Source organism: Salvelinus fontinalis, chromosome 12 (assembly GCF_029448725.1).
Source record: "Salvelinus fontinalis isolate EN_2023a chromosome 12, ASM2944872v1, whole genome shotgun sequence".
NCBI classification, from domain to species: domain Eukaryota; kingdom Metazoa; phylum Chordata; class Actinopteri; order Salmoniformes; family Salmonidae; genus Salvelinus; species Salvelinus fontinalis.
In genome coordinates, this window is record NC_074676.1 from 15,249,138 (window position 1) to 15,825,853 (window position 576,716).

General features: G+C 43.3%; 12 protein-coding genes across 26 annotated transcripts in view; 7 read left to right on the plus strand and 5 right to left on the minus strand.

Annotated features, from left to right (window-relative positions):
• Positions 1 to 485: 485 nt before the first annotated feature.
• On the plus strand, positions 486 to 30,363 carry LOC129866865 (bile acid receptor-like). Of its 4 annotated transcripts, none has more exons than XM_055939867.1 (10): positions 486 to 676; positions 4,155 to 4,338; positions 9,556 to 9,933; positions 12,306 to 12,446; positions 15,131 to 15,273; positions 26,378 to 26,476; positions 26,794 to 26,893; positions 27,705 to 27,851; positions 28,949 to 29,062; positions 29,339 to 30,363. In XM_055939867.1, the coding sequence occupies exons 2-10, from the start codon at positions 4,242 to 4,244 to the stop codon at positions 29,575 to 29,577; spliced, it is 1,458 nt and encodes a 485-aa protein (XP_055795842.1). In that variant the 5' UTR covers positions 486 to 676; positions 4,155 to 4,241; the 3' UTR covers positions 29,578 to 30,363. The 4 variants fall into 4 exon arrangements, with proteins under 4 accessions (XP_055795842.1, XP_055795845.1, XP_055795844.1 ...); XM_055939870.1 differs by having other exon boundaries at positions 26,381 to 26,476; XM_055939869.1 differs by having other exon boundaries at positions 4,176 to 4,338.
• An 8,541-nt stretch (positions 30,364 to 38,904) lies between these two features.
• Positions 38,905 to 45,012, minus strand: LOC129866867 (complement C1q tumor necrosis factor-related protein 4-like). The gene is made up of 2 exons (XM_055939871.1): positions 44,923 to 45,012; positions 38,905 to 40,620 (listed from the first exon to the last, which is right to left on the minus strand). Exons 1-2 carry the CDS (start codon positions 44,951 to 44,953, stop codon positions 39,515 to 39,517), a joined length of 1,137 nt encoding a protein of 378 aa, XP_055795846.1. The 5' UTR covers positions 44,954 to 45,012; the 3' UTR covers positions 38,905 to 39,514.
• A 747-nt stretch (positions 45,013 to 45,759) lies between these two features.
• LOC129866869 (ubiquitin-conjugating enzyme E2 N) lies at positions 45,760 to 68,252 on the plus strand. Its single transcript, XM_055939875.1, has 4 exons — positions 45,760 to 45,871; positions 59,102 to 59,348; positions 66,216 to 66,356; positions 66,883 to 68,252. The coding sequence occupies exons 1-4, from the start codon at positions 45,842 to 45,844 to the stop codon at positions 66,927 to 66,929; spliced, it is 465 nt and encodes a 154-aa protein (XP_055795850.1). The 5' UTR covers positions 45,760 to 45,841; the 3' UTR covers positions 66,930 to 68,252.
• Positions 68,253 to 68,908: 656 nt separating this feature from the next.
• Positions 68,909 to 106,145, plus strand: LOC129866868 (diphosphoinositol polyphosphate phosphohydrolase 3-beta-like). Of its 3 annotated transcripts, XM_055939872.1 has the most exons (6): positions 68,917 to 69,403; positions 91,458 to 91,568; positions 96,167 to 96,211; positions 96,730 to 96,817; positions 99,498 to 99,551; positions 104,308 to 106,145. In XM_055939872.1, exons 1-6 carry the CDS (start codon positions 69,257 to 69,259, stop codon positions 104,544 to 104,546), a joined length of 684 nt encoding a protein of 227 aa, XP_055795847.1. In that variant the 5' UTR covers positions 68,917 to 69,256; the 3' UTR covers positions 104,547 to 106,145. The 3 variants fall into 3 exon arrangements, with proteins under 3 accessions (XP_055795848.1, XP_055795847.1, XP_055795849.1); XM_055939873.1 differs by lacking the exon at positions 96,167 to 96,211 and having other exon boundaries at positions 68,909 to 69,403; XM_055939874.1 differs by lacking the exon at positions 99,498 to 99,551 and having other exon boundaries at positions 68,936 to 69,403.
• Positions 106,146 to 133,708: 27,563 nt separating this feature from the next.
• On the plus strand, positions 133,709 to 178,106 carry LOC129866870 (early endosome antigen 1-like). Of its 3 annotated transcripts, XM_055939876.1 has the most exons (30): positions 133,709 to 133,865; positions 144,737 to 144,814; positions 144,965 to 145,077; positions 145,344 to 145,398; positions 145,486 to 145,551; positions 145,826 to 145,865; positions 146,106 to 146,210; positions 146,594 to 146,715; positions 151,001 to 151,156; positions 153,802 to 153,816; positions 154,246 to 154,362; positions 158,136 to 158,474; positions 158,728 to 158,877; positions 159,515 to 159,634; positions 159,976 to 160,179; positions 161,993 to 162,193; positions 162,406 to 162,519; positions 163,156 to 163,311; positions 163,471 to 163,610; positions 165,406 to 165,736; positions 166,070 to 166,171; positions 166,392 to 166,586; positions 166,721 to 166,903; positions 167,344 to 167,529; positions 168,432 to 168,563; positions 169,032 to 169,217; positions 171,043 to 171,281; positions 171,837 to 171,957; positions 172,298 to 172,396; positions 172,883 to 178,106. In XM_055939876.1, the coding sequence occupies exons 1-30, from the start codon at positions 133,842 to 133,844 to the stop codon at positions 173,003 to 173,005; spliced, it is 4,212 nt and encodes a 1,403-aa protein (XP_055795851.1). In that variant the 5' UTR covers positions 133,709 to 133,841; the 3' UTR covers positions 173,006 to 178,106. The 3 variants fall into 3 exon arrangements, with proteins under 3 accessions (XP_055795851.1, XP_055795852.1, XP_055795853.1); XM_055939877.1 differs by lacking the exon at positions 153,802 to 153,816; XM_055939878.1 differs by lacking the exons at positions 133,709 to 133,865; positions 144,737 to 144,814 and having other exon boundaries at positions 145,044 to 145,077; positions 145,486 to 145,547.
• Positions 178,107 to 178,287: 181 nt separating this feature from the next.
• Positions 178,288 to 215,507, minus strand: LOC129866871 (pleckstrin homology domain-containing family G member 7-like). 2 transcript variants are annotated; one of them, XM_055939879.1, is made up of 17 exons: positions 215,027 to 215,507; positions 212,286 to 213,085; positions 209,361 to 209,380; positions 201,122 to 201,231; positions 200,618 to 200,658; positions 199,994 to 200,092; positions 199,499 to 199,651; positions 199,036 to 199,131; positions 193,521 to 193,622; positions 192,427 to 192,540; positions 189,565 to 189,739; positions 187,539 to 187,654; positions 186,939 to 187,026; positions 186,758 to 186,837; positions 186,428 to 186,581; positions 182,052 to 182,149; positions 178,288 to 178,872 (listed from the first exon to the last, which is right to left on the minus strand). In XM_055939879.1, the coding sequence occupies exons 2-17, from the start codon at positions 212,925 to 212,927 to the stop codon at positions 178,768 to 178,770; spliced, it is 2,193 nt and encodes a 730-aa protein (XP_055795854.1). In that variant the 5' UTR covers positions 212,928 to 213,085; positions 215,027 to 215,507; the 3' UTR covers positions 178,288 to 178,767. The 2 variants fall into 2 exon arrangements, with proteins under 2 accessions (XP_055795854.1, XP_055795855.1); XM_055939880.1 differs by lacking the exon at positions 215,027 to 215,507 and adding an exon at positions 214,567 to 214,795.
• Positions 215,508 to 224,240: 8,733 nt separating this feature from the next.
• LOC129866873 (inositol 1,4,5-trisphosphate receptor type 2-like) lies at positions 224,241 to 380,990 on the plus strand. 3 transcript variants are annotated; one of them, XM_055939881.1, is made up of 56 exons: positions 224,241 to 225,034; positions 239,324 to 239,394; positions 241,404 to 241,522; positions 241,914 to 242,000; positions 242,762 to 242,920; positions 243,946 to 244,044; positions 245,908 to 245,991; positions 251,277 to 251,423; positions 251,857 to 251,952; positions 253,932 to 253,985; positions 256,648 to 256,799; positions 256,924 to 257,023; positions 257,222 to 257,382; positions 258,579 to 258,720; positions 259,374 to 259,532; positions 259,893 to 260,065; positions 260,331 to 260,450; positions 260,783 to 260,968; positions 261,651 to 261,902; positions 262,249 to 262,396; positions 262,667 to 262,814; positions 263,544 to 263,740; positions 264,520 to 264,643; positions 264,900 to 264,957; positions 268,408 to 268,573; positions 268,666 to 268,833; positions 268,990 to 269,079; positions 270,973 to 271,098; positions 271,373 to 271,495; positions 273,227 to 273,427; positions 273,826 to 274,077; positions 274,480 to 274,605; positions 282,430 to 282,558; positions 282,762 to 282,882; positions 283,261 to 283,442; positions 286,557 to 286,699; positions 287,008 to 287,116; positions 308,896 to 308,992; positions 309,917 to 310,104; positions 310,394 to 310,586; positions 312,675 to 312,928; positions 313,955 to 314,155; positions 322,319 to 322,429; positions 322,872 to 322,967; positions 323,366 to 323,485; positions 325,222 to 325,347; positions 326,058 to 326,250; positions 326,381 to 326,506; positions 337,384 to 337,559; positions 340,900 to 341,064; positions 341,489 to 341,666; positions 347,156 to 347,286; positions 348,068 to 348,233; positions 353,816 to 353,976; positions 375,791 to 375,952; positions 378,311 to 380,990. In XM_055939881.1, exons 1-56 carry the CDS (start codon positions 224,943 to 224,945, stop codon positions 378,392 to 378,394), a joined length of 7,992 nt encoding a protein of 2,663 aa, XP_055795856.1. In that variant the 5' UTR covers positions 224,241 to 224,942; the 3' UTR covers positions 378,395 to 380,990. The 3 variants fall into 3 exon arrangements, with proteins under 3 accessions (XP_055795856.1, XP_055795857.1, XP_055795858.1); XM_055939882.1 differs by having other exon boundaries at positions 253,932 to 253,976; XM_055939883.1 differs by lacking the exons at positions 224,241 to 225,034; positions 239,324 to 239,394; positions 241,404 to 241,522; ... (5 more) ...; positions 251,857 to 251,952; positions 253,932 to 253,985 and adding an exon at positions 254,002 to 256,505.
• A 2,503-nt stretch (positions 380,991 to 383,493) lies between these two features.
• On the minus strand, positions 383,494 to 406,396 carry LOC129866875 (sarcospan-like). Its single transcript, XM_055939885.1, has 4 exons — positions 406,317 to 406,396; positions 398,276 to 398,857; positions 391,410 to 391,496; positions 383,494 to 386,105 (listed from the first exon to the last, which is right to left on the minus strand). The coding sequence occupies exons 2-4, from the start codon at positions 398,534 to 398,536 to the stop codon at positions 385,746 to 385,748; spliced, it is 708 nt and encodes a 235-aa protein (XP_055795860.1). The 5' UTR covers positions 398,537 to 398,857; positions 406,317 to 406,396; the 3' UTR covers positions 383,494 to 385,745.
• A 79-nt stretch (positions 406,397 to 406,475) lies between these two features.
• Positions 406,476 to 410,992, plus strand: bhlhe41 (basic helix-loop-helix family, member e41). Its single transcript, XM_055939884.1, has 5 exons — positions 406,476 to 406,677; positions 406,788 to 406,851; positions 407,020 to 407,127; positions 407,240 to 407,351; positions 407,562 to 410,992. The coding sequence occupies exons 1-5, from the start codon at positions 406,616 to 406,618 to the stop codon at positions 408,503 to 408,505; spliced, it is 1,290 nt and encodes a 429-aa protein (XP_055795859.1). The 5' UTR covers positions 406,476 to 406,615; the 3' UTR covers positions 408,506 to 410,992.
• Positions 410,993 to 414,935: 3,943 nt separating this feature from the next.
• Positions 414,936 to 448,971, minus strand: LOC129866876 (ras association domain-containing protein 8-like). 3 transcript variants are annotated; one of them, XM_055939887.1, is made up of 6 exons: positions 448,604 to 448,963; positions 434,850 to 435,077; positions 429,167 to 429,972; positions 425,785 to 425,982; positions 422,749 to 422,899; positions 414,936 to 419,147 (listed from the first exon to the last, which is right to left on the minus strand). In XM_055939887.1, the coding sequence occupies exons 2-6, from the start codon at positions 434,950 to 434,952 to the stop codon at positions 419,026 to 419,028; spliced, it is 1,380 nt and encodes a 459-aa protein (XP_055795862.1). In that variant the 5' UTR covers positions 434,953 to 435,077; positions 448,604 to 448,963; the 3' UTR covers positions 414,936 to 419,025. The 3 variants fall into 3 exon arrangements, with proteins under 3 accessions (XP_055795862.1, XP_055795861.1, XP_055795863.1); XM_055939886.1 differs by having other exon boundaries at positions 434,850 to 435,113; XM_055939888.1 differs by lacking the exon at positions 425,785 to 425,982 and having other exon boundaries at positions 434,850 to 435,113; positions 448,604 to 448,971.
• Positions 448,972 to 453,340: 4,369 nt separating this feature from the next.
• LOC129866877 (GTPase KRas) lies at positions 453,341 to 469,937 on the plus strand. 2 transcript variants are annotated; one of them, XM_055939889.1, is made up of 6 exons: positions 453,341 to 453,606; positions 462,607 to 462,724; positions 463,298 to 463,476; positions 463,826 to 463,985; positions 466,046 to 466,170; positions 467,114 to 467,202. In XM_055939889.1, the coding sequence occupies exons 2-5, from the start codon at positions 462,614 to 462,616 to the stop codon at positions 466,163 to 466,165; spliced, it is 570 nt and encodes a 189-aa protein (XP_055795864.1). In that variant the 5' UTR covers positions 453,341 to 453,606; positions 462,607 to 462,613; the 3' UTR covers positions 466,166 to 466,170; positions 467,114 to 467,202. The 2 variants fall into 2 exon arrangements, with proteins under 2 accessions (XP_055795864.1, XP_055795865.1); XM_055939890.1 differs by lacking the exon at positions 466,046 to 466,170 and having other exon boundaries at positions 453,346 to 453,606; positions 467,114 to 469,937.
• A 43,340-nt stretch (positions 469,938 to 513,277) lies between these two features.
• Positions 513,278 to 576,716, minus strand: part of LOC129866878 (uncharacterized) — a 97,934-nt gene continuing 34,495 nt past the window's right edge. Inside the window, exon 2 of one of the 2 annotated variants that reach the window (XM_055939891.1) lies at positions 513,278 to 527,099. In XM_055939891.1, the coding sequence (XP_055795866.1) occupies positions 514,448 to 526,900 (12,453 nt within the window). In that variant the 5' untranslated portion in view covers positions 526,901 to 527,099 and the 3' untranslated portion in view covers positions 513,278 to 514,447. Of the gene's footprint in view, positions 527,100 to 573,897; positions 575,675 to 576,716 lie in introns of those variants that run through there. The other variant, XR_008761537.1, reaches the window with a different exon arrangement.

A 576,716-nucleotide genomic window follows, 5' to 3' on the forward strand; every position in this document is an offset into this window, starting at 1 on the left:
TTTTCGACTAATGTGGATTTAACATGAAATCAACAGAAAATATCACCATGTCATTGGATTTAGGTTAAAAGTTGGGTGAAAAAAACAACAAAATGCCCTTAATTAAGTTGATACATTTTTGCAAATCCAATCAGTTTTCCACGTTGATTCAAGGTCATCTCATAGATTTCTTTGGTTGAAATGATTTGACCAGTTTTTGCCCAATGGGTTGGCTCTCTGCTTGATCACTTGTGCCTTATCCAAGACCAGGTTGCCTGTGATTGTGTGTTAGTGTGTGCGCTTTTGTGTGCATGTGTCTGTGCTTGTGGGGTGGGGGGGGGGGGGGGGGGGGGGTGCTGGTCTGGTTTTCTCTGTGTTAGGGAGTACACATGGCTGCCAGATTGCTTTGCTGAATGAGGAGGATTTTGGGGGGATGGGAGGAGGAGGGAGGGGAGGGAAGAGGGGTAGTGCGTTCATGGAGAGGAATGGACAGCTTAATTAATAACCACTGTCCCCTTTTCAATGACCCCAGCCAGTCACACATACTCTCGCTGCAACCCCAGACAGCCAGGAGCAGCTAGATGCTCATGAGCAAATATTGATGGTGCTGTACATTACAATGTGGAGATCAGCGAGAGAGGGGGAAGGCTGGGACTAGACTGGACTTACACTGGGGAAATCAACAGGAAAGAATACGGTAAGAACGAATGATAGAGAGGGACAGGTTGATTCTTTGTGTGGGCTGACAAGCTGGCCTGGAGGCCCTTGTTGGGGTCTTCATGTGGGCTGTTGTTTAATCTCTGGGGAAATTAGCCCTGGCTAATTAATTAAAGCTATGTCAGGTGCGATTTATAAAACCAGTGGTTCACATGGTGATTTACCTCCTCTCTGCTCACTGCATGATGGTGTCAGTTAACGTCGCCATGGGTGCTGTTAGTCAGTAACAGATTCAGGAGGTCCATGGAAAAGTTTGGGGAAATTACTGTGTTCATTTTACTGTGATAACAGAGGAATAGACTAGCAACTCTCAAGGATCTCTTTAGTTATGAATGTACTGCACAGGAACAGACCTAATTTAATACAGAATATAACCTAAAGGGAATACTCGTCAGAATAATTGTTTTGGAATTGTTGTGTTGGGTACATTGTGGTTATGGTTACAGCAGTAAGGGAAACATCACATAACACAAGACAAGAAGTCTGAGTCCATGTCAATGCTTAAATCACATCTGAATATTTTTTTTTAGGTCTGGAAGATAAATAACAAATTAGGATTTTTTATGTAATTCCCCTTTAATTGTGCATATGGCCCTTTAATTGTGAATCTAGCAACTGAGAAATGTGCTGTCTAATGTGCCAGTCTAGTGATGGTTCTGTAATGCTGTTGCTCATTCAAAGTGAGCAAATACCAAGTCATAGATAAAAATTATATACTTCCTGATTATATACTTCTGCCAGGTAAGCCTACTTTACAGTTAACATTAAATTGAGAAGGTTTTGGGGAAATTACTGTCTGTCAACCCACAAGATGGTTATCACATCAACTGGCTACACACAGAAATAAGTGAAAGAAATACATGCGCACCACACAGACATACAGGGGCAATATTTCTGGAAATTAATTGGCAGCTATTGTGTTAGGTTTGGCTTTTTAAGCCAATATTGGCTAACCGGGGGTGGGGTAATGTCAGCGTTGCATTGATTAGATAGTAGCTGGGAGCTTGCAGTGTCTAATACTTGTGAGATTTGTTAATGACAATTTGCAGTGGAACATGTGAAAATTGTACTTTCAGAATTGTTTGGGGAGCTAGTCATAGGTGGGCTGTGAGCTACTGGTAGCTTGCAATCGACCTGTTGGAGACCCTGGTTTAACATGATTTTGCACTCCACACACAATTATCTGTAAGGTCCCTCAGTCGAGCAGTGAATTTCGAACACAGATTCAACCACAAAGACCAGGGAGGTTTTCAAATGCCTTGCAAAGAAGGGCACCTAATTGGTACATGGTTAATAATAAAAAAGGCAGACATTGAATATCCCTTTGAGCATGGTGAAGTTATTAATTACACTTTGGATGGTGCATCAATACACCCAGTCACTACAAAGAGACAGGCGTCCTTCCTAACTCAGTTGCCGGAGTAGAAGGAAACCGCTCAGGGATTTCACCATGAGGCCAAAGGTGACTTTAAAACAGTTACAGAGCTTAATAGCTGTAATAGGAGAAAACTGAGGCTGGATCAACAACATTGTAGTTACTCCACAATGCTAACCTACATGACAAAGTGAAAAGAAGTACAGAATAAAAATATTCCAAAACAAAAGCATCCTGTTCGTAATAAGTCAATAAAGTAAAACAGTAGAAATGTGGCAAAGAGATTAACTTCATGTCCTGAACAGAATTGTTTTATTATTTATTTAACTAGGCAAGTCAGTTAAGAACAAATTCTTATTTACAATGACGGACGATGTTGGGCCAAATCCGGTCGCTTCTGGGCACCGCCCTATGTGACTCCCAATCACGACCAGTTGTGATACAGCCTGGATTCGAAACAGGGTGTCTGTAGTGACGCCTCAAGCACTGAGATGCAGTGTCTTAGACCGCTGCGCCACTCGGGAGCCCAAAAAACATTATGTTTCGAGCAAATCCAACACAACATATCACTGGGTACCATATTTTCAAGCATGGTGGTGGCTGTATCATATTATGGGTATGCTTGTCATTGGCAAGGACTAGGGAGTTTTTTTAGGATATAAATAAATGGAATAGAGCTAAGCACAGGCAAAATCCTAAAGGAAAACCTGGTTCAGTCTGCTTTCCAACAGACACTGGGAGACATTCACCTTTCAGCAGGACAATAACCTAAAACACAAGGCCAGATATACACTGGAGTTGCTTACCAAGACGACAGTTGAATGTTCCTGAGTGGCCTACAGTAGTTGCAGCTTAAAAATATATGACAAGACTTGAAAATGGCTGGGTGAGAAAAACATTTATGTAATCAATTTTGAATTCAGGCTGTAACACAGCAAATTGTTGAATTAGTCAAGGGGTATAAATACTGTAACAGGTTGAAATTCGCTGCTCAACTGAGGGACCTTTGAGATAATTGTATGTGTGGGGTACATAGATGAGGTAGTCATTAAAAAATCAGGTTAAACACTATTATTGCACATAGAGTGAGTCAATTCAACTCACTATGTGATTTGTTCAGCAAATGTTTACTCCTTAACTTATTTAGGCTTGCCATAACAAAGAGGTTTGAATACTTACATTATTTATTCATTTGTAAAAATTCTCTAAAAACATATTTCCTGTTTGACATTATGGGGTATTTTGTGTAGGCGAGTGACATAAAATCTCAATTTCATCCAAATTAAATGCAGGCAGTAACACAACAAAATGTGGAAAAACTAAAGGGGACAGTGAAGATCAAGTTTATAAATTGCTTGGCTGGGCTGATGAGACAGTGGATTGCGCAGTCAGATGGAACAGAGTAAATAGGCATTTTAGCATCATGGATTTAGCCGGTGGTAACTTGTGCAATAGACATCGGATGGAATGCGGTTTTAACCAATCAGAATTGAGGATTAGACCCACCCATTGCATAAAATGTATTTCACCTGTAATTTAGCAGATTTAAACAGATTTCATCTGTAACTTGGCCACTCAGGAACATTCACTGTCTTCTTGATAAGCAACTCCAGTGTAGATTTGTGTTGTAGGTTATTGTCCTGCTGAAAGGTGAACTCCTCTCCCAAACTATGTCTGTATTTGCTGATGTCAAGCATACACATACAAGGATACAGTCACCACCATGCTTGAAAATAAGGAGGCAGTTACTCAGTGAAGTGTTGTGTTAGATTTGTCCCAAACACAAGGCTTTGCATTTAAGCCAAAAAGTATATTCCTTTGTGTTTTTTTGCAGTATTACTTTAGTACCTTGTTGCATACAAGATGCATGTTTTGGAATATTTTTATACATATCCGGCCTAGACAGGGCTTGGACTGTAATTGGTTAATCCCACTTTGTAACACAATAAAATGGGAAGAAATCCAAGGGGTGTGAAAACTTTTGCAAGGGCTAAAGAGTTGTCTGTGAAGTATTTAACAGGTAAGCTACTGTATCACAAAGCTGCTTAACAAAATGTAAAACTCACACTAACATTATGTCTAGGTGTATCTTGGTTTCCTACAGGATTGGACTGGAAATAATTTACTTCCATCATCTTTATTCTGAGCTGAGGTCCATCCAGATTTGTGAATGAATGAGTGGGTGGGCCCCGAAGTCAATGTGGTGGGACCACTACAGATCCCACACAACGATGGATTCCCATTGTCCGAGAACTCACACTTCTTTGGTAAGCAATTTCCAGTGACTAGCCTGGACCCAGATCAGTACTATATGTGCTTCATCTAACTCCTCCTACTATTTTTGTCAAGCAATACATAATATGCAATGTACTATATGCAGTTGAAGTCGGAAGTTTACATACACCTTAGACAAATACATTTAAACTCAGTTTTTCACAATTCCTGACATTTAATCCTCGTAAAAATTCCCTGTCTTAGGTCAGTTAGGAGCACCACTTTATTTTAAGAATGTGAAATGTCAGAATTAAAGAAGAGCAAAATATTTATTTCAGCTTTTATTTCTTTCATCACATTCCCAGTGGGTCAGAAGTTTACATACACTCAATTAGTATTTGGTAGCATTGCCTTTAAATTGTTTAACTTGGGTAAAATGTTTCGGGTAGCCTTCCATAAGCTTCCCACAATAAGTTGGGTGAATTTTGTCTCACTCCTCCTGACAGAGTTGGTGTAACTGAGTCAGGTTTGTAGGCCTCCTTGCTCACACATGCTTTTTCAGTTCTGCCCACAAATTTTCTATAGGATTGAGGTCAGAGCTTTGTGATGGCCACTCCAATCCCTTGACTTTGTTGTCCTTAAGCCATTTTGCTACAACTTTGGAAGTATGCTTGGGGTCATTATCCATTTGGAAGACCTATTTGCAACCAAGCTTTAACGTCCTGCCTGATGTCTTGAGATGTTGCTTCAATATATCCACATACATTTCCTTTCTCATGATGCCATCTATTTTGTGAAGTGCACCAGTCCCTCCTGCAGCAAAGCACCCCTACAACATGATGCTGCCACCCCTGTGCTTCACAGTTGGGATGGTGTTCTTTGGCTTGCAAGCCTCCCCCTTTTTCCTCCAAACATAACGATGGTCATTATGGCTGAACAGTTCTATTCTTGTTTCATCAGACCAGAGGATTTTTCTCCAAAAAGTACCATCTTTGTCCCCATGTGAAGTTGCAAACCGTAGTCTGGCTTTTTTATGGCGGTTTTGGAGCAGTGGCTTCTAACTTGCTGAGTGGCCTTTCAGGTTATGTCGATATAGATCTCATTTTACTGTGGTTATAGATACTTTGTACCTGTTTCCTACAGCATCTTCACAAGATCCTTTGCTGTTGTTCTGGGACTGACTTGCACTTTTCGCACCAAAGTACGTTAATCTCTAGGAGACAGAACGTGTCTCATTCCTGAGCGGTATGCCGGCTGCGTGGTCCCATGGTGTTTGTCCTTGCGTACTATTGTTTGTACAGATAAGCGTGGTACCTTCAGGCATTTGGAAATTGTTACCAAGGATGAATCAGACTTGTGGAGGTCTACAATTTTTTTTCTGAGGTCTTGGCTGATTTCTTTTGATTTTCCCATGATACCAAGCAAAAGGCACTGAGTTTGAAGGTAGGTCTTGAAATACATCCACGGGTACACCTCCAATTGACTCAAATGATGTCAATTTGCCTATCAGAAGCTTCGAAAGCCATGACATCATTTTCTGGGATTTTCCAAGCTGTTTAAAGGCACAGTCAACTTAGTGTATGTAAACTTCTGTCCGACTGGAATTGTGATACAGTGAATTATAAGTGAAATAATCTGTCTGTAAACAATTGTTGGAAAAATGACTTGTGTCATGCACGAAGTAGATGTCCTAACCGACTTGCCAAAACTATAATTTGTTAACAAGAAATTTGTGTAGTGCTTGAAAATGAGTTTTAATGACTCCAACCTAAGTGTATGTAAACTTCCGACTTTAACTGTAGCAATATATGCATATGCAATGGCACATTTTGCAGGTATATCTTGGTGGGGCATTTGCTTATTTTTGTAATGCATGCCAGCAAAGCCACTACACAACACAACACTAAACAATACATTAATTGCACTATAACGGTGACAAACGGTGCTGTTAGGGCCTACATAAAGCTGTCCCAACAGCAGAGTGTAACGCTCAAAGAGTGAATGGGTGTGGAGTCAGGCGCAGAGAGCAGAGGATACGGGGAAAAACACGCTTTAATGTCCAACCAAAAAAGGTACAAAAGGTAACGCTGAACATTGGCGTAATACACTCCACCTAAGTACACTCTGGTATCAAACTGGACAGCGGAAAACCCATATAAATAAAGAACACCTCTCACAATACAGGAACAAGCCTGCACAAACACAAGCGGGCTAATCGAACTTAAATAACAACCACCCCAAAACCCCAACAAGGAACAGGTGAAAACAATTAGACAAAACCAAACGAAAAGGGAAAAAGGGATCGGTGGCAGCTAGTAGACCGGTGACGACGACCACCGAGCGCCACCCGAACGGGAAGGGGAGCCACCTTCGATGATATTCGTGACACAGAGCTTTCTTTTCAGCACAATGGAGTGATTCCTTAACACCGCTACACCTGGTTATCATTGTCTGGCAGCAAAACAGTTAATTCAGCCTCGTTTACTGCCTTTTTAAAAACCATAGCTGATATGGCTGACTTTCTTAAACTAATGTAGTTTCTACTGACAATTGAGATGTACAAACTATGGCATTAGGGAACGATGAGCAGATAAGAGGTAATTCGTAATAAGACATTACTGAGCGAGCTAAGATGGACGTAGTCAATAGAACTTTTTGTGAAGCACTTTTGAAATGTACAGCGACAGAATTCATAACATGGTTCATACAGTATTCTCCCTGTACACCAAGTCAGAACTGTAGGATAAATAAAGGGGGCCTATAAGCAGACAATGAAAGCTCATACAATATTCGATGACGACATTTCTCTAAAACAGGCTATAGGCTACATGTGCACCACCAAGTCAGAACAGTAGGCTAAGTTATGAGGAGGAAAGGGACCAAATGATTAGGGTGAGACACATGTGCTACCAACAGATTACTACACGACATACACTTAGTACTACTTTCTTAGCTACAGTATACATATCTCCCTGGCGTATAACATCATTTATGCAGCAGCATACAATACATTTTTGGACTCACCTTGTTGTGCTATGCTCACTTGAACAGGAAGGTGGCGCAGATGTCCTTCGTGGGCAAATTTAGTCATCAAACTTTGTCATCAAAGTCTGTCTTTCTCTGCATTTTTGGTGCTTTCTAGACATGTGGGAACTCAGAAAGAAACAAGGTCGAATCATGACGCCAGTGATCTTCAGGTCGGAGCTCTAGAAAGAGGCCAGAGTTCCCGACTTGGAATTCTGAGTTGGATGACCGTTCAAAATGTATTTTCCCAGTAGGAGTTGTCTTGAACACACTGACGTCTGAGATTTCCCAGTTCCGAGTTTCCAGTTGTTTTAAACGTGGCAGAAGTCATGCTGGATTGACAGCATGGCCAATGTATTCAACCTTTTCTGGCCGATGGTGTTGCATGTGAATGTTTATCCTTTTAAGCTTGGAAAAGAGACCCTTAATCTTAGACTTGGGACCATACAGCCACTCCACTGAATAGCAGGCTAGTGATTGCTTTGCAACGCTTGCAGTTAGCCACTGATTCCTTCCAAACCACTCATTGTTGAATTTGTGATTTCCAACTTGTTGTGTAATGTTTATGTCCAATGACCGATGAGCACTGATATGTTTTATCTATAATTTCTCTTCATATGACAAGGATTGAAAAGGGTTTGCCAGTCGATTGTCAACTTGATTCATGATGATGACTGCTTGTCTATCTTGCTAGCTAAGCTTTTGAAAGTATGATGTTGACATGATCAGTCCAATCAAAGCTACGGTAGATATTATGTGTTTTAATGTCATTTTATCTGTGGCCAATGAACTTGAGCCATCTTGGATGGGCACTTCTAATGTATATCTATGGCAGCAACCAAGAGGCTTGAATTTTCGAGCTCTCCTTGTAGACTTTGAGGTGACGCAGTGTCCCCATGAGTGATAGAACTCTGAGCCAATCACGATGCAACTAGAGTACATTACTAACCCCTACGCTCTGTATTTTCCACTGGCTGCCCCATCAACACCACAGAAAGCACTAAGATAGGCTAAAACACCTTGAAGCTGCCTTTCTCAAGAATGCAAAAAAGAGACCATATTTGTATGCAACTTTATTAACTCAAAGATTTGCATAACCTGCCGTGAATGACGGGTCACCACTGTACATATGGCATGACAATGATTGTTAGGAGAGTTGGCACATGCAGATCTGGGATCAGGCGATCCAGTGGCCAGCTCTGACACACATTACACCTCAGGCAGTAGCAGCCAGTCACGCAAGCCAGATGTCAAAGTGACTTTGCACATTACCGAACCAACTACCTGTAATGATGGGCATAAATGTCTGTCAGGTTAATAAGTAGCCATGGCAACCTTTGCTCCCATTTGGCACTCCTAAGTCATACCTCAGACAAGCACCAAGGTGTTCTGTTCTAAGACTACTGTACCGAATTCTTCTGGAGAAGTTCCATTGCCAAAGATAATAGAGGGAGGTATGCTGAGGTAGAAGAAGTACAGGTAAGAGTAGAGCCGCGGAGGGGGATTACTTTTCAGGTGGTCAGAGAAAGAGAGAGAGACCTGGGTGTGCTGGGTCTGCTAGATTAGAACAGATCTTCAGGTCAGTATCTCATGCCTGTCGATCTTATTGTGTCAGCTTGGATTATGTGTATTATAAAATGAGTATGAATGAACTCAACCCTATAGAACTGTACGGCTACATTCCAGCAGCTTGTTGTGTTCCAGTATTTCCTTTAACCTTAACGTATTTGAATGAATAAAAGTGATATGAAATGGTTCCAACGCTAGCTGACGTCTAACCTTCAAGGTTTCATGTCCACATAATACAAATATCATTATTATGATTTATGATACTAATGATAAAGCATTGTAAAATGTTATTATATGTAAAATATAAATAAGATAAGTACTATTACCTCTTTGGAGAATTGTTGGAAAGCTCAAGCCATCCCGTCAATCTGCTGTGACAGTGTGTTCTGTAAGAGTGTGAGGTTATTTATGACTGGGTTTATGTAGGTTACTATCCCCTGTTATGTTAATGTTTAAATACTCAGATTAAGTCACTATCTAATACTACTGTAACAGCTGGAAAGTGATTTTGACAGTCGTACTACACTATCCTTGGGAAAGTACAGGAGTTATTGGCTTGTGAAATGTGTAGCTATTGTGGATTTTCTGAACCATGCTGAAACCAAGCTGACTTTAACCAACACTTCTATTCAGTGATACGATAAATTCATCTATGCGTCTTTCTTTTCTCCTCTCAGATATTCTGGCAGAGCAAGGAAGCCCTTTGCTTCAGGACCAAGAGGTCTTATCCTTCACCAACTATCCCAACATGCAATACCCCTTGGTGGAGCCCACCATGTCCTCCCCTCCATACTACTCCAATCAGCACTACTACCCCCAATACAGCGTTGAGGAGTGGTACTCACCCACAGAGATTTATGAACTGAGGAAAGAACCCCTGGAGGGTAGCTATAATGTTGAAATGGAAGAGGCATCCGCCATAGTGCCTGCGGTGTGCAAGAGGACCAGGCACACTTCCCACGCAGGCAGGGTCAAAGGGGAGGAGCTGTGTGTGGTGTGTGGGGACAAGGCATCTGGGTACCACTATAACGCTCTCACCTGTGAGGGGTGTAAAGGTAATTGCAGTGGTTAAGTGTGCTACATCTTTATCATACCTGTAGACATTGAAGTGTTACGGACTACAGATCTTCAACGTCTTCTACAACATAGATCCAAATAAGAGCATCTTCTACATTCAACACTTGAGAAACCACTCTTTGGATGGGCTCACTTCTTCTAAAAGCCTGTGTTGATCACTTCTGGTTTTGATCCGTAGCTATTGCTAGAACAGTATCGTAGTCTGAATATAGTTGGGAGATTCTATAATGTTATATGATGCCTACAGTGTAGCCCACTGGTATGACAAACATCCAGAAGGTGATCAGTATGATATTTCGTCATGACGAGGATGAATGAATGAATTGTCTCTGGTGTCAGGAGTAAGCAGCATGACTTTACTGAGCGTCTCCATGTAAAAATGACGAGCTCAGTGACACCCAACATGAAGAATCACAACAACACCTCTCCAACTTTCTTAATGACAGCATTTCTACTCTATTTCTTGTAAATCCTCAGGTGAATGGGTATTATGGGTTGCGGTCACTGGGCTCCCCTGCCTCTTATCTGAGTGTAGGTTTGAGGTTCGGTTGTCTCTCGTCGGTTCACCCTCCGGATATAGCTCCCTCTAAGTCTTCCACTCCATAATGGCGTAGGGAACCCGGAGCTAAGCAATGTTAATGTGTGTCGTTGTACTCATCTCCTTGCACTTGAATGTCTAATTAGCTGTTCCAAGCTATCGAGTGTGTGCCCACTGTATGGAACCAGTCCAATAAGGCTCTTTGGGGGCATCTTTCTCGCACTGGTAGTTAGTGTAGAAATAAAATGTAATTGGTGCTGTATACATATGTTGCAGATGTTATGTTTCTAGCTACAACAGTGCAGTAATACCTAACAATACAAAACAATACACGCAAATCCCCAAAATGTATACAATTATTAAGAAGTATAGAAATATTCGAATGAGCAATGTCAGACTGCGCAATATAAATATATACAGTGCATTCGGAAAGTATTCAGACCCCTTTACTTTTTGCACATTTTATTACGTTATAGCCTTATGCTAAAATGGATACAATAACACATTTATCTCATCCATCTACACAAAATAACCCATAATGACGAAGCTAAAACAGGTTTTGAGTTTTATTTGCAAATGTATTAAAAATAAAAAACAGAAATACTTTATTTACATAACTATTCAGACCCTTTGTTATGAGACTCGAAATTGAGCTCAGGTGCATCCTGTTTTCATTGATCATCCTTGAGATGTTTCTACAACTTGATTGGAGTCCACCTGTGGTAAATTCAATTGATTGGACACGATTTGGAAAAGCACACACCTGTCTATATAAGGTCCCACAATTGACAGTGCATGTCAGACCAAAAACCAAGCCATGAGGTCGAAGGAATTGTCCGTAGAGCTCAGAGACAGGATTGTGTCGAGGCACATATCTGGGGAAGGGTACCGAAACCTTTCTGCAGCATTGAAGGTCCCCAAGAACACAGTGGCCTCCATGATTCTTAAATGGAAGAAGTTTGGAACCACCAAGACTCTGAAATTCAGGGCAGGATACTGGGCGGAGTCCGGCTAGTGGTGACTATTTGACAGTGTGATGGCCTGGAGCACTGTGTTTCCTTGAAGCGGGAGAATGTGTCGGTGTCCATGACGTGGCTGGTTTTCCCTTTATAATCCATGATTGTCTGGAGTCCCTGCCACATACGTCTCGTGTCTGAACAGTTGAATTTCGACTCCACTTTGTTTCTGTACTGACGTTTTGCCTGTTTGATTGCCTTACGGAGTGCATAGCTGGACTGTACACTGTGTGGCACTTTTGAAAGGGGTTCATGTTAATGGTTTAAAGCACCCCTTGGGAATAGGTCAAGACCAAGGGCATAGATCAGCCACAAACCAATGCCATCACTCCATTAGAGGTTTTATTTATGGGAGACCGTGTACCTGTATCGTGTCATAGGGTTTGTAGGGTAAGGTTATCAGGCTTGTCAGCTTATCAGATCCAAGGCACGGTCCTCCTCTACCACATACAGATCCTAATTCGACCTATATTGTTACAGGAAAATAATCCAGCTACAGGATTTGAACATTAATCCATAATGTTGCTTGATCGGTGGTTAGGTTATGATAGTTGGGCAAAAGTAGGCTACATGAAAAGTGCAATACTGGCAATATAACTGTGTTAGTGTGGGTTTTCAGTGAATTTATTTAAATCACAAAGCTCATCTCCAAATTCTCAGCAACAAAAGAGTGATCAAATGAAGATCCTGCATCTGTAGTGGTGTTATTTGCTCTACAGTACATAATACCACTAGTATTTCATCATATGACCAAAGACTAAGGTCACTGGGTAATTGTTCTGATCATTGCCTTTAGGCTTCTTCAGACGGAGCATCACAAAGAACGCTGTGTACAAGTGCAAGAGTAAAGGGACCTGTGAGATGGACATGTACATGCGCAGGAAGTGCCAGGAGTGTCGTCTCCGGAAGTGCAAGGAGATGGGCATGCTGGCAGAATGTGAGTATATCAGCACTCACGCCAACAGCTGTTGGCATCTCTCCATTTATCATCATGGGATACTGTACCTATTATGTCACACTTGATGGTACAGTCTGTGAGGTGCTGGTTTTATTGATAAGGAAAGGGACCAAGAGTCAAGGGAAACCATAAACCATCATTACTGAAAGATTCAACAAGAAAGGTGGTCATGACATTTGAAGGAAACCCCATGTTTCTTCCCTCTTGATGGCCTTTACTCCACAATCCATGTAGTTGCAGATGCATAGATCTCCTACTGCATCGCTAAGCATATTGCTATTTCTTATGTGCAAAAGATCATCTTGCCAATGACAGGAAATGAATTTGGTAATAACACCAGCTCTTTGATATTCTACTATGTGCATTTATTACTTGAGAGACTACACTGCAGGTTTTAATAACTCGTGGTACATGGTACCATAGTGCCTGCCCGTACAAAAATGTATATTCAACCCCTTTCTTTTAATTCAACTGAAGCACTGGCACATCTCAGAGGACCTTTAAGAAGTACACCTGCTATTTCCCAATATAATAAATTGCAGGGCATATCTTCAATAGTATTGCATTTTACTGTTCATGTATCCATTTACCATTCATGTATCCATATAAATGACATGGTTAAACAGTCACTCACTCTCAGTATTTGATTCAGATTGACATGTGTCTAGCTGTGAGCCTGACTCTCTGACTATCTATTCAGACTGTATGATATCATAATTCTTTTCTTTCAATGCACTGGGGACATTCTCAGATCATAGCAGAGAACTTTCATTTTGGATTCTGACAACTTTTTTGAATTTCACTGAGGGACCGTGTGTCATACCGCTCACAACAGAAAGGTCTCACCATTGTTGCTATTCAAGGGAGGGAGAGGCAGAGAGAGAGTCAACTAGAAGATAAGGTATTTTTGCAGAAACAAAAGAAGAATGGGGAAATGAAGGTGTAAATCTTGATCAAAAAGACAGCCTAATCCTACCACCAAAGAGACCCAATTAGTGGGTGTATTTAGAGAATCAGGCAAGGAGAGCAGGAGGACGGAGTTCACCATTAACATACTCACTGCGTAAAATACAGGAGTTGTATAATTAAGGAATAAGGCATGAGGGGTTGTGGTATATGGCCAATATACCATGGCTAAGGGCTGTTCTTATGTACCGTACAATACAGAGTGCCTGGATACAGTCCTTAGCCATGGTATATTGGACATACTGTACACAGTACCACAAACTCTTTACCAACGTAACATTTTTTGGTTTGTTTGTGGTGCGGGGAGTCAGCTGTTTGTTCACCCACACCTGCGCACAATTGCTAATAAGCCATCCACAAACGGCCGACTATATGTGAAAAAGTGAAAATCTGAGGCTTGCACCCGACCCTAAACCGCAAATATAGAAAATGGGCTACAGTCAAAGACGTCAGAACAATTTTTTGACAGGGGGTGCACGATTTTTGGGCCTGATTTAGATATATTTCTGCTTTGGTAGGCAACTTGTCTATAATTAGATACGTGCAGCTTCTCTTATGTCATTATATGTTGCCCTAGAAGATTAAATGACCCCTTGTTCACCAGAGTAATGTAAAATCGATAGAATGAATGCTTCAGTTTATTTGACACCGGTAAAGTTCTCTCATCTTCTTTCGCTGAGAAAATAAGTTTAGGGACCCGGGAGAAAATGCAATAACTGAAAAAATACTGGAAAGATTTTCTGTGCAAAATTTGCATATGACATCAGATTGACCGGTTGTAAGGAAATAGAGAGCTGTGAAAACGACCCAACATGTTTCTGATAAGATTTCAGTTCGGCTTGGATGCATATTTAATGTGGTTGAAATACTATCAGCTTTTATGATGCTGATAAAGATAGATACCGTCTGTAGAGGTGCTAAATGAGCATTCACATTCTCTCAAGATGCTGAAAGAAAGAAATCATATTTCTCCACTCCTGTTCTCGAGTCAAAATTTGGCATACATTTGGTGTATCATTTTACAGCAAGAAATGCTTAATTCTGCAGTAGTTCATATTAAGGCTATGTGAGGGGTTATAGACCTACAGGCAGTGTCCACATTTCAGTTTCCATTTAACCCATCTGAACAGTAGGCTACAGTTCCCTTGACGTGCCATAGGCCGATCGGAAGTCCCCGTCTTGTGACTGTTAAATTTGTATAGCGCCTCACAATCATCACACATAATATAGCAGCACTGCTATCATCCTCTTTTTCCACTTCACCAAACCATTCCTTTTCTGGTCCTCCTTCTCTTTATTTTAAACTCTCCTTTCGCAGCTCTTCTCTTATTGGATTCAACTCCGACATTGTCCTTTTTGCCTCTGTGGATTGATGTTAAGTTTTTCTGCCTGTTCCCAAAAGAATTTGGTGATTGGTGGGTAGGTTTATTTGGCATGTGTACAGTTAGGCCCTAAAGCTTACATCTGAGCTAACCTCTTACCTTAGGTGAGAATTAATGTTCAAAACATGCTTAATAACTTTCTCAAACCCATAGTTACACTATAAAGCCAATTTAAAAAAATATCAAACGCCTTGCTGTATCATTGGCCTTTTCTGGCTGGCTACAGTGCATTCACAAAGAGAATCACTATTGAACAAGTAGGGGTGAAATTCTCCTTCAACACATTGTGTTTGAACCCATCATCACTGCCCACAGGTCTGCTGACAGAGATCCAGTGTAAGTCTAAAAGGCTGAGGAAAAACACCAAGGCCTCCCCAGGAGAGTCCACTTGGGACGAGACAGAGGGGGGAGACAACGGAGACAGCAAACAGGTCACCTCCACCACCAAACTGTCAAAGGTAAAAGCTCCCCTTTTTGCTCTTTAGAATCTTGTTTTGTGCTTCAAAATTTGTGGCAGTGATTCCCAATGAAGGAATCTAAATACAGAACGTTATTTATTAGAAAATGATTTACTAGAAAATGGTGTTAGATGTTTATAGACTAAGACAAATGAACCATTTCCTGAATGACCTTCTTTTGTTTATAAAAAAAATATTTATATATATATATATATATATATATATAAATATTTTTTTTATATTTTTTATATTTATATTAATATATATATATTAGAAAAGTAGCTTTTCTTTGATGGTCTATATTCCCGAGAACTCCAAGGTAACCTGTGTTGTGACTTTACTTTAATTAATCTGATGACTGTTATTTATCTTATCAACTAACTATGTTAAATTGTTACCCGATTAAATGAATCATGTAACAATTAACTCATTAGGAATTTGGGGCACCACGAGAGCAGCTGTTTAAAGAATGACCTATTACATCCATAAAACAGTCAACACATTAATCACAACCTCTTATCATATCATCATTCTGAACAGTCGTAACCTCTTGCATCTGAAAAAACCCCAGCCTTACTTATGATTCAGTACAACACAAATTGGTTTAATTATTTATTTACTAGCTAACTAAATGATAACACAGGATAAACATACACACTTAATACATTAGGAAAGATCCCTACAAGACCGACACAACATATGGCTGCTTCTTACACAATGACATGGAGAGAGATTGAGAGAGAGAGAAAGAGACGTGCCTCCTAGGAGGGAGGTGCAGGAATCAGGAGCAGGAGAGCAAGGAAGTCCCAGTGGCACAATCGTTTTATTAAGTAGTTCCAACTCAACAACAACATGGGGGGGAACACGCCCAAACGACGTAACCACAGCAAACAATCCCACACAAAGACTAGCAGGCAGGAGGTTAATAAACCCACCGAAATCAACTAATAGGACACAGGTGTAAACAAAACAGACAGACACAAACGAAAAGGAAAAATGGATCGGTGGCAGCTAGTAGGCCCGAACAGGGAGAAGAGCCACCTTCGGTGGAAGTCGTGACAGAGACACTTATCGTTGATACACTTTAGGAAACTACTCTCACAGTAATCATATTCTTTGCACGCGAACGGCTGCCCGTTTGGAGTAAGAAATCATTCATGTATTTACGTTTAAAGGCCTTCGTTCGCAGTGGATCACTGTCGGAACCAGCCCTCCTTAGGAAGGGTGTTGGGCCTTTCAGCGGCACGCTTGTAAGGCTCTGATTGTCCAAAAGGGGTCCTCCCCATCGGCTTCTACTATTGTTCACTCTGTAAGATACTCCTTGGAAGATAGGCCAGCCAGCCGTGTCGATGGTACCAGTGGGGTGATGAGAGTAGCAGATTACGCTGGTTTGATGAGTAGTAGAATAGTCCCACTTAAATTTGCTTTTCTAGATACTTTCCTAGGACAGCTACACAGCTGTAACAGTGATTGTCTGAGGGGAGTTTTCTTCTCAATCTCGTGTTGGTATTCAGGGTTCCAACCACTTTACACACACAGCTGCAGTCTGGCGATGTTCTGGTCTAAATGTAAATTTCTTTACCAATCCTTTTTTTTACCAATCCTTTACCCTTCCTAGTCGAAAGGGATGGTTCCGTCAGGCTGATACACTCTCACCTCACTCGGGGTGTGTCTACTTACTGTGCAAAGTTTAAAAGAGACAAATTCTCTTATGGATCCTAAAAGCACATTCCTAACTTAACAAAAATAGGTTCATAATTTTGAATATACAACATTAAGGTGGGTGTCACGATCGTCATAATAAGCGGACCAAGGCGCAGCGGGATATGAAGACATCTTCTTTTATTAAAGATGACGAAACACGAAACAAACACTTTTACAAAACAAAACAACAAACGACCGTGAAGCTACAAACGTAAGTGCATACACAAGCTACAAACGTTCAACATAGACAATTACCCACAAACACCTAAAGCCTATGGCTGCCTTAAATACGGCTCCCAATCAGAGACAACAATAAACAGCTGTCTCTGATTGAGAACCAAATCAGGCAACCATAGACTTTCCTAAACACCTACACTGAACACAACCCCATACACACTAAAAACAATACACACACCCTAGACAAAACACACAAACATCCCCCATGTCACACCCTGACCTAACTAAACTAATAAAGAAAATCAATATAACAGAGGCCAGGGTGTGACAGTACCCCCCCCCCCCCCCCAAAGGTGCGGACTCCGGCCGCAAAACCTGACACAGAAGGGGAGGGTCCGGGTGGGCCTTCCTATGGTGGCGGCTCGGGTGCGGGACGTGGACCCCCCTCCACCATAGACACTAACCGCTTTGGTGGCGCCTTTGGAACGGCGAGTCCCGGACTGAATACCATCCCAGAGGGCGCCACTGGACGGAGGGGCAGCTCCGGACTGAGGGGCAGCTCCGGACTGAGGGGCAGCTCCGGACTGAGGGGCGGATCCTGGCTGGCTGACGGCTCTGGCGGATCCTGGCTGGCTGGCAGCTCTGGCGGATCCTTGCTGGCTGACGGCTCTGGCGGATCTTGGCTGGCTGACGGCTCTGGCTGGTCATGGCGGGCTGACGGATCTGGCTGGTCATGGCGGGCTGACGGCTCTGGCTGGTCATGGCGGGCTGACGGCTCTGGCTGGTCATGGCGGGCTGACGGCTCTGGCTGGTCATGGCTGGCTGACGGCTCTGGCTGGTCATGGCTGGCTGGCGGCTCTGGCTGGTCATGGCTGGCTGGCGGCTCTGGCTGGTCATGGCTGACTGGCGGCTCTGGCTTGTCATGGCTGACTGGCGGCTCTGGCTTGTCATGGCTGACTGGCGGCTCTGGCGGATCCTGGCTGACTGGCGGCTCTGGCTGATCTTGGTTGGTTGGCGGCTCTGGAGGATCCTGGCTGGTTGGCGGCTCTGGAGGATCCTGGCTGGTTGGCGGCTCTGGAGGATCCTGGCTGGTTGGCGGCTCTGGAGGATCCTGGCTGACGAACGGCTCTGACGGCTCGGGACAGACGGGCGGCTCAGATGGCGCTGGGCAGACGGATGGCTCAGATGGCGCTGGGCAGACGGATGGCTCAGATGGCGCTGGGCAGACGGATGGCTCAGATGGCGTTGGGCAGACGGATGGCTCAGATGGCGCTGGGCAGACGGATGGCTCAGATGGCGTTGGGCAGGCAGGCAGCTCAGACGGCGCTGGGCAGACGAGCAGTGCAGGCGGCGTTGGGCAGACGGCCGACTCTGACCTGCTGAGGCGCACAGTAGGCCTGGTGCGTGGTGCCGGAACTGGTGGTACCGGACTGGAGACACGCACCTCAAGGCTAGTGCGGGGAGCAGGAACAGGGAACACTGAGTTCTCGAGGCGCACTATAGGACTGGTGCGTGGTACCGGGACTGGTGGTCCCAGGCTGAGGGCATGCACCTCAGGGCGAGTGCGGGGAGAAGGATCAGTGCGTACAGGGCTCTGGAGACGCACATGAGGCTTGGTGCGTGGTGCCGGCACTGGTGGTACCGGGCTGGGGACACGCATCTCAGGGCTAGTGCGGGGAGCAGCAACAGGACACACAGGACTCTGGAGGCGCACAGGAGGCTTGGTGCGTGGTGTAGGCACTGGTGGTAATGGGCTGGAGACACGCACCTCAAGGCTAGTGCGGGGAGCAGGAACAGTGCGTACAGGGCTCTGGAGACGCACATTAGACCTAGTGCGTGGTGCCGGAACTGGTGGTACCGGGCTGGGGACACGCATCTCAGGATGAGTGCAAGAAGCAGGAACAGGACACACCGGGTTGTGAAGGTGTACTGGAGACCTGGTGTGTATAGCCGGCATCAAATCTTCCAGAACTTTAACACAAGTTTCAGGCTGAGTACGAGGAACTGACACAGGTGGCATCGGACAGCTAACACGCTCCTCAGGGAAAATGCCATGCATACTCTGCCAAATCAACAGCTCTCTCTCTTCACTCTCCTCCAATTTCGTCAACAACTCCTCGAATGTCTCATAATCTCCCCTTTGTTCACTCTCCTCCAATCTGTCCAATAACTCCTCGACAATCTCAGACTCACCCCTCAACTTCGCCGACTGCTCCAAGTTCCCCCCCCCCCAAGAATTTTTTTGGGCTGTCTCTCGGGCTTCCTACCGTGTCGCCGTGCTGCCTCCATCTCTGCCTTGGGGCGGTGATATTCCCCTGGCTGTGCCCAGGGTCCTCTCCCGTCTAGGATTTCCTCCCATGTCCAGAAATCCTGCGATCGCTGCTGTTGCTTTTTATTCCGCCGCTTGGTCCTTTGTTGGTGGGTAATTCTGTCACGATCGTCATAATAAGCGGACCAAGGTGCAGCGGGATATGAAGACATCTTCTTTTATTAAAGATGACGAAACACGAAACAAACACTTTTCCAAAACAAAACAACAAACGACCGTGAAGCTACAAACGTAAGTGCATACACAAGCTACAAATGTTCAACATAGACAATTACCCACAAACACCTAAAGCCTATGGCTGCCTTAAATATGGCTCCCAATCAGAGACAACAATAAACAGCTGTCTCTGATTGAGAACCAAATCAGGCAACCATAGACTTTCATAAACACCTACACTGAACACAACCCCATACATACTAAAAACAATACACACACCCTAAACTAGACAAAACACACAAACATCCCCCATGTCACACCCTGACCTAACTAAACTAATAAAGAAAATCAATATAACAGAGGCCAGGGTGTGACAGTGGGATAGTGTATATACTTTTCAAGTTACAGTATATCCTTTATAAAAACAATTATGACATCACAAAATAACAACCCATATGACATTATTATTACTTAGATCACCACTGACCATTCCCCACGTTTTCTGTTAGGAATATTTTTCTAGTATTCGGATCCTCACAGGACAGTCATGACACCTGCCTAAATAACTATCGCCCTGTAGCACTCACATCTGTCAATTGTAAGTGCTTTGAAAGGCTGGTCATGAGACAAATCAACACCATCATCCCAGACACCCTGGACCCACTCCAATTCGCGTACCGCCCCAATAGATTCACAGATGATGCAATCTCAATTGCACTTCACACTACCCTCTCACACCTGGATAAGAGGGGAGATAACTATGTGAGAATGCTGTTCATAGACTACAGCTCAGCGTTCAAAATCATAGTCCCCTCCAAGCTCACCGCCAAGCTTGTGACCCTGTGTCACGGCTGTTGAAAGATGAGGACCAAGGTGCAGTGTGGTAAGCGTACATTTTCTCTTTATTTTAGAAATGACGCCGACAAAACAATAAACAATACAAAACAAACCGTGAAGCTCAAAGGCTATGTGCCCTAAACAAAGTCAATTTCCCACAAACACAGGTGGAAAAAATGGCTACCTAAGTATGGTTCCCAATCAGAGACAACAATAGACAGCTGTCCCTGATTGAGAACCATACCTGGCCAAAAGATAGAAATAGAAAACCATAGAAACACAAAACATAGACTGCCCACCCCAACTCACGCCCTGACCAAACCAAAACAGAGACATAAACAGGATCTCTAAGGTCAGGGCGTGACACCCTGGGACTGAACACATCCCTCTGTAACTGGATCCTGGACTTCCTGACTGGCCGGCCCCAGGTGGTAAGGGTAGGCAACAATACCTCTGCCACGCTGACCTTCAACACGGGGGCCCCTAAGGGGTGCGTGCTTAGTCCCCTCCTGTACTCCTTGTTCACCCATGACTGCGTGGCCACGCACGACTCGATGGTAGGCCTGATCACCGTCATCGATTAGAAAACCTACAGGGAGAAGGTCAGAGACTTGGCAGTGTGGTGCCTGGACAAGACCCTCTCCCTCAACATCAGTAATACCAATGAGCTGATCGTGGACTAGAGGAAAAAGAGGGGAGAGCACGCCCCAATCCACATTGACGGGGCTTTAGTGGAGCGAGTCGAGAGCTTCAAGTTCCTTGACATCCACATCACTAAGGACTTAACATTGTCCACATTGACCTCTTGAAGAGGGCACGACAGCACCTCTTCCCCATCAGGGGGCTGAAAATATTTGGCATGGGCTCTCTGATCCTCAAATGTTCTCCCTCAAAGCGCTACAGAGGGTGTTGCAGACGATCCAGTACATCACTGGGGCCAAGCTCCCTGCCGTCCAGGACCTCCACATCAGGAGGTGTCAGAGGAATGCCCTAAAATTGCAAGACCTCAGCCACCCCAGCCATAGACTGTTCACTCTGCTATCGTTCGACAAATGGTACCGGAGCATCGGATCTCCGACCAACAGGCTTTGAGACAGTTTCTACCCCCAAGCCATAAGACTACTTAATAGCCATAAGACAGCTAAATAGTTAATTAATTGTTACAGACTATCTACATTGACACGGTGACTGAGTTCATCAGGAAGTGTACAGAGGATGTTGTTCCCACTGTAACTATTAAAACCTACCCAAACCAAAAAACGTGGATAGGTGGCAGCATTCGCGCAAAACTGAAAGCGCGAACCATCGCATTTAACCACGGCAAGGTGACTTGTAATATGGTTGAATACAAAGTTGAGTTACTCCCTCCGTAAGGCTGATTGCCAGGCAAAACATCAGTACAGAGACAAATTGGAGTCGCAATTCAATGGCTCAGTCAAGACGTATGTGGCAGGATCTACAGACAATCACGGATAATAAAGGGAAAACCAGCCACGCGGCAGACACAGTCTTTTGTCCCCACTTGCTTCAAGATGTCCACCATTGTTCCTGTACCCAAGAAAGCAAATGTAACTTGTTTAGTCCCCTCCTGTACTCCCTGTTCACCCACGACTGCGTGGCCACGCACGTCTCCAACTCAATCAAGTTTTCGGACGACACGATGGTGGTCGGCCTGATTACCAACAATGACGCGACAGCCTACAGGGAGGAGGTGGAGTGGTGCAATGAAAATAATCTCTCCCTCCACGTCAACAAAATTAAGGAGCTGATCGTGGACTTCAGGAGACAGTAGAGGGAGCATGCCCCTGTCCACATCGCCAGGACCGCAGTTGAGAAGGTGAAAATCTTCAAGTTGCTTGGCGTACACATCACTGACAATCAGAAATGGTCCACGCACAGACAATGTGGTGAAGAAGGCGCAACAGCGCCTCTTCAATCAGGAGGCTGAAGAAATTCGGCTCCTAAAACCCTCACAAACTTTTACAGATGCACAATTGAGAGCATCCTGTCGGGCTATATCACCGCCTGGTATGGCAACTGCACCGCCCTCAACCACAGGGTTCTCCAGAGGGTGGTGCGGTCTGCCCAACGCATCACCGGGGGCACACTGCCTGCGCTCCAGGACACCTACAGCACCCGATGTCACAGAAAGGCCAAAAAGATCATCAAGGACATCCATCACCCAAGCCATGGCCTGTTCAACCAGCTATCATCCAGAAGGCGAGGTCAGTACAGGTGCATCAATGCTGGGACCGAGAGGCTGAAAAACAGCTTCTATCTCAAGACCATCCAACTGTTAAATAGCCATCACTAGCGGACTACCACCCAGTTACTCAACCTTGCAAATTAGAGACTGCTGCCTTATGTACATAGACAAAGAATCACTGGTCACTTTAATAAGGGAACACTTGTCACTTTAATATTGTTTACATACTGTTTTACTCATTTGTTATGTATGTACTGTATTCTACTGTATTTTAGTCAAAGCCACTCCGACAATGCTCGTCCTAATATTTATAGATTTCTTAATTCCATTCTTTTACTTTTAGATTTGTGTGCGTTGCTGTGAATTGTTAGATACTACTGCACTGTTGGACCTAGGAACACAAGCATTTTGCTACACCCGCAATAACATCTGCTAAATATGTGTATGTGACAAATATAACTTGGTTTGATTTGACCCTATCTTGCATACTCACAAGACTATATAAACACACTATATACACACACTCACACACCACACTGACACTCTCACACAAAACCCGCACGCACACATGCATGCACACACACGCACACACATGCACATAACATACACACATACCGACACATGCACACACATTCACACACAATTTCACACTCATCATATGCTGCTGCTACTCTGTATCTACCTCAACTACCTCTTACCCCTGCACATTGATCTGGTACTCCCTGTATATACTGTAGCTTAATTATTGTGTATTTTATTCCTCTTGTGTTACTATGAATTTTTTTATTTTGTAACTCTGCATAATTGGGATGGGCTCGTAAGCAAGCATTTCACGGTAAAGTCTACACATGCGCCGAATACAACGGGTGACAAATACAATTTGATTTGATTTGATTTTAAATGCCCTATACTGATTACTGGATATGGGAATAGCATGATAATGACAGCCCAGTGTCAAAATGAACTATGAATATTTCAACATTTCTAAAGCCCTGTTGCCACCAACAGATTGTATCACTCACAGCTAAGACTGACACTTTAAAAGTATGACTCATAAATAGCCTTATGTAACGTCCTGACCAGAGTTCTTATGCGTTTTGCTTATTTAGTGTTGGTCAGGATGTGAGCTGGGTGGGAATTCTATGTTATGTGTCTAGTTAGTCTGTTTCTGTGTCCAGCCTAATATGGTTCTCAATCAGAGACAGCTGTCAATCGTTGTCCCTGATTGAGAATCATATATAGGTGGCTTGTTTTGTTGGGGATTGTGGGTGGTTGTTTCCTGTCTCTGTGTTTGTATTCTGCACCAGATAGGACTGTTTCGGTTTGCCACAATTTGTTATTTTGTTCGTTGTAAGTGTTCACTGTTTTTGTTTAATTAAACATGTTGAGCACTGGCTACGCTGCGTGTTGGTCCGATCCCTGTTTCACCCTCTCTTATAGTGAAGAGAGGGAAGGCTGCCGTTACAGAACCACCCACCAAACTCGGACCAAGCAGCGTAGCAACGGGCAGCAGCGGCAGCAGCAGCAGCAGCGGGACCAGGAGAAATGGACATGGGAGGACGAGCTGGACGGAAAAGGTCCCTGGGCAGAGCCAGAGGAGTATCGCCCCAAAGCAGAGCTGGAGGCAGCAAAAGCAGAGAGGCGGCGTTTCGAGGAGCTAGCTTGGCAGCAAGAGCCGGATCTGGGTTACACCACTTGGGAGGAAATATACAGGTGGTCGGTTGACCCAGGGAGAGTGCCGGAGCCCGCCTGGGATTCGATGGAGCAATGTGCAGAGGGATACCGGCGAATGAGGTTAGCACGACAACGCGGTAAGAAGCCCGTGAAGAAACCCAAAACATTTATTGGGGTGGGGGGGGGGGGATAAAGGATAGTGTGGCGAAGTCAGGTAGGAGACCTGTGCCCACTTCAAATGCTTACCGTGGAGAGCGGGAGTACGGGCAGACACCATGTTATGCGGAAGAGCGCACGGTGTCTCCTGTACGTGTGCATAGCCCGGTGCGGGTTATTCCACCTCCCCGCACTGGCCGGGCTAGATTGAGCATTGAGCCAAGTGCCATGAAGCCGGCTCTACATATCTGGCCTCCAGTACGTCTCCTCGGGTCGGTGTACATGGCACCAACCTTACGCATGGTGTCCCCGGTTCGCCAACACAGCCCAGTGCGGGTTATTCCACCTCCCAGCACTGGACGGGCAACGGGGAGCATTCAACCAGGTATGGTTGGGCAGGCTCGGTGCTCAAGGGAGCCAGTACGCCTGCACGGTCCGGTATATCCGGCACCACCTTCCCGCCCCAGCCCAGTACCTCCAGTTCCAGCACCCCGCACTCGCCTTATGGTGCGTGTCTCCAGCCCAGTACCTCCAGTTCCGGTACCACGCACCAGGCCTATAGTGCGCCTCGAGAGTCCAGTGTGCCCTGTTCCTGTTCCCCGCACTAGCCTTAATGGTGCGTGACTCCAGCCCGGTACCACCAGTTCCGGCACCACGCACCAAGCCTCCTGTGCGTCTCCAGAGCCCTGTATGCACTGTTCCTTCTCCCCGGACTCGCCCTGAGGTGCGTGCCCACAGCCCGGTACCACCAGTGCCGGTACCACGCACCAGGCCTATAGTGCGCTTTGAGAATTCAGTGTGCCCTGTTTCTTCTCCCCGCACTCGCCCTGAGGTGTGTGTCTCCAGTCCGGTACCACCAGTTCCGGCACCACGCACCAGGCCTACTGTGCGCCTCAGCAGGTCAGAGTCGGCCGTCTGCCCAACGCCGCCTGCACTGCTCGTCTGCTCAACGCCGCCTGCACTGCTTGCCTGCCCAGCGCCGTCTGAGCGGCCTGCCTGCCCTCCAGTCATGAGCCGCCCTCCAGTCATGAGCCGCCCTCCAGTCATGAGCCGCCCTCCAGTCATGAGCCGCCCTCCAGTCATGAGCCGCCCTCCAGTCATGAGCCGCCCTCCAGTCATGAGCCGCCCTCCAGTCATGAGCCGCCACTCAGTCCGGAGCTACCTCTCTGTCCTGAGCTACCTCTCTGTCCTGAGCTACCTCCTAAATCATGTGGGGGCCTTGGGGAGGATTCTTAGGCCAAGGTCATGGGCGAGGGTCGCCACTCAAAGGACGCTAAGGAGGGGGACAAAGACAGTGGTGGAGTGGTGTCCTGCGCCGGAGCCGCCACTGTGGACAGATGCCCACCCAGATCCTCCTCTTGAGTTTTAGGGGTGCGTTCGGAGTCCGCACCTCAGGAGGGGGGTACTGTAACGTCCTGACCAGAGTTCTTATGTGTTTTGCTTGTTTAGTGTTGGTCAGGATGTGAGCTGGGTGGGAATTCTATGTTGTGTGTCTAGTTAGTCTGTTTCTGTGTCCAGCCTAATATGGTTCTCAATCAGAGACAGCTGTCAATCGTTGTCCCTGATTGAGAATCATATATAGGTGGCTTGTTTTGTTGGGGATTGTGGATGGTTGTTTCCTGTCTCTGTGTTTGTATTCTGCACCAGATAGGACTGTTTCGGTTTGCCACATTTTGTTATTTTGTTCGTTGTAAGTGTTCACTGTTTTTGTTTAATTAAACATGTTGAGCACTGGCTACGCTGCGTGTTGGTCCGATCCCTGTTTCACCCCCTCTTATAGTGAAGAGAGGGAAGGAAGGCTGCCGTTACACCTTAGTGTTATACAGAATAGAATTCAAAACTGATTGCTAATGGTTTTCTTTCAGGAGAAGGTTGAGCTCAGTCAAGAGCAGCAGGCTATTTTGAGCTTCATCGTAGAAGCTTACCAGAAACATCGAATCCCTCAAGACATGGCCAAAAAACTGGTATTTGATATCTCCTACAATTCTAGCAAATGATGCGTCTTTCAGCAAGCCATCGTGTATGCTTTACAAATCAGACTTATTCGTAGTTAATGGAAGACACCATAAGAGACCCTTGTAACATATCCCAGAGTAGATGATTTCCAAGTAAGACTCCAGCAATGACTTATACCACATGATCTTTATCCCAGTAGAAGTCAGACTGTTCTCTCCCTCATAGCTTAGATGCAGTTGCATAACTCTCCTTATCAGCCAGCAGTGTCATAAAACTTCACACACATTCTGTAATTGTCTTTTGTGTCTCCTTGTTGTTTCTTCAGCTACAGGAGCATTTCAATGCAGACGAGAACTTCCTCCTTTTGACAGAGATGGCCACCAGTCATGTTCAAGTGCTGGTGGAGTTTACCAAAAACATTCCAGGTCTGGACTTCTATCTTTTCTCTTGAAAGAAGTAGAATATAGGATACTCCTATTAATTATCAGTCAACCTCTGGCCTTTTGTACTCCATACTAATAGTCTAATTCATGTGACCGACTAATACTGGTTCATAACATGTAACAGACCAATACCTCACGAGTCTTCTTCTCTCTAAGCTGAGACCTTGAAACTGAGATATTTCGTTCTCAAAACAAAGGGCGTAGTGTCTGGGCGTCCTGCCAAACTGCAGCTACTGATAGTGCGGATTCGTTCAGTCAGTCACTTGCATGAACACAGAAAACGGTTATTAGAAAAGCACGTGAATTGAGCACAGAAATTAGTTATTAGAAAAGCATAAACATAAAACATTTCCAGCACAATAGCAACATGATAACAACAATTAATTTGTTTGACTTAACATAAGTCAGAGCGGGTATTGACCCGGGTCATTACAGTGACACAAGACTGTGTTCGTCCACTGAGCAAAGGTCTAGACATTAACTCAGGAAGCTAACACAAGTCTTCAGGTCTCAGGCAAGGTTACTCATCACAGAAGCATAGTTCACCAAACCACCTCTGTTACACTGCATTGAAATGGAAAGATAAGTCTTCCTTAACTAATCTCTTTCTGTTGAGGCGTCTACTGAGTGACTTTATTTAGCCTAGTTTTATTTACTAGCAGGATTTTTTTCTGTTTCATAATTTTTTACTTCTCACAAACCATAGGGGAGATCCATCCTTCCCTTTCTCCCTGCAATAGCCTCTCCTGACTGTTTGCATGCTTGTGTGCGTGCGTGGATACGGCCCTGACAGGTTTCTCTGCCCTGGACCATGAGGATCAGATAGCTCTGTTAAAGGGCTCGGCAGTGGAGGCCATGTTCCTGCGCTCAGCACAGGTGTTTACCAGGAAGCTACCCCATGGACACACAGAGGTCCTGGAGGACAGGATCCGCAAGAGTGGTACGTTCATACTGGGAATCTGGAGCATTAAAGGGAAAATACTATGACAATACTCCAATACACATCAACAAGTATACTACTGTTACTAGAACTAAATGGTGGTTATCATCACTATTATCATGGAGTTGTTGTTTTTTACCACAATCTGTGGTTGTATGAACATGTACACTTCCTCTCTGACTCATCACCTTGTGAGGGCCTCAGGCCCTCTCATCCAACACACACACACACACACACACACACACACACACACACACACACACACACACCACTCCCATGGCCATACTGTACTGTAGATTAGATCCGTCTGCAGGCAGCCACGCAGGTCTGGTATGAATAATGGATGGGCCTGCTCTATCTGACGAGGATGCTGGCAGACTAGCAGTGTACGGACCTGTTGATCCCTGGCCAGGTGTGGATTACCCATGTAAACGGACCACTGCCCGCCGGGTTGGGGTTCATTCCGTTGTGAGCGCGTATGGGCATTGTGCCAGGCAGTGTGGTAGGGAAGTAAAAGAGGGATTCCTTCTGATGCTAGACTGGATCAGTTAGTGCTATGCCAATGATTTATCCTCCATAAACATGCCAAGAGGCGTCTCTCCGTCTCTTGGCACCACTCCAGAGTGAATGGATTGGTGGAGAGATATTCAAGCTAAAGGCCAGTCTGAGGGGAAAATAGAGATATGGTGTCTAAAGAGGCTATTGTTCTTTATCTAAACATCAAGAGCCCTATTGTCCCCCTCTCTCCTTCTTTGTGCGCTCCTGGCACTTCTGAAAGCTTATGGCTTGGATGTATCTGATTGGAGGGGGTGAATTGTTTTGGTGGGGGTAGTTCTGCTCCCCGGATTTTTAAAATTGAAATCTGTAAAAGGTGTACGCCAACAGTATGTTACCTCAAATCTTATATCACTTCTTTTGGTTCATTATAGTGGGAATGTATGGGAATTATAAGAAGTATCAGTACATCATCTATGCTTACACCTTTGTACCTGTTTTAACCCATTCCCCTCAGTGATGTATGGACTATACTGCCATCTATGGAATATACTGCCATCCAATGGTTGTGCATTGAACACGCATCTCCACATCTTTTCCAGGAATATCAGAGGCGTTCATTACACCCATGTTCAACTTCTACAAAAGCATCGGGGAACTCCAGATGATGCAGGAAGAACACGCCCTTCTCACCGCCATTACCATCCTGTCACCAGGTGAGCTGCCTGCTGGGCATGTGGCACAAGTAAAAATGTAATGGTCAAATCAACTGAAAGAAACTCAATTATTTGGGTTGATGTTACTTAAAGTTGATGTCCCGCATGCCCATATTAATCATTTTTAGCTAGTGTTGGTTAAAGTTATCTGAAGTTTGTAGACTGAACCATGGAATATAGTTTCTCCTCGCCTATAGACTACTTTCAGGGTAAAAAAAAATCTGTCATTAGGTTGTAAAATACTGAACTTCGCCTTTAATTTATTTTCCTCTACAGACCGGCCATACCTGAAGGACCAGCAGGCAGTGGAGAGGCTACAGGAGCCTATGCTGGAGGTGCTCAGGAGGTTCTGTGCAATGCAGCACCCGCTGGAGCCCCAGCACTTTGCCCGTCTCCTGGGACGGCTGACCGAACTGCGAACCCTCAATCACCACCACGCTGAGATGCTTACCTCTTGGCGCATGAGCGACCACAAGTTCACCCCCCTCCTCTGTGAGATCTGGGACGTACAGTGAACGATACATAGAGGCTGCATCCATGGATGGATGAATGGGGAAGAGGAGAGGACAACAAACATTTCAACCTGTCTCCTCAGACCATTTCAGAAACGGCAACCATTTCAGAAACTGACCTTATGACCATTTCAGAAACTGACCTTATGACCATTTCAGAAACTGACCTTATGACCATTTCAGAAACTGACCTTATGACCATTTCAGAAACTGACCTTATGACCATTTCAGAAACTGACCTTATGACCATTTCAGAAACTGACCTTATGACCATTTCAAAAGCTGCAACCATTTCAGAAACTGACCTTATGACCATTTCAGAAGCTGCAACCATTTCGAAAGCTGAACATCGGACCATTTCAGAAGTTCTGACTGCGAAGCAATAAGACATGACACCGCTTTCAGATGTTGGAAATTGATATTGTGTAGGCTTTGCTCAGGTGAGCCTTTGTGATGGGCTACTTGAATGTGACCCCCCGTTGCAGACCAAAGAAACTTGGAGACATTATTTAAAGAAAAGATCTCCCAACGGGATAATGGACTTATGTTTGCCAAATTTTGGAGAAAGTAATCTGATAACACCCCTAGTATTGACAATTCATCTCTGACTAATACACTTGTAGTCATGATATTGTTCGGACACAGGCACAGGAGTTTGGACTGGATCAGTTTGACATACGATCTCTCTTGTGGTTTATAAATATACTGAACAAAAATATAAATGCAACATGTAAAGTGTTGGTCCCATGTTTCATAAGCTGAAATAAAAGATCCCAGAAATGTTCCATATCCAATTTGCTTACATCCTTGTTAGTGAGTATTTCTCCTTTGCCAAGAACCTTGTGCATGGACAATAAAAGGCCACTCTAAAATGTGCAGTTTTGTCACACAACACAATACCACAGATGTCTCAAGATTTAAGGGAGCATGCAATTGGCATGCTGACTGCAGTAATGTCCACCAGAGCTGTTGCCAGATAGTTGAATGTTCATTTCTTTACCATAAGCCGCCTCCAACATTGTTTTAGGGAATTTGGCAGTACGTCCAACTGGCCTCACAACCACAGACCACGTGTAACCACGCCAACCCAGGACCTCCACATCTGGCTTCTTCAGCTGTGGGATCACCTGAGAGCAGCCACTCGGACATATGATGAAACTGTGGGTTTGCACAACTGAAGAATTTCTACACAAATGGTCAGAAACCGTCTCAGGGAAGCTCATCTGCGTGCTCGTCGTCCTCACCAGATGGCAGAAAGCATGTATGGCGTCGTGTGGACGAGGGGTTTGCTGATATCAACGTTGTAAACAGAGTGCTCCATCGTGGTGGTGGGGTTATGGTATGGGCAGGTATAAGCTACAGACAACGAACACAATTGCATTTTATCGATGACCATTTGAATGCACAGAAACTGTGGTGAGATCCTGAGGCCCATTGTCATGCCATCACCTCATGTTTCAGCATCATAATGCACAGCCCCATGTCGCAAGGATGTGTACACAATTCCTGGAAGCTGAAAATGTCCATGTTCCTCCTTGGCCTGCATACTCACCAGACAATGTCACCCATTGAGCATGTTTGGGACGCTCTGGACGACAGCGCGTTCCAGTTCCCGCCAATATCCAAACTTCGCACAGCCATTGAAGAGGAGTGGAACAACATTCCACAGGCCACAATCAACAGCCTGATCAACTCTACAAGTCACACAGCATGAGACATGGTGGTCACACCTGATACTGACTGGTTTTCTGATCCACACCCCTACCTTTTTTAAAAAGGTATCTGTGACCAACAGATGCATATCTGTATTCCCAGTCATGTGAAATCCATGGATTAGGGTGAATGTATTTCAAATGACTGATTTCCTTAAATTAACTGTAACTCAGTAAAAACTTTGAAATTGTTGAATGTTGCATTTATATTTTTGTTCGGTGTACATTATGAAGGAAAAGGAAACCGCACACTGCTCTTGATAGTATCACCGATATTTAATAAGCTTACGTATCGGCCACACGGCCTTCGTCAGAGCTTTGAAAAAGCTCTGACGAAGGCCGTGTGGCCGATACGTAAGCTTATTAAATATCGGTGATACTATCAAGAGCAGTGTGCGGTTTCCTTTTCCTTCATCTTGTTCAATTGATGCCATGCACCTGCAAATAAGATTGCTCAGATGTGCGAGTGCCTTTTTGTATTTGTTCGGTGTACATTAAAACAGTTCAACATCAAATATAAACAATTCAACTACTGTAAACCATGATAACAGGCTTTGATATGCGGTCATTTGACTAGTGTTGAATGAATGATGACCCCATTCCCAAAAAAAGTAGGTCTAGCTGGGTAATGTTATATTTACCTGTTGGTAAGGATAAATGGATGGTACTGCTTTTTCTGTCAGCCTGTATGTTTCATGCATGTTGCGATCCACCATACCTGCATTTGCGAAGCTCTCTTTGGTAAAATGAGCATGGCACAGGCGACTACTTTTGAAAATGTCCTACTCCTTCACCAGCGTTCTGGACCTGTTGGAATGATTTTAAAAAAAGTTGGCTTGGGTGTCTTGCATCTACAATAGGTGTCATTTTTCAGTTTGGCGGTACTGTGACATTCTTCAAAGCAATGCTACTGGATTACGGATAACGGTAGTCAACTCTGTGTCCAGGTAACCTAACCTACAGGAGGGGTGGGGTTAGGGCCAATGACGTAATGCCTTCCAGTTGTGGAAGCTGGATCTGTGGGAGGTCATTTGAGAACCCACGGAAAGTAAAAACAAATTAAAAAATTTCTCCCAAAAATTCTCACTTGTGTGTGTACTTTAAGCTTACGTGTCTTTTGTAGGGCAACATTTTTAAATAATAATAATAAATAATAATATGAATGAGAATGTAGTTTGTCCATCTTTCCCATTTTTCCCATTTCCAATCAAAAAATATGCCTGAGAGATTCACAAGACTATAACATTGGAATGTTGTATGGTGCTGCCCTACCCTGGCTGGGGAGGACAGTCTGGTGAATAATAATAGGCAGAAAAACTAAAGAAGACTATTTTAGTATTTTATTAACTTAAGATTCTCACCAAGACAGGCAGACAATCCAGACAAACAGTCACTGGCGTGTATTCATGGAATCCAAGGGAAGCCAGCCTGCCCTAAAAAACGAATCCCCCCAAAAAGAAAACAACTTTTGTCTCTCTGTGTTTCATAATTTTCCTTCAATTTGCAAGAGGCTGAATGTATCTCACCGGAGAAAGCATTCGAATGAGCGAAACAGCGCCCCTCTGTCTCTGTATATGTAGTCCATCTATCTGATGCTGTCTGGTCCAAAAGAGTATGACATTATTCCCATCTGTAATGTAGCATTGAATGCAAGGGAAGCCAGCGAGTATTTAGCCTCCCTTGATAAAAAAAGTATAAAATCATAGCCAATCAGCTTTGCGCTAAACTGAGCGAGCACAAAAAAAAGTGTCAAGGGAAGCCAATTTGGATTTGGCATCCTATCAAATCACACCGAAAACATACTTAATTGACAGAAACAGCTTGAATTGTTGCATCTCGTTGTGTTGTTGTCCTCCAGTGGCTAGCTAGCTAGCTAAAATTGTCCATTTCCTAAATTAGCCATGGATGGAGATAGGGATTTGGACTTGTGGTTTCACTTAATTATCCTAACTGGCCAATTATTATAACGGCGAATCGATCCTACCATTAATTCATACATTGTCCCTGGCCTGAGAGAATGAAAGTTCAATATGTAGCTAGATGTAGAAGGCTAATGTTAACTAGCTAATATTGCCCATGGAAGGAAGTTAGGCTAACGAGCAAGCATTTTAGCCAGGTAGCCTAAGACTACAAAAAATACAGCGACAGCGATTTCCTCAACGTGAACGAGAGGAGAAGGGCAGTGACATTTCTCTACAAGTAGGGAGAGTCAAGATGCTTTTTCTACTTGCGCGAATGCTCACGCACGCACAGACGTACATACACAGACATCAGAAACATGGACAACCACATCATACTTAGACTAAATAGTTTTTGTTATCTTTTAGTTGTCACTGTATTAAATTAAGCATAGGGTATTTGATTATGTTGAAATGTTGAAGTTTAAATGGTGCTGGAATAGTGGAGGCAGCTCCTGTTTACTTTGCAACTTGCGGTAACTCTCTGTGGTTCTAGATCAAAAGTTGTTTAGTGGTCCAAAAAATGTCAGAAACATTAACTTGCTTGACCATGATGTAGGTCACGTAACTGTTTGTTACATGCAATATGCTTTGTGTACTTCACCGGACAAAGGTTGGTCTCCATTTTTGTGATGAAACAAAGGTGTGGTTGAATTTATTCTGCCACGGTGGCTTCTTATTGTCCCGGCCTTTAGGCATATACAGGATATTACGGTCGCAAGGCACATGAACAAACAGGTTATGAATCAAATCCAATGTATTTGTCACATGCGCTGAATACTACAGGTGTAGCGTGTAGACCTTACTGTGAAATTCTTACTTACAAGCCCTGAACCAACAACGCAGTTTTAAGAAAATAGGGTTAAGAAAATATTTTTAAAAATACAAAATAAATAAATAAAAAGTAACACAATAAAATAACAATAATGAGGCTATAGACAGGGGGTACCGTGCCGAGTCAATGTGCGGGGATACAGGTTAGTCGAGGGAATTTGTACATGTTAGGGGTAAAGTGACATAGATAATAAACAGCGAGTGGCAGCAGTGTAAAAACAAAGGGGGGTGTGGGGTGTCAATGCAAATAGTCTGGGTGGCCATTTGATTAATTGTTCAGCAGTCGTATGGCTTGTGGGTAGAAGCTGTTAAGGAGCCTTTTGGACCTAGACTTGGCGCTCGGGTACCACATGCCATGCAGTAGCAGAGAGAACAGTCTATGACTTGGGTGACTGGAGTCTTTGACAATTGTTTGGGGCCTTCTTCTGACACCGCCTCGAATATAGGTCCTGGATGGCAGGAAGCTTGGCACAAGTGATTTACTGGGCTGTTCGCACTACCCTCTGTAGTGCCTGCCCCCCCCGCACTTCTCTGATTGAGAGGTGTTGGGTTAAATGCGGAAGACACATTTCGACTGAATGCATTCAGGTGTACAACTGACTAGACAACCCCCTTTCACTTTCCCTTTCCTTACAGTCGGAAGCAGAGCAGTTACCATACCAGGTGGTGATGCAACCGGTCAGGATGCTCTCGATGGTGCAGCTGTAGAACTTTATGAGGATCTGGGGACCCATACCGAATCTTTTCAGTCTCCTGAGTGGGAAACGAGGTTGTCGTGCCCTCTTCACGACTTTCTTGGTGTGTTGGGACCATGAAAGTTTGTTTGTCATGTGGACACCAAGGAACTTGAAACTCTCGACTCGCTCTTTTCTTCATGCAGATGGGATTTGGGCCTTGTCTGGGAGCAACATATCCTTCGCATCAGACTCATTATTAAAGAAAAAATCTTCGTCCAGTTCGAGGTGAGTAATCGCTGTTCTGATATCTAGAAGCTCTTTTCGGTCATAAGAGACGGTAGCATCAACATTATGTGGAAAATAAGTTATAAACAATGCATTAAAACACACAAAACAGCACAATTGGTTAGGAGCCCGTAAAACGGCAGCCATCCCCATTCTTTCAATAATAGAACAAACAACGTAATTATCACAGTAGTTTGGACACACTTAGTCCTTCAAGGGTTTTTCTTTATTTTTTACTATTTTATACATTGTAGAATAATAGTGAAGACAGAAAACTATGAAATAACACATATGGAATCATGTAGTAACCAAAAAAGTGTTAAACAAATCAAAATATATTTTAGATTTTAGATTCTTCAAAGTAGCCACCCTTTGCATTGATGACAGCTTTGCACACTCTTGGCATTCTCTCAACCAGCTTCATGAGGTAGTCACCTGGAATGCATTTCAATTAACAGGTGTGCCTTGTTAAAAAAGTTGATTTGTGGAATTTCTTTCCTTCTTATTGCGTTTGAGCCGATAATTTGTGACCCGTTTCAGGTGTATGTTGCGGGTCACTTCACAGGAGAGCTGTTTGAACATAAACTTTGTTTTAAATCAAAATTCATTTTTTTGGCAGAATGCCTTCTCGATAATGTGAACTTTCATGTGCCTTAATACAAACGTGTATGCCAACTGTAAATACGAATACAATTGTTAAATTACGAGCCTAGTTGGTTTAGCCACAGAAAAAGACAGAAACCTTCCCGCTAGCCAAGATTGGCTGTAATAAGGAGTGGGCAGGATATGCAGAGAGATGAGTTTGGATTGGTCTGCCATATAGCACACTTCTGTCTATTTGAGCTGGTCAGTATGTCTAGATAATCCTGTCTAACACAGCTTTAAAAATATATATATAGTGTAGTAAAACTGCATAAGTGTTGCTCTCCACTTTCTGGAGGACCGAGTTTTGAAATCAGTGGAATTTGATTATAATAGCGAAGGAGATGGAGAAAGCACCTGTCTCCAGATAACATCTTCAAACTAAGGGCAACCATGGCATCCGACAGGAGGCGGATCCATATATGAATGATGTATATGGGTAAGATAGTCTAGCTAGCTACATTTTCAGATATTACACGTTCCTAATTTTGACAGAAAGTGGTTTCATTTCATGTTAAAGTGTACCGTTAGCTAGCTAGCTAATGTTAGCTGTCTGGCTTGCTAGCTAACGTTACATGCATGATCTTATTATTCATATCTCAGAGCCATTTTCTTGGCTAGCTATAGCCTAATGTTAGCTAGCTAACAGTGAACCTGGTTGGTTAGTTACCTGCAGATTCATGCAGGGTAATAACGTCATGAGTTGGGATTACGGTTAATTGTTTACCAAGCTAGGTAGCTACATGTCTTAACAAAAGACCACTATGCAAGTAACCATTTCGGTTGCGTTCGTAAATTCAGTCTGGCCATCTACTTCGATTTCAGAGTTCTCTCGTCTGTATGTGCCAGAGCGCAGAATAACTGATGAATTTATGAATGCTCAACACCCGTTGAACATGGCTGGCGTCAGTAAAATTCTGCAAAAAAGCTCAATTAAATTGTTGCCAGCAGCACAGTTACAGTCACCAACGCTCTGGATAACATGAAAACAGCCTAACCAGCTCTGCTAGGGCAAGTAAAATGGTCAGAGTAGGGTGTTTTCTCATTTGTGTCTGCAAGTAGCTAGCAAGCTAGCCAATGTTAACCAGTTAGCTTGGGTGCTTGACTGCCGTTGTGAGGTCAGAATGTTCGGATCAACCCTACTCATCGGCCAGAGTGTCTAGTGTGCACTCTGAACGCTCCTAGAACAAATGGACAATCTGACAGCACAGTTGCAGTCACCAACGCTCTGGATAACATAACAGCCTAACCAGCTCTGCTAGGGTGAGTAATGTTCAGTGAGCTGTTCTCTCACTTGTGTCTGAAAGTAGCTAGCAAGTTAGCTTGGCTGCTTGACTGCTGTTGTTAGAACAGAATGTTCGGATCAACCCTTAAATAGATGGGTGGGGCTAAAGCTTAAGAGCGTGTAAAAGATGCTGAATGTGTGCAGACAAAGATGGGCTCTCCAGAAGTAGTACCAAAACATTCAAAGGTCATTTTCTCAAAAGTGAGTTTACAAGTTTATCCACGTTCCAAGCAGAATTACTCTCCCATTGCTCCTCAACTGTTGTGTATGAGATACCATTTTGTAGCTCTGAGTCTTTACTTTTATCCAATGTAAAAAACACCATTTCAAAGACCGATTTGAGCGGGTCGGTCACATTTGTGTTGTGACAAGGTAGGGGTGTTATACAGAAGATAGCCCTATTTGGTAAAAGACCAAGTCTATATTAAGACAAGCACAGCTCAAATAAGCAAAGAGAAATGCCAGTCCATCATTACTTTAAGACATGAAGGTCAGTCAATCTGGAAACTTTCAAGAACTTTGAAAGTTTCTTCAAGTGCAGTCGCAAAAACCATCAAGCGCTATGATGAAACTGGCTCTCATGAGGACCGCCACAGGAATGGAATATCCAGAGTTACCTCTGCTGCAGAGGATAAATTCATTAGAGTAACCAGCCTCAGATTGCAGCCCAAATAAATGCTTCACAGACACATCTAAACATCAGCTGTTTAGAGGAGACTGTGTGAATCAGGTCTTCATGGTCGAATAAAATAAAATATCAAATATCAAAACAAACTCTGAACCAATTACATTCATTTGGGGACAGGTCGAAAAGCATTAAACATTTATGGAAATTTAGCTAGCTAGCTTGCACTTGCTAGCTAATTTGTCCTATTTAGCTTGCTTGCTGTTGCTAGCTAATTTTTTCCTGGGATATAAACATTGAGTTGTTATTTTACTTGAAATCACAAGGTCCACTACTCCGACAATTAATCCACACATAAAACGGTCAACCGAATCGTTTCTAGTCATCTCTCCTCCTTCCAGGCTTTTTCATCTTTGAACTTATATGGTGATTGGCATCTAAACTTTCATAGTATTACCACAATGACCGGCAAAACAGTTTGTCTTTCAATCACCCACGTGGGTATAACCAATGAGGAGATGGCATGTGGGTACATGCTTCTATAAACCAATGAGGAGATGGGAGAGGCAGGACTTGCAGCGTGATCTGCATCAGAAATAGGAATGACTTCTATTTTAGCCCTTGGCAACGCAGACACTCGTAGGCGCGTGCGAGCAGTGTGGGTGCAATAATTGAATAACATGGATTTCTAAATTTATTTTGCAATGCTCGAGCACGCGACGTGTCCGGTCTGGTCAGCATGTAAAGCAGCAGTGGCCATCTGAAGCTCAATTTGCCTCAATTCTTCGTCCAAATACTCAGGCTCGGTTCGACGACACCATGGGCACCTCTCCAGTAGTGTTCTTCATCACTCGCAAGTTTTTGTCGTCAGACATATTTGTAGATTGTTGTTTACTTTGTATAACTAATGTGTAACGTTGTCTTCATTTCTGCGCCCAAAAAACGTGCATCTGTCAATAAGGGCATACAGTGCAATTTATACTTAGCAGCGATTCCCCCCGAGAGCGCACATGCACTGTGGCAGTCGGCTACATAAAATAATTATGTAAAATAATCGCAAACGTTTTACGTGGAAAAGTACACATTTCCTGACTCAAAACAAATAGCTCATTCGGCCGTACACCTTCAATAAAAGAACGAATTTGTCCACACTTCGCAGATTTCTGAATCATGAATTCACTGGCAACAGAGCATAGCGAGGCCTGCATCCATCAATGTCACAAGTCACTTGACCTACAGGGAGAGAGAGGGGGAGAGGGCAAACTCCACTGAACTAGTTTCAATGTATAGAATACACTTGGGAGTTTCTGGATTTTGGGTAAACTTCTCCTTTAATGAATATTCTTTCACTATGCATTCAGAATAGAACAAACATTTATAACTACATCACATTCAGGTTATCTAACTCCATACAGTCATTCAGGCAAACTATGCAGTATTTACATAGTAGTCTACTCAATGCATTTAACACAAGTTAAATGATGAAATGGTTTTCTGAGTTTTGCTGAGTCTTTGCAAAAACATCTGCTCAGTAGGGATAAATAATTATGTCACTAAGCAAGTCTGTATATATAAAGATTACATAGGAAAGCTCTACTTATTCTAACCCATAGTTTTTGGTGAATGATAGAAAAAAACATGAGGTATCCAAAGAATCCTAATGATCCAGCATCATATACTAACATATAACCTATAACGTTGGTTTAAACACAGCCAAAAACAAAACATAAAATGACCCACTTATACACAGAAAATGTGGTAATAAAGAGAAACAGAAGCTGACTACAGCGGTTCTAAACAAAGCCTATGAAGCATAGTGTAACTTAGCACTTACATTCACACTTTCACAAATTAGATTTTGTAACCATAGCACAATGTACATTTCAAGGAGGGTCCAGTGTGTTTTGAAGAACTCCGAGCCCTCAGAAGTGAGTTCTGTCCAGGTCCTGGCTGGTGGTGGTGGTGGGCTCAACGTCTGGGTAGACCAGGAAGCCTGAGAAGGTGGTGTAGCGTCCCTGGTTGCTGTAGACGGCGTAGCGCTCGTCCTGCTGGCTGTAGAGCCACACGTTGTCCCCCCTATGCAGCGACAGCAGCAAACTCTGGCTCTGCATCTCCCTCCTCCTGGACGTATCCTCGTCAAACACCATGGCCTGCACTTCGCCGTGGCCTGTCATCAGCTTGACTGACACTGCCCTGCGCGGGTGCTTCCCCACAGTGAAGGCAAAGTAGTAAGCACCAGGGTAGCGGCAGGTGAAGCGGCCCGACGTCTTATTAAAGTGCCCTCCAATGTTGACGTACTCCACATCAAAGGTCAGAGGCTCCTTCTCCTGGTGCCCGCCACCATTCTCCCCCAGGACCGGGGATGTTCTGGCCACGGAGAAGGCAGAGCGAGGCTCCACAGGGGCCTCAGCATTACCGCTCCAGCCGTATCTGTGGTCTCCAGGAGGGGGACAGTTGGAGTTGGGGTAGGGCTGCCCTGACAAGGATAGGTGGTTGTTGAGATAGCCAGTGGCGGAGATGTCGGGGTACACCAGGTAACCGGTGAAGGTGATGTAAGGTCCAGCGTTGCTGTATAGAGCATACTGAGGACTGTCCTGCAGCATCAGCCACACTGTGTCCATGGCCCTCAGGCTGATCATGACACTTTGACTCTGGACCTTCCTCCCTTTCTTTTTGTAATCGTCATAGGCTATAGCCTGCACCTCCTGCCCATTCTTCACCAGTATGACAGACAACATCTTCTTGGGATATTTCCCCAACGTGAAGGACAAGTAATAGGCTCCAGGGATTCTGCAGCGGAAGTGGCCTGTGTCTGGGTTGAAATCACTCCCTGTGTTGACTAGGAGCTTGTTGAAGGTCACAGCCTTCTGAGTGCCTCCCAGGATGCTATTGGTCCGTGTGGCTGAAAAGGCGGAGCGGAGGCCAGTCATCACGGGAGCCACATGGAGGGGTGTGACCGACCCCAGGAAGTTGAAAATGCCCAGTAGACAGGCCATGCGCCAGGGATTGCTACATGGTGCCACCTCAACTAGGAGAGATAAACAACAGTGTAAAAATATCTCACTTTCTTCGAACACAACCTACAACAGTTCTATTTATACCCTGGCTGTTCTATTCTGTGTTTGCTTCAGACAACTTTTGTCATTGTAACAATGTAGCTTTGTTTATTTGTGTTTTTATGTAAAAAAAAAAAAAAAAACTATAAACAAAGCTACATTGTTATAATGACAAAAGCTGTCTGAAGCAAACACAGAATAGAACAGCCAGGGTATAAATAGAACTGTTGTAGGTTGTTTTTGAAGAAAGTTTTGTTCATTTGAAAAGATAGATTTTCTAAGGGTTGTAGGATTTTGGGCAAAAAAGTTTCCTTACTGCACAGCATTTCACACCTGTACAATGTAAACATTTTTCATTTCATTTTTTCAATGTTAAAAAAGTAAAGGTTAACAGGACGAATCGAATATGGGCCAATGCAAGCAACCTGTGTGTTATGGGCTAAGATTGTGCAATGTGTCATTGTGTGATGGGCTGGCTAAAATACTATATGAGTGGGTTAGGAATTCTGGTTGAGCCCTGTCAGGACAGATCCCGCTCCTCAAATCAGATGCCCTGTGGAAGCAACAGCCCCTCTAATTCAGCTGGTATTGTCTGTTCTCTCTGTGCACTGAGAAAAAGTACTAGATTAGACCCTGGTTCATCTGTTCCTGTGTGCCCAGACAATGGAACATTTGGAAGGGGGGCAAGGTGGGGCAGGGAAGGGATTTTTTTTTGCTCTATAAAGCCCTTCGACATGGTGGACAATTGGTCGACGAAAGATCACAGTGTGACCATGGAAGGGATAGGTTGGGGGTCAATTTGGGGAATGAGATTGTTTTAGGACAACAAACATCAATACTTTATCATTATGTAAAACATAATTTATATATGATATATCATGTATATTTTTTTTTTATCCTGATTAGACTGTTATAAAACGCACTGCTGAAATCTTGAAGTGAGTTGTCATTTCAGGTCCTCAGCAGGTATTTTACCAGCTTGCTATAATTAATTGATGTTCTCTTTTTGTGTTCTTTCTAACCTGTTGATAGAGCTCTGGTAAATTCATAGTGCAAGGTTGAAAGGGTGGGGAGTTCCCATCCCAGCTTGAATAAGTTATGGCTTCACTCATGAATTAAGCCTGTTTTATGGATCATTTGACATCCTCTAAAACTGTGGTTCCCAAACTTTTTATAGTCCTGTACCCCTACAAACATTCAACCTCCAGCTGCATACCCCCTCTAGCACCAGGGTCAGCGCACTCTCAAATGTTGTTTTTTGCCATCATTATAAGCCTGCCACACACACACACTATACGATACACTTAAATAAATTTATTAAATATAAGAATGAGTGTGAGTTTTTGTCACAACCCGGCTCGTGGGAAGTGACAAAAAGCTCTTATAGGACCAGGGCACAAATAATAATATAATAATGATCAATCATTTTGCTCTTTATTTAACCATCTTACATATAAAAACGTATTTGTTCATCGAAAATTGTGAATGACTCACCACAGGTTAATGAGAAGGATGTGCTTGAAAGGATGCACATAACTCTGCAATGTTGGGTTGCATTGGAGAGAGTCTCAGTCTTAAATTATTTTCCACACACAGTGCCTGTATTTACTTTCATGCTAGTGAGGGCCGAGAATCCACTCTCACATAGGTACGTGGTTGCAAAGGGCATCAGTGTCTTAACAGTGCGATTTGCCAAGGCAGGATACTCTGAGCGCAGCCCAATCCAGAAATCTGGCAGTGGCTTCTGATTAAATTACATTTTCACAGAACTGCTTCTTGCAATTTCGACGAGGCTCTCTTGTTCAGATATCAGTAAGATGACTGGAGGCAGGGCATGAAAGGGATAACGAATCCAGTTGTTTGTGTCATCCGTTTCGGGGAAAGTACCTGTGTAATTGCACACCCAACTCACTCAGGTGCTTCGCTATATCACATTTAACATTGTCGGTAAGCTTGAGTTAATTTACACACAAAAAATCATACAATGATGGAATGCCCTGTGTGTTGTCCTTGTTAATGTAGACAGAGAAGAGCTCCAACTGCTTAATTATAGCCTCAATTTTGCCCCGCACATTGAATATAATCCCTGTAATCCTAAATTCAGATCATTCAGGCGAGAAAAAACATCACCCAGATAGACCAGTCGTGTGAGAAATCATCATGCAAGCGGTCAGCCAAGTGAAAATGATGGTCAGTAAAGAAGACTTTGAGGTCGTCTCTCAATTTAAAAAAACGTGTCATCACTTTGCCCCTTGATAACCAGCGCACTTCTGTATGTTGTAAAAGCGTTACATGGTCGCTGCCCATATCTTTGCATAGTGCAGAAAATACATGAGAGTTCAGGGGCCTTGCTTTAACAAAGTTAACCATTTTCACTGTAGTGTCCAAAACGTCTTTCAAGCTGTCAGGCATTGCCTTGGCAGCAAGAACCTCTCAGTGGATGCTGCAGTGTACCCAAGTGGGGTCGAGAGCAACTGATTGCACACGTGTTACCACTCCACTATGTCTCCCTGTCGTGGCTTTTGCGCCATCAGTACAGATGAGCAGCAGCTACGTTTGGCTATCTACGGACTGTTAGTGGAATTCCCGCGAGAGAGTAACGGTTAATGTGATTAAATGTTAACTACTTGACTAGGCTACCTGTATTTGACATTGTGTTGTTATTTCGCTGAACACTAGATAGTTTAATTTGATTTTTGACAGTGAAACGAGGCTACTTAGGCCAGAAAAAAACCTCACCCGAATATAAATGGATTGTTTGAAAATGTGAATAATTTTTGTACTTTTTAATTTGGCATACCCCCAATGGAATTGTGCATAACCCTGGGGGTACACGTATTCCAGTTTACGAAGTTTAATTATATATATTTTTTACCTTTATTTAACTAGGCAAGTCATTTAAGAACTAATTCTTATTTACAATGACAACCTACCGGGGAACAGTGTGTTAACTGCCTTGTTCAAGGGCAGAACAACAGATTTGTACCTTATCAGCTCAGGGATTCAATCCAGCAACCTTTCGGTTACTGGCCCAATGCTCTAATCACTAGGCTACCTGCCGCCTCAGGAATACCTGCTCTAAAACATGCCATTAGCATTCAACAAATGTGTTGGAACTAACTGAGTATAAGAATATAAACAGTAGGCCTATCTCACTCAAGATAGGAACACAGAATAAATATATTTTTTAATGAGTTTCCTTAATTTTTTTGTAAAACATTTTTATCAAATGTTTTACTTTAAATGACAAAATCTCCCAAAATACCAGAGATCCCAATCATATGCTGTACAGCTGCTCTTGCACTAAATTAGCAGAAAACCGGCACCTAGTAAATAAAATATACTGTACATTAACATCAGTAATTACAGGCTTATAACCCAGAGATTTTTAACATGGTTATTTTCATATGTCTACCATTGTTGCTTTTAATGTTAATTCCTAAGCACTGTTATGAAAGCTGTGAGTTTAAATGTGTTCAACTATTTTAAAGCTATGCTGAGAGAACAGAACAGTGAGTTGGCAAAAGAGGCCATTTTTATCAACTGCCATAATGTAAAACTCAAAATCCAGAAGTCAAACTTTGTTCTTCTATTTAACGATATGGAAACACTTAGCTCACACAACCAGGACAGAAAAATACCAATACCAATTCTCACGAAATGTAATCCATAAAATGGTCCTTTGGAGGATTGTTGACAAATATTTGACATTTCTATCTAAAGGTACAATTATTGAAATCAAAAAACAGGTCATATTACAAAGCAAGCAGTAAAGCTTCATATGACACACATATTTTTGCTTTGTAGCACCTACAGATGAAACATTATGGAGTCTTACAGGAGGCCTGGGTAAGGCCAAAATGTCATAAATATGGCAACTTTGATAAATATTTTCTCAATTATGCTTTTAGATACAAATGTCAAATATATGTCAACAATAATTCATCCAAAGGACTATTCTATGGTTTAATTTTCATAACAATCCCCAAAATAATGGTATTTTTTTGTCCTGGTTTCATGAGGAATCACTAATTTTAAAATATGGCAATCAAAATAATATCATAACAATTCAAATTTGAATGAGATCAGATTTAGTTAGGATTCTTACAGATTTCAACAGCAACAATCCCATAGCTCTTACCTCTCACAATCAATCTCACAAAATCTAATAATTTCTGTATTGGAACACATGTTCTCTGCTCTACATCTTCAGCCTGTAATTGACCTGACAGCTTATGGCAGAGAAATACATCTCTATAGAGTGTGTGTCCTACCTGTTCTCATGTGCTGGTACAGAGTGTACATGCCTGTAGTCAGCTGGTCACCTTCTCTCTAGTCAGCCTTCTCTCTAGTCAGCCTTTTCAATGGGACCCGTGGAGCTCCAAGAGGTGGAGCTCCACGGGTCCCATTGTACAATGCTGATCCCTGCATCCTGATCTGGTCCGGTAGTTTACCATTGAGGGGAGGAAATACACAGGTTTGTTTAGTCTCATGAGGGAACAGAAGAGCTAGTTCACTGTGTTCTGTTTATAATCTTTAAAAGCAACAAAAGCAAGTCCTTCTACATCTGCATTGCTTGCTGTTTGGGGTTTTAGGCTGGGTTTCTGTATAGCACTTTGTGACATCGGCTGATGTAAAAAGGGCTTTATAAATACATTTGATTGATTGATTGATTGGTTGTAAATTATAGAGCACCACATGCACAATGCATTGGTCATATCATAGGCCTCTCAGAAATAGATGTACAAAATAATTGTGAAACCCATGTAGGCCAGACATTTTGAAAATTAAAATTAAATCATATAGCCCTTTCGATTGCCACCTTACCAAGAAATTATTAACATTTTGAAATTGATCAAGGGACAGTGTGCCTGTGTGATGGATCCAAAGCCTACCTATGTCTATTTCACAGCAACAGTAAGACTAACATGAAACGAAATTAATCACAGATGTTTACACAAACATCACTGACTTTGAGATGGGGATATGTCCAATCAATCACTGTCACGTATCATACCCATTGACCATAATAAAAGTACATTTTCCAAACTAGCTACATTTATTTACGTTACACTTTCAGGATGGTCCCATGACGCAAAATGAGCAGAACACCGGAAGAGGTGTGTGCGCGCCTTTCGCTGTCAATGCAAACGAAAGAGAAGAGTCACAGCTAAACCTCTCATTAAAAACAAGATGGCAGGACTGCCCCGTAGAATCATTAAGGTAACTATTCAGTGCTTTACGAATTACACATACTATTGTTGTTGTCTATGACAGATTCATGATGTCCTAGCTAGCTAATCCTAAAATGCTCCACACTGTTCGTAATTGATTTAGCTTGCATTTGCCGCAGCTGCGAAGTTACTTCCGTTTCGACCCTGTTCCTAATAAACGGAATAAAGGTGGGTTAAAAATACACCCACGCCTGTAAAAGATGGCAAAGAAATGTGGCTTTTGTGTGGTTGTTTATTCGTTAATACACTATACACAGTGAATGTAGCATACTGACCAGAGTCTGAGAGAGTTTGCAATCAATATAACGTTAGCTTGCTAGTTAGTTATCTTAAACGTTAGCCAGCCAGTCACCCATTCCGCCCTTTCCAAATAGCTAGCTAACACTATAGTTAGCAAACACTATAACTAGCTAACTCTATAGCTAGCCGTACATGTGTGTTGCAATGAATGCACAGTCAGACAGCCTACTCCCGTAACTGTGCCACAATATAAACGGTTGCAATCTTTACTTTGGGCTAAATTGCTCATTAGTATAAAGATACTTGGTCCTTAAGTATTAAAGGGTCAATTTAGCAGGCTATTGAGTTAGCATTTAGAACGTTACCATTGTGTGACAAATATTTCCCGTTAGGCCTCTGTTGCGAAGTTAGTTAGCTACCGTAAGTGATGATATAGGCAGAGGCCAGGGCATTAGCGGGATCTCAGTGTTATGATCTTAATTTAAATGGACGGTACGATTCCCCTTACCAGTCATCACTTCAAATAAAAGTTTATTGGTCTCGTACACAGACAGATTTGCAGGTGTTATTGCAGGTGCAATTCTTAGCTATGTAGGGTAAGTTAATTTGAATTCAGTCACTTTTTGACAGCAAACTCTTATTTTCGTACAAAAGGTCCCGTTCCGAGCTTCTACAATGGGCAAATATGTGTGGGAGGTTTCGTTCAAATCAAAAGGGGTGTTGTCAAAAAGTGTAAATTGTGTAGATACTCTTTGAAGAAAACCAACTAATCCAAGCCCCATGTCTCTCTCATAAGCTGTTCAAATGTTATTGGAGTTTTTACCCTTGTACAATGGCCAAAATTAGGGTGACTAAATCAGTGGAGGCCAGAGAGAAAAGTGGTCAAAAATAAGTAAAATTACACAGCAGTGTGTCAACTAGGATTGATTCTGTGACAGAATGAAGGCTACCTGACCGGTTCACTTTCTAGTTGAACTCATCTTCTCGAATCTGCAGGACATTAAACAATATAGAGGTAAGATAGATATCGATTTTGAGACATGACATGTAGTATTTTCATATTTTAGTATACACTTTTCATATTAATGCATACGTTTAATTCAAATTGTGTCATGCTAATTTTGCTTTTTGCGACATGTGGTAACAGCTTTGAAAACGAGCACCACAACATGTAAAATCCTCAAGTTACTGCGAGAAAGCTGCACCACTCTGTCAACAGAGATCTGTGCTTATTTTGGATGTATTAGATTACGAAATTCTACTTTTTGGATATACTGGTAATGAAATGTTAAAGACCGCTCGGATCAATACAGAATAAGCATATTTGTCTACATATAATGTATTTTATAAATTTCATCACCAAAGCATGTTTTCACTTACTCTGGGCAGAGTGGGTGGAAACCCTAAAAAGTAATTGAATTCACATGGATTTACCCACTAGCTAGCTCCAACACTGCAGTAGAATGTCTTGCAAGTACAATACCATTACACAAATAATCAGAACAACAAATCAAGAAATGACTGAACTGATCAAATGAACAATCCAGAGTAGATATATTATAGTGAGCATGAGTCAGAATCCAGAATATTAATATGTGGTGTATATAGACATTAGACAGTATATCATTACAAAAGATCTGATTAGAAAGATAGCTAGATCAGTCATGTCACACCACAGCTGTCAGGGCTATAGGCCAAGACACAGCAAATATTTTAGTTTAGCTAGCTATGCTGACACGAGAAGTGGGACACAATAGTTAATTTAATTTGACATACACATGAGTAAGGGATTAGGCCTAGATGCACCAGTATACTAGAGGTTCCTTACTTCCAGCATGTTCCCAGTGCATTTGGAGAAATTGTCACACAGCAATTGTCACTCCTGAAGCTAGTGTAGCATAAAGATCAGGTCAGGAGAGAGTTGTAAAATTGGTGCAGAGGTGAACATCATACTATTAGTTATATACAATGAGCTTAAGCTATTGTACTATCACTTTGTGTGTTTAGAATTATTGTTTTGTTCTCACTCACTAGCCTAGTTGTTCTCCGGTCTCTCCTTCCAGGCTAGGCAGTTTGTTTGCATGGGTTGACTGTCTTCACTCATTCACAGATCAATGAAGTCATGACTGTCTCTACCCAGCATCTGCTCGGTCTGTGGACCACAGCGCCTTGTTTTCATTATCCCCTGTCAAGTTGATGGCTCTCTGTGCTGAAACAGTCTAGGCTACATTGTGGATTCAAGAATGCCTTGTAGCTAGTATATTTAAACTATAAAACAGTTGTTACTAGTTGGCCTCTATCCTACAATTCGTTTCAACTTTCTAATCTCGAGCACCTCCAAAAACATTGTGCCCCACATAGGGAATGCTGGGCTGTGCTTCGTATTCCCAAGTTCATGTCCTCTGTCATTGGTAGTTGTCATTGAATCAATGCTATTATGCTAACAGAGAAAGGGACATTCACACAGGTGGTGAAAGGGGTTGAGTAAGAGAGGGAACACGTATGATGGTAACATTGGTTGGAGGTGGTTGGAAAAGATGGGAGGGCTGGGAAGTTCTGGGAACTGTTCTCAGTGAGCTTGGCCCCCTGAGCCCCTGTGAGTGTGCTACTGGTCTGGGAGCCTCTCTTGTCTGTGTTTGGACTGTGTGTTTTTGTCTGTGGGTTATCTGAAACATTTCAGGAATCTCGCTCGGAGGTGCATTCAGGAAAAAGAAAAAACAGCATGTACAGTGGTTGATGATATTCCACTCTTTTTGTTCCTCTTAGTTGTCTTTCTCTCAAAGCTATCTGTAGCTTTAGGGCAATACCACTAATGGAATTACGCTTTGACTAAGTTTTTTTTTTAACCTTAAAATCTATGCCAAACAAAAAACATTGATTTCAAAGTTTAACAAACCATACAACTCCATGCACAAGAACTACTTAAAAAAATATCCACAGAAAAATTACAAAAACGAATTTAGTGGAAGAACTTTGCCGTTACATACTTAGGTAACGGAATTACATTAAAAGAACCCTCAAGGATTTATGTGATAAGGTTTTGCAAAACCTCTTAAATATCTGCTCCAAATTAAGATTCAAAGATGTCTGCAGAAAGAATGGGGTGTCAGCTACAGTGCCTTGCAAAAGTATTCATTCCATTGGCGTTTTTCCTATTTTGTTGCATTACAACCTGTAATTTATTTGGATTTCATGTGATGGGCATTCACAAAATAGTCAAAATTGGTCAAGTGAAATGAAAACTGAAGAGGTGCATACATATGTATTCACCCTTTTGCTATGAAGCCCCTAAATAAGATCTGTTGCAACCAATTACCTTCAGAAGTCACCTAATTAAAGTCCTCCTGTGTGCAATCGAAGTGTCACATGATCTCAATGTATATATACACCTGTTCCAAAAGGCCCCAGAGTCTGCAACACCAGTAAGCAAGGGGCACAACCAAGCAAGCGGCACCATGAAGACCAAGGTCGTCTCCAAACAGGTCAGGGACAAAGTCCTGGAGAAGTACAGATCAGGGTTGGGTTATTAAAAAATATCAGAAACTTTGAACATCCCACGGAGCACCATTTAAATTCATTATTAAAAAATGGAAAGAATATGGCACCACAACAAACCTGCCAAGAGAGGGCGGCCCACAAAAACTCACATACCAGGCAAGGAGGGCATTAATCAGAGAGGCAACAAAGAGACCAAAGATAATCTTGAAGGAGCTGCAAAGCTCCACAGCGGAGACTGGAGTATCTGTCCATAAGACCACTTTAAGAATGGACAAAAATCCCAGTGGCTAGATGTGCCAAGCTTATAGAGACATACCCCAAGAGACTTGCAGCTGTAATTGCTGCAAAAGGTGTTTCTACAAAGTATTGACTTTGGAGGGTGAATAGTTATGCACGCTCAAGTTCTGTTTTTTTGTCTTATTTCTTGTTTGTTTCACAATAAAAAATATTTTGCATCTTCAAAGTGGTTGTGTAAATCAAATGATACAAATCCACAAAAAATCTATTTTAATTCCAGGTTGTAAGGCAACAAAATAGGAAAAATGCCAAGGGGGGTGAATACTTTCGCAAGCCACTGTATGAGGTCAAAGGAAATGGAAGGACTAACAGTACAGATGGATAGCAATAAAAACTGTACCATAGAGGCTCAGAATAAGTTAGAGGAAAAATAAATGTAGGAACATATTCAAAAAAAGATCAAGAGTAATATGAATATGAAGATAAAATGCAATTATTTTTTAATCATGGAAATGCAATGAAAAATAATTAACTGAAGCTTGTTACAAATGACGGAGTCACCCATGATTCACCAAACAGTATTTTGAAAGAGTAAGTAAAGTACTTAAGGCATATGTTTTTGTTAGTCTCCATCTCCACTATTCAAAGCTAATTGTATGTATTTTTTTTCTATGAATAATGTAAAATTAACATCTGTACAGAAAGACTCATGGAAGGCCAAATTAGAGGAACTTATTGATGCAATTAAAGCCTTTAAGTCTGGGAAAACTCCAGGGCTGGATGGCATACCAGTGGAGGTATACCAAATATTTTTTGATGTACTCAGAGGACCATTATTAGCATGTTTTAACCATTCCTATATAAATGGTAGTTTATCATACACACAACAAGAAGGTCTGATTTCATTATTACTGAAACAGGATCCAAGTGGTAAAGATCCAGTCCATTTACAAAATTGGAGGCCTCTTACACTGTTGTGATACAAAAATTCTAGCAAAATGCTTAACGCATAGAATTAAAAAGGTATTGTCGGACATTATTAATCCTAATCAGACAGGTTTTTTACATGGACGATACATTGGAGATATAAGGCAAGCACTGGAAACAATAGAACAATATGAAAAACTGGGAAACCAGGCCTGGTATTCATAGCTGACTTTGAAAAGGCCTTTGATAAAGTATGACTGGAGTTTATATATAAATGCCTGGAATATTTACATTTTGGAGAATCTCTTATGAAATGGGTTAAAGTTATATGTATAGTAACTAGGGACGCACCAATATGACATTTTTGTTCGATATCTGATATTTTCCTTGCCAAAAAAACAACGCCAACATTTTTAATATTTGTGGCCTTTTTACAGCATTCTAGTATAGTTAACACACACACACGGACGCAGCGGTCTAAGGCAATGCATCTCAGTGCAAGAGGCGTCACTACAGTCCTTGGATCGAATCAAGGTTCTGTCACATCCGGCCTTGATTGGGAGTCCCATAGGGCGATGCACAATTTGCCGGGTTTGGCCGTCATTGTAAATAAGAATTTGTTCTTAACTTCTTATGGCTGCAATCCCGTTAACGGGATGATATGACAACAGCCAGTGAAAGTGCAGGGCGCCAAATTCAAACAGAAATCTCATAATTAAATTCCTCAAACATACATGTATCTTAGACCATTTTAAAGGTAATCTTGTTGTTAATCCCACCAAAGTGTCCGATTTCAAATAGGCTTTTCAGCGAAAGCACCACAAACGATGATGTTAGGTCACCACCAACTCACAGAAAAATTCAGCCATTTTTCCAGCCAAAGAGAGGAGTCACAAAAAGCACAAATAGAGATAAAATGAATCACTAACCTTTGATGATCTTCATCAGATGACACTCATAGAACTTCATGTTACACAATACATATATGTTTTGTTCGGAAAAGCTCATATTTATATCCAAAAACCTCAGTTTACATTGGCGCCATGTTCAGAAATGCCTCCAAAATATCCGGAGAAATTGCAGAGAGCCACGTCAAATAACATAAATACTCATCATGAACTTTGATGAAAGATACATGTTTTACATATAATTAAAGATACACTTGTTTTTAATGCAACCGCTGTGTCAGATTTCAAAAAGCTTTAAGGCAAAAGCACAATATTCAATAATCTGAGAACAGCGTTCAGCCACAAAAGGAAGCCATACAGTTACCCGCCAAATTGTGCAGTCAACAAAACTCATAAAAAGCATTACAAATCTTCACTTACCTTTGCTACTCTTCGTCGGAATGCACTCCCAGGACTCCCACAAGAAATTTTCATTTTGTTCGGTAATGTCCATCATTTATGTACAAATAGCTATTTTTGTTAGTGTGTTTGGTAAACAAATCCAAAGTCAGAAAGCGGCGTTCACTAAAAGCTGACAATGTCAAAAAGTTACGTAACAGTCAGTAGAAACATGTCAAAAGATGTATTGAATCAATCTTTAGAATGTTTTTAACATAAATCTTCAGTAACGTTCCAACTGGAGAATTACATTGACTTCAGATGTGTGATGGAACAGAGCTCCCTCTCATGTGAACGCACATGGTCAGAGCATGGCCAGGTCATGGTAGACCTGACTATTTCCTGTCTCCTTCGGCCCCACTACACAGTAGAGGCATCAGACAAGGTTCTACAGACTGTTGACATCTAGTGGAAGCCGTAGGAAGTGCAAACTCATCCAACTGTGTGTTCTGTAGGGGCTGTGTTGAAAATCGACCAACCTCAGTATTCCCACTTCCTGTTTGGACTTTTTCTCAGGTTTTTGCCTGCCATATGAGTTCTGTTATACTCACAGACATCATTCAAACAGTTTTAGAAACTTCAGAGTGTTTTCTATCCAATACTAATAATAATATGCATATATTAGCAACTGGGACTGAGGAGCAGGCAGTTTACTATGGGCACCTCTGTGCGCCTTTCATCCAAGCTACTCAATACTGCCCCTGCAGCCATAAGAAGTGTTAACTGACTTGCCTAGTGAAGTGAAGGTTACACACACACACACACCACACTGACTAAAAAGTTATTTTGTTGGCATTTACCTATGTCCCCATTACCAGTAAAACATAATCAAAACCTATATCTTTCACTTACTTGCTGTGCTGTTTCGTTGTTCATTTGTTCAGTCTCAACCAGGATTTCATCATACATGTCAAGTAGTGAAATTTCAGCTCTGTCTGTCCGTGGCACCTCTTCCTTGGTGCGCACTGTCACGTTGTCCGTGTCCATATTTTCCAGCTGTGTATGTAACTTTTCACATAAATCCGGTTTCTGTGGGAGGGGGAAAAATTAAGGAACTTGTCTGTCGGCCCTGCATTGAAGACCAAAATTGGTTAAAGAAAAGTGTGATGAATATAAAAATAAACCACTTTAATTTAAGGACCAAAAAATGTACAGCTGTGCCGTATAGATTGCAAAATAGTTGGCAAGAGTTTTTCGATGTACTGATCCCATGGCACATGGTTTATGAACTGATAAGCAAAACGACGCCAGATTCAAAACTTTGAATTTTTCTAAATTATTATACAAAATTCTTGCAACCAATAGAATGTTATATGGGGGTTACAACCTTCCCAGTTTTGCTGTGAAGAGACTGAATCATTAGATAATTTGTTTTGGTATTGTCCATATGTAGCTTGTTTTTGGTCACAGGTCCAGGAATGGATAAAGAATTGCAACATTTACCTGGAGCTAACGCTGCAGATAGCAATACTGGGTGATTTGAAAAGTCATAGTCAATCGATCAATAATATAATACTTTTAGCAAAAATATTTATTTAATTTACAATCTGTAGAAAATGAGAATAGAAAGGTTCAGAACTTTTGTGAAGCATCACAGCACAGCACCAATCTATGGCAAATAGAAATCCAATATGGATGGTGTTAAGCGATGGATGGGAGGGGTTGAATGAAACTGAAGGGTGGGACTAATAACAACAAGATAACAAATGTAAAATATACTGTGTCTGTAAAATGTATGTAAGTTAAGAACTTTTGTGAAACAGCACAGTTAAAAATATGGCAAATAAAAATCAACCTGGATGGGCATCAGAAATAGATGGGAGAGGTTGAGGGTATTCTATTTTCTACATTGTACAACAATAGTGAAAACATCAAAACTACGAAATAACACATGGAATCATGTAGTAACCAAAAGAGTGTTAAACAAATCCATCTTTGCCTTGATTCTCTCAACCAGCTTGAAGGAGTTCCCACATATGCTGAGCACTTGTTGGCTGCTTTTCCTTCACTCTGCTGTCCAACTCATCCCAAACCATCTCACTTGGGTTGAGGTCGGGTGATTGTGGAGGCCAGGTCATCTGATGCAGCACTCCATCACTCTCCTTCTTGGTCAAATAGCCCTTACACAGCCTGGAGGTGTGTTTTGGATCATTGTCCTGTTGAAAACAAATGATAGTCCCACTAAGCGCAAACCAGATGGGAAGGCGAATCACTGTGGTAGCCATGCTGGTTAAGTGTGCCTTGAATTCTAAATAAATCACATAGTGTCACCAGCAAAGCACCATCACACCACCTCCTCCATGCTTCATGGTAGGAACCCCACATGCGGAGATCATTTTTTCGCCTACTCTGCTTCTCACAAAGACACAATGGATTGAACCAAAAATCTCAAATTTGGACTCGTCAGACAGATTTCCACAGGTCTATTTGTCCATTGCTCTTGTTTCTTGGCCTAAGCAAGTATCTCTTATTGTTGTCCTTTTAGTACCGTTTTTTTTTGCACTCTTTTCTGAACAGTTTGTTGAGATGCGTCTTACTTTTATTTGGGCTGCAATCTGAGGTGCAGTTATTTTAATGAATTTGTCCTCTGCAGCAGTGGTAACTCTGGGTCTTCCATTCCTGTGGCGGTCCTCAATGGGGGCCAGTTTTATCATAGCACTTGATGGTTTTTGCAACTGTACTTGAAGAGACATTCCAAGTTCTTGTAATTTTACGGATTGACTGACCTTCATGTCTTAAAGTAATGATGGACTGTCGTTTCTCTTTGCTTATTTAAGCTGTTCTTGCAATAATATGGACTTGGTCTTTTACCAAATAGGGCTATCTTCTGTATACCACCCCTACCTTGTCACAACACAACTGATGGGCTCAAACGCATTAAGAAGGAAATAAATTCTACAAATGAACTTTTAACAAGGTACACCTGTTAATTGAAATGCATTCCAGGCGACTACCTCATGAAGCTGGTTGAGAGAATGCCAAGAGTGTGCAAAGCTGTCATCAAGGCAAAGGGTGGCTACTGAAGAATCTCAAATATAAAATGTATTTTTGTTTAACACTTTTGGTTGCTACATGATTCCATATGTGTTGTTTCATAGTTTTCATGTCTAAACTATTATCCTACTATGTAAAAAATAAAAAAAATAAAAAAAAAGACCTGGAATGAGTAGGTGTCAACTTTTGACTGGTACTGTAGCTGATATAATGAGAGCATGAAAATTAAATTAATCAAATTGGAGCTCTTACAACTAGACATCAAGGACATTTTCATTTTTGAGAATACAACACCTGCACATTAGAGACAGAACCCCTTACCCTCTTTATTGCAGGATTGTGATCGTCATTGACACTAGTTCAATTTGAATAGTAGTTTAACAATTAAAACATTTTAAACACATCAAAGAATCAACACTTCATCACTTCAAAATGTACAAATAAGTGAACTCGTATGTAGTCTAAACAACAATAGAACATTGAGTAGTAACAAGTACACTATTATTACTGAAGCATTCAGGTGAACAAAAACTCCATACCAGTGGTAGCCAACCTTGCTCCACTGATCCCTATCTACTGGGTGAGCAGACTTCTATTCCAGCCCAGCAATAGCACACTTGATTATCAACTCATTAGACCTGATAAGTTGAATCAGGTGTGTTATTGCTGGGCTGAAACAGAACCCTGCACATTGAGGACCTCCAGCAGGTTTGGCATGCTCCAATTGTAATAGGTTTATACATTGTGTGTGATTAACTGTATTTTTTGTATACAATGTTTGCTAACATAGGTAGGCCTACACATATAACCCATGGCATATAGGATATACCCAAGCTTTCTTGGGATATTCATTAGGACCAATCCATCTGCAAACAGGCTGTCGCAGCTTTTCATATCGGAGGAAAGAAAACATCACAAAGAAACATGCTTCATTATACAGCACTGTTATATTATGTTGCTAATATCTGTCCTCAAAGTTTTCCCATCTAGGGACTGGAACTAGAGAATATTTTCATAATGTCCTCCCACAAAGTTACCTGCCCTATTCAGTAGCTAGCCTAGGCAGCTGCATGGTTTCCCAAACTCGGTCCTGGGGCCCCCCTGGGTTTTGTTTTTTGCCCTAGCACTACACAGCTGATTCAAATAATTAAAGCTTTAGGATGAGTTGGTTATTTGAATCAGTTGTGTAGTGCTAAGGCAAAAACCAAAACGTGCCCCAGGACCGGGTTTGAGAAACTCTTGCCTAGGCTATCCAGTAGCCTATACGCTCCCTTTACTGACAGCTGGAGCTGCATTTTCACCCTCTTCCATGGCTGTTATCTAATGCATTTGGAGACTGTTTTAAATTTACAATGATTACATCAAGATAGCTAACTTCCTTTTTTAGCTAGCTGATTACATTTAATTCACTTAGCTAAACAGTGTAAAGTTAGCTAGCTAGCTACCAACTTGAGTTAGCCTACAAAGTGGCCTACTATAGCAGGCTAGTTAGCTAATAATAGGTCGAGGGAATTGTCCGTAGAGCTCTGAGACAGGATTGTGTCGAGGCGCAGATCTGGGGAAGGGTACAAAAAAAATTCTGCAGCATTGAAGGTCCCCAAGAACACAGTGGCCTCAATCTACAATACCCCATAATGACAAAGCAAAAACTGTTTTGTAGAAATTCCTGCAAACGGAAATATCATATTTACATAAGTATTCAGACCCTTTACTCAGTACTTTGTTGACGCACCGTTGGCATTGATCGCAGCCTTGAGTCTCCTTGGGTATGACGCTACAAGCTTGGCACACCTGTATTTGGGGAGGTTCTCATTCTTCTCTGCAGATCCTCTCAAGCTCTGTCAGTTTGAATGGGGAGTGTCGCTGCACAGTTATTTTGAGGTCTCTCCGGAGATGTTTGATTGGGTTCAAGTCCGGGCTCTGGCTGGGCCACTCAAGGATATTCAGAGACTTGTCCCGAAGCCACTCCTTTGTTGTCTTGTCTGTGTGCTTAGGGTCGTTGTCCTGTTGGAAGGTGAACCTTCGCACCAGTCCTTGGAACCTGCTCCAGAGCGCTCAAGGATCTTTCTGTACTTTGCTCCGTTCATCTTTCCCTTGATCATGACTAGTCCCCCAGTCCCTGCCGCTGAAAAACATCCCCACAGCATGATGCTGCCACCACCATGCTTCCCCGTAGCGATGGTGCCAGGTTTCCTCCAGACATGAGACTTGGCATTCAGGCCAAAGAGTTCAATCTTGGTTTCATCAGACCAAAGACTCTTGTTGTTCATGGTCAGAGTCCTTTGGGTGCCTTTTGGCAATCTACAAGTGGGCTGTCATGTGCCTTTTACTGAGGAGTGGCTTCCATATGGCCACTCTACCATAAAGGCATGATTGGTGGAGTGCTGCAGAGTTGGTTGTCCTTCAGGAAGTTTGTCCCATCTCCACAGAAGAATTCTGTAGACATAGAGTGACCATCGGGTTCTTGGTCACCTCCCTGACCAAGGCCCTTCTCCCCCGAATGCTCAGTTTGGCCGGGTGGACAGCTCTAGGAAGAGTCTTTGTAGTTTCAAACTTCTATTTTTAAGAATGATGGAGGCCACTGTGTTCTTGGGGACCTTCAATGCTGCAGACATTTTTGTGTACCCTTCCCATGGTTTTTGCTCTGACATGCACTGTCAACTGTTGGAGCTTATATAGACAGGTGTGTGCCTTTCCAAATCATGTAACATCAATTGAATTTACAACAGGTGGTAAATCAAGTTGTAGAAACATCTCAAGGATGATCAATGGAAACAGGATGCACCTGAGCTCAATTTCGAGTCTCATAGCAAATGGTCTGAATACATATGTAAACAAGGTGTTTTATTTTTATACATTTGCAAGAATTTCTAAACGGTTTTTGCTTTGTCATTTTGGGGTATTGTTTGTAGATGGATGAGGGGAAGAAAAAAAATATTTGGTGCATTTTTTAATAAGGCTGTAAGGTAACAAAATGTGGAAAATGTCAAGGGTCTGAATATTTCCCTAATGCACTGTATTGGTATTTTAGGCTACAATGGGAAAATTAGTAGGCGAGTGAAGAGGAATAGGCCTAGGTCTGTAAAAGTCCATCTTTGTTGCTGCACCTGTCACAGGTGTCACCCTGCCTCTGGCATTACCATAAGGCCGTATCAGATTGCTTATGCTCAGTCATGTTGAGAAGGGTGTGTTTTTCTCCAGGTCACAGCCAGGGCCTGAAATTAACACCCACCACCTGTCGATTTTGTTATTGGCGTGTAAAATGTTTACTTCACCAGCCACGTTGGCGGGGGTCAGGGCTCCACAGTGTGAGCATTTCACTCGTATTTTTAAATAAAAATAGTCAAGTATGATCACGTTTACAGTAAAATAAATGCTGCACTAGCAGTTTTCAAAGTAGTTCCGCCGTTTTTGTTTCATAGCTGGTAAATTAATCGCACAGTCAAACTACGAATCCTATATAGCCTATCCCACCTCGCGCTGGAAACACTGCCTGGCTGGTGGCTGTGCGCACTTAAAGAGCTGTGTACTGGTATAAAAGTTGGTCTAATTTACTTGAAACGAAAGTCTACTGAAGTGAGACTTTGTTTCTTGCTTATTTACATTTTGTTCATAAACTAGGTTGTTTTTCTGTTTCTGAGTTTCAAATGCTAGGGAAGAGAAGACCGCTGCTGCTTGTCAGACTCAATCTCACAGGTAGAAACATGACTCCAGTCGCGCTACCACGGTAACCTCCCGGCCTTAAAGGGGCAGGTGAAGATTTGTCTTGTGACATTTTGGTAAAAGACTCGGGTCACAGAAACATTTATTATTCAATATACCACGTTAGTTCTTACTAGTAATACATATATTGTTTTCAAAACATTACAGAGCATGCGCATCTGGAACAATCGTACAAATGTGCCTGCTGAACAATGGTTACCACCACAAGATTTGCATCTAGGCCTAACTCTGTTTGTATGTCTGTCGTTTGTCAGGAGACTCAGCGCTTGATGGCGGAGCCTGTCCCAGGCATCAAGGCGGAGCCTGACGAAGGTAACGCCCGCTACTTCCATGTGGTCATCGCCGGGCCCCAGGACTCGCCCTTTGAAGGCGGCACGTTTAAACTTGAACTCTTTCTTCCCGAGGAATACCCAATGGCAGCTCCAAAAGTACGCTTTATGACCAAAATATACCACCCCAACGTAGACAAGCTGGGAAGAATATGTCTAGACATATTGAAAGGTAAGGGGTGCTTGACTTGCGTCATTTTACACCGACATGGTAGCCTGACATCCAAACAGATTTTGCTGTTTCACTGTTGTTTCAGTTCATGTTAAGTTAATCAACAGTGGGCCATTTTACTTGCATATGCAACTAAATATTTTGCTGTGCGACATGGAATTTTTATTTAGGAGCGCCTATGCGAAAATCACCCAGATAGTTGTTCCAATGATTACTTCACTGGCCACTGAGAATACACTGAGCACAGATTTATGACAGTCATGCTTGCACCATTACTACAATTAAAAATGTTTATCTTTGTGCGCTCCTACATTGTTCAACGTAGGCACACACACGCTCCTTGTTAAAAATAAATAAAAGTTCAACATGGAGCGCAATGTTCAGACTGGTGGCGAATGGTTTATAGTGTTCTTTGCCGCCGCCTGTCGGACACTGTTTTCCCGTAGTTCTGTTAACGACGGTGAGGGCAGGTGTTTGGCAGGCGGAAGCAAAGGACGCTGTCTACCGGTGTCAACTCTGCTAGCTAGTAAGGAGGACTCTGGGAGGCGGGGGCAAAAAATCTCAGGAATGCACACATGCAGGAATGACCCGGGCTGCAGTTGCACGTTGTCGTCTCGCTCTCTCCATGCCGCTTTCCACACACACAGATCAAGCCCCGCCCCCTGCCACTGAAGCAGCGCAGAAGGGCGGCAGTTGTCAATGCAGACCATGCAACATGTTGATGACAACGATGCAGATTTTTTGCTTTGCTTCTTAGTATAAATCCACAAGGGTTCTATAGTTACACTTAGTTTGTGTATCTTACTGTCTGCAAACAGCTAGTTTGTCTTTTCTTAGCAGGTTGTGGCTAACAAATCGTTTTAGCCGCTAATGTTTATAGCTAGTTAGCTGGCTAGCTAACAAATAAATGTACTGAGTCAGAGCTAACGTAGCTAGCTAATACAGCCTGATACATAAATCCACTTTTTTTGGTGGGGGGGGGGGGGGTGCAAAAGTATCTTCTAAATAAAAGAGGAATATGTTAGCTACATGAAGTAACTAATAGAAAACATTTAATGTAGCCGAAGATTATAGGGTCCCCTAGGAAACACTGACCAATGAGTACCTACCCTGACCAATGAGTTCCTACCCTATCACAATAACGCCTCCCTGGGTTTTTCATTCTTTATCATGTCTAACAACACTGTATTCAAAGTGCCTGCTATTATATACTATCTACCTCATTTTCGAACGTTGCTATGGGCACAGTAAAACAACAGGAAGTTAGGGATTTGACTTCCACTTTACTTCCCTACAGAAGCCTGCCGGTGGAAAACTTGCCAGGGTCAATTATTTGAAAGAGTCCATTTTATAGAGTATAAAAGTCAAGTAAATAAGTATGTGATATTTTTATATTTATTTCATTCAAGTTCGCTAACGTTAGCTAGACTTACTAGTAGGCTATTTCTGTTGTGATGATAACGTTAGTTGTGTTGTGTCAAGAGTTAAGGCCTGGGCCATCCACCAAGCCAATAACTATAAAGGTAACTATAATGAAATACTATATGCTACATAACTATAAAAGCATCCACACTAGAGGAAGGTTTATTGTTCTTCAGTCCTACGCCTGTCAATCCACTGATCAACGCACCCTTCTGCACGCTGCCTATTAATCAAGTGTTAACACAAGACCATTCATGAGGTCTCTAGCTGGTTCAGACCATTCCTGAGGTCTCTAGCTGGTTCAGACCATTCCTGAGGTCTCTAGCTGGTTCAGACCATTCCTGAGGTCTCTAGCTGGTTCAGACCATTCCTGAGGTCTCTAGCTGGTTCAGACCATTCCTGAGGTCTCTAGCTGGTTCAGACCATTCCTGAGGTCTCTAGCTGGTTCAGACCATTCAGTGCTTTCAGGGTGTGTTCATTGTTCATAGTGACAACTGCAAATAATACTTCAATGTGCATGTAGGCCTAATGAAAAATTATCTAGTAACTTGTATTTAAATGTAGCAATTCAACAACAAATTCTATTTAGCCTGCACATCTTTTACAGCATGTCGTTGCAAGTGATTTCAATTTTTCTAATGGTTGTCAGTTCCTTTGGGTCTTTGTTTTCACTGTGCTCATCTCTGTATGTCCTGTGCAACTATTTGTAATGCATCAGTGCAATAATTATCGTAACTGGCCAAAAGTGATCACACCAATGCACTTTTTCTCCTCGACTAGCATATTCTATGCTGTAGGCCTGTTATACATTCAGCAATTAGCAAGCCTGCCTCATTCCCCGAATAGGCAATTAGGCCTAGTATAAAAATGATCTAAATAAATGTCCTATAGGTTTTGTAGCCTATAGCATTTCCTGAGATTTCACGAGAAGAGGAATGCCTATTGCGGAGAGACTTGCGTAGCCTATAGCCTGTTGGCCTGGGAGCAGCTAGAAGAGGGAGCCTAGTGATGTGTAGCCGAAGTAAGGAGCTAAATATTTGCTAGACATTAGACCATTCATTAGCTAAATATTAAGGCTAAAGGCTTAATATTTACCTGTCAAAATCCAAGAAATGGCAGATCTGTAGTGTGTTCCTCCAGGCTGCGCTCTGTGGTCACCGGGCACGCAAATCTCCACTATTGACTAGGCCTATGTTTTTAGACAAGAAAATGATTATACCTGGGCTACAACAACACAGTGCAATGAGGAATTTATTATTGTTATCAAGTGAGTATACAATTATTTAAAATTGCGGTGATGTAGGCACCTTTGAATAACTGCTCACACATCCTGTTTTGTTTCATGCCTAAATAACTACAGTGCCTTGCAAAAGTATTCACCTCCCGTGGGGTTTTTCCTATTAAGTTGCATTTCAACCTGTAATTTAAATGGATTTTTATCTGGATTTCATGTAATGGACATACACAAAATAGTCAATTGGTGATTTTGTTGTCTCAAAAAATAAAAATGAAAAGTGGTGGGTGCATATGTATTCACCCTTTTTGCTATGAAGCCCCTAAATAAGATCTGGTGCAACCAATTACCTTCAAAGTCACATAATTAGTTAGATTGCACACAGGTGGACTTTATTTAAGTGTCACATGATCTCAGTATATATATACCTGTTCTGAAAGCCCCCACAGTCTGCAACACCACTAAGCAAAGGGCACCACCAAGTAAGCGGCACTATGAAGACCGAGGAGCTCTCCAAACAGATCAGGGACAAAGTTGTGGAGAAGTACAGCTCAAGGTTGGGTTATAAAATAATATCAGAAACTTTGAACATCCCACGGAGCACCATTTAAATCCATTATTCAAAAATTGAAAGAATATGGCACCACAACAAACCTAGCAAGAGAGGGCTGCCCACCAAAACTCATGCACCAGGCAAGGAGGGCATTAATTAGCGAGGCAAGAAAGAGACCAAAGATAATCTTGAAGGAGCTGCAAAGCTCCACTGCAGAGATTGGAGTGTCTGTCCATAGGACCACTTTAAGCCGTACACTCCACAGAGCTGGGCTTTACGGCAGGGAGGCCGGAAAAAAAGCCATTGCTTAAAGAAAAAAAGAAGCGAACACGTTTGGTGTTTTCCAAAAGGCATGTGGGAGACTCCCCAAACATATGGAAGAAGGTACTCTGGTCAGATGAGACTAAAATGTAGCTTTTTGGCCATCAAGGAAAACACTATGTCTGGCGCAAACCCAACACCTCTCATCGCTCCCGAGAACACAGCATCATGCTGTGGGGATGTTTTTCATTGGCAGGGGTGGGAAACTGGTCAGACTTGAAGGAATGATGGATGGTGCTAAATACAGGGAAATTCTTGAGGGAAACCCTGTTTCAGTCTTCTGGAGATTTGAGACTGATGGAGGTTCACCTTCTAGCAGGACAATGACCCTAAGCATACTGCTAAAGCAACACTCGAGTGGTTTAAGGGGAAACATAAATGTCTTGGAATGGCCTAGTCAAAGCCCAGACCTCAATTGAATTGAGAATCTGTGTTATGACTTAAAGATTGCTGTACACCAGCGGAACCCATCCGACTTGAAGGAGCTGGAGCAGTTTTGCCTTGAAGAATGGGATAAAATCCCAGTGGCTAGATGTGCCAAGCTTATGGAGACATGCCCCAAGAGACTTGCAGATGTAATTGCTGCAAAAGGTGGCTCTGCAAAGTATTGACTTTGGGCAGGGGGTGAATAGTTATGCATGCTCAAGTTTTTTATTTTTTTATTTCTTGTTTGCTTCACAATAAAAAATATTTTACATCTTCAAAGTGGTAGTCATGTTGTGTAAATCAAATGATACAAACCCCCCAAAAATCAATTTTAATTCCAGGTTGTAAAGCAACATAATAGGACAAATGCCAAGGGGTGTCAATAATTTCGCAAGCCACACTACATAGGCCAACAGCCTAGGCCTGGTTATGCAACCATTTGGATCAGTTTGGGTCTATTCTCGACAGTTTGGAAGGACCAGATAGGTACATTGGCAGACCACTCATATGGTATAGGCCTATTTTGTCAGGATGTGGCCTATTAAGATAGACCTACTATAGGAAAATATGGGCTTCTCCTTCCAACTGCCCGCCCATTAATTCTATAGCCTATGTTACATTCAGCAAGCAAGAGCAAGCGTGCATCTGTCCTCCAATAGGCTATTAATAGGCTAAGGAAAATATGTCTTAAGTGTCCAACAAGCTTTTTGTAGTCTGTCTTTTCCTGGGAATCCACAAGATTTAAAAGGAATAGCTGTGGCAGCGGAGAGGCCACTTGCGTAACATAACAATGAAGACAGACTGGCTCGAGATTAAGCCGATGTTGACCACACCGCTCGCGTTACGTGCACGAGCGTTGGAAAATAAATGTACATGTTATTCAATCATTGCATCCAAACTGCTTGCGCGGGTCAATGAGCGTCTTGCCTAGCCAGGCGCTAAAACGAGCGTCTGTGTAGCCAGGCGATTAAAAACTTGGTTCCAATTTGTGACGCGCTGCAAGTCCCGCCTCTCGCATCTCCTCATTGGTTTTTAGGAGCATATACCCACGTGGGTGATTGAAAAATGAACTGAGATCCACACTCCAGTCCAGTTGGTGGTGGTAATGCACCTTAAAGTTAGTTTCCAACCAGCATATAAAGTCCAAAGAAGACTAAAGGAGGAGAGATTACTAGAAACAAACTCTGTTTACTCTATCTGTGGATTAATTGTCAAAGTAGAGGAACTTGTGCATTTCAGGTAAAATAACAACCCAATGTTCATATCCCAGGACAAATTAGCTAGCAACAGCAACCTAGCTAGCTAAATTGCCATGAATGTTTAATGCTTTTCGACCTGTCCCCAAATTAATATAGTTGGTTCAGAGTTTGTTTTGATATTTCAACCTGAGTGTCCTGATCGTGTCTGGTGTGGATGAACAAAATCAACATGCACACGATGGCAGACGCATGCACGCACCCGGTCTAGTCAGCATGTAAGAGCCAATTTTTGCATGATCCGAAAATGTGGTCAGAGGCGCCAGATGGAGGTTGTGACTCAATTGCGGAGACAGTCAGAGGCCAAATTGAGGTCTGTACCGCATTGCCGTGCGCCTCTCAAATTGTGTAACAATGCAGAGGGCTCCGTATAGCTCTGCATTGACATGATTGGTTGATGGTAGGTGAGGGCGGGAGGTCCTGTATCAACACAATCTGACTTCCTTGACAACTTCCTTTCCTGATAGCACTGCGCTGCTCGGAGAAGCGCAGGAAGTATGAATGCCCAGAATTTTGCAGAGGCCGTATCACCATAAATGCTGCACGACCAATGCAGATGTCGGATTGACCATGCAGCACCTTTAAGTTAGAAGCGTATGCATATTAGCCTATAATTCATAAACTCAATCTTAGGCTTAATACTGCAGTGACTATTTCGTTAATTTACACAGCAAAATAAAAAAGTTGATCAGAGGTAGCCTATATTATGTTTTTATTTGTATTTTTTCATTTTTTTCTCAATCTGCAATCTGTTTAGCCTAAAAGTCCAGGCACATTGGCAGGACAGTAATATGGTGTATTTTGTCATGATGTATCAGCTAATTTCTTGTGGCGTGCATATGAATTATGATAATGCGGGATCAGGGAGGAAGTTGTGTCCATAGTTTCCGCTTTTGGCTTACGTGTTTTAAGTGTTTAAAAAAGTGAGGTGGATAAAATTATAACTATTCTATTTCCATCATTTCAACAGTTCACCCAAGTGTTCTGATCAAAGTTAAATTACAACTGCAGTATTTTGCTAAAAGTAACACCTAGATTTTTTTTTTTTTTCAAACTCGTGCAGCCCTACGTGGCAGTGTGGAAAGGATCTCAAATGAGTGCAGAATGCTTAGAATGTATGTGTTGCCACTCTGGGGTCATGCACAACTCACAAAGCACATTTTGAACTTGTATTATTCAAAAACATCAAATAGCATCAACATTTAGAAAAATATTGTGATATGAAATTTTGGCCTTATCGCTCAGCCCTAACAGATACAGGGGAGATGAGATGTCTTTAACTGTCTGTCACACCACTGCAGCTTCTCTGTATGTCTGTCATACACATCAGTGAGTTCAGGTTCGTTAGTGGGACAGGCCTGGGACTTGTTTCCTGCCATATACCCACTGCATTAGAATCATGTTTGGCCTGCGATCGCTATGAGGGATTTTCCTTTTTAATCTCGCCCAAAAGATCAAGGGCCTCTCAGATTCAACTGTTGACCTCCCACTCAAGCCGCATATCCCCATTGCTGTGACATGCCCCATCGCTCAAAATGGATACATAGCTCAAACTTCTTCCTCCCTCTATCCCCTTTTTCTCCTCCCTTCATCCCTCACTTTCTCCCCCTCCTCATTTGTACTTTTTTGTTTTCTTATAAAATCTCCTTTCGCAGATAAATGGTCTCCAGCCTTACAGATCCGCACAGTCCTGCTATCAATCCAGGCATTACTAAGCGCTCCTAACCCTGATGATCCTCTAGCGAATGACGTTGCGGAGCAATGGAAATCCAATGAAGCTCAAGCCATAGAGACAGGTGAGTCTTGATGAAGCCCGGCTCTGAGCAGTGAACTCCTCCAAAGTGCCCTCCTACTCACTCACCACACCCACTTGCCTGGGTCATGTTTGTTGTGGCACACAACAGAAAGGGGAAATTAACTTTTATTTTTAGACAAGTCCAGGTCGTTTCTCCCTGTTTCAGTCCATGTTCTTGTGTGTTTGGTGCCCAGTGAACAAAGACTTGTTCAAATTTTACACAGTAGCTCAGTTTCTCAATGCAGCCTACCGTTCAGCCAATCAAACACTGATTAATATTGGTGCTGATCCTCAATCTTAATGGTAACTTTAGATTCTACACCTTATGAACTCATGACTTCTTTTGATATAATCATTTAATTTGTATATTGTGTTTTTTTTTACCCTGTGGCCTATCCTGCAAAGCAAGTACACATGTGATGAAGTTACAACTTGAAGCCTCAAGGATTCTACCAAAAGACTAATAAATAACTGACTAACGACACTTGCTTTCTGAGCTCATCTCTCTCCCTTATTTTGTGTTGCAGCCCGGACATGGACCAGGCTTTACGCTCAGAACAACATAGAAGTGTAGAAAAGGTGAAAAAAGCGGAGAAACCAAGCGGGAAGTCAGTGTGAACACACATTCCTCATCTTCTGCCAAGACCACCTCTTCTTTCTAATTCATGTGCATTTAAAGGACACCATATTGGAGGAGGGAAAAAATATAATTAAAAAAACACATTTAAGGAATATTTTTAAAAAAGCTAAAAAAAAGACCAGTGAATTTGATAAATGATCATAAGAGAAATTGAAAAGCCTTACTTGTCGTCTTTGTCATAATTCAGTACTGTTCAGATGCATCGGCAGATCTGATTCACCACCTGGTTCTTTATCGATTCATTTTGGAGGAAACCAGCAACATCTGCTTTAATGAGCTTCGTACAAAAAAAAAGATATTTAAAAATAAGTGTATCCCATGTTTGTTTCGTGGGGGAGGGTAAGATTTATTGTCCAAGATTGCCTAACTTTTTACTTTTCTTTTAACTTTGTTGTCACTCGTGATGCTGGTTGTTTATTGAAAGCAGCTGATTAGCCCCAGGTAGACACACCCTTTGAGACAGACTATGGATGGACTCATTCCTCGGTAGAAGGCCTACTAGCAAAACGACAACCTAGCTCCTGCTAAACCACATCTCTGACTTGAACATTAAATACAAGTAACAATATAATGACTAAATAATTCATCTGAGCCTGCCATCACGTTTAACTGTTGCAACCGCTGTCGATGTAGAGACCCTAACGTAGGCTTGGAACCTTTGTGTGGGAGAGCGGTAGGGATGGCGGGGACAGGAATTCCATAATTTTAGGAATATATTTTATTCTCATGTTTTATTTGAATGTTTTCCTGACATCAGCCTACTACAGTGTATGCTGGTGGGAGGAGCTATAGGAGGACAGTATCATTGGAATGTATCAAACATATGTAAACCATGTCTCTACTACTACTGACTCTCTGGCTACATGGCTCTTTTAGCTTCTTGTTCTTCCTGTTTGTCACAATCTAATGTTACAAGACACAACAGTTGACTTCCTCCCCATGGCATTTATTTCAGAAATAATAAGGGAGGGGTGCATTGGAGTTGTCAGTTCGGCAGTGTGTGCTGAGGGGAATTGTGTGGGGAGGTAGAAGGGAGATTGGGGGTAAGGGAATGAATGGGTAGGTAGGGGAATGGGGGAGATCACTGAACAATATTTGTCAATATTTGTTTTTGGTTTGAAAAGTCTTTATTCAGTTCTCTGTATATTCATTATTTCTATTGAGGGGAAAAATGTTTACCTGCTCTCTGAATGGTATGAAAACAGTCCACCGGTATTCTTTTTTTCTGTAAATAAAATCTGTTGATTAATAAGAAAATATTGTAAGCCTTTGTTTTTGAAGTAAGGACAGTAGGTTAGGACTTCTGGCATATCCTCAAATCTGTCATTGAATTGCATACAATGAACTCAACAGGTCAGATTGAACAATGACTGCCCTCAGATGAGTTGAGAAAAAAAGTAACACTTGCTTATTTCCAGACAGTCTTAATCTTCACTCTGGTCCTAGACTTTTAGTTAGTCTATACTTCAATTGGTGGTGTGAAGGTCAGGCACCACCTGGTGATACAAATAGATGAATTTGCTCACGTATTCCAATATCCAAAACAGCAAAACACGTATGACGGCCAGGTGCTTCAGTTTCTCGATTCACCATTATAGGACAGCATATAGTAATGTGAAGATCGATACAATGGTGCAGGTTTGACTGAGCTGGCTACCAGGTAAATGTATTGGTGGCGAACACTGCATTGAGTGCAGTAGCCTACTTGCTTGCATCTTTAGCTCAAATAAACGGTGCTGTTTTCCTTATGGACCTCGAAATGGGGACTTGACTTTCCTCAAGAAGAATCACTTATGCCAGAATGTAAAGTTTTAAATGGTATACTTGCAGTTAACAGTAGTACCGTAAACAACTTGAAATTAGACTGAGTAGGCTAGGATTATGACAACCGAGGGCGTTTCGTGTATGTTTCAGTTTGGGAAACGCCAAGATATTGAACGTCTAATCGTGGCATGTAGCGTCGCAGGGGCTGGCGCTGATATGTGGTCACTGCGTTGAAGTGAGGTCAGCAAGATTGCGGTGCTCACGGACCACAGATGGTGCTAGTTGGCGTAGGGAACATGCAGTTTGACAGCGGCAACTAGACAGGATGTTATGCGGAATCATCAACACACCGGGGAAATGCGATGCTTAATTGTTGGAATGAATAGATGAACAACGTTGAAGTTTGATTGCCTGAAGGTTTATTTTGAGATTTTGTGCGTAGTTTCTTGCTGCTCTCTAGACCAAGTAGGCACTTGACTTGATCTGGTTGGATCCTTATGCACTCCCCCTTTCGGATATCCTTGAAGCACGAAGGTTGTGAATATATGATGACGTTTAAACCCAACCAGACGAGGATTTATGATGGCGAAGGCTTCAAGAGAAGAGCGGCATGTTTATGTTTCAAGAATGAAAAAGAGGACGAGGTATGGATGGTCGAGATGTTTAGTTTTCCGACCATAAACATTGTATAGATATTCACATGACTGACGCATCACAACATATTGGCCTATTTTACCACGTTTTTTATCTTTCAGATATCGAAAACCGTCAGTAAACTTTCCATACAAATAGATTTTGTCTACCTCTGACAAATTCGTACGTGGCATTAATCATGGGATGTCATGGGAGGGAGCTTTACAGGGTGGGTGGGTTAGGTCTGTTGATAAACAGTGTGTGTGTGCGCAAGAGAGAGAACGTAAGAAATACAGGGAGAAAGAAAGGCAGTTATTGTTTCATGGAAGTCCAGCTTAATGGGAATCAGCTATACATGCACAAACATCTGACCTATGAAAGGACATGCTTATGAGAGCTCATGTACATCCTGGCAGTCACTCTGACTCAGCCAGAAAGTGGCCATAACAACACTGGTCCGTATGTCATCGCAGTCATGTAATTACCAGTGATACAGAGAGAGGAATAATGCATGTTTTGATGCCGCTTACGCTTTTATAGTTTTTTTCAACATCAACGTTTCATTGACATGGATAAGACGCGTTTTCTCGGGCCATGGTTTTAATAAACAAATATACAAAAACAACTATCCCCAATTGGATGCAGAGTGAGAATTAGGCTACTGTATTTGGACATATAGTTTACCACCTTTTTGGACCTATAATCACGTTTCCATCCATTTCATACAGATGAATTACCTGGCTCGTGAAAAAACATCAGTAGATTTGAAAATACAATTGAAATCCATTTAACTTGTATTTTTTCATCGGTAATTGGAAATGTAACTGCAAAAGTAATTTTCATGTGCACTATGTCGTCATGCACAGCCTTTTATCAGCAAAAAGTCCGTTTGATGGAAACATCTCTGGTGGGAAAATGTGTATATTGCTTTATGCAGATTTTAGAATATTCGCATGAAAATCTGTCACAAATTGGATGGAAACCTAGCTATCAAAATCAAATAAAATGTTATTGGTCACATACACATATTTAGCAGATGTTATTGCATGTGTAGCGAAATTCTTGTGTTCCTAGCTCCAACAGTGCAGTAGTATTTACCTTCACAACAATACACACATCGAAAAGTTAAATAAAGGAATTAAGAAATATATAAATATTAGTACGAGCAATGTCGGAGTGGCATTGACTAAAAGACAGTAGAATACAGTATATATGAAATGAGTAAAACGTGTGTAAACATTATCAACGTGACTAGTGTTCCATGTCAATGTACATAGGGCAGCAGCCTCTAAGGGTTGAGTAACCAGGTGGTAGCTGGCTAGTGATGGCTATATAACAGTCTGATGGCCTTGAGATAGAAGCTGTTGTTCAGTCTCTCGGTCCCAGCTTTGATGCACCTGTACTGACTTCGCCTCCGCACTACCCTCTTTAAAGCCCTGCGGTTGCGGGCAATGGAGTTGCCGTACCAGGTGATGATACAGCCCGACAGATGCTCTCAATGGTGCATCTGTAAAAGTTTGAGGGTCTTCGAGGCCAAGACAAATTTCTTCAGCCTCCTGAGGTTGAAGAGGTGCTGTTGCGCTGCCTTCACCACACTGTCTGTGTGGGTGGACAATTTCAGATTGTCAGTGATGTGTACGCCGAGGAACTTGACGTTTTTCACCTTCTCTACTGTCCCATCGATGTGGATAGTGGCGAGATCCCTCTGCTGTCTGCTGAAATCCACAATCTGCTCCTTTGTTTTGTTGATGTTGAGGGAGAGTTTATTATCCTGGCACCACTCCGCCAGGGCCCTTACCTCCTTCCTGTAGGCTGTCTTGTCATTGTTGGTAATCAGGCCTACTACTGTTGTGTCGTCTGCAAACTTGATGATTGAGTTGGAGGCGTGCGTGGCCACACAGTTATGGGTGAACAGGGAGTACATGTGGGGGCTGAGCAGGCACCCTTGTGGGGCCCCTGTGTTGAGGATCAGCATAGTGGAGGTGTTGTTTCCTACCTTCACCACCTGGCTGCAGCCATTCAGGAAGTCCAGGACCCAGTTACACAGGGTGGGGTTCAGACCTAGGGCCCCGAGCTTAATGATGACCTTGGAGGGTACTATGGTGTTGAAGGCTGAGCTATAGTCAATGAACAGCATTCTTACATAGGTATTCCTCTTGTCCAGGAGGGATAGGGCAGTGTGCAGTGCGATGGCGATTGCATCATCTGTGGATCTATTGGGGCGGTATACAAATTGAATTGGGTCTAGGCTGTCATGTAAGTTGGAGGTGATATGATCCTTAACTAGCCTCTTAAAGCACTTCATGATGACAGAAGTGAGTGCTACGGGGTGATAGTCATTTAGGTCAGTTACCTTTGCTTTCTTGGGTACAGGAACAATGGTGAACATCTTGAAGCAAGTGGGGACAGCAGACTGGGCTGGAGTGTCTGTAAACACTCCAGCCAACTGGTCTGCGCACCTCTGAGGACGTGGCTAGGGCTGCTGTCTGGGCCGGCAGCCTTGCAAGGGTTAACACGCTTAAATGTCTATCTAACGTCGGCAACAGAGAACGAGAGACCACAGTACTTGAGAGGGGGCCGTTGTTATCCTCAAATTGGGCGAAGTAGGTGTTTAACTTGTCCGGGAGAAAGACATCGAGGTTCCCTTTGTAATCCTTGATTGTCTGTAGACCTTGCCACATACGTCTTGTGTGTGAGTTGTTGAATTGCGACTTCACTTTGTCTCTATACTGACGTTTTGCCTGTTTGATTGCATAACGGAGGGAATAACTACACTGTTTGTATTCAACCATATTCCCAGTTACCTTGCCATGGTGTTGCACGAATGCTGCCATCTATCCACGGTTTTTGGTCTGGATAGGTTTTAATAGTCACAGTGCGAACAACATCCCCCTATACACTTCCTGATGAACTGAGTCTCCGTCTATATGTCATTGTTATTATCCAAGGCAACCTGGAACATATCCCAGTCCGTGTGATAAAAATTATCTTGAAGCATGGATTCCGATTGGTCAGACCAGCATTGAATAGACCTTAGCATGGGTACTTCCTATTTGAGTTTCTGCCTATAGGAAGGGCAGAGCAGAATGGAGTCGTGTTCTGATTGGCCAAAGGGAGGGCAGGGGAGGGGCTTGTAGCCATCCCAGAGGGAGAGTAACAATGGTTGAGAGTTTTTGAAGTGCGAGTACAACAGGCAATGTGTTGATAGAACTTCGGTAGAGTTTTCCTCAAATTTGCTTTGTTAAAATTCCCAGCTACAAGAAATGCAACCTCAGGATATGTGGTTTCCAGTTTGCACAAAGTCCATTGTAGTTCATTGTGGGCTGTCGTGGTATTGGCTTGAGGGGGGATATACACAGCTGTGAGTGTAACCGAAGATAATTATCTTGGGAGGTAATAGGGTCGGCATTTGAGTGTGAGGTGTTCTAGGTCGGGTGAACAAAATGACTTGAGTTCCTGTAAGTTATCACAATCACACCATGAGTAGTTAATCATGAAACATACACCTCCGCCTTTCTTCTTCCTGGAGAGTTCTTTATTCCTGTATGCACAATGTACAGAGTACCCAGCTGGCTGTGTGGACGGGGACAGTATATCCGGAGAGAGCCATGATTGTGTGAAACATGGCGTTACAGTCCCTGATGTCTCTCTGGAAGGAGATCCTCGCCCTGAGCTACTTTATTGTCCAGGGACTGAACATTAGCAGGTAATATACTCGGAAGCAGTGGATGGGGTGCACGCCTCCTGAGTTGGATTAGAAGTCCACTCCGAATAGCACTTCTCCACCGGCGGCATCTTGGAGCAGCCTCTGGGATACTTTTTTAATTGCCCTGGGGGGTAGGAACAAAGGACCCAATTCCGGAAAGTTGTATTTCTGGTTGTAATGCTGGTGAGTTACCACTGCTCTGATATCTAAAAGTTATTTCCAGCTGTATGTAATAACACAAAAAACGTTCTGGGCTAATAATGTAAGAAATAGCACACAACAAAACTAAATACTGCAAAGGTGCTTAGAAGCTAGAAGCAGCTATATTCAGATTGACTTCCTTGTCTGTCACTCACCTCTGTGTTCTCTTGCTCAGCAGCGTTCAATGTGTCCGGGTGGCTGGTAGCTAGCACTCACTCGTGGCTGCTAGCACTGTCATGAAAAGAGGCATGAGGGAAGCCCTACAATATTATGTTTTCTTAAGTAGTGAGAACACTCGGAAGCAAACTATGTTAAAAAGTAATCTTTAGACATGTTGTACTTTGCTTCAATGTAGTTTTGCAGACAAGAATAAAACTGCATTTAAAAAAAGCCAAGTATTTACTGTGAGACGGTGGGGTAACCTACACTGTAGGTAACCACATGTTGTTTTCCCCACAGGTGGGTGGGGCCGCGACATTCTATCTAATACCGACTGGGTCTATGCAGTAAAGGAGTCAATGAAACGCAGACATTCCATTGTCTAGATTGGCGCACATTCAACAAATCTGGTCTAACAAAGGCGATATTTGTCAAATGAGTCATTTATGTATTGTAACAGGCCCACAATGTGCTTACTTAAGTCCGGTTTTGAAATAGTTGGCTGTTTTCGCTGCATAACATGTGGAAATTGTCCCTTTTCAAGTTTAGAAGAAGTGACTGCTAAATGCTAACTCAAGTTCGTATAAGCTGGTTAACATAGCGAGCATACAGAAGTCGTTGATGGTAGTCAGTCATTTTTAACTGTAGTGCAATTGATTGTTAACGATGACATGAACGTGTGTTGGGGTTGACATCTATACAATCGTTATACTCTGATTTTTACCTCAACATAGTATGAAATACACATACAAACAATAGCCTGAATGTAGACAAATCTTGCTGGGGGGCAATGAGGAGACCCGGGATCTTTCCCTCACGGCCCTTTCCAAGGCAATTCCATTGTTTTGGTCGAGTTCGAAGACCTCTTAACCACATTACTAGTTATACTTAGCTTACAGTTATACGCAGTGGCGTAGCACGCAACCCTGCAGCCCCAGCTGGGTATTGAAAATCATACCGTCAGTATTTTGAAATACCCCGTTATAAATGGTAAATCGCCCAAGCCTACTTTGGTCCATAACACCATTTTTTTTTAATCCTCATCAATGTAATTTGCAAGAACTAAATATTCAAACCATTCTGTATATGATCTCCACTGCTCAATACTTTCAACAAACTGTTTGTTTTTAACAATTTCAGACATTTTCTGTTTGTCAATAGAGTCCTGATTGTCACTCACTTCAATGTTGTCTTCAACCATGGCAATATTTTCCATAGCCACGTGATTCTCAAGTTGTTTTCCCGCTCCGATGTCCGTCTTGAATCCTTTTCTGCCATCCATTACGATGCTAACTCACGTTCTCTTAGCTAGCTTAACTATGCACACTTGCCTCTTTTAGCAATACATTGTGCTAACATTAGCCTACCCAGCAAACGGAACATCTTGAGGACATTCGGCAACGTTCCCATTTTCTCCCTTGAGGGTTTTGGTGTGACATTATCCCACTGACATTCTGAAAATGTTCTAAGAATATTGAATGATGGTCCCAAGGGAACATTCTCTGGGGTACCTTTGTTTAGGTCCCTTTACGTTCCCACTGAACGTTCTTGGGACGTTGTATCATAGTCACCTGGAGGTTTTGACTAGTTCCCTGTTTGTCCCGGGGACGTTCTTGAGATGTTGTTTATGGTCCCCTGAAGGTCCCCTGAATGTTCTTGGGACATTATGTCATGGTCTCCTGGAGGTTTCTGTGACGTGATGGTCCCAGGTGTCCCAAACCATTATAAGTAAAGTAATGAAATGGGGGTTGTAAGCGGTTTGCTGTTCAACTAAATTAGTGTAACAATCTTTCATCTGTGACAATATGATTACATTTGACATGATCACTTAGTACTGACATTTCAATATGTCCCCACCTGAGATTTGAACTCACAACCTCTGGACTTGGTATTCTAATCCTTCTGTAGAACTTCAGAAGTCACCGACACATTCATAACCTACAATGCACCTCTGCTCTTAGCAAAAGAGTGCCATCTGCACTGCTATTTTAGCGATCAGTTAACATGACTATTCTCTCACTGATTTCATTTACTTATTTCAGCAATTTGAGTTTGTTTTCAGTATAGTTGTCTAATGTTTTTGGGGTATTTTCTGAATCACTGATATAATTCATTTTTAACAGAGCTGAGATTTACTTTGAACTGTAAAGTGTAGGAATAGGTCATTGATACAGACATGGTGGCGTAGCAGACAGATCATAATGCCGTAAACCAAGAAGGGGAATGTTTCTTTGCGACCATCAGGGGACGTCCCAGTGACAAACCAGGAAATAGACAAAAACCTCCAGAGGTCAGAAACAACATCCCAAGAACGTTCAGGGGACCAAGAAAGTCCTAAAAACGTCCTCGGGGACATCCCCCGGACAAACCGGAAACTAGACAAAGCCTCAAGGGCACCATGACACAATGGCCCAAGAACATCCCAAAAACATCCTCGGGGATGTCCCAGGGACCAACAGGGAACTAGACAAAACCTCCAGGGAACCATGACACAACGCCCTGACGACTTTAGGGGACCATTTCGTAACGACGCATTATTAAAAACAAAATAGTCACTGTAGATTCAGACTTATTCGTCGCCCATCTTTTGTTAGGTCTCGTGGGCTTCATGACCACGTCTATATAACAATTCACTAATGATGATACATACGTCGGATGGGAATTAGTGCAACCGTTTATCTAGAACAGTAGTCACCCACTGGTCGTTTGCATTCCTTATCGATAGCCAAAATTTCTGTAAAAAAAACAACGATAAAGCCTTGCGCTCCTATTTTTATTTATTAGTCTCGCGCTGTTGGAGGTAGTTGCCCCTGATTTCAGCTGCCCTGCGTGCCAGGTAGGTGAAGTGTTCCCATTTTGAACCATTTCATGTGTCTGAAGGTACAAACTCTTCCTTTCCGGGGCCCAGAGAGCAAGTAAAGTCACTATAGTCCCAGCGCTGGCCAATCGGATGGCTCAGAATACCGTGTCCGCAGTAACGTAGCAGGATTGAAATAAAGGTAAAGCAAAGTTGAGATTTCAAAACTTTTAAAACCATAACTAGAGAGACTGTCAACAAATACAGCAAAGAGCTGCTGTTTTCATGAGTGAGTTCATGTTTTTACTCAGCACTGTCAATACTTTTATAAGCCATAAAATGCTCATTCTTCCTACCACTCCCACTCGCGCTACAACCAGCAATGCAGCAGAATAATAAAAAAAAATGCATTGGCAGGGCAATTCAAGCAAATCCAATATGCGGTATTAATGTATTGGGCCTATAGCCTACTGCACAAACCTCCATTGCTACAGTACTGTTTTTAATAAGTTAATGTTGAATAGGCTTATGTTTTTTAAGTCGTGTTCAAAGAAAAATCAGAGCAGTAGATCTCGTCTTGCATTTTGACTCAGAAAGTGATCTTGACTCAGAAAAGGTTGGTGACCACTGATCTAGAACGTGCTCGGTCTACAATATAGAACGCCTATGATGCTATACGGCACAACCCCAACACACAACAGTCACCGCCAGTGGCGTGTATTCATGGATGCCAAGGGACTCCAGGTTTCTCAAAATATTTCACCAATAAAACATTAAAAAAAAAACATTTCGCGGGCCTCCCGGTTGGCGCAGTGCACGGTGTTTCCTCCGACACATTGGTGCGTCTGGCTTCCGGGTTGGAGGCGCGCTGTGTTAAAGAAGCAGTGCGGCTTGGTTGGGTTGTGCTTCGGAGGACGCATGGCTTTCGACCTTCGTCTCTCCCGAGCCCGTACGGGAGTTGTAGCGATGAGACAAGATAGTAATTACTAGCGATTGGATACCACGAAAATTGGGGAGAAAAGGGGATAAAAAAAAATATAAAAAAAATTCGGTCAATTCGCAAGTGTCTGAATCTCACCGGATAAATCATCTAAGCGAGGGAAACGGCACCCCTCTGTCTCAGTATGTCTAGCCCATGTATCTGATGCCGTCTGGACCAATATAGTATAACATGTTGCCGCCGTAGCATTTGATTGATTGATGCCAGCAAGCATTAGGCCTCCCTTGATAAAACAATTATAAAATAATTAGCCAATCAGCGTTGAGCTGAGCTCAACTGTGGGATGTCCTGGTGCAGCAAAATGCCCCCCAAGGGAGGCCAGTTTGGATTTGGCTTCATACCAATCAAATCATTTCCTAAGCATAATGTAATTTTAGTTTCTGATCTGCTTGTGTTGATGTCCTGCAGTAGCTAGCTTGATAAATCGTCCCTTTCCTAAGCCATGGAGGGAGATGGGGATTTGGACTTAATTCTCAGGCCAATGATTATGACGACGATTCTGATCTAACTATAAATTAATATGTTCTGCCACTGGCCTGAAACGATTGAAGTTCAATATGTAGCTAACTTAGCTGGTTCATTTTTGTCCATGCGAGGAAGTTAGGCTAGCAAGCATTTTAGCTAGGTAGCCTATGACAACAAAAACTAAAAGTGTACTGCATGACAGAGCCATAGACCGTTTTGCCAACATGAATGACAGGAGGATGGCATTGGCATTCAACCAGTCTACAAGTAGGGTGCGTCAAAATGTTTGGTTTTACTTGCGCACACACAGAAATCAGTACCATGGACAGCCACATGGTATTTAGCAACATTGATTGGACTAAATAGTTTTTGGTATCTTTAAGTTGGTTTTCAGTATATTAAACTAAGAATTGATTTGACGATGTTTAAATGTTTAAGTTGATATGGTGCTGAAATAGCAGCGGCAGTGCTCCTGTTGTCTTTGTGCTGACTTGGTAATGCCTTTGTTCTAAATCAGTAGTTGTTTAGTAAACTGTCAAAACATGAACTTGCTTGACCATGCTGCAGGTGATATAACTGTAATCACATTAATACACTTCGCCGGACAGATGTTCCGACTTTGTGATGAAACGAACGAATGTGTAGTTGAATTTATTCAGCCACTGTGTGACTTTTTATTGTCACTGCCTTATTGTATATCACGGTGGTTTATGAACGAATGCGTTACAGCGCAAACGACGTAACAGGTTGTAATATGGCTATTTTACTGGCTTGGCTTAACTTCCTCAGTGATTTTGCCCATGTAACAGTTTAGCTTCCTCTCCTCTCCCCTACCTAGGCTTGAACCAGGGACCCTCTGCACACATCGACAACAGTCACCTTCAATGCATCATTACTCATCGCGCCACAAAAGCCACGGCCCTTGCAGAGCAAGGGGAACAACTACTTTGAGGTCTCAGAGCGAGTGACGTCACCGAATGAAACGCTATTAGCGCGCACCACCGCTAACTAGCTAGCCATTTCACATCGGTTACACTCACGCAATGCTACTGGTCACCACATGTATTCATGTGATTACTAACTCTATGCTGAGGCACCACAAAATCAAAGGTTTCCTGTATGCAGTACACACACACACACACTGTTTAGGACTCAACATGGGACTGAAGTGGTAAGAGAGGGGGCATCTTGGATAATAACTGCTCTGCTTGGTGACAAGACTCCATCTCTCAGGCCTGCATGTGATTGGGAGAGCCGGGGGGGGGGGGGGGGGGGGCGAGGGATGAGTGTTACACTATGTGCTAAACACCCTATCAAGTGCAATTTATAGAAACGCTGAGCAGAGGCAATAGCTGTCCCCTGGGTCATTCTATCTCAAAAAGCACAAGAATGAGGATTTGACACCCACCATCTCAGATTGTTCTGAAGTAGTTTCTGTTGTTAAAACATAAGATTAGCATTCCTGCAACATTTTGTTGAAATAGAATTTGATATCTGAGAAATTAAGCTAATTGATCATCCAAATTGCCAGTTTTCTATTTAGAGGATTCATATAATATTTAATAAATATTGTACTTAACAGCCGATTTGGACCCAACCTTTGCCTAACAATGTTGTACATGAAGAATCCAAAAACTGGTCAAACACGGACCCCCCCCCCCCCCCACACACACACAAACACACCACACCCCCATCAACAAGTGCATTCAGAAAGAAAGTATTCAGACCGCTTGACCTTTTTAATATTTTGTTACGTTATAGCCTTCTAAAATTGATTAAATTGTTTTTTCCCCCCGTCATCAATCTTCACACAATACCCCATAATGACAAAGCAGAAACAGGTTGTAATTTTTTGCTAATTTATAAAAAAAATAAAAAAGCACAAAAATCACATTTACATATTGATTCATACCCTTTACTCAGTACTTTGTTGAAGCACCTTTGGCAGCGATTACAGCCTCGATTCTTCTTGGGTATGATGCTACAAGCTTGGCACACCTGTATTTGGGGAGTGTCTCCCATTCTTCTCTGCAGATCCTCTCAAGCTCTGTCAGGTTGGATGAGGAGCGATGCTGCACAGCTATTTTCAGGTCTCTCCAGAGCTGTTCGATCGGGTTCAAGTCCGGGCTCTGGCTGGGCTACTCAAGGACACTCAGAGACTTGTCCCGAAGCCACTCCTGCCATATCTTGGCTGTGTGCTTAGGGTCGTTGTCCTTTTGGAAGGTTGAACCTTCGCCCCAGTCGGAGGTCCTGAGTGCTCTGGAGCAGGTTTTCATCAAGGATCTCTGTACTTTGCTACGTTCATCTTTCCCTCTATCCTGACTAGTCTCCCAGTCCCTGCCGCTGAAAAACATCCCGGCAGCATGATGCTGCCACCACCATGCTTCACTGTAGGAATGGTGCCAGGTTTCCTCCAGACGTGACACTTGGCATTCAGGCCAAAGAGTTCAATGTTGGTTTTATCAGACCAAAGAATCTTGTTGTTCATGGTCAGAGTTCTTTAGGTGCCTTTTGGCAATCTACAAGCTTTTACTGAGGAGTGACTTCCATATGGCCACTCTACCATAAAGGCATGATTGGTAGAGTGCTGCAGAGATGGTTGTCCATCTGGAAGGTTCTCCTATCTCCACAGAGGAACTCTAGAGCTCTGTCAGAGTGACCATTGGGTTCTTGGTTACCTCCCTGACCAAGGCCCATCTCCTCCGATTGCTCCGTCTGGCCGGGCGGCCAGCTCTAGGAAGAGTCTTGGTGGTTCCAAACTCTTCCATTTAAGAATGATGGAGGCCATTGTGTTCTTGGGGACCTTCAATCCTGTAGAATTTTTTGGTACCCTTCCCCAGATCTGTGCCTCGACACAATCCTGTCTCAGAGCTCTACGGACAATTCCTTCGACCTCATGGCTTGGTTTTTGCTCTGACATGTACTGTGTACTGTGGGACCTTGATATAGACAGGTGTGTGTCTTTCCAAATCATGTCCAATCAAGTTGAAGAAACATCTCAAGGATGATCAATGGAAACAGGATGCACCTGAGTTAAATTTTGAGTCTCATAGCAAAGGGTCCGAATACTTATGTAAATAGGTATTTCTGTTTTAGTTTTTTATATACATTTGCAAAAATTTCTAAATCTGTTTTCGCTTTGTCATTATGGGTTATTATGTGTAGATTGCTGAGGATTTTTTTTATTTCAGCAACTTTAAAATAAGTCTGTAACGTAACAAAATGTGCAAAAAGTCAAGGGGTCTGAATACTTTCCGAAGGCACAGTAGTATCAGTTCTGTATGTTTGACAAGTAGTATGGCGCTGCGGCTCGGAGTATTGCTTCTTCATCCTGTTTAATGTAGGGTTGTCATGAGTATCGCAACACTCTGAAGTATCGTGGCAAGGAAGCCAATTTGAATTTCTTGAGGAAAACAGTCCTAATGTTATAAACAAAAAGCATTATGTTTTCACCTAGAGTCACAATTGTTTAGTTTGCAAGCTGTAGCACCTACAATTTTGCATAAAGTTTAGTCGTGTTTTCTTTTTTTGAAAATCTGGTATCGTAGTATTGCGATACTAATGTGGAAAATGTCAAGGGTTGTAAATACTTTCTGAAGGCCCTGTATATCAAGAACCCTTTATTTAAATAAATAGGCGGTGTGTGTAAACCGTGTAACTAAAATAGAATGTACAGTAATAGAAATATTAGAATGAGCTATGTCGGGAATACGGTATTTAAATGCACAGTGTGAAACGGGCAGTGTCCAGTGGTTCAATGTCTCTATAACGTGTGTGTGTGTGTGTGTGTTTGTGATTATAGGGATGTGTGTGTATTGTGTGAATAAGTGTGTGTAACAGTATAACTTTAAACCGTCCCCTCGCCCCGACCCGGGCGCGAACCAGGGACCCTCTGCACACATCGACAACAGTCACCCACGAAGCAGCGTTACCCATCGCTCCACAAAAGCCACGGCCCTTGCAAAGCAAGTGGCAACACTACTTAAGTCTCAGAGCAAGTGACGTAACTGATTGAAATGCTACTAGCGCGTTCCCGCTAACTAGCTAGCCATTTCACATCCGTTACACTCACCCCCCTTTCAACCTCCTCCTTTTCCGCAGCAACCAGTGATCCGGGTCAACAGCATCAATGTAACAGTATAACTTTAAACCGTCCCCTCGCCCCGACCCGGGCGCGAACCAGGGACCCTCTGCACACATCGACAACAGTCACCCACGAAGCAGCATTACCCATCGCTCCACAAAAGCCACGGCCCTTGCAAAGCAAGGGGCAACACTACTTAAGTCTCAGAGCAAGTGACGTAACTGATTGAAATGCTACTAGCGCGTACCCGCTAACTAGCTAGCCATTTCACATCCGTTACATGTGCATCAAATCAAACTTTATTTGTCACATGCGCCAAATACAACAAATGTAGACCTTACCGTGAAATACTTACTTACAAGCCCTTAACCAACAGTGCAGTTCAAGAAAGAGTTAAGAAAATACGGTGAGATGCCGATCAGTTTCCATACCAGGCAGTGATGCAACCGGTCAGGATGCTCTCGATGGCGCAGCTGTAGAACCTTTTGAGGATCTGAGGACCCATGCCAAATCTTTTCAGTCTCCTGAGGGGGAAAAGGTGTTGTTGTGCCCTCTTAACGACGGTCTTCACCTGCAAATTAAAGCATGGATTGCTGTCATGATTCTTCAAAAACAATCACCTAATAGCAAGAACAGCACCATCTATTGTTCCGAACCTGGTAATACCAGGATGAAGGATGGACATGAATGGACAAGATGTCAGTAAACTCTCCAGAGATGAGGCCAGAGGTCATATTCATTAGTTACCAAATGTAAGAAAACTGACTGAAACGGGGAGGAACTAAAGTTGTCGAATGAGAAATGCTCATTTTTGGTCTTCGCTACAAAAGGTTTTGCTACGTTGTGGCCTCATGAATACGGCCCAGCAGACCAGGTGGACAGGAACAGTTCTGGGAACAGGCTCTAGACAAGAGGAGGAAGTTAGTGTTGTTGTTGGATCCAGACAACAGGATCCTCAGATTCCTTCCCCGAGCTTCACTGAACTTAACCTTAGCTGAGATGTGTTTGTAAGTTGGCAGGGTGACAGAGTGCGTATATTACTCACAGTAATACAATGAGGAGGTGTGAACACAGGAAATCCCCCCTCAGTGGCATAGATCTCCATTCTGTAAGAAATATCTGTCATACATGCATCTGAGGAGCCATTTTCATTCAGAGATGGGTACATTAGATTTGTAACTTCCCCCATAGAATGGATGTTTAACTTCTTTAAAAGAGACACAGAGACAGTTTGGTGTTAGTCAAATGCTATGCATCGTTATTTATCAGGAGGAAAAACAGTCACAGCCACAATGTTTTGCATTAACGAAGGCTATGATGAAAATCTATGCAATGAATTCAATTGAATCATTCTGCCAAGTTGAGCTGGTCTACCATTAGTAGGTAGCCTGGTTAAGCCAGACTGAATGCTGCACTCAACATTGTTTCAGTTCAAGTGGAACAGCATGAAACATAGCGAAATCAGTGGATGCCAGCGTCATAAGTAGATGCAGTAACGTGAGCTTGTTTATGGTTTTCTCACCACTGAAACTTCTTGACAAGGCCCTCACACTGGTATGTTGGATCAGGACTGGTCACTGGTCAGAGTTATTCAGCTGCTCTGCTAAACTGTTGTGGTTTTCATGTAGAAAGGCAACTGCTGATCCAGTGCTTGTGCAGAACCTGTTTGGTTGTGAGTGTGCACCAGAGAGAGAGAGAGAGTGTGTGTGTTTGTGTGTTCTGCCTTGCGTTCATGTGAATTCTTGACAGAGTGTATGCTTTGGAGTTGGGTGTAGGAGTGCTGCTGCCAATGTTTCTCCAAACATCTTGGGCTGTGTATTTAAACATAGTTACTGTGGGTGAGACTCCTCTTTCTGTGCCAATTCTCAAAGGTAGTGTTACACACCCTGTTGCATGATAAGTATTTACTTCAATAATCCCAGCCTATAAACAGTCACTCCTTGTGATCCTTTGGGTTGTAATCTTAAAGTTTGCCAATTCACAGTTTAATCTTTCCAATGTTTACTGGGTCTATTTTGGTCGCCCGATAACACCTAGATTGCGGGTTATTCTATATAAGGGCAATTCTACAGTAACGGAATTGCGCTGAGACAAAACCCATTGATTTTAAAGTTTAACAAATCATCCAACTATGTACAAGGGCTACTTTTAACAATTTAACAAAAACACTTTTATTGGAAGAACTGTGCAGATGCTAAGTTTGGTAACAGAATTTTGTTAAAATCTTTTTTTGTGTCCACGTTTTCCAAAAACGAGATCTACAGGAAGAATGGGGTGTGAGCTATGACATTTTACATTTACATTTAAGTCATTTAGCAGACGCTCTTATCCAGAGCGACTTACAAATTGGTGCATTCACCTAATGACATCCAGTGGAACAGCCACTTTACAATAGTGCATCTAAATCTTTTAAGGGGGGGGGGGGCAGAAGGATTGCTTTATCCTATCCTAGGTATTCCTTGAAGAGGTGGGGTTTCAGGTGTCTCCGGAAGGTGGTGATTGACTCCGCTGTCCTGGCGTCGTGAGGGAGTTTGTTCCACCATTGGGGTGCCAGAGCAGCGAACAGTTTTGACTGGGCTGAGCGGGAACTGTACTTCCTCAGTGGTAGGGAGGCGAGCAGGCCAGAGGTGGATGAACGCAGTGCCCTTGTTTGGGTGTAGGGCCTGATCAGAGCCTGAAGGTACTGAGGTGCCGTTCCCCTCACAGCTCCGTAGGCAAGCACCATGGTCTTGTAGCGGATGCGAGCTTCAACTGGAAGCCAGTGGAGAGAGCGGAGGAGCGGGGTGACGTGAGAGAACTTGGGAAGGTTGAACACCAGACGGGCTGCGGCGTTCTGGATGAGTTGTAGGGGTTTGATGGCACAGGCAGGGAGCCCAGCCAACAGCGAGTTGCAGTAATCCAGACGGGAGATGACAAGTGCCTGGATTAGGACCTGCGCCGCTTCCTGTGTGAGGCAGGGTCGTACTCTGCGGATGTTGTAGAGCATGAACCTACAGGAACGGGCCACCGCCTTGATGTTAGTTGAGAACGACAGGGTGTTGTCCAGGATCACGCCAAGGTTCTTAGCGCTCTGGGAGGAGGACACAATGGAGTTGTCAACCGTGATGGCGAGATCATGGAACGGGCAGTCCTTCCCCGGGAGGAAGAGCAGCTCCGTCTTGCCGAGGTTCAGCTTGAGGTGGTGATCCGTCATCCACACTGATATGTCTGCCAGACATGCAGAGATGCGATTCGCCACCTGGTCATCAGAAGGGGGAAAGGAGAAGATTAGTTGTGTGTCGTCTGCATAGCAATGATAGGAGAGACCATGTGAGGTTATGACAGAGCCAAGTGACTTGGTGTATAGCGAGAATAGGAGAGGGCCTAGAACAGAGCCCTGGGGGACACCAGTGGTGAGAGCGCGTGGTGAGGAGACAGATTCTCGCCACGCCACCTGGTAGGAGCGACCTGTCAGGTAGGACGCAATCCAAGCGTGGGCCGCGCCGGAGATGCCCAACTCGGAGAGGGTGGAGAGGAGGATCTGATGGTTCACAGTATCGAAGGCAGCCGATAGGTCTAGAAGGATGAGAGCAGAGGAAAGAGAGTTAGCTTTAGCAGTGCGGAGCGCCTCCGTGATACAGAGAAGAGCAGTCTCAGTTGAGTGACTAGTCTTGAAACCTGACTGATTTGGATCAAGAAGGTCATTCTGAGAGAGATAGCAGGAGAGCTGGCCAAGGACGGCACGTTCAAGAGTTTTGGAGAGAAAAGAAAGAAGGGATACTGGTCTGTAGTTGTTGACATCGGAGGGATCGAGTGTAGGTTTTTTCAGAAGGGGTGCAACTCTCGCTCTCTTGAAGACGGAAGGGACGTAGCCAGCGGTCAGGGATGAGTTGATGAGCGAGGTGAGGTAAGGGAGAAGGTCTCCGGAAATGGTCTGGAGAAGAGAGGAGGGGATAGGGTCAAGCGGGCAGGTTGTTGGGCGGCCGGCCGTCACAAGACGCGAGATTTCATCTGGAGAGAGAGGAGAGAAAGAGGTCAAAGCACAGGGTAGGGCAGTGTGAGCAGAACCAGCGGTGTCGTTTGACTTAGCAAACGAGGATCGGATGTCGTCGACCTTCTTTTCAAAATGGTTGACGAAGTCGTCTGCAGAGAGGGAGGAGGGGGGGGGGGAGGGGGAGGAGGATTCAGGAGGGAGGAGAAGGTGGCAAAGAGCTTCCTAGGGTTAGAGGCAGATGCTTGGAATTTAGAGTGGTAGAAAGTGGCTTTAGCAGCAGAGACAGAAGAGGAAAATGTAGAGAGGAGGGAGTGAAAGGATGCCAGGTCCGCAGGGAGGCGAGTTTTCCTCCATTTCCGCTCGGCTGCCCGGAGCCCTGTTCTGTGAGCTCGCAATGAGTCGTCGAGCCACGGAGCGGGAGGGGAGGACCGAGCCGGCCTGGAGGATAGGGGACATAGAGAGTCAAAGGATGCAGAAAGGGAGGAGAGGAGGGTTGAGGAGGCAGAATCAGGAGATAGGTTGGAGAAGGTTTGGGCAGAGGGAAGAGATGATAGGATGGAAGAGGAGAGAGTAGCGGGGGAGAGAGAGCGAAGGTTGGGACGGCGCGATACCATCCGAGTAGGGGCAGTGTGGGAAGTGTTGGATGAGAGCGAGAGGGAAAAGGATACAAGGTAGTGGTCGGAGACTTGGAGGGGAGTTGCAATGAGGTTAGTGGAAGAACAGCATCTAGTAAAGATGAGGTCAAGCGTATTGCCTGCCTTGTGAGTAGGGGGGGAAGGTGAGAGGGTGAGGTCAAAAGAGGAGAGGAGTGGAAAGAAGGAGGCGGAGAGGAATGAGTCAAAGGTAGACATGGGGAGGTTAAAGTCACCCAGAACTGTGAGAGGTGAGCCGTCCTCAGGAAAGGAGCTTATCAAGGCATCAAGCTCATTGATGAACTCTCCAAGGGAACCTGGAGGGCGATAAATGATAAGGATGTTAAGCTTGAAAGGGCTGGTAACTGTGACAGCATGGAATTCAAAGGAGGCGATAGACAGATGGGTAAGGGGAGAAAGAGAGAATGACCACTTGGGAGAGATGAGGATCCCGGTGCCACCACCCCGCTGACCAGAAGCTCTCGGGGTGTGCGAGAACACGTGGGCAGACGAAGAGAGAGCAGTAGGAGTAGCAGTGTTATCTGTGGTGAGCCATGTTTCCGTCAGTGCCAAGAAGTCGAGGGACTGGAGGGACGCATAGGCTGAGATGAGCTCTGCCTTGTTGGCCGCGGATCGGCAGTTCCAGAGGCTACCGGAGACCTGGAACTCCACGTGGGTCGTGCGGGCTGGGACCACCAGGTTAGGGTGGGCGCGGCCACGCGGTGTGAGGCGTTTGTATGGTCTGTGCAGAGAGGAGAGAACAGGGATAGACAGACACATATTTGACAGGCTACGCTAAAGCAAAGGAGATTAGAATGACAAGTGGGCTACACGTCTCGAATGTTCAGAAAGTTAAGCTTACGTAGCAAAAAATCAATAAAATTAAAAATCTTATTGACTAAAATGATATAGTACTGCTGGCTGGTGAAGTAGCCTGGCTAGCAGTAGCTGCGTTGTTGAAAGTGAAGCTGGCTAGGTGACCTCGACAGTTTCTCTAAGTTTCTCTAAACTACACAATTATCATGGATACAAGGACAGCAAAGACAACTAGCTAACACTACGCTAATCAAGTCGTTCCGTTGTAATGTAAGTTTCTACAGTGCTGCTATTCGGTAGAAGTTGGCTAGCTAGCAGTGTTAGCTAGCAGTGTTGGCTAGGTAGGAGGACGGCAGCGCGGCAGGCGAAACTAGCTGGCTAGCTAACCGATAATTACTCAAAGTTACACAATTATCTTAGATACAAAGCTAGCAAAGAAAACTATGTAGCTAGCTAACACTAAACAAAACAAGTCGTTCCGTTGTATTGTAATCGTTTCTACAATGCTCTTCGGTGGCAAGCTGGCTAGCTAGCAGTGTTGGCTACGTTGCGTTAATTTCGAACGAAAATAGCTCGCTAGCGAACCTCAATAACGACGCAATTATGTTTGATAAAGGACGGCTATGTAGCTAGCTAAGATCAAACAAATCAAACCGTTGTACTGTAATGAAAATGAAAATCGGACCGTTGTACTATAATGAAATGTAATGAAAAGTTATACTACTATTCGGTAGACGGTGGACGTTTGCTAGCTGCTGGGCAGATAGCAGTGGACAACGAGACGACGAAATACGATAATTACGCAGTTATCTTTGATACACAGACGGCTATGTAGCTAGTTAAGAAGAAATTGCTAAGGTTGGACAAATTAAATCGTTGTACTATAATGAAATGTAATGAAAAGTTATAAAAGTTATACTACCTGCAGAGCGAATGCAAATGCGACCGCTCGCCCCAAACCGGATGTCTGTACAAAAGTGAAATGACACACAAACTTAGAACAAATCTATTTGGGTTATGGAGCTACAGGAAGTGAAGTGGATTTACATCAGGTAATGGAATCTCACCATGTGTCCCTGATCTGTACTACACAAATGCATAATTAGGGATATGATTGTCATTATTATCATGGCGATGTATCCTAAATAGGTATTCAAAATTATAAATATGCAATAACCTCCTTTACATATTTGGGTATTATTCTACACACGGGCTATTATTTGTGCCTTTAGGCAAGGCACTTAAACCTAATCTGCTCCAGGGGCACCGTACTTCTATGGCTGACCCTGTAAATCAACACATTTCACTGCACCTATCCTGTGTGTGACAATCAAACATATTCATATATTTAATGCGCTCTGCCCCCAAAACAATACCAAATTTGGTTTGTCCAGACCGGATCAAATCTGAACCAATCATACACGTCTATGTTTCACAGGTTTGGACATCAACGTACAGCACAGTAGAGCTCAGTAGAGTATAGTACAACACAGTAAAGTAGAGTACAGTACAATACAGTACAATGCAGAGGGCGCTCAACTCTAGGGGGCTTTACTGTGTACTGAACTCTATTGTACTGTACTTAACTATACTCTACTTTTCTTTTCTTTACTGAACTGACACTAACTAGTTGATAGGCCTACCTTTTACTTGTTACTTCTGTGAACTTTCATTGTCCTCTATCATGAGGCAGAGTGATTAGAAAATATCAAAAAAATATGGGGGGTTTTGTGAATGGAATTTCAAGGCAATGTTTCTTAAACTTACAGAAGGCAGAACAATTTCTCTAGAACTAAATATAAGGGCTGATGTTAGTTGGCAGGGGTCTTCAAAATTATTCTGTTTTGATGTAGAATGAGTATTCCAAGCATTAGGAACACCTTCCTAATATTGAGTTGCACCACTGCCTTTTTCCCTCAGAACAGCCTCAATTCGTCTTAGAATGGACTCGAAAGCATTCCACAGGGATGCTGGCCCATGTTGACTCCAATGCTTCCCAAAGTTGTGTCAAGTTGGCTGGATGTCCTTTGGGTGGTGGACCATTCTTGATACACACGGGAAACTGTTGAGCCTGAAAAACCCAGCAGCGTTGCAGTTCTTGACACAAACCGGTGCGCCTGGCACCTACGACCATACCCTGTTCAAATATTTTGTCTCGCCCATCCACCCTCTGAATGGCACACATACACAATCCAATTTCAATTGTCTCAAGGCTTAAAAATCCTTTAACCTTTCTCCTCCCCTACACTGATTGAAGTGGATTTAACAAGTGACATCAGTAAAGGATCATAGCTTTCACCTGCAGTCACCTGGTCAGTCTGTCATGGAAAGAGCAGATGTCCTTAATGTTTTGTATAGTCAGTGTATTTCTAATTCCTTTTAAGACTTTCTGGTAGATGTTTTCTAAGACCCATTTTCCATCTGTTTGACCAGAAATATATTAATGTGGGATCCAGACACTGTGGGTAGATCCCCTTACCTGTACCCTGCTACCATCTGCCACCTGTGGTTAAATGCCATGGTTATAGACCTGGGCATGGGTGGGCATGTGATTGGCACAGAGCTGAGCTGGGGGTTCTTCTGCTGGCAGCTTTGCCCATCACGGACCCCCTCACCCTGGAAGGTACTGCTGCTGGTGTCAGATATACTATACGACATACTGTATATATCAATGGTCAGATACCCAGTTGAAGGCTGTACTGCTGATCAGTGTGTTGGTTAATATACAGTGCCTTGCAAAAGTATTCATCACCCTTGGTGTTTTTCCTATTTTGTTGCATTACAGCCTGTAATTTAAATGGATTTTTATTTAGATTTCATGTAATGGACATATTCAAAATAGTCCAAATTGGTGAAGTGAAAAAAAAATACTTGTTTAAAAAAGGGGCTATGAACCCCCTAAATAATATCTGGTGCAATCAATCATCATGTTGTGGGGGTGCTTTGCTGCAGGAGGGACTGGTGCACTTCACACAGTAGATGGCATCATGAGGAAGGAAAATTATGTGGATATATTGAAGCAGCATCTCAAGACATCAGTCAGGAAGTTAAAGCTTGGTCGCAAATGGGTCTTCCAAATGGACAATGACCACAAGCATACTTCCAAAGTTGTGGCAAAATGACTTAAGGACAACAAAGTCAAGGTATTGGAATGGCCATCACAAAGCCCTGACCTCAATCCCATAGAAAAATTGTGGGCAGAACTGAAAAAGAGTGTGCGAGCAAGGAGGCCTACAAACCTGAGTCAGTTACACCAGCTCTGTCAGGATGAATGGGCCAAAATTCACCCGACTTATTGTGGGAAGCTTGTGGAAGGCTACCCGAAACGTTTGACCCAAGTTAAACAATTTAAAGGCAATGCTACCAAATACTAATTGAGTGTATGTTAACTTCTGACCCACTGGGAATGTGATGAAAGAAATAAAAGCTGAAATAAATAATTCTCAACTATTATTCAGACATTTCCCATTCTTAAAATAAAGTGGTGATCCTAACTGACCTAAGACAGGGAATTTTTATGAGGATTAAATGTCAGGAATTGTGAAAAACTGAGTTTAAATGTATTTTCCTAAGGTGTATGTAAACTTCCGACTTCAACTATAGATATTCAATTAAAAATCTGCCTTTTCCAGCTACAATAGTCATTTACAACATTAACAATGCCTACACTGAATTTACGATCAATTTGATGTTATTTTAATGGACAAAAATTGTTTCTTTCAAAAACAAGAACATTTCTAAGTGACCCCAAACTTTTGAACGGTAGTGTATATATTCTTAATCCATTCCTTACATAGATTTACGTGTATTTTGGGTATATGTTGTGAAACTGTTAGATATTACTTGTTATATATTACTGCACTGTCGGAGCTAGAAGCACAAGCATTTCGCTACACCCGCAATAACATCTGCTAAACATGTGTATGTGACCAATACATTTGATTTGATTTACAGTTAGTGCATTTATTTTAAGATAGCTAGGTGGGACAACCACACATCAGTCATAGAAAGTAAATGTTTTCTCAAAGTAGCTATCAGCAAAGTCATTGCTAGTAAGGGGGAATATGTTTAAACTCCCACACATCCAGTTTATCCCTCAATTCATGCACCTTTTTTGGACTGTGAGATAGTGTAGTTAGGTAACTCCACTGGCCAGAAACTAGAGGCTTGTGGGACAGATGTGGCCTACTATTTGAGTATCATTGGCTTACTTTACCCTTTGGCCTTTGCAGGTGTTGCTGGTGAGCAGCAGTCGGCACCCAGACCAGTGGATTGTCCCAGGAGGAGGGATGGAGCCTGAGGAGGAGCCATGTGGAGCTGCAGTCAGAGAGGTGTATGAAGAGGTGAGAAACCCCCCCATAGAAATGTTATTATCCTAATCATCTATCTGTAATGCACCAAGTTAGAGGAACAGTTTCCTAGATAAATGAATAGCCCTTGTAGACTTAGGTTGAAGGGGAGGCCTTGGTTCTAAACGTTCTAGATTGAGCATGTTATACACTGCACAGACAGCCAGTTGAGCTAATGGTTTAGTGGTTAAGTGAAAAGAATGACAGGACTTGTTCACGGACTCCATGTGTGTTCTGCCATGCTCTGCCCCAGGGTGACGTGTTGACAGCTGTGAGGAATGGAGCGGTGACATTTAGAGACAGTGTCCAGTTACCCATGTCCTTCTCGTCCTGAGAGAGACATGACCCTGAATAGAGTTAAATGAGTTGCACACCAACACAGGCTGTTGGGAGCTAATAACTCAATTTGTCCATTCACTCTTCTGTCAAGTTCAACACATCCACTCCAAAGAAAGACATCATGGAAGTTTAATGGAGGTTTAATTTGCACTTGAGTGTCAGATTTTTTTTCAATCTTATGATTATTGCAACATAATTCAGTTTTATCATGTGTTCCCTCTTGGTGGCTAAACACCTCAAGCCACTACAGAGGGTAGTGCGTACAGTATAGCCCAGTACATCACTGGGGCCAAGCTTTCTGCCATCCAGGACCTCTATACCAGGCGGTGTCAGAGGAAGGCCCTAAAATTGTCAAAGACTCCAGCCACCCTAGTTATAGACTGTTCTTTCTGTTCTCTCTGCTCTCTGTACCGGAGCGCCAAGTTTAGGTCCTAAAGGCTTTTTAACATCTTCTACCCCCAAGCCATAAGACTCCTGAACAGCTAATCAAATGGCTACCCAGACTATTTGCATTGTCCTCCCCCACCCTCTTTTACACTGCTGCTACTCTCTGGTTATTATCTATGCATAGTCACTTTAACTCTACCTACATGTACATATAACCTCAATTACCTCGACTAACCTGTGCCTCCGCACATTGACTCTAAACCGGTACCCCCTGGGTATAGCCTCGCTACTGTTATACTGCTGCTCTTTTAATTTGTTATTTGTATTTTTTTTTACTTATCTATTTTTTACTTAACACTTTTTTTTCTTAACTGCATTGTTTGCTTGTAAGTAAGCATTTCACTGTAAGGTCTATCTATACCTGTTGTATTCGGCGCATGTGACAAATACATTTTGATTTGATTTTGATTTGAGCCCTGTTGAGCCCATGTTTGTCAAAAAGGTGGATTTGTTTTTTACCCTCAAGTATTATCTTTGTATTTCAACCATGGGCAGTTTACTTACTTTTATTACATTACAAAATATTTTACAATTCCCCCAAAACATATTGGAATTATCCCCATCATAGAGCTGAAGTGTGCTGGTAGAGGCCTGTGTCATATGAGCCGGTGGTCCTGGTAACCTAGCCCCAGCCAGTGGGACCCGGGAGGGGTACAGGAACCTAAACCTGAATTATGGCTCTTCCACAGGATCATGTGACCAGAGCCATGGGCTCCAGTCCTGGAATGCTGCCAGTTGTTGTCAGGCTCCCAAAACATTCAGCGGCCAGGTCACAAGAATCTTTTAATATTTTTTCTCATGCATACATCACAATCCGTGATATCTTATTGGACCGTAGGATATTCTCATGAACGGTATGATGAGTTTTGAACTTGCTCCAACGGCTAAATGTCACCCACCTCCATAATGTTTCTTATCCGCCATTTAATTTAATCTGCTTTCTTCCACAAACATTCTGTTTGACATTATGCCTATATATCAGCCTGGTCACCAATCTGTTTGTGTTGTCTTGCCAACTCCATCCCTAACGTGTCATTGTTTGGCATCGGTGATGTAGTGTTAAAAAAAAAAATGGGTAAACGCAGATCGCCGTTTGCGATGAGTAAAGTAAAGCTCTCTATACTTTCAATGAATCTTTCCACAAAAGGTGGGTAAATGCTTGTGCAAAATAAAACAATTGCGTAAAGGCCGTTTACATGCGTCTACCCTCTCCACTACATCTCTGTTTGGCGTGATGAATAACAGCAATAGAGTTGGCAAGATAGCACAAACAGATCTGGAACCAGGGTAACATTATAGCTATGATCATTAGCCTGTGTTCTTGGACGTGTTTTTATTTTCCGGACCAAACTGCTGTGCTCTTCAGTCCTGGGGATCCTCTCTTGAGACAGGCCAAACTGCTGTGCTCTTCAGTCCTGGGGATCCTCTCTTGAGACGGGCCAAACTGCTGTGCTCTTCAGTCCTGGGGATCCTCTCTTGAGACGGGCCAAACTGCTGTGCTCTTCAGTCCTGGGGATCCTCTCTTGAGACGGGCCAAACCCAGAACCGAGAGTTAACATGCAGTCCTCTTCATGGACAATGCTGAGACTGAGTTCTATGGGAGCAGAGACACGATGTTCCCTTTGGCTAGTCACGTTGATCTGCTGGAATTCCGTCTCGGCATGAAAATATCCCACAGTCAGTCGATGTTCCAATCCGGCTTTTGCAGGGGGTGAGGGTAGAGTACTGTCAAACCTGTTGTCATTGGTTGGGGAAAATATCAAATCAAATTTTATTGGTCAAATACACATGGTTAGCAGATGTTATTGTGAGTGTGGCAAAATGCTTGTGCTTCTAGTTCCGACAGTGCAGTAATATCTAACAAGTAATCTAACAATTCCACAACAACTACCTAATACATACAAATGCAAGTAAAGGGATGGGATAAGAATATATACATATAAATATATTGATGAACAATGACGGAGCGGCATAGGCTAGATGGTATAGAATACAGTATAGACATTTGTGATGAGTAATGTAAGATATGTAAACATTATTAAAGTGGCATTATTAAAGTGACTAGTGATCCATTTATTAAAGTGGCCAATGATTTCAAGTCTGAACAGTCAGTGACTCGGGTGGCTGTTGTCCTTTTGATCTTTTTGGCCTTCCTGTGACATCAGGTGCTGTAGGTGTCCTGGAGTGTAGGTAGTTTGCCCCGGTGATGCGTTGTGCAGACCGCACCACCCTCTGGAGAGCCTTGCGGTTGTGGCCGGTGCAGTTGCCGTACCAGGTGGTGATACAGCCCGACAGGATGCTCTAAATTGTAAAAATCTGTAAAAGTTTGTGAGAGTTTTTGGTGACAAGCCAAATTTCTTCATCTTCCTGAGGTTGAAGAGGCGCTGTTGCGCCTTCTTCATCACACTGTCTGTGTGGGTGGACCATTTCAGTTTGTCTATGATGTGTATGCCGAGGAACTTAACTTTCCACCTTCTCCACTGGTGTCCCGTCGACGTGGATAGGGAAAGGGTTCCCTCTGCTGTTTCCTGAAGTACACGATCATCTCCTCTTGTTTTGTTGACGTTGAGTGAGAGGTTGTTTTCCTGACACCACACTCCGAGTGCCCTCACCTCCTCCCTGTAGGCTGTCTCGTTGTTGTTGGTAATCAAGCCCACTACTGTTGTGTCATCTGCAAACTTGATGATTGAGTTGGAGGCGTGCATGGCCACGCAGTCATGGGTGAGCAGGGAGTACAGGAGGGGTCTGAGCACGCACCCTTGTGGGGCCCCAGTGTTGAGGGTCAGCGAAGTGGAGATGTTGTTTCCTACCTTCACCACCTGGGGGCGGCCCGTCAGGAACTACAGGACCCAATTGCACAGGGCGGGGTTGAGACCCAGGGTCTCAAGCTTAAGGATGAGCTTGGAGGGTACTATCGTGTTGAATGCTGAGCTGTAGTCAATGAACAGCATTCTTACATGGGTATTCCTCTTGTCCAGATGGGATATGTGCTTTACCAAAACGAGCACATTTCTTGCTTGTGAATATCATGATATATGGATTATTTTTTTGTTGTTTTAATTTGTGATAAACGACTATCATAAAGAAATGTATTTGTTTTTGCTTAGTGAGTACCACTTTCCCCTGATTCAGCTCTTACCAAGGCTTAAACCCAGGATATCTGCCTCGCAAACACACCCTCTTGAAGCGTCTTACCCAGTCGCGCCACAGAAAAGCTAGCTATTCTGCAGTGCAAGTGGGGACACCTCAGGCTGTGGAGTGAGTTTCACAGATCCCCCCCATCTTCTACATTCACCCCCGAAACTCACTCCACAGCGACCCCAGCGTTGAGCTGAGCGCAACTGAAAATATGGGTCACGGCCCCATTTTAATGGACGTTACACTGCTTGCTTAGCGAATACCACTTCCCCCTGATTCAGCTCATACCGAGCCTTGAACTCAGGACCTCAGCCTCGTAAGCACGTGACCATCTCCTAAAAGGTCTTACCCAGTCGTGCCACCGAAAAATTAGCTATTCGGCAGCGTAAGTGGGGAAACTTCAGGCTGAGGAGGGAGTTTCACACATCCCCATATGCTACACTTACATTTAGGAGAATTTGATTCGGTTTTCTGAAATGAATTGTCTTGCTGAAGGTAATTTAACAGTATAGTACAGCTTTTTGTGCACTACATGCTAGTCCTGTAACGTAACTTTTAAAAGTGTTTCTGTCTTGTGAATGATGTGGGAATGTATTGGTGTTATACTGGTGTTTATATACTAGCTGACTGTCCTTTGTTGTTATCTGTATGTCTGTGTCACTGTCCAGGCTGGTGTAAAGGGAAAGCTTGGCAGGCTACTGGGGGTTTTCGAAGTAAGCCTCACAAACCATCACGTCATAGCACTGTACATCATAATGCATGTATCACATCATATCAAAACATTGCTCTCATTACAACATTATTATTAAGCCCAATTCCTTAAACCTTACAAAAGTGGTTTTCAAAGTTGGGGTTGTGAACCCGTGAGGCCTGTAGCCACATAATATTTTTTTTTACATTTGTGTGTGGGGGAGGGGGGGGGGTGACCAACAAAAGACAAAAAGAGTACAGAAGTACAGATTATTGAGTAAATGTATTTGGGTTATATTTGATAAGAGAGAGAAAAATAAATGAATCAGGTTATTTGTTGATGTAAAAATGTATTTTAAGGTTGTGTCATTAGATTTGGGCTGGGGTAGGGTTGCCAGAAATTCTGGCAAAACAATGGGGTTCCCGGTGAAAAAGTTTGAACACAGCACTTAAAAGCCCTGCATGTAATACAGAAACACTTCCAAGACTGAAAGGGTATTATTATGATTTGAAGCAGTCTGTCTTTTTGTCTGTCTTTTAGCACAACCAGGACAGGAAACACAGAACGTACGTCTATGTCCTGACTGTGACAGAGACCTTGGAGGACTGGGAGGATTCTGTCAACATCGGTAGGCTTCTACTGTATGATGACATCTGGTTAGGGAGCACTATTTTCCCACATCTCTTTAGACCTTCATGCATGTCTTTCGTCTAAGCATTTCCTCTCCGACACAATTGGTGGGAAACTGGGAACTTTTCTTGAGAAATTTAGACAAACAATCTTTTCTTCCTACAACACTACATCTTTCTTTCCCCCCTCCTGTTTCTCTCACACCCTGGACCCTGGCCTTGCTCTCTCCCAGTCTGTGATGTTGACATCAAAACATTGCAACACACAAACACACTTGTGCCTCACGAAACAAAAGGGTTTTTGATCTCCTAAGCAGCCAGGGCTGTGAAATTAGGTTTGAGGACTTTTAGTTTACCTTCAGGGTACTTAATGAAAATCATCATCATATAATATTTGCTAATTCTATTAATAGAGTGTATTAAAGTAGATTCCAGTACGTTATTTATATCATGAAAAGACAAATGCACGAATACTGCTTGGAGTGTGTACGTTGGAGTTGCTCTTTGGAGGGGTTCATGCATACAGTAGTACTCATGTTGTATCAAAAAACGAATTCTTTAGATTGGTAAAATTACTATGGATTTATTAAATAGGTACAAGGTTAATAGGTTAAAGAAATTGAACACTTTCATGTTAGGATGATAAGGCTTCATATAGAGGCTGAACTCTGTTCAGTTAGTAGGAGACCTCTAGTAAACCCTGAGAGGGTAATTCAGACTGACAAGGTCTCTGTTGTCACTTAAGATACTGGCCCAGAGGGACACGTCCATGTCTGTACATGTCTACAGTAATAGTTGTCAAACACCTGTTGAACTTCACTAATGTCTGCGTCTAGCTGGAATTCAAAATAACATTTGAAGAATGGTTTGAAAATACAGTCGTGGCCAAATTTTTTAAGAATGACACAAATATTAATTTTCACAAAGTTTGCTGCTTCAGTGTCTTTAGATATTATTGTCAGATGTTACTATGGAATACTGAAGCATAATTACAAGCATTTCATAAGTGTCAAAGACTTTTATTGACAATTCAATAAAGTTGATGCAAAGAGTCAATATTTGCAGTGTTGACCCTTCTTTTTCAAGACCTCTGCAATCTGCCCTGGCATGCTGTCAATTAACTTCTGGGCCACACCCTGACTGATGGCAGCCCATTCTTGCATAATCAATGCTTGGAGTTTGTCAGAATTTGGGTTTTTGTTTGTCCACCCGCCTCTTGAGGATTGACCACACGTTCTCAATGGGATTAAGGTCTGGGGAGTTTCCTGGCAATGGACCCAAAATATTGATGTTTTGTTCCCCGAGCCACTTATTATCACTTTTGCCTTATGGCAAGGTGCTCCATCATGCTGGAAAAGGCATTGTTCGTCACCAAACTGTTCCTGGATGGTTGGGAGAAGTTGCTCTCGGAGGATGTGTTGGTGCCATTCTTTATTCATGGCTGTGTTCTTAGACAAAATTGTGAGTGAGCCCACTCCCTTGGCTGAGAAGCAACCCCACACATGAATGGTCTCAGGATGCTTTACTGTTGTCATGACACAGGACTGATGGTAGCGCTCACCTTGTCTTCTCCGGACAAACTTTTTTCCGGATGCCCCAAACAATCGGAAAGGGGATTCATCAGAGAAAATTACTTTATCCCTGTACCTTTTGCAGAATATCAGTCTGTTCCTGATGTTTTTCATGGAGAGAAGTGGCTTCTTTGCTGCCCTTGACACCAGGCCATCCTCCAAAAGTCTTCACCTCACTGTGCGTGCAGATGCACTCACACCTGTCTGCTGCCATTCCTAAGCAAGCTCTGTACTGGTGGTGCCCCAATCCCGCAGCTGAATCAACTTTAGGAGACAGTCCTGGCACTTGCTGGACTTTCTTCGGCGCCCTGAAGCGTTCACAACAATTGAACCGCTCCCCTTGAAGTTCTTGATGATCCGATATATGGTTGATTTAGGTGCAATCTTACTGGCAGCAATATCTTTGCCTGTGAAGCCCTTTTTGTGCAAAGCAATGATGACGGCACGTGTTTCTTTGCAGGTAACCATAGTTGACAGAGGAAGAACAATGATTCCAAGTACCACCCTCCTTTTTAAGCATCCAGTCTGTTATTCGAACTCAATCAGCATGATAGAGTGATCTCTAGCCTTGTCCTCGTCAACACTCACACCTGTGTTGATAATCACTGACATGATGTCAGCTGGTCCTTTTGTGGCAGGGCTGAAGTGCAGTGGAAATGTTTTGGGGGGATTCAGTTCATTTGCATGGCAAAGAGGGACTTTGCAATTAATTTCAATTCATCTGATCACTCTTCATAACATTCTGGAGTATATGCAAATTGCCAACATACAAACTGAGGCAGCAGACTTTGTGAAAATTAATGTGTCATTTTCAAAACTTTTGGCCACGACTGTACAGTATTTAATGTTCACTTATGTTTTGAAACTTAGTTTGTATATCTATATAAGGTAAATAAAATTGTATCAAATTATAATGAGATGATGTGGTTTTTTTAAAGTTACTTGTATATGTGTAATATTTCCATGAAGACAATTTCCATGTTCTGTAACTATGTGGTAACTGTGCAAATGACTGTCAAGTAGATATTGTACAGGAGAAAACACCACACTAACTAGACACATTCTACACAGCACTGTAATTGAAAAATGATCACCATAATTTGTTTAGGAGGCGGTAGCCAGTGGGGCGATTCCACACCAACGGGAGCAGGAAATATTTTTGGTATGTCAGATTGTTCTGCCAATTCTCACATACTTAATTGAGAGGAGTTACATTTGACATGCTTTTTACATTTGTATCACAAACATTTTAGAGAAATTTGTGATGAAAGTGGCAAGTTTGTAAGATCTTATGACCCGTGAACCGTACATGACACAGAACATCTTGGTGTCATTATACTCCTTATAGTGTGCTCTAACATATGGAGTACGTCTAGATTCTGAAATACACATTTTCACATTCTTTTATTTAACATAAAGAATATTAATATTAAAATGTGTATTTCAGAATGTAGACATACTCCATATGTTAGAGTACACTATAAGGAGTATAATGACACCAAGATGTTCTGTGTCATGTACGGTTCACGGGCCATAAGATCTTACAGGAGACGCGTATATAGTAGCTCTAAAAAGGGCCTAAAATTGCCACTTTCAGCATATTTGCTGTGCACAGTTGTTTTCCAGTCACTGCGCTGTGGCCCCTCCCTCTGTCCTCTCTTGCCCTATACAAGGCCTGTGACTGTGCCCGATCAGGCTCTACATTTGTGGGCTTGTCTTGAAGTTACACTCACCTTCTCCTCCAGGGCTAGCGCTACCTCAGAGGTCAGTGTATCCCCCCCCCCCCCCCCCCCCCCCCCACACACACACACTACTCCCCCTCAGTATCCCATTTTAATGTCAGAGGGCACTTTGGAGGGCCTTTCGCAAAATACTTAAATGATAATATATGTGTAGCAATTGGACGGCAGGAGAAAGTGTTTTTTAAGAGATGTATAAATAACGTAAACTGATAGTTAACCGGACAGATGGTTTTTATGGGAACGCATTATACAGAGGCTTTGGTTGGAAGCCGAGGTGATAGCTTCATAAACACCACAGGAGGAATGACAGAAATGTCCAATCCTACTAAAGTTCACAACATTCAGCAGCATTAATGTACATTTTTTTCAGAGCTGATTGGTGTTTAGGTCATGTTTAGATCATGTGTAAAGGACTACAGAGGTTTAGCCACTGTTTTCAAATAAATGTTTGTATGGGGAAGTCCAACAAGAAGCACATACAGTGCATTCGGAACATTTTCAGACCCCTTGCCTTTTTCCACATTTTGCCTTATTTTGCCTTATTCTAAAATTGATTAAATTGTTTTTATCCCCATCATTAATCTACAAACAACACCCCATAATGAAAAAGCAAAAACTGTTTTTTAGAAATGTTTGAATAATCTTGAAGACATCAAAACTATGAAATAACACATATGGAATCATGTAGTAACCAAAAAAGTGTTAAACAAATCAAAATCTATTTTATATTTGAGATTCTTCAAAGTAGCCACCCTTTGCCTTGATGGGAGGCATTACTCTACTCAAAATTACAACCAACTAATTGCAGCAGTAGCGCAAAAATGGAAGAGGCAAGTTGAAGGGGGAGAAAGTGAGGAACTTGTCTGTCGGCCCTGCACTAAAGACCAAAATTGGTTGAAGAAAATTCTGATTATTTAAAAAAAGTATAACAGTTCCATTTAAGGACAAAAAAATTGCTAGCTGTGCCATATAGATTGCAAAATAGTTGGGAAAAGATTTACGATGTACCGGTTCCATGACATATGGTTCATGAACTGATACACAAAACAACGCTGGATTCAAAACTTAGTTCTTCAATTTAAGTTATTATACAGAATTCTTGCAACCAATTAAAGGTTATATACAGGGCATTCATAAAATAGTCAAACCCCTTGACTTTTTCCTTATTTTGTTACATTACAGCCTTATTCTAAAATGAATTAAATTGTTTTTCCCCCCTCATCAATCTACACACAGTACCCCTTAATGTAAAAAAAAAAGTTTAAAAAAATGGGTTTTAGACATTTTTGCAAATGTATATTTGATCACATTTACATAATGATTCTTACCCTTTACTCAGTACTTTGTTGAAGCACCTTTGACAGTGATTACAGCCATGAGTCTTCTTGGGTATGACGCTACAAGCTTGGCACACCTGTATTTGGGGAGTTTCTCCACTTCTTCTCTGCAGATCCTCTCAAGCTCTGTCAGGTTGGATGAGGAGTGTCCCTGCACAGCTATTTTCAGGTCTCTCCAGAGATGTTCGATCCGGTTCAAGTCTGGGCTTTGGCTGGGCCCCTCAAGGCCATTCAGAGTCTTTTCCCGAAGCTACTCCAGCATTGTCTTGGCTGTGTGCTTAGGGTCATTGTACTGTTGGAAGGTGAACCTTCACCCCAGTCTGAGGTCCTGAGCGTTCTGGAGCTGAAAAAACATCCCCACAGCTGAAAAACATCCCCACAGCATGATGCTGCCACCACCATGCTTCACCGTAGGGTTGGTGCCAGGTTTCCTCCAGATGTGGTGCTTGGCATTCAGGCCAAAGAGTTCAATCTTGGTTTCATCAGACCAGAGAATCTTATTTCTCATGGTCTGAGAGTCCTTTAGGTGCCTTTTGGCAAACTCCAAGCGGACTGTCATGTGCCTTTTACTGAAGAGCGGCTTCCATCTGGCCACTCTACCATAAAGGCCTGATTGGTGGAGATTTTCGATGTACCGATTCCATGACATATGGTTTATGAACTGATACACAAAACAACGCTGGATTCAAAACTTAGTTTTTCAATTTAAGTTATTATACAAAATTATTGCAACCAATAGAATGTTATATACAGTGCATTCGGGAAAATTATTCAAACCCCTTGACTTTTTGTCATGGGCCTTTTACTGGGGAATGGCTTCCATCTGGCCACTCTACCATAAAGGCCTGATTGGTGGAGTGGTGCAGAGATCATTGTACTTCTGGAAGGTTTTCCCATCTCCACAGAGGATCTTTGGAGCTATGACAGAGTGACCATCGGGTTCTTGTTCACCTCCCTGACCAAGGCCCTTCTCACCCAATTGCTCAGTTTGGCTGGGTGGCCAGCTCTAGGAAGAGTCTTGGTGATTCCAAACTTCTTCCATTTAAGAATAACGGAGGCCACTGTGTTCTTGGGGACCTTCAATGCTGCAAAACAATGTTGGTACCCTTCCCTAGATCTGTGCCCCGACACAATCCTGTCTCTGAGCTCTACGGACAATTCCTTCGACCTCATGGCTTGGTTTTTCGCTCTGACATGCACTGTCAACTGTGGGACCTTACATAGACAGGTGTGTGCCTTTCCAAATCATGTCCTATCAATTGAATTTACCACAGGTGGACTCCAATCAAGTTGTAGAAACATCTCAAGGATGATCAATGGAAACAGGATGTAACTGAGCTCAATTTCGAGTCTCAAAGCAAAGGTCTGAATACTTATGTAAAAAAAGGTATTTCTGTTTTTTTATACATTTGCAAACATTTTATAAAAACCTGTTTCCGCTTTGTCATTATGGAGTGTGTGTAGGTTGATGAGGATTTTTTATTTATTTAATCCATTTTAGAATAAGGCTATAACGTAACAAAATGTGCTGAAGGGGTCTGATTACTTTCGGAATGCACTGTATATATGGGCGATGCAACCATCCCAGCTCTGCATATTTTACTGTGAAGAGACAGAATCATTAGAGAATTTATTTTGGTACTATTCAAATGTAGCTTGTTTTTGGTAACAGATTTAGGAATGGCTGAAGAATTGCAGCATCTTACCTGATGCTAACTCTGCAAATAGCACTGATGGGTTATTTAAAAGTCATAGTCAATCCATCAATAATATAATAACACTCATAGCAAAAAATAATAATAATTTACAATCCGTAGAAACTATGAGAATAGAAAGGTTCCAAACTTTTGTAAAACATCACAGCACATTTAAAAAATATATGGCAAATAGAAATCAAAACTGTATGGTGTTCAGAGAGATGGGAGGGGTTGAGTGGAGCTGAAGGGTGGGATTAAAAATAAGATAACTGTTGTAAAATATACTGTGTCTGTAAAATGTATATAGTTTCAGAACTTTTGTGAAAATGCACAGTTGGGCCTCCCGGGTGGCGCAGTGGTCTAGGGCCCTGCATCGCAGTGCTAACTGTGCCACCAGAGTCTCTGGGTTCGCGCCCAGGCTCTGTCGCAGCCGGCCGCGACCGGGAGGTCCGTGGGGCGACGCACAATTGGCATAGCGTCGTCCGGGGTAGGGAGGGTTTGGCCGGTAGGGATATCCTTGTCTCATCGCGCTCCAGCGACTCCTGTGGCGGGCCGACACATTGGTGCGTCTGGCTTCCGGGTTGGAGGCGCGCTGTGTTAAAGAAGCAGTGCGGCTTGGTCGGAGGACGCATGGCTTTCGACCTTCGTCTCTCCCGAGCCCGTACGGGAGTTGTAGCGATGAGACAAGATAGTAATTACTAGCGATTGGATACCACGAAAATTGGGGAGAAAATGGGATAAAAAAATAAAAATTAAAAAAAAGAAAGAAAATGCACAGTTGAAAAACATATGGCTAATAGAAATCAAAACTGGATGGTCTTCAGAGATAGATAGGATGGGACTAAAAACAAGGAAAATGTAACTATTGTAAAATATACTGTGTCTGTAAAATGTGTATGGTATGTATAAGCTGGAAGTAGATGCCTAAGTGTTGTCTATTAGTTTACTCCATATAGGGGAGGGGTGGTAGGGTTATATATCTGCAATATTAAAGCTGATCTACCCCCAAATAAAAAATAAAGCTGTTTTGTTTGTTTTCAATCACAGTAAGGTACTTTTGATATCATGATAAAAAAGGCTGCATTGGGTCTTTAATACAGCCCTCGTCTGACTTCTCTCTCTCTCTGTGCTACCTATTTCAGGTAGGAAACGGAAGTGGTTCAAGATCGACGAGGCTATCCAGGTGTTGCAGTGCCACAAGCCTGTCCATGCGGAGTACCTGCGCCGACTCACGGTCACCTGTAACCCCACCTGCAGCTCTACCTGTTGTGACCCCACCAATGGCAACACCTGGGTCTCCCCCCTGACGGACGACAAAGCCCCTCACTACGTCACCTCCACACAGGGGACAGATAGAGGACCACCCTTGGTCAACAGATAGGAAAGACATCGCAATCAAAGGAACCATCATCATAAGAGGACCTAGCCTAGGTGCCAGTCTGTTTCTGCCATCTTGCCAACTCCTTGTGGTCTTGTTTGGCTTTCTATCATCAGAATGACATCAACCTCAGAGTCAGAGGTCTTTTGTTTCAAGTTATTCTTATTCTACATTTTGATTCCATAAAGTCAGTCTACTACGTTCTTTGGTCAATGCAGCCCTTTGGTGAACTGCTTTCTGCGGGAAGTAGCTCTGGTAGGCCAATAGAAGGTAGTGTTCGCTCTAGAAAGGCTCATGTCCTTTATGCCAAAACCCCAATTGCTGCATAGTTTAAGTGAGTCTCATAACTTTAACTCTTCACTACCAAAGTACATTTCATAGAAATATCTCCTGTTGAACAAGTAAATAACTTATTTGGGAAAATGTCTAAACCACTAGACAGACAGTGATATCTAATTTTTAGTTGCCCATTTTGATTGTTGTCCTACTGCTTATAGTTGTATAGTAATAACTAGCACCATTTCCATGTCCTTGCGAGCTGTTTTCTAGTTTACATAGTGAGTTTGAAAGAGCAGCTTTGGCCTAGAAACTGGATAATTTAAAAGACTGTTTGCTTATCTACAACCACACAGTATTGCACAAGAACAAAATATTTGTACATATTTATTTTTAGAATATATGGAATATAACCCAATAATTGTTTTAACAAATATGTTTTGAGTGGGAAAATGTTTTAAGTGGGAACATATTCCAAGTTACATTGATATTTTTCTGGGAGGGCTATAATATAACTTACAGGGATATTTTTCTGTGTGGGCCTGCATGATTGACTAGTGAAAGCATAAAGGCCTGTGACTGACATGTCTTTCAAACGGAACACAGAATAGAGTCCTATCAAGTGCCTTAACAGCCATAGTAACCTGTGTAATGTGTGTCAAATTCATAAGATGTGAATGTGGGCACTGGGAGGGAAAACAGATCATTTTAGCACAGATACTTTTACTAGCCTGGTGAAACCAGCCTGATTGTGTGATAGCTCACATTTTGTTTCACTTGACAATTGAAAAAAAACTAAATGTGAGTACATCGGTCAGTCTGCTTGACCAGGCTATTTTTGTTTGCTGGAGGAGAAACAGATTGTCATATGAGGGTTTGAGGGATTGTGCCTTGAGCTGATTGTCAAGGAGACTATGATGCGTTTGCATTGTATTTAGAATGTATGTGAGGATTTAGCAAGTGTTGCCAAAACAACTCCATTTTGTTAATGGTAAATGTTTGATATGTACATTATTATTGAGAAATATGATTTGTTTTTCAAGGGGACTCTTCCCCCCTATATCATTACAATTTGGAGGAATTAAACAGGACAGAGCATACACAAGAACATATAGTGATCAACTCACCAAATTCAAAGAAGGACACAGTCAGCTCTGGCTTTGACATGTAACTGAAAGGAACAAAAACGGATGCTATTACATAAAGTCTAGTAAAGACATTAAAATAGCACGTGTTATTTTATCTTTCCAATAATGTGTACCCATAATGTGTTCTCTGCTCTTCACTCTCGTTCTTAAATAAAGATACTATATTTAAATATTAAAACTGGACTATGTTTTTGATGATTGAGTTTCTCAAAGTAGATGATTATAGCTTGTGTGTTATTAAATGTTTTAGTCAAATGTAACACCCAAGTTTTCAAACGTCAACAATCCTTCAGAGGCATTGCTCTCATTGTAAGATATTCCATTCTATAGACCTGCATTCTATAGAATACCAAGAGTCTACTATAAGAATGGTGGCAGAAGAAAGGCGAAGTGCTATCAAGGAATGCAGTGGTCTGGCATGTCTACAAGCATTATAGTTTCTGTCTGGGCAGGGGCTGGTCTGACTTGAATTTGCCTTCCTTATTAGCACATAATGTGTCTTGTGATCACTTTTTGATTTTGTCTGAGCTTTTCAGTCAGCAAATTCCAAGGATCTTTGCGGTACTAATATTACTGGTAGGGAAAATTTTGATTTTAGCCTTGCTTTTTAATTCATTTTGCACTTCATTTAGACATGACTAATTCTCAAGGTATTTTCCAAAATCCCAGGAAGTCCACTCATTTCCCTTTCTTTTTCCACCATCTGTCAATCGTACTCATGTACCACCTCCCGCAAATTTTAGAGCCTATCACAACTATTACCTCAGCAGGGTCATGAAAGGCTTGTGTTCAAGAAAGCAAAAGGTTAATAAACAGGGGAGCTGTTGTGTAATAATGAGTGACGGCCACATTGTGATGCTTGCTCACTTCCACCATTTGCTAAATTGGTGTCAGAGTTGGATGGTGTCCAGTGAGTCAATGGTCCGCGTGGTGCATTCTGGGTCAAGGAGTGCACTCTTTCAAGAAGTGAATGGGAGTCAATTGAGCACTAGCTCAAAAACCCAACTTTATCCTTTCTTATAGTATCTTTGACACTCGCCATTATAGTACATTACAAACTTCCCCAAAGGAGTTAAAGGTAGACTCAGCGATATGACATAGATGGACAAAGTAAACAAAACAGTGGGTACATTTCCGCAACAGCTCAGAGTGGTGAAGCGCGAGGGTAAACTTCTCCCCTGTTTTGGTCCCGTGGCTCCCACGATTTAACAGCAATGAATCAAATCTGTGCGCTTGCGCATAGACTGTGTGTGACTGTGTGAGAGCGAAGTCTTGCATCTCGCTCATCTCAATATCTGCGGTGCTGCTTTTGGCAACATCATTTTGCTGAGTCTCCCTTTAAAGGTGTCCGCATACCATAGGCGAAATTGCCACGGGGGATGGTGGGGCATGTCGCCCTCCAATATTTAGAACCAGTCCGGGGCCCCCCAGATAGCATATGAACACGTCATAAGCAATAGCAAAATGTGTAGAATTGCAGGAAATTTGCTTTAACGGTCCACTTTGCACACGAAAAACAATCCAAGTCCTCTTTCTCAATTTTCTAACATAAATGGGGTGCGCCTTCAAATGCTCATCGATGTGTCATTCTGGTCATGCGCACCGCGACCGACGTAGCTAGTTTGTTAGCTAAGCAAGCCACTGTAGCTTGCCAGTAACTATAGAGATCAGTAAGACATGGCACTTTGTAGCCAAATATCTTATTCATCCATTTTCTATTTAAGCATTAAGGGCCTGGTATGATGGTGCATTGATCAGTTACACAGTTTAAAGCTGTTATTTCTGTGCTTTTGCCCAAAGTCAACCTTTAAAGTAACTGTCCAGTGTTTCAAAATTTCTATGAAATATGAGTGAAATAGTTTTCCTTCTAAAAATGTTTAATTAAGTATGTTAGGTGAGATAAGGGCAGTGGGAAGGTAAGCCCCTAAATGACAGGTAATCCAAGAAAGAAGAAGAGTAGGCGGCCAGTATGCTTCAATAAACTTTAGTGAACTATTAACATAACCTATTTACAAAAGAAGGAAGACTAGAAGTCAAAACACGTTGCAGTTGTGTGCCCCGATGTGCAACGCTGACTGCTCCGATATGTATTCTTTCATAAATATATTCTATGAATAGTTAACTAAAGTTTGTTGCAACGTACTGGCCTCCTACTCATCTTCTTATTTGAATTAAGTATGTTAAAAAGCAGGTATTCTGTGTTGAAATTGTGTGGAAAAACCCCAACAACAGAATGGTGTGGGCGTATACCGATCATTAAAAATATTCATATGAGTAGACTGCTGATTGGACAGCTCATCATCTTCAGGAGGATGACATCATCCTCTATGAGGAAATAACAAGCATTTTTAAACGGTCTGATTAAGATAAGTTTGAGGTGGGGTTTTTGAGTATAGATGAGTCAACAACATTATTTGGGTATGAGTTCATAGAATAACAACTTTTAAAAGTGATATTTTCACTGGACAGTTACTTTAAAACTACAAAATGTTCTCTCATCCTAATGGCAAAATGTGAACAGTAGCATGGGCTATAAAACAGCACATTTCTCTCTCTGCCCCATGGCAAAATGTGAAGAATTGCAGGAAATTAGCTATAAAACTGCAACATTTTCTCACATTTTCTCTCAGACTCATGACAAAATGTGTAGAATAGAATTATAGAACTACACGTTTCTCTCTTCCCCATGACAAAATGTGTTGAAATGCAATAAGTTAGGAAGTTAGTTGCGGGGCCTTGTTAGTTGCGGGGCCTTCTACGTATCCTTCCACCAGGGCTGGCGCCAGAACAAATCAGTTGGAAGGGCATTTGATTTTTATAGGTGGCCCAGTTATTTTCCTTTTTTTCCTGTCCTGTGTGCGCGTGCTTAAAATATCATGTAAATGTGATATGTACGTTTTTTTTTATATACATTTGCAAAAATGCCTAAAAACCTGTTTTTGCTTTTTCATTCTAGGGTATGAGGGTAGGTGGATGAGGGGAAAAAACGATGTAATCAGTTTTAGAATAAGTCTGTAAAGTAATAACATTTTGAAAAAGTCAAGGGGTCTGAATACTTCCCGAATGCACTGTATCTGCATGCCAGTGATTGCCATGATTATTTTTATTTGCGCATTTTCGTGGAACAGTTTCATAAAAAAAAACGTAATTAAAATTATACAAATCTAAAAGTTACAATTTTAACTAATGCAAGAGTACCAACCTTTGCCATATGGACACATTGATACACCTTGATCCACTGGTGGCTAAAGAAATGAGGGAATGGAACTCAGAGATAGCCTAAAGGCCAATGCAGCAGTAGGCCTATAACTTCCATCATCAACTAAGTAAAATACATGGGCCTAAAGCTGACAAATAAAAACTGTAGAAAATATCCTGATTAAAATGTAGGTTCTTTCAATCGCATTAATCTCAATATTCCGCCTGTCTGCCTTCCTTTCTATCTGTCTTGACATGAGCTATCCCTAGTGAAGTGCAACATTGTATCAACTCAGCAGGTTGGCGTGCTCAGGTGCCTGCGCTCCTTCAACATTATCAGGAAAGAGAAACCACACACATGCTCATTGCTCACATGGAGCACTCCAAACAAAGGACAATGAAACAATTGACAAAACTCCTAAACGATGGTTATGAAATAAACCAAAACTTGTTTCTCACAGGTTGTGAACTCTGCAAACATCGTTTCCACTCAGAGAATGAGAACAGTAAATGACGAATACACGCATTAACAGAAATTAATGGAACCGAACCCAATGACGGGGATTAACAGTACATTTACTAGGTTTACTGGTTACATATGTAATGGGGAATCTATAAAAATAAACTATCAAAGCGAAAACAATTCACACAATTAAACAATGAATGTGCAAGAAGTGGCAGGAGACAGCTGAGCACATTCTGGAGAGCTGAGTGAGACCCCCATATCTTCACCATACACCCCTCCCCTTCTTCTTGTCTCAACATTAAATTATACTCAAGACACATTATCTTCACACATTTTAGATGCTTTTCACTGTCAGCGCAACTCAATAATCAGCTAGGCCTTTTTCCAATACGCTGCCCAAGTTGCAGGCTTCCCAAATAGGCATTCGCCTATGCACTTGTGATTTGAAACAATCCACAGCTATTTTTTGAAAATAAACTAATGATCCTCTGTGGCTAAGTCAAGCTCTCTGGTAAAGTATTTTGAATGAATTAATTTAAACAGGAGTAATAATATAATTTTGGCAAAACATACATTTACTTTAGGGGAAGCCAGCATCCGAACACTGTGCAACCGCCAATTTTCCTTTCTAATTCACAAGTTGCTGAAACCAGAAATCTGTATATAATGACGAGATGCTCATGTCTCTGCCCTAGCAATGCGAGTAGTTGTCCCAAAGGCGGGGATACAGGCGACAATCATATTATGCCCATAGAAAAGCATTGGGCTTATTCATGACAGATTCTGTGAGAGTGAGCCCTCTCGCTTCGCCTCTTCCTCTCTGCTAAAGCACTGCACCTCTGTCTTACTATATGTAGCCCATATTTCTGATGCGGTCTGGCCAGAAAAAGTTTGTGCAGACAGTATCGGATACCTGATCTACACTTACGGAGACAGAGGGGCGCTGTTTGTTTGCTCCGATACTTTATCTGAGATTGATGCTTCTTTCTGTCGGCACGCGTGTCGGTAAAATAATTTATCAACATTTCAATATTTTATATGGACAGGCAAGGAGGTACAGTAGGACAGGCCAGGGCCCCTAGGGCCCACCCATAACACCGACCCTGCCTCCACTTATAATGTGTTTTCAAAATACCCCTCCATAAACCCCTCAAGAGAGGGATAATAAGTAATGTCACAATGCAGAATTGCAAGAAATGCGTAAAATGGAAACAATTAAGAATTGGGGGGACGACCTGTGGCGGATGAATCAGAATTAGTTGGGTAACATATATAAATAGTTTTATTCATGTAATATGCTTATGTGAGATACTTGTCATTAGAATGTATCCCTTTGGACTATAGTGTTGGCAGTTGCACTTTTCCCTTCTCAGCTAGGGCTCAGTCACTTGGGGCCCAGAGAGGGGAGAGGTCAGGCTTTTCTTTCACATGTCCCTGGTGCTATGCAGAATATCAGAAAGGGAAGAGGACAGAATGGAACATTGTCTTCATATGTGAATGTGTCTTTACCTATTCTTAAACCATGTGAAGGGATGGCGTGATTAATGGGGAACCAATTACTTGTCTTCACAATGTCTGTGCGCCAGTCACTCCCTCCTTTTCCCATTGGGGGGAGGTGTATGGCAGTGTCTGCAACCATTGTATGTCCTCTCGGATGTTGCACTTATCTTGAGATAGTGTATGACCTAGAGGCTCACTCCCCTCAGTGAGCTTGTCCAGGAGTGGGGTCAAGAGGGGGTTTACTTGAGATGGGAGTATCTAGAGTTGACAATTGATATATTCCATTGGATGAGTTGGTGTTTTTGTACTATGAAGTACCAGGAACGAGATTAGAACCTCGTCTTAGAGACCAAACTGAACGAAAATGTATAGCGAATGCTATCTGGCTAGGGGATGCTCCTCTCTCAAGTAAAAGTCTTTCTTTGTGAACAGTTCCTATTATCTGTGGTTTGTCATGTCGACTAGGGGGGTGGATCTTTGCTATAAAAGATCTCAGTTGCCATTATGTTGGGACTCTCAAAATTCATTATAGATAGTGAATTGTTGAAAGTCAAAGGCTAAAGCTTAAAGCTCATTAAAGATGAAGTTTAAGTATAACTGACTGGTGTGTGGTTTGTAACTCTCCTCATTTGGTAATACAGGAAAATGCCATGACAGACCCCCGGGATCTCTTGTCTGCTGTTGCCACTTCATCAAAGAATCCCTACTGTTGACCAATCACCGCAACCTGGTCTCAGAACATTTTGTATTATTCTGTATGAAAATCTGAAACACTTAATTTAGTATGATATGTTACGTTTCATATGTATTCATTTGTGAATGTCCATCACCCATTTCATATGTGTTACGAATAACAATTCAAGTAGTTGAAACGTTGCTAATTAGCTAAAATGCTAAAGTTGTCCATGTCGTTGTCGAAATCACAACTTTTGCTAGACGTTCACTTTAAGTAACCATCGGTCTTATGTACCTATACCAAACGTAACATATTATACTAAATGGATTGTCTCAGATATACGTACAGAATAATAGAAAATGCTCTGAGATCAGGTTGATTACCAACGAAGGGGCGTAGACTTCAGCTACCCAACTTTGTCAAGCCTCAAGAAAAAAATGTGTGCGTTTGAACAGCCATAAAAAACCCTGCTGAATGCTGACTAATAGCAAAATACAGAAGAGTATTAGGGCCAAGTGAAGAGAAAAAATAAATAAACGGCGATAAGTGGTGCATAATGGTACTTTAAAAAAGGGCAATATTTAGAGAATAAAGAGGCAATGTTTCGGGTTGTATCGACTTCAAAACAGTCTGAATGGCATCAATGAAGCCTACGGATTGAGTAGAATATAATATAACTTTATTGTGCCAAGGACACAAGTCATATATACATACAGTGGCGATTTTAGCATGTAAATCTTGGTGGAGCAAAACAAAAACAAAAAATGTTGGGGTGCATGCCTTTACAGATACACAATTGAGAGCATCCTGTTGGGCTGTATCACCGCCTGGTATGGTAACTGCACCACCCGCAAACACAGGGCTCTCCAGAGGGTGGTGCGGTCTGCCCAACACACTGCCTGCCCTCCAGTACACCTACAGCACCCGATGTCACAGGAAGGCCAAAAAGATAATCAAGGGCATCAACCACCCAAGCCACGGCCTGTTTACCCTGCTATCATCTAGAAGGCAAGGTCAGTACAGGTGCATCAAAGCTGGGACCAAGAGACTGAAAAACTGCTTCTATCTCAAGGCAATCAGACTGTTAAATAACTTCCACCCGGTTACTTAATAACTTCTTAGGGCTAGGGGTCAGAATTTTTATTTATTTTAAATAACGTGCCCAACGCAAACTGACATTTTCTCTGGCCCAGATTGTAGAATATGCATATAATTTACAGATTAGGATAGAAAACACTCCAAAGTTTCCAAAACTGTCAAAATATTGTCTGTGAGTATAACAATACTTATTCTGCAAGCGAAAACCTGAGAAAATGTAACCAGGAAGTGATATTTTAAAAAACAAATCTGTGTTCCCTGGCCCGTCTAACCTCAATTTAAAGGGGTATCAACCAGATTCCTTTTCCAATGGCTTCCTCAGGCTGTGACCAGGCTTTAGACATAGTTTCAGGCTTTTATTTTGAAAAATTAGCGAGTTTTTTCAAAAGTAGTCCAGGTGTCCTCTGAATATTTCCTGCGCGCGAGAGAGGGGCACCCCATTTTCCTTTTGTCTCTTAATGAATAGGTTATGGTCCGGGTGAAATATTATCGATTATGTTTGTTAAAAACAACCTGAGGAATGATTATAAAAAACATTTGACATGTTTCTACGACCATTACGGATACTTTTTGGAATTTGTCGAACGGAACACGGCTTTGATTTTCTGAACATAATGTGCAACCCAAATGGCGTTTTGTTGTGATATTTATCGAACAAAAATAACATTTGTTGTGTAACTGGGAGTCTCATGAGTGGAAACATCCGAAGATTATCAAAGGTAAGCGATTCATTTCATTGCTTTTCTGACTTTCGTGACCAAGCTAACCAAGCTAATATAAGGCTAGCTGTTGTAGCATTGAAAGCTACACTCACAAAAGCTTAGATTTCTTTCGCTGTAAAGTATATTTTCGAAATCTGACACGATAGGTGGATTAACAACAAGCTAAGATGTGTTGTGGTATATTTCACTTGTGATTGCATGATTATAAATATTTTTAGTAATATTTTTTAATCTGATACGTTTGGAAATTTTCATCTTCCTTTCAGGACCGGAACGAGGCTGTAATTTTCTCAGCATAACGCACAACCCAAATGGCGTTTTTTGTTATGAAAGTAATATTTATCGAACAAAAATAACATCTATTGTGTAACTGGGGGTCTCGTGAGTGCAAACATCCGAAGATTATCTAAGGTAAGCGATTAATTTGATTGCTTTTCTGAATTTCGTGACCATGCTAATTTGGGGCTAGCTGTTGTAGCATTGAAAGCTACACTCAGAAAAGCTTGGATTTCTTTCGCTGTAAAATATATTTACAAAATCTGACACTATAGGTGGATTAACAACAAGCTAAGCTGTGTTTTGGTATATTTCACTTGTGATTGCATGATTATAAATATTTTTAGTAATATTTTTGCATTTGGCGCCCTGCAATTCTAGCGGTTGTTTAGGAAATGTAATACATGCATTATGAATACAATAATTGTAATATTATATTATAAAAACAAATTCAATCTGTACTTCAGTGCACATCTGGTGTGCATCATAAAAACAGAGGAAGAAAGGGGAGGTGGGGAGAGAGGTATGAGAAATAGTGTAAAAGACAGAAAGGGAAATAGATAAGAACAGAGAAACAGGGAAGACAGCATAATGATGAATGAAATACAGTGCAACTAAACTTCGTAGTCTCTAAGGTCATCACAATTACATAATAGTGTCTCTAGCGCTGTCTCCTCCCCAAGCCTTGGGCCCCCAGTTGGCCCGAGGGTTGGGGGTTGTCATCCTCTCGCACATCAAAACATACCTGCAGACGAGACAGATGGAGAGAGAGATAGCATGATTAAGCTTTATTTTTGATTATTCTAACACTGTCAGTCATCATAATCATCAGGAGGTGAAATGCAAAACTGACCTTGGATCATTAACTCTGGGACATCTACATATCCTTAATATTACTTTCTGTTGACCCGACCAAGTGACCTCTCACCTCTGATCATTGGGTTGGCGCCCCCCCTTGGGTTGTGCCGTGGCGGAGATCTTTGTGGGCTATACTCGGCCTTGTCTCAGGATGGTAAGTTGGTGATTGAAGATATCCCTCTAGTGGTGTGGGGGCTGTGCTTTGGCAAAGTGGGTGGGGTTATATCCTGCCTGTTTGGCCCTGTCCGGGGGTATCATCGGATGGGGCCACAGTGTCTCCTGACCCCTCCTGTCTCAGCCTCCAGTATTTATGCTGCAGTAGTTTATGTGTCGGGGGGCTAGGGTCAGTCTGTTATATCTGGAGTACATCTCCTGTCTTATCCGGTGTCCTGTGTGAATTTAAGTATGCTCTCTCTAATTCTCTCTTTCTTTCTTTCTCTCTCTCGGAGGACCTGAGCCCAGGACCATGCTTCAGGACTACCTGGCATGATGACTCCTTGCTGTCCCCAGTCCTCCTAGCCGTGCTGCTGCTCCAGTTTCAACTGTTCTGCCTGCGGCTATGGAACCCTGACCTGTTCACCGGACGTGCTACCTGTCCCAAACCTGCTGTTTTCAACTCTCTAGAGACAGCAGGAGCGGTAGAGATACTCTCAATGATCGGCTATGAAAAGCCAACTGACATTTACTCCTGAGGTTCTGACTTGTTGCACCCTCGACAACTACTGTGATTATTATTATTTGACCATGCTGGTCATTTATGAACATTTGAACATCTTGGCCATGTTCTGTTATAATCTCCACCCGGCACAGCCAGAAGAGGACTGGCCACCCCTCATAGCCTGGTTCCTCTCTAGGTTTCTTCCTAGGTTTTGGCCTTTCTAGGGAGTTTTCCCTAGCCACCGTGCTTCTACACTTGCATTGCTTGCTGTTTGAGGTTTTAGGCTGGGTTTCTGTACAGCACTTTGAGATATCAGCTGATGTAAGAAGGGCTATATAAATACATTTGATCATGCTATGCCCTCTATGTGTCAGGCAGTTCAGAAGCGGGAGAGGGTCACAGATACAGCTGATATGACCTAGAGGATTTAGGGAGAAGGGGGAGAGGGATGAAGTGAAGGAGAGACTGTCATTGAGAAAATAAGGTAGTTAAAGAGAGTGTTCAACAGTAATCTGTGTGTGTGGCCTCACCTTGTGTCCACACTGAGTGGCTGCAGAGTACTTTATATTGAAAAACATGCATAGACACACAAGGACAAACAATATCGATACTGTGAACCATCAGATCCTCCTCTCCACCCTCTCCGAGTTGGGCATCTCCGGCGCGGCCCACGCTTGGATTGCGTCCTACCTGACAGGTCGCTCCTACCAGGTGGCGTGGCGAGAATCTGTCTCCTCACCACGCGCTCTCACCACTGGTGTCCCCCAGGGCTCTGTTCTAGGCCCTCTCCTATTCTCGCTATACACCAAGTCACTTGGCTCTGTCATAACCTCACATGGTCTCTCCTATCATTGCTATGCAGACGACACACAATTAATCTTCTCCTTTCCCCCTTCTGATGACCAGGTGGCGAATCGCATCTCTGCATGTCTGGCAGACATATCAGTGTGGATGACGGATCACCACCTCAAGCTGAACCTCGGCAAGACGGAGCTGCTCTTCCTCCCGGGGAAGGACTGTCCGTTCCATGATCTCGCCATCACGGTTGACAACTCCATTGTGTCCTCCTCCCAGAGCGCTAAGAACCTTGGCGTGATCCTGGACAACACCCTGTCGTTCTCCACCAACATCAAGGCGGTGGCCCGTTCCTGTAGGTTCATGCTCTACAACATCCGCAGAGTACGACCCTGCCTCACACAGGAAGCGGCGCAGGTCCTAATCCAGGCACTTGTCATCTCCCGCCTGGATTACTGCAACTCGCTGTTGGCTGGGCTCCCTGCCTGTGCCATTAAACCCCTACAACTCATCCAGAACGCCGCAGCCCGTCTGGTGTTCAACCTTCCCAAGTTCTCTCACGTCACCCCGCTCCTCCGCTCTCTCCACTGGCTTCCAGTTGAAGCTCGCATCCGCTACAAGACCATGGTGCTTGCCTACGGAGCTGTGAGGGGAACGGCACCTCAGTACCTTCAGGCTCTGATCAGGCCCTACACCCAAACAAGGGCACTGCGTTCATCCACCTCTGGCCTGCTCGCCTCCCTACCACTGAGGAAGTACAGTTCCCGCTCAGCCCAGTCAAAACTGTTCGCTGCTCTGGCACCCCAATGGTGGAACAAACTCCCTCACGACGCCAGGACAGCGGAGTCAATCACCACCTTCCGGAGACACCTGAAACCCCACCTCTTCAAGGAATACCTAGGATAAAGCAATCCTTCTGCCCCCCCCCCCCCCCCCCTTAAAAGATCTAGATGCACTATTGTAAAGTGGCTGTTCCACTGGATGTCATAAGGTGAATGCACCAATTTGTAAGTCGCTCTGGATAAGAGCGTCTGCTAAATGACTTAAATGTAAATGTAATATAGCGTAGTTACATAAATATAAATAATGGAGTGTCTTACTATTCTCCATGGTTGGTCCTCTTGCCTATTCTTTGAAAGTAGAAGGAGCCACAGTTATACATCTGAGCCTGCTTACTGAACAACACAATACAGCAATCAGATTGATACAATGTAGGTGTGGGTTGTAGGGTGTCTAATTGTTCTATATTTTTCCAATATGGGTGACTCTTAAAAGAGCCTGTTTTTGTATAGCCATCACCCCTACCTGAACAGCATCCTCACTTGAGAAGTAGAAGTCGAAGGGCAAGAAAATGGGAATTGAATAACTGCAGTTGACATAGCTAAGTAAATGGAAGAATACTCTTATTGCAATGTGAAATCCCCCACGAGGCAGTCTCAGATGGTCCTGGTCACCCAACCGTGCAGTGCCCTACACGGTAACTGTAGGCAATCGTTTTGATGGAATCTCCAGTTGCAAGGTATCTGTAGAAATATGGAAGATAATGTAATTATTAGACTTTTACATGACCAGGTCATTGTGGATTACTACACTATAATATATCTTGTAACAAATCATGATAACATTGGATAGATAGATGCATGAGCACACACATGTGCATGTATAGCATGTGACAAAAGCAGGATCATATCAAGGATAGCATCCCAAATGAATACATAAATACCACTTGAAGCTTGATGATGAGTTGATCATTTGAATCAGCCATGCAGTGCTAAGGCAAAAAACAAAAATGTACACCCCTTTGAGTCCCCAGGACCAGAACTGAGAACCACTGCTCTTCATTGGGACTCTTCATCTGCATACAGGCTTTCACTGCTTTCTGTGTCTGAGGACAAGAAACAGAATTCATTATACTCAAATTAGACATCACTGAATATTATGCTACTATTACCTGGAATACCGGAGAATTCCATTGACTTCAGATGTGAGATGGAACAGAGCTCCCTCTCATGTGAGGGAGCTCACATGAGTATGGTCAGAGCATGGTCAGGTCATGGTAGACCTGACTCATTCCTCTCTCCTTCGGCCCCACTTCACAGTAGCAGCATCAGACAAGGTTCTACAGACTCTTGAAATCTAGTGGAAGCCGTAGCAAGTGCAAACTCATCCATATCCCACTGTGTATTTGATAAGCGATGAGTTGAAAATCGACCAACCTCAGATTTCCCACTTCCTGTTTGGATTTCTTCTTAGGTTTTTGCCTGCCATATGAGTTCTGTTATGCTCACAGACATCATTCAAACAGTTTTAGAAACTTCAGAGTGTTTTCTATCCAATAGTAATAATAATATGCATATATTAGCAACTGGGACTGAGGAGCAGGCAGTTTACTCTGGGCACCTCTGGGCACCTTTCATCCAAGCTACTCAATACTGCCCCTGCAGCCATAAGAAGTTAACACAGGTGTGAGTGTTGACGAGGACAAGGCTGGAGATCACTCTGTCATGCTGATTGAGTTCGAATAACAGACTGGAAGCTTCAAAAGGAGGGTGGTGCTTGGAATCATTGCTCTTCCTGCACGTAGTGAGGCGAAGACCTTTGGAGGATGGCCTGGTGTCAAGAAGGGCAGCAAAGAAGCAACTTCTCTCCAGGAAAAACATCAGGGACAGACTGATATTCTGCAAAAGGTACAGGGATTGGACTGCTGAGGACTGGGGTAAAGTCATTTTCTCTGATGAATCCCCTTTCCGATTGTTTGGGGCGTCCGTAAAAAAGCTTGTCCGAAGAGAACACAAGGTGAGCGCTACCATCAGTCCTGTGTCATCCCAACAGTAAAGCATCCTGAGACCATTTATGTGTGGGGTTGCGTCGCAGCCAAGGGAGTGGGCTCACTCACAATTTTGCCTAAGAACACAGATATGAATAAAGAATGGCACCAACACATCCTCCGAGAGCAACTTCTCCCAACCATCCAACAGTTTGGTGACGAACAATGCCTTTTCCAGCATGATGGAGCACCTTGCCATAAGGCAAAAGTGATAACTAAGTGGCTCGGGGAACAAAACATTGATATTTTGGGTCCATGGCCTGGAAACTCCCCAGACCTTATTCCCATTGAGAACTTGTGATCTATCCTCAAGAGGCGGGTGGACAAACAAAAACCCACAAATTCTGACAAACTCCAAGCATTGATTATGCAAGAATGGGCTGCCATCAGTCAGGATGTGGCCCAGAAGTTAATTGACAGCATGCCAGGGCGGATTGCAGAAGTCTTGAATAAGAAGGGTCAACACTGCAAATATTGACTCTTTGCATCAACTTCATGTAATTGTCAATAAAAGCCTTTGACATTTATGAAATGCTTGTAATTATACTTCAGTATTCCATAGTAACATCTGACAAAAATATCTAAAGACACTGAAGCAGCAAACTTTGTGAAAATTAATATTTGTGTCATTCTCAAAACTTTTGGCCACGACTGTACATTGTTTTTTTTACATTTTCAAAATATATTTAGTTACAGTACTTGAAAAGGTTCTCCCAGCCATGTGGATGATTGGAAACAGGGCAGAAAAGTTTGTTTGTCACCAGAGCAGTTTAGAGCATTATGACTATTTACCTGTAAATACATTAATGAAATGGAGAACGGATTAAACTATTTTCCCATTTAATAACCAGACCTTATTGATGCACAACAGAACTGCTGCTATATGCTGCCACATGCTGCCAGCACGCCCACAAGCGAGCCACTCTAGGCGGCCTAAGCGGCACGTAGCATTTACCGCGTGCAAGTGTACACAGGCATCATGGGGAAAAGTCCACAATGAAACTGATATTAAATGTGGAGAATGATTCATTCGCATCTGTTGGCCATCAAGTAGCCTATTAATTATATGGCATTGTAGACTACTGTAGCCTCCTACCATTCGATACAATATGTTGCAATGACGATAATGTTGCTGCTACCGTCTCTTATGACCGAAAAGAGCTTCTGGACATCAGAACTGTGATTGCTCACCTCAAACTGGACGAAGAGTTCTTCTTCTTCTTCTTCTTCAGACGGGAGGGATATACTACTATAAACACCCGACCAGGCCCAGATCCCCGGTATTCGCTGGAGAAGGAAATTGAAATTTAGTGGAAAAAGATCCGTGTAACGGCTGTCTAATTCCTCCTCCTCGGACGAGGAGGAGCATGGATCGGACCAACACGCAGCGAGGTATGAAGACATGAATGAATTTAATAAACAAGACGAACACTGACACGAAATACACTTGAATAACTACAAAACAACAAAACGACGTAGACAGATCTGAACATGAGAACTTACAATAACACGAAGAACGCACGAACAGGAACAGACTAACCAAACAAATGAACAAACTAAACAGTCCCGTGTGGTGCAACGGACACAGACACAGGAACAATCACCCACAAACAAACAGTGAGAACAGCCTACCTTAATATGGTTCTCAATCAGAGGAAACGTCAAACACCTGCCTCTAATTGAGAACCATATCAGGCAACACATTTAACCCAACATAGAAACACATAACATAGAATGCCCACCCCAACTCACGCCCTGACCAATTAAACACATACAAAAACAAGGAAAACAGGTCAGGAACGTGACAGAACTCCCCCCCCCCCCCCCCTCAAGGTGCGAACTCCGGGCGCACCACCTAAAGTCTAGGGGAGGGTCTGGGTGGGCATCTGTCCACGGTGGCGGCTCCGGCTCTGGACGTGGTCCCCACCCCACCATAGTCAAACCCCGCTTCCGTAGCCTCCTCCAAATGGCCACCCTCCAAATTAACCCCACTGGATTAAGGGGCAGCACCGGACTAAGGGGATACACCGGACTGAGGGGCAGCTTCGGACTGAGGGGCAGCCCCGGACTGAGGGGCAGCTCCGGACTGAGGGGCAGCTCCGGACTGAGGGGCAGCTCCGGACTGGCTGGCAGCTCTGGCTGCTCATGGCTGGCTGGCGGCTCTGGCTGCTCATGGCTGGCTGGCGGCTCTGGCTGCTCATGGCTGGCTGGCGGCTCTGGCTGCTCATGGCTGGCTGGCGGCTCTGGCTGCTCATGGCTGGCTGGCGGCTCTGGCTGCTCATGGCTGGCTGGCGGCTCTGGCTGCTCATGGCTGGCTGACGGCTCTGGCTGCTCATGGCTGGCTGACGGCTCTGGCTGCTCATGGATGGCTGACGGCTCTGGCTGCTCATGGATGGCTGACGGCTCTGGCTGCTCCTGTCTGGCGGAAGGCTCTGGCTGCTCCTGTCTGGCGGACGGCTCTAGCGGCTCCTGACTGACGGACGGCTCTGAAGGCTCAGGAGAGACGGGCGGCTTTGAAGGCTCAGGACAGACGGGCAGTTCAGGCGGCGCTTGGCAGACGGGCAGTTCAGGCGCCGTTGGGCAGACGGGCAGTTCAGGCGCCGCTGGGCAGACGGCAGACTCTGGCCGGCTGAGGCGCACTGTAGGCCTGGTGCGTGGTGCCGGAACTGGAGGTACCGGGCTAAGGACACGCACCTTCAGGCTAGTGCGGGGAGCAGCAACAGGACGCACAGGACTCTGGAGACGCACAGGAGGCTTAGTGCGTGGTGTAGGCACTGGTGGTAATGGGCAGGAGACACGCACCATAGGGCTAGTGTGTGGAGGAGGAACAGGGCTCTGGAGACGCACAGGAGGCTTGGTGCGTGGTGCCGGAACTGGTGGTACCGGGCTGAAGACACGCACCATAGGGCTAGTGCGTGGAGGAGGAACAGGGCTCTGGAGACGCACAGGAAGCATGGTGCGTGGTGTAGGCACTGGTGGTACTGGGCTGGGGCAGGAAGGTGGCGCCGGATATACCGGACCATGCAGGCGTACTGGCTCCCTTGAGCACTGAGCCTGCCCAACCTTACCTGGTTGTATGCTCCCCGTAGCCCGACCAGTGCGGGGAGGTGGAATAACCCGCACTGGGCTATGTAGGTGAACCGGGGACACCATGCGTAAGGCTGGTGCCATGTATGCCGGCCCGAGGAGACGCACTGGTGGCCAGATGCGTTGGGCCGGCTTCATGACATCCGGCTCAATACTCAATCTAGCCCTGCCAGTGCGGGGAGGTGGAATAACCCGCACCGGACTATGCACACGTACAGGAGACACCGTGCGCTCTATCGCATAACACGGTGTCTGCCCGTACTCTCGCTCTCCACGGTAAGATCGGGAAGTTGGCGCAGGTCTCCTACCTGACTTCGCCACACTACCCATTAGCCCCCCCCCCCCCCCCCCCAATAGATTTTTGGGCTTGACTAACAGGCTTCCTACCGCGTCGTCGTGCTGCCTCCATTCGCCGGTATCCCTCCTCACACTGCGCCAGAGAATCCCAGGCGGGCTCCGGCACTCTCCTTAGGTCGATCGCCCACCTGTCGATCTCCTCCCACGTAGTGTAGCCCAGATCCTTCTCCTGCTTCCGGGCTAGCTCCTCAAAACGCCGCCTCTCTGCTTTCACTGCCTCCAGCTCAGCTTTGGGGCGGCGATATTCTCCTGGCTGTGCCCATGGACCTTTACCGTTCAATATTTCCTCCCATGTCCATGAATCCTGCGATCGCTGTTGCTTTCTCCCACGCCGCTTGGTCCTAGGTTGGTGGGTGATTCTGGAACGGCTGTCTAATTCCTCCTCCTCGGATGAGGAGGAGCATGGATCGGACCAACACGCAGCGAGGTATGAAGACATGAATGAATTTATTAAACTAGACGAACACTGACACGAAATACACTTGAATAACTACAAAACAACAAAACGACGTAGACAGATCTGAACATGAGAACTTACAATAACACGAAGAACGCACGAAAAGGAACAGACTAACCAAACGAATGAACAAACTAAACAGTCCCGTGTGGTGCAACGGACACAAACACAGGAACAATCACCCACAAACAAACAGTGAGAACAGCCTACCTTAATATGGTTCTCAATCAGAGGAAACGTCAAACACCTGCCTCTAATTGAGAACCATATCAGGCAACACATTTAACCCAACATAGAAACACATAACATAGAATGCCCACCCCAACTCACGCCCTGACCAATTAAACACATACAAAAACAAGGAAAACAGGTCAGGAACGTGACAATCCGGGTGCCTTGTGAGGATCAGGCGACGAGTGGATAATCTGCCCTTGCCTTCCATCCTGCTAGCTAATGTTCAATTGCTGGAAAATAAATGGGACGAACTGAAATCACGTATATCCTACCAACGGGACATTAAAAACTGTAATATCTTATGTTTCACCGAGTCATGGCTGAACAACGACATTAAGAACATACAGCTGGCAGGTTATACACTCCATCAGCAGGACAGAACAGCAGCCTCTGGTAAGACACGGGGCGGGGGCCTATGTATATATGTGAACAACAGCTGGTGGACAATGTCTAAGGAAGTCTCGAGGTTTTGCTCACCTGAGGTAGAGTATCTCATGACCACACTATCTACCTTGAGAGTTTTCATCTGTATTTTTCATAGCTGTCTACATACCAAAACACAGACCGATGCTGGCACTAAAACCGCACTCAATAAGCAAACAGGAAAACGCTCATCCAGAAGTGGCACTCCTAGTGGCTGGGGACTTTAATGCAGGGACACTTAATTCAGTTTTACCTCATTTCTATCAGCATGTTAAATGTGCAACCAGAGGGGAAAAAATCTAGACCACCTTTACTCCACAAACAGAGACACATACAAAGCTCTCCCTCGCCCTCCATTTGGCAAATCTAATTCTATCTTCCTGATTCCTGCTTACAAGAAAAATTAAAGCAGGAAACACCAGTGACTCAGTCTATAAAAAAGTGGTCAGATGAAGTAGATGCTAAACTACAGGACTGCTTTGCTAGCACAGACTGGATTATGTTCCGGGATTCTTCCGATGGCATTGAGGAGTTCACCACATCAGTCACTGGCTTTATCAATAAGTGCATCAAGGACGTCATCCCCACAGTGACTGTACGTACATACCCCAACCAGAAGCCATGGATTACAGGCAACATTCGCACTAAGCTAAAGGGTAGAGCTGCCGCTTTCAAGGAGCGGGACTCTAACCCAGAAGCTTAGAAGAAATCCAGCTATGCTCTCCGACTAACCATCAAACAGGCAAAGCTTCAATACAGGACTAAGATTGAACCGTACTACACCGGCTCCGACGCTCATCAGATGTGGCAGGGCTTGCAAACTATTACAGACTACAAAGGGAAGCACAGCCGAGAGCTTCCCAGTGACACGAGCCTACCAGATGAGCTAAATAACTTCTATGCTCGCCTTCGAGGAAAGTAATACTGAAACATGCATGAGAGCATCAGTTGTTCCGGACGACTGTGTGATCAGAGACCTGACCGTGTAGTGCCAGGACAACAACCGCTCCCTCAATGTGATCAAGACAAAGGAGATGAATGTGGACTACAGGAAAAGGAGGACCGAGCAAACCTCCATTCTCATCGACGGGGCTGTAGAGGAGCAGGTTGTGAGCTTCAAGATCCTTGGCGTCCACATCACCAACAAACTAACATGGTGCAAGCACACCAAGACAGTTGTGAAGAGGGCACGACAAAATCTATTCCCCCTAAGGAGACTGAAAATATTTGGCCTGGGTCCTCAGATCCTCAAAAGGTTTTACAGCTGCACCATCGAGAGCATCCTGACGGGTTGCGTCACTGCCTGGTATGGCAACTGCTTGGCCTCCGACCGCAAGACACTACAGAGGGTAGTGTGTACGGTCCAGTACATCACTGGGGCCAAGCTTCCTGCCATCCAGGAACTCTATACCAGGCGGTGTCAGAGGAAGACCCTAAAAATTGTCAAAGACTCCAGCCACCCTAGTCATAGACTGCTCTCTCTGCTACCGCACGGCAAGCGGTACTGGAGCGTCAAGTCTAGGTCCAAGAGGCTCCTAAATAGCTTCTACCCCCAAGCCAGACTCCTGAATAGCTAATCAAATGGCTACCCAGACTATTTGCATTGCCCCCCCAGAACACTGCTGCTATCTCTGTTATTATCTATGCATAGTTACTTAAATAACTCTACTTACATGTACATATTACCTCAATTACCTTGACACCAGTGCCTCCGCACATTGACTCTGTACTGGTACCCCCTGTATATAGCCCCGCTATTGTTATTTACTGCTGTTCTTTAATTGTTTGTTATTCTTATCTCTTACCTTTTTTTTTGGGGGGGGGGGGGGTATTTTCTTAAAACTGCATTGTTGGTTAAGGGCTTGTAAGTAAGCATTTCATTGTAAGGTCTACTACACCTGTTGTGTTCGGCGCATGTGACAAATAAAATTTGATATCACTGGAGTCGTTGCAAATCAATTTGTGTCACTTGTGGAGCATAACTGGAGCTGGCAAACGAGTTAAATAAATAGCCTATAACTTCAGTTTGTTGTTGTAGACTTGTGTTATTGTGCAATTATTAATGGCCATGTTGAGTTAATTCAATTGGAACTGATAAATGTTGATCTCACAGCTCTATCACAATTGCGGATAAACTGTTGTTAGAATGCATTCGATTGATGTAACAATCAGACTGGGCTGCAGGTAAACATAAAACACTGGCTATTGTTGAAAAGCATATTAGTTCATATTATTATGGATATGAAATCTGCTCTTTTTATTCTCTGTCCCCAACGCACTAGACGACCAGTTCTTATAGCCTTTAGCCGTGCCCTTATCCTACTCCTCCTCTATTCCTCTGGTGATGTAGAGGTTAACCCAGGCCCTGTAGCCCCTAGTTCCACTCCTATTGCCCAGGCGCTATCATTTGTTGACTTCTGTAACTGTAAAATCCTTGATTTCATGCATGTTAACATCAGAAGCCTCCTCCCTAAGTTTTTTCTTCTTCACTGCTTTAGCACACTCCGCCAACCCTGATGTCCTAGCCGTGTCTGAATCCTGGCTTAGTAAGGCCACCAAAAATTCTGAAATTTCCATCCCCGACTACAACATTTCCTGCCAAGATAGAACTGCCAAAGGGGGTGAGGTTGCAATGTACTGCAGAGACAGCCTGCAGAGTTCTGTCATGCAATCCAGGTCTGTGCCCAAACAGTTTGAGCTTCTACTTTTAAAAATCCACCTTTCCAGAAATAAGTCTCTCACTGTTGCCGCTTGTTATACAGACGCCCCTCAGCCCCCAGCTGTGCCCTGGACACCATATGTGAATTAATTGCCCCCCATTTATCTTCAGAGTTCGTTCTGTTAGGTGACCTAAACTGAGATATGCATAACACCCCGGCCGTCCTACAATCTAAACTAGATGCCCTCAATCTCACCCAAGTTATCATGGAACCTACCAGGTACAACCCCAAATCCGTAAACACGGGCACCCTCATAGATATCATCCTGACCAACCTGCCCACTAAATACACCTCTGCTGTCTTCAACCAGGATCTCAGCGATCACTGCCTCATTGCCTGCATCCGTAATGGGTCTGCGGTCAAACAACCACCCCTCATCACTGTTAAACGCTCCCTAAAACACTTCAGCGAGCAGGCCTTTCTAATCGACCTGGCCCGGTTATCCTGGAAGGATATTGACCTCATTCCGTCAGTAGAGGATGCCTTGTTATGCTTTAAAAGTGCTTTCCTCATCATCTTAAATAAGCATGCCCCATTTATACAATTTGGAACCAGGAACAGATATAGCCCTTGGTTCACTCCAGACCTGACTGCCCTTGATCAGCACAAAAACATCCTGTGGCGTTCTGCATTAGGATCGAACAACCCCCGCGATATGCTACTTTTCTGGGAAATTAGGAACCAATATACACAGGCAGTTAGGAAAGCAAAGGCGAGCTTTTTCAAACAGAAATTTGCATCCTGTATCACAAACTCCAAAAAGTTCTGGGACAGTGTAAAGTCCATGGAGAATAATAGCACCTCCTCCCAGCTGCACACTGCACTGAGGCTAGGAAACACTGTCACCACTGATAAATCCACGATAATTGAGAATTTCAATAAGCATTTTTCTACGGCTGGCTATGCTTTCCACCTGGCTACCCCTACCCCAGTCATCAGCTCTGCACCCCCCACAGCAACTTTCCCAAGCCTCCCCCATATCTCCTTCACCCAAATCCAGATAGCTGATGTTCTAAAAGAGCTAGACCCCTACAATCAGCTGGGCTAGACAATCTGGGCCCTCTTTTTCTAAAATGATCCACCGCAATTGTTGCAACCCCTATTACTAGCCTGTTCAACCTCTCTTTCGTATCGTCTGAGATCCCCAAAGATTGGAAAGCTGCTGCGGTCATCCCCCTCTTCAAAGGGGAGACACCCTAGACGGAAACTGTTACAGACCTATAGCCATCCTGTTCTGCCTTTCTAAAGTCTCCGAAATCCAAGTTAATAAACAGATCACCGACCATTTCGAATCCCACAGTACCATCTCCACTATGCAATCTGGTTTCCGAGCTAGTCATGGGTGCACCTCAGCCACGCTTAAGGTCCTAAACGACATCATAACCGCCATCGATAAAAGACAATACTGTTCAGCCGTATTCAACGACCTGGCCAAGGCTTTCGACTCATGTCAATCACCGCATTCTTATAGGCATACTCAACAGCCTTGGTTTCTCAAATGACTGCCTTGCCTGGTTCACCAACTACTTCTCAGACAGAGTTCAGTGTGTCAAATCGGAGGGCCTGTTGTCCGGACATCTGGCAGTCTCTATGGGGGTGCCACAGGGTTCAATTCTCGGGCTGACTCTTTTTTTTGTATACATCAATGATGTCGCTCTTGCTGCTGGTGATTCTTTGATCCACCTCACTGCAGACGACACCATTCTGTATACTTCTGGCCCTTCTTTGGACACTGTGTTAACTTCTTATGGCTGCAGGAGCAGTATTGAGTAGCTTGGATGAAAGGTGCACAGAGGTGCCCAGAGTAAACGGCCTGCTCCTCAGTCATAGTTGTGAATATATGCATATTATTATTAGTATTGGATAGAAAACACTCTGAAGTTTCTAAAACTGTTTGAATTATGTCTGTGAGTATAACAGAACTCATATGGCAGGCAAAAAACCTGAGAAAATATCCAAACAGGAAGTGGAAATTCTGAGGCTGGTCAATTTTCAACCAAGATCCTATTGAATTCACAGCGAGATATGATTGAGTTTGCACTTCCTACGGCTTCCACTAGCCACTGCCATGACCTGACCATTCTTTGACCATGCGCGTTCACATGAGAGGGAGCTCTGTTCCATCGCTCATCTGAAGTCAATGTAATTCTCCGGTTGGAACGTTATTCAAGATTTATGTTAAAAATATTCTAAAGATTGATTCAATACATCGCTTGACATGTTTCTATTGACTGTTACGGAACTTTTGGACATTTCGTCTGCTTTTTGTGAACGCACTTCCTGACTTTGGATTTGTTTACCATACACGCTACAAAAATAGCTATTTGGACATAAATGATGGACATTATTATGCCAGCAGCATACCACCCTGCATACCACTACTGGCTTGCTTCTGAAGCTAAGCAGGGTTGGTCCTGGTCAGTCCCTGGATGGGAGACCAGATGCTGCTGGAAGTGGTGTTGGAGGGCCAGTAGGAGGCACTCTTTCCTCTGGTCTAAAAAAAATATCCCAATGCCCCAGGGCAGTGATTGGGGACACTGCCCTGTGTAGGGTGCTGTCTTTCGGATGGGACGTTAAACGGGTGTCCTGACTCTCTGAGGTCATTAAAGATCCCACGGCACTTATCGTAAGAGTAGGGGTGTTAACCCCGGTGTCCTGGCTAAATTCCCAATCTGGCCCTCTTACCATCATGGTCACCTAATAACCCCTAGTTTACAATTGGCTCATTCATCCCCCTCCTCTCCCCTGTAACTATTCCCCAGGTCGTTGCTGCAAATGAGAACGTGTTCTCAGTCAACTTACCTGGTAAAATAAAAAAATAAAAAAAAATTACCGAACAAAATGAAAATGTCTTGTGGGAGTCCTGGGAGTGCATTCCGACGAAGATCAGCAAAGGTAAGTGAAGATTTATAATGCTTTTTATGAGTTTTTTTGACTGCACAATTTGGCGGGTAATTGTATGGCTTGCTTTTGTGGCTGAGCGCTGTTTTCAGATTATTGTGTTTTGCCGTAAATCTGACACAGCGGTTGCATTAAGAACAAGTGTATCTTTAATTCTATGTAAAACATGTATTTTTCATCAAAGTTTATGATGAGTATTTCTGTTATTTGACGTGGCTCTCTGCAATTTCTCGGGATATTTTGGAGGCATTTCTGAACATGGCGCCAATGGAAACTGAGGTTTTTGGATATAAATATGAACTTAATCGAACAAGACATATATGTATTGTGTAACATGAAGTCCTATGAGTGTCATCTGATGAAGATCATCAAAGTTTAGTGATTCATTTTATCTCTATTTGTGCTTTTTGTGACTCCTCTCTTTGGCTGGAAAATTGCTGAATTTTTCTGTGAGTTGGTGGTGACCTAACATAATCGTTTGTGGTGCTTTCACTGAAAAGCCTATTTGAAATCGGAAACTTTGGTGGGATTAACAACAAGATTACCTTTAAAATGGTCTAAGATACATGTATGTTTGAGGAATTTTAATTATGAGATTTCTGTTGTTTGAATTTAGCGCCCTGCACTTTCACTGGCTGTTGTTATATCATCCCGTTAACGGGATTGCAGCCATAATTAACTAACCTCCAGACGAGCTTCAATGCCATACAACACTCCTTCCGTGGCCTCCAACTGCTCTTAAATGCAAGTAAAAATAAATGCATGCTCTTCAACCGATCGCTGCCCGCACCTGCCCGCCCGTCTAGCATCACTACTCTGGACAGTTCTGACTTAGAATATGTGGACAACTACAAAAACCTAGGTGTCTGGTTAGACTGTAAACTCTCCTTCTAGACTCACATTAAGCATCTCCAATCCAAAATTCAATCTAGAATCGGCTTCCTATTTCGCAAAACAAAGCATCCTTCACTCATGTTGCCAAACATACTCTCGTAAAACTGACTATCCTACCGATCCTTGACTTCGGCGATGTCATTTACAAAATAGCCTCCAACACTCTACTCAGCAAATTGGATGCAGTATATCACAGTGCCATCCGTTTTGTCACCAAAGCCCCATTTTTTTATATTTTACCAGGTAAGTTGACTGAGAACACGTTCTCATTTGCAGCAACGACCTGGGGAATAGTTACAGGGGAGAGGAGGGGGATGAATGAGCCAATTGTAAACTGGGGATTATTAGGTGACCATGATGGTTTGAGGGCCAGATTGGGAATTTAGCCAGGACACCGGTCTAGGATCAGCGTGGCGCTAGCGGCACACCCCCCCCCCCCCCACTGAAAAACCAGTGCCGCGAAATTCAAAAAAAATATATTTTTTAAATATTTAACTTTCACACATTAAAGTCCAATACAGCTAATGAAAGACACAGATCTTGTGAATCCAGTCAACATGTCCGATTTTTAAAATGTTTTACAGGGAAGACACAATATGTAAAGATGTACATCTATTACCTAAAAACACATTAGCATAATCCACCATCTTTTATTTGTCCACCAACACCAGTAGCCATCACCAATTCGGCTAAACTAAGATATTTATAGCCCCTAACCAACAAAAAAACTCATTAGATGACAGTCTGATAACATATTTATGGTATGGGATAGGTTTTGTTAGAAAAAAGTGCATATTTCAGGTAGATGGCATAGGTTACAATTCCACCCACCGTCACAAATGGAATAGAAAAACTACTTAGAGCAACGTGTTTACCTACTTACTAATCATCAAACATTTCGTAAAAATACACAGCATACACGAATCGAAAGACACAGATCCTGTGAATACAGACAATATTTCAGATTTTCTAAGTGTCTTACAGCGAAAACACAATAAATCGTTATATTAGCGTAGCACATAGCACATAGCAGCCCAGCATTGATTCTAGCCAAAGTGAGCGATAAAAGTCAACATCGCCAAAAGATATTAATTTTTTCACTAACCTTCTCAGAATTCTTCGGATGACACTCCTGTAACATCATATTACACATTCCATATAGAGTTTGATCGCAAATGTTTATATTTAGCCACCAAAATCATGGTTAGACAATGTGAAATGTAGACAAGCTGGTCAGAAAAAGTCCTTGCGCCACTTAGACAGTGATCTACTCTTATACATAAATACTCATAAACGTGACTAAAAAATATAGGGTGGACAGGGATTGATAGACAATTTAATTCTTAATACAATTGCGGAATAACATTTTTTAATTTATCCTTACTTTTCAATACAGTTTGCGCCTAGCGAAGCTACGTCATAAAACATGGCGTCCTAAGCCACTAAAATGTTTCGACAGAAACACGATTTATCATAATAAAAATGTCCTACCTTGAGCTGTTCTTCCATCAGTATCTTGGGCAAAGGATCCTTTCTTGAGAGCAATCGTCTTTTGGTGGAAAGCTGTCCTCTTGCCATGTGGAAATGCCTACTGCGTTCGGGATGAACTGAAAAGCGTGCCCAACTATTCACATCGTTGCAAAAATAAATGTCCCAAAATCGCACTAAACGGATATAAATTGCTATAAAACGCTTTAAATTAACTACCTTATGATGTTTTTAACTCCCATAACGAGTAGAAACATGACCCGAGTAATATTACCCCCTTCACTAATGCTTGGAACAGGAGCGGGCCGGTGTCCTCTAGGCGCATGACGCAGCTCCAAAAGAATGACTAGCTTCAGGGTTTTTTCATTTGTGGGGCCTGTGAACGCGCAATCGACCCCATTGGAATCGTCATCACGTAAAGGCATCCAGGGGAAGACGTAAGAAGTGTCCGTACAGTCATAGCAATATCAGTGCCTTTTTAACTGACTTCAGAACAGTGGCCAACATTTCTGAAATCTGAATCCATGTCAGGGAAATTGCTGTAGAATGGGCTCTGTTCCACTTAGAGACAAAATTTCAACTCCTATAGAAACTATAGACTGTTTTCTATCCAATAATAATAATAAAATGCATATTGTACGATCAAGGATTTTGTGGGAAGCCGTTTCAAAAATTACCAAATTAGCATAAATAGTCTAAACAGCGCCCCCATCCCCAACAGGTTTTAACACCCCTACTCTTACGATAAGTGCCATAGGATTTTTAATGACCTCAGAGAGTCAGGACACCCGTTTAACGTCCCATCCGAAAGACAGCACCCTACACAGGGCAGTGTCCCCAATCACTGCCCTGGGGCATTGGGATATTTTTTAGACCAGAGGAAAGAGTGCCTCCTACTGGCCCTCCAACACCACTTCCAGCAGCATCTGGTCTCCCATCCAGGGACTGACCAGGACCAACCCTGCTTAGCTTCAGAAGCAAGCCAGCAGTGGTATGCAGGGTGGTATGCTGCTGGCATATACTACCCACCACTGCAACCTGTATGCTCTCGTTGGCTGGCCCTCGCTTCATATTCATCGCCAAACCCACTGGCTCCAGGTCATCTATAAGTCTTTGCTAGGTAAAGCCCCACCTTATCTCAGCTCACTGGTCACCATAGCAGCATCCACCCGTAGCACACGATCCAGCAGGTATATTTCACTTGTCACCCACAAAGCCAATTCCTGCTTTGGCCGCCTTTCCTTCCAGTTCTCTGCTGCCAATGACTGGAAAGAATTGCAAAAATCACTGAAGCTGGAGACCCATATCTCCCTCACTAACTTTAAGCACCAGCTGTCAGAGCAGCTCACAGATCACTGCATCTGTAAATAGCCCATCCAACTACCGCATCCCCATACGGATATTTTTTGGTTGTTGCTCCTTTGCACCCAAGTATCTCTACTTGCACATCTATCACTCCAGTGTTTAATTGCTAAATTGTAATTATTTTGCCAATCTGGCCTATTTATTGCCTTACCTCCCTTATCTTACCTCATTTGCACACATTGTTTATAGACTTTTTTTTCTCTATTGTGTTATTGACTGTATGTTTGTTTATTCCATGTGTATCTCTGTGTTGTTGTTTGTGTCGCACTGCTTTGCTTTATCTTGGCCAGGTCGCAGATGTAAAGGAGAACTTGTTTTCAACTAGCCTACCTGGTTAAATAAAGGTTGAATAAAAAAAAAATACCAAATTGTTTCATTGTATACTTAGCTGTGCCTTGCAAGTTCTACAACTAACTGATTTTGTTATCAAAGCTCGAGTTTTGAAACAGCCTATAATAGGGTCTGAGAATAACAATATTGGCAGGCCAGGCATATAGCCAATAATATGGGTTAATGTATTAGGCCTGCCTGCTGCAAAAATGTAGTTCATACAGACCTATTTTTATTAGGTTCATGTTAGACCTACATTTTTAAAGACATGTTTTAAAAATAAATCTGAGCCCTAGATCTCGGGTTGCTTTTTGACTGCGAATGTGATCTTTACTCAGAAAGGGTTGGTGACCATTGTTTTTAAACAATTAAATGTCTTGAACATACTTCTTACTTCAAGACAGAGCCCATCCCACTCGCCCCCTCACAGCTGCTGTACCAAGCAGTGGGCTTGTCATGTGTACCGAGTAACCAACAACGGCGTAAACTTTTCATTCGGAAGATCGATCGCATTTCATTTGACAGCCAAACACAAATCGATACCATGCTTAGACGGATACTTCAAATGGTAAGATTCCAGAATCAAATCGGCAGGCGTGCAGTTTGTATGAAACCAGGTCCGTTTTATTGTGTTGCACAGGCCTTCCCTTCTGTGTCTGTCTGTTGTCAGCCAGCCAGGCCGACACAACAAAACCAGCCGAGATTGATACATGGCTCTGATGCGAGCTAGTTATTTAACGTTTAGCTAGCTGGCTCAAATGTACAGGTATAAAAAGTCAGTAGACAGTTAACTTAGCGTGTTGTTACAATTCGCTTACTACTAACTTAGCTAGTAAAATATAAGTTTGTCTCTTGCCATGGCTGATGGTTAAAATGTAGTTAGTTACCGTCGCGAGCTAACGTTACGCAACATGCCCAGCCAGCTAGCTAGCGCTACAGGTTAGCCGTTGCAATTGTTACTACTGTTAGATAGCATCCTCCAGAGAACTAGGTTAGCTTGCTAAGTTAACCTATAACCGCTACCTAGATGGCGAACGTTAGCCTTCTCGTTTAGCTATGTGTGTAGATAGTTAGCTTTTGTTGCTGTAATGTCAAGCAATTAATGTCAATCAGACATTACCTCCAGAGATTTTTATAACTAACCCAAGATAGACCACAGCCTGTCGTTGTCTAATGTAACGGGCAGAACAAGCAAGGAGGGAACGCCTACACTGTGAAGTGCGCGTGTGCAATAACTATTTGCCCATGCACTCCTTCTAAACACCAGTTTTTAAACCTTTGGCAGATGGTAAAGTCTACAAAACTTTGTCTACTTTGTTCGTAACCCATTCTAGTTTTGGAAAAATAACTGTATTGAGATCAAATGTTTAATCGATGATAAAATTAGCATAATGACGACAAATTCATCTCGCTCCATCTTTCTCCCACTGCCCAGCATATTTGGTCGAATGGAAACGCCCACCGGATGCTTCACATTTATACTTCCGGTGAAATATCTGTCTCATTGTTCTATCTGTGCTCCTACTAGCCAGCTAGCTATCATTATCATGTGTTATTGTGTATCGCAGATTCAGGTCCAGGTGTCATTAGTCCTTGACAGTTTGCATGTTCCAGTCTTTCTTTGACCAATCTGTGATGATCAATCCAACATGTTCAAAACAAAACGTAGTTAGAGACAAAGCTACTGAATGTTGTAAAAGTTAGCTACAGCTAGCTAGCCCCATTCCAACACTTCATGTTGCATGACCTCTGTTGTAGTGGTCAGACAGCAGAACAGTCAGTTCATTCTAAACCACAGATGGACATCCATTTCAGTGATATCATAGAGGATCTTTGATGATATTCAGATATTTATCTCTAGCCTACTTGTTAATCACAGCAAAAGTTTGTCAGTTACACTAATTCTGTCATATACTGCATTTCAATTGTATTTCACATTACGTAAAAAAAAATCCCTTTCCTCTATGTTATTTGGAATTGTCAAGGAAAGATACATACTCAGTAAAGTTGGAAACCATGAGGTTAAGGGTTAAAAACTATTGGGTAAAGATAAAGACATCAGTTCTAGGAGATACTCCCTCAATGTGATCCACATTGTCGATGCTTCCCATCCAAAACAGTTCTGAACAGTTTGTGCGTATATTATGTCAACATTTGTACTGTTGTTAGTTTGTCTTTGGCAAAAGCATTGGAAAGCACAGGGATGGGATCATCATTTTTGTCAATTATGGAGCCAAACGTACATCCCACGACCCCTAATGTATACAATACATTAAGATGAATGTGTACTACAAATACAATGGGAGAAACGCAGCAGCACATTATAGCTATTCAATCAGACCAAAAAGAGAAGAGAACATTTACAAACAATAAAACAAATATTAGTGGAACATCACACTGATTTTGATAAATAATTTGTTGTCACAGACGGCCAGTATATCGGTGCTATATTGTACGGTTTTGACAATATCGCAATATTATTTTTGCACTAGTTGACTGTACCTGCACCAAAACTCCAGTATTTTTCCATTACAGCTTGTGCACCATCTTTTTAAATAAGGAGCCATTTTGTTTTCAGCACTTTTTTATTTCCATGACTGATCAAAACTCTTTTTTTCATGGCTCTCTCTTGTCCCTCTGCAGCAGACATATGGTGAGCAATATATTTGAAACATTGAATCTCAATAAAATCACAGTATTGAATCGCAATCCATATAGAATTGTGAGAATCGCAATACATATCATATCAGTATCTAAGTATTGTGATAATATATTGTGAGGTCCCTGGCAATTCCCAGCCCAAAACGTAACACTATCGTGTTTGCCTGTTGGCTGTGAAAATGTTCGTTTAACAAACATTTTCATTATTGATTAACAAACTTCTGATCATTGATTATCTTCACCACATGCATTTCATTGTTATTTTGTTTAACTCCACCCCTCAGAGTCAGCATTGCTGTCATTTGTGAGCAGATCCTTCTGCATATACCACTAGGCACAAACTGCCCACCCTAATATCTGCCCACCCGGGCAAGAATTGGATGCACCCAATCTTTTTTTCCTGGACAAGTGCAGTACATCACCTGTACGGATTGGAAGCTATATGGTGAAAGAATAGCACAGTGTATAAGTGTACTACTGTTTTCAAGGACCAAGATTTTGTAGTGGATGGAGTAGAGTATATGCCTCTGCACCGCAGGATCATAGGATCGAGCCTCCCTTCAGCTGATCCCACTCTCTCAATACATTGGCTGGAGCAAAGCGAGGCTTATGGTAAAAGGCTGTATTAAGACTCATACGCCGCGCTACAGTATTCCACCTCTATAAAAGTGTTGTCACGCACAGGCCCCACATGTGAACATCAGAACAGGGGTCTGCAGTGTAGAGGCAACCAGAAAAGCCTGGTCCTCTGAGGCAGTAGAACTCTCACATGCACCGTGCTACAGTAGCTCCATCTTGCCCTCTGACAGGCTAGGTGGAATTGTCACTATATTGCTTTCATCTATCCAACACTCTGAGGTCTAACAAGTGTTTAGGGGCTAGGGTTTGATTGGGATTCAGAAGTGTCAATTTGTCTTACCAAGATTCCTCTCGTTCTCTTCCCTCACCCCCTTTTCAAAATGGATTAGAGGGTTAGATTGGAGGTTTCTCCCTTCAACCTTTCTCCTCCAATGCATTTGAAGAGGCGAGGAGAGAGGATGCAAGAAATTAACGAAGGGCCACACAGTGTTAGCATTCCTGCCTGACTACATTGCAGATGCATGCCAGATTTCACGCCTGGGGAGGTGTTAAACATATAAACTAACCACATCATATGATATAGCAATCTGATGCCCAACTGTGCAGTCGATGACGTGGCGCACAATCATTGGTTATGTAATGCAACATCAGCAATGTAGTCAGGCAGAAACACCATCACATAATTACTCCCTCCTCCCATTCACACCAATATACTTAGGTAATAGACATGACTGGGTGACATAATAAATAAATGTAAGCAACTGAATACAATGGAAATAAATGATAATAGTATACAATGGCCATTACAAGTTAAAGGTAGATTCACAATGTGACGTTACAATGAGCAGTGGGGCGACTTCTGCAACAAACAGAGTGAAGTGACATTAGAGCTTAAGCTCGTCAGCATTTGTCACACAACTATCATGCTACGAGAGTGAAGCAAACTCTTGTGCACAAGCGCAGATGCTTGCCAGTATCTGTGTGACTGCTGATGATGTCACCTTGGACTTCATTTGAATCAACATAAAAGGAGCATAAGTAAATGTGTGACTTTGAAGTTGTTATTTACTCACCGTTTTTTTGCTGACTTTCCTCCTGCTGGTCATCACAGCCTCATTTGTACTTGACGTTTCATCTTGGTGTATGTCAATTGTCAAATCTGACAAGTAGGCCTAAACAAAGTAATATTCAAAATATTGTTAGCATAAATAAGTACAGTACAATGGCGCCATCTACACTGAATGTTTTTTTAGAATACATGTACACATTTAGTACGTCACATTTAGCAGTCTACGGTCTATCCTGATTGAGAAGGACAAGGAGGCGTATCCACAGACTATTAGGATGTTACCCTTATTTGTTTGTCATTTACTGTTTCCTGACTGACTGGAGTTCCACTTACTACAGTGATTTTAGGAATTTCAGTGGAATGGATCTTTAGTGTTATGATTGAGACATCTGCTAATCAAAAATAAGAATCAATGGCACAATGTTAACATGAAACTGTCTGTCTTACCTCAATGTGCATTTTAGAAGCTTGACTCCCATTTCTGGTGTTGCTGGAAGTTGATAGACACCCATAGGCCTACACCACAACAGTCTGGTATTCACATGGAAGAAAAACAGAGAATAAACAACATATCATGTTATAAAGTAATTTCCCTTTAAAATATACATTGTGGAACAAATAATCTCCACTCATCTTCAAGTAGGCAGAACACACAGAGCAATCTTGGCCCTTCTTACTCTGGTCTGTGCTTGCCAGAATAATGTTTGTACTTTATCCAACAATAATGTGCCAAATTTAAAGCTAAAACATCTTGTAAATAACTTGGGACTTCTATGGCATTTCACTTGTCTTTAGACATTACTCGCCTGGATGAGGCTTATCCTCATCCAGGAAGCAGCCGCGCTCAGGTCTGTTCAAAGCTGGTCCGACCAATCGGATTCCACGCTTCAAGATTGCTTCGATCACGTGCACTGGGATATGTTCCGCATAATGTCGAACAACAACATTGATGAATACGCTGATTCAGTGAGTGAGTTTATTAGCAAGTGCATCGGTGATGTTGTACCCACAGGGTCTATTAAAACATTCCCCAACCAGAAACCGTGGATTGATGGCAGCATTCGCGCAAAACTGAAAGTGCGAACCACTGCTTTTAATCAGGGCAAGGTGACCAGAAACATGACCGAATACAAACAGTGTAGCTATTCCCTTCGCAAGGCAATCAAACAAGCTAAGTGTCAGTATAGAGACAAAGTGGAGTCGCAAGTCAACGGCTCAGACACGAGAGGTATGTGGCAGGGTCTACAGTCAATCACGGACAAAAGAAAAAACAGCCCCGTCGCGGACCACGATGTCTTGCTCCCAGACAGACTAAACAACTTCTTTGCTCTCTTTGAGGGTTAATACAGTGCCACTGACACGGCCCGCTACCAAAACCTGCGGGCTCTCCTTCACTGCAGCCAACGTGAGTAAAACATTTAAACGTGTTAACCCTCGCAAGGCTGCAGGCCCAGACGGCATCCCCGGCCGTGGCCTCAGAGCATGCGCAGACCAGCTGGCTGGTGTGTTTACAGACATTTTCAATCAATCCTTATCCCAGTCTGCTGTTCCCACATGCTTCAAGAGGACCACCATTGTTCCTGTTCCCAAGAAAGCTAAGGTAACTGAGCTAAACGACTACCGCCCCGTAGCACTCACTTCCGTTATCATGAAGTGCTTTGAGAGACTAGTCAAGGACCATATCACCTTCACCCTACCTGACACCCTAGACCCACTCCTATTTGCTTACCGCCCCAATAGGTCCACAGACGACGCAATCGCAATCACACTGCACACTGCCCTAACCCATCTGGACAAGAGGAATACCTATGTAAGAATGTTGTTCATCGATTACAGCTCACCATTTAACACCATAGTACCCTCCAAACTCGTCATTAAGCTCGAGACCCTGGGTCTCGACCACGCCCTGTGCAACTGGTTCCTGGACTTCCTGACGGGCCGCCCCCAGGTGGTGAGGGTAGGTAACAACATCTCCACCCCGCTGATCCTCAACACTGGGGCCCCACAAGGGTGCGTTCTCAGCCCTCTCCTGTACTCCCTGTTCACCCACGACTGCGTGGCTATGTACGCCTCCAACTCAATCATCAAGTTTGCAGATGACACTACAATTGTAGGCTTGATTACCAGCAATGACGAGACGGCCTACAGGGAGGAGGTGAGGGCCCTCGGGGTGTGGTGTCAGGAAAATAACCTCGCACTCAATGTCAACAAAACAAAGGAGATGATCGTGGACTTCAGGAAACAGCAGAGGGAGCAGCCCCCTATCCACATTGACGGGACAGTAGTGGAGAAGGTGGAAAGTTTTAAGTTCCTCAGCGTACATATCACGGACAAACTAAAATGGTCCACCCCCACAGACAGCGTGGTGAAGAAGGCACAGTAGCTCCTCTTCAACCTCAGGAGGCTGAAGAAATTCGGCTGGTCACCAAAAACACTCACAAACTTTTACAGATGCACAATCGAGAGCATCTTGTTGGGCTGTATCCCTGCCTGGTACGGCAACTGCTCCGCCCATAACCGTAAGGCTCTCCAGAGAGTAGTGAGGTCTGCACAACGCTTCACCGGGGGCAAACTACCTGCCCTCCAGGACACCTACACCACCCGATGTCACAGGAAGGCCAAAAAGATAATCAAGGACAACAACCACCCGAGCCACTGCCTGTTCACCCCACTATCATCCAGAAGGCGAGGTCAGTACAGGTGCATCAAAGCGGGAACCGAGAGACTGAAGAACAGCTTCTATATCAAGGCCATCAGACTGTTAAACAGCCATCACTAACATTGAGTGGCTGCTGCCAACATACTGACTCAACTCTAGCCACTTTAATAATGGAAAAATGTATGTAATAAATGTATCACTAGCCACTTTCAACAATGCCACTTTATATAATGTTTACATACCCTACATTACTCATCTCATATGTATATACTGTACTCTATACCATCTACTGCATCTTGCCTATGCCGTTTGGCCATCACTCATTCATATATTTTTATGTACATATTCTTATTCATTCCTTTACACTTGTGTGTATGAGGTAGTTGTTGTGAAATTGTTCGATTATTTGTTAGATATTACTGCATGGTCGGAACTAGAAGCACAAGCATTTCGCTACACTCGCATTAACATCTGCTAACCATGTGTATGTGTATGTATGTGACAAATAAAATGTGATTTGATTTTATCTTATACAATTACAGCTCTCATTCTGTTGACAAAATGACATATGAGGCTGGCATACGCTCCTTTCAGAAAGGGGGCGTGGTTTGACATAAATTGGTTAGAGAACTTTTTTGCGTACCCAACTCTGGCGTCAGATGGCGTCACTACTACACGACGCTCGTTCCTCAAGCGATCTGTCTTGTACGATGTGGAACTCCTCTCTTAAAAATCTAGCTTTTGCTCATCCAGCTATCACTAGTTTCTAATTCTGAAAATCACTCCGCTCTCGGTAGCTATGTCTCACTAGCTACTTAGAACTACGGCAAACCATGCTCGGATCAGCTGAGCAAACCTTTTTCAGATAGAAGCCTAGTGCAAGCTTCTTTGAATGGCCATATGGTAACTATACTGAACAAAAATATGAACGCAACATGTAAAGTGTTGGTCCCATGTTTCATGTGGTGAAATAAAAGATCCCAGAAATGTTACATACCCACATAAAGCTTATTTCTCTCATTTTGTGCACAAATGTGTTTAGATCCCTGTTGGTGAGCATTTCTTCTTTGCCAATATAATCCTGACAAGTGTGGCATATCAAGAAGATGATTAAACAGCATAATCATTACACAGGTGCATGTAATGGTGGAGACAATAAAGGCCACTCTAAAATGTGCAGTTTTGCCACACATCACAATAGCACCGATGTCTCAAGTTTTGGCGGGAACGTGCAATTGGCATACTGAATGTCCACCAGAGCTGTTGCCTGAGAATATAATACGAATTTTGCTACCATAAGACGCCTCCAACGTCAGTTTAGAGAATTAAGCAGTACGTCCAACTGGCTTCATAACCGCAGACCATGTGTAACCACGCCAGCCCAGGACCTCCACATCCGGCTGAAGAAACTGAAGAGTATTTCTGTCTGTAATAAAGTCATTTTGTGGGCTGCGCCATGGGTGTGCCCGATTTCCTTATATGAACTCAGTAAAATCCTTGAATTTATATTTTTGTTCAGTATAGTTTGATAGATTGTTGATGGCACCAAAATTATGGGACTGTTCTCATAAATCAGCGTGTATCTGTCAGCTGGCACTGTGCCTCGCTACTTTGTAACATATAAGTTGGCTGCGCTGTAGAACTCGGTGCACTAATCATGGCAGAACAGATATAACTAATTTGTGCGTTAGCTAGAACTTCACTATGCTAGCTAGAGGAAAGGAGTATTCAGCATTGTGTGTGTTTAACTGGCGTTGTTAGCATCGCTGTCTTTCGTTTCATGTGGCTTGATTTGAGACTAGTTCAACCAGCAAGCACACACTAGCTAGCACATTTTCATGCACTTTTAAAATTGTATAAATGTGGATTTTTACCACAACAAAGCACCTTCGCTTGATGTAGAATTAGGTAGTGAAGACTTGCAACAACAACAAAAAATCTATATTAGCTACACGTTTATAGTTTTTGGTAAGATTAAGTCTGACTCTTGAGGATGAAAGGTGGTTCAGTGGACGATGTCACCTTGGTAACATTTTCCAATGTTAGGACAGCATATTTAAGAAACTTATTTTTTGCTATAAATATGTGCTGTGATTTATTGATTAAACTCAACTGACGTTACAAAAATACATTCCATTGAATGAGCTACATTGGGGATATAACAAATTTACCTTCTTTCTCAACCATTAAACTGCCGTTCTTTAATCGATTTTTCGTTAGAAAAATTTAATTCCAGGTGATTTCACAATGCTTCTCATCTCGGCTGCTGCCGTTTGTCTCACGGTGCGCCTCCCTTTGATGGTTAACATTGCACCTGTCCTACCTCCTATTACTGTCCCTTAATTCCACATTGCAAAGTTTGTGTAACAGTATAACTTTAGTCCGTTCCCTCGCCCCGACCCGGGCGCGAACCAGGGACCCTCTGCACACATCAACAACAGTCACCCACGAAGCATCGTTACCCATCACTCCACAAAAGCCGCGGCACTTGCAGAGCAAGGGGAACCACTACTTCAAGGTCTCAAAGCGAGTGACGTCACCGATTTGAAACGCTATTAGCGCGCACCACCGCTAACTAGCTAGCCATTTCACATCGGTTACATTTGCATTTCACCATATCGGCAATCAATAGCTGTATCTCGTTATTTCTTGACGTGCAATGTCTCAACTTCATTAAAGCAGGGCCTATCCTTAATGAATAGGCTAGGGTATTCTAAACGCAACAGTCCGAAGACTGAGCACACACTCACAACATTAGCAAAGAGAAAGAGCCAGCGTGAGGGAGAGAGAGGAGGGGGCAGGCAGAAAGAACTACGTGCTCAAATGTTTTGGTAATCTGTATCTCGCAGTGTCTTGTCTTGAATGCCTCGCAAATTCACAGAAGTAGCCTAAAGTTCACCTCTTCCTCTCTGGTTTTATTAAAATTCCTCAACTTTCCCCAGGCCTTTATAGCCTACTGCTAGTTAGTATAGTGTAGTTAGTTGACTGAGCCCAATATTGTTGCTACCATGTTGTTGTTATGTTGTCTTGCTACCATGTGTTGCTGCCTAGCTATGTTGTCTTAGGGGTCTCTTTATGTAGTGTTGTCTCTCTTGTTGTGATGTGTGTTTTGTCCTATATTTATTTTGTATTTATTTATTTATTTTAATCCCAGTCCCCGCATGAGGCCTTTTGGTAGGCCGTCATTGTAAATAAGAATGTTTTCCCTAGTTAATTCAAAAGTATATAACACGGAAAATATGTTTTGTGATAATTGTGGGGGAAACGTTTTTCGGTTAGGGGTTTTTGTTAACGTGTTAAGGATCCAAATTTCGTTTAAATTTTCACACCCCTAAGCCACATTAGTTAACATCATTTGAATGAACATTCTACATTACCATGAAAAGTATTGCATCACAATACCAGGTAGCCATTGCGATTGTACCCATGATTGCCAGGGTTAGAGGTTCCAAGCCAATTGTATTTATTGTTTGCTACAACACTTTGCTTGTTTCAGCAAGGGGCAACAAAGTTTCACGTTAAGAGTCCATGTTGTCGCATAAACAGACTCAACCGCATGAAAGTGAGGCAGTCCCATCTTCAATTCAGCTGTTCATTCCAAAAAAAATATGTTTATATATATATATATATATATATATATATATATATATATATATATATATATATATATATATATACAGTGCCTTCAGAAAGTATTCATACTTCATTCTGCATTTGTTGTTATAGCCTGAATTCCAAATGTATTAAATATTTCTTTTTTCTCACCCATCTACACACAATACCCCACAATGGCAAAGTGAAAACCATGTTTTTAGAACTTTTTGCACATTTATTGAAAATGAAATACAGAAATATCTCATTTACATAAGTATTCACACCTCTGAGTCAGCACTTTGTAGAAGCACCTTTTGACAGTGATTACAGCAATGAGTCTTTTAAGAGCTTTCCACACCTGGATTGTGCAACATTTGCCCATTTATTATTTAAAAAATTCTTCAAGCTCCATCAAATTGCTTGTTGATAGTTGCTAGACAACCATTTTCAGGTCTTGCCATAGTCAAAACTGTAACTCGGCCACTCCGGAACATTCAATCTCTTCTTGGTAAGCAACTCCAGTGTAGATTTAGCCTTGTGTTTTAGGTTATTGTCCTGCTGAAAGGTGAATTCATCTCCCAGTGTCTGGTGGAAAGCTGACTGAACCAGATTTTCCTCTAGGATTTTGCCTGTAGCCTCCGAACAGTTTGGGCTAAAAACTATTATGAGTCTCTCACAAACACGTACATGTCAGTTGTTTTGCTCTTGGATGCCCACAAGCCTATTCTGAATTTCTCCGGTAACAGTTTTAAAACAGGAATGAAAGTATATATGGAGATGCCAACGCTACTTGTTTTGGTAGATTTCAGCAAATGGATGGCCTAACAAGATGCCCCCGGCTGTGACTCACTTTCAATGTTTTGTCTCCCTTCTACAGACTCCTGGGAAAGGAGGCTCTCAGAACTCTGAGTCAGACCAGCCCAGTGCAGACCTCAACAATGACCAGACCTCTGAGGTAACACTTGTCTCGTGTAACTCACCTGACTGACTCTATTGCCTACCAAAGGGGGAACCCCTGGACTACTGTACCACTGAACTTTAAGTTGTAGGGCCATGATCCCTCTCCTGTATCCTGTAGTCTGATAACATCTATGTCTGTTTGTAGGGGTTCATCTGTCCCCAGTGTATGAAGTCCCACAACTCAGCAGAGGAGCTATTCAAGCACTATGAGCTGTACCACGATTCAGGAGACCAGCCCTCACACATGGGCCCTGGCCGGTAAGAACCCCTTTCTCTACTGTTTAACATAAGGGTTATACTTCGTTGCCCTCGATCTAGGCGTGTAGAATACTAGGCTTATCCTGTACCTTTTTCCTCCTATGGCCCCGAGTCATAACATTTACCAGCACACCCACACATTTTCTTCTTCCTCAGTCTGTCTTATCCTTATATACTTAGAGTAATTACAAAGTGTTCTATAGAAGTACAGATTAATAAAGAACATTTTTAAAATACATTTCAGGTAATGTCTTCTCTTTTTTCAGTGAAGACCTTGTGCTTCTCCGGCAAGAGTTGCAAGAACTGCAGACTTCGCTCAAGGTACGAACATACATTTTTGGGAAGAGATTATATAGATCATTTATTATGTTTATTGATCGTGTGTGTGTGTGTGTGTGTGTGATTCAGGAGGAGAAATGGTTCTCTGCGGAGTTGAAGAAGGAACTAGACAAAGTTCAAGGACACCTGAAGCAAGTAATTCCTCTAAGATGACTCATATCAAATAATATCTTAAGACGGCCACTTGCTCAGAAATTAACGGTCTCCTCAGTTCAAATACATTTTCATTTTTCATGTCGATTTGTACCAGAATGCCTTGGCGGAATTGACATGAAATAAGGATGCAGTAGCAGTCAAGCGATAATAAAATAGCAAACTACAGTCAAATGCATTTTACAGTTAAGCAATGCTGATGCTTGATACAATGCTTGGCTGGTATGGTGTGACATCAGTATTCCTCTCTTTTCAGGGTCCACAGAATGATGGCCAGACAGGATTAGAGGATTCTGGTGAGTGAATTAAAATCATGTTCATTAGGCCCCAAACAGAAGAAAGCGTTGAGAAACAAAAAAGTACTTTATGTAATCGTCCAATAAGAAATGTTTTCATTTTCCCTTGCACAATGTTTTGCTATTGTGTGCTCAAATGAACACGACCCAGTTCTTTAAATCCAATTGTCTCTTTACTTTGATAGCGGACTTCAATCACTGAGATATTGATGCTCATTCCTTTCCCTTTCCCCCGTGCAGCCTTGGCGATTAAGCTGAACGAGGCGGAGACAGAGACGTTCAACATCAAGCAGATGAAAGACCTGTTTGAGCAGAAGGCTGCCCAGCTGGCCACAGATATTGTGGGTTAGTGTGTGGCGGCCATCTTTATATCCAGCTTCAGTGTGGTCGGTGTGACTGGGAGCTCTGTGTGTTGCTGGCTAACTCTGTTGGAAACCACAGTGGATGTTGTTCTCCCAACTTTGTATCTGGGCCATAATGTGAATTTATTGTGTTGTCTTCAGTAGGGAGTCAGAGGTATAGTTCATTTAGCTTCTCTAAACCTGCTTTGGTTGAACCACATTTAATTTCACTGTTCATTGTGTAAATGTATATTTTTGGGGGAAATGGATGTTCCATAGGCAGGTAGCTCAGAGGTAAGGGTTAGGATAGAAGATAAATATACAGATTGATACTTTATTGATCTCTAAAGGGAAATTCAATTTAACGTGTGTTGGTGACCCTGATAGATGTCAAGTCTCGTTATGATGAGGAGAAGAGCCTGAGGGAGGCTGCAGACCAGAGGCTGGCGAATCTGAGCCAGGAGCTACAGAGAGAGAGGCAAGACACGGACCGGCTCCACACTGAACTGGTAACTAACAGAGACTGTGTATACACTCTCAGACATGCACACATAAAAGCATACACACACTGTCGTGTGTGTGTGTGTGTGTGTGTGTATATTACAGGTGTCAGAAGTTTACATACACCTTTGCCAAATACATTTAAACTCAGTTTTTCACAATTCCTGACATTTAATCCTAGTAAAATTCCCTGCCTTAGGTCAGTAAGGATCACCACTTTATTTTAAGAATGTGAAATGTCAGAATAATAGTAGAGAGAATGATTTATTTCAGCTTTTATTTCTTTCATCACATTCCCAGTGGGTCAGACGTTTACATACACTCAATTAGTATTTGGTAGCATTGCCTTTAAATTGTTTAACTTGGGTCAAACATTTCGGGTAGCCTTCCACAAGCTTCCCACAATAAGTTGGGTGAATTTTGGCCCATTCCTCCTAACAGAGCTGGTGTAACTGAGTCAGGTTTGTAGGCCTCCTTGCTTGCACATGCTTTTTCAGTTCTGCCCACAATTTTTCTATAGGATTGAGGTCAGGGCTTTGTGACGGCCATTCCAATACCTTGACTTTGTTGTCCTTAAGCCATTTTGCCACAACTTTGGAAGTGCTTGAGGTCATTGTCCATTTGGAAGACCCATTTGCGACCAAGCTTTAACTTCCTGACTGATGTCTTGAGATGTTGCTTCAATATATTCACATCATTTTCCTTTCTCATGATGCCATCTATTTTATGACGTGCACCAGTCCCTCCTGCAGCAAAGCACCCCCACAACATGATGCTGCCACCCCTGTGCTTCACAGTTGGGATGGTGTTCTTCGGCTTGCAAGCCTCCCCCTTTTTCCTCCAAACATAACAATGGTCATTATGGCCAAACAGTTCTATTTTTGTGTCATCAGACCAGAGGACATTTCTCCAAAAAGTACGATCTTTATCCCCATGTGCAGTTGCAAACCGTAGTCGGACTTTTTTATGGCAGTTTTGGAGCAGTGGCTTCTTCCTTGCTGAGCGGCCTTTCAGCTTATGTCGATATAGGACTGGTTTTACTGTGGATATAGATACTTTAGTACCCGTTTCCTCCAGCATCTTCACAAGGTCCTTTACTGTTGTTCTGGGATTGATTTGCACTTTACGCACCAAAGTATGTTCATCTCTAGGAGACAGAACGTGTCTCCTTCCTGAGCGGTATGACGGCTGCGTGGTTCCATGGTGTTTATACTTGCGTACTATTGTTTGAACAGATGAACGTGGTACCTTCAGGCGTTTGGAAATTTCTCCCAAGGATGAACCAGACTTGTGGAGGTCTACAATTTTTTGGGCTGATTTCTTTTGATTTACCCATGATGTCAAGCAAAGAGGCACTGAGTTTGAAGGTAGGCCTTGAAATACATCCACAGGTATACCTCCAGTTGACTCATATTATGTAAATTAGCCTATCAGAAGCTTCTAAAGCCATGACATAATTTTCTAGAATTTTCCAAGCTGTTTAAAGGCACAGTCAACTTAGTGTATGTAAACTTCTGACCCACTGGAATTGTGATACATTGAATTATAAGTGAAATAATCTGTTAATTACTTGTCATGCACAAAGTAGATGTCCTAACCGACTTGCCAAAAACTATAGTTTGTTAAGAAGAAATTTGTGGAGTGGTTGAAAAACAAGTTTTAATGAGACCAACCTAAGTGTATGTAAACTTCTGACTTCAACTATATATATATATGTGTGTTTGTGTGTGTGTGTGTGTATATATATATACACACACTACCGTTCTAAAGTTTGGGGTCACTTAGACATTTCCTTGTTTTTGATAGAAAAGCAAAAAAAATGTCCATTAAAATAACATCAAATTGATCATAAATACAGTGTAGACATTGTTAATGTTGTAAATGACTATTGTAGCTGGAAACGGCAATTTTCTTTTAATGGAATATCTACATAGGCGTACAGAGGCTCATTATCAGCAACCATCACTCCTGTGTTCCAATGGCACGTTGTGTTTGCAAATCCAAACACGTTGTGTTTGCAAATCCAAACCCTTTTGCAATAATGTTAGCATAGCTGAAAAATGTTGTTCTGATTAAAGAAGCAATAAAACTGGCCTTCTTTAGACTAGTTGAATATCTGGAGCATCAGTATTTGTGGCTTTGATTACAGGCTCAAAATTCTTCTGAAACTCGTCAATCTATTCTTGTTCAGAGAAATGAATGCTATTCCATGCGAGATATTGCCAAGAAACTGAAGATCTCGTACAGCGCTGTGTACAGAGCCCTTCACAGAACAGCTCAAACTGTCTCTAACCAGAATAGAAAGAGGAGTGGGAGGCCCTGGTGCACAACTGAGCAAGAGGACAAGTACATTAGAGTGTCTAGTTTGAGAAACAGACGCCTCACACGTCCTCAACTGGCAGCTTCATTAAATAGTACCTGCAAAACACCAGTCTCAACGTCAACAGTGAAGAGGCGACTCCGGGATGCTGGCCTTCTAGGCAGAGTTGCAAAGAAAAACCCATATGTCAGACTGGCCAATAAAAAAAAAAAGATTAAGATGGGCAAAAGAACATAGACAATGGACAGAGGAACTCTGCCTAGAAGGCCAGCATCCCGGAGTCGCCTCTTCACTGTTGACTCTCTATTTGCAGGAGTGGCCGTCCTGCAAATATATATATATATATATATATATATATATATATATATATATATATATATATATATATATATATATATATATATATATATTGCTACCAGTTAAAAGTTTGGACACACCTACTCATTCACAGGTTTTTGTTTGTTTACTTTTTTCTACGTTGTAGAATAATAGTGAAAATATCAAAACTTTGAAACAACACAGATGGAATCATGTAGTAAGCAAAAAATTGTTAAACAAATAAATGTATCTTATATTTGAGATTCTTCAAAGTAGCCACCCTTTGCCTTGATGACAGGTTTGCACACTCTTGGCATTCTCTCAGCCAGCTTCACCTGGAATGCTTTTTCAAGGGTCTTGAAGGAGTTCCCACATATGCTGAGCACTTGTTGGCTGCTTTTCCTTCACTCTGCGGAGAGTAGCAACAGTGCTAAAATGTAGCCATTTATTGACAATTTGTCTTACCGTGGACTGACTTTTAGAGATACTTTTGTAACCCTTTCCAGCTTTATTTATAGCAACAATTCTTAATCTTAGGTCTTCTAAGATCTCTTTTGTTCGAGGCATGGTTCTTCTCAGGCAATGCTTCTTGTGAATAGCAATCTCAAATTTGCAGGGCAGCTCTAACCAAAATCTCCAGTCTCGTCTCATTGATTGGACTCCAGGTTAGATGACTCCTGACTCCAATTAGCTTTTAGAGAAGTCATTTACCTAGGAGTTCACATACTTTTTATAACCTACACTGTGAATGTTGAAATTATGTATTCAATATAGACAAGAAAAATACAATAATGTGTGTGTTATTAGTTTAAGCACACTGTGTTTGTCTATTGTTGTGGCTTAGATGAAGATCAGATAAAAATGGTATGTCAAATTTATGCAGAAATCCAGTTAATTCCAAAGGGTTCATATACTTTTTCTTGCCACTGTATATATACATACCTGCACACATACAGGTAGGAACCTTTCTACACATACTGTACAGCTATAGACATGTCACAGTGTACAAAAACAAACACGCAATGTTATATTTGAAACCATCTTGCACTGATTATCATTTGCTTGTTGCCTAGATTTTAACTTCCATACTAGACTATATTTCCTGACTTTAATTTTCACCTCTTACTCAGTACTTGTTGTTAGTAAACACATTGGATGATGGGCTTTAGTTTCTGGGAAACGCATTTGTCAACAAAGATGACAGCGACTGATAAAGCTAAAAGAGGGTTTCACTGATAAAAACCGAAATTAAGCCAATTTGTTGTTGGTTTGAATATCCTGGAGCCTTCATAGATGTTTGCTCCTAAAAGGGTCCTTTTTTCACTGTTGTTATGGATACATGGAGTTGCACTTTTCACAAGGAATGTCTATTTTGAAAGAGGACTAGATTTGTCTTAACAGAGTGAAGTGTATGTAACCATGTATTTTATGATAAAGGAAGTTGAACGAATCATGACTGGGATTGCTGGGGTTACCATCTCTTTCTAGGTAGTAAAGATAGTTTGCCATTGTCATTCATTTCTATGTCGGAGAGGACAGAAAAGGCACTTATGATGTTATGAACCTCACCCCAAACCTTTACCCTAACCCCTCTTCGCTGCCCCCAAACCTCTTCCCCCTCTGCCCTCACCTCTGATCCTTCTGCTGCCCACTAGCTGCAGCGGCCAGGAGTGGAGGACGTGGGGGTACTGCAGAAGGAGCTGATTCAGGTGCAGACGTTGATGGACAGGATGACACGTGAGAGGGAGGAGGAGTCAGAACACCTCAAGAGTAAATATGAGCAGCTGCAGGCTGACCACACCAGCTCAGAGGTAAGGCTGCAGGGGGAATGGCACGTCTTGCTCTTGGTTTAGTTTTGTGTTACTGGTCCAGTTTTTACTGCTAGTATCTTCACTATTCCTCAGTGCAAGGCAGGCCCAAGGTGTTAGGTCAGCTAGTCAATTAGTGCTTTGGCTCTTCTGTTTGCAGAGGGAGACTTCAGTAAACATGCTTGTAATCATCTTTACATACACACTGCTCCCGAGTGGCGCAGCGGTCTAAAACACTGCATCTCAGTGCAAGAGGCGTCACTACAGACAACCTGGTTAGAATCCAGGCTATATCACAACTGGCCGTGATTGGGAGTCCCATAAGTCGACTCAGACAGATCCAGCTCACTATCAGATAGATGTTAGTTTAAAATGGAAAATGAATATGTTCATGCAACAGTTTTTAGTGCATTGATTCGTATTCTTCCCGCATCGGTTCTTTCCATTAATCAAATTCAATCGCACCGAATCGTTTCAAACTAAAAGTATCGTTGCTGTATCGTATCTTAGCCCATGTATCTACACTGAACAAAAATATAAATGCAACATGTAAAGTGTTGGTCCCATGTTTCATGAGCTGAAATAAAAGATCCCAGAAATGTCCAATACACACAAAAAAACATATTTCTCTCAAAGGTTGTGGACAAATGTGTTTACATCGCTGTTAGTGAGCATTTCTCCTTTGCCAAGGTAATCCATCCACCTGACAGGTGTGTCATATCAAGAAGCTGATTAAACAGCATGATCATTACACAGGTGCACCTTGTGCTGGGACAATAAAAGGCCACTCTAAAATGTGCAGTTTTGTCAGACAACACAATGTCACAGATGCAATTGGCATGCTGACTGCAGGAATGTCCACCAGAGCTGTTGCCAGAAAATTGAATGTTTATTTCTCTACCATAAACCCCCTCCAATGTAATGTAGTGCTGATGTCACCATGGTGGGATTATGGTATGGGCAGGCATAAGCTATGGACAACGAACACAATTTCATTTTATTATTGGCAATTTGATTGCACAGAAATACCGTGACGAGATCCAAGGCGTATTGGGAGGCCCATTTGTTTTATTTTCATGGTATCGATGACCAACAAATGCATATCTGTATTCCCAGTCATGTGAAATTCAGAGATTAGGGCCTCTTAAATGTATTTCAGTTGACTGATTTCCTTATGAACTGTAACTCAGTTAAATCTTTGAAATTATTGCATGTTGGGTTTTATTTTTTTGTTCAGTATAGATTCGTATCGAATTGTGCTTGTGAAGAGAGAAGCACATCCCTATCACATACACAGTCAGAAAACTATGTAAATAAGTGAATAAAAACTAAAGGTTTTATATTCCCTTTAACAATTGTTGAATTGTCACATACTCCATTCACATGGCATTGACATCATACAAGTGTTCTCCAAGTGGATATGAAGTTTTTGTTGAACAATTTCTCAATAAACAGAAAACCTTTACTCTCATTCTACAACCTTTGCCTAGTCGTAAACCCTGATTAGACATTGATTCTCCCTCACCTAGCACCTACACTTACAAACACGCTCCAGATTGGCCACAATAACCTTCATATTCAATGTTTTTGAATAAAGGGAGGCTTGAACTCACGTTCCCAATCCTGCAGTGTCTCTTTGCATACTTCAGTGATATTTCATGCATTATTGAACCCATAAGACTTTGGGAGAAGGAGAAGACTAGCTGTGAGTGTTTATGACTGTGTTCATCCCAAATGGCACCCTATTCCCTAAATAGTATACTGCTTTTAGGCCCTGGTGCACTAAATAGGTAATAAGGTGCTATTTTGGACGCAACCTGTGTCTGCTCCAGGTCCCCCTCAATCTCTCTCGCTCTGCCAGTCCCCACTTCCCATCAGTCTCTTCTCTGGACTGCAATACAGACCTCTGGTTGATATATTCAACTGCACAATAAGGGATTGAATGAATACATAGATAATTAGGCAGAAATATGCTAAATGAGCTTTATACACACACACACACACACACACAAAAAAAATACTTTTTTAATTGGCTCTCCTAATAGATGACACAACTTGCATCACTTCAGTTTATAAAAAGCTGAAATATTTTGCATATGAATACATTTCATTGAAGGTCGCTACTGTTAAGGACTCACCGGACCTTTTATAATGGAATAATACATTGTGAATAAATCTCGTAGGTTCATGGGGGTCTTGCCTGGCTCATCCTGTAGTCCTACATGGGCTAGTAGACTACATTACCCATCCACCCATGTCTTGCCTGGGCTTGACCACACCTCCCCCTGTCCTCCAGCTGTTTTAACTGTGCTAGACTAAACTACCCATTCACCCGGCTTTAGTAAATCCGCTTAATAACCCCAACTTTGTAACAAAAACAACCACGTCCTGCTTGCTCACGAGGGTCACCTAGCTGGACGATGTGCAGATTGAATCACTCGTCTTTCCAAAGAAAGGTTGGTCATTGATACCCAGTTGGTTGGATGTTGAGATGATTTAAACCAATCGCCTAATCTCTGACCCATTTGCTCAGCTCAACTCTGGTGTTCTATGTGTTGTCTACCAGTGTTTACCTGTCTCTTTCCCTTCCCTTTCTTTAATTCCACTTCTCCTCACCCATTCTCTCCATCATTTCCCCTTGCTTTAAGATCCGGAAACTGGAGGTAAAAAGCATTCCTTTTTTACTCTGCCCCTTCATTTCCTCACCAGTTTATGGATGAATCAATGTTTCGGTGACAATATGTTTTCAGGAATGTGATTTCTTTCTTTTAGGTGTCCCTGCTCCCTGTGTGTTTGTTTGTGTTTATGTGACTTCATACCAATTGTGATTCCTTGCTCGGCTTGCTCTTCGTTCTGTATGGATGCCCTGTAACCTTGCTGTCTTGTCTTTTCAAGAATGCCAAGTTGTGGCATATGAATGCTTTTTTACATATATGTTTTTATTTGAGCTTAATCCCCCGTCGCCAGTGGGCATATGTAGTCCTCCTGAGTCTGGAGTGTTGACCACTCGACCAGATGCTGTCACATGGCATGTGAATGCTTTTCATGTATACAAAGTAAAGTATCTCATTGTTTTTGTGTGTGTGTTCCAGAAGACCATCTCCCAGCTGAAGGCAGAGCTAGAGAAGGGACCTCAGGAGGCAGCCGTGTACACCCAGCAGATTCACCAACTCCAGAGCTCTCTGAACAACCTGCAGCAACAGAGCCAGGTAACACACAATTCCACAGACACACACTTTCACACAACTAATACTTCCCTGTAGTTTAATCAATGCTCCATCAGTCCATGTCACCACCATCCCAAATTCAGGCAATTTGCCTCCCGTTAAGACACTTCTTTTGACACCTTTACAATCCTAACAACAGATGAAACCCTACTCACACTTGCGCTTACCCTACTCACACATGCCTTACCAACTGCCCCTCGCTAAAACGTGGTAGCCTTGCCAGGCCATTCTCTAAGTCTCTTAACCCAGCCTCCTCACGTACCACCCTGTCCATCTCAATGCTCTGCTGTAACCAGCCTGTGATGAGCTTTCATTGGCAACTTCTACATGTTGACAAAACACACAACTAAACCAGCAGGGGGTTCATCTCTGTCATACCCCGGCTAAGGCAACCTGTCACTTTGGGCTGAAATACGACTGCAGGTAACAGCAGCGATGTGCCAAGTGGGGCTTTCAACTTTAAGGGCCTTTGTTTTAGTTGCCAGATAGGGATTAGGCCCCCTGTGTCAGGCGTGTTGGTCGTGCTGCCGGCACAGCTGCTGTCTGTTCCCCAAGTAAGTGTCTGGGAGAGAGGGGGGATTAGGGAGCTGGAAGATAGCCCACCACGGAACCCCCACCCGGGCTCACTTGAAAAAGAGATGTACATCGCATTTTGACTTCCCTGGTTAAATTAAAGATAAATAAATAAAAATAATTAAACGATTGTGGGATAAATAACGTGATTTTCCGGTTCCGGTGGCATCCATTGAAACGGGTGACTTTCCTGTGGCTTTCTTTTGCAAAATAACTATGAATAAAGAAACTTATTTTCAAAGAATTGTCAACATATAACACAGTATTAAGGTGTAGTACGTTCACTGTATTACAATGAACAACTATCAGGTCTATTTTGCTCCAGCAGCTAACATAATCTGTCCGTTCACAATACACCTGTGGAGAAAATGGTGGTTCTCAACACCTGACAACAGGAGTTGGCCGGTACTGTCCGAGAGATTGTTCGTGAGGAAAATACCTCTCCCCTCAACTTACAAATAAAACCGGTAAATTAATCTCTCGCAGTGCTCACTTCTAAAGTGGAACATTTTGGAGATTTTTTATTTAATACATTTGCACACATTTCTAAACCTGATTTTTGCTTTGTCATTATGGGGTATTGTGTGTAGATTGATGAGGGGGAAAAACAATTTAATCCTTTTTAGAATAAGGCTGTAAGGTAACAAAATGTAGAAAAAGTCAAGGTGTCTGAATACTTTCTGAATGCACTGTACATAAACTCAGCAAACAAAGAAACGTCCTCACTGTCAACTGCGTTTATTTTCAGCAAACTTAACGTGTAAATATTAGTATCAACATAACAAGATTCAACAACTGAGACATAAACTGAACAAGTTCCACAGACATGTGACTAACAGAAATGGAGTAATGTGTCACTGAACAAAGGGGGGGTCAAAATCAAAAGCAACAGTCAGTATCTTGTGTGGCCACCAGCTGCATTAAGTACTGCAGTGCATCTCCTCTTCATGGACTGCAACGGATTTGCCAGTTCTTGCTGTGGGATGTTACCCCACTCTTCATTAAGGCACCTGCAAGTTCCCAGACATTTCTACGGGGAATGGCCCTAGCCCTCACCCTCCGATCCAACAGGTCCCAGACGTGCTCAATGGGATTGAGATCCGGGCTCTTTGCTGGCCGTGGCAGAACACTGACATTCCTGTCTTGCAGGAAGTCACGCACAGAACGAGCAGTATGGCTGGTGGCATTGTCATGCTGGAGGGTCATGTCAGGATGAGGAAGGGTACCACATGAGGGAGCAGGATGTCTTCCCTGTAACGCACAGCGTTGAGATTGCCTGCAATGACAACAAGCTCAGTCCGATGATGCTGTGACACACCACCCCAGACCATGACGGACCCTCCACCTCCAAACCGCTCCCGCGCCAGAGTGCAGGCCTCGGTGTAACGCTCATTCCTTCGACGATAAACACGACTCCGACCATCACCCCTTGTGAGACAAAACCGCGACTCGTCAGTGAAGAGCACTTTTTGCCAGTCTTGTCTGGTCCAGCGACGGTGGGTTTGTGCCCATAGGAGTTGTTGCCGGTGATGTCTGGTCAGGACCTGCCTTACAACAGGCCTACAAGCCCTCAGGCCAGCCTCTCTCAGCCTATTGCGGACAGTCTGAGCACTGATGGAGGGATTGTGTGTTCCTGGTGTAATTCGGGCAGTTGTTGTTGTCATCCTCTACCTGTCCCGCAGGTGTGATGTTCGGATGTATCGATCCTGTGCCGGTGTTGTTACACGTGGTCTGCCACTGCGAGGATGATCAGCTGTCCATCCTGTCTCCCTGTAGCGCGATCTTAGGCGTCTCATAGTACGGACATTGCAATTTATTGCCCTGGCCACATCTGCAGTCCTCGTGCCTCCTTGCAGCAAGGCACTTTCACACAGATGAGTAGGGACCCTGGGCATTCTTTTGGTGTTTTTCAGAGTCAGTAGAAAGGCTTCTTTAGCGTCCTAAGTTTTGATGCATGACTGTGGAACATGTGCATTTGTCTATTCCATTTGCACAACAGCATGTGAAATTTATTGTCAATCAGTGTTGCTTCCTAAGTGGACAGTTTGTTTTCACAGAAGTGTGATTGACTTGGAGTTACATTGTGTTGTTTAAGTGTTCCCTTTATTTTTTTGAGCAGTGTATTTATAAAATAAAAGACGGGAGGACAGAGGAAAGTTGAGTAGAAACAGAGAGAAGGGGTGGTTACTGGATAGAGTGAAACAACGAGGGAGGGGAGGAAAGAGGTTGAGAAAGAAAATAATGCATAAAGACAGGAGACTGCGAGAAATCGGGGAGATATGAACCAATGTTGAAACAAGGACATGGATGGACAGAGGGGTTGGAAGAAGTTGAAGAGGGAGCGATAGAGCCACTCATAAATGAGGCTCAGCTGCTGTGGGTCCGGAGGGGAAAAGGATCCGTGTCTGGCATTTTGTCCCAGTCATGTCCCCCAGTTACCAGCACTGTTGTTCACACCATTGTATTATATATCATTGCCCTTGTGCCAAGTTTACCGCACAGACACACATGCCAGACACACACACACACACACACACACACACACACACACACACACACACACACACACAGCCCGGTATTCAAGTTCCTGTCGTGAAATGTATTCCTCTGGAATGTAATTCCAGCCCCCTCTGTAGGGATGCAGTGTTCTTTTCAGAGGTTGAACTATCAATGTCACTATGATACGTGAGAAGGTATCTGTACATTTTGTTTTGTTTAACAGGAACTGAGCTGTTAATAAGAGTCCTGTTAAATTAATCCTAATTTCCTCACTTTAGTCAACATCTCCCAATGTCAAATATTTTAAGGAGCTGTGTGTATAACACTTTCCATTACATTTAGATTTTCTATTACACATGACCTTGAAATCAGAAGCAGGAAGGTTCTTACGCCCTTTAGCAGATTGCCCATCATGCTTATCTGTTCAGAGTATCCGTTTCTGTCTTTCATAACATTCTGAAACAACAGTTCTCTTCACAACCTGTTAATATATGCCATTTAGCTGACTTTTATCCAAAGCAACTTACGTAACTTATGTTAGCGTATACATCTATGTGTTTGTGATGATCTCTGCCGGAGTTGTACCCATGACCTTGGTGTTGCTAGCGCCATCGTCTTACCGACGGAGCCGCACAGGACCGTAATCACTAGCTAATCACTTTACCCCCCCTGGTTCCCTCCAGATGCTTTCAGAGAAGCTGCTGCGCAGGGAGAAGGAGTTTCAGGAGCTGGAGGAAGGCCTGAGGGCCGAGCAAGTCTCCAAGAAGACAGCCCAGGCCAGCCTGCACCAGAGGGAGCTGGAGGTGCAAGAGCTCCAGGCCCGGGCAGTGGGTGCCGAGGCCAGCCTGCAGAGAGCCCAGGCAGAGCTGGGGGAGCGGGGGGAGGAAGCAGGGAGGCTCCGAAGGGAGGTGGCTGAGCTGGAGGCCAAGCACAGGGAGGTGAAGACTGAGAGGAAGCAGCTGCAGCAGCAGAGGGAGGAGAGGGAGAGCCAGGGCCTGGCGCAGCAGAGTGAGATCTGCCAGGTTCGTGAGTAACACATGCAAACGGTCAGACACCAATAACTTACGTGTCAGACTCTCACACATGCCTATAACCCTACACACATACACACACACACACACACACACAGGTGCGAGTGAGAGACGCACACAGGTAAACACATAGGTCAGACACACAAGTCTTTGCTTATCAATGATACCGTATATTAGGTATAAGCCTCCCTCTTCCTCCCGTCTCCTTCTTCCCATCCTCTCCCTCCCCTCCTCTGTGTTGTAGCTGCATGCTAAGCTACTGGAGGCGGAGCGGCAGCTGGGGGAGGTGCAGGGCCGTCTGAAGGAGCAGAGGCAGCTCTCTGGGGAGAAACTGAAGGACCGCGAGCAACAAGCCGCCGACCTGCAGATCAAATTGTCCCGCTCAGAGGAACAGGTAGGGACACCACATGAATTTCGTATAGGATGGGTATACACAGAATTACTCGAACGAACATTCCCATTTAAAGGGATACTTCGGGATTTTGGCAATGATCGCCAGAGGCAGATGAACTTGTGGATACCATGTGTATGTCTCTGTGTACAGTATGAAGGAAGTTAGAGAGAGTTTTGCGAGCCAATGCTAACTAGCGTTACCCATAGACTGCCAGTCATTGCGCTATCTGCTACAGACTACCAGTCATTGCGCTAACGCCAGTTAGCAATTGCGCTAGCGCTAGTTAGCAACTTCCTTCAAACCGCACACAGAGACATACAAATGGTATCCAGGAGTTAATCTGAGTAGATAAAGGGCCTCATTGCCAAAATCCCGAAGTATCCCTTTAACATGTTCTCTGATGGGTGGACCAGCAGTCATATTGACCACGTATTTTTATGGGAGTGGTAGAGTTGAACAGAGACCGATACTGTTATATGATGGATATGGACATAGGAGGACCTGGGATTGTTGCACAAGGTCCTTTATAGATTGGCCTGCCTATTAGAAGTGACTCTCTATAGGTGGGGGTTCAGAATGAGGCCATAAACAGAGGTACTGTATTGGGTTTGACCTCTGCATGTGTGTCTTGCTTTAGTTGAAGGAGAACAGCAGTAAGACATTGGACCTGCAGCACCAGCTGGAGAAAGCTAAGCAGCAACACCAGGAGCTCCAGGGCCTGCAGCAAAACACCAACACCAAGCTCAGAGAGGCACAGGTACTACCGGACATGTCAACGTAGCAGTTCAAGAAAAGTATTTTGTCAGTACAACTCACCTCTTTCACTGTGTGTATAGTAGAACCTATGTGAAGTGATGCTCAGCACCAGAAAACCCACCACACATTAGTACAAGGTCGCATTTACTAGGGCACACCTTAGCAAAACAGAAAACAACATTTCTTGTTGGACAAGTCCATGTCGTCCCACCCTGTTTCAGTCAATTTCTTTTCCTGTCTGATGCCTAATGAACATGACTAAGGATGTCTGCTTAGAAAGTGCTTCAGACAACACGTTTGTTTGACTCTTCTCCCTCTGCCGCTTTGTCCCTGTCCTATTAGAATGACCTGGAGCAGGTGCTGCGTCAGATCGGGGACAAGGACCAGAAGATCCAGAACCTGGAGGCCCTGCTGCAGAAGACCAAGGACAGCGTGAGTCAGCTGGAGGCCGAGAGGGAGGACCTGGTGGCCAAGATCCAGGCTGGGGAGGGAGAGACGGCCGTGCTCAACCAGCTGCAGGAGAAGAACCACACACTACAGACGCAGGTAGGGCTGGGCGATAAACCGTATTTTACTATATACGATATTGATGCACGGTATGGATATTTACTTTACTTTACCTTACATAACATTATTTCAATGTTTGGTCTGTTAAATGTAATATACCGTAATTGCTGGACTATTAAGCGCACCTGAATATAAGCCGCACCCACTGAATTTAATATATATATTTTTTTTGTACATAAATAAGCCGCACGTGTCTATAAGCCGCAGGTGCCTACCGGTACATTGAAACAAATGAACTTTACACAGCCTTTAAACGAAACACGGCTTGTAACAAAAATAAATAGGCTTTAACGAAACACGGCTTGTAACAAAAATAAATAGGCTTTAACGAAACAGGCTTGTAACATTTTTTTTTTTTTAAATAGCAGTAAACAATAGCCTACCAAGAAAGTCCTTGGTCACTATCTTCCTCCTGTGCACTGAAACCACTGAAGTCATCTCCTTTGGTGTCGGAGTTGAATAGCCTCAGAATTGCTTCATCCGATGTTGGATCGTTTTCATTGCGCTCTCCTCACTTTCATCCGGAGGCAAACTCATCCAAGCCTCATTTTCTAGTTCGGGCCATCTGCTTTTCTTTCCTCTGAAAACTTTTGTTGTCTTTTTGCACTAAGTCAGTTTCTCACGCTGCTGTTTCCAACGTCTTATCGACTCATTAAGGCTCCCGTGCAGCAGCACTATTTCCTTTTCCAACAGCCAGATCGATCGCCTTCAAATTGAAAGCTGCATCATATACATTTCTCCGTGTCTTTGCCATGATGAGGGTGACAAAATGACTACCGTAATCAGAATGATGGAAAGTTTGAGCGCGCTCGATTTACGTCACATTATGTGACGGTGCTCAGTTTTTTGGCGGCATGAATTTGTGAAAGCGGGAAAAATCCATAAATTAGCCGCGTCATTGTATAAAGCGCAAGGTTCATAGCGTGGGAAAAAAGTAGCGGCTTATAGTCCGGAAATTACTGTACATGTAATAACTGAGTGATGAAACAAAACAAAAAAGGGTGGCAATCTTCTGTTCTTACCGCCAGTATGAAACTAACAGTAGAGAACTGCTAATGTGCTAGCAAGAGCTGCACACATGTACTTTTTTGTCATAAATAGTGCCTGTGAGGCAGCGCCGGTGCCAAATGCACCATAAAAATCAGCACAATGCCCCTTGTGGCGAAAGTAAGAACTGCCATTGAATCCATAAAAAAATACTGCTTATTTTTGGTTGAACAGTATAAAACAATCAGCAGAAAGAATGTATCATGCACTACTCATGAAGCGTATTTAGAAGAGACAAATATCGAAATATGATAATTTGGCCATTTCGCCCAGCCCTAGACGCAGGCAAGACCCACGTGCCCACATGCACAGACAGACGTGTACACACACACAAAACAGAGCACACACGTAATGCAGTACGATGAACCGTAGAAGTGTGTTGTTCAATTCATGTGCATAGGTGTAAATTCATCCAGTGTCGACGCATAGATTGCATGTGGATTACTGTTGCAGTGCTATTTGGGTTTTTAATTAGATTAATTTCTTAATTTCTTTCAACTTTTTGGATTATGTGTGTTGTTTTGTATTACTGCACTGTTGGAGCTAGAAAACACAAGCATTTCACTGTGCCGATAACATCTGCAAATCTGTGTACCGAACCAATAAACTTTGATTTGCTTTGAGGTAGTGTTAAAAGAACACTACTGATGTGATCCAATGTACCACAGTAAAAACATACAGTGGCCTAATCATGATCTGAGAGAAAACAAATTGTCTTGCTATCTTTCTGTTTTTGGGGCTATAGGTCACACACCTGACAGACAAACTGAAGAACCAATCGGAGAGCCACAAGCAGGCCCAGGACAACCTCCACAAGCAGGTGCAGGAGCAGAAGACCCTCCTGCGGGCGGCACAGGACCAAGCCCAGGCTGTGGAGACCTCTATAAAGGAAGTGAACGCCCAGCTGACCGAGAGCAGGGAGAAGGTGGCCCAATTGGACACACAGGTAGGGTGAATGGACTTATGGCTGGAGAAATATTCTACCGCCCCCTTTACCCTTGACAGGAGAGAGGAACAGACAGAAGTGGCCGAGCTGGGGGTCGAACCCCCGTCGCCAGACGGTCATGTGAAGAGTGTTAACCACTCAACCATAGCGATAAGAACGTTTACCACTCAGCCAGATTCTGGCACTGACAAGTTGTCTTGTTGTTTCCCCAGTTGAAGGCTAAGATCGAGATGCTGCTGTCGGCCGAGGCCGCCAAGGCAACCCAGAGAGTAGACCTGGAGAACCACCTGGAGACAGCCCAGCATGCACTGCAGGACAAGCAGCAGGTCAGCCATAGTGTCTATGTCTGAGGTCAGCTCACTCATAGTACTGCAGGCTGAGATGGGTGACGTCAGCAGAATAGACTCATACTAGATGGAAATCTGATCTACCACAATACTCCTTCAATGGAGATCCGTCTCTTGACATAATATCAACGATTCATTTATTTTCTCAAATGAACCTGAGTCTGTGGGGCAATATGCCCTAGCTGAGGGCTAGGATAACCGGTGTGAAATGGATAGCTAGTTAGCGAGGTGTGCTCTAATCGCGTTTCATTCGGTGACGTCACTCACTCTAAGACCTTGAAGCAGTTATTTTCCTTGCTCTGCAAGGGCCGCGGCTTTTGTGGAGCGATAAGTATCAATGCTTCGAGGGTGACTGTTATCGATGTGCCCAGGTAGGGGCGAGGAGAGACAGAAACAATACTGTTACACTAGGCCCCATTCCAAGTCTTTAAAAGTAAATCCTTCCTTCCTTGAAGTAATCACTGATTAGACAGGACAGGGGAATGTCATGTGGTGGAGCTCTTGTGTTCTCCTGTCCAATCAGGTCTAGTCAATGGTTACTTCAAGGAAAGAAGGATGCGCTTTTAGAGAATTTTCATGGGGCCCCCAGTAACCTTATCTCTCCTGTCCTTATAGGAGCTGAGTAAGAGCCAGGCGTGTGTGGAGGAGCAGAGCCAGAGGCTGCAGGCGAGACAGGAGCAGTGTGGCCAGCTGGAGGCCAGTCTGAAGGAGGTCAAAGACGAACTACTGATCTCAGAACAGCGCGTAGAGCAGCTGGAGGTGCGGGCCAAGGTCAGTTAAATGCACACACTCACACACATTAGATTTTTGTTTATTACAATATGAAGGGGTTTAGCTCATACACACATTTTGGTAACAGGGTTGTAGTAGAAAGTCACTGAGGTCACTGAAATGGCTGTGTGTTGTGTTTTCTTTGTGCGTGTATGACAGAAAGCGGAGGCGGAGGGGGTGGAGCTGCGTGCTGCCAGGGAACAGGCCCAGCAGGAAGTGCAGAAGCTCCAGAAGCAGGGGTCGGAGGTCAAGGGAAAGCTGAAGGAGCTGGGTTGCCTATTGGAGACTGAGAAGGCTGGGTGAGAACTTACTGCACCTTCTTTATGCTGTCACAGTCAGGTTACCATGCCAATGGACACGACAGGGTCAAAGTTCATTCGGAAAGAATTCAGACCCCTTGATTCCCCCCCCCCCACATTTTGTTACGTTACAGCCTTATTCTAAACTGGATAAAAAATTAAATCCTCGTCAATCTACACACAATACCCCATAATGACAAAGCGAAAACAGGTTTTTAGAAAGTTTTGCAAATGTATTAAAAAATAAAAACAGATACCTTATTTACATAAGTATTCAGACCCTTTGCTATGAGACTCGAAATTGAGCTCAGGTGCATCCTGTTTCCATTGATCATCCTTGAGATGTTTCTACAACTTGATTGGAGTCCACCTGTGGTAAATTCAATTGATTGGACATGATTTGGAAAGGCACACACCTGTCTATATAAGGTCCCACTGTTGGCAGTGCATGTCAGAGAAAAAAACAAGCCATGAGGTCGAAGGAATTGTCCGTAGAGCTCCGAGACAGGATTGTGTCGAGGCACAGATCTGGGGAAGGACACCAAAAAATTACTGCAGCATTGAAGGTCCCCAAGAACACAGTGGCCTCCATAATTCTTAAATTAATGATGTTTGGAACCAGCAAGATTCTTCCTAGAGCTGGCCGCCTGGCTAAACTAACCAAAAACCCGACGGTCACTCTGACAGAGCTCTAAAGTTCCTCTGTGGAGATGGGAGAACCTTCCAGAAGGACAACCATCTCTGCAGCACTCTACCAATCAGGCCCTTATGGTGGAGTGGCCAGACGGAAGCACCTCAGTAAAAGGCACATGACAGCCCGCTTGGAGTTTGTCAAAAGGCACCTAAAGGACTCTCATACCAGGAGAAACAAGATTCACTGGTCTGATAAAACCAAGATTGAACTCTTTGGCCTGAATGCCAAGCGTCACGTCTGGAGGAAACCTGGCACCAACCATACGGTGAAGCATGGTGGTGGCAGCATCATGCTGTGGTGATGTTTTTCAGCGGCAGGGACTGGGAGACTAGTCAGGATAGAGGTTAAGATGAACGGAGCAAAGTACAGAGAGATCCTTGATGAAAACCTGCTCCAGAGCACTCAGGACCTTAGACTGGGGTAAAGGTTCACCTTTCAACAGGACAACGACCCTAAGCACACAGCTAAGACAATGCAGGAGTGGCTTCGGGACAAGTCTCTGAAAGTACCTGAGTGGCCCAGCCAGAGTCCGGACTTGAATCCGATCGAACATCTCTGGAGAGACCCGAAATTAGCTGTTAAGCGACACTCCCCATCCAACCTGACAAAGCTTGAGAGGATCTGCAGAGAAGAATGGGAGAAACTCCTTAAATACAGGTGTGCCAAGCTTGTAGCGTCATACCCAAGAAGACTCGAGGCTGTAATCACTGCCAAAGGTGCTTCAACAAAGTACTGAGTAAAGGGTCTGAATACTTACGTAAATGTGATATTTCAGTAAAAAAATGTATACATTTGTTAACATTTCTAAACCTGTTTTTGCTTTGAGTAGATTGATGAGGGGGAAAAAAACGATACATTTTAGAATAAGGCTGTAAGGTAACAAATTGTGGAAAATGTAAAGGGGTCTGAATACTTTTCGAATGCACTGAATCATCTCCTGACGACAACGAAAATTACCGTTGCAGCAACAGTCTATAGACAGTCCACCTGAGTATAAATTAAATGTGGTTCTGGCCATCGACTATAAACCAAGCTTTTTCCTTATTGTTAGTCATTGTACCACATCCAGTACTCTTTGTGACCGGTCTCTGCTTCTCTCAGGGCTGCTGCGTTACAGGTGGAGCTGAAGAGAAAAACCTCCTCCCTGAGTGACACGCGACAGCAGCTGGAGCAATGTGAGCAGGAGAAGACCTCCCTCCAGACCAACTTGGACAAGCTAGCCCAGGAGGGGCAGACGCAGCAGGCAGAGCTGGACAGGAAAGCCCAGGGCTTGGCCAGAGAGCTCCAGACGGCCCAGCAGGAGAAGGAGGCCCAGGGGAAAGAGCTGGTCGCGGTCAAGGATGGCCTGGCTAAGGCCTCCAAAGCCATGAAGGACAGCCAGAGCCAGCTGGACAAGGAGAGGAAGAGCAGCAAGGCAGTTCTGGAGGAGAAGGTGGGTTTAATGTGGTGTAGCGTGGTAGACCTCCATATGGAAGGCACAGACAGCAATGTGAAGGAGTCAGGAAGCTACTTGGGCCCATATTCATAATGTGTTACAGAGTGGGAATGCTAATATACTGTAGGATCAGTTTAGCCTTTTAGATCATAATGAATAAGATTACGTGGACCGGATCCTAGATCCACACTCCTACTCTTTAAGGGCTCTGTTCTTCTAGAATTGTATTTGTCAGTGTTATCAGCAGAAGTCTCTTGGACTCTAGGCCAAATCCAACATTAAATATATCTGTGTTAACATGAAAATGTCTCGAATGTGTTCCTGTTTTAGGAGAAGTCCCATGAGAAGGCCAGACAGGAACTGCTGAAGGCCACAGAGGCCACCACCAAGGAGATGGCAGAGGTCAAAGGGCAGCTGGACAAGATCAGAGAGGTAAGAAGCCCATAGACATGAATATATGGTCCCATTCATTAGGCACCAAATGGAAGAAAACTGACAACAAGGAGGGACTACCTGAGCTTGTCCAATAGGAAACCCTTCATTTTTGTTTCAGTTGCAAAATGTTTTGCTATGGTGTGCCCTAATGAACACGACCCAGATACCGGTTGTCCATGCTCTCACAATGGGTTCTATTTTGTGTCTGCCTTTGCAGGCAGAAAAAGGGCTGAATATGCAGCTGACTGCATTAACAGAGCAACACAGCAAGACCCAGGAGGCCCTGAAAGAGAAGGAGAAGGGAGTGCAGCAGCTACAGGCACAGCTGACGACAGCCCAGGGGTCCTTCAGCCAGGAAAAGAAGAAGCTGGAAAGCCAAGTGACCGAGCTGCAAGGATCACATGCCAAGAAGGTAAGATGACATGCATGCATGTACACACACACACACACACACACACACACACACACACACACACACACACACACACACACACACACACTTAATTCCATGTATTTTCCATGTTTTGGACTAAATATGTGTTCCAGGCTGAGGAGGAGGGTCGTCTGAGGGAACAGGTGTCAGGCCTCGGCCAGGATTTGAGCTCTGAGAGGACCAGGACCACTGAGCTGCAGAAGGTTCTAGAGCAGAGTCAGCAAGGCCTGGCCAAGCTACAGTCTGACTACTACGGCAAGGAGTCAGAGTTGTCATCTCTTAGACAGGACCTCAAGGTGGGTTGAAGACCATGCAAGCAGAGAAATATCCTTACTAGAACGGGAATCCACATTCAATTATATTTCAATGGAGGGAGGTCGTGGTCAGTGGGAGTTAGACAGGAAGAGTCATTGTGTGAGAAGAGGAATCGTTGTGTGAGGAAAATATGTGTGAGAAGACAAAGGTAGTTAAGAGGAATCAATGGAGATACCAGAGACCGTGTCAGACCGCATGTACATATTGATAATGATCTGATTCACGTGTCTGCCTAATGGTCTACCAGGACACCGTAGGTGTAGGATCATATAAATCAAAGCCTTTTTGACTTTTTTACATAATGCTAATCTAATTTGAAAGTGTGGTATGCACATAAACCTGTCGAGCGTGTGTGACCCGTGCCTGTTTTCTGTGTGTAGGTACTGTATATGACCCATGCCTGTGTGTATTCTCTGTTCAGGCTTCTGAGGAGAGGCTGACCCTGTCCCAGAAGGAGTTATCTGCTAACCGGATCCAGCTGACTGGTCTGGAGGGGCAGGTGCAGGAGGTAAAGGCTGCCAGGGCCTCCCTGGAGCAGGAGCTGGTTAAACGGGACCAGAAGCTTGGCCAGCAGGAGACAGCCCTCAAAGACTTGCAGAAACAACAGGTTGATTGATTTTATTCGCACACAGTACATGCAGACCCAGGGTCCTGCTCAAAAGTTCCCCTGTCCATATAATCATATTGGTTATGAGATCCAGGAGGAAAGACATTATTGTTTCACTTGGGGGTATCCCATTTAGTTTGTGTAAGGAATCTCTTGTTATAATTGTTGTATATCTAATTCCAACCCATAGCCAGAGCTAGGGTTGCAAAGCTACCGGGAATTTAGGTCATTAACAGAAACTGTCAATCTATCATCATTTTGGTAATTTATACTTTTAACAACTTTTAAAATGTATTCATATATAGTATTCATTGTTTTTTTATATCGGTGTCTGTATTGTCCATGAGTTTCTGGTAGATAGATCCTATGGTTCAAGAGAAAATAGCCTAATTAATGAGAAAAGCATCTAATCAACAATGGCATTATTTTCAATTCCCTTTGTGACTCACCAACTATAGACTTTGTTCACAACTGCCACCAGTTTGACACCAAGACATTGACAACAAATACATACTGACAAATAAGTGTGTAAAAACCATGTACAGGATATTTCATGCTGAATCCCTCATATTAAACAACATGGTTTTCTCTAAATGGATGGATTATATATAGGATCATGTTTTACAGCTTTGCCATGATTTTTAAATGTTTTAAAATCATCTTATTTAATTCTTTCATATTTTACATGTGATCAGGCCAGAGTGTGGGCCAGAGATGATTACAGATACCTGTAGTACCCAAAAGGGAATAAAATCCTTGAAAGATACCAAAATTCTGTTAGTTTAATGGGGAACTTAGAAACTTTTCAGTAATATACACTCCCTTTGCAACCCTAGTCACAGCATCATGTTTTGGGGACTTTGATCAATCTCTGATGCCATCCCACCCCCTCCCCCACCTAGGGTGTGACCCAGGAGGAGCTGCAGAAGGAGAGGAGCAGAGCGGAGGAGCTGAGCCAGACTAAGGCTGCACTGGAGAAGGACACAACCAGACAGGGCTCTGAGCTGAAGGCACTCGGGGAGAGGAGTGACAAGGTGAGGCCCTCCTTAGGCTGATGAATTTATTAATCCCTTATTTTGCTTTACGGAGTGGTCCTCGATCTGGGATCATTTAACAGGTCACAGGTATAGTCACTCCATTGAGTGGAATGAGGAGGGGTTGATTCTGAATTGAGCCAACTGAATCCCATATCAACCCCTATCCTCTAGGTACTCTAAAATCTAAAATGTTGGATAGGTGTTAGCAAAATGGCCACAATTCCACCTGACCTCTGAGGACAAGATGGAACTGCTATCATATTGCTTACACAAGTGGTCCCCAACCAGGGGTTCTTGGCCTATCCATAGGGGGTACTCATGAGACCATAGGTCTACTGGTAAAATGCACATCAGTGGGTTCTTCAGGGGTACTCAGGGCAGAGCAAAATTCAGTTGGTGGTACAGTAACCAGAAAAGGTTGGGAACCTCTGGCTTACACCTATCCATTTCACCCTCTCCCCCCAGGAGTTGAGGGAGCTGCGGGAAGCCAAGCAACTGTTGATCCAGCAGAAGCTGGAGATGCAGGGCCGGGTGGAAGAGGTGCAGGCAGCCCTGGAGCAGGAGAAGACCCTGCACCAAGCCACCAGAGACAGTGTTAACCAGAAAGAGGAGAAGCTACGGGCAGAGACCCAGGAGATCCATGCCCAGCTGGTACGCTTAGTCGCTCACCAACCTAATAATTGACACCTTGGCTTTTTCCACATTTTGTTACTTTACAGCCTTATTCTAAAATAAATTAAATTATTTTCCCCCCTCATCAATCTACAAACAATGCCCCATAATGACAAAGCAAAAACAGGTTAAAATGTTTTATATATATATATATATTTTTTTAAGAACTACAAATACACTGAAATATCACATTTACATTAGTATTCAGACCCTTTACTCAGTGCTTTGTTGAAGCACCTTTCGCAGCGATTACAGCCTTGAGTCTTCTTGGGTATGACACTACAAGCTTGGCACACCTGTATTTGGGGAGTTTCTCCATCCTCTCAAGCTCTGTCAGGTTGGATGGGAGTGTTGCTGCACAGCTAATTTCAGGTCTCTCCAGAGATGTTTGATCTGGTTCAAGTCCAGGCTCTGGCTGGGCCACTCAGGACTTTCAGAGACCTGTCCTGAAACCACTCCTGCGTTGTGTGCTTAGGGTCGTTGTCCTGTTGGAAGGTGAACTTTGAACCCAGTCTAAGGTCCTGAGTGCTGTGGAGCAGGTTTTCATCAAGGATCTCTGTACTTTGCTCCGTTCAACTTTCCCTTTATCCTGACTAGTCTCCTAGTCCCTGCCGCTGAAAAACATCCCCACAGCATGATGCTGCCACCACCATGCTTCACCGTAGGGATGGTGCCAGGTTTCCTCCAGACGTGACGCTTGGCATTCAGGCCAAAGAGTTCAATCTTGGTTTCATCAGACCAGAGAATCTGGTTTCTCATGGTCTGAGAGTCCTTTTGATGACTTTTGCCAAACTCCAAGCGAGCTGTCATGTGCCTTTTACTAAGGAGTGGCTTCCATCTGGCCACTCTACCATAAAGGCCTGATTGGTGGAGTGCTGTCCTTCTGGAAGGTTCTCCCATCTCCACAGAGAAACTTTAGAAGCCCATCGGGTTTTTGGTCACCTCCCTGACCAAGGCCCTTCTGCCCCCATTGCTCAGTTTGGCTGGGCGACCAGCTCTAGGAAGAGTCTTGGTGGTTCCAAACTTCGTCCATTTAAGAATGATGGAGGCCACTGTGTTCTTGGGGACCTTAAATGCTGCAGAATTTTTTTGGTACCCTTCCCCAGATATGTGCCTCAACACACAACCCTGTCTCGGAGCGGTACGGACAGTTCCTTTGACCTCATGGTTTGGTTTTTGCTCTGAGATGCACTGTCAACTGTGGGACCTTATATAGACAGGTGTGTGCCTTTCCAAATCATGTAACATCAATTGAATTTACAACAGGTGGTAAATCAAGTTGTAGAAACATCTCAAGGATGATCAATGGAAACAGGATGCACCTGAACTCAACTTCAAGTCTCCTAGCAAAGGGTCTGAATGCATATCTAAATAAAGTATTTATGTTTGACATTTTTAATATATTTGCAAAAATGTCTAAAAAAAACAGTTTTTGCTTTGTCATTATTGGGTATTGTGTGTAGATTGATGAGTAAAAACATTTATTGAATCAATTTTAGAATACGGCTGTAAGGTAACAAAATGTGGAAAAGGTGAGGGGGTCTGAATACTTTCTGAATGCACTGTACATGTGATGTTTGACATTTTAATGCTATTTGCTGGTGGAAATGTATCGTATGTACAGTAGTTCTACTAACAGAAAACACACACCAGCCCTTTTACGTGCTGTGTTTCACTGTGTGGTGGTGTCTTTTAGGTATCGTCACTCAGATGTGTTCTAGAGCTCCTGTAGGTGTGGCTTTTCTCCTCTAGACTTCTAAATACCCTGTTCTCCCTCCCTCCTCCCCCCGCCTCGCCTCCCCAGGCGTCAGAGCGTAATGCTCGGGAGGGGCAGGCGAAGCGGGGAGAGGAGGCGGAGGCGCGGCTGGGCCTGCAGGTGACGGCGCTCAACGAGAACGTGGCCACGCTGAAGAGGGAGTGGCAGGGGAGCCAGCGGCACTGCGAGGAGCTGGAGAAGCAGACGGATGAACTGCGGGGCGAGATCGCCGTGCTGGAGGCCACCGTGCAGAACAACCAGGACGAGAGGCGCGCGCTGCTGGAGAGGTGAGAGAGAGGGTAGTGGGTGTGAAGTTGTCTCCAGAATTACTGTGTGGTGTGTTTATACCAGAAACTACCTCGAAGCAAGAAATCGCCTAGATCTACCCTTATGGGTGTCTTCGAAACAAAAGGGCAAGTTGGCTGTTTTTTTAACGTTTATTTAACTAGACAAGTCCGTTAAGAACAAATTCTTATTTAGAATGGCGGCCTGGGTGACAGTGGGTTTAACTGCCTTGTTCAGGGGCAGAACAACAGATTTTTACCTTGTCAGCTCGGGGATTTGATACAGCAACCTTTCGGTTACCGGCCCAACACTCTAATCACTAGGCTACCTGCTGCCCTGACACCTTGCAGGATAGGCTAACTGATTTCCGGTAGTTGGACTGCTAGAAGTCGTGCCGTCATTATAACCTCCCTGTGATGCAGCAGAAGTTGCTTTGGAGGTGACAAGTGCTTTGATTTATTTTCTCTTTCTTCCCTCTAATTCTCTCTCTCTCTCCCTCTCCTCCTATGGTAGCTTTTAGCCTTCAACCATTTGACTGTGTTATGGCTGTGTTTCAGGTGTGTGAAGGGTGAGGGGGAGATGGAGAAACTGCAGGCCAAAGTAGTGGAGATGAGGAGGAAACTGGATGATACGACAGCCGCCATGCAAGAGCTGGGCAGAGAAAACCAGTCACTACAGGTAACAATACAAGATACGTAACACCACGTTACGCACCTATTAGGACTTCAGGATGCATCGTTTTTTATGACCTGTAGCTGAACTCGGTCTTTATTAAGCACAATACGTAGTCCACATCCATGGAGTCCAACGACCAATTATTACGTAATTGTATGCATCTCATTTAATATGTTATGGATGTCACAATAGACGGCGCCGCTCTACGGATTCAAACTCTGTAGGACGAATAGCTCGTCAATAGAGCTGTGTGTGTTGGGAGTGTGCATGCGTGTTAGTGGAGCTCGTTTTCATGCTGTGTGTATGCAGGTTCTCTAACCCCTCTCCTTGTCCCCGTCTGTAGATAAAGCAGTCACAGTCTCTGACCAGGAAGTGGGCAGAGGACCATGAGGTACAGAACTGCATGGACTGTGGGAAGGGCTTCTCTCTCGCCATTAGGAAGGTGAGTTGTATTACGCGGCGGTCTGTTCATTTGGGTTGTGTTCATTAGGGCAGATTTTTTGCAACAGGAATGTTTAGCAACAAGGAATTCATATTTCTTATTGGACAAGTTCAGGTAGTCCCTCCCTGTTTCAGTCCATTTTCTTCTGTTTGCTGCCTTCTGAACACGACCATTGTCAATGTTGGAGGAGCCACAAAGGAATTCACAAAAGTGTTTCTACGTTTTTGTTTGAGTTAACTGCTGTGCAGAGCCGTGGTTGAATGATAACGCTCCCAACAAATGTACAAATCTCCCCACCAGTGACCGGTGTTCAATCCCCCTGTCCACCCTTCCCACTATTTCTCCCACTTAGTTCGGAAATCAGAAAGAGACCGAGTTGTCTCAATAAAGTTCAAATACATAGAGAACAAAAGAGTAGTCGGCATAGCCTGACTGCCCATCCTCCTAACTGACTCTCTCTACTCCCAACTCTGACTCCCCCTGCAGCACCACTGCAGACACTGTGGCAACATCTTCTGTGCAGAGTGCTCCGCCAAGAACGCCCTCATCCCCTCATCCAAGAAGCCTGTGCGGGTTTGTGAAACATGCTTCGAAGACCTCCAGGCCTGACACCCCTCTCCCCCCTCCCCCCAGTAGCCCAGCAACGGCATGTCTCATGATGTCCATTTTCTATGTGCATTCATCTGGACTGAGGAACCAACACCAGTCTCTCTGTGAACCCCATTGGACCATGTGAAGCAAACAGACCTACTGAGCTTTGGAGAGGAGTAACCTGGTGATGGGATGGGAGTGCAGAAGAAGTGGCCAGTCACTATAGGGGCTGATGGAGGTTTAGCAGATGTCTCGACGTCACACAAGAAGATGGGAACATAATGGAAGAAGCACTGCAGACATTCCTGAGCTATGTGATGGAATAGGCCGCATCTGTATAGTGCCTTTGCCTCTCCTGACCTGAAGTCGACATGTCAGTCGGTCGGACAGAGGATGGTAACAGGGAGAGCTCAACAGCACCATCCATTACTCCACACATCTATCTAGAACGGCGGCTATCTTGGTTTGGCATTGTTATCATCTTGAGCATTAACAAGACAGTTGACTGTAAGTTGGGTCTTGAAGGGTTGTGAAGGCAGGGGTTATACCGACTAACGGGTTAAGTTAACGAAAGGATATAGTTATCTTGAAAGGTGGAAAGCAGTGGTTCTGTTTGTTTTAGAAGTATTTTGTTCACGACCAAAGAATGTCTAACTGGAGGAGTCCAACAGTCCTGAGAGATGGCATGACATGAAGCTAAATGGAAAGCCTGGATTTTTCATAACTTTATTTCTTTTCAATTACTTTTTAAATCTAGCTGAAAGCTTTGGATTTTTGACTCGTAAGGTCATACATTTTATCAAGAATTCAGACATCCTTGATATACATCAGAATAATTTTTTTTCAATGCTGCTCATCTTTCTACAAAACTGAATTACTTTTTTGGTTTTTCACTGTCCACGTGGTTGGTTGCATGTGCTTTTTCTGTCACCTGTATCACATTCAACATCATGACTACTGCAGGGGCTGTGTGTGCTCTGCTTTGAAGCAGAAGCAATAACTGTCCACGTGTATCTTGTGTGTATATGTGGTGCTTTAGGAATGAATGTGTATCAGTAAGTGTAGGGCTGCAGTGTTGTCAGTCTGCATGGTGACTGTTTAAACCTTCTCTCTAAGACACTTTTGTACATGTCAATGTTGATTTACACTAATTGCTAACTCTTTACGACCTGTCAAACAGAACTGATAACACGTAAAAATTCTAGTCCTCATTCAAGTATTTTTAATGGGTGATTCTCATGAAACTAGTTTTAAACATCTGTAGCAGATTGAGTTGCAAAAATCAACTATAATTCTGAAGACAAAGTCCAGTTTTTGGCAGTCTTATTTTAAATAACATTGACATTTTCACATGATATTTAAAAAACATTTTCACCCCAAATTCTCATTACCGAAATGCATCTGTATTAAATTCTGAGGTCATTTTATACTAGTTGAAGTGGACATGTCTCATTACCGTAACACTCAAGTTTCTGTAAAAACTCTAAATGTTTTTAAATAAACTTTTATTCACTCATGATGCATCATCTAAAGCAGGGTTTCCCAAAGTCGGTCCTGGGGCCTCCCCCGTGTGCACGTTTTGGTTTTTGTCCTAGCACTACACAGCTGATTGAAATAATCAAAGCAAACGTGCTCCAGGGGTGGCCCCAGGACGGACTTTGGGAAACCCTGATCTAGGGGTTTAACTTTAACTGAGCACAAGTTAATTTATCCGCTTATATGCCTTCAGAATGGGGTTCTTATTCTCAAACAACCCCTTTACCCCACTTGGTCTTCTCATTACTGATATGGCTAAAAAGCTGAAATTGGGAAAATTCAGAACCATTACCTTATAAACATGGAGGCATGAATGGGCTTTAGTGATGTGGTCAATTGTTTGCTGACTCATAATGTCTGTCTCCTATTATTTGCAGAGCTAAGGGCCTCTCATTACCGAAACAAATGTCTCAATAAATATGGGGTGCAAAAACTCTGTTTAAATTACTTTTAAGCCACAATCAGCAGTTTGTGTTTCAGCAAAGAGCAACACCACCACAAAGGAGAATATCCCCAATTTTGACATGTGTACCTGTTTTCACACTTACCTATACTGACTGTTGTTTAATATCCCAAGACAGTTTTTGTTCCATATTGCACGTATTTAGATGCTTTATAGGCGTATTGTGTTATGCCGTTTGCCCATAGGATCCCATTCAATCCAGAAATATATATATTTTTTAAATGTACAACCACAAATATCCACGTCCTAATACACCAATATTACCTGTAAAGACCTTGGATAAATATTTTTTTGCAGTTACGTTCAAGTCCATTGTTGGCTTTTGAAAATACATGCATATAATTACAGTACTTATACTGAAATAAGTGATATTTTAGTCAATTACATTAAGATCAGTGAATTTAGTATTATGCGAGGATTATTTGGGATTAACAAATGATGAAACTGATTTGTTGGGTTACTGAATCTCTGGTAGAGATCAGTACAGGTTTTTCAAATGGCAAATTATGCAACACTCCTTTCCGAAACCTGCTCATTAACGTAATGCGGAAATATTAGGACACATTTATGCAATTTTGTCTTAATCTGATGTGTACATAAATTAAATAAAACAATTTTAATGTATACAAAAGTTATTGATTCAAAAAGGTTGTTACGGTAATAATATTTTACGAATTACATTTTAAATGTTTAACTCAGGCCTTTTCATTAGGGAAGCAATGTTAAAAATATTATAAATTGATTTGTTTTACTTTTTGGGAGTTTAAAAAGTGTTGCGGCAATGAGCATTTTTGCATTGGTAGTTGTAAAATGCATTATCTGATCAAAAAACAAGACTAATTATGAAATAGGAAAGTACATATCCTAATCTCGGTGATCCAAGAGGACATTTCTTTTTTAAATGTCAGTTTCATGAGAATGACCCTGAAAACAGTGCCTTCAGAAAGTATTCACACCCCTTGGGATTTTCCACATTTTGTTGTGTTATAAAGTGGGATTAAAATATTTTTGTATTTTTTGTCAACGATCTGTCAAAGTGGAAGTAAAATTCTAACGTATGTAAAAACAATTATGAAAAATAAACCATCTTGATTACATAAAGTAAAGAACTCTGAGCCAATACATGTTAGAATCACCTTTGGCAGCGATTAAAGCTGTGAGTCTTTCTGGGTAAGTCTCTACAAGTGTTGCACACCTGAATTGTATAATATTTGCTCATTGTTCTTTTAAAAATGATTCCAGCTCTGTCTAGTTGGTTGTTGATCATTGCTAGACTGCCAATTTAAGTCAAAACTGTAACTAGGCCACACAAGAACACTCAATGTCGTCTTCGTAAGGAAGATTTAGCCTCGTGTTTTAGGGTATTGTCCTGCTGAAAGGTGAATATCTCCCCGTGTCTGTTGGAAAGCAGACAACTAGGTTTTCCTCTAGGATTTTGCCTGTGCTTAGCTCTATTCCATAATATTTGTATCCTAAAAAAAACTCCCTAGTCCTTGCCGAAGATTAGCATACTCATAACATGATGCAGCCACCACCATGCTTGAAAATATGAAGAATGGTACTCAGTGATGCATTGTTTGATTTGCCCCGAACATAACACTTTGTATTCAGGACAAAGTTAATTTATTTGGCACATTTTTTGCAGTTTTACTTTAGTGCCTTGTTGCAAAACAGGATGCATGGTTTGGAATATATTTATTCTGTACAGGCTTCCTTTTCACTCTGTCATTCAGGTTAGTATTGTGGAGTAGCTGCAATGTGGTTTATCCATCCTCAGTTTATCACAGCCATTAAACTCACTGTTTTAAAGTCACCATTGGCCTCATGGTGAAATCCCTGAGCGGTTTCCTTCCTCTCCTCTTCCTCTCCGGTTGTATGTGTGGGGTACAGAGATGAGGTAGTCATTCAACAATCATGTTAAACACTTTGTACACAGAGACCATGCAACTGACTGGTTAAGCACATGTTTACTCCTTAACTTATTTTGGCTTGCCATTAACAAAGGGGTTGAATACTTGACATTTCAGCTTGTCATTTTTATGTAATTTGTAAAAACCTAATTCCACTTTGAAATGATGGGGTATTGTGTGTAGGCCAGCGATTAACTCAATACAAATACATTTTAAATTCAGGCTGTAACACAATGTAGAAAGTCATGGTTTGTGAATATTTTCTGAATGCACTGTGCTGATTTGAACTGCTCCTGCACTGTCTGGTCAATCCACAGTAAATGATAAAGGCTCTTAGTTGAAAGGATGCCAGGTTATTGTGAGTGACTTGGTCAGCAGTCTTGGCTTCTGGTTTGCTGTATGTCTACGTGTCTGGCTAGCCAATGGGCTGGCTGTCCAACTAGCTCAGGGTTTCTAACTCTGTCATAGGGTTTACCATCTTATTGTACGACATTGTCACTTACTAATACCAAGGCTATAGTAATTATCTTTGTAAAATGTTTTTCTTCCATAAGAAAATTAAAGGTTAACACTTGTGTGTGTATAAAGAAGTGTCACGTAAAAAAAAAAATCCATAGTCTTACTGAATTAATTTTAGGGAATGGCACTACAAATTAATCTGGCTTGTTTCACGTGGATGCCGGCCGTCGTCATGCATGATATCGATTGTCTTTAGTTCATTCCTCGTCCACTTTAGAGGATACATGGCACCGTTTATATACTTTAGAAATTCGTCCTTCCTCATTTCCTTCAGGTAAGCACAAATCTAAGTGGATGGATAGATGAAAGGAAGGTTAACACTCACTTCCACCGATCTGTAACTTCAAGGAAGGATACATTTCTGGTGTATTGCAACAGGGGCCCCCCCATATGTAGCGATTGTGCCTGAAAGAGTCACGTTACCCTGCATTCGTCAACCAATGGTTACGTGCCATGTCAGACTGACATTTCTTTAACAGCAATCAGCATCAGCAACGTCTAAGCTCTGAAACGCAGTCCTTGTTTGTCATGGTGACAGTCGGGAACCCTGTGTTCCCTTGGACCACTGACCACCTGTCCTGGAAGAAGGGATGTGTGTCTGATTTAAGGAAATAAATTATAGAATTTGACTAGATGTACCATTTGTTTTCTAATTTTCCATCATGACTAAATAAAAGGAATCTGTATTTTCCTTGGTGGCCAGTGTGTGTTCACTAGCGTATCTCAGATTTTTCACCCACTTGGGTGATAATGACATGGGTCAGTTGTACTGTTCTGACTTGTGATGTATTGTTAGCCATAGACACATTACCACAGTTTGAGTGAATGCATACATTTATGTATTCAGCAACACAGGACAAAGTCATCACTAATCATTTTCAACAATTTATTGTCATCTTTCAAAGCAAACATTAATTTTACAAATTATCCTGCTAATACTTTACAACGGCTTAGGCGGAACCACAGTGCATGACACAGTAATAGTCCTTGTTTAAGCCAGTCTAGGGCAGTGGTCACCAACCCTGGTACTGGAGAAATTCACCAGGAGTGCAGGTTCATTCCAGCCCAGCACCAACCAAAGCACCTGATTAAACGAATCAAAGGTCTCGACAACTAGCTAGTTTAATCAAGTGCATTTGTGCTGGTATGTACTTAGAACCTGCATACGTATACCCCTTTCACACTACAGCCGAGCCGGGCTGGCCAGGTTACATATCTACCACAATTCTAGAACTCTGCTAGAAAGGACAGTGTGAAAAGAAAATATCTTAGCCACCTATGGTTCAGGACCTATAGTGGGAGGCCCCAGAAGCAGTATTTGTGGTCCCCTGTTGTAGTGAATGTCAGATGGCTCAGATCTGGGAGGACTCTACCCACAGTGAGGAGCTCTTCACCCGAGGAGGCTGCTGAGAATTCAGTGTCGTCACTGCACCCTCTATCTCTGACATCCACACCCTCTGGAAATGAACACATTTTTGTGGTTTGTTTATTGTTCCCATTTCAACATTGTTTTGTTATTTTATTAAACGTGTGTTGTGACCTTTGAAATTAACTTGACATACACACGGTACCATGAGGATACTTGGCTTACTAACTCAGGCCTGGGGTTGCAAAGCGACCAGTAATTTTGTTAATTAACAATCTATGGCAACCTATCGTAAATTTGGTCATTTATACTTGAATAACACATTTTTTGTATGTATTAATATGGACAGAGATGTATAAGTTTCTAGTAGATAGACCATATGGTTCAAGAGAAAATAGCCTAATTAATACATTTAAAAAATACACAAAGCAATTGTTTTAGATGATATTTCCTTATGATCCCTGGAGATGAATGTGAAAACAGCCATATGGAAGCAAACTGAAAATCAGAACATGTATTGCAGCCCCTTTTCCACAACGAAATAGGCTATAAATAGCCGTGTCGTTATTCAGAATTATGTGTCCTCTATTTGATGTCTGCGCTTTAGAACGTTTTAACTATTGCCTATGGTGCAGTTTTCTCCGTATCATGTTATATTGGCCACCATCAGGGCGCACCATCAGTAATTCTAACTGTCACTTTAGTATTAGTTTTACTTCAATTTGTAACTTTATTTTCCCATTCCATTTACCTTTCTTTCCTCTGTCACATCCGTGTAGTTGTTCCTGCGGGTGGCTAGCAATAGTGGATCATATTAGGCTAACATTGTGCAATAACTTGGGACCTAGTGGAATTCAGACCACACGCAGCGGGTTAAACCTGGAGCACAGTTTACGATGACTGGACCGCTGTCATTACGGTTCCGTGATTAGTGAGGATTAGGGTAGATTTATTGGACTTGTTCAACCCTTATTGTAAACTTTTTTTCTACCTTCCAATATTTCATGGATTGAACTTGAATATGACAACTTTCAGGATGAATCAAACCAATTCATTAATATATTTAGTGCGTAAAGGCTCTCCAAACCTGCTTTTTTTATTCATACATGCTTTCCTAACCCCAAAAGTTGCCTAAATAATCTACAAGATCAGAGTATTTTTACATCTACCAGTTGGTGTTGAAACGGAGACAAATATGCATATATTATTTAGATGGCTTTCTTCCATTTTTTATTTAACTTGGAAAGTCAATTAATAACAAATTGATTGCCTACCAAGAGACAAAAGGCCTCCTGCGGGGATGGGGGCTGGGATGAAAAATGTAGGACAAAAACACACATCACAACAAGAGAGACACCACAACACTCCATACAACAACAAAGCATGGCAGCAACACATAACACAGCATGGTAGCAACACAACACAACATGTTAGCAGCACAAACATTGTTAGGCACAGACAACAGCACAAAAGGGCAAAATGGCAGACAACACAATAAATCACGTGAAGCAGCCACAAGTGTCAGTAAGAGTGTCCATGATTGAGTGTAGAGATGGAGATAAAACTGTCCAGTTAGTGTTTTTTTGCAGCTAGCTGCAGCGAACTGATCCCTATTTTCCAAACTTGTTCTCAATGTATTCTAGTCAACAATATCCTAATTAAAAAAGGCACACCATTAAGATAGATGCACTGACAACCCTATTGAATGAAAAGTCCAGGAGAAAATCTGTTGGGGGGGGCGGGGGGGGTTCAGCAGTTGAATTACATTTATTCAGTGTGCAGAAGGGAACCACGACTGCAAAGCGTTATGCACCTGCACAAGGTAAGTCTGAATACCAACTACTGAGAAGTGTGTAAGAAAGGCATAACTTCCTAAGTTGAAATCAGGACCTAAATTGATGGTTTATATTAAGGATAATATTTTACAGTTTAGTCTTATTTTAATAATCGTATTGAATTATTTCATATTTTCCATGTGATAAGGCGAGAGAGACAGCTGTGAGAATCTGAAGTACCCAAAAGGGCCACTAGATGTCTTGTGATAGATTACCTAAAATCATTGAAAGATACAAAAATTCTGGTAGTTTACTGGTAAACTTTCAACGTTTCCAGTAATATACCCACCCTTTGCATGCCTAGTAATGAAGGAAATTCCACCTAACTTAGATGTGTCAAAGAGCAAGGTGGAATACACACTTCTCTGCTAGTGTCCGATAGTCTGCTGACCAACTAGTGCTGAGCGATTAACCAAAATGTAGGCTATTTTTCGTTTTTTTAACTAATTGACTTATGTCTTCAATTATTTGAATTCCATTTCGTTCAGTTTTTTTTCTGTTAGCTCAATGTGCAGTTTCTGTAGAGATAAATCAGATCAAGCCTGAACTTAGTGCAAAAAACATGGCAATTAACAACAATGACCATAATCCATTGCGCACCCTCTTAAACTTGTCCATCTGTGCGTAGCAAGACAGAATGAGCAATCGATATGGATAGAAAGCAGTTAATTGGCGAGCCTGAAAATACATGATCTTGATTGCTGGTATTCAGCAGTCATAAAAGTATGACTTATTTACTTTGAATAACAAAAAATAGTGATTTTGATAGGCAGCAGCTCTATGGAAATGAGATGATGACTTGGAATGAAAAGTCATCGAATAAATTATGGTTCATAAGTAAATGGGCATTCACTACCATCATGGGACTTGTATTAATTGTTTTATTCTGTGTTGTTACAGCATGCAACCCACATAATACACAGTACTTTTAATGTCAAAAATACTTTTAAACCAAAAGCCATGATTAAAAAAATATATATATAATCGAACTGACCTCAAAAGCACTAATCGCTCAGCACTATGACAAACACTAACTGGATCGAGTCACTTGATTTCTGGAAAGATAGCAATTTGTATGTTCGCGCAGAGAAAATCTCCTAGACAAATATAGACTTTAAATAGCTCAACAATGATTATTATCATCCGGCATGGGAATGAAACATGGTGATGAATGAAGGATAACACAGGAATTTATATGGCAGTAATCAACGAGCAACTCAAATGAATAAACTTTGAACCTGCTGTGAGTATGTTGAGATGGGAATGTCATGATCGTGATAAATTCACACCTTACATATGATCACATAACAAAATGTTGTCAGTCACCATGGTACAATTACACACGAACAACCAAATTGGAATGCAATACAGTGTTTTTGTTAGGCCTACAACACGTACAGTGTGTTACTTTAAGTTCAGAGTGCTCTTACTGTACCTTGACGGCCTCGGACGGTGCTTGTAGGATGAAGGCAGCGATACACTGCTGGTAGCGGTTCTGGTGCATGATGATGAATGATTGGGATAGCCCTGACGCTGAGAAGAGAAGGATGAAACATGGCAGTGTCATATTCATTAGTGCACACCGTAGAAAAATGTATATATATTTTAACAGAAATTGAAAACAAGCGCTTCATATTGGAAGTTCAGGTGGTCCCTTCCTGTTTTGGCCAGTTTGCTTCCATTTAGTTTCTAATTAATACAACCTAGTTTACATATAAATGATGCTCTTATCCAGAGCAATTTACAGTAGTTAATGCATACATTTTCATACTGGTCCCTGTGGGAATCGAACCCATAACCCTGGCGTTGCAAGTGCCATGCTCTACCAACAGTCACACAAGACCAGGTCTGTTGAAACCGCACATAAGCAGTACAGAAGAAAGAGTACTGAACAAATAACTCAGGACTGATACTGTAATCGATTACAGATTACTAATCTGCGGTTTAGATAACAGGATTGCACAATACAGTGGCTTGCGAAAGTATTCACCCCCTTGGCATTTTTCCTATTTTGTTGCCTTACAACCTGGAATTAAAAGAGATTTTGGGGGGGGGGGTTGTATCATTTGATTTACACAACATGCCTACCACTTTGAAGATGCAAAATATTTTTATTATGAAATAAAGAAATAAGACAAAACTGAAAACTTTAGTGCATAACTATTCACCCCTCCAATGTCAATACTTTGTAGAGCCACCTTTTGCAACTGCAAGTCTCTTGGGGTATGTCTCTATACGCTTGGCACATCTAGCCACTGGGATATTTGCCCATTCTTCAAGGCAAAACTGCTCCAGCTCCTTCAAGTTGGATGGGTTCTACTGGTTTACAGCAATCTTTAAGTCATAACACAGATTTTCAATTGGATTGAGGCCATTCCAAGACATTTAAATGTTTCCCCTTAAACCACTCAAGTGTTGCTTTAGCAGTATGCTTAGGGTCATTGTCCTGCTGGAAGGTGTCCGTCCCAGTCTCAAATACAAGACTGAAACAGGTTTCCCTGTATTTAGCGCCATCCATCATTCCTTCAATTCTGACCAATTTCCCAGTCCCTGCCGATGAAAAACATCCCCACAGCATGATGCTGCCACCACCTGCTTCACTGTGTGATTAGAGGTGTTGGGTTTGCGCCAGACATAGCACGTCCTTGATGGCCAAAAAGCTCAATTTAAGTCTCATCTGACCAGAGTACCTTCTTCCATATGTTGGGGTAGTCTCTAGAGGTCGACCGATTAATCGGAATGGCCGATTAATTCGGGCCGATTTCAACTTTTCATAACAATCGGTAATCTGCATTTTTGGACCCCTGATTATGGCCGATTACATTGCACTCCACGAGGAGACTGCGTGGCAGGCTGACTACCTGTTATGCGAGTGCAGCAAGGAGCCAAGGTAAGGTGCTAGCTAGCATTAAACTTATCTTATAAAAAAACAATTAATCTTAACATAATCACTAGTTAACTACACATGGCTGATGATATTACTTGTTTATCTAGCTTGTACTGCGTTGCATATAATCGATGCGGTGCCTGTTAATTTATCATTGATCCACAGCCTACTTCGCCAAATGGGTGATTTAACAAGCTCATTTGCGAAAAAAGCACTGTCGTTGGCACCAATGTGTACCTAACCATAAACATCAATGCCTTTCTTAAAATCAATACACAAGTATATATTTCTAAACCTGTATATTTAGTTAATATTGCCTGCTAACATGAATTTCTTTTAATTAACTAGGGAAATTGTGTCACTTCTCTTGCGTTCTGTGCAACAGAGTCACGGTATATGCAGCAGTTTGGGCCGCCTGGCTCATTGCAAACTGTGTGAAGACCATTTCTTCCTAACAAAGACAGCCAACTTCGCCAAACGGGGGATGATTTAAAAGAGCATTTGCGAAAAAAGCACAATCGTTGCACGAATGTACCTAACCATAAACATCAATGCCTTTCTTAAAATCAATACACAGAAGTATATTTTTTTAAACCTGCATATTTAGTTAAAATAAATTTATGTTAGCAGGCAATATTAACTAGGAAAAGTCACTTCTCTTGCGTTCGATGCACGCAGAGTCAGGGTATATGCAACAGTTTGGGCCGCCTGGCTCGTTGCAAACTAATTTGCCAGAATTTTACATAATTATGACATAACATTAAAGGTTGTGCAATGCAACAGCAATATTTACACTTATGTATGCCACCCGTTAGATAAAATACGTAACGGTTACGTATTTCACTGAAAGAATAAACGTTTTGTTTTCTAAATAATAGGTTCCGGATTTGACCACATTAATGATCTAAGGCTCGTATTTCTGTGTTTTATTATATTAGAATTAAGTCTATGATTTGATAGCGCAGTCTGACTGAGCGGTGGTAGGCAGCAGCACGCTCGTAAGCATTCATTCAAAACAGCACTTCGTTTGCCAGCAGCTTTTCGCAATGCTTTAAGCCTATCAACTCCCGAGATTAGGCTGGCAATACTAAAGTACCTATTAGAACATCCAATAGTCAAAGGTATATGAAATACAAATGGTATAGAGAGAAATAGTCCTATAATAACTACAACCTAAAACTTCTTACCTGGGAATATTGAAGACTCATGTTAAAAGGAACCACCAGCTTTCATGTTCTCAGCAAGGAACTTAAACATTAGCTTTTTTTACATGGCACTTATTGCACTTTTACTTTCTTCTCCAACACTTTGTTTTTGCATTATTTAAACCAAATTGAACATGTTTCCTTATTTATTTGAGACAATTGATTTTATTGATGTATTAAGTTAAAATAAGTGTTCATTCAGTATTGTTGTAATTGTCATTATTACATACATATATATAAAAATTGTCAGATTAATCGACATCGGCTTTTTTTGGTCCTCCAATAATCAATATCGGCATTGAAAAATCATAATCGGTCGACCTCTAGTAGTCTCCCATATGCCTTTTGGTGAACACCATACGTTTGCTTATTTTTTTCTTTAAGCAAATGGCTTTTTTCTGGCCACTTATGTAAAGCCCAGCTCTGTGGAGTGTACGGCTTAAAGTGGTCCTGTGGACAGATAATCCAATCTCTGCTTTGCAGCTCCTTCAAGATTATCTTTGGTCTCTTTGTTGCCTTTCTGATTAATGCCCTCCTTGCCTGGTATGTGAGTTTTGGTGGGCCGCCCTCTCTTGGCAGGTTTGTTGTGGTGCCATATTCTTTCAATTTTTTAATAATGGATTTAAATGGTGCTCAATGGGATGTTCAAAGTTTCAGATATTTTTTTATAACCCAACCCTGATATGTACTTCTCCACAACTTTGTCCCTGACCTGTTTGGAGAGCTCCTTGGTCTTCATGGTGCCCCTTGCTTAGTAGTGTTGCAGACTGTGGGGCCTTTCAGAACAGGTGTATATATACTGAGATCATGTGATACTTAAATAAAGTCCACCTGTGTGCAATCTAACTAATTATGTGACTTCTGAAGGTAATTGGTTGCACCAGATCTTATTTAGAGGCTTCATAGAAAAGTGGGTGAATACATATGCACGCACCACTTTTCCGTTTAAAAAAAAAATAATTAAAACAAGTTATTTTTTTCATTTCACTTAACCAATTTGGACTATTTTGTGTGTGCCCATTACATGAAAACCAAATAAAAATCAATTTAAAATACAGGTTGTAATGCAACAAAATAGGAAAAACGCCATGGGGGATGAATACTTTTGCAAGGCACTGTTTTTATCATAGGTTTGATTATTGATATAAATTCAGTATCTTATCAGTAAGTAAAGCAGCGTTTCCCAAACTCTGTCTTCGGGATCCCTAGAAGGTGCACATTTTGGTTTTACACAGCTGATTCAAATGATCAAAGTTCATGATTAGATGATTATCAGCTGTGTAGTGCTAGGGCAAAAACCAAAACGTTCACCCCTTGGGGTCCGAGGAGGACTGAGTTTGGGAAACCCTGAAGTAAAGCAAGAGGTGTGAACAAGTGCCAAATAGCCTAAATGTAATAGGCCTATGAACATATACTAATCTATGTTTAAACCAGTGATGAGGTCCTTGGATCAGGTTGTACATTATTTTCCAAAAACAAACACACACTGTTAAGTTACTGCACTGTTGAGAGGAGAGCTTGCAACTAAGCATGTCATTTTACTGTTTACTCCCCGCTATATCCTGTGCATATGACGAATAAACTTTGATGTGACTATCACATTAAGATTGACAAAAGTCACTGTGCTACTATACATGTGTCCTTAAACTGTGGCAACTACATCATTGAATGCTGGACTTTTTCAATTCCTATATCATGCAGGTGTTGATCCGTCCTCACCTGCTGCGTTGAGTTGGTCTACACTCCTGAGCTGGAGGCGGTCCAGCGAGACGGGCTGGTCCAGGACGGTGAAGGTACAGCCCTCCTTCAGCAGCTGGTCCAACTCCTGGTTCTGAGGGAGGCGCAGAGGATTCTGTTCAGGACCTGTGGACCTCTAGAGGGGGGTAGGAAGTGAGAGAAAGGGGGTGGAGGAGTGGGAGAGCGCGAGGGAGAGAGAGAAAATTGAATTCAGTGATTAAAGAGGATTAAGTACTATACGAAAGTAGTTAAGTTATAATACATATGTAGGTAAGTATCTATGTGAGAAAATCGTATAGGTATGGGTCCTACCTTCTTGTTTCTCTTGATCTTGGTGATGAGGAGGAAGTCGTCAAAGAGAAACAGGTACACATCGTGCAGCTTTGCATTCTCTGGTGGTAACATATAGAGATGTCAGGACGGCTGATGTAAAACTACAGTACTTCAACAGTATTCTAACTAGTCATGACTGATTACTCTGTATGTCACCGACCTGTGAGCACTAGTTTGCCCTCATGCAGCAGGCTCCGATGAGCGATGAGGTTTTCTAGGGTGACCGCTTTCAGGAGATGTTTCAGATTCTGTTCAAAGCCAAATGAAGGGCTGAGGTTAGGTTGTGGGTAGAAGCATGATTTGTTTGCATTCTTACGAGTTCATATGTGGTGGCAGTATATTTTATTTTGATCATATCCCACTGTTATCTCTCTTGCATGCATATCTAGCTTTGTGGATCACGATGTTCAGATATCACCTGATCTTTATCTGAAAAAATGAAGACGCTTCAGACAGCCCTTCTTTTTACATCAATGCATTGATATCATTCAAGATACAGCTAAGTTGTTGTTGTACTGTATCTGACTCGTGTATCAAACGTTAACCATTTGATCTGTTCTATTCTAATCCGAACCCAAGAAGATCCATTTGTCTTGGCCCAAGACCAGCGTCATTGGAAAGCTTAAGTACAGAGGCCCATGTTCCCCCAGGAACTAACAGGATTACGTCAATTAAGTGCATTTTATTCTATTATGTATTTGTGCAAACCCAGTTTGGTATTCAAAGCTCAACTCTCTCATTATAGTGAATGCACCCTTACCTCAGGGACGAAGGCCCGCTTGTCTCTCTCCCACACTGGCAGCCACACCAGGGCATCTCTCAGCTCTTTCACCTTCTGGTAGTTGTCCAGCCATTTGACTTTGCCCTCCAGATCACCTACAAAACACACACAAACACAAAACACAAAACATAAAACAACACACACCCACAACACACAACACACCCACAGGGGGAGGGGTGTGTGTGACACAAACAAACCAACGAGGACACAAACTGCATTCCACTCCACCGCTCTGTTTGATAGTGAGCAGTGCACACTAATTAGGAACACCAATTCTGGCAGGCTTATTCCTGGCTTTGGAACACACAGAACAATCTTAACAAGGGTGGCACTGTTGTCATCAGATTCATATCATTTATGTAACTTCATCTTAGTTTAATAAAATAGTACTACTTTGTAAAATATTCAGCTATGTGCACAATTTATCAAACGATCAATTAATCTGGCATTGGCAATGAAACAAATACATTTGGAATAGTATCTCTGATGTTGATACGGATATCATTTAATAATGACGACAGATGACTGTCTCAACATGGGTGTGATCTATGATGCTCTAGTCATAGATGAGACTGCGCCCACCTCTTACCGTAGACACCCACCACACCCATTGAACATTGACCGAGTCAGTCCAGCCTGCCATTGTGACAGTGCTATTCCCAGGCCACATCAACTCACTGTATACCTCTGTTATTGTCTGTACAGCCACACCCTGGCTATGGGAAAGAACTTTGAAGCACACAGTAAAAACACAAACTAGTTTGGAATAGAAAAACTGGTTCGATATACAAGAACAATTACATTCAAGGTACAATACTGGTACATATTTCTCCACAGCCGGTCCTGTCCATCTAGTTATAGAGAGAACCACTGAAATGCGTCTGCAAGTACAAGCACGCAGAGAAGATGTCAACTGTCACAGATTTTGGCTATTGCCCAACAAACAAACTGGCTATTTGGTTACCATTTCTAAGAGACATGTATTTGTAGAGACTGTATCCCGTACAGAAGACTGTGTGTAAATGAACTTTTCCACAGTGTATATTTTGCTACGGGCGTGAAGATGTGAGTTAAGCCAGGAGGTATAAGTGGCTGTCAAAAGCCCACTTAGGTCTGTCAGAAAACACCCTAGAGCTGATGGCCTGAACCTGAATGGCAGAGCTGCTGTTTCCTATGTAGAAATATAACTCCTAGAATGGCAACCCAATTCAAATCAAGGGGGGGTGATAAAATTCAAAATGGCCACCGGTCTTCCTATTTCTAAGGTTTTCTTTATAGTAAGACACAGGAGAGGCTGGCTGACTGACTGCTTGTGTATATTCAAGTTTCCTTACACGGCAAAAACATGAATGTTGTGGTTAGAGAGAGAGGAGCCTCTAGTGATGACGGACTACTGTTAAATTAGGTTTAGATGAGTCACCTCAGCTGATAAAAATAGACCATTATGCAAATAACCCAGATAATCCAATAATGGCTTCACAGAACCCCAAATCAGCTTTATTTACACTAATAATATGAGTGTGGTGAGCCATTGACTATAGAGAGTCAGTGTGGTGGTGAGGGGTAACGTAGTTAAGTGTTGCAGTAAGAATGTGCAATAAAGTAGTGTGGTAAGGTTGCACTGTTTTGTAGAAATATCAGATCAGCCTGAGAGACTGACCATGTTGTACACGATGTAGCCAATGGTCTGGCAAAGCTATTTTGTTATTCTCATTGGATGTTATCGGGAAATAAGACTCTCGCTGTTTTTAATTGAAAATGTACAGCTGTGAAGCGGGCAGTGCACAGGTGCTGAGTGAAAAAGACACAGAAGAAAACCAAACAGGATAAAAGCACAGCCCCCTTCATGATTGACGCATCATGCTGAAAATATCAAAGAGCCTCATCAGATGCATCTGTTGAAGGCCAGGCAAATAGGAGATATGGAACTAGATATGGCCTGTGTTGTGATGGGGTTTTACAATACAGTGTTTCAGTCGCAAGGGTGAAGGAGGGGGATGCTCACATATGGAGGTGTCCACCTGCTCCACCACACTCTGCAGAGCGCTCTCCTCCTCCTCCGTCCGGCTCCTCTTCCCCACGTTCTTCAGCAGCAGGGGGTAGCGGGTCAGACGTTGTAACGGCGCCACCAACAGGTCACGCAACTGCAGCCTCCGACACTCCTGGTTCCTCTCACACCACTAGGAAGGAAGGGGAGAGAGAGAGAGAGAGAGATCATCTTTAACATCATCCTCAGCTCTGGCATCTTCCCCAAAATTTGGAACCAAGGACGAATCACCCCAATCCACAAAAGTGGAGACAAATTTGACCCCAATAACTAAAGGGGGATATGCATCAACAGCAACCTTGGGAAAATCCTCTGCATCATCATTAACGGCAGACTTGTATATTTCCTCAGCGAAAACAATGCACTGAGCAAATGTAAAATTAACTTTTTACCAAATCACCATATGACAGACCACGTACTCACCCTGCACATCCTAATTGACTAACAAACAAGCCAAAACAAAGGCAAAGTCTTCTCATTCTTTGTTGAGTTCAAAAAAGCTTGACTCAATTTGGCATGAGGGTCTGCTATACAAATTGATGGAAAGTGGTGTTGTGGGGAAAATATACAACATTCTAAAATCCATGTACACAAACAAGTGTGCAGTTAAAATTGGCAAAAAACATCGCTTTCCACAGGGGAGGGTGTGAGACAGGGATGCAGCTTAAGCCCCACCCTCAACAAATTGGCGAGGGCACTAGACTAGTCTGCAGCACCCGGCCTCACCCTACTAGAACCTGAAGTCAAATGTCTTCTGTTTGCTGATGATCTGGTGCTTCTGTCCACAAACAAGGAGGGCCTACAACAGCACCTAGATATTCTGCACAGATTCTGTCAGACCTGGGCCCTAACTGTAAATCGCAGTAAGACAAAAATAATGGTGTTCCAAAAAAGGTCCAGTTGCAAGGACCACAAATACAAATTCCATCTAGACACCATCGCACTAGAGCACACAAAAAAACTATACATATCTCGGCCTAAACATCAGCGCCACAGGTAACTTCCACAAAGCTGTGAACTATCTGAGACAAGGCAAGAAGGGGCTTCTATGCCATCAAAAAAATTGACGTGCCAATTAGGATCTGGCTAAAAATACTTGAATCAGTTATAGAACCCGTTGCCCTTTATGGTTGTGAGGTATGGAGTCCGCTCACCAACCAATCATTCACAAAATAGAACAAACACCAAATTGAGAGACTGCATGCAGAATTCAGCAAAAATATATTTTGTGTACAATGTAAAACACCAAATAATGCATGCAGAGCAGAATTAGGCTGATACCCACTAATTATCAAAATCCAGAAGAGAGCCATTAAATTCTACAACCACCTAAAAGGAAGCGATTCCCAAACCTTCCATAACAAAGCCAACACCTACAGAGAAATTAACCTGGAGAAGAGCCCCCTAAGCAAGCTGGTCCTGGGGCTCTGTTCACAAAGATAAACAGACCCCCCAGAGCCCCAGGACAGCAACACAATTAGACCCAACCAAATCATGAGAAAATAAAAAGATAATTACTTGACACATTGGAAAGAATATTTAAAAACAGAGCAAACTAGAATGCTATTTGACCCTAAACAGAGAGTACACGGTGGCAGAATACCTGACCACTGTGACTGACCCAAATTTAAGGAAAGCTTTGACTATGTACAGACTCAGTGAGCATAGCCTTGCTATTGAGAAAGGCCATTGAAGGCAGACCTGGCTCTCAAAAGAAGACAGGCTATGTGCACACTGCCCACAAAATGAGGTGGAAACTGAGCTGCACTTCCTAACCTCCTAACAAATATATGACCTAGAGACACATATTTCCCTCAGATTACACAGATCCACAAAAAAATGTGAAAAATCTAATTGATAAACTCCCAGATCTATTGGGTGAAATACCAGTGTGCAATCACAGCAGCAAGATTTGTGTCCTGTGGCCACAAGGTCCATCAGTGTAGATCAAATGCCATTGTAAATACAACCTATATTTATGTTTATTAATTTTCCCTTTTGTCATTACAACACTGTATATAGACAATGAAATTTTACACTTTGGAACTTTAGTGAGTAAGGTTAATTTTTTATTGTTTATTTCACTTCTGTTTATTATCTATTTCACTTGCTTTGGCAATGTATACATGTTTCCCATGCCAATAAAAACCCTTAAATTGAAAAAAAAAGACAAAGCACAGTGGGAGAGGAGAGAGAAGAGAGCATGGTGGAGAGCAGAGAGAGCATGGTGGAAGAGGAGAGAGAAGAGAGCATGGTGGAGAGCAGAGAGAGCATGGTGAGAGAGCGGAGAGGAGAGAGCATGGTGGGAGAGAGAGGAGAGAGAGCATAGGGGGAGAGAGAGGAGAGTGTAGGGGGAGAGAGAGGAGAGCGTAGGTACTATAATTAGGTTGATAAGTAAGTGCGTGACAAAATCAGATATTGAGAGAGAAAGCGATTGAGTAAGAGCGTGGGAGAAAATAAGAGAGAAGAGAAGAGACAGGTCAGGAAGTAAAGGGTGAAAGAGAGCAAGTATTAGGGAGAACTGAGGGATGGTGTAGGGTAGGAGTGAAAGTGAAGTTGTGAGAAAGAAATTATCTCAGTTGAGAGCAAAAAAACAGCAGGCTTGCAAAAGAGTCTCAATCGCAGAAGACTAATTGTCACATTCCAATTGTCAGCAAGCCCCAGTGACTCAGTGTTCGTTCACACTTGACCCACTTCTATCCTACCTTACTGCATTATTGTGTGGTTGTTAGGGACAGGGTACAGCGCAACCTTGCCCCAACCAACCCTGATTTATAGTTCCAAATAAGCAGCGCTTGACGGCTGCGGCCTGCAGTGTACCTTCACGTAGGAGCCAAAGTCCTCTCTGTGCTTCAGGCTGTCCAGATAAAATAGTGCAGTGGAATAGTTGAGGCAGTACTTCTGCAGACAGTGGCATATGCTCTCCTGGATCGCCTGCCAACAGATAGATATATGTAAATGGTTAGCTAAGCAGTAAGCGCATAGAGAAACAGAAAAATCGCATTAAAGTTTATTGGCCGTGTACACAGATTTGCCAGCATTATACCACAGTGGTTTCCATCTTTTTGAGTGACTGTATCCCCAACTGAATTCTGCTCTGCCATGAGTACCCCTGAAGTACCCGCTCCTGTGCATTTTACCAGTAGACCTATGGTCTCACGGGTCTTCTCAAGTACCCCCTATGGATAGGCCAAGTACCCCCAAGGGTCCTAGTAAGATGAATGCACTAACTAAGTCGCTCTGGATAAGAGCGTCTGCTAAATGACTCAAATGTCAAAAATGTACCCCTAGTTGGTAACCACTATTATAGCAGATGCAGCGAAATGCTTATGTTACGAGCTCCAACAGTGCAGTAGAATGTCTAATACAATACAAATAATGCAACAATTCCCATCAAGAAATAACAATCCAAAGCAGATCTATATTAGAGTGAGCATGTGTGGGAATCCAGAAGAGAAAAAAGTGGCGTGTAGAGACAGTATATCATTTGGAAAATAAAAAAAGCTCCTGGGCCACATGAAAAACGGTGCTTCGTATTCATAGATCACTTCATGGAGGGTGATGAAGAGATTTACGTCTAGTATACCATATTTGAGTAGGTCACTTTAAAAAAAATACATTACTAATTATACAGACACTAATGTTTTTATACAGGTTCTCTTGTTTATAATGGAGTGTGTTGTTTCAAGTTTAATTAGTGGTATGTACAGGATACACACGGTATACACCGTCCAACGAAATGCTTACTTGCAGGGTTCCTTTTCGACAACAAAACACAAAATAATAAAAGATAAGAATACGAACATAAAGTAAACGGTCCAGTAGAATAGAATATTCTGTGTGTGCGTGTAAACACGTGTGTGCTTGTGCATTCAAGTGTTTTTGAACACGTGTGTGTATGTGTGTGTCCATACCTTGTGGAGGAGCTCCAGCAGGGTGGGCACGGCCCCTGCTACCGGGATCTTCCAGGACTCCTTGATGACATGCAGCAGGCTGGTGAGGAAGCCAAAGCTCACCTGGGGAACAACACATCACAGAGTCCAAAAGAAAATGTAATATCATAGATAGACAAAGTCTACATGAAGATGTCACGCCGCAGACAATTCATATAAGAGATAATTCCATCCTCCAATGTCTTGTAATCGTACTGCAGGTGACTATCTTGTTGAAAAAATGTAAAGCAAAGCAGCACTCTCAAATGTCTATATATTTTTTTCAGTAAATACTAAGAGACCAGAGGTCATAGTATGAGAATTCAATCCTTCAACATGTAGCCGAGAGTAAGATGATGTCGATGAAGATTTGACGTCGTGATGGGGAATATTTAGTGACTTAACTTTGGAATTTCATTTTGATATGTGGATAGCTTGTGGTAAACCATCTCCCATCCAAGACCCAGAACCAAAAAAAGTGCATTCCCCTTCGCCCCCTTCCCTGTCATGGTCAGTCATCCATCTGGGACATGGGTAGCTAGTTTACCATGCGTATCCCGTCCATACGGCTAATAAAAAAAATGTAACTTGAAATCCGACTTTACTCACAGTAGTGTCTACCTCACTGCCTCATGACAGCACGCCATGGCCCTATCATCCTACATGGAAGACAGCACCCACACAGGATCAGTACCAATCTGACGTGGCGGTGTTGGAGTGGGACTAGTGTGTTAGCATGACGACTCCGTCTCACAAGACACCTAATAGAATGCTATACTATCATAGTACACAATAATAGAGGCGAAAAATTAAATGAACATGCCAAACACATTTTCCAAGCTTGGGATAATAAAGATCTTCTAATCTAATCGACAGGGCTAGCACAATTATTATATAACCGATGGTTATGGATGAAGACAGTAATGAGAATAACATTCATAAACAGCAGTCAAAAAACAAATCATAAAACAAGGTTTTGAAGTGTCTGTCCTATATCTAGGAGATATAAGAAAGCGCAGGAAAAAACATACACATATAAACTCATATAAAAAAAGAAGTCCCTTTTTCAAGACCTGGTCTTTCAAAGATAATTTGTAAAAATCCAAATAACTTCACAGATCTTCATTGTAAAGGGTTTAAACACAGTTTCCCATGCTTGTTCGATGAACCATAAACAATTAATGAACATGCACCTGTGGAACGGTCGTTAAGAAACTAACAGCTTACAGACAGTAGGCAATTAAGGTCACAGTTATGAAAACTTAGGACGCTAAAGAGGCCTTTCTACTGACTCTGAAAAACACCAAAAGAAAGATGCCCAGGGTCCCGGCTCATCTGAGTGAACGTGCCTTAGGCATGCTGCAAGGAGGCATGAGGACTGCAGATGTGGCCAGGGCAATAAATTGCAATGTCCATACTCCAGACGCCTAAGACAGCGCTACAGGGAGACAGGGATGGACAGCTGATCGTCCTCACAGGGGCAGACCACCTGCGGGATAGGTATAGGATGGCAACAACAACTGCCCGAGTTACACCAGGAACGCCCAATCCCTCCATCAGTGCTCAGACTGTCCGCAATAGGCTGAGAGAGGCTGGACAGAGGGTTTGTAGGCTTGTTTTAAGGCAGGTCCTCACCAGACATTACCGGCAACAACGTCGCCTATGGGCACAAACCCACCGTCGCAGGACCAGACAGGAATGGCAAAAAGTGCTCTTCATTGACGAGTCGCAGTTTTGTCTCACCAGGGGTGATGGTCAGATTCGCATTTACCATCGATGGAATGAGCGTTACACCAAGGCCTGTACTCTGGAGCGGGATCGATTTGGAGGTGGAGGGTCCGTCATGGTCTGGGGCGGTGTGTCACAGCATCGTCGGACTGAGCTTGTTGTCATTGCAGGTAATCTCAACGCTGTGCGTTACAGGGAAGACATTCTCCTACCTCATGTGGTACCCTTCTTGCAGTATCATCCTGACAATGCCACCAGCCATACTGCTCGTTCTGTGCGTGATTTCCTGCAAGACAGGAATGTCAGTGTTCTGCCATGGCCAGTGAAGAGCCCGGATCTCAATCCCATTGAGCACGTCTGGGACCTGTTGGATCGGAGGGTGAGGGCTAGGGCCATTCCCCCCAGAAATGTCCGGGAACTTGCAGGTGCCTTGGTGGAAGAGTGGGGTAACATCTCAAAGCAATAACTGGCAAATCTGGTGCAGTCCATGAGGAGGAGATGCACCGCAGTACTTAATGCAGCTGGTGGCCACACCAGATACTGACTGCTACTTTTGATTTTGACCCCCCCCCCCTTTGTTCAGGGACACATTACTCCATTTCTGTTAGTCACGTCTGTGGAACTTGTTCAGTTTATGTCTCAGTTGTTGAATCTTGTTATTTTCATACAAATATTTACACCTGTTAAGTTTGCTGAAATTAAACACAGTAGACAGTGAAAGGACATTTCTTTTTTTGCTGAGTTTATGCATGTATGTATGTACGTCCGTATACACATACATACAGTTGAAGTCGGAAGTTTGCATACATCTTAGCCAAATGCATTTAAACTCATGTTTCACAATTTAATCCTAGTAAAAATTCCCTGTCTTTGGTCAGTTGAGATCACCACTTTATTTTAAGAATGTGAAATGTCAGAATAATAGTAGAGAAAAGGATTTATTTCAGCTTTTATTTCTTTTATCAAACTCCCAGTGGGTCAGAAGGTAACATGCACTCAATTAGTATTTGGTAGCAATGCCTTTAAATTGTTTAACTTGGGTCAAACGTTTTGGGTAGCCTTCCACAAGTTTCTCACAATAAGTTGGGTGAATTTTGGCCCATTCCTCCTGACAGAACTGGTGTAACTGAGTCAGGTTTGTTGGCCTCCTTGCTCGCACACGCTTTTTCACTTCTGCCCACAAATTTTCTATAGGATTGAGGTCAGGGCTTTGTGATGGCCACTCCAATACCTTGACTGTTGTCCTTAAGCCATTTTGCAACAACTTTGGAAGTATGCTTGGGGTCATTGTCCATTTGGAAGACCCATTTGCGACCAAGCTTTAACTTCCTGACTGATGTCTTGGGATGTTGCTTCAATATATCCACATCATTTCTCTTCCTCATGATGCCATCTATTTTGTGATGTCCCCCTATTCCTTCCTGCAGCAAAGCACCCCCACAACATGATGCTACCACCCCTGTGCTTCACGGTTGGGATGGTGTTCTTCAGCTTGCAAAAAGTACGATCTTTGTCCCATGTACAGTTGCAAACCGTACTCTGGCTTTTTTATGGCAGTTTTGGAGCAGTGGCTTATTCCTTGCTGAGCGGCCTTTCAGGTTATGTCGATATAGGACTCATTTTACTGTGGATATAGATAATTTTGTACCCGTTTCTTCCAGCATCCTCACAAGGTCCTTTGTTGTTGTTCTGGGATTGATTTGCACTTTTCGCACCAAAGTACGTTCATTGCTCCCAAGGACAAACCAGACTTGTGGAGGTCAACAAATATTTTTTCTGCGGTCTAGGCTGATTTCTTTTGATTTCCCCATTATGTCAAGCAAAGAGGAATTGAGTTTGAAGGTAGGCCTTGAAATACATCCACAGGTACACCTGCAATTAACTCAAATTATGTCAATTAGCTTATCAGAAGCTTCGAAAGCCATGACATCATTTTCTGGAATTTTCCAAGCTGTTTAAAGGCACCGTCAACTTAATGTATGTAAACTTCTGACCCACTGGAATTGTGATACAGTGAATTATAAGTGAAATAATCTGTCTGTAAATAATTGTTGGAAAAATTACTGTCATGCAAAGTAGATGTCCTAACCGACTATAGTTTGATAACAAGAAATTTGTGGAGTGGTTGAAAAATAGTTTTAATGACTAACATAAGTGTATGTAAACTTCAGACTTTAACTGTATACATACATGAGGTCGGCCGATTAATTAGGGCCAGATGCTAATATATGCATATTATTATTAGTATTGGATAGAAAACACTCTGAAGTTTCTAAAACTGTTTGAATGATGTCTGTGAGTATAACAGAAGTCATATGGCAGGCAAAAACCTGAGAAAAAATCCAAACAGGAAGTGGGAAATCTGAGGTTTGTAGTTTTTGAACTCACCCCTATCAAATACACAGTGGGATATGGGTTATTTTTCACTTCTTAAGGTCTTCCACTAGATGACAACCATCTTTAGAACGTGGTTTCAGGCTGATCATGTGAAGGGGGGCCGGATGGGAGATGTTTTACTAAGGGGTCTGCCTATAGCCTCGTTCTCAGTCACGCGCTTTCACTTGAGAGGTTGCTCTCGTTCCAGTGCAATTCTACAGACAATGGAATTCTCCGGTTGGAACAGTTTTGAACTTTTATGATAAAAACATCCTAAAGATTGATTCTAGACTTATATTACAGGTCGAAGAAACTTGTCAAACTAACTTTTTGAACGTTTCGTCCGAATGGACCAGATCGCGCTTTTGGATTGTTTACCAAACTCCCTAACAAAAGAAGCTATTGGACATAAATGGACATGAATGATGGACATTATCGAACAAAACAAGCATTTATTGTGGAACTGCGATTCCTGGGAGTGCATTCTGATGAAGATCATCAAAGGTAAGTGAATATTTATATATGAATAATGTTGACTACCCAACATGGTGGATATTTCTCTGGCTGGTTTGGGCTCTGAGCGCCGTTCTCAGATTATGCTTTTTCCGTAAAGTTTTTTTTTTAAATCTGACCCAGCGGTTGCATTAAGGAGAAGTGTATCTAAAGTTTCATGTATAATGGCTGTATTTTCATCAACATTTATTATGAGTATTTCTGTGAATTCATGTGGCTCTCTGCAATATCACTGCATATTTTGGAACTACTGAAACACGCCAATGTAAAATCCGATTTTTTGATATAAATATGAACTTTAACGAACAAAACATACATGTATTGTGTAACATGAAGTCCTATGATTGTCAGCTGATGAAGTTCATCAAAGGTTAGTGATTAATTTTATCTCCATTTGTGCTTTTTGTGACTCTTCTCTTTGGCGGGAAAAATGGCTGGGTTTATCTGTGACTTGATGGTGACCTAACATAATCGTTTGTGGAGCTTTCGCTGTATAGCATTTTTTAAATCAGACACTGTGGCTAGCGGAACCCCAGTCCTAGATAGGTTATCTGATGTGGCTCATGCAATGGAATGTATTTATTTATTTTTTGTCAACAAATCATTGCACATATTGATGGTTACACTTCCTGCTTTGCTCCAATGGGTACACTTGCAATGGCTGCCAGTCCCATTATGCCATCATTGACTTGAATGGGGAGGCCCATTCTATTCACTCTATATCAGCACATGCAGTCAGGAGAGGAAAAGAGTAACTATTTGAACGGTTATTAAGGAGACGCGGTCATTTGGCTGGCCAGTTACCGTCATCCAAAATTCCATGACATTCACAGCCCTACTAATCTAATGTAATATACAGTATGTATCTCTATGGTCTCACCAAACACAGCTCATTGAGGTTGGCAAACAGCCTCCAAGTGTCCACGTCAGACAGGTAGTCCCTCATCTGCAGGTTGGTCAGCGTGGCCAGAAACACCTGAAGGACACCATATTTATTTATATTTTTTATTAAACACAAAAACAAACACATTAGAAATATATTAGATATTACACAACGGAACACAAACAAAGAGGGTGGGGTTGGATCTGTTTTTGCTGTATTCAATTTCATCGTAGAGATTGTAACATTTCATCACAAAACTGAAGAAAACGTTCCAACAAAGTATATTTTAGAAAGGGGCAGTGTCAATTCAAAGGAAAGGCCCGTTCGAACCATCACAACATGACATTGGTGTTCAAAAAGCCACACAAAGCACAAGGTGTTTGGTTGCAATGGTGAGCTGCCATTCCTGTTCAAAAGTGTGTGGGGGTGGGGGGGGGGGGGGGTATATCTAGTAAGTCACCTCTTTGAGCACCATGAGCTGATCCAGGAAGTAAACACACTCGCTGGTGAAGAGTTCCCAGATGGCTTCCTGTCTCTTGTAGTCTTGGGGGTCACAGTCAGACATCAGCTGAGACGAATCACAGTCCCTCAGGAACTCCTCTAGAGAACAGTCCTGGGGATGGAGGGAATGATAAGACAGATGGATGGTTGGATAGATGTTGTTTAAATAATACTAAAACCATAATGCACGGGGGGGGCTGATTCGTTGTGGTTTTAACACGGCTGTAGTCTGTCTTGTTACTATCCTCAATGCTATAAGTCTATTATCGTCTGCTGTCTAGCTACAGTTTAGAAATGTATGCTTGTCATGTGCGTAGGCCAACAAAGTATTATTCCCATTCAATGTGTCATTTATATGTATCAGTTACAAACGCAGACATGTAACAATAAGATTTTACACGGGTAAGAGGAAAACGGGCTTCTTCCGCTCCGGTGTTGATATGGCTTTCCTCACCTTGTACTTCTGGAAGTCTGTGTCCCTCCAGTCTTGAATCTGTTCCTTCAATAGATATTTCTCAATATCAGATGCAGTGCGTGTAGTCGTCCCTTTAGTCTGAGAGGAACAAATACAGGTTAAATGTTAAACATTACTTGAACAATCAATTAATTCTTTACTATTGGTATGAGTGTCTGTGTGTGTGTATAGTAAGAGTGAATGTGTTTATGTTTGTGTGTACGAGTGTGTCTGTGTACGCAAATGCGTGTGTGCATGGTGGAACAGTGAATGACAGTACACACCAATAGTGTTTTGTTTATATATTTTTCCATCTATCTATCAGTCTGGTCAAACACCTTCAATATGAATTGATTTGGATTGAATTGGTTTGGCTCAGTGTTGTTGACACATTATGAAATCTCAGAAGGCCATGAGAACAGAGGTGAAGAAAGTGTATTCATTAATACGCTTTGATTAAAAGTGGGTCAGAGAACAATATCCTTAATTCCATTGCAGCTTCCTGAGCACACTGACAGCTTCAAATCAATAGCAACCAAAACCACAAACAACTAGACTGACTGGTGGCAGGTCACGCTAGCTAGGGCGAGTAACAGGGGGAGAACAAACAGGCAGCACACATACCGTGCTACGTCTGGAGAAAGGCCACTTGGGTTTCTTTGTGTCTGTGGAAATGGAGAACATGGTTTTGTCATTATCTACAAAGGCCTGGCTTCATAGTTCTTCTGTTGCGAAAATGTGATAAAGAAAAAAAAGTGATCCACAGGATGTAGATAGGATTTTACAGGAAATCAAGTTAAGTGTAAACAGCCCTATCATTTTGCCTGAATGTGGCAATAATCTGAAAAGAGTTAAGGAATGTTACTTATATATTTGGGTAAGTGAACTTCTGATGCAGTTATTAAAGTTATAGCTAGGTAAACATAGGAATTAGTATTCTAATCCCTAATTCTAACTAATTCCTAATATTAAATAGTAATTTAATAGGATCTCATTGTAGGTAACTAAAATAATATAACAAATAACACTGATCACTGTAGGCCTACAATCTGGGTTTATAAGGAATCAAAAACAAGCTGTTGACAAAAATGTAGCAAAAAAGTGCAGAAACAAAACTTTGGCGTTAACCTGAGAAGTTCAGTATGTCTGCCACCCCATTGGACACAAACAGGTCCCCCGGCGAAACGTCTAATCCGGGTAGACTGACCACCACAGAACTCCGCCTCCTCTCCTGCAGTCTGGGGGAAAAGGAAGAGATCAGGTTATGAACAGAGAGACCATTTGTAGAACATTCTGACCAATAAAGGACAGTTTCCATACAAAACTGACCAATAAGGCCCCATAGTATCCAAAGACTTTCCGACTAGTGTGACAAACAGTATTTTAGGTGTGATGTATACAGTATGTCAAAATGAGGTACAGTGTATATCATCTAAAAAGGTGTCAGTGAATAATGGCGTAATAAGTGAGGTGTAATACAACATGAGGAATAGAGTAGGTCAGTGAGGTACAGCATAATACAGTTACAATATTCTGTCTGTGTACCCCATTATGTTGATAAATGTACCTCATTTATTACACCATTACTCACTGTCATTATTACAACTGTATTATGCTGTACCTCACTGGCATACTCTTATTACGCCATTACTCACTGTTATACGATGATATACCTCATTTTGACATACTATATGCCTCCAGATCTGGCAATACCAGTATATAGTTTTGTTTGCTGTGTTTTATATTCTGGCTTGTTATTATTATTTTTGCACCTTGGGGTAACAAAAGTGCTTTACTACTACTACACCCACTACCACTACACCCACTTCTACCACCACCACCACCACCACCACCACCACCACCACCACCACCACCACCACTATCCAATCATATTATTTAGGCAAATCATGCCACTGTTTACAAACTCCTAATTGACTTGCTTGTTCACAGTGCAGTGAGCACACATGGTATTTCAACAATGTAGAAAAATGTAGAAATACCTAAAGGAATTAAGTTATTTCTGGCTAAACGCTCTTCTTGGCAAATTCTCCAGTAATAATGACAATGAGTAACGGTAAAATAAATGAGGTATATTTATCAACATGGGGTCAACAGACAGAATATTCTCAGAGAATTGGATCTGACCATGAATCAAGCCAAATTCATTAATTAAAGACTGCCAATTAAAGCCCACATGTAGTCTTTGATTTAAAAATACAATTACATCGCTGTATGTCTAATAAATCAGTGTGTTTTTTTAATGAAAATTACTCCAAAATACATGTTTTATAATATATTTCCCTGAGCCTCCTTGGGCCGTTAAATGCTCAGTCTGATCATGTGGGCGTTAGAAAACAAATATGACTACATTGACATAGAAAGGCGTAATTGGCAGATAGGATGGTCTAGAGCCCACCCCCATACCCAGACTAACAGCCATTGGTCATATTGTGACATCATGACATGGGCCAAAAGTTCCATCCCACCTGAACAGACCGAAATTCCAGCCTTCAAATGTTTTAAAAATTTTTTTTAACACAGCTCATACACAAAAAGGGAATCATCATCATTTTCACAATTTCAGAGTGTTATTTAAACTTGTTTTTGTGATGGAAATCTCTTTTTTTTTTAAAGGAAAACCTCGTCTTTAACTGCACTACGCCTTTGAGGAATTGATGTGTTGTTGACATCTTATGCATTAGTTATGTAATTTATAGTAGAAAGTATATTATTTTTTACCTAAAAGATAGACAAAAAAAACACTAATATATCTTGATTAGATAAGTATTCAACCCCATGAGTCAATACATGTTAGACTCATATTTAGCAGGGATTACAGCTGTGAGTGTAAGATGGCGCTGAAGAAAAAGGCAGCCGATTGTGCTTTTTTGTTTGTTTATTTGCAAAGATTTTTTTTACTTATTTTGTACATAATGTTGCCGCTACCATTTCTTATGACCGAAAATAATTTCTAGACATCAGGACTGCGATTACTCACCACGGACAAGCAGAATACTTTTTTTTCTTTCACGAGTTTGCCAACACGACGCAAAGGATATACTGCTTCCTCGGGAACAGGCCCCGATCCCTGTGATCTGCGTGAAGAGGAGGCGGAGAAAGAGGGGCCGAAGGGCGGGCTGCCTTCTGAGAATTCGTAGGCGATCAAATAAACCTCCACTTTCCTCCATTCTGCTAGCAAATGTGCAATCCTTGGAGGATAAAATCTACGAGTTACGCGGAAGATTAAACTACCAACGGGACATTAAAAACGAATATCTTATGCTTCAAGGAGTTGTGGCTGAACGACGACAATATCAACATACAGCTGGTTGGTTATACAATGTACCGGCAGGATAGAACAGCGGCGTCTGGTAAGACAAGGGGCGGCGGACTATGTATTTTTGTAAATAAGAGCTGGTGCACGATATCTAAGGAAGTCTCTAGCTATTGCTCGCCTGAGGTAGAGTATCTCAAGATAAGCTGTAGACCACACTACTTACAGAGAGTTTTAATCTGTATTTTTCGTAGCTGTTTACATACCACCCCAGTCAGAGGCTGGTACTAAGACAGCATTGAATGAGCTGTATTCCTCACCCAGAGGCGGCGCTCCTAGTAGCCGGGGACCTTAATGCAGGGAAACTTAAATCCGTTTTACCAAATTTCTATCAGCATGTTAAATGTGCAACCAGGGAGAAAACTCTGGACCACCTATACTCCACACACAGAGATGCATACAAAGCTCTCCCTCACGCCACATTTGGCAAATCTGACCATAATTATATCCTCCTGATTCCTGCTTACAAGCTAAATTTAAGCAGGAAGCACCAGTGACTAGATCAATAAAAAAAGTGGTCAGATGAAGCAGATGCTAAGCTACAGGACTGTTTTGCTAGCACAGAATGGAATGTTCCGGGATTCCTCCGATGGCATTGAGGAGTACACCACATCAGTCATTGGCTTCATCAATAAGTGCATCAATGACGTCCTCCCCACAGTGACCATACCCCAACCAGAAGCCATGGATTATAGGTAGCATCCGCACTGAGCTAAAGGGCAGAGCTGCCGCTTTCAAGGAGCGGGACTCTAACCCAGAAGCTTAGAAGAAATCCAGCTATGCTCTCCGACTAACCATCAAACAGGCAAAGCGTCAATACAGGACTAAGATTGAATTGTACTACACCGACGAGCGTCAGAGCCGGATGTGGCAGGGCTTGCAAACCATTACAGACTACAAAGGGAAGCACAGCCGAGAGCTGCCCAGTGACACGAGCCTACCAGACGAGCTAAATTGCTTCGAGGCAAAAAACACTGAAACATGCATGAGAGCATCAGCTGTTCCAGAAGACTGTTCGATCATGCTCTCCGGAGCTGTTGTGAGTAAGACCTTGAAACAGGTCAATATTCACAAGGCCGCAGGGCCAGACGGATTACCAGGACATGCACTGAGCTCATACATTAAACCAACTGGCAAGTGTCTTCACTGACATTTTCTACCGCTCCCTGTCCGAGTCTGTAATACCAACATGTTTTAAGCAGACCACCATAATGCCTGTGCCAAAGAACACTAAGGCAACCTGCCTAAATGACTACCGACCTGTAGCACTCACACCTGTAGCCATGAAGTGCTTTGAAAGGCTGGTCATGACTCACATCAACACCATCCTCCCAGAAACCCTAGACCCACTCCAATTTGCATACCACCCCAACAGATGCAATCTCTATTGCACTCCACACTGCCCTTTCCCACCTGGACAAAAGGAACACCTACGTGAGAATGCTATTCATTGACTACAGCTCAGCGTTCAACACCATAGTGCCCTCAAAGCTCATCACTAAGCTAAGGACCCTGGGACTAAACACCTCCCTCTGCAACTGGTTTCTGGACTTCCTGACGGGCTGCCCCCAGGTGATAAGGGTAGATAAACACATCCGCCACGCTGATCCTCAACTCAGGGGTGCGTGCTCAGTCCCCTCCTGTACTCCCTGTTCACTCATAACTGCACGGCCAGGCATGACTCCAAAACCATCATTCAATGTTCAGATGACAACAGTGGTAGGCCTGATCACCGACAACGACGAGAGCCTATAGGAGAGGTCAGACACCTGGCATTGTGGTGCCAGGACAACAACCTCTCCCTCAACGTGATCAAGACAAAGGAGAAAAAGAGGACCGAGCACACCCCCATTCTCATCGACGGAGCTGCAGTGGAGCAGGTTGAGAGCTTCAAGTTCCTTAGTGTCCACATCACGAACAAACTAACATGGTCGATGCACACCAAGACAGTTGTGAAGAGGGCACAACAAAACCTATTCCCCCTAAGGAGACTGAAAATATTTGGTATGGGTCCTCAGATCCTCAAAAGGTTCTACAGCTGCACCATCGAGAGCATCCTGGCTGGTTGCATCACGGCATGGTATGGAAACTGCTCAGCCTCCGACCGCAAGGCACTAAAGAGGGTAGTGCGAACGGCCCAATACATCACTGGGGCCAAGCTTCCTGCCATCCAGGACCTGTAATCCCAGGCTGTGTCAGAGGAAGGCCCTAAAAATTGTCAAAGACTCCAACCACCCTAGTCATAGACTGTTCTCTCTGCTACTGCACGGCAAGCGGTACCGGATCGCCAAGTCTAGGTCCAAGAAGCTTCTAAAACAGCTTCTACCCCCCCAGCCATAAGACTGCTGAACATCTAGTCAAATGGCTACCCAGACTATTTGCATTGCCCCCACCCCCCTCTTTAAACCATTGCTACTCTCTGTTGTTTTCATCTATGCATAGTCACTTTAATAACTCTACCTACATGTACATCCTACCTCAACTAACCGGTTCCCCCACACATTGACTCTGTATCGGTAACCCCCTGTATATAGTCTCACTATTGATATTTTACTGCTGCTCTTTAATTACTTGTTACTTTTCTCTCTTATTCTTATCCGTATTTTTGGTTAGTTGCTCAACTAAGCATTTCGCTATAAGGTCTACTACACCTGTTGTATTCGGCGCATGTGACTAATAAAATTTGATTTGAGTCTTTCTGGGTAAGTATCTAAGGGGGCAATTCAGACCAGTTGCGCACAAGTACATTTAATTTTTTTATGCACTTCTCTCTCTACATGTATTCTGACCATGAACTTAAGGGGAAATTGCTGAGCAAGTTACACATTTGGGGTGGAGATCAAAGAAAGAGGTGTATCTATGCCGTATTTTGACCTTAACTTAATTCCCTAAGAATTCCACCACCTTTACGCACAGGGAAACAACTGAATAAGGTTTAGCGAACCTGCCAGTTCCAAGTGGAAAAAGCACCTACTTATTTTTTTCTGATAGAAATAACAGCATTCTCAATGCACTGTAATTTAAAAATGTATATGATAACAGTCATTTGGAACCAAACAGAAAATCATATCAACTTAACACGTGTTGCAGCCTCTTTTCCACAGTAAAGTAGGCTCTAAAATAGCGGTTATTCAACATTTTAATTGTATGAACTCATAATTTGCTGGGTTGAAATTTGGAGACCCAAGCTACAGGCTTCTGTACCGCCGAACCTACAGAGTTAATTTATACGCTTTAGAATGTTTTAAATATATGCCTGGGCTTACCTCAGTGGCTCATATTTAACATGAGACAAATTGTAAAAAAATAACTAAAAATCGGGAGCCACCGTCAATAATACCCACATACAGTACCAGTCCAAAGTTTGGACACACCTACTCATTCAAGGTTTTTAATGTATTTTTACTATTTTCTACATTGTGTAATAATAGTGAATACATCAAAACTATGAAATAACACATATTGAATCATGTAACAACCCAAAAAGTGTTAAACAAATAAAAATATATTGATGACAGCTTTGCACACTGTTGGCATTCTCTCAACCAGCTTCACCTAGAATGCTTTTCCAACAGTCTTGAAGGATATGCTGAGCCCTTGTTGGCTGCTTTTCCTTCACTCTGCAGTCTAACTCATCCCAATTGGGTTGAGGTCGGGTGATTGTGGAGGCCAGGTCATCTGATGCAGCACTCCAACACTACCCTTCTTGGTCAAATAGCCCTTACACAGCTTGGAGGTGTGTTGGGTCATTGTCCTGTAAAAATACAAATAAAATGATAGTCCCACCAAGCACAAACCAGATGGGATGGTGTATCGCTGCAGAATGCTGTGGCAGCCATGCTGTTTAAGTGTGCCTTGAATTCAAAATAAATGACTGACCGTATCACCAGCAAAGCACCCCCACACCACCTCCTCCATGCTTCATGGTAGGAACCACACATGCAGAGACCATCCATGGTTTCTTTGCAGCAATTCGACCTTGAAGGCCTGATTCACGCAGTCTCTTCTCAACAGTTGATGTTGAGATGTTTCGGTTACTTGAACTCTGTGAACCACTTATTTGGGCTGCAATATGAGGTGCAGTTAACTCTAATGAACTTATCCTTTGCAACAGAGGTTACTCTGGGTCTTCCTTTCCTGTGGCGGTCCTCATGAGAGCCAGTTTCATCATAGCGCTTGATGGTTTTTGCAACTGCACTTGAAGAAAAGTTCTTGACATTTTCCGGATTGACTGACCTGTTCTTGCCATAATATGGACTTGGTCTTTTACCAAATAGGGCTATCTTCTGTATACCACCTCTGCCTTGTCACAACAACTGATTGGCTCAAACACATTAAGGAAAGAAATTCCACAAATGTACTTTTAACAAGGCACACCTGTTAATTGAAATGCATTCCAGGTGCATTCCACCTCATGAAGCTGGTTGAGAGAATGCCAAGCGTGTGCAAAGTTGTCATCAAGGCAAAGGGTGGCTACTTTGAAGAATCTAAAGTTTAAAATATATTTGGATTTGTTTAACACTTTTTTGTTTACTACATGATTCCATATGTGTTATTTCATAGTATTCATGTCTTCACTATTATTCCACAATGTAGAAAACAGTAAAAATAAAGAAAAACCCTTGAGGGTGTGTCCAAACTTTTGACTGGTACTGTGCATTTCTAACTGTCACTTAAGTGTTTGTTTCCTTTAATATGTAGCCCACATTTTACATTATTCCCATCAGTTTACCTATCCTTCATGTCTGTGTAGTTGTTCCTGCGGGTGGCTAGCAATAGTGGATCATATTAGGCTAACGTTGTGCAATAACTTGGGACCTAGTGGAATTCAGACCACACGCAGCGGGTTAAACCTGGAGCACAGTTTACGATGACTGGACCGCTGTCATTACAGTGCCGTGATTAGTGAGGATTAGGGTAGATTTATTGGACTAGCCTATTGTTCAACCACTATTGTATACTTGTTTCACCTTCCAATATTTAATGGATTGAACTTGAATATGGATGAATCAAACCACTGCATTTTTGTGCATAACGGCTCTCCAAACCAGTTGTTACTCACCCTAAACTTTGTCTAAAATGTTGTTTTTTTTATTGTTTTTTTATCTGAGTATCTATCAGTTAGTGCTGATACAGAGAAATATGCATTTATTTAGATGGTCTTCTTTGATCACTAATATTCTGAACCCATTCTCTCAATGTATTCTAGGTGACCAAGTCTAGAAGCAACAGGATCCTAAAATGCTTCTACCCCCAAGCCATAAGACTGCTAAATAGTTACTTAAATAGTTAACCAATAGCTACCAGGACTATCTGGATTGACCCTTTATGCACTAACTCTTTTGACTCATCACATACACTGCTGCTACAGTTTATTATCTATCCTGTTGACTAGTCACTTTATCCCTATGTACAGTATATGTACATATCTATCTCAATTACCTCGTACCCCTGCACATCGACTCGGTACCCTGTGTATATAGCCAAGCTAGCGTTGCTCATTGTGTATTTATTCCTTGTGTTACTATGATTTATATTTTCTCTCTGCATTGTTGGCAAGGACCCGTAAGTAAGGATTTCACTGTTAGCCTACACCTGTTGTTTACAAAGCATGTGACAAATACAACTGTATTTGCTTTGAGTCTGTTGACAAAATGCCAATTAAAGGTTTAAAGATAAATGTAGTGAAAACCCTATTGAAAGAAAAGTCGACAAGAAAATCTGTTGGCCAGCAAATAGAAGGGTTTTCAGTGGTTGAATGTATTTCATGCTAGGTCATGTTCATTGGAGCACAACAATGGAAAACAATCCGTTTTTTCCCCCTCAGTTTGGTGCTTAATGAATACGATCCCGGTTTCCTAACTGTATGACATAGTTCAGAGCTAGTCGGTTATAGGCAAATTCCCCTCCTGCCATGAAATAATGTCCAGGCAGTGTGGTAACTGCAAGCCACAGTGCAGGTATTTTTGGCTAAGCCAAGTGGGGACACATAACATTCAAATCCCTCTGTGGAATTGCATGCAACACACCTACCTATTATGGCAAACCTTGTCCTGTAAAAAAAGAGACGAAAGAGAATCGGTTAGGATAATTATATGTTGAACATGGCTTGTTATACAGCAGATACTAATGTGAAAGAGCAAACACAGACCGTGAACGATAGCACAGTACATCTGTCTAAACATTAAGGATTGGTTTCTTGGAAACAGATTAACCATAGTCTTGGATTAAGAACATTCAACAGAGAATCTCCATCGAACATGCTTTTTAGTCCAGGACTAAGATGAATCGGTGTCTGGGAAACCAGCCCTAGGAGCTCAATGATGATTAGAGCATTGAGTGCGATTTGAAAGGTGCCGTGTACATAACACAACACAACATTACACAGGGCTCCTGGTCCTACATAACTCAACATTACACAGGGCTCCTGGTCCTACACAACTCAACATTACACAGGGCTCCTGGTCCTACACAACTCAACATTACACAGGGCTCCTGGTCCTACACAACTCAACATTACACAGGGCTCCTGGTCCTACATAACTCAACATTACACAGGGCTCCTGGTCCTACACAACTCAACATTACACAGGGCTCCTGGTCCTACACAACTCAACATTACACAGGGCTCCTGGTCCTACACAACTCAACATTACACAGGGCTCCTGGTCCTACATAACTCAACATTACACAGGGCTCCTGGTCCTACATAACACAACATTACACAGGGCTCCTGGTCCTACATAACACAACATTACAACAGGGCTCCTGGTCCTACATAACACAACATTACACAGGGCTCCTGGTCCTACACAACTCAACATTACACAGGGCTCCTGGTCCTACACAACTCAACATTACACAGGGCTCCTGGTCCTACACAACTCAACATTACACAGGGCTCCTGGTCCTACACAACTCAACATTACACAGGGCTCCTGGTCCTACACAACTCAACATTACACAGGGCTCCTGGTCCTACATAACACAACATTACACAGGGCTCCTGGTCCTACATAACTCAACATTACACAGGGCTCCTGGTCCTACACAACTCAACATTACACAGGGCTCCTGGTCCTACACAACTCAACATTACACAGGGCTCCTGGTCCTACATAACTCAACATTACACAGGGCTCCTGGTCCTACACAACTCAACATTACACAGGGCTCCTGGTCCTACATAACACAACATTACACAGGGCTCCTGGTCCTACACAACTCAACATTACAACAGGGCTCCTGGTCCTACACAACTCAACATTACACAGGGCTCCTGGTCCTACATAACTCAACATTACACAGGGCTCCTGGTCCTACATAACACAACATTACACAGGGCTCCTGGTCCTACATAACACAACATTACACAGGGCTCCTGGTCCTACATAACTCAACATTACACAGGGCTCCTGGTCCTACACAACTCAACATTACACAGGGCTCCTGGTCCTACATAACTCAACATTACACAGGGCTCCTGGTCCTACACAACTCAACATTACACAGGGCTCCTGGTCCTACACAACTCAACATTACACAGGGCTCCTGGTCCTACACAACTCAACATTACACAGGGCTCCTGGTCCTACATAACACAACTCAACATTACACAGGGCTCCTGGTCCTACATAACACAACATTACACAGGGCTCCTGGTCCTACATAACACAACATTACACAGGGCTCCTGGTCCTACATAACACAAAATTACACAGGGCTCCTGGTCCTACATAACTCAACATTACAACATGGCTCCTGGTCCTACATAACACAACATTACAACAGGGCTCCTGGTCCTACATAACAGAACATTACAACAGGGCTCCTGGTCCTACATAACTCAACATTACACAGGGCTCCTGGTCCTACATAACTCAACATTACAACAGGGCTCCTGGTCCTACATAACACAACATTACAACAGGGCTCCTGGTCCTACATAACAGAACATTACAACAGGGCTCCTGGTCCTACATAACTCAACATTACACAGGGCTCCTGGTCCTACATAACTCAACATTACACAGGGCTCCTGGTCCTACATAACACAACATTACACAGGGCTCCTGGTCCTACATAACTCAACATTACACAGGGCTCCTGGTCCTTCATAACTCAACATTACACAGGGCTCCTGGTCCTACATAACTCAACATTACACAGGGCTCCTGGTCCTACATAACTCAACATTACATAGGGCTCCTGGTCCTACATAACACAACATTACACAGGGCTCCTGGTCCTACATAACACAACATTACACAGGGCTCCTGGTCCTACATAACACAACATTACACAGGGCTCCTGGTCCTACATAACACAACATTACACAGGGCTCCTGGTCCTACATAACACAACATTACACAGGGCTCCTGGTCCTACATAACACAACATTACACAGGGCTCCTGGTCCTACATAACACAAATTCAACATTTCAAATCAGTGTTTTTTCATGTGGTCGTTTGAATTAGAATAGCCCAAATAGCCCTGTAATATCTGCAAAGAATGTCGTGGCTCTATTGAGAATGGCCCAGGTTGAATGCTGGGAGCCCAATAAATAGATCCCCCCCTTTATCTTCTTCTATTGACCACTGACCCCCCATTACTGGGTGACTGCAGACGGTGGTGAACAGTAGGCCTGTGGAGGAGCCTTACTGCCTTCCCATGGCCCCTTGGAGCTCTGTCTGAGTGAGTGAGAAAGATTGAGGCTTGCTGGGTGGTGGGGCTACGCTGTCAGTACATGTAACTGCTGATTCATTTGCTGTCAAAAGCTGGCATTGTGAGCAGCCACCACAGGAGGCCAGGGAAAATGAGAGGGCTGCTACCCAGGAGGAATGTGGTGGAGGAGCTACTGGCCATCTTTACAAGGCTCGGATAAAAACTCATAAAGCCACAGTGTGGCATATGGCCGCAATTTGTGATTATCATTTGTGATTATAACATTAACTCACCTGATCATCAGGAAATTCAAAGTCTTTACTAAATCTTTGCACACTAGATGCGGACAGAGATTCTTGTCTCGTGCAAGTGATACCATTGTTAAAAGTCTTTGATCTATGCGATCTGCTTTTTCCCTGGCCTGCAGATGAATTGGGCTGATTATCGTGGTGGTTTTCTCCATCGGGAGGGGGGCAGGCCGCCAGCGGAGACTTGTGCCTGTGTACTGGCGAGAGGGGACTCAAAAGGGATGGTGTCTCTTCCGTACCCGACTCCTCTTGTGTGCTATCCATCCTCACCGGGTCCCGGAAGTCCACCTGCGGACGCCGCATGCTCCTCATCCTCCTCAAGGTGGGGGACGTGGAGATGCGAGCCGGGGCCTGTCGGTCAAACTGGGTGAGCAAGCCGTCGGACTCGACCAACGACCCGTGTTTTAGTTTGGAGTGCGTTCTGGCCAAATCTATATGCATGATAAACGGGTTGCTGGTCTGCGTCTCCTTATCGTCGGTGGGTTTTGAGACCGTTTGCGTCTCAACATTGAGGCTGTGACGGGGGTGACCATTCTCATTCTCTAGCCACTCCATGTAACTCCAGTCCAAACTTTTCTCTGTGTCCTGGCCATTCTCATGCACTATAACCTGTTTCAGAGTAGACATATTGAGCAAGACGGCATTGTAGGCCTAATGTCAGAAAAAGGGTAGGCCTTTAGTGTATTCCGTTGGTACTTGTTTTTAACCAGGTGTGTTGGGGTCAGATAATCCAGGTGCATTCCACTGGCAGTTTATCAGCAAGCAACTACGTTTCAGACACGTTTCTGGGAAAGAAACAAAATATCTGTATTAGGTAGGTCTAATACAAGAGCCTACGAATTAAACAAAGCAGTCTGGGCGTGCAGTCAAGTCAATCTTTTTTGTACAGAGTTCAGACCACGTTGTGAAACATTGAAATTATGGATTTGTGAGCTGCATACTTAGCACATGTTTTGTCAACAGAGGGTGGGGGTAGGGGAAGTTAGCTTACAGTTGGTGTTCATAATGTACAGAAAGTAGGCCCTCTAACAAGCTCCAAGACTACTGTCGCCTTAGCTACAGATTGTACACCAGATAATGTGATACACTACATGGCCAAACATCTCATTCCAAAATCATGGGCATTAATATGGAGTTGGTCCCCTCTTTGTTGTTATAAGAGCCTCCAATCTTCTAGGATGGCTTTCTACTAGATGTTGGAACATTGCTGCAGGGACTTGCATCCATTCAGCCACAAAAGCATTAGTGAGGTTGGGCGATTAAGCCTGGCTCGCAATCGATGTTCTACTTCATCCCAAAGGTGTTCGATGGAGTTGAGGTCAGGGCTCTGTGCAGGCCAGTAAAAATTCTTCCACACTGATCTCGACAAACCATTTCTGTATGGACCTCGCTTTGTGCATGGGGGTATTGTCATGCTGAAACAGGAAAGGGCTTTCCCCAAACTGTTGCCACAAAGTTGGAAGCACAGAATCGTCTAGAATGTCACTGTATGGTGTAGCGTTAAGATTTCCCTTCAATAGAACTAAGGGGCCCAAACCATGAAAAACAGCCCCAGGCCATTATTCCTCCTCCAAACTTTACAGTTTGCACTATGTGTTGGGGCAGGTATTTTCCTGGCATCTGCCAAACCTAGATTTGTCCGTCGGATTGCCAAATGGTGAAGCGTGATTCATCACTCCAGAGATCACGTTTCCAGATTAACAGTTCTTGTGTTGACATTGCTTCCAGAGGCAGTTTGGGACTCCGATGTGAGTGTTGCAACAGAGGGCAGATGATTTTTACGCGCTTCCACCCAGCGGCCCCGTTCTGTGAGAGTGGATTAGCCTTTGTTGTAGACGTTTCCACTTCACAATAACAGCACTCACAGTTGACCAGAGCAGCTCTAGCAGGGACTAACTTCCTTTTTGGAAAAGTAGCATCCTATGGTGGTGCCACGTTGAAAGTCACTGAGCTCATCAGTATGGGCCATTCAACTGCCAATGTTTGTTTATGGAGATTGCTCGATTTTAAACACCTGTCAGCAAAGGTGTGGATGACATAGCGGAATCCACTAATTTGAAGGGGTGTCCACATACTTTTGTATATATAGTGTAGATGTTTGGCCGAATCGAGAACATAGATACTATCGCTAAATTGTGGTTGCTCGAAAATGTACTGTGCTACGCCAAACAGTACCTACCCTGTAATGCCCAGTAATGGATACCAAAAATCTTGGCGTACAATCTGTAGCTATCATTGCCTGTAAAAAACAAACATGTAGTCTTACCTTCGTCATTGTCGATAGCTATGGTGTTTATAGCTCACTTAAAACAACCCAAATATTGTATTATTGAATACACTGCAACACCGTATAAATTCAGTGTAATGCAATGACAGTTTATCGCGTGGGAAACAAAGAACGGTACAAGAGCTCCATGCACCTGATCCAACTTTCCAATACTCCAATTATACGTTTTCATTGTGCCCCTTCAACCCATGTAAAGTGCTATTCAATCAAATCGGGTAGGATTGTTTCGTAAACACATGAGAACCCCCACCCCCCCCCCCACCCCCCCCCCACCCCCCCCCCACCGAAAAAAAAATATACCGACTTTAGTGTTGTCGCAGTGTGCGGATTGCAATGGAGAAACACCGCAAACCCACGAGGTGATTACAGTGAGAAAAACATTATCTGGGCTACAATTACCATCACCCAATGTTAGTCTAAATAACAACAAATTACTCACATGACAAAAGTTTAAAAGGAGTCGACTGAAGAAGAGCAAATCCAGCTGTGTTTACTCTCGGCAGTGTGTCGTGTCTCCTCTCTATTCCGCAATGTCTCACCCGCCGCGCTGCTCTCGGGGTTGTTCATGCCAATCAGACCGCCCTGTGAAAGAAAAAAGTGTAGCCAACTCCTGGCACTAGTCTCGGCCACTGTTCATACTCTTCCTTTTCACATGACAAAGCTCAGAGATTTGTGTAATGCCTCGGAAAGATATCGTGCGTGCGTGTCCAATTGTTTCCTACCCGAAATTTGAATGAGTGTTATGAGTCAACGAGAAAGTTTAGTTCAGACAGTGTATATGTCCGCAATGCTATTGTGACATGTACGGTGTAATCAGTGGGAGGAACTAAAGGACGGTTAATATGTTTTACTACTATTCTTTTTTTATCCATCGTTGAGGTAAATGTATGTGTGTGTGAACAAAGAGAGGATCCACTACATCACGTATGTGCAGGGCCGTGCACAGACCTTTGGGGGTTGCTTAAAAATATATATTTAATAAAGGGCTACCCCCCCACCCCACAACAAATCGACTTTCATGATTCATAACATACCAACTGCCTCTGTAGCCAAAATGTCAACATATACCTATTTATTTTCTACAACAAACACACTCACTTGTCATTACCAATGTAAGCAGTAGACACTGTAGTAACTAGTTACCACAGCTACAAAGTCATACACCCGGCCTATTTCTACTTATTTCTCTTTTAATAATGTGTTTTAAACCTAACCACACGACTAACCTTCTGGCTAACCCTAAATTAAGACCAACAAGCTTATTTTTGTTTTCATACATTTTTTCGATATACCCAATTTTGACTTCGTGGCTTTGGTAACTAGTGGAAACCGGTTGACACGAGTGAAAATACACTGCTCAAAAAAATAAAGGGAACACTTAAACAACACAATGTAACTCCAAGTCAATCACACTTCTGTGAAATCAAACTGTCCACTTAGGAAGCAACACTGATTGACAATAAATTTCACATGCTGTTGTGCAAATGGAATAGACAAAAGGTGGAAATTATAGGCAATTAGCAAGACACCCCCAAAAAAGGAGTAATTCTGCAGGTGGTGATCACAGACCACTTCTCAGTTCCTATGCTTTCTGGCTGATGTTTTGGTCACTTTTCAATGCTGGCGGTGCTCTCACTCTAGTGGTAACATGAGACGGAGTCTACAACCCACACAAGTGGCTCAGGTAGTGCAGTTCATCCAGGATGGCACATCAATGCGAGCTGTGGCAAAAAGGTTTGCTGTGTCTGTCAGCGTAGTGTCCAGAGCATGGAGGCGCTACCAGGAGACAGGCCAGTACATCAGGAGACGTGGAGGAGGCCGTAGGAGGGCAACAACCCAAGCCGAGCAGCCGCCCACAAGCCTAATATCACCATGCGCAATGCCGAGTGTCTGCTGGAGTGGTGTAAAGCTCCCCGCCATTGGACACTGGAGCAGTGGAAACGCGTTCTCTGGAGTGATGAATCACGCTTCATCATCTGGCAGTCCGACGGACAAATCTGGTTTGGCGGATGCCAGGAGAACGCTACCTGCCTGAATGCATGGTGCCAACTGTAACGTTTGGTGGAGGAAGAATAATGGTCTGTAGCTGTTTTTCATGGTTCGGGCTAGGCCCCCTTAGTTCCAGTGTAGGGAAATCTTAATGATACAGCATACAATGACATTCTAGACGATTCTGTGCTTCCAACTTTGTGGCAACAGTTTGGGGAACGCCCTTTCCTGTTTCAGCATGACAATGCCCCCGTGCACAAAGCGAGGTCCATACAGAAATTGTTTGTCGAGATCAGTATGGAAGAACTTGACTGGCCTGCACAACCCTGACCGCAACCCGATCGAACACCTTTGGGATGAATTGGAACGGCGACTGCGAGTCAGGTAAGCGCCCAACAACAGTGTCTGACCTCACTAATACTTTTTGTCTGAATGGAAGCAAGTCCCCGCAGCAATGTTCCAACATCTAGTAGAAAGCCTTCCCAGAAGAGTGGAAGCTGTTAAAGCAGCAAAGGGGGAACCAACTCTTTATTAATGCCCATGATTTTGGAATGAGATTTTCGATGAGCAGGTGTCCACATACTTTTGTTCATGTAGTATATCTACCTCAATTAGCTCGTAACCCTGCACATCGACTCGGTTTGGTGCCCCGTGTATATAGCCAAGTTATCGTTATTTTTTCCTTCTTTTAAATTCTACTATAAAAAAGAAATCTCACTGCATTGTTGGAACATGTGACAAATAACACTTGATTTGATGTACTAACTGAGTGAGTGCAGTCAACTGTGTCATGAGCACTGAGCAGCAGCCAAATGGAGCAGTTGCTATGGCTACTCACATGCAGAGTGGGGGACAGGGAGATGAGCAGCTAACGGAGAAATTGTATCTAATTTCTGCTTGTAAAAATGCGCACGGGACAGGACGGTAGTGATTTTGTTTTGAAAGTTTCGGGCTTATAGAATTGTTTACGGGATCAGGACAGTACCGGGAACAAATTTGACAGGACAAAACAGGGCAGGAATACATTTTCACTCCTGTGTCAACCTCTACTGCTGTGTGTTGTGATGAGTGAGTGTGTTGTAGAAATGTAGACATTTTGGCCACAGAGGCAGTTGATATGTTATGAGTTTTTAGTTATGAAAGGGTGGGAGGCTGCCCTTTTTTATTTTGAGCACCCGAGCACGCCCCCCCCCCCCCCCCCCCCCCCCCAAATGTCTGTGTGTGTGTGTGTGAGAGAGAGAGTGTGAGAGTGTGAAACAAAGAAAAAGAAAAGAGAATCAGAATCACTTTTACAAGTACATTTATTTACACATATCCAGAATTTGACTTAGTGAATAAGTGCTACCAGCAATCGACAATGTACAGACAGAATACAGATACAAAGTCAACATAGTCAACATACAGGATATCCAATATAAATACAGTATACATAGAAAAAGAAAGAAAGAACCACACACCAGAATAGATTTCCCTCCTGTAGCTTCAAGATGATCTATCCTATGGACTATGGAGCATAGTCATTAATTCATTTATTGATTAATTCATAACTGTAATCCAGGCCTGTATTCTATACTGACCCTGCCTCTCTAGCAGGTGATTGTTATAACCTGCGAACACTAGATGGTAATGTAGGCTAGATTATATCACCATGTCGCCACTGGCTGTGTGGTTTTAAAATGATCAGTGATGCCCCCATGGCGTCCTCTGGTTTCAGTATCTGTCATGCACTCACCACTGTTCTGAAGAATCATCATCATCATCATTATAATTATCCGCAGAAGCATCATCATCATCATCCTTCTACACAGTTATGAGAACAGAGTGGTGAAGAGAATTCTATTCAGTTACATGAGATAGACATTTAATAAAGAGTGGACACAATTCCTTATTCTACATGAAAGACAATCATATCTGTTCTACACTTACCTCGGAAACCCATACTACAATTTTGCGTAATTGCATCAGATACTCGATACCATCCTATGTTACCTGCATCTGTCCACTTGAGATTAGTTCTACACAACTCATTTATATCTGGAGGTTCTGTAACATTGCACCCTCCTGAACATGGCCCCCTGATTAGTACTTAATGAGAAAAGGGAGGGGTCACAACACATTCCAACACATCTCCAAAATGTGCAAGCTGTCCAATGGACCGCAGACTCACTGGAGAATACCTGGGGTCGCCAAGAGGTTAAATGTTAAATAGTCAAGGGCAAATATCCTTCAGAGAGTTTGACTTTTATGACCTTTATCTTTATGGATCATGTGATGCAGTACACACACACACACACACACACCCAATTTATACCTTTTATTGACATTTTTTGTAATTGACTCTTAAAGGCTAAAGCCTAGGTATCTAATTTTTTATTAAATAAATCAAATATTGAAACAAAATGGCATTGCACATCTCACTATTAATACCCTCACTATGATGAGGTTGTCACGCCCTGACCTTAGTTCCTTGTTTATGTCTCTATTTTGGTTTGGTCAGGGCGTGAGTTGGGGTGGGCATTCTATGTTTTGTTCTATGTTTTGTATTTCTAGGTGTTTGGCCTGGTGTGGTTCTCAATCAGAGGCAGCTGTCTATCGTTGTCTCTGATTGAGAACCATACTTAGGTAGCCTCATTCCCACCTGTGCTTGGTGGGTAGTTATTTTCTGTTTTGTCTATTGCACCTTGCAGAACTGTTCGTTTGTCGTTTTGTTGTTTTTGTTTAAGTGTTCGTATTTATTAAAAGTATTATGAATACTTACCACGCTGCACCTTGGTCCTCTTCTCCTTCTCCCGACGAAGTTCGTTACAGAACTACCCACCACCAATGGACCAAGCAGCGTGGAAGAATGGACTCCTGGACATAGGAGGAAATCTTGGACGGCAAGGGACCATGGGCACAGACGGGAGAGTATCGCCGTCCTAAAGAGGAGCTGGAGGCAGCCAAAGCGGAGCGGCGACGCTACGAGGAGTTGGCTCGAGGAAGAGTGCACGAGAGGCAGCCCCAGCATTTATTTTTGGGGAGGACACGGGGAGATTGGCGGAGTCAGGTAGGAGACCTGAGCCAACTCCCCATGCTTACCGGGTGGAGCGTCGTACTGGTCAGGCACCGTGTTATGCGGTGGAGCGCACTGTGTCTCCAGTGCACGTTCACAGCCCGGTACGTTACATCGCAGCTCCTCGCATCGGCCGGGCGAGAGTGGGCATCGAGCCAGGACGGAGTGTGCCAGCCCTGCTCTCCAGGCCTCCAGTGCGTCTCCTCGTCCGGGTTATCCTGTGCCAGCTCTGCGCACTGTGTCTCCAGTGCGTCTGCACAGCCCAGTGCGTCTGCACAGCCCAGTGCGTCCTGTGCCTGCGCCCTGCACGTGCAGGGCCAAAGTCACCATACAGCCAAGACGGGTTGTGCAGGCTCTTTGCTCGAGACCTCCAGTGCGCCTCCACTGCCCAGTGTATCCGGTGCCTCGGCCAAGGACAAGGCCTCCTGCATGTCTCCCCAGCCTGGTGAGTCCTGTGTCTGTGCTAAGCCCGAACCCTCCTGCATGTCTCCCCAGCCTGGTGAGTCCTGTGCCTGCTCCCAGAGCCAGGCCTCCTGTGTGTCTCTCCACTCCAGTGATGATCCATGGCACGAAGCCTCCAGTGACGATCCATGGCAAGAAGCCTCCAGTAGTGATCCATGGCAAGAAGCCTCCAGTGGTGATCCATGGCAAGAAGCCTCCAGTGGTGATCCATGGCAAGAAGCCTCCAGTGGTGATCCATGGCACAAAGCCTCCAGTGGTGATCCATGGCACGAAGCCTCCAGTGGTGATCCATGGCACGAAGCCTCCAGTGGTGATCCATGGCACGAAGCCTCCAGTGGTGATCCATGGCACGAAGCCTCCAGTGGTGATCCATGGCACGAAGCCTCCAGTGGTGATCCATGGCACGAAGCCTCCAGTGGTGATCCATGGCACGAAGCCTCCAGTGGTGATCCATGGCACGAAGCCTCCAGTGATGATCCATGGCACGAAGCCTCCAGTGATGATCCATGGCACGAAGCCTCCAGTGAGGAGTTATGGCACAAGGCCTCCAGCGACGCCCTCCAGTCCGGAGACTCCAGCGACGCCCTCCAGTCCGGAGCAGCCAGGGTCGCCCTCCTGTCCGGAGCAGCCAGAGTCGCCCTCCTGTCCGGGGTCCGCTGCTAGGATCCCCAGTCCGGGGTCGGTGGCGAGGGTCCCCGCTCTAGAGGCGCCACCTAAGTGGGCCAAGCCAGAGGTGGTGCGGGGTCTACGTCCCGCACCAGAGCCGCCACCGCGGTGAAATGCCCACCCAGACCCTCCCCTATAGGTTCATTGCCTGGAATGTTTGTGTCCTTACCGGAAATTGTGGACAGTGAGTAACAGACATGCTGTTGTCTGATGTTAGTTTTCTTTATGTACAGTAGGTGTACCTGTGGGCATGGTCAGACAATGCCAACCGAGGTGGAGAACATCTGCTGCCAGGAGATTCCACAGTTTTGTGTAGGATACTTTGTAGTTCATTGTAAGATACTTTATCAGCGTTACCATTCAATATTACAGTAATACTTATTTCAATAGTTTATCAGATGTCCGCAGGTGCCTCCAGAAGAACCATGCCATTGCATGGTAGATCACCCTGGTCTTGTGACATTCTGTGTCAATGGGTATGCATTACAACATGTCATGAACATACAGAGTGTACAAAACATTAAGAAAACCTTCCTAATATTGAGTTGCACCCATTTTGCCCTCAGAACAGCCTCAATTCGTCAGGGCATGGACTCTACAAGGTGTCAAACGTTCCACAGGGATGCTGGCCCATGTTGACTCCAATGCTCCCCACAGTTGTCAAGTTGGCTGGATGTCCTTTGGGTGGTGGACAATTCTTGATACACACGATAAACTGTTGTGTGAAAAACCCAGCAGCGTTGCAGTTCTTGACACACTCAAACCAGTGCGCCTGGCACCTACTACCATACCCCATTTAAATGCGCTTAAATATTTTGTCTTGCCCATTCGCCCTCTGAATGGCACACATACACAATCCATGTCTCAAGGTGTAAAAATCCTTCTTTAACCTTTCCTCTCTTCATCTACACTGATTGAAGTGGATTTAACAGGTGACATCAATAAGGGATCATAACTTTCATCTGGTCAGTCAATGTAATGGAAAGAGCAGGTGTTCCTAATATTTTGTGTATACAAGTAAGATTATGGAGAATTGAGTCTGAGAGGACTGACTTCGTAAGTATAATGAATGTATTGAATGGAATAAGATTATGGTAAAAAAAAAATGTTGCATCCACGATCCTCATGTCACTAAATTAACAGGTTCTTCACATAACTGCATCTGAGAGGACTGTATAAGCAAGTATAGTGAATGTAAAATAAGTTTACAAACACTTTGGTTGGAGTCATTAAAACTCATTTTTCAACCACTCCACAAAACTATAGTTTTGGCAAGTTTGTTAGGACATCTACTTTGTGCATGACACCAGTAATCTTTCCAACAATTGTTTACAGACAGATTATTTCACTGTATCACAATTCCATTGGGTTACAAGTTTATATACACTAAGTTGACTGTGCCTTTAATCAGCTTGGAAAATTCCAGAAAATTATGTTATGGCTTTAGAAGCTTCTAATAGGCTAATTGACATAAGTCAATTGGAGTCAATTGGAGGATGTATTGCAAGTGTAACGGATGTGAAATGGCTAGCTAGTTAGCGGGTACGCGCTAATAGCATTTCAATCAGTTACGTCACTTGCTCTGAGACCTGAAGTAGGGTTTCCCCTTGCTCTGCAAGGGCCGCGGCTTTTGTGGAGCGATGGGTAACGATGCTTCGTGGGTGACTGTTGTTGATGTGTGCAGAGGGTCCCTGGTTCGCGCCCGTGCCGGGGCGAGGGGACGGTTTAAAGTTATACTGTTACATTGATGCTGTTGACCCGGATCACTGGTTGCTGCGGAAAAGGAGGAGGTTGAAAGGGGGGTGAGTGTAACGGATGTGAAATGGCTAGCTAGTTAGCGGGTACGCGCTAATAGCATTTCAATCAGTTACGTCACTTGCTCTGAGACCTGAAGTAGGGTTTCCCCTTGCTCTGCAAGGGCCGCGGCTTTTGTGGAGCGATGGGTAACGATGCTTCGTGGGTGACTGTTGTTGATGTGTGCAGAGGGTCCCTGGTTCGCGGCCGTGTCGGGGCGAGGGGACGGTTTAAAGTTATACAAGGCCTACCTTCAAACTCAGGGCCTCTTTGCTTGACATCATGGTAAAATCTAAAGAAATCAGCCAAGACCTCAGAAAAAAAAATTGTAGACCTTCACAAGTCTGGTTCATCCTTGGGAGCCATTTCCAAACGCCTGAAGGTACCACGTTCATATGTACAAACAATAGTACGCAAGAATAGTATGTTCATCTCTGTCTCCTAGAGATGAACGTACTTTGGTGCGAAAAGTGCAAATCAATCCCAGAACAGCAGCAAAGGACCCTGTGAAGATGCTGGAGGAAACAGGTACAAAAGTATCTATATCCACAGTAAAATGAGTCCTATATTGACATAACCTGATAGGCCGCTCAGCAAGGAAGAAGCCACTGCTCCAAAACTGCCATAAAAAAGCCAGACTACGGTTTGCGACTGCACATGGGGACAAAGATAGTCGTTTTTTGGAGAAATGTCCTCTGGTCTGATGAAACAAATCTAACGGTTTGGCCATAATGCCCATCATTATGTTTGGAGGAAAAAGGGGGAGGCTTGCAAGCCGAAGAACACTATCCCAACTGTGAAGCACGGGGTTGGCAGCATCATGTTGTGGGGGTGCTTTGCTGCAGGAGGGCCTGGTGCACTTCATAAAATAGATGGCATCATGAGGAAGAGAAATGATGTGGATATATTTAAGCAACATCTCAAGACATCAGTCAGGAATTTAAAGCTTGGTCGCAAATGGGTCTTCCAAATGGACAACGACCCCAAGCATACTTCCAAAGTTGTGGCAAAATGGCTTAAGGACAACAAAGTCAAGGTATTGGAGTGGCCATCACAAAGCCCTGACCTCAACCCTATAGAACATTTGTGGGCAGAACTGAAAAAGCAAGTGCGAGCAATGAGGCCTACAAACCTGAGTCAGTTACACCAGCTCTGTCAGGAGGAATGGGCCGAAATTCACCCAACTTATTGTGGGAAGCTTGTGGAAGGCTACCCAACACGTTTGACCCAAGTTAAACAATTTAAAGGCAATGCTACCAAATACTAATTGAGTGTATGTAAACTCCTGACCCACTGGGAATGTGATGAAAGAAAGGAAAGCTGAAATAAATAATTCTCTCTACTATTATTCTGACATTTCACATTCTTAAAATAAAGTGGTGATTCTAACTGACCGAAGACACGGAATTCTTACTAGAATTAATTGTCAGGAATTGTGAAAACTGAGTTTACATATAAGGTATATGTAAACTTCCAACTTCAACTGTATATATATATGGCGATTTTTGCATGTAAATCTTGGTAGGGTAAAAAACAAAAACAAAGTGGGACGCATGCCAGCAAAACCACAACACTAAACAATACATTAATTGCGCAATAATGGTGACAAATGGTTATATACATTTTTAATCCACACACAACACTTTTTAAATAGAAAATATTACATCAATTTACCTCAATCGTTTTGTTGGGGGGATTTAAACATTTGAGGCGAGACAGATTAATAAATGTTTTGTTGAGTACAAAAAAGAGTAGTGCCAGCCAGGTGCCAGTGGTTTCTGTGAAAATTACAGGCGGGGGCGTTTCACCTCAAGACACCGTATCCTAAGCTACTTTAGACGGGTCGCCACTAAGTACCACAGCCACAAAGTCATAAACCCCATTTCTACAATTTATCTTGTTAAAATGTGCATTTAAACCCAACCACAATAATAATCTTATACCCAACCCTAACCTTACATTAAGTTTTCATAAATGTTTAAGATGTAGCCAATTTGACTTTGTGACTGTGGTAACCCTTCAGACGGGATAGGCAGGCTGCTCTCTATCTGCAGCTCTGACAAAACCAGTCTCCTCCCCCAAAGTTGATACGAAAATAAGAACATTATGCCGTCTGTCACACGGGAAGAAGTTGGATTCATGAACTAAAACTAGTTTTTTTTTTTTATATACTTACTCAAAGTTTTTGCATTGTCGTCTTTTTCTAATTTGGACTGGAGAATACCGCAAAACATGTCTCGTTTTGGGGCGTTAGTCTTTTCAATCTGATGAGTGAAACGCATGTTTGTTGCCAAGGTACACTGTAACGTGTCAGCAGACCACTTCATCAAAGCAAGACCACTGCATGTCCTGCTTACCTGGAAAGCCAACTTTTGGACAGAATTAAGCGAAAATGTCAGACAACAGATCTAGTTTTCTTCATATTGGAGACATTGTGTCGCTTTACGCGGAAGGCACTGTCAATGGCTTCATCAGTACATTGGGGTATGTTCCCTCTAATTAAATATAAACCATGTTTTATTAAAATGTGACAACCATGGCATGTAGACCTACAGGCTCGTTTGTTGGCCAATACATGAAATGAGTCAATGTTGGTAACACATGGCGGTGTGAGGTTCAAAAGTCGGAAGTTGAAGGAAAGGCCTAACACAAGCGATTCCATCAAGGAGGAAATGCCGCCTATGAACCTCATACATTTTATACAATATAACAGGAATGCAAAGTATTATAATGAAGTAAACTGCCTGTATTTTTCCAGTGTAGCCAATACGTGTGCAATGTCCAGTCACACATGCTTTCAGACACATTATTACTCTGGGCGCCAAATTGTTTCCTGGGAAAATATCGCGTTGTGATCCATTAAGTACTCAAAATAGTATTAAGCTTTTTCACGGAAGGTCGTGGCTCTCTTGGCAGAGCAGCACGCACTGTGAGACAGCTGAGGAATTTCACTTGATTGCTCACAGCTGTTTGATCAACATGTGTTCCTTGACCTGTAATGTAGTGACTTTGTATATATTCACCAGGGTGTCCCCAATGCAACTTGAATAATGGTTAGGTTGTTGAATGTACTCTTGTGGCCAATGCTTTAATCTGCACAGTCATGATAGGAAACGTAATTGAAAAGTTTTCTATTTGTTTTGTTCATCACATTTTTGACTTTGGGGTAATGAACACATTTCCATATGTACAGAGAATTGAGAGGTACTTTCATGTGTTTTACCAAACAGTGAAGGGTCAAATAAGGTATGCCTACAGGTGCACTCTAGTTTAAAGTAAATGTATGGCTTTCTGTGAGTACAGAAGATCATTGACTAGCCTACTCTGAGTGTAGGAGTACTGGTTGCTGAACCAGAGCAGGCCTAATACTGACTTGGTGAAATGGTGTACTATTGTACTTTTTTTTTAAGCCATTGAAAGTTTACTATCAGTAATAACAGCTAATTCTAAGGACCATCAGAGATTTTCTACAAATATTGACTCTCAGATGATAATTGACTAAAGGTTGTTAGCTTTGATATTACCCTAAACTTACAATGCACCACAAAGTCAACATGAATTTCTTCTTGCAAACACTATAGTGCTTAGTTGAAATGTGTCTCCAGTGCTTTAGAGAATTTCTATACTCTGCCGTCTACGCCCCAGAACAGACAGGTGTGAATACACTTGTTCTGTGGAATGAGTCTGCCCTACCTACCTCTCCCTCACATTCTCTCTCTACTTTCTCTGTCTGTGCTTTTTAAACAACCACGCCAAAAGCATAGCAGACGTTTGCCTAACCATCACTGTTACCATAGTTACTCCATGGATATCAGTCTGAAAGAAGTCTCTGTAAAAATGACACAATCATCTCTATAAGGCAGAATGTTGAAAAAATGATATTTACACTTTACCGGTTGTACATGCTGTTGGTCCTTTTGGTGGTATGAGGTGGCGATAGGGTATCCACAGGAAAGTGTTTATCTGACTTTTTGCTGTGCCGGTAGGTTCTGTCGCTTGTATTGTAAATCTGTTGACACATTGCACATGATACACAATATGTAAACAATAGCCGAATGTAGTCGACCGAAGTGCATTTCCTCGCAATCAGCTGGAAGTGTGTGCCGTTCGGTTAGGCTTGGCCATATTGTGCAAGTGTTGGCCAGGTGCGAATTGCATCAGTATTGAAAGTACCCGAAATACAGACCAGCGTACTGAAGGTCGGGTTGATAAAATATTGCTGTGGCTATTCTGTATCAGATTACCTCTGACATAGGGACAAATTGGCAGACAACAGTTAAAGTTAGTTAAAATTAAGTTTAACATTCTGATTTGTAATGGGACTGTTTGGGAATGCTGAGCCTACATGTTAGAGATGTGTAAGTATTTACCTCTCGGATTCTAAAGAGGCTAAGCAGATATTGAATTGTACGTCAGGCATAAATTAGCGTTTGGATCAGGAAAGTTTAATTTCATTAGCTCTAAAATCCAGAACGTTGAATAAAATTATATTTGAACTAACTTGACCTGTTGTCCATGTGGTTGGTCCTTGTGAGACAATCTATCCGCAGGAATGTATAATTATGTTAACTTTTCAAAGAACTGGTTGTGCTTTCAGATTTCTATCAACTGGAGCATGCAAGATGAAAATTCAGGCACGAGACACATGCTTCAGGTGATAGAAATCTGTTCTTTGAAAAGTAGCTGTAATAAGTGAAAACTAGCTGTTATTGGCAGAGGTTTGAAACTCTCTTATTGGACTATTAACTAATTTACCACCTGGTCATGTCGCCAGGCAGGCCAAAGCTCCATCACACTAAAACAGGCTGAAATTTCAGGTGGTCTATTCAAAAAGCTTATACATAAAAAGGGCATTATCATCATTTTCACTGTATTATTCCAACTTCAATGTGGAAATGTATATAAAACACAGGAAATGCATGTTTTTGACCTCACATGGCCTTTAAAATAGAATTTGATTCAACATTCTGGTTTGTAGAGGGCGTTGAGAGGAAAATTTCCTGATCCAAACGCTAATTTTTGCCTAACGTTGAATCCAATGCAATTCAACGTGGGGTTTCCTGGCTAACATGAGCAGAGGATCACTCCTGAACTCCTCTCGTGATGTCTACAATCATGTTGGTAACTCGGAACCCCATTGTGTTCATGAGACACAACAGCCTCATTCCAGTAACTTCAAAATGCCTCCTTGTTTACTTGTGATAATCACTGATGTGTAAAGTGAGTGGATAAGTCAAATCTCATTGCTTTCATCAATCATACTATGCCAGATTAGCAATGCCAAGCAGGAAGGAATGGAAATGGGGCCAGTGTTTAGATGGGGACAGACTGGCTTGTAACCTGGGTGGATGAAGCCTATAAAGGCCACAAATGGACCTGTGCCAACAATATGAATCATGACTGACATTGTGTTACTGAAAAGTTGATGCAGTCAGAACTCCTTTTCATCTCAATGCAAATGTCAGGGCCATAAAATGTCAATGCAAAGTGCGTAGTACAGAGCTCTGCTGTTTTGAACGAAAGGCATAAAGTCAGTAATGAATCAGTGATTCATTAACTAATGCAGTCTAAAGTAGCCAGGTCTGTGTTGTGTGCTTTATCAACACTACACACACCTAAAAATAAGCCTCATTCACGGCCCAGAAAGTCATTGGTAGAGTTCCTGCCCGACTACATTGCTGGCGCATGCTCGATCTTACAAAGCCTGGACAGGTATGTAACATATCAGCTAACCACATATCATATGTAAGGCCATGCTTTTTGGTATGGAAATGGAGGTACTGTGCTTCGACTGTTTCAGAATTATCCACAAGTGTTGCTGCAGGTAGGACATCCTAGGAAAAGTTCTGTAATTGACCCAAGCTGAACCTGGGTTCGATACCCAATCAGGAATTCATAGAATATACTTCCATGGCTGGTTTCGTTGACTCTCCCCATTTAACTGCCCCTATTTGACAATTCAACAAGTCAGTTGGAGAGGATCAGCTTGAGCAAAGTGAGGTGCAGAATCACTGATTTACAAATAGTATTCCCTGCCAAATAATAGGTTTTGTGCAATTTTAAGATTTGCAGAGCAATGCCTCCACTGGCAAACACAGGCAGGCACAACCAGACAGTAATTGATTGATTGGAGACAGCTTGTGTCAATTACAGAACATTTCCTAGGATTTTTTACCAGCAGCAACACTAGTGGATAGTGCTGGAAATGCTGGCTTCTGCACTAAAATCATGGCCCTAATCATGTGATTTAGGTTGTTCTCCTGTTTAGATGATGCAGATGCATTCCAGATCTTACATAAAATACCTATCCAGGCATACTGTCAGCTAACCACATCATGGTCGCATCCCCTGCTCAGACATTGCATGCATCAACCAATGGTTGCGTGCCACATCGTTGACTGTGCAGTCGGGCACCAAATTGCTACAACGTGGTTAGCTGATACGTAAAATACCTATCCAGGTGCTGTAAGATCTGGCAGGTGTCAGCAACATCTGAGCAGATGAACGCGCCCCACATCTTATAGCAATCTGGTGCCCGCCTGCACAGTCTGACATGGCACGCAACCATTAGTTGATACATGCAACGTCTGTGCATCTATTTGGGCAGAAACTCAATTGCCTGGCCCTAATGGCACCCCATATAGTGTACCCTCCAACTGCTCACCTCTCCCTCAACGCACATTCCAGGAGAGGTTCCAAGATCCTTCCCCCGGACCACCTCCTCCAATTAGATTTGAGCATTATGTAAGGCGAGGAGTTGAGGAAACCAATGGTTTGACGGCTAGTAACGTTTTCAGACAGGCATGGTATCATGAATGTTGGCTGGCATTGCTATTACTATATGCGTCACATGCAACCTCAGCTCAACTGGCTTTGATAAGTCTATAAATCCATATTGACATATGATAGTAACTATAACCGCTTACTTCAAATAAGTTCCTCAGCTCACACCTCCTTTTATAAACACTCAGAGTTCCCCTCAGACTGATTCTTTGCCTAAGTCCAATCCTCTTCTGCTGTGCTTATCTTGCGGACATACTCAAGCAAACAGACCAAACAAGTCCACACATTCTAGTTTAGTGGCACTGTTCATGGACTGTTCATGGACCACTATTTCAGCTACATAGCCTAAAAGACTGCGGTTAACTTCATCCATGCTCTAAATGTTATCTGGTTCGTAGTGTACTGTCAGTCTTATATTGGCAGGTTCCATATCATTAGCTTAAAGGAGAGCTGTGCCTCACCAGCAAGTTGAAGCGTGTCCAGAGATCTGTTGATTAACAACTCATTGACCAGTAATTTGGCCATTCTACAGCTTTTTACTATCAGAAGATCTCAGTGTGGTCACACATTATGTATTTTCTCAGCCTTGTCATGGTTTGGCGTCCTTTGCCTTGCCATAATGTGTAATGGAGCGATAATTTGTCTACCCTGTCCGTATCCTGTCAGCTGGATGTGCTGCTGGTTCTTTTTAACTGAGTTCCAGGACCAGGGTCGCATTCATTAGGTCATGCAATAAAAAGTGTTTCTTATTGGAGTCCAAGTAGTCCTTCCCTGTTTACGTCAGTCTTCCATTTTGGTTCCTAATGAATATGACCCCTTTATTTGAAATGCGCTGGCTGTCATGGCACTGGTTAAAGCCCCACTGTTTCAACTGAGCAAAGTCATAGGCCTATTCATTAGGGCACACTGTAGCAAAACATTTTGCAACGTAAAATTTAAATGTTTCTTATTCGACAAGGTTCAGGCAGTCCCTCCCTATTTCAGTCTGTTATTCTTCCGTTTGGTGCCTAATGAATGCGACCTCAGGCTCTCGGTACTTAAGGTTACTCATTTATGCGCTAAACAGACTGAGGAGTCTTTAGTTTATCTCAGTCTTCCTGTTTTACTGTGTAGCACATGATTTGACATCCTATTGTTTCTCATTTAGATGAGACTTTGATATGGGAGCTGAGGAATAGGAAATAGCCACAGCCTGCCAGTTAGGAATGAATGATCAAGAGCCATGGCAGCAAGAGGAGCTACCTGACTGACTCACTGCACAGGACTGCTAGCTTTGTCTGAACCAGAGGGGCCGTGCCTTGCATTTTCCCCTTAGCCATTCATCTACTCCACTATGTCCTTGTAATCCAGTAAATCCAGTAGTGTCTAAGATAAATTAGGGATGTAACAAATTTAAAAACAAGATCTTCATGTTTAAACATACATTTTTCTTTGAAATCGGTTTCCCGTTAAAATAAGAAATGTATAGAATTCCATGTGAATTCACAATGCAGGTGCACTGCTGCCAGCAAATGTTTGGGTCTAGCGATGTATCCCTTTCAGATGGTTAAGCATTGCACCTGTACTACCATTACTGTACCTCAATTCCACCTGGCAAATTTTGCATTTCACCACCTCATTTAATGTACATTTCCTAAATTTTTCCATGGGAAGTTGAGCCTGGGAATTTTGCTTATATTAATAAAAAAGTTAGCTTATAACAGTGAACCTTTTTTGTGGGATACACATAAGGCAATTCTAGGTCCTGTGGCATATGTATGTGAAACTATCCCCAATGGAATTGCAACGCTCTGCATGCACAGTGCATTCTTCCATCACATGTGCAGCTGATCTTGCACACTAATGAGATGCTATTGATCCCACACTACTACACTGTCTGAGCCAAGGACTACATGCTTTATGGTAAGTTTTGATTACAGTACTGGGTGGGGTGAATATATTTTATGACACATTATCTTTTGTTAGTAAATAGTAGCCTACAGCAAAGTGTGTTTAAATAATTTCTGCCGATATGGACAGCCATGTATTTTGGGAGAGAGTGGTAAGCAGCCTGAAACTCCTGAAACCTGTAGCCATTGCACGGATGGAGGGAGACAATGCCATCCTGTCTGATGTTCAGACTCTGCTTGCAGATGTAAGAGAAGAAATCCGTACTGCCCTGCCCACTTCACTGTTGCAATAGCCCATCCGTGACGAGGACCTATGATGCGTTTATTCACACCACTGTTTAATCCTTAAAGATTAAACAACTCTTTAAGGATTAAACAGTGGTGTGAATAAAGGCATCGTCACGGATGGGCGATTGCAGCAGACGACCACACCGGGTTTCACTCCTATCAGCTAAAAACAAGAAGAAGCAGCTCCAGTGGGCACGGCATCACCAACACTGGACAATTGAGGAATAGAAAACATTGCCTGGGTTGAGGGTTCTACTAATCTAACGTGGAATTGTTTTAAGATGGTCATACTAAGAATTGTTTTGCTTTTTGATTTAGAATGTTTTCAATAACGTTAGATCAAAGCTGATTCAATGTCTGCAAGATCACATTACAGCATTCTACATAACAGACCCGAATATAACAGCATAGTATAACATTACTGGAAGGCAAAAAACACCACGTAATTTCTTATGAGATTTCAGGATGATTGTGCGAATGGTCGCATTTTTCTGCCACGTGGCCAAAACTAAGAGCGCCACTAGGCAAAATATGTGCTTTGATTGAAACTAAACACAAGTAGGCTATGCTACAGCTAACACCCTCTGCTCCAAAATGTTCCAGTATCTCGGAAATGGCTGGCCTCCTGTGCTTTTCACGCACGACCGTGCATCGGGGTTACCGAGAATGGTGCGACAAACAAAACAAAAAAAACATCCAGTCAACGGCAGTCCTGTGGGCTGAAAAACTGTCTTCTCACTTTAACGTCTGTAGCGTCCGAACACTTTGGCCTAGAAACTATTATACCGCTCTAGGCCAAATTCAATGTTCCATCAAAAAATACAAATTATACCTTAAGGCAGGGTTCCCAAACTTGGTTCTCGGGACTCCAAGGGTGCACTTTGTTTGTTTTTTTGCCGGAGCACGACACAGCGGATTCAAAGAATCAACTAATCATCAAGATCTGATCATTTGAATCAGCTGTGTAGTGTTAAGGGAAAGACCAAAACATGCACCCTTTGGTTCATGAGGACTGAGGTTTGGGAAACACTGCCTTAAGGGGTTATTAATGCAACGGCTGTGTCAGATTTCAAAAAAGCTTTACGGAAAAAGCAAACCATGCAATAATCTGAGGTCGGCGCTCAGAGCCCAATCAAGACAAAAAGATATCCGCCATATTGTGCAGTCAACAGAAGTCAGAAATAACATTATAAATATTCACTTACCTTTGATGATCTTCATCAGAATGCACTCCCAGGAATCCCAGTTCCACAATAAATGTTTGATTTGTTCGATAATGTCCATCATTTATGTCCAAATAGCTACTTTTGTTAGTGTGTTTGGTAAACAAATCAATACTCACGATGTGCGTTCACTAGTTGCAGACGAAATGTCAAAAAGTTCCGTTACAGTCCGTAGAAACATGTCAAACGATGTATAGTGTCAATCTTTAGGATGTTTTTAACATAAATCTTCATTAATGTTCCAGCCTGAGAATGAATTTGTCTTCAGAAAAAGCAAATGGAACGGGAGCTACCTCTCATGTGAATGCGCGTGACCAGCTCCTGGCACTCTGCCAGAGCTCTGACTCAATCCCCTCTCATTCAGCCCCCCTTTACAGTAGAAGCCTCAAACAAGTTTCTAAAGACAGTTGACATCTAGTGGAAGCCTTAGGAAGTGCAACATGACCAATATCCTACTGTATCTTCAATAGGGGCTGAGTTGAAAATCGACCAACCTCAGATTTCCCACTTCCTGATTGGATGGTTTCTCAGATTTTTGCCTGACATATGAGTTCTGTTATACTCACAGACATCATTCAAACAGTTTTAGAAACTTCAGAGTGTTTTCTATCCAAATATACTAATAATATGCATATCTTAGCAACTGGGACTGAGGAGCAAGCAGTTTACTCTGGGCACCTTATTCATCCAAGCTACTCAATACTGCCCCCAGCCATAAGAAGTTAAACAAGCCCATTCGCCAGAGTAGCCTGTTCTTTATGAGTAGAGCAGAGTGTGCGAAAAGTAGAGAATATTGCAGATGCGCAGAAGCTTCGGGACCTTTAGCTGTCGGGAAGAGGGGTCCAGAAAATTGTCTCCACAGCCACAGTTTTAACTTTAGTAGTACATGTAAGAAGAATGCAGTTAGCTACCTGGCAATTTTCCCCTCCCCTGTTAGCTGGTGATAGCTACTGTTGGATATGTTGCAAATAGGCCTAGCTTATGCATCACCATCTCCTGGCTGCATTTACACGCCAGATTCAGTAGCATGAACATCTGAACATAGTTCATGATGTTTTTTTATTTTCGTTAATTTTGGAGTCAACTGTAATAGTTTCAGTATAGTTTGTTTTTCAAACTTGTTTTTACATTTTCATTTTTTTAGTTTTAGTTTACTGTAATACCCTTGATATCTTGTCTTGCATGTCTCGCAAATTTACCAAAGTAGCCTAAAGTTTGCCTCTTCTCTGGTTTTATTTAAATTACACAACTTTCCCCAGGCCTTTACAGCCTGATTGTTTAGTAAGGCTGTAACACAGCAAATAATAGGTTTAGCCATAACTGCACTGTGATTTACATTGTGGGGGTGGCAGTTTTTAAAATTTTAAAACACCACTGCTGTTTAAATTGGGCTGAGCTTAAATCTATGAATGTGTACAAATCTGGAGTCAAATGGGGATATGGATATCATAAAGAAGGAGTGATACAAAAGTTACTGAGTGTGCTAGAAGTAACGTGCGGAAAATGAAAACACCCCAGACTTTAAGCTATTTGTAAGTATTTTTCAATTGTAGGGCAAGGGCATGGAACTGCATTGGATAGTTTCATTGGAGGGCACGACAGTGCCTCTTCCCCCTCAAGAGACTGAAAAGATTTGTCATGGGCCCTCAGATCCTCAAAGTTCTAAAGCCGCACCATTGAGAGCATCTTGACTGGCTGCATCACCGCTTGGTATGGCAACTGCAAGGCACCCAACAGCAAGGTGGTACAGAGGGTGGTGAGTATGGGCAGTACATAACTGGGGCCGAGCTCCCTGCAATCCAGGACCTCTATACCAGGCTTTGTCAGAGGAAGGCCCAAAAATGGTCAGACTCCAGCCACCCTACTGCATGGCAAGTGGTGTCAGTGCACCAAGTCTGGAACCAACAGGACCCTGAACAGCTTCTACGACGCATGCCATGACTGCTAAACAAGACTACTAAATAGCTAATCGAATGGCTACCCGGACTACCTGCATTGACCCTTCTTTGCTCTAACTCTCTTGCACTGACTCTATGCACACACACTGGACTCTATCCATACATACTTACACTGACACTCCAACACACACACACACATAACATGCATACTGACGCCACACACACACCTTCACCACATACGCTGATGTTACTGTCTTATCTATCCTGTTGCCTAGTCACTTTATCCCTACCTATACCTATATAGCTAGTTCAATTACCTTTTAACTCTGGATAAGAGCGTTTGCTAAATGACTTAAATGTAAATGTAACCCCGCACATCGACTTGGTACTGGTACTCCCAGTATATAGCCATGTTATTTTTATCTTTAACTCGGAATTGTTGAAAAAGGACCCGTAAGTAAGCTTTTCACTGGTAGTCTACACCTGTTTACGAATCATGTAAGAAATGTGATTTGAGACAACAATCAGCTAGTTATTTCTGTAGCAGTGCAGACTACCAGAGATGATTGACACACACACACCAAGGATGAAACTTGGACCACGAGGAGACGCTTGAGTCAACACAATAAGAGGATGCCTCACACTGGGCTTCCTTTTACATACTGGGCTTCCTTTTCACAACTTATCTTCAAGTTGCCAGATGGTTCTGTTTTTGTTTAAGGCTGGCATAAGATTAGCCTGGTCCCAGATCTCTTTGTGCTGTCATGCCAACTACAGTGCCTTCAGAAAGCATTCATACTGGACTTATTCCACATTTTGTTGTGTTACAGCCTGAATTCAAAATGGATAAAATATACTGTATAATTTTTTGGGTCACCCGTCTATACACAATTCCCCATAATATCAAAGTGAAAACATATTTTAAGAAATGTTAGCACATGTATTGAAAATAAAATACAGAAATATATAATTTACATAGGTATTCACACCCCTGGGTCAGTACATGTTACAATCACATTTGACAGCGATTTACAGCTGTGAGACTTTCTGGGTAAGTCTTTAAGAGCTTTGCACACCTGGATTGTGTAATATTTGCATTATTCTTTAAAACAATATATAGCTCTGTCAAGTTGGTTGTTGATCATTGCTAGACAGCCATTTTCAAGTCTTGCCATAGATGTTCAAGCTGATTTGAAGTAAAAACCCACTAGGCCACTCAGGAACATTTAATGTTGTCTTGGTAGGCAACTCCTGTCTGTATTTGGCCTTGTGTTTTAGGTTATTGTCTTGCTGAAAGGTGAATTCATCTCTGTCTGTTGGAAAGCAGACTGAACCAGGTTTTCAGGTTTTGGCTGTATTCTGTTTATTTTTATCCTAAAAAACTGTCTATTCCTTACCAAAGACAAGCATACCCATAACATGATGCAGCCATGACCATGCTTGAAAATATGAAGTGGTACTGTGACGTTGTTGGATTTGCCCCAATTGTTATTTGCCACATTTTTTGCAATTTTACTTTAGTGCCTTATTGCAAACATATGCATGTTTTGTTTTTGCAAACAGGATGCATGTTTTGGAATATTTACATTTTTTACAGGCTTCTTTCTTTTCACATTTCGATTAGTATTGTGGAGTAACTACAATGTTGATCCATCCTCTGTTTTTTCCTATCATAGCCATTAAACTCTTAACTGTTTTAAAGTCACCATTGGTATCATGGTGAAATCCCTGAGAGGTTTCCTTTCTCTCCAGCAACTGAGTTAGGAAGGACACCTGTAAATTTGTAGTGACTGGATGTCTTGTATCACTGTCCAAAGTGTAATTAATTACTTCACCATGCTCAAAGGGATATTCAATCTCTGCTTGAAACATTTTTTTGGGACCCATCTACCAATGTGCCCTTTGCAAGGCATTGGAAAAACCTCCCCTGTAATTTGTGGTTGAATCTGTTTGAAATTCACTGCTCGACTGAGGGACCTTACAATTATCTGTATGTGTGGGGTACAGAGAGAGATTAGGTAGTCATTCAAAAATCATGTTTAAACTATTACTGCCATTATTAGTCCATGCAACTTATTATGTGACTTGTTAAGCACATGTCTACTCCTGAACTTGTTTAGGCTTGTCAGAACAAAGGGGTTGAATACTTATTGACTCAAGACATTTCAGCATTTCATTTGTAAACATTTCTGAAAACAATTCCAAATTGACATGATGGGGTATTGTGTGGAGACCAGTGACACAATCTCAATTTAATCTATTATCAATCCAGTCTGTAAAACAACAAAATGTGGAAAAGGTCAAGGCATGTGTATACTTTCTAAATGCACTGTATGGTCAATTAGGCATTACAATGACCACCAAAGGAGTTGGCAAGAGAGTACAAACAGATCTGTGACGAGGCTAGCATAAGATGTGACACGTTTTAGAATAGCACACAGTCTTTCACAGGATGTAGCCAGGTCATATTTTAAAACAATTTATTTAACCTTTTATTTAACTAGGCAAGTCAGTTAAGAACAAATTCTTATTTACAATAACGGCCTACCCAAACCCTACCCTAACCCGGACAACACTGGGACAATTGTGCGCCGCCCTATAAAAGCTAGAAGTGAAGAATAGCGGCACATTCTCTGCCAACAGAATCATGTTTAGTTGATCTTGTGGTTTCAAAGCCTGTGGGAATTTACGGACACATAGCTGTGTTAAGTGTGGATGGAGAGTGTGTAGTTATACAGTCAAATAATTTTTCTGAAGATGTTTCTTTTGTAAATTGTCAGAAAAACAATTGCTGTGGCAGGCTGGTGGGCTGGTCGCATAGCAAATGTAGACATGGACTACAAAAGCCAGGCATGCAGTGCGGAAACAAGGCGGTTAGATGTTAACCCATCAACATCTAGGCCTTATCAGACACACACAGAAGCCATGCGCTTTTCCTGTGGCCGCACCACAGCATTTACACAATCGACAGTTTCCTTTTCAACTAGACCAGGGCCTGTATTCACTAAGCATCTTAGAGTATTAGTGCTGATCTATGATCAGTTGTTGTATTTTAGATCTGAATTAATATGATTACATAGATAGGGGTCAACTTGATACTAGATCAGAACACATGATCTAGCGCTTATCATTGTAGAACACAACTGTCTGTTACGTAACTGTCTGTTATAGTTAGTTACACAATAATGAAACCTGGCAATGCTCTGAATTCAACATGACATCCAATAAAGATCATCACATGCGATGCGTGCCGATTTCTTCCTTACATGCTACAGGTAACTGCCAAAATAAAGGGATCCCCAACATAGTGTCCTAATCTAATTAAGGCGTTGGGCCACCACAAGCCGCCAGAACAGCTTCAATGTGCCTTGGCATACATTCTACAAGTGCCTGGAACTGTATCGGAGGGATGTGACTCTATTTATCCACGAGAAATTACATAATTTGGTGTTTTGGCGCCGCTCCTGAATCTCCCATAAGTGTTCAATTGGGTTGAGATCTGGTGGCTGAAAAAGCCATGTCATATCGTGAAACGGCAAGTTGAGCAGTCTTCGTCACTGATGCTCCCGTCAAATGTGCCCCAACAATTACCCCTCTTTCAAAGTCACGGAGATCTCTTCTAGCCATGGTAGCCAAAATAATTAGCAACTGGGCCTGCCCTGCACGTTTATACATGACCCGAAGCATGATGGGATGTTAATTGCTTAATTACCTCAGGAACCACACCTGTGCGGAAGCGCCAGCTTTCGATAGATAAAGTATATCTCATTTACTCAACTGTTATCTTTATTTTGGCAGTTCCCTGTATGTTGGTAGTGGGTGAATCCATTTGAAATCAATCAGTTTTTGACAGCATGTCTTTTGATTTAAACAAACTCCATACATGTTTGCCCATGGAAGAAGTGGCCAGAAAGGGACCTTTTGGACCTAGATATTACACAACATTCAGGAGATAACGGTGCTCAAAGTAGACCCATTTTGCATCTCTGGTACCCCATTTGAAATTAAATTGTAACTTCTAATTACTACCACAAAGATGACTGCCAGTCCACCCACCGTGTTGAATGTCAACTTAAATGGTCATGTCTATTCTGTTATCTATATTTCTATGATTTCAGTAGGCTTCTTGTGGAGGATTGACATTATTATTTAGAACAGATATTCCCATTCAAGTCAACATTCTCTGATGTCTGGACCTCCAACCATCTTTGTGGTACCATTTGAAAGTTGACATTTCTATTTTATTCCAATGTTAGTATATTTATCAGCCAAAATATGACACAAAAATAATAAAAAATGTCTCAACCGAGGGCAGGCACAACACAAAAACCTCAGATGTAAAATAGGGTCTAAGCCTTACAAGTTGTCCCAAACTCTCCTGGGCCCCCCTGGATGCATGTTTTTAGTTTTTTGCCCTAGCACTACACAGCTGATTTTCAAATAATCAAAGCTTGATGATGAGTTGGTGATTTGAATCAGCTGTGTAGGGGTAGGGCAAAAACCAAAACGTTGCACCTGGGGAGGAGGCCCCAGGACCGAGTTTGGGAAAACCTGGTCGAAGCTACAACATGCGATTATGAAAAGAGTTGAAACATTTTTCGGTAACTGACATAAAAGGTTCAATGACATTTTTATTTAAAAAAAACTAAAATGGTGTGTGTGTGATGTAGGATGTTTTTGTGTTCTTTCCAGGCTTGTTGATGACAGGTGTGTGGTGCAGCCGGACGCAGGAGACCTGGCCATTCCGCCCCAAAAGTTCAGAGGTGAGTGGGAGGAGTCAATGACAAGCTGGCCAACCACAGAGGACTGCGTTGTAACTCATATAGTTGTATTTGAATGAATTAACTCAACGCTTTTCTGCCAAGTTAGCAGTGATGGGCAGTTTAGTAGTGAAGCGTGCCAAGGTTGCTGCAGTCCACACACACACACACACACACACACACACACACACACACACACACACACACACACACACACACAGACACCCTCCCAAGGCTGAGCACGCCACTATAGCCCCATGTTGTTTTAACAGTGTGGTTTATAGGGTGAGGTTTAAGTGTTTAACTGACTTTACAGAATCCCATTGAGTAAACAGCCACTAACCACAAACGTGCTATATACCCCCACCAAGTCACACACTCAAGTCAGTTAGTGACACACTGCCATGCAAATTACACTGACAAAATATATAAGTGCAACATGTAAAGTGTTATTCCCATGTATTATGAGCTGAAATAAAAGATCCCAGAAATGTTCCATACGCACATAAAGCTTATTTCTCAGAAATGTTTACATCCCTGTTAGTGAGCATTTTTCTTTTGCCAAGATAATCCATCCATCTGACAGGTGTGGCATACCAAGAAGCTGATTTAAACAGCATGATCATTTCACAGGTGCACCTTGTGATGGGGACAATAAAAGGCCACTCTAAAATGTAGGATCGTCTGAGAACAGCCACCCGGACAGCTGATGAAACTGGGTTTGCACAACCGAAGACGTTCTGCACAAACTGTCAGAAACCGTCACAGGGAAGCTCATCTGCGTGCTCGCCGTCCTCACCAGGGTCTTGACCTGACTGCAGTTCGGTGTCGTTAACTGACTTTGATGGTAACTGGCACGCTGGAGAAGTGTTCTCTTCACAGATGAACCCCAGTTTCAGCTGTACCGGGCAGATGGTGTTGTTTGGGAGAGAGGTTTGGTGATGTCAACGTTGTGAATAGAGTGCCCCACGGTGGCGGTGGGGTTATGGTATGGGCTGGCATAAGCTACGGACAACAAACACAATTTAATTTGATCAATGGCAATTTGAATGCACAGAGATACCGTGAAGAGATCCTGAGAGACATTGTCATGCCATTCATCCACAGCCATCACCTCATGTTTCAGTAGGATAATGCACGGCCACATGTCGCAAGGATCTGTACACAATTCCTGGAACCTGAAAACCAAGTTCGTCCTTGGCCTGAATACTCACCAGACATGTCACCCATTGAGCATGTTTGGGATGCTGTGTATCGGCTTGTACGACAGCATGTTCCAGTTCCCGCCAATATCCAGCAACTGTGTACAGCCAATGAAGAGGAGTGGGACAACATTCCACAGGACACAATAAACAGCCCGATCATCTCTATGCAAACGAGATGTTGCACGTTGCGTGAGGCAAATGGTGTCCACACCAGAAACGGACAATTTTTCTGATCCACGCCCCTACCTTTACATTAAAAAAAAAAAAAAAAAAATCTGTGACCAACAGATGCATATCTGTATCCCCAGTCATGTGAAATCTATAGATTTTTAATTATTATTATTATGTTAACCTTTTATTTACCTAAATTCTTTGTTTCAATGACGACCTTGGAACAGTGGGTTTAACTGCCTTGTTCAGGGGCAGAACGACAGATTTTTACCTTGTCAGCTCGGGGATTCGATCTTGCAACCTTTCGTGTTACTAGTCCAATGCTCTAACCAATAGGCTACCTGCCACCCCAACATATAATTCATAAATGCTTAAAATACAATATGAATCTGTTTTTTACCTCATTAAGCCATGATTAGGGCCGGATGAATTTATTTCTTATATGAACTGGAACTCATTAAAATCTTTGAAATTGTTGCGTTTATATTCAGTGTACATTATGTGTAGTATGTTTGTCTGTGTGATTCATGGATATGTATTCCTCACTCACCTCACTTTCTGTTTCTTTGTGTCTTTCTTCCTCTTTTTCTCCCAATTTCTTTCCCCCTATCCATCTCTCTTTTTCTCTCTCTCCAGACTGCCTGTTCAAGGTATGTCCGATGAACAGGTATTCAGCTCAGAAGCAGTTCTGGAAGGCCAAACAGGGCAAACAAGGCAACAATGACACAGAAGCAGACCTATTCAAGAAGTTACAGGTATGACCTTTCTCCAAGTCCTAGTGTAATTCATTCACGGTCCTGGGCACGACACCCACAGGGTGTACAGGATTTAGATCCATCCCAGTACTAACACAACTGATTCACCTAATCGAGGGCTTGATCGTTACTATCGTTGATTCGTCAAATCATGTATGTTAGTAGTGGGCTAGAACAATAGTCTGTACACCCTGTGGGTCCGCAGGACCTGGATGGACAAGCACCGCTTTAAGGCAACCAGGATCAGTTTGCGCAAGGCGAGGCACAGATTCGCTGATGGTGATCACATAAGAAGTAGTAATTTGGGATGCAACGTGATTTGTAGATCGGTGATTCTGCACAATCTGGCTACAATGTAGTTAGCATCAAGCATGTTTTTCTTTTTTCCCAGCATGCAGCAGAACTGGAACAGAAGCAAAACGACACAGAGAATAAGAAGCTGCTTGGAGAGGTGGTCAAGTACAGTAACGTCATCCAGGTAACGGCCAACTACAGCCAGCTCCCCTTTCTTATCAGAGACGATATCTCTCTGTTTGCTTTGTGCCCGTAACCTTGTGTATGTTTTCACTTTGTTACCAAGGCTGCCTTTCAGTCTGTAGTCTGGCTTCTAGTGCCTCAAATTGCCAATGAGGTGATTTGACAGAGAACATTTTGAGTGGCACATAGTAAATTAAACTTGTATCATTTTCAATTTTCAGTAAACTGCGGGTTTGTTCCATGTGGTTTCACGAGGTTCGTGGCCTCCAACTTCGCTTAAAACTGTCGTATTAAAGGGTTTCAAAGGAATTGGTTTGGTCAGGTTCAGTCTCTTGCCACATGATTTGGCTGTTAAAAGATGAGACTTTTTCATTTAGTGCTCTGTGTGCTTTTTTAAAACTAAAGACAATTTGAATGATCTATTCAGAAAACAGAATATTTTATGTGATAAATAGAATTTGGGTAATGTTCTGATCCCTAATACCAAGCAGAAACTGAATTGAAAGGCTTTTGTGGTCAATTCCAAATAAAGTATTGACCAATTCTGAGCTCATAACAAATTGAAATGATAAATTAGCCCTACATCTCACTTTAATTAAGAGTACCAATTTCATATGGTAACTGTTTCCTAGCAATAAATGTGATTGGTAAAGATTAGAGTTAGGTGTTGGGGTGGGATTCGAACCAGGGACCTTGTGTATGACCGTGTGTTGTGAATGATGTGTCCTAGTGAGTTGGCCCCATTTTTCTTTTCCCCCTCAGCTTCTGCATATAAAAAGTAACAAGTACCTGACTGTGAACAAGCGTCTGCCGGCGCTGCTGGAGAAGAACGCCATGCGTGTGTCTCTGGACCCAGCCGGCAATGAGGGCTCCTGGTTCTACATCCAGCCCTTCTGGAAGCTCCGCAGCGAGGGCGATAACGTAGGTACCTTTAGTGCTGATCTTGGATCAAGTTCCCCTTGTCTATATAATCGTAATCATTTGTGATCTGAAAAGCAAAACTGATCTTAGATCTGCACTCTTACTCTGAGACAATTTCTGAAAAGGGCTCCTGACCTGACTGTAACTACAGGCCACTGCAATCCCAAACATGTGACCAAACGTGGAACAACTCCTAGCCCTACTTACCATAGATATGTTATGGCAAACCAAACCTCATGATGAACCTCAGTATTGTTCAGATGTTTAAGTTGAGACAATCTTTTTTTTAGGGGCTGTCTTAATATTGCAATTGTCCTGTTTTAATTAGATTGGTATTATGTCCATGTCAACGTAATGTCTTCATCCTGCTGAAATAACTCGACTGGTTGTCTCCTCTCCTTTTGCTTTAGCATCCTATGGTGGAAGGTATTCTTCTTGTTTGAAGTGCATGGTGGGAGTTTAGGCCATGAGACTTGCTGTGAAAGCATGGTAGCACTAGCTTTGCATGAGCATTGGAAAAACTTAAGTACGTGTTTGCATTTCCACGACTCTTCTACAGTTTTTTTCCCCCTTAACTGTTATTGACTAACAAGATCTGGGCAATTTAGATTACAGCAACACTATAGATACTTAGTCTGTTTATTATGGTATGTAAGTGGTTTGAATGTAGATGTTTGAGACTATGGTGCATACAGTACACTGCGTTCAGCGATTCCCGCTGCCACACACATTACTGTTCTAATGAATGTCAATGCGCTGTGTACACCCCACAGGCTACACTTCCTTCATGTTACCATGGTTTGTGCTCATCTGCTATTGTTGTGGGGAATACTTATCTCTAGATAGATGGGTAACCCTTTGCATGGGACAGGGAGTGACTGTGGACCTTCGCTGTTTGATGTGTGTCAGGTCATCTCATTCCTCTGTCCTGTGATCTGCCTCATATGTGTATTATGTTTTATTCTACTTTACTCTATTCGTTATAATGTGTATGCTAGTGTCTGACCTGTGAGCTTGGTCCCTAGGTGGTGGTGGGAGACAAGGTGGTCCTGATGCCTGTGAACGCAGGACAGCCTCTCCACGCCAGCAACATTGAGCTGCTAGACAACCCCGGCTGCAAGGAGGTAAGATCCATTGAACTGTTTTATTTAGAGCTATAGTACTGAGTGACTATGTAAAACATTTACTGGATACTATGCATGGCAAAACGGTGCGGAAGGATGACAGCCATGTTATCTGTCCCAGCATGCAATCTCCAACAATTCCTGTACTGTCGTGTTTTTGAAGACTCCAAAAAAGCTGCTGGTCAGCAGGTCTGTAGGATGAGCGAGTGGCATTGTTTCGAGTCCAGGCGGCAATTTGAATCTCGGCATGTTTTTGTTTAGGCGTGTTTTTGTTTTCTAACCTTATCCTTAACTACTTGCTAGTATACCTAAACTTATGCTAACCCCAACCTTTACCCTAACCACTCGCGTCTAACCCTAACCACTCGCTAAATCAACTGTGTCATAACATGCGTTTGGAAAGCTGCCTGGTTATAGGTATTAAGAACATTAAGTCTAGTGGTAGCGCCGCAGACTCTAGTCCACACATAGGCACTGGTAACGGGGTTACAAATGCCACCTCTGCCCCTACTCTGTCTCTGCCTCTACCTTCCGACTATCACTGTCCATAAAAAATACTTTCTGGTTGCAGAACTGGCAACGTGGCAGCAGCTACACAACATAACAACGTGTAGTGTGTGGACACCTGCTTGTCAAACATCTCATTCCAAAATCATGGGCATTAATATGGAGTGGGTCCCCCCTTTGCTGCTATAACAGCCTCCACTATTCTGAGAAGGTGTTCCACTAGATGCTGGAACATTTCTGTAGGGGCTTGATTCCATTCAACCACGATCATTAGTATGGTCAGGCACTGATGTTAGGCCTGGCTCGCAGCCGACGTTCCAATTCATCACAAAGGTGTTCAATGGGGTTGAGGTCAGGGCTCTGTGCAGGCCAGTCAAGATCTTAACAAACCATTTCTGTATGGACTTTGCTTTGTGCACTGGGGCATTGTCATGCTGAAACAGGAAAGGGACTTCATCCAAACTGTTGCCACAAAGTTGGAAGCACAGAATCGTCTAGGATGTCATTGTGTGCTGAAGCGTTCAAATTTCCCTTCACTGGAATTAAGGGGCCTAGCCCGACCCATGAAAACAGCCCCAGACCATTTTCTCCTCCACCAAACTTTACAGTTGGCACTATGCATTCGGGCAGGTAGCGTTCTCCTGGCATCCGCCAAACCCAGATTCGTCCGTCAGACTGTCAGATTGTGAAGCGTGATTAATGAAACCAGAACGCGTTTCCACCGAAGATGGCGAGTCTTACACCACTCCAGCCGACGCATGGCGTTGCTCATGGTGATCTTAAGCTTGTGTGCGGCTGCTCGGCCATGGAAACCCATTTCATGAAACTCCCGACCTTTAGTTGTGCTGACGTTGCTTCCAGAAGCAGTTTGGAACTCGGTATTGAGTGTTGCAACAGAGGACAGGAGATTTTTACGCTCTATGCGCTTCAGGACTCGGCGGTCCCGTTCTGTGAGCTTGGGTGGCCTACCACTTTGCGGCTGAGCCGTTGTTGCTCCAAGACATTTCACTTCACAATAATAGCACTTAAAGTTGACCGAAGGAGCTCTAGCAGGGCAGAAATCTGATGAACTGACTTGTTGGAAAGGTGGCATCCTATGACGGTGCCACGATGAAAGTCACTGAGCTCTTCGGTAAGGCCATTCCACTGCCAATGTTTGTCTATGGAGATTGCATAGCTGTATGCTCTATTTTATACACCTGTAGACAACGGGTGTGGCTGATATAGCGGAATCCACTCATTTGAAGGGATGTCCACATACTTTTGTATATATATTGTGTCTGAAGCTCTGCAAAGATGTGTATAGTCATGACAGTCTGTTGGTCTTCCCTGCCCCTCTCCTTGGTTGAACTGTAGGTGAACGCTGTGAACTGCAACACCAGCTGGAAGGTCACTCTGTTCATGAAGTTCAGTGACTACAGAGAGGACGTCCTCAAAGGAGTGAGTGTACTTTATCTTACCTAAATGCTTTCCATCTATGCCTACCTTTTTTATGCAGAGGGTTGTATACACAGTGTGTTGATGGGGGCTCTCTGCTTGCACACCCACATTTAGGCCACAACTGTTTGATTTACAAATAGTTGTTAAAGCAGGAAACAGAGGACATACAGTGCCTTCAGAAAGTATACAGAGCCCTTGACTTGTTCCATATTTTGTTACATTACAGCCTTATTCTAAAATGTATAAAATAAATAAAAATACTCAGCAATCTACACACAATACCCCATAATGACAAAGTGAAAACAGGTTTTTAGAATGTTTGCAAATGTATTAAAAATAAAACACAGATACCTTATTTACATAAGTATTCAGACACTTTGAGACTCGACATTGAGCTCAGGTGCATCCTGTGTTCATTGATCATCCTTGAGATGTTTCTACAACTTGATTGGGGTCCACCTGTGGTACGTTCCATTTATTGGACATGATTTGTAAAGGCACACACCTGTCTATATAAGGTCCCACAGTTGACTTTGTATGTCAGAGCAAAAACCAAGCCATGAGGTTGAAGGAATTGTCCGTAGAGCTCCGAGACAGTATTGTGTCGAGACACAGATCTGGGGAAGGGTACCAAAACATTTCTCCAGCATTGAAGGTCACCAAGAAAACTGTGTCCATCATTCTTAAATGGAAGAAGTTTGGAACCACAAACTCTTCCTAGAGCTGGCCGCCCGGCCAAACTGAGCAATTGGGGTAGAAGGGCCGTGGATAGGGAGGTGACCAAGAACCCAATGATCACTCTGACAGAGCTCTAGAGTTCCTCTGTGGAGATGGGAGAACCTTCCAGAAGGACAACCATCTCTGCAACACTCCATCAATCAGGCCTTCATGGTAGAGTGGCCAGAGGGAAGCCACTCCTCAGTAAAAGGCACATGACAGCCCGCTTGGAGTTTGCCAAAAAGGCACCTAAAGGACTCTCATGCCATGAGAAACAAGATTCACTGGTCTGATAAAACCAAGATTGAACTCATTGGCCTGAATGCCAAGCGTCCCGTCTGGAGGAAACCTGGCACCATCCCTACGGTGAAGCATGGTGGTGGCAGCATCATGCTGTGGTGATGTTCTTCACCGGCAGGGACTGGGAGACTAGTCAGGATAGAAGCAAAGATGAACGGGGCAAAGTACAGAGAGATCCTTGATGAAAACCTGCTCCAGAGCACTCAGAGCACTCAGGACCTTTGACTGGGCCAACGTTCACCTTCCAACAGGACAAGGACCCTAAGCACACAGCTAAGACAATGCAGGAGTGGCTTAAGGACACGTCTCTGAATGTCCTTGAGTGGCCCAGCCAGAGCCCCGACTTGAACTCGATCTAACATATCTGGAGAGACCTGAAATTAGCTGTGCAGTGACACTCCCCATCCAGCCTGACAGAGCTTGAGAGGGTCTGCAGAGATGAATGAGAGAAACTCCCCAAATACAGGTGTGCCAAGCTTGTAGTGTCATACTCAAGAAGACATGAGGCTGAAATCGCTGCCAAATGTGATTTAACAAAGTACTGAGTAAAGGGTCTGAATACTTATGTAAATGTGATATTTGGGGGGGGGGATTAATTAGCAAAAATGTCTAAACCTGTTTTTGCTTTGTCATCATGGGGTATTGAGTGTAGATTGATGAGAGAAACAATACATTTAATACATTTTAGAATAAGGCTGTAACGTAACAATGTGGAAAATTCAAGTGGTCTGAATACTTTCTGAAGTATGTGCGGATGTATTGTGATGGGAGGTGGGGTGAGTTTTTGTGTTTGGAAAAGTGTGGAGTTTAGTGAGTGAAAAAGGATAATGGTTGCAAATCCCAGAGCCCAAGTGTGTTTGTGAGCAGGGGTTGTGAGGGCTTTTTAATTTTGTGCAGATATAGGATATACATTTAAAATAAACTATATTTATAATTGTATTTATTTATTGCCCTATCATGATGGAATGGTCCCCAACCCTATACCCTAGACACCCACTGAGCAACCCATGCACTGAGGAGTCCTTATATGTTTTATGGGCCTACTGTACGTAGCCTGTACGCAGCCAAATCAGAAAGACGCCCCCTCAAGATTCTGAGCCTGCCTGGCAGGGTTGGTCCTACAAAGCCAAAGCTCCCTGATGAGAGAGCATAAGATACAAGGAAATTCTCATGAGAACCTTGACGACCTTGTATCTAGCCAGCGGGGATTCCAGTGGGGTGCCCCCACCCAGGTAGTGGCAATGCTGGCAACACTGCAGTAACCCATGGGGAGGGAGTCACACTCTGACAATCAGGGAGGGGCATATTATTGTGGCCCTGGTGGCACAAAATAATCAAAGGTCTGACTGCACAGAGATGCTTGGGGAAAATGGTCACAGCGGGGGACCAGCATGTGTGTTTCAGGGGAAGGGGGTGTAATCTGATCTCCTTCACCTAGTACTTGGCAATGGTTCATCAAATCTCTCTGTTTTTGCTCTATTTTGCATGCCTTTTCAAACAGCTACAACTGTATATGCAGTCGTAAATCAAGTCTTTTCTTGAGTTGGTCTCAGAGATGGGGAACTGATGATCTGAGTTTATGGTTGTTTGTTGGGGAAAGGGATAGTGTGTGTCCCACAACTGTTGTTAGGGAGTAAAGATGTTAGGGACAATATAGGATGAATCACAGTAATTGTTTGCTAAAATAATAATTGCTTGACAAAAAATACATTTTCGTAATGGCAATCCTGGTTAGAGGTAACAATCCTTTGCATGAACTGCCTACATTATTACGAATATTATTGGTTAATTATGGAAATTAAGATGAGCAGGATGTTTTATATATACACTACTGTTCAAAAGTTTAGGGTCACTTAGAAATGTCCTAGTTTTTTAAAGAAAAGCAACTTTGTTTGTCCATTAAAATAACATCAAATTGATCAGAAATACAGTGTAGACATTTTTAATGATGTAAATGACTATTGTGGCTGGAAACGGCATATTTTTAATGGAATATCTACATTAATCAGCAACCATCACTCCTGTGTTCCAATGGCACGTTGTGTTAGCTAATCCAAGTTTATAATTTTAAAAGTCTAATTGATCATTAGAAAATCCTTTTGAAATGATGTTAGCACAGCTGAAAACTGTAGTGCTGATTTAAAGAAGCAATAAAACTGACCTTCTTTAGACTTTAAACTGCTTTTGTTTAAAAAACAAGGACATTTCTAGTTGACCGAAAAACTTTTGAACAGTAGTGTGTGTGTACAGTTGAAGTCAGAAGTTTACATACACTTAGGTTGGAGTCATTAAAACTCGTTTTTCAACCACTCCACAAATGTCTTGTTAACAAACTATAGTCGGTTAGGACATCTACTTTGTGCATGACACAAGTAATTTTTCCAACAACAATTTTTGTTTACAGACAGATTATTTCACTTACAACTCACTGTATCACAATTCCAGTGGGTCAGAAGTTTACATACACTAAGTTGATTGTGCCTTTAAACAGCTTGGAAAATTGCAGAAAATGATGTCATGGCTTTAGAAGCTTCTGATAGGCTAATTGACAGCATTTGAGTCATTTGGAGGTGTACTTGTGGATGTATTTCATGGGAAAATCAAAAGAAATTAGCCAAGACCTCAGAAACAAAATTGTGGACCTCCACAAGTCTGGTTCATCCTTGGGAGCAATTTCCAAACGCCTGAAGGTACCACATACCTCATACCGCTCAGGAAAGTGACGTGTTCTGTCGCCTAGAGATTAACGTACTTTGGTGCGAAAAGTGCAATTCAATCCCAGAACAACAGCAAAGGACCTTGTGAAGATGCTGGAGGAAACGGGTACAATAGTATCTATTTCCACAGTAAAACAAGTCCAATATCGACATAACCTGATAGGCCGCTCAGCAAGGAAGAAGCCACTGCTCCAAAACCGCCATAAAAAAGCCAGACTACGGTTTGCAACTGCACATGGGGACAAAGATGGTACTTTTTTGGAGAAATGTCCTCTGGTCTGATGACACAAAAATAGAACTGTTTGGCCATAATGACCATTGTCATGTTTGGAGGAAAAAGGGGGAGGCTTGCAAGCCGAAGAACACCATCCCAACCGTGAAGCATGAGGGTGGCAGCATCATGTTGTGGGGGTGTTTTGCTGCAGGAGAAGCTGGTGCACTTCACAAAATAGATGGCATCATGAGGAGGGAAAAGTATGTGGATATATTGAAGCAACATCTCAAGACATCATTCAGGAAGTTAAAGCTTGGTTGCAAATGGGTCTTCCAAATGGACAATGACACCAAACATACTTCCAAAGTTGTGGCAAAATGGCTTAAGGGCAACAAAGTCAAGGTATTGGAGTGGCCATCACAAAGCCCTGACCTCAATCCCATAGAACATTTGTGGGCAGAACTGAAAAAGCGTGTGCGAGCAAGGAGGCCTACAAATCTGACTCCGTTACACCAGCTCTGTCAGGAGGAATGGGCCAAAATTCACCCAACTTATTGTAGGAAGCTTGTGGAAGGCTACCCAACACGTTTGACCCAAGTTAAACAATTTAACGGCAATGCTACTGTAACGGATGTGAAATGGCTAGCTAGTTAGCGGTAGTGCGCGCTAATAGCGTTTCAATCGGTTACGTCACTCGCTTTGAGACCTTGAAGTAGCGGCTTTTGTGGAGTTATAGGTAACGATGCTTCATGGGTGACTGTTGTTGATGTGTGCAGAGGGTCCCTGGTTCGCGCCCGGGTATGAGCAAGGGGACGGACGTAAAGTTAAACTGTTACACTACCAAATACTAATTGTGTGTATGTAACCTTCTGAACCACTGGTAGTGTGATGAAAGGAATTAAAGCTGAAATAAATAATTCTCTCTACTATTATTCTGACATTTCAGATTCTTAAAATAAAGTGGTGATCCTAACTGACCTAAGACGGAATTTTTACTAGGATTACATTTCAGGAATTGTGAAAAACTGAGTTTAAATGTATGTAAACTTCCGACTTCAACTGTATGTATGTATATCATTTATTTATTTACATATTTCGGGGATTGGAAATGATGCAGAAATTACCTTGATGGAAGGTTCACTCTATCTGCAATATTAAATCTTATCTCCCCCCTAAAGAAAGAGAAGAAATGTTGTTATAGCATCATTTATAAAAAAAATGTTCTCAGTTTATAAGAACTCACTCAAATAAAGTGTTCATTTAATCGAAGTGTTTCTTTTCAGTTTCTTAACCATGTTTCAGTTTCTAAACCATGTTGTCGTCTCTCTATTGGTCAGGGTGATGTGGTGCGTCTGTTCCACGCCGAACAGGAGAAGTTCCTGACATGTGACGAGTACAGGAATCAGCAGCACATCTTCCTCAGGACCACCCTGCGACAGTCTGCCACCTCCGCCACCAGCTCCAAAGCACTCTGGGAAATAGAGGTGCCTACTGCACTGTGTGTTCGCATCACAATGATTTTGTTCCATTTCTCCAAAAGTGCCCTCCTCCCCACACGTGTGGGTTAGAGGGAGTTTCCACCATATTTCTTACACCATTTCTTTTGTTTTTAAATCAGACAATTGAACAAGTGCATACTTAGGACATGGAATTGAGACTGAGTAAAAAGTACTTTGTCTGCTCTGAATTTAGCTCTTGATATGGTTTGATGAGTAGAAACACCTATTTTGAATGGGGAGTTCCACAGAGGTAGATTTGAAATGAGTATCTACCTTGTGAACAAATACATAAAGTCCTACATCATAGTGTTATGAATTGGCTGACTAGTGATGACCGTAAGGGCCATAGTCAGTGGCTTTGTGGGATCTTTCTGGTATGATTTGTGTGTTTAAAAATAAATGTGTTTCTCCATTGTAGGTTGTGCACTACGACCCCTGCAGAGGGGGTGCCGGCCAGTGGAACAGCCTGTTTCGCTTCAAACACCTGGCCACTGGAAGCTACCTGGCTGCAGAGGTAGGCTGTTCATTTCTCTTCGCTCACTTGCACACATGCACGCACAGGCGTAGGCGGTATCCAGGTTGTCACCTTCATGCCAACCTTGTGCCATCCTGAACACCCGGGTCGTTTTTCTTTTTTTTCAAACCTCACTGAGCCTCTGTAATCCGAAGGTTAGCAGTACTAACAAGTACATCTCAAATCCCATAGAGAACGCATTGTGAAATTGTTTATACAATCTGACCTGAACTATTTGCAGAACAGACATCCCAGCTCATAAAGTTATACAATTAACTCAAAAATGCTACTCACAGTACGCTCAATACGAATATTAGACAGTAAGGCTAGATCCAGGAGGGGATTCTCTGCTGTTACCAAGCAAAGTTTGATTTTGGAAGAAGCTAACCACTTGGCTACATGGCTAACTAACTACTAAATTATCTAGCCAAATGCACAACTGCAGAGCATTCAGCACATCTTAGACAGTTAACTTAATTGTTATAAGTCATCTAGCTGGCAAACATTTAGTTGTGAATTCCATACTGTAATTAGATCACCTGACGCGTGCTGCACAACAGTGAGTGACTCACAAGGATCCGGTCTCTCGTCGTTGTATGCTTGTAAACAAACATCACTTGACTGCGGACTGACTACCTGTATGCTTCAGAATGCAGAATTATGTGACAGGTGAAATTAACAAGGCAATATTTTTTTATCTCATAATGTATTGCACAAGTTGACTGTAGGTATTTCATTTAAAAGTAGCTACAAATATAAATAAAATAAAAAATGTAACTTGAAATAAATAGTTTTGACGGTTTTGACAAGCCATCCCGTGGCTATTTCCAAATTTTCCGGTATAAGGTATACTGCCCAAGCCTACACACACACGCGCGCACACACACACACACACACACACACACACACACACACACACACACACACACACACACACACACACACACACACACACACACACACACACACACACACACACACACACACACACACACACACACACACACACACACACACACACACACACACACACACACACACACACACAATTGACAGTCAGACGGTTAGCGTTTTTGTTTGCATGTCTTGCAGTATTAGTTCAGCTGTGTTGTCTATTCAGTGTGTTTTGACTTTGCTGTTCGGTCAGTGGTTGAATTTGAATACCGATCATTTAAAGACTAACCATGAATGACTCATCGGTATTACAGGGTGTTGTTCACGTACATTACTTTCCTTATCACATGTACATTGCTTTCCTTATCACATCACAAGATATTTGACTAAATAACGTGGAATTATTCAAATGACCGACACTACCCAACCCTTATTAGATCATTTTTTCTGACTTGACTGATTGCCAGTGTATGGGTGTTAACAACTCGGGTTAACATCCTTTCCCTACTGGTTTATAATGCCCCTCACATGGATCTGAGAGATGCCGACACACCACAGTGCAACTCTCTGTCTAGACTGCTGTCTATGTACTGTCTCTTATGTCAGTTCTCTCATTGGTCAGGCTGTGAGGGTGCTGATATTATTCGTTATGATCTGAAAGTAAACACTGATCCTATATCAGCACTTCTACTCTCCTATATCAGACTCTTTCTGAATACTGTGTGTACTTTGTGTGCTCTACTGATGTACTCATGTGTGGCATGAAAAATGTAGTCAGAGGAGTTGTGATTTGGCTAGGCCTCTAGTTACCGACTGTCGAGTCTCATTATACATCTGGGATAAGGCTAGTAGTGAGAGGTGAGCAGATGTGCTGTTGATGGTGGTGTTCCCATTGTTATGGTCCTCTCTCTGCAATGTCCTGTATTGTGTTGTGTTGTACAGCACTGCAAGAAGAATTTCCACAAGGGGATAATGAAGTTGATCAAATCGGTCCACTTAGTCACAATCAACAATATGTTCTTGAAGAATAGTTTGTCAGACAATGGTGTGCAGTGTGTGGGTCTGAAATCCTTTTCTTCCTATAGATGAATCCTGATTTCCGGGATGAGAGTGTGGATTCTAAAGCAGAGGTGAGTCAGGTCAGTGATGCACTATTCATGTTTTCATAGTTCTGTCTGATGGACCTTAGTCTGGACCTCAGGTCCACTGATTTTAACAAAATGGTATATGGTGCAATCGGAAAGTATTCAGACCCCTTGACTTTTTTCACATTTTGTTACGTTACAGCCTTGCTCTAAAATTGATTAAATTATTTTTTTCTCATCCATCTACACACAGTACCCCATAATGACAAACTAAAAACAGGTTTTAGGAAATGTTGCAAATGTATTAAATATTTACGTAAGTATTCAGACCCTTTGATATCATACTTGAAATTGATCTCAGGTGCATCCTTTTTCCATTGATCATCCTTGAGATGTTTCTACAACTTGATTGGAGTCCACCTGTGGTAGATTTGATTGATTGGACATGATTTGGAATGACACCCTCCTGTCTATATAAAGTCCCACAGTTGACAGCGCATGTCAGAGCAAAAACCAAGCTATGAAGTCAAAGGAATTGTCTGTAGAGTTCCGAGACAGGATTGTGTTGAGGCACAGATCTGGGGAAGAGTACCAAAAAATGTCCGCAGCATTGAAGGTCCCCAAGAACACAGTGCCTGAATGGTGGAGTGCTACAGAGATGGTTGTCCATCATTCTTTAAATGGAAGAAGTTTGGAACCACTAAGACTCTTCCTATAGATGGCCGCCCGGACAAAATTAGCAATTGGGGGAGAAGGTCCTTTGTCAAGGAGGTGACCAAGAACCCGATGGTCACTCTGACAGAGCTCCAGAAGGACAACCATCTCTGCAGCACTCCACCATTCAGGCCTTTATGCTAGAGTGCCCAGACAAAAGCCACTCCTCAGTAAAAGGCACATGACAGCCCGCTTGGAGTTTACCAAAAGGCACCTAAAGGACTCTCAGACAATGAGAAACAAGATTCTCTGGTCTGATGAAACCAAGATTGAACTCTTTGGCCTGAATGCCAAGCGTCACGTCTGGAGGAAACCAGGCACTGCTCATCACCTGGCCAATACCATCCCTACGGTGAAGCATGGTGGTCGCAGCATCATGCTGTGGGGATGTTTTTCCAGTGGCAGGGACTGGGAGACTAGTCAGGATCGAGGGAAAGATGAACGGAGCGAAGTACAGAAAGATCCTTGATGAAAACGTGCTCCAGAGCGACGACCTCAGACTGGGGTGAAGGTTCACCTTCCAACAGGACAACAACCCAAAGCACACAGCCAAGACAATGCAGGAGTGGCTTCGGAACAAGTCTCTGAGTGACCCTGCCAGAGCCTGGTCTTGAACCTGATCAAACATCCCTGTAGAGACCTGAGAATAGCTGTGCAGCAACACTCCCTGTCCAACCTGACAGAGCTTGAGAGGATCTGCAGAGAAGAATGGGAGAAACTCCCCAAATACAGGTGTGCCAAGCTTGTAGCGTCATACCCAAGAAGACTAGAGGCTATAATTGCTGCCAATGGTGCTTCAACAAAGTACTGAGTAAAGGGTCAGTACCTGTTTTTGCTTTGTGATTATGGGCTATTGTGTGCAGGTGGATATTTTTTAACTTTTTTTATCCAATTTTTAGAATGTAATGTAATAAAATGCAAAAAGTGAAGGGTCTGAATACCTTCCGAATGCGCTGTATCAGAGTATTCTGCTATGTGTGATGTTTACTTAATGATAAATGAAGGTCATTCAATAGATTTGTTTGAGCAGTTGAACAACACATGACAATGGTCTCTCCTAGAAAATTGAATGCAAGCTGTGGTAAGATAATACAAACAGTACTGCAGAAAGGGTAGATCAAAAGCTTAGGGACCTGTGAATCCTCTACAAACAGTGTGTTACTGCTAAGAGAGCGACTTTGCGTGTGCGTTTCTATCCAGTGGAAGAGGGATTTTGCTTGTCAAACACTGGGCCACCTTGTTCTCTCACACCACCTCCAAGTCCTATTACACAATCCTCTCTCACTCTCACCAGCAAGAACAGATGCTTCTGCTTGCATGCAAACTCTCTCTCTCTTCTCTCTCTCTAGACCTTTTCTCACTCACTCGGTCACTCACTTTCACATGGGCGCACACACACAATGTACCACATTTATTTCCAGACAGCTTTTTTCTGCACTTTTTGTCTGCACCTTCTGCATTGGTATTCTGCCTCCGCAAGCAGCAGCACACACACACACACACACACACACACACACACACACACACACACACACACACACACACACACACACACACACACCGTGTCGGCTCAGACACTCAGGGGGCTCCTTACATAACGTCTGGGTGTGGGGGTGCCCGGTGAGGGAGGGGAGACAGACGTGCTGTCTGCTCTGCTCTTTTGTTATATGCTGCTGGATGGAGTGAGTCACCAGAGGGAAGGAGAGGTGCGGAGGCACGGGGGGGCGGTTCAGAGGAGCTACTTCCCATTGACATGCGGACCGCGCTGCAGCAGTTAACTCTCTCAGGGCTGTCCTATTATCTGTCTGCATCATCCACACAGTGCAGTCCAAACCTCATGCACTGTCTCATTGTTATTACGTAAGCTGCTATTGTTTTTGTTTTTTCTACAGCGCTGTAGATCTGTGGCACAGGCTTGTTGATATTAGCATTGAGAATGCTAGTTGTAAGAACTTAGGTATCCACCTCCTTGTGTGTGTCTGTGCTATCTGTCTGTCTGCAGACGGAGATGGATACAGTGTACTCCCAGAGGAAGCGTCAGGCTGCAGAGAAGATAGCCTACACCCTGGTGTCTGTGCCCCATGGCAACGACATCGCCTCTCTGTTTGAGTTGGACGCCACCACGCTGCAGAGGGCTGACTGTCTGGTGCCCAGGTCAGACTGACCCCTGAAACATACTTAAGATATCCAAAACTCTTGGAACACTTTTAAAGGACTCTTGGAAGAGATTTCAATTACAGCCTAATAAACTTTAAACACTATTTTGCTTTCCCAACAGGAACTCGTACGTACGGCTGAGGCACCTGTGTACCAACACCTGGGTGACTAGCACCAACTTTCCCATCGACACTGAGGAGGAGCGCCCCGTCATGCTCAAGGTCCCACATTACCCCCCCTGCTGTTTCAGTTCCACGATTGTTGCTTTTTTGTGTATCAAAGCTCACTTATCACAATGTAGTCACAACCCCCCCAACCTTTCCCCATTGTATGTTACTATTAGAAATAGTGTTTGTTGTGGAGTTTGGAAGGATTGTGGTTGAGTCTATAGGCTGATAATGAATGCCCTCTACCCACAGATTGGCACGTGTCGTACGAAGGAGGACAAGGAGGCATTTGCCATTGTCTCTGTGCCCCTGTCTGAGGTCCGAGACCTGGACTTTGCTAACGATGCCAACAAGGTCCTGGAGTCGACCGTGAGGCAGCTGCAGTGTGGCAACATTGCTCAGAACGATAGGAGGTACAGAACAGTCTAGCCCTGTATAGGACTCTGCTCAGAACGGTAGGAGGTACAGAACAGTCTAGCCCTGTATAGGACTCTGCTCAGAACGGTAGGAGGTACAGAACAGTCTAGCCCTGTATAGGACTCTGCTCAGAACAATAGGAGGTACAGAACAGTCTAGCCCTGTATAGGACTCTGCTCAGAACAATAGGAGGTACAGAACAGTCTAGCCCTGTATAGGACTCTGCTCAGAACAATAGGAGGTACAGAACAGTCTAGCCCTGTATAGGACACTGCTCAGAACGGTAGGAGGTACAGAACAGTCTAGCCCTGTATAGGACTCTGCTCAGAACAATAGGAGGTACAGCACAGTCTAGCCCTGTATAGGACTCTGCTCAGAACAGTCTAGCCCTGTATAGGACTCTGCTCAGAACGGTAGGAGGTACAGAACAGTCTAGCCCTATAAAGGACACTGTGCTTCCATGCATGGGTGTCATAAAAGGCTACAATGCGGAGCCTGGTAAATAACTGGCTACATTTGTTAGGGGCTACTTGTTTTCCCGAAAATCCTCTCACTGAAGGCATATCTATAATCCGTATCTCCTTGTCCGTCCATCCGGATTGTATAATGTGTGAATATCTGTAAAGAAACCATCTGAGCCTAACTTTTCTCCAAACCGGTACCTATAACTCAGCTGTGGTAGACAGCTTGAAATACGCTCTTCCGCGAAGCCTGCCACTGTCTTCCCCAGCCGAGTTATACTGCAGGTGCTGGTTCGGGGAGAAAATTTAGGCTCCACATTGTAGCTTTCTAGGACACCCATGATTGAATGTGCGGCATCCTATATAGGGCTAAGTACAGTCCTGATGACACAACCAAGACATCCTGGCTGTGTCTGAAAATGTTTCTAACCATCAAAACCTCGCTTCTTCTTTTATTGTTTCCGCCAATCGCCTTACAAAGCGCATTGGAGGTCGGAGGGGAGGGACTTTGGATCATTTCCTTCCTCTCTTTCAGACGGAGCAGAATCTGAGAGTGAAAGAATCTGAGAGTGAAGAAAATGCGGAAGGAGAAAGCAAGGATTTGACTGCTAGTAATGTCTCTGTGTTCTGTGAACTACTGTCACATCCATCAATGTTCTTCTCCTACCATAAAACATACTTTCAGACTGCTGAAGTGTACCAATGCTCTTTTGTGGGCCTATGTTTGCCAGGTTTGTGACCAAGCTGTTGGAGGACTTGATCTTCTTTGTGTGCGAGGTCCCCAACAACGGACAGGACGTACTGTCTGTGGTCCTCTCCAACCCGAACAGAGAGCGGCAGAAACTGATGAGGGAACAGAACATTCTAGCCCAGGTCAGCTCAGTTATTCTCACTCACTCACTCACTCACTCACTCACTCACTCACTCACTCACTCACTCACTCACTCACTCACTCACTCACTCACAGAATATCACCTTAACATGTATCCTCTAGCTTTGGTCTTGCTTCTGCTTTGGCCAGTTCCTCTGTCATTGTCTTAACAAATATGTTGGGTAATTATGACAGCGATGCATGCAGACCTTTATCACTTTTTCTTTATCGACCGTTTCAGATTTACATCTTCAGCAGCTGTTAAATTGAACAACAACTGTGCAGATTTCTTTTGACGTCACAGACATATAGGCTAGCGCAGGAGCAGACTGGCACGCATAGCTAGAGGAAGGTGAATTTCACTGTCTCTTCCCTCATGGTCATTACACTGATTTATGGGGATTAGAGTGCAGGGAGTAGGCGGTCCATCTGATAGCAGTAATTCAAGGGAGCAATAACTCCAGTCCATTATGCCAAAGGCCAAGTTAACATTGTTAGCATTGTTAGTGCTAATGATGCTGGCAGTGGTCATTATCAGGATTAGGGAGGATGCGGACAACATCATCAACATCTCCTTTTGAAGTGCGTTTGCTTTGGCATCAGCAAGTTATCATGTCATAATCTTGAAACCTCTGAAATGTCTGTCTGTCTCCAGATTTTTGGTATTCTGAAGGCCCCGTTCACAGACCAGGGGGAGGGTCCCATGCTGAAGCTGGAGGACTTGGGGGACCAGCGCTACGCTCCCTTTAAGTACATGCTGCGGCTGTGCTACCGGGTGCTGCGCCACTCCCAACAGGACTACCGCAAGAACCAGGCTAGTAGTCCTCCCTACTGTAGTTGTCCTGAAAACCTACCTTACTTGGTCAATAAGTTCAGTGACTATAGTACCATAGGGATTTGTTTTAGCATATCTCACATCTCATCATTAATTAATTCAGTCACGTGAATGTGAGAGAAGAAAATCGATTGTTGTGTTTTGGTTAATGTAGAACTAGAATACCATATCTGTCATTTAGAGGATACCCATAAGAGTGAAGTCAAATTGTTGTGGTCTGAGGGGCTTTCCCATTCTAGCAGTTCCATTGCTATGCTCTTCACTTTGCTATCGCTGTAGAACGTATGTTGTCCTGTGATGGTATCGATTGGGATTAACTGGTCTCCTTCTGCCCTCCAGGAGTACATAGCCAAGAAGTTCTCCATCATGCAGTCTCAGATCGGTTATGAGATCCTGGCGGAGGACACCATCACTGCCCTGCTCCACAACAACCGCAAGCTGCTGGAGAAACACATCACAGCCAAGGAGATCGAGACCTTCGTCAATCTGCTGCGTCGCAACCGAGAGCCCAGGTCAGGGCAGAGGAGGGATGTACGATACATAACACACATTATAACATGCATATGACAAACACACATTTGATCCACAATGATCCCAATGTCTGGGTTAGATATACAAGCTGGGGCTATAACGCACAATGTGCAAAAAAATAAAAGTCTAATACTGTATGTTTGTGTTGCCTGTGGTTGTGAGATTTTTTAAAGCCACTGTACTGGGTTCATAGTCTTTCAGCAGATTAAGTCCATTGAGTTTGGTTGTCCTCTGTCTTCCTATCAGGTTTCTGGACTACCTGTCAGACCTGTGCGTGTCCAATAAGACGGCCATCCCAGTGACACAGGAGCTCATCTGTAAATTCATTCTGAACCCCGCCAACGCTGAAATCCTCATCCAGACCAAGTGAGTCACGCACACATCCTGTGCTCTCTACCTAACACTGTAGTGCAGGTAAAGTCTGTTCAGAATCAGCTTCTCAGATTGGGGACTGTTTCCTGTCTTTTTACCGTGCAATGGGGCAGCGCTGATGTTGGGCATGACTCTGTATACACTAATTCACATTCCATCATGCTGGTACATCTATTTAAAAATACAGCTTGGATGAATATCAGTTAGCTGGTGTATGCAGAATTGTACACAGTTCAAATATACTACAGTATAGTAGTAGGCTCTATGTATCCGAATGCTCTTCTCCTTTGGCCATCTTCCACCCCTCTCCCCCCTTGCCCCCCCAGGCTCATCCCCAGCATGGAGACTACCTTGCAGTCGTCCATGCTGCAGGAGGACACCGAGGAGGACGAGGAGGTGTGGCTCTACTGGATTGACAGCCACAAGGAGCCACACGGCAAGTCCATCCGCCACCTGGCCCAGGATGCCAAGGGCAACCACAAGCTGGACAACGACGTCATCACCTACTACAGGTACTAGACAGCTACTGCAGCAGGGCTTTCTGGGAATCTTTATTAGACACTGAGTGCCGAAACGTTGCTTCTCCAATTTATTTATGTTTCAAGTATTCATGGTCCTTTAATCTACACCTTGTCAACCATTTGGGTGTGTGTTTTCAGCTCCTACTTTGTGAATAAATAATGAATCCCACTTTTTCTTTCCATTGATTGACACACGTTTACTGTCAGGGCTCACCAACTGGCGGGCCGTATTTGGCCCGGGTTTAATTTTTTTTGGCCTCCCACGTTCTCTGAGCAAATAAAAAATGTTTTAATTGTTGGACCAGCAAATCAGCTCCAAGTGATTTATAATTTTGGAAATCTGTTTCAAACTATTAGCCATGCATAGTAGAGTGATGTGATTGTAAACAAATGTAAGGAAGGCTTGAAAGGATTGTTTTAGTCAAATATTATATCTGTTTTGGCTTTTTGTGGACAATTTGCAGTCTACAAATTATTTGTGATTTATGTTCCGGCCCCTGACCATCCGCTCGAGAAAAAATTGTTCCGCTGCTGAATCTAGTTGATGATCCCTATACTACAGCATGGTATATTTCTATGGGGCTTTATGAGTGTGCAGGCGCTATTTCTTCTACATTTCTATGACACCTCTTCTCCATGTATTCCCTCTCCATCTTCCCCATCCACATTCCAGATACCAGCTCAACCTGTTTGCCAAGATGTGTCTGGACCGCCAGTACCTGGCCATCAACCAGGTGTCCAGCCAGCTGCCCGTGGACTTGATCCTACGATGCATGTTTGACGACTGCCTGCCCTACAACCTGCGCGCCTCCTTTTGCCGCCTCATGCTGCACATGCACGTGGACCGCGAGCCCCAGGAGGCAGTGGTGGCCGTGCGCTACGCCCGCCTCTGGACCGAGATCCCCTCCAAGATCACCATCCACGAGTGAGTGTGTGGGGGATGTGGCGTGGCTGGTGGGGGGTGCTTTGATGTGTGGCTTTGGGATCTGTGGATTTGGTAATAACGGATCTGTAACTGGCACACCACCTGAAAGGAAATGGGTAGAGAATCATCGCAGGTGGATTGCATCTTCGGTTTGCTACATTTCTTTAATGCGTCTAGGTAGCGACAAAACTTTATTTTCTCTACAGAATCATGACAGTCAGATGTTCTAGGCTGAAGGTCTCTTTCACAGTTTTAAACAACTTAATTTCTCTGTTTGTTCGTTTCTCATGTAGACTGTGGAGTTTCTAGGCTATACCGTAACTATACTCTATAACTGTCGCCTAAGGTATGAGTACGAGTTCACTGACACCTCCAGAGAGGAGATGAAGAGGAAGTTTGCCCCCACCATGGAGTTTGTAGAGGAATACCTCAAAGACGTGGTCAGCCAACCCTTTCCCTTTGGAGACGAAGAGAAGAATGAACTGACTCTGGAGGTAAAAGAAAGTACACAATTATTTGTGTGGATGGCCAGCAGGGTGCGTGTGATTGACACATCCAAACTCTGGATGTAGACTTGTTCACTTTCTTTTTGTTGTATTTTCGCAAAGACACAATAATACAACTCTTAGAACAGTCGTTCTCCCACCCCACCCAGTGGTGACCGAAGATGGTAATAGACATGATTACTTTCTGATGTTCAAGTTGTGCCTAACTCTGGCCTCTGTGGGGGGAAATCCACGTCCCTCTCCTCTCCTGTCTTGTAGGTGGTGCACCTGGCCCGTAACCTGGTTTATTTTGGCTTCTACAGTTTCAGTGAGCTGCTGCGTCTCACCCGCACCCTGCTGGCCATCCTGGACTTTGTCCAGCACCCGCTTACCGACATGGCCGAGCTCAGCAAGAGTCCCGAGGCAGGTCAGTCACACAGAGAATAAATTAATGAAATAACCGATTAAAACATTTCATTAAATCACAAAACGATTTATTTATTTATTATGCATGCACATTTCATATTGAATAATGCAATATAGATAGGTAGATGAAATGGTACATGAGTAGATATGTTATGAGTATACAAAACAAAAATATATATCCAACATGCAACAATTTCAAAGATGTTACTGAGTTACACTTCATAGAAGGACATCAGTCAATTTAAATAAATTCATTAGGCCCTAATCTATGGATTTCACATGACTGGGCAGGGTTGCAGCCATGGGTGGGCCTTGGAGGGCATACGCCCACTCACTTGGCAACCAGTCCCAGGCAATCAGAATGAGTTTTCCCACACAAAAGGGCTTTATCACAGAAATAAATACTTCTCAGGCGAAATAAGCTTTTTGTGAGTTTGTAAAATGTCTTTTTTTTTTCAGCTCATGAAACAGGGGACCAACATTGTTGCATTAATATTTTTGTTCACTGTAGATGACAGTGTCCATATCACAATCAGGAACAACTTTAAGAGATGTGTTCTGATCCCCATCTCTTTGTTAAACCTACTGTTGTCTAAAGAGCTTGTATGTCCTGGATTGTGTTCATTAGGACACACAACAGAGAATGTTGCCATGCAGTCCCTCTCTTTTTCAGTCTGTTTCCTTATGTTTGGTGCCCAATGAACACCTCCATGGTCTCTCTGTCTTCCAGGGAACAACGTGTTTCGTACCATCCACGGTGTGGGAGAGATGATGACTCAGATGGTGCTGAGTCGAGGGCACGTCCAGCCTCACCACCTCCCGAACACGCCCCCGTCCCTTCAGGACAGAAAACAACCACTCTGTCTGACAGACAACGAGGATGTCATGGTCATGGACACCAAGCTCAAAATCATAGAGATTTTACAGGTGAGTGGAGCTCCACCATGTGGTCTGGAGGGCCAGTTACCTGTAACTGTTGTGGCTTGAGGCTTTCTGTGGTCAAATTCTCTATACCAGTCTCCAATGCGTTTTAAATTCTTGAGGGGAAATTATTGATTGTATACTTTTGGTACAATATTGTACTATAAATTGTGCCTTCTTTTATTATACACATGCTAAAATGTTTTCTATTCTACCGGACCATTTAATTTGTACTTGTATTATTCCTTATTGTTGTTGCATTGTTGAGAATGAACCTGCAAGTAAGCATTTGGTTGGACGGTGTGTACCAGGGGTTGGCAACAGGCGAACCAAAACCGTCCCACAAGGGATTTTTTTATTTTGCCCCACAAGTTTTTAGTAAAACAATCTTCAGGAATTCAGCTGAAAATGAGTTTAATTTAAGAAGTTTGTTCCCAAGTATTCCCACGAATAAAAAAAGAAATGTGATTGTGACTCAATACAATCAAAGTATGAAATTATTATTTTCAAATACAATTTGTTATTGGGCTTAGTTGTGGTCAATTTGCAGTGTACAAATTATTATAATTTTATTCCTGCCCCCGACCATCCGCTTCGACAAAAATCGTCCCGTGGCTGAATCTAGTTGCCTATCTACCCCTGATGTATATCATGTGTGAAAACGCAATAACAAACAGTTGGTTAACACTGTTTAATGTCTCTGATTTCACTATTTTAGCTTTGTGTACATTTAGGCATTTAACATTGTGATCCTTTTATCTGCTTCCATCTTGTTCTCCCATCAGTTTATTCTGAGTGTGCGACTGGACTATAGGATCACCTACCTGCTGTCCATCTATAAGAAAGAGTTTGGGGACAGTAATCTACCGGACAGCTCTATATCATTGTCTGAATTTCCCTCCATGTCAGGTAAAGCTCTACCATTACATAGGGACATCTTGGCCTGGTCCCAGATCTATTTGTACTGTCTTGCCAACTCCTATACTTGAATTAGGACCAGGCTGGGGGAATCTTGAGTGTTTCAGTTAATATCTGAGGGGAATCCTGCTGGTTTGTTGATTGCTGTTGTAATCAATTGTTTGCGCTGTGCTGTCACAGCCACTAATTACTTTCTGTAATTGGGCTTTCTATACTTGGATTCAGTGATTCACAATATTTTGCACAGTTTCAGATCCAGACATTGATGAAATTGCAGCCAAAGCAGAGACAATGTTTGCTGGAAGGTAAATCAATTGTGTGTGCCTGTATCTGTCTGTGTTGGTCTACATACATGTGTTATGTTTGTGTGTGTGTGTGTGTGTGTGTGAGAAAAAGGGTGCGCTATGGTTTTAGTTCAGAGAAAAGTGGTGTGTGTGTGTGTGCCTATATGTCTGTGTGTCCCCGTGTCTGTCTAAAACCCTGTGTGTGCCTCCAGTTCAGAACATTGTGCTGTGTCTGTAACAAGAACTCCAAGGTAGCCTGCTTAAATGACTATTGCCTTGTTGCACTCGCATCTGTAATTATGAAGTGCTTTGGAAGGCTTCTCATAACACACATCAGTAACATCATCTCAGGCGCCCTGGACTCACTCCAATTCGCATACCGTCCACAGATGACGCAATCTCAATTGCACTTCACACTGCCCTCTCCCACCTGAACAGGAGGGGAAATAACTAGTGAGAATGCTGTTCATAGACTACAGGTCAGTGTTCAACACCATAGTCCCCTCCAAGCTCATCACCAAGCTGGAGACCCTGGGACTGAACCCCTCCCTCTGCAACTGGATCCTGGACTTCCTGACGGGACGGCCCCCGGTGGTGAGGGTAGGCAACAGCACCTCTGTCACGCTGACCCTCAACACGGGGGCCCCTCAGGGGTGTGTGTACTCCCTGTTCAACCATGACTGCGTGGCCACACACGACTCCAACATCATCAAGTTTACTGACAACACGACGGTGGTAGGCCTGATCACTGACGGTGATGAGACGGCCTACAGGGAGAAGGTCAGATTTGGCCCGTGTGGTACCGGGACAACAATCTCTCCTTCAATGTCAGAAAGACCAAGGAGCTGATCGTGGACTACAGGAGAAAGAGGGGAGAGCACACCACCATCCACATCAACGGGGCTGGTGGAGAGCTTCAAATTCCATGGCGTCCACATCACTAAGGACTTAACATAGTCCACTCACACCCGCAGAGTCGTGAAGAGGGCACGACATCACTTCTTCCCTCTCAGGAGGTTATGGGCCCTCGGATCCTCAAAAGGCTCTACAGATGCAACACTGAAAGCATCTTTACTGGCTTTATCACCACTTGGTATGGGCAAATGCACGATCCTCAACCGCAAAGTGCTACAGAGGGCAGTGTGGACAGCCCAGTACTTCACTGGGACTGAGCTCCCTGCCATACGGGACCTCTAGATCAGGCGGTGTCAGAGGAGGGCCTGAAAAATTGCCAAAGACTACAGCCACCCAATCCATAGAATGTTCACTCTGCTACTGTCCAGCAAACGGTACCGGAGCATCGGCTCTCAGACCAACGGGCTCAGAGACAGCTGCTACGCCCAAGCCAAAAGACTACTTAATAGTGAATTAAATGGTTACCCGGTCTATCTTGCACTGACTATTAGCACACTCACTACACTCTCACACAAAACCCACACACATACAGTTGAAGTCGGAAGTTTACTTACACTTAGGTTGGAGTCATTAAAACTCGTTTTTCAACCATTCCACAAGTTTCTTGTTAACAAACTATAGTTTTGACAAGTCGGTTAGGACATCTACTTTGTGCATGACACAAGTACTTTTTCCAACAATTGTTTACAGACAGATTATTTCACTTATAATTCATTGTATCAAAATTCCAGTGGGTCAGAAGTTTACATACACTAAGTTGACTGTGCCTTTAAACAGCTTGGAAAATTGTCTTCTGATAGGCTAATTGACATAATTTGACTCAATTGGAGTTACCTGTGGATGTATTTCAAGGCCTACCTTCAAACTCAGTGCCGGAAGTTTACATACATCTTAGCCAAATACATTTAAACTCAGTTTTTCACAATTCCTGACAGTTGATCTGAGTAAAAATGCCCTGTATTAGGTCAATTAGGATCACCACTTAATTTAAGAATGTGAAATGTCAGAATAATAGTAGAGAGAATTCTCTTTCATCACATTCCCAGTGGGTCAGAAGTTTACATATAATAATTGAGTGTTTGGTAGCATTGCCTTTAAATTGTTTAACTTGGGTCAAACGTTTTGGGTAGCCTTCCACAAGCTTCCCACAATAAGTTGGGTGAATTTTGGCCCATTCCTCCTGACAGAGCTGGTGTAAATGAGTCAGGTTTGTAGGCCTCCTTGCTCGCACACGCTTTTTCAGTTCTGCCCACAAATGTTCTATAGGATTGAGGTCAGGGCTTTGTGATGGCCACTCCAATACCTTGACTTTGTTGTCCTTAAGCCATTTTGCCACAACTTTGGAAGTATGCTTGGGGTCATTGTCCATTTGGAAGACACATTTGCGACCAAGCTTTAACTTCCTGACTGATGTCTTGAGATGTTGCTTCCATATATCCACATAATTTTCCATCCTCATAATGCCATCTATTTTGTGAAGTACACCAGTCTCTCCTGCGGCAAAGCACCCCCACAACATGATGCTGGCACCCCCATGCTTCACGGCTGGGATGGTGTTCTTCGGCTTGCAAGCCTCCCCCTTTTTCCTCCAAACATAACAATGTTCATTATGGCCAAACAATCTATTTTTGTTTCATCAGACCAGAGGACATTTCTCCAAAAAGTACGATCTTTGTCCCCATGTACAGTTGCAAACTGTAGTCTGGCTTTTTTATGGCGGTTTTGGAGCAGTGGCTTCTTCCTTGCTGAGCGGCTTTTCAGGTTATGTCGATATAGGACTCGTTTTACTGTGGATATAGTTTTGTACCTGCTTCCTCCAGCATCTTCACAAGGTCCTTTGCTGTTGTTCTGGGATTGATTTGCACTTTTCGCACCAAAATACGTTCATCTCTAGGAGACAGAACGTGTCTCCTTCCTGAGCGGTATGACGGCTGCGTGGTCCCATGGTGTTTATACTTGCATGCTATTGTTTGTACAGATGAACGTGGTACCTTCAGGCATTTGGAAATTGCTCCTAAGGATGAACCAGACTTGGGGAGGTCTACAATTTTCTTTCTGAGGTCTTGACTGATTTCTTTTGATTTTCCCATGATGTCAAGCAAAGAGGCACTAAGTTTGAAGGTAGGCCTTGAAAAACATCCACAGGTACATCTCCAATTGACTCAAATGATGTCAATTAGCCTATCAGAAGCTTCTAAAACCATGACATCATTTTCTGGAATTTTCCAAGCTGTTTAAAGGCACAGTCAACTTAGTGTATGTAAACTTCCGACTTCAACTGTAGTAACTTTACCCTGCCTACATGTAAATATATACCTCAATTACCTCACCCCTATTTCGTATTCCTAATTTTTATATACATATATATTTTTTTTTACTCTGCTTCATTAGGAAGGGCTCGTAAGCAATCATTTCACGTTAAATCTACACCCGTTGTATTCGGCACGTGAAAAATACTATTTTATTTTAACCCTGTGTCTGTCTGGTGCTTCCAATTCAGTGCGTCGTGCCGTGTCTAACAATTTTTCTTTCTAACCCTGTGTCTGGTGCTTCTAGTTCAGAGTGTAGTGCTGTGGAGCTGGATGACGAGGGAGGCAGGACCTTCCTGAGGGTACTGATCCATCTCATCATGCAGGACTACACTCCGCTGGTGTCCGGCTCGCTGCAGCTCATGTTCAAACACTTCAGCCAGAGAGCCGAGGTCCTACAGGCCTTCAAACAGGTAAAGGCACAGTTGGTGGTTCGTGAGCGTGCGCCTGATCTGTTTTTATGTGTGTGTCTGATTTCACTGTCTGTGCCTGTGGTCTCCTGCAGGTGCAGTTGCTGGTGTCGGAGCAGGATGTGGAGAACTACAAGCAGATCAAGACTAACCTGGACCAGCTCAGGCTGGCGGTAGAGAAGTCTGAACTGTGGGTGGAGAAGAGTGGAGGCTACGGCAGTGAGGACATAGGAGACAGCCAGGTCAAGGAGCAGACCATGGAGGTACAACACTATACTTTACAGTATGCTACAGTATACTTTAGTACACTATCGTACAGTATAGTATGCCCCCTATAGGCCACACAGCATAGAGGGCTAATGGCTAAGGGAGGGCTGAATCCTAACTTCAAAATATGTTGTGTTGTGTGTGAATGACAGGAGGCAGGCATCCTGAGTCCAGTACAGGATGGGGACGTGAAGCCCCATATAGACAGCAACAAAGCTAACAACTACAACATCGTCAAAGAGGTGAGCTGCCATTCTGTCCCCTTATAGGGTGTGTGGTATTGGCAGCGTAATCAATTAGTCAGTGCAGTCTGAAAATACATCATGACGCTGGGGTTATTGATTGCACACTAACAATTTACGGACCTCACATCACTGGCCAATGTGTGGCCAACATGAGCTGGACTTGCCTGCCTTGTAGCCTGCCTTGCCTTTCTTAAATGCTCCTGAGGGGATACAATAACATTGAATTGAATGAGCTTCAGTAACATTAAATTAAAGCAGCTGAAAAAGTGTTGTTTAGACTTATTGCTATGTTGCCATTAAATGCATGTCCAGTGCATTCGGAAAGTATTCAGACCCCTTTACTTTTTCCACATTTTGTTACGTTACAGCCTTATTCTAAAATGGATCTACACACAATACCCATAATGACAAAGGGAAAAACAGTTTTTTAAATATTTTTTGCAAATGTATTAAAAATAAAAATAATTTGCAAAAGTATTCAGACCCTTTGCTATGAGACTCAATTGAGCTCAGGTGAATCCTGTTTCCATTGATTATCCTTGAGATGTTTCTCCAACTTGATTGGAGTTCCCCTGTGGTAAATTCAATTGATTGGACATGATTTGGAAAGGCACACACCTGTCTATATCAGGTCCCACAGTTGACAGTGCATGTCTCCGCAAAAACCAAGCCATGAAGTCAAAGGAATTGTCCGTAGAGCTCCGAGACAGGATTGTGTCGAGGCACAGATCTGGAAGGGTACAAAAAATGTCTGCAGTATATGGTCCTTCCAGAACACAGTGCCCTCCATCATTCTTAAATGGAAGAAGTTTGGAACCACCAAGACTTCGAGAACTGTCCGCCCAGCCAAACTGAGCAACCAGTTGAGAAGGGCCTTGGGTCAGGGAGCTGACTGAGAACCCGATGGTCACTCTGACAGAGCTCTAGAGTTCCTCTGTGGAGATGGGAGAACCTTCCAGAAGGACAATCATCTCTGCAGCACTCCACCAATCAGGCCTTTATGGTAGAGTGGCCAGACAGAAGCCACTTCTCAGTAAAAGGCACCTAAAGGACTCTCAGACCATGAGAAACAATATTCTCTCGTCTGATGAAACCAACATTGAACACTTTGGCCTGAATGCCAAGCATTACTTCTGGAGGAAACATGGCACCATCCCTACGGTGAAGCATGGTGGTGGCAGAATCATGCTGTGGGGATGTTTTTCAGCGGTAGGGACTGGGAGTCTAGTCAGGATTGAGGCAAAGATGAACGGAGCGAAGTACAGAGAGATCCTTGATGAAAATGTGCTCCAGAGCGCTCAGGACCTAAGACTGGGGAGAAGGTTCACCTTCCAGCAGGACAACAACCCTAAGCACACAGCCAAGACAATGCAGGAGTGGCTTCGGGAAAAGTCTCTGAATGTCCTTGAGTGGCCCAGCCAGAGCCCGAAATTGAACCCGATTGAACATCTCTGGAGAGACCTGAAAAAAGCTCTGCAGCGACACTCCCCATCCAACCTGACAGAGCTTGAGAGGATCTGCAGAGAAGAATGTGAGAAACTCCCCAAATACAGGTGTGCCAAGTTTGTAGCGTCATACCCAAGAAGACTCGAGGCTGGAATCGCTGTTAAAGGTGCTTCAACAAAGTATTGAGTAAAAGGTCTGAATACTTATGCAAATGATTGCATATTTCATTTGTATTTTTTTATTTTTTATGAGCAAACATTTCTAAAACAACTGCTTTTGCTTTGTCGTTATGGGGTATTGTTTGTAAATTGATGAGAGGGGGGGAACAAATAATTTCATCCATTTTAGAATAAGGCTGTAACGTAATTAAGTGGAAAAAGGGGTCTGAATACTTTCTGAATGTGCTGTATGTTTGTCTGATCTGTGTGTATGTGTGGTCTGTAGATCCTGCTGCGGCTCAGTAAGCTGTGTTACCCCAGTAAGAAGAGTTGTGTGCAGCAGCAGAGGCTACTGAAGAACATGGGGGCTCACTCTGTGGTGCTGGACCTGCTCCAGATACCTTATGAGAAGGTGAGCACGTCATCACATTTAGAGATTTCAGTAATTACAGTAAGTGTCAAACACACATAGGCGCCCAGTCCATTTGGGCTTAAAATAAATGCTTCAGATGAGGCCCCTCAAAGCCTTACATGGATATTGTCATGCTCAATAACTAGACTTTACCTGGATAAAGCTTGACTAGATAAATAAACGCTGCCCTGGTAGCTTTGTTGGACCATCTGTATGGATTGATTTTGTGGTGATGCAATTGTGAAACCGTGTTGTGACTCCTGTCTGTCCCCAGAGTGATGAGAAGATGAATGAGATCATGACACTGGCCCATGTTTTCCTGCAGTACTTCTGTAGAGGCAACAGCCAGAACCAGGCTCTGCTCCACAAATACCTCAACCTGTTCCTTACACCAGGGGTACACTCACACAAACATGCATTCATTCACGCCGACTGTGCGTGCACACACACACGCACACACTGTATGCATGTATGGACATACAGTACCAGTCAAAAGTTTGGACACACCTACTAATTCGAGGGTTTTTCTTTATTTTGACTATTTTCTACATTGTAGAATAATAGTATAGACATACAAACTATGAAATAACACATATAGAATCATGTAGTAACCATAAATTGTTAAACAAATCAAAATATATTTTATATTTGAGATTCTTCAATGGAGCCACCCTTTGCCTTGATGACAGCTTTGCACACTCTTGGTATTCTCTCAACCAACTTCATGAGGTAGTCACCTGGAATGCATTTCAATTAACAGGTGTGCCTTGTTAAAACTTTCCTTCTGAATGCTTTTGAGCCAATCAGTTGTGTTGTAACATGGTAGGAGTGGTATACAGAAGATAGCCCTATTTGGTAAAAGACCAAGTTCATATTATGGCAAGAACAGCTCAAATAAGCAAAGAGAAACGACATTCCATCATTACATTAAGACATGAAGGTCAGTCAATGTGGAAAATGTCAAGAACTTTGAAAGTTTCTACAAGTGCAATCGCAAAAACCATCAAGCACTATGATGAAACTGGCTCTCATGAGGACCGCTACAGGAAAGGAAGACCCAGAGTTACACTTCATTAGAGTTACCAGCCTCAAAAATTGCAGCCCAAATAAATGCTTCACAGAGTTGACACATCTCAACATCAACTGTTCGGAGGAGACTGCATGGATCAGGCCTTTATGATTGAATTGCTGCAAAGAAACCACTACTAATGAACACCAGTAAGAAGTAGGCACTTGCTTGTGCCAAGAAACACGAGAAATGGACATTAGACCGGTGGAAATCTGTCCTTTGGTCCAATGAGTCCAAATTTGAGATTTTTGGTTCCAACAGCCGTGTCTTTTTGAGATGTGGGGTAGGTGAAAGGATGATCTCCGCATGTGTGGTTCCCACCGTGAAGCATGGAGTAGGAGGTGTGATGGTGTGGGGGGTGCTTTGCTGGTGACACTGTCTGTGATTTATTTAGAATTTCAAGGCAAACTTAGCCAGCATGGCTACCACAGCATTCAGCAGCGACACGCCATCCCATCTGGTTTGGGCTTAGTCCCACTATCATTTGTTTTTCGAAAGGACAATGACACAACACACCTACAGGCTATTTGACCAAGAAGGATAGTGATGGAGTACTGCATCAGATGACCTGGCCTCCACAATCACCTCAACCCAATCAAGATGGCTTGGGATGAGTTGGAGTGCAGAGTGAAGGAAAAGCGTCCAACAAGTGCTCAACATATGTGGTAACTCTTTCAAGACTGTTGGATAAGCATTCCAGGTGAAGCTGGTTGAGAGGTTGTCAAGATTGTGCAAAGCTGTCATCAAGGCAAAGGGTGGCTTTTTGAAGAATCTCAAATATAAAATATATTTTCATTTGTTTCACACTTTTTTGGTTACTACATTATTCCATATGTGTTTAGATGTAGATGTCACTTTAGATGTCTTCACTATTAATGTAGAAAATAGTTAAAATAATGAAAAACCCTTGAATGCGTAGGTGTGTCCAAACTTTTGACTGGTACTGTACATGTTTGTTCACGTCTTACTAATTTTCAACTCAGTAAATGCATTCTATTACTGGATATCCATATGTCAATGAATGTGAATTCACTGTTCACATCTTCTCCCTCTCTCCAGCTCCTGGAGGCTGAGACCATGCGCCACATCTTCATGAACAACTTCCACCTGTGCAACGAGATCAGCGACCGCGTGGTCCACCATTTTGTCCACTGCATCGAGACGCACGGCCGACACGTCCAGTACCTCAAGTTCCTCCTGACCATCGTCAAGGCCGACGGGAAGTACGTGAAAAAGTGCCAGGACAAGGTCATGACCGAGGTGGGCGAGGGATGATGATGATGATGATGCTGTCTTTGTAAGGCTGTGGAGACACCACAATAGCATGGTTTCCACTACCACTATCTCCAAACTTGCCAGGGCTTGTTAGAGATGTTTGAAAAACGAGAGACTTAAAATGTGACTACTTTTAGAAAATACCTTGTGGATGAATGTATTTATTTGCCCATAGACGTTGGTTGGAATCTTGGTTGAGGGTGTTACAGGAAGTCATTGCATGTTGAGTCTCAGTTTAGTTTATCTGGAAGAATTAACCAATATCACGCTTTGTCTTGTTCATTTTAATATCGTATTGAATTATCAATATTGGTTATCCCCACTAGGTATTCCCTGTCTAACCTCCACTCGTCTGTCTGCTTTTCTGTCCATCCCACCCCCAGCTGGTGAACGGTGGCGAGGACGTTCTGGTGTTCTACAACGACCGCTCCTCCTTCCCGGTGCTGTTCCAGATGATGTGCTGCGAGCTGGAGCGTAGGGACGAGGGCGGTGCCCTGGCCTACCACAACACTCTGGTAGAGCTTCTCGCTGTCTGCACCGAGGGCAAGAACGTATACACCGAGCTGAAATGTAACTCCCTGCTGCCCCTCGACGACATTGTCAAAGTGGTCACCCACGAAGACTGCATCCCTGAGGTACAGGGGAAGGGATGGGGTCATAGTGAGAGGCTTTGTCATTTGGTGCTGGGGTGTGATTCAGTAGTCTAATGTGATTTTCTACCCTTGTATTCAACCTCATCTGCACTAATCTGAGGATACAGAGGATGGTTAAGAGTGGCATGACGCTTGGTAAATGCGAACTGTGAATTGGAGTTAATCTGTTCAGATGTTTTGCATCAGTGCAGATGAGGGAAAGTAAAGCAAGACTGTATTCCATTATAGACATTTGGCATGCACCCATTGTTTGCATACAGATGCATAACATTTGATTCCAGAACAGCCAGCCTTGATATAGCCTAGCATTCATTCACCTCAGTGTAATCTTTCACACCTGTCAATCATCTGAATGCATGGTTTCTATTGGCCCTCCCTCCCCAGGTGAAGACGGCCTACGTGAACTTTGTGAACCACTGCTACGTGGACACGGAGGTGGAGATGAAGGAGATCTACACCAGCCACCACATCTGGAAGCTCTTTGAGAACTTCCTGGTGGACATGGCACGGGTAACGTCCTCACTAAGGTCCTCCTCATAGCACTACCCCCCTCAGAATAGCCTCGGGGCATCGACTTTATAAGGTGGCAAAGGCGTTTGCCTGGCACCTACTACTACTACTACTACTACTACTACTACCACCTCCACCATACCACATTCAAAGGCACTTCAATCTTTTGTTTTGTCCATTCATCCTCTGAATGGCACAACATACTGTAGACAATCCATGTCTCACTTGTCTTCTCCCCTTCATCGACACTGATTTGAAGTAAATTTAACAAGCGAGTCAATAAGGGGTTTTAGCTTTCACCTGTATTCACCTGGTTAGTCTGTGTCATGGTAACAGCAGCTGTCCTTAATGTTTTGTAGACTCAGTGTAAGTGAAAGCAACATGGTGGGTCCTTTCAGGGAATGGGCCTTTCCACAGTCCAGTTCAGTGTAGATGAGGGAAAGGAGAAGAGAACTTCTTTAGACTATTGAGATATACACTAGACTAAAAATGGAAATCACCCCAAAAGAAATGTTAGACAATTTAAAAAATCCTCACCCAGAGAAAAGCACTAGGGATCGATGGCTTTCTTATAATTTTATTTGATATTCTGGGACAAAGTACCGCCCTTATTTACTTAAATGACAACACACGTCACTCAATTTAGGGATTCCGAGTTCCATGTATCGAACTGTTATTTCAGTTATATTAAAACCAGAAAAATCTGGAGAGTCCCCTGCAAATATTACAAACCCATAAATGTAATAAATTACGACAATAAATAGCAAAACTCCTTAGCAACAGAATGGCAAAAGTCTTACCAGACTTGATAAATATGAATCAAACAGGGTTTATTTAACATGGACACTTACAAACAAATACAAGAACATGTTTCAGTATAATACAATATGTTAAAAACAAGATGCAGATTTATCCTTATACCATGGCATTGTTGAATACTTGTTTCTGATTGGCTTGAAGGGCATTCTAGAGTGTGCATTATTTCTCTTTATAAACTGGGTGGTTTGAGCCCTGAATGCTGATTGGCTGACAGCCATGGCATATCAGACCGTATACCACGGGTATGACAAAATATGTATTTTTACTGCTCGGAGTACATTGGTAACCACTTTATAATAGCAATAAGGTCCCTCGGGTGTTTGTGATATATGGCCATATACCACACCCCCTCAGGCCTTATTGCTTAAATAATGCATGGTATATTTGCACGGTAGAATTCAATGGCTATAGTTAATTCTTACATGTTCTATGTTTGTGCTGCTTTTGAAAGCAAAAGTCAAATTTAAAACATTATGCCATTGTTGAATTTGATTTTCATAATGGCAATCTAGTACTGATGGTTAGGTAAAACTAGCAAGTCTGTTTGTTTGGTTACCACGGCAACTACTGTAGCTGTCTAGTAAACTTGCTAGCTACTTCAGTGGATGTTGAACACATTTCTACCGGGGCTCTCGCTAGTGTGTTGTGGAATACACCTTCCACCTCGTTCATTATTTTCCATAGAACGCATGGCCCCTCGTTGATTATCCCATAATGGCAGTTGATGCCAAAAAGGCTTTTGACCGCCTTGAATGGCCTTTGCTATTTTGCTAACTTGAATGGCCTTTGCTAACTTTGAAATTCATTTAACTTTCCAGCTGAAATAATACATTTCATAAAAATATTATATAAATGTCCTAAAGCAAAAATATACACATACATTATCAGGGATTTCCTCTCTCCCCCCTCCTGAACCGCTAGTAGAAATAATTAGACAGGACCCAAACGTAACAGGTATCATTATTGGTCAACTAAACTTATTTGCAGATGACCTCCTTTATATACCTGACTAAGATGGAAAACTTAATGCCCCCTTGTTAAAAATATTTTCGGAGTACTCTAAAATCTCAGGATATTAAAATAACGTGAAAAAAACTGAAATGATGGCAATATGAAACAGAATAACTCATGATCGACAGCAATCCTTTAAGTCAGGGTTCACCAACTGTCGGCCAGCGTGCCAATCTTGCCAACCAGCAATATTATTTGTCCCCCAAATTAATTATGAATATAATATAATATAATGAATATAATATAATTATGAATATATATGACCGAAGTTATTTTCGGTCATATATATATATTTGGACACACCTACTCATTCAAGGTTTTTTAAAACTATTTTCTACATTGTAGAATAATAGTGAAGACATTACAACTATGAAATAACACATTGAATCATGTAGTAATCAAAAAAGTGTTAATCAAATGAAAATATATTTTAGATTCTCCAAAATAGCCACCATTTGCCTTGATGATAGCTTTGTACACTCTTGGCATTCTCTCAACCAGCTTCATCTGGAATGCTTTTCCAACCATCTTGAAGGAGTTCCCACATATGCTGAGCACTTGTTGGCTGCTTTTCCTTCACTCTGTGGTCCAACTCATCCCAAACCATCTCAATTGGGTTGAGGTCGGGTGATTGTGGAGGCCAGGTCATGTGGAGGCCAGGTCTGATGCAGCACTCCATCACTCTCCTTCTTGGTCAAATAGACCTAAATAATGCAAAAGTTACATTCTAACTTAATTCATGAGGAGAGAGAATGCAGGACACAGTCAACTAATAAAGCAGGCAGCAAACCATTTTGTGGTGGTGAAACGTAAAGCTGCAACCTCACCGCAATCAATCGGAGGTCAACACCTCCTGGTGCTGAAAATATATGTAACTGGTTGTGCAAGTGTTGCACAGTTACAGCATCTTTTACAATAAAAAATATGTGGCCAAATAGAAGTGGGATGTTTGTAGTTGTTAGGCCTACTTACTATTGCAACTGGCCAAAAATGTAGCATCCTACATAAAACAATAATTTTAAAGAAAAAAAGGTGGTGTCTGAATGTCTGTATTGGGATGGTCCGCTGCTTTAACGAACAAACAGAACATACTGTCAGCTTGAGACCTAAATATCCATGCATAAGCACTCACAGTAATGTTAATATTTACTAAATATAGTCATATAGACCAGTAAGGGACTTACTCAATGGGAAAAAGTACATTTCCCCTCGGACACGAGGGGATCTTGTGGATGTCGCGTGACATTGGTGTGATTTTGATGCTGAGGCAGTCCTCGATTGACTTATGTGGAAGCCGGTTCCTGTTGTGAGTCTATATTGCATTCATAGAGGAAAATGAGGACTTGCAGGTATAAGTCTTTCCAAAATGCACACAAGGATTCAACATTCCTGAGCGCATCCCTGATGTGCTGAAGTGCAGTAGCCTTCCAGATGACAAGTTCAAATCGAACAACTCAAGCTTCCTAGTAAAGGCCTCAAGTTTTTCCACCATATTCACAACTGTTTTCCCTCATCCTTGTAACTGTAGATTTAGCCAGTTTGAGTGACAGAATATGTCAGCCAAAAAAGCTTTGTGTGTAGCTTGCAGTTAACACTTCAATGTTTCGGTGTCGGGCCTCTGTCTTGGGCGTGAAGGCCACTTTGAAAGTTCCATGCTTAGATTCAAAAATACTTTGGAAATGTAATTATTTGTAAACAGAAACATTTTCATTGAAAATAAAACACACTGGCTTGGCATTGGAAAAAGATGGTAACATCTCTCTCTACATTCTTCGATTTTAATAATCCACCTTTTGATACTTTTTTAGAGAAACATTTTCTCTTGCTATCAAACTAATTGTTCTGAACGAATGTTGACGTTAAAAAAGTAGTGTAGGCTACAGTAGACTACGTAGACCTGTTTTTCCCCACCAATCAACACAGAGAAATATACAAAATAATATTTGAATAGAGATCAAATAAAACTTTATTTGTCACAGCTCCGTTGATTTTAATGGGGGACTGTTCGGCCCTCCTTTTCCTCTAGTCCATGATCAGCTCCTTTGTCTTGCACACATTGAGGGAGAGGTTGTTGTCCTGGCACCACACTGCCAGTTCTCTGACCTCCTCCCTATAGGCTGTATCATCATTGTCGGTGATCAGACCTATCACCGTTGTGTCGTCAGCAAACTTAATGGTGGTGTTGGAGTCATGTTTGGCAACGCAGTCGTGGGTGAACAGGGAGTACAGGAGGGGACTAAGCACACACCCCTGAGGGCCCCAGTGTTGAGGATCAGCGTGGCAGACGTGTTATTGCCTACCCTTACCACTTGGGGCCAGCCCGTCAGGAAGTCCAGGATCCAGTTGCAGAAGGAGGTGTTTAGTCCCAGGGTCTTTAGCTTAGTGATGAGCTTCATGGGCACTATGGTGTGGAACACTGAGCTGTAGTCAATGAACAGCATTCTGACATAGTTATTCATTTTGTCCAGGTGGGAAAGGGCAGTGTGGAGTGTGATTGAGATTGCGTAATCTATGGATCTGTTGGGGTGGTATGTGAATTGGAGTGGGTCTAGGATATCCGGGAGGATGCTGTTGATGTGAGCCGACCAGCCTTTCAAAGCACTTCATGGCTATCTACGTGAATGCTACTGGGCGGTAATCATTTAGGCAGGTTACCTTCGCTTCCTTGGACACAGGGACTATGGTGGTCTGCCTGAAACATTTTGGTATTACAGACTCAGACAGGGAGAGGATGGAAATGTCAGTGAAGACACTTGCCAGTTGGGCCGGCCATGCTTTGAGTACTCGTCCTGTCCATCTGGCCCCGCGGCTTTGTGAATGTTGACCTGTTTAAAGGTCTTGCTCACATCGACTACGGAGAGCGTTATCACACTGTCATCCATAACAGCTGGTGCTCTTGTGCATGCTTCAGCGTTGCTTGTCTCAAAGCGAGCGTAAAAGGCATTAAGCTTGTCTGGTAGGCTCGCGTCACTGTGCAGCCCTGCCACATCTGACGAGCATCAAAGCTGGTGTAGTAGGATCCAATCTTAATCCTGTATTGACGCTTTGCTTGTTTGATGTTTTGTCTGAGGGCATAGCGGGATTTCTATAAGCGTCCGGATTAGTGTGCCACTCCTTGAATGCGGCAGCTATAGCTTTTAGCTCAATGCGGATGTTGCCTGTAGTCCATGGTTTCTGGTTGGGATATGTGCGTACAGTCACTGTGGAGACGACGTCGTCAATCCACTTATTGATGAAGCCGGTGACTGATTTGGTATCCTCCTCAATGCCATTGGATGAATCCCGGAACATATTCCAGTCTGTTCTAGCAAAACTGTCCTGTAGTGTAGCATCCGCGTCATCTGACCAATTCCGTATTGGGCGAGTCACTGGTACTTCCTGCTTCAGTTTTTGCTTGTAAGCAGGAATCAGGAGGATAGGATTATGGTCAGATTTTCAAATAGAGGGTGGGTGAGAGCTTTGTATGGATCTGTGTGTGTGGAGTAAAGGGTCTAGAGTTTAATTATTTTATAGATTTTTTCCCCCAATGGTTGCACATGTGCACTGATTTCAATTTGCCTGCATTAAAGTCCCCGGCCACTAGGAGCGTCGCTCTGGATGAGCTTTTTCCTGTTTGCTTATGGCCTTATTGAGTTAGTAGAGTGCAGTCTTAGTGCCAGCATTGATCTGTGGTGGTAAATAGACGGCTACGAATAATATAGATTATTATTATGAGAACTGTCTTGGTTCGATAGTGTGGTCTACAGCTTATCATAAGTTACTCCACCTCAGGCGAGCAATACCTCAAGACTTTTTAAATATTAGACATCGCGCACCAGCTGCTATTGACGAAAGACACATACCCCCACACCTCGTCTTAACAGACGTAGCTCCTCTGTTCTGTCGGTGCATTGAAAATCCCTCCAGCTCTATATTATCCGTGTCGTAGTTCAGCCACGACTCGGTGAAACATAAGATATTACGGTTCTTAATGTCCCGTTGGTAGGATAATCGTAGGTCATCAATTTTTATTTTCCAATAATTTAATGTTAGCATGTAGGACGGATGGCAGTGGGAGTTTACTCGCTCGCCTACAGATTCTCAGAAGGCAGCCCGATCTGCGTCATCTTTTCCTCAGTCTTTTCTTCACGCAAATGACAGGGAATTGGGCCTGATCCTGGGAGAGCAGTATATCCTTCTCGTCGGACTCGTTAAAGGAATAAGCTTATTCCAGTTCGTGGTGAGTAATCGCTGTTCTGATGTCCAGAAGTTATTTTCGGTCATAAGAGAGACGGTAGCAGCAACATTTTGTACAAAATAAGTAAAAAAAATAAGTTACAAACAATGTAAAAAAACGAACAAAATAGCACAATTGGTTAGGAGCATGTAAAACGTCAGCCATCCTCTTTGGCGCCATCTTTATGGAGACATGGTGATTTTATGAGCGTAATCAGATAGAAATTATGTTATTGTCACTGAATTTATTATGAAGCCTACGAATTGGATGTGTTAAACATGTTGTTCAATTTGTAGTGTTGGCCAATTATTTGTGCTAATATTATATACTAATTATGTTCTGGCCCACCGACTATTAGCTCAATAACAATTTGGCCCGATGCCGAACCTAGTTGACAAACCCTGCTTTGTGGGCCACAAAAAATATTAAATACTTAGGATGCTTGATAAGTGACGACAAATAACTTTATCCCATTACTCAACAACATGAAAGCAGATCTAATTAAATGGAACAATCTCCCCATAAGCCTTACATGTATTATACCCCACCGAAGACGTTCTTTAAAAAAGTGTACTCGGCCATAAGACAAATAAAACTCGTAAAGCAAAGTTTTAATCTGAGGGTGGTTTTAAACTTCCAGATTTGGAATTGTATCAACTCGCCACCCAAGGCTTTTACTTGTGATATATAGTTAAATGCAGTAAAGAGGAACAATGGGTACATAATGAAGAGGTGCAAGCTACATAATGAAGAGGTGCAATATTTTCACGTGTCTGTTTTCAAAGGATGGAGCAAAGAACATTAACAACTTCATATTTAAGAACATTAGAACAACATGGAAGAAAATTAAACGGATTCTTCAAGAGCCAATCTCATTCCATAAGAACACACCCCTATGGAACAATCCTTTGATAGCTTTTCAGAATTCACAGATAAATTGGCCCACAAACTAAAGGCATAGAAACCGTAAATGAAGTGGAGGAAATAAAATCATCCGTGACCGAATTAAAAAGCACTGACCAATATAGATATTTTCAAATATAAAAGTTTTATATCACAAAATGTTGACCTGAAAGCTTTTGGACATCAGAGCGATGTTGAGGGAATCGCATTTGAGTCGGAAAAAGATAGTCAGTCATATGATGGGTAAGATGTATACAAAACCTTGCAGAGAGCCTATCCAACTGACAAACTATTGGAACCAAGACTTAAAAATAACTGATATTGGCAAAATATGGAGGGAGTGTTGGAACATAATGAACAAAATTACAAATAACGAAAATGTACGCTTAATCCTGTATAAACTAATGTATAGATTTTATTATAGCTGTCTGTCAGAAGTTTTACAATGCAAGTTTACTTTTAATCCGTCTATCTGAATATTTCGAGACATTGAATGTGCGGTAGGCTAGCTAAGTGAATGGAAGAATCAAATGCTTTATTTAAATATGGGAAAAAATCTGTCTACAGACAAACAACATAATACAATTTTAAGTCATATGGGGCAGAGTCTTACAAGCAGTAGAAACAGCATTGGTTGTGGATACTGTGGGAACATGTGTGTCTGAGCAAGTGTCATTTCGTGAATGTTTGTGGATATGTAGAGTATGTATGTAAATGTTAAGTTGTCTATTGTTTTTGTCTATGTATGGTTTTGTTTGTCATACAAAATATTACAACTAAAAAATGAGAGATACACCAGGTCAGTCTCTCCCCCCCCCCTCACTCCTGAGTGACAGACAGACTTCACATCCCCCTCTCCTCCTCTATGGTTTTAGGTGTGCAACAGCACCACGGACCGTAACCATGCCAACGTTCCCCTGGAGAGGTACGTGACGGAGACGGTCATGGCCATCGTCAAGGGCTTCTTTAGCTCCCAGTTCCCTGTCAACAACTCCAACCTGCAGGTATTCCTGGGAGAGAGGTTAACCTTGTACATGGGCATTTAAATACCTTCCTCAGGCCATTCGTGTTTCAATTCAGTCAGTTCAGGCACTTGAGGCAAATGCTTATCCATCTGGTAGGTGCTGGCACAACATTTGAGTGCTAATGAAGTGTTTGTTTATGGAGTGTTTTAGTGACTGTTTATCCTCCCTCTCTCCTATGTCAGACCCACCAGCCCATCTTCATCCAGTTGCTCCAGTCCTCCTTCAGGATCTATAACTGCACCTGGATCAGCTCGGCCCAGAAGAACAACATCGAGGGCTGCATCAAAACACTGGCTGACGTGGGTGAGTCTCACAGCCCAATGATTGCACTTTGACAGGCCTTGACCAAGGTTTGTAGACTGGAAACGTCTTTGATTTCTATAATGACATGGAGACATTGCAAGTATTTAAATCTCACGCAATAAGCACCGTGAACATGTTAGTCTGCCGCCACTGTGTATGCAGACAATACAGAAAGTAGGCCAATGCCTTTCTCTGTTGGTTGATTGGGTGTCATGTCAGCTTGTGTGAATGTGTGTGTCTGGGAGAGATATGGGCCCATCTTCAGAAAGCGATTCAGAGTATTCGATATGGTCTACAAGGCTAACAAGATATCAGCCTTCCTACTTTGAGGCTCCTTCAGTTCCTAGTTATAAGGTCTCCGCCCTGTCTCCTCTCCAGCCAAGGCGCGTGCCATAGCCATCCCGGTGGATCTGGACAGCCAGGTGAACACTCTGTCTCTGAAGGCCCACACCTACAGAGTGGAGCGTGCCGTCAAGGACTGGAGGACCTCAGCACGCACCCGGCTCCGCAAGGAGATTCTGGGAGTGCCTGACTACAAGAGCATCATCGAGAAGCTGCAGGTGATCTCACACACACACACACACACAAATATGCACTCGCACAAAAATACATGAATACGCCACTGGCGGTTCTTGTCGTTCAAGATTATGGCGGTCGGTTTTGTATATTTATGACAATGGCCTAATTTCTATTACAGCATATTGGATGACGGTCATTCATATTCCATTCACCCAGTTCAATGTAACATCCATAGGTTTAGGCTACTACAGCATACTCGAATTTGCCCTATATGATACCCATCATGAGGTTGCTACAACCTAGCTTAAAAATGAAAGTTTATAACGTAGGTGCACAGGTCGAGAGACAAATTGGAGTAATCAAGGTGACAGAGACAGTGAAATATTCAAAACCGCCTTGCACACTCTTGCCATGTGTACAATCACGCAGTACAGTGTGCAGCAAAAATTGTAGCAGTTACACTGGCAGGTCCGGTGCCCATACATTTCTAAAATGAAAGCTTACCTTGACTTGGAAGAGTTGCAGTGTTGGTTAGCCTTAGCCAGCAAGCTAACATACAGTGCCTTTGAAAAGTATTCAGACCCCTTGACTTTTTCCACGTTTTGTTATGTTACAGCCTTATTAAAAAAAAATCCTCAGCAATCTACACACAATTCCCCATAATGACAAAGCGAAAACAGGTTTATAGACATTTTTGCTAAATTATTCATAATAAAAACAGATACCTGTTTACATAAGTATTCAGACCCTTTGCTATGAGACTCGAAATTGAGCTTAGGTGCATCCTGTTTCCATTGATCATCCTTGAGATGTTTCTACAACTGAATTGGTGTCCACCTGTGGTAAATTCAATTGACTGGACATGATTTGGAAAGGCACACACCTGTCAATATAAGGTCCCACAGTTGACAGGGCATGTCAGAGCAAAATCCAAGCCATGAAGTCGAAAGGAATTGTCCGTAGAGCTCCGAGACAGGATTGTGTCGAGGCACAGATCTGAGGAAGGGTACCAAAAAATGACTGCAGCATTGAAGGTCACCAAGAACACAGTGGCCTCCATCATTCTTAAATGGAAGAAGTTTGGAACCACCAAAACACTTCCTAGAGCTGGCCGCCCTGCCACACCGAGCAATCAGTGGAGAAGGGCCTTGGTCAGGGAGGTGACCAAGAACCCGACGGTTATTCTGACAGACCTCCAAAGTTCCTCTGTGGAGATGGGAGAACCTTCCCGATGGTCAACAATCTCTGCAGCACTACAACAATCAGGCCTTTATGGTAGAGTGGCCAGACAGAAGCCACTCCTCAGTAAAAGGCACATGACAGGCCGCTTGGAGTTTGCCAAAAGGCACCAAAAGACTGACTATGAGAAAAAAGATTCTCTGGTCTGATGGCTGGGCTCCCTGCCTGTGCCATTAAACCCCTACAACTCATCCAGAACGCCGCAGCCCGTCTGGTGTTCAACCTTCCCAAGTTCTCTCACGTCACCCCGCTCCTCCGCTCTCTCCACTGGCTTCCAGTTGAAGCTTGCATCCGCTACAAGACCATGGTGCTTGCCTACGGAGCTGTGAGGGGAACGGCACCTCCGTACCTTCAGGCTCTGATCAGGCCCTACACCCAAACAAGGGCACTGCGTTCATCCACCTCTGGCCTGCTCGCCTCCCTACCTCTGAGGAAGTACAGTTCCCGCTCAGCCCAGTCAAAACTGTTCGCTGCTCTGGCACCCCAATGGTGGAACAAACTCCCTCACGACGCCAGGACAGCGGAGTCAATCACCACCTTCCGGAGACACCTGAAACCCCACCTCTTTAAGGAATACCTAGGATAGGATAAAGTAATCCTTCTGACCCCCCCCCCCCCCCCCCCCCCCCCCCTTAAAAGATTTAGATGCACTATTGTAAAGTGGCTGTTCCACTGGATATCATAAGGTGAATGCACCAATTTGTAAGTCGCTCTGGAGCGTCTGCTAAATGACTTAAATGTAAATGTAAATGAAACCAAGATTGAACTCTTTGGCCTGAATGACAAGTGTCACTTCTGGAGGAAACCTGGCACCATCCCTACGGTGAAGCATGTGGTGGCAGCATCATGCTGTGGGGATGTTTTCAGCGGCAGGAACTGGGAGACTGCCGCTGGGAGACTAGTCAGGATCGAGGTAAAGATGAACATAGCAAAGTACAGAGTGATCCTTGATGAATACCTGATCCAGAGCGCTCAGGACCTCAGACTTATGTAAATGTAATATTTCAGTTCTTTATTTTTAAGAAATTAGCAGCAATTTCTAAAACCCTGTTTGGGGTATTGTGTGGTGTATTGTGTGTAGATAGATAAAAAAAATTTTTTTATTAGAATAAGGCTGTAATCTAACAATGTGGAAAAAGTCAAAGGGTCTGAATACTTTCCGAAGGCACTGTAAATAGCATTCCTCTGTTTGAGTCAATTTGTTGAGTAGGCAAATTAACTGAATTAGCAAAGTAAGTAGAAGGTAAAAACATACAAAATATAGCTAGCTCTCTCTCTTCTGCTTCTCCTTAATTTTTGAAGAAAATATGTTTGTTCAAAATCAAAACTGTTCAACTACTGTCTTTCTCTCTTTTAAGTCAACTACTCACCAGACTTTAAGCACTGCAGTGCTAGCTAGCTGTAGCCTATGCTTTCATTTCTAGATTCATTCTCTGATCCTTTGATTGGATGGACAAGATGTTACTTCCTACTGCAAGAGCTCTGATAGGTTGGAGGACATCCTCTAGAAGTTGTCATAATTACTGTGTAGTCTATGGAAGAGGGGGGGAGGGGGGGGGGGGGGGGGGGGGGGGGGGGGGGAGCCATGAGCCTCCTAGGTTTTGTATTGAAGTCAATGTACCCAGGGGAGCACGGAAGCTAGCTGTCCTCCAGCTACACCATGGCGCTACTCTAGATGGTGCTGTTGAGGCTTCTAGTAGACCTTCATTGCAAAATAGTGTGTTTTAATCAGATATTTGGTGACATGTAAATATATTTAGCATGGTTTTATCTAAAAAGGATAACTTATGTTTAAATATTTCACTGCGTAGGATTATTATCCTCCCCTTCCTCTGAGTAGCCTCCACTGGAATACACACACACACACACACACACTGTACTGCAGAGGTATTGTATCCATTGTGTCATGTGTCCAGGGTGTGGTGGCGTGTCTAGAGGAGCAGTTCAGTCCTATGGTTCAGGCTGAGTTCTCTGTGTTGGTGGATGTACTACACAGCCCTGAGCTGCTGTTCCCAGAGGCTGCCAGACTGCGCTGTGAGAGCGGGGCCTTCATGTCCAAGTGAGTGTGGCAGAGGTACAGATGCAGTCACGAACACTGATCAGACACACCATCACAAACATGATCTATGGGCTGCATTCACTGAGCATTTACACCAGTGCCAAGTTTGCATTTGCCGTCCATTGTTCTTCTTCGTGTTTTACTTTCGACCTCTGACTTTTCCAAAATGTTTCTCAAAAAAAGGGTCTCGTTTATTATTTACTGTCATCACGATCTTCCAGTCATAGGTCACACGTCTGTTGGTGTGCTTAGATGACTTAAAGCCATGGTACTGATGTTCCGTTTGTACTCTTCCCTTTGTCATTCAGACTGATCAAACACACCAAGAAGCTGATGGACAAGGAGGAAAAGCTGTGCATTAAGATCCTGCAGACACTCCGAGAGATGCTGGACAAGAAGGAGGCCTTTGATGAGCCTGTGAGTACTGAACCGGACATGATGTCAAGGGTGTGTTACGTACAGGGTGTTTAGGGATGTACAAGACAACAAGAGGAGGGTATATTACTGGAAACTTTCTAAGTTAATCAGTAAACTTAACTGAACTTTGGTAACTTTCACATTTTTGGGGGGAATTTTATAATATCACATCTAGGGGCCTTTTTGGGTATTTCAGATTGTCACAGGTGTCTGTAATTATTTCTGTTCCCTCCCCCTTCTTTGGGGTACTGAGCAAATGTTAGGTCTTGTGAGTGGAAACTTGAACATTGTGAGAATGTTTTTGCAACTTCCGGCGCGTGTTTACAGTGAACACTGAGGCTGTGCCCTTACAGTTTAAGACAGTAGCTAATAGGCTATTGTGGCTTTTGGAGCATAATGTAGGCCTACCAATGAAACCAATGGAGCAAATAGTTTTATCTAAAAAGGATAACCTATTTTTACATTTTTCACTGCATAGGATTATTATCCTCCCCTTCCTCTGAGGAGCCTCCACTGGAATACACACACACACACACACACACACTGTACTGCAGAGGTATTGTATCCATTGTGTCATGTGTGCAGAGTGTGGTGGCGTGTCTAGAGAGCAAATCCCATAATATTTTCACATGGAAATAGCTTTTAATTTCTGTAAAATAGCCTACTGTAGCCTATATGTGGTGTTCAATGCAGGCCTACATTGCTTGAGACTTAAAAAAAAAAAATGTTTTACTTGTATTGTGTTTTGATGCGAGAAAACACTTTACATAATAAAATGTTATTATTATTACCATACAGATAATTAGACAATGTAGGCTACGCCTCTGGCTATAGGTTTGAATATGAAAATAAGACAGTCTCAGAATACCACACTGCCCCTTTAATTAAGACATAAGCTTTTTACCTGACTGGCTTTTCAAAGACAGTTTGACATATGTGATCTTGTAGGAGGCAGTAACTTCTCATTGCTGACCTATACTTATCTATGACTGGGCTAGTAAGTCGCTAACTAGCAAAGAATATCAACACATATGCAGACGTGAGGCTCTGTGCTCTGATCTGCTGCCAAGTGGCGCAGTGGTTTAAGGCACTGCACCGCAGTGCAAGAGGCATCACTGCAGACCCGGGTTCGATCGCAACCGGCCATGATCGGGAGTCCCACAGGTTGGCGCACAATTGGTCCAGCGTCGTCTGGGTTAGGGGAGGGTTTGGCTGGGGGGGCTTTACGAGTAGGCCGTCATTGTAAATAAGAATTTGTTCTTAACTGACTTGCCTAGTTAATAAATAAAGGTAAAATAAATTCTGAACTGATCTGAAAAGCTCATTCACTTGCAGTTGATTGGAAGTCCGCTCGTGGGCTACCCGCCCAAAGAATTCAACTCTGTTGCGCTCAATCTTGCAAAGTTAGGTTTGTTTTGATTTGTTGCATTGAAATGGGGCTGATATCATGTTGATTTGATCTCAGAAAAAACGTTGATCCATATAGTTGTCTGTTCACACTGCTTTGCTTTATCTTGGCCACGTCGCAGTTTTAAATGAGAACTTGTTCTCAACTAGCCTACCTGGTTAAATAAAGGTGAAATAAAAAAATTATAAAAAATAGTGCAAACTAATGGGGCGAACTCTGTGAAGTTCAGTCTCTTCCGTCTCTGCGCAGCCTGGCATTTCTTCTGTCCAGAAGTCCTGGAAGAAGTGAGCGGACACGCACAAAATCTAGACCGAACGTTGCTTATCACATGTACAATATATAAAATAATCAAAAAATGTAACATTTAATATACAATGTTTTATGACAAAGCTATAACCATTATACTAAATACAATATAAACCATCAACTTAGTGAATAACATTGGTGTTTTAATGAGTTTTAACATGAAATATCCTTTTTTATTTTTTATTACACACTTAGTCAAATAAATATGTAAACAAAAAAAAGTTACAACTGGTGGCTGTTGTGAAAAAAGTAAATAGTTGATTTGGAAGAGGTGCAGAGTTAATTGAAAATAATGACGACTGATTAGATGCTTTTCTCATTAGTTCATTAGTTTCTCCTGAACCATATGATCTATCCACTAGAAACCTGGACAATATGGTCACAGGTATAGAAAATGAATACTATAGTGCCTTAAGAAAGTATTCATACCCCTTGAATTATTCCACATTTTACAGCTTGAATTCAACATGGATTAAATTGATATCTCATAATGACATTGAAAACATGTTTTTAGAAATTGTTGCAAATTTATTGAAAATGAAATACAGAGAAATATCTAGATTACATAGCTATTCACATCCCTGAGTCAATACATGTTAGAATCACTTTTGACAGCAATTACAGCAGTCTTCCTGGGTAAGTCTTAAGAGCTTTGCACACCTGGATTGTACAAAAGTAGCCCATTTATTCTTTTCAAAATTCTTCATGCTATGTCAAATTGGTTATTGATCATTGCAAGACAACTATTTTCAGGTTTTGCCATAGATTTTCAAGCAGATTTAAGTCAAAACTGTAACTCTGCCACTCGGGAACATTCACTGTCTACTTGGTAAGCAACTCCAGTGTAGATTTTGCCTTGTGTTTTAGGATATTGTCCCGCTGAAAGGTAAATTCATCTCCCAGTGTGTGGTCGAACGCAAACTGAACTAGATTTTCCTCTAGGATTTTGCATGTGTCTAGCTCCATTCCGTTTCTTTTTTATCCTCTAAAACCTCCCATTTCTTAAAGATTACAAGCATACCCATAACATGATGCAGCCACCACTATGCTTGAAAATATGGAGAGTTGTACTCAGTAATATATTTTTGGGGATTTGCCCCAAACAAAACACTTTGTATTCAAGACAAAAAGGGAATTGCCTTGCCACATTACTTTAGTGCTTTGTTACAAACAGGACGCATGTTTTGGAAAATTAAAATTTTGTTCAGGCTTCCTTTTCACTCTGTCAATTAGGTTGAGTAACTACAATGCTGTTGATCCATCCTCAGTTTTCTCCTATCACAGCTGTTAAACTATGTAACTGTTTTAAAGTGAACATTGGCCTCATGGTGAAATCCCTGTACTGTACATATAAGTAGGGTATGGTGACTAGGCAAAGGGATAGATAATGAATAGTATCAGCAGCATATGTGATGAATCAGAAGAGTTGGTGCAAAAGGGGGTATATGCAGATAGTTAACCAAATAGCTACCCAGACTATTTTGCAGTCTTGTGGTAGAAGCTGTTCACTGTCCTGTTGGTTCCAGACTTGGTGCATTGGTATCACTTGCTGTGCTGTAGCAGAGAGAACAGTCTATGACTTGGGGGTCTGGAGTCTTTGACAATTATTTCGGCCTTCCTTCGACAACGCCTGGTATAGAGGTCCTGGATGGCAGGGATCTCACCCCCAGTGTACTGGGCTGTATGCACTACCCTCTGTAACCAATACCAACGTCCTGGATACAAAATACTGTATACTGAGACTTTCATGAATGGATGTTTTGTCACAGACTTAGGTGTCACAGTAACGGCTTTGGTTGTGTGCCCGTCTTTGGGTGTTGCTGTCGTTACCTTTTTTAGAAGGATAAACCACTTCCCCAGTCTAGCAGCAATGTGAATATACCGTTTTGTATCAACCACACTATTTGGCTGCAGTTACAGGTGAAAGCAAATGAAGATAAAGATTGGTTGGTTCATATTGCACTGTCATGATGGACCGGGTGGGCTGCACTCAGATCAGTTGTTGCCCACGGTGCTGTAGGCTCTGTCTCTCTGTCTCGCGCTCTCTCTCTGTCTCGCGCGCTCTCTGTGTCTTGCGCTCTCTCTGTGTCTCGCGCTCTCTCTGTGTCTCGCGCTCTCTCTGTGTCTCGCGCTCTCTCTGTGTCTCGTGCTCTCTCTCTGTGTCTCGCGCTCTCTCTCTGTGTCTCGCGCTCTCTCTCTGTGTCCCGCGCTCTCTCTCTGTGTCCCGCGCTCTCTCTCTGTGTCTTGCGCTCTCTCTCTGTGTCTCGCGCTCTCTCTCTCTGTGTCTCGCGCTCTCTCTCTCTGTGTCTCGCGCTCTCTCTCTCTGTGTCTCGCGCTCTCTCTCTCTGTGTCTCGCGCTCTCTCTCTCTGTGTCTCGCGCTCTCTCTCTCTGTGTCTCGCGCTCTCTCTCTCTGTGTCTCGCGCTCTCTCTCTCTGTGTCTCGCGCTCTCTCTCTCTGTGTCTCGCGCTCTCTCTCTCTGTGTCTCGCGCTCTCTTTCTCTCTGTGTCTTGCGCTCTTTCTGTGGTCCCTGAGCTCAGACTCCTCATCATCAGTAGTCTGTGGGCCTCTACATGCTTTTATATAAGGCAGGGTGGCACTTGAGGACAAGCTCACACTGAGGGAGAAAGGATTGGATAGATGGAGGGGGGAGTGGGGGGGGGCAAACGCTGAACAAACAAATCAATACTGCAGTGAGCGTGGGTGCACATCTCCCCTCCCTCTCTCTTTCTCTCTCTCCTTTCTCTCTCTCTCTCCACCATGGGCCTGTGAATTGGGGAGGAGGAGGGGAAGTGAGGGTGGGAAAGAGTGGAGGAGGCAGCGGGGGAGTGATATGAGGGGAGGGTTGTTGGAAAACTAGACAAAGTTCCAGGGTTGGTTCAACTCTGGAGGGTAAAATGAAGCATGTTTGCTGCAGGTCTTAGTAGAGGAGGATAGGGAGATGAGACGTTGAAGAGTTTACAGACAGTAAAAGTAGCGCTGCCTTGATATGCCACTGCCTTTTGAAGAATAGCACTAGTATTGAGATCATGTCCTGTTACTAAATGTCAATCAGTATCATACTCAAATAGGATGTACTCTGATATGATAGAATTCACAGGGTAAATGATGCAGTCAACAGCACTGATATTTACATATTGTGCCAAAACATGTTGGCATGTTTTAAAAAGCCTAAGAATGATATGTGCGTGTGTCCTTTCACATGTTCCGTGAGTGTTTGAGTGTGTATTTATCATTCTTTGTGTGTGTGTGTGTGTTTGTGTGTCATATCCCTGTTGCCCTGAGCGTGGAGCTGCTGTCTCACTCCACAGAAGTGAGCGAGGAAATGGAAAGAGCGAGAGAAAGAGAAAAGCGACAGCAGAGGTTGGTGGCTCCCCTGGGGCACAGTGAGTGGGAGGAGGAGAGCGAGAGAGGGAACGAGCAGGCGAGGGAGAGAGGGAGAGCGCGAGAACGAGTAAGAGGGGGAGGGAGCATGTGAGGAGCCATGTGAGCCGAGGGGGAAAAAGCGGGCCGCGGCTGCAGAGTGAGGGATTGGAGGAGAGCGGCGTCTGCTCAGTCCATGAGGAGACGGGGCAGGGGGTACACTTACGTAACCGCCTGCAGTGTCTGAGCCAGCGTCACGCGGACCGTCACGTTCCCTCCCTCTCTCTTTCTCTCTCACTCGAACAAGTGTGAGCCTCTCCCTCCCTTGCTTTGTCTCTCTCTTTCTATCACAATGCCTGTCTGCCTCAATTATTTCTCTCTCTCCCTCTACTCTCTCCTCTCTCTCTCCTCTCTCTCTCCTCTCTCTCTCTCTCCTCTCTCTCTCTCCTCTCTCTCCTCTCTCTCTCTCTCTCTCTCTCTCTCTCTCTCTCTCCTTTCTCTCTCCTCTCTCTCAATTTTTGTCCCGCTCTCTCTCTGGGTCTCTCTCTCGCTCTCTCTCTGGGTCGTGGCAGGGGCAGACAGTGAACTGACTGAGGGATCTGCAGTAGGCTAAGGAGGATTGCTGTTGCTTGGCATATTGGAGTGTAATGTGTTTGGGTTAGGAATAAGGAGGACAGTGTTCATGTTTAGAGCCTGATCCCTGTGAGTTAGGCACTGCATGGGGCAGGGATGAGTTGGGGACTAGTTCTGTGCACGGGGATGAGTAGTAGCGACGATAATGCTATTGAATTATATAATGTAATTTAGAAATCATTTAGAGCCAGTCAATCAATTTAGTTGAAAATGTGTTAAAATGTTTTGTAGTCAGGTGAAACTGACAATTGGGATTTAGAATATTGCTGAAAATATTGTTCACAAGATGTGTACTGCAGTGCAGGAACTATATGATAGTACCGGTGTCTTACTCTTTAGATACCATTTTAACGATATCACAGTATCTAATCTGGGGAAGAAGTCATAACCAGGGAAAACACCGGTCTGCTGTGCAATCTGGCCATTGGAAATAAACGTGAGACTACGGTTTTTAGGTTATGACAACCAGGACATTATCTCACGTTCCCCCGTGTGTCTGTGTGCATGCACGTGTGTTCATGTGTGTCCTGTGTGTGCGTCAACATGGCTCCTGTGTTTGTTGACAAAGGAAAATAAAACGCTTCTTATGTAATCTCTCTCACAACCTATCGCTTTCCCTCCCTCTCTCACACTCTTCCTTTCCCTCCTTCTGCTCCCTCTCCGTCACTCTTGGCAAGTTTCACACCAGCCGCCCTAGGCAAAGCAGCTTTACAGATTACCAGCCTCTCTCACCGCTAAGCTAGTCACACGCACACACACCCACACACACCACACGTACGCTGCCCCACGCTGGCTCAGCTCATCCTGTGGGGTTTTCCCAGTGTGAGAGAGTGGAATATGGCTTAGCTACATCCCTGCACTCATCCTCTCATCCTGTCATTCACATGCAGCCAGCCAGGCCAGCGTGAGCTCAGCTCACTGATACCAGACAGGCCTTGTATCCAGACAATGTGTAAAATACACTTTAAAACTTGAAAGTAGTCCTGCTGTCTCAAGTGTTCCATCATGAAACCTGCAGCCTAACACCAACCACATATTTATACCCACGCTACATATTTTTAATTGAAGTTTCTAGAGGCGATGGACCGAGATGTTTATTTCAAGGGGGATCCGAGATGAGTGTTTGGGCTTTTGTGTCGGTTTGTTTTGTGTACTTGTGTGTTTAGGCTGCGGTCCTATTCCGCCTACTCTTCCTCTTCAATGCTTCATCCAGTCATGTGACTGGAGGTGTGTGGTCTCCATTGTGATGGACTAGCACGTGTTTACCTCTTTCCCCCGTTACTCAGCGGGCCTTATATGTACCCTCAGAGTAGGGGTGCTGATCTACAGTCAGATCAGGTTCATGTACTCTTATTTGTTAACCCTTTACACTTGTGGGAATTGGCTTACAGAGCCTTCAGAAACTATTCACATCCCCTTGACATTTTGTTGTGTTAAAGCCTGAATTTCAAATTGATTCAATTTAGTGTTTTTGTCACTGGCCTACACAAAAATCCCCATCATGTCAGTGGATTTGTTTATTTGTATAATTATGAATTAAAATGTAAAAGCTGAGATGTCTTGAGTCATTAAGTATTCAACTCCTTTTGTTATGGCAAGCCTAAATAAGTTACATAATACTCTGTGTTTAACATCTCTGCATCCCACACATACATTTATCTGTAAGGTCCCTCAGTTGAGCAGTGAATTTCAAACACAGATTCAAACACACAGACCAGGGAGTTTTTCCAATAACTTGCAATGAAGGGCAGCTATTGGTAGATGGATAAAAATGAAAAAAGCAGACATTGAATATAACTTCCAGCATGGTGAAGTTATTAATTACACTTTGGATGGTGCATCAATATACCAATTCACTACAAAGATACAGGCGTCCTTCCTAACTCCGTTGCGGGCAAGGAAGTACACCGTGTTTGGGATTTCACCATGAGGCCAATCAAATCATATTGCATTTGTCACATGCGCCGAATACAACAGGTGTAGACCATAAAGTGAAATGCTTACTTACAAGCCCTTAACCAACAATGCAGTTTTAAGGAAAATACGTTTTAACTAAAAAAATAGATAAGTAACAAAAAATTTAACAGCAGCAGTAAAATAACAATAGCGAGGCTATATACAGGGGGTACCGGTACAGAGTCAATGTGCGGGGGCACAGGTTAGTCGAGGTAATTGAGGTAATACATGTAGGTAGAGTTAAAGTGACTATGCATAGATAATAAACAGAGAATAGCAGCGTAAGGGGTGTGGGGAGCAAAGCAAATAGTCTGGATGGCCATTCAATTAGCTGTTCTGGAGTCTTATGGCTTGGGGGTAGAAGCTGTTGAGAAGCCTTTCTGACCTAGACTTGGCACTCCGGTACCGCTTGCCGCGTGGTAGCAGAGAGAACAGTCTATGACTAGGGTGGTTGGAGTCTATGACAATTTTTTGGGCCTTCCTCTGACACTGCTTGGTACAGAGGTCCTGGGTGTCAGGAAGCTTGGCCCCAGTGATGTACTGGGGCGTACACACTACCCTCTGTAGTGCCTTGAGGTCGGAGGCCGGGAAGTTGCCATACCAGGCGGTGATGCAACCAGTCAGGATGCTGTCGATGGTGCAGCTGTAGAACCTTTTGAGGATCTGAGGACCCATGCCAAATATTTTCATTCTCCTGAGGGGGAATAGGTTTTCTCGTGCCCTTTACACGACTGTCTTTGTGTGCTTGAACCATGATAGTTTGTTAGTGATGTGGACACTTAACTTGAATCTCTCAACCTGCTCCACTTCAGCCCCGTCGATGAGAATGGGGGCGTGCTTGGTCCTCCTTTTCCTGTAGTCCACAATCATCTTTGTCTTGATCACGTTGAGGGAGAGTTTGTTGTCCTGGCACCACATGGTCAGGTCTCTGACCTCCTCCCTATAGGCTGGCTCGTCGTTGTTGGTGATCAGGCCTACCACTGTTGTCATCAGAAAACTTAATGATGGTGTTGGATTCGTGCCTGGCCATGCAATCATGAGTTAACAGGGAGTACAGGAGAGGATTGAGCACCCACCCCTGAGGGGCCCCTGTGATGAGGATCAGCGTGGCGGATGTGTTGTTACCTACCCTTACCACCTGGGGGCTGCCCATCAGGAAGTCCAGTATCCAGTTGCAGAGGGAGGTGTTTAGTCCCAGGGTCCTTAGCTTAGTGATGAGCTTTGAGGGCACTATGGTGTTTAACGCTGAGCTGTAGTCATTGAATAGCATTCTCACACAGGTGTTCCTTTTGTCCAGGTGGGAAAGGGCAGTGTGGAGTGCAATAGAGACTGCGTCATCTGTGGTTCTGATGGAGCGGTATGCATATTGGAGTGGGTCTAGGGTTTCTGGGATAATGGTGTTGATGTGGGCCATGACCAGCCTTTCAAGGCACTTCATGGCTACAGACGTGAGTGCTACGCGTCCATAGTCATTTAGGCAGGTTACCTTAGTGTTCTTGGGCACAGGGACAATGGTGGTCTGCTTGAAACATGTTGGTATTATAGACTCGGACAGTGAGAGGTTGGAAATGTCAGTGAAGACAATTGCCAGTTGGTCAGCCCATGCTCGGAGTACACGTCCTGGTAATAACTCTGGCCCTGCAGCCTTGTGAATATTGACCTGTTTAAAGGTCTTACTCACATCTGCTACGGAGAGCATGATCATACAATCGTCCGGAACAGCTGATGCTCTCATGAATGTTTCAGTGATACTTGCCTCGAAGCCAGCATAGAAGTAATTTAGCTTGTCTGGTAGGATTTTGTCACTGGGCAGCTCGCGGCTGTGCTTCCCTTTGTGGTCTGTAGTAGTATGCAAGCCCTGTCACATCCGACGAGCGTCTGAGCCGGTGTAGTACGATTCAATCTTAGTCCTGTATTGATGCTTTGCCTGTTTGACGGTTCGTCGGAGGGCATAGCGGGCTTTCTTATAAGCTTCCAGGTTAGAGTCCCGCTCCTTGAATGTGGCAGCTCTGCACTTTGGCTCAGTGTGGATGTTGCCTGTAATCCATGGCTTCTGGTTGGGGTATGTTCGTACAGTTACTGTGGGGACTTTAAACAGTTACATAGTTTAATGACTGTGAAAAGAGAAAACTGAGGGATTGTAGTTACTCCACAATACTAACCTAATTGACAAGAGTAAAAAGAAGGAAGCCTGTACAGAATACAATCATTCCAAAACATGCATCCTGTTTGTAACAAGGCACAAAAGTAATACTGCAAAAAATGTGGCAAAGCAATTCACGTTTTGTCCTGAATACAAAGTGTTATGTTTGGGGCAAATCCAATACAACACATTACTGAGTACCACTCTCCATCTTTTCAAGCATAGTGGTTGCTGCATCATGTTATGGGTATGCTTGTAAATGTTAACGACTGGGGAGTTTTTCAGGACAGAAAAAGAAACAGAATTAATCTAAGCACATGCAATATCCTAGAGGATAACCTGGTTGTCTGCTTCCCACAGACACTGGGAGATTAATTCACCTTTCAGCAAGACAATAACCAAGACACAAGGCCAAATCTACGCTGTAATTTTTTACAAAGAAGACTATGAATGTTCCTGAGTGGCTGAGTGACAGTTTTGACTTAGATGTTCTTGAAAATCTTTGGCAAGACCTGAAAATGGTTGTCTATAAATGATCAACAACCAATTTGACAGACCTTGAAGAATTTGAAAAGAATAATGGGCAGATGTTGTACAATCCAGATGTGGAAAGCTCTTAGAGATCTGCCCAGAAAGACTACTCACAGCTGTAATCACTGCCAATGGTGCTTCTACAAAGTATTGACTCAGGGGTGTGAATACTTATGTAAATGAGATATTTCTGTATTTCATTTTCAATACATTTGCAAAAAATGTCTAAACATGTCATTAAGGGGTATTGGTTGTAGATGGGTGAGAGAAATCTATTTAATACATTTTTAATTCAGGCTGTAACACAACAAAGTCTGCGATAAGTCAAGTGGTATGAATACTTTCTGAAGGCTTTGTATATGGGCTAAATTGCAATGTTTCTTAAAGAAAAAATATTGAATGCATAAGCACAGTAGCAATTAAAAGGAAACAGTTTGGAGATAATGGGACAAATATTAGACCAACGTTGTGGACAGAACCATTCACCTGACAAGACTAAATCCATTACACTGGTTCTATGTGTATTTGACATTTTATTGTACTTTTCGCCGTATTTGTTGATAAAAAATCTAGTGAGAGGACTAACTGATGTCTTTTGGTGGCCACACACGTCTCCAGAGTGTGCACAGTTCCGGGGTAATTTCAATGCACTTTTATGACTCGTAGAAGAGTCTTCAACTTGAAGGTGCTTTTTTTGAGCTCCCTAGCTGTGCCTTTTAAGGAACTAGAGCAACCATACAGATGTTTTGTATGGAACACAACCCTGCATCCCTGCCATCACACAATTACTGTTGTTCACGCAATCCAAAAACGTCCCATTATAAATCCCAATCTGGGTCTGGTGGGAATCATTTGAAAGCTTGTTCTATCGCCAACATGACTAGGTAGGTTCTAAAATATGATCTTACAGTGTTCGGCTTTCACAAGGCAATTTTCAAGGTCATTTTCAATGTGCATAAAAATGAGTCATAATTGCATTCAGGTGTACATGTCATCTGGTAACTGTACATCAAACATAGTGATCATAAACATTCACACTGTATGACATGGAAATGTGAAGTGCACATTTGGACTCCAACAGCCTACAAGCCACTGAAGCAGACCATTGGAACCTCTACATTTTTAAAAGTCTAATAAATCCATGCAATATTGCCTACACCTTCACAATAAATCCATTATTTATTTTAGACAGGTCTAAAGAAACATGATCGGAAGGAAATGTAGTTTATTTCAGAAGAACAGGATAGTATATTCAGACATTATGTTAGGTCCTGATCTGGCTATGCCATATGGCTGAGGGATACACTAGTTCATTTGGCAGACAAGATTTGTTTTCAATTCTGTGGAATTATTTTATAGTATGAAGAATACAGTTGAACATAGCTGAATAAAATAGAAAGGATATTTTATTCAAATGATTTCAGAGGGTGTGCACAGATGTGGCTATTCTCGTTAGGGCTGTTGCGGGGACCATATTACCGCCACGTCTACGGTCATGAGTCATGAAGGGAGTCAAATTCCACGTGACTGTTTAGTCACTGTAATTAGGCTTCTCTAAGCTCTGATGCTGCTGATGGTCATTAGTAGCCTACCAAACTTGCTAACTGCCTGGTACTCAGCCCTCGATTGTCCCTCTAATCACTCTGACATCAATGCAAATGTGATGGAAAATCTAATCAAACACTTCATGAGAGCCCATGAGCTCATGTTGTGCAAAATGTCTATAGGCTATGCAATTGTGTGAGAAAACAGTGGTGGCCTTTACAAAATAGGAGGATCAGCTTTCTATAGGCTAGGCCTACTATATTTATTTCTCAACTTTCCTAATATTAAGCACATTGCTTATATTTACTGCAGGGGTATAGCCTACCTGGCTGGGATGAAAATAAACCACAGTAAAAGCATCTTCCATTCGCTATTTAAGTGCATAGATGACATGTATTTTTTCCCGCTGCCCCGTTTTGATACAGGTGCATGATAATGGTCCATTCTAAATCAAAACAAATGTCACACATATTTTATTTAGTATATGTAAAGACCAGATTAAATCAAGAATAGTCTGATGGGTGAAAATATTAGCCTGTCACCTGTGAGTTATATATTATGACTTGTGAATGATGCCCAGCATAAGGCAAGAAACAATGCCTTTTTTTTGCGTCTTTTTCTAATCATAGTCACACACCTCATGTAGCCTAGCCCATAGGCCTATATTTTTATTTATATTTATTTCACCTTTATTTAACCAGGTAGGCAAATTTAGAACACGTTCTCATTTACAATTGCGACCTGGCATGTTATGTTATATGTTTTGATAAGGTTTGTATCACAACTAAATTGGCCAAATAACTTCTTAAAATTAAGCACATTAATCCGCTTTACAAGGTGTGTAGAGCCTAACTGGCATACATACATAATCAGAGCGTGAGTTTCAAGTTTAGGGAAGATAATTTTCACCTTAAACATTCACTTTTATAATAAAAGCAATACATGCATAATTGCATCCCGCTAATGGAACATTTGTGCTTATAGCCTACTGCAATGTGCCCATTGCTGCACTTGTAATGTGAAGAAATAGCTTAATAGCTGATCAACATTTTAAGCTTAACGTTCTGATCTGTTGCATCAGCCACATTGTGTAAAAACATTTTTGGGATGCTAGTGGTTGTATTAATTTGGGATCCATTGCATCCCACAACTGTCCCAGACTGTTCGGAATATTTATTTATTGCATAGAATAGGTCGACCTTTGTACTGCAGGGGATAGTAGATTGACATATGCTAGTGCTTTTGCTGTTCGTTAGGCCTACACGTCTTGTTGGTTGACGAAAAGTACATGTGGACAATAGCTTCAAAATGTACCTCGGAATTGGATAATGACGCCTGCAGTTGCATCCCTGATGTGTCTGTCTTCCCTTGTAGCCTGTGAGAAAGACCCAATCACTCGGAGAGAAGCACACAACGGCCACTGGGAGCAAAATGCATGGATTTTCTTTAGGGTGCATTATGGCCACATTAACGGGATGCCGCCGTGAAATTCGAGGCATTATCAAGTGCTTGTCAAAATGTGAATGAGTGGCTAATGTAGTGTGTGTACAGCCTGCGCAAAAAAACAGAGCAGAGCTCATGCCTTTCAAGCGACCTTTTTCAAATCATCATTAGTCACATCATGCAGCCTTACAATGTATAAAAAATCTAAACATATATAACCCAACGTTTGTAGAACAACTAAAGTTACTTTAATACCTCTAAATTAAGCATATAGGAGGATATATTTCTTTGGTAACCGCCCAACACAGAATAGCCGCATGTGCACACTCCCTCACATCGTTTGGAGAAAATATCCTTTCTATTTTATTCAGTTTGTCCAATTGTATTCTTCATACTATAAAATAATATAAAATAATGCCATGGAATTCTAAGCAAATCTTGTCTGCTAAATGAACTAGTGTAGCCCACAGCCATATGGCATAGCCAGATCAGGACCTACATAAGGACAACTCAGAGTATGCTATTCTGGTCTTCTGAAATAGACTACATTTTCTTAATATCATGTTTCTTTAGACCTGTCTAAAATAAAACAATGGATTTATTGTGAAGGTGTAGGCTATATTACATGGATTTATTAGACTTTTTTAAAAATGTAGATATTCCGAAGGTCTGCATCAGTAGGCTATGTGTGGAAGCCAGGAGATGCTAAATGTGTTTATGTTAAGTAACGGTCAATTTACCGTGAGACCGACAGTTATTTTCTGCTGACTACATTTCGTGGCCGCCACAGCCCTAGTCCTCGTATATGCTTAGTTAATTGTGCAACTTTAGTTGTGATCCAAATGTTGGGATATAAGTTTTGCTTTTTAATACATCCTAAGGCTGCATGATGCTCTAATGATGATTTGAAAAAAGTTTTTCTGCTTTGTTTCTTGTGCAGGCTGCACACACTTCATCAGTCTCTCATTCACAATTTGACAAGCACTTGATAATATTCTCACCAGGCCTCGAATTTCCTGCCAGCATTCCCCTTGTGTGTCCGTTGTGCCCTTGGGCTGAATATAATAATTAGAATTCCCTTCTCCCGGCTGCCAAATGCCGTGCTCCGAAGCACCTCTCACTCGCTTGGCTCTCTCAGATTTCTCAGTTCTTATTAGCCAATGAATGTCACATGATCGGTCCTTCTCACAGGCATCTCCGCTCCGAAGTAGGCTACAAGTGGAGACAGACACATCAGGGATGCAACTGTGCGTGTCCTTATCGAATTCCGAAGAGCCTATTGAAATAAATATTACAAACATACTCTGGGACAGTTGTGGGATGCGATAGATCTCAAATGAATACAACCACTAGCATCAAAAAACATTTAAAAGCAATGAGGCTGATGCAACAGATCAGAATGTTTAGCTTAAAATGTTGATAAACCTTTACGCAATTTTTTTCACATTATAATCGCAGCAATGCGCACGCGGCAGTAGGATACAAGCGTGAATATTCCAAAATGCAATCAATTAGCAGGGAAAAAACTGTTCTCAAAAGTGACCGCAAATGCGATTATGCTTGTAATGCTTTATTATAAAGGTGCATTTTTATGGTGAAAATGATCTTCCCCAAACTTGAAACTCACACGCTGCTTATGTATGTATACCAGTTAGGCTCTACACCCATTGTAAAGGGGGATTGATGTGCTTAATTTTCATAAGTTATTTGGCCACTTTAGTTGTGATACAAACCTTATCAAAACGTATAGGCCTATGGGCTAGGTGTGCAACTATATGCTTTTCCCGTGGTTCATTTTCATGCCAGCCAGGTTAGCTATACTCCTGCTGTGAAGCGATGTGCATAATATTAGTAAAGTTGAGACATAATTATAGTAGGCCTAGCCTATAGAAAGCTGATTGGCACCTCATCTTTTAATAGAGGCTATCAAAACTCTGTTTTCTTGCATAGCCTATAGAAATGTTGCACCACATGAGCCCATGAGCTCTCATGAAGTGATTTGATTTTCACATACATTTGCATTGATGTCAGTGATTAGAGGGACAATAGAGTGCTGAGTACCAGGCAGTTAGCAAGTTTGGTAGGCTACTAATGACCATCAGCAGCATCCGAGCTTGGAGAAGCCTAATTACTCTGACTAAACGGTCACGTGGAATTTGACTTATTATTTGACGGTAACACGGTTACCGTAACAGCCCCAAGCATGTGATTTATTTTTTTGTCAATAGATGTGTTTCATGAGAGGCAAACAAGCCTTGCTGCTTGGTGCCCTGCCATATGACCTCTGGACATCATACAGTCTTCCTGACAAAAACAGGCCGCTGTGCCAGGAACACATCTGAGAATGTTAGCAAATCACATGCGCCACTTCCAAAGTGAACCCGCCGGCAAAGGGTCAGGCATTGGAGGAATGCTTGTTTATGTGCTCATCCTACTATTTGTCTTCTATTTTTCTGAAAATCACCAATCTCACCAATTGCTCTCACATGCAGCTTTTAAGTTGTTTTCCTACTGCACCTCTTTACAGGGGAAAGCATTTCAAACGGTGCTAGAGGAGCATGGCAATGGGGTTTGAGGAAAAGTAAGGAAAAGTGTGTGTGGTGGGGTTGTTTACCAGAAAACGGCGTGGGTGAGAGCGGGGGCGAGTCGTCTGCCACGTGTAGCGAGTGGAGGAGCGCTGTATGACTGCAGCTATTGAACGAGGTGCAGGTAGGGTACACTGAGGGAGAGCGAGACGGAAAGAAAAGAGGTAACAGCTGCTATAGCATTGCTGTAGTGTTCATGCTTAGACGACATGAAGAGATTTTAGGTGCGTCGATTTTTCTCCCATGTAATCATTTTCCCTTCCTTTGAAAAGAATCGTCTCACCTTCTCTTGTGTCTGTCTGGGTTTGGGCTGAGAGAGTGGCTGTTAACTCTTTCACTGCCCAGAAAATAACGGACATTGGCAACAATTGATATATTAAATGTTTATTTATTTATTTAACCCTTATTTTACCAGGTAAGTTGACTGAGAACACATTCTCATTTACAGCAACCACCTGGGGAACAGTTACAGGGGAGAGGAATGAGCCGGTTGTAAAATGGGGATGATTAGGTGGTCATGATGGTCATATTGGGAATTTAGGCAGGACACCGGGGTTAACACCCCAATAAGTGACATGGGCTCTTTAGTGAGATGGAATTGCCCTTCCATCTGAAAGACGGAACCCTAACCAGGGCGATGTCCCCAATCACTGCCCTGGGATATTTTTTAAGACCAGAGGAAAGGGTGCCTCCCACTGGCCCTCCATCACCACTTCAAGCAGCATCTGGTCTCCCATCCAGGGACCAACCCTACTTCGCTTCAGAAGCAAGCCAGCAGTGGGATGCAGGGTGCTATGCTGCTGGTTAATGTGATTGATCAGTGATAGATCACATTCATCTTACCAATTTCATAAGCATGTATGTATAGGCCTACAGTAAGTTTAATTGGATTTTAGTTTTTTAAACTTCCTCTGATCTAAGACTGAAGAAATCGAGCATGGGAGATAATGCTCTGTCGAACGTTCTCTGACATCGACGTCCTCTGATCTGCTTTTCGTTTCAGTGTTTTCGTGGTTGTATTGTATTGATAGCCTATGCTTTAGTGCTATGATACAGTACACCATAGGGCTAGTTATACACAGACTTCCCTCCAACCATAGTTCATTAGATCCACCCTGCTTCCGGTCTCTGCTTCTGTGCAACCATGGGAGCACAGGTGGAAACATTGTGTTCTAGTGTAATGCTAGACTGTTGTTCCCACTCCACGATCACATTCCCCCATGAAATCGTATTCATTAGGATGTAATCAACAAAATGAATGTTATAATAGTTGGGTCCATATTCATAAAGCGTCTCGGAGTAGGAGTGCTTATCTATACTGAACAAAAATATAAACGCAACATGCAACGATTTCAACAATTTTACTGAGTTACAGTTCATATAAGGAAATCAATTCATTGATATGAATGAATTAGGCCCTAATCTATGGAGTAAACATGACAGGCAGGGGTGTAGCCATGGGTGGGCCTGGGAGTCCCACCCCCTGCTGAGCCAGGCCCAGCCAATCAGAATATGTTTTTCCTCACAAAAGGGCTTTATTACAGACAGAAATACTCCTCAGTTTCATCAGCTGTCTGGGTGGCTGGTCTCAGACGATCCCGCAGGTGAAGAAACTGGATTTCGAGGTCCTGGGCTGGTGTGTTTACCTGTGGTATGTGGTTGTGAGGCCGGTTGAACGTACTGACAGATTCTCTAAAATGACGTTGAAGGCGGCTTATGGTAGAGAAATGAACATTACATTATCTAGCAACAGCTCTGGTGGACATTCCAGCAGTCAGTATGCCAATCCCTCAAAACTTGCGATATCTGTGACATTTTGTTGTGTGACAAAACTGCAAATTTTAGTGCCCTTTTATTGTCATCAGTGCAAGGTAATGATCATGCTGTTTAATCAGCTTCTTGATATGCCACACCTGTCAGGTAGATGGATTATCTTGGCTAAGGAGAAATGATCACTAAGAGGGATGTTAACAGATTTGTTCACACAATTTGAGAGAAATAAGCTTTTTTTTTTTTTTAAATAAGCGTATGGACATTTTTTGGGATCTTTTTTATTTTAGCTCATGAAACATGTGGCCAACATTTTACATGTTGTGTTTTTGTTCAGTATAGGATCAGGTCCTACATCTAATTCATTATTATTTAAAAGGCAAAACTGATCCTAGAGAGGAGCTCAACTCGGACAACCAGATCCACAGTGTGGCGTGCTTGCGCACATCTTTCTCTCGCTTGCTCTCTCTCTAGCCCTCTCTCTCTCTCTCTCTCTCTCGCTCACCCTCTCTCTCGCTCACCCTCTCTCTCGCTCGCCCTCTCTCTCGCTCGCCCTCTCTCTCACTCACCCTCTCTCTCACTCGCTCGCTCGCCCTCTCGCTCGCTCACTCCCTCCCTCTCTCTCTCCCTCTCTCTCGCTCCCGCTCCCTCCTTCCGTCTCTCTCGCTCCCTCCTTCCGTCTCTCTCTCGCTCCCTCCCTCTCTCTCTCTCGTTGCCCCCCTGGCTCCCCCCTCTGGTTTCCCCTTTCGCCCCCCCCCCCTCTCTCCCTCGCTCTCGCTCCCTCGCGCGCTCTCTTTCTCTCCCTCGCGCTCTCTCTTTCTCGCGCTCTCTCTTTCTCTCCCTCGCGCTCTCTCTTTCTCTCCCTCGCGCTCTCTCTTTCTCTCCCTCGCGCTCTCTCTTTCTCTCCCTCGCGCTCTCTCTTTCTCTCCCTCGCGCTCTCTCTCGCTCCCTCTCTCGATCCCGATCTCTCTCGATCCCGATCTCTCTCGATCCCGATCTCTCTCGATCCCTCCCTCTCTCGCTCCCGATCTCTCTCTCTCCCTCTCCCTCTCCCTCTCCCTCTCCCTCTCCCTCTCCCTCTCCCTCTCCCCCTCCCTCTCCCCCTCCCTCCCTCACTCCCTCACTCCCTCTGTCCTCACATCACCTGACTGGATTTTTTATGACTACATGCAGTAGCAGACCAATAAGTCAGGCTGGCAACTCTTTCGCTCTCTCTCTCTTTCGCAGGGTCTCTCTCTCTCCTCCTCCCTCTGCAGAGATGGCCAGCAGACCACATCATCCGAGGGGGAGGCAGCTAGGGGAAGAGACATGGGGAGCCCGGCTGCACTATCCCTCTATTTTAGGATGTGAGAAAGATTGGCAAGAGACCGACATCTCCTTTTTTAGAAGGGGAATCAATCAATCAAAAATAAACTCATTGCTGTTGAGTTACTTTAAAAGATAGCTTGGATTATATATGTCTGATTAATTGGGAATGAGCCGAGTTGGCTCCCTGAATCATCACCTGCAGTCCATGAAGGGTGTGTGTGTGTGTGCGCGTATGTGTGTGAGAGCCTGTGTGCTCACGGGTGCGTGTGTGTGCATGTGTGTGAGGGCTCAGCTCTTCGCCAGACAGTGCAGGCAGACTGCTGTCTCTGCTGACTGCAGATGAGTTAGTGTTTACTGAGACAGGGAACATCAGCTGCACGTGCTCCCTCTCCACCAGAATGCGGCTCCTTTCCTCTCCGTGCCTCTCCTCAGTGTGCTTATTTGAAGGGCTTCAGCTCAAATTTGATTTGGAACTCCTCCAGTGGATCCTTTTGTGTGTTTGGTGTGCACTATGTCTGTTTTCCCGTCTGTGGTATCCATGCAAGAAAGGATCTGTCGTTTGTCATGACGCGGCCCTCTGTGGTGGTTGCCATGTGTCCGTTCATCGCTCGCTCCCTCCATCAATCCCTCTCCATTAATGCATTATTTGCTGTGCTCTTACACAATACATATTAGTGGTAAGAAAAGGGAGCCTCTGGAGCTTACAAGTTTTCTACCTGCAGGACTGGTTTATACTTCAGTCACACACATGTTGTATTGCGCAAGCAGAGAGAGGGGGTGGTTATTTCAGTGGCTCTCTCTAGGGAGGGCGAAGGTCGCGAGTGTTTGCCTTTCCTTGTCATTTCCAAGCCAGCAACCACTAGGCATTATGTAACACATTCTCCCACAGGAAACACAGGATCAGTAGCTAGTGTACCGTACCTTCAGCTCCGCTCCAGGTTCCTTCTTCCCCCTCTTCCTCTCTCTCGGTCTTTCTCTCTCGGTCTCTGTCTCTCGGTCGGTCTCTCTCTCTCTCGGGTAGGTCTCTCGTTCTCGGGTCGGTCTCTAACTCTCGGTCCGTCGGTCAGTTGGGGTCTCTTGGTCGGTCTCTCTCTTGGTCAGTCGGTTTCGGTCGGTCTGTCTCTCTCTCTTTCTCTCGGTCGGTCTCTCTCTCTCTCTCTCGGTCGGTCTCTCTCTCTCTCGGTTGGTCTCTCTCTCTGTCTCTCGGTCGGTCGGTCTCTCTGACGGTCGGTTTCTCTCGCTCTCTCGGTCGGTCTCTCTCTCGGTCGGTCTCTCTCGGTCGGTCTCTCTCTCGGTCGGTCTCTCTCGGTCGGTCTCTCTCTCTGTCGGTCTCTCTCCCTTTCTCGGTCTCTCTCGGTCGGTCTCTCACTCTCGGTCAGTTGGGGTCTCTTGGTCGGTCTCTCTCTCTCGGTCGGTCTCGGTCGGTCTGTCTCTCTCTCTCCCTTTCTCTTGATCAGTCTCTCTTTCTCTCTCGGTCGGTCGGTCTCTCTCTCTCTCGGTTGATCTCTCTCTGTCGGTCGGTCTCTCTCGCTCTCTCGGTCGGTCTCTCTCGGTCGGTCTCTCTCGGTCGGTCTCTCTCGGTCCGTCTCTCTCGGTCCGTCTCTCTCTCTCTCTCTGTCTCCCTCTCTCGGTCGGTCTCTCTCTCTCTCTGTCTCCCTCTCTCGGTTGGTCTCTCTCGGTCGGTCTCCCTCTCTCGGTCCGTCTCGTTCTCTCGGGTGGTCTCTCTCGGTCGGTCTCGTTCTCTCAGTCGGTCGGTCTCTCTCTCGCTCTCTCGGTCAGTATCTCTCTCTCTCGGTCGGTCTTTCTCGCGGTCGGTCTCTCTCTCTCGCGGTCGGTCTCTCTCTCGGTCGGTCTCTCGTTCTCTCGGTCGGTCTCTCGTTCTCTCGGTCGGTCTCGCTCTCTCGGTTCGTCTCGCTCTCTCGGTTCGTCTCGTTCTCTCGGTCGGTCTCGTTCTCTCGGTCGGTCTCTCTCTCTCGGTTGGTCAGTCTCTCTCTCTCGGTTGGTCGGTCTCTCTCTCTCGGTTGGTCGGTCTCTCTCGGTCGGTCTATCGCTCTCTCTCTCGGTCGGTCTCTCTCGGTCGGCCTCTCTCTGTCTCCCGGTCGGTCTCTTGCTCTCTCGGTCTCTGTGGGAGGAGTCGCTTCTTCTCAGTATGTAATTTTAACAATTCCATCAATCCATGTTGCTAATGTAACGATCTCCCTCGTGACGTTGTCTTTATTATATGACCCTGAGTATTGGCACCATATAGCCACAGTGTACTGGATATGTGTTGGATGTACCACAGAGTTGTGTAATGTGAAAAGGCCATCTCACCGGATGTAAAAGCCATAGAAATAGAATTACGAGAATGGCCAAGGCCCCTCGGACACGACAATTGGACTGCACCCTCATGGACACACTTAATATGGTCTATATGGTATTATAATTCTATATATTTTGCAAAAGTTTCAATTAATAAAAATGACAAGACTGAATATGTATGACTGTGTCCCAAATGGCACCCTATTTCCTTATGGGCCCTGGTAAACAGGTGTCATTTTGAGATGCAACCTTTGTCGTGATTGAAAAATAATTCATGGAAAATGTGTTTTTCTTCGGTGTCTCAGAGTGTTGATGGGAAGCAAAAACAATGTTACCTGAGTGAACCCCACCGTATGGGGAATTATTTTGTTTTTCTCTGTTACACACAGATAGTGCGAGAGAAAGAGTGTGTGTGTTTCTGTCTGGCGTACAACAGACACGTTCAGAGTCAGGTCTGGATTTAATCTTTTAATTTCTCTCCTCCCGTAGGGAAACGTGTTAAGGAAGATTCTCCTCACTCGCTACTTTGGAAATCAAAGGCTTCACTCCAAATCAGAGTTTGGGAGCGGGAACAGCGCAGCTGGAGGTACTGAACATAACCCCGAAAAACCTCAACTATACCTTAAAGGGATACTTCGGGATTTTGGCATTGAGGGCCTTTTATCTACTACCCCATAGTCCGATGAACTCTTGGATACCATTTTTATGTCTCTGCGTGCAGTTTGAAGGAAGTTTCTAACTAGAGCTCGCACAATTGCTAACTAATGTTACCCATAGATTACCAGTCATTGTGCTATCTGCTAGCAGGCTAGTAGATACCCATATACTTTGCTAACAGTATTTAGCATTGGCTCAAGAAACTACCTCTAACTTCCTTAGTAGATAAAGGGCATCATTGCCAAAATCCCGAAGTATCCCTTTAACAATAATCCCTGTTACTCAGAGGGAGCGAGCAGATAACATGATGTATTGGCTAAAACCACTGTTATTTATTCTTGATAGTTATAAGAGGATATAAGACATACACATACAAACCCTTGGTTCCAAATCAGACCTGTTCAGTCCAATGTCTGCCATGCTTCTGGATGATGTTGTCGCTGCTCTCGCTCCAGTGCGCGTTAAGTGCTAGTATGTAGACGTTATTGGCTCTGTAAGCACATGGCAGCGACCACAAAACGGCAAATGTGTTCGATTACGTTGAAAACAATGGCCATCCATATTGGAAGCAGTCTCCAGTGTTTTTACACCTCAGTGTTGAGACTGCCTGGTGTGCCGGGGGTTGGCACTTTTGCTACTATTCCATTGGTCTATTAAGCCAGACAAGCTCAATCGACTTGATTTTACTCAACGTTTTTTGCAGTATCATGTACACATTTTAAATTGGCATTTAAGAAAAAGACAAGAACAATACAAATGAACAATAAAATAACAAATAGTATTTGAACCCAGGTCTGTTCTAAATCATGTCCTGCCATTTCCCCCAATCAGTCTAATATCTGTCCGTTTGCAGGTGGCTCTTTGGTGCAGGACTCTGACAAGTTGAGCAGCAGCATGGTAGATATCCAGTGTCTGCTGGACAGTGAGGGAGCTTCAGAGCTGGTCATAGACCTTATTGTCAGCACCAAGAACGACCGCATGTTCGAGGAGAGCATCCTGCTAGGCAACGCCCTGCTCCAGGGGGGAAACACTCAGATACAGGTGGGTGGGGAGGAGAGGGGCTCACACAGATACGCAGATACAGAGAAACAAAATCTATGGGTTATAAAAACGTTAGTTGACATGGGCTAGTTGATCTGAACATTTCTGACAAGCTCTCTAAGGTATGCAAGGACTGACATGACAAGAAAACTGATGATGCACTACCTAATTTCTGAAATTGTACTTTGTGCATTCTACTAGTACAACGTTCAAGAGTAAGTTGAAAGCCCCACGGTTTGGGAACCACTGCTCTATCTGATGGGTCGATTACACTTCTTCCCCCTTTCAGAACTCATTCTACCACCAGCTGCACAAGCAGAAGAAGTCGGAGCACTTCTTCAAGGTGTTCTACGACCGCATGCGTCTGGCCCAGCAGGAGATCCGGGCCACTGTGTCCGTCAACATGTTCGAGGTCGGCACCTGCAGGAAGAGAGACGAGGACGTCGACGTTAGTCACAGTGGCGTCCGTCTCAGGAAAACACGTATGTTTTATTTTTTATTTTGTCTCAATAGAATGACTAGAACTGACATTCTCTTTCAAGTCGTTGTTACATGATGGGTGGGACGGCGGCCATATTGAGTGTCCCCATTAGTGTAATTTCAAATTGCTCTGTTCTGGCCTAGTGTTGCACGGCATACCAAAACATCTGTACTTTTTAGATACTAGAACATGAAAAATGGTATGGTAGTTGAATTTGTTACTTTCTGTACTCCTGTCAAATGTGTTAGGTCTTAAAGAGATATCGCGCACTTATATAAAAGAAGAGATTGCTTCGTCTATGCAAATATTTTTGACCACTACAATAAAATGAATCTATAGCCCATGAAATCAGCCAAAACCAGCTAAATAACTCAATGCATGCATTCACTGGGCTGGGCTACATCTTGATTTACCGAGATTATCAATAGAGATTTACCATTCAAATAAATTAGCGTTATGTAGTTTGGTAAAAACAAAGTCAAATTGAGTATATAGTTGATTCATTACTGTATATATGGCTGTCTCTGAAAAATGTAATGATATTGATCTCAAATGATTGTCTGGATCAAACACCATTCGGTGACATTGGCTAATACGGCTTTATTTTTTTGTTTTGGTATCATTTTTGTATCGAGTATCGTGATGGCATCTAGTATTGTGATACTAAACCTGGTGTCTATATTGAATTAAAAACTTCTGGTATCATGACAACACTCTGGCCATACTAGTCGATTCCAATGGTGGTCCTCTCCTCCATACCCCATACTTGGTTCCATCAAGCATCTGTACTTATGTCTATGTTCTGATTTATACCTCAGTGTCTGGAATGTTTTGTCTGTATCTGCTGTTGTTATTTTTCCCCACTTGGGGTCAGTAACATTTGTTAGATTCCAATACCTGTTCTCTATTACCTGTTCTCCATTTAGTTCCTCAACTGCAATCTTTCCCCGTGTTTCATGGGAGAACAAGTCCAGACATGTCTGTGAAGCAGCAGATATTGTAAAATGTCCACTGTCCAGTGCTCCACAGACTGAAGGATCAGAGATGTGTGAAAGGTTGAGTGAATTAAATAGCAAGGGACCAGGGAGGAGTGTGGGAGGATGAGTGGTGGAGAGGGAGCTAAATTTCAAAGCTGCTGAGTCATATGGTTATGCCCTGAACATGACCCTAGAAGTCTCCATGGAGATGATGGGGCTTAGGCCACTGAGATCCGAAAAGGGCTCTCAATGCAGACATACAGGTAATAAACCTTGAGTGTAAATTTGAGTAGTATGTGATATTATTTAATACTGTAATATACAGTAAGTAATACTGTGTAGTATATGCATTGTTCTTCAAAGGTTTACAACTCCAGCCATACCTACATAGGAATAGTAAGGTACTCATAAGGTCAAAGGTCGCCTCCATTTCTCTCTTTGCTGACATTATCAGACTCCCAGTGCTCAGTTGATCCTTTTGGCAGGGTCATTTACTAATTTAATCAGCAGCGTGACTACAGTAAATGTAATATGTGGTCTCCCCTGTAGCATCACTGACCCAGTAGTTTGGAGTGATTGCGGTTCTGTTGTTCCTGTTTCGCCACCACGCCTGTGGTCACAAGTCAGGGGCCATGTGAGAGGTCACATCACTAGTCTATCAAAGGGCCATTCTACCCAGATGGGTTGTTTTGACCAGAAAACCCAACTATACAGTTAACCCGTTGTCAGAGGGGTCACAGTAATTTTAGAATTATTACAAAAAAGGGTTTGTTTCATGATAAGATTTCATATGAGTTCTACTGAGAGGGAAGCATTGAAAAACACTCATGACATTCGATTGGCTCACAGGGTTGGGGTCAATTTCATTTCAATATAGCCATATCAGGTCAGGAAGTGTATTGCAATTCAAGTGATGACATAATCCAAAAAGTTATGCTACATTTTCAAATCCTGAATCTTAATTCCACTGCAAAATTGTCTGACTTGAAAGGAAATCAACCTTTAACCCTGGTCAGCAGAAATCCTCAACATTTCTGGAAAACCTGTAAATGTTTAGGAATGTTTCCAGAATTTTGCAACCCTTCAGTGACCCACCCCGTCTCCTCCTCTAGCAAAAGACTCTTCCCTGCACATGATAGACAACATGCGTGGCCAGTTGAAGGAGGCGTCCTCGGCCACCTCCAAGGCCTTTGTCTCCTTCCGGAAGGAGCGGGACACGGACCTGGAGGGCCAGGCCGGTGAAGGGCCCGGGGGAGGGGCCGAGGAGAGGGAGGAGGAGGCCCAGATGAGCCGGGCAATTACCATCATGAAGCCTATCCTGCGCTACCTGCAGCTGCTCTGTGAGAACCACAACAGGGACCTGCAGGTATTGAATTGAATAAACCTTATTGAGGATTTGTCACCAGCATAGGCAGTGTATGGAGAGATCATAGTTCCTCTGACCACAAACTGAATTTACTAGTGTTTACCATGTTCACCTGATGAGTGAATCACAAGTGAATAATCTCAACAGGGATTAGCAGGTAGGCCCACTGCATTTGAGGAAACAGATTAGATTCTGAGCTGAGCATGATCATTTTTCTTCTCATCTCCATTATGAGTCAGAATCTCCACAGAGATCTAACAGCAGCCTATCATAGCACCACATCTATTTAGGAATCCAGCGTTTATGTAACCATCTGGGTTGGTTTTATATCCGGTGTAACAGGGTATTATTGTCAATATACACAGAGTATACAAAACATTTGGACACCTGCTCTTGCCATGACAGACTGACCAGGTGAATCCAGCTGAAAGCAATGATCCCTTATTGATGTCACTTGTTTAATCCACTTTAATCAGTGTAGATGAAGGTGAGGAGACGGGTTAAAGAAGGATTGTTAAGCCTTGTGACAATTGAGACATGGTTTGTGCTATTTAGAGGGTGAATGTGCAAGGCAAAAGATTTATGTGCCTTTGAAAGGGGTATGGCAGTAGGTGCCAGGAGCACCGGTTTGAGTGTGTCAAGAACTGCAACGCTGCTGGGTTTTTCCACACTCAACAGTTTCCCGTGTGTATCAAGAATGTTCCACCACCCAGACATCCAGCCAACTTGACACAACAGTGGGAAGCATTAGAGTCCACATGTCCCAGCATCCCTGTAGAACGCTTTCGACACCATGTAGAGTCCATGTCCCGATGAATTGAGGCTGTTCTGAGGGCAACTCAATATTAGGAAGGTGTTCTAAATGTTTTGTACACTCAGTGTATGTCTCACGCTTTTATTCTGAAAAGTTGACACACCCTGCTTTAAACACAGATCAGATGTGCTCACACTCCGATAGGATGTCATGCAAGTATCCTATTAATATGAGCCACCTTTTTCCCCCTCCTGGTTCGTCCCTGAATCCAGAACTTCCTGCGGAACCAGAACAACAAGACCAACTACAACCTGGTGTGTGAGACGCTGCAGTTCCTGGACATCCTGTGTGGCAGCACCACTGGGGGCCTGGGCCTGCTGGGCCTCTACATCAACGAGGGCAACGTGGACTTAGTCCGGCAGACCCTGGAGACCATCACAGAGTACTGCCAAGGACCCTGCCACGAGAACCAGGTAGGGGACCAAAAACTGTGCCCGTGTAGAGGTTATTTGGAATCACACTCTTGTGGTGTGGTGTGCCTGCCTGAAACTTGTAAATACAAATTATATAATGTACCACAAGGATTTCCTCTTTGTCTAATGGTTAAGACATTGAACAGCAGTCCTGGGCCCCCAAAATATGCATGTGCAAGTTTTCATGCAACAATTTGCATTTATAAAAACTCAACTTGACTTGGGAATGTGCTTATCGTCCCACATAACTTTAGACCATGCATATACACAGTTTCTAGTGGTTGAATTATTGCATTGCATGAAGACAAATGTAGCCTTGTGCAAATGTGGTATATACAGTGCATTCGGAAAGTATTCAGACCCCTTCCCTTTTTCCACATTTGTTATGTTATAGCCTTATTCTCAAATGTATTAAATCAATCTACACACTACACCATAATGACAAAACAAAAACATGTTTTTAGATTTTTTCCCTTAATAATTAAGTATTCAGACACTTTGCTATGACACACGCAATTGAACTCGGGTGTATCCTGTTTCCATTGGTCATCCTTGTGATGTTTCTACAACTTGATTGGAGTCCACCTGTCGTAAATTAAATTGATTGGACATGATTTGGAAAGGCACATATAAACTCAGCAAAAAAAGAAACGTCCTCTCACTGCCAACTGTGTTTATTTTCAGCAAACTTAACGTGTAAATATTTGTATGAACATAACAAGATTCAACAACTGAGACATAAACTGAACAAGTTCCACAGACATGTGACTAACAGAAATGTAATAATGTGTCCCTGAACAAGGGACAAAATCAAAAGTAACAGTCAGTATCTGGTGTGGCCACCAGCTGCATTAAGTACTGCAGTGCATCTCCTCCTCATGGAATGCACCAGATTTGCCAGTTCTTGCTGTGAGATGTTACCCCACTCTTCCACTAAGGCACCTGCAAGTTCCTTGACATTTCTGGGGGGAATGGCCCTAGCCATCCCCCTCCGATCCAACAGGTCCCAGACGTGCTCAATGGGATTGAGATCCGGGCTCTTCACTGGCCATGGCAGAACACTGACATTCCTGTCTTGCAGGAAATCACGCACAGAACGAGCAGTATGGCTGGTGGCATTGTCAGGATGAGCCTGCAAGAAGGGTACCACATGAGGGAGGAGGATGTCTTCCCTGTAACGCACAGCGTTGAGATTGCCTGCAATGATAACAAGCTCAGTCCGATGATGCTGTGACTCCGCCCCAGACCATGACGGACCCTCCACCTCCAAATCGATCCCGCTCCAGAGTACAGGCCTTGGTGTACCGCTCATTACTTCGACGATGAACGCAAATCCGACCATCACCGCTGGTGAGACAAAACCGTGACACATCAGTGAAGAGCACTTTTTGCCGGTCCTGTCGGGTCCAGCGACGGTGGGTTTGTGCCCATAGGCGACGTTGTTGCCGGTGATGTCTGGTGAGGACCTGCCTTACAACAGGCCTACAAGCCCTCAGTCCAGCCTCTCGCGGACAGTCTGAGCACTGATGGAGGGATTGGGCGTTCCTGGTGTGACTCGGGCAGTTGTTGCCATCCTGTACCTGTCCCGCAGGTGTAATGTTCGGATGTACCGATCCTGTACAGGTGTTGTTACACGTGGTCTGCCACTGCGAAGACGATCAGATGTCCGTCCTGTCTCCCTGTAGCGCTGTCTTAGGCGTCTCACAGTACGGACATTGCAAGTTATTGCCCTGGCCACATCTGCAGTCCTCATGCCTCCTTGCAGCATGCCTAGGGCACATTCACACAGATGAGCAGGGACCCTGGGCATCTTTCTTTTGGTGTTTTTCAGAGTACGTAGTAAGGCCTCTTTAGTGTCCGAAGTTTTCATAACTGTGAAGGGCCTTGAGAGAAGGGCCTTGAGAGAAGGGCCTTGAGAGAAGGGCCTTGTTCATGGAGGTGACCAAGAACCCAATGGTCACTCTGACCGAGCTCCAGAGTTCCTCTGTGGAGATGGGAGAACTTTGTAGAAGGACAGCCATCTCTGCAGCACTCTACCAATCAGGCCTTTATGGTAGAGTGGCCAGATGGAAGCCACTCTTCAGTAAAAGGCACATGACAGGAGTTTGCCAAAAGGCAACTAAAGGACTCTCAGACCATGAAAAACAAGATTATCTGGTCTGATGAAACCAAGATTGAACTCTTTGGCCTAAACGCAAAGCGTCACGTCTGTTTTTCAGTGGCAGGGACTAGGAGACAAGTCGGGATCGAGGGAAAGCGGAACGGAGCAAAGTACAGAGAGATACTTGATGAAAACCTGCTCCAGAGCGCTCAGGACCACAGACTGGGGAGAAGGTTCACCTTCCAACAGGACAAATAACCTAAGAACACAGCCAAGACAATGCAGGAGTGGCTTCAGGACAATTCTTTGAATGTCCTTGAGTGGCCAGCCAGAGCCCGGACTTGAACCTGGTCGAACATCTCTGGATCAACCTGAAATAGCTGTGCAGCAATGCTCCCCATCCAACCTTACAGAGCTTGAGATGATCTGCAGAGAAGAATGGGAGAAACTCCCCAAATACAGGTGTGCCAAGCTTGTAGTGTCATACTCAAGAAGACTCGAGGCTGTAATCGCTGCCAAAGGTGATTTAACAAAGCACTGAGTAAATGGTCAGAATACCTATGTAAATGTGACATTTCAGTGTTTTTTTTTTTCATGTAATTTGCAAAAACTTCCCCTTTTTTTTTTTGCTTCGTCATTATGGGGTATTGAGTTTTTTATTTGTATCTGTTTGTTCGATATCTCATTTAATTGGACCCCCTTTACAGTAGTAAATAGATAAACCATTTCAAGTAATTTGCTATTTTCGATCTAAAGCGCAGTTTAATGGGTGAACAGATGGTTCACCTTTTCCATTGATATTTGAATAGTGTCATTTCAAATTTCTCCAGTAAACATTATTTCATTTAAAAACTTAATACTGCATCATTACAGAATACATTAATGACGTTTTCTGGCCATGAGTTCATATTCTCGAGGTAGCCATGCAACAAATAACCATGTGCGTCTCATCTAATTGGGTCTATTAGATAGGCTAAATTCAATTTCATGCAATTTCATGCACCCAACAGGGATCGCGGTTTATAACATACAGTAGAATTTAACAGATGAATAGAGAATTGATATTTAGCTTCGAAGTGTGTAGGCCAGGGTTTCCCAAACTTGGTCCTGCCCCCCCTATCCCGCCTGGGTGCAGATTTTTGTTTTTTCCTAGCACTACACAGCTGATTCAAATAACCAACTCATCAAACTTTTGATTATTTTAATCAGCTGTGTAGTAGTTGGGCAAAACCCAAAATGTGTACCCAGGGAGGCCCCATGACTTGGGTTTGGGATGCTACCACTGTAAATAGGCCTACTGTAGTTTTCCTTTTTAATGGAAAAAGTGAATTCAAAACATTATTGCATTTAAACAATCTGTTTACAGGTCCACAACAATTTGCAATTGTTTTTGTCTTTCAGAAACGGTCAGATACAGCAAATATCACTGCAAAAGATATCATTCTGCCAACACCTCCAAAAACATTTTATCAAGTGTGCCATGTATTGCGATTTCCTTTAGATACTGTCTTGGCCTAATTCCAACACTTCCAAAGTATACAGCAAGGAAGGGCTTTATTGTCACCATAAAAGGTGAATGATGGGAGTTTTTCTGGCGGAGTTATAATGCTCATTCACGAGCGCAAAGTTTAATGACAGGTCTGATTTATGCATATGGGATGCGCCAAGTTTATAAATCTGAAAGGCACACGCAGATATTTAGTGTTAAATTTACACAATGGTTGTAAATGAGTGCCCTGGGGTCACCAACCGGTTACACTAGATGACTAATGTTGCTGTGCTCACTTTACCATGGAAGGAAGATGATGAATAGTGTTGTTATTTTGGAGTTGGATTACTACCATGCAAGATCATAACTGTATGCTACATCAGTGTTTCCCAATTGTTTTGGTCAGGAGGCCTGTCCAACACGTGAGCATGACATCGATGTGACAACCATGTACAGTAACAGCCATGTGACATCCATGTTTGAATCACATACAGCTCCCACTCACATGAATCATACATCAGCACTTTCACAGTTGGGTACAGCACAGGAAAAAACCCTGATGTATGTCACATTCATGGTAGTGCATTGATTTTTTTGGGTTCAAGCGTAGCCATGAAAACCATTTTAAATGAATGTACAGTAAATGTGAGGGTGTTCAGTAACATGTCAATTTATGAAGTGGTTGGAAGTTACAGGAGTAGCCTACAATCCTGCCAAACAGACAACCATGTTGTCTAAAACATCTTAAAGGGATAGTTCCTGCCAAACACAACAGTATTGTCTAATTGAGTCTAAAACATCTTAAAGGGATAGTTCACTTTTTGGAGGTTGTAGCTCAGGGATTCTTGAAAGATGGGACAATCAACATTTTTCCCACAAAAACATTTCTTAATATGAACAACATTTTAAATGTAATTTTGATAGACCAAAGTATCAGCTATCACCATGCCAAAAGGAACAAACTACTAATAAATAAATCATAAAATGCAACTAACTGGATTTATGATAACTCTGTCAGGCACCATAAGTGTTTAAATGCCTTGATTGTTTAATTCTAACATTAGATAATTCAAATATACTGAACGAAGATATAAACATATGTAAAATGTTGGCCCCATGTTTCATGAGCTGAAAAAAAATCCATACGCAAGAAAAGCTTATTTCTCACAAATGTTGTGCACCAAGTTGTTTACATCCCTGTTAGTGAGCATTTCTCCTTTGCCAAGACAATCCATCCACCTAACAGGTTTGGCATATCAAGAAGCTGATTAAACAGTGTGATCATTACACAAGTGCACCTTGTGCTGGGGACAATAAAAGGCCACTCAAAAATGTGCTGTTGTCACACAACACAATACCACAGATTTCTCAAGTTTTGAGGGAGCGTGCAATTAGCATGTTGACTGCAGGAATGTTCACCAGAGCTGTTGCCAGATGATCATTTTATTTTTATTTCTTTACCATAAGCCGCCTCATACGTTGTTTTAGGCAATTTGGCAGTACATCCAACCGGCCTCACAACCGCAGAACACGTGTAACCCCGCCAGTCCAGGACCTCCACGTCCGGGTTCACCTGGGGATCATCTTAGGAGGGAGGGGGGTGCTGCCCTGCCCTTTTTGGGGGGGAAATAAATTCTGATTGGGGTGACAGGGCCAAACCAATCATGTGAAATCAATAGATTAGGGCCTAATGAATTCATTTTACTTCAATTAACTGTAACCCAGTAAAATCTTTAAAATTGTTGCATGTGGCATTTATATATTTGTTCATTAGATGTAATACAAATCCCCAAACTTATTTTTGTGTTATGGTGCTATATAAGCTCCAGAGCTAATTTCGTTAGCATTTTTCCATGTTTTTATAGATTTCAGAAGTTAAAACAAAATTTCTAAAGCAAACATTATCCCTTAGATAATCTTAAGGTTTAGTAATCAGCCATCAGTGACGGAGTTGAGAAGCCTCAGAGTTGACAACAAATACTCAAAACAGACATATTTTTGCCTCTAAAAATAAAAGTTCAATACAAACATTTGTAAAATAGAGAAAATTATTTATTTTAAAATCCCCAGTAAAAACAGTCATTCGATCAGATCTTCCAGTACTCTGGAGTTGACGTTAGACAAAATCTGACGTTGATGTTTAACAGAGTTAACAACATTTTTATTTTTATTCATTCAAGTGGTATACAAAGCAGCAATTTTGTTTTTCCTCAGTTGCTTTATGACTGTAAAACCTAATTTAAAGATAAACATTTTTGATGTAAAATTCACATCCTGTCTTAATCTACCCGGGTGATAGAGTTGACCGTGTATGGTTGTGACATGGTGATTTTAATATTGTTTGTTTAAATCTATCAAAAGAAGAGAACTTTATAGACAATGAGTGGTCTTGCTGCACAACATGTTAGGAGGACATGCAGAAAGGGGTCCTTATGGTATAGCTGACCCTGCTCATTCCTGATTTAATTTAGGATTTTAGACAAATCTGACACTTAAAAAAAAATGTTTTATATACACTGCTCAAAAAAATAAAGGGAACACTTAAACAACACAATGTAACTCCAAGTCAATCACACTTCTGTGAAAACAAACTGTCCACTTAGGAAGCAACACTGATTGACAATACATTTCACATGCTGTTGTGCAAATGGAATAGACAACGGGTGGAAATTATAGGCAATTAGCAAGACACCCCCAATAAAGGAGTGGTTCTGCAGGTGGTGACCACAGACCACTTCTAAGTTCCTATGCTTCCTGGCTGATGTTTTGGTCCACTTTTGAATTCTGGCGGTGCTTTCACTCTAGTGGTAGCATGAGACGGAGTCTACAACCCACACAAGTGGCTCAGGTAGTGCAGCTCATCCAGGATGGCACATCAATGCGAGTTGTGGCAAAAAGGTTTGCTGTGTCTGTCAGCGTAGTGTCCAGAGCATGGAGGCGCTACCAGGAGACAGGCCAGTACATCAGGAGACGTGGAGGAGGCCGTAGGAGGGCAACAACCCAGCAGCAGGACCGCTACCTCCGCCTTTGTGCAAGGAGGAGCAGGAGGAGCACTGTCAGAGCCCTGCAAAATGACCTCCAGCAGGCCACAAATGTGCATGTGTCTGCTCAAACGGTCAGAAACAGACTCCATGAGGGTGGTATGAGGGCCCGACGTCCACAGGTGGGGGTTGTGCTTACAGCCCAACACTGTGCAGGACGTTTGGCATTTGCCAGAGAACACCAAGATTGGCAAATTCGCCACTGGTGCCCTGTGCTCTTCACAGATGAAAGCAGGTTCACACTGAGCACGTGACAGACGTAACAGAGTCTGGAGACGCCGTGGAGAATGTTCTGCTGCCTGCAACATCCTCCAGCATGACTGGTTTGGCGGTGGGTCAGTCATGGTGTGGGGTGGCATTTCTTTGGGGGGCCGCACAGCCCTCCATGTGCTTGCCAGAGGTAGCCTGACTGCCATTAGGTACCGAGATGAGATCCTCAGACCCCTTGTGAGACCATATGCTGGTGCGATTGGCCCTGGGTTCCTCCTAATGCAAGACAATGCTAGACCTCATGTGGCTGGAGTGTGTCAGCAGTTCCTGCAAGAGGAAGGCATTGATGCTATGGACTGGCCCGCCCGTTCCCCAGACCTGAATCCAATTGAGCACATCTGGGACATCATGTCTCGCTCCTTCCACCAACGCCACATTGCACCACAGACTGTCCAGGAGTTGGTAGATGCTTTAGTCCAGGTCTGGGAGGAGATCCCTCAGGAGACCATCCGCCACCTCATCAGGAGCATGCCCAGACGTTGTAGGGAGGTCATACAGGCACGTGGAGGCCACACACACTACTGAGCCTCATTTTGACTTGTTTTAAGGACATTACATCAAAGTTGGATCAGCCTGTAGTGTGGTTTTCCACTTTCATTTTGAGTGTGACTCCAAATCCAGACCTCCATGGGTTGATAAATTTGATTTCCATTGATAAATTGTGTGATTTTGTTCTCAGCACATTCAACTATGTAAAGAAAAAAGTATTTAATAAGAATATTTCATTCATTCAGATCTAGGATGTGTTATTTCAGTGTTCCCTTTATTTTTTTGAGCAGTGTATATATTCTTTTAGGAATCACAGTTTTGAGATAAATATTCTTTAAAGTCAGAGAGGACTATTGCAATAAACTACATAAGATCCTTTTCAGTTAATATTCATTATTGCCAGTTTTTAGCATTGTAAACAGTTATTTGGAGAGAAATTGGGAACCTTGCTTCGTGCAAGTCCATTTCTGGTCAAAGAGACGAAATGGAAATGTAGAACATTTAAAATATTTGGAACATTCTAAAAACAACTCTTTCCCCGTTATAAAATTGCCCTAAATCTATCTGTTTAGTTCAAATAATGCTACAAAATACAAAATGTCCCCTGCCGTACAAGGATTATCCCGACTTTCAAGAATCCCTAAGGTTATTGTCGACTTATTGTACCTGGGGTTTTGTCATTGAAACAATCTCTTTAAATCAATGGTGGTTGTTCTCATTTTAAAATGAACTTTTCACTCACTCACTCACTAACTAACCTATTGCTGTCCCAGTCCTGTATAGCCAAGCATGAGTCCAACGGCATCGACATCATCATAGCTCTAATAGTCAACCCCGTCAACCCTTTAGGGAAGCATCGACTGGACCTGGTACTGGAACTCAAGGTTAGCATGCCTCTATACGAGTCCCCTTCTCGTGTTCAGTGGAAGTCAATGGCTGGATTAGCAGCAGAGAAATAGCCAATTATACCTACATGAATATTGTATAGGTATACCATCCAGCCCTATATACACATTCATACTTCACACACAAAGTTATCACTATCAATGACAATCATTTGAGAGTACATTTGTTGTTAAAAGTCCCATTTGTCCTGTGTAGTTATGGCCTTACAATGTGATATCTGCTGAGATGTTAGTGAGGGAAGAATGCACGATTTCTTTCCTCCTTTCTTTCAGAAATGTCTTTCCTCAGTGTAATCTCAGCTATTCATCAGTTCATTCATTACTTTAGACCTGATTTGAAGTCTGTTTCCTCCCGGTAACATAGATGATTGTGTAGTGAGTTAGGATGTGATCGTATTGTGACAGGCTCTCTGTGTGCTAGAACAACGCCTCCAAGCTGCTGCTGGCAATCATGGAGAGTCGCCATGACAGCGAGAACGCTGAGAAGATCCTTTACAAGATGAGGCCCATGGAGCTGGTGAGTGGCGCGCTCTCTCTCTCTCTCTCTCTCTCTCTCTCTCTCTCTCTCTCTCTCTCTCTCTCTCTCTCTCTCTCTCTCTCTCTCTCTCTCTCTCTCTCTCTCTCTCTCTCTCTCTCTCTCTCTCTCTCTCTCTCTCTCTCTCTCTCTCTCTCTCTCTCTCTCTCTCTCTCTCTCTCTCTCTCTCTCTCTCTCTCTCTCTCTCTCTCTCTCTCTCTCTCTCTCTCTCTCTCTCTCTCTCTCCCTCCTCTCTCTCTCTCTATATATATATATATATATATATATATATATATATATATATATATATATATATATATATATACATACACACACACACACACACACACACACACACACACACACACACACACACACCGTACTGACAATGTGTGTTCCAGGTGGATGTGATGAAGGAGGCATATGCCCAGGGGCTGGAAAGTGAGGCTGAGGAGAACGCTATAGGAGACCAGATCAAACCTAAAGACGTAGGACACAACATCTACATCCTGGCCCACCAGGTAACACCATGACGTGTGTGTTTTTTAACATGCATAATTGAGTGTGTGGGAGAGATTTTGTGCACCATGTATATTCATGCTTTAAAAAGGGCCCAATAAGTACATGTGTCACAGAAAAAAACGGTAATTCACTTATGTGTTACACTCTTACTGCCCCGCCAGGTAAGTCTACTTATTATTTTCTGTAGATGTCGTTATATTGTCTAGTCTTATGTAATTTCAGTAGGTGATCATGGATGTGACTTTCAATGGAATAGATGGTTCAGTTCCTGTGTTGAGTCATCGTGAAAACCCACACAGAGACGTGTCTCTGTAGGAAGGGTAGACAAGGTCAAGCGCGTTTTTCACTTCTGTCTTTTACTCACAATCGAGCCGAGTGTCAGACAGACAGACGGTATTTCTGCCCCACCAACTGACTGGTTTCATCATGACCACTGAGGTCTCCTGGGCTGGCTGTTTGTACTTCTGAAATAACACGTACACACATGAGCGCGTACAGAAGTTCACACACACACACACACACACACTCCACCCCATTGTATAACCCCACATATGCAAATGAACATACCGTAGATACCACACTCCTGCCTCAAGCATTTATATATACACACAACCCAAGAATTTCTTTGTTCCTGTTTATCAGTAAAAGCCACCACACTTCTGAACATCTGCTGTGTCTGACATAGTCAGCTGAGTATCACCCGCATCACAGCTGACAACTGTATCATTTGTCTCCCTCACTGATGTCTATATCACCACAGAAGGAGCAATAGACAGGCAGCCTAATCCATCATTGGATAGAGTGGATAAGTAGTACAGTGTCAACAACAGAGACTTGGAATTGAGCAGATTGGGGAATGATGTCTCCACTTGGTGATTTAATGCAGAATGCCTCACTGAATGGCATCGATCTCTCACTGGTCTGTTTCACTGTAAGGACTGTATCCCTTTACATCTCATGTTTCTCCTTGACAATTAGACCATCTGTGTTACTCTCCCACATTGGCACGCATGGACGACTTACGTACGCACACACACACACACACAGACATATCCTCTCAATATACACTGAGTATACAAAACATTAAGAACACCTGCTCTTTCCATGACATAGATTGACCAAGTGAAGCTTCGATCCCTTATTGATGTCACTTGTTAAATCCACTTCAATCATTGTAGATGAAGGGGGAGACATGTTAAAGAAGGGTTTTTAAGCCTTGAGACAATTGCGTCATGGATTTTGTATGAGTACCATTCAGAGGGTGAATGGGCAAGACAAAAGATTTGTCTTTGATTGGGTTATGGTAGTAGGTGCCAGGCGCACCGGTTTGTGTCAAGAACTGCAAAGCTGCTGGCTTTTTCACACTCAACAGTTTCTCGTGTGTATCAAGAATGGTCCACCACCCAAAGGACATCCAGCCAACTTGACACACCTGTGAGAAGCATTGGAATCATCCCTGTGGAATGCTTTCAAGACCTTGAAGAGAGTCCCATGCCCTGATGAATTGAGGCTGTTCTGAGGGGAAACAGGGAGGGGGGGGGGGGGGGGGGGTACGCAGCTCAATATTAGGAAGGTGTTCCTAATGTTTGGTATACTCTGTGTGTGTTTTACATTGCTAGACATTTGTTTCGAAGTTACAAACAAATCAGATGATCAAATGGGTGGGGTAACTCAGAGCTGTAATACATACTGAAAGTACTGGGTTGACTGAGTGACTGTACTGTGTGTGTTCCAGCTGGCCAGACACAGTAAGTTCTTGCAGCAGAGCTTGAGGCCGCCAGCGACTGGGCTATTGCTGAGCCATAAAATAGAGGGAGAAGACGCCCTCGGTTACTATGCCAACCACACCGCTCAGATAGAGGTAGGCCTCATCCAGACAGTGTTCATCGCATCCCATTGTCCCAACCCAGCAGGGAATACTGGTTGAAATTACATCATAATGACTGTCTTTCAACCAGTTTTTGCCCTCTGGAAAGCTACAGGCCTCTTTTGCCCTTTTTAAAAATATATATCTGTTGGTGCTATTAGATAATATATATATATATATACCCCAGAGTATCATATTTTGCTTGCTCTTGCGTGGCTTAATCAGCAATCAGCAAGATAACTGGTGGACTGTCTTTGATTGAGTGGTTGTGGTCTGAAAGTCTGCTGTTTGTCTGATTTGATGCTAGAACTTGCTATTAGATATACCCCTGAAAGTAGGGATGAGCGGTATCCAGATTTTCATACCTTCATACACTTCCTCACCATAACGAGACATACGGTATAACCAGCAGTCGTTTTTGTTTGTTTTCATGCACAAAACAAATGTAGGCTAACTAGTCACATAGCTAGCAAGTTAGTAAACCAAATGCATACAGTAACTGGAGCCTTGAGCTGGAGATAATGTATTTAGCATATCTTAGATAGTTAACTTACACTAATGCTTATAACTGTATCACGCAAGCACCCCAAATCATACCGTCGGCATAATACCTTGATATGGTATACCGCCCAAGCCTACCTGAAAGTACAGCTACTTTTTGTTCTTAGTCTTAGAGGTATCATCATATCATGTTCTTTCATCAGATTGTGCGTCACGACCGCACAATGGAGCAAATAGTGTTCCCAGTGCCCAACATCTGTGAGTACCTGACAGAGGAGTCCAAGACGCGCGTGTTCACCACCACCGAGAGGGACGACCAAGGCAGCAAGGTCAATGACTTCTTCACGCAGTTCGACGACCTCTACAACGAGATGCGCTGGCAAAAGAAGATACGCAGTAAGAGACCAAGATTTACACTGACAAAACATTCTGTAATCTCTTTCTAAGGTGACATTTCCAGGTTTATTGTGATACACGGGTATTAACCAGATTAACCAGTATTAACCAGTCCCCTGTGTCTGTTCAGATAACCTTGCTCTGTTCTGGTTCTCTCGGCACATCTCTCTGTGGGGAAGCATCTCTTTCTACCTGGCAGTGCTGGTCAATGTGGCCGTGGCTCTCTTCTACCCCTTCGGTGACGACGAAGATGAAGGTGAGATTTTCTACTGGCCTACAGCTGGGTCTTCATTCATTAGGGCACATGGTTGCCAGTGTTTCCCCTATATTAATTTAGCAGCAACATACAGTTGAAGTTGGAAGTTTACATACACTTAGGTTGGAGTCATTAAAACTTGTTTTTCAACCACTCCACAAATTTCTTGTTAACAAGCTATAGTTTTGGCAAGTCGGTTAGGACATCTACTTTGTACATGACACAAGTAACTTTTCCAACAATTGTTTACAGACAGATTATTCCAATTTTAATTCACTGTATCACAATTCCAGTGGGTCAGAAGTTTACATACATTAAGTTGACTGTGCCTTTAAACAGCTTGGAAAATTCCAGGAAAATGATGTCATGGCTTTAGAAGCTTTTGATAGGCTAACTGACATAATTTGAGTCAATTGGAGGGGTACATGTGGATGTATTTCAAAGCCTACCTTCAAACTCAGTGCCTCTTTGCTTGACATCATGGGAAAATCAAAAGAAATCAGCCAAGACCGCAGAGACCTCCACAAGTCTGGTTCATCCTTGGGAGCAATTTCTAAATGCCTGAAGGTACCACGTTCATCTGTACAAACAATAGTACGCAAGTATAAACACCATGGGACCACGCAGCCGTCATACCGCTCAGGAAGGAGACGCGTTCTGTCTCCTAGAAATGAACGTACTTTGGTGCGAAAAGTGCAAATCAATACCAGAACAACAGCAAAGGACCTTGTGAAGATGCTGGAGGAAACAGGTACAAAAGTATCTATATCCACAGTAAAATGAGTCCTATATCGACTTAACCTGAAAGGCCACTCAGCAAGGAAGAAGCCACTGCTCCGAAACCACCACAATAAAGCCAGACTACAGTTTGCAACTGCAGATGGGGACAAAGATCGTACTTCTTGGAAAAATGTCCTCTGGTCTGATGAAACAAAAATAGAACTGTTTGGCCATAATGACCATTGTTATGTTTGGAGGAAAAAGGGGAAGATTTGCAACATCTCAAGACATCATTCAGGAAGTTAAAGCTTGGTCGCAAATGGGTCTTCCAATTGGACAATGACACCAAACATACTTCCAAAGTTGTGGCAAAATGGCTTAAGGACAACAAAGTCAAGGTATTGGAGTGGCCATCATAAAGCCCTGACCTCAATCCTATAGAAAACTGTGGACAGAACTGAAAAAGTGTGCGTGAGCAAGGAGGCCTACAAACCTGACTCATTTACACCAGCTCTGTCAGGAGGAATGGGCCAAAATTCACCCAACTTATTTTGGGAAGCTTGTGGAAGTCTACCCAAAACGTTTGCCCCAAGTTAAACAATTTAAAGGCAATGCTACCAAATACTAATTGAGTGTATGTAAACTTCTGAACCACTGGGAATGTGATGAAAGAAATAAAAGCTGAAATAAATAATTCTCTCTACTATTATTCTGACATTTCACATTCTTAAAATGGTGATCCTAACTGACCTAAGACAGGCAATTTTTACTTTGACTAAATGTCAGGAATTTATGTGTAAACTTCTGACTCCAACTATATGTATGTATGTATGTATGTATGTATGTATGTATGTATGTATGTATGTATGTATGTATGTATGTATGTATATATGATATTAGTGTGTATATAAATATATATATATATATATACACCCACACACACGGTTTACATATAAACTCAGCAAAAAAAGAAACGTCCTCTCGCTGTCAACTGCGTTTATTTTTTTTAGCAAACTTAACGTGTAAATATTTTTATGAACTCAACAAGATTCAATAACTGAGACATAAACTGAACAAGTTCCACAGACATGTGACTAACAGAAATTGAATAATGTGTCCCTGAACAAGGGAGGGGGGGGTCAAAATCAAAATTAACAGTTTGTATCTGGTGTGAGCACCAGCTGCATTAAGTATTGCAGTGCATCTCCTCATGGAGTGCATATCCTCCTCCAGTTCTTGCTGTGAGATGTTACCCCACTCTTCCACCAAGGCACCTGCAAGTTCCCAGACATTTCTGGGGGGAATGGCCCTAGCCCTCACCCTCCGATCCAACAGGTCCCAGACGTGCTCAATGGGATTGAGATCCGGGCTCTTCGCTGGCCATGGCAGAACACTGACATTCCTGACACAGAATGAGCAGTATGGCTGGTGGCATTGTCAGGATTAGCTTGCAAGAAGGGTACCACATGACGGAGGAGGATGTCTTCCCTGTAACACACAGCATTGAGATTGCCTGCAATGACGACAAGCTCAGTCCAGTGATGCTGTAACACAGTACAGGCTCCAGAGTACAGGCCTCCTTCGATGATAAACGTGAAACCGACCATCACCCCGGTTAGACAAAACCGCGAATCGTCAGTGAAGAGACCACTTTTTGCCAGTCCTGTCTGGTCCAGTGACGTTGTTGCCGGTGATGTCTGGTGAGGACCTGCCTTACAACAGGCCTACAAGCCCTCAGTCCAGCCTCTCTCAGCCTATTGTGGACAGTCTGAGCACTGATGGAGGGATTGTGCGTTCCTGGTGTTACTCGGGCAGTTGTTGTTGCCATCCTGTACCTGTCTCACAGGTGTGATGCTCGGATATACCGATCCTGTGCAGGTGTTGTTACACGTGGTCTGCCACTGTGAGGACGATCAGCTGTCCGTCCTGTCTCCCTGTAGCGCTGTCTTAGGCGTCTCACAGTACGGACATTGCAAGTTATTGCCCTGGCCACATCTGCAGTCCTCATGCCTTCTTGCAGCATGCCTGAGGCATTTTCACGCAGATGAGCAGGGAACCTGGGCATCTTTCTTTTGGTGTTTTTCAGAGTTCGTAGAAAGGCCTCTTTAGTGTCCTAAGTTTTCATAACTGTGACCTTAATTGCCTACCGTCTGTAAATTGTTAGTGTCTTAACAACCACTCCACAGGTGCATGTTTATTAATTGTTTATGGTTAATTGAACAAGCATGGGAAACCGTGTTTTAAACCATTTACAATGAATATCTGTGAAGTTATTTGGATTTTTACGAATTATCTTTGAAAGACAGGGTCCTAAAAAAGGGACATTTCTTTTTTTGCTGAGTTTGAGGTCCCACAGAGCAAAAACCAAGCAATGAGGTCGAAGGAATTGTCTGTAGAGCTCCGAGAAGGGTACAAAAACATTTCTGCAGCATTGAAGGTCCCCAAGAACACAGTGGCCTCCATCATTCTTAAATGGAAGAAGTTTGGAAACCCAGAGACTCTTCCTAGAGCTGACCGCCCAGCCATACTGAGCAATCGGGGGAGAAAGGCCTTGTTCAGGGAGGTGACCAAGAACCCAATGGTCACTCCGACAGCCAATCCAGAGTTCCTCTGTGGAGATGATAGAACCTTCCAGAAGGACAACCATCTCTGCAGCATTCTACCAAACAGGCCTTTATGTTAGAATGGCCAGATGGAAGCCACTCTTCAGTAAAAGGCACATGACAAGAGTTTTCCAAAAGGCACCTAAAGGACTCTCAGACCATGAGAAACAAAATTCTCTGGTCTGATGAAACCAAGATTGAGCTCTTCGGCCTGAATGTCAAGTGTCACGTCTGTTTTTCAGTGGCAGGGAATAGGAGACGATTCAGGATAGAGGGAAAGCTGAACGGAGCAAAGTAAAGACAGATCAGCTCCAGTGTGTGTCCTGGACCACAGACTGGGGAGAAGGTTCACCTTCCAACAGGACAAAGAACCTAAGAACACAGCCAAGACAACGCAGGAGTGGCTTCGGGACAAGTCCCTAAATGTCCTTGAGTGGCCAGCCAGAGCCCAGACTTGAACCCGATCGAACATCTCTTGATCGATCTGAAAATAGCTGTGCAGCAATGCTTCCCATCCCAACCTGACAGTTTGAGATGATCTGCCGAGAAGAATGGGAGAAACTCTCCAAATTCATGTTTTCCAAGCTTGTAACGTCATACCGAAGAGGATGGGAATTAGAAAGAGGCGCTGAGAAAGAGGTCCTGGCAGTGAAGTGGGCTCTAGAAAGCCTGAAATACTACCTGCTAGGGCGCCACTCATCAGTGACCATGCTCCACTCACCTGGACGCATAAGGCTAAAGAGAAGAATGACCTGGTGACGCGGGGTTTTTTGAGTCTCCAACCGTTTTACTTTGGCTTAAAACACAGATCACGGAAGAAAATGGGAAATGTGGATGGGTTATCCCGCATGCATGCCTAATTTGCTTCGGTATCCCGACCTAGGGGGTTGAAGCTACAGGGGAGATGTGTTGCAAAGAAGGGGGGGTGAGTGATAAATGGCAGAACTAATAAACGGGCTTTGCCCTCTCACTAAAATGGCCACCCCGACCAGAACTACAGATCACAAAATGTCTGACCGCCAAGAACTACAATCCCATAAGCAAGGGGAATGCTCACAAGGTGGGGCCGACCCACAGATAATCAGGAAGAGCGAGAAGAAGGGGCTGGGGATCTGTGAACCATAGAGAAAAAGACAATTTTAAATCAGATGGATTTACCGTGTATGACCTGGACTGTTTGGACTTACCTGTTGGCGTTTGTACCTGGACCTACCGAGAACCCGATTCGTGCCCCGAACCCTGCTATCCTTGACCACGCCTGCGGCCTGGATGGAGAATCCAACATACAGGTACTGTCCTGTTCGAAAGAACTCTCATTCTGGGGTGATTTTGGTGACCCGAGCATTCTTCTCTTTAGCCCTATGCATCCAGGTGAGTGCAGCATGGTCACTGATGAGGGTGAAGTCGCGCCCTAGCAGGTAGTATTTCAGGCTTTCTAGAGCCCACTTTACTGCCAGCGCTTGTTTCTCAACGACTGAGTAGTTGGTCTCCCATGGTTTCAGCTTCCTTCTTAAAAACAGGATGGGGTGTTCTACCTCTTGAGAGAGCACGGCTCTCAAGCCAAAGACTGGTCCAACCAGCACTGGATTACAGCAGAGAGCCTCCTGTAATGTTCTAAATGCTTTGTTGGCCTTTTCATCCCATGTTTGGCCCTCTGGCTCTAGTCATGTCGGTGAGTGGGGCGGCCACTGTGGCATAACTTGGGATGAACTTCCGATAGTAACCAATCAACCCTAGGAAGGCTCAAACCTGCTTCTTATTTACTGGTTTCGGCCATCCTCGAATTGCCTAGACCTTCTTAAGTTGGGGTTTGATTAACCCTCTTCCCACGGTGTATCCCAGATATTCGGGTTTCCTCTAACCCCAAGTAACACTTGGCAGGGTTTGCCGTGAGCCACTGCCTTCCTAAGGGCATCTAGCACTGCCTGTACCCGGGGTAAGTGGGATTCCCAAACTGGGCTGTAGATCCCCACGTCATCTAACTAGGCTAAGGTGTAAGCTCGGTGCGGTTTTAGGACCTGGTCCATTAGCCATTGAAAGGTGGCTGGGGCCCCATGCAAGCCGAATGGCATGACAGGGTATTGAAACAAACCAGGGGTTGCAAAGGCTGTCTTTTCTTTGGCTCTGGGGGTCAGAGGAATTTTCCAGTAACCTTTGGCTAGGTCCAGGGTCGTAATGTACCGAGCTTTACCAATTTTCTCCAATAGTTAATCTATTGGAGTGGGCATCAAACTTGGAGATTTCATTTACTATCCAAAAATCATTACAAAACCTCTTGGAGACCATCACAATTGGGCAAGACCACTCACTATGTGACTCTACAACCACTCCATGTGCCGACATTTTCTAAGTCTCTGCTCTAATCGCAGCTTGTCGAGCATCGGGTAACCGATATGGCCTCATGCTCACTTTTCTCCCTGGTAGGGAAACAATATCATGAGCCGTAACCTTAATTCGGCCTGGTATCCCTGAAAGCACATCTCTGTTTTTCTGGATCAGGGTCTTTACTTCCTGTACTTGTGCTGGGTACAGAGTAGGTGAAACATGCACTTCGGCTGCCTCCTGAGTGGGTGTGGGCTACGTGACAATTAGTGTTTCTCTCTCTCTCTACATGCTTTTAACAGGTTAATGTGATAGATCTGTTCTGGAAGCTGACGAGCTGGCTGTCGGATCTGATAATTATCTTCTCCTATTGTCTCCAGCACTTCATATGGTCCTTTCCATGTAGCTTGTAGTTTACACTCTACCGTGGGGACCAGCAATAACACCTGATCTCCCCGTTGAAATCCCCTCAGGGTAGCCTGCCATTTATAATGGTGTGCGTGACTGTGGCTATCCTGTCTTGCATTGCTGTGACCTGCTCTATAACACTAGTGTAAGGGGTGGATTGGTGCTCCCAGGTTTCCCGAGCGATGTCTAAGATTCCCTGGGGGTGCATCCCATATACCAGCTCAAAAGGTGAAAACCCCAGTGAGGCTTGGGGAACCTCTCTAATGGCAAACATCAGATACGGCAACATGCAATCCCAGTTTTTCTCATCCTTATCGATTATCTTCCTGACTTCAGGGTACGGTTGATTCTCTCAACCAGCCCGTCCTTCTGAGGATGGTAAACCGATGTCCTCAACTGTTTCACCTGCCACAACTTACAAAGGTCAGCCATAAGGCGGGACATAAAGGGGGTCCCCTGGTCAGTAAGGATCTCCTTGGAATCCCTACCCTGGTGAACAGGAGCACTAATTCCTAGGCAATATTTTTGGAAGGCATCATCCGAAGGGGAATGGCTTCTGGGTATCGAGTGGCATAATCTAGGATGACCAGAATGTATTGGTGCCCTCTGGCGGATTTGGTAGTGGGCCCACTATATCCATCCTCTCAAATGGCATTTCGATTATGGGGAGTGGCACTAACGGGCTTCTAACAGCTGGTTGGGGAGCTGTTAACTGGCACTCGGGGAACTCTCCACAATGTCGAGCTACCTCAGCCTGAAATCCTGGCCAGTAAAACCTCCTCACAATCCGGTCTCGGGTTTTATTGATACCAAGGTATCCCCCCAGAATATGCCCATGAGCTAGGTCCAGTACTGTTCTCCAGTACCGAGTGGGGACCAACTGTTTCACTACATCAACCCCTATGTTTGAGACTCTGTACACCAACCCGTTTTTCATGATGAAGTGGGGGAAACTATTATCTTATCATTTATGGGGGTACCATCTACGACCTGCACATCTGCTCTGGCTTGCTGCAGGGTTGGATCCTGGGTCTAGGCCGTCCTGAAATTAGTCAGGGACCCTGCCAGGTCTGTTAGTTCTAGATAGTCGCCCTCTGGATCCAGATCGACTCTGGCCCCACTGGTACCGGGCTGATTGCTATTGACAGGGTCTGCCCCTTCTTCCTCATCCTCCCCTACTAGCACCTGTGAGGTTGGCTCCTGGGAAACCTTCTATTTTCTTGGCTTTGGTTGAGGGCTACATGCTACTTCCTTCTTGGTCAGGGGTGTTTGTCTTCTCAAATATGCCGTTATTTTAGCTTGACCTCGCAAAGTTAGGACAGTATCTACCCAGTATTACATCATACGGCATCTTCGGAACCATGTCGATCTCATAATCCAGCAGCCCGTATGCTCACTAAGGCTGTGGGGTACGGGCGGGTATCCCCATGAATGCACGAAACACTGGCCAACCCATCATCGACGTTCTCCCGGTAGACCTTGCTGGTCGAGTTTGATGGTCTCGACAATCTCAGCGGGTGAACAGGTCTCCGGTCGCAACCATTTCCGTGTCAGGTGAATCAAGTCGAACATTGGTGTTCAGGGGGGTTGTCCAGGTCTGTTGGCCCACTGGTGGAAGCGGTGTGCCCTCACGGTATCGGTCACTCCCAGTCTAGTCAGAATCTCTCCCTTTATTTTATCGTAATCCTGTGCATCTTTCAACTCTTAGGTCGAATTACGCTTTTTGAGTATCCCCTGCCAGGTATGGTGCCAGAAGCCCTGCCCATTCTTCTTTCGGCGGCCACTTCTCTCTCTCTGCCGTCCTTTCGAAGGTGGTGAGGTATGCTTCCACATAATCCTGCTTTGTCATTTTTTAAAGAAAATTATTGGGCCGCCTCCGGGTATTTGCAGCTGGTAACTGAGGCCCAATTTGGGCCGCTAGCCCCTTTTAGGCCTTCTCTTAACTCCCGGGTGTTTCTCTCTTGCTCCTCTCTGAGCAGCTGGTTGGTGAGGTGCTGGACCTGCAATGTATCCTGATGAATTCGCATTGCATCCTGATGCGCTATTTGTTGAGCTCTAGTTGCCTCTTGTTGGGCTGCCACTGCATGTAGCAGTGCCTGTATGGCTCCCTCCACACTAAATTTCCCTGTACTGAATAAACAAACAAAACTGACTTCCCTTTGGAGTACTAACTGAACACTTCCTTTTGTCCACCGAACCAGCGGTACGGTTCGTCCCTTTATTCGCTTCAGACCACTCTGTGCCCGCATTCTCCACCACATGTGGCAAACCTCTTCAAGGTTAGGAGAGTTTGTCACAAATTAAGCGGTAAGACCGTCACCAAAATCACCCCAGAATGAGAGTTCTTTCGAACAGGACAGTACCTGTATGTTGGATTCTCCGCCCAGGCCGCAGGCATGGTCAAGGACAGCAGGGTTCGGGACATGAATCGGGTTCTCGGTAGGTCCAGGTCCAAACACCAACAGCTAAGTCCAAACAGTCCAGGTCATACATGGTAAATCCAGACGATTCTATATATTGTCACTTTCTCTTTCTCTATGGTTCACAGATCCCCAGCCCCTTATTCTTTCTCTTCCTGGTTTATCTTGGTCCTTTATCTGTGGGTCGGCCCCACCTTCTGAGCGCCCCCTTGCTTCTGGGGATTGTAGTTTTTGGCTGTCGGCCATTTTGTGATCTGTAGTTCTGGCCAGGGTGGCCGTTTTAGTGAGAGGGCAGAGGCCGTTTATTAGTTCTGCCCTCACATATCTGCCATTTATCACTCGGCCCCCTTCTTTGCCACAATATATATATATATACTCCCACTCTCTACCGGTCAAAAGAACACCTTCTCATTCAAGGGTTTTTCTTTATTTTTACTATTTTCTAAATTGTGGAATAATAATAATAGTGAAGACATCAAAACTATGAAATAACAAATATGGAATCATGTAGTAATCAAAAATGTGTTAAAAAAATCGGAATATATTTTATATTTGAGATTCTTCAAAGTAGCCACCCTTTGCCTTGATGACAGCTTTGCACACTCTTGGCATTCTCTCAACCAGCTCCATGAGGTAGTCATCTGGAATGCATTTCAATTAACAGGTGTGCCTTATTAAAAGTTCATTTATGGAATTTCTTTCCTTCTTAATGCATTTGAGCCAATCAGTTGTGTTGTGAGGTAGGGGTGGTATACAGAAGATAGCCCTATTTGGTAAAAGACCAAGTCCATATTATGGCAATAACAGCTCAAATATGCAAAGAGAAACGACAGACCATCATTACTTTAACCTCTACGGGATCGGTGTCCCTATACCAGGATGGTTGATACTAACGTGCGCTAACGTATGCTAATGTGAATAGAAGGTATAGGTAACAGCAAACTTTCCAGGACGTCTTATATGGGCAGAAAGTTTAAATTCTTGTTATTCTAACTGCACTGTCCAATTTACAGTAGCTATTACAGTGAAAAAAGACCATGCTATTGTTTGAGGAGAGTGCACAACAACAAAAAACTTCTTTAACCGCAACTGGTTTGATGCATTCACCTCTGATGGTAAATAATGTACTTACATTCAGTAATATTGCTCTGATTTGTCATCCTGAGGGTCCCAGAGATAAAATGTAGCATATTTTTGTCTGATCAAATCCATTTTTATATTCAAATGTAGGAACTGAGTTCTACAGCTTGAACCCCTGCTGTCTCTGAGACCCATGGGGCTGTGCACAATTGGTCCAACGTCGTCCGGGTTAGGGGAGGGTTTGGCCGGACAGGATGTCCTTGTCCCATCGCGCTCTAGTGACTCCTGTGGCGGGCCGGGCACATGCACGCTGACACGGTCGCCAGTTGTACGGTGTTTCCTCCAACACATTTGTGCGGCTGGCTTCCGGTTTAGGCAAGCAGTGTGTCAAGAAGCAGTGCGGCTTGGCGGGTTCGTGTTTCAAAGGACGCATGGCTCTCGGCCTTCGCAGCGATGGGACAAAACTTTGTAAACATTTTCGGGGTTGCTGGTTTTTACATTTCTATCAGGAGTCAATAACCCCTAAAAGAGGAATGTTTTGTTTTTTATGACTATGATGGTAATTGTAAACCAATTCATCAGTTGGTACCTATTGGCTATCATGAAATTGGGGAGAAAAGGGGTATACATTTTATTTTCAAGCAGAACATGAAAACAAGCGTTTCTCATTGGACAATTTCAGGTAGTCCCTACCTGTTGGTCAGTCTTTCTTCCGTGTGGTGCCTAATGAGCATGAGCTAGTAGTTCCCAAAGGGTCTTGAGTGGCTCTGGTAACCACTAGAGAGTTGCAGCCAGTTTCTCTTGGGGAAAGGCTAAAGCCTGCTTGTGACTGGAAACATGACTGTGCATGTCATGATAGTAGTCACAGAGAAATCTAAAGGCACTAGGTAGGTCACGATGCGAGAAAGTCCCAGTCTTGTTTGGCGTTTGCTGCATGACCACGTGTGTGATAATCACACTAAACGTTGGATCGCGTGGTTAGTAGAAGACAGAATTTAAGAGGGGCACAAGGGTCATTGGGACATGCCCATTGTGAGAGAGAGAGGCAGAGAGCCTAGAGAGAACATAGTGTTGTGCCAAGTGTAGTGAAGTGCTATCCTGGTCCCAGATCTGCTTGCGTTGTCTAGCCAGTTGGCAGTTGCATCTTAGCTATAGCCTTGTCCCCAACTGGCAAGACGGCACAAACAGATCTGGGACCAGGCTATAATGAAGCACTCAGTTATGTTGCATAATACATGAATCCAAATGCCACCTCTCTGAACAGCGCTAATGTCTTAATCTGTCTTTGTTGTTGTTGACATTTGCTTGTATACCTCATCCCCAGGCATCCTGCCCCCCTTTGTATCCATCCTGCTGTGGGTGGCGTTGGTGGTGTGTACCACCATGCTCTTCATCCTTCCCAAACCAGGGAGTGTCCGGCCCTTCCTAGTCTCTGTCATAATGCGCTCCATCTACACACTGGGCCTGGACCCCACCCTGCTGCTACTGGGCGCCGCCAACGTAAGTACAGTACCAAGTACCGAGTTACCAAGGGCGATGATATCCTTGATGTTAGAGATGCAGGCAGTGTACTAGGTTCGAATCCCAGGGCAGATGGGGTAAATCTGGTGGGAGTTAGCCGGCAGCTGGAGGTTTGCTAGCATCAATATCCCATGTGCTACCAACTGTCGGTGTGCCCATGAGCAAGACACTTGACAGACACCTCGATAAGTTCGCTGATCAAGGCAGTGTCACTGATGACACTGTTGCATGATGATGATGAGGAACAACATGGCCCAGTCCTAAATGACTTTGTAGAGTGGTGTGACGAATCACACTTGGTCCTCAATACCAATAAGACCAAAGAGATGTGCATAGACACAGGAAGCATACAACACCTACCTCTGCAACATCTATCAGAGGTCAGAACATAGAGATTATAGAGGAATACAAATACCTGGGTGTCCTCTTGGACAATAAGCTTCAGTAGAGTAAATGTACAGACCTGATCTACAAAAAGATTCAACAGAGACTGTACTTTCTCAAAACTTTCTCGATCTTTTAATGTTAATTGTACTATACTGTCTCTGTTTTATACATATTTCATGGAGAGTATTTTAACTTTTTGTATTGTTTGTTGGTTTTGCAATTCCACTGTCAGCCAGAGAAATATGCTGAGAAGGATTATCACCACAGCAAGCAAGGTACTTGGAGTCAAACAGACAGGCCTGGATGAGATCTTTAAGTTCAGGGACCTTCGCAAGACTCACAAAATCATTTTAGACCCGAGCCACCCCCTGTACCCGGACTTTGAACTACTCCCCTCTGTGTGCAGGTATAGGGCACCCCTCAGAAGGAAAAACACAACTAGACAATCATTTGTGCCAGGTGTGATATCCCTCCTAAATAGCTCAGGCTAATGTTCCTATCCACCCAGTAAGGCCAGCAAGCTAATGTTCCTATCCACCCAGTAAGGCCAGCAGGCTAATGTTCCTATCCACCCAGTAAGGCCAGCAGGCTAATGTTCCTATAGACTCAGTAAGGCCAGCAGGCTAATGTTCCTATCCACCCAGTAAGGCCAGCAGGCTAATGTTCCTATCCACCCAGTAAGACCAGCAGGCTAACGTTCCTATCTACCCAGTAAGGCCAGCAGGCTAATGTTCCTATCCACCCAGTAAGGCCAGCAGGCTAATGTTCCTATCCACCCAGTAAGGCCAGCAGGCTAATGTTCCTATCCACCCAGTAAGGCCAGCAGGCTAATGTTCCTATCCACCCAGTAAGACCAGCAGGCTAATGTTCCTATCCACCCAGTAAGACCAGCAGGCTAATGTTCCTATCCACCCAGTAAGACCAGCAGGCTAATGTTCCTATCCACCCAGTAAGACCAGCAGGCTAATGTTCCTATCCACCCAGTAAGGCCAGCAGGCTAATGTTCTAATCCACCCAGTAAGGCCAGCAGGCTAATGTTCCTATCTACCCAGTAAGGCCAGCAGGCTAATGTTCCTATCCACCCAGTAAGGCCAGCAGGCTAATGTTCCTATCCACCCAGTAAGACCAGCAGGCTAATGTTCCTATCCACCCAGTAAGACCAGCAGGCTAATGTTCCTATAGACTCAGTAAGGCCAGCAGGCTAATGTTCCTATCCACCCAGTAAGACCAGCAGGCTAATGTTCCTATAGACTCAGTAAGGCCAGCAGGCTAATGTTCCTATCCATCCAGTAAGGCCAGCAGGCTAATGTTCCTATCCACCCAGTAAGGCCAGCAGGCTAATGTTCCTATCTACCCAGTAAGGCCAGCAGGCTAATGTTCCTATCCACCCAGTAAGGCCAGCAGGCTAATGTTCCTATCCACCCAGTAAGACCAGCAGGCTAATGTTCCTATAGACTCAGTAAGGCCAGCAGGCTAATGTTCCTATCCACCTAGTAAGGCCAGCAGGCTAATGTTCCTATCCACCCAGTAAGGCCAGCAGGCTAATGTTCCTATCCACCCAGTAAGACCAGCAGGCTAACGTTCCTATCTACCCAGTAAGGCCAGCAGGCTAATGTTCCTATCCACCCAGTAAGGCCAGCAGGCTAATGTTCCTATCCACCCAGTAAGACCAGCAGGCTAATGTTCCTATCCACCCAGTAAGGCCAGCAGGCTAATGTTCCTATCCACCCAGTAAGACCAGCAGGCTAACATTCCTATCTACCCAGTAAGGCCAGCAGGCTAATGTTCCTATCCACCCAGTAAGGCCAGCAGGCTAATGTTCCTATCCACCCAGTAAGGCCAGCAGGCTAATGTTCCTATATACCCAGTAAGACCAGCAGGCTAATGTTCCTATCTACCCAGTAAGGCCAGCAGGCTAGTCTCTTTTTATTGGTATGTAACTGTTATGAAAGTTGTATTGTCAATTTGTTTTGTTATTTAAACGTACATGACACTGCAACAACATTTCCCCATGGGGACAATAAAGTCAGTAAAGTAAACCCCTTAACCCCAACCCCTCTACAGCTGGGATGCTCCCAGATTTGGCATTGTTATATCAGGAAATAAGAATTACTGTTATTAGTGAATTCTATTATAGAGGTTTTATTATTCCCAAGAGGCAATTTGTTTGCAAAAAGTACAGAAAAGTAAAATATGGACAAGATATTTTTAAGTAAATGTACAGTGTACTAGGATTGGGGGGTATCCAGATTATCATACCTTCATACCGACCTTGTGCCAAACTTGGATATTTGGTAATGAACACAAGGGGCGTTGTTTTCAAACCCCACTGATACTCTGTAATCCGAAGGTTAGCAATGTTGACAAGTACATTTAAGATCCCATTGAGAATGCTAACTAAATGCTAATGAGCGTGTTGCGAGCATTTTGTCAAGATTCTGACCTAAACTATACAAGTAACTCCAAAATTCTACCCGCAGTTTGCGGCACAAAACAAATATTAGCCAGCAAGGCTCTTGATCCAGGAGGGGATTCTTTGCTGTTACCAAGCGAATGCTTAGCTAGATAGCTAACTAGCTACTAAATTAGCAAACCAAATGCACAACTGCAGAGCATTCAGCACATTTTAGACAGTTAACTTAATTGTTATAAGTCATCTAGCTGGCAAACATGTTGTTGTGAATTCCATACTGTAATTAGATCACAAGGCTCCGGTCTCTCATCGTTGTGCTTGTAAACAAACACCATTTGACCGGGGATTACCGTAAGCTTCATAATAATGTGAGGTGACATGAAGAACGCATGTCGCTTGGCTTTTTCCCCGGTATACGATATACTGCCCAAGCCTACAGTGTACAAATATTTTCTTGTGATTTCAGCATCGTCTTCTATTGAAGCCATTGCTCAGTCCTCTACTCTCTCATCTCTCCAGCTCCTCAATAAGATTGTGTTCCTGGTGAGCTTCGTGGGCAACCAGGGGACGTTCACGCGGGGCTACAAGCCGGTGGTCATGGACATGCCCTTCCTCTACCACGTGGGCTATGTCATCGTCTGTATGCTGGGCCTCTTCGTCCACGAGTTCTTCTACAGCTTCCTGGTTAGTGGAAACAATCTCTCTGTCTGGTCTTCTCTGCAGCACTTCACCGTTAAACTTAAAAAAGACGAGGCTTGATATTATTACTCATTTATAAAAAATTTATCCATTCAATTCAATAAAGTGGATTCATTGAACCTCAAAGTACTTGATTATTTTTCAGAAAACCTAAAATTGACGTTTGGTCTTGATTTAAGTCTGGACCTTTCTTGGTGCCATGTGATGACAGCAGGTGGTTGTTGTGTGGTTATGTCGTTTAGCTTTGTGGTTTCCTTGTTCCTCCTTGTACCAGGTTTTTCAGACACAGTTGCAGAAAGACACATCCTCTCCTACTTTTGCTATTGCTGCCAATCGGAAGCTTTGTGATGTCTGGTTCCTCTACAACTGTGTGTCTGTATCTGTCTGACTGTGTGTCTGTGCCCCTCAGCTCTTTGACCTGCTGAACCGCGAGGAGACCCTGCTGAATGTGGTCAAGAGTGTGACACGTAATGGGCGCTCCATCGTCCTCACGGCTGTACTGGCCCTCATCCTGGTCTACCTCTTCTCCATCGTGGGCTTCCTCTTCCTCAAGGACGACTTCCGCATGGACGTGCAACGTCTGCCAGGTCAGTGCCCATAGAAGCCCTCTCCTTTTCATCCCAGAACCCTGTACTCTACCCTATTACCCCCCCCCCCCCCCTTTCATTCAGTACCCACAATCACCCCCTACTCACTACCTTCGCCTTAATGCTCTACCCTAGGTCTCCGAACTTTTGCCCCTAGTTCAGATAGTACACACTGTTCCTCAGACCCTATACTACACTAGGTCTCAAATCAAATGTTATTTATCACTTGCTTTGTAAATAACAGGTGTAGGCTAACAGTGAAATGCTTACTTACGGGTCTTTTCCAACAATGCAGGTTTAAGGAGATGTGTATGTATATATGTGTATATATATATATACAGTGGGGAGAACAAGTATTTGATACACTGCCGATTTTGCAGGTTTTCCTACTTACAAAGCATGTAGAGGTCTGTAATTTGTATCATAGGTACACTTCAATTGTGAGAGACGGAATCTAAAACAAAAATCCAGAAAATCACATTGTATGATTTTTAAGTAATTAATTTGCATCTTATTGCATGACATAAGTATTTGATCCCCTACCAACCAGTAAGAATTTCGGCTCTCACAGTTTTTCTTTAAGAAGCCCTCCTGTTCTCCACTCATTACCTGTATTAACTGCACCTGTTTGATCTTGTTACCTGTCTAAAAGACACCTGTCCACACACTCAATCAAACAGACTCCAACCTCTCCACAATGCCCAATACCAGAGAGCTGTGTTTTGACATCAGGGATAAAATTGTAGACCTGCACAAGGCTGGGATGGGCTACAGGACAATAGGCAAGCAGCTTGGTGAGAAGGCAACAACTTTTGGCGCAATTATTAGAAAATGGAAGAAGTTCAAGATGACGGTCAATCACCCTCGGTCTGGGGTTCCATGCAAGATCTCACCTCGTGGGGCATCAATGATCATGAGGAAGGTGGGGGATCAGCAACATGATAGATAATAGACAGTAGTAGCAGCGTATGTGATGAGTGTGAAAGTGTTTGGCGTCAGTATTCCTGTGTTTGTTGGGTTGTCAGTTTGTTGAAGTGAGTGTGTGGGTTGAGTATTTTTTTATTTTTTATTTAACCTTTATTTAACAAGGCAGGTCAGTTAAGAACAAATTCTTATTTACAATGACGGCCTACCGGGGAACAGTGCAACTGTCTTGTTCAGGGGCAGAACGTCAGATTTTTACCTTGTCAGCTCAGGGATTCGATCCAGCAACCTTTTGGTTACTGGCCCAACGCTCTAACCACTAGGCTTTATGCCGCCCCATATGTGATGAGTGTGAAATTGTGTGTGCCCGAGGGACACAGAGTCCAGTGAGTGTGCGTAGTCATTGCAAGAGTTAGTGCAAAAAAAGGGTCAATGCAGGTAGTCCATGTTGATGGTCAGCGTGGTGGATGTGGTGTTGTCAACCCTCACCGCCTAGGGGCGGCCTGTCAGGAAGGCTAGGATCCAGTTGCAGAGGGAGGTGTTCAGTCCCAGGGTCCTGAGCTTGGTGATGAGCTTGGAGGGGACCATGGCATTGAATGCTGAGCTGTAGTCAATGAACAGCATTCTTACCGAGGTTTTTCTTTCGTCCAGGTGGGTGAGGGCAGTGTGGAGTGCAATAGAGATTGGTCATCTGTGGATTTGTTGGGCGATATGCGAATTGGAGTGGGATCAGGGTGTCTGGGATGAGGGTGTTGATGTGAGCCATGACCAACCTTTCAAAGCATTTCATGGCTATAGATGTGTGCTACGGGGCGATAGTCATTTGGGAAGGTTACCTTGGCATCTCTGCCCATTTACTCTGTTCCCCTGCAGCACCCCACCCTCAGCCTGTCGTGCTGATCACTGATCTAGTCACTGCTCACTTAGAAGGTCCATGATGTCTGATGATTTGAGGTGTCTGCACTCCTTTTACACTGGACTGAGGCCCCATAGTCTTCCCATTAGGTGTGGATGGGGGCAGGGTAGGCCTAACTGGCCCCCTTCAATACCCACACCTGACTGGCTTCAGTCATTTTCACGTCAGTTATGTGTCCCGCGGTCGTGAGAACTTCCTTATACAGCCAGTATACAACCTGTCCACAGATTAATAAAATACATTCTAATGACGTCAGTACAATCCTTTTTGCCCACTGTGTAGTTATCACCCGGTGGTAGTTATCACCCGGTGGTAGTTATCACCCGGTGGTAGTTATCACCCGGTGGTAGTTATCACCCGGTGGTAGTTATCACCCGGTGGTAGTTATCACCGGGCAGTACAGCATGAGATGGATGGTTCATTTTATCATTACCCGCTGTTCTCTCTTCAGACACTCTGCTTATCAATAGTGAAATAGGGCTGGAGAGTAAACAGAATAGATTTTAGTGTTGTCAGTTGGAGCTGACAGGAATATAGACTGTGAGTAGTAGGATGGATTTTTTGCTTTATGTCATAACTATGTGTAATTACTAGTAAACACAATTTTACTAAACATAGTTTATAAGACTATGGATTTTAGATAAACCTCTGTCTCTGTTGACTGACTGTGCGTGCACGCTTACACGTTCATGCATCTGTGTGTGGAACATTAATTGCCTGTGCCGTTGCACACTTCCCCATGTGTGTGAGCTTTCCAGAGCGTGAGTGCATGCATACAAGAGTGTGGGCGTGCTTTCGCACAACATTTGGGCAGTCAGGGAGAGACAACTTGCAGCACATATGCACCTGTTGCATAATCTGGTGGTGGTCGTGCAGAGCAGAACAGAGCGGCGCTCTTATGTAACCGGCTGGTCTGGGGGGTGTGTTTATTGTACTGTCTGTCTGTGGGCTGAGCTGTCTGAGTGCACAGCGGGAGCTCCAGGCCTGGACTTTACTTGCCACAGGGTTTCCGTTAGACAGTAATAGCCGGCTTTTGGTCGATTTTTTTAATTTTTATTATTGGTGCCAGCCAATTGTCTGGGAGAGAGAGAGAAAAAAATCCCTTTGCGAAATAATGCATTTTATCCTGAATTGATGTAAATACCAGTGGATGTAGCGTGAGAGCTGCTGATACAGCTCAAACAGCTGTTTGTTTCTGCTGGAGTGAAACATGTGCTTTAATAAGACCAGTCATTGCACAACAATTCTAAAGTCAATCGCATTTTTTAAAAACTATGGCCACGATTAAAAATACATTTATATTATTATTATTATTATTATTTTCTATTATTTATTTTCTAAAGCCATTGAAACCAGTAGCCTTTTTCTCTCATGTTCTATTGGTTTTCAAATGAACTTTATTTAATTGTCCAGTAGCCAATGCCACAATCCTAGTCATTAGCAACCCATGCTAGTTGTTGTATATTTAAATCTCCCCTCTTTCTAAGTTTCTAACAGATATTTTCATTCGCACGTAGCCTACTGCCTTGTGTGCATTGCTGCGCTTATAATTGGATGTAGCCTAGGCCTAGTGGTTGTATGAATTTGGGATCTATCATCCCACAACTGTCCCAGAGTCTGTTTGGAACAGGCTATTTCTTTCTGGCACCGAACGACAAGATGACCAATAGAATAGGGCAACTTTTCTACTGTGGGGGATAGTAGATTGACATAGGCTAGTGATTTTGCTGTTTGTCTTGTTGGCTGAGGAAAAGTAAATGTGGGTAGTTATTCTAACATAGGCGGCATGTGAGTTTCAAGTTTGGTAAAGCAAATTTTCACCATAAAAATTCACCTTTTATAATGGCAGGCATTCCATGCATCCTTACATTTGCGGACTTACGTAAGATAGTCTACTATTCCTAATGTGATGATTAGGTTGGATAGTCGTTGTGGCTTAGGGTAGGCCTAGTCTACCCTATCAGATAGCAGGCTATATCCTACATTTATTCTCCTTTTTTGCACAGGAAAACATTGGCCTTTTTATAAACACATTTCAAGCAATTCTACTACACTATGTATGACTGGAGACATTAGCAGAAACTTTTTTAATACGACAAATGACAGGGAAGGCTACTCTGCTGACACTGACAAACAGATCAATAAAAACCACGTTGTCTGATCCATATATTAGGCCTAGGAAAAGGAGCAACACAAATACAACGTTTATATAACCTGGAGGAGGAAATGATTGTTCAAATACAAACAAAAGTGGCACTGACCCAATGATAAAGACAGTGACTATGCACACTCACTGAGGATATGGCCGATGTTCTCCGCTGGTGCCAATAAGAGTACTACTTTTCGCTAAATGAAGTTGAGAATCTTGATAATTAAAAGACAAATTGGAGTCTTTTCATTGTCTTCTCGTTACAGCAATAGCCATTTGTTTTCCAAGCAGTTTTTTTGAGATTGTATTTTTAAATATTTCGATATGCCTGGCTGGGGGTCTCTGCTTTTCACTGACAGTCGCAACTCAACAATCATCTATTTGGTATTTGCCGCAAGCTCTGCTCAAATTGCAGGCCCTTCTGACTATAGTCTATACGAGTATCATTTTTTTCCTAATGATCCTCTGTGGCCAAATCATGCTTTCTGGTGTAGTAGCCTATTTTTGACGGATTTTATTTATTTATATATAGACAGGAGTAAACTGATTAGGCTATATCATTTTGGCAATCTAATTCGATGTACTTTAGGGAAAGCTTCTCTAGCCTTATGGAGTCACTGCCTATGTATTCTAACATCTTCAAATTGCCCATCGAAATTCATTTAAAATGATTAATGCTGTTGCATATGAGTTGTATGTCCTGTTAAGACATGTCATTTTGAGAACCGTGCGTGGACGCCCTAATCCGGTTACGCAACAGACGGATGTGGGTCCGGTAAATTTCTTACATGCTCTATAAATTAAAATGCTGCCGGTCAAATGTCCGCCGCCACATTTTCCTAATGGAAACACTGCGCTGCCAGTATTTGTTTGAATCCGGTTCACTGCTCTTTCAGCACTTTCAGACCATAGCTAGTTCAGTTAGTTGTCAGTCCTTAGTGTAGAGTAATCGTGGAGAGGGAGAAGCAGAGGTATATAGGGGATGACTCATCGTCCTTTGTTCTCTAGTCCAGTGTGTGTCTATGGATCACCTGCACTACAGGGGCCTCGACACGTGACCTCACCGGCTCCTCTCTATTTTTATCCCTCCTTCTCTGACAATGTTCTCACCCTCTCGATCTCTCTCTCTCTCGCTGTTTTCCTTAAAACCCTCCTCCCCTCTTTTCAAATCTGTCACATAGAGGGGTCACTTCCTCCCACGTTTCAGTGTTCAAACTCTTTCATCCAGTGTTGTGAGCACAAGCTTTTGTTGAAGTCTACTATTGTGAGGGGATTTCAACCTGAATCTGATATAGACATGTACAGCTTTTTGAAATTTGAACTTGTCACTCGTTGTCAGGGAGATTTAAGATACTACCACCTTTTGATGTGTACATCTATCATTAGTTATCTAACACACAGTATGGTGTAGCAGGAGGGGGAAATGGCCTGCCCTGCTGCGTTGCGTTCACACACACAGACACACTCCTTATGGCTGTATGTTTTGATGTGTGTGTCCAGTGATGGCGGGGGAGGACGATGGGACAGAGCGTGTGTGTGACACTCTGCTGATGTGTATCGTGACGGTGCTGAACCAGGGCCTGAGGAACGGAGGGGGAGTGGGAGACGTGCTGAGGAAACCTTCCAAAGACGTGAGTGACATGGCCCAATCAGTCAGTCCATCAATCAGTTGATCAATGAACCAGTCAGTAAGAAAATGTACTAAAACAAAGGGCCAACTCTTTTTCATGATGATGCTGGTGGTGATGATACAGTTCTATTGATGGTATTAATCGGGATGATGATTATGAGGATGTGGATAGCAGGGGTGGAAAAAGTACTCCATTTTCATACTTGAGTAAAAGTAAAGATACCTTAATAGAAAATGACTCAAGTAAAAGTGAGTCACCCAGTTAAATACTACTTGAGTAAAAGTATTTGGTTTTAAATATACTTAACTATCAAAAGTGAATATAATTGCTCAAATATACTTAAGTATCAAAAGTAAAATAATATCAACTTCCTTATTTTAAGCAAACGGCACAATTATTATTTATTTTTTTAATTAGCGGATAGCCAGGGCATACTCCAACACTCAGACATAATTTACAAACAAACCATTTTTTAGTGAGTCCGCCATATAAGAGGTAGTAGGGATGACCAGGGATGTTCTCTTGAAAAGTGTGTGAATTGGACCATTTTCCTGTCCAAATTGTGGGTGTCAGGGAAAATGTATGGAGTAAAAGGTACATTATTTTCTATAGGAATGTTGTGAAGTAAAAGTTGGCAAAAATATATATAGTAAAGTACAGATACATTAAAAAAAATACTTTAAAGTACTACTTAAGTACTTTACACGAGGTGGATAATGCTAATACTTTGATGCTGAAGATCACTCTCTCGTTGTTTCTCACCGGTCCACTCGTTACCCAGGATCCTCTGTTTGTGGCCCGTGTGGTGTATGACCTGCTGTTCTTCTTCATCGTCATCATCATCGTCCTCAACCTCATCTTCGGCGTCATCATCGATACGTTCGCTGACCTGAGGAGCGAGAAGCAGAGGAAGGAGGAGATACTGAAGACCACCTGCTTCATCTGTGGTGGGTTCACAGCCCTACACAGCACTACATAACTCTATATAACACTACATAGAAGACCACAGAGCACCACATAACACTACGCAGCACTACGTAACAGTACACAGAACTACATAGCAGGAAAATACATATTGTACAGTTCTGTCGCGTTATGCGTGGGTTTTTGTATCGTCCTGATGCGACGTTCTACGGTAAATTTCTTGCGTTTTGCCACTTTAATAGCAATACTCCCTCTACTGTCTTGCAATGTTAGAATAAAATCTGACTTCCTTTTGTGCTTGCTGCCTGTACATATCGAACATTACTATGAAGTATGTGCTGTAGATATACAACACGACCGTATAGAGAGTAGGGGTGTGAGGATCTCGTCATACTTGTATTCAGAATTGTATCTGTATCATCACACTTAATACTCGTGATCGGAAAACCCGGATGTGCGTTTTAAATGCAAGTAAAGCCTATACCTCAAGTGCGCATTACTGCGCTATCAGTCAAAGTGCATCTCAGAGCACATCGTTATGTTCCTTCGCTCATTCACACACATTATTAAACGACCCGACCAGTGACAATGCACATGATTAACTTAGTCCTATTCAATGATCAATGAAATAGGAAAATATATACAGTGGGGAGAACAAGTATTTGATACACTGCCGATTTTGCAGGTTTTCCTACTTACAAAGCATGTAGAGGTCTGTAATTTTTATCATAGGTACACTTCAACTGTGAGAGACGGAATCTAAAACAAAAATCCAGAAAATCACATTGTATGATTTTTAAGTAATTAATTTGCATTTTATTGCATGACATAAGTATTTGAACACCTACCAACCAGTAAGATTTCCGTCTCTCACAGACCTGTTAGTTTTTCTTTAAGAAGCCCTCCTGTTCTCCACTCATTACCTGTATTAACTGCACCTGTTTGAACTCGTTACCTGTATAAAAGACACCTGTCCACACTCAATCAAACAGACTCTAACCTCTCCACAATGGCCAAGACCAGAGAGCTGTGTAAGGACATCAGGGTTAAAATTGTAGACCTACTCAAGGCTGGGATGGGCTACAGGACAATAGGCAAGCAGCTTGGTGAGAAGGCAACAACTGTTGGCGCAATTATTAGAAAAAGTTCAAGATGACGATCAATCACCCTCGGTCTGGGGCTCCATGCAAGATCTCACCTCGTGGGGCATCAATGATCACGAGGAAGGTGAGGGATCAGCCCAGAACTACACGGCAGGACCTGGTCAATGACCTGAAGAGAGCTGGGACCACAGTCTCAAAGAAAACCATTAGTAACACACTACGCCGTCATGGATTAAAATCCTGCAGCGCACGCAAGGTCCCCCTGCTCAAGCCAGCGCATGTCCAGGCCCGTCTGAAGTTTGCCAATGACCATCTGGATGATCCAGAGGAGGAATGGGAGAGGGTCATGTGGTTTGATGAGACAAAAATAGAGCTTTTTGGTCTAAACTCCACTCGCCGTGTTTGGAGGAAGAAGAAGGATGAGTACAACCCCAAGAACACCATCCCAACCGTGAAGAATGGAGGTGGAAACATAATTCTTTGGGGATGCTTTTCTGCAAAGGGGACAGGACGACTGCACCGTATTGAGGGGAGGATGGATGGGGCCATGTATCGTGAGATCTTGGCCAACAACCTCCTTCCCTCAGTAAGAGCATTGAAGATGGTTCGTGGCTGGGTCTTCCAGCATGACAACAACCCGAAACACACAGCCAGGGCAAATAAGGAGTGGCTCCGTAAGAAGCATCTCAAGGTCCTGGAGTGGCCTAGCCAGTCTCCAGACTTGAACCCAATAGAAAATCTTTGGAGGGAGCTGAAAGTCCGTATTGCCCAGCGACAGCCCCGAAACCTGAAGGATCTGGAGAAGGTCTGTATGGAGGAGTGGGCCAAAATCCCTGCTGCAGTGTGTGCAAACCTGGTCAAGAACTACAGGAAACGTATGATCTCTAATTGCAAACAAAGGTTTCTGTACCAAATATTAAGTTCTGCTTTTCTGATGTATCAAATACTTATGTCATGGCATAAAATGCAAATGAATTACTTAAAAATCATACAATGTGATTACTTAAAAATCATACAATTAGATTCCGTCTCTCACAGTTGAAGTGTACCTATGATAAAAATTACAGACCTCGACATGCTTTGTAAGTAGGAAAACCTGCAAAATCGGCAGTGTATCAAATACATATTCTCCCCACTGTATATATATATATATATAAATATGTATGTGTGTATATATATATATATATATATATATATATATATATATATATATATATATATATATATATATATATATATTCACTCACTCATTCATTCATTCATTCATTCATTCATTCATTCATTACCCGTCACCTACTATTCAAGAGTTTTCCTTTATTTGTCTACATTGTAGAATAATAGTGGAGACATCAAAACTATGACATAACACATATGGAATCATGTAGTAACCAAAAAAGTGTGAAACTAATCAAAATATATTTTCTATTTGAGATTCTTCAAATAGCCACCCTTTGCCTTGATGACAGCTTTGCACACTCTTCGCACACTCTTGGCATTCTCTCAACCAGCTTCACCTGGAATGCTTTTCCAACAGTCTTGAAGGAGTTCCCACATATTCTGAGCACTTGTTGGCTGCTTTTCCTTCACTATGTGGTCAGACTCATCCCACACCATCTCAATTTGGTTGAGGTTGGGGGATTGTGGAGGCCAGGTCATCTGATGCAGCACTACATCACTCTCATTCTTGGTCAAATATTCCTTACACAGTTGATTACACCTTTTAGTAGTGGTTTCTTTGCAGCAATTCGACCATGAAGGCCTGATGCACACAGTTGATGTTGAGATGTGTCTGTTACTTGAACTCTGAAGCATTTATTTGGGCTGCAATTTCTGAGGCTGGTAACTCTAATGAACTTATCCTCTGCAGCAGAGGTAACTCTGCAGAGGTAACTCTGGTTCTTCCATTCCTGTGGCAGTCCTCATGAGAGCCAATTTCATCATAGCGCTTGATGGTTATTGCGACTGCAAAAACCATCTTTCAAAATTCTTGAAAAATTACGTATTGACTGACCTTCATGTCTTAAATTAATCATGTTCTGTCGTTTCTCTTTTCTTATTTGAGCTGTTATTTCCATAATATGGACTTGGTCTTTTACCAAATAGGGCTATCTTCTGTATACCACCCCTACCTTGTCACAACACAACTGATTGGCTCAAATGCATTAAGAAGGAAAGAAATTCCGCAAATTAACTTTTAAAAGGCACACCTGTTAATGGAAATGAATTCCAGGTGACTACCTCATGAAGCTTGTTGAGAGACTGTCAAGAGTGTGCAAAGCTGTCCTCAAGGCAAAGGGTGGCTATTTGAAGAATCTGAAATACAAAATATTTTTGATTTTGTTTAACTTTTTTTGGTTACTACATGATGTCATATGTGTATTTCATAGTTTTGACGTCTTCACTATTATTCTATAATGTAGAAAATAGTCAAAATAAAGAAAAACCCTTGAATGAGTAGGTGTTCTAAAACTTTTGACCGGTAGTGTGTGTGTATGTCTGTATGTCTGTCTGTATGTATGTACAGTTGAAGTCGGAGTCATTAAAACTCATTTTTCAACCACTCCACCACTTTCTTGTTTACAAACTATAGTTTTGGCATGTCGGTTAGGACATCTACTTTTGTGCATGACACAAGTAATTTTTCCAACAATTGTTTACAGACAGATTATTTAACTTATTATTCACTGTATCACAATTCCAGTGGGTCAGAAGTTAACCTACACTAAGTTGACTGTGCCTTTAAACATCTTGGAAAATCCTAGAAAATTATGTCACGGCTAGAAGCTTCTGATAGGCTAATTGACATCATTTGAGTCAAATGGGTCAATTGGAGGTGTACCTGTGGATATCCAGGTGTCTGGTGTACCTGTGGAAGTCTGGTTCATCCTTGGGAGCAATTTCCAAATGCCTGAAGGTACTATGTTCATCTATACAAACAATAGTACGCAAGTATAATCACCATGGGACCACGCAGCCGTCATACCGCTCAGGAAGGAGACGCCACTGCTCCAAAACCGCCATAAAAAAGCCAGACTACGGTTTGCAACTGCACATGGGGACAAAGATGGTACTTTTTGGAGAAAGGTCCTCTGGTCTGATGAAACAGGAATAGAACTGTTTGGCCATAATGACCATTGTTATGTTTGGAGGAAAAGGGGGAGGCTTGCAAGCCAAAGAACACCATCCCAACCGTGAAGCACAGGGGTGGCAGCATCATGTTGTGGGGGTTCTTTGCTGCAGGAGGGACTGGTGCACTTCACACAGTCGATGGCATCATAAAGAGGGAAAAGTATGTGGATATATTGAAGCAGCATCTCAAGACATCAGTCAGGAAGTTAAAGCTTGGTCGTAAATGGGTCTTCCAAATGGACATTGACCCCAAGCATACTTTCAAAGGTGTGGCAAAATGGCTTGAGGACATCAATGTCAAGGTATTGGAGTGGCCATCACAAAGCCCTGACCTCAAGCCCATAGAAAATTTGTGGGCAGAACTGAAAAAGCGTGTGCGAGCAAGGAGGCCTACAAACCTGACTCAGTTCCACCATCTCTGTCAAGAGGAATGGGCCAAAATTCACCCAACTTATTGTTCGAAGCTTGTGGAAGGCTACCCGAAACATTTGACCCAAGTTAAACAATTTAAAGGCAATGCTACCAAATACTAATTGAGTGTATGTAACTTCTGACCCACTGGGAATGTGATGAAAAAAATAAAAGATGAAATAAATCATTCTCTCTACTATTATTCTGACATTTCACATTCTTAAAATAAAGTGATGATCTTAGGATCTAACCTGACCTAACCTGACCTAAGGCAGGGAATTTTTACTTGGATTACATTTCAGGAATTGTGAAAAACTGAGTTTAAATTCATTTTGCTAAGCCATATGTAAACTTCCGACTTCGTGTGTGTGTAGCTGGCTGGCTGGCTTTTCAACAACAAAAATGACTATATTGCCTGCATTTATTCCAGACACAGATTTAGATGAACGTAGGCTAACTCCCATATATTGTTCAACTTTTGTGAGGAGAAAACCTTTTCTCTCCTGACACTTATGCCACAACATTTGTACAATCAAAAATAAACTATCTACGTTTGTCATTTTATTTTCTATTGATCTGTCGCTCGGTAAACATGCCTGGGCGAGAATAAATAATAGCAATAATTGCCGCCCGTTTGTTTACAGACCGAAGAACTAGCCTTTAGTTGTTTAGAGCACAGAGTGCTTCACACTGTTTGAGTGAAAGAGATGTGTGCTGTCAGCTGGCAATTACGTTTTTCCAATCACAGATAATTACAAAAATACTTGTCAATTGTATTTGGAAAGTTCTCCATATTTGTTACGATACTCGTTTTGTCCGAGTACTCAGCACACCCCTAATAGAGAGGCTCTAAAATATAATTAAGAACGGCAATGAAACTGCAGGATATGACAAAGGTAAAGTGAATTGGTGGATCAGTGAATTGGTATATTAGTCAATAAGTACTGTTTTTCCTCACTCAGGGTTGGAGAGGGATAAGTTTGACAACAAGACGGTGTCCTTTGAGGAGCACATCACGTCGGAACACAACATGTGGCACTATCTGTACTTCCTGGTTCTGGTGAGGGTGAAGGACCCCACAGAGTACACCGGCCCAGAAAGCTACGTGGCCCAGATGATCAAGGTGGGTATTTGTTGAGCTACCTCTTCCATGATCTACACAGGTCTTCACATCTTCCATGATCTACACAGGTCTTCACATCAACACCTCTGTGTTGCATGATAGAACGGTGTGTCTATTTTAGCACCAAGGTACTGGTGATGCAATGATGAGTCAGGATTTTATATTTGAACCTCATCTGTGTTGAATGTGAAAACAGTGTTGGAACGTTGAATTCGGACTCCTTGCTGTCACTGCCATTTGAAAGGTATTGGCTGCTACATGTGTAACATGTCTGTTATGAGTACACACACTCGCACAAACACACAGTTTGTCCTTTAAATGTATGCAGTAGCTGTAGCGTCTCAAGGTGTCCTCAGCAGCCGGAGGCAGTGAAAAATCTGCCAACGTGCCCTTGAGCAAGGTACTTAACCCTAATTGTTCCTGTAAGTTGCTCTGGATAAGAGCGTCTGCTAAATGACTAAAAATGTAAATGATAAATGTGTTCCGGTCTGACTGTGAATCATCAGCCTCTGCAGCAGACCCCCCCGCAAAGAGCGAAAAACACCACAAAACATGACTGAGCCCAGCATCACAACCTCCCTCTCTACCTTTCCCTTTCTCTTAGACTTGGTTATAAAGCTACAGTGCACTTCTCAGAAACTAGGGACTGCCACTCTGATCTTTCTCCCTCCTAGGGTTTTACTACTGACATGCAGTAAGGGTGGCAACGTCCCTGTCTGGAAACGTGCCACAACCTGTCTGGGGGAAAAAAAGCAATACAGAGGAGGCATTTATGTATGGGCTGTTATGATGCAGTTCTAATGCATTGTTAGAGTTGTCATACCCATGTCTTAAACCCCTTATAATCATCTCATAATGATCCTGACTAATACCAGCGAGTTTCAATCTGTTGAAGTGTTGAAACTAACAGATACATAACATATTATTTGTCATTACAAAAGCTCATACATGATTATAACATGTTATAAAGGGTTATAGCTGGATGCTTTAAATAAAGCTTTATCAGAAGGGGTTTTAGTTGGTTGCCAAGAGGTTGATGTGTTCAAACATCATTGCAGTGGGTTCAAACAACTATTTGCACAACAAATAGTTGACGACTGAATGTAATTAACATGTTTTAAAGAAGTGATGGGCAGTCAGACTGAGGTACTGGTGCATGGTGACGTCAGGAGTTGTAGATGTACACCTCTTTAGATGTTGGCCCTATCAACACTGTGGTTGGCAGAAAGCAACCTGGATTTATAGACAATAGTCCGTCCCAGATCTGTATCTCCTCTGAACAATATAAGATCAAGATCTGTGTACGTTCAGCTCTGAGAAATATTTAGTCTATTCTGTTGACATGTCATTAGTTGCTGTATTAGACAGCACTAAAGTATTGCGGAGCTCAGGCTGTGTTCTCTGCAGTCTGCTTTAGGTGAACACTCACACCGCAGTCCTTACTCAGTCTGAGGGGTGGACTAGCTAATTAACGCAGTCTTTCCACCGCTCTCCCTCCCTGTCTGTACGCAGTGCACTGACACCTGGGGAGAGTATCATATATACACACACACAAACACAAAACACAGTTTCCAAGACTCTGAGAATGAGTGTGTCCGCCTGGTAAATACAGAATTACAGTGCATTCGTAAAGTGTTCAGACCCCTTGACTTTTTCCACATTTTGTTACGTTACAGCCTTGTTCTAAAATGGATTAAAACATTTTTTCCCCCTCAATCTACACACAATGCCACATAATGACAAAGCAAAAACAGGTTTTTAGAAATGTTTGCTAATGTATAAAAAAAAAAAAATGTTGATAACATTTACATAAGTATTCAGACCCTTTATTCCTTACTTTGTTGAAGTACCTTTGGCAGCGATTATAGCCTCGAGTCTTCTTGGGTATGACGCTACAAGCTTGGCACCTGTATTTTGGAAGTTTCTCCACTTCTTCTCTGCAGATCCTCTCAAGCTCTGTCAGGCTCTATGGGGAGTGTCGCTGCACAGCTATTTTCAGGTCTTTCCAGATGTGTTCGATCGTGTTTAAGTCCGGGCTCTGGCTGGGCCACTCAAGGACATTCACAGACTTGTCCCGAAGCCTCTCCTGCGTTGTCTTGGCTGTATGCTTAGGGCCGTTATCCTGTTGGAAGGTGAACCGTCGCCCCAGTCTGAGGTCCTGAGCGCTCTGGAGCAGGTTTTCATCAAGGATCTCTCTGTACTTTGCTCTGTTCATCTTTCCCTTGATCCTGACTACTCTCCCAGTCCCTGCCGCTGAAACACATCCCCAGAACATGATGATGCCACCACCATGCTTCACCGTATGGATGGTGCCAGGTTTCCGCCAGACGTGATACTTGGAATTCAGGCCAAAGAGTTTAATCTTGGTTTCATCAGACCAGATAATCTTGTTTCTCATTCTCTAAGAGTCCTTCAGGTGCCTTTTGGCAAACTCAAAGCGGACTGTCATGTGCCTTTTACTGAGGAGTGGCTTCCGTCTGGCCACTATCATAAAGGCCTGATTGGTGGAGTGCTGCAGAGATGGTTGTCATTCTGGAAGGTTCTCCCATCCCCACAGAGGAACTCTGGAGCTCTGTCAGAGTGACCGTCGGGATTCTTGGTCACCTCCTTGACCAAGGCCCTTTTCCCCCAATTGCTAAGTTTGGTTGGGAAGCCAGCTTCAGGGAGAGTCTTGGTGGTTCTAAACTTCTTCCATTTAAGAATGATGGAGGCCACTGTGTTCTTGGGGACCTTCAATGATGCATACATTTTTTGTTACCCTTCCACAGATCTGTGCCTCGGCACAATCCTGTCTCGGAGCGCTGCAGAAAATTCCTTCGACCTCGTTGCTTGGTTTTTGCTCTGACATGCACTGTCAACTGTGGGACTTTTTTTTATATACACAGGTGTGTTCCTTTCTAAATCATGTCCAATCAATTAAATTTACCACAGATGGACTTCAATCAAGTTGTAGAAGTATCAATGGATGACAAATGGAAACAGGATGCACCTGAGCTCAATTTCGAGTGTCATAACAAAGCGTCTCAATACTTATGTAAATAAGGTATTGCTGTTTTTGAAAAAATTCAAAAAACCTGTTTTCGCTTTGTCATAATTGGGTGTTGTGTGTAGATTGATGAGGGAAAAAAAGAATTGTCAATTTTAGAATAAGGCTGTAACGTAACAAATGTTGGATTAAGGGAAGGGGTCTGAATACTTCCCGAATGCACTGTAAACAGCCTTGAGCAAAAGTTCAAAAAATTGTGTGCGTGTTATGACACCAAGCACAGAGCCAGCAGGTACAGTGCCTTCGGAATTATTCATACCCCTTGATTTATTCCACATTTTGTTGTTACATCCTGAATTCAAAACTGATTCAATAAAAAAAAAAAATCTCACCCATCTACAGACAATGCCTGATAATGACAATGTGAAAACATGTTTTTAGAAAATGTAGCTAATTTATTGAAAATGAAATAAAGAAATATCTAATTTACATAATTGTTCACACCCCTGAGTCAGTACTTTTTGGAAGCACCTTTGGCAGCGATTACAGCAGTGAGTCTTTCTGGGTAAGTCTCGAAGAGCTTTCCACACCTGGATTGTGCAACATTTGCCCATTTTATTATTTAAAAAATTCTTCAAGCTCTGTCAAATTGGCTGTTGATCATTTCTAGACAACCATTTCCAGGGAGATTTTCAAGTAGGTTTAAGTTACAACTGTAACTCAGCCACTCAGGAACAGCCACTGTCTTCTTAGTAAACAACTTCAGTGTAGATTTGGCCATGTGTTTTAGGTTATTGTCATACTGGTTGGTGAATTCCTCTCCCAGTGTGGAAAGCCGACTGAACCAGGTTTTCCGCTAGGATTTTGCCTGTGCTTCGTTCCATTCTCTTTTTTATCCTGAATAACTCCCCAGTCCTTAACGATTACAAGCATACCCATAACATAATGCAGCCACCACTATGCTTGAAAATATGGAGAGTGGTAATCAGTAATGTGTTGTATTGGATTTTCCGCAAACATATCGCTTTGTATTCAGGACAAAAAGTCAGTTGCTTAGCCACCTTTTTTGCAGTATTACTTTTAGTGACTTGATGCAAACAGGATGCATGTTTTGGACTTTTTTAAATTCTGTACAGCAGTGGTCACCAACCGGCGATCTTCAAGGCATTCCTAGTCGATCACCAACATTTCTGTAGAAAAGCCAAAGATAAAGACTTGTGCTTTTTTTGTGTGTTGCACTGTTGGTGGTAGGTGCATTTAATTTCTTAGTCCTGCGCACCGGGTAGGCAAAGTGTTCCCATTTTTAACTATTTAATTTGTCTGAAAAGACACACTCCGCTTACCCAGCAACCAGGAGGTCTGTGGCTAAATTGAGTGTGCCTACTGCGCTAGCCAATTGAATAGCTCAAATCACAGTGCCTATAAGTTTGATACTAGCCTACGTGAGATTTCATAACTTTTAAAACCATGACCAGAGAGACTGTCAAATAATATAGCAAGGAGCTGATGTTTTTATGAATGAGTTCATGTTACATTTTTAATTCAGCACTGTCCAAACTGTTTTTATTCAACACTATTACAAAACATAAAATGCCTACTCCCACTTGCGCTGCAGTGAATGAGTAGCCCTGTGTTTTTATTATTATTAGCAGCTCGTCGTGTCTTTATAGGAATATTTCACTTTCACTGATCATAGGAGCAACAATTTGTGCTTGAGGCAGATGCGGTGTGGCTCGAGGTTCGCCATCAGATGGAAGACTGCGTCCCCTGTCTCTGGTCAGTCTCACAGGAGGAAAGGAAGGAGATAGCAGAGACCGTGAGAGGCTGACCCTTTGCTGCTCCCTCCCTCCGCTGAGACTAATGCCATGTTCAAGACAACTGGAAACTCAGACATTTCCGACTTCAACGCATTCAAGACATCTGTGAACTCTGGGGGAAAAATGAGATCCGACTGGGAAAAATTGTTTTGAAGGGTCATCCAACTCGGAATTCTAAGTCGTAAACCTGGGCATCTTTCTAGAGCCTCGACTTTCCGACCTGAACATCGCTGACGTCGTGATTTTACTTAATTTGTTTTACCTCTGGAGATTGCATGGCTGTGGGCTCGATTTTATACACCTGTCAGCAACGAGCGTGACTGAAATAGTAGAATCCAATAATTTGAGGTGGTGTCCACATGTAGTTTAGCATCAGTCCAGTGAAGTAAAAAAGATAATTATTTCAATTTATACTCAGCTGTGCCTCGCAAGTGCTACACCAACTGATGTATTTTATCAAAGCTTGAGTATTGAAATATAATATGGTCTGAGAAGAACAATATTGACAGGCCGGGCATATAGCAAATATTCTGCGATAATGTATTAGGTCTGCCTACTACACAAACCTCATTCCTACATTACTGTTTTTATTAAGTTAGTGTTACATTTTTCAAGTCATGTTTTAAAACAGATCTGAGCGTTAGATCTCTGCTTGCTTTTTGACTGTGAAAGTGATCTTTACTCAGAAAAGCTTGTTGACTGCTGTTCAGGCTTCCTCTTTTTCACTCTTGTCAATTAGGTTAGTATTGTGGAGTAACTACAGTCCATCTTCAGTTTTCTCCTATCACAGCCATTAAACTATGTAACTGTTTCAAAGTCACCATTAGCCTCATGGTGAAATCCCTGAGCGGTTTCCTTGCTCTTCGGCAACTGAGTTAGGAACGACGGCTGTAACTTTGTAGTGACTGGGTGTATTGATACACCATCCAAAGTGTAATAACTTCACCGTGCTCCATGATATTCAATCTCTGCTTTTTATTTTTACCCATATACCAATAGGTACCCTTCTTTGCGAGGCATTGGAAAACCTCACTGGTTTTTGTGATTTGAATCTGGGTTTGAAATTCACTGCTCGACTGAGGGACCTTACAATTATCTGTATGTGTGGGGTACAGAGATGAGGTAGTCATAAAAAAAACAATGTTAAACACTATTACTGCACACAGAGTGAGTCCATGCAACTTATTATGTGACTTGTTAAGCACATCTTTACTCCTGAACTTTTTTAGGCTTGCCATGACAAATGGGATGAATACTTCAGCTTTTCATTTTGTATTAATTTGTTTTAAAAAATGTTAAACTTAATTCTACTTTGATGTTATGGTGTATTGTGTGTAGGCCAGTGACAACATTTCTCTATTTAATACAAAGTCAAGGGATGTGAATACTTTCTGAAGGCACTGCAGCCACAGCTCTGTTACATAACCCATCTCAAGTGGCCCGCTAATAGCTCAGCCCTGCCTGGCATGTGTTCTCCTGTCGCTCTCTCTCTCGCTCGCTCTGTCACTCACTCACTCACACACACGCATTATCACGCCACGAGTCAATTATTCCTTAGCAACGTGGCCGTCACTTGTCGGTTGTCGGCGGCAACAGGAGAGGGGAAGACGGGCAGTGAGGGGCCTCTGAACTCGTGATCTATAGAGAGGCCAAAGGTCAAAATGTCCTGGTGGGGGGCACACACAAATGCGTACACACACGCCGCACAGTCTCTCTCACACACACACACACACTTCTCTCTTTGTGTCTATGTTTACCTAGGTGAGTCAAGCAGAAGGCAGCACATCCTGTTGTACCGTCTCCAGCAGAGATGGGTGTATTGAACAACGTTGGTGCTCTTTCTCAAGACGCTGGATAACACAATCACGTGCTGCTTGGTTTTCTACCGTTGTAGTGTTTGATACCAGTGTAGTGTACTACAGGCCACTAGGGTTGGTTATGGAAGTGGATGGGTCATGTGATGTAAAATGTGCGCACGTGCACTAGGGGTGTGACCGGTAAAAAAATGTCAACAAAATTCGTATTGTTAGCTGAAAATTCCTAAGCGTGAATTATTTTTTCCCCCCACAATTTTAATAGCAATGCAGTCATCACAAAACTACCTGGTCCTGGTCATCATCATACAGGGTCAAATTCAAATGAAACAAATACCAAATGCATCAATGCTGTAACTTTAGTAGGAGGAGCTACTTCATTAACTTGCCCTGTAATGTACGAGTGAGAGGGAGGCAGAGCAGCAGCTCAAGCAGCGAGCCGGGGAGGGGCCATGCGGTGTGCGTCTGAGTGATGAGGGTAGCAGAGGAGGGGGAGATGGCAACCAAGTCGACTCGCTCTGGTAGACTAACTTATTGCTAGTTATTTATCATCTCATCTGATTACCTAGTATCTGTCTTGACTGACCGAGAGAAGAGAGAAGCTAGTTAAGCTAGCTAACGTTAGGATAATTGAGTCTACGTTACTTTTGAATTCCATCTTCCATTGATTAGCCTAGATATCTCTTAATATCTTGCCACATGGAGGCTCTAGCTCTGACTGTAGTCTAGTGCCGGTTAGATGACTTGTGATTGGATGACAATAACAAGCTACATGCGCCACTCTTGTGAAAAGCCGGAGTAGCAGCAGCATAAATAATTAAATGTTCTCTCTCTCTCTGCAGTAAGCGCAATGTAGACCATCTGCATTGTGAATTCGTGTGGAATTTTATGAATTTTTTATATTTTTTTATGGAAAACCAATACAAAAATGTATGTTTAAACAGTAAGAGAATGTTTCCATTTGTCACATCCATAGCGCGTACGCTAGGTGTGGTGCTATGTCAGAGAGTGACTAGCCAAATAAGCAAGGGCCATACAGAGGACACTTGACCTGACTATACTCCAAACATACTCTGGAGTTTAGTCATGGATCATTAACTTGTCATCCCTTTGAGCAGGTTTTACAGGTCTTAAGAGTGTGACTCTCACACGCTCATACAGTCTCTCTCGTTCTGTTTTTCTCTCTGTGTTACAGCAGTGTAGATTGCTCCGCTGGACTGCAGGCACAAAAAATGAACGCCTAAAATGGTTATTCCCCTAGTCACTATCATTCTGAGTCGTCTCCTTTGTCCATGTTCTGTTGTGTGCCTGGTGAAAAGCTTCACAGCAATAGTGCAACAGGCAACCACTGGAGAGCCACAGAGTGATGCAGTCTGTAGTATGAGACTTAGTGAGGTGACAGAATGGTTCAGTGAAGAAGTACTGAACCCCTGACTCAAACTCGTACACTTGTTATTGTTTTGGCAGGCGATTGTGCCTAAGTGAATGTTTACACTGTGGGGTTATTTTGGGAAAGACTTGTTACGCCAGAGGTTGGCTATGATTGGTTATACTAGTCCATACACACAGCTCAAATGTTAGTCTGGGGGCTGTTCGTTTTTTGTAAATGTTAGATTACATTTACTCATGTTGTTCTAGATCACTCACGTCATGTTTAAGTTAAACGGATGAAGACAATACGTCATACTCTTTTACTCTATTTCAGTGACGAGGGGGGAAGTGTAACGTATCTTTTTATCTTTATTGAGGTCTGACCAGTGATTCCCAACCTTTTTCGCTTACTCTACCACCAACTGAATTTTGCTCTGCCCGGAGTACCCCTGGTTGGGAACCACTGGACTAGACTACACACCAAAGTCAAGTTCACTTCAACCCCCATTACAAATTTGAGTTCAAAATAATTTCCCATCATACATGGTTTTCCACAAAGTCTGATTGCACTAAGGCTAAGATGGTATCCATTCACTATTAATAATTAGATATACTAGCCTAATTGTGTGTTATCAACAGTCCCATTTAAGACCATTGTACTTCTAAGTTGTAAATATTAGGGGTATACAGTTGAAATCGGAAGGTTACACACACCTTAGCAAAATACATCTAAACTCAGTTTTTCACAATTCCTGACATTTAGTCCTAGTAAAAATTCCCTGTCTTAAATCAGTTAGGATGACCACTTTATTTTAAGAATGTGAATTGTCAGAATAACAGTAGAGAGAATGAGAAGAGAATTAGTATTTGGTAGCATTGCCTTTAAATTGTTTAACTTGGGTCAAACGTTTCGGGTAGCCTTCCACAAGCTTCCCAAAATAAGTTGGGTGAATTTTGGCCCATTCCTCCTGACAGAGCTGGTGTAAATGTGTCAGGTTTGTAGGCTTCCTTGCTTGCACACACTTTCAGTTCTGCCCACATTTTTCCATAGGATTGAGGTCAGGGCTTTGTGATGGCCACTCCAATACCTTGACTTTGTTGTCCTTAAGCCATTTGCCACAACTTTGGAAGTATGCTTGGGGTTATTGTCCATTTGGAAGACCCATTTGCAACCAAGCTTTAACTTCCTGACTGATGTCTTGATGTTGCTTCAATATATCCACATAATTGTCCTTCCTTATGATGCCATCTATTTTGTGAAGTGCACCAGTTCCTTGTGCAGCAAAGCATCCCCACAACATGATGCTGCCACCCCCATGCTTCACGGTTGAGATGGTGTTCTTTGGCTTGCAAGCCTCCTCCTTTTTCCTCCAAACATAACGAAGGTCATTATGGCCAAACAGTTCCCATTTTTGTTTCATCAGACCAGAGGACATTTCTCCAAAAAGTACCATATTTGTCCCCATGTGCAGTTGCAAACTGTAGTCTGGATTTTTTATGGCAGTTTTGGAGCAGTGGCTTCTTCCTTGCTGAGCGGCCTTTCAGGTTATGTTGATATAGGACTTGTTTAACTGTGGATATAGATACTTTTGTACCCGTTTCCTCCAGCATCTTCACAAGGTCCTTTGCTGTTATTCTGGGATTGATTTGCACTTTTTGCACCAAAATACGTTTATCTCTAGGAGACAGAACGCATCTCCTTCCTGAGCGGTATGATGGCTGCGTGGTCCCATGGTGTTTATACTTGCGTGCTATTGTTTGTACAGAGGAACGTGGCACCTTCAGGCGTTTGGAAATTGCTCCCAAGGATGAACCAGACTTGTGAAGGTCTACAATTTATTTTCTGAGGTCTTGGCTGATTTCTTATGATTTTCCCATGATGTCAAGCAAAGAGGCACTGAGTATGAAGGGAAGCCTTGAAATACATCTTCAGGTAGGCCTCCGATTGACTCAAATTATGTCAATTAGCCTAACAGAAGCTTCTAAAGCCATGACATCATTTTCTGGAATTTTCCAAGCTTTTTAAAGGCACAGTCAACTTAGTGAATGTAAACTTCTGACGCCAAGGAATTGTGATACAGTGAATTATAAGTGAAATAATCTGTCTGTAAACAAATGTTTGTTAAAAATGACTTGTCATGCACAAAGTAGATGTCCTAATCGACTTGCCAAAACTCTAGTTTGTTAACAAGAAATTTGTGCAGTGGTTGAAAAACGAGTTTTAATGACTCCAACCTAAGTGTATGTAAATTCCGACTTCAACTGTATATACAGTGGTTGTGCCACTAAAAGTTTTGAGATTTTGCTGCGGGACTTAGAGGTAATTTGTGGTTTAGTATCGTACCCTGTGTTACTACTTCCTTGTCCCAGACTAGCGCATGGGTGAGTTAGAGCACTGATTATGCTTTTGGGTCCCAAGGCGCTACTGTCTCTGACAATGAATGGGCGACATAAACCTAAATAGAAAATGATAATTGTGCACAACTTCAGTATTACTTCCTAAAACTGTTGTTACACTAAGGTTTTTATTCTAAGAGAAACTTAGACTACAATTAGGGTGTGGAAATGTTAGGATTATTTTGCCCTTACTGTAGTACTGTAGCCTACTCCCAACTGGTCACGTTGTACAGCGCCTGAGTGGCGCAACAGTCTAAGGCACTGCATCGCAGTTGTGTTGCTACAGATGCTGGTTCAATACCTGTGCCGGCCTCGACTGGGAGACCCATGAGATGACTGTAGGTTTTTGGTTTCTCTCCTTCTGAAAACATAAATAATTCTGAATAACAAACTGGCTTTTTTACAAATTAGCAACAACATCTCACCCCATGTTAAAGAATGGCCTTCAATCATCTCCAAAATATTGTTATTATTTAAACAAAGTGATTATTATTAATTTAGAATTATATAAAAGCCCTTTGGATATTCTAACAGATATATTATTAACCCTTGTATTAGCAGGACAATATATATTGGTCATATTGGTCATGGCCCCCGAGGGGTGCACAATGGGATTGCCTTGCAGTTCTCCAGCTGGATCCACTGAAATAGCGGTGGACGTGTGAGGTTCAAGGCACGAGGGCAGGGGGTACCCCACCCCACTGGGTAGCACAGAGCAACACTAAGGGGCATTGCACTAATAGTGGCGCTGACTAGAGAAACATTCCCGCTGTTCTTAGTGCCAGTCTCTCACTAAAGGCGTCAGTCAAAAGTTATACTTAAATCCGAACCAGAATTCAACGAAAAATTACATGTAAGCACACATTTGTAAATCCAAACTCTAAAAGTAATTGGAAAGGTAGATAGAAATTATTTGTGACATTGTGGTTATAATAAAGAATGCTGTGTTTTTATTTACAGTATTGATGGACAGCTGGTCGCATTTTGAAAACAGGTTTTCAAACACTTGTAGCCCGATTAGCAGGACAATACTCTTTATAGCCCGGCTTCTGTAGGCGTGAACATCCCCCTACTTGCAATGTATTCAATGCTTAAGTACGCTAAAGTGTTACATTTGCGAATAGCACTGTCCGTGACCAAAATCCCCAAGTCTACCAGTTTTTTTTTTAATGTCTCAAGTAGATTTTCCATTCCTCTTGAAAGCCCTAATCTGCTCACTTAAATGAATAGAGATCCTGGTCATGGTGCTACATTATGTTGTTACAGCATAATCAAATGTGAGGACAATCGGCGATCTGCTGTATACTTATGGCCAATTTTAAGCTGAAAGTCACACCTTGCCAGTACTCCTCACCCCGCCCCAAACTACACCCTTAAACAGCTTGTTTTTGAATGGTAACTGTGTTATCAAAAAATAAAAATAAATAAAAAGACATTGCGACCAGAGAGAACAGACAAAATGGCCATTGTTTTCATCAAGCCAGCTTCTTTCTATGGTACTACCTGTTCCAGGGTTAGGACCGTAACCATGACAGGACTTGAAAATGAGCTAGAGCTGAGAGGATCACCAAAACTAAAGGTATTTTGGTTTCAGTGCATTTTCTTGAAAAAAGATGTATATGCTGTAGCCTATAAATGTGTAGGCATACTGTGTAATAAAATCGATAATTTAAAGAAAGGTTAAATAAAAATAACAAATACAATTATTATGTACTAAAAACGTGTTTTTGCAGAGCATACAACAAAGCTGACAACCACCCGTGGAGATCAGTGGACCACGGGCCACACCGAAAATCACGTAGTTGCCAAGAAAGCAGTTAGTTTAGCTAGGTTCTTAAAATGTACGCAGCATTTGTGTGTTGGAGTCACTTTTAATTCTTAATTGAGCTACCGTTTTTATCATAGGCCACTGTAATCGATGGGGGCTCAGGGTGGTACTATTCTGCTCATCTGATGAAGGTGCACATCGATCAGATTCAAACTTTGAAGACCGAGATCAAGTCATTGAAGGCAGACCAGCAGAAAGAGAAACATTATTTGAGGGCAGAGATACGGGCGCCAGCTGATGCATTGGTCCAGAGCCAGGCGGTATTAGTGGAGAGACAGGCGGAGAATGACGCGTTGGCGAGGAACCAGTAATGAAGTCACAATCCATGCCAGGCACACCTGTGAGCTCTGGAACTCCACCTCCGACAGGCAGACAACATATACACATGACAACATGGCAGGTTCATCAGGTCGTCGGTTCACCCTGACATTTCCATTCCTCTTCTGACAACAGAACTTGACAAACTGCTCACCAGGCACAGCAAGGGCCATCCAGACCGTTATGCTGTTCTGCTATTCCAAGGATGGACTGTTTACTTGTCAGACTGCACAGTAGCCTAATAAACAAATGCAGGTGGCTTATCTTCTAAATGCTTTATTATCCAAATGTAAAAGCATATACTGTACAGTACTGTATTTCTTCATCAGCATCTTTATGCTTTCGTTAGCAAAATAATGATAAAAAATTATCTTTCAAAATGCAGATGTTTATTTAGTTATGGATCCATAACAAATTACTGTGGGAATAAATATCACTGAATTGGAACAAAGTTGTCTAATGAAGGTATTGATGCTTACTGGAAAATACTCTTTCAAACACACACTGTCATGTTGTACAGCTCCATTATGCCTATTAGCAGTTAGCTGGATAATAGACTTGCCTAGAAGGAGGTTAGGGGGAGAATTCTATCGTCAAATGTATTTCTTAGTTAGGTTGGCTGTATCACCACCGGCCGTGATTGGTTGCCATTTCAGTTTAATCCACCAGAAAAGACAAAACAAATAATACAACAAAAAGTATTATTGTTATTATGTATCACGTCCAACCATGATTGGGAGTCCCATAAGACACTTCAGCGCAGTACATAATGCATTCTATGTTCTGATTTCTATGTTTTTGTATTTCTATGTGTTGGCCGGGTATGGTTCTCAATCAGGGACAGCTATCTATCGTTGTCTCTGATTGGGAATCATACTTAGGCAGCCTTTCCTCTTTTGTCATTGTGGGAAGTTGTCTTCGTTAGGGGCACTATAGCCCTTGTAGCTTCACGGTCGTTTTTGTTATTTCTTGTTTTGTTGGCGACATTTTACTAATAAAAGAAAATGTACGCTGCACCGTGGTCCTCTTCTTTCGACGACCGTGACAGTAGAAGCATCAAACAAGGTATTAAAGACTGTTGATATCTAGTGGAAGCCTTAGGAAGTGCAAAATTGCCAATATCCCACTCTATATTGGATAAGCAAACCTACAAACCTCAGATTTCCCACTTCCTGGTTGGATTTCTTCTCATTTCTTCTCAGGTTTTTGCCTGCCATATGAGTTCTGTTATACTCACAGACATCATTCAAACAGTTTTAGAAACTTCAGAGTGTTTTCTATCCAAATCTACTAATAATATGCATATCTTAGCCTCTGAGCCTGAGTAGCAGGCAGTTTACTCTGGGCACCTTTTCATCCAAGCTACTCAATACTGCCACCCAGCCATAAGAAGTTAAATTAACGTGAGCTAGAAACACTATACTGCAGTGCATTGGACGATTGTTTGTTCAATGTGTTTGTACTTTGTCTCTCTCCAAATAAACTAAACTGTAGTTAAAGGGTACATTATGTCCCTTCTCATTAATTTCTAATTGGATTTATTGGGCATGCTTAATCAATCGGTCACATTTGAGTCGGGGTTAAACAGGACCTGTTGTTCCTAGTTGTTTTTGCAGACGTTCATGAGAAAATGTCTTTGTGCCCCACAGTGGCCCTCTTTTCCCTCTGTATGTTGAGAGAAGGGGCTGTTGTTTTGAAGTTATTTTTGCCCCACCTCAGGGCTAACTAAATTAGCGTGTCGTGTCAGGCTCCTGTGGTCTGTCGGCCAGTCTGTCCTCACTTCACCTGTTGCTCAATGCCTCTGCCCTCTCTCGCTCTCTTTCTCTCCCCTTTTCACACTCAGTGACTAAACAAACTTCTACAGTGGGGTCTGAAATAAGAATGACTGTATAAAATAAATAATTGAAATACTGAGCTGTATTGTATGCAAAAAGCAAATGAAAGGAGTATGCATTTGAGATTCTCCCAATACCTCACCTTGTGTGGATAACGGCACTGAGCCTTTTTCTAAAATATTTTGTGAGTTGGAGAACACCATTGGGAGGGACCTTATACCATTCCTCCATACCGAATCTTTCGATTCTTATGGACTGTCCGCTTCAATTCAAACCACAGGTTTTCAATGGTTTTCTAGTCTGGAGACTAAGAGCTTACTGGAATTTAACTGGAATGTCACGACCCGGGTTCGGTGACTTTCTTGCTTTGCAGCTCAAATGTATCGTAAATGTCACAGTAGCCATTAGACTAGCCAGTAGGCTAAGCACAAAGACAGCTACTGGTAACATGCAACGTTAGCTAACATAATTTGCTTCATGAAGTAACTTCAACAAACAAAAATGAATGTTTAGCCCTCTCATACAAATATGAAAGTACAATAACGTTGTCATTCATATTATCCAGAGCTAAGCAAAAATGTAGATATAGTCCTCACATACTAACTTAATAGCTAAGTTAGATAGAATGCCAATGTTAGCTAAACAATGGCATTCGGCCTACTTTATAACAAACCTTGCTTCATTTCATCAATATCATGCGCAAACCATTACATTAAGTTGTTAATTCACTAGGCAGTTGAAGCAAGTCAATAACCCCAAGCACACATCAAAATCAACAAAGAAATGGTTAATTGGCCACAAAATCAACATCAACACTCCGTCCCCGGGCTTAAAACCATTTGAATTGAAGAGAAGTCCATAATCGCAGACAAACGATATCAAGGATCTGGAAGGATTCTGTATGGAGGAACAGTCTTAATTAACATAGCTTTCAATTTGTTCGCCATCTCATAAAATGTTTGAGAAAAAGTGCTGTTATCCTCGCAAGGTGAGATATTGAAAAAAGGGATGTCAATATTTTTGACCCATACCTTTTTGAGGAAAAACATATTACTTGTTAAACCATGTCTCATCCTCTGTTCAATTGTGTTAGTATACTTAAGCAATAAGGCACAAGGGGGTGTGGTATATGGCCAATACACCACAGCTAAGGGACGTTCTTAGGCACAAGGTGCCTTATTGCTATTATAAACTGGTTACCAACGTAATTAGAGAAGTAAAATACATGTTTTGTCATACCCCTGATATACCACGGCTGTCAGCCAATCAGCATTCAGGGCTCGAACCACCCAGTTAATAAAAACAATATAATTCACAATTTATTTTGCATACATTATAGCTCAGTATTATATTCATTTGATAGTAATTTTTTCTCATCTTTTTCAAGGGTGTCAATATTGCGGACCCCACTGTATATTCATGCTAGCTGAGTAGCCTAATTGACACTGGTGAATAGGCTTTTATATGGATGCATGATGCAATCACTCCCCTGCCTCTTCCTACTTACACTTCTACTTACCCCAGCCTGCTAACTTTAAACGCCGTGTCTTCCGCGTGCTAGCATAGTAACGACTACCCCGAGGGCTTCCCTGTTCCATCCATTGCTGTTCACTGGACCCTATGATCACTTGGCTACATAGCTGATGCCTGCTGGACTGTTCATTAAACACGGTACTCCATTTTGTTTATTTTTTTTTATCTGTCGGCCCTTGCTTCGAACTCAGGCCCTGTTTGTAGCTAACCGACCCTCTCTGCCCATTCATCGCCATTTTACCTGTTGTTGTTGTCGTAGCTGATTAGCTGCTGTTGTCTTACCCGTTGTCTTAGCTAGCTCTCCCAATCAACACCTGTGATTGCTTTATGCCTCGCTTTGTCTCTTTCAAATGGCAATATGCTTTGTACACTGTTGTTTAGGATAGTTATCATTGTTTTAGTTTACTGCGGAGCCCCTAGTCCCACTCAGCATGCCTCAGATACCTCCTTTGTCCCACCTCTCACACATGCGGTGACCTCACCCAGCATAACTAGCCCATCCAGAGATGCAACCTCTCTTATCATCACTCGGTGCCTGGGCTCACCTAAACTGTACCCGCATCCCACCATACCCCTCTCTGTACATTATGCCCTGAATCTATTCTAGCACGCCCAGAATTCTGCTCCTTTTATTCTCTGTCCCCAACGCACTAGACGACCAGTTTTGGTAGCCTTTAGCTGTACCCTCATCCGCCTCTGTTCCTCGGGTGATGTGGAGGTTCACCCAGGCCCTGCGTGCCCCCAGGCACTCTCATTTGTTGACTTCTGTAACCGAAAAAGCCTTGGTTTCATGCATGTTATCATCAGAAGCCCCCCTCCCTAAGTTTGTTTTACTCACTGCTTTCGCACACTACGCCAACCCTGATGTCCTTGCCGTGTCTAAATCCTGGCTTAGGCCACCAAATATTCTGAGATTTCCATACCCAACTACAACATTTTCCGTAAAGATAGAACTGCCAAAGGGGAGGAGTTGCAAACTACTCCAGAGATAGCCTGCAAAGTTCTGTCATACTGTCCAGTTCTATGCCCAAACAGTTCGAGCTTCTAATTTTAAAATTGTATCTCTCCAGAAATAAGTCTCTCACTGTTGCCACCTGTTATAGATCCCCCTCAGCTCCCAGCTGTGCCCTGGACACCATATATGAATTGATTGCCCCCCATCTATCTTCAGAGTTCGTTCTGTTAGGTGACCTAAACTGGGATATGCTTAACACCCCGACAGTCCTACAATCTAAGCTAGCCCTCTATCTCACACAAATGATCAAGGAACCCACCAGGTACAACTCTAAATCCGTGAACATGGGCACCCTCATAGATATTATCCTGGCCAACTTGCCCTCCAAATACACCTCTGCTGTTTTCAATCAGGATCTCAGCGATCACTGCCTCATTGCCTGCATCCGCTATGGGTTCATGGTCAAACGACCACCCCTCATCACTGTCAAACACTCCCTAAAACACTTCTGCGAGCAGGCCTTTCTAATCGACCTGGCCCGGGTATCCTGGAAGGATATTGACCTCATCCCATCAGTCGAGGATGCCTGGTCGTTCTTTAAAAGTAATTTCCCCACCATCTTAAATAAGCATGCAGGCTTTCAAAAAAATGTAGAACTAAGAACAGATATAGCCCTTGGTTCACTCCAGACCTGACTGACCAGCACAAAAATATCCTGCGGCGGACTGCACTAGCATCAAATAGTCCTCGCGAAATGCAACTTTTCAGGGAAGTCAGGAAAGCAAAGGCTAGCTTTTTCAAACATAAATTTGCATCCTGTAGCTCTAACTCCAAAAAGTTTTGGGACACTGTAAAGTCCATGGAGAATTAGAGCACCTCTTCCCAGCTGCCCACTGCACTGACGCTAGGTAACACTGTCACCACCGATAAATCCGGGATAATTGAGAATTTCAATAAGCCTTTCTCTACGGCTGGCCATGCTTTTCTCCTGGCTACCCCAACCCCGGCCAACAACTACGCACCCCCCGCAGCTACTTGCCCAAGCCTCCCCAGCTGCTCCTTCACCCAAATCCAGATAGCAGATGTTCTGAAAGAGCTGCAAAACCTGGACCCGTACAAATCAGCTGGGCTAGACAATCTGGACCCTCTCTTTCTAAAATTATCTGCCGCCATTGTTGCAACCTCTATTACCAGTCTGTTCAACCTCTCTTTCGTATCGTCCGAGATCCCTGAAGATTGGAAAGCTGCTGCTGTCATCCCCCTCTTCATAGGGGGTGACAATCTAGACCCAAACTGTTATAGACCTATATCCATCCTGCCATGCCTTTCTAAAGTCTTCGAAAGCCAAGTTAATAAACAGATCACTGACCATTTCGAATTGCACCATACCTTCTCCGCTGTGCAATCCGGTTTTCGAGCTGGTCACGGGTGCACCTCTGCCACGCTCAAGGTACTAAATGATATCATAACCCCAATCAATAAAAGACAGTACTGTGCAGACCTGGCCAAGGCTTTCGACTCTCAATCACCGTATTCTTATCAGCAGACTCAACAGCCTTGGTTTCTCAAATGATTGCCTCGCCTGGTTCACCAACTACTTCTCAGACAGAGTTCAGTGTGTCAAATCGGAGTGCCTGTTGTCCGGACCTCTGGCAGTCTCTATGGGGGTACCACAGGGTTCAATTCTCAGGCTGACTCTTTTCTCTGTATATATCAACGATGTCGCTCTTGCTGCGGGTGATTCCCTTATCCATTTCTACGCAGACAACACCATTCTGTATACACCTGGCCCTTCTTTGGAGACTGTGGTAAGTAACCTCCAATCGAGCTTCAATGCCATACAACACTCCTTCCGTGGCCTCTAACTGCTCCTAAACGCTAGTAAAACCAAATGCATGCTCGTCAACCGTTCGCTGCCCGCACCCGCCCACCCGACTAGCATCACTACTCTGGACGGTTCTGACTTAGAATATGTGGACAACTACAAATACCTAGGTGTCTGGCTAGACTGTATACTCTCCTTCCAGACTCATATTAAACATCTCCAATCCAAAATTAAATCTAGAATCGGCTTCCTATTTAGCAACAAAGCCTCCTTCACTCACGCCGCAAACATAACCTCGTAAAATTGACTATCCTACCGATCCTCGACTTCGGCGATGTCATTTACAAAATAGCTTCCAATACTCTACTCTGCAAACTGGATGCAGTCTATCACTTTGCCATCCGTTTTGTCACAAAAGCCCCTTATACCACCCACCACTGCAACCTGTATGCTCTAGTCGGCTGGCCCTCGCTACATATTCGTCGCCAGCCCCACTGGCTCCAGGTCATCTATAAGTCTATGCTAGGTAAAGCTCCGCCTTATCTCAGCTCACTGGTCACAATAACACCCACCCGTAGCACGCGCTCCAAAAGGTATATCTCACTGGTCATCCCCAAAGCCAACACCTACTTTGGCCACCTTTCCTTCCAGGTCTCTGCTGCCAGTGACTGGAATGAATTGCAAGAATTGCTGAAGCTGGAGACTTATATTTCCCTCACTAACTTTAAACATCAGCTATCTGAGCAGCTAATCGATCCCTGCAGTTGTACAAAGCCCATCTGTAAATAGCCCACCCAATCTACCTACCTCATCCCCATATTGTTTTTATTTACTTTTCTGCTCTTTTGCACGCCAGTATTTCTACTTGCACATCATCATCTGCTCATCTATCACTCCATTGTTAATTTGCTAAATTGTAATTACTTCGCTACTATGGCCTATTTATTGCCTTCCTCCTCACGCCATTTGCACACACTGTATATAGATTTTCTTTTTTTTCTATTGGGTTATTGACTGTATGCTTGTTTATCCCATGTGTAACTCTGTGTTGTTGTTTGTGTCCCACTGCTTTGCTTTATCTTGGTCAGGTCGCAGTTGTAAATGAGAACTTGTTCTCAACTAGCCTAACTGGTTAAATAAAGGTAAAATAAAAATGGTGACTCAGTGACTGTCAAGACTGAACAAAGTTTCAACAGCATTTCCTTTGACCAAGTCAACTGTTGACCACTGTGCTGACCACTGTGCTGACCACTGTGCTGACCACTGTTCTGACCACTGTGCTGACCACTGTGCTGACCACTGTGTTGACCACTGTGTTGACCACTGTGCTGACCACTGTGTTGACCACTGTGCTGACCACTGTTGGAAAATACATCCTAGTTAGACTTGCACCTGCTATTAAGTAGTGCCTTGTTATAAAACAGAGAAACTAGTTTATATTCTGAACTTTATGCTGCTAAAACTGTCAAATAAATTGTACGCCTACATACCGTATGTTTCAATTGCTCAAACATAGCTATAAACATTATTTGAGGAATGGAGGGAAGCTGGATATGGAGTGAAAATGCTCTGTTTGTTTAGTAATTCGACCATTTAAAGAAAAACAAGCACACATAAAACTTGAAAAAGCCATACATGCACATGAATAAAATCATTCAGGATAACACACAATAAAGTCTGGGACTTATTTCCATTGTGATCCCCTGTTATTTACATATGACATTTTAGTCATTTAGCAGACGCTCTTATCCCGGGCGACTTACAGAAGAAATGAGGGTTAAGTGCCTTGTGCAAGGGCACATCAACAGATTTTCCACCTAGTCGACTCAGGGATTTGAACCAGCGACGTTTCGTTTACTGGCCCAACGTGCTTAACCTCTAGGCTACCTGTCATCATGAGAGATGAGCTCACTGAAAAAGTGCTGTTTAAAGAAACACTGCCGCTCCCTCTGTCTCTTCACGATCTCTCCTCTTTTTCCTGTACAGTATCTTTGTTTTTACATAAGTGGTGGGATAAAATCCTCCTGTTCCTACCTCTACGTTGTGCCAGCCATATCTATCAGCACCTTTTAAACCCTGTTTTTCAGCCAAACTGGCAACAAGATCTTACATAACATCAGCTGAAGGCGATCTATCTGTCTCATGGCAAACCGACACGTGCACACAGATATTGGTACAGACACATCTTAAGCCCATTATATAATGCTGCATGTTTTTCTGTCTATATTTTCCTCTGTACTTTGTCCTTTATGGCCACTTGAGGTAGTAATCTCTGTTGCAGGTAGTGCTCTCTCTCTGTTGCAGTTCAGCATAGCAAATATGTCTAGTGTGTCTACTAAAGACTAACACGTGAGCTCCCCCCCATAGGCCTACTCATTTTATTCACTGCTTCACTAGAAACACAATGTTTCTGTGTTTGAGCTCCTGGAGGCTGATCTGGAGTCAGTTCCTTTGAGGAGATATACTGTTAATGTATTGCTTACTGCAGTACTCAGCCAGTTTATGTGAGCAGATCTTTGTACAGCTTACTGCAGTGTCTGGCTGGGAGAAAACAGGCCTGGTTAAAAGTAATCACACTCCTCTAAAGTGAGGAACTTGGACCAATTCCCTCAGATGTACTGCTTAATATACCTATCCTGGCTTTCTCTCTCTCTCTTTCTCTCTCTCACCTCACTCACTCACACATACATGTATTATTTTCCTGGCTCCCTCACTCTGTCAGGCAGCCTGTCTGTCTTCATCTTTCCTTCTTCTCCTCCCCTTCCCTCCCACACTTTTCCTCTCTTTGTCTTTCCCCCTCTTTCTCCCATCCCATTCACTTTCACTTTTCCCTCCCCTTTTCAGTGTTTCTCAACTTCTCCTTTCTCTCTCCATTGCTGCTCTCTTACCCTCTCGTACCCTCTCTCTCCCTCTGGTTTTAGCTCAGTAAACACTGCTGTGCAGTGTTGAACTTCTGAATTGAATAGGCATTGAATCTGCTACGTAAATACATTTAATTTGTGCCAATAAATGTTCTTTTCAAATCAAATCTCTCACGCTCTCTCTCGCTCTCACTTCCTCCCACTCTCGCTTCCTCCCGCTCTCTCGCTTCCTCTCACCCTCTCTTTCTCTCTCACTTCCTCCCTCTCTCTCCAGGAGAAGAACCTGGACTGGTTCCCCCGGATGCGGGCCATGTCTCTGGTGAGCAGCGAGGGGGAGAGTGAGCAGAACGAGATGCGCTCCCTACAGGAGAAACTGGATGGCACCGTCAAACTAGTGTCCCTGCTGTCTTCCCAGCTGTTCGAGCTAAAGGAGAAGGTACGGCACTGTCGTTGAAGGCATTAGTTCATACACTTAAGACAAGGCCACGCAACTCAAATGTCGTGTTCATTGTGGCACTCAACGTTTAATGAGCGCTTCTTATTGGAAAAGTCACGGGTCGGTATTTGAGGGCCGCCATCCTAAGGGTCTCCCTAACACTTAACTGATCTTTGGATGTCATTGATTGGTCCGAGTGTAGTCCACACAGTATGGACTTTCTTCATTGGTAACTCTTTAACCCATAAGAGGCTAATCGGGGGGAGGGGGGCTACTACTAAGCTATTTGTTTTAAGTTCATACCCAGGTTAATTTTGCTATTTGATTTTGAATTTTAAGACCCCTTGAAGTATAAAAAAATATACATACCAAATGTATTTTATGATTTATTTATTTATTTATCTGCATGTATTTAACCCCTTATTTTTGTCACTAAACAGTCTCCGTATATACTTCCATTATATATTTTTTTACTTGCACCGGGAACCTTCAGACGAGTTTTGTGAGGCCTGTGGGAGTCCTAGAGCAAAACAACCATGTGTGTGTTTGTAGGAGAGTCTCACCTTTCCACAAAGGGGTCATATTAGTGTGTAGCCCAAACTGTTCGGACGCTACAGACAGAAGTTGGCAGATCGGCTGAACCGACTTCAGACGAGTCCCAAGACGCTTGTGGGGGTTGTAGAGCAAAACGGAGAACACCATTGTGTTCGTGAGATTCATCTTCTCATAGAGGGGTCATAATAGTTTGTCAGGTCACTGACCTCTCTATCGGCAGTGTCATCGTCGTCGGTGATCAGTCCTACCTTCGTTGTGTCGTCAGCAAACATAATGATGGTGTTGGAGTCGTGCATGGCCACGCGAAATTTGGTGGAACAGGGAGTACAGGAGGGGACTAAGCACGCACCCCTGAGGGGCCCCCGTGTTGATGGTCAGCGTAGCGGATGTGTTGTTGCCTACTCTTACCACCTGGGCGCATCCCGTCAGGAAGTCCAGGATCCAGTTGCCCAGGGTACTGACCTTAGGGATGACCGTGGAGGGCACTATGGTGTTGAACGCTGAGCTGTAATCAATGAACAGCATTCTCACCATCATGAGTCGTCATGGGTCTCCTCACTTGTATCACAATGGGGAATCATTCCCATCGGTTCACATGCACTTGTCCTTTTCCTTGAGGTTATCATGCCTTGCTGTACAATGCCATATCCCTCCCTGACCTTCCAGAGAGCCTGTGGCTGTTGGGCTGACTAGTCATGATGCAGCAAGTAGTTTGACCGATCGTCATCACTCCACCATCACCTGATCATTACAACACCATCACCTGCCTCTTCTGCATGTGATCTCTGTGCAGTCACAGGCCTCTCGTTGTTTGTTCCTGTTCTGCTGCCCAGATGTCTGTGTGAACAACACCCCATGTTGACGTATTTACATTTGAGTAATTTAGCAGACACTCCTATCCAGAGCGATTTTACAATTAGTGCCTTCATCTTAAGATAGATAAGTGGGAAAACAACATAGAGGGTCACACTTCAGATAGTGAAAATAACAGCCGTGGTAAAAACCGAGCTGGAACATTGACCTCCCTCATGTTGTTTTGTGAACTTAGCCCTCTTATACTCCAATAGAGAAAATAACTTCACAGTAAAAACAGAGCTGGAACATTGACCTCCTGCATGTTGTTTTGTGAACTTAGCCCTCTTATACTCCAACAGAGAAAATAACTTCACAGTAAAAATAGAGCTGGAACAGGAGTCATGGGTTGTGATTGATTGATTTACCAGCCTATGATGAATCAGAGTCCTGGTGTTCATGGTATCGCAGACTATACTGTGTTTACCTAGGAAGATTGTTAAGGACTTGTCTCAAGACAGACAATTGTTTCTGGAATATTACATTGTGCAGGGTGAATATGTAAGACAGGAAATCGAGGATAATTAAGGACAGAGGCTTTTTCCGGCCATGTGTGAACACCGAGAGCTGAGCCAGGTCTTCAGAACAGAGATTACAGATACTGACCGGTACATTGTGTTTCTTCTCACTAATGGTGAATATCAGGAACCATGTTATGAAGTGTAAACTAAAGACGGTGAAAAGTTATCCTGGAAAGATGGACATCTCAAATGGACTCCTTTGGACATTACCACATTTCAGTTAGGAACTATCCCACAAATTGCCTAAAATGTACACAAATTAGTAAAGCCGAGATTGGATTCTGTGTTCTGAGATTACTGTCGGTGTAACCTGGGCTGACTCTTGACTATTTGTAGGCTACATTGCCAGATTCCATTGACACTGCCCAAACTGGCAATGCTGTGTGTAGCTTATATTGAACAAGTTCTTCTTTCCTTATCTTCTCCACAGATGACAGAGCAAAGGAAAAATAAACAGAGGCTGGGCTTCCTGGGGACTCATGGAGTCAACAACCACCATATCCCAGCACACTGAGGGGCCCGGAGCCCCCTTATCACAGAGAACTCTGCTGGAGGTACACACAGTAACCACACTAACACACACACACACACACACACACACACACACACACACACACACACACACACACACACACACACACACACACACACACACACACACACACACACACACACACACAATGTTATCCGTTTTATGGAGCCTTTACTCAAACAGTGCCTTGTATTCAAAGCAATCAGTGCCTCGTTCTTAGACTGATTCCTCAGACGACTCACCCAGCATCACCCTCCCACATAGAACAGTACAGTGATTTGTGCCTTTAGAACAACACAAGCTGCACAGTCATTCTGATCATCCCATATAAGTCCTTCTGCTCTATGAGTGAGACTGAATGAGATGCAAGGCATGCGTCACTATGCCAGGCTGCAGCAGACTGACTGCAGCCTGGAGGTCAAGGAAGAGGGTTAAAGGTTAAGTACTGTGGCCCTGTGGGCAGCTACACTCTTCCTTCAGGATTCTCAGTGCACTGTGTCTGTCTGACAGATGAAGACAGAGACTGGGCTGTACCCAGGTCAGGTATTGGTACATTGGGTGGTTGGTGTAGTTTAGCTCTGTTTAGACGTTGGAGGGGTTGCTCCTTGTATTATTGATAAGCCCTTTTGGGAAAGGGTATACATGTAATTTTAAGGTAAAGTATTTTCTTCCTAGCCTGGTCCCAGATCTGTTTGTGCGGTCTTGCCAACTCCTATGACAATGATAATACGAGTTGGCAAGACCGCATAAACAGATCTGGGACCAGACTATCTATTCTCTTTTGTTTTGTTTTAATATGACCTGTTAACTCATGAATGTAACTGGAGAATAAAACTTTCGTTTTTTTTTTTACTGTGGAATAGAAAATAGAAAATACTTTTTGGTGACACTTTACTTCAACTAGCCGCAATAATGCTTCATAGCTGTGTCATAAACATGTAGCAAAGATTCAATGCATATGTCATTTCTAAAGGATATACTATGACAATGTTAGGACACATATATTTACATATTGCAGTAGTTAGCCTCCTACTGTGAAGCTTCAAGACATGTTAAAGACGTTGTTGCGAAGCGTTACGGCGCTGAGTTCAAGTAAAGTATTACCGCCTTTCCTCTCAAAGAAGTGTCATCCATGATAATGCAATCGCTGCACTTCATTACGTGCCTTTCTACAAATGTCGTACATAGTCTAGAAATAACGCAGTGAAAAAATGTATATGAAGATAATCTGATTATCTGTGTGGAATTTACTTGAAAGTCCTTGTGATTCAAAGTCTTATATTGGTACAGAATGTATTCACCACTGTCTAAAGATAATGTGCTTGTGTACAATACAGTAGATAGGTCGTTCCACGAAATGAGTCCCTTTTGGGTAGTATAACTTGCTGAAAAAAAACATTCTGTCATGAAGAGTACATGTTCAACTTAATTAAAAAACATGTTTTCCCATTTCTAAGGTTACATTTTTAAAAAATGACTGTGGTGGGTGCCTAGTAAGTACCAAATAAAATAGCAGGGTTGGCCGTAACAGGGTTGACCGTAGCAGGGTTGGCTGTAACCGGGTGATTTCGTCTTAAATCAGGCATAAATCCCTTTGTTACAGGGGGAATGGAAGCTTGTTGTATGCATCAGGGAGTGGCAATTGAATGCAAGCTTCACAAATGTTTTTTAATTGTTTAAACATTTCTATCCTGTCTATCTATGGGTAACAGGGTTGATGTGTTCTGCACGACCCACTCAGTTTTCCACCACAAAACAGCAGAAAATGATCAAAAGAGTAAAAGCAGCTCACCTGCTTTGACACTATGATCTGACTAGTAGATGTTGAAAGTTCCTTTTGAAAAAATGATTCAAATCATATTATCATATTAAAATGAGAGTTCAGTTCACGTAACGGGGTTGACCTTTAAAATGAGGGACAGGGTTTTTTACCTTTAAAATGAACCACGAATTGCCTGAAATAAACAATTTTCAGAAAGGACTGTGAAAGCAAAAAAATATCTAGGGCTTTAGAATGATGGAGACAACTTGGAGACATTTTGGGATCAAGTGGGTTAAAATCTTCCTAGAAGTCACAGAGGGTACATGTCAAAATGCTGAATTTATTCATATAAATTGTTTTTTATTGAATTATCCATGTGGTCTATATTAAATGGCACTTCATTTAATATAGAATTTAAATTCAAAATTGGTTCACAATTTCTATTAAGGGATGAAAAAGGGACTCATTTCATGGAATGACCCAGAAACAGTCACTCATGTTGATAAAGATGTTGCATAATACTGTAGTCATGGGTATTTCCCAAATGGCCCCCTATTCCATATGGCCCGGGACATAACCATGGGACTCAATCTCATACTGTATTCATTCTCTGTTTTTTTGTACTCAGCCATGTAAAGTCATCTCACTCAGTCAAATGGAATGCAATTCAATATATGTGTAAAAGTTTTAATGTCACACAATAACAGTATGTATGCACTCCAGAGTGGAATGCCCTTTGACAGTTTTCTCTAAACAGATTGTGTATTTAATGTTGTTGAGCTGTTATAATGTAATAAATCTATGATAAGATAAGAATGGATGTTTTTGCCTTGAGTTAATCACTGTCTCTGTGTATTTAGTCAGCAGTCTTTGGGTTGAATTCATGTTTGTCCTACCGTTGTGGGCCACTTGCGCATGTACACAGTACACACACCACAATAAACATCATACTTTAACGATCACACTGCAACCGTTCTGCTCAGTGCATCTGCTTAACACTCATAAGAAGCCTGATGTGGACTTTGGATCAGCGTTATCTTTTGTCATTTTTTACTTTAGCCTGAAAGATCAAGATGAATGACTGGAAATATGTCTGTGTGACTCAAATTCACCTTAATTCCAAATTAGATAATTTTCTCTGATTTAAAGATATCAAATGAAATGGTTTACAGTGATAGGACAGACAAGGAATCCGTGTACAGTTGGATAACGCAACACGTGCGAGGTCATTAATGAATGTAAGGCTTGAATTGTTTCCAAGTTGTTTTATAATCTAGACATGTGATTTCCCCCCCCCCCTGTTTGATCTAAATGAAGGGCAACCCCCCCCCCCCCCCCCTCCTCCCGCTTGGACAGGGCTCACGTCCAGAGATGGTTCTGTTCTTGTTGACGCTGGCGGGGCTGCATTCTCTCACGCCGCCTCTGTGACACAGCCATTAAAATTAGCTGCACGCGGTACCATAATAGCCCACAGCTGTCACCGAGCAAGGCAGGAAGGGGAAAGTCCAGCAGATCTGGAATGCTCCGACTAGGAGGGGAGGGAAGGAGAGAGGGGGTGATGGGACATGCCTACCCTGGCTCTGTCGGTACTGTATGGTGCATTCATACACAAACATCCACTGCTTTGTTTTTTTATATTCCAATGACCTGGAAAATTTCAGCCATATATTCCTCAAACAATAATTTCTCTCATACAATTGAAATGGCATGGCAGATGCCGCCATAGTTAATCTACTGCTTCTGTTGGACGTGTCCTAACTGCCATTGGACGAATGTATTTTTTAGTAGCTGGTAGTGGTGTAAGGTTCTGTGTCAGGATCAGAAAGAGAATAGCTACAGTCTTTCCACTTGTGCTGCTCGGAGTCTGAAAACATACTGCTGTAATGTAATGGGTTATCACCCCCAGGTCGATATGTGTTACTGTACCCTTATGACTCACTGTTATTCTGAGAAACTGTACACGTTGTGTGCATGTGAACAACACATTGCGTGCACTTGAGCTGGACACCGGAGTCTCTCGACACTGGCAGCCCCCGACCAAAGTCACGTGTTGTTTCGTCAGCGTGAACTCAGACCCACCCAATAGTAGTAGGACAATAAACAGGATATTATGCCACAAACACCTCTGGGACTGAGCTGAGCTCTGGGACGGAGCTGACCTCTGGGACGGAGCTGACCTCTGGGACGGAGCTGACCTCTGGGACGGAGCTGACCTCTGGGACGGAGCCACGCTGATGATTTGGATGTTGTGTTTATTGTGTTTGGAGGCAGGTGTTGTAGTGTGACAAACAAAATATGTTTTTGTGTTGTAGTGTGACAAAAGAAAAACAAGTATTTTCAAATGTTATGTTGAGCAACTGATAGGTGATTTTGTTCTGCTCAAATGCCAATTTCTGTTTCCCAAGTAATTTGGGCACATTTTTTTTCTTCTCCAGTTTGAGTTATGCCAGTTGCAGGTGGCCATTATTGAAGTGAAACTGCTCTAACATAATCCTATTAGTCACGCCTCTGGTAATGTCACTTTTTTTCATTGAATTTTAGTTACTTGAAAGTGTTCTGCTCCCACTAAGTGAAGGTTGATCCAATAAAGTGCCAATACAGAAATTTATCACCTCATTTATCTCCCACATTCATCTCCCCTTTCAAAGGGTCAGAAGAAATGCACTGGACAACAGATCAGATACCTTTCTGTTTTTCACCACTCGCAAATCAATGGCAATTTCAAGCAGGTGTTTGCTGTTTCAAAGGAAGGATAACAGATTTTGTGGGAGGAAAATAACTCTTATCTGTAATTTGTTTAAATACATCCCCCTCGTGATGGGCTGCACATGACTTCCCTATGTCATGCTGTCATGAATAATGATGCGGTGTGGTCACATGATAGTTCATAACACCCTCATGCCTATCAAAAAAATCAGGGCTATATTCACCATAGCAAAATAGTGTTTAGGGTTTTTCAACAGAAAATGAAAAACAAGCTGTTCTTATTGGACAGAACTAGGTAGTCCCTCCCTGTTTTCTTCCGTTTTGTGCCTAATGAACATGGCCCAGGCCCTCTAACTTTCTCACTTAATCTGATAACACGCTGCTGTAGTGTACTTTTGTACAGCCTTATCCCTTCCAGTGATTGACTAAAAAGACTCCTGCTCAGATAGTTATGTTTCTCTCGCAAGCTGTCCGTCTTCAGTGATAGCTGGTGTGATACTGTAGCTTGCAGGCAAAACGCATTCATTCACATACTTTTCATCAACAGTATTTCAGGATTGGGTTAAGAATAGTTGAGGTAGGATTGCATGTAACACAAATAATACAACTGCTATTTAAGGACTAAAAAGTCAACACCATTTATTACAAGTAAAAGTGAGACCATGCTAAAAGGCTTAGAAAATGTACACGGACATCAGCAGTAGTTCTTTCTCTAATGTACATGTAAATGACACGAAATGCTCAAGCACCAGTAATAAGGTGTCTATTGAAGATAAAACACAGATTTTGCTTTTCTCAAACACTTATCTTCGTGTATTATGTACAAAGACTCGACTATAGTATCTCTAATGCACAGTAATTACCGTGTTACCACCACCACTCATTAGCTCAAATTCTCCTCATATTTTCTGCTTCTGTTTTTCATGCTGCTCTAGTCTCTAGATGTGTCATAGGTAAATGCTGTCCACTACCAGCACCTAAAATGTGATCTACAATCCACCTAAGTTCATTTAGCATAAGACAACATACACCAAACCTTTGGACAACTGATTTAACGTCTTCACTAGTGGAAGGACACTATCCAGCTAAATGAGCCATATAAACTTAGTTTCCCTCTTGCGGTGGCACAGTTTAGTTGTCTGTCTGAGTACCCCTTTACCTACCCCTCCCCAGCCCAGCCCTCCCCCTGCGGTTGCAGCAGTTTTGGTTTTGCCTGGCTGCTTGAGTCATGACTGGAGGCCACTGGTATTGTTGATAGCCTCCACATGCCTCCTCGCAGCACCAGTATGTCTCCACTCTGAGTGGTTAGTAAATGCAATAACACACCAGGCTGTACTGCTGTATTCAGTAAGGGGTTTTCCCTGATTCATACAATGATGGTATTATGTCAACAGCCCCAAATGCTACAGATGCATCTATTGGCTGAAAGGAAAGATAAAATGAGTAGCCTCTTTTGCCCAAAAATACTGTATTTTGTGTAATTCTAGGCTATTACAAAATATGTACCACTGTTTGTGTGATAGTCCATCATAATCAAAGTCAAGTGCTAAATATGCATTGCAAAAAGAGAGCATAATTCCCTCACTTATGTTATGCTCCTCACCCTCTACCGATGCAGTTGAACCATTGACGGTATATGAATGTACAAAGCCATTGATGACGTCACACCATTTATTCCTATGTGAAGACTCAACAGTGCATTTGATGCTCGGGAAATCTGTTTTAGCTAAAATGGAATCACTTGGGGGGATTCTCAAAACATAACATCGCAGTTCCTAATCCCAGAGGCGCAATTTCGCGTGACTTCCGGGAACGCTTGCGAAACAGACCAAGCAGACCTGTCCGGGGTTTGAGAAGTCGATGAGAGAAGTGAAATACTTCCTTAATTAGTAATTTTCTCAATCTAAATCCACAACCTAGATTCGAGCAAATGTCTTAAGTAGTTGAACATGTTATTACTCCAACCCTGTGAAAGTGACACATTTTTGTCAAAAGCAACTTGATATCGAAGGAGTCCCTTTTGAATTGACGGGCTGCAAATGCGCAGTTCGGCCCGAGACAACCGTTAGACCCGATGACGTCTTTCTGTGCATGAACTTCACCATGACATCACCTACAATGTAATCAGGGATTTTTATTGGATAAGCAGTTTTTGCATATCTTCATACTGCGCTGTCTTTTGATAACATGCTCAGTTTGAGCTACTCCAGGAAGTGATGTTGCAGGCTAGCTCAGTGCTGCCCACTCTCATTGAGTATCTCAAGTTGAAGGCCAATTGGGGTTGAAAACAATAGCATTCCCCACAGTCCTAAACAGCAGTATGATAGAAGATTATAGAGTTGAATACTTGCACAGCAAGAATCGTTTTTACGACCACAGTATGAGAAAAGTGTCTTGAGTTTGCTTTAATAGTAACATAATCAACACTATTATAGATTGTATACATTCAATTGTAAAGGCATAAAGATTTTTGCTGAATTATTTTTGAAAACCCTGACAAAAATACATTGAACATCATGGTAGATCATTCAAAAACTGACAGTTTCATAGTTTTGAATATTTTCTTCATCTATTAGAAATACAGTATCTCATGTAGCATTGGCAACTGCGAATAAAGTTCTCCACACAGTATATAAAAGTTGTGCGAAAAGCCATTATAGAAGAAGTCAACCACCCCAAAATGTAAATATGATCGAGAACAACCAAAACACACACATTTATGCACACACCAAAGTGTTTTGTGTAATACATCTCTGTCCATTCAAGTAAAATGAGCTGAAATGTTGATTGGCTGCTCTCCACCTTACTCTACCATCAATAGTGGTCTCAGCATCATCATAGGCCTCTTTTTTTCTAAATTTCCCATCAGACCTTCTGCCAGTGCTGGAAGGAGGGTGAGCCCATCTGTAGCCCCACAAAGAACACCTGGTAGCGGTGCTTCCACATGACGAAGGCCCCCAGTGCACACACCAGGGCCTGGGTCAGGTTCAGGGCAATCTGAAGCAGGAAGTACAACTTCAGGGTGCCTGTGACCTCTCCGCAGTCGCTGACTCCCGCGTAGGTGAAGGTCCTGGCGATTGGATCGTGGGGGTCCAGGGTGCACACGCAGTCGTCTCCCACCTCCAGGCACCTGAAGCCGTTGGTCTGAGCATAATGGTGGCCAGAGAAGGCCATGACCAGGACAGAGAGGACCAGGCCCACTGTGCACAGGATGAAGTACAGCAGCTGGAGGAGGAGAGGAGAGGAAGTGAGCTTGTGTGTTGTGGTGTAGTGAATCATAGCATAGCTAAGCATAGTGGGGGATAAATACTTAGAGGGAGGTCATCCTTAAGGACAACTGCAGGGTCATGTTTAGCACCAATTGATATAAATGATTTGAAACAGAGGACAGACTGCCAATAACAACAATATTTCAAAGCTTTTTCTGTGTTGGAGCCTGAACATGACCCTGGTTGTCTACACTAGAGCTAAGATGACTGGAGCTCTATGTCTTTACTCAGCTTACTGTAGCACATTCAATGACTGATTGAAGTGGCTTAAGTGTTAGCAGGCCATAGTGAACCAGGTATGCCCACTCTAGCCATATCAGTTTCCAATCCAAATAGGTTTCTGTCTGCTAACGATTATCTCCCCTCAAAGCAGCCAATAAATACCTGCAGATCCTGGCTACCGGCCAGAGGTAGAACCTCACAGAGCACGACTGTCTTAAAGGGGAACTTCACCACTTTTTAACCTCATGGTCATTATGTCCAGCACAGCAGCACCATACCAGTGTTTCCGTATTTGAAAACCTAAATGTAGTCAATTAGCTTATATAAGAAAATCACCCCCTATGATGTCATCAGGGGTCATTTTCAAAAGAATTCAGTTATTTTCACACAAAAAAAACATTCTAGTTGAAAAGGAGGACTGACTGCATTAAGTAGACAGTGTTCCTGTGAGAATCCCCTGCAGCCTCCCACTTTACCTTTATCCACATGCTGTGTACAGTCGTGGCCAAAAGTTTTGAGAATGACACAAATATTAATTTTCACAAAGTCTGCTGCCTCAGTTTGTATGATGGCAATTTGCATATACTCCAGAATGTTATGAAGAGATGAATTGCAGAGTCCCTCTTTGCTGTGCAAATTAACTGAATCCCCCCAAAAGATTTCCAAGGCATTTCAGCCCTGCCACAAAATGACCAGCTGACATCATGTTAGTGATTCTCTCGTTAACACAGGTGTGAGTGTTGACAAGGACAAGGCTGGAGATCACTCTGTCATGCTGATTGAGTTCAAATAACAGACTGGAAGCTTCAAAAGGAGGGTGGTGCTTGGAATCATTGTTCTTCGTCTGTCAACCATGGTTACCTGCAAGGAAACACGTGCCGTCATCATTGCTTTGCACAAAAAGGGCTTCACATGCAAGGATATTGCTACCAGTAAGATTGCACCTAAATCAACCATTTATCAGATAATCAAGAACTTCAAGGAGAGTGGTTCAATTGTTGTGAAGAAGGCTTCAGGGCGCACAAGAAAGTCCAGCAAGCGCCAGGACCATCTCCTAAAGTGGATTCAGCTGTGGGATCGGGGCACCACCATTACAGAGCTTGCTCAGGAATGGCAGCAGGCAGGTGTGAGTGCATCTGCACACACGGTGAGGCGAAGACTTTTGGAGGATGGCCTGGTGTCAAGAAGGGCAGCAAAGAAGCCACTTCTCTCCAGGAAAAACATCAGGGACAGACTGATATTCTGCAAAAGGTACAGGGGTAAAGTCATTTTCTCTGATGAATCCCCTTTCCGATTGTTTGGGGCATCCGGAAAAAAGATGGTCCGGAGAAGACAAGGTGAGCGCTACCATAAGTCCTGTGTCAAGCCAACAGTAAAGCATCCTGAGACCATTCATGTGTGGGGTTGCTTCTCAGCCAAGGGAGTGGGCTCACTCACAATTTTGCCTAAGAACACAGCCATGAATAAAGAATGGTACCAACACATCCTCCAAGAGCAACTTCTCCCAACCATCCAGGAACAGTTTGGTGATGAACAATGCCTTTTCCAGCATGATGGAGCACCTTGCCATAAGGCAAAATTGATAACTAAGTGGCTTGGGGAACAAAACATCAATATTTTGGGTCCATGGCCAGGAACCTCCCCAGACCTTAATCCCATTGAGAACTTGTGGTCAGTCCTCAAGAGGCGGATGGACAAACAAAAACCCACGAATTCTGACAAACTCCAAGCATTGATTATGCAAGAATGGGCTGCCATCAGTCAGAATGTGGTCCAGAAGTTAAATGACAGCATGCCAGGGCGGATTGCAGAGGTCTTGAAAAAGAAGGGTCAACACTGCAAATATTGACTCTTTGCATCAACTTCATGTAATTGTCAATAAGTCTTTGACACTTATGAAATGCTTGTAATTATACTTCAGTATTCCATAGTAACATCTGACAAAAATATCTAAAGACACTGAAGCAGCAAACTTTGAAAATTAATATTTGTGTCATTCTCAAAACTTTTGGCCACGACTGTATTTGTCTTTGTACAGGTAACTGCCAAAATAAAGGAAACACTTGAGTAAATGAGGGATACAATGTCTGGTTCCTGAGTTAATTAAGCAATTAACATCCCAGCTTGCTTAAAGTCATGTATAAAAATGCCCAGTTGCCAATATTTGGCTAGAAGAAATGATCTCGGGGACTTTGAAAGAGGGGTGTCAAAGGAGTGTGTGTGTGTGTCACCAGATGTCAACCCATTTGAACACTTATGGGAGATTCTGGAAAGGCACCTGAGACAGTGTTTTCCAGCACCATCAAAAAAAAACACCAATGACGTAATTTCTTGTGGAAGAATAGTGTCGCATCCCTCCAATAGAGTTCCAGACACTTGTAGAATCTATGCCGAGGCGCATTGAAACTGTTTTGGTGGCCCAACGCCTTATTAAGACACTGTTGGTGTTTCCTTTATTTTGGCAGGTGCCTGTATGTCCACATTGAGTAAACGGGGTCTAAAATACAGCTTGATAATGGTTTATGTAATTACAGTGTACAACCAAAATAACACTAGCCCTTCATCTAAATCCACAGGTTATGTAACAGAGCCCTGATTCGCACTGTATTTACACTCCATTACATGCTGCTTATAGCATTATGTAATGTTTGATGCTTGCTTGATTTGAAATGGCGTTAAAAACAATGTAAACAGCTCTGAGAAATGGAGAACTGAAGTACGTTATGAGACGTATTGTACTGCCAACTGCTGTACATAAAGTACATAAAAAGAAGAGCATCACAAAGCCTTTCATATATCGCTGTACTCAATGTTATGTTGTTCTATGAACTTTAGGAAGACATAAAGAAAAGAAAAATATGGAGAATATTTTGTTGCGTACATTTACACCACTGATTGTATTACTTTTATTAAATGTATTGTTCAGTTCACGTTATGTCTACTTCACATACATTTTGAGTGGAGGAAGTCGCCTTTGAAAATATTGTATTTGTACGCAGCTCAGTCACGATGGGCAACAGTGGTATTCCTACTCTAATTGATTGCACATTCCAACTGCCTGCATTGTCTGGCCAATTAAATGAGAAGTCATGTCCAATAACTGTGCTCATCTATCCATTGGCCTCCTACAGGGCCTTGCTAGTAGGCATGCTGTGCTCTGCATTTCTCTCGATACTGTACATACAGTATCACATTCAAGGTGCAACCATAAAACCCTAGTCGGACCTGGGTTCAAATTGTATTTTAAATCATTTTAAATATTTTATCTGAGTTTTATTGAGATTGCCTGTTGCAATGGAACTATACTGAACCAAAATATAAACACATGAGCTGAAATAAAAGATGCCAGACATTTTCCATACGCACAAAAAGCTTATTTCTCTCAAATGTATTTAAATCCCTGTTAGTGAGCATTTCTCCTTTGCCAAGATAATCCATCCACCTGACAGGTGTGACATATCAATAAGCTAATTAAACAGCATGATCATTGTCCCCTTGTGCTGGGGACAATAAAAGGCCAGTTTTGTCAAACAATGCCACAGATGTCTCAAGTTTTGAGGGAGCGTGCAATTGGCATGCTGACTGCAGGAATATCCACCAGAGAATTGAATGTTAATTTCTATTCCATAAGCCGGCTCTAACATCGTTTTAGAGAATTTGGCAGTACGTCCAACCGGCCTCACAACCGCAGACCACGTGTAACCACACCAGGCCTCCACATCTGGCTTCTTCACCTGCGGGATCATCTGAGACCAACCACCCGGGGAGCTGATAAAACTGTGGGTTTGCACAACCAAATAATTTCTGCAAAAGATGTCAGAAACTGTCAGAAACCGTCTCAGGGAAGCTCCTCACCAGTTCGGCGTCGTAACCGACTACAGTGGCCAAATGCGCTCACCTTTGATGGCCACTGGCACGCTGGAGAAGTCTGCTCTTCACGGATGAATCCCGATTTCCACAGTACCGAACAAATGGCAGACAGCGTGTATGGGGTTGTGTGGCTGAGTGGTTTGCTGATGTCAACCTTGTGAACAGAGTACCCAATGGTGGTGGTGGGGTTGGGGTTATGGTATGGGCAGGCATAAGCTATGGACAATGAACACAATTGCATTTAGTGATGGCAATGTGAATGCACAGAGATACCGTGACCAGATCCTAAGGCCCATTGTTATGCCATTCATCCTCTGCCATCACCTCATGTTTCAGCATGATAATGCATGGCCCCAATGTCACTAGGATCTGTACACAATTCCTGGAAGCTGAAAATGTTCCTAAATACTCACCAGACATGTTACCCATTGAGCATGTTTGGAATGCTCTGGATCGACATGCACGATAGCGTATTCCAATTCCCACCAATATCCAGCAACTTCGCACAGCCATTGAAGAGGAGTGGGACAACATTCCACAGGCCTCAGTCAACTGCCTGATCAACTCCATGCGAAGGAGATGTGTCGCACTGCATGAGGCAAATGGTGGCCACACCAGATACTGACTGGTTTTCTGATCCACGCCCCACTTTTTTAAAAGTTTTTTTTTAAGGTGTTTGTGACTGACAGATTCATATCTGTATTCCCAGTAATGTGAAATCCACCGATTAGGGCCTTATTCATTGACTGATTTCCTTATATGAACTGTAACTCAGTAAAATCTTTGAAATTGTTGCGTGTTGCATTTATATTTCTGTTCAGTGTAATAGAATAGTCACAAAGTGCAAACCTCGCCCATCTGGCACTACAGCTTTTCTAAAACAAGTATTTTAAAGATTTTAAATAGTATTTGAACCCAGGTTTGCCTACAGTATGTCAATGTGGCAATCAATGTTCTCTGTTTTGTAGTATATTGGCCCTACACATTGGTCTAAATCAGATTAACTGACTCTAACTACAACCTGGTTGATTTGAATGAGACGGGCATGTGTTTGATAATGAATGGCATTCTCCTGTATAAACATGACTAATTGTCCCATTAGAGAGAGTTTGCTTTGGTCTCCGCTCAGTTGGACAGGAAATTATTTCAGAGGATATGTGGGTCTCACTTTGGCGATGAATTGCATGGAGGTCCTCTCATCTGGTACGTAGGTGATGCAGTAGAGGAGGAAGCCCAGCAAGGAGACCACACACAACTAGAGAAACATAGAACACAGGGGAAAATGGATTTAGTTGGGGTTATTCTCTGACTTAAATTCTTTGTAAAATATACTTATATGCTTGGTAAGTACATCATTCTCCAATGTGTACTTAAAAAATACAAAGGCTGCTTTGAAAAGGTGTATATACTGGTATTTAGTCCAGATCATTATGACACCGTAGGTGTCTTGCATGCTCATGAAAGTCTTACGGTATACCTGTACCTGCATGCTTTTTATTTTCTGAATGGCATATGTGTTATTGGGAAACTGAATCCATTCGGATCTGAAAAACAGATATTCATCCCAGGATTTGATCTGCTGATACCAAGTGTTGCCATGGTTTTCTAACACACACATACAAGCAAACCTCTTATCTTATTTGCAGCTGAGGGGCCTTTTCAACCCTCTTCAAGCTGTTTATCCCAAGTTCGCTATTGATATAGTGCACTTTTAGCATCATATTGTCCAAGGTGTCATCTGATAACATTATCAATGCTATGGCAAATTAAGTCGTTTTCCTCCTTTTTTTGCGACAACACACTATTGCAGTCTTGTGACTAACATGCAGCATCTAACTTAAATGTTTTCCCCAGGTTCTTAAGCGGTCAGGAATCAGAATTCTCTAGAAGGATCTTGGTGACCTCCGTGTTTGTCACCGGGTCGTGAGTCACGTGAGGACAGAACCCGAGATGGATGCACCCTGTGTGAGCTGAGATGCTTCCGATTGCACACATCTGTACACACTGTAATTAGGGCTTACAGGAAGCTGAGAGAAAACAACTTGTTTTTTTCCTCTACAGAAATGCAAACGTGAAGTATCTCACATAGATTACATGATTATGTTAAAGAAATGCTCACTACCATACATTGCCCTAGAAAAACAATACTAGATTAGACGGTATGGGAACATACCTAGTCAGGCCCCTGTGCTATCATTAGTAGGCCTCTATAGCCTTGGGGCTTAAAGGGTTCATCGTTGTACTTCCTATAGGTTCTATATGGAAATGCTGTGTGTTATGTAAGTTGTATTACGTCTAACCCTGTGAGACTCAAGCATAGATCCAAATGAGGAAAATGTTTTTTATTACCCTTCATAAATATACTACGTAATCAAATGTATGTGGACACCTGCTCGTCAAACATCTCATTCCAAAATCATGGGCATTAATATGGAGTTGGTCCCCCCTTTACTGCTTTAACAGCCTCCACTCTTCTGGGAAGATTCCACTAGATGTTGGAACATTGCTGCGGGGACTTTAGGCCTGGCTCGCAGTCGGCGTTCCAATTCATCCCAAAGGCCAGTAAAGTTCAGGTGTTAAAGTACAGGCCAGTAAAGTTCTTCCACACCGATCTCGACAAACCATCTCTGTATGGATCTCGCTTCGTGCACAGGGGCATTGCAAATTTGGAAGCACAGAATCGTCTGGAATGTCATTGTATGATGTAGCGTTAAGATTTCCCTTCAATGTAACTAAGGGGCTTAGCCCGAAATATGAAAAACAGCCCCAGACCATTATTCCTCCTCCACTAAACTTTACAGTTGGCATTCTCCTGGCATCCGCCAAACCCCGATTCGTCCGTCAGACTGCCTGATGGTGAAACGTGATTCATCACTCCAGAGAAACCGTTTCCAATGGCGGCGATCTTTACACCACCCCAGCTGACGTTTGGCATTGCGCATGGCTATTCTAGGCTTGTGTGCGGCTGCTCGGCCATGGAAAGCCATTTCATGAAGCTCCCGACAAACAGCTCTTGCACTGACTAGCTTCCTGAGGTATTTTGGAACTTGATAGTGAGTGTTGCAACCGAGGACAGAGGATTTTTAGGCGCTTCAGCACTCGGCAGTCCCATTCTGTGACCTTGTGTGGCCTACCATGTAGAAGCTGAGCCTTTGTTGCTCCTAGACGTTTCCAGTTCACAATAACAGCACTTACAGTTGACTGGGGCAGCTCTAACAGAGCAGGAATTTGATGAACTGACTTGTTGGAAAGGTGGCATCCTAGGACGGTGCCACATTTGAAAGTTACTGAACTCTTCAGTAAGCCATTCTACTGCCAATGTTTGTCTATGGGCATTGCATGGCCGTGTGTTAAATTTTATATACCTGTCAGCAACGGGTGTGGCTGAACTAGCCGAATCTACTCATTTAAGGGGGAACACACTTTTGTATATTTAGTGTAATTGTAATAGGCCTCTGATTATGAAAATAATCTGTTTTTTAAATTTCAAGTTTGTTAAAAAAATGCAACATTAGGCTTCAATGGTAGGAAAATGTGTGTTAATAAAAAAAACTGAGAAATTCTGTTAAAATCACATCAAAATGGATGAAAAGCATTGACATAGAACACTGAAATGAAGTCCTATTTTGTCTGAAATTGTCACGCCCTGACCATAGAGAGCTTTTTATTCTCTATGTTGGTTAGGTCGGGGTGTGACTAGGGTGGGTTATCTAGGTGATTTATACATCTATGTTGGCCTGGTATGGTTCCCAATCAGAGGCAGCTGTTTATCGTTGTCTCTAATTGGGGATCATATTTAGGCAGCAATTTCCCCTTTGTGCTTTGTGGGATCTTGACTATGGATAGTTGCCTGTTAGCACTATTATTAGCTTCACGTTTCGTTTGAGATTTATTGTTTTGTTTTGCTTTGAGTTTCACTTAGTAATAAAAAGATGTGGACCTCAGATCACGCTGCGCTTTGGTCCACTTATTATAATGATCGTGACAGAAATAGCCATGTTTGTATTTCTTTTGATGTGTAGAGGGGACATCAAAGTTACTCTTGAAGTATTTTATTGTCCATATTTGCAGAATTTTGAACAATCTCTCTAATTTGTCTATCAATATATGAATGTGGCCCAATGGCTCAGTTTGGCAACCCTTTAATCCCAGTTTGGCAACCCTTTAATTACAAAACTACCCCTAGCTCTGGCTCAGAATGTTTGTTTATCAATTAATATTTTTTTACATAATCACTTTATCTTATAGAAGACAGGAAAAAATATTTCTACTCATTTACTTGCATGGATAGCCTACAACATATGCTTGCGTAGGGGGCCAGTATGGTCTTATACGAGTCGGAGGGTTTCTAATGTTTCAGAGGCTACTGATGCCACAATAATCACACAACAAATACTAATAAGAGATACATCTGGGTCTAAGGAGATGCACTATGTAGTGTTTGACATGATTTTTGAGTTTAGGACCTGTACCGGATGCAATTTAGGAAATATAGCATTTTTACAACATTGGGTCTCATACAATGTTGTTAGAACTGTTATTACTGTGCAGTAATAACAGTAGGGTATAAGGGCAATGTAAAGTAAAGTGCTACCTTCAGTTTCTTTCAGTATTATTTGCTTTATTTATCTGTAGACATTAGCAAACTAAAGGATCAGGGTAAGAGGCTACTGCCCCACAGCTCTGACTGGCATTCTAGAGTTGTTGTTGTCTTGCCATGACTACAGTTGTCATGACTACAGTTGGGGGAAAGTTCGAAACTTATAGAAGGGTCTTCCACGAAATGAGTGCCTTTTGCGTCCCTTTGATATTTTAAGTAGAAATTGTGCACCAATATTGAAATTTCAAATGAAGACCACACAGAGAATTCGATAAATCTGATTTTTAATATGAATAAAGGCTTGCTGAAGTGCTCAAATTCGCATTTTGACATGTCCCTCCGTCAACCCTGTCACTTCTAGGAAGGTTTTTACCCACTGAATTACAAAACGTCTCCAAGTTTCCCCATCATTGTAAAGCCCTAGTTATTTTGTTGCTTTAACAAATTCATTTCTGAAGATGAATATTTATTTAATGTGATTAGTGATTACGTCTGTCCCTCATTTTAAGATCAATCCTGCTACGTGAACTCTCGTCTTAATAGTGTGAAACTATTCGTTTTTAAATATTTATTTCAAAAGAAACATTGAACATCTAATTGTCAAATCATAGAATAAAAGCTGTTCCAACTCTTTTTGGCCATTTTCTGGTGTTTTGTGGTGGAAAACTGAGTGGGTTGAGCATAACACGTCAATCCTGTTATCAATCGCTAGACAGTCTGGAAATGTTTTAACAATAAAAAAAAAATGGTGAAGCTTGCATTCAATTGCCACTCCCTGTTGCACACAACAATCTTCCATAATATGCACTTACTATCATTTTTTTCAATTTAATGGGAAAACGTGTTTTTATGAATGTCATCTTTATGACAGAAAGTTAAAATGAGATGAAATCAAACGTTTCTTCTGACCAAGTTACACTCCTTAAAAGGCACCGAAGTGGTAGAATGACCTAGAAACTCTTTAAGCCAGTTAACTATTTCTAGAGGAGATCGATCTAATCAACAGTAAGAGAGTGAGGGAGCCAATGTGAAAATAACATCAAGCTAATTGGTAGCAGTCAACATGTTGACATTTAGAATGTCACCCAATTTGTTGGATGCGACTGAGGAAGGTTCACATGGGTCATCCATTAGGAAAACAAGGCAAACAAGGCAACTTTTAACCTGAAACTGGATCATAATTGTTATTTATGGTATCATTAGTTATTTTTTTGCCTGGCCAGAAATAAAATAACGGTATATGAAAAACTACAGCCACTGTATGTCACTGCACGGCACACTACGCTCATATTGAATAGGGAGTACATCTGAAATCATTCCCTATGTAAAACCACATGGCACTAGTAAATGAATATGAGTCATCCTATCCATGTGTCATGTTTACCTCTGTGTCATATGAGGTGGGGAACTTTCCCATTAAAACACAAGTTGAAACAGCTATAGAAAAGGCAGTAAAGAATGATAAACAACCCTTATTTTGAGTTTAGATGTAACTAATGTAAGATAATGTGTGAATAGAGAGATAAGACTTTATTTTAAGAATGTGAAATGTCAGAATGATAGTAGAGAGAATAATTTATTTCAGCTTTTATTTCTTTCATCACATTCCCAGTGGGTCAGAAGTTTACATACACTCAATTAGTATTTGGTAGCATTGCCTTTAAATTGTTTAACTTGGATCAAACATTTCGGGTAGCCTTCCACAAGCTTCCCACAATAAGTTTGGGGAAGTTTGGCCCATTCCTCCTGACAGAGCTGGTGTAACTGAGTCAGGTTTGTAGGCCTCCTTGCTCGCACACGCTTTTTCAGTTCTGCCCACAAATGTTCTATGGGATTGAGGTCAGGGCTTTGTGATGGCCACTCCAATACCTTGACTTTGTTGTCCTTAAGCCATTTTGCCACAACATTGGAAGTATTCTTGGGGTCATTGTCCATTTGGAAGACCCATTTGCGACCAAGCTTTAATTTCCTGACTGATGTCTTGAGATGTTGCTTCAATATATCCACATAATTTTCCTGTCTCATGATGCCATCTATTTTGTGAAGTGCATCAGTCCCTCCTGCAGCAAAGCACCCCCACAACATGATGCCGCCACTCCCGTGCTTCACGGTTGGGATGGTGTTCTTCGGCTTGCAAGCTTCCCCCTTTTTCCTCCAAACATAACGTAACGATGGGCATTATGGCCAAACAGTTCGATTTTTGTTTCACCAGACCAGAGGACATTTCTCCAAACAGTACGATCTTTGTCCCCATGTGCAGTTGCAAACCGTAGTCTGGCTTTTTTATGGCGGTTTTGGAGCAGTGGCTTCTTCCTTGCTGAGCTGCCTTTCAGGTTATGTCGATATAGGACTTGTTTTACTGTGGATATAGATACTTTGTACCTGTTTCCTCCAGCATCTTCACAAGGTCCTTTACTGTTGTTCTGGGATTGATTTGCACTTTTTGCACCAAAGTACGTTCATCTCTAGGAGACAGAACAGAACGCGTCTCCTTCCTGAGCGGTATGACGGCTGCGTGGTCCCATGGTGTTTGTCCTTGCGTACAATTGTTTGTACAGATGAACGTGGTACATTCAGGCGTTTGGAAATTGCTCCCAAGGATGAACCAGACTTGTGGAGATCTACAAATTTTCTTCTGAGGTTTTGGCTGATTTCTTTTGATTTTCCCATTATGTCAAGCAAAGAGGCACTGAGTTTGTAGTTAGGGCTTGAAATACATCCACAGGTACACCTCCAATTGACTCAAATGATGTCAATTAGCCTATCAGAAGCTTCTAAAGCCATGACATCATTTTATGGAATTTTCCAAGCTGTTAATGGCACAAACTTAGTGAATGTTAACTTCTGACCCACTGGAATTGAGATACAGTGAGTTATAAGTTAAATAATCTGTCTGTAAACAATTGTTGGAAAAATGACTTGTGTCATGCACAAAGTAGATGTCCCAACCAACTTGCCAAAACTATAGTTTGTAAACAAGAAATGTGTGGAGTGGTTGAAAAACGAGCTTTAATGACTCCAACCTAAGTGTATGTAAACTTCCGACTTCAACTGTACATACTGTATGTGTTTATACACATCATTAGGCCATGCATGCAATGAAGGTAGAAGATAGGTCCATTCAGCTACATTCTGGGGGATGAGGCAGTACAACCCAGTGTGCATTGTAGGTGAAGTGCATGCGAGACACGGTAGGTAGAGTATCAGGACAACAATAGTGGCCATATTGAGTGTACATGCATGTAGATACACAAGGTTGCATTGGGTTGTTAGACGATGAGGACGAGGATCCATGCAGTCACGTAGTGAGGTGAGTTGAAGATGGATATAGGGACCTAAGTCAGTTAAGGCAAAGGCCCATGCAGCTACAACAGTGGCACACAGCCATATTAAGTGTCCATGCATACAGAAAGACGAGGCGGGTCCATGCTTACAATGATGCCGGCCCAGTGTGGTGTCTCCCTGGCCAGGAGCGAGGGGCTGATGGTGACCATGAGGAAGGCCACGGCTGTGATGGCCACCCCCAGCAGCAGCTGCAGTAGGGCAATGAGCAGGGGGAAGCGACAGCCACAGCACTTGTGAGCATCCTCGGGCGCTGGGCCTCCCTCCTCTGCTCTACCCCCTTTCTTCTCCTGGATGGGGGGCGCTCCTCCGCTCTTCTCCCCTCCTCCAGATCCCTTCTTTCCTTCTCCCATTCTTCACCTTCTGCCTTGAGATGAGACTAGCGCGTATTCTTCAGCTCCTTGGGAGGTTGTTTTCTCTTTCTCTTTTCTCTCTCTTTCCTTTCCCGTTTCTTTGTCAGTGTCTTACCGTTGTGCTGTCTGTCAGTGTGCTACACTGCTCCCTGCCACGCCCCCCGTTCCCTTCCCCTCTCTGCTCAGGGTTCCTCTCAGTATTATCCCTGCTCGGCTGCTAGGCTATTTGGAACCAGAGAAGGCTCTGAACTAATATGGAAAACATTTAGGGCAGATTCCTGGAGCGGCTCCGGGCGCCACATATAGCAGAGCAGCAGCACACTGTGGAGTAAAAGAAGAGGAGGAAAGGGGGGGTCAGAGAAGACACAAGGGGGGACTCCAACACACGATCAGAAGCACCACTGTGAACAGACAATTGCATAGAAAATGAAGAAAGCTTGTTTTAATATGAAATAAAAAAGCAAGTTCAGTAGCAGTTGGGCCTATGGGTTAAAGGAAGATTGGCACAGAGGACGTCACCCACGTCATTCTCGAATGAGAGTGGTTGGATCACTGTTGTCTACACCATTACATGCCAAGTGCTGGAAGCCAAAGTCACATGATTTAGTGGAAGAAGTAATGTGATCGGAAGACATGTGAGGACATTACTGTAGCTCTGATCCTCTATTAAAATGATCAAAACATGGATTAATTGGTCCAATTACAGTTCAGCCTCTAGGGTATATAAGGAATTTGGGGGTATTCTATTAAATATCTATGCCAAAGTAATGGAATAAGTCATTACAAATTATTATATGGTTTCAGAGTGTCACGCCCTGACCTTGGAGAGCCTTTTCATTTCTCTATTTGGTTAGGTCAGGGTGTGATTAGGGTGGGCATTCAAGTTTTTCGTTTTCTATGTTGGCGTGGTATGGTTCCCAATCAGAGGCAGCTGTCTATCGTTGTCTCTGATTGGGGATCATATTTAGGCAGCCTTTTCCCACCTGTTGTTTGTGGGATCTTGTTTTTGTGTAGCTGCCTGTGAGCAGCCCAGAACGTCACGTTTCGTTTTTCTTCTGTTTTGTTAGTATATTATTTATTAAACATGTGGAATTCTACGCACGCTGCGCCTTGGTCCAATTATTATGACGATCGTGACAGAAGATCCCACCTCAACTGGACCAAGCAGCGTGCCCGGGAGGAGATGGCATCCTGGTCTTTGGAGGAGGTTGAGGAGAGAATATCCTGGACTTGGGAGGAAGTCTTGGAGAGATACGAAGGCCTGCCGTGGAAGCAGCGAGGGAGCAACAACAACGACACCGGGGTTCGCGGCCACGACAGAAGCCCGAGAGGCAGCCTCAAAAAAAAAAAATGGGCGGGGGTACACGGGGTGGTTGGCGGAGCCAAGATGGGAACCAGAACCAACTCCCTGTACTCACCATGTGGAGTTGGTCACCATTCAGGTGCCATGTTTTCCGGTTCTACGCACCATGTCTCCAGTGCGCCTCCACAGCCCGGTGCGTTCTGTGCCAGCTTCCCGCACTAGTTGTGCTAAAATGGCTATCTGTACAGGACGGGTTGTGCCGGCTCTACGCTCTAGACCTCCAGTGTGCCTCCACAGTCCAGTACGCCCTGCGCGTCCTCCCCGCACTCGCCCTGAGGTGCGTGTCATCAGCCCGGTGCCACCTGTACCGGCCCCACGCATCAGGCCTCCAGTGCGCCTCCCCAGTCCAGGACGTCCTGTGCCTGCTTCTCGCGCTCGCCCTGAGGTGCTTGTCACCAGCCTGGTACCACCAGTGCCGGCCCCACGCACTAGGCTTCCGGCGACGATCCCCAGTCCAGAGCTTCCGGCAACAGTTCCCAGTCCAGAGCTTCCAGCGACAGTTCCCAGTCCAGAGCTTCCGGCGACAGAACCTCCTGAGACGGTCCGCAGTCCGGAACCTCCTGAGACGGTCCGCAGTCCGGAACTTCCTGAGACGGTCCGCAGTCCGGAACCTCCTGAGACAGTCTTCAGTCCGGAACCTCCTGAGACGGTCTTCAGTCCGGAACCTCCTGAGACGGTCTTCAGTCCGGAACCTCCGGAGACGATCTTCAGTCCGGAACCTCCTGAGACGGTCCAAGGTCCGGAACCTCCTGAGACGGTACGCTTTCCAGAGTCTCCAGCGACGGTCGGCAGTCCAGAGCCTCCAGCGACGGTCGGCAGTCCAGAGCCTCCAGCGACGGTCGGCAGTCCAGAGCCTCCAGCGACGGTCGGCAGTCCAGAACCTCCAGCGACGGTCGGCAGTCCAGAGCCTCCAGCGATGGTCGGCAGTCCAGAGCCTCCAGCGGGGGTTCCCAGTCCAGATCCTCCTGCGACGATCCACGGTCCGTTTCCTCCGGCGACGATCTACGGTCCGGTTCCCCCGGCGACGATCTACGGTCCGGTTCCTCCGGCGACGATCTACGGTCCGGTTCCTCCGGCGACGATCCACGGTCCGGTTCCACGGAAGCGGAGGGATCAGCGAGCGGAGCGGGGTCTACGTCCCGAACCGGAGCCGCCACCGAGGCTAGATGCCCACCCGGACCCTCCCCTATAGTCAGGTTTTGCGGCCGGAGTACGCACCTTTTGGGGGGGTACTGTCACACCCTGACCTTAGAGAACCTTTTTATTTCTCTATTTGGTTAGGTCAGAGTGTGATTAGGGTGGGCATTCTAGGTTTTCGTTTTCTATGTTGGCCCTCTGATTGGGGATCATATTTAGGCAGCCTTTTCCCCACCTGTTGTTTGTGGGATCTTGTTTTTGTGTAGCTGCCTGTGAGCAGCCCAGAACGTCATGTTTCGTTTTTCTTCTGTTTTGTTTGGTGAGTTTATTATTAATTAAGCATGTGGAATTCTACGCACACTGCGCCTTGGTCCAATCATTATGACGATCGTGACACAGAGAAACCAGGACCAGAAGATTTCCCCAGACGTCATGTGACTTGACCAGGAAAAACTATTGGGATTATACCCTATGGAATCCAGCATTTTTATCTGGTCAGGTCACATGGTTAAGGAAAACTCATATGGCCCTAAGATGTTGGTTACCTATCCCAGAAAGTTAATACACAGCTAGCACATAACTTTCTGAGAACCATGTGTTTCTTAGCTGGGAAATTCAGTCGTTACGCATCTAATTAGCATAATAAGGAAATCCCCATGAAAATTGGTCAGTTTAAGCTGGAGATATCAGTTTGCATTGGATGTGCCTCAATCTACCGCATTCGCTTAAGTCGCCCTTCCGCATCTGCGGTAAAAGGTGACAGAGCTAGAGCAGTGTTTGTCAGACCATGAGACATCCCGAAAATTGGTCTTCTCACAAAATTATTTGAATGGTTTGTGGAAAGAGGACTCTCGCGAACACAATGGTGTTCTCCGATTTGCTCTACAACCCCCACAAGCATCTTGGGACTCGTCTGAAGTCGGTTCAGCCGATCTGCCAAATTCTCCATGTAGCGTCCGAACAGTTTGGGCTACACACTAATATGACCCCTCTGTGGAAACATGAACTCTCCTATATGTCAGTTGTTTTGCTCTGTTTTGCTCAGGCCTCACAAGATTCATCTGATGGTCCCCTGGTAACAGTTGAAAAAATGAATGGAAGTATACACTGCATTTGGAAAGTATTCAGACCCCTTCACTTTTTCCACATTTTGTTACGTTACAGCCTTATTATAAAATGGATGAAATCATGTTTTCCCCTCATCAATCTACATACAATACCCCATATTGACAAATCAAAACCAGATTTGTATAGATTTTTGCAAATGTATTCAAATAAAAAAACTGAAATAATACATTTACATAAGTATTCCGACCCTTTACTCAGCACTTTGTTGAAGCACCTTTGGCAGCAAATACGGCCTTGCGTCTTCTTGGGTATGACGCTACAGGCTTGGCACACCTGTATTTGGGGAGTTTCCCCCATTCTTCTCTGCATATCCTCTCAAGTTCTGTCAGGTTGGATGGGGAGCGTCACTGCATAGCTATTTTAGGGTATCTCCACAGATGTTCGATCGGGATCAAGTCCGGGCTCTGGCTGGGCCACTCAAGCACATTCAGATACTTGTCCCGAAGCCACTCCTGCGTTGTCTTGGCTGTGTTCTTAGGGTCGTTGTCCTGTTGGAAGGTGAACCTTCTCCCCAGTCTGTGGTCCTGATCACTCTGGAGCAGGTTTTCATCAAGGATCTCTCTGTACTTTGCTCCGTTCATCTTTCCCTCGATCCTGACTAGTCTCCTAGTCCCTGCCATTGAAAAAAATCCCCACAGCATGATGCTGCCACCACCATGCCAGGTTTCCTCCAGACGTGACACTTGGCATTCAGGCCAAAGAGTTCAATCTTGGTTTCATCAGACCAGAGAATATTGTTTCTAATGTTCTGAGAGTCCTTTAAATTCCTTTTGGCAAACTCCAAGTGGGCTGTCATGTGCCTTTTACTGAGGAGTGGCTTCTGTCTGGTCACTCAACCATAAAAGCCTGATTGGTGCAGTGCTGCAGAGATGGTTGTTCTTCTGGAAGGTTCTCCCATCTCAACAGAGGAACTCAGGAGCTCTTTCAGAGTGACCATGGGGGGGCCTCCAGAGTGGCACAGCGGTCTAAGGCACTGCATCGCAGTGTTAGAGGCGTCGCTACAGATCCGGATTCGATCCCAGGCTGTATCGCAGCCAGCCGCGACCGGGAGACCCATGAGGCGGTGCACACTGGCCCAGCGTCGTCCGGGTTAGGGGAGGGTTTGGCTGGCTGGGATGTCCTTGTCCCATCGCGCTCTAGCGACTCCTTGTGTCGGGCTGGGCGCATGCACGCTGACTTCGGTCACCAGCTGTACTGTGTTTCCTCCGACACATTGGTGTGGCTGGCATCCGTGTTATGCGAGCAGTGCATCAAGAAGCAGTGCGGCTTGGCAGGGTCGTGTTTCGGAGGACGCATGGCTCTCGACCTTCGCCTCTCCCGAGTCCGTATGGGAGTTGCAGCGATGGGACAAGGCTGTAACTACCAATTGGATATCATTCAAAAGTAAAATATATATATACATATATCAATATATTCATTTTTAAATAAAACATAAAAAGGGTGACCATCGGGTTCTTGGTCACCTCCCTGACCCTTCTCCCCTGATTGCTCAGTTTGGCCAGGCGGTCAGCTCTAGGAGTCTTGGTGGTTACAAACTTCTTCCATTAAAGAATGATGGAGGCTACTGTGTTCTTAGGGAACTTTAATGCTGCAGAAATGTTTTGGTACCCTTCCCCAGATCTGTGCCTCGACACGATCTTTTTGCTCTGATATGCACCGTCAACTGTGGGACCTTATATAGACAGGTGTGTTCCTTTCAAAATCATGTCCAATCAATTGAATTTAGCACAGGTGGACTCCAATCAAGTTGTAGAAACATCTCAAAGATGATCAATGGAAACAGGATGCACATGAGCTCAACTTGGAGTCTCATAGCAAAGGGTCTGAATACTTATGTAAATAAGGTATTTCTGTTTTAGTTGTTTTATATAAATTTGCTAAAATGTATAAAAACATGTTTTTGCTTTGTCATCATGGGGTATTGTGTGTAAATTTATGAGGATTTAAATAAAATAAAAATTTAGATGAAGGTTGTAAGGTAACAAAATGTGAAGAAAGTTAAAAAAAAGTATCTGTTCCATGTTGTGAATATGTTATTCATGTGTTTGTATGGGCTAATAGCAATAAACCCTAGGTGTTGATTTGGGTTTACCACTGTCATCGGAGATTTGCCGCTAGCTCGGTTTCCATCCAGCTGCCGACAGATTTTCATGCAAATTATCTAAAATCTGCATAAGAACTATATGGGCATTTTACCACCAGAGATGTGTTTCCATAAAATTGACCTATTGCGGATAACAGGCTGTGCATGATGATGTAGTACACATAAAAAATAACTTTTTTGTTTAAATTCCCATGTACCAAATAAAGAATGCAAGTTAAATAGTTTAGCATTGCATTTTCAACTCTACTGATGGTTTTGTCCCCACCAAAAATTGCGTTACATTGCTAATGTGCCCACTCTGGTCTTGGCACGTGCACCAACAGCTCGCAGATAGAGTGCGGGTAGGATAGCCTTTCAGGACTAGATTATTATGGACAAAAGAGCGAGATTATTTGTCAAACCGGAGCCAAGCATCGATGATCAAGCAGCATCAATGATATGTTTTGTGGTCCTTCCACTATGACTCGGGAAAGCATGCAGTTTAGTTGGCTACAGATAAAATAAATGTATGAACATCACAAGGTGGTGAAAGTACACGCGGTGATTGATGCTCCTTTCCAATAAATATCGTGAGAGACATTATGATCGATGCTTGGCTGCCGTTTGACAAATAAAAATAATCTTGCTCTTTTCTTTTGTCCATAATTATTTCATCATGTACGATATCCTTCCTGCACTGTAGGCTATCTGCCAGTTGTTGGCTAAAGCATGCCAACCATAGAGTGGGCACATTCACTATAAAACGCGGATGGAAACTTTTTTTTGTTACTCAAGTTTATATTAAAGAGAGAGTTCACCCAAATTACACAATTACACTGGTTTCCTTGCCCTTTATGCGTTCTGTGTGACAGCAATCCATGTTTTGGTTTAGTTTCCCTGGCTGTGGCTGGCACTGTTTCCAAATGTTAACCTTTTAGCATTCAATGTGGCACAAATCCCATTCAAGTCATGGGACCGATATTTGCATTTTTCGCACATCATGTTCAAATCATCCTTAAATGACTTTGGTGAGCATCACAATACAGTTTAGATACTTTCGGATTATTTGGATATGATGCATAAAAAAAATGACTTGAATGGGATTTGTGCCACAAATGATAAAATGTTAGCATCTGGAAACAGTGCCAGGGACACTAAACCAAAGGATGGATTACTGTCATACCTTGTCCATAGACTATTTAAAGGATAAGGAAACCAATATGTAATTTGGGTGAAGTATCCCTTTAAATGTTTCTATAGCTAGGTATTACATGGTATATTACATGGCCAGTGTAAGTATACTGAAGCTGCTTGGTTATATGGTGAAACCTATTTTAAGTTAGTGTAGCCTACTGCCAAGATGTGACACTATTTGCCTATGTATTACTAACAACATAACATATTTATTACATATTTATAATAGTGCAAGTTTATTTCTTCCAATGATCTCCAAAGTATCAATATTGAATCTTAATAAAATGGCATGTCTACTTAGTAAAACATGTTTCAATAGCCAAGCAAGCATGCATAAGTTAACACATATAATTGTTTCTCTTCTCACATGGGCCATGTTCACATTAACTTCATGTGCTCAACAATAATGTAGCCTAATTGTAATGCATTATGCATAGCACAATGACACGATTGCATACATTGTTACGAATTTGTTCATTGGAAGATGTCAAAACGGTTGATAAGGAACTGCTGCGCACGTTTTTGTGTAGCCTACTCAGACAGTGCCATGGTTACTGAAAACGCACCTCAGGGCGGCTGGCGGGCTGAGAGACTCAGCGCGAGAAGGGATGAGCAGCCTACCTCGCCCCCGGGATGTGTGTGTGTGTGTGTGCGTGAGCGCCTCATGCACACTCTACTTGCAAGTACGCACGCGAAAACACAGTCCCGTGTGCGCGTTGCATTCACGTACATGGTCAAAGCGGAGCTCAATTGGATGAGGATGTGCACCGGCAGAACGGACATGATATAATACACAATTATTTCAGTCGATTGACTATGAATTTGAACTCCAATAGAATACCATACATTAATTGATATGTCTTAGTTTGCATTACCATAGAAACGGGTTGTGACGTAGCCTACTAGACCGGGTCTTGCAAAAGTCTTAATTACCGGACGTTGTGCTGCTGCAGTTTACACGTGAGTTGGAGCTGTTCCGACTCGAGGCGCGCGTGCGCTGTGCACTCTCGCACAAACTGCTCGCAAAGTGGCAGTTGAGGGAAATAGACAGCATTCTAAAGCGCAGCACTATCGAGAACAGTCGCGGTGCAACATCTTCCCAAACCTTCTCTGTCTGCTGGTTTTGTAATAACAAACATTGTAAAGACAAAGTGGAATAGCCTACCGACAAGTTATGGATGAAAGAATACCGCGTCTGCAAGACAGACAATTTACTGATCATGAAAATTTTTTAGGGTAATAATTTCATTTTTTGTACAGTATGGGCTCTGTCCATAAACTATTAGATGATCACCCTTGGTACCTTTATAACTATGTGACTATCCTGCCCTCTTTATTTATTTCAGGTTGGAATACTCCTCACTCTACATGTGTAAATCGAAAAGAGGACTGAAGCGCGAAGATGGCAAGGTATGCGCTCATTTAGTCTTGTTTGTATCTCAATACAATGTCTGAAAGCTAACAAGTCATTGTAGGATAACAACTGTCTTGACTATGTGGCACTTGATGTAGAATGAATCTAACACTGTCATTCGTTTCTGTGGTCCTAATCGAATATATCTATCTTATTATTCCTAGGACGCGTACAAGTTACCACACCGATTGATAGAGAAGAAGAGGAGAGACAGAATCAATGAATGTATCGGACAGCTGAAGGATTTGTTACCCGAACATCTCAAACTGACGGTAAGCTTTTGTAATTGTGTAGGATGATGTATAGCCGAATAGTGTGTGTTTTTAAATTACTGTTTTGTTAAATGGTTGTTGAGTAATTGGATATAATGTTTTTCCCTTTCAGACGCTTGGGCATTTGGAGAAAGCGGTTGTTCTCGAGTTAACTTTGAAGCATTTAAATTCTTTGACTGCAGTCACTGAGCAGCAACACCAGAAGATTATTGCTTTGCAGAATGGTAAATTGTTACATAACCTCCAATGACTTTAATTTTTGACTTTTAGGTTTCTCTACTTAGGCTACTTTGGGTTTAGAGTTGGGCTTGGATAGGCTATGCGTAAAAGTTATTGTAGCCTAAATCAAATTCGATAGGCTTATTGGTTGTGTTCTCACAGTTGATTACGATTAAATCATGTACTGTAAATTGTGTCGTTTCTAACTTTTTCAGGGGATCGATCGATGAAGACGTCCATTCACGCTGATTTGGATGCGTTCCACTCCGGGTTCCAAGCATGTGCCAAAGAGGTCCTGCAGTACCTCAACAAGTTCGAGAACTGGAATACGCGCGAGCAGCGGTGCGCGCACCTCATCAACCACTTGCACAAAGTATCTGCGCAATTTCAGCCCAGTGTGCCCCTGCTCCATTCCCAGCAACCTGCGGGAGACGTGCTGGAGCGGGATGGCCAGAAAGCGGAAAGCCACGCAGGACATGACCGCGTATCGGTCATACAGAGGAGCCACGGGGAGCTTAACGAGAATGACACAGACACAGACAGTGGATACGGGGGTGAGGCGGAAAAGACCGATGTGAATAAAGGATGTGACCGTAGCAAAGCAGTAAAGATAAAGCAGGAGTTTGGGGATGACCACGCAGCCAAAAAAACGAAGATGAACTGGGCTGGAAACGGTACGACGGGCGCAGACACGACCACCAGACCCGATCTGGCCTTTATGAACTCTTTGATGGGAATAACTGGTGTGGGACAGCAGACTCCATTTTGCATGCCTTTTTACTTCATCAATCCCTCTGCAGCAGCAACCTACATGCCGCTATTCGACAAAAGTAACCTAGAGAAGTTTGTGTACCCTGCTGCGGCAGCAGCTCTCTCATCCCCGTTTCCATGGTTATACCCCGGCCTTAACTCACACGCTTCGGCAACTGCAGCGGCTGCTGCTGCCGCAGGTGCATTCTCCAGCATGTCGACAGAGAAGAGCTCTGGATTCGGTTCCAACTCCAAGCACTCTCTCTCTGACGACAGTGACATGTCAAACGTGGAGCCGGGCTCACCTGAGGAGAGGGAGGACAACCCTGAAAATGATGATGATTATGATGATGATGATGATGATGATGATGATGATGATGGTATTAGGGAACGTCTCCCCAGACAATGAAAATGACTGTACATAATGAAGATAACATTAGATTTTATTTCTTGTGAAAACGGTCTAATTTACCTGTGTAGCCTATATCCTAATTGGATCTACATTCTGCATATTATTTTGTTTAGGATTTTCTGATAGCTGTCTGTTTTTACCTTATTTTCATATTTTCAATAATTTTAATTGATAGTAGGAGTTTCGAGACAAGTTTCACAGTTGAATTTCTCCTGTATTTTGGCCAGGCAGGGGAAAGTTGTGACAGTCTGTGCCTTTTGCACTTAATGCAAGAGTAATCTGAATGATAATCGACAATGATTGACACTAACAACATGCACACGTCTGTTATTACTACAGTCCTAGGGTATATTGAGCTGGAGTTAGTTTTTCCATTGACACAACCTTTAAAACTGGCAATATCAGTGCCAAAGCATCAAGATAAACAATCTGCTTCTATGCACAGTATTATCCTCAGATCCCCAATCAGATACTTGTCACATTGGATGTATGGAGTTGCAAATGACCTCCACCAAGGTTAGAATCAACATTGCTGACTCTGACTACAGTATGACTAATGGTGATAGGTGTGTTTTGATCCATTTCCTTGTACATATGCACTAAATTGACCCCCCCCCCCCCCCCCCCCCATACACACACAAATGACTAACTAACTGGATAAATGACTACGTATTATGTAACTCCCTATCCATGCCAACACATTTTGACTTGTCTATTTAGTCTTCTGGAATTTTCAATCACCTCCTCAAATAAGTTTTTCTGACTGCGAGTGCTGATATTTGGCATATTAAAAAGAAGCACTTCATTGGAAGATGACAATTGACAATTATGTCCCTGATTGGTTGGCATCTCTGCACACATAATGAGACACCGCGCGACCTGACGGCTACCTCCAGCAAAATGATACTAGGTATGATAGCACCTTATAGAACTTTGATATTGAATGTAACTACCTGTGTATTTCTTAGCTCTGGAAGTTTGTATGTATAGGATTAATGTCTAGTTCTTTACTATTTGAGAGATAAAGTGCACTTGTTTCTGCCTTTGGAAAATCCCCCCAACACTCACTTTCCAACTATTCTAGTCTATCACTGTCTATTTTTAGAAAATCACTAAACTAGAGGGCAGACATTTTACTCCAGACTGTACAGACTGTGAATGTGTTTGAAGAACCAGATACTAGGCTACTACAGATATTGAAGCTTTTTAGTGATTTTGTGCAGACCTTATAAGCCACCTTATAAGCCATAGCTCGTTTTGGGTAATAAGTCTTATTGTACTTATAAAGCTACATGATACAACTGATACTCAGCCTCAGAATGGAGAAGTAGCTGTAGTATCACATTCTAACACAAACACATACAGGATAGGTGTATGTAGATGGAGAGGTAACTTTGGTCGGGGACCGATAGTTCTGATAAATGTCCTTTTAAAATGTACAATCCTTGTTTTTTTCTAAGAGATTCATTCATGCAAATGTGGTGTTTATTGTGTGTTTTGAGTTCCTTGTGTGAGTAACTACATTTAATTTGCATACCCAGTATTGCTTATTTTTAGCTTATGTTCATCAGCTCTTGCCTCAAATCCGCTATGTTTTAAACCAGGGCTCTCCAACCCTATTCCTGGAGAGCTACTCTCTTGTAGGTTTTCACTCCAACCCCAGTTTTAATTGACCTGATTTAGCCTATCAACCCGCTCATTATTAGAATCAGGTCCACTAGATTAGGGTTGGAGCAAAAACCTACAGGATGGTAGCTCTCCAGGAACAGGGTTGGAGTGACTACCTACGGGATGGTAGCTCTCCAGGAACAGGGTTGGAGTGACTACCTACGGGATGGTAGCTCTCCAGGAACAGGGTTGGAGTGACTACCTACGGGATGGTAGCTCTCCAGGAACAGGGTTGGAGTGACTACCTACGGGATGGTAGCTCTCCAGGAACAGGGTTGGAGTGACTACCTACGGGATGGTAGCTCTCCAGGAACAGGGTTGGAGTGACTACCTACGGGATGGTAGCTCTCCAGGAACAGGGTTGGAGTGACTACCTACGGGATGGTAGCTCTCCAGGAACAGGGTTGGAGTGACTACCTACGGGATGGTAGCTCTCCAGGAACAGGGTTGGAGTGAAAACCTACGGGATGGTAGCTCTCCAGGAACAGGGTTGGAGTGACTACCTACGGGATGGTAGCTCTCCAGGAACAGGGTAGGAGTGAAAACCTACGGGATGGTAGCTCTCCAGGAACAGGGTTGGAGTGACTACCTACGGGATGGTAGCTCTCCAGGAACAGGGTTGGAGAGTTTAAACGGTCATCAAAAGTGACAAGTGTGTGTAAATAATTTTGTGAATATACTATGGAATATATGTCTGATGTCAATGTCCAAAAATATTTAACCGAGCAACTGTTGCACATTTCGTTAATGCTTTACACATATGGTGTTCTAAATTATTGCTGACAAGTTGCAAAATAAATATCAGACCAAAAACTACTTGGATGTCTTATTGTTATTTATTTGTTTACCACAAAATGGATAGTTTGCTTCATAGACACCCTATATATACAAAAGTCTGTGGACACCCCTTCAAATTAGTGGATTCAGCTATTTCAGCCACACCCGTTGCTGACGTGTATAAAATGAAGCGCACAACCATGCAATCTCCATAGACAAACGTTGACAGTATAATGGCCTTACTGAAGAGCTCAGTGACTTACAACGTGGCACCTCATAGGATGCCACCTTTCCAACAAGTCAGTTGGTCAAATTTCTGCCCTGCTAGAGCTGCCCCGGTCAACTGTAAGTGCTGTTATTGTAAAGTGGAAACATCTAGGCGCAGCAACGGATCAGCCGCGAAGTGGTAGACCACACAAGCTCACAGAACGGGACCAACGAGTACTGAAGCGCGTAGCGCGTAAAAATCTTTTGTCCTCAGTTGCAACAGTCACAGAGTTCCAAACTGCATCAGGAAGCAATGTCAGCACATGAACTGTTCGTCTGGAAATGGGTTTCGATGGCCAAGCAGCCGCATAAAAGCCTAAGATCACCATAAGCAATGCCAAGCGTCAACTGGTGTGGTGTAAAGCTCACCACCATTGGAATCTAGAGCAGTAGAAACGCATTCTCTAGAGTGATGAATCACGCTTCACCATCTGGAAGTCTGATCGACAAATCTGTGTTTGGTGGATGCCAGGAGTTTGGTGGCGGAAGAATAATGGTCTGGGGCTGTTTTTCATGGTTCGGGCTAGTCCCCTTAGTTACAGTGAAGGGATATCTTCACACTAAAGCATACAGTGACATTCCAGACAATTCTGTGCTTCCAAATCTGTAGCAACAATTTGGGGAAGGCCCTTTCCTTTTTCAGCATGACAATGCATCCGTGCACAAAGCGAGGTCCATACAGAAATGGTTTGACGAGAACGGTGTGGAAGAACTTGACTGGCCTGCACAGAGCCCTGACCTCAACTCCATCGAACACCTTTGGGATGAATCAGAACGCCAACTGCGAGCCAAGCCTAATCGCCCAACATCAGTGCCGACTTCACTAATGCTCTTGTGGCTGAATGAAAGTCCCAGCAGAAATGTTCCAACATCTAGTGGAAAGGCTTCCCAGAAGAGTGGAGGCTGGTATAATAAATCCATATTAATGCCCATGGTTTTGGAATGAGATGTTCGACGAGCAGGTGTCCACATACTTTTGGTCATGTAGTGTAGCTATAACATATGCTTTCATTGATAGAAGACACGATAGAGATGATCACAAACATTACAATGATTTACTTAACATTGACACATTCACTTATAGTGTATTAAAGTAGTCAAAAGTTGAGTATTTGGTGCCATATTCCTAGCATTCAATGACTACATCAAGCTTTTGACTTTACAAACTTGTTGGATTCATTTGCAGTTTGTTTTGGTTCTGTTTAAAATTATGTTTTGCCTAACTGAATGGGGGAATAATATATTCTGTAATTTTTTGAGTCACTTTTTATTTGAAATAAGAATAGAAGATGTTTCTGAAAACTTCTACATCCATTATCACAGTAGCATCCACATTTAATTGGATCTCCAACCACAAGTGGTGTGAACACCAAGTCATAGTGTACACCCTGATACTGTTAAGTCCTCAGGTCGATGTGTATTGTTACTAGCTCTCTAATCAGCTGACATCCAGCCAGCTGTGGAATGTATAGTAAACTAAGGCTTAGAGCTAGTGTCATCCCACTGGGCACAGATGTCAATTCAACGTCTATTCCATCATTGAAATGACGTGGAAACAACGTTGATTTAACCAGTGTATGCCCAGTGGGATGTGATAAGAGAATGATGAAGTGTGTTTACACTTACACACACTGACTCTGCGCTGGCTGGTGCAAAACAATAAAGGTTTTTCACTACTTTTGTGCTGTTTTGGCAAGGTCAACTCCAGTGAAAAGGACATAGGGCTTATGTTCCTAATAACACTTTTGAGTAGGCCTAATGACAAAGACCACCCCCAGTACCTTAGGTCTATGTTGTCACAAATATTTGAATACCTTGATTTCTTATTAGGTTGTTATTTCTGAACACAGCCATCACTGCAAATGTCACCAATTGTCACTATTGTACATTTTGGTATCGACCTTGGAAAATGGTGCAGACGGATAGGGCTGCCGTGCTTCAAGGTCTTAGGAAACTGTGCAGTATTACATTTTTTCCCCTACATTAAAATCACATGCATTTCGCTACACCTGCAATAACATTGCTAAACACGTGTATGTGACAAATAAAATTCGACTTGATCTCTAGTTTTTAACATGTCATTTGTGTTTCTTCGTTTGGATTGTTAGGTAATATTTCAAAAACTATTCTCTGACTTGTAAGACTACTTGATAAGTCAAAGTTGTGTCAGCTATTTGAATCAGAGAGCAATAAGCTGATTTCCAGTCACTTCTTGCTTCTGTTTTAGTCAAGGTCAGTGAAGCACAGACACAGCCTTGGGGGGTTCCCTGCATCAGTAATGCTTTGCATAGTAATGGGTAAGTAGTCTCGTAGTTAAATATTACAAACTGCAACATTTCCACCCTCACTGGCGAAGCACAATACTTTCTATCTGACTAAATCTTTACACAGTTGTCACCAGAATTCAGGACACTGGTGAAAGTATCTTATAGGCTAAAAGATAAGGAGGGTAAACAACTAGTATCTATATCAAGTCAACTTATTCTAACCCTTACGAAAAATGATTGCAGAGTGCAGTATAACTGCAGTATGCTGCAAATACTGTGTTTAAAATACTGCAGTAATTTTGCAGTGTAACTGCAATTAGAGTGCTGTATAACTGCAGTTATTCTGCAATTACTGTGTCCAAAATACCACAGTCGACTGTAGTTACTACACTTTTACTGCGGTTTCAAAACTGCAATATTTTTCTCTAAGGGAATCAAATCACTGCAAAATTACTTATTTTGGACACAGTATTTGCAGCATCCTGCAGAATAAGTTGACTTGATATAGATACTAGTTGTTTACCCTCCCTATCTTTTAGCCTATTAGATACTTTCACCAGTGTCCTGAATTCTGGTGACAACTGTGTAAAGATTTAGTCAGATAGAAAGTATTGTGCTTCGCCAGTGAGGGTGGAAATATTGCAGTTTGGAATATTTAACTACGAGCTCTGTATCTCAGTGCCAGTAGTGTCACTACAGACCCTGGTTCGATTCCAAGCTGTATCACAAACGGGCATGATTGGGAGTCCCATATGGCGGCGCAAAATTGGCCCAGCGTCATCCAGGTTAGGGTTTGGCCGGTGTAGGCCGTCATTGTAAATAAGAATTGGTTCTTAACTGACTTTGCCTACAATAAAGGTTAAATACAATTTTAAAAAATGTAAGTCAACCCCACCGAGTTCTATAATACAATTCAAGGTAAAACCCTTCATAAACCAGGCATGAGTTTAAAATGAGAAATGTGTCTGACTTAACCTTGTTGCCTGAAGTGTTTTCATGACCGCTAACAGTTTAGAAATAATCCACTTGGTTATTATTATGCAATGATTTCCCACGGTCACCGAGAACCACCAGAGCCATCCAGTTTAGTCTATGACTTTGTGATTATTGGACGGACAGCGCCATCTAGTGGTGATACCGACAACACGTTTTCCATCTCCATCATCAAGTAACTCCCACTTCTTTCACCATAGGGCTTTTCACACTACTGAGCCGAACCGAGACAAGCCAAACCAAGTTGTACAGAGCTGGCCTAGTTACACATCCACCTTAGTTGCTCACACTGTACTGGAAAGGACAATGTGAAAAGAAAATATCTGAACCAGCAGTTTGGTCCGGGTCGGCATGGTAGTGTTAAAAGGGCACATGTTTCTCCGGTGTACTCTTCCTATGTCCTGTGCCTCTTTCAATTAACATTTTATAGAATATCAGACTCATGGACAACTTCATAAAAGCTGACAAAAAGTTTGTCACATTGTTTTATTATAATAATGCAATCCATGTCATATCAGCAGCCAGTAGCCATACATCTCTGAACAATTTGCTGTGAACTAAGGCAGAAAAATAAAACATGTATGTACAGTGGATTTCTTAACATGGGAGAGCACAGGACACAAAATGTTAAACACCGACCAAAACAACCTATGGAAACATACAAGTGGTTTCTTATCTACCCATTTCTCCAATAAACATCTTACTCGCACAATGAACAGAGCTAGCCTGGTCCCAGATCTGTCTGTGCTGTATTGCCAACTCCTATGGTCACTGGCGTAACAATGACTATAGGAATTGGCAAGACTACAAACACATCTGAGACCAGGCTAGAACAGAGCAGGGTCATTGTTGGAATAATCCCCGGTAAAGCTTGACATTAGTCGTATACAGTATATACAGAAATAAGTATGAGTATAAGGCACTTGTTAAGAACTTATTAAAAGCTGAGTAGCAGAGAACCATTAGTTTATCAAAACCAATAAGATGTGTTCGGTACAATGAGGGCAACTGTTGCATACATACATCACATTAAAATGTGTCCATTTGATCAACTCGTTTTATCAGGTTTAAGTCAGTGCTATAGTGTTACATTAGCCTGGTTCCAGATTAGTTTGTGCTGCTTTGGCAACTCCTCTGGTCATTGTCACACCAAGGAATTGGCAAGACATGAAAAACAGATATTGGTCATTATCCACAAAGCTTCTCAGAGTATGGGTGCTGGTCTAGGATCAGGTCCCCTCTGTCCATATAATCATATTCATTTTGCTATAAAAGATAAAAACCGATCTTAGATCAGCACTTGTACTCTAAGACACTTTATGAATACAGGCCCTGGGACAAGTCTAGTTTTGTATATCTGTCAATTCAGCCAAACCCTCTTAGGATCTAACAAAAGTGGTTTTAGTGTTACTTAGGGCTCAATTGAATCCGTAGCGCTGAAGATCTGTGCTGTAGCATGATTGAAATGTAAAGGTCATTTCCCATTGAGCCGACATATGCTGCGTTTACCATGAAGGCGAATGCAGGAACATTGCTTATAAATTGCTATCGCCCCGTAGCACAGGTCTTCAGCCCTATCGATGAAATCGAGCCCTTAGGTTTGAATAAGTATTCAGATATGGCTACTTGGAAAAACAAACACATGCAATAAGACCTCTAATCTTTGGACCCAGTTCTTTACAGATTAATAAGATTAAACATTTTGGCAAAGTAATACATATTTTCAACACAAGATAAAGGAGAAAACTAACACTGTCGGTTCATTTGATACTGTTACATTAACAATACTGCATAACTGTACATACACAGTTCTCCTTCTTCCTCAGCAATTGGAAATACATGTGGTGACCGAACTTCATACTATCTACAGTATTCTAATATTTCAATAAGTGATTATATCAGTTGACATTTCACATATCGTAACAATGTGACATATCAGCACTTTTGGACAGTTTATAGGCTACCATCTACCCTTTCTTCAGTAACAAAGCCTTGAACCAATGGTTGTATAACCGTGCATAGTGTATAATGACAATCGGAACAGAGCAGAAACAGTCTGCCTGTTGGTTGATGTGAGCCGAGGGTCAAAGTTTGTTATGATACAGATGCATATAAATGCTTCAGAAACAGACATCCTTTAAAAGTCACTTCGCCCAATAGGGCCACTGTATAGACATCTCATCCACGACTCAACGCAGTCCATACATCAATCAATACACTGGATAAAATACAATTATTTACCACAGAATCACTAAACTCTTCAAATTTACAGTATCAGTCAAAAGTTTGTACACACCTACTCATTCAAGGGTTTTTCCTTATTTTTACTATTTTCTACATTGTAGAATAATAGTGAAGACATCAATATTATGAAATAACACATGGAATCATGCAGTAACCAAAAAAGTGTAAAACAAATCAAAATACATTTTATATTTGAGATTCTTCAAAGTAGCCACCCTTTGCCTTGATGACAGCTTTGCACACTCTTGGCATTCTCTCAACCAGCTGCATGAGGTAGTCACCTGGAATGCATTTCACATAACAGGTGTGCCTTGTTAAAAGCTAATTTGTGGAATTTCTTTCCTTCTGAATGCGTTTGAGCCAATCAGTTGTATTGTGACAAGGTAGGGGTTGTATACAGAAGATAGCCATATTTGGTAAAAGACCAAGTCCATATTATGGCAAGAACAGCTCAAATAAGCAAAGAGAAATTGCAGTCCATTGTTACTTTAAGACATGAAGGTCAGTCAATCCAGAAAATTTCAAGAACTTTGAAAGTTTCTTCAAGTGTAGTTGCAAAAACCACCAAGCGCCATGATGAAACTGTCTCTCATGAGGACCGCCACAGGAAAGGAAGACCCAGAGTTACCTCTGCTGCAGAGGACAAGTTCATTAGAGTTACCAGCCTCAGAAATTGCAGCCGAAATAAATGCTTCACCGAGTTCAAGTAACAGACACATCTCAACATCAACTGTTCATAGGAGACTGCGTGAATCAGGCCTTCATGGCAGAAACCACTACTAAAGGACACCAATAAGAAGAATAGACTTGCTTGGACCAAGAAACACGAGCAATGGACATTAGACCGGTGGAAATCTGTCCTTTGGTCTAATTTGAGGTTTTTGGTCCCAACCGCCGTGTCTTTGTGAGACGCAGAGTAGGTGAATGGATGATCTCTGCATGTGTGGTTCCCACTGTAAAGCATGGAGGAGGTGTGATGGTGTGGGGGTGCTTTGCTGGTGACACTGTCAGTGATTTATTTAGAATTCAAGGCACACTTAACCAGCATGGCTACCACAGCATTCGGCAGCGATATGTCATCCAATCTGGTGTGCACTTAGCGAGACTATCATTTGTTTTTCAACAGGACAATGACCCAACACACCTCCAGGCTGTGTAAGGGCTATATTACAAAGAAGGATAGTGATGGAGTGCTGCATCAGATGATCTGGCCACCACAATCACCTGACATCAACCCATTTGAGATGGTTTGGGATGAGCTGGACCGCAGAGTGAAGGAAAAGCAGCCAAAAACTGGTCGGCATATGTGGGAACTCCTCCAAGACTGCTGGAAAAGCATTCCAGGTGAAGCTGGTTGAGAGAATGCCAAGAGTGTGCAAAGCTGTCATCAAGGCAAAGCGTGGCAACTTTGAAGAATCTCGAACATAAAATGTATTTTGAATTGTTTAACACTTTTTTGGTTACTACATGATTCCATATGTTATTTCATAGCTTCACTATTATTTTACAATGTAGAAAATAGTAAAAAATAAAGAAAAACCCTTGAATGAGTAGGTGTGTCCAAACTTTGGACTGGTATGGTTTAGTTCACAGATTTCAACAGCAAGTTTTTCAGTTTGGAGCGATATTTTCCAAAATGCAAACATTCATAAAAAATAGTATCGAACCTCTTTACTGTATGTTGTTATAATGGATAAAATATTAACGTTTCAAAACTTCTTGATTTATTAAAATGAAAATAAAGTAATTGCATACACTTTCAAGGGATGAAAACTACGATGATGCTGATGATGATAATGACGCATCACTTTTAGTTCCAAGGTTTAAATAGATAGAAAACCATTTGGGTTATGACACACGGTGCTCATGTCTGTTGCTATATTGTCTATTTCAACTATCTCTGTCTGTCCATTCAAGCGCCCTGCAGTCAGATATGTTACCAATAGTTTTTCCTTCATCATTGGAGCTATCATCGTCACATGTTGGCCCATGACGGAGACTTGGAGTGCTTGTACACAATGGCCTATAACAATATGATCTCTTTAAGTGTTCCTGTTCTCCATGATATGTAGGTAACAGAACAGAGCATGGACCGGAGATCCATCACAGGGATCCTTTAGCACTGGTCCTAGATCTGTATTTAGCCAACTTATTTGACTAGGAGTGACTGGGTGTTGAGGAGTTGGCTAAAGCACACAGATCTGGGATCAGGTCTTAGTGGAACCAGGCTACCTTTAGGATGGTATTCAGGTGTCCAGCTAGCACGGGAACAAAGTCACCCCAAGTGTGCCCTCTTTTCTCTTACACGTAGATCCCTTCTGGGTTTAGGCCAGATGTCAGTGGACTGTGCAGGACCCGAAGGTGACCAGGCATCGGGTGAAAGGAGACGGGACGCTTCAGGGAACCAGACATAGGAACCAAGTCTGAGAGAAAGGGAGAGAGAGAGAGAGAGAGAGTGAGCATAGCCTTGCTATTGAGAGAGGCTGCCAGGCAGACCTGGCTCTCATGAGAAGACAGGCAATGCGCCCACTGCCCACAAAATGAGGTGGAAACTGAGCTGCACTTCCTAACCTCCTGCTAAATGTACGACGATATAAGATACACATATTTCCCTCAGATTACAGGGACCCCAAAAAGATTTGAAAACAAATATTGATAAGCTTCTGATTCTGTTAGGTGGAACACATTAACAATTTTGTAATTTAGCAGATGCTCTTATCCAGAGCGACCTACAGGAGCAAATAGGGTTAAGTGCCTTCCTAAAGGGCACATAGACAGATGTTTCACCTAGTCAGTTTATGGCTTTGAACAAGCAACCTTTCAGTTATTGGCCTAACGCTCATAACCTGTAGGCTAACTGCTGCACCATAAATATACATAAATACAGCAGTTTGCAATCATCGCAGCAAAAATTGTGACCTGTTGCAATAAGAAAAGGACAACCAATGGAGCAGAAACACAAGTAAATGAAACCTATATTTCTCTTATTATTTTTTCCCCTGCCATTTGTACTTCTGCTATTTGCACATTGTAACAACACTGTACATACAGTAGTTAATAATAATATAAAATGTCAAACGTCTTTCTCTTTTGAAACTTGTGTGTGTTTAATGTCAACTATTAATTTGTTATTGTTTATTTCACTTACTTTGGCAATGTAAACATATGTTTTCCATGCCAATAAAGCCAATTTGAATTGAATTGAGAGAGAGAGAGAGGAAGAAAGAGATAGAGAAGGGAAAGAGAGAAGGGGGAGGGAGAGAGGGAGGGAGACCATGCAGTGTGTGCATTTGTTCCACCCCCTCAAGTGACACTTATGGTTTCCATGCCAATGGCTGCCTAGATACGGCTGCCGGCATGCCCAGCATCACACACTCCGCCAGCTCAGCTCTCCCTCTCTCACTCCATCATATTTTTTTTTTACATTTAAAATGTAAGTGTTTTAGTAGACGCTCTTATCCAGAGCGACTTACAGTAGTGAGTGCATACATTTATCATATTTGTTCGTACTTGTCCCCCGTGGGATCATATCCCTCCATCACTCTCTCCCTCCATCATCATATCCCTTCATCACTCTCTCCCTTCATCCTCCCTCCATCCCATGCTCAGCAGTTTCTGTGGTGATGGACTCAGTGGACTGTAGTCTTGCCTACCAAGAGGCTGGCCTGGCAGAGAGAACAGTTAGACAGAGAGCTAAGAACACTGTGAACACTGAGGCTTGTCAAAAGGCTACGGGAGCATACACAAACAAACTATTCTAGTCACCAGGTGCTCTTGGAGAACCTTTGAATTCCTTAGAAGTTCAGTCTCTTTATATCAATCTTGAATTTTAAACGGATTTCGGAGGTGTAGGATAGTGCCCAAACGTTCCATGTTAGAGACTGTAAAAATATTAGTTTTATGCACTAAACCAGACCTTGTTAAAATATCCTCTATATCAACTTACGCACCAGTACACCTTTAAATCCCACCTCACCCACCAAGTTTTTCCAGCTCACTTTTCCAAATGTTTTTTTTATAACTGTGCAATGACCATGTGCTTACCATTACCTCATGTAAATGGTTTGCTCTTGAGATAGAGGGATAGACAGAGAGATACAGAGAGAGAGAGAGAGACAGAAAGAGACAGAAAGAGAGAGGGAAAGAGAGAGAGGATGAGTTACTACAATTGCTTAAGAAAAGGACACCCTCAAATCCACTTTTCAGATTTGAATGCGTGTTCCTCTATGCGTTACTAGATCTGACCACACAGTGTCAGCGTTGAGCCGTGCAGGACGCCAGCCATAACAGTTAACTTAATGGCCAAACAGAGGGCTCTTGCTTATTGAACACACATGTCCTGCTAGGTTATTAGAAGGACATGAACATTAAACTCATTACTTGACATAATGGAAAACCATTAGCATGAAGTCTAATATAAATACAAGCGCAAACCATTTACATGAGGTAATGGTAAGCACATGGTCATTGCACAGTTATAAAAAAACATTTGGAAAAGTGATCTGGAAAAACTTGGTGGGTGAGGTGGGATTTAAAGGTGTACTGTTGCGTAAGTTGATATAGAGGATATTTTAACAAGGTCTGGTTTAGTGCATAAAACTAATATTCTTACAGTCTCTAACATGGAACGTTTGGGCACTATCCTACACCTCCGAAATCCGTTTAAAATTCAAGATTGATATAAAGAGACTGAACTTCTAAGGAATTCAAAGGTTCTCCAAGAGCACCTGGTGACTAGAATAGTTTGTTTGTGTATGCTCCCGTAGCCTTTTGACAAGCCTCAGTGTTCACAGTGTTCTTAGCTCTCTGTCTAACTGTTCTCTCTGCCAGGCCAGCCTCTTGGTAGGCAAGACTACAGTCCACTGAGTCCATCACCACAGAAACTGCTGAGCATGGGATGGAGGGAGGATGAAGGGAGAGAGTGATTGAGGGATATGATGATGGAGGGAGAGAGAGAGGGAGAGCTAAGCTGGCGGAGTGTGTGATGCTAGGCAAGCCGGCAGCCGTATCTAGGCAGCCGTTGGCATGGAAACCATAAGTGCCACTTGAGGGGGCGTAACAAATGCACACACTGCATGGTCCCCCCCCCCTCTCCGTAGCTGAGTCATCCTATCTCAGCAGGCACACAGTGAAAGAGAACTGCCGTAGAAAAGCCTAAGTGGGACTGATTGAGTGACCTGACAAACAGAGCAGTGGAAGAGCAGAATGGTGTTTTTCATGAAAAGAAGATGGCGTGATGGCAACGTGATAACATTTGAAGGTTTAAAGTATTTTTTGCACAAATCTGTGCTCTTTTGCTGCATGAAAATGTCGCCCGACAAGTCACACGGCACGTGAATGCACCTCCTGCACAGTGCTTAGAGATGCAGCCAGTGTCATGAAGTTGTCAATCATGCCTCTTTATTCAGTGTGGACAAGTTTGTTAGGCATTATGTTTAATTAATCAGAAATAAATCACATAATACAGTATGTGATTTTGCCCTTTCAATGAATAAGCAATACTCAGCAATATGATGTGACCACGAGCAGTAGTCAGAACAAAGATTATCGCAGAAGCCTCCCAAGTGATGCAGCGGTCTAAGGCACTGCATCGCAGTGTTGCAGCGCCACTACAGCCTTGGGTTCGATCCCAGGCTGTGTCATAACCAGCTGTGACCGGGAGTCCCATAGGGCGGCGCACAATTGGCCGAGTGTTGTCTGGGTTAGGGGAGGGTTTGGTCAGTAGGGCTTTACTTGGCTCATTGTGCTCTAGCAACTCCTTGTGGCAGGCCGCATGCATGTAGGCTGACTCAGTTGAACAGTGTTTCCTCTGACACATTAGTGCAGCTGGCTTCCAGGTTAAGCGAGCGGGTGTTAAGAAGCTTGGCGGGTCATGTTTTGGAGGACGCATGACTCGACCTTCGCCTTTCCCAAGCCCTTTGCAGCGATGAGACATGATCATAATTACGATATTGGGGAGAAAAAGGGGGTAACAGGATGCACCCACAGAGGATCTATGAATCTAGCTAATTTGACAGAAATGACCTGTGCCCTGTCCGGTGTGGGTAGTCCCCTCCTCTTCCTCACTGGGCTCGGCTGGCAGCACGGTAACCTTGGTGCCAGTCTGCTGGATAAACTGCTGCAGGTTGACCTGTCTCAGCTCCTTGGTCAGCTGCTCCAGCTCATGATGCATGTCCTGGAGGGGAGATACAGAATGATCAACGATATAAATCTATCTTTTTGCCATCTGTATTTACTCTACTGTATAATCTGACTGCAGCTATACTGACTGGTCATCTGTTCCTGGGGCCTCATTTACCAACCATGCAAAAACTCTCCCTAAATCCTGCCGGACGTGGAGATTCTAGGATTGGCACGCAACATATACGCATGTTTTCATTGATAAATCAGAGACGTATTAATTTATGCGCTCGTGAAGGAGCGTTACAACCCTGCCTAGAAATCGTCCTCCATTCACCTTTCATAGTAACAAAAATGTCCTAATTTGCTGTAAGATTTGGAGATCCTGTGTGGCTCAGTTGGTAGAGCATGGTGCTTGCAATGCCAGGGTTGTGGGTTTGATTCCCACGGGGGACCAGTATGGAAGTTTATGTTTTCACTACTGGATAAGAGTGTCTGCTAAATGACTGAAATGTGATGCAACCAACTTTTTAGGGCGGTTAAGAGCATTGGGCCAGTAACTGTAAGGTCGAATCCCTGAGCCGACTAGGTGAAAAAATCTGTCGATGTGCCCTTGAGCAAAGCACTTGACTAGGTGAAAAATCTGTCGATGTGCCCTTGAGAAAGGAGCTTAACCTTAATTGCACCTATAAGTCGCTCTGGATAAGAGTGTCTGCTAAGTTACTTAAATGTACACATTTTATGTTGTAACTGGGCCATGACAGTTTCTAAAAGAAATGACAAATTTGCTCACATTTTTGTATACAGTAGGTTTGGGCAGAATGTTTCAATCACACTAACCAGGTTTCCATCAAACCTTTTTATGTGAGATTAAAAAATGTCATGACAGGCCTGAGGAAACAGCAAATTTGTCGGTAAACTTTCCAAATGTAGACAAACAAAATACGCTAGACAAGCTGGGATCTGTTTGTGTCTGTAAAATGTATTTTGTGAGAAATGGCGGTGGAAATGCTTTATGCGCAAATATTGATATAATAACCATCATATCGGAGTAAACTTGGAGTCACGCGATGACAAGTCTGTGTGGTCCTCCCACCATGACTTGGGAAAGCATGCAGTTTGTTAGGCTACAGATTAAATAAATGATGAACTTCACAGGGTGGTGAAAGTGAAAGCTGATGAACTTGATGCTCCTTTCCAATAAATATCTATGGTCTTAATCTGGTGACATGATGATCGATGTTAGGTTGCCATTTGACAAATAAAAAGAGTATTTTGTCCATAATAATCTAGTCATGTAGGCTATACAAGCACTGTATACGCGAGCTGTTGGCTAAGGCGCACGTGCCAATACCAGTGTGGACACATTTGATATATAAGGCACATTTTTTTGTGACAAAACCAGCAGTAGAGTTGAAACCCATTTAACTTGTATTTTTTTATCCGGTACATGGAAATTTAACTGCAAAAGTTTGTTTATGTGCACTACCTCATCATGCACAGACTTTTATCTGCAACAAGTACATTTAAAGGAAATACATCTCTGGTGGGAAAATGTTTTTATGACGATTTTTTTTATTTTTTATTTTAGAATATAAACCTAGCTATTAAAAAAATAAATTTTGCATGCTGCCTACAGTGAGTGCCAAACATTGGTCATACATTCTACAAGATTGATTGTCTATTCGAACAATTTAAAGTAAATGCTACAACCCAAACTATGCAAAAGACAAATTGTTGTTCAATATTTTATCTCCTGCCCTGGTATAGGCTCTGAGATTAGGTTATGATGTTGAGCTCCTATCGCACAGCAATACTGTAGCCTAACCATACTGTAAAATATTTTACATAGGCTACCGGTCTATTTACTTTCGAGCATGCTTCGCTATTGAATGAGTGATCGATAAACAGTAGCCTATTTGAAGAGTTTATTTCCAAAACTCTATATATCCATTTTCAGAAATGTTGGTAAATTAGCTTATTGTTTAAAATGTATAAAAAATAATTGATGTTTTTTTCACTATCTAATCATGGCATTTGGATGTTCAATGACATATGTTTATTTTTTATTTTTTAAATGTATCACTTGATGGTTTCATTTCAGAGAGACAAATAATCCCGTTTTTTTTTGCTAAACGCTATATATCCACCTCACTCTCAGATAAATAAGTAATACTACTAAGTTCCTGTAAGGGCCATCATCACCCTTCCTATGACTTCATGTAGTGTTGAGAGACTCTTCTACACTACATGCCATATCAAAACATGAATCAGATCTTACACGCTACGCTCACTGCATGCCTTTGAAAGGGAACGTCTATGTCTTCTGCTGTAAAACGTGAAACACACAAGAAAGGTAAGCCTGAATACTGTTTATTTATGATTTAGCCTAATGTTTTCATGCCTGTCTTGGTAAACCAGGCTTATATGTGTTTGATTCTAAGTGAGCTACTGTATTCGTACCTGCTATGATTTAAGGCTATGTATGATGATTTCCTGTTTTTATCCCTGCCTTGCTAGGCCAGGTTTATGTTTGCTGATTCAAGTAATTTTTTGGCAGCTGCTCATGACGACTTAGATTTTTTTAAATTTAATTTAAAAAAATGTAAGTCCCTTATAAGGGCCTGTTAGACTCCCTATGTCCACACAGTGCTATGTCCTGTCTATCACATAGCATAACTATGTCCAGAACCACTTTGATGTGATCACGATTCCTCTCTACAAATGAATAGTCCCTGGCCTTGCCGTTAAGTTGATTTAAACCAAATCCCAGGCTTGGTTTGCACTGCCGTGGCTTCGCATCTGGTATGCTTCTGGTATGTACTGTATACTGTATATGTAAAAACACTATATGTGTTTCTATATGCATTTTTTCATGTGTATGCTCATGCATCAGCGTGTGTGTGTATGTTAATACATGTGTCAATGCCTGTGTCTGACCTGCAGTCTCTTGCCACTCAGGCCGAGGGACCTGTCCACGGCTCTGCAGCTGCTCTCCAGCTGGACAGACTGTCTGTCCTGGGCCTTGAGCTCGGTGCGGCCTCTGAGTACCTGCGCCTTGGCCTCCACCTCGCTCACCCTTTGAGTCTCCTGTCTCTCCCTCTGCAGACGCTCCTCCTCCAGACCTGCCTCTACACCCTGACACACAGACAGGTTTGAGTTTTAGACCAATAGGAGTAGGAGATGGTTAGGAGAACATATGCTTCCCAGCACCCTAGCTACATCATCGGTTTTGTTGGTAGTCTGTTATATAGACCAGGGTTTCCCAAACTTGGTCCTGGGGGCCCCCCTTGGGTGCACATTTAGTTTTTTTTGCCCTAGCACGACACAGCTGACTCAAATAACCAACTCATCATCAACCTTTGATTATTGCATCAACTGTGTAGTGCTAGGGCAAAAAACAAAACCTGCACCAAGGGGGGGCCCCAGGACCGAGTAAGGGAAACCCTGATTTAGATGGAAGTGCATAGAAAGGCACAGCAAGAAATTCAGAGAGAGGATATGCATTTTCTGTCTTTAAAATGATGATGCAAGGTGCCTGCACACTTTTAATGTTATGTGATTATAACAATTTATAAAACTGATTGGATGAGCAGCGTTCCAAGCCTTGCTGTATTGGCTGTCACAGAGACACACCGAAGTTCCATCTGAATCACTGCGCCTCCATAAGAATATCATGTCTGAGTCATCTCTCTATTTATTTATCCCAACTTGCACATTATTTCCCCTTGATTCCAGCCTAGCATTTAGTTTGGTACAGCGGGCGTTAATATAAGCCTCGCTGTCTGTTTGACCTCGGAAACAATGTTTCACTTTTTAATTTCCTTCTCTGTAGTATAATAAATAGAGTGAATGGTGCACAGACAAAACGAGACAACTTTTTCTGAGCCAGTTAAAATCACGCATCAATAGAAAATAAGCTGAAAGTTGGCTAGCTAGCTAGCAAGTGACCAGAATGTTAGCTATCCAGCCTGCATAGCAACCATTTTGTTTAGAACAACCAGTTATTTTGCATAGCTAGCAACTTATTTTGGTCTGTAGCAACAAGCAACCAGATGGTGGAAGAATAAAATTGTATGAATTGACTAATCAAAATAAAAAATTTATGAAAATATGTAATTCATTGTTATTTTAAATATGTCAGGCCAGAAAAGAGCATTTACCTGTGACTGTATTCATGATACAGCACTGCCTCGTGCCTTATTGCTTAATTATACCATGCCGGAATTGTTAAATACTCATTTCTGATTTCCTTGAAGAGCATTCTAGAGTGTGCATTATTTCGTTATAAAACACGGCAATAACCAACTGCTATCAATAGTCGAATTGAGAACATTATTGGCATTGTTGAATTCGATTTTTATAGCTAGCTAATATTTAGGAGGACTGATGGTTTGCTTAGCTAGCAAGTCTGTTTCCTAGGTTACCAAGGCAATTACTGTGGCTATCCAGTAAACTTTCTAGCAACTTGTGGATGTTGAACACATTTCTACAGGTAAATTCACTCAGTAATGTGTGTGTTAAATTATAGCCGTGGTATAAGCGGGATAATCAACTTGGTGCTGTAAGTGTTCTCTGGAAAATAATGGCACTCTGCAAAAGGTTAGTGCCACTCCGCTGTGCTTCGTGGCCACGGCCGCCCCGCTCAGTAGGCATGATTAGGTGGCGGCAGATTGACAAGGACGGCATGTTCTGAGCAAAACTGACAAAGACGGAAGTCCAACAACAACACATAAAACCTCACACAATTCTGCCCCAAAACAATGACAATTTCTTTCAACCAGTGACATGTGGGCTTTTTAGGTGAGTGCTGATGCCACCCTTTGATAAGCAGTGCCCAGTTTGTCAAAGGCAGGGGGGGGAATTATTTTACGTCTCCATGGTGCTGTTGGAGAGACACATCTCTGCAGCGCTCCACCAACGTTCCGTCTAATAAAAATCATGTAGCAGATATAGGATATGGTAGAAAGACTATGTGGCCTTTTCTGTAGCCTACAGGATAGAGATAAAATGTATGTAATGAGACGGCACTCAATAAAAAAACAACGCTGTCATGTTAACAAACAATATATCCTAAAAACAGCACAGGTCAAAGTGAAATACATAATATCTAATGGACAATCACAACTTTTGTCCAGGAGTTCCACCCCGTTTTCATGATCAGTGGTTTAAAGTTTGTGTCCGTCAATTTTTGATCATCTTATCATAGTGAAAAGGAAAATACTTCTGCATCTCCTGCTGTGTAAATACATTGCAAATAGGCTAGCGATAACTGGGTATCTGATATTCAGAGCTTAAATAGCCAAACTGATGTCACAGGAATCAGGACTAATAAAGCCAATGCAATGGCCTGTTTTACAAACGGTGGGCCTATCACATTGATGGACATTCATAACATTCTATTGCGGTCTGACATTTTAGGCTACACCCCAGTAACCACGAACCGACTTCTTTTGGACTTCTTGTTATGGTCCTGTCCGAACGTTTGGTGTTTTACAATCGGTAGGCTTCCCACATAGATAGATGGGCATACCTAAAATTCAATTTCAGGCAACACTGTAGGCTACACCTTTTAGTGCAGTTCCAGACCGGCCTTGATTTCCACGGACTTTGGTTTTTAGTCCGGTCCAGACCAATCATAGACGTCTACGTTTGGTTAAGATTTTGCCTGGTCTGGACCAGCTTTGATTTGGCCCAAACATAGATGTCTAGAAATGGCTTATTTTCAACTTTCATTCAGAGCCAAAAAATTTGCCTGATTTCAATATCCGGAAAATACATATTTTCCACGTCTGTAAAATACGTCTTTTCAACATCCGGAAAATAAGTATTTTCAACTTTCATTCAGAACAGAAAATTAACCAGATATCCATGTCCAGAAAAATAAATAAAAATACAATAAAATACATATTATTTTTACCGTCCGGAAAAGATGCTTTTCAACATCCTGGAAAATATGTATTTTAAACATACGAAAATACCTTTCCACCTTTCATTCAGAAATTAAATCGAACTTAACATCAACGTCTGGAAAATACGTCTTTTAAACGTCATTTTGCTCACTGGGATTATTCTAGTTTTGCGGGGGGCGGCATTTTTTGGTCTCGCCTATGGCCTATGGCGGCAGAACAGCAAGGACTGGCCCTGTTCGTGGCACACCATTCGCATCATGCATTATTTTCCTTAAGGTCACATAGCCCCTTACACAATATACAACAGAAATCATAACATTTAGGGGCCCTTTAATAGTGTTCATGCCACTTGATCATACCATATCTAATTAATGCCCATGGGTCATAAATCCGAAGTGTGTCCCACCCACCTGTACCAGATCCATCCTGTCCCCCAGCTCGACCTCAGCGCACTGAAGACGCCCTCTCAGCTCCTCAAGCCTGTCCTGCAGCTGCCTCTCACTCTCCAGCTCAATCTGCAGCTCGCTGGCCCAGAACTCCTCCTCCTCCATCTCCACCTCGTTCTTCCTCAGCCGTCTCTCCAGCCTCACTATCTCCTCCATCAGCCCCCCTGTTCCTCTGGCCTCCTCTCCCCCTCGCCCCCCCCAGGTCTGCAGTTCAGCCTCGTAGGCCTCCAGTCTCTTCTCCAGCACGCCCAGAGTCTCTCTCTGGAGCCCTACCAGTCTGACCAGGTCCTCCATGCGGCAGGCCCACATGCCGGGGGACACTGCCCCTCCTGTGGCTGCCGCTGCTGCATGGTGGTGGTGGTTATGGTTCCCACCATTCCCCTGGAGTAGGAGACGTCGTTTGGCCTCGAACTCCCTCCCCTCCCCAGCCCGGCCTCCACTCAGGATGTCCCGGAGGCCCCGGGGCCCGCCGGTGAAGGTGAGGGACTTGCGGCGCGGCTCGCGGCGATGGAGGGCGTGCTCGCTGGGATGGCGGAGCTTGGCGAGTGGCGGGAGGCTCTGCCGGTGTGGGCCGCGTTCCGGACCCCGGAGCAGGGGACCCTCGGAGGGGGGGCGTTCGGTCAGGGAGGGGCCCGTGCGGTGCAGGATCAGCTGGACGTCACCGGCATACTGGCCCCAGGTGTTGAGGGAGGCCACCGGGCTCTCGTGGGGGGCCAGGTGGCGCTCTGTGTCCCGCCATTTCTCCACCAGGGTATAGCGCCCAGTTCGGCCTGGGAAAAACAGATAGGACAAGTTCAGTTATGTCAGCTTTTGTGTATGTTTTAGTGTATGCTTTGTGCATAGTTTTGTGTATGTCTTTGACAAACTAACTAACAAATCTGTCGAGATGAATAATAGCTCTCTTTGTAATCATATTTTACGTGGATCAATAGCATAAGTATCAGTGCATCGTCAGCTATTAAAAAGCGAAAAGCGAATGTATAAGAGCCTTGAATAATTTAACATCTATCTATTAACAGAGATGAATAACCCTGTTAGTTTTTTTAGGTAATATGATATTTGCTTTAGTGGAAATTATATTTTAGTGGGCCATTTTATTTTCCAATTTCCAATTTTCACACAAGAAACAAGGCCAAAGAGACTGAGGCAAACCACTTGATATACACAGTCTCTTTCCAGTGCTGGTCCCAACTAGAGATAAACCCCAAAAACCTAACATTCATCTTGTCATTAGACATTTGTACTGTGTATAGGAATTTCTATATGGAAAGTAGGAGGAGGGTGGATGGAAGAGAGGAGGGAGCTTCGTCAGTGCTTTTGCTTCCCCTTGCCTGCAAGAGATGGAGGGATGACTCAGACTTTCCCTCCTCTCGCCTGCCCCACGCTTAATGGGAAGTGATGTCAATACAGTCTGCTCCATTCCTCTCCTCTCACTGAGAGAGAGGGGGATGAAGAGATGGATGGTGGGGGTTTCTGACTAAGACCCTCTCTATCTCTCACTACAGCACCAGATTGAGGCGTAGGCTGGAGGAGAGGAACAAATATTAGTTTTCAGCAGTAAGCCAAATTGTAAGACAGCTCCTGATTAAAATTGGAGTTTAATTAACCACCATTTCTTACACAAGCAAGTGGTGCAACACATTATAACAGAGAATCAGTATATCCTCTTCACTGTCGCTATACTTGAGTACTACTATGTAACACTGGCCCAAATTGCTACGCAGTCAATCAACTATGGCTTGGTGACAAAGACAGTAGCCTACCTTACCAAAGTCTCACAGGTAAATACTATAGGTTAGGTTAGAGGTACATTATACTATTATTCTATTATTCAATATCATCCATAACGAAGGGGAAAGCACATGCAGAAAACAAAGTATAGGCCTACATTCTTAAATGCTAATATTTTAAATATTAGTAGCCAACACACATAAAACAAACATCCTAAAGCCTTTGTTAAAGGGATTTTCCAGAAGTTTTAAATAATTTCAGCCAGTAGTTTTGAAATTAGTGCTCACAAACCAAAGCAGGTCTCTGAAATTGTGCACAATTGTGTACAACATCACATCATTTTTCTCGAGCCTCTGTAGCATGTGCCCGAAGAGAGTAAAAAAAACTCTGTGGTGTTCATGTTGGGTGTACATCCCACAACCTCATTGGATTATACTGAACCGACCTGATCCCACCTTCCACTTTAACCATGCAACCTCATTGGACATCATTCCACCTGCCAATCAACCTTGTCCATCACGTTTGGTTGTTGCAGGCCAGTTCCCAAATTCCAGTAGTTCGTCGTCAGACTCACTGGCTCCAGGTCATCTACAAGGCTATGCTAGGTAAAGCGCCGCCTTATCTCAGTTCACTGGTCACGATGGCAACACCCACCCGTAGCACGCGCTCCAGCAGGTGATCATCCCTAAAGCCAAAACCTCATTTGGCTGCCTTTCCTTCCAGTTCTCTGCTGCCTGCGACTGGAACAAATTGCAAAAATCTCTGAAGTTGGAGACTTTTATCTCCCTCAACAACTTTAAACGTCTGCTATCTGAGCAGCTAACCGATCGCTGCAGCTGTACATAGTCCATCGGTATATAGCCCACCCAATTTACCTACCTCATCCCCATACTGTTTTTATTTATTTACTTTTCTGCTCTTTTGCACACAAGTATCTCTACTTGCACATGATCATCTGATGATTTATCACTCCAGTGTTAATCTGCTAAATTGTAATTATTCGCTCCTATGGCTTATTTATTGCCTACCTCCTCATGCCTTTTGCACACATTGTATATAGATTCTCTTTTTTCTACCATGTTATTGACTTGTTTATTGTTTACTCCATGTGTAACTCTGTGTTGTTGTCTGTTCACACTGCTATGCTTTATCTTGGCCAGGTCGCAATTGCAAATGAGAACTTGTTCTCAACTAGCCTACCTGGTTAAATAAAGGTGAAATATATATATATTTTTTTAAAGTTGAATGGATTGTCTCATCAGACTAGTAAGGAAAATGAGCAAGCAAATGTGAAAATGTAATTTCATACAATGGAAAAGTTGCATCAAATGTCCTACTCCTTGAAAGTCGTGTATGGATTATGTATAGCATTTGCATACGTGATGAATGATGATCGCTGGCAGTTCAACTGCAGTGTTGTATTATTACCCCATATCATGGAATACCTGTGTGAATGTTTATAAGGACAAAAGGTGGACACATGGAATTATTCGATTTGGATGGATGGTTGACACAATAGAAAGGGCAAATATTTTATTGTCTAAAACGTGGGTGAAAGTTTGCTTCAGTATGTATTTCTTGAGTGCATCAATATGTGTGTTCTGCCGTGATTGGCGAATGGGACAAATTAATGGACGGACACCTGGTAAAAACCTTATTGCCTATTGGGCATTATATTCCAAAATTCACCAGTGACACCATTTAGAATCTAAAGGTTGACAGCATAGAGTTTCTGATCGGCAGGGCCGTGCACAGACCTAAAAAGGGCACCTGCTCCTGCTCCCAAAAAACACACCCCAAAAAAGATCTGTTGACTTAAAATTCTTACATTCATAGCTAATTATCTAATGCGCCTGTAGCCAAATTTCAACATATATTTTTTAGCATAGGCCTTTATTTTCTGCAAAATCACACTTATCCTAGCAAGTTAACAGCCTACAGCTCAAAGAGAGGGCAAAGAGGGGTGGGCTATCAGCTGTTCATAGCGGATGTAGATTATGTAGATCAGCTAGTTAGTTAGCTAGATAGTTAGCTATGTTGAAACACTCTAACTAGTCTTTACCTGTGATTGGAGGTTCTTCTGCTGCTGACATCTGCCCCATAGGCCTACTAACAAACCAACAAACAGTCGAATTGAAGCATTCCCCATGAGATGACACATGCAATTTAAAATGTTTACCTTTTGGCACCGGTAGAAGGACTTGAGACAAATTTTTTTCATCACCGTCCCAGGATCATCCCGAAGTGCAATTTCAAACGTACCAAATTGAAGATGAACCGTCCCAAATAAATACATCTATTTTGTACATAAATGTAAATAAATATTTTTCAACCTAGGTGATATGCGTAATGGCTACAGCAAGAAAATATCTTTCAAAATGTCTATATTTACATCTCTGTCACATGTGTTCCTGCTAATTCCATTTTGGAATGTTCGCGTTTACAGGCTGACTACACCACTTGCGTCGCGTGCACGAGCGTTGCAAAATTATTTTCGAAATCTATATTATTCAATTATTGCACCCACACTGCTCGCGCACGCCAACGAGCATCTGCGTTGCCAAGGGCTAAAATAGAAGTCAATTCTATTTGTGACGCAGTCCTGCCTCTCCCATCTCCTCATTGGTTTATAGAAGCAGGTACCCACATGCCATCTCCTCATTGGTTATACCCACGTGAGTGACTGAAAGACGAACTAGGTCGGTGGTGGTAATGCACCTCATTTATGAAAGTTCCCAAATGCAATATAAAGTCAAGAGAATAAAAAGCCTGAAAGGAGGAGAGATGACTAGAAACGATTCGGTTGACCGTTTTATGTGTGGATTATTTGTCGGAGTAGAGGACCTTGTGCATTTCAGGTAAAATAACAACTCAATGTTTATATCCCAGGACAAATTAGCAAGCAACAGCAAGCTAGCTAAATAGGACAAATTAGCTAGCAAGTTCAAGCTAGCTAGCTAAATTGCCATAAATGTTTAATGCTTTTCGACCTGTCTCCAAATTAATGTAATTGGTTCAGAGTTTGTTTTAATATTTTAACCTGCGTGTTGTGATCGCGTTTGGTGTGGGGGGACAAAATACATTTATGCACGATGGCGCACGCACGGTTTGGTTTGGGTTCCGTGTTAGCCTACTGCCGTGTGCACATTGCTGCTCTTATAATGTTTTAAACCTTCCCAGACAGGCTTTGTCGTCCCAGGACACCCTTCATTTATAGCCCTGCTGGTAGCCTCTGCCTGCAGGACGAGTGCAGTCAGTGTGCCCTCGAGTGGGGGAAGAGGAGTGGGATTCAAAACTAGTTTGATGAGGATTTCATTTAAACAAGAGAGAAAATAGATTAAAAGTCAAATAAAAATGTCATAATAAAAAAAAGCCACCAATCTGAAAGGGACTCATTCTCTCTATCTGTGCACGTACCTGCTGATCAGGTTGACAATTATCTTCTCAATGTATTTGTGTGGCTAAAATGACATTTTTAGCGCACAACATTTTCTGGTTTGCAGAAATGTATTGAAAGAGAGAAATGCAACTCCTACCTAGGTCGAAAAGATCTAACTTCTACTTTTGGATGCTTTCTAACTTCTGATGCATGAATTTGATCAATTTATTCAGTGTATTGTCGCTGTTATCAAAATAACTAATAGTAAGTGCATGCAGCCACTAATCCCACTTGCTTCAGAGCATGCATTCCCTACATGACAGGAACGAGCACGTAGATCTGATGCACTAAATGGCAGGTTAGAATGTTAGGATTCTGTGCCCCTTTCCACTGGCTGAGGACTGTAGATCATTTATTATGCATGTATGAGCCGTACAATGACACGTCAAGTCCAAAATGGGACGTTTAAAAAAATAACCAGGTCGTTTTCAATCCTCTGGAATATGTCTTTAGAGTCATAGTTCAGAGGATACTCACCTATGGCTTGAGCAAGAGCGATGACCACTTCCTGGCAGGTGGTTGCCTCTGTGACCCCACAAACAACTCTCTGGACCCCGTCGACCCAGACCTTGAGCTCCATGATGGGTCAGGTGACTCAGGTCAGGTGCTGCGAGGGGGCCGGCTGCGATGGGTTGGCCCCGTCATTCCTGGAAGCTCCAGCAGTGCAGGGTGGCTCCAGCTGCAGCACCTCTGGCCACCAACTCACTGAGGAGGAAGAACACAGCGCAAACCAGGAAGGACCTGGTCAGGAAGCAGCACATTTAAGAGGACAATGTAGTTTAACTCTTTGCCCAGAACTGCACAAAACTGGTCAAAACTGGACCAGATTATGCAATTTCAACCAGTTTTCACCCCACTGGGATGGATCTTTGAAATTGTGTAAACCTATTTCTTCGCTAGATGTAGAAGTTGTTGTCACTGTAGTCTGTGATGAGACAGGCAATGGGAGATTCATCATGGCCTGAAAACAATATCAGCCTGAAAATATGTGCCACTATTTTTAGCGGCTGTTGTGGAAAAGGAGGACGGCTCAAATAGTTGGGGAATGGTAGAACCGTCCAGCCAGGCATAGTGGGACCAGCTGGACATGAAATTGTTGTTTTCATCCCAGCTCTGTGAATAGATACATGTCTTTAGGGGGGTTGGACAGAAAGAGCCTGCCAGTACTGATGGTCTGAGCCAAGTTCCTGCTATTGTACAGAGATGAAGGAGGAAACAACGGTGAGGAGAAAGACAGAAGAAGGCGTCAGTGAAATGGAGAGAGGGAGAGCAGGAAAAGTGAGTGAAATATGAAATAGAGAGGGGAGGGCAGGATGAGAGACTGCAACAGAGGAGGGAGGGAGAGAGGGAGAAGGAGGGGAACAAGGACTTTCTTTTGATGTCTCGGCATCGAGGGTCTCGTATTTTGCTGCAGATGTGGTAACTTTGTATGTTTGTGTGTCTGGCTTGATTTGACGAGGAACTATTTTTAGTTTGTTTTCTGTATAATGCTCTGTGTGTTGTTTACTATATGAGTTTCAAAATACAGGTAAGTGCCAAAATAAAGGAAACAAACAAAGTCATCTTAATAGGGTGTTGGGCTACCACAAGCTTATTGAACAGCTTTAATGCGCCTTGGCACAGATTCTAGAAGTGTCTGGAACTCTATTGGGGGGATGCGACACCATTCTTCCACAATAAATTCCATCATTTAGTGTTTTGTTAAGGCTGGTGGAAAACGCTGTCTCGGGTGCCGCTCCAGAATCTCTCATAAGTATTCAATTGGGTTGAGATCTGGTGACTTAGACACAAACACACACACACTCTAAACCACCTATGCTCCTTTAAGACCTCTGTTTCAAAGTCACAGATCTCTTCTTCTAGCCATGGTAGGCAAAATATTGGGCAACTAGCCATTTTTATACATAACCCAAAGAATGATGGGATGTTAATTGCTTAATTAACTCTGGAACCACACCTATGTGGAAGCACCTGATTTCAATATACATTGTATTCCTTAATTTACTCAAATGTGTTTACTTTATTTTGCCAGTTACCTGTAGCTTCACGGTAGTAATCCAATGAAGTATGTGGTAAAGACATTCATTTTGATCCGCATTAATCTCCCAGTCAAGTTCATTCCAGACAAAATGAACAAGACTGCTTTTGTGACTGTAGTAAACACTCAGCCTGGTGTCAAATGATAAGTGAGTGTGAAAAAGCATGACCAGTGGCCTTGGTCCAAGCAGTCTGGCACATTCTATATTCCATCCTGTCTCCACAACAGACCAAGGATAAAAATGTTATGTGGAATTACGAAATCAGATCAAATTAGGGACATTTCAAAGGAAAAACCATCTGCATTGCAGTCCTCTTCAAGGAGAGTCTATGGAGAGTGGATGTATGGCTAGTGTCCAGAGCTGTGATGCCCCCTAGAGGGCTGACCTTCACACTGCACTGCACTGCTCTATCCTCCTGCTGGTCACTTAACCCCCCTTCACACCTCCCCCACCCTCCTCCACCCCAGTGGGTTCTCTTCGTGTAATGTAATTTAGACCAGCCTCGGCATGCTGCTGTGCTTTATACACACACACACACACACACACACACACACGCATGCACGCACACACACATGCACTCGAGCACGCACACACACACAGAGACACACTCACGCACGATTGCACGCACACACATACGCACACACACACACTCTCTACCTCTCAAATGGTGCTTTGCTAAAAACAGTGGGTTGAGAACACTAAACATCACTGCAAGATAAAACCAGTTCAGCTTAATAGGACAAGGTAGGGGCTTTGAGAGAACAATCTCTCTTTTTAGGGCCAGGCAAAGGGGGGATGTCAAACAAACACTCTGTGTCTCTGTGTGTGTGTCACCTTTGTCTCTTGCCTGGCTGATGATCTCTCTATTCCTGGCATATTTACAGCTGGCTAGGAAGTGCTTTTGTCCTTCATCCAGATTGCCCTTAAATGGCAGCAGAGTACAGATAGAGGCATGGAGGGAAATGGGCTGCGAGTCACACACAAAGAGGACTCTGGGAGATTTTTCTGTACTGACACATAACTCTGTCACTATTTTGTTGAACTTTTTTCCCCAGGGGAGTGTGAAAAGTGAATTGACATTGGAATACAGAACATACATGGCCAGGGCTCTAAAGGAAAAAATGTCATTGGTAAGACTGGTGCTGCTAACATAAAATTCAGGAGCACAATAAAAATAGATTTGAAATTGATTAAGATATAGCCTACAGATGTAGGATCTTAATTTGAGCCAATTTGCTACAGTAGGACACTAATCCTGCAGCAACAGGAAATGTGAATTCTTTTGTGGATTATAATAATTTATATTTTTGTAGGGATTGATACATTTTTTGTCAGGGCAAATCAGGTATGAAATGTTAAAGTGGAAATTACATTTTTATATTGCATTTTTCAAACTCAAATACACTACAGGTTTGAGGAAACTTCAAAGCAATAAAAGAGTGATCAAATTAACATTCTACATCTGTACATTGGGCCTATATGAATCCTACTTATTTTTGAAGCACATCTCCTGAAGAAGATATCTATTTTCTATGGTTCGTGTTGGTTGGCACGACAACAAATGCAAAAGCCAGATAGGAGTTAGGACAGGGTAGGAACCAAAGTGTTGGTCAGTGTTTACCAGGGGAACCTAATCACATTTGAATAAATGTTGCATTTAGACAAAGATTTTAGAATAGTCTATCTAATTCAGAACACACCGTTGCACAAACAACATGGTGATCTATACCACCACCGGTAACAACCTGTATTAGAGCTAATGTTTGTTTTGCCCTAGCTAGAGCATTTAGCTAAATGGCATTTAGCTAGCCAGCTAGCTAGTTAACTATTAACATTATCGATTAGCATTATTTTAGGCACACGCTAGCTTCCTTAGACTAACTCGCATTTTGCAGAGAGCAAGATACACAAATGAATAGTATAATAGAGAAAACATGTGGATTCATATTTAGAGGCAACGTGGAAAGCAGCATCATTCTTAAATCATGGCATTCACACATTTTGTTTGTGCATGTCATCACCTACTGTGCGATAGTGTGTGTTCAATCATGTTACATTTTGTGATACAAAATAAAAAAGAAACAGGGAAAAGGAAAAATATTGCACCACCAACTAATCCTACACCTACAGTATATACCACTATTTAATAAAAAAATATAATCACCACCCCATTCCACTACTTTGACCCTAACTGATCCGACGGAAGTCTTTCATTCAACACAGCTTGTAACTCTTCTGCAGTAAAACCTCGTACACCCCTCGTACACCCTATTTTCTGTGATTTACGTTCCATTTCTGCAGTACAGTTGATAACCATGGCAAAGAATGCTAGAAAGCCAACCTTACTGAAGCACAGATTCGTGTCACTCTGTATTGGCTTAGGCCTACTACTCACCTTTGACCCATCATCCTCTACTCTCTTCACTGCCTCAGCATACGACACCTTCTGTCCTACTCTGACCCTGGCAACCTCAACCTGTCTCTCTCGAACTGGACACTTCTGATCGCCAACTACGTGGGCATCCCCACAATTGACACACAGTTTTTCCCACCGATACTACACATTCCTTTGTCCCATGCCCTCCTGTACACTTCTCACATCTCGGAATCGTCGTCCTAAACACTGCTGCAACATGAACATAAGTTTGGCATCTGAAACACCTTAGTGGGTTCGGTACAGACGCTCTCACTGGTTAACTGACATATCCTAATCACTCCTTTCAAAGGCGCCCTGCTCTGGAGAGCAAAGCAAGTCACAGGTCTTGTCCCTAGTCATGTGACGCGAAGCGCCTGCTCCCCCTTGAATGGAATAAATCCATAAAATCCACTTCGAGCTACCTTCAAAAATGTAATAGTAAACAACTTATTTTCTACCCAGCCTAAGACTACATATGGATCAGCCAACAGGCAGGGATCAATTTTCTTCAAAAATGTCACTCCTACTGGGCCCAAATTATCCTTGCATGACCATCGGGCAAGGTTTGGACTCTGAGGTCTTCACAACACCAGCCACCATAGGTAATTCATCCTCACACTCGCCAGGTAACATTTTTGACCATCAGGGGCAGCAGAATATTGTTTGTACTTGGCGCGCGTCTTACCCAACACATACCTTTCCACTACACTTGGCTCTTCTCCTTCTTCCTTACTATCCATAACCACGTTTATCCGATCACCGCTCTCTTGTCGCGCCTTCATCCGCTGTATTGCTTGCAGAGTACGCACTGATGACGTTTCTCCAAAACCCAACTTCTGTTACTTAGCCCAATTTACAAGTCTGGCTATCTCTGGCCTCTCCATGCTTCCCCAGCCACTGAGTGCATGAATTGACAGTATGCTGAGAGAATAAACAGCGTGAAGGAACTGTCTGCTGATGATGTACAGTTCACAAACGATTCATTATTTTTGAATGACTATTTTTACCGACTCGAGAGTCATGATTCATTTTTCTGAGTGATTAATCAATTTTATTCGTTCATTTGACGAGTTGGCTGCAATGAGTCCTACAGCAGGATTAATACACGCTCCTCCGGAAAGACGTGCTCCAACCACCAACTGTCTGTCATATGCGCGCAGGAAAATAGAGAAGAAAAAGACATGTTAAGAACTGATAATTGATCACATGGTGCAAGAAGGAACACAATTAATTGATTATTGAATGTTTTGATGGACACCGCTCTGTTGAACCAAAACAAAACAAACTCGAACTTGAGAACGAATTGCTTGGGGAGCTGCAGTTTGTGAACGATATTGTGTTTATCCCCCTCAACGCAGTCAAGCAATACATTCTGCCAAGAGTCGTTCACAAGCTAGACCGCTTCTAGACCTTGTTTCAAATGTATCAAGAAATAATTGTATTTGTATGCCTTTAGCAATCAACAAAAGTACATTGTTTAAAGCATTTGTTTACAAGTCTCAGTCACAAATGACAGCTCCAATAAGCCCCCCATGGTGAGCAAGATGTGAATGAGAGGCTTGTAGTATTATGACTATTTTGAGTTTTCCGTTCATTAAATGACAGATAGGTTGGGTTACACTGAGGGGTCGGTGTGTGTGTGTGTGTGTGTGTGTGTGTGTGTGTGTGTGTGTGTGTGTGTGTGTGTGTGTGTGTGTGTGTGTGTGTGTGTGTGTGTGTGTGTGTGTGTGTGTGTGTGTGTGTGTGTGTGTGTGTGTGTGTGTGTGTGTGTGTGTGTGTGTATGTGTGTGTTATATAACTAACCTTTCACCTCTCCAGAAGTCCAGGCTATAATGTATAAAGCTGGTTGACAGTTTTGTTCCAAACCCCCCAGGAAAACAACCAGTGGTTATGTCTACACAGTGAGGGGACTAATGCGTCTTAATACCATGTTGTAACACACATTGGCGTGTACTACAATATGACATACGGCCGCAAAACTGGTGATCCATATAAGATTATCCATATAAGCTTAGCATATAGTAATCATATAACACAACAGAGAAAATACAACAGCAAATCCAGTACAGTACTGTATAACTGACAATGATACAGGATAACATAGTGGTTGGTGCCAAGCCAGCATAGTGGCACAGGGCACAGGTCTATCTCAAGATCTGCCCCTTTGCCCTGCAGAGATGGCCATGGCCTGATCTGTAGAGCTGCTCACAACCCTGAGCCAAGGAGCATTCCGTGAGAGCATGGCTTACAGTACATTCCAACAGATTCCATTTTAGATCGAAGAACAGCTAAAGAGATGCTTTACTGCTGTAACGTAAAACCAAAACAGACCAAAAGGCAGATGACCCAAGTAAGGCTGTTGCGGTGAGCATATTACCGCCACACCGGCGGTCACGAGTCATGAAGGCCGTCAAATTCCACAGGACCGTTTAGTCATGGTAATTAGGCTTCTCCAAGCTCTGATGCTGCTGATGGTCATTAGTAGCCTACCAAACTTGCTAACTGCCTGGTAATAAGCACTCTATTGTCCCTCTTATCACTCTGACATCAATGCAAATGTAATCGAAAATCTAATCAAACACTTCATGAGAGCCCATGAGCTCATGTTGCGCAACATTTATATAGGCTATGAAATTGCGCAAGAAAACAGGGTGATGGCCTCTATTAAAAAGAGGAGGTGCCCATCAGCTTTCTATAGGCTAGGCCTACTATATTTCTCATCTTTCTTATTAATATTAAACACATTGCTTATCTTTACAACAGGAGTATAGCCTACCCGGCTGGCATGGAAATGAACCACAGGAAAAGCGTCCTCCATTTGCTATTTAAGTGCATAGAGGACATGTATTTTTTCCCGCCGCCCCTGTTTCATGACAGGTGCATGATAATGGTCCATTCTAAATCAAAACAAATTTGACACATATATTATTTAGTATATGAGAAGACAAGATTAAATCAAGAATAGTCTGATGGGTGACAATATTAGCCTATCACTTGTGAATTATAGATTATGACTTGTGAATGCTGCCCAGCATAAGGCAAGAAACAATCATAGTTTTAATCATAGTTGCACACCTCATATAGCCTAGCCCATAGGCCTATATGTTTTGATAAGGTTTGTATCACAACTAAAGTGGCCAAATAACTTCTTAAAATTAAGCACATTAATCCGCTTTACAAGGTGTGTAGAGCCTTACTGGCATATATAAGCAGCGCATGAGTTTCAAGTTTGGGGAAGATAATATTCACCATAAAAATGCACCTTTATAATGAAAGCATTACATGCATAATTGCTTTTGTGGTCACTTTTGATAATGGTGTTTTCCTGCTAATGGAACATTTGTGCTTATAGCCTATGGCAATGTGCGCATTGCTGCGCTTATAATGTGAAGAAATAGTCTAATAGTTTATCAACATTTAAAGCTAAACGTTGCGTCAGCCACATTGCGTAAAAAGGTTTTTGGGATGCTAGTGGTTGTATTAATTTGGGATCTATTGCATCCCACAACTGTCCCAGACTATGTTTGGAATATTTATTTCTCACACAGAATATAACAGGTCAACTTTTGTACTATGGGGGATAGTAGATTTACATAGGCTAGTGCTTTTGCTGTTAATTAGTCCTACTCATCTAGTTGGCTGATAAAGTAAATGTGGACAGTTCTTCCAATATCTTCAATATGCACCTCGGAATGGGATAAGGACGAGCGCAGTTGCGTCCCCGATGTGTCTGTCTTCACTTGTAGCCTGTGAGAAAGACCCGATCACGTGATGGAGAACCATGTGAGTGAGATGTCCAATGGAGTGCACAGCACTCAGGGAGAAGGGCACAACGCAGCACTCCGGGAGAAGGGCACAGGCCCAAAAGGCATGGATTTATTTTAGGGTGCATTATGGCCACACAAAGGGGATGCTGCTGTGAGATTTGAGGCATTATCAAATGTTTGTCAAATTGTGAATGAGAGACTGATGAAGTGTGTACAGCCTGCACAAAAAAATAAAACAGAGCTCATGCCTTTCAAGCAACTTTTTTCAAATCATCATTAGAGTCGCATCATGCAGCCTTACAATGTATTAACAATCAAAACATATAGCCCAACGTTTGTAGAACAACTAAAGTTACATTAATAACTCTAAATTAAGCATATAGGAGTACATATTTCTTTGTTAACCGCTTAACACAGAATAGCCGCATATGTGCACTCTGTCAAATCGTTTGGAGAAAATATCCTTTCTATTTTATTCAGCTTTGTTCAATTGTATTCTTCATACTATAAAATAATATAAAATAATGTCACAGAATTCTAAGCAAATCTTGTCTGCTAAATGAACTAGTGTAGCCCAAAGCCATTTGGCATACCCAGATTGTCACGTGTGCTCCCTCTCCGTCCTCTAGGTCACCAGGCTGCTCGTTATGGCACACACCTGTCACCATCGTTATGCGCACGTGCGCATCTTCAGACTCACCTGGACTCCATCACTTCCCTGATTACCTTCCCTATATGTCACTCCCTTTTGTTCCTTCCCCAGGCGTCATTGTTTCTCTTTCTGTTTCATGTCTGTGTGCTGTTAGTGTTTCTTGTTTTGTATTATGTTCTGTTTATTTTATTAAAACACTCACTCCTTGAACTTGCTTCCCGACTCTCAGTGCATATTGTTACAGAATGACGCCTCACCTAGGGGAAGCATCAGGGAGTGTTTTTTTCCCGGTGGGAATGACGTCGGGTCCGGGAGCCGCTACAGGCTCTCATGCCTCAGCAAGATCGCCAGGCTCCCCTGCCTCAGCCGGTCTGTCAGGTTCCCGCACCCCAGCCGGAGCCAGGTTCCGCGTATTAGCAGGGGTCACTGGTCCGCTCCTGATCCCCGGGATCGTCCCTTTGGTTGGCAACCTGCAGCTGGAGCCGAACGAGCCGGGGAGTGGGTACCGTCACGTATGCTCTCTCCGGCGCTCTAAGTCGCCACGCACCCGCATCTCAGCCGGACTGACAGGTTTCCCCCGCCTCAGCAGAGGTGACCGGTCTGCTCCTTATCCACGGGATCGTCATTTTGGTCGCCGTCCTGCGGCTGAAGCCGCCTGCCGGGGAGGGGGTATTGTCACGTGTGCTCCCTCTCCGGCCTCTTGGTCACCAGACTGCTTGTTATGGCTCACACCTGTCACCATCGTTACGCGCACCTGCGCATCATCAGTCTCACCTGGACTCCATCACTTCCCTGATTACCTTCCCTATATATGTCACTCCCTTTGGTTCCTTCCCCAATCGTCATTGTTTCTGTTTCTGTTTCATGCCTGTGTGCTGTCAGAGTTTCTTGTTTTGTATTGTTCTGTTTATTTTATTAAAACACTCACTCCCGGTACTTGCTTCCCGACTCTCAGCGCATATCGTTACACAGATCAGGACCAAACATCAGAGCATGCAATTCTGTTCTTCTGAAATAGACTACATTTTCTTCATATCATGCTTCTTTAGACCTGTCTAAAATAAATAATGTATTTTTTGTAAAGGTGTAGGCTATATTACATGGATTTATGAGACTTTTTAAAATGTAGAGGTTCCAAAGGTCTGCTTCAGTGGCTTGTAGGCTATGTTGGAAGCCAGGAGATGCTAAATGTGTTTGTGTTAATTACCGGTCAATTACCATGAGACTGACAGTTATTTGCTTGACAATCACCAGCTGACAAAATTTTGTGACCGCCACAGCACTAGACCCAAGATGCATTTGTCATTTGTCTCAATGTGGCATGGCTCCAGAGTTCAGGCTGGTGGTCCCTGGGCTGGCTTCCTGTCTGCCTAGTGAGGTGTGCGAGTACAAGGTACTGTGAGCGGTGTGTCCGCTGAGACCCAGGCTGCTGCCATGGCTGTTCCCGCTGTTGCCAGCCCAAAGATCCAGGGCTACAGGAGCCCAGAGAGTTGGCACGAGGGCTCGGACTTCCACTGACTGATGCTAGTGTAAACAAGCCACCATATGTCCCTCTGGGTCCTCTCACACACAGGGACACGGGCCAGGCACTGCCATCTCTTTACCAGGCCAGGAACTGGCCCAGGTTCCCAACCCCTACAACAGGTCACTGCCACAGAGATAATATCCGATATAGAGTGATCATGTACAGCTCTGAGCCATGGGAAATATGGCTGTGCTGGGGTGAGGTTTCGTGTGGTGAGGTTTCGTGACCATAGGTAGGAAGGATAAGGACATCCCCTTACATCATTGTCTCTAATTCCGTTTGCACTGATTCCGTGTCAGTTGAGGGACAGGCAGCAAGTAGGAGTGATGCCACTTGACGTAAGATCCCTTACATGTCACGGATTAGATGATCATATTTATTTAGGTCTACAACTATGATGTATTCCTGCTGAACTGTACTGCAGTGGACTGGTATGAATATCATACATTTCCATGAAGAACATACGTCCGTTTGAGGAGAAACAAAATGGGTATTCATCATGGGGCTAAAACAAAGAATCAGGCACAACTTGACTCTGGGAGTTGGGAGAAACCCCTTGGGGAACCACTGAACTGTTTTGAGGACAAAAGATCTTCTAGCAGGAAAACAGTCCACGTCTGCTTTCTCTGCGATTAGACCTTATGAACCCCTGTGTTCCCCTTGTACTTTACAGGCCATTGTTCACTATGGGGGAAACAATTTAATCACGTCTTGGCAAAGGAGATAGGTTGAAGGCCATTGAAGGTCTGAAAGCAGAGCAGTGACCTAACACCAGAGGTAGTGATATATAAAAGACAAAAACAAAAGAAACATTTACTTCAACTCTATCCTGATTACAAAAAGTAAAACAGCCCAAACCCCACAATCCATAATGAGTTTTTTTTACAGGGTTGTGCGATAGGGGGTTCTGGTGCTTACAAACTATTTACAGCATTGAACTTTAATTCAAAATGCACTTCCTGTTGCGGGGCTACGTTGTAATTACTAACCATTTATACACTCTAGTATAATTGGTACCAGACTAGGTCTCTTGTGAAATGGATCCCTGTTGCCCAGCCACAGCCAGACACTGTTTTATTGTGGTGGTGGTGGGGACTCTTGTTTGTGTGTGTGTGTGTCTTGGAGTAGGCTAAGAAACAATGTATTTAAATCCCCCCAGTTCGCCATCAAGTGCTGCCCTGGCCTCACATTCTCATGTCTCACACATAGCAGACCTGGGTAGTTGGTCATACTATGGCCTCAGGCCTTATATACCATAATGTCAAACAGCCTGGTATGTAAGACTGGGTTGTGGGACCCCAGTGGTTGAGGAAGTTGTGCATAGAGGAGCATTGGGTGGCTATAGGGAGGAGTTCTTGAAAAAGGTCTCTGATCAAAAACATCAGCACAATAAATATGCAGATGTATTAAAGTGTGTGCAGATATCTTTTCTATAGGAAGGAATTCCACTACATCTCTACGTCAGTGCCAGGCATCCAGGAAACTAATAACATAGAGAGTGTGGATTCCTGGCCGATGAGAATGCAATGGGCCGTGACGTGGAGATAAGGAACTCCATGGTTCTGTGCACAGCCCTCTGATCTCAGGGCTGCGTTTAACATGAATACACCTTAGATTCTACTCACAGTTAAAGGACTACATCAGTTATACAGTCTATACAGTGACGGGCTTTTTTGTTGGTGATTTTGTGGGCTGACTATTTTTATATTGGAAGGAAGGAATTACAAGGAATAGACCGTAAGGACTGTATTACATTCTATCATTAAAACACTAAGCTAAATAGGCTAAATCTAGGGTAAGTACTATTGAATGACATAAAACAAGTATAGGCTACATTCTTTTTACAAACAGAAGCCCCACTCCCAACTAAATACCAAAACAAGAAAGAGGAAGGAATGTCTTGTGGTGGTTCTCTGAAATCTAATCACTAAAAGCCTCCTCCCTCCTCCACAGGAGCTAGGAGCAGCATCTCCTCAGGTCAGACCTGGTCCTAAATTACATTTGTCTGACTACAATGACAAAACCTACAGTCTTCAATAAAGTTTGTTACAAATGAGTGACAGATTAAAGCCACTATTCAAAACCAAACTGAGTTCTGCTTGTGTGGATGGGGTGTCTGTGTGTGAAACACTTCACATTGCCTTGTTAGTGGAAAACATTTGTAGACATTGTAAACATGTTTGTAGACATATGCAAATTATGCAACTTTGAAATTAGCATAAAATAAATATGTCTAGACAGTTAAGAAAATACAAAAAGTTTAGTTACCGTAACTACAAGGAAATTACATAAATTATTCCACTGGTAAAGTTTGGCCAGACAATATCCTGTACTTATATTAGGCCACCTGAAAAACATAGGCTCGCCTCGAGCACACTCTTACAACCGAACACTTGCTCATAATTTTGGCTAACCCCCTCCAACCCCTCAATCCAAAAATCTCTAGGGAGACGGCGTTTGAGACGTCTGTCCCTCACCAGGGATTAAAAACAGCCCCAGTCATGCCACAGCCACAGTTATAGCCCCAGCTCCTGTAAAGCTTTCCATTAGGAGCTTCTGGAGGCCCACACTCCTTTCCCTCCCTAACATCAGGCTGGCTGGATGTTATATTAGACTCCAGAGTGGCCCCCGCCTCCCCTAGTCGGGAGGTCAACACTGGCAGGATCTCGAACATCTGGACGGCACGTTTAGCCAGCAGCAATAATACAGCCTTTGTTCCCCTGCCATGATGGCTCTATAAGCAGGCCAGCTTTGAAGTGCCAGCCTGATGCCGGGAGCAGGGCCTTAGGAGCAACACTGATTGGGGCAACAGACCCGATTTCCTGGCTTCTACTCTGGCCAAGGGTTTGGAGGGTTGGTTTGGACATGATGAGGACATGGGTTTAGTTTAGTCCATGTTCTGGCGGTCCCATCAGTCATTAGTGCAGTAATTGAACACATGTTTACCACAGCTGTGGGATTAAGATAGAACAGCTTTGAAGGGAAATTAAACAGGTCCTAAGAAAAGTTTTACGGAGAAGGCCAACGTTTCTTTAATATTATCAACAAAATGACAGTGCTGTGCAGGAGACAGCCCAAAACAAACAAGACTCAGATACTGATATAGAACACTATCTGCTGGCCAACACTGTTTGCTTCAACATGTGTGTAATAGCTGATTGTATGAAAAAAGTGTCAATACACAGATGCTGAAAGCAGGAAAGAAGCCATTTGCATTCGACTACTGCTCTAATACATCACTATGCCAAAAATATTGGAGTGACCTACTCTACAGGTAGTTTCAGTCTCTAATGGTAGAGTGGGTAACTGGAAATATAAACCGAGTCCGCATTAACAATAGCCCTATAGGTATATTAAATAGTGTTTAGCTTAATTATGAGTGGGAAATAGGCTATACACAGAGGAAATTCTGTGTTGAAAAGTGTAAACGGTGTAATGTTTTACAGACATCATGAGACACAATGTAGCTATTATCAACCATTATTAAATGTTTATAAACATGTCATAAAACCATAGGCTATTCTCAGGTAGAGATCCAATGCATGTGTTGATGTAAAAGATATGGGCCACATAGTAAACAAGTGTGGCAAATGGCTCTGAAATGTTCCGCTCTTGTTTTAAAAGTGTGATAGTATTCACCGCGAGAAAGAACCCGTGATATTGTAACGGGCACAACTGTTCCACTATGCAGCCTAATAATAATGTTTCCATTATCCCGACCGCTTGCTATTACCGATTACTACACCTGGGATACTGTTGTAAATGGTTAGTTAAGATACAGTGTAACGTTAACATCTTAACATTAGGAGGGAAACTACAAACGTAACCTTACCTTCGTGTTGTAGGCTAGGTGACGAAAAAAACAACAGAAGTTCCCCTACTCTTCTGTAGCCGGACTGAAGTTTAGGAAAAATAGATGCTGTTGAGTAATGGAATCGGCAAATGTGATATTTTCTCGGGGCAAGCCTATAAATCACTTATATGAACTGCGACAAAGTGATACGGTCCACAGCAAAGAGAACGGAATCAAAAGAAAATGAGGTGCATTGAAATATCCATGGCTGAAAGTTTTTCGCTGCGCCGTCTCTGCGCTAGCCCTTGGGGTCGGACCAACACGCTGCGGAAAATCGCCCTCTGCCTATTTCATTACTCTTGCTTGTAAATACATTGCATCGGAACTGGGACACCGCAAGGCATTGTGGACCATTTTAAAGCTGCAATACACTGTAGAACAGGGCCTACTCACCTAAAGGAGTGGAGTTCCTGAAAGTGGTTGAGTAGCCTACTTGAGTAGGTACCATATGGTGACATTCAGGTAGGGTAGGCTACATTGTTCTTTAATACAGAATATACACACACAGATTAACAACATTATTTGTAGTATATATTAAAAACATTTAGATGTTTGAGATAAAAACCTGCCCAATTGACCCCATCCCCTCCTCAAGACTATCTGGATTCCTCACCTCCCACATCACATCACCTCATCCCTGACCACTGGCTGCGTCCCATCTGACTTTAAGATCGTCACAGTCAAGAAACCAACACTCGATGCATTTGACGTAAAAAAAACTATGGACCAGCATCCCTTCTTTCTTTTCTTTCCAAAACAATTGAGTGTGGTGTCTATGACCAACTCTCTCGTTACCATGGGAGACCTTGGGAAGATTCAACACCAGGCGGGCTGCTGCGTTCTGGATAAGTCGCAGGGGTTTGATGGCAGAAGCGGAAAACCCACCCAACAGAGAGTTGCAGTAGTACGGACGGGAGATGACAAGTTCCTGGATTAGGACTTGTGCCGCTTTGTGTGTGAAGAAAGGTCGTACTCTACGGATGTTGTAGAGCATGAACCTGCAGGCAAGTGACCGCTTTGATGTTTGCAGAGAACGAGGATGTTGTCAAGGGTCACGCTAAGGTTCTTTGCACTCTGGGAGGGGACACCGTGGAGTTGTCAACTGTGATAGAACAGGCAGGCCTTCCCTGGGACGAAGAGCAGCTCCGTCTTGTCGAAATTTAGCTTGAGGTGGTGGGCCAACATCCAAGCTGAGATGCCTGCCAGGCACACAGAGATGTGTGTTGCCACCTGGGTGTCAGAAGGGGGGAAGGAGAAAAGTAGTTGAGTGTCATCCACATAGCAATGATAGGGGAGACCATGTTAGGATATGACAGAGCTGAGTGTGTGGTGTGTGGAGAGAAGAGTCTTGAAGCTAACTCAACTGAGACTGCTCGCCTCTGTCTCAAGCAGGCTCTCTCTGTTCTCATCCTCCTAGATCTATCCACTGCCTTTGACGGCATGAACCATCAGATCCTCCTCTCTACCCTCTCAGCCCTGGATTGCATCCTACCTGGCAGGTCACTCCTACCAGGTGACGTGGAGAGAATCTGTGTCTGCACCACATGCTCTCACTACTGGTGTCCCCAAGGGCTCCGTTCTAGGCCCTCTCTTCTTCTCTCTATACACCAAGTCACTCAGCTCCGTCATATCCTCACATAATCTCCCCTATCATTGCTATGTGGATGACGCTCACCGTGTAAGCAGTCCCTGGACATGGTATGACAGCAACCCATGCTTTGGTTTTGTTTATCTGTCCACTGTTTCAAATGTTAACTTTTCATCATTTGTGTCACAAACCCAAAGCAAGTCAATGGTATTGATATTAGCATTTTCCAGCTTCATGTCCAAATCATCCTAAAGTATCTAAAAATGTATTGTGTAACTCAATGATGTTACTTGTATATGATTTGGATATGAAGCGCTGAATGCTAATATAGGTACCTTTGAATTACATTGGATTTGTGACACAAATGCAAAAGAGTTAGCATTTGAAACAGTGGTCAGGTAAACAAAACCAAAGCATGGGTTGCTGCTGTCATACCTGGTCCATAGTCTGCATACAGGGTAAGAAAGTCACACCTGGTCCATAGTCTGCATACAGGGTAAGAAAGTCACACCTGGTCCATAGTCTGCATACAGGGTAAGAAAGTCACACCTGGTCCATAGTCTGCATACAGGGTAAGAAAGTCACACCTGGTCCATAGTCTGCGTACAGGGTAAGAAAGTCACACCTGGTCCATAGTCTGCGTACAGGGTAAGAAAACCAATATGTCATTTGGTCATTTGGGTGGACTATGCCTGGCTTTTGACCACTTCTTTAGATTCCTCATGTCTTACTCATTGTTAGAAAAACGTTTGGTCAAAATTGGATGTTAGGTACTATAATTTTTGAACATTATATGAATCCTATAAATTAAAATGACCAATTTAAGTGCAATTAATGATATTTTCAAGGATCCTATTATATATCAACAAAATAATGTTTCCGAAATTCTTATCGTATCTGTTTCTAACTCCAGAAAAGATTTCAGAACAATCTGAAATGGTTGGTGTCATGGCTTGCTGAAATGACATAAAACAACCCGACTGTGATATGTGCTTGTCTCACCTAGCTATTTTAAGATGAATGCACTAAATGTAAGTCGCTCTTTATAAGAGTGTCTGCTAAGTGACTAAAATGTCAAATGTAATTATATTAATGTGTTCATATGATATTGAATATAAGTCTATGATTCATGCAGTCTGGGGACATTACTATTCAAAGTCTGCAGTTGATTTTGAGCCTCATCATAATCTCTATGAGTAAACAAGTATCTTGAGAGTTAATCAGTTGTCTGCGTAGCTTTGAGCGTCATTTTATTGACCAAGACAGAAGACACTTGAGAGTCTGCAATGGAGGCACTGATTTAATGCTGCATTGGGTTGAGTCAGTCAGTCAGTCAAGATGGCAAGTTACATGTCCTAATTAACACACAGTTGAATGTTCCAGTGAACGTCTGTGGTAGTCTGCATATAGACTTTTAACTGGAAAATAGCTAGGTGACTGGTGGTGAACATTAATCTTATCTTTAAAGACATGATATGTACTTTTTATTGTTATTTGTTATTACCTGTGTATTAGTCACTGTTAGTCTACGCCTTTTGTTTACGAAGCATGTGACAAATAAATAAATACATTTGATTTGATCTAGTGTATATATAAATCCTTGGTAGAGACCCTTGGTCTACTATGGGATCAGTGAAGGTAATTTAGCAAAACATCACAGTTTTGATCATGTTTATATTAGATTAATGCATGCCTCATACTCAGGATTCCAAAAAGCAAAATAGTGTCTTTTCTCTGTGTTATTATTCATTTGAGAGAAAATGGTGAATTTACAGACAGTGGCATTTCAAGCATGTAAAATGAAGAGGATAAGAAAACATAAATCAAGACATCTCCTACACCACGTGAGGCTACTTACACTACATCTGTTTATGTAACTACAATGTAAATACATAGATTTAAGAGCAACTTAAAGTAGTCCTACCACAAACTTTTTTCAATATCAATCAACAGCATAAAGCCATAAATATGCACAGAGCATACTTTATGCCACACAAGACTGAATGAAAACAGCTGATGGAGCATTGGCAATGGCATTGTTTGCGAGCTCATAAATGGATACCTACTGACCCCTTGTGGCTCCATCTAAACCCAGTCTAAACGCTCTAGTCCATCCATTTGATATGTTATATTATTTTTCTCAGAGGGTTTGAGAGTGCTGAAACTAAATATGAAATTCATATTTTAGTTATATTTATTTTTTAATGACTAAGTGTGAGCAGGATACTGTCTCCAGAATGGTGTAATATTTGATTTGATAACTATGTAATTAGTATCAAGATGATTCATCTTGGCTAGGTGCCTAAAATAGTTTTTTCAGATACATTTAGTTGAATGACAAATCACTGGTCACTAAAAATAATTGAGGATATATATTGTTTGAATTCTAACAAGCAGCCAGGGGTATGGATCTGTCCATAGCTGTTTTGCGCAATGCTGCCCCGGTCTGACACCCACACAAAAAAATAAACATAAAACTGCATAGTTGTTACGCACATGCGTAATTTTGTTCTAATGCAAATGTATACTTGTGTGAATTGGATACCGTCTCTTGATTTGGCCTCCCCGAGCCAAACGTTAACTGTTTGTTTTTACCACAGAGCTTACTGTACTGTATCCCCCCCACGGTCTATTTATATGCACATATTCAGCGCTGAAGGTATACCAGTGAAAGCCGAGGAAAACTGACAAAGGGATCGCCAAATCATTTCCTTGCTTGGGAATGACGTCCCTACAGTACATTCCAGTTATATTTAGAGCCTATATATAGTGGTCCCCCCTCATCCGTTGCTGTACCCGCTTCACTGGGAAGAAGAGGGATATCTATTCCCAGAGACAGGTCTTGAAATATTGATGATAGATAGAATAATTCAATTCACACTGTCATAATGATCGATGTATTTGTGCGCAGATATCTCAGTCCTATCTGTGAAAAACATATCGACCCAAAACGTTTCAAAACACAGTCTACCAACACAAGCATCCACCAGAACAATGTATTAACGTAAACTATAAGTGAATTGGGTGGAGAACAAGTGAGCGTCTTTATAATGCTTATTGTAAAACTAGTGTAGTGATATCACCGAAACCAGTTGAAATCCCCTGCTTTGCTTTCTGGGTAAACTGTACGACGCTGCACCCGGTATCCGCCCATATTCGCGTCAGGCCAACCTCAGCTGAATCGAGAGTAGCAGGCCAAACGCTGTATCAAATGGAAAGTTAAATCGATTAATGTCCTTACTTTTGTCTGCTTTTTTAAAAAGAAGTTACATTTACACAAATGCGGCCGTTTCAGTGTAAAGTAGGAAATGCAGAGATCGTGTGAAAAAGGAGGATTATCTGCTTGACTTCTTATTTGGTCGCTACTTCGGACGCGGAACTCCACACGCTATAGGTAAAACAATTGGAAAGATCACTACATTTGTATCAATTTACACAATGGATGCGGGGCGACAATGTGTCCTCTCGCCTATATCTTAATTTGAGGGTTGGGCCTGTAATGATTTCATATTTTCCTGTGCAATTGCAGCTAAAAGTATCGTTAATACAAACTACGCCCAATTGTTAACCTAATGTCTGGCCCTTTAATGCGCAGACCTATGCGGTATTTATGGCGGCTTCAAACTCATCCGCTCGCCCATGAATGCTGCAGGTTCTACCGGGTTTACGCATAGCATTCAATCCATTGTGCTAAAGAATTTGAGATTTGCACAAGACAATCCTAGTTCACTAACACTTATGGGATCTGCATATGCTAGGCTACTCTATAATTGTGGACCTACTCCAGTTAATTGTAGGCTACAGACAACTCGACTTTATACAGTTGTAATATTAGGGTGTAGGCCAATCTAAGGTTGTGTTCATCAGTTCGCATGTACAGGTATTATTCAAATAACTGGGTCCTTCCACGAAATGAGTGCCTCTTGCGTCCCTTTTGATGTTTTACTTTATTTTTAGATTGGGCATAAATATTTAATTTCAAAAGCCTGTTATTAAATAGTGCCCTTTTTAATATAGACCACATGGAAAATTCTATAAATTGGATTTTTAATATGAATAAAGACATTTCAGCATTTTGACATGTCCCTAGGTGCATCATGACTTGTAGGAAGATTAACACACTTAACCCAAACACGTCTCCAAGATTTCACCATCATTTAGTTATTTTGTTGCTTTGACATTATTATTTAATGTTAGTGATTAATTGAAGGTAAAAAAAACAACCCTGTCCCTCATCTTAAGGTCAACACTGTTACGTGAACTGTTAATATGGAGAAACTATTCCCTTTTAAAATAAATTTCAAAAGAGATTTGAAGATGTAATCAGTGTAAAAGCAGCTGAGCTTGTTTTACTCTTGGCATTTTTCTGGTGTTTTGTGGTGGAAAACTGAGCAGGTCGAGCATAACACGTCAACCCTGTTACCTTTGATAGACAGGCTAGAAATGTTTGAACAATTTAAAACATTTTGTGGAACTTGCATTCAATTGGCCCTCCTTTGCGTGCAACAAGCTTCCATTCCCCCTGTCGCAAGAGGAGTCATGGCTGATTTAAGATGAAGTTGTCAACCTAGCTCTCAAACTCTTCTTATCCGTAGGGTTTTCAGCAGTTAGCTTCGCCCACAGTTGGCTGCATGTGAACTACAATTTACTGTTTTAACGTTTAGAAACGTCAATTATCGTTTGCGAAACGGTTTTAGAAACATGCTGATATGCTCCTTATCTTTTATATCTGTGTGAGAGAATCTTTCAAATAAAACAGATGCAGTTACTGTAGCAGTTTTGCACAGACTATATGCTGTGCGTGCCAACAGTTACGTTCACACACAGGTGTTCGGGGCACTATAGATAGCTAATTAGCATAGATGGTCACCTATGTTTTCGGGGATCAAGAGCTGTAACATCAACCCTATTAAGGTGTGTAGTAATTTTAACCTTTTGTTATTATTTCTCGCTGGTAGGAAAAATATGGTCCTTATGTTTCCAAAACCGTACCGCGAGCAATGCGTTTTAACGTTCAGAACGAGCGTCTGGGCTTCTAACAACTCCCCCGACCAGAAGATGCATGTACTACCGTCAATAGGCGCTGAAGGTAGTTGGTGTCTATGAATTGGGTACGGTCAACCCTGCTATTTTATTTGGCACTTAATAGGCACTCACTGGAGTCATTTTCTTTTATATCTCCTCTTAAAATGGGAATATGGTTTTAATTTAAAATATTCTGACAGAATGGTAAAATGAAAGTTTTTTTCCCATTTTTTTTCACCAAGTTACACTAAATTGGTGGAACAACCCAGCCAGTAGTAGCTAGTATTAGGCCTTGGTTGACGGCCAATGAAAATGGCTGTTTGTCTAACATCAGATTATGCCAATAGGCAAGCTGCATAAAATGGACCCAGTGGGGTTTTTATAGGCTATTTGTCTACTCTTTCACAATACTTTCCTACAATATTGGCATGTATTTTACAGTAACTTGTAATTGATCTGAAAACAGAAAACTAATGGAGAGTGCTTGATTGGACATGCCAACTTTGTTGATGACTGGTATTTAATGATTTTTGTTGTAGAATGACTGTGAAGGTCAATTCTGGGGAATTTTTAAAAGGACATTACTCCGAAATGAATAAATTAAATAATGCTGTCATCAAACAAATATAATTCCCCCCCTCCAGAAATGAACCCAATAACATGTTGGTTCATATTATCAGGCAGGTGTGCTCTTCGGTAATAAAGATTGTCACCTGCTGTAGCCCAACTGATGCAGCATAGTGGCTATAAGGTTGAAGCACAGGGTTGAACATCTGCATTTACCCCAGTGGGCTAATCATTAGCTAGATCACAAACTCTAAAACATGATCTTGTTGCTAGTTAGCAACATATTGATGGCTTGAAGGTCCCCAAAAAACATTCCACTGGAACTCAGCCAAGGATCATTTACTGTGAATATAATGTGGGCTTACCTGTTACACCTGACGTGTTACATTTAGCCCCAGTTTCTCCTAGTCATTCAATGCCATTAGCGAGCACTATTGTGCATAAACCATGCTGCTGCTAAAAGCTCTGGTTTTAAAATGGTGCAATTCACACATTTTGTGGTGTTGAGAAAGTAGAAAGCTTTGATTCTCTTTTAACAGTGGTCACCAAAACAGCTTTTCCTAAAGTGTGTTTTCTCGGGACTGCTTTAGGAATGTTCTACAATGACTGGGCATGCATTTTGAGAGTCGAGGAATATGCTTTTCTCACATAGAATGCGACAAGCTGACCAATTGAATACGTCAACTGTTACGCACGCCTCTGAGAAGAGGGAACGCAACTCCCTGCTATAACTCAACTCTCTGAAGTGCAAGAGGTATGGACTGTAGGTGCGAGCAAGGATGACACAAAAGCAGATTTTACCGTTTACTAGAATTTATTTTCTTACACGGTAATATGGGGAAAAGGGGCTGGACGGAACATAAGCAAAGAAAGTAAATATCAAAGTTCCCCCTCTCCTATCTAACCTGCCTACCCACTTAACTTAACACCGCCTGGTGCCCTAACCAAAATACAGGGGATGGTCCGCCCAGGTCTTACCTAGTGTGCCTAGACAGTAAATATACTACGGGTATATGTATGCCCTCGGGCCTCTTGCCTAAGCACTCCCAAAGTGCCTTCTCCTTCCCCCCTGGGAACAAACGAAACAGAGTAATTTTTAACGATTTCACAAACACTCAAACACAGGACATAGAAAAACTGCTACCAACAACAACAGTACATACCACACTTTCTGATACACAACCAACACTATATCACAATCTAATTTTTCTCTCTCTCAATCTCCAAATCTCTACTCCTTATCTCATCTCTCTCCTCTCTCCAAATCTCATCTCCTCAATCTTCCCTCTCTTGGGCAGAACACTGGCTTTTATCTTCAGGTGGCAATGGTGATTAGAGTCAGCTGCTTCTTGACGAGGGGGCGGGGTCAGCTCCAATCACCAATTAGCCTGGTTGGGGAGTATTTCAGGAAGCCATCTCCTGAAACACACACTCAAATACAGAACACAGAAACTGGGGAACGTAACATCAACTATTCTGCTATAAAGTTGTCTGATTTTGCTGCCGGTCATTTCCATGTAACAGGACCCATGAGCACCAACAAGTTCAGAGGAGCATATCAAATTGTGTGTCAAATGAAAGCGAAGAGTCTGTATTTTTTGGGAAATGAAGGCATGGATACATTTTTCCGTTTCCCCATTTAAAAAAACAACAACATTTTCCATCTTAAAAATTAGGCAGAAGTAATGGCTTTGATTTCTGGTCAAACAGATGGAAAAGTGGTCTTTAGAAAACATCTACCAGAAAAGTCTTAAAAGTTATTAGAAATACATCAAAACATTATACTGTTGAAGTAAAGACCTCTGCCAGCTAATATCAAAACTTACAGTTGAAGTCAGAAGTTTACATATACATTTAAACTCAGCTTTTCACAATTCCTGACATTTAATCCTAGTAAAAATTGCCTGTCTTAGGTCAGTTAGGATCCCCACTTTATTTTAAGAATCTGAAATGTCAGAATAATAGTAGAGAGAATGATTTATTTCAGCTTTTATTTCTTTCATTACATTCCCAGTGGGTCAGAAGTTTACATGCAGTCAATTAGTATTTGGTAGCATTGCCTTTAAATTGTTTAACTTGGGGCAAACGTTTTGGGTAGACTTCCACAAGCTTCTCGCAATAAGTTGGGTGAATTTTGGCCCATTCCTCCTGACAGAGCTGGTGTAACTGTGTCAGGCCTCCTTGCTCGCACACGCTTTTTGAATTCTGCCCACACATTTTCTATAGGATTGAGGTCAGGGCTTTGTGATGGCCACTCCAATACCTTGTCTTTGTTGTCCTTAAGCCATTTTGCCACAACTTTGGAAGTATGCTTGGGGTCATTGTCCATTTGGAAGACCCATTTGCAACCAAGCTTTAACTTCCTGACTGATGTCTTGAGATGTTGCTTCAATATATCCACATAACTTTCCATCCTCATAATGCCATCTATTTTGTGAAGTGCACCCGTCCCTCCTGCAGCAAAGCACCCCCACAACATGATGCTCCTACCCTCGTGCTTCACGGTTGGGATGGTGTTCTTTGGCTTGCAAGCCTCTCCTTTTTCCTCCAAACATAACATTTACATTTACATTTAAGTCATTTAGCAGACGCTCTTATCCAGAGCGACTTACAAATTGGTGCATTCACCTTATGATATCCAGTGGAACAACCACTTTACAATAGTGCATCTAACTCTTTTAAGGGGGGGGGGGGGGTTAGAAGAATTACTTTATCCTATCCTAGGTATTCCTTAAAGAGGTGGGGTTTCAGGTGTCTCCGGAAGGTGGTGATTGACTCCGCTGACCTGGCGTCGTGAGGGAGTTTGTTCCACCATTGGGGTGCCAGAGCAGCGAACAGTTTTGACTGGGCTGAGCGGGAACTGTACTTCCTCAGAGGTAGGGAGGCAAGCAGGCCAGAGGTGGATGAACGCAGTGCCCTTGTTTGGGTGTAGGGCCTGATCAGAGCCTGAAGGTACGGAGGTGCCGTTCCCCTCACAGCTCCGTAGGCAAGCACCATAACGTTGGTCATTATGGCCAAACAGTTCTATTTTTGTTTCATCAGACCAGAGGACATTTTTTCCAAAAAGTATGATCTTTGTCTCCATGTGCATTTGCAATGGCAGTGCATTTGCAATGGCGGTTTTGCAGCAGTGGCTTCTTCCTTGTTGAGCGGCCTTTCAGGTTATGTCAATATAGGACTCGTTTTACTGTGGATATAGATACTTGTGTACCTGTTTCCTCCAGCATCTTCACAAGCTCCTTTGCTGCTGTTCTGGGATTGATTTGCACTTTTTGCACCAAAGTACGTTCATCTCTAGGAGACAGAACGCGTCTCCTTCCTGAGCGGTATGACGGCTGTGTGGTCTTAAGGTGTTTATACTTGCGTGTTATTGTTTGTACAGATAAACGTGGTACCTTCAGGTGTTTGGAAATTGCTCCCAAGGATGAACAAGACTTGTGGAGGTCAACATTTTTTTTTTTTAATGTCTTGGCTGGTTTCTTTTGATTTTTCCCATGTCAAGCAAAGAGGCACTGCGTTTGAAGGTAGGCCTTTAAATACATCCACAGGTGATCCATCAAATGATGTCAGTTAGCCTATCAGAAGCTTCTAAAGCCATGACATACTTTTCTGGAATTTTCCAAGCTGTTTAAAGGCACAGTCAACTTAGTGTATGTAGAATTCTGGCCCACTGGAACTGTGAATTATATTATAAGTTTATAAGTATAAAATTATAAGTGAAATAATCTGTTTGTAAACAAATTACAAATTAAAGTAGATGTCCTAACCGACTTGCCACAACTATAGTTTGTGGAAATTTGTGGAGTGGTTGAAAAACGACTTTTAATGTCTCCAACCTAAGTGTATGTAAACTTCCGACTTCAACTGTATATTTAGTAATGGAGAAATTATTTGCCATTAAGTTTAAGAAACATTGCCTCGTGCCTTGTCATTCCGTTACCAAAAAACCCATCTTTAAGATATTTTCTCATTTCTCTCCTTCAATAGGAGGGAAGATAATGAAAGTTCACAGAAGTAACAAGTAAAGGTAGACCTACCAATGATTTAGTGTTTTTACTGAAATAAATGTTTATGAATTAAGTGATTAAAACTTGTAATTCTGATGGCAAATCGGTAACAGATTTACAGAAATCTGTAACAGAGTTACTGCAATTGAATTGGCTGCAATGGGAAATCATAGTTGTCACAAACCACAGTTGTGCTGCTGTCCTCCCTTCCACTGGCATACTGTTTTTTTTCTCTTTCTGGTCAAAGCGAGAGGGTAAAAACAGTCTGAACAAGCCCTCGCTCGCCCTCATACACTACCGGTCAAAGTTAATCAGCATGGCTACCACAGCATTCTGCAGTGACATGCCATCCCATCTGGTTTGCGCTTAGTGGGACTAACATTTGTTTTCAACAGGACAATGAAAAATAAAGAATAACCCTTGAATGAGTAGGTGTGTCCAAACTTTAGACTGATACTATATAAGGCAACGGTTGGCAACTTAGAAGAATCTCAAATGAAAAATATATTTTGAATTGTTTAACACTTTTTTTTTTTTTTGGTTAGTTCATGATTCCATATGTGTTTTATTTCATAGTTTTGATGTCTTCACTATTATTCTACAATGTAGAAAATAGTAAAAATTAAGAACCCCTTGAATGAGTAGGTTACTTTTCTCGGCTCTTACTGACCAATACCCATGAGCCCCCTCTTTCCATTTATTGTAAGTAGTATCCACGCAGACTGACACCGGACATCCATGGACTTTGAAAAGTAGTTTACATTTGGTCAGGCCGCCCTGGCCTTGATTTTAACGTCCACAGAGTTTGTTTTTTGGTTTCTGACTGGCCTGGACTTCTGTTTCACAAGATTGCACAGTATAGTGAAGAAAAGTAGAGTACATACTGTAGAATTACTGTGCTCGTCTGTGATGTCTGAAATTGTGAAACGTAGACGTCTATGATTTGTTCAAATTTGGTCCGGTCTGATTTCAACCAAATTTGGTCTTGTTTTGGGGGCGGAGCTCATTACAATAATAGCCAGGATATGAAAGGATGATATTGCATATTTCTACTTTTTGTGTATCTATTCAGGATACATCACCATGAAGAGAATGACATTCATATACATTATGCATTTCTGTATAGTACAGATCAGGGACCCATGATGTTATTCCGTTACAATATTTTTGTTACAGTTAGGGTATCATGTCATATCTAACACCCCATTCTTTTTGAATTTTAATTACGTGGAAGATATTTATGTTTTTGGAAAACATCGTCACATAAAAAACCCCAGGGAGATTATATCGTAATTCTGTTACCAGACTTTGCATCTACGCAGTTCTTCCAGAAAATGTGTTTTTGTGAAATGCTCTGTGTAAACTGTAAAGTAGTCCTTGTGCATAGAGCTGTATGTTTTTTTTCAACTTTTGAAATCAATGGTTTTTGTTTATAGATTTTAATGTAAGACTTTCTGAGTATCAATTCTGTTACTTGCTTGTGGTATTGGCTGAGGAAAATTTTAACGTGAACAACGATTTTTCATTAGATAATAATACAATTCCATAACCCTAGGTACCATTGCTCAGATCCTTGCTCTCATTTGGATCATAGGTGCTGGGTATCGGACATAATGTACAGTGTTGTTGACATACTGTACGGTTGTGTTCAGCACTGATTGTCTAATATAGCATCCATGATTCGTATCATCGATTGGACAGTATTTTGTTGGTATGTTGTTTTTCATCAGAAATTACTAGGTGATTCTATTTCCGTTGTATTTTGAGATGCTACTCATTGAGTTAAATGTCAGCCTCAACTGAGAACAAGTGTTTTTCATCTTTTTTAAACATAACTGTCTGGATAGCAGTGTGTGCCTCCCTGTTGCTTGATACTTCTGGGGTTGTAAAGTAACGTCATGCGTGTCTACTGCCAGATCCCATTGTGTAGCTGTTACTCACAACTGACTGTTGAATTTGTGTTACAGTTAGAGATACAGGAAGATTTAGTAGCAACATTTATGGGGATGATGTTTGAGGGAATTGTAACAGTAAATTTATGTTCAAACGATGTTAATTAATGATTAGTCATCATTTTATGAGCAAGAACCTTGCTTGTGTCCTATAATATCAATATAATAGTCTACGTAAATTACATTCTCTTTGCAGAATTCCAAAATCACTTTCATGGTTTTACATATCTTCTTCTCCTTGTTGATAAGCCCATTTTAAACTGTTCTAATAAAATAGTAGAGTATATTAGGTCCTCTCGTTCCATTTTCTCTGAAATCGCAGGATGAAATTGAATAGAATGTAAACATTCCTGTATCCACATAGATCTGTGATTGTATGCATTCCCTGCAGCTCTAGACACAGGATGGTCATTGTTGCAAATGAAAGGCAATGTGTAGACAATCGGGACAAAATCAAATGTAGCATTTGGCGGGCTCTGTACACACAAGCACTTTAGAGTAACGTAACTGATAAGGAATGAATACAACTTGACCAGATGGTTATGAAGAAATAGTTCATATCAGCTTTATTCCGTGTGTGTGGGCGGGCGGGGGTGGAGTAAAAAAATTCCCAGGTTTTTAAAGAAATCCCAGGTGGAGAATTCCTTGTTGGTGGATTTATCTCTCAGTTTCCTGATTCCAGGAATCCTCTAACTGGAAAACATGGGCATTTTGGGAAAGATACTGGAATTCTGCAACCCTATGTATGTGACTATTTCTTGTTGAGTCTGTGGTTAGTGTGTAGCTCATGAAATGTTTATTTTTATATTCACTGACTGTATTTCTGTGTCTTCGGTCCCATAGGTGAACGATGACCGAATACAAGCTGGTGGTGGTGGGAGCAGGAGGCGTGGGCAAGAGCGCACTCACCATCCAGCTCATCCAGAACCACTTTGTGGATGAATATGACCCCACCATCGAGGTAAAATTTGTTTCAGTTCAACCACGTGTCTTTCCCTACAAGGCATGCCTGGGAGTCAGGAGGAAAAGTTACTTTGAAAAAAAGTTGTGTACAATTTTTGTGGCTGCTGCTCTGCCTGCACAGAGGACTGCTCAGAGCTGTGTGAAAAATAACTGCAATCAGAATATGCAAAACAAATTGTGTGCAAATGCAAGTAAAAATGTGCTCCAGATTCTGTTATTTGAATGCATGAATATAATATCCGCAACATGTTGTCATTCAGTTAGTTTAACATTTGTAGATGGCTACGTGATGAAGTTTGACATGTCAGAAATTATTACTCTGAAAGCTATACATTTTATGACTGCTTGAAGACTGAATGCATTTCTTCCCTAGTGCACATATAGTCTCACTTACCTGGTCATCCCATCCATTCTCTTCAATTCCAATACTGTTGTATTTCCTTTGGAACTTTATCAGATGAGCATTCTATGACCATATAGTCAGGTAGACTGGACACCTATGAATATGTGCTCATTCATAGGTGTCCAGTCCGGAACCATTCATCTCTCTCTTTCTTGCTCCCTCCTTCAGGACTCATACAGGAAGCAGGTGGTGATTGATGGGGAGACGTGTCTGCTGGACATCCTGGACACTGCAGGTCAGGAGGAGTACAGCGCCATGAGGGACCAGTACATGAGGACAGGGGAGGGCTTCCTCTGTGTCTTCGCCATCAACAACACCAAGTCCTTCGAGGACATCCACCACTATAGGTGAGCTAGGTTCTGCCACACCTGAAGTACTACTGCCTATTGCACTGATGGCGGTAAGCCGGACTATAGTTAAACCAGCAGACTATAGTTAAACCAGCGGACTATAGTTAAACGAGCGGACTATAGTTGTATCGGTTTCCAAGCAGACACAGTTGTGCCAACCAAATCCTGTCAACTGTGTCAAAGCCAACATCACTCTCGACCTGTTCAACCCACTCTTTCACCAACCCTTTAACCAGGTTGTGTGTGAAATCAATAACCCAAAAAAGGAGTCCATTCCATACTTTGGATGACCAAAGCATTGCACTGGTATTTAACCCTTGCCTTCCCTGTCATCTTTGTTCTCCAGAGAGCAGATCAAGCGGGTGAAAGACTCGGAAGACGTGCCCATGGTGCTGGTGGGAAACAAGTGTGACCTGCCATCCCGGACGGTGGACACCAAACAGGCTCAGGACTTGGCGCGCAGCTATGGCATCCCCTTCATCGAGACCTCGGCCAAAACCAGACAGGTGAGAGACGGAGACAACAAGCCCTAGTGGGCTGTGTGGACACAGCCATGGCTCAAACAGCAACTATGACCTTGGTTTTTAACATGACGGCTATAGGCTAGCCTGGAAATCCAGACTGAATTCGGTAAAGTGAAATGTAGCGTGATTCAGTCTGGATTTCACAGCTACATTAGCTCTACTCCATATCTAGTTGAAGACCGATTTGAGACAGGATACTAAAACAGGTGAAAAGTTTACTAGTTTTTTATTTTATTTTTTATGTGGGATAACTTATAAGTTGAAATGTGCGCTCCACCTTATTAATGTCTCACAATTTTTTATTTTTGTTCCATTTCATCTTGGGTGAGAGAAAAAAATGGTCCTAACATTGCACCTGGTATAACATTGCACCTGGTATAACATTGCACCTGGTATAACATTGCACCTGGTATAACATTGCACCTGGTATAACATTGCACCTGGTATAACTTTGCACCTTAGTAAATCGAGCCCTTGTAGTGTCGAGGGTATTTGCTGGCGTGAACACATCAGCCATTCAACCATTTTCTCCACAGATCAATTTTCTTTATTGTAGCAAGATTACTTCTTACCAGCTGTGTCAGGTGTCCTTGCGATGGCTTTTTACAATCATGGCCACTTCAATCTCACAAAATGCTGTGGTCCTCTTTTGACTCCCGAGCTGCCTTTTTGATTTGCGTTGGTATCAATGGCTATATGTGCTCTGTTCCAAAATGGTGCTTGGAAACGTATCGGGTAATGTACTGTACATAATTAAAGTCCCTTTGCTTAATTGAATTCTTGATTTATGAATTGCTGTGTCCGTGCATGCTCCTCTGTCATGGAAATGTGGCTTTCTTTCACCATTAGAGGCTCCATAATGGATCTGGCATTGTTTTAATCAACAAATCAGTCAATCTTTGTCACTGAATCGTCACGACAGAGGGGAAATTGTTGGTAATTGTTTTGTGGCGGGGTGATAATCATGCTTAATGGACAGTGGGAAGTGATTGTGTGCTGTATGGTGCACTATTGTCTGTTTGATTATGTGGTTCCTGGCTTGGCTTCAATGGTGCGTGTCGTGTGAGGCTATGCGTGGCTGGTGCTGTGACGTATGTGACGATTTGTCAGTCGGTGAACCTTCTGCTCTTTTTGCATCGGTCCAATCACAACTCCTTCTGGGGCCGCTGATTGGTCTCTTCCAGCTTACTCCTCCGATGGTCGAATCGCCCGGCTACCTGGTGTTGCTCTTGTACTGAAATCACAAATAATACACACACGTTTGTACCTGTCATTCCCCTGTTAGGTTAAATTATTCATTATGTTTTAAACTGTATAAAAAAAAAAATGCATCCTCCGATTTATCCATCAGCCCTATACACAGCTAAATGTAGACTTAGTCGACATAGAATGCCAATACACTGAGTGTACAAAACATTAGGATCACCTTCCTAACACTGAGTTGCACACACCTTTGCCCTCAGAACAGCCTCAATTAATCAGGGCATGGACTCCACAAGTTGTCAAGCGTTCCACAGGGATGCTGGCTCATGTTGACTCCAATGCTTTTTTCCCACAGTTTGGGTGGTGGACCATTCTTGATATACACAGAAAACTGTTGAGTGTGAAAACCCCAGCAGCGTTGCAGTTCTTGACACACTCAAACGGTGCACCTGGCACATACTACCATACCCTGTTCAAAGGCACTTAAAACATTTGTCTTGCCCATTCACCATCTGAATGGCACACGTAGACAATCCATGTCTCAATTGTCTCAAAGATTAAATAAAAAAATTTAAGCTGTCATACCCTTCATCTACACTGATTGAAGTGCATTTAACAAGTGACATCAATAAGGGATCATAGCTTTCACCTGATCAGTCTGTCATGGAAAGAGCAGGTGTTCTTAATGTTTTCTAACACTGTGAGGGAACACAGTCTACATAGTGTCCCTGTATCCCCGAACACTGAGGGGTCAACAGTGTTCCTGTATCCCCGAACACTGAGGGGTCAACAGTGTCCCTGTATCCCCTAACTGAGGAGAGCTGTGTTTCGCACTGCAGAGAGTGGAGGATGCCTTTTACAGTCTGGTACGGGAGATCAGGCTGTACCGGCTGAAAAAGCTCAGCAAGGAAGAAAAGACCCCGCGCTGCGTCAAGCTTAAAAAGTGTGTTGTGATGTGAAAGGGGTAAGTGTGTATCATCCGCGCGCCCTCACGTCCGTCAGGTGTGTATTTGTGGTGTGTGGGAGGGTGTAGTCCGTGTGGTACCGAGCAGGGAAAGTGGTAATGTTTGCTGCTTGGTGGGTAGGATTCATCCCTATTTAAGCTAACCTCCTGGGATCTGCTGTGTGGTCTCCTTGAAACCAGGCGTCCATCTTAGTTTCTCCTCCTGTGGTATCTGTGTCTCTGTGTGGGGTATGTTTATACTATCGTGGGTGATGATAATTTTGTAAACTGCTCAACTGAGACAAATCAGTGGTGAGAGACGAGGGAGCAGGTAAGCTTGGAACTGTGTGACCGATGGCGATTGTGATAATCTGGGCCGAAATGAAGTCTTGAAATGGTGACTAAGGAAGTGTGATTACTAAGAGGACAGCACGGAGATGTTCCACTAAAGTCCCGGGGCAACTGTGTGCGTTGATGTCGCACATAACGTCCTTTGTTTCTGTCTTTGTCTTTCTTTTGCTGCATTGTTCTTTCTATCTCACAATCTGAAATGACTTTGGTTTCCTCTCTGATACAATAGGTGACAATGTTGTGCTAAGTGAATGACAAAGACCTGGTTATTTTTGGTCCCTGCCTCTCTTTGGCATCATTGATGTAGCCATTGTGTCTTTGCTGTTGTCTGCTGGGCCAGCTCATGCCACAAATCCACCTACCAACGAATCAATATGCAATGAGCACATTTGTAACGCAAGTTTTGTAATGCATGTTAGTCTACGTACTAGGTGTGTACACTGAAATGTCACCCTATTCCCTATATAGTCAAAAGTAGTGCAATATGTTGGGGAATAGGGGTGCCATTTCAGACATTTGCATCTGGCCAAGCTTTCATGTTAGTCACAGATGAGAACATAAGAGTTTTTGGGAAGAGTTTTCAAAACAAACCTTAACTTTTTCTTTCCCCCAGGGTGTCGATGATGCATTTTACACATTAGTGCGGGAAATCCGAAAACACAAGGAGAAGATGAGCAAGGAGGGCAAGAAGAAGAAAAAGAAGTCCAAGACAAAGTGTATACTCATGTGAATAATGACCAGCCCCCTTTTCAAGATAGACAAAAAAAATGTGTTAAAACAGTTCAAGTAATACATTTTTGTACATTACGCTAAATTATTAGCCTCTTTATCTTAGTACCCAAAATACTGAATATGGAAATGAACCCTATTTTTCTGCCTTTTTCTCTTATTTTGAAACCAATAAGCTTTACTTTCTGTTTAGTGCCAGTTGCCCAGAAGTGTTGGTCCGATAGGTTGATTATCAATTATGGTACAGTAAAACGAAAGGACTTTATTCAACAGCCAAGTTCATTACTGTAGGGAAATTTTGGACAACAGAAAAAGCAAGCCTAAAAAGCTTATTTTCCCTCTGCTGGAGAGCATGAGATGCTCTTAACAGTATGGGGCGCCAAATAGTTGAATCCCATTCCATTGGACAAGGAGTAACAACTGGGAGGCAGGACCAACACTTGATTGGGGGAAATTCCAAATGTCCCGGCCACTGTGTGTAATAATGCCCATCCTCCGACTTTAAACTCCTAGATATGATTCAATAATGTCATGCTGTACTTGAAGCATGCATGTGAACTTTACTACTGTATCTAGTTTAAAAAACGTCCTGGTTACCCATTTTAATTGAGTTGTAATCTGTTAGTGCTTTTTTGTAATTTGTGGGTAGTGATTTCCTGCCTACAGGACTTTCCTTTTTGCATGCAATGTGTTCTTACTAGTCAATGGGGAATGGCACAGTGATACTAATACTGTACGATACTGATACAGCCACTAGGGCCAGGAACGAGGAGCTCCTGTCCAGTTGGGCCACATAGGCTTTTATAGTGTTTCGGGCCTCGAGTCAATCTATATTCACCATACCTGATCTGATCTTTTGTGTAGAAACCAGTTGTTAAATGGTGGGAAACCTTTTCAACAACTGAAATGCTCCAGGTGGCAGGTAAGAAACAAAATAGATATTTTTTTTCATAGCATCAGAACAGCAAGATTCTCAGTAATGTTGAAGAGGACATGCAGCTAATGTGTTGCTCAGTGGCACTGCATGTTGCTTAAACAAATGCCTCTACACAATCCAGTGTCTCCTGTAGTTTTATCATTCAATTTGATATACCCTGCTCATTCTGAATGTTTTAAAAGATAAGTTAATTGTTCATCAAGAGATCTTATTTGCACGGTGAAATTTCCCTCATATCCTCAGGATTGGTGTATTTTGTGTCATGTTCTGTGTTTTTGAAAGACAAACCTTTCCCATTCAAGTGATTTTACTGAATTAACACATTTTACCTCATCTTAGTTATTAAACCGGCAAATCAAGATTTGGTCTTCCTTGTTACAGCGTAACATCCAAATTGTTTTGAGTGCAAACAAATAGCATGCCTAAATTAAACCTAAACTTTAAACCAAGTAATCTAATGATGTATATGTGTTATTCAGGTGAACTGTCTTAAAGAATAGTGAGTTACTGTCTTCAGATGCAAGACATAAAATACCCATCAGATCCTAACAGAATATGCCTTGCACATTTCCCCAAGCCTTTGTACTTATTGCTGCCATAAATGTACTTTCCTGTTTTTGGATTGGCTAGATTAGGCAAAGAAAATCTTAAAGGCCTTTTTTTTAATGTCCAATCATAGATCTTCCTTTCTCTCTTTTTTTGTTTTGTTTTACTTCTACGAAAGATGCACCCCCCTAGAATCGTTGTCATGCAAAGAGTGTTCAAAAATCTATTGCTCATATAAATTTCTCATTTTTCCTCGTGAAGTTATATTTTTTGGGTCAGAGCTTGGGTGGGAAGGTATTGCGTGGGTTTTGCTGGGCTGTGTTTCAAGTGAAATGACTGGTCCAGTCCAATAATTTGTCTAATGAATTCCTTACAAAGGTTGTTGCTTCCTAGTGATGTAACTGGAGCTGATGTCTGTAAATGAGGCAATTACCATTAAATTCATTTTTAGAGAAAAAAAAGTATTAATTTATAACACGGAATAGTTGTTTTTCAGCGTTATTTCACAACCTTAATACCAGGGTTTTACCTTGAGGCTTCTTACACATTGCCTTTTGGTTTTGCATCGGGTGCTTCAGTCAGACAGCAGAGGGATACATGTGAGCCGAGACTGCATTAGGCTTCTTCGTCACGTCTGTTCAACAGCTACAAACTCTGCTGTTTGAGAGGAATGAGATTCTAAAGTGAAACATAATATACAATACATTTATTAAGGATTTATTCTTTTTTGGCCCACTTTTATTACCTCCTTTTTGTTCCTAAAGTTAGATATGAACTGTTAGCACATTTTTGATTATGGGACGCCATTTGTTAACTGTATCACAAAAAGTAATTCTACCAAAATGTTCCACCTCCCTTTTATTTTGCGTGCCAACTGCTGATTTCTGAAAAGAAGTAGCATTTATACCTGGATCGTATTTAACAACCTTTTTGTATAGTTGTGATACTGAAAGGTGCACATTTTGTAAATTGTGCTTCATTTCTTTGGTGTGTCTAAATGAATGTTGCTTTAATGGAGTTTTCAGTACTCTCTCTCTTGTGTATGATGGGACTTGGGAGAGTGATTGGGTCTAGGGGAGTGAATGAATGACCACTGTTGAACACATCCATAGAGAGCTCTCTTTGGTCACTGTGTTGAGTGGTGATCTGATCCCAAATCTGTCTTTTTTTTTTGCCATGAATCTCACCACTCCTATTTAATGTGTAATAAAGACAAAACAATTAAGAGGAATTGGCCCTGTTTTCATTGCTCATAGTGACTTCTAAAAGTATTCACACCCCTTGACCTTTTCCACAGTTTGTTCTTACAAAGTGGGATTCAAATCGATTTAATTGTTGGTTTGTCAGCGATTTACACAATGCCCTGTCAGTGGAAGAATAATTCAAACGGCTGTAAAAGATTCATGAAATATAAAACATTATCTTGATTAGATAACTATTCAACATCCCGAGTCAATACATTTTACCATCACCTTTGGCTACGATTAAATTTGTCTTTTTCTGGGTAAATCTCTTTTGCTCATTGTTCTTTTCAAAATTCTCTAAGCTCTGTCAAATTGGTTGTTGATCCTTGCTAGACAACCATTTTCAGGTCTTTAATTTTTCAAGCAGATTTAAGTAAATTGTTACTAGTGCACTCAGGAACATTCAATGTCTTCTTGGTAAGCAACTTCAGTGTAGATTTGGCCTTGTGTTTTAGGTTATTGTCCTGCTGAAGGGTAAATTAATCTGGTGTCTGCTGGAAAGCAGGATGAACCAAGTTTTCCTCTATGATTTTGCCTGTTTATCTCCATTCTGTTTTGTTTGTCCTGAAAAACTCCCCAGTCCTTAACGATTACAAACCTATCCATAACAAGATGCAGCCACCACTATGCTTGAAAATATGGAGAGTGGTACTCTGCTTTATTGAATTTGTCACAGACCTAACACTTTGTATTCAGGACAAAAAGTGAATTTCTTTGACACATTTTTTGCAGTATTACTTCAGTGCCTTGTTGCAAACAGGATCCATGTTTTGGAATATTTGTATTATGTACAGGCTTCCTTCTTTTCACTCTGTTTACAATTATCTGTAAGGTCAAGCAGTAAATTCCAAACATAGATTCAACCACAAAGACCAGGGAGGTTCTCCAATGCCTTGCAAAGAAGGTTACCTATTAGTAGATTAATAAAAAAAATATCCCTTTGAGGATGGTGTATCAATTCACCAAGTCACTACAAAGATACAGGCGTCCTTCCTAACTCAGTTGCCGGAGAGGAAACCGGTAAGGGATTTCACCCTGAGGCCAAAGGTGACTTTAAAATAGTTACAGAGTTTAATGGCTGTGATCAGAGAAACCTGAGGATGGATCAACAACATTGTAGTTACTCCACAATACTAACCTAATTGATACTATTATTCAAGCAAACTTATTTTGGCTTGCCATAACAAAAGAGTTGACTACTTATTGATTCAAGACATTTCAGCTTTTATTTTTAGTTAATTAGTGAAAAAATAAACATAATTCCATATTGACATCATGGGGTATTGTGTGTAGGCCAGTGACAAAAAAATCTAATTCAGGCTGTAACACAAAATGTGGAAAAAGTCACGTGGTGTGAATACTTTATGAAGGCACCGTATCTGTGTCCAAGTAATTGTTATTTCGGTGCTGTCTGCCAGTTCGTAATGCAATGCTATCGACCTATTGGACTATCTAAAGTCATATTTACACTCACACATTCCTTGGAATTGTGTGCTATTCTATCGCTATTTATGAACACAAGAGAGCTGTTAGTTTGGGATGCTTGATCATGAGTCTGGTTTGGATAGAAGCACGGTATACACAAAACCCTCAGACAACTAGTTTATCATGCTGGCTGAGACAGTACATTAGTTCGATTGACATATTAGCAAACATGTATAGCATGTGTGTGTGACAGTGGATTAACTGTACAATAGATGAATAGTTGTTTAGGGTTGTAGTATTGTAGCTCTGCCAGACTGCTGTCATGTCATGGGTTTTGCCAGCAGGGGCCCCTGTTTTCCTAACTGCTGTGTCTGACAGGCTCACAGCCAGAGCATAAAGTGTCACCAATGACACATTCTGTAAGGACACCAACTATATAACAGTATGTTAATCCAATTTGATTAAATAATTTCAGTTATGTACGGTTAATCTGTATGCCTGTCAAAACTATACAATGGAGATGCCAACACATACCAGGTTTGGGTCAATTCAATATCAATTCACTAAATTCAGGAGTAAACTGAAATTCCAGTCACAGAGTTTCTAAACCCAGAGGCTCAATACTGAGTGACTTCCGGGAACGCTTGCAAAACAGATCAGACTAGAGTTTGGGCTTTGAGAAGTCAATAAGTAAAGTGAAGAATTCTTCCTTATTTGTTAATTTTCTCTAAATCTAAAGGCACAACCTAGACTCCAGCCAATGTCTTCAGTAGTTGAAGTTGTTATTACTCCAACCCCGTTTTGTCGTTCATAGTGACATACTGACACATTAACATTTTCATCAAAAAATACTTTATATCGAAGGAGTGCCTTTGATTTAACAGCCTTTTCATGCTCAGTTTGGCGCGAGACGTTTGACCCAATGGTCAAACGTCTACGCATGAGCTTAGCTAGCCATCGTCGCCATGACATTGCCAACAAGCGTGATTGGGGACTTCTTTTGGAGAAGCAGTTTCTGCCTATCTTCCTACTGTACTGTCTTTGTTCCAGTTTCCAGTTCATATCTATACAATTTCACTGGATCTTTTTTCCACTTTAGCTGGATCTTTGTCCGATGACTACTTTGGGGACCATGGACACCCGATGAAGACATGCCTTTAATCCTATAAGCAGCCGTTAACGTGGGTGTTTTGACACGTTCTGTTGTCATGCTGGGTGGTTTCTCCAGCAGACGGATAGAGGCTCCTTATGGCTGACTTCCAGCTGCAGTACTCACCAGCACCATCTAGTCTACAGCAATAGCCATATCACTGCTACAGGGGAGTGTCAGACACTCTTCTCTGGCTTTGTTCACAAAAGACGAGCATGATTGTTTTGTCCTACTTTGTGAAAGGCCCTGCCATGTAACATCAAGGATTTTATATTTTCCCAAACCGTTTGTCATGGAATAAATTCCAGAGGGATCAAGTCCGGAGACAACAGACAAACATGAAGGATATTGCTCTGTGGATGTCATGTCTAGAACAGCATCACACAATGTGTGGCTAAACTGGTTGAAATGTTTGGTTTGGTGGCGCCAAAATTGTTGTTGTATAATTGACTTATTATATTGATCACGATGTAAGCACTATTTTATTATGCTCAGACTCAGTCCTGAATCCTGTCGTCTTGCTGAAGTTGGTCTTGCTGAAGTGGGTCTTGCTCATGTTTTTACGTACCTGTAATTGTCTCTGGCTTGTTTGATACAAAATGTTAGAGTATTATGTTCAAATGGGAGTTTAGCTGTATTCAGATTGTCACCATGGAATATAAAATGTTTTAATATATTTTGACAAAACAATCGAGCTGTTGAACCTGGGCTCCAGCACCCACCATGAAGCAGCAGAGAAAGACAGATTGAGACAGAGGGAAGAGATCCGTTAAATTATGCAGAAAGGGCTTTCTCTCTCCCAGACAAGTCGGAGACCTGCCGGAGAGAAAATTGTAAGAGAAGTATGAGTCTGAGCAGCCTTCACAAATCCCCCCCGCCCCTCCACCCCCCTAGGGACAGCTTAGTCCGAGGCCTGTCAGTCACAGCCCCCCCTCCCTGCTCTGTAATCTGGGGACGGCACTGAGAAGCCTGCAGGTCTGATAAAGCACTGAAAGAAGACAAACAGACACCAATCCCTGGTTCTCTGGGCCCATGCTGGGCTAGAGGGAGAGGTGGGAGGGATGAGAAATGGCAAATGTTCCCAAATTGATAACAGCCCAAGTCCTCGTCTGGTTCCACCCAAACCCTCTCAACTCAGACAGGCAAATCCTCCATCCCCTCCAAGGTTATTATAGTTTTGTGTTATATAATTTTTACATTTCTATCTTTTTTTAAATTTTGTTTTTCAAATTCAGTTTACTTTGTAAGTTTTCAGACCTGATTTGTTCGTTTTTTTAATCAGTATGAATATTGTTATTTAGTTTATATTATTTAGTTTCAGTTTTAGTGTTAGGGACAGAAAGCAGGCTAAGAGACATTTGTGTTGTATGGTGACAGTGCTGACTCTGTGAAAATACAGCGTTAACCAGTGGAGGTGGATATTTCTTTGAATTGAGCTCAATGGAAGAGTAGAATTTGATCAAAATGAAAATAAAATTGTTAATTTGCTAGAATTAGTTGCTTACATTGGTACCCCAGGTAATCTTAGGTTTCATTACATACAGTCGGGAGGAACTACTGAATATAAGAGCAACGTCAACTCACCATTGTTACGACCAGGAATATGACTTTCCCGAAACGGATCCAGTGTTTTGCCTTCCACCCAATACAATGGATCTGATCCCAGCCGGCGACCCTATGCGACGCCGTAAAAGGGGCAAACGTAGCGGTCTCCTGGTCAAGCTTCGGAGACAGGCACATCGCGCTCCACTCACTAGCATACTACTCGCCAATGTCCAGTCTCTTGACAATAAGGTTGATGAAATCCGAGCAAGGGTAACATTCCAGAGGGACATCAGAGATTGTAACGTTCTCTGCTTCACGGAAACATGGCTAACTCAAGAGACGCTAACGGAGTCGGTGCAGCCAGCTGGTTTCTTCATGCATCGCGCCGACAGAAACATACATCTTTCTGGTAAGAAGAGGGGCGGGCGTGTATGCCTTATGATTAACGAGACGTGGTGTGATCATAACAACATACAGGAACTCAAGTCATTCTGTTCACCTGATCTAGAATTCCTCACAATGAAATGTCGACTGCATTATCTACCAAGGGAATTCTCTTCGATTATAATCACAGCTGTATATATTCCCCCCCAAGCAGACACATCGATGGCCCTGAACGAACTTTATCTGACTCTTTGTAGACTGGAAACCACACACCCTGAGGCTGCATTCATCGTAGCTGGGGATTTTAACAAGGCTAATCTGAAAACAAAACTCCCTAAATTCTATCAGCATATCGATTGTGCTACCAGGGCTGGTAAAACCTTGGATCATTGTTATACTAACTTCCGCGACGCATATAAGGCCCTTCCCCGCCCTCCTTTCGGAAAAGCTGACCACGACTCCATTTTGTTGCTTCCAGCCTACAAACAGAAACTAAAACAACAAGCTCCCTCGCTCAGGTCTGTTCAACGCTGGTCCGACCAATCTGATTCCACGCTTCAAGACTGCTTCGATCACGTGGATTGGAATATGTTCCGCATTGCGTCCAACAACAATATTGACGAATACGCTGATTTGGTGAGCGAGTTCATTAGAAAGTGCATTGACGATGTCGTACCCACAGCAACGATTAAAACATTCCCAAACCAGAAACCGTGGATTGACGGCAGCATTCGCGTGAAACTGAAAGCGCGAACCACTGCTTTTAACCAGGGCAAGGTGACCGGAAACATGACCGAATACAAACAGTGTAGCTTTTCTCTCCGCAAGGCAATCAAACAAGCTAAGTCCCAGTATAGAGACAAAATAGAGTCGCAATTCAACAGCTCAGACACAAGAGGTATGTGGCAGGGTGTACAGTCAATCACGGATTACAAAAAGAAAACCAGCCCCGTCACGGACCAGGATGTCTTGCTCCCAGACAGGCTAAATAACTTTTTTGCTCGCTTTGAGGACAATACAGTGCCACTGACACGGCCCGCTACCAAAACCTGCGTGCTCTCCTTCACTGCAGCCGAGGTGAGTAAAACATTTAAACGTGTTAACCCTCGCAAGGCTGCAGGCCCAGACGGCATTCCCAGCCGCGTCCTCAGAGCATGCGCAGACCAGCTGGCTGGTGTGTTTACGGACATATTCAATCAATCCTTATCCCAGTCTGCTGTTCCCACATGCTTCAAGAGGGCCAACATTGTTCCTGTTCCCAAGAAAGCTAAGGTAACTGAGCTAAACGACTACCGCCCCGTAGCACTCACTTCCGTCATCATGAAGTGCTTTGAGAGACTAGTCAAGGACCATATCACCTCCACCCTACCGGACACCCTAGACCCACTCCAATTTGCTTACCGACCCAATAGGTCCACAGATGACGCAATCGCAACCACACTGCACACTGCCCTAACCCATCTGGACAAGAGGAATACCTATGTGAGAATGCTGTTCATCGACTACAGCTCAGCATTTAACACCATAGTACCCTCCAAACTCGTCATCAAGCTCGAGACCCTGGGTCTCGACCCCGCCCTGTGCAACTGGGTCCTGGACTTCCTGACGGGCCGCCCCCAGGTGGTGAGGGTAGGTAACAACATCTCCACCCCGCTGATCCTCAACACTGGGGCCCCACAAGGGTGCGTTCTGAGCCCTCTCCTGTACTCCTTGTTCACCCACGACTGCGTGGCCATGCACGCCTCCAACTCAATCATCAAGTTTGCGGATGACACTACAGTGGTAGGCTTGATTACCAACAACGACGAGACGGCCTACAGGGAGGAGGTGAGGGCCCTCGGAGTGTGGTGTCAGGAAAATAACCTCACACTCAACGTCAACAAAACAAAGGAGATCATTGTGGACTTCAGGAAACAGCAGAGGGAGCACCCCCCTATCCACATCGACGGGACAGTAGTGGAGAAGGTGGAAAGTTTTAAGTTCCTCGGTGTACACATCACAGACAAACTGAATTGGTCCACCCACACAGACAGCGTTGTGAAGAAGGCGCAGCAGCGCCTCTTCAACCTCAGGAGGCTGAAGAAATTCGGCTTGTCACCAAAAGCACTCACAAACTTCTACAGATGCACAATCGAGAGCATCCTGTCGGGCTGTATCACCGCCTGGTACCGTGCTTCTACACCTGCATTCTAGCTGTTTGGGGTTTTAGGCTGGGTTTCTGTACAGCACTTCGAGATATTATCTGATGTACGAAGGGCTATATAAAATAAAATTGATTGATTGATTGATTGGTACGGCAACTGCTCCGCCCACAACCGTAAGGCTCTCCAGAGCCTGCACAACGCATCACCGGGGGCAAACTACCTGCCCTCCAGGACACCTACACCACCCGATGTCACAGGAAGGCCATAAAGATCATCAAGGACAACAACCACCCAAGCCACTGCCTGTTCACCCCGCTATCATCCAGAAGGCGAGGTCAGTACAGGTGCATCAAAGCAGGGACTGAGAGACTGAAAAACAGCTTCTATCTCAAGGCCATCAGACTGTTAAACAGCCACCACTAACATTTAGCGGCCGCTGCCAACATACTGACTCAACTCCAGCCACTTTAATAATGGGAATTGATGGACATTATGTAAAAATGTACCACTAGCCACTTTAAACAATGCCACTTAATATAATGTTTACATACCCTACATTACTCATCTCATATGTATATGTATATACTGTACTCTATATCATCTACTGCATCTTGCCATCTTTATGTAATACATGTATCACTAGCCACTTTAAACTATGCCACTTTATGTTTACATACCCTACATTACTCATCTCATAATTATTATTTTTTTTTTAAATCTCATATGTATATACTGTACTCTATACCATCTACTGCATCTTGCCTATGCCGTTCTGTACCATCACTCATTCATATATCTTTATGTACATATTCTTTATCCCTTTACACTTGTGAGTATAAGGTAGTAGTTTTGGAATTGTTAGGTTAGATTACTTGTTGGTTATTACTGCATTGTCGGAACTAGAAGCACAAGCATTTCACTACACTCGCATTAACATCTGCTAACCATGTGTATGTGACAAATAAAATTTGATTTGATTTGATTTATATATACAGTGGGGTAAAAAAGTATTTAGTCAGCCACCAATTGTGCAAGTTCTCCCACTTAAAAAGATGAGAGAGGCCTGTAATTTTCATCATAGGTACACTTCAACTATGACAGACAAAATGAGAAAAAAAATCCAGAAAATCACATTGTAGGATTTTTAATGAATTTATTTGCAAATTATGGTGGAAAATAAGTATTTGGTCAATAACAAAAGTTTATCTCAATACTTTGTTATACAGTATACCCTTTGTTGGCAATGACAGAGGTCAAACGTTTTCTTTAAGTCTTCACAAGGTTTTCACACACTGTTGCTGGTATTTTGGCCCATTCCTCCATGCAGATCCCCTCTAGAGCAGTGATGTTTTGGGGCTGTTGCTGGGCAACACGGACTTTCAACTCCCTCCAAAGATTTTCTATGGGGTTGAGATCTGGAGACTGGCTAGGCCACTCCAGGACCTTGAAATGCTTCTTACGAAGCCACTCCTTTTTTGCCCGGGCGGTGTGTTTGGGATCATTGTCATGCTGAAAGACCCAGCCAGGTTTCATCTTCAATGCCCTTGCTGATGGAAGGAGGTTTTCACTCAAAATCTCACGATACATGGCCCCATTCATTCTTTCCGTTACACAGATCAGTCGTCCTGGTCCCTTTGCAGAAAAACAGCCCCAAAGCATGAGAGGCAGGCAGATTCGGCTGACATCCACGTTATCACTGCCATGGGAGTCCATATGTTCAGTTCAAGAAGGAGAGTGTGAAGATGATAGCTTGCTAGTGCTATAATTTATTTAAATTAAATATATGTTTTTTTGTTCCCATTATGAATACATCAGAGTTATTGACTATAAGGGCACAAGGCGAGACCCAAATGCAGACACAGGAGGCAGATGGTTGAGCTCCGATATTTATTACACCAAAAGGGGTAGGCAAAAGGCAGGTCGGGGACAGTCGAGAGTTCGTAAACCAGGTCAGAGTCCAAACAGTACCAGGGGATAGGCAGGCTAGAGGTCAGGACAGGCAGGGGTTTAGTGAACAGGTCCGAGTCCAAACAGTACTAGGGGATAGGCAGGCTTGAGGTCAGAACAGGCAGAGTGGTCAGGCAGGCAGATTCGGCGTCAGGACAGGCAAGGGTCAAAACCAGGAGGGTTAGGGGAAAAAACAGACTGGAAAAAAATAGGAGCTAGGAGAAATGCTGGTTGACTTGGCAAAACAAGACGAATTGGCACAGAGAGACAGGAAACAGAAGGATAAATACACCGGGAACTAATGGGGAAAACAGGAGACACATGGAGGTGGGTGGAGACAATCACAAAGACAGGTGAAACAGATCAGGGCGTGACAGGACCCCCCCTCCCCCCTCCTACCTGGGCACATACCTGACTGACCGGGATTTCGGCAGTGAAAGTCGGTGATGAGGGCCGGGTCCAGGATGTCTCTAGCGGGAACCCAGCACCTCTCCCCGGGCCGTAACCCTCCCAGTCAACCAGGTACTGGAAACCCCTGCCCCGTAGTTGAACACTCAGGAGGCGTTTCATCGTGTATGCCGGATGGCCATCGATGACACGGGGAGAGGGATGGGCCTGGAGACAGAAGACAAAAGGGCTGTGAGACACGGGCTGAATCCTAGACACATGGAAAGTTGGGTGAATACGGAGGGTACGGGGTAACACAAGACGGACAGCAGTGGAACTAAGGACCCTAAGATGGGAAAAGGACCAATGAAACAGGGGCACAGTTTGCGGGACTCCACCCAAAGGGGCAGGTCCTGAGTGGAAAGCCATACCCTCTTCGGTAGCGGGGAGCTGGAGTCCGGCGCCGGTCCACTTGATGATACCTGGAGTTGGTCTTAAGTACCGCCCAAGCTCTTCTCCAGGTACGTCGACAGCGGAAGACAAACATCTGGGCCGAGGGTACGTTGACCTCCTGCTCTTGTTCTGGGAAGAGTGGAGGTTGATACCCCATAGAGCACTCAGAAGGGGAGAGTCCTGTGGCTGAACAGGGAAGGGTGTTCCGGGTATACTCTACCCAGACCAGTTGTCGGCTCCAGGTAGTGGGGTTGGTTGAGACCAGGAATCTTAGGGTGGTTTCTAGGTCTTGGTTAGCACGCTCCGACTGCCCGTTGGATTGGAGATGGAATCTGGAGGACAGGCTGGCCCATGACCCAATAAGGGTGCAGAAAGCCTTCCAGAACTGAGACGAACTGAGGACCCCGGTCGGAGACCATGTCCACCGGGAGTCCATGGATCCGGAAGACGTGATGCACCATAAACTGGGCCGTCTCCTTGGCAGAGGGTAGTTTGGGGAGAGGGATGAAATGCTCGGCCTTTGAGAACTGGTACACTACCGCCAGAATGACAGTGTTGCCATCAGACGGAGGGAGCCCAGTGACAAAGTCCAGAGAGATATGGGACCATGGACGATGAGGGACAGGTAGTGGGTGAAGGAGGCCAGAAGGAGCTTGGCGTGGAGTCTTGTTCTGAGCACACACTGTGTACGTGGCGATGAAGGCAGATATAACAGCAACCATTGTGGGCCACCAGAAACGTTGTCGGACGAAGGCTAGGGTACGACGGGAACCTGGATGTCAGATCAGCCTGGAGGAATGAGCGCATTCTAGGACCCAGGACCGGACTGAGTTAGGGACAAACAACCGGTTAGCCAGGCCCCCTTCAGGTTCAGGCTGGGAACGTTGTGCCTTGTGGACCAAGGTTTCAATACCCCAATCCACTGAAGCCGCAAGGCATGAGGTAGGGAGAATGCTTTCGGAGACCGAGGGTGTGGTAGAGGAACTGTATTCGTGGGAGAGGGCGTCAGGCTTCACATTTTTGGACCCTGGGCGGTAGGAAATGGTGAAGTTGAATCTGGTGAACAATAAAGCCCACTGGGCCTGCCTGGAGTTAAGGCACTTGGCTGTACGGAGATATTCCAAATTTTTATGGTCGGTCCAAACCAAGAATGGCTGTTCTGCTCCTTCCAGCCAGTGCCTCCACTCTTCCAGCGCCATCTTGACCACCAGGAGTTCTCGGTTGTCTACATCGTAGTTCCTCTCTGCAGGATTGAGACAGGAAGGCACAGGGATGGAGCTTCTGGTCCTGGGCAGATTGCTGGGACAGGATGGCCCCCACTCCAACATCATAAGCATCAGCCTCTACCACAAATTGACAGGACGGATCCGGATGGACGAGGATGGGTGCTGTGGTGAACCGATGCTTCAGGTCCACAAAGGCTCTGTCGACCGCTGGAGAACATGTGAACGGTACTTTGGGAAAGGTGAGTGCAGAGAGGGGGGCCGCCAGGGTGCTGTAGTCCCGAATGAAACTGCGGTAGAAGTTTGCGAACCCCAGGAAATGTTGTAACTGCACCCTGGACGTAGGTTGAGGCCACTCTACCACTGCTTTCACTTTTTCAGGATCCATTTGGACATTTCCCATCAGCGATGACATATCCCAGAAAGGAGATTGTAGAGCTGTGGAACTCACACTTCTCGGGTTTCACAAACAATTGTTTCTCCAGGAGGCAGTGAAAGACTTGTCTGACATGAAGAACGTGCTCTTGAACAGACCGGGAAAAAAACCCAGGATGTTGTCAAGGTAGATGAACACGAAACGGTTTAGCATGTTCCGGAGCACATCGTTTACCAGAGCCTGGAAGACAGCGGGGGCGTTGGTGAGTCCAAACGGCATGACCTGGTACTCATAATGTCCACTGGCTGTGTTAAAGGCTGTCTTCCACTCATCTCCTTCATGTATCCGAACCAGGTGGTAGACATTCCGAAGGTCCAGTTTGGAAAAATGATGGCCCCCTGGAGAGGTTCGAAGGCCGAGGAGAGGAGTGGTAGGGGGTAACGATTCTTCATCGTTATATCATTCAGACCCATGTAGTCAATGCACGGATGCAGGGTCTTGTCCTTCTTATCCACGAAGAAAAACCCTGCACCGGCAGGAGATGCAAACAGATTGATGCATCCAGTAGCTAGAGAATCCTCAATGTACTCCTCCATGGCCTTGGTCTCTGGGCCGGATAGAGAAAATAGCCGAACACGATGTGGTGTAGTGCCTGGGAGAAGATCAATGGCACAATCATAAGGACGGTGCGGGGGAAGAGAAGGAGCCCGTGCCTTACTGAAGACCTCCAAAAGGTCATGATACTCAGTGGGGACGGCAGAGACATTCGTGGCTTTTCTTACATCCTGAGGGGGACTCAAGGACATCTCAAGGACAGCTGTACCGCTTTTTGGCAATGAGAACGACAAAACGTGCTCAAACCCAGAATGGAGCTCGTGGTCCAGTCAATGACAGGATTGTGTTTCTGGAGCCAAGAAAATCCCAAAACCACAGAAACATGGGGGGGGGGGGAGAAAAAAAAAATCGATGAGGAGGAACTGTATGGTCTCATTGTGGTTTCCTGATACCCGTATATGAGCGGGCACAGTGCTATGGGTAACTCTAGCAATAGAGCGGCCGTCTAGTGCCCTTGCATCCATGGGGACAGAGAGAAGTTGAGGGAATACCTAATTCAGAAACCATGGTAGCATCCATAAAACTTTCATCAGCCCCAGAGTAAATGAGCACCCAGGTGATGGAAGTTAGGGGACTCCAAGTCTGGTTCACCAGAGTACTTGTACCCACTAAAAAGGGTTCCTTAATAACTGGGCAAGTGGCTATATAATGTCCTGCCTCTCCACAGTACAGACAACAGTTAGAATGCAGCCTATGTGAGCGTTCTCTAACCCATAACCTAGCTCTTCCCAGTTGCATGGGCTCAGGAGTATCCAACTCACCCGTTGCCGATGATTCTCTGGGAACCTCGGGTGTTTTCGGCTCTCCTCAGAAATACCAACTTCGGGGATTTCCGGATTCCTTCGGATGGGCACCAGCATCAGCAGACGAGCGAGTGTTCCCGAGACCCGACCTCTCACACCTACGTTCTCGTAAGCGTCCATCAATCTTAATCACCAGGGTGTTGAGGGAATCAAGGTCTCGTGGTATTTCCCGAGCTGCGAGCTCGTCCTTTATCCCCTCCGACAGTCCGTGGAGAAAGGTGTCAAACAGAGCCTCCGGATTCCAGGAACTCTCGGTGGCCAATGTGCGAAAATCTACTGCGTAGTCTGCCACACTACAGGAGTTCTGATGAACCTGCAGTAGTTTGAGCCGCCACCCTCCCGGGCACCGGAGAATCAAAAACCTTCCTCACTTCTGCCATGAATTCCTCCAGGCTATCGCACACAGTAGATTGCTGCTCCCACACAGCCGTTGCCCAGGAGAGCGCCCTTCCGGACAGCATGATTAAATAGGCTATCTTCGATCAATCCGGTGGGAACAAAGAGGGCTGGAGTTCGAAAATGAGGGAGCACTGGGAAAGGAACGCCCGGCAGGTAGCAGGATTGCCTGTATAAAGTGCCGGAGGAGGTAAGCAAGGTTCTTGAGGATCCAGGGTAGGTTGAACAAATCCACTAGTAGTAGAAAGGTTACTGGGTGGTTGGGAGGTCTCAGAGGTGGCGTGCTGCCTATGAGCTAACTCCCTGATTTGCTCAGTTTTAGCCTTGAACCCTTGGTCGTGGCGTTCCATCAGGGAACGAAGCTCCTCCAAAAGGTCCAGCAGTAGCTCCTCATGCCTCCCAATGGTGGCTCGCTACAAGGAGACAGCGTGACGGAGCTGGTCCCAGTCTGCTGGGTCTGTCATAAGGGCACAAGGCAAGACCCAAATGCAGACACAGGAGGCAGATGGTTGAGCTCCGATATTTATTACACCAAAAGGGGTAGGCAAACGGCAGGTCAGGGACAGGAGAGAGTTTATAAACCAGGTCAGACAGTACCAAACAGTACCAGGGGATAGGCAGGCTCGAGGTCAGGACAGGCATGGGTTCAGTGAACAGGTCTGAGTCCAAACAGTACCAGGGGATAGGCAGGCTCGAGGTCAGAACAGGCAGAGTGGTCAGGCAGGCAGATTCGGCGTCAGGACAGTCAAGGGTCAAAACCAGGAGGGCTAGGAAAGAACAGGGACGTGGAAAAATAGGAGCTAGGAAAAACGCTCGTTGACTTGACAAAACAAGATGAACTGGCACAGAGAGACAGGAAACATGGGGATAAATACATCGGGGACTAATGGGGAAAACAGGAGACACATGGAGGTGGGTGGAGACAATCACCAAGACAGGTGACACAGATCATGGTGGGACATTGACATCACAATAAGCCAGATTCAAGTAACTTGAACTTGAACTTGAAGCGGCAGCCAGGGCACAATCAGAAATGGTGCTGAAAGTAAGCAAATTCGAGTGGGCATAATTCATTTCAGCTGTCTTCATTTTAATTCAAATTTACTTACAACACAAAGGCTTTTTGTGGGAGCCTATTTTGTTGTAGTAGTGTAGGCCTACCTGTTTGACAGATGAAATTAGTGAGGCAGCTTTAACTCTGAGGTGAATGGGGATTGACTGTATAGCGCACCTGGACGCATCCAGTTCAACATGCCCTCTACGGCTCCCCCTGGTGGGGCCATCCAGGTGTGCTATACAGTCTGACTTGGAGCCTTCACGTGGATGTTGAGCCTGATGCAAGGCCATTTCCATCAGGGAGAGCCACTGCTCAACTGGATGTAAAAGTGTAACCAGATCTGAGCAGATTCCCTGGTGATTTGCATTTTGCCTGTACATTTCATAATAAATGTTTTTTTTTCTAACAGGCTTTGGACTGTTGTTTAACCTGTTTGGGGTGCAAGCCCGACCTCGGACCGAAAATGACACCCCTGCAGGGCGCGAAATTCAAAATCTATTTTTTAAAAATATTTAACTTTTACACATTAACAAGTCCAATACAGCATTTGAAAGATAAACATCTTGTCAATCCAGCCAACATGTCCGATTTTTTTAATGTTTTACAGAGAAAACACCACATATATTTATGTTAGCTCACCACCAAATACAAAAGTGGACAGACACGTATGAATTATGATTATGAAGTATGAATTATGATTGAAGTAGCATGCACAACCAACCGAAATAAACTAAAACCAACCTAAAGAGCCCAGAAAAAACGACCTCAGATGACAGTCATATAACATGTTACACAATAAATCTATGTTTTGTTCATAAAAAGTGCATATTTTAGCTATAAATCAGTTTTACATTGATGCTACCCAAAAATGCTAATACATAGCTACAGTCTGAATCCAGCCGGGAGTAGCCAGAGAAAATACATACACCAACGTCGGCTACTAATTACACCTCATAAAACATTTCAGAAAAACATATGGTGGATAACTAATGAAAGACAGATATCTTGTGAATACAGACAACATTTCCGATTTTTGAAGTGTTTTACAGCGAAAACACAATATATCGTTATATTAGCTAACATCATAAGCTAGCATAAGGCAGCATTGATTCTAGTCAAGCGCTAGCCTAGCATAGTTAGCAGAGTTAGCATTCAACAGTTCGACATATATATGAAAAAGCATCCCAAATTGGGTCTTATCTTTCTTGGTACTCCATCAGAATGTTGTAACGGGGTCCAATGTCCAGTAGAGTCTTTAGTTGGGTTCCAGAACGAATTATTTCCCTCTTTGGTTAGCTAGCACGATAGCATTGCTGCGCCAGAAAGCGTTTCTTCAAAAAATTCTTCCGTCGTTTCACATCTAAAGTCCAGAATAAATTGCAATAATATAATTAAAGTATATTGAAAAAACATACTTTAGGATGATTTTGTGACATGTAGCAAATAATATCGTAGTCAGGCATCATATTCAACGTTATCTACCTTGTTCCAGAAGCCGAGATCAAATTATCCTTCGCGCCCGGATTTTTATTTTAACTGCGCAGGTCTCACAAGAAGTTGTGTTATTCAGTCCAGGGACGAGATATTCGACTCCTTTCAATTCTCACTTCCGCATTACAGTCTGACGAACGCCTCTGACGTGTCCCTATGGTCACAAGTCAAATGGCCTTTTATAGAGAAGGTCTTAAAGAGACACATCGCATTTTGGGAAACTCAATTCGGCTGGGAAAATGGCTGTAAAAATATTTCTGTTCGACTTAGAGAAACAATTCAAACCTTTTTAGAAACTACAGACTGTTATCTATCCAACAGTAGTAAATATATGCATATTGGAAAATAAAAAGTTTCTTAGGAGGCCGTTTGAAAATGTGCACACATTTTCCAGTTTTTTCAATATTCAGCGTGCAGCCATAACAGGTTTTAAGACATTCATTAAGATTAAACTCGACTGTTATTGTTGCAAACACAATTATTTTGGATGTAGCAGTCGGAGTAACTAGCATGCTAGCTAACAATCATAATGCTTTTGATTAGCTAGCTAGTGTCGTCAACCAGATTAGCATCTGAATTCAAATTATTTTGAGTGTAATGCAGCTGTTTGGTGACAATGGTATGAACATATATTCATGCGAGCATTATAATATGATCATAACCCCAAATAAATGTGTAATAGCATGTATATTTAGACTTCGCTGTGCGTGCTAATTGCTAACGGAGCATTATAAAGTGGTGGAATTTCATTTTTAATATATGGTATCAAATAACTGTGCTTGTGTTATAAACTCTGTGGTGCACAGGAGGCTGATTAGGGGAGGACAGTTCATAATAATGGCTGTAACGGAGCAAATGGAATGGTAACCATGTGTTTAATGTATTTTATACCATTCCACCTATTCCGCTCCACCCATTACCATGAGACCGTCCTCCCCAATTAAGGTGCCACCAACCTCCTGCGCTGTGGTGGTATTGTATTTGGTAGGTTTGTGTTCCACACTAGTTTAGTTCAAAACTAGTTTAGTTTAATTTACAAAGACTGAGTGGGGATTTTTTATTGCTAATTCGTAGCCTACTGATTCAATATTTCTTCAATATTTCTTTCAAAATGTAAACACTAATTATACATTTCTTCAATCATTGTTACGTATAGCCTATTGAAGGGAATTAGCTATGTTACAATGATTATTTGATCAGTGTGTAAATTGACTCATCTGGCTAGGTTCACCAAGTGTCCAGTAGAGGGCGCAGCTACTCCAGGAACCCACTGAGGCGACGCCTCAAGGCAACACAAATCATGAAGCTGACGCAGTAAAAGACACTGATCTGATCCTGTCAATGAATTTCAAGTCTGTATCAGCAAGCATCCCCCACAAATAACATGTTGAAGAAGCCCTAAACATATGAAGATTTATAATCGAAAAAGTTATGGACTTGTGATCATTGCAAAATGTGTTGTTTACTCAAGAATTCATCAGCTAATGTTGCATGCTAGCTAAATATAATGAAAATGAAATGCAGCAATATCTCATTTACCTAAGTATTCACACCCCAGAGGCAATACTTTGTAGACACACCTTTGGCGGCGATTACAGCTTTGAGTCGTCTTGGGTATGTCTGTATCAGCTTTGCACATCTGAATTTGGGGATTTTCTCCCATTCTTCCCCATAGATTTTCTTAAGCTCTGTAAAGTTAGATGGTGGTGAACATCAATCTTCAAGTCAGGTCATAGGTTATGTTAGGTTTAAATGATAAATTCAACCTCAATGGGACTTGGATTTAAAAGGAATAGTACTGAGGCAAAAAAATATGGGATAAGGAAACTCTTTTGCCCATGTTTACACCACTTCAATGCTTTTTAACGTTTAGTAAGAATCAGGTTAACTACCTTGTCATTTTTTTTCCTGTTAGCTAGTCATAGTGATGCACATGCCTATTTGAAACGTTGCCATCTCCTCGTCGCATAATAATTTACCGCCAGATTCAGTAGCTTGAAAACCTCATTTGATTTTGGCCCAAATTTTAGAAGAAAAACCAAATCTGAGCATAATTCATAATGGTTTTTATTTTATTTTTTATTCGTTTTGGAGTCAAAGATTTCAGTTTACTAAATACATTTTTCATGATTTGATTTTTTTGTTTCAGTTTAATATAATAACCTTGATTCTTTGTCGCCTGTCTGTGCTCTTTGCCCATTTTCGAGCATGACCACATTGCCCAAGCAAAATCACACAACCCCACAATGAAGAGTGAATCCACAATCGTCTATGTCAGTCTGACCTCTGCCATGTTAGTGAAGGGAAAAGTGAATTTTCCTCCCGTGAGGCAGCTATACTATGTGGGGAAGACACCAGCCAGTAATGAGGGGTCACTAGGTTCCGGTGTCTTCCAACAGCACGCCACAGAAGAAGACATTATATACCCATGTTTCCATACAACCCTGATGGTAGAAAAAGAAGCTTGATGATGAATATTCATGCAAACAGTGATAAATTGCTTTGCCTCCAGGCATTGTGGCACTTTGAAAGCCCTTCATGCTGTCTATTTTATCATAGGGTGGCCTCGCGACTGCACCACACACCACAGCACGGCATCCGGAACTACCAAACTACCAATTATCATCTCAGATCATTAAAGGGGAACAACAGAACATTTCCGAAATGTGTCTGTGTGTTATAGTGTGGACACTATAAACAATTCCTACTGACTTTGTGTTGTACTTAACTGCAGTATAGTATTATTACTATTCACGTGAGCATTGTTATTGTGGACATTTGTATTGACCCTGACCTTTACCCTCCTGTGATGTCATTACCCAGATTCGGAGTGGTACAACGTGATACTACCACATGTTGAGCTGGCATATCGCTCTCCTGTATTGTACCATTAGTACATGGCTGTACACCATTTAATTCTTAGTTTGGAAGTAAAGGAAATGAATATTGAAACGTGAGTGGACATTCCTTGTTAAGTTACCACAAAGTGCCTAAACCTCTCTGACTTAGTGTTGGACTGTCTGTCAAAGTGCGCACCTCTCACTCAGGGAGAGCGAAGTAGAGCTAGAGTGAGAGCTACGTCACATGGTTATGCAGTGCTAGATAGAACTTTGTGGAATACAGCAAACCTATGGAAATAAATAAACGCTCTGTCACAGCTAAAAGCTCAATCAATTGTGAGATACGACATATACATTTATATGATACAAAAGGGTCACAGGTTTACAATTTGACCTTTTCTGAGATCTCTGCCAAACTAGAGGGAAGCAGCATGCAACAACACACACACACGAGGGAACACTGTCACCGACACACCACAGTCACCGGTAGTTTTCAAAATACAATACAAATGTCTGAAATTTGACGTTGTTCCCCTTTAACTGATTATGCTGAAACAAACACTGCTTTTTTAAATGGCCTTGTGTTTTCAAATGACCCTCTCAAGGAAGACTGGCTTGATTGAGTTGATTGGGTTGTTTTTGCCTTCAAAGTTGCAATCACTTAACAAGGGATGTTTGAACACAAATCTAAGAAGGGTAACAGTGCCTAATTAAATTACCATTATGCAGGCAACCATATTATAGCCTGCGTAATGGTATGCTTTAGATCCAGTGAAAGTATGTAATATAGGCAATAAATGTACACTAAATGTCATCTTGTTGAATGTATATACTTTGGCATGCTGCCTGGATGGTTATGGGAAGTCACGATTGCGTGTGGTGGTGGGACGTAGGGGTGGAGGGACGGAGGTATAGAATGATGAAGGGGTGGAGGGATAGATGCAAGGATGAAAGTATGGATAAACGGCTAAAGGGATGGAGGGATGGAGTATCCATGTAGAAATGAGGACACTCGGACCTGAAGAAAACCACTCTTGGATTGAAACATTGTATTTATTAAAGGTATGTTGTGGAGCAATCATGTGTGCTGGTCATACTTCATTTTTATACATTTTCTTTAGCCAAGCATCCCCTTAAGAAGTGCTGTGCATTTGGCTTTACAGACTATTGGGCTGGAAGATCCAGGCTGTGGATTGAGCAGCCTCCTGTTGAGTAGCAGCCCCAGACGGGTGATTCATACCAGCCTCATCACGGGCAACAGACAGGACATCCAGGCCTTTATTGCCTCCATCCATCACTATCACTTCATCAATCTGGGGCCCTGTGAGCCAGCTCTCCTCTCCAGCCAGTCCCCTAACAGCCATCTCCACACGCTGCCGATGGAGAGAGATTTATACACATACAGACACACACTGAGAGACAGACACAAACGCACGCACACGCACACGCACATACACACAGACGCACACACACTGACACAGAGGCCCTTCTGCAGCCAGGCATGGTGTGGTGATGGCCCCCTAAGGCCCTCTATCTGACAGACTATCCTGCATTGTGAAAGCCACTTACAGTCCAGACACACTCATAGCTACCCCCTACTGTTACTGACCAATGTGTCGGGGAAGAGTTCTATGATGAACACACTCAGCTGTGATGGAGATCATTACATCAAATCCACTGTCCTCTTTGTTATGGCCAGCTAATGTTACCAATAGGGAGTTGCATTTTTATTCATAATTTAACTGTAAGTAAGGATTTTCTTTTGGAAAGACAAGGCACAGTATTATGGAAGACGGGAGGATTTTCTTTACTATTTATGAGAATGTTTGCGGTGCACGGTGGTTTAATTTTACATGTGCAACAGAAAGATTCCACTTGAATGAATTTATTTCTAAATCCGTCTGGCTTGGAGGTATTATTCCCTCTTGGTATGGAAATACATGTATATATTTCTACTAGAGGCTGTTTCAGATCTATGCGAAGGGGGTATAAAGGACAAACAGAAAACCAATCACCGTTGAACATCGTATCAATGTGATCTATGGATGCTATTATATGTCTACAATGTGTATTTTATTTGTCCATGTAAACTGGTCTTTCCCATGTATACAGTATGTGCCTACACAGACACACATGGGACATCATTGCAAAACTTAACTGGAGCCAACTGGAGAGTGGTAAATCAATATTATATTTAGAGAATTATTCAATTTTCAAACTAGAAGCAGTACTGAATCATGTACTGTACCACATAGTAGTCATTGCCATTTATTATACGTTAAAATTAAATGAGAAAAGGAATGAGCTTTTACTTTGATCTTATTTGACTCAAAGAGTGAATTTATCCTCTTATGTATGTATGGGCTTCTCCTCTGGAGATAAAAACATTTGTCTGGGAAGTTTACACAATTTCCCTGAAATGTTTACTCAGTGGTAGGGTGCTTGATAGGAACTGGACTGATGGGAGAGGGAGGGAGATTGAAAGAGGGAGAGAGAGCAACATGGGAGACAGAGAGAGACAGACAGAGATAGAGTGTGGGGGAGGGAGGGAGACAACGCTTTCAATGTAAATGTCTGTCAAAGTGGAGATGTTTGGGTAATGGTGGTTTCCCTGGCAACAAAGTAAACAGCAAATACAATGACGCAGAAACACTGTGGTTTTGGAACGTTTTTCTGTTTGGAAAGTTGGGATTGCAGTTGCTTTGTTTACTAATGCCCCCTTGAGTGCTGTTTGAAAATGGATTCCCAGTCTTTTGGTTCACAGTGTGTGTGTGTGTGTGCGTGCGTGCGTGCGTGCGTGCGTCCGTCCGTGTGTCCGTGTGTCCGTGTGTGTGTGTGTGCTCCTGTGTGTGTGTCCATGTATAAATATTGAGGCGAGAATTGCTGAAAAAGTGAATAATAATTTGCAGAGCAAGCATTATTCTATTATTTTATGACAAATGTCCGGGGTTTTGCAAGTGATACATTTTATACTTAATTATGTTACAAATTGGGATTAAAATGGATGTAATTGTCTTTTTTAATGATCTACACAACGTACTGTGTCATGTCAAAGTGGAAGAGAAATTCTAACTTAAAAAAAAAGTTTATTGAAAAATAAAACAGTAATATATCTTGATTAGATAAGTATTCAACTCTCTGAGTCAATACATGTTAGAATCACCTTTGGCAGTGATTACAACTGTGAGTCTTTCTGGGTAAGTCTCTAAAAGCTTTCCACACCTGGATTGTGCAATATTTTCCCATTGTTCTTTTTTAAACTTCAAGCTCTTTCAAGTTGGTTGTTGATCATTGCTAGACAGCCATCAAGTCTTGCCATAGATTTTGAAGACGATTTTTGTCAAAACTGTAACTAGGCACCTCAAGAACATTTAATGTCATCTTGGTAAGCAACTCCAGTGTATATTTGGCCTTGAGTTTTAGGTTATTGTCCTGCTGAAAGGTGAATTTGTCTCCCAGTGTCTGTTGGAAAGCAGACTTAACCATGTATTCTTATTTTGCCTGTGCTTAGCTCTATTACATTTATTTTTATCCCAAAGAAAACTCCCTACTCCTTGCCAATGATGAGCATATCCATAACATGATGCAGCCACCATCATGCTTGAAAATATGAGTGATACTCAGTGATGTGTTGGATTTGCTCCAAACATAACGCTTTGTATTCAGGACAAAAAGGTATGTGTCACGCCCTGACCTTAGAGATCCTTTTTACGTCTCTATTTTGATTTGGTCAGGGCGTGAGTTTGGGTGGGCATTCTATGTTTTGTGTTTCTATGACTTTCTATTTCTATGTTTTGGCCGGGTATGGTTCTCAATCAGGGACAGCTGTCTATCGTTGTCTCTGATTGGGAACCATACTTAGGTATCTTTTTGCCCACTGTTCTTTGTGGGAAGTTGTCTTTGTTTGTTGGCACTATTGCCTTCAGCTTCACGGTTTGTTTTGTATGGTTTATTGTTTTGTTGTCAGCGTCCTTAAATAAAGTCAAATGTACTCTCACCTCGCTGCACCTTGGTCCTCATCCTTCAACAGCCGTGACAGTATGACAGTATTACATTAGTGCCTTATGGCAAACAGGATGCATGTTTTGGAATATATTTATTCTACATAGACTTCCTTCTTTTCACTCTGTCATTTAGATTAGTATTGTGGAGTAACTACTATGTTGTTGATCCATCCTCAGTTTTCTCCTATCACAGCCATTAAACTCTAACTGTTTTAAAATCACCGTTGGCCTCATGGTGAAATCCCTGAGCGGTTTCCTTACTCTCCATTAACTGAGTTAGGAAGGATGCCTGTATCTTTGTAGTGATTGGGTCTAATGATACACCATCCAAAGCCGAACATAAATTGATTTTGTCCCCCCACACCAAACGCGATTACGACACGCAGGTAAAAAAATCTAAACAAACTCTGAGCCAACTACATTAATTTGGGGACAGGTTGAAAAGCAGTAAACCTTTATGGCAATTTTTTTTAGCTTGCACTTGCTAGCTAATTTGTCCTGGGATAAAAACATTGAGTTGTTATTTTACCTGAAATGCACAAGGTTCTCTACTCTGACAATTAATCCACACATAAAACAAATAGTTTCTAGTCATCTCTCCTCCTTCTAGGCTTTTTATTCTCTGGCCTTTAAATTGCGATTGGCAACTTTCATAAAATAGGTGCATTACCGCCACCGACCTCGTTCGTCTTTCAGTCACCTACTTGGGTATAACCAATGAGGAGATGACACGTGGTTGGTACCTGCTTCTATAAACCAATGAGGAGATGGGAGAGGCAGGAATTGCAGCGCGACGCGAGCGGTGTAGTCAGCCTGTAATGAATAACTTCACCATGCTTAAAAGGATATTCAGTGTCAACTTATTTTTTTATTTTATTTTACCCATCAACCAATAAGTGCCCGTCTTTGCAAGACATTGGAAAACCTCCCTGGTCTTTGTGAACAGATAATTGTATGTGTGGGATACAGAGATGGGTTAATCATTCACAAATCATGTTAACCACTATTAATGCAACAGTCCATGTGACTTGTTAAGCACGTTTTTATTCCTGAACTTATTTAGTCTTGACATAACAAAGGGGTTGAATACTTATTGACTAAAGACATTTCAGCTTTACATTTGTAATTAATTTGTAAAAACTAAATTACACTTTGACATTGTGGGGTATTGTGTGTAGATCAGTGGCACAACATGTAAATTAAATGATTTTTAAATTCAGGATGCAACACAACAAAATGTGGGAAAAGTCAACGGGTGTGAATACTTTCTGAAGGAACTGTATGGCCATGGTTGAGGATTTTTGTGTGCGTCTCTGAACATATCATTGTTCAGGTGTGTGTGTGTGTTTGTGTTTCCATTAGTGTGTCTGTCAGTGTGCGTGTGAGCCAGTGAGTGTGTGTGTGTATCAGCGTTGCAATCTCCTAGTCATTCAAGTCATGACACAGGCCAGACACTCTATTGTCAGGAGAGGCTTTCATCTGTTGAGTTCAGATGTGCCTGTCATCCAGTCCAATTATACACAGAGAAATAGGTATTGTTATACTCCGGGGATTCAAGACAAAATAGAAAAGTAAAGAAAGGACTATAAGCTACGAAACATTTACCAACATTTGCACGCACACACACACCTACAAAAAACTTCCTCAACCAGTACTGAGAGAAAGTACTACATAATCAGAATTGCAGATAATAATATGAGTATTGTTACAAAATGGAGGTTAAGTTCACAAAGCCTGCTGTAGGCGTTACATACTATAACTAACACCCTGTCTGCATTGCCAGAAGGCTGAAATTTACAGCCAGACATTGCCTTATTAGACTTTGTAGACACTTCTTAGACACCTTACACGGTTGTTGATGGTTCTTTTTAAGAGATGCCTATAGGTGGACCAGTGGAGATATGCTGCATCTCAGATAGAAAGTCTGAGTCTCCTGCTGTTTGGACTGCAGTTGAGACAGACATCAATCAGCAAGACTGACACGAGTTGTCCCTTTCCACTGCTTCTCTGTCTCTCTGCCTCTTTGTCTCTCTCTCTCCTCTCTCTCTCCGTTTCTCTCTGATGAACTGACAGTTGAACCAGTTCATGTCAGGAACTTCCACTTACCTACTGCTACCACATGGAGAAAATATCCAATGTAATGCAATAGCACAGTTGAACGTCACATTCAGATGTTAGACAGTTTGCTGCGCAGACTATTTTACGACAACTCGAACTGTAGGGAAGAGTCTACACTTCCTAGGAAGTGCTAGGGTAGTGTTGGGGTAGTTCTGGGGAGGTGCTGGGGTAGTGCTGGGACAGTGCTGGGGTAGTAATGCTTTGAGATGTCTTGTTAATTTAGAATATGTTACGAAAAAAAACATTAACATAAATAATAGCAAAGATGATAACAACAGGAAGAAAAGAAAATTCAGTTCAGAGTACTAACAGCACAGATAGAAAACTGAGACAGATATTTCACCTGATGTATACATTTGAAGCCTCCGCTTAGCGTTTCCACTCACTACCAAATATGGTAGTGAGAGGAAGCCCACCGGCCGGTGGAAGAAGATGGAAGAAGGTGGATTTTGGCCGACATTCTGCAAAAGTTCTCATCAATGAAACATTTGATCTCAATACAGTTTTCTGTTCCCAAAACTATAATCTGTTATGAACAGAGTGGACTACGTTTTGTAAACTTTAACCTTTGTGAAAGTTTTTAAAAATCACGTTGTTTCGAAGGAGTGCCAAGGCGAATTGAATCATTGCACACGCGCACTTCAGAGGAGCCATTCCCTAACGGAAATATGCAGATGAATGCTAGAACGTGCCAACAGGATCTCGCTAGCTCGTGTTTGGCTCTGCTTAACTCCTTGCTTGTTCTGCCCACTATGACTCATTTGTTCCCATTGGAAACAACAGGCTGTGGTCTTTCTTGGTTTAGTTACAAAACATATTTGCTAACATCTTAGCCGCTATGCCAAAAGAACTGAACCTCTTGACAAGGGTTAAGGTCACTGTAATATCACGCATGCTAGACAATAAATGAAAAAGCTTTACCCTGCTTACTGGAATAATTTAGCTCATAAATCATTCAATTATGGATGTCAGGTGTAGCAAGAGCCCAATGTTGTGACACCCCAGTATGGTGGACGTCTCTGTTTAGACAATCCTGCCATGATTTGTCAACACACTGTGTGATGGCTGCTTAAAGATGTCCTTGCTCCTGATTTTGACTCACTGATGTGGAACCCGGCTGGCTGGCTGAGATGGTGGGGGGCTAAGCCTTTTTCTCTGCGCTGATTCCTACTGGTCCATGAGTAGAGATTTACACACACACGCACTCACACAGACACAATGACAGACACACATAATGAGATTTACGCATACACGCTATCACACGTACGCCAGACAAACCCCCCACTCAACACACACGCTCCCTGAGTAAGGGGAAACTCAAAACACATTAGCTAGATCACTAACTTTAAAGATAATACCCACTGCTAGTACCATGTATTAATCTAACAGTACATACATTTAATGTCCAAAAAAGTTGCAGTTTTAGCCTACCGCCCAATGCTGCATCAGATGACCTGGCCTCCACAAACACCCGACCTCAACCCAATTGAGATGGTTTGGGATGAGTTGGACCGCAGAGTGAAGAAAAGCAGCCAAGAAGTGCTCAGCATATGTGGGAACTCCTTCAAGACCGTTGGAAAAGCATTCCAGGTGAAGCTGGTTGAGAGAATGCCAAGAATGTGCAAAGCTGTCATCAAGGCAAAGGGTGGCTACTTTGAAGAATCTGAAATCTAAAATATATTTGGATTTGTTTAACACTTTTTTGGTTACTACATGATTCTGTATGTGTTATTTCATAGTTTTGATGTCTTCACTATTATTCTACAATGTATAAAATAATACAAATAAAGAAAAACCCTTGAGTAGGTGAGTAGGTGTGTCCAAACTTTTGACTGGTACTGTATATATATATATCTATATCTATATCTATATCTCTCTATATATATATATATATACAAATGTTTTATTTAAAAAAATTATCCACAAAAGAAGTGCAATGGTCCTTTACTACTCATGTATGAGTTGACCAAAATAGCGTCTGCAGCGTGGGGAGAACAATTAGCTAAATTGGCCAAAAGCTGTTAATTACAAGCTAATGGAAACCCTGGTACTGAACTATCTCTCCTCAACTTTGTTTTTATTTACTGTACTGTACTGAACTGAACTCTACTCTACTCAACTTTTTTTTAACTTTACTGTAATGTAAAGTACTGTACTTTACTGCGCTCTACTGTACTGTAATGTAAAGTACTGTACTTTACTGTGCTCTACTGTACTGTAATGTAAAGTACTGTACTTTACTGTGCTCTACTGTACTGTATTGTGCTCTCCACACTTGTGAAACATGATTGGTTCAGATTTGGTATGGTCCAAACTGGACAAAATCTGAACCAATCATGGATGTCTATGTTTGGGCCAAATCAAGGCCAGTCTGGACCAGACTAAAAATCAACTGTGGACATTGAAATTAAAGCTGGTCTGGACTATATCAAAAAACAAAAATTCAAGTCTAGGGAGGACTGATCAAATTTCATCGTCCATGGATGTCCGGTGTCCGTCGGTGCACAGTGTGTAAGGATTCTGGTTACAGTAAATAGAAAGAGAGAGGGCTCATGGGTAGGTGTCAATAAGAGCCGGGAGTTGTGAAATTAACTGGAGAGCGAGAGAAAAGAGAGAGTGAGACAGAGGGAGGGAGAGAGAGAGGGAGGAGTTGTCCAGACTGTTTACACATCTTGCATTGAACACCAGATGACAGAAATAAAACAGTTATCAGTTGAATATAACAGTATGCCAGTGGAAGGGAGGACTGTAGCAATTGACCCAACTATGGTTTGTGATTGCTATGTTTTCCCCTACCAGCTCTCACAGTCACAAGTCAGAATTAGACGTTCAGCCATGTTTCTCAAACGTCATATTTCGAAGTTGTTCCAAACGTCAAATTCCGAAGTGTTTAAGGTTAAGTTTAGACATTAACTCCACACTTTTAAAGTTAAGCATTAACTCAGAATGTTTAAGGTAAGGTTAAGGTTTGGGATAGGCTTAAAACAAAAATCATTTTCTATTGTTGGATTCAAATTCACAAACTCTGGTATCAGAGGAAGATGCTTACGCCCATCTGCAATCCCTATCCACAACACCCTAGCAAAATTGAAACCTACTTGAAGGAAACAGGGCTCACTGTTGCCACTAGTGGCTGGTTTCCACATCATCTTCCGTCATCCTCAGACATGGATGGACGTCGAATACTGACTTGTATTACGGGCGACCTTGCTGGATTTCCCATTGTAGCCAATTCAATTGCAGTAATTCAATTACAGATATTTGTGGAATGCCGTTACCAATGTGGTAACAGAATTTCGAGTTTTAATCACTTAATAATTTATAAAACAAATAGATATTAGCAAAAACACTATAACTAATTGGTAAGGTTTACCTTTTACTTGTTACTTCTGTGAACTTTCATTATCCTCCCTCCTTATGAGGGAGAGAAATGTGAAAATATCTTAAAGATATATGCGTTTTTGGTAACGACATTTCAAGGCGCAAGGTAATGTTTCTTAAACTTACACAAGGCAAATCATTTATCCCAAACTCAACATACAGTGCTTTCAGAAAGTATTCACACCCTTTGACTTTTTCCACATTTTGTTGTGTAACAGCCTGAATAAAACATTTATTTATTGAGATTTTGTATCACTGGCCTACACATGTTTAGAAATGAATAACAAATGAAAATCTGAAATGTCTTGAGACAATCATTTCAACCCCTTAATTATGACAAGCCTAAATGAGTCAAGGAGTAAAAAATGTGCTTAACAAGTCACATAAATTGCATGGACTAATAGTGTTTAACATAATTTTTGAAAGACTACCTCATCTCTGTATCTCACACATTCAACTATCTGTAAGGTCCCTCAGTCGAGCAGTGAATTTCAAACCCAGATTCAACTACAAAGACCAGGGAGGTTTTCCAATGCCTAACCAAGAAGGACACCTATTGGTAGATGGGTAAAAGAAAAGTACAGTCATTGAATATTCCTTCGAGTACGGTGAAGTAATTAATTACATTTTGGATGGTGTATCAACACACCCAGTCACTACAAAGATACAGGCGTCCTTCCTAACTTGATGGAGAGGAGGAAAACCGCTCAGGGATTTTACCATGAGGCCAATGGTGACTTTAAAACAGTTACAGTGTTTAATGGCTGTGATAGGAGAAAACTGAGGAGGGATCAACAACATTCTAGTTACTCCACAATACAAACCTAAATCACAGAGTGAAAATAAGGAAGCCTGCATCCTGTTTGCAATATGGCACTAAAGTAAAACTGAAAAAATGTGGCAAAGAAATGAACTGTATGTCCCGAGTACAAAGTGTTATGTTTGGGCAATTTCAAACACAACATATCACTGAGTACCACTCTTCATATTTTCAAGCATAGTGGTGGCTGCATCATGTTAGGTGTAGGCTTGTCTTCAGCAAGGACTAGGCAGTGTTTTGGGATAAAAATACATGGAATAGAGCTAAGCACAGGCAAAATCCTAGAGGGAAACATGATTCCTTCTGCTTTCAACAGAAACTGGGAGACAAATTCACCTTTCAGCAGGACACTAACCTAAAACTCACGGCCAGATATACCCTAGAGTTGCTTACCTAGACGACATTGGATGTTCCTGAGTGACATAATCGCTGCTTGTGATTCTAACATGTTTTGACTAAGTGGTGCACTCTTATAAAAAAGGGTTCCAAAAGGGTTCTTTGGCTGTCATCATAGGGAAAACCTTTTAGGTTATATGGAGAATACTTTTTGGTTCCAGGTTGAACCCTTTTGGATTCCATGTAAAACCCTCTGTGGAAAGGGTTCTTCTATATATGGAACCTAAAAAGGTTCTACCTGGAACCAAAAAGGGTTCTTCAAGGTCTTCTCCTATGGGGACAGCTGAAGAACCCCTTTAGGTTCTAGATAGTGTATACTTAGGTAAATGAGATATTTCTGTATTTCATTTTCAATAAATATGCTAACATTTCTAAAAACATGTTTTCACTTTGTCATTATGGGGTATTGTGTACAGATGGGTGAGGGAAAAAAACAAATGAATCCATTTTGAATTCAGGCTGTTACACAACAAAATGTGGAATAAGTCAAGCGGTCTTGAATAATTTCTGAAGGTACTGTAAATGTTGACATTAGTTAGCAGGGGTCTTTACTTCAACATTATTATGTTTTGATGTATTTCTAATAACTTTTAAGACTTTTCTGCTAGATGTTTTCTAAAGACCCCTTTTCCATCTGTTTGACCAGAAATCAAAGCCTGAAAATGGTCGAAAAACGTATATATTCGGAAATATATTTTTTATAGACTCTTAGCTATCATTTGACATGCTTATATGAACTTCACATGGTGGCGCTCATGCGTCCTTTTAGATAGAAACTACCTACAAAATAAACACCATCTGGCTTTGAGGAAAAGTTATTTTCCATTTCCAATGTATCTCCAATAATGAGTTACGGTGAAAATGAAAAAAATGAAAAACAACGTATTGTACAATACAAAGTGACTCCTTGGCATAGCAAGGGAAAAAATGGGAAATATGTGGCATTGAAATCACACACACACACACACACACACACACACACACACACACACACACACACACACACACACACACACACACACACACACACACACACACACACACACACACACACACACACACCACCCCCCTTCTCCGCCACACACACGCTCACACAAAGGAGAAGTGTCACTATGGAAACTAGTAGAGATTTTAAAAGCTACCTCTTGAGAGGAGAGTTAAGACAACAAAAAGCTGTACACAGTGTGACTGGCAGAGCAGCGGTAATATTCAGAATGTCATCTCAGTCTCTCTCTCTGTCACCACCTTAAACCAGACCTGTCAGACCTCACTGCCTTTTTTATGGGTCGGTGTGTGTGTGTGTCTTTTATTCATAAATTTTATATTTAACCTTCATTTTGACTAGGCAAGTCAGTTAAGAATAAATTCTTATTTACAATGACGGCCTACCCCAGCCAAAACCTCCCCTAACCCGGACAATTGTGTGCCGCCCTATGGGACTCCCGATCACAGCCGGTTGTGATACAGCCCAGGATCAAACCAGGGTCTGTCATGACACCTCTAGCACTGAGATGCAGTGCCTTAGACCGCTGCGCCACTCGGTAGTGTTAGTGTGAAAGAGATCCTGTGTGTGTGGTTCTGTAGGAAGCTGTGTATGTGTGGGTTTTAGTGTAATAGGCACCACATATTCCTTTAATAGGGATAATCCATTTCAATCCCACCTGCCACTGTTACCTTACCATGAAGAATGTAAGCCTAAATGAGTTGAGACATAGAGAAATGCCCATGGGAGATAGGGGAGGATCTGTGTGTGTGTGTGTGTGTGTGTGTGTGTGTGTGTGTGTGTGTGTGTGTGTGTGTGTGTGTGTGTGTGTGTGTGTGTGTGTGTGTGTGTGTGTGTGTGTGTGTGTGTGTGTGTGTGTGTGTGTGTGTGTGTGTCTCATGTTCCTTAAGGCTCTGCACCATCGAGAACAGGTTTATCTGCCCATTCTCTCAAGGCTATATGGTGCAGGCCTATGCAGGGTCACCGCTGTCCTTCCTGATGTCGCCTTCAGCTGTAATCAGCACCATGGACAGCAGCACCACTAGAGCTCCCCCGCAGCAGGGACCATGGCTGAATCTCAAATGTCTACACAGGCTTTCTCTCAGAGTTGAATTTCAATAGTCTATGAGGCTTCCTCTTCTCTTGTCCTTCATCCACACTGATTTGAAAGCAGGTTCCCTAGTCAACTTACCAACCTACCATATTGTTTTCATCTAATAATGTTCAGATCAGTGCAGATGGAGGTTAGGATTTAGGAGATGAAGCCATTTTAGACATTTGAGGTAATATCGCAGGCTTGCTCCTCTGTGATTTTAACCTCTGAGGAATTAGACTACCTTAGGAAAGCTATTTAAATTGTTAAATATTTTTTTATTTAACTAGGCAAGTCAGTTAAGGACAAATTCTTATTTACAATGACGGCCTACACTGGCCAAACCCGGACAACACTGGGCCAATTGTGTGCCGCCCTACGGGACTCCCAATCACAGCTGTGATACAGCCTGGATTTGACCTAGGGTGTCTGTAGTGACACTTCATGCACTGAGGTGCAGTGCCTTGGACCAATGCGCCACTCATGAGCACAGCCAACCTCAGCCATTCTGAGGACTAATTTAAAATACTGAAAGTCTGGCAGGCAGCACCACCTGCCTCAGAAGATTCAGTCTTAGTTTTAGCGCTGTTGTGTCTCACAGACTTGGCCTACGCTTAAACCGATGACACTTAGAAAAGAGTGTGAAAGAGAAAGAGAGAGAAATAGAATGCGAAAGACAAGGGAAGGAGGATGGGCAGACGTATTGTACAGAGTGAGTGAGTTTGTGAGAGAGGGAGAGAGACAGAGGGAGAAAGAAAAATAGACACAGAGCGAAAGACAGAGACGGAAAATGAGAGAGAGAGAGAGAGAGAGAGAGAGAGAGAGAGAGAGAGAGAGAGAGAGAGAGAGAGAGAGAGAGAGAGAGAGAGAGAGAGAGAGAGAGAGAGAGAGAGAGAGAGAGAGAGAGAGAGAGAGAGAGAGAGAGAGAGAGCTAGAGAGAGAGAGAGAGAGCTAGAGAGAGAGAGAGGAGGGTGCAGATAACAGGAGGTAGAAAACCTCACCAGTAAAGATGATGTCAGTCTGCAGCTGAGCCCACAGTCCCCGACACCGAGCTGAACACTCCTGCCCCAGTCTGAAACACAAACAGAGAGAGAAGGAGAAATGGAGAGAGAAGGGGAGGAGAGAACGGGATAGACTGAATGAATGGAATCAAGCAGGTGAGTATACCGAGTCACTTACCTACCAGTGTTCTATTTTGGGTTCATTCATTGACATGAATGCCTTTTGTATGTTGGGTTTAAGTTCTCAGATGCTAGTATAGATCGACAAGAGTGGGAGTCTGGAATCTCGAATCTACTTCATCTGTCTTAACTTGATCGTTAATGTAATCCTTTTCTGTCACAGCAAAGCACGGGTGTGTGTGTTTGTGTGCGTTTGTTGGTGTGTGTGTGTGTGCGCTTGTGAAAATGCGTGTGTGCGTATGTGTCTGTGTGTGTTTGTGTGTGTTTGCACTTGTGTGTGTGGGGGTATTCACCTTAGATTTAAGGGCACTGTCATTAAATCAAATCAAATCAAATGTATTTCTATAGCCCTTCTTACATCAGCTGATGAGAGAGAGAGAGTTTTCAATTAACAGATTGCTCATGTGCTCTACAGATGTAGGAACTTAATTTGATTAAGTTTGCTACAGCAGGAAAATAATCCCGCAGCAACAGAAAATGTGAATTATCATGTGGATGGTTAGTACCTAAGCATTATTTCTCAAGATAAGGCTCTGGTTAGTACTTTGAGTGCAACAGTGGAGGAGAGTGGTTTTTAAAGGTGTTGTCTCACAGAGTATGTGTCGTAGCGGGTCGTGGCCATGCGGGGTTGAGTGATACTGGTGGTCAGATAGGTGTCACAGCTGTGGTGAGTCATCCTGTTGCACATGGCACTTCGTCCAACACTCGCCTTCCTGCTGCCTTCTATTAAACCAATGAAAGTCCGCTATAGACTTGGGTCATGTTCGTTATGGCATACTGTAGTAAAACATTTTGCAACAGAAAACAAGAACAAGCATTTCTTATTGGACATGATTCAGTTGGAACATCCTTGTTTCATCCATTTTGGACAGTTTTTCTTCCATTCTGTGCCTACTGAACATGACGCAGGGTTATCTTAATTTACTCTAAAATCACCCGTTGTCTAACGATAACATTTATTTCAATGAGAGCTACAGATGTAGGATCTTAATTTGAACCAATTTGCTATAGCAGGAAAAATTATCCTGCAGCAACAGGAAATGTGAATTATTATGTAGATTATATTTAATGAACATTTTTGTATGGGTTGATATATTTTTTCGTAAGGGAATATCAAGTCTGACATTTCGAAGCGGAAATTATAATCTTCAGAAGCATTTTTTAAAACCTGAAATACACTACAAGTTTTACATTTCCGTCTCAGACAGAGATGGATAGATGCACTTTTACGCCTGCTACGTTAGTTTAGATACACACAGACCGCATGGACCGCATGAGAGAGGAATGTAAACAACACAATGACGAAAGAGAGGGATAGAGACAGTTTGTGAAAGTATGCCTTATCCACTTTGAAGCTCTAGCTAAATGACTTTGTCAGGCAGCATACTTACATGTAGGCAGGCTAGCCTAGCTAAATAGGATGACTAAAGACAGTACAGTGTGGGGAGCACAGAGATAACGTTGTCTGGCTGGCAGGCTTCTACTGTCTGAGCAGAGATGAGATGAAGACTTCATTTTTTTTGATGATGACTTTAAGGTATTAAAATAAGTCATCAAATAAAAACTAAGTCATATTTTATTATTTCATAGTCATTTCCTATTTCCTATTGATGTATACCCAATGTGGAACTGACGGAGACAATTGGATGTTTTCAATGTTTTGGCAATTGAATGTTCACTGTTTTTGGCTTTGTAATTTTCCATTAAAAAGCTCAAAAAAAAATTTATGCCATTATTTCATAATGCATTTAATGGGTAAAAAAATTATCAGAACCGAAATCGGAAAACCGTGATATTCTTTTAAATAATTTAACCGAAACCGACCTCAAAAAGCACCAACCGTTCAGCACTAACATCTGTATTACCGAACAAGTTCAGGTAGTACAGTTTCTGTTGGCCAACGTTTGCTCCCATGCCTATCATAACTGAACGTATTGAATGTAGGCTTGAGAAATCTCCCAGACAGTCAGACAATAGAGCAGGTCACAGATAAAACTCACAGTCAGCTAGACAGCCAGCCAGCCATTCACAGTGTGTTGGTAAATCACTCAGTTAGTCACAGCATGGATTACACTCTTTTTGAGAGGCTCTGAGAGAGAATCACCCTGAAAATCCTATCATGCCACATCACATTTCCGATCCTTTAAGATTCTCTGTGACAGCCATGAAAAAAAACGTGAACAGAGGCTGAGAGAATGCATGGCGGTGGTAGAGGGGTGTGTGGAGGAGGGAGGGGTGTGGGTAAGGGAAGTGGGGTGGATGGTGGCGAGTTGGATGTGGGTGTGTTACGCCGGTGGAGGGGTGTGGAGGGAGGTGGAGAAAGGGGTGTGGAGAGGGGTGGGTGGGGTTAAGGGAAGGGAGGCGGATGGTGAGAGGGTGGATGATGTAGTGAAAGATGTGGGCAAACTGACCATTAGCGCTAGCAATGAAAAGGACAGAGTGCATCCCAGTTGTCATTCTATTGACATAAGACAGTCCTGTGTCAGTTAATAAAGTCTAAATACGCACACGCACATTTAACATGTAACATCACCAGTCATGGTGCATTTGATTATTTCCCCCTTGAGATATTAAAAGAGCATATTGGTGCAGACCTGATTTCAGATACTATTTCAAATACAGTATCTCAATTACTTCCATGTACATTTCAAAATAAGAATGGTTTATTTGAAAAGACAAGTAGTTGAAAATTGTATTTGGAAATACTTGAGGAATTTGAAGAATTCAAGTCCACCGATTCAAATACACTCCAATCCCAACGGGCACACCACGTCATTTCAACATGGAAATTTGGGTAATATTTGGTTGAGACGTTGATCAATGAGATTTCAACCTTTATTCACCCACTCAAAAAGACAGCCGGAAGTTCGTTGAATTCCCAATGTATTATCACTATGCTTTTACAATAGAAGTCCAATGTGTTATCACTATGCTTTCACAATAGAGGTCCAATGTGTTATCACTATGCTTTCACAATAGAAGTCCAATGTGTTATCACTATGCTTTCACAATAGAAGTCCAATGTGTTATCACTATGCTTTCACAATAGAGGTCCAATGTGTTATCACTATGCTTTCACAATAGAGGTCCAATGTGTTATCACTATGCTTTCACAATAGAGGTCCAATGTGTTATCACTATGCTTTCACAATAGAAGTCCAATGTGTTATCACTATGCTCTCACAATAGAAGTCCAATGGAAAAAAGAATGTCAGATTTTTGGTTTAGATGTCATCTAAATGTCTTATTATTCTGCTTTCAACCATTTAAAAGCACAACAAAGTTAAAATGGGAATGCAATGTCAGATACAGTACATGTATTTATTGTTGAACCCTGGGTTGAATTGAAACAATAGCTGTTGATGACTTTGCAAATGCTATATAGGCCTAAATAATATAATTGATGATACAGTATATGACTAATAGAGTATGGTTACATTTCATTTGCTCTGTTAAACCTACCCTTTGCAATGAATTTGATAGGAGCAGTGACTCTATTTAGTTATTAAGAGATCTCTCAATAATCATTCTCACAATAGCACATTGGTAGTAGTCTGTGACACCTATCATAGCTGGGTTTGGTTAAAACCCTGGATGGGAGAAAAAATGGATAGCTGTAGATCAGTGGTCGCCAACCGGTCGATCTTCAAGGCATTCCTTCCTAGTCGATCACCAAATATTTCTGTAGAAAAGCCAACGAACGATAAAGGCTTGCGCTCATTTTTTAAAATCGTGTTGCGCTGTTGCCGGTAGGTGCACTTGATTCAAAAGTCCTGCGCACCGGGTAAGCAAAGTATTCCCATGAGACAAAATATGTGACTAAATTGAGTGCACCTACTGCGCTGCCCAATCGGATAGCTCAAATCACCGTGGCTACAGAGCTTCCATGACCCTGGCCACAGCCAAGTTTAATAGGCTACTAGTCTATATAAGATTTAATAACTTTCAAAACCATGACCACAGAGAGACTGTCAACGAATACAGCAAAGAGCTGCTGTTTTTATGAGTGAGTTCATATTCAGTACTGTCACTGTTTTTGTTCAACACTATTACAAAACGTGCTTCTCCGTACTTCCGCTCGGGCTGCAGCTGCAATGAATGAGTAGCCAAGTATCGATAGCCCTGCGTTTAATTATTATTAGCATCTCGTCATGACGATTTTAATATTAAGGAATATTTAACTTTCTCTGGGCATAGGAACAACATGAAGTTGTGCATGAGGCAGATACGCTGCGACTCGAGTTTCGCCATCAGGTGGAAGACGGTGTCTCCTCTCTGGTCAGTCTCACCGGAGGAAAGGAAGGAGAGAGCAGGGACCGTGAGAGGCGGTTGGGAAAAATAGTTTTGAACGGTCATTCAAATCGGAATTCCAAATCAGAAACTCGGGCATCTTTCTAGAGCTCCGACTTTTCGACCTGAAGATCACTGACGTCGTGATTTGACCTCGTTGACCATCAGATGCAGGTACCATCAGTCCAGTAAAATAAAAAAGCAAACTATTAAAATGTATGCTCCACAGTGCCTCACTAGTGTTAAACCAACTGATCTATTTTGTTATCAAAGCTTGAGTTTTGAAATATAATATGGTCTGTTTATCAATATTGGCAGGCCAATCATTTAGCCAATATGCCGTGAGGATGTATTAGGCCTACTGCCCAAACCTCATTCCTACAAAACTGTTTTTATGTGAGGTTAATATAAAAAAAGAATTCTGGGCAGTAGATCTCGGCTTGCTTTTTGATTGCGAAAGTGATCTTGACTCAGAAAAGGTTGGTGACCACTGCTGTAGATAAATCAACTCTCCAGTAGGAGGTGCTGCTCAGCCTATTCTTTTTTTCTGATAGGGGATATAACGTTGAAGATCTGATGTTGTTTCAAAGGTACAAATTCAACATATTTTATACAAGGTTTGTCTATGTTTACAATTGGTTACCGTGATGGCATAATTCCGTGGTTGAAATTTCACCACCAAAACAACAGTTTGTCAATGATGACCTTTTGAAAAGCCATTGTATTTTCAACATAGATTCCACATCACAATATGTTGACAAATAACGTTGAAACGACCAGTATTTTATATACCAGATACTCAAGTACACATGTATTTCAACCCAAGTCTGTAGTGGTGATGTTTTAAATTTGGAGTCTTCCATAGAGGTTCCACACTGCCTGAAAACTGTTGGAATTGCAATAAATATCACTAGGAGAAACTTCAAATAAATATTCAAAGAGTCATCCAAACATTGTTATTTTCGACAACTAAACTGTTAATAAATGATTTATCTTGGAACCTTTTATAGAAAATGTCAGATTACCATACGTATTAGGGCAGCACTTCTGTGGAAACAAGCTGTTCAGCGCCAACTGTTTCAGTCAGGCACATACAAGCACACAAGCACAGAGGCCAGCCGAAGCACGAGGCGATTGCTTTATGTACATAGCCCCTGCATCGCAACCCCATTTATTTCTCCTGCTAAATCTGGAACATCAAACAACCACTATTAGCTATTGTGCACTGTCTGTTCCTGTGCTGTAAGTAACTGGGAAAATTACAAATGTTCTTGTAGATAAAGGCCACATAGGCACTACAGGACACCAGGCTCCCCACTGAGATTCTGTTAAATACAAGATCTAATGGATATCTGGCTGGGTTCTAATATGTTTTTATTGTTCTGTGTTCCAAGAAACTATGCTGACTTGATGTTGCTCCGTTTCTTTTTGTTACTACCTTCATCTGTTTATTCATAGACTGTATCTCCTTGTTCATTTTTATGTTATACTGCTGTAAATGACCTACTTACTTTAACTCCTATTTTCAGGTGTGAGTCCCAAGGTAGCTTTTTCCTGTGTAGTTACTCATCTACTCCCCCTGTATGCAAATTCTAAAGGGGCAGATAGTGTTTTGATGGTTGTCGGGCTGAGTTAGTTTTCAAAGACTCCTTTGTTCATGCCGGGGGAACTTGTTTGTATTGCATTATTCATACGGTATTCTCTGTGTGTTTTTAAAACACTGTGGTAATTTCAGAGACATCATCCTGGTAGAAAAACATCATACACCTCTATGCTTGTGATGTAGGGAGGGTTCTCCCCGATACAGAGAATGATGCAGATGGATCGTTTGGTTCATTCTGTCCTTCACGCTACAGCTACAGCCCTCCCTCCCTTCCTCCCTCTTTATCTGTTAAGGCTGGAGCCATAAAATCCCGATAGAGGCGACCTCTTCGCCCCTCAGCCTTTATGTCATTACCGCTGACCAGCAGCCCGTCTTTATCTAGCCCCAATCTCCCAACCTCCCTCAGCGGCAGCCAGACAGCAGCCAGCAGCCAAACATACCGCCAGAAAGACAGGAGAGGAGGGAAGAAAAGAGGGGAGGGAGGGAGAGGAGGGAAAGATAGAGGAAGGAGCAAGAGAGGGAGGGGAGAAGGGGGAGGAAAGGATGAGGAGTATGAGAGATTCAGAGTGTTTGTTAGTCACATGTACAGGGATTGCAGGGTACAGTGAAAATCTTCGGCTCCGAGCTCCAACATGCAGGACTAGAACAATAGAGATAGCAGTGTATACATCATAACTGTAGCAGTGATGAATCAATACATGCCCATAGGGGTGGAGGCAGAGGAAAGACTGTTTAGGGGTTGGGTGGAATGACCATAGGGTCATAGGGGTTGGGTGGAATGACCGTATCATGACCATTGAGGGGGTACAAATTAAAATAAAGATATCTATAATATAGATATTAACAACTGCAACAGTGATGAATGTCATTGTGGTGGGGGCAGAGTAAAAGTATTTTGGGGTGGGGTGGGGAGAAAATGTCCGTAGGGGGAGCAGCATGTAAGGTAAGTGACCATTGAGGGGGTGTGGGCGGAAAATGACCATATGGGGAGTAGCGGGGGGGGTTGACCATAGGGTGAGTAGCGGGCGGGGATGACCATAGGGTGAGTAGCGGGGGGGGTATGACCATAGGGTGAGTAGCAGGGGGGGTATGACCATAGGGTGAGTAGCAGGGGGGGAATGACCATAGGGGGAGCAGCGGGGGGGTATGACCATAGGGGGAGTAGCAGGGGGGAATGACCATAGGGGGAGTAGCAGGGGGGGAATGTCCATAGGGGGGGTAGCAGGGGGGGAATGTCCATAGGGGGAGTAGCAGGGGGGGAATGACCATAGGGGGAGTAGCAGGAGGGGAATGTCCATAGGGGGAGTAGCAGGGGGGGGGGAAATGACCATAGGGGGAGTAGCAGGGGAGGGGAATGACCATAGGGGGAGTAGCGGGGGGGGGGGGGGGTGACCATAGGGGGAGTAGCGGGGGGGGGAGCAGGAAACTGACTAGTGGTGGCAATTCAGCAGCCTGATAGTCTCAGGTTAAAAACTATTTTCCAGTCTTCCAGTTTTTGCCATGATGCTCCTGTACTGCCTGCGTCTGGGTGATTGAAGCGGGGAGAACAGGGCGTGGCTCGGGTGGCTGGGGTCCCTGATGATCTTCTTGGCCTTCCTGCGACACCTGGTGTTGTAGGTGTCCTCTAGGGCAGGCAGTGTGCAACCAATGGTGTGTTTCGGCTGCACGTATCACCCCCTGAAGCGCCTTGCGGTCCGCGGCGGTGGAGTTGCCGTACCAGGCTGTGATGCAGCCCGACAGTATGCTCTCGATGGTGCTCCTGTAGAACACTGTGAGGGTCCTCGGGGACAGGATGGATTTCTTCAGCATCCTGAGGTTGAGTCGCTGTCGTGTCTTCTTCACCACGGTGTCCGTGTGGTTAGACCATTTCAGCTTCTCTGAGATATGTACGCAGAGGAATTTAAAGTTATTGACCGTGTCCACGTTGATGAGGATGGGGGCGTGTCCAGCCTGGTTCCTCCTGAAGTCCAGAGTCAGCTCCTTTGTTTTGCTAACGCTGTGAGAGAGGTTGATTACCTAACACCACACAGAGTGCCTACCTCTTCCCTGTAGGCTGTCTCGTCGTTGTTGGTAATCAGGCTTACTACTGTTGTGTCGTCAGCAAACTTGATGATGGAGTTGGAACTGTGTGAGGCCACTCAGTCGTGGGTATACAGGGAGTACAGGAGGGGACTGAGGAAACACCCTTGTGGGGCCCCAATGTTGAGGATCAGTGTTTCGAGGAGGCCGTCAGGAAGTCCAGTACCCAGTTGCATAGGAAGGAGTTCAGACCCAGGGCTGTGAGCGTTGTAATGAGCTTATAGGGCACTATAGTATTGAAGGCCGAGCTGTAGTCGATGAACAGCATCCTCACAAATGCATTCCTTTTGTCCAGGTGAGTAAGGGCAGTGTGCAGTGCAAGGGCGATTGCGTTGTCCGTGAATCTGTCAGGGCAGTAGGCGAATTGGAGAGGGTCGAGTGTGTCAAGGAGGGAGGAGGTGGTGGAAGAGGTAGGGAGAGACAAAACGGAAGAGGGAGTGAAGGGAATAGAGTAAGAGAAGAGAAGATGGAGAGAGAAAAAAGGGAGTGAGAGCAACAGGTAGACATGGTCAGAGGGAGAGAGGAAGAGAAAGAAGGAGAACGAGAGAGTAAAGGGAGAAAATGGGAAGTGAGCAAGAGTAAAGAAGAAGAGGGAACGAGAGAGAGGAGGAAGGGGAGAATTAGTGATGGAGAGATCGAGAGAATGGGGGAGAGGTAGAGGAACAGAGGGTAGAAATTTGACAGAGTAAGGGAGAGAGAGAAATATAGGGAGAGTGGCAGATTAAATGAGAAAGTGAAAAAGAGAGGCTGAGCGAAAGGGAGAGAGAAAGGTATGAGCAGGAGGGAGAGAGAGAAGAAGAGTGGCAGATCAAATGAGAAAGGATAGACTGAGCGAGCAAGCGAGAGAGAGAGAGAGAGAGAAATGCAATGCTATTCCAAGGCCAGAACTTACTGATAATGTCACTCTACTTCAAAGTGCAAAGCACTCCTGTCATGCTCCTGCATCACTGCGCCTCTGGAGAATTCCCTCCTAGACCAGACGATACGAGGAAGCCTGACAGCATTGTGCGGCGCTCGCACATTCTATTTGATACGTTTCTAGGCTAGATTGTGATGAAACGTAGGCTACTTGGTTTCCTTGTTAATCGTGTGTTCATCGACCCACAGTTGCTGACCAGAAGCAACGGAGGACACCTGTAGATGCCGAATGAGTCCAATCAATCTAAAGACATCATTAAGGTAATATAGTCAATACGTACACTGAGTGTACAAAACATTAGGAACACATTTGAAGTTGATTTATACACTGAGTGTACAAAACATTAGGAACACTTTACTAATATCGAGTTGCACCCCCTTTTGCCCTCAGAACAGCCTGGTCTCTACAAGGTGTCGAAAGCGTTCCCCAGAGATGCTGGCCCATGTTGACGCCAATGCTTCCCACAGTTGTATCAAGTTGGCTGGATGTCCTTTGGGTGGTGAACCATTCTTGATACACACGGGAAACCTTTGAGCGTGAAAAACCCAGCAGCTTTGCAGTTCTTGACACACATACCAGTACGCCTGGCACCTACTACCATACCCTGTTCAATGGCACTTAAATAGTTTGTCTTGTCCATTCACCCTCTAAATGGCGCACACACACACACACACACACACACAATCCATGTCTCAATTGTCTCAAGGCTTAAAAATCATTATTTAACCTGTCTCCTCCCCTTCATCTACACTGATTAAAGTGGATTTAACAAGTGACATCAATAAGGGATCATAGCTTTTACCTGTATTCACCTGGTCAGTCTGTCATGGAAAGAGCAGGTGTTCATATGGTTTTGTACACAGCATATACAGAGCTTTTGTATTAGAATGTCACTGAACTAAATACAGACTACCAAAAATAACAGCCGAGTATGATGCATGTCAGTGTCACAATTTTGACAGCTTAATTTGACAAACACATTTCCTTGCATTTTCAACTGTCTTATTACGTGATTCATATGGCACACATGTTCTGCTGAAGTCACGTGCATCATTTTGACACTGGATATGATTCATGTTTTGGTGTGGATGATTTCTTATTAACCTTTGGATGCACCTACACATAGAGAATGAACTCCTTGGCATCCTGACTTTGCAGGCTTTTGATGATATGATGGCCAAAATAATTGGATTGTATTACAATATAAATTCACCACATAAAATGTAGACTTGCGATTGACCAATGAACCACATGTGTCCAAATGAGCAGATTGGATATGCTAAAGCTTCTTGTTATGGTTTGAATGGACCACTTGCAAAGTCAAGGAGGAATGCTGAGTGAAGCACTGGACCTACTGAGAATCCCATTGGATGATTGTCACAGTCCACATACAACAGGGACACATACGCAAACAATGGAATGCAATCCATCTAAACACACTGACCTTCCTGACTCTATCACGGTAAAGTCATCACATTCTCCTCCGGGACACAACAATGGTGTGTGAGAGAACCACAGCCTCTTTATAACACTCAGAAGCATGTCTATTGTATTCCCCAGAAGCTGTCTCTTTGAGCTCTGAGGTCCTTGAATGAGAAAATAACCTCTCACTTTTCTTCTTGTCTGTCTACCTTCCCTCCCACCATCTATCATCCGTCTCTCTTCTCATTCCCTCGACACTCTCAGGTTGCTGGTTCATTCCGTGGATGACGTGAGGAGGACCGAGAACCTCCACCCCAGCCCCACCCCTGTGTCTCTATCTGCCGCTGTGTCCTATGGCTTTTTATTCCTATATGATGTCAGATTGGGTTTATGTAGGGATAGAAGCCACTTAACACACGGTGAAAGAGCTTCATGACGGCAGCACGGGGAGAGAAAAAACTGGAAGTGTTCCAGTCCTAGTTGGCCTGCTTTACAATGTCCCGTATGCCTGGTACATATGGTTTAAAGAATGTTTCCTGCTTCTGGTTCCATGTTCCCTGTAGTAAGGCTACATTTGAGCTCTTCCTTCAGATAATGAGTTAGCAGCTCATTGAAGTGTTCAGAGAAGAGTGAGTCAGATGCTGTTATGGTTGTCGGTGCACCTCTTTTTGCTTCCAGGCACAAACGGCCTTCACCGTTTTTCAATTTATGATGCTGTGGTGACAGCGGGGGTCTGCAGGGATGGATGTTTGAACATTTGCAAAAGATGCCATAAACAAAAGGAAGAAACAAGCACGGAGAAACCAATGCATATTTTTAATAACCAACTTTAAAAGAGGCACTAAGTGAACCACTTTACAATACAAGAGGCATTGCATTTCCATGTATTTTCTCTCTCTCTATTTCGCTCTCTCTCTCTATCTCTCTGATTCTGTTGCACATTATTAAAATAAAACTTTGACATTGAGCATTGCACCAGGAAATCATCTACCTACAATATAATACAATATAAGATACAAATAAACAAGATAAAGCACCTTTTTTGTCTTAGTAAATAATATTCATAATTAAACAGTTGGAGGACAGACATGGAGGACTGAGTGTGTGTTTTGTGTGTGGTAATATCAGTGCATGGGAGAATCTCCTAAAACAGGTCTCAGGACTGTGAATAGTCCTTGGATGCACCTGAGTTTGTACAGATGCAAGCTTTCCTAATTTTCTTTCCTAAGGACGTACAGATGAATACTTTGTTGGAGGAGATTTTACAGTCTTTTTCTACAATTTTTTAAAAGAAACTACAGAGAACCAGCATAAACGGTTGGATGAAATCAACTGCTACAGATCTCATGTTCCCTTCAGTTAGAGGACATTGGCGTTCACATTACAATAAAGAATAACATAGCACCAGTTAATGTTTATACAAAGCTAATATAATGAATGCCAATGAAGTACAGTAAGGTAAAAATACAAAAAGAGTAATTTTTGGAGAAGCATATACAAAAGGTGCACTGACATAGTCCAAGTCCGTTGGGATGTCATTTGGTCCTGTTGCATTAAAAAAAGCTATATTCTCTATGAACACTTTTTGATTGTGAAACTGACATGCATTAGTTGTAAAAAAAAAAAAAATCTGTTTTATTTTCAAGTATTCTTTTTGTATTTTTTTAATGAAATATAGTCTCTGAAAAAGATAATGTTCAACCTAAGAATAGCAGGAATTAGTCAATGATTTGCCCTACTAGCATTTTCATTCTAGATTATTAAAATAATCTCTGCCATTATTCCTCACATTTGTGTAATAACACATTTACAAGAGAAGAAGACATAAAGTGACAACATAAGTATTTAGACAAACATTTCACAGAGAGCCATGCAATCTCATTCATGGTCATGAATTGTCTTGATCATCAATAACGTGAACAACTATTCAGTCTCTTTGTTTTCTATCCCACAGATCCTTCCCACAATCAGTTTATTGGTTCTGAAGTGTCCTTCCTCAAAGGAATCTTAAAGCTGGTGAGCTTTTGGCCAAACAGCTGGCTCAGGAGGTTGTTCTGTGACTCTGCTGTCCTATAGGAGTGGCTCTCCATGGACCTCACCCCTGTCTTTGGCCTAGACTTATTCAAGGAATTGTTCATAGGAAGCGCTGACGCTTTAGAAACTGGGTAATGAAGAGGCCGTCCAAGAGGCCCTTTTTTGGCTTTGTAATCCCCATTAATATGATGCACCATCTCTGCTTTCCTTGGCGTGCAGTTATCGAGGGAGCTTCTCTTTGCTTGAAGGCCTAGACTCCCTGATGTTTTGTGCTTGGAGACTATTTTGTTGCTGACCACATCTTCTTTCACTGAAGAGAGCACCGGGTATTCGCTGGAGCCGTCCGATTTCCTGTGAACTGCCGGACTCTCGCACTTGCTGAGACGGAACCTATTTTTGGTCTTGATGTCGGCAGCAAGGTTCTCCCGTGTGGCAGACGAGGAGACCCTCTGTAAACTGTGAGGTGTCCTCATCTCTTTCCTCTTCTTCTGTTCTCTTCTCACAGAGTCTTTGTCCTCATTGGATGGCGGGCCCTGGGAAGTGATCTTAGTGTGGTGGACTGGTGTTGACTCCATGGCCCTGGGGCTGTTGTTGGAGCTGTGTTTAGTGTTTTCACTGGGCTTGGGTGTGGAGGTTTTGTCATTCTGCTTGTTGTCATGGCTGTGAGGGCTGGTTGTCTGTTGCCCCAGCTCACCCTCCCTCATTTGGTCCATCACAATGGTAGATGATTTATGCTTTGTAGGAGGACGGTGGATATCATGTGTATCGGGTGTCATTGAGCTGTTGATCAGGTTTTCACGGAAACTAACATACAACTCCTCATCCGATGCCGTGGAATCTCTCCTCTGTATCTTCTTCTTTTCAGCTTCTGCTGTGGTAGTCTGTATGCTGCTCTCAGGAGTGCTCTGCTTATCATTGGCAAAGCACTCCCTTTCTTTTTCAGCTATACTGCTCTCAAGTGGATCATGCTCTTCCTTCACATCACATGGCTCTGTGAATGATTTGCCATCGGCCTCACTAATGTCTCTAACAGGCAGCTTAGGTGAAGGACTGGGATCAATGTCCTCTGTTTTGGGTGTAGCAGTTGAGAGACCTTCAGAGCCCAGGTGAAACGTACAATGCTCCAGCTCTACCAGCATGTCAGAGTAGTCCTCAGCCATGTCCTCCGTCTTCACACTGGCATAATTTTCAGTGTGATATTCACCTGCACTGGTCTGTGTCGAGTCCTCTGTTGTGTGTACAGAGAGTTTCAGAACTGGCATCTCAGCACTCTTATTTAAGTGCAGTGAGGCTATGCTGGCGATGCCACTGTCAGAGCTGTTCTCTTGTAGACTGTCAGTAAGGATTCTTCTCTTTTTGTTAGCTGGCAATTCACACTCATCGTTCTCTTTGGAGGGAGATGTCTTGATAGGTCTGAGAACTCCTCTGAACTTGAAGATCTTATTCCCTCCTGACAAGTGCTTTTCCATGTGTCGGTCAAACTGCTCTTTCTTAGAGAAGGTATAGTTACAGGTGCTGCAGATGAAAGATTTCTTGATCACATGCATGACATCTGCACACAGCTCACAGGTGTAGAGGGTGGTATGCTTTGAGTCAAGCTCATCCACCTCCTCATGCTCATTCTTCAGATGATATTTTAGGTCCTGTGGCTCCTGGTAGGTCACTGGGCATTTGTGGCACAGAAAAATCTTGTTTAAGTTGTGCACAACCAGATGCCTCTGAAGCTTGAAGGGTTTGGGGAACTGCTTGCCACAGTGATGGCAGTCTCTCGAGGGGTCTTTACAGTTGGGGTGCATCTCCACATTCTTTGGCACTGGCTCTGTATTGTGCAGAACCTCAACTGGTGTCAGCGTGCTCGGTTTCCCCACTTTTTCACTGTTCCCTTTAGGCTTGACAACTTTGGGCTGAGCTACCTCGGTAGTTTTCACCTCCTGCTCTGTGTTTTCTACTACGGCTAGTTTCTCCTTGTTGGAGACCTTACTGGACTCTCTGCTGGCCTTGCTGGGGCGGCGTTGCATGATGGAGGTGATGAAGTTCTTCACGGCTGACTCCTGCATGCCAGAGCCCGGCAGACTCCCCAGGATAGCGCTGTGTGACTGGCCCTTGCGGGCAAACTGCGTGGCATGCTCCCTTAAGTGCTCATTGTACATCCACACGTCTGATATCTCCTTCAGGCACATGCCACAGGTCCAGAATCCGGCCTTGTTCTTGGCGTGTTTCTCCCTCAGGTGGTCCCTCAGCTGCTCCCGGGAGCTGAACTTGCGCTGGACGCACATGTAGCAGGTGGGAGGTGGAGAGGGGTTGTGGGATAACTTGTGGAAGTTGAGCTCCCCCAGGGTAAGGAACCAGGTGAAGCACACCTTGCACTTGTACTGTTTGTCCTTGATCTTTACGCTGCCCTCTTGTCGTTTCCTTCCCCTGCGTTCTGTGAGCTTCTTGGCCTTTGCAGTGTCTCTGGTCTCCGCATAATCAGTGCCAATGGGTCTTACTAATGAGATGTCCTTGTTGGAGTCAAATAATTGCATTTCGGGTAGCTGGAATGTGGTATTGAGGTTTGGGATGTCAATGCTGTGGAAAGGAGACACGTTGTCTGTAGCACATGACTCTCCAGGATAAGGTGCAGAAGAGGCTATAATAGGAAGTGGACATGGTGGGTTTGGGGCTTCTGCTTTACAGGAAGTTGGGTCAGAGGAGATCCCAGTATCTGTAACAGAGTCGTTGGAGGCACTCCATGCCAATGATGCTTTGTCAATAGTGCTCTCAGGTTGGCATAGGAAATCACTGCCATGGTCCACATCATTCTCATGATTGTCTTTGTGGTCTGTTGTGTCTCCTTTCATGCTACATACTTTTTTGGAATCACTCTTTAATGTGCTATTATGACACATGTTCAACATGATAGCATCGTCAATGGATATTGTTTCATATTCACAAGGGTCATTTTGATTGTTGACAAATGTTTGGTCTATCTGATTTTCGGTATAGTCATCTTTCTTTTCGAGATATAGGTCAGGAGGAGGATAGTCTTGAACTAATGGTGAATCGGTTGATAGTTTCTGCTTCTTGTTCTTCTTACCATAAACCTTTGCAAATTTTTTCCTTTTTAGCTCCTCATTTCTAGTGGGGAATAACTGGGAGAATGTGCTTTCGTCATCAAGAAAAACATTCAAATCAGAACTTAGTCTAGGAGGGCTTGCAAGAGAAGATTTAAAACAGGAGAGATTATCCACCTCATCTGTCGGGCCACTGTTTTTCTCACATTCAATCTTTACTGCAACCTCTCCCAGTATCTCTTTGGCATTACTCTCATCTTTAGTTTGTTGCTCACATGCCTCTTTTGTGTCATGCAAATTCTCTCGAGACATATCATACCCTCTACTAATATCCTTACTTACAGATACTTCCATACTAACTTCCGCTACTCCATTGATGATCTCTGGCAGATTTGTGCTTTTCACCTCTTCTGTATCATTTTTGCTTTGAGTCAAGTCCATAGCCAGATCTGTAAGCTCTATTGGAGACATTGGAATCTGTTCAATGCCACTGTTACTTGTTACAGTAAATGGGACTTCCTCCTGCTCTTTAACTTTGTGTTTTACAAGATAATTGATTATGTCTTGTTTCTCAGGTGACTTGCCGCATCCTTGCTTTACCTGGGTTTGGAATTCAGGAGTAATTGCCTGTAATATGTCTGTTTTCAATATATTGAGAAGCTCGTCAGAGAATGGGTCAGGCTTCACATTCACTTCCTTGTTTCTGTTCTTCCGTGGTTTGTAGATTTTCTTCACTTTTGTAAACTGAGGAGGCATTTGCTGGACTATGTCATCAGCTGGCACTGCCATATTTGTTTCACTTGTGATGTTCTCCAGGATAAAATTAGTTTCTCCTTGTTTGGTTACGAAGGAGCTATTACTTGTCTCATGACAGTGATTCTCAGAAACCTCATTGCTTTCTGTTTGCAAACAGGTCTGTGGAACCAGGAGCTCTAGATCATCTTCATGTTCTGTTTCTATAGACTGGGATGTTTGGTAACTGTGTAGACTCCCTTGATGATTTGCATTTTCCAAATGTGGGCTTCTTTCAGTCCTGATCAAATGTTTCATGGCCTTGTGTCTCTTCAATCCTGGCACTGTCCGGAAACACATTGAGCATATCTCACACAGATGTATCTTTTTCTGGGTGGTTTCTTCCTCTTGCTGGTAGGTTACTGAGCACTGACCTTCCTCAACTGTTGGTGATTGTGTTTGGTCTGATGGTAATGGGGTTGGCTCATTCTCACAGATGATCAGTGGTTTGGGCGTGTGCTGATTATCTGAGATGTCCTTTATAAAAGCAAGGGTGTTCAGCTCACTAGGGACCTTATAAATATCCAAGGCCTCTGGATCCACTCTCTTCAGCAAGTCAACATGTAAGTCCAAATAATCAATCGTTTGAAGGGGAGCTGGGCAAATGTCCAAATCGCCAGTGGACGGAGCAGTGCTCTGAGAAGGGAGACCCAGTAAAATGGATGGACATTTTATGTAATTTTGGATGTTGCTCTTGTTCAAAGATTCATCTGGTGGACTTAGCTTGGCTGTATGGTCTGGACTCATAGGTACCTCTGTCTCTATGTCACACAGTCTTTTGTCTGATGTCAATGTCGTGTCATCACTGCGATCACAAGGTTCACAGTCATCCTTCGGGCTCTGCTTGATGGCTGGTTCCTCCTCATCCACATTGGCTGGGGAGATAGGAGTGTAATCAAACTGACTCAGTTGTGGAGGCTCATCTGGAATGTAATTGTAGTTCAGTGGGCTTAGTTTGAAATCATACAGTGATACGGAGACTCTCTTCGTAAGGGCCTCCATTGCCTCAGATTCCTCTGTTGCAATGGTCAAGGGTAGAGGAGAGGGAATGCAGGCTTCAGTGCTACATATTTTACTGTCTGTGATTCCCAAGTCCAGTTGAGGAGGACTTACTAAAGAGTACTCCATCTCAGCTGTTATGGTCAATGAGTCATCAATATGCAGTGCTTCTTTGGCATTTGTGTTGTCACAATTTTCCTCCTTGGGAGATTGGGTTGAGGCTGGGATAGTATCTATATTATTGCATGTGATTGGCTGTGAATGTTCTTGTTCTTGTGTGTTAGGGTTGTCCACAGGTGTGTGTGGAGAAGCTGGTAGAACAGGACTGGATGGAGGAGCATCCTCTGGAATAATATCCAGCCTTTCGTCCATCTGCAAATCCTCTTTGCATGGTGAGTGCTGGGGAGATGCCATGAGATGTAAGGGAACTTGTTCCTGGATGTGTTCAACTTCTGGAATCGTTTCTCTTTGTCTATGGTTAGCCTCACATTCAGGTTCCATTTCTGTTTCTTTGTCCTCAGGTGTATGTTCCATGTGTGCATCAAGGTCACTGTCACACTCAGCAATGACCAACATGGTGCTTTCATCATCTGAGTCAATGTTGGAAAAGGGTGATGTGTGGCTAGCATGTTCTGTATTGGTTTCCATCAACAGTGGACTGCAAGGCTTAACTGCGACAGTCTCCATGAAGACATGGGTTGATTGATTGGCAATATCATTCACAGGGGGGCTACACCTCAGAGAAACTGTATGACTTATCACTTTGTTCTGTATTGTACTTTTGGATTCAATGTTGTCTTCCTTCATTACACATGTTGAACTGATCTCCGTCTGTTCATTTGCAGATGGTGAGGGACATACACTCTTACAGTTACTTTGGACGTATATGGATTGTTCCTCAGATGCATGTTCTACCTCTTCAGGCTTATTATCCAAGTTGACATCCATTTCCTGCTCTGCTAGGTTGGACCCATTGGAGGGCTGGCTCACAGACTTAGCATTGAGACTGATGTCCTCCACTGGCTCCTGATGCTCAACAATGGTAGTATCTAGAAGCTCTGTGTGCTCATCAATGGTAATATCTAGAAGCTCTGTATGTTCATCAATGGTAGTATCTAGAAGCTCTGTGTGCTCGTCAATGGTAGTATCTAGAAGCTCTGTATGCTCATCAATGGTAGTATCTAGAAGCTCTGTATGCTCATCAATGGAAGTATTCAGAAGCTCTGTATGCTCATCAATGGAAGTATTCAGAAGCTCTGTATGCTCATCAATGGAAGTATCTAGAAGCTCTGTATGCTCATCAATGGTACTATCTAGAAGCTCTGTATGCTCATCAATGGAAGTATTTAGAAGCTCTGTATGCTCATCAATGGAAGTATTTAGAAGATCTGTATGCTCATCAATGGTAGTATCTAGACGCTCTGTATGATCTGGGAGGGCACTTTTGGCTTCAAGGATTTCATCCCCATAGTCCTCTAGCTTCTGGTTCTCACAGGTCTCCTCAGCCATTGGTTGATTATCCATTTCAGTGTTTGAGCAATAATCAGTTTCTATAACACTATTGTCTTCAGTGACATTGCTCATGATTGGGATGTCTTTGAATTCTGACCCACTGTCGTTGTTAGGTAGAGACTCAGTTGGCTGGAGTGAAACAATCTCTTTTACATCAGATGGGAGCTCTGTTTTTTCAGCGAGAGGAGGCTGTGACTTAAAGTGTGTGGATTTAATATTCGCGTCATCAGGAATCACCATTTCATTATGATCTCTGCTTTCAGCAGCATCAGCAGATGGAGTTTGGCTTTCACTGTGTAAGTGTGCTGGGCTCTTACGTGAGGTGAGGTTTGGCTCCTCCTCTTCAGGTGTTATGGGATCATTTTTGAAAATGGAATCTGATATCACTTCCAGGCTTTTCATCAGGTTTTCGGCATAGGTCTTACTCTCTAGAATCTCCTCAGATTTCTCTATGTCAGTTCTCTTGTCAACATCCATGTCTTCATCTCTGTGGTCCTCCTGTTTCAGTTGCTCTTTCACTTTCTCTGTATTTGAGGTTGTGGTTGTCATACTGTGTTCACGGTCATCCTTCTTGCTAAATTGTTCAAGGACAATGGGTTCATCATGGGTTGGAGTATGCTGTCCCTCCATCAACTCAAACTCAAATGGACTGGACCATGGTAGACTATGCTCAGCAAAGGACTCTGAATGTGGGTCAGATGGCATAATGGACACTGCCAGCGCCATGCTTTGCACAGGGCAGCCCATATCTAGACCAGTGTCTTCATTCTCAGATTCGTCGTCCAGACGCAGAGGGGAGAATCTGCTCATCTTCAGCTGCTTTGGGGACTCCTCAGTAAGCAGTGGTGGACTCAGCTTGGCTGTCTGGAGCTGATTTTCCAACTCGGTCACAATCCTCTTTATCTCTAGCTCATCTTCTGACACACAGCTGTTGAGATTTGTACTGTAGTCTATTATTTTGTCTGGCAGAGACAAAGGAACATGATTGTAATCTGATTTCTTTTCATTTAATTTATCAGAACCGTCTTTGTATTGGGATATCTCATCCGGTAACATGGGGCTGACATCGACCATAAGGCCCCAGTCCCTCTGATCCAAGAAAGGAGAAAGAAAGGATGATGAGCTAAACACCTCCTTTTTGTCATTGGTGGTATTTAAGGAGTTGAAACCTTCTTTGTGCAATGGAATGTCAGTGTAGAGGCCATTTTCAAATCCTGCCACTGAGAGGTCCCCGAACATTGACGATGTGTCAAATGAGAGAGGAGACTTCATAAGACTCTGGTCCTGCTCTAGGGGGTATGGGATCAGATCTGATGAATCTTTCTGTGTCAGAGGCTCCTGAAGTTCAGTTGGAGACAGGCACACTTTGTTCATGAGTGCACTGCAAAGAGGTGTGGACTTGGGGACTAAGTCATGAGTGAAAGTCATTGGATCTTTCATTGGATAGACACTCTCATTGTGTTTGTCAAACATAGAAATGTCTGATAGCTTTGTATGCGGCTGTATAGATTGACATCCCACGCTTTCTCGTCTTTTGTGTACAGATTTTTCCTTTGAGATGGTTTCATCTTTTTTGAATGTATTATAAGAATGTGCTTCCATGTTGTTTGTGGCAGGATTTGCTGATTGAAGCTGATGTGATTTCAGATCAGAACTAATAGACTGAAAATGTATTGATTCCCCTTTGGAGATCTTGACGTCTGTTCTCAGTGGTGTGTTTTTGTCTGAACTTGCTTTCGTTTCAGTTTCTCTGCTAAATGAGTCATCCTTCTCCCTTGAGGACACATCTGTGCTTCTGCATTTCTCAAGGGTTTTCACTGCACTCCCCACCTTTAGTAGCCCTGATACTGGATCAACATCTTCAATGTTCAAGTTAGTGATACTTAAGGCCATTGACGTGTCTTTATTAGTAGAGAGGAAAGTCTTATCAGCGCTATACCTCTGAGTAGATTTGGTGAATGTCAGTGCTAGTTGTGTGCTAGACTCTTTGCATAACTTTTGTGGAGATCGCTCGTAGGTTCTCTGCTCTGAAGAGTCTTTCCTCCTGATCTCCACCCTTTTCTCACAGTCTGAGTCTGTGCGGTCAGTGCTTTTGGGGCTGTTGATGCCATCGCTGGAGATACTCACAGACGTGCTGACTTCACTGCTAGTGGATGACCTGCTGCCTCTCCTTCGAAGTCTCTGGTGAGAGCCAGGTTTCTCTAGAGACAAGGAGACATCTTCAGCTTTCTTTACCTCAAAGCACTCTTTTGACTCGTGCCTCCATGCTGCACTGTCCCTGTCACTCCTAGCCCTCCATTTGCACTCCTTTGTGTAGGTGTACTTGCAGCGGCTGCTTTGGCTCAGGCGACCTTGGCTTGCTATCTTCACAGGCTCAGACTCGTCATCTGAGTCTGAGACATAGTCGTACTCCCCAAATGTAGGGTTTGGCACTGTGGGCGTCAATCTCTCCATCACCAGTGAGAACTGGAGGTTTTTGGTGCCTTTTACATGGAGCTTGTGTAACTTGTTTTTCTGTTGAACTATTTTGTGGATGAGTTCTTTGCTCCAGGTACCGGCACCGGTCCTTTTCCTTTTATTCTCCCTTGCTGCAATCCTTGGGGTTGGGGAACTCCTGTTTGCAGAGGTGACTTGGGAAGAGGTTGAGCCACTCAACAAAGAACTATCCCGGAGGCTTCGAACTCCACAACGTTCTGAAAAGGTGCTGGATAAGAGGAACCTTGGAGTGTTAGTGTTTTCCTTTTCACTCTTGCACAGCTTTCTTATATCTTTCACTTTATTTTCTTGCTCCCTTGGTTTCTCCCCTGAGGCAATCCTTGAATTTATATGAGAGAGTTCTTTTTTGATGTTGATTTTCTCATCCTGCTCAATATTCAGAGTGGTCTTCTCAAGTTTGCTTCCTGTGTGGTTGTTGTCTGTCTGAAGGCTCGCTTTGTCTGAGTCATAAAGATATTTTCCTTGTGTCAAAGACCTATCATTTTCAGTAGATTGTTTGCTTTTGCCCTCAAAGACCATTGAGTCTTTGGTTTTCAGAGTCTGCCTGTTTGACGATACTTTGACAGTGGTGGGATCATCATCTGCGAATGCATCAATGAAGCTGCTGTCAATCTCTGCATTGTCTGACTGATAGCCCAGTCCATTTAGAGCTTCAGTGATTAGGCTATCTAATTTTGCATCCTCCATCTCCAAGTCAGGAAGAGAGACAGGAAGGTTACCTGCCCCAGTGAACAGGTTAAGTTTCATGGGGTCATCCTTAGAATCTCCTTTTGTTTCGCTGTCAGACATCAGCTCTCCATTCTTATTGAGCCCCAGCAGAGACAGGTGAAGGTCAGTTGGACACCTTGGCATGGAGACACGTTGACATAAACTGGTCCCAGAGGATGGATCTTTTGTCATGTCATTGTGAAACTGTGTTGAACTTCCTGTAGTTGTTCTGGTGTCATCCACTTTCTGTGAAAATGCATGCTGTCCACAGTACTGCTTATGGCCAAGGAATGAGGCCAGGTTAGTGAAGTTCTGATCACACTGCTTGCACGTGAGAAGCACATCCAGTTGGTCAAGGTTTGCCGTGGCTAAAGACGTGGCTAACAGTTGATGTGCAGAGTATGGTGGTGGAGGTGGGTGGTGCTCCACCCCAAAGCCCTCCATATAGCCCTTGTTGCCTTCCATACTAGGCTTTTGATGTTCGTTATTCTGCAGGTAGCTCATCATGTCATCTTTTTCCCTCTCTGGGGCGTAAGGCAGATTACGGGAGGCGTCTGAGTGGAAATGGTGAGAGTTAGTGCTGAGGTGATCTGTGGGTCCTTGTGCCTTCAGTTGGTGCTGGTGATAAAATGGAGGGGGATGCCCAGTCTTTGATATCTGACTGTCCTCAGAGAGGTTGACAGGGCTTGTTGAGGCTGGGGAGAGTGAGGAACATGTGCTGCTAGAGGCTGGGTTATGGATTGGGGAGGGCGAGGGAGAGTCATATGGTGACACCATCATAAGTCCCATTGGTGGGACCTGTAATGGTGGATATCCATATGTACTTGATGATGCCCCAGGTACTGATTGGTTCATTCCAAAATATATAGGCTTATTCTTGGACTCACAGACCTGTGCGTGACTTGTCTCAACTTTAAAATGTGGTATTGTACTGCAGCCCTGTTTGACACTCTCTTGCCTTGGGTTTGATAGACCTTCACTAGGTCTATTGATTTGGAAGGAGCTGGGGCTTTTCAGTGAGCCATTCTTATGTGATTTAGTGTCATCCTGCCAGTCAGAGGGTGCTACCAAAAAAGTGAGCTTTTGGTTGCTTTGTTGCCTAGACAACTCGATCCTGTTTTGGTTTGGCATGACAGAAGTTAGGCGTATCTGCTGCCATGGCATCCTACTGCTTTTGGATGTGTTTGGCCTTTGATCGACGGCTGGTTGGTTCTGAAACTTATCATTCATATTAGGATAAGCCATAGTGTTTTGGTCTGCTGGTGAAAAGGTCTTATTTGGTCCCTCCCATGAGTGTGGTAACCTACTATGAGGCTTGGTGTTGACGCTTTTGTCAAAAGGCACTGAGCTCATGTGGATGCTATTGAGGGGAGGGCTGCTGTTGTAGGCTTTGTTTGAAAAGTGCCTTTGGGAGTTTGGACCTTGTGCAATATTTCTGGCATGTTGTACACTGGCTTGAATGTGTGTTCTCTGGCTGGCAGCAGCACTGTCTTTGGGGTGGCAACTCCTCTTGATCCCTGAAGTGAGGGCTACATCCCGATTGTCTGCCTGGATGAAAGTGTCCGTGCTATCTGGCAGGGAACTCTTACCCTGATCTGACTGCTGGGAGATAGAGCCAGAGCTCTCACTACTAGCTGAGTCCTCACTCAGGCCCCTGGTGCAGTGCATAGAGGATGCGGCCCCTTGTGGTGCTTGCAGGTACTGTGGTGGCTGTGGAGGATGGGGGTAGGAAGACCTGTCCTGTCGCTGGTCACTGTTGAATTGAGTGTTATTCTGAACCCCCTCCTGCCCCTCCCCAGATGTCTGAAAGGTAAAAGAGTTAAGAGTCACCTGGGCAGCAGTCAAAGAGGAGTCTATATAGTCCTGGGATTGGGGGTTCTGATCACAGGGAAAAGGGTCTGGGTTTGAGTCTTCCAATAAGAGGTATCCGTACTGAAATGGCAGAAAGCTGCCATTTCCCTTGTTCACCTCAGAGAGAACTGTGGATTTTTGTGAGGAAATCCCATAGTTAGAACCATTAAAAGTCCTCTCTGGAGACCAGTCATTGGAGCCACTCAACTGAAAGTCTGGGAAGAGCAGCTGGCCGCTTGGCTGTGTGTTATTATTGTTCTCCATTGGGCCTGGTTGCTGCTGCTGCTGAGGTGGCTGCTGGTGGGTGGATGTCCCACCTGTGGTTCCCAGTGCCTGTGAGGTATAGCTTGGGGAGGTGAGATTGGAGGAGCTCTCCTGGAAGCAGCGGCTGTAGTTAAGCTCCTCCTGCTGCAGCTCGGCCTCTCGCTCTGGTATACTGGGCACGTGGAACCTGTAGCTGCCCGACACAGGGACTCGACTGGCCTCCAGCTTCTTGGGTGGCGAGACCTTCTGCTGTGGGTAGGCGATGCCGATTGTAGGGTTAGAGCGTGGGTTGATGATGCTGAGTCTGTATAGCTGCTGTGGGTTACCGCGCTCCGACTTCCCTGACCGCTTGCCCTTGTCTCGGCTCCGGTTCTTTCCGCTGGGGGATTGGGGGCTGCCTTTGCCACTGGGCCACGTCCTGTTGCTGGCAAACTTAGGCCGGTTCTGCAGTGACTTGAAGTCTATTTTCCCCGCCTGCTGAGGTCGGATCACAGCCTCGCGCTGCTGAGTATAGTCTCTGTCCTTGTCTACAAACTTGGCCCCTCTGCTGATTGTCCGCTCCTCCACGTCCGAACTTGAGAAGTGCTCTGAAGACTCTTTTGTGGCTTTCTCACTGCTACTGTACTGCTCCAGTGCAGTACCCTCATCCTGCAGTTTGAACTCAGCGTCCAGCTTTTTGACAGCGTACGTGTGCTGAGTCTCTCCTGCCATGGTGCAGGCGAGGCTTGCTGGGCAGGCCTGGTCCTCAGAGATGCTATCTGGGAGGCAGAGGCATGATGAGTCTGGGAGTATAGATCAATACGCTGCTTCCATTGGCACAAACGGCAGGGATGGGAGGGCGGCTCTCTGTGCGATTATCTCTCCGCTCTCATCGTGGACCACCAATCTGTCAGTTTATCATCTGGGAGTCCTGCAGAGACCGAGAGGAGAAAGAGGGGTCAGATTTCTGAAACATATTTTACATCGTTTTGCTTTCGTTCAAGTTGCATTCCATTAAAAAAGCATGACAATTGCCATTCTAAATGCATTTCTATAAATGTATGTTTTAAGGATAATAAAATGCTACCTCCAGAATAAATAAAATAATAATAATCAATCATTGACCAGAATTCATTCATTCATGTGTATAGTTGCATAACTATTTGTAGAACAAAGAACAATACAGGTACATAAGTCAGCAGGGATATTTGCTTTACTAAACCTCTTTTCCAGCTGTTGCCAGGAGAGAGCAGTATTGCCACAGTTTTGCCTCAGTACTGCCACACAAGGCACAAAGACACATTGTACAGTATACAGGCACATTATAAAGCCTTTTTAAGTTGTCCAGATACATCTGAAAACCACAACAGCAATTCAACTAATCACTCAGTGCACTGTCATGGTCAATAGATATAAAACTCATATAGCTATGAAATAGATCAATATACTTTTATCGACAAGGCTTGCCTCTGTGCATACCATAAGATAGTGTCTACTGAGTGGATCTGACTGGAATACAATCACAAAAGGTATGTCACACACAAAACATATTGCAAGAGCCGAAATGCATCTGGCCATGTTACTGTAACATTGTGCTCTTGTTCTGAGGAACACTGTGGGTTCGGAGAAAGAAGAGGATTCAACGCTGGACACACATTGCCAAGGAGTGAATCATGTAAAAGCCCAAAAGAACAGCGACACAACTGTTTGGCTGGTTGAGGAGGGACGCAGGTTTAGCTCATGGAGCAATATCGGGATTAGTCAGCAGGCTTTTAGACAGTGAGGAGGGCAGGGGACATTTGTTGCCTTTCCCTCAGGCATCCCAGACACTGCTTATATCCTGGTTTACTTTGGCCCTCCAGTCCTTCGTTTGAGGTTAGACCAGAAGCAGCTCAAAGTTAGCGGCAGAATGTCATTTCTGGGCCTGTTAGCCAAGAAGCCCCCCACATCTCCTCATCCTCCCCCTCCTTCCCCCCTACCTAAACCAACATTTCAGTGAGAGAGTAAGTAAAATGCTGCATTTGTGTACTGTGAAGGGGTGCCCCACCCCGTCCTAGGGGAAGTCTGTGACTCCTGCTCCCCAGCGGAGTACCATAGACAGCTGGCAAAAGTCAAACACCTACCCATGGTGACTGACCGCGTGCACTTTCTGTACTTAGGGATCATTTGGGGACAGGGAGAGAAAATAATCACACACCAACGAAAAAGGCAATGAATGTGGGTATTTACCCATTCAAATACTGTAGTTCACTGGTCTTCTTGATGAACAGTCCAACTGTTATTTTGCCTAGCAATAAAACATTTTTGGCCATTAACAGATTCTTTCTTTCCCTTTCACTAAATAAGTAAGTAAGAGCAGCTGTAATAGCCAGTAGGTAACATTAATAGTTGCACATGATTGGTTAAAGGGAAGCTAAAGAAAGTTTAATAAGATCATGTAAACTGTAAAATCCACTCAAAAACTATCTTTTGATATTTCTTTCATTATTCTACTGTTGATACAGTCCCAATTATTTTGGGCATGTTAGCAGTCAAGTTTTCAAGACATTGGACTATTAAGATGCAAAGTGTCACCAACCACGTCATCATATGATGCGTTTTGCAAAAGCTTGACCTCGCCTTCAGACATAATGTTGTTATGGAGCTGCCCGGGGCCACATTAACACCTACACCTGCTTCAGTTCCTTTCCTCTGTCTGTGTGTGTGTGTGTCTACGTCTACACGTGTGTGTGAGTGTGTACATGTGTGCATGTGCTTGAGGGTGTTTGTGTGTGTGTGTGTGTCTACGTCTACACATGTGTGTGAGTGTGTACATGTGTGCATGTGCTTGAGGGTGTTTGTGTGTGTGTGTGTGTCTACGTCTACACGTGTGTGTGAGTGTGTACATGTGTGCATGTGCTTGAGGGTGTTTGTGTGTGTGTGTGTGTGTCTACGTCTACACGTGTGTGTGAGTGTGTACATGTGTGCATGTGCTTGAGGGTGTTTGTGTGTGTGTGTGTCTACGTCTACACGTTTGTGTGAGTGTGTACATGTGTGTGTGTGTGTGTGTGTGTGTGTGTGTGTGTGCAAGACAATTCAGTAATTTCACTGAATTGATATAGGACTTGATTTAATTACCCTATCTCTCTGTCTCACATACACATACGCACACCCACAAAAACAAACACACATGCACACACAGTACAGTGCAACCCACAATTAGGGATGCCTGGCTTTCCCTGCCCTCTAACCAGCAGGCCTATTGACCTACATGGACCTGTGACACGGATGGCTCTGTCCCTGTATTTTTAACTGCACAGCCCTGACCTGTAATTACAAAGCTCTGACAATGGCTGGGGATGGGCGTGGTGGCCGTACACAGAAGGAGAGAGTAGGAGCAGGGACAGGGAAAGACCACTTTCAGTAGCAGTAGGGCTCTTCCAGTGAAGGCTGTACCTCTAGTGAGAGGAATTCCTATGTTTTATCTCATTACAACAGCACCCAAGTTCTATCCAACTTTCCTTTTTATTCATTATTTTATTGCACTTTTGAGTGGTTTCACAATTTTGTTTGTGTTTTGTGTATTTGACGCCTGTATATAGCATATAAATAATCTGCTATCCAAATCCAAAGATAAAAACAAAAGGTATCTTGTTTAAATAGCCTATTCGCCCTTTAAACAGTCAGAATATATCTCCTCTCCTTTTGTTTAATGCACAAATACAACAGCTTCTGATGTCGGCCCACCACCTCAAGCTCAACCTCGACAAGACGGAGCTGCTCTTCCTCCCGGTAAAGGCCTGCCCGCTCCTAGAACTCTCCATCACGGTTGACTACTCCATGGTGTCCCCCTCCCAGAGTGCAAAGAACTTTGGCGTGACCCTGGACAACAGCCTGCCCCAAACATCAAAACACTGAGTCACTCCTGAAGGTTAATGCTCCACAACATCCTTAGAGTACGACCTTTCCTCACACAGGAAGCGGTGCAGGTCCTAATCCAGGCACTCGTCATATCCTGGACTCCTGCAACTCTCTCTTGGCTGGGCTCCCCGCTTGTGCCATCAAACCCCTGCAACTTATCCAGAACACTGCAGCCCACCTGGTGTTCAACCTTCCCAATCTCCGATGTCACCCCGCTCTTTCGTACACTCAATGCTAGTCGAAGCTCACATCCACTACAAGACCATGGCTCTTGCCTATGGAGCACCAAGGGCAACTGCCCCTCCCTACATTCAGGGAGGGGCAGTTGATCAAACCCCACATCCCAACCCGAGCACTCCATTCTGCCGCCTCTGGTCTCTTGGCCGTCCCACCCGTACGGGAGGGCAGCTCCCGATCAGCACAGTCAAAGCTCTTCTCTGTCCTGGCACCCCAATAGTGTAACCAGCGTCCAATGATGCTAGGACAGCAGAGTCTCTGTCCATCTTCCAAAAACAACTGAGAATGAGACACCTACTGTAGTCAGTTGTCCACCTGAATGCATTCAACTGAAATGTGTCTTCCGCATTTAACCCAACCCCTCTGAATCAGAGAGGTACGGGGGGCTGCCTTAATCGATGTCCACGGAGCAGTTTTTGTTGTAGGTTAACTGCCTCGCTCAAGGGAAGAATGGCAGGTTTTTTCCACCGTGCCAGCTTGGGGTTTCGAACCAGCAACGTTTCGGTTACTTGCCCAACACTAGGCTACCTGCCACCTACCTCTTCAACAAGTTTTTTAATTAAGCCGTCTCAGTCTTATCCCCCCCCCCCCCCAAAAAAAACAACCTTGCACTTGTCTTTTCCTACTAGCACTGACTTTGCTGATAACTGATTTGAGAAAAAATTTACCTGCTACGACTTTGACATGTGATTGTCTGACCTATCTTAAGATGAATGCACTCTGGATAAGAGTGTCTGCTAAATTATTACAATCTAAATGTAAATGGATCCCACAGAAATGTGCTAAGCTGAAACGGACAACAGGGCACGAGGAGACTAACCTGATGCCCGATTATACAATATTACTCCAAAGTGCCTCGAAAATTCTTCTGAATTCTTCTGTGCAATTCCACTGAATTTGTTGGGTAATGAATATCCCTTTCCCTGTGCCAGTACATACAGTATGCAACAGTTACAAATAGACTCAAATATGTTCAGTATGGGAAAGAATAGAGTAACACAATTGGCTCGCGTGTGAATTGGAAACAGCCTAAAGCCTATATGTATGTAACGTGTACAAATGAGTCTTTACTTCTGCCAGGAGACACACCCACATTCCTTCCCTTCAGATCCTATCAGATCATCTCAGAAAGGCCATCTCTCATACCATTAGTGCTGATATGCCTGACAGTGATGCCCCCATGAGCTCTGCAGGTACCAAAAATGTTTTATTTCCACACTGGATAGGTGCAATGAAATGTGTTTTTTTACAGGGTCACCCCCTGAAGCAAATTAGGGTTAAAGTGCCTTGCACAAGGGCACATCGATAAGAATAAGATCATGATGAAATATAGCTGTGATGAAATGCAGTTATGTCTCAGTACTTTTGAAAAGCACATGGGATAATGTCTAGTTGGCTTATGCCCTTGGTGGCGTCACTAGGAGAAACGGTGTGGTGTGTTGACAGCTTTACAGTGGGAGCAGGACTGTAAGTCCCATAGGTGACTGTTATTCAGCCTGGGGTCATGGCCCTGTCTCTGCTACAGAGAGGACGAACGACACCAGGTGAGAGAGAGGTGAATCTGGAGGGTACAGACCCACAACCAGGACCAGAGGTGCGCACCAGGGTTGCATTTCCATTCAATAGAGGAGATTCATTGGATTTCCATTTATTTTCAGTTCTTCATGGAAATATAATTTCCCTTCCTGTATTGACTGTACTGGAATGGATATGACCCCTAACCCTGCTCTAAATTCCTCTATCTATATGACAAATGCAGTGGTGAGTTAAGGCCCCACTAAATGTGGAAGCCCCTCTATGCAGCCAGGCCCTGAGTGTTACTGTTAGGTCACTGTTATGTGTGTTTCCCTATCGTCCAGCCTGGTCCAGCCTCCAGCCAACCTCTGAGTGGTATTTAGCAGGTTGGGAGGGAAGGCTGGGGGTCTGTGGTCCTGGCTGGGTTGGGGCCTGGCTGTGAAAAGTCACATCCCCTCTTCAGCTCGACAGGGCTCTGAAAGCCGGAGTGTCTACTGTGTCTGCCGTGTTCTCCGCCAGCGGTCGGCCAGATGGGTGCAAATTGGCCCAATTGAAAACTCCCCCCAATTGGCCTCACAGTGCTTGAACTGCCCCCTGAGGGTCTGGACGGTCAACAGCCAAGCCCATACATTATGTCCTCGTCTGGTGTTTGCCCCTGGGTTTTCACAGTGGGGGTAAGAGGGTGCGGACAACACGGGACTCCGACAACAAAGAGAGCAGTGGCGGGGATCGCAGGGGCCTCACAGAAGTAGCACCCACGTCCAAGCTGTCAGTTCACAAAGAGGACGGACTCATTTATATCTTTACAACTGCCTGGTTGACTTCCAGGGTAGGGTAGGGTAGGGCCTGACCAGCACACCAGCCATACTCCCTCCACAGTCTACAGTCAGTCAGTCTCCTTTCAGGCTCAGAATGACTTCACACACCAGGTTTACACATATCAATCTGCCAATGTGATGGGCATCTTTGATACGCTTTTCTTTTTTTAATCCGATATAAGTATAAAGTGGTCTTGAATTGGGAATAAAGGCAGTGTGGCTATGACAGAATTGTTAGCCGGGCAAATATCAAATCCCGTGTGACTGGTCCCATAAAAATGCATTTTAGTGGGTTTTACAAGTCAATTAAGGCAGTGTGTGCGTGTGTTCTGCAGGCCTGGTGTCAAATCATTAAGCCTCACCACCATCAGCATCAGCAGCAGCAGTAGCTCCCCATATGGAAGCACCGTTTCATAACACCACCCAGACACTGTAGTGCTGAGCGTGGGAGTTCAGATGAGGTTTAGTGTGTGCGTTCAAAACCCATTGTTAGCATATTTTTTTATGCATGACTATCTGTGTATGTGTGTCATTCAGTCGTAACTACAGAGTGTACTTCTGTTTGTGTGTGTGTGTGTGAGAGAGAGAGACAGAGAAATCTACAGAGAGAGTAAGATAGTGTCAGTATTTACGTGAGCGAGGGTATTTAGGGTATGACTCAAGACTAGGTAGACAGTGATACTCTGTAGCTCAGTAGCTAGAGCATGGAGCTCGCAAAACCAGTATAGTGGGTTTGATTCCTGGGACCACCCATACTTAAAAATGTATGCAGGCATGACTGTTAGAAGCTTTGGATAAAAGCATCTGCTAAATGGTATATATTATTACAGCCTATACTGTTTTCCTCTCACAGCAGAGTTATAACTCCAGCCGAGTGCAAACAACATTTCCTGAAAGTCTTTCCCTTGTCGTTCTGGTGCAGGATGAAGTGAAAATACGCTGCTAGCACTTTTCTCCATCCATCACATCAATGGTTTCAGCCCATAATTGCTTTAGCATTTTCTATTTTCCAAGAGCCCTCAACCCCGTGAACGCTGTGCACCGAACGCTTCTTTCCCAGTAAAGTCTGTCTATTCAGCTAAGAGTTCATAACACTGAGTATAGAAATGTACATTAAAATTGGGCTCTTGCACAGACAGGCTCTATTCATAAAATTGTATCACCACAGTAAATTTGCCAACTTTTTTAAATGCATCATACTAGAGGTGATAGATTAATTTAAACCCTTTTCAATTTCAGATTCATTCTAGAATGACAATTTTATTCAGTCCAATGTCATCTGTGATTACTATCGTCTGCCACAAGCTATGGGAAGAGACTACCTGAGATAAATGCTATTTTCCTAGCGACGTCTATAGGACTTTTCCCCTTTGGTGAGTGGTATACCAGGCCATTATGCAAGCCACACACACACACACACACACACACACACACACACACACACACACACACACACACACACACACACACACACACACACACACACACACACACACACACACACACACACACACACACACACACACACACACACACACACACACGTGCACACACGCACACACGTACACACACAGAACAGTAGACTTAGCGCATACAATACTACAGCCTGTGACCCCCAGAGACAGTGAGTAGTGCCGGAGCCAAGGGAAGGTCAGCCGCCAGAAGAGCAGTCCACTTCTACACACAAAGGCTCCCTTTATGACAATGTAAATCAATAAGCAGAATTAGGTAGCATTTCCCCAAAATGTCCCTTTTTCCAGACGCTGCCTGTAGTGAAATATCACTTCACAGTAGCCTCCAAGACCTGAGTCAGAGGAGCGTGGAGAGAAAAAGAGGGGAGAGAAGAAGAAACGAGGAAAGAAGGAAAGGGACAAGAAGGAAGACAAAGAAAAGAGAAGAAAGAGTGAAGAGGACGAAAGGAGGGGATGAATGAGGAGAGGAGATGAGACAAGAAGAGAAGAATGAGAAGGAGAGTGAATCTACAAGAAGTAACAAAGTCGCAAAGGAGGTAGAGAAGGAGTTAGTGTGTGTGTGTGTCTGGGCGCTAGCTGGGCGCTATGAGCTGAGGGATGCGGAGCCAGGGATCAGGTAGCAGCAGAGAAGGCAGGCTGACTGCTCTCCTCACACCTCTCCCAGTGGCAGTGTGACGAGCCCAGCCAGGCTCAGGCTCGGGGAACGGAATGCTCAGCAGCTAACGAGAACAGCTGGCCCAAGGCCACTAACTGACTAGGCGCTGGGCCAAACCCTCGGTCAGGGGGCCTGCCTACTCTCCTATATTTTTGGAAACATCCATTATCCAAGCAATTTGCCTTAAAGGTCTCCTTCATGCTTGTGTTGCTTTGAAGGCAGTACTGGGGAAGAAGACATATATATATATAATATGTCATAATTTTGAGGATTGTGTGGACCGAAGGGTGGGGAAAAGAGAAATGTCAGTATAGTTGGGGTTGTGAGGACAGCCCAGGCAACACTGATTAGACAAGGCGAGAAAAAGCTCTAATACTGACACATATTAGTTATACACACACCACTGTAGCTGGCTAGCTTTGACATGTTGGTTTTGTTAGTGAGTAGTTTGGATGTTAGACGTGTCAACACGGCTGTTGCTTACTTATTAAAGATTTAAAATGTTTCAATACAGTGTTTAATTTGTCGCTCTGCCTCATTATGGGTGACATTTTTGTCCGTTTTCAGGATGCCATAGAAACCAAGGCAAGGCTGATTCAAATGAAACAGGGAGCAACTTTGGAGGCTTGTTTTTCTCTAGTCTCTCCCCCATCCCACCAGTCCCTCCACCAAAACCCCAAACGTGGTTAGCTGCAAAGGGGGGTGATGGTAAGACGGGAGGGTGTGTGCGTGTATGTCTGTGAGTGGGTTGTTTTTTTCTAACCGCTGGAGTTTTTAAAAACTTTGTCTGTTTCTATATTGCTAAACACAAAATTCCACAAACATTATAGAATCTTTGTTTCGGTGAGTTTAAATAATCCCCCCCCATCGTTTTGACAAAATTTCCCTAATTTCTTCAAGGCAGTGGAATATCTGTCATGTGTGGCGGTTGGTAGGAGAGAGAAACGGATTGGAAAAGCGTGCGATATAAACCTTGGATGACTGCAGACACAAGATATTACTAAGGGCAAGGTAGACAACGGTTACTGACTCCGGTCCATAGCCGTGACAACCTAACCCTTAATGAACAAAGTCCTATTTCAGAGATCCCTTCCAAATGAATGGTCACCCTCCAACATTCCTAATTTCAGCTTATCAATACTTGCTAGTCCATACTTCTAGGTAGGTCAGAGGATTTGGTTGCTGCTCAAATGGAGCAACGTTTAATTAGCTGTAAAATAAGCTTTGCTGAGCAGACAGAAAGAGAGAGAGAAAGAGAGAGAGAAGTGGATTTATTAACGATAGTCATCTGTAACCCTAGCCATAAAGACCTCAGTCCATCAACTATGTCTATGCGTGTGTGTATGTGTGTGTTTGTGTGTGTCTAACCACGAGTGTGTTTATGTCAATGTCTACAATCGTCTACGGCTAAATATAACTGAATAAACTGACGGTTTATATTGAAGCTCAGACTTACTTCAAGTGGAAGATATTTGGAAGGTAAGGACACACTCCATCAACATTTTCCTGACCTGGCCGTACACCTGACCACACATCACAAGAGACCGTTATATATCGCCTGACCCTTCTTTAATAAAGCAATGGTTAAGTGGACTTCTCAAAGTACACTCCATTTAGTTGCCTTCAATTGATTGGAATAATATTGCATCTAAGTCTAGGTCTATATATGGACACACCACATACACACGTAAACAGGAGAACCGTATCCTGACTCCTCAGTGTTTGTTAGGAAATCATAAAATAGCATTTACACTGAAAAAGTATTTACACTGAAAACTTCTAATGGGAGCCGTACGATGCAATACAACCTTATGACTGTAGCGAGAAGCAGAAAGTCTTGTTTGAAGCAACACCTAGCCATTTCAAGTAAGTTTGATTGAAAGTGTTTCCCCCACACAAATCCTGAGGAAAACAAAGTCTGGACAAAGTGCATTTTTCTCTCGGGAAGATGTGACATATGTTATTTTAAAATTCTCTCTCTCTCCCTTTCTTTCTCTCGCACACACACAAACATGCGCACACACTTGCATGCACGTGCGCACACACACGCACATACTGCTTTCCTCCACTTACTCTACACACTAGTCCAGCCTTTAGTTGTATGTCAACATCCCTGCTTCTGCTAGCCTAGTTAGTTGACCCATTGTAGAGAGATGGCTACTGGGTGGGTTGGGTGAACAGTCTCCCATTGATCATAGACTAATTTGTGACTGTGTTACAAAGGAAGTGACCTTATTGACACAAGGACTCGTGCTCTGCTCCATTAACATTTACATATCCTCTAACCCAGAGGAAGCCCAGTGGGCTGCAGGAGGTCCCCAGTGCGGAGCTCCACAGTGGGGCCCATTCCCACAGACACCTTGGGCCAGAGGGAAAGGCCAGTGAGGCCATTGACAGAGCTAGGAGCTAGGAGCTAGGAGCTAGGAGCTAGGAGGTAGGGCCTGCTGGAGCAGAGACCCGACCCGCCGACCTACAAATCAGAGTGTCAGCGCCCGGGGTAGACAGAGCCCTCCTGACCCCTACCTTAGTGACACATTATTAGAATAGGTACTTCTAAAGATGATAAATAGGCCACGTATAGGTTTCACGTTCCTGCAGTATATAGTCTCTAATGACTATACATTCACATGTATTGAGTAAGTGATGTGGGTCTTTGTGCTTTTACATCCTATAATCAAGTCTTATCCTGTTCGGGTGGAATTTTTAATCAAGTCTTGATTTGTGGCACTCGTATGCAGTAGCTCAGAGGCATGGACACTTAGGGAGGACGATAGAATGATGTAGCAGCACCCATGCCTGGGACTTTTGTGAGGCACTCTGATTGGATCCATGCCTCCGGTATTCCCAGTCTCTGGAAAATATCCGCCGGTGTGGAAGGTTGGGATGGGACAGGTTGGAAACGGTTACACCATAGTGAGGTGACCTTGGATTCCAGTAGGGAGGGAATGTACAGGGAGTTTTGTAAGAGCTTAAAGGGCCCTGCCTGCAGGACACACTCATGACCTTTGACCCCTAGGGTCGGCCCTTTGCTCATGACTGACTGGCTGACTGGCTGAGGGATGGAGGAATCCGTCCACATATCCACCAAACAGGTAGAACATTGAGTGTCAACATGTACTTTGGACAGGGTGTTCTCTACAGAGAAGTTTCCTTAGGTTAGATGGGTAACAGCCGAGTCCCTCTAAGCCTGCAGGTTGAATGCTTATTTACTTGTTATAAGTTGTATGAGAATTCCATTTGTTCATTTACGTATATGTCATGCTCTCTCAAAACAGGCTACTCCATCAAAGCTAAAAGGTGCGTATTTGCGACTATTAGCACACCATCTATCAGCCCTTTCTCAGAAACAACCTCACTAACTTTCTCATCTTCGCAGTAGGCACCCCTCCCCCACTGGAGCCTAGCATGCTAGGGGTCATAACGTCATCAACTGTCCTTTCACACCTAGGGCCCTGGTCACTGATTGGTTGACAGGGCCGTTGCTAGGGCGGTTGCTAGAGGGCTGGACATCTGTCCATCCTTCTGACTCTCCAGGTCACACACCTTTAAGTCTCCTTCAAGCAGTCCCAGAGAAGGCAGCAAGCTCTGTCCTGCACAACAATAACTGGACTCCTGCACATGTGGGATGGTGTGCGTGTATAAAGTGAGTTGTGTATTTTTGTATATTACTGCTAGTTGTTCAGCAGCATATCAGCTTATATTTCTATACAGTCCTTTACCGTGTATTTCTGCTCTCTTCTGTAAGGTTCTGTATCGGTGGATTCTTGCCTTGGTGTGTTCATTCGGTATATGTATATTCAATGCCTCTTGTTTTCTCCTGTTACAGAACCACTACTTTTCCATGTACCTTTCTGTGTTTGTCAATAAAGTATCCTTGTGTGTAACTCTGAGGTTGCCTTATTCCCTTACCGCGGGAGGTGCTAGTGGGTCACAGATCAGCCCAAACGGAGTCGCTGTCTTTCAGTGTGTGTACTGTACATGCATGAATAACAAGAGGGTTTCCGGACCTCTGTAGATGAATTTTAAAAGGTGGAAGACAAACATGGCTAAAGGGCATGGCACAGGCTGGCTTACAGACAGACAGCCCAGTAGAAAGTGCATTGGCTGATTGATGGACAGGAAGTCCTACATTTATAGCCCTGGCACCTCATGCACTGTTATCAATACAGAGGGAAACTACTAGTGTGAGACTGTGGCTGTGTCCCAAATGACCTGGCCTCTGTCCCAAACTATATAGGGAATAGGACCCTGGTTAAAAGTGCACTTACATTTGGGAGATAGGCTAGGTCATGGGGGGAGGTGGAGCAGGGGAGCAAAGAATAGTTGCACAGAAAAATGATCTCTCTCTCTCTCTCCCCCTCTAACGCTCTCTCTCCCTCTCTCTCTCTCTCTCTCTCAAGCCCTGTCCTACTTTATCCTTTGCTTCCTCTCTTGTCCATACAGTATTATACAAATCCATCTCTCTTCCCCCCTGCAGCTAGCCACATACTGCTTTCTGGGATAAACCAGGCCACCGGGTATAAATGGAACACCTTATTTTAGCAGATTTTTTTTTCTCTCTAATAATTCTCCACAGCGTATTGGGTCAACAATAGAAATAGAGTTAGTCTGTTCTAGTCATCGTATTTCTACGGGCTCAACACACTTCCAAGGTTTTTTCTTTGGTTCTATTAAAGAAGAAGATAAAGAGAGACAGTATTCCGCATGAGGTCACAGGAGATGAAGGGCAGGTGGGGGTCGGGAGGAAGGAAAAGAGTCACGATGAACTTTGGGAGTTGTAGTGATTTGGTTGACAGGTGGGGCCTACTGAACACTGGGGGCAACCATGTAAAACTTGAAGGAACTTTAAGGATAGGACGACGTCAGGTAGGTTGGGTTGTATGTTTAAGGTTTAAGAAGTAGTTAAGGAGGTTCGCTGGGCAGGGCAGGTCTGCTGTTTAAGGTAAAGGAAACCATTTTCTGTTGCTACCGGTTGTGCTACCTTGTAGTATAACTAAGGTTCGTGAATAAATATCTGAAAGGGTTAAAAGTAACAATAAAGTTGTTTTAATACAAACTTTTTCTCCAAAAGAGGTTATATAACTCCCACATATCCAGTGTTGTTAAGGGCAGGCTGGGGTGTCCAACAACATACAGTAACACTGCATACTAACTTTTAAATGGTGACACACATATTAGAGTAAAAGCTGAGTGTTGAAATGCAGTCAGTAATCATTATTCTATTTATTTTTCACATTCTATTTCAATTTGCATCCAGTGGCAAAACCAGTAGTTCTCCTGGCCAAAGAGAGGGAATTCCAGGAACTGAATGTGTGAGTCACTTTATACCAGCATTTTCCTAATTCACCATGCTTGCCTGCCTGCCTTGAAATAGTCAGAGGAAGCGTCCAAACAACCTCATTACGACTCAGCGTTTTCTAAGTATATCAACGTATGATGTGGCATTCCAAAAATGTACCTGTAAGAAATAGAACTCTGGTAACCCTTCAGAGGTGTTTTTTTGTTGTTTGGTTTGTAGTTTTTCTCATAGTGGGATGGTGAGCGATGAGTCTGCGGTTCGTCTTTGTATCTGTGTTTTTGTCTGTTTCTGTCTGTTGAGTCTGGGTCCTGAGAGGTATCCTGGACTGGGCAGACCTTCAAAGCCTAGCTGAATGCTGAGGACTTTGCCAGAGTCCCGGACTTGACCAGGTCAGATCATAACACTTTCATCTACAGGTAACTGCCAAAATAAAGGAAACACCAACACAAAACACCAAGTGTCTTAACCCCTTAGAGTCAATGTCTGCGCCCCCGCCGACATCTAATTAGCATGATTAAAAAAAACATCACAATCCGTCTGTTTAAGCTAGAGATATCTGTTTTTTACATGGGCTACGTCTCCATCCACCACATCCGCCGATGCCGATATCGGCCTTCTGCATCTGCAGTGGAAGGTGGCAGAGCTACAGCAGTGTTTGTCAGACCGGGAGACATCCTGAAAATCATTCTCCTCACAAAAACGTCTCTCACGAACACGATGGTGTTGACCGTTTTGCTACAAACCCCACAAGCATCACGGGACTCGTCTGAAGTCGGGACCGCCGATCTGCCAACTTCTTTCTGTAGTGTCCGAAGTATAAATTATAAAAGTATAAATTATTTCAAATTCCTTATATTAAGCAAACAAGATGGCACCATTTTATTTTATGGATAGCAGGGGCACACTCCAACACTCAGACATCATTTACAAACGAAGCATTTGTGTTTAGTGAGTCGGCCAGATCAGAGGCAGTAGGGATGACCAGGGATGTTCTTTCCTGTCCTGTTAAGCATTCTATATGTAACCAGTACTTTTGGGTGTCAGGGAAAATATATGGAGTAAAAAGTACATTCTTTTCTTTAGGAATTTAGTGATATATAAATAGTAAAGTAAAGTAAATTACAAATACCCCCAAAAACTACTTAAGTAGTACTTTCAAGTATTTTTACTTAAGTACTTAACACCACTGGAATTTGGTTGTGCTTTTAGATGGTTCAAGGCTTAGCAATAACACATTGGGAATTCAACAAACCTCTGGCTGTCTTTTTGAGTGGGTGAATAAAGGTTGAAATCTCATTGATCAACGTCTCAACCAAATATGACCAACATTTCCATGTTGAAATGACGTGGTGTGCCCAGTGGGATGTACTCACATGTGTGCACACACATGCACAGACAAAGGCATACACACGCACACACGGACACCACCACCCTGAAGCTGTAGACCAGGGGTATTCAACTCTTACCCTACGATAATTAAATTCCCCTACCTGGTTTCCCAGGTCTAAATCAGTCGCTGATTAGAGGGGAACAATGAAAACACGCAGTGGAACTGGCTTCGAGGTCCAGAGTTCAGTTTGAGGGATGTAGACACATAAGCAATTCTTCGACACACACACTCACTCTGCCCAAACACACTACCATCACATTACCATTCTATCGTGGGGCTTCACACTTTGGTCCACCTCAGTAGCTCAGTTGCACCTAAACTAGTGCCTGGAAACAATAACAATGGAATCATATTCAAACAAAAGCCTCATTTATCCCAACCATCGCTTAACTCTCATTTGTAGACATTTCGTCCGCTATACGAACTATATCCTTTTATTGTGTTTGTTTATTTTGTACTGCGGGAGAGACAAGGTGGTATGCGTCCTGTTCAAAACCACTTTATGATAATGGTTTGAAAATAGCCAACGCAATTAAAGCTAAAATGAAGGGGTAAAACGTAGGCGATGGACTGGGCTGGAGTGCTTTGCATTCCTTTCCCCAGCGCTTAAACTAAGTGCCTTACCGTCGGGCCACCTTTGGGAGGCGAAGTCCTTTTTATTTGCAGCTGCAAAAGCCGGGCTATAAATACCAAGCGGGGGGGAGGGGGGGGGGGGGGGGGGGGGGCAATCATGACCTTGGGCGGTCTCTGACTCTCTGTCCAATCAAGAGAGAGTCGGTGCTACACTATCAGGATAATCTAATGTAGCAGGCGTAACAGAAACACCTTTCTACCGATCCCGCATAGGCTACATACAGGACATTTATGATGCCCGAGATGAAGCGGAGGGTCAGGGCAGACGGAAAGAGATGTAGGAGGAATAGGAAGGAGAAATGGAAGGAAAGAGAGAGATCTTAGGTCTTGAGGAGGGCCAGAGTACTGACCCACTGACCCTCCATACAGGTCAAGCTAGGGTCATGAGAAGCTAGGGTCATGCAGAAGCTTTCGTGTGAGTAATAAAGGTGTGATGAGGTGAAGATCAATGTCCCCTCGCAAATGTTAACTGATTTATTATTCTCTTCTGCCAGGCGCTGCATGAAAATAAACGTCTAACAGAATAATCTTCCTAGTTCTCCTTTCTCACCATTGGCTATCATCTGTGATGCACTAGCGCAATTAGTAAATGCTGATTCCTCACTGTCAAATAGTGCCATTGGTATCTTAGTAGAACTCAGTAGCCTGAATGTCATATTCTGGCAAAGACTGTATCAGTCTTCTGTTGAATAGCTTTCCCCCCTTTCCTATCTGATCCCCCCTCTCGCTCTCGGGCCTTGGGGACAGGCTGTGCAAGCCTCCGGAGGACTGCCCGATGTGTCGCTGCTGAGCGAGATGGGGAACGACGGGGGATGGGACCGAGGGATGCGTTCACTCCTCTCCCTGGCTGAAAAGGGGCTCTGTTGAATCGGCTAGTGGATCGCCTTACACGGCCACTTCCTACTTCCGACCCACTCCTCACAGGCGACCCTGTGTGCCCGTGCTGAAAAAAGCCCAAACAGAGGGGTTCAGTCCGCCCCAGGACCGAGCACAGGATCCTATTCATCCCCCCTCACTCCTTCCCTCTGCCCCCCTCTCCACCCCTCCGGTCCCTCTCCACTTTATTTTTTTTTAAAGTCACAAATATTCCTCTCTTTAGAGGCACTGCGGATCAACAACCACTCATTCCTGCTTTCCAATGGTGGGTGCTTGACATCTGGCCTGTGTCAGTGTTGCAGCAGGCAGGCAGAAGAATGTGAAGGGTGTCAGTGTTGATTCGAGCGTTGGGGATATGAGCTGTCTGTCTATACGTCTGAAAGAGACCATGGACTGTTTGTCCGTCTGTCTGTTTGTCTTTGAGGAGGGAACACTACCGGGCCTCTACCTCGTTATGTAAGGAGGGTCACAGATAAAAAGAGCTCTAGAGATGCTCCATGGGTTTTGAAGCTTCCTGTGGAAAAGCTGTAGCTATGTGGGGATTCCTATCAACCCCCCCCCCCCCACACACACCAGAGTCACCACAGTGAGGTGTGTGTGTGTTTGTGTGTGTGGGGGGGGGGGGGGGGGGGGTGCAGGTGAGCGAGCAGCAGGAGGAAAAGGGGATGATGGTCGTTGTGGGGTGCTATTCCTAGAATGCTCCACTTTGTCCCATCTGGTCCTGACCACAGCAGAGGAGACAGGGGGGGGGGGGGGGGGGGTATTTAAGATTCCGGGGGAAATGGCAAAGTGGGCAAATAACTCTTAACACAAACAAACCCTGGGGCATTAATGATGGAGCTGGAGTTATTCTCTGGGCTGGATGTTTTTCCTTCACTCCACCACCGGCTCATCTTAGGGATTGAAAGACAGAGAAAGAGAGTGAGAGAGAAAGAGAGAGAGAGAGCGAGAGAGAAAGTGAGAATGAGAGGGAGATGGAGAGAGAGGTGGAGACCCTAAAGCCTGATAGTTTCAATACTGTCCTTGTCGTTCGTTCCTCCGTCCGTTCCCTCTCTGTCAATGGACATGACCTTGTTTTTCTTCGTTAAACGCATTAAAACAGCACCTGATATGTCCACCATTCCTTTACCGGGGATAGAAAAACATTGGCCCCTGCCTGCTCCCCGGGCTTCCCCCCTTCGGATTTCAGCCCCAGATGAGGCTTGGAGAAGAATGACGCTCTGTAAGGCCACTGCAAGGAGCCATTCATCGAGGCCTCAGCCTCAGCCCCAGCCCCAGCCACAGTAGAGCAGCGTACAGCACTGACCCACAGTGGCTAGAACAGAACCAGCACTGATCCCAGACCTGCGAGCCCCTAGCAACCCCTAATAGCCACACAACACAGGTATTGATCCAGTCCCTTCGCTTCCACTGGACAGTTAGGGTCAGTAGTAATACTAAGACATCATTCAGAGATCCATCCAGTCAGATCACCAGTAGGATCAGACCAGACAGGGACACAACACCACCAGTCATTCAGCCGTAGACTGGGGGAACGGTTATGGGTACACGATTAGAAAAAAGGGTTCCAAAAGGGTTCTTTAGCTGTCCCCATAGGAGAACCCCTCTTAGTTTAGGTGGGACCTTTTAGGGTTCCATGTAGAAAGGGTTCTACATGGAACCCAAAAGGGTTCTACCTGGAACCAAAAAGGGTTCTTCAAAGTGTTTGCCTATGGGGACAGTCAAAGAACCCTTTTAGGTACTAGATAGCACCTTTAGTTCAAACCGTTTGGCTAAGACAACACCTGCACTGATTCAGGCACACTGACACACACCTTCAGTTCCTTCCTAGATCTATGCAGGACCAGTGGAAACACACACAAACGTAATAACATTTGGGTTAGGATCCGTTGATGGCTATCCATTTCTTTAGCTCTTATTTCACGGAAGACCACAGCAGTCGAGCATCCTTTTATAGAGTAAATTAGCTAGTAATTGGTCTGCAATATTGCAACACTGTGTGCGTCTGCCTGCCTGTTACAAAGGGGCCCAGTCAACAACATGCAACATTTATAACGCTTCTTCTACTGCAGTAACTGCAGTAACAGTTTCATCTAACTAACCGTTCTTGTACATGTGGTTCTAGGGGTATCACAGTCTGCCATCAAACATCAACAATAAGACATGTAGCGTATAGGATATTATAGCTAGCCTACCTTAAAACTGATGTTAGCCTCTGCGCCATGATCCACCACAAACCACTTGACTTGAATCTTCTTTTAAAGCATTCTTTATTTCAATGGATGGCCTTATTTTAAAGTGTAGGCGGCTAATGAGCACCGAGATGTTTTAACTCTATAATTTCCTTCTTAACACTAAGTTTGAAAATGATTTACTAGGCGATAGCTAAGCTAGTTGACATGTTTTAGCTAGCTAAGCTACTTAGCTTGAAGACGTGGTAACAGTGCATGGTAAACAACTAGCTATGAAGTTGACACATCAGTCCAATCAAAGTTACTGGGCATAATACCTTGATTTAGCTGATTTAGCCCTTCTTGGGGGGGGGGGGGGGGGGGGGGGGGCACTTCTACTGTAAACCAATGGAGCACCTAAAATGGGCTTTTGCTGGCTAGCTCTCCCAGCAAGTGCTGCAGTGACGTAGTGTCCCCATGAGCGACAGCACCCTGAACAAATCATGTGCAACCAGAGACAATCAACGACGCCTACACAGTGTAATTTTTCTGTCTGCCCCCCACCACAGAAAGCACTGAGCGAGGCTTAAACAGCTGCATTTTGGAGCTGACTTACTTAAGAAAATGTACTAAAACAACCATACAATGGGAAAGCGACCATGTGAATTGTTTGCTAACTGATATGATATATTGTTGTGACATTAAATAACAGAATTGCATGGAAATCTCTTGGATATTGTTGGTGCTATACGACTCACCTGCCCCACGTGATGCATTGCCAATAAAGAGCTAATGGATTTAGCAAGTTTATCGCTAGCTAACCACTAACCAAATCAGAGCTAGCTAGCTAATGAAATCCTACTTGCTAAGAGCTAACTAAATTAGCTAGCTAACGGTATCCTACCTGCAATAAACACTGAGTGTGCAACACATGATGAACACTATGCTCTTTCCACGACACAGACTGACCAGATGAATCCAGGTAAAAGCTATGATCCCTTATTGATGTCACATATTAAATCCACTTCAATCAGTGGAGATGAAGGGGAGGAGACATGTTAAAGAAGGATTTTTAAGCCTTGAGACAATTGAGACAAGGATTGTGTATGTGTGTCATTCAGGGGGTGAATGTGCAAGACAAAATATTTAAGTGCCTTTAAATGGGGTATGGTAGTAGGTGCCAGGCGCATCGGTTTGAGTGTGTCAAGAACTGCACCGCTGCAGGGTTTTTCACGCTCAACAGTTTCCTGTGTGTATCAAGAATGGTCCTCCACCCAAAGGACATCAAAGCCAATTAGACACTGTGGGAAGCATTGGAGTCAACATGGGCCAGCATCCCTGTGGAACGCTTTTGACACCTTGTAGAGTCCATGCCCTGACGAATTGAGGCAATTCTGAGGGCAAAGTGGGTGCAACTCAATATTAGGAAGGTGTTCTTAATGTTTTGTAAACTCAGTGTATACAGTAACTAACTATCAAAACAAACATCTTTCTCCTTTGTGCCAGTACAAAGATACCATTTACTGTGTAGAAATGTGACAGAATAATTTAGCTACCATATCAGAGATGATTTATTATGAATGGGTGGGTCAGAGCTTAGAATATGATTTTTATATACAACAGTGTTTATTTCTTCCTGTATGGCATATTTCAAATGTGTTGATTATTTGTATGTATATTTACTGCTGTCGATATCAGAGTTTGAATTGAGAGTAGAACATCAAGAGAAGCTAAAGGGAGGGGTCTAGCAAATCAAACAACTGCTTACAGACCGAGACACACACATGCCTCCTGGTGAGGAGGAAGTGGATTGTATGGACATTATATCTGAATGACCGACTGACGTGAATCTCCTCTTGAAACAGACTGAAATCTGGGAAAGCTAAAAGATGATCATGTAGGTATTCTGAGAGTGTGAGACCCGCTCACCCGGCAGACAGAATGTTCCCTATGTGCCATGACGGTCTGGGCATCTTAGTATGGGTCAGTGACTGGCTGGAGGCAGCTGGACCAGACCAAAGTCATAACCCCCTGGCAGAGGCTGCCTCTATTCCCACTCTGTTCCCCCTCTGTGTGGACAGTCCTAGTGAGTCACAGTAGAGATCAGTGCTGGAGGCCTGAAGGTGGAAAGACACTGAGCAAGTCAGAGAAAATGGTCCTCTGTACGCCTGTCCGCCGGAGCCCAACCCTGCCCCTCTGGTTCCCGGAGCCCAACCCTGCCCCTCTGGCTCCCGGAGCCCAACCCTGCCCCTCTGGCTCCCGGAGCCCAACCCTGCCCCTCTGGCTCCCGGAGCCCAACCCTGCCCCTCTGGCTCCCGGAGCCCAACCCTGCCCCTCTGGCTCCCGGAGCCCAACCCTGCCCCTCTGGTTCCCGGAGCCCAACCCTGCCCCTCTGGCTCCCGGAGCCCAACCCTGCCCCTCTGGCTCCCGGAGCCCAACCCTGCCTTTCTGGCTCCCGGAGCCTGCGTGTGAGGTGGGCAGCTAGGCCAAGCCAAAGAGCGACCCGGGGAGAGGGCTGTGTACTTTGATGACGTTTTTCACATAACTGGGGACTTATGTTGCCTTTCAAGAGGAACTTAATATTTATGTAAACCTTGATAAAGAAAACTTTTCTGTGATATGTCAACAATTTGACCGTAGTAGAGATAGAAACCACTCCAGGGACCCAAACCCCTAAGAGTGTGAAAGTTCTTTAAGCAGAACATTATCAAGTCCCGCTGGGTAGCGCTTGTACTGGATTAACTTTCTGCTACTGCTTTCTGTCAATTCCAACATGAAGTCTATGGATGCATTATGCCACATGACAGCCTTATGAAAACCACTTGATTTCTCAAACACCACCTTCTACTACTATATAGTCTGGTGACAGTCTTATATGTGTAAAGAAACTGGCTAGAGTACACACTGCACCTTAGCCCAGAGCTAAGAGCCTCCTTAGGGGGACTTTAGCCTGGGGCTAAGTGAGTGTTTACACTTGCACATTCTAAAGTAGGCAAGCACCAACCTTAGCCCAGGGCTAGCTGGCCCTGCTCCGGAGCAGGGTTAGCGCCATTTTTTTTTTTACACAGGTATACGCACACACACACACGCACGCGCGCACGCACACGCGCACGCACACGCACACGCACACGCACACACAGTGCCAAAATAGCCAGTGTCAAACAGGGTCAAGAACAATTACGTATAGAATTTTCACTGTCAAATCACAAAAGATGCACTTTCACTTAATTTGCAAACGCTCCTGACACCTGCCACTCTTGTTTAGGCTACCTCAATGACCAAAACATTGTCCATGTCAACAGGAGAGATTATCTGACAGAAAATAATAATTTCTGGTGACCAAAAGTAGCTAGCTAATATCAACTAACAGCTGCTCTCACTTGAGGAGCAGTACAAAGCGGAGCCGTTGCTATGTTTTATTTTATTTATTTTTTTACAGGGTAGCCGATGCTATGGTTACTCACACACACAGTGAGGAGCGAGGGACAGACAGACAGAGACAAACAGCTAGCTAACTTACAGAGGAAGTTACTGTATTTCTGATTTGGGTTAAAGCAGGGCCTGAGGTCGTGGGTTTGGGCTTAAATGTAATGCTCCAGCAGGACTCTAGATAGAATGTAATATGGGTCATGTGTGAGAGATAGAATGTGACATTGGTTGTGTGTTTTGTTTGTCCGTTAGCCCTGGGCTAAGAGTGAATACTTAGCCCAGGGCTAATCTTAGCCCAGACTTCCCACATGCTTGTGTGAACACAGGCTAAACTAGTCCAGGGATAAGAACAATGCAGTGTGAAAAGGCCAAATATGTGGTTCTGGGTTCAGAGATAAACTATGCTACTACACCTATCCTACTACTTACGACTACATCAGCTACGATATCTAATCCTTGATAGAAACCGCATTCATTTCAGATCTACCCCTTCTCTTTAGATCCCGACATCGACCATCTTGCCTGGTGCTGCTGAAAGATATGGGGTTGCCGTGGTGAAACCAGGTAACTCTTCTTTATGTTGGAGGGATGCATAAAGCTGTAAACAGCTGAGTGATTCTGTCCTCCATCACATGAATCATACTTTCCTTCTCTCCTCCTTCCTATTTTTACAGCTGCTCACAACCAAATCTGCTCAAATGCTTTGCTGCTCCTCGCTGAGTGAGAACAGCCAGAAAATCCTGAGCATTCTCCACTCACTTTCTCACAGTCTTTCTCCTTCCACACACATCAACAACCCAGTCTACCCTCTGACTTACGCACACACACACACACACACACACACACACACACACACACACACACACACACACACACACACACACACACACACACACACACACACACACACACACACACACACACACACACACACACACACACACACACACACACACATGCATGCTGCATACTGACGCGGACACATGTGTGCACATACGCTCGCATACACACACATTCACACACGCACACACAGGTACACACAGGTACACACACACACACACACACACACATACACACACACACACACACACACACACACACACACACACACACACACACACACACACACACACACACACACACACACACACACACACACACACACACACACACACACACACACACACACACACACACACACACACACTTATATGGTCTAGAGGAGGAAGTTTGTAGCACTGCTTTTCCAGTCTTATGCCCTATGCTCTCCTATGGCTGGGAGTTGACAGAGAAGTAGGGGGGAAATAAGACTGTCATAAAGGACAGTCACTATGCTTAAGGTATGAATCCGTACATTTATAGGACACACTTAGAGCATTTAAACAAACATTATACCCCTGGAGCTGAGGAGTCATTAGGCTCATTGATGGGGTGGGGACAGTTTACGTGTCACCACAGAGAAAGGAGCGGCTCCACAAACCAGGAAATGAAAGCTGAAAAGTGGAAGAAGTAGAAAAACTACTGGGGATCAGAGGATCTTCTTTCATCAGATTCATTCAGCTATTTGTGGTCAGTCCAAATGGAAGGAGAGGAGACTACTCTAGACTATTATGATGCACCTTCGGGTTAGGTTTAAAGTAGGTAGCAGGTGTTCCTCACCTCACTCCTCACAGTAAATCCTTATAAACATCATCTCTAACATATTAATAAACCATTTATAAAGCATTCGGATGGGCCTCCTGAAATCGGAAGCCCGGTCACAGTCCATTACAGGGCCCAGATGCAGGGACAAGCCAGGGTCTGTGGAGCCTCTGTGGTCCCTGACTTGAGCACACTGCACCACCATGACCAGCACCATGCTAGCCTGAGTCCCAGATGTGTTTGTGCTGTCTTTCCAGATACATTGCTGTCATTGACGCTGTCATTAATGCCAACAATGGAGCTAGCAAGACAGCGCAAACAGATCTGGGACTCAGGCTAGCCCCACGCCCCTCAGCTACAGTATAGAAATACCCTGCCTGCCTACCTTCGCTCACGCTCTCGCACTCACTGGCTGCCATTCGTCATGCCGCCCAGCATCGCGTGGCCGGGCATTTGTGTTGGCACACGCAGCATCCCTGGGCCGAGAAGAGAGGAAGTCCATTAATCTAGGACTAGTGAGGGTTTAGGGGCAAAGGGTGAGAGAGGGACAGAGAGGGAGAGAGCAAGAGAGAGCAAGAGAGAGGAGACAAACTGCCACACACACTCGGTGACCCTGCTTGAAATGACATACTGTATGCCTGAACTTTCTAGTAACACATGCAGGGGGATAAAAATGTACAGCCCAGCCCAGATCTCACACACGCAAACACACAAATGCAGTACAGACACCAGCTTTGTGTGATAGAAAGAGCTTGAATGTACTTTAAACTAAACATTTTGCTGATTCTTTCAACAGCTTAAAATATTCAGGCATACAGCCGCCGTGGAAGCTGCCTGGTACAGTATGTTTAAAAGTAGCTTAGTTAAACATTTCTACATTTCTGAGGGTCTCGCAGGGTCTTACCGTAAATAATAGTGTATAAGGAGGGGAGGGAATATTTTTGCAAGAGTTCCAGGAAAAAATGACCCGAAACATTCCCATCCTTGCAACAACTCATCTCCAGAGGAAGAGTCTTTCTTAGTCTCTCTATCTCTCCTTATTAATCTCTGTATCAGGCATCCAGACAGAGGAGATGAAGAAGGGGGGATAATTCAAATGAAATACAAGGTCGTAAAGTTTTAAGAGGATCTGAAACGTTAAAAGGATTAACCCACCTTGGAGGACGTAAAATCCACATCTTCTCAATTGCCCTTTAAAGCGCCCCAGATAACATCCCAACTAGAGGGATGGAGACGTAAACATCTACCTAAGGACACAGTACGGGAACATTCCAATCAGAATTAGGATTTAGGCATATCTTACTTCCTTTGTATGGCGAGGCAAGAGACCATGTTTCCCAAGGAAAGGAAAGGAGAAGGCAGTGGGCCAGAGTCGTGTGTGTGTGTGGGTGTGTGGGTGTGTGTGTGTGTGGGTGTGTGTGTGGGTGTGTGTGGGTGTGTGTGTGTGTGTGGGTGTGTGTGCATGTGTGACTGCATGCATGTGTGACCGTGTGCGTGTGATAGCTATATAGCTATACAAGCTATAAAGTCCATATTTACACTCCACACAATCCACACTTCTGTGAACCCTGTACGTGGAAATCTCTTGACTAATTTATGAATTTATGAATGGTGTCTGGTCTGGTTGGTCAGAATGTCGGGGTTCAGTCAGTCAGCACTGGGCTGCACTTGGCCTTACGCCTCTTGCTGCCGCTGCTTCTGCTCCTACTCGACTGCAGCCTTCCATAACCTCTCCTTCTCATCAGTGGTACAATCCCTCCACCCCCCCCCCCCCCCCCAGCTGATGTTCCATTACAAAAAATAAAAATAGTTATGGTTGCGAATGGGAAGAATGACGTCATCCACGGCAACAGGGCAGTTAAAAGGCACCCGGAGAGTATGTGAATCATCACTGCTGCGATGCCGGGGCCAAGCAGCCGGAGACAGATCAGAGCCAGCATAGTTTTGTGATTTCGCTGCCATTGTGAAGTTTGAAGTTTAAAGGGCCCCTAAGTAATTTATCAGCTATGCCGGGGAGTAATTGTGCCCCTGTAATTTTGTCCTTGGCAGGCGATGCGCTTGCTCTTTAAGTCGTCTGAGCAAATGTCTGAACAAATGTAATTGCTGGCAACCTGGGCGTGTATAGAGGGAGTGAGACAGTGAAGTGACCTGGGCGTGTATAGAGAGAGTGAGACAGTGAAGTGACCTGAGCGTGTATAGAGGGAGTGAGCAAGTGAAGTGACCTGGGCATGTATAGAGGGAGTGAGACAGTGAAGTGACCTGGGCGTGTATAGAGAGAGTGAGACAGTGAAGTGACCTGAGCGTGTATAGAGGGAGTGAGCAAGTGAAGTGACCTGGGCATGTATAGAGGGAGTGAGACAGTGAAGTGACCTGGGCGTGTATAGAGGGAGTGAGACAGTGAAGTGACCTGGGCATGTATAGAGGGAGTGAGACAGTGAAGTGACCTGGGCGTGTATAGAGGGAGTGAGACAGTGAAGTGACATGGGCATGTATAGAGGGAGTGAGACAGTGAAGTGACCTGGGCGTGTATAGAGGGAGTGAGACAGTGAAGTGACCTGGGCGTGTACAGCGGGAGTGAGAGAGTGTTTTAGGTGCTCATCAGAAGCAACAGGGTTCATCACCTCTACTACTGGCCCTAAACCAGATGTGTTCCAGTCTGGTCCATGTGAAAGAGAGGTACGACACTGTGCGATACCCAGCACTTAGCCTAGAGAGCTCTCAAATCTCATACCATCAACAATGTCTGACTGGTGCTAAACTGCCAATCCTACCATTATTGATGGGCAATTCCATGTATTATATTCTAATGTGCTCTATTATATTATATTTTTTTGTACTCTGCTCTACTCTACTCCAAGGGTAGCTCTAGATTAGAGGTTGAGAGGTTGAATAGGACAGACAGAAAGATTGTTTTGGATTCCAGGGATGGAGGATCTCAATAACTCAGGGAGTCCTAGACAGAATCCTGCTATTTTAAGAGTCTGCTCTCTCTCTCTCTCTCTCTCTCTCTCTCTCTCTCTCTCTCTCTCTCTCTCTCTCTCTCTCTTCTCACTCTCTCTCTCTCGTCTCTCTCTCTCTTTCCTCTCTCTCTCTCTCTCTCTCTCTCTCTCTCTCTCTCTCTCTCTCTCTCTCTCTCTCTCTCTCTCTCTCTCTCTCTCTCTCTCTCTCTCTCTCTCTCTCTCTCTGCGTTAGAGAAGCCTTTCATAAGGTTTTGGCAGGCTGGGAAAAATCCCCACTCAAAACAAACAGCGGCACACTGTCCTGTTCCACTCATATTCCTGGAAGTCGGAAAAAGAGCGACGCAACAGACATAGCAGTAACAGAGAGAGAGAGGAGGGGGGGAGAAAGAGAGAGAGAGGAGGGGGGGAGAAAGAGAGAGAGAGGAGGAGGGGAGAAAGAGAGAGAGAGGGGGGGGAGAAATAGAGAGAGGAGGGGGGGAGAAAGAGAGAGAGAGGAGGGGGGGAGAAAGAGAGAGAGAGGAGGGGGAGAAAGAGAGAGCGAGGAGGGGGGGAGAAAGAGAGAGAGAGGAGGGGGGAGAAAGAGAGAGAGAGGAGGGGGGGAGAAAGAGAGAGAGAGGAGGGGGGGAGAAAGAGAGAGAGAGGAGGGGGGGAGAAAGAGCGAGAGAGGAGGGGGGGAGAAAGAGAGAGAGAGGAGGGGGGGAGAAAGAGAGAGCGAGAAAGAGAAAGAGAGAAACAAAGAGAGACCAAGAAAGAGAGAGATTTCACATCAGACTGAACCTTTACAGGCATGCCACGCGGCTGGGACAGAGACTGGGAGGTGTGCGTCCGAAATGGCACCCTATTCCCTATCTAGTGCACTATGTTTGACCAGGACCCATAGGGCCCTGTTCAAGGGTACTAAACAGTACTAAACAGGGAATAGGGTGCCGTATCAGATGCAGCCTGGGACGGAAGCAGGCTGCTGGTTACACTGATACAGTAGCTAGTAGTGACTCCAGCTCTGGGACGGAAGCAGGCTGCTGGTTACACTGATACAGTAGCTAGTAGTGACTCCAGCTCTGGGACTGGAAGGCAGGGAGGAGGCAGGCATAGCAGCATTTAAAGAATGGGGTGACTCTGTGGTTGTGTATGATGTGATTCACGGCCTGTGTGTGTGGTGAACCTCTCAGAGAAGGTCCTTGCCACCGGGCCCTGTAAAATCCTGTCTGTTATTGAACGTTTCTAAGCGCTAGGTGCTTTTTATTGCTACAGTAAAGCTCACAAAAAAGCCCCGGGGGCCAAATAGGTGAGGAATGGTGATGTGCACAGCCCAACTGGCTACTTGGTAGTCCGGATAGATGGAAGGATGATGGCTGAATGAGAGGGAACAATTGACAGCATGGCTGTACGTCGGATCCCCTAAGCAGACACACAGACTGGGCAGGGAGGGAGGAAAGCTTTATAAACTCACTCACACTCTCTCTGAAAGCTTCCTCTCTTTCTCCCCGGCTTCTTTTTCCCAGCGCTCTGTCTTCGGTTCTGTCTTTCTTTCTTTCTCTCTTCTGTTTGTTAGTCTTTCCAAAACTCTGCTTCTAGTGTTCTCTCTCTCTCTTTCTCAGCAAGCAGACCAGACTTTAACAAGCGTGCCCCAGTGGGCAGCGGCAGACAGAGGAGGGGGAGGCTATTTTTAGATGTGCATACAGATTAAAAGTGTAACTATTTCCTCATCTCGCGTACTCTTCTCTCTCTCTCTCTCTCTCTCCCTCCCCTTTCTCTCCCTCAGTCTGTGATGGAGATCAGCTTCTCAGTAGGGGTTCTCAGGTTACCCCCCTCACCCCCCTGTCCCTCCCCCCTCTCTCCCCGTGTCCGCCCTCAGACTCGTCACACTCTTTCCCTCTCCCTCTGTCTCTCCCTCCCTTCTTTTCCACACTCCTCCTCCTCTCCAGAACCCTGATCATTGGTCAGACAGACAGATTCTTTCCCCCTGCCGAAGCAGAGCAGAAATGCTAGGCTGAGCTAAACTATACTGTACATGGCCAGCCAGTCAAGTGAGTCTGTGCCCCTGTTACACTCACACATCAGGGGTGGGAAGAGAGTAAAACATGTTGTCAGAACACACGGATGGAGCTGCAGGAAAACAAGCCTAATGCATTACAGTACATCCCCACAACATCAGCAGCACAGCAGCTTTCCCCAAACGACCTCTCCCAGTGCCACACACACCCCTCCCTACACCACAGCAGACCTGCGGTGTGTATGCTCACACACACCCCTCCCTACACCACAGCAGACCTGCGGTGTGTATGCTCACACACACCCCTCCCTACACCACAGCAGACCTGCGGTGTGTATGCTCACACACACTCATCTGAAGAAGTGTGAAAAGCAGGAATAAATCAGGGCGCTGTAATTTAGCAGCCAGCTCATCTTGTAAGTGGGTACCGCGCCTCTCCAGCAGTAAGGGAGTCTGGGATATGACGCCGTTATCACCGCCGGAGCGTACTTCAGCGTTTTCCCCCTCTTGCACTTTCTCAGCCCAGGCTCTCAACTCTTTTTTCCTTTTTTCCACTGCTCCTGCAGTATCCCCATCCAGCGCCCCACCACTCTACCTTCCTCCCATAGTGTGGATCACATCATCCCTGGCCTGGGGCCATGGAGTGAGAGAGGGGAGACACGGCCCTGTGGGTTTTACTAGGCTACATCTCCCTGAACCATGTCTGTGACTACTAAGTCTAAGTGCAGGAGGTTACTACTGTTACACTCCCTGTTTCCTGGGATGCACTCCAAATGGCACCCTATTCCATATATAGTGGGATGCAACCTGGTTGCTGTTACTGTGTCTCTCCACTAGCCTAATCCTAGATCTGCGTGTCCTGTCTTGTCAACTTATTGTCACTGACAGAGGGGGTTTCAGGCAATCTCTCCAGGACCAGAGACACTAGCTGTTTTTTTGTGTGCTGTTTTTTAGCTTTCAACATGGCCACCATCTCTCTCTATCCCCCTTGATTTAAACCGAGGACCTCAAGTAGCTTCATGGGAGAGTGGCTCTCAGCTAACAACAAACATTCCCACAACTTTAGAAAATGTTCCCTTAAGAGTCTCATTACGTTTTCATAGGAAGGTTCTAGTGTTGTGCAAAGACTGTTTCCAAGGGACCATTCCCTGTCAAACAGAATTTACCTAGAACGTGGTTACCATGTTCTCAAAATATAAGGAGTTCTTCTTCAATGAGTCGGTCGCGAGGGATATACTGCAGACACCCGACCAGGCCCCGATCCCTGTGATTCGCTGGAGAAGGAAACAGAGATTTCGAGGCAAAAGATCTGGGTGCCTTGCGAGGATCAGGCTGCGAGTGGCTAATCTGCCCTTGCCCTGCATTCTGATAGCTAGCGTTCAATCGCTGGAAAATAAATGGGACGAAATGAAAGCACGTTTATCCTACCAACGGGTCATTAAAAACGGTAATATCTTATGTTTCACCAAGTCGTGGCTGAACAACGACATTAAGAACATACAGCTGGTGGGTTATACACTCCATCAGCAGGATAGAACAGCAGCCTCTGGTAAGACACGGGGCGGGGGCCTATGCATATATGTAAACAACAGCTGGTCCATGATATCTAAGGAAGTCTCAAAGTTTTGCTCTCCGGAGGTAGAGTATCTCATGATAAGCTGTAGACCACACTATCTACCTAGAGAGTTTTCATCTGTATTTTTCGTAGCTGTCTACATACCACCACAGAGCAAAGTTGGCACAAAACTGCAATCAATGAGCTGTATTCCGCCATAAGCAAACAGGAAAACGCTCACCCAGAGGCGGTGCTCCTGGTGGCCGGTGACTTTAATGCCGTGAAACTTAAATCAGTTTTTACCAAATTTCTATAAGCATGTTAAATGTGCAAAAAGAGGGAAAATACACAGAGACGCGTACAAAACTCTCCCTCGCCCTCCATTTGGCAAATCTGACCATAACTCTATCCTCCTGATTCCTGCTTTGCAAGCAATAATTAAAGCAGGAAGCACCAGTGACTCAGTCTATGAAAAAGTGGTCAGATGAAGCAGATGCTAAAGTACAGGACTGTTTTGCTATCACAGACTGGAACATGTTCCGGGATTATTCTGAAGGCATTGAGGAGTACACAACATCAGTCACTGGCTTTATCAATAAGTGCATCAAGGACGTCTTCCCAAAAGTGACTGTACATACATACCCCAACCAGAAGCCATGGATTACAGGCAACATTCGCATGAGAGCATCAGCTGGTCCGGATGACTGTGTGATCACACTCTCCACAGCTGATGTGAGTAAGACCTTTAAACAGGTCAACATTCACAAGGCCTCTGGGCCAGACGGATTACCAGGATGTGTACTCTGAGCATGCACTGACCAACTGGCAAGTGTCTTCACTGACATTTTCAACCTCTCCCTGTCTGTAATACCAACACGTTTCATGCAGACCACCATAGTCCCTGTGCCCAAGAACACTAAGGTAACCTGCCTAAATGACTACCGACCCGTAGCACTCACGTCTGTAGCCATGAAATGCTTTGAAAGGCTGGTCATGGCCCACATCAACACCATTATCCCAGAAACCCTAGACACACTCAAGTTTGCATACTGCACCAACAGATCCACAGATGATGCAATCTCTATTGCACTCCACACTGTCCTTTCCCACCTGGACAAAAGGAACACTTATGTGAGAATGCTATTCATTAACTACAGCTCAGCGTTCAACACCATAGTGCCCTCAAAGCTCATCACGAAGCTAAGGACCCTGGGACTAAACACCTCCCTCTGCAACTGGATCCTAGACTTTCTGACAGGCCTCCCCCAGGTGGTAAGGGTAGGTAACAACACATCCGCCACGCTGATCCTCAACACGGGGGCCCCTCAGGGGTGTGTGCTCAGTCCCCTCCTGTACTTCCTGTTCACTCATGACTGCACAGCCAGGCACAACTCCAACACCATCATTAAGTTTGCTGATGACACAACAGTGGTTGGCCTGATCACTGACAACGATGACACAGCCTTTAAGGAGGAGGTCAGAGACCTGACCGTGTGGTGCCAGGACAACAACCTCTCCCTCAATGTGATCAAGACAAAGGAGATGATTGTGGACTACAGAAAAAGTAGGACCAAGCTCGCCCTCATTCTCGTCAACGGGGCTGTAGTGGAGCTGGTTGAGAGCTTCAAGTTCCTTGGCGTCCACATCACAAACCATCTAACATGGTCCAAGCACATCAAGACAGTGAAGAGGGCATGACAAAACCTACTCCCCCTCGGGAGACTGAAAAGATTTGGCATAGGTCCTCAGATCCTCAAAAGTTTTTACAGCTGCACCATTGAGAGCATCCTGACGGGTTGCATCACTGCCTGGTATGGCAACTGCTCTGCCTTCGACCGCAAGGCACTACAGAGGGTAGTGCGTACAGCCCAATACATCACCGGGGCCAAGCATCCTGCCAAGAGGCTTCTAAACAGCTTCTACCCCCAAGCCATAAGACTCCTGAACAGCTAATCAAATGTTTACCCAGCCTATTTGTACCCCTCCTCCGCTACGCTGCTGCTATGCATAGCTACTTTAATAACCCTACCTGAATGTACATAATTACCTCAATTACCTCGACACCGGGGCCCCCGCACATTGACTCTGAACCGGTACCCCCTGTATATAGCCCCGCTATTGTTATTTACTGCTGCTCCTTAATTATTTGTTTTTCTTATCTCTTATTTTTTTTGTATTTTCTTGAAACTGCATTATTGGTTAAGGGCTTGTAAATAAGCATTTCACTGTAAGGTCTACACCTGTTGTATTCGGCGCATGTGACAAATACCATTTGATTTGATTTGATTGGAAATGTGTGTTAGATGGGGCGGCAGGTAGCCTAGTGCTTAGAGCGTTGGGCCAGTAACCAAAATGTTGTTGGATCGAATCCCCGAGCTGACAAGGTAAAAATCTGTCGTTCTGCCCCTGAACAAGGCAATTAACCCACTGTTCTTCTCTTTGTTCTTATTTGACTTGCCTAGTTACATAAAATAGATCTGTCATTCTCATTGACAGTAAGTCTAACAAGCGGGAGATCTGTTCTATGTGCGCTATTTCTATGCTTCCCGTTCTTAAGGTTTGTTTTTTGTGTCTTGTACTTCGGTTTTGTAGACCAGCTTCAAACAGCTGAAAACACAATATTTTGAGTTATGGAAAATATATTTCATATTTCTGCACCATGCTTGCTTGTTTTGTCACATACATTGACATTAGGCGAACTATTAGCATTTTAGCAACCGGGAAATGGCAGAGCAATTTCTGCATAGTGCATCTTTAATGTTCTAGACACATTTCATGGGACGTTGCAAGAACATGAATCTGTGCAGTTTTCTGAGGGTTAGGATAATATTCCATCAATGTCACACCAAACACACACAGAACCTGGTTGCCATGTTCTCAGAATACAAGATATTAATGTTCTAGACACGTTTCATGGGAAGCTAAGTCAGCTAAGTCCCCGGGACTAAGGGCATAAAACAGTGATGGACAGAGTATTCCTACAACATAAGATAGTTGCTCAGTATCACACACAGTCAATCCATCTTGAAAGGATCTCCTTTTATCAGTATCTGTCTCTATACCCTTGAGTCATGTAGGAAGTTATTTTTATTAATGTCAAACAGAACTTCCCATGTTCTCAGAATATCCAATATTTATGTCCTAGACACGTTTCATGGGACGTTCTCTCACCCTTGGAATTGTTAGCAAGGCTGGCAGGGTAGAGAGGCAGGAAATATTTAGTCAAAAATAATTGGGGCCCTATATGACTGAAGGGTATGGAGACAGATACTGATATTTCAAGATTACTGAGCAATCATAATTTGGAGTAGGAACACTCCATCCATCACTGTTCTATGCCCTCAGCGCTGGGGACTGAGCTGAAAACCAGCATGGCCTGTATTCATAAAGCGTCTTAGAGTAGGTTTGATCTAGGGTCAGATCCCCCTGTTGTTCGTATTGGTCTTCTTTATTGTGATCTGAAAGGAAAAACTGATCCTAGATCAGCAGTTCTTCTCTGAGCCGCTTTATGAATACAGGCCCAGCAGGGGTCTATAGAAGAATTCAGAGGAGATGTTGTAGACTGGTGAGTGTCTGATCTGATTGACATCTTTGATTGAAAGTTCCGTGGTCTCTGAGTGACTGTTCAAAAGGATCTTTGGGTCTTTTATCCATTGACTTTCAAGACACGCGCCATGAAGAAAAAAGCGGAGAGAAAATTGAAAGGAGACAGCGAGAGTGTTTGTAAAGGAAGAAAGAGAGAGGATGTGACGTGTAAAGGGGGAGAAAAAGTGATCAAGGCAAAGTGATGGAATAGTATAGGGTAATCACAGAGCAGCCTGCAGTAAGTTAAGTTCACATCTAACGACTTCAAGCTGAATGTTTTTGGGACTTCCAAGTCAGCAGATCAGCAGTGCGTGAGGACTAATAGTCTATAATGATGAATGAATATCTAAGGAGGGAGATGTACACTAATGTACACTAATGTGTAACAAAACGCATGCTCTCAACTTCACAAGAAAAAATGACGTTTTGCAAACTGATTTTCCAAAACACAGGATCTCTGTCTTCCTCCATATCACTTACTCTGGCTTCTCGCTCTCTCTATCGTGGCTTTCTATCTCTCTCTCTGTCTCTCTTTCCTCTCTCTCTCTCTCTCTCTCTCTCTCTCTCTCTCTCTCTCTCTCTCTCTGTCTCTCTCTGTCTCTCTCTGTCTCTCTCTCTCTCTCTCTCTCTCTCTCTCTCTCTCTCTCTCTGTCTCTCTCTCTCTCTGTCTCTCTCTCTCTGTCTCTCTCTGTCTCTCTGTCTAGTGGAAAACAGAATGTCAGCAGTAATGGCGACTATCTTCCGTAATAATGGGGATGAAATGGAATAGTGGCAGCCCAAGTGTGTTGTTTAATATTCAGGATGCTAGTAAAGTGCCTCTAGGAACATGCAGAGGAGGACTATGGCAGGGGTCTTGCACAGTCCCTATTGGGAAACCCAATAGCAGGCATTCTGGTCTGGGCCTACCCTCTCCGCTCCAACCCCCTCTCCAACTTCACTCCCTTCCACCTTCTCCCTTTCACCCTCTGAGTGTTTCCCATTAGAAGACGACTTTGTAGAGTGGAGACGGGACCACATAGGTAGCACGATAAGACATAGAGAGATGAGGACTAACAGGACTAGTGTGGAGTCTCTTCGGGTCTTGGTGGTTTACCCTGTTGGGGTATGAGAGATGGAGGGGCTGTGTTTGTGTCTGGAGGAACAGAGAGAGAGGAGAAGAGAGAGAGAAAAATATTGAGCGAAGAAGCTAGAGAAAAGCTACAGAAAGTGGAAAAAATGGTGAGTGAAAGAGATAAAGTCAGGGTGATCGCATGAGATACAGTATAGGATCCCCTGCCCCTCTTTCTCACCTGCATACGTCACTCAGCTGCACGCTAAATCTCCTTAATCACATTTAAGCTCTGCTAATAAAAGTACCATGTACAGAGAGGCATTTGTGGTCACGGGAGATGATCTAGCTATTAGGCTTCCTATTGTTGGAAGGAAGACAATCCCTGAAAGCACCCAGGTTTTACATTTTCACGGCCGCAACCACAGCAGGAAAATCTCTTCATGCTCCGGGGCTAACAGAGCACAGCGTTTATGTTGTTAGCATATCTGAAGCTCTGCCCCGCTCACCTCAGGATTTGTGTGTGTGTGTGTGTGTGTGTGTGTGTGTGTGTGTGTGTGTGTGTGTGTGTGTGTGTGTGTGTGTGTGTGTGTGTGTGTGTGTGTGTGTGTGTGTGTGTGTGTGTGTGTGTGTGTCAGTGGATGCTCCTCAGAGGAGGAGGGGAGGACCATTCTACTCAATGAATTTCCTAAAAATAGTGAAATATTAAAAAGTTATCTTTTTAGATAAAACTATAATAATATATTCACTTTACCAAATAACTGATTAAAACACACTGTTTTGCAAGGAAGGTCTACGGTAGCCTCAACAGCTCTTTTCCATTCCAGAGGACGTTCTCCATCATATCAGAGCTCTTGTAACATGAATTGACATGTTGTAGATCCAATCAAAGGATCGGAGAATGAGTCTAGTACTGAAAGCATAAGCTACAGCTAGCTTGCACTGCAGTGCATAAAATGTGGTGAATAGTTAACTCAAAAAGCGAGAAAGACAATAGTTGAACAGTTTTGAAAGAATACATTTCTTAAAAAATGAAGGAGAAGCATCAGTAGAGAGCTAGAGTAGAGAGCTAGCTATATTTAGTTGTATTCTTCTTCCAGTTTGCCTTTCACTTACTTACTTAGCTAACTAATGCAGCTAATTTAGCCTACTCAACAACCTGACAGAGAGGAATGCTATTTATGTTAGCTAGCTGGCTAAGGCTATCCAGCACTTCAACTCTTCCAAGTCAAGGTAAGCTCCAACACTGCAACTCTTCTAAGTCAAGGTAAGCTTTTCGTTTTATAAAAGTAAAATCACACCGGTGTAACTGCTAAATTGCTTGCTGGAGCCTTCACTGTACTGCGTGATTGTACACATGCATTGGATTGTGGGTTTACTAACGTGTTAGATCTAGTAGCTATGTATACTATGACGTTTACTAATATAGTGACAACAATGTAGGCTGTGTAGTGGTTATGGTATGAAGGTTTGGCTTGGAGAGTGTTTTTTGCTTGGTCACAGACAGCTGTTGCGGCACAGACAGCTGTTGCGTTATGCACTGAAGTCCAAAAGCAAAGGGAAAAGGTGAGATGAGGAGAGGGCATAGATGAAAGAAGGAATTATACAATAAGCAAAGTGATGATGCTGCAGGCCTATGTGGCTGCTATGATCAGGGGTGTGTTCATTTCGCTGATTTTGTGGCAAAACGTTTCTTAAATGGAAGTGAACGGAACGAAACAGAGACAGATCTACCTGGATTTGTCCAATAGAAACTCTTGTTTTAGTTTTGCAACTTTTTGGACTAATGATTACACCCTACATCAGCTAGATGCAGGCAAGAGTGTGCAAAGCGGTATTGAATGTGTCAGTGTCTGTCATCTTTACTCCAATTTGTTTCTTGATCTGTGCAACTATGTTAGAAACTTTAATTTGTAGGCTAGGTTGTAGCAACATCATGATGGGTATCATATAGGGCAAATTCTAGTATAATGTAGTAGCCTAAACCTATCGATGTTACATTGAGCTGTGTTAATGGAATATGAATGACAATCATCCAACATGCTATAGAAATAATGTAATAGAAATAAGGCCATGCTTATGAAAAAAAAATCCTCCCTAAGCTTAAACGGCACCGATCCCCACTTGTGTGTGTGTGTGTGTGTGTGTGTGTGTGTGTGTGTGTGTGTGTGTGTGTGTGCGTGCGTACGTGTGTGTGTTTGTGTGTGTGAGACACTCACTACCGCAGCTAGTGTCGAGGTAATTGAGGTAATAATTACATGTAGGTAGAGTTATTAACCTGTTGAGGATGGGGGCGCTGTTGTCACTATTTATGCTAATCGTGTAATTTTTGAAACGGCTTCCCACAAAATTCTTGATCGTACAATATGCATATTATTATTATTATTGGATAGAAAACAGTCTATAGTTTCTATAGGAGTTGAAATTTTGTCTCTAAGTGGAACAGAAGTCATTCTACAGCAATTTCCCTGACATGGAGTCAGATTTCAGAAATTTTGGCCCCTGATCTGGAGTCAGTTAAAAGGGCACTGTTATTGCTATGAGTATACGGACACTGCTTACGTCTTCCCCTGGATGCCTTTACGTGATGACGATTTGAATGGGGTCGATTGCGCGTACACAGGCACTACAAATTAAAAAACCCTGAGGCTAGTCACTCTTTTGGAGCTGCGTCATGCGCCTAGAGGACACCGACCCGCACCTGTTCCAAGCATTAGTGGAGGGAGTAATATTACTCTGGTCATGTTTCTACTCGTTATGGGAGTTAAAAACATCATAAGGTAGTTAATTTAAAGCGTTTTATAGCAATTTATATCCGTTTAGTGCGATTTTGGGACATTTATTTCTGAAACGCTGTGAATTGCTGGGCACGCTTCCAGTTCATCCCGAACGCAGTTGGCATTTCCACATGGCAAGAGGACAGCTTTCCACCAAAAGACGATTGGACCCAAGAAAGGATCCTTTGCCCAAGATACTGATGGAAGAACAGCTCAAAGTAGGACATTTTTATTATGATAAATCGTGTTTCTGTCGAAAAATGTTAGTGGCTTAGGACGCCATGTTTTTTGACGTAGCTTCGCTTGGCGCAAACTGTATTGAAAAGTAAGGATAATTTAAAAAATGTAATTCCGTGATTGTATTAAGAATTAAATTGTCTATCAATCCCTGTCCACCCTATATTTTTTAGTCACGTTTATGAGTATTTATGTATAAGAGTAGATCACTGTCTAATATGGCGCACGGACATTTTCTCACCAGCTGGGCTACATTTCACATTGTCTAACCATGATTTTGGTGGCTAAATAAACATTTTCGATCAAACTCTATATGGATTGTGTAATATGATGTTACAGGAGTGTCATCTGAAGAATTCTGAGAAGGTTAGTGAAAAAATTAATATATTTGATATGTTGACTTTTATCGCTCACTTTGGCTAGAATCAATGCTGGGCTGCTATGTGCTATGTGCTATGCTAATATAACGATTTATTGTGTTTTCGCTGTAAGACACTTAGAAAATCTGAAATATTGTCTGTATTCACAGGATCTGTGTCTTTCGATTAGTGTATGCTGTGTATTTTTACGAAATGTTTGATGATTAGTAAGTTGTAACGGCTGTCGCTCTCCTCATCCTCGGACGAGGAGAGGAGAGAAGGATCATCAGACCAAAATGCAGCTTCAGGGAAATAAGCCATCCTTTTATTTACACGACGATGGCAACACGAAACACAAAACACTTTCAAATTTACAAAACAAGAAAACGACGTCGACGAAACCTGAACATAAACTTACATAACTAAACATAAACTCACGGACAGGAAACAGACGACATCAAAATGAACGAACAGCCAAACAGTCCCGTATGGTATCGACACGACACAGACACGGAAGACAATCACCCACAAACAAACAGTAAGAACCCCCCTACCTAAATATGACTCTTAATTAGAGGAGAACGCAAAACACCTGCCTCTAATTAAGAGCCATACCAGGCAACCAAAACCAACATAGAAACAGATAACATAGACTGCCCACCCAAAACTAACGCCCTGACCAATTACACATACAAAAACAACATAAAACTGGTCAGGACCGTTACATAACCCCCCCCTCAAGGTGCGAACTCCGGGCGCACCAGCACAAAGTCCAGGGGAGGGTCTGGGTGGGCAGGTGACCACGGTGGTGGCTCCGGCTCTGGACGCTGTCCCCACACCATCATAGTCACTCCCCGTTTTTGTCTTCCCCTCCCAATGCCCACCCTAAAACTCACATCCCCTAAATAAACAGCCAGCACCAGGAGAAGGGGCAGCACCGGGACAAAGGGCAGCACCGGGACAAGGGGCAGCACCGGAACAAGGGGCAGCACCGGGACAAGGGGCAGCACCGGGACAATGGGCAGCACCGGGACAAGGGGCAGCACCGGGACAAGGGGCAGCACCGGGACAAGGGGCAGCACCGGGACAAGGGGCAGCACCGGGACAAGGGGCAACACCGGGACAAGGGGCAGGTCCCGGCTGATAAACTCTGGCAGATCCTGGCTGAGGGACTCTGGCAGGTCTATGCAGGCTGACGGCTCTCGACGCTCATGGCAGGCTGACGGCTCTCGACGCTCATGGCAGGCTGACGGCTCTCGACGCTCATGGCAGGCTGACGGCTCTCGACGCTCATGGCAGGCTGACGGCTCTCGACGCTCATGGCAGGCTGACGGCTCTCGACGCTCATGGCGGGCTGACGGCTCTCGACGCTCATGGCGGGCTGACGGCTCTGGCTGCTCATGGCTCTCTGACGGCTCTGGCTGCTCATGGCTCGCTGGCGGCTCTGGCAGATCCAGTCTGGTTGGCGGCTCTGGCAGATCCTGTCTGGTTGGCGGCTCTGGCAGATCCTGTCTGGCGGACGGCTCTGGCAGATCCTGTCTGGCGGACGGCTCTAGCGGCTCCTGTCTGGCGGACGGCTCTAGCGGCTCCTGTCTGGCGGACGGCTCTAGCGGCTCCTGTCTGGCGGACGGCTCTGTAGGCTCATGGCAGACGGGCGGCTTTGCAGGCTCATGGCAGACGGGCGGCTTTGCAGGCTCATGGCAGACGGGCGGCTTTGCAGGCTCATGGCAGACGGATGGCTCAGACGGCGCTGGGGAGACGGATGGCTCAGATGGCGCTGGGGAGACGGATGGCTCAGATGGCGCTGGGGAGACGGATGGCTCTGGCCGGATACGGCGCACTGTAGACCTGGTGCGTGGTGCCGGAACTGGAGGCACCGTGCTAAGGATAAGCACCTTCCTACTAGTGCGGGGAGCAGGGACAGGGCACACTGTATTCTCAAAGCCCACTCTATACCTGATGCGAGGTACCGGCACTGGTGACACCGGGCTGAGGACAAGCACATCAGGATTAGTAGGGGGAGAATATACAGTGTGTTCAGGGCTCTGGAGACGCACAGGAGGCTTTGTGCGTGGTGCCGGAACTGGAGGCACCGAACTGGATACACGCACTACAGAGAGAGTGCGTGGAGGAGGAACAGGGCTCAGGATACGCACTGGTAGCCTAGTGCGTAGTGTAGACACTGTAGGTACTAGGCTGGGGCGGGGAGGTGGCGCCGGAAATACCGGACCGTGGAGGCGTACTGGCACTCTTGAGCATTGAGCCTGCCCAACCTTACCTGGTTGAATACTCCCGGTTGCCCGACCAGTGCGGGGAGGTGGAATAACCCGCACCGGGCTATGTTGTGAACCGGGGAAACCATGCGTAAGGCAGGTGCCATGTATGCCGGCCCGAGGAGACGCACTGGAGACCAGACGCGTTGAGCCGGCCTCATGACACCTGGCTCAATACCCAATCTAGCCCTCCCAGTGCGGGGAGGTGGAATAACCCGCACTGGGCTATGCACTCGTACAGGAGACACCGTGCGCTCTACTGCGTAACACGGCGCCTGCCCGTACTCCCGCTCTCCACGGTAAGCCTGGGAAGTGGGCGCAGGTCTCCTACCTGCCCTTGGCCCACTACCTCCTAGCCCCCCCCCAAGAAATTTTTGGGAATTACTTACGGGCTTTTTGGGCTTCCGTTCCAGATGCGTTCCCTCATAGCTCCGGTTCCTCTCTCCGGTAGCCTCTGCTCTTCTCAGTGCCTCCAGCTGTTCCCATGGGAGGCGATCCCTACCAGCCAGGATCTCCTCCCATGTGTAGCAACCCTTTCCGTCCAAGATATCGTCCCATGTCCATTGCTCCTTCTTTTCCTGTCCCTTACTCCGTTGACTCCGCTGCTTGGCTCTGGTTTGGTGGGTGATTCTGTAACTGCTGTCGCTCTCCTCATCCTCGGACGAGGAGAGGAGAGAAGGATCATCAGACCAAAATGCAGCTTCAGGGAAATAAGCCATCCTTTTATTTACACGACGATGGCAACACGAAACACAAAACACTTTCAAATTTACAAAACAAGAAAACGACGTCGACGAAACCTGAACATAAACTTACATAACTAAACATAAACTCACGGACAGGAAACAGACGACATCAAAATGAACGAACAGCCAAACAGTCCCGTATGGTATCGACACGACACAGACACGGAAGACAATCACCCACAAACAAACAGTAAGAACCCCCCTACCTAAATATGACTCTTAATTAGAGGAGAACGCAAAACACCTGCCTCTAATTAAGAGCCATACCAGGCAACCAAAACCAACATAGAAACAGATAACATAGACTGCCCACCCAAAACTAACGCCCTGACCAATTACACATACAAAAACAACATAAAACTGGTCAGGACCGTTACATAAGTAGGTAAACACGTTGCTCTATGTAGTTATTCTAGTCCATTTGTGACGGTGGGTGCAATTGTAACCTATGCCATCTACCTGAAATATGCACTTTTTTCTAACAAAACCTATCCCATACCATAAATATGTTATCAGACTGTCATCTGATGAGTTTTTTTCTTGGTTAGGGGCTAAATATCTTAGTTTAGCCGAATTGGTGATAGCTACTGGTGTTGGTGGACAAATAAAAGATGGTGGATTATGCTAATGTGTTTTTAGGTAATAGATGTACATCTTTACATATTGTGTCTTCCCTGTAAAACATTTTAAAAATCGGACATGTTGGCTGGATTCACAAGATCTGTGTCTTTCATTAGCTGTATTGGACTTTAATGTGTGAAAGTTAAATATTTTAAAAAAATATTTTTTTTGAATTTCGCGGCACTGGTTTTTCAGTGGGGGTGGGGGGGGAGTGCCGCTAGCGGCACCCTCATCCTAGACAGGTTAAAGTAGCTATGCATTGATAATAACCGAGAGTAGCTAAAGAATGGATGCTAAAGAATGCTAAAGCCGCTGGCTTCTAGTTCTTCGTTCCTCAAAGTAGTCTCTTCAATGTGACACGACCGTTTGGGTTGAGGTAAATAAGGTTAAAAGGAAGCTGGCTTAGAAGTCCTAGTGAGTTGAAACACATACACAGACAATAGGCCTCATAATTGGCAGGGCTTGATTTAAACCAGCTCTCTTTTCTCTATTCAGCTTGTATTTTATAGCCCTAACCTAGCCCCTTAACCTGACGTGACACAATACTAACGCTAGCTTCAATCCTGCGTCTCTCAGTTGCAAAGGAAAGCTACCGTTCTTACTGCTTTGCCGTAACCCTCAATCGCAAAGGCTATATGGCTCAATGTGCTACAGTAGGTGGTTGTAAACTAAAGCAACGGTGTTGCAATTCTAGTACTGTAACTGCTGAGTGGCTGTATTGTTCTGCGACCGCAGACGGCTGTATGTCTCACATTACGCACGCGAGATAAAGACAGCGTGGAGTGCCAATCTAGGATCAGGTCCCCCCTATCCATGTAATCTTATTCATTATTGTCACGTTCCTGACCTGTTTTCTCTTGTTTTTGTATGTGTTTAGTTGGTCAGGGCGTGAGTTGGGGTGGACATTCTATGTATTGTGTTTCTATGTTGGGTTTAATGTGTTGCCTGATATGGTTCTCAATTAGAGGCAGGTGTTTGACGTTTCCTCTGATTGAGAACCATAGTAAGGTAGGCTGTTCTCACTGTTTGTTTGTGGGTGATTGTCTTCCGTGTCTGTATGTATGTTCGTACCACACGGGACTGTAGCGTTTGTTTGTAGTCTGTACCTGTTCGTGCGTTCTTCGTGTATTTGTAAGTTCTCATGTTTTAGGTCAGTCTACGTCGTTTATTTGTTTTGTAGTTTGTTAAAGAGTTTTCGTGTTTCGTCGTTCTGTTAATAAATATTCATCATGTATTCACAACCCGCTGGGCCTTGGTCCGCTCATTCACCACAAGACGACCGTTACAGAATCACCCACCAACAAAGGATCAAGCAGCGGTGTAACGGGAGAAAGCAACAGCGCACGAAGGAGGAATGGACATGGGAGGATGTTTTGGACGGCAAGGGTTGCTACACATGGGAGGAGATCCTGGCTGGAAGAGATTGCCTCCCATGGGAACAGCTGGAGGCGATTAGGAGAGCAGAGGCAACCGGAGAGAGGAACCGGAGTTATGAGGGTACGCGACTAACACGGAAGCCTGTGAGTAAAGCCCAAAAACTTCTTGGGGGAGGCTACAAGGGAGTGTGGTGAAGTCAGTTAGGAGACCTGCGCCAACTCCTCGAGCTTACCGTGGAGAGCGAGAGTACGGGCAGACACCGTGTTATGCGGTAGAGCGCACGGTGTCTCCTGTACGCGTGCATAGCCCGGTGCGGGTTATTCCACCTCCCCGCACTGGCAGGGCTAGATTGAGTATTGAGCCGGATGTCATGAAGCCGGCCCTACGCATCTGGCCACCAGTGCGTCTCCTCGGGCCGGCATACATGGCACCAGCCTTACGCATGGTGTCCCCGGTTCGCCTACATAGCCCAGTGCGGGTTATTCCACCTCCTCGCACTGGTCGGGCAACGGGGAGCATACAACCAGGTAAGGTTGGGCAGGCTCAGTGCTCAAGGGAGCCAGTACGCCTGCATGGTCCGGTATATCCGCCCCCCCCCCCCCCCAGCCCAGTACCACCAGTGCCTACACCACGCACCAGGCTTCCTGTGCGTCTCCAGAGCCCTGTTCCTCCTCCACGCACTAGCCCTATGGTGCGTGTCTCCAGCCCATTACCACCAGTACCGGCACCACGCACCAAGCCTCCTGTGCGTCTCCAGAGCCCTGTTCCTCCTCCACGCACTAGCCCTATGGTGCGTGTCTCCAGCCCATTACCACCAGTACCGGCACCACGCACCAAGCCTCCTGTGCGTCTCCAGAGCCCTGTTCCTCCTCCACGCACTAGCTCTATGGTGCGTGTCTCCAGCCCATTACCACCAGTACCGGCACCACGCACCAAGCCTCCTGTGCGTCTCCAGAGTCCTGTGCGTCCTGTTGTTGCTCCCCGCACTAGCCTGAAGGTGCGTGTCTTTAGCCCGGTACCTCCAGTTCCGGCACCACGCACCAGGCCTACAGTGCGCCTCAGCCGGCCAGAGTCTGCCGTCTGCCCAGCGGCGCCTGAACTGCCCGTCTGCCCAATGCCGTCTGAACTGCCCGTCTGCCCAACGCCGTCTGAACTGCCCGTCTGCCCAACGCCGTCTGAGCTGTTGGTCTGCCAAGCGCAGCCTGAACTGCCCGTCTGTCATGAGCCTTCAAAGCCGCCCGTCTGTACTGAGCCTGCAAAGCCGCCCGTCTGTCCTGAGCCTTCAGAGCCGTCCGCCAGACAGGAGCCGCTAGAGCCGTCCGCCAGACAGGAGCCGCCAGAGCCGTCCGCCAGACAGGAGCCGCCAGAGCCGTCCGCCAGACAGGAGCCGCCAGAGCCGTCCGCCAGACAGGAGCCGCCAGAGCCGTCCGCCAGACAGGAGCCGCCAGAGCCGTCCGCCAGACAGGAGCCGCCAGAGCCGTCCGCCAGACATGATCCGCCAGAGCCTTCAGCCAGCCATGAGCAGCCAGAGCCTTCTGCCAGCCATGAGCAGCCAGAGCCTTCCGCCAGCCATGAGCAGCCAGAGCCGCCAGCCAGCCATGAGCAGCCAGAGCCGCCAGCCAGCCATGAGCAGCCAGAGCCGCCAGCAAGCCATGAGCAGCCAGAGCCGCCAGCCATGAGCAGCCAGAGCCGCCAGCCAGCCATGAGCAGCCAGAGCCGTCAGCCAGCCATGAGCAGCCGTCCCTCAGTTCGGAGCTGCCGTCCCTCAGTCCGGAGCTGCCGTCCCTCAGTCCGGAGCTGCCCCTTAGTCCAGTGGGGTTAATTTGGAGGGTGGTCATTAAGAGGATGCTACAAAAGCGGGGATTGACTATGGTGGGATGGGGACCACGCCCAGAGCCTGAGCCGCCACCGTGGACAGATGCCCACCCAGACCCTCCCCTAGACTTTTGGTGGTGCGCCCGGAGTTCGCACCTTGAGGGGGGGGGGGGGGGTTATGTCACGTTCCTGACCAGTTTTCTCTTGTTTTTGTATGTGTTTAGTTGGTCAGGGCGTGAGTTGGGGTGGGCATTCTATGTATTGTGTTTCTAAGTTGGGTTTAATGTGTTGCCTGATATGGTTCTCAATTAGAGGCAGGTGTTTGACGTTTCCTCTGATTGAGAACCATATTAAGGTAGGCTGTTCTCACTGTTTGTTTGTGGGTGATTGTCTTCCGTGTCTGTATGTATGTTCGTACCACACGGGACTGTAGCGTTTGTTTGTAGTCTGTACCTGTTCGTGCGTTCTTCGTGTATTTGTAAGTTCTCATGTTTAAGGTCAGTCTACGTCGTTTATTTGTTTTGTAGTTTGTTAAAGAGTTTTCGTGTTTCGTCGTTCTGTTAATAAATATTCATTATGTATTCACAACCCGCTGCGCCTTGGTCCGCTCATTCACCACAAGACGACCGTTACAATTATGATCTAAAAGGCTAAACTGATTCTAAATCAGCCCTTCTTCTCTAAGATGCTAAATCAACAATGCCCCTGTTGTGTAAAGTATGAGATGCACAGAGGTATGGGTTATGCTAATCTGTGTGTGTTTTATGGTATGCACAGCATATCTCTCGTAACTCTGCGGGATTTGGATGAGTTGGAACAATAGGATGGCAAGGATCAACAAGGTTATAATAATGTTGTGGACATGGCCATGATTTAATACTGTGTTTACATGGAACGGGAGGGCCATCCCAGGGCTAGACAAACACAACTAGGGCCCAATGCAGACGGCCTTAAAAGGGCATCCCCGCTGCGGGCCCACACTCACTCACTGAGAGGAAAGGGTAGGGGAGACGCTCCCCCTATCATCTGTGATAACATATCCATCTGGCTGCGATCTGGTCTGGTCAATCTATCTATCTGCTACTCATATCAGACAATATGAGGGAATGTAGAAGGGAAGCTACTAAAATAGTATGTGTGAGCTAATAATGTAAAAGTCAAATTTGGAGTCAATCCTCTCTAAAAGACCTATATCTATGTCATATCTGTATGAAAGCAGCAAGGCCTGGATTCAAACAAATTAAGAATTTATTTTCAAAACTCTATATGCACCAATTTTTCATGTGTTTTTTTTTTACCAGAAATTATTGCTTATGGGTACCTTCATGTGTGTGTAAAATATTACTGTTCTCAGATGTTTTATTCATAGATTTTAGGTGTGTATTAAAATGTGTTTGTTTTGCAAAACTACTAAATGTTAGATGGCTGGCTCGTTAGCTTACTTGACGTGCTAACGTTACGTGACGTGTGTGATCTTAAACGTTGTTTACCTAGCTAGGTTCATTGTTTACCTAGCTAGCTAGCTATATGTCCTAAGCTAAAGTGTACTGTTAGCTAGCTAACATTAGCTTGCTGACTCCCTAGCGGACGTTATTATTCGTTTCCCAGAGTTGTTTGCTTTTCTAGTTAGAGCCTAATGTTAGGCATTGTTGACACTTTGTTCATTGTTGTTTAACTAGCTAGCTAGCGTTAGCTGGCGGCCTCGTTAGCTAACGTTACGTGACGTGTATACAACACCCATTGAATATGGCCGGTGTCAGTAAACATCTGCAAAAAAGCGTAATGAAATTGTTGCCAGCAGAGCTGGTTAGGCTGTTTTCATGTTATCCAGAGGTTAAAAAAATCATCGGTCAGAGCGATTCACTAGATACCAAAACATTCAATGGCGATTTTCTCAAAGTTTACAAGTTGATCAACTTTCAAAGCAGAATTACTTTGCCATTGTTCCTCAACTGTAGTGTATGATATACCATTTTGTAGCTTTGGGACTACTTTTATCCAATGTAAAAAACACTATTTCACATTTTGCTACATAAGACCGAATCCAGGTGGTGAGTCACATATATCCATTGTTTAGCTGGAATGGAATGTTCATATACTGCATTTGACTGTGATATGTGGTTGTCTCACCTAGCTATCTTAAGATGAATGCACTAACTGTAAGTCACTCTGGATAAGAGCATCTAAAAAATGACTAATATGTCAAATGTAAATGTTTTACATACAGATCTCATATTACTGTATTGATTCATTTTTGTAACATTGTTTTGAAATATTGTTGTCACAAATGTATCATTTGTACAGTTTATTACAAATGTAGTTATTTGTTACAATTGACTGTGTTAAACCTAGCTGTACTACTCATTTATCTGATATTGAGGCAGATATATAGCATTTAGCAAAAAAAACATGATTATTTGTCTCAAATGAAACCATCAAGTGATAGATGTTAAACAAATAAATGTCTGTCATTGAACAACCCCATGCCATGATTAGATCGTGAAAAAACACACCAATCTCTTTCATAAGTTCTTTTAACAATAAAAGCTCATTTACCCAACTCTCCGAATGCAGATACATGACCTGTGCACTGCAATTGTGGTGATTGTACTTGTAAATTACATTAGCAACATTTACTGTGAATATGATCTTCATGAACGTCGGGAAAGTGTTGGAATGAATCCCAACACGAAGACTGAATAACAAGTCAGAGAGCGTTAACCAGCATGGATTTCATCATCATGTGTGAAGACTCATCACTGTAAAGGCTACTGTTTTTTGCTGTTTTTTTTAATTTTTTAATTTCACCTTTATTTAACCAGGTAGGCTAGTTGAGAACAACTTCTCATTTACAACTGCGACCTGGCCAAGATAAAGCAAAGCAGTGCGACACAAACAATAACACAGAGGTGCACATGGAATCACAAACATAGTCAATAATACAATAGAAAAAGTATATATACAGTGTGTGCAAATAAGGTAGGATAAGGGAGGTAAGGCAATAACTAGGCCAATGTGGCTAAATAATTACAATATGGCAATTAAACACTGGGGTGATAAATGTGAGGAAGATGAGGGTGCAGTTAGAGATACTGTATAGACTACTGTTATGAAAGTACGCTGCGTCCCAATATCATAACACTGGGCCCTAAAGAAAAGAGAGAGCTACTGGGTTTCTGTGTGACCTAAAGAGAGTAAGTAAAGCCAAATAGAGATCAACACCTTATCTATATCACATTTTAGTCTAGCAGACGCTCTTATTCAGAGCAACTTACACTAGTGAGTGCATACATTTTCATACTTCTTTGTGCTGGTCCCCCGTGGGAATCAAACCCACAACCCTGGCGTTGCAAGGGCCAACCTCGACCTACTGAACCTCATGGAACAAATGTGTGTCTATCTACAGGTGCTGTAACTGCCCAAATAAAGTCAACACTACCATAAAGTGTCTTAATAGGGCGTTGGGCCACCACGAGCTGCCAGATCATCTTCAATGTGCCTTGGCATTGATTCTAGTGTCTGGAACTTCCATGAGAAATTCCATCATTTGGTGTTTGTTGATGGTGGCCGAAAACACTGCATGCTCCAGAATCTCCCATAAGAATCTCACACACACACACCCTTTCGATATACTTTGTATCCCTCATTTCATTTATTTTGACAGTTCTATTTAAGCAGTAGGACTCAATGATCAGACCAGTTCTCCAAGGGTGTCTCAGGGGGAGTTGGGATATGCAAAAACAACAAATTTCCATTTCACACATGCGTATAAGCACCCATCAAATTATTATTAATTATAGATCGCCAGTTAGCGTCTAGGTAACAGGCATTTCAGCTTCAGCCTGAAAGAGATGTATAGCTGAAGGTAAGGAGTGATGAAGTGATGGAGAGATGGAGAGATGGAGGAATAGAAAGGCAGAGAGGCGCAGCATCCTTTGAGCTCCCCAATTTTTTGCCCTTCATTCCATCTGCATCGGGAGTCACACATGGTTCACATAACATATCTCTTTCTTCTCATATCCTTGGCCGTTTAGAGCTACATGCAGCAACGGAAATGAGACGTACACCACTGCACGGAGGCTGAATGCTAAAGGGCAGAGGTACAGGAGTCGCCATGCACTGTCCTATGTAGAGATGACAGAGAGAGGACAGAAGGGCAGGAGAGGAGGCATTAATAGGGGTTCTAACACACATGTACACACACAGGTATGCAGGCATGCACACGTGCAGACACACACACACACACACAGGTATGCAAGCATGTGCACGAGGAGACACACATACCATGGTTGTTTGTGAGAAATATGTCCCAAAGGTCACAGTAAAGCGCTCAAACCAAACAAACAAACCATATTCATGCAAGCCAAAAAATATCAGGCACATATTGGTTTTGATTGTGATGACTTACTACCATACAATGTTAAGTGCTTTGAGCCTTACGTAAATGTGATCCCATTATTGTAATGACAATGATTACTAGAAAAAGTTAATCCAGCGCCCTGCCTTAGGGTCTGTTGCTCATCATCCAGGCTGCTTGATTGATGACAACTTACCTTCCTTCTCTGGTTTTAAACTATTTGAAACTATTCAGCTTTTGATGAAAACTAAATGGCCCTGCAAGACTTAGCATGCCCACCATAGGGGAAATAGCTATATAATCTCTCAAATAAATAATCCAAAGAGATGCACAATCTTTGGTTTCTGGCTGGTAGAACTACGTTAGGCCTACAGACACTTGAAAACACTCTGGCTTGGTAAAATACAAAGAGAGACGATCGTCTACTGTCGTTCATTACCCCACAATTTGACCCTCTTTTTTTTCTCTACCGCCCATCTTTCCAGCTTGGACAACATGTTTTAGTCTTGTTAAAGTGTGTACAGTATGTAAAAGTGGGTTCGTAAAGAGTGTGTGTGAATCTTATAAGGAGGGTTTGCAAACCACACCTCTTTCCCTGGAGTGGGACAGCACACTCAGATGGGACACACCTGGAGTCTTTCCCTTCGTTCCTTCTTCCCCCCCAAATATAATAGCATATACTGTAGCATAGTATACCTTACACCAAAAACACATCCTCAGGCATTTCTTATCTGAAGCTGAATGGTAAAAAAAAATTAAAAATGTATCATGCAGCTAGGGCTGTTGCGGTGACCATATTACCGCCACAC

Excerpts from the sequence above, each read along its gene's own strand:
- LOC129866876 (XM_055939887.1), bottom strand. The coding sequence starts at position 434,952 with ATGGAGCTCAAGGTCTGGGTCGACGGGGTCCAGAGAGTTGTTTGTGGG. Across the intron at positions 429,973-434,849 it reads CGCTCTTGCTCAAGCCATAG|GCCGAACTGGGCGCTATACC; the intron begins GTGAGTATCCTC and ends TGTTTTTCCCAG. Across the intron at positions 422,900-425,784 it reads TGAGTGGCAAGAGACTGCAG|GACATGCATCATGAGCTGGA; the intron begins GTCAGACACAGG and ends TCTCCCCTCCAG.
- LOC129866875 (XM_055939885.1), bottom strand. The coding sequence starts at position 398,536 with ATGGGAGAAGGAAAGAAGGGATCTGGAGGAGGGGAGAAGAGCGGAGGA. Across the intron at positions 391,497-398,275 it reads CACACTGGGCCGGCATCATT|TTGTGTGTGGTCTCCTTGCT; the intron begins GTAAGCATGGAC and ends ATGTTTCTCTAG. Across the intron at positions 386,106-391,409 it reads CCATGCAATTCATCGCCAAA|CTGCTGTACTTCATCCTGTG; the intron begins GTGAGACCCACA and ends CTCCTCCTCCAG.
- LOC129866871 (XM_055939879.1), bottom strand. The coding sequence starts at position 212,927 with ATGTCTACTCTGAAACAGGTTATAGTGCATGAGAATGGCCAGGACACA. Across the intron at positions 189,740-192,426 it reads ACTTTGGCTCCTACGTGAAG|TGGTGTGAGAGGAACCAGGA; the intron begins GTACACTGCAGG and ends CTTCCTTCCTAG. Across the intron at positions 182,150-186,427 it reads AGACCAACTCAACGCAGCAG|CGTCAGGGCTATCCCAATCA; the intron begins GTGAGGACGGAT and ends TTCTCTTCTCAG.
- LOC129866870 (XM_055939876.1), top strand. The coding sequence starts at position 133,842 with ATGCTTAGACGGATACTTCAAATG. Across the intron at positions 166,172-166,391 it reads AGCTGGACAAGATCAGAGAG|GCAGAAAAAGGGCTGAATAT; the intron begins GTAAGAAGCCCA and ends CTGCCTTTGCAG. Across the intron at positions 169,218-171,042 it reads AGGAGATCCATGCCCAGCTG|GCGTCAGAGCGTAATGCTCG; the intron begins GTACGCTTAGTC and ends TCGCCTCCCCAG.
- LOC129866867 (XM_055939871.1), bottom strand. The coding sequence starts at position 44,953 with ATGTACACTCTGTACCAGCACATGAGAACAG. Across the intron at positions 40,621-44,922 it reads GTACCAGCACATGAGAACAG|TTGAGGTGGCACCATGTAGC; the intron begins GTAGGACACACA and ends TATCTCTCCTAG.
- LOC129866877 (XM_055939889.1), top strand. The coding sequence starts at position 462,614 with ATGACCGAATACAAGCTGGTGGTGGTGGGAGCAGGAGGCGTGGGCAAG. Across the intron at positions 462,725-463,297 it reads AATATGACCCCACCATCGAG|GACTCATACAGGAAGCAGGT; the intron begins GTAAAATTTGTT and ends TCCCTCCTTCAG. Across the intron at positions 463,986-466,045 it reads CCTCGGCCAAAACCAGACAG|AGAGTGGAGGATGCCTTTTA; the intron begins GTGAGAGACGGA and ends TTCGCACTGCAG.
- bhlhe41 (XM_055939884.1), top strand. The coding sequence starts at position 406,616 with ATGGATGAAAGAATACCGCGTCTGCAAGACAGACAATTTACTGATCAT. Across the intron at positions 407,128-407,239 it reads CCGAACATCTCAAACTGACG|ACGCTTGGGCATTTGGAGAA; the intron begins GTAAGCTTTTGT and ends TTTCCCTTTCAG. Across the intron at positions 407,352-407,561 it reads GATTATTGCTTTGCAGAATG|GGGATCGATCGATGAAGACG; the intron begins GTAAATTGTTAC and ends TAACTTTTTCAG.
- LOC129866868 (XM_055939872.1), top strand. The coding sequence starts at position 69,257 with ATGCACTCCCCCTTTCGGATATCCTTGAAGCACGAAGGTTGTGAATAT. Across the intron at positions 96,212-96,729 it reads GGCTACTGGGGGTTTTCGAA|CACAACCAGGACAGGAAACA; the intron begins GTAAGCCTCACA and ends TCTGTCTTTTAG. Across the intron at positions 96,818-99,497 it reads GGAGGATTCTGTCAACATCG|GAGGCGGTAGCCAGTGGGGC; the intron begins GTAGGCTTCTAC and ends TAATTTGTTTAG.
- LOC129866869 (XM_055939875.1), top strand. The coding sequence starts at position 45,842 with ATGGCAGGACTGCCCCGTAGAATCATTAAG. Across the intron at positions 59,349-66,215 it reads ATGTCTAGACATATTGAAAG|ATAAATGGTCTCCAGCCTTA; the intron begins GTAAGGGGTGCT and ends CTCCTTTCGCAG. Across the intron at positions 66,357-66,882 it reads AGCTCAAGCCATAGAGACAG|CCCGGACATGGACCAGGCTT; the intron begins GTGAGTCTTGAT and ends TTTGTGTTGCAG.
- LOC129866873 (XM_055939881.1), top strand. The coding sequence starts at position 224,943 with ATGTCAGACAACAGATCTAGTTTTCTTCATATTGGAGACATTGTGTCG. Across the intron at positions 337,560-340,899 it reads TGCTACTGGGCGCCGCCAAC|CTCCTCAATAAGATTGTGTT; the intron begins GTAAGTACAGTA and ends TCATCTCTCCAG. Across the intron at positions 353,977-375,790 it reads ACGTGGCCCAGATGATCAAG|GAGAAGAACCTGGACTGGTT; the intron begins GTGGGTATTTGT and ends CTCTCTCTCCAG.
- LOC129866865 (XM_055939868.1), top strand. The coding sequence starts at position 4,242 with ATGAATGAGTGGGTGGGCCCCGAAGTCAATGTGGTGGGACCACTACAG. Across the intron at positions 12,447-15,130 it reads GATGGGCATGCTGGCAGAAT|GTCTGCTGACAGAGATCCAG; the intron begins GTGAGTATATCA and ends CACTGCCCACAG. Across the intron at positions 26,477-26,793 it reads AAGACATGGCCAAAAAACTG|CTACAGGAGCATTTCAATGC; the intron begins GTATTTGATATC and ends TTGTTTCTTCAG.